Raw genomic sequence first — 576,716 nt, forward strand, 5'->3', positions numbered from 1 at the left:
AATTAAAGTTCCACACATTAAAATTATCAATTCATATTCAATTTCTTTTTGAGGATAACTTCATTTCTTTTATTGTCATTCCTTTTACAGAATAGCCATATTCTCATCTAATGAATTCAGCATCCAGTTTTTTATAGTGTTTTGTTTTCCTTGCATTAGGAATGGACAGGGATCTATTCCTTTTTAAATGCCAAACTGCACTAGAAAGTACACTGAAATCAGAAGAAACTCCACTGCCACTTTGTTTCTATGTGAAGGGAGGATAAAGGAGAAAATACTTAAATTTTATTTTGATTTTGAGAATTTTATAAATATTACCCTATTTAACTCTCATTGATAATGCCATAAAGGTAAGGCAGTTAATGATTTCCTCTCTCTGTCTCTCTCTTTGTCTCTTATCTTTACCTCTCTCTTTCTCTTCCCTGACACTATTTCAGTTTGTTTAGGAAAATGAAACTAAAAAGTTAATTCTTATGTCAATCTTTACACAGCACTTTGTTTCCAAAGCTACTCACTTATTAATGTTAGGCGAAATAAGTCAGAAACAGAAAGATAAATACCAGATGTTTCAATTTATATGTGGATTAAGGAGAAACAAAACAGAGTTAGATAAAACCAAACCACAACTATACTGATAACAAAACTTTAGAAAACTGACTGTGGAAATGAACTTACAAGAGGAGAAGGGAACTACAGTAGGAAGGGGGCACAATGGAATGTGGTGGAGGAATATGAGTGTCCTGGTAGTGGGTGTGGTGTGAGGACACGCATCTGAGGAGGTGTGATCCTGTGCATCTGAATAACATACCATGTTGCAAACCAATATTACCTCAATTAAAAAAAAGAGGTTTCACTATATTACACCACTCTTCTAGAAATTGCTCCTTATAGAATGATGTTGAAATCTTCCATTCTGCATGGAAAGAGTACTCCCCTTAAAGATTCCTGATTTGATTATCCATTTATGAAAAAAGGGCAAATGGACTAAATTAAGATACAATATGTAATTTTGTAAATTATATGGGATTTTTACTTCCCCAACCTTTGTCAATTTGTTCCTGCTTGTCATTCAGAATGCAAAATATGTTGTTAACGTACCTACATAGCAAGTGAATTGTGACCCAAACTTTAACTCAACTTTGTCTCCTGTGTTCTCTTTAAAAAATATACTGTGAGTGTAATCTTAATGCTCTACATGAAAACTATAACTTTTTTGCTCTTTTCAACATATGGTCTCTCATTGTCTCAATACATGTTAATTCAGAAAATGGGATGTCCAGTCCAAAGTGTTCATCAATACTATGAACTTGATTTAGTATTATACTTGCATCCTTTTGAGACTAGGGCTTGACTGATGGTGAAAGACTGCAGAGCGATATAGGCGGCCTTGTCAGCTGTTTATTCAATTCCCTTTTACAAATCTTCCTTTCTACAATCTCCTCTAGAAAAACGATAGTTTATCTGTGATCCAGTGTTGGGTGAGTTACAGATATCTGTAAAGGTAAAGGACTAGAAAGATCCCATTTGAATAGATGCCAAGATGAGTTGGATTTACTTTTTCTAGATCTGGCTGGCAAAGATTTCTCTGTAAATTTCCTCTCTCCTACAGTTATATTATTATGGATGAAGGCATCTCTATATTTTTAATTAATTTATTTATTTTTAACTGAGGTAACATTGGGGTACACACATGAGGTATTACCACCATAATATGTCCACCACCACCTCAAATTCGCCCACACTCCACCACCAAAGACCATTGTACCTCCTCTCTTCCTGACTTCAATATATGTAGAGAAACTGGAGCTCTGAAGAAACTCTCTACCCTTTAACCCTGAGTGGAAGGAGAGAGTAGAACTAATTTCTCTTTCACATGAGATGGAATGGAACTAATATCAGATGTTCCTACAATCTACCTTCTTCAAACACCCTTCTGATTTTTTTAAATGTCATTTGAATGAGATAGGAGTATACAAGAAGCATTTCCTTTAAACCATTATAGTTGATTTATTTGTTTTGGATCTCATAACTGATACTGGCTCCTTAGTTAGAACTCAGGATATACAGATTGAATTTAAGCATGCTACAACCTTTTGATGATATTCCCATTTGATAATTCCACATAGTCGGAGGCACCAAATCTAGCCATAGAAACTTGGTTATAAATAGGAAAAATGAGTCATAAAATGGGTTGTAAATACATCAGATATCTTCTCTACTTTAATATGAAGGACAGTTAAGCAGTAGATCTCAATAGCAACAAAAATACTACAGCAGTATGTAACTCAAGTGAAAAAAAAAGAAAACAGTTTGGGTTTATTTAATAGGGGAGAGTATAATGCAGGAAGTTTCTAATTTACACAGTATTTTGAAAGAGCTGGGGGGTCCCATGATCTGGAAAACACTATGATATGTTATCTCAACTTTTTTTTAAGATTTATTTATTTATTTATTTATTTATTTATTTATTTATGCATCCAAGAACTGGGGTATAGGCCAGAGGTGGAGAGGATGAGAGGATTCACCTGAGACAGAGTGGAGAGTGGAATAGGCAGATTGATTGAAATACACTGCTGAGGGGAGCAGTGGGTGAGTCAGGAGAGGTCTGCTGCTCCATGTGGGGAGCTCCCTGGCCAGGGCTAGAACTCCTGCTGTGCTGTAGTAGCTGTGGATATCTGCAGATAGCTTCATTGGTTGCATCTTAACCCCTTGTGCCACCAGGGAGGCCCTAAAGAAACGTAGTTTAAAGAAAAATGCCTGTGCCTCTTCAGGTTCTACTAGAGCCTTCCCAGAAACAAGCATCCTTTCAGCCTGACCTCATCCTCTCAAAGAAAGCACCACCTCATGCCTACTGTGTGCAACAGGCCTGGACATGGCCAGAAATAGAAAGATGTGCAGACATACTTTCTGTGTTTCGAAAAAGCTATTACCTCTCCCAGATGACAGATGTTTGCATCACTGATGTATCAGCCAAAGGGGTGCTGAGAGAGTATCTCAACTCCTTATAGAACTAAAGTGAATAATTTGCTCATGTGGAAACAGCAGAAACTTGCCTCTAATGTATATAGAGTGCCATGTGCTTACCTGCAGAACATATTGAAAATAATGATTTTCCAATGATGCTCATCAGCAGAGTCTAAATTAGAACCCTCCCCAAATGACTTCCTTGTGTCCATACAGAAAAGCACAAAAGAGGACGAGAAAGGTGCTGGGTAAACAGTAGATATTGCTGTGCAGAGATGTGTGCCTGATCTCAGTCAGTAGAACTTCCCAAAGATAAGGTAGGAAACAGTCTTAAATGCAAAGAAGCACTAGTGATGAAAACTGTAAGTCATCTCAAAAATATACATGACCTAAAATAAATACATAAACTAACAAAGAACACTTTAAATTTGTCATCTTGTATGATGAAAGAATACAGAATTGAGTTCAAAGAAACTATGTACCTACGTTTTCTGAAGGATGACTGATGATGATGTTAAGACATTGTTTTCCAAAAAAAAAAAAATACACTGATTAACCTATTGTCAGAGCACTTATTTATTTTCTAGTGAAAGCAACCTTTAGAGAAAATACATTATCAAGCTGATGTTTTAAACATCTAGAACATGATAATGATGGGAGGATAGTAGCATACTGAAACTCATCTACTTTTGATATTTCTCATACTCACCAAGTACCTCAACCAGGATCTTAAACTTAAGAAGCAATGAAGCTTATTTGTGGAAATTGACAAGAAAGCATGTCCCCGTTTTCCTTCTGTGTGTATAAATGAGTGACACTCCATAGACCAGCAAAACATGGCAGATGTTCTTCAAATAGACCAACATAACAATGAGTGTGGCAAAGGGAAATCTTATAATTTAGCACAGTGCACACTTCATTAACTGGAGGACTTAGGGGTATGCTAAGAAGCTGTTGACCTGAACCAGAATAAAGTTCTGAATAGTTTGTCTTACACACGCACACACCACCACCACCACCACCACCACATTTATGAACTAAGATATATAGATATCTTAAATGTATTGTCCTGAAAGCTGGAACGACTTTGTATTCTGTTATTTATAATATTAAACTGAGAAACTTGAATTGGCAAGCACAAAGCCAAATGTAGCATATTATTTATTGTTCACTTCAGAGTGGTGTAAAGAGTTAGATTTTATCCAAGATCTTAATAGTACTATTTCTTCAAAGAATGTGAAATGAGCTTTCAAGTAAAAGATGTGTTTTTTTTTTCTTGGGCTACTGTTATCTTTTTTTTTTTTTCACCATGGAAATGTAGTTACGATGAAAAAAAAAAACATTGATTCTGACAGATTTTAAACATTTTTGCCAAGAGCTATATTTTGTAACAATGTGTATGCAGAATAACAAATATTATAAGTTAAAATAATAAGTATTCATTGCAGCTGTGCTTTTAACTGAGCAATTTCAAATAGAGTAAATGACCAAAAAGTAAATGTTTCTAAGTACTATATGTTCTTTTACTTTGTCCTCCCATCTTACTAGTTTCTTTGTATTGTTATTTGCAAGTTATCTTTGCATTGCAAGTTATTCCATAACTTATTTCCAGTCTGACTTTTCTTTGTGAGGTAGCCCTTTGTGAATGCACTGGGATTTATCTATGGTTACCGTTACCGTATAAAGGGACTTGCATTTACCTGGAAGAATATTGAATATTAAAATTCAAGTTGTCAAGGAGAATCTGCCAGCCTGGCAGCTGATTAAATGATGCTTGTGAACTCAAATACCTTGTTCTCCTTTTGGTGGATAAAATGAGAACCAACATCATTTATGATAAGATCAAGTATGATGTTGCCATACCCTGTACAAGTAAACATTGCAGCTTTTACAGAATTCCAAAGATTTAAATTCCCTATGTTCTCTCAAAATCTGCAGATATTATACTCAGTAATTTTTCTTGAAGGACCTGTCTGAAGCTGATACAGAATCCATAACAATGGCATATAAGGTCACATTAGTCAGTAAATATTCAATGAATCCCTGTTCTGCTGCAGACATAGCATGGCATAGAATAAAGAGGTGACTTTGAGGAGTTTAAGCCTCTAGTCACAAATGTTCTCAAGTAAAATAGCTTAATGAAATTGGAAAAGACCATAACCATCCACATATTCTAATAAGTTGGCAATTCTGCATTAGTCTCCTATTCATTCATAAAGTTGAACTTTTACAATGTCAGGTTTTAGAAAAATCCTAATTCAAATAGGTCTTCTCTTTTACATTGAAGGAGAGACAGTAAATCACATCCTTCTTGGACCTTTGAAATTGACCGCTATACTTTTTTCTACCACTTAAGGGTTACTTAATTCTAAAAACCAAGGGCCTTTCCAGTCACAAATACATCACCCAAACCTAGGCATTGGGAGTTGAGTATCCATCAGCTTTCCATCTGTGACTCACACCTATTTAATGATACATGAGAATGTTTCACCCTGTGCTAAATCAACACTTCCTGACATGGGAATAAATAAATTCTGGAGTTGGAAAGCTCTGACAGCTCCTACATGACTTGTGTTGCAACAGGCACTAGGAGAGGCTTGTCAGCGATTTGTCTGCCCCTCAGATGTGACTGTGCTTCCTCAGCTTATCTAGACAGAACATTCCATCAGTGAGGTTATATTTACAACCAAGAAATTAAATTACCAAATATTGCATAGGACCCAGGCAGGGGGGAATGGCTGTTGAAGAAAAGTTGGTATGAAATAAAGAGCAGGTCAGTAAATGCTCCTGATGACAAGGAACTCGGTTATTTCACTGAAGGGCTGATGGCGGGACTCTTGAAGTTGTCAGGACTGAAAATAAGTCCTATTCAAAAGATTTCAGCAGCTCAGTGTTGCTTAAAAGCCTGTTTCTTTTTTCATAGGAAGAGTTCCAACTAGTATAAACATATGCCTAAAGTGATTTTCAGTTATACATACAAGCTAACATTTGAAGTGAGAAAAGAAGACACTAGAATTTTGTACACAAACATTAAAGGCTAATGTAGAGACAATTGCTTAGATTATAATTTTCTATTCCAAGTGAGATATAAAATGTTACTCCTGTTTTTTGTTTTTATGTGTATTCACACACTTGCACACAAACACACACACACATATTCATATGTGACAATTCATATATTTAAAATATCACTTGCAACCGGTATCCCACAATGCCAAAAAATGACTTATAATTTTCTGAATTATACAAAACAGTTGTAGCTGACTTTCAAATATTGTGTTGTTTTATGTACTGTTTTCACAGTATTTAACTAAGTACCTGATCAACCCATCATGAATCTGTATCATGTATCTGCAGTTAAAAATCAAGTTATTAAAGATTTTTTCAAGGTTATTTTAGGACTCCTCTTTAGTTCCTTTTCACTTTATAAGATTTTGGCTTTATTTAGTTCTGTTTTGCTTTTTTATTTCTGGCTACCTTGCTTATACAGCTGTGAAAGCTTCTATGAGTTTGCTCTAGATTGACCTACAGCTGAGCAATGGCAAAGAGAGAAGAAAAAACTTTTCATATGTTGATAAAGATCTGGACTAGAGAAACAATGATACACAGATCAATTTGTGGCTCAGAAATATCAAGTTGTGTTTCTTTTTTGTTGTTAAATAGGCAGAGAATAGAGAGTTTTTAAGAAAGCTTTTTTTCCCAATAAAAAGGGATCATGACCTGCATAAAATAATTCTTCATATTTTCAATACAAACAGTTTGGGTTTTTAAATGTTAGCATTAACTACATTTTTTGGTATTGTGCAACGATTATCATTTTTTGGCTTTTTTATACATATGGATTAATGTGCAGTGTGCCTGGGGCTAAAAATATTAAAATGTATCTATCATCAACAGTTCAAAAGCCCTGACTGCATTGTCCACACTTATTTCACAAACTGATGTAATTGACCTGGGCATGCTGCCCAGCCATGGATAATTTTTCAAAGTTTCTCAAATTCTTCTAATGTGGAGTCAAGGTTGAGAACCATTGGGTTACAGAATTGTTTCCAAAATTTTATTGTGCATGTAAATCACCCAGATATCTTTCTAAATTGCAGATTTTTATTTAGTGGGTATCATTGGGTACTGAAAGTGTGTGTTTCTATGAACTCCCTAGAGAATGCTAATACCAAATTTGTAAGCACTGCATGTTGGGTAGCTTGGACCAGAAAACATGGTAGCTATAATTGCAAACTAGCAAAATGCCACAATTTTAACCATGGCTAAAAATTGTTAACAATGTACTATCTGAATATCAAAATTACCTGTAACAATTCTTTTTGTTATTTCTCAAAGGAGATTTATGATGCTTTTCTAAACTTGTTCAGTTGGTTACATTGTTTCAACTTATTTTTTTAGGATCCATTTGTGAACAAATATATATTCAAAATAAAGTCATGTATCTACCTGTAAACTTTTGGAATATATTATGGGGCCCAATGTATGAATATGCTATGAAGTAATATTATAATGTGGATTGATTGGCACATATAACAGCAGCGCAGTCTGTTGGGTAGTGTTAGAAAAAAACATTTTCTGAATAATTATTCCATGAAATCTTTACAGGAAACATCAAAAAATGTTACCAGTCAAGATGTGTCTATGTAAATATTTTCTAAATATCCTACCAGGATGCATTTCTAACTTTACAAACACTCTAATAAATGAACAAATATTGAGTATAATATTATTTGATCGAAAATCATATCTTCTGTTGCTACATCATAGCTACAACCTCTCAAATACATCAAAGCATTTGCTGTAGTTTCACATTGTGGAAGTATCTATTTGGTGTAAAGCAGGAAATAGCAAATATGGTAGTATGTTCTCATCATTTCTTAAAATATTTTTTAATTTAAGTTATGCTTTTTTGGGAGAAAAACCAAGGTTCTTACTTGTTGCATGTTGGCAAGTTCTTTTTATTTCTCGGGTATAACAAGATGTGTTTAGAAAAGTAGCAAAGTTTCATGCTATCTGTGCAGAATTCCTTCTTTGTCAGTGGTGTGTGCAAAACCATCTGTTCTCTTTAGATCAGCCGTGATGACTTGTGTGGGATAGTGAGAGCTTGTCAGCGCCTAGAAGATGGTCCTCTGCATAAATCATTATTCTGTCTTTGTCTCACAAGCAGTGAACCCTTTTTAGGCTGCATTTCTGGCTGAGTTTGGCATACACCAGGGGAACTGTATAGGAGTCAAGGAGAGTTGCTTATTAAATTACTCATCTCACTTTTACAGAACAGCTGCTAAGCCAAACTGGCTAAAATATCTTAGTAGTTATCCACAGCATATGTTTGAATACAGATGCTCACTCTAAGCAATTCAAAGAGCCAAGGCTGTGGAGGTTGATAAATGTTCAGCTTTTAGATACGGAGTAGAGGTTAAATGGATATGTCAAGATACTTAGCTTGCCCTGGTACTTTAGCTGAAGACTAAATGGTGGCAAACTTCCCACTAGGCTATCTCCTAATCCTAACGTGTAAAGAAAAATTAATGGAAATATTCACCTATTGCTTTTAATAATGCATTGGTTCCATTTTGTTTGATTAGTTTTTTTAAATAAAAAACAACCTTTAAATATGATTCAAATCAAGGCAAATTATAGAGTGATGTGTTTATTCATGCAAAAAGATGCACAATTGTGTAAACCACTAATATAATTTCTTGTGGGAATTACCTTATTGGGGAGCAGACAATTCACTCCAAAGGATTTTTTATTAAAGTCTGAGGCATTGAATTAATAACTGTCATTAACTCGGGTTTGAGATATGGCAGTTTGCCTTCCAGGATTTGAAAGAAGACCACTAGCAAATCCTCATGGGTCACTGAATATCCATCAAATAATAACTTTTATTCACAACTAATCTTTATGGTGTTTGGACTGTGGCCTAGAGATGAAAGGTTCTATAACTCATTATAAGTTGCTAATCAATCAAGTGAATCTGATTTGAAAGAAGTATTGCTTTTTCATCAATTCCTATTAAATTCTTGAGCTGATTTTAGCTTCAAGTGGAGGGTAAAGAAAACCTAGTTTTTCCTCTTTGAACTACTTCCTGCACAAGGAATTGGTTCAGTTAAAATTATTATTGTTTTTACCAATTAAGAAAATATTGATGATTTGCTGCGATGGGCTATTTTAGTTTGAATTTGAATTCTGTCTCCTTTTGGATCTTCATCTGAAAGTTTATTTACTGGAGCCTGTTAAATAATAGGTATTTGTTTTTAAATACAAAATTATAAATTAAAAAATTTAAAAATTCATGCAAAAGTAATCAAATCTACAGTAATTCCTTAAGCAGATTTAAACCTATGTGTCATTTTATATATTGTCTGCTTAGCTAATAATTAATCACTTATCCATAGTCCTTCATACCACATTCACTGCTCAGGCTGCACTACCACTGCTAAATTAAGTACCATTCCGCATCTGACACCTTTTTCATATGCAGATTTACTTCATCCTCAATACCTTCTATCAAAAGGAAGGGGAATAAAATAAAGCTCAGGAAAAGTTCAACATAATCCATGACTGCATTATTCTTCAAAAGAATTCTTAAGACATCCTTTGAAACATTGTGAGAAATCCCTTTCTGGACAGTGGATTCATCATGAGGGCACGTAACTGAGATAACAGACTTTTGGGAATGTGACCCTAATATGAACAAGAAAGATCAAAGTAGAAAGTTAGAGTGAAAATGGACCCCATTTCTATCTAAATATTAAAAACAAGATCACTTTCAAAGAATATCAATATTTAAATTGTTACAAAGCAGACAATATGTATTTAAAAAGCACTGAGTATTACGGAGTTTTGTTTTTGTTTTTTTGTAAATTAATCTATGTAATTTGGAAAATGCCATCTAAAATGCCAGGGATTAAACTCAATCCATGGTGGTGATGGCTCTGAGATTTAACTCCTCTGCCACAGGGGAGGCCCCTATCTTCAGCATCTAAAGAATTTAAGAAATACAAGTGATCCCTGACAAGATTCTGTCCCTGACAAGATTTGGACATTCTGCTGAGCTCTTTTTTTGATTAAGATTGGACTTCTAGTCCTTTCCTCATAGAGTCCAGTGCTAGCAGGAATCCTCTAAGTCAATTTGACAAGACTCCTTACCCTTATCCTTAATATCTGACCAAATTCCTCATCACTCACTCATAGTATCAGATTGAAGTCAAAAGAGCAAAATCTTTTCTTCCTCTTGATATTGCTTACTTTTTGATATTTCTCCGTCTACCAACCCCACTCTAGTCCTTAGCTAAAAATTCCCATTGTTTATGCTGTATGTGTAATGAAGCCAAATTCAATGCTGAGGTCTCTTTTCTTTTACATTTCATTTATTATTTCTGTATTCTAGTAACATTGATTTACAACACTGTAGATTCTTTAGAGACGTAGGTTTATACATCTTCAGATCCATGTCACCATTTTTGTATGTGGACCACATTTTCCTTATGTACTCATGTTTCTTTTCCCATTTTGCCATAGTTTTAACCAATATGTGCTTTTAACTTCTTTCATATCTATCCTCTGTTTTTTGTCACATACTTCTCCACCTTTAGTATCTATTGCGTATTTATATTAGTATGTTAAGGGATCAGAGATATCCTGAAATAAATAATAACACTCAAATAGGTACAATCCCTTGTTATTATAATGGACACATTTTTTTGTTTATTAATGTAAAATTTTAATTAGCAACCTAGGCATTATTGTACTATAAAATATGTTATGAGAAATGCAACTTTATTCAAATTCTCTCTGATTTGTGGAAGTCAAGAAGGAGCTCATATTTGGAGAAAATTATCACTTTTCTGAATTCTAGCCCTGGAATGATTTTCCTAACACACTTGAAGTGTTCCTTGAACTCATAAACTGGAGGAGTATGGCCCTAGGTTTTTAATTTTATTTGTTGAAATACTTTCATTGCAAATAATCATGTCATTTATTATGAATAGAATATACCATCTTGAAGTCACTTAATGAGTCAACCTAAAACACGTTGGTGATTTGTATATTATACTTAGAGGCAACATTTTAAAGCAAGTCTATGGGGACTTATAAATGTGTAGAACCACCAGACTGCCCCATAAAACTAGTCTTCACTAATTTTTAAATTGCATTTCCATTTAGCCATTAATATTTAGAGTTTAATTTCACATGACATGGTTTATCTGAGCATTTTCAAGTGTCTCTGATATCATTGTGCAATAATTCAACATCATTCAAATTCAGACCCTCTAGTGCAGTGACTGTGATATTACTTCTGGCTTAGTGATATTTTTGGTGCAGTGGAATGAATCCTAAATTTAAAATCAGGACATGGGAGTCCAAAACCTCAATTATTGAGTCATTTGTTAATAAGTGGACCCTCAGATTTTGGTTAATGCTTTACCTGACTCACTCAAAACAAGCCAAACATGTAAAAGTTATTTCTCAATTCCAAAATATTCTGCAAACTTATGTTGGCATTTTTATTATTGTCCCGTATGTACATGACTCATACACTCCTTGAGTACAATGAAAGAAGTTCTATTTCAAGCAACAGAAATCCCATATTTTATTAACAGAATCAGAAGGAATATTAAAAATACCAACAAAAAATGAGTTAGAAATGAAACAAGATGAGGGATTAAAGTACATAGCCTACAACTTACACAGTAGAAAGTAATACCTCTCATCTATATTTGTATCTCTATCCAGAACCAAACATAATGACATCAACCAGAGTGTACTTGGAGAATTTAAGTTGAAAGGTGTTGCAGAAGGAATACAGATGACAAGCTTTGAAAATAATAATAACAATGTTAGTGACAGCCTTTCCTTTCTGATATTTTCTTCTTTCTTTTAGTTTCGGTCACCTATTTTTTTTTCCCATTTGTAGAGATCTCATTGTAAAACTAATGAATATTTATGGATGATTTGTCATTTTAATGGATTAACATGTTACAAGTGTGAAAATTTGAACAGAGGGAGCTAGATTGTGTACAAGAACATATATATTAAGGATCTGATGACTTCCTGAGTGTCATAAAATTTTCCAAGGGTTGATTATCTCATCTTCACATGCATCCTTTATTGAACATGAATTTATCCTTAACTGGGAGAAAATACAATTGTCTAGGTAACATGCATTGCCCAATATAGTAGCCACCAGTCATCTGTGTTATCTACATTTAAAGATATGAAAATTTAAAAAAAGGTAAAACTCAGTCCCTCTACTGCACTAACCACTTTTAAATACGTCAGGCTCGATGTAGCTAGTAGTTTCTATTTTGGACAGCACAACCGTAGAACATTTCTACCACTGTAGGAAGCTCTGGTAGAAAGTTTTGGTCTATCACAAAAAAATAAATAAATCAACACACATCTTTTCTATTCACTAATTGTGTGGAAAAAGTTTAAGATTCCTATACAGAGTCTTAGTTTTTGAAAGCATATAAATTTCTACTCATTTTTTTAAAAAGACATTTATTTATGCATACAAGAGCTGGGGTACAGGGTAGAGATGCAGGGGGTGAGAGGATTCACCAGAGACAGAGTGGGGAATAGAACAGGCAGACTGATTGAAATACACTGCTGAGGGGAGCAGCAGGCTGGACAGAAGAGGGCTGCTGCTCCATGTGGGTTGCTCCCTGGCTGGCCCCGGGATGGAACTCGTGCTGCAGTGGCTGCAGATTGCTTCATGGTGCAGTGCTTAATCCCTTGTGCCATGAGGGAGGCCCTAAATTTCTACTCATTTAATGATTTTATGTATTGTGCATTGTGCTGGGAACAAAAGAGGAAAAATGCAATATGTATTATTTTTTATAAAATGATCATAACTCCATTCTTTTCTATGTGGATGAAACATACAAAACATTTTACCTCTCAGTCACCAACAAAATTTTCTTGTTTTTATAATTTATGAATTTAGTTTTTAACTGACATAAAGTTGGGGAACACTTATCAGATATTACCACCATAGTGCACCCACCAGCAACACACCTACATTCTAGCACCTTAGACTATTGTGCTTCCCTCTCTTTTCTTTTCCTTCCCCTTTATCCCCCCTTTGGTGTTTCAGTTCTATAGTCAACTACCAAGGATTAGATTTTTAGCTTGCTTTATCTGAATTTTAACTTAGTTACTTCAAACTATTCTAAAAACTGAGATAATCTAAAAAATACTTAAGAGTGATTGCTACATTGATGTTATTCAATAAATGTTTCCTTCTCAAAATTACAGAAGACAAACAAGAACAAGAGTAAAAAAAAAAAAACTAATGGAAATGACTGTATATATGGAGCATTAAGTGACAGATATTCATTCTTTAAAAGTCTGTCCTGATAATTTGCTATTTTTCATAATGTTCATATATTAAACTTATACTTAGAAATTGATGTGAGTTCATTTGAAAGGATTATGTAATATCTTCTTTATAGTTCATTTCCTAGCTCACCAATTCCTTCTTATAAAATAGAAGAATAGAGATCTTTCTTTATTGGTTTTCACATTTCTTTTGCAACCAGTGTGTGCTCAATTATAAAAGTGATTGACGCAGAATGATAATCAGCTAATGAAAGAATTTTCACCTTCACAATTTCTCTCTTCAAACTCCACATTGAGACTATACAACCATTTCAATTTGGCTGCTCATTGCCTCATTCATGAAGATTTCAGCACTATTTTTTACTAATATGTTCTGACATGTTCAAAAGAATAGCCAATTTTTCCTTAAGATCTGAGATGATGATGTGCTTTCAAGCCTTCTGTTTTGGGTAAAAAAAGGTAAAACACACTAGAAACGGCTACCTCATTGCATGTATGTATGATAACACCTGTACACACACAAACTACAAATCCAAGATTTTCTTTCTTTTTAAGATGTCATAACCTTGAAGAATCTGACATTACTTTTTCATTCCTTGTCAGTGGCTGAGTTGTCCCCAGTTGTATTACAATGAATAATGTTTAAGTCACTGCATTTATGTTGTTCAATACAGTCTTGCTTTTAAATGTTAGCGACCTTGGGGCCTCCCTGGTGGCTCAAGCTGTTAAGCATAGCACTGTGAAGCTATCCACAACCTCTGCAGCACAATCCCCTGCCAGCCAGGGAACTGCCCACATGGTACAGCAGAACTCTCCTGTCTCACCCGCTACTTCCCTCAGCAGAGTATTTCAGTACATCTGCCTATTCTGCTCCCCACCTCTGTCTCTGGTAAATTCTCTCACCTCCCTCACCTCTGCCCTGTACCCCAGTTCTTGTATGCATAAATAAATATGTATTTAAAATATATAAAAGTTAGTGACCTTAATCTTTGAATGAATTGCTGACTTTAGTCTCATAGTTTTTTTTCAAATGAATACTTGTTTATCTTGCTGAGTATTCTGTCTTTCACATCAGAGTTATCAAACTTTCTACAATTGGAACTAATGTGAGTCTTTGATGCATCACACCTGTCACTTCTATCCATACTGAGATTTTTCTTCTCTTGTTATCATTTGTCTTCATTCTTCAGGACAGTTCTTTATCCAAGTAGCTGTCTTCCATGTCCCTCCAAAGTGGTTGACCTTGTAGATTTAGTTTTCTATCTGGTCATTTTGAGAACGATTTGTACTGTAGGAAAATTATGTTCCCAATTTTCTCTGACAACTGTATTATTTTATCAAGCAAAACACTATCAGGTCTGTCAGGTGTGGTTGTCTTCCTGTGATCCAGGATGATTTTTCTTTAAACAATTCATCACTCTCTGAATGCTTTTTTGTCAACCCTGATCAGCATTTCCTATTATTCTCAGTGTATGTGAATTTATTCTAACAGAAAAATAAAATTTACATTTCCTTTTTTATGAAAATACAAGATATTTTCCAATAATCTGTTTCCTATATTTTTCTATAGTGCTCTTTAACTTGCTAATGTAATTATACTTTTACGCTTTTAAAGGATTTCAGATTTGACAGAGCATTTCCAAATCTATTATCTTATCCAAGTTTACATTTTATTTGGGATAAAAGATAGCAAAATAGGCTTTTTGTTAAATTTTGTTAAAAGATAATGTTTCAAAAATGTCTATAATTTTCAGAAAGAAATATACAAATAAACAGCTGCTAAGAATGTTAGTTAATAAAGGACTGATACATAATACATGTTTTTGAAAATACCAAAAGTAACTTATTTATTGCTCAAGAATATTCAAGTGAATATATTTAAGGAGGCAAAGTTGGGTTTTTCACAAGTTTGGAGGCATAGGTCATGTCAAGAAATTATCTACAAATTACAGTTGTAAAATAGTTAAATATGATAGATAAACAGAATTAAATAGATGCCTGTAGTATAGATGGTGTGTGGTTTTCCACTGGTAAACAACTGTTTAATTTTCATAAATTAAATAAAAAAGCTTAATACGATAAATTAAATAGGAATAAATTCAATAAATAAGTTAATAGAATAGAAATACTTAATTAAATAGAAATGCTTAAAAAGAGTAACTTTTAATAGATTATGTACAGGTATTTACCAAAACAATTACTAATGTATCATAAAAAAATTTTATTCTAACTTGTGGTCCAAGTAAGATATTAATATGGCTGCATTTTTATTTTACTTTTTCATCAAGAATAGTCAGACTAACAATGAAATGCCAGGATATGTTCTAAAGAAGAATTTTCTAAATGACATAATATGACATTCCAGTATGTATTACTAAAGCAATTTACTCATGAAGGTTCACTTGTCATGAAAACCATCTATTAATTTTATTATTATCTACTACAGATTTTAGTGAAGGTCAAAGTCCATAGCATCTTGTTTCTACTATTTAATATCTGTGTGACTGGCCAACTCATTTCATATTTGTAAGACCTAATTTTTTTTTTTACTTAAAATGGGAATTTAAAAAGCACCTGATTTGTAGTTTTGTTAACCCTTATAAAACCCAAATCTCACCAAGTCAACTTCTCAAAAAAATGTATTCCTTAAATTAAGAATCCTTTCATTTACTTGTTGCCTAACTCTACTCAGCCCTAGAAGGCTTAAGGAGAATCTGGCATTCTCAAGACTAATGAGAGGCAATTGTGCTTAATCACTCCCTTCATAGTTCCCTATGAAACTTAAATGAATAGTTGATATGAAGTTTGACAAAATTAAGATTTAAAAATAGTTGGGCTATTAGTTTATGGTTATAGATATGCAGTTACACTTTGCTGTGATGAAAAAAAAAACCCTAAAGATCAAAATGTTTCTTATAAATAAAAAATTATTGCTAGAGAGTTATCAATTCCTGTTGCTATTAAGCCATTCTGAACAGAATTGATGAATTTCTGAAATTCTTTCACTTCGACTCTTTCAAAACTTCTCTCTGAAACTATCCTCAGCAGTAATGGAATGGTGAAAACTCTAAATCACCTAAGAGGATCCCAGGACAAGCTTCATCTCCTACTTTTTTGCAAGATGATGAATTTGGGCCTGTTTGACAGTCAGGCATTTTCAGGACACTCTCCTTAACCTGTGCCCTTGATGTACTAAAGCATCCTCAAATCCATGGTAAATGGACAAAGTAGAAATGGAGGCTATCCTGTGTTAGTGTAAAATCACTTCCATAATAAATAATTAAGTGTTTGGGTGTCACCATGATTCATTTTTAAAGGCATTTTGGAGCTCTGGATAACCTAAGTTGAAAATCTAGAGATTCCACAGGGATTGTGTAGCTATACAATGTTAATGACCAGAGGAAGACTCCAGTGTCTATGAGACACCTTTCTAGTGCATAAGACATAGTACCCAGTGTAACACTGCATCCTTGACAGATATAATCCAGTGCATATTGTGGTTCTTGTAAGATCTGGTTGCACATTTTTTGAAAGTCAACTTTAACATCACAAAACATAACAGTTTTTAAATTTGAAATCCTGTTTTCCATCTGAAACTCACACAGAGACATTGTCACATGAGGGAGAAATATGATTTTGCATAATCCTTTCATCTGGTTGACTTTTATACCAAATGTTTTCATTTTTGTCATTAAAAATTTCCATTATTATGTACTTTCTTTTGTGCTTCCAATTTTTATATTCTAATGAATCTTGACTCTTCTTAAACTACTCTGAGTCATTATTTAATTTTTTTGCCCTTGTGTTTATTGAAATTTTGTTGCTTAAAATTTAGTCACTTTGATAGCAGTTATAACTAATGACCACATTCTTTTTTTTAATATTTTATTTCGTATAATTCTTACATCATTTTTCATCTTTGCACAATGTATGCATTTTCGTTTTGGTTATATTCCCCATACAATTGCACCCCCGCCCTTAGCCCTTATTTTGACTCTAGTTCTTCCTCTCCCCGCCCCTCCCAACTCCCCCCCCCACTAATGACCACATTCTTAATTCTTTTTTTAATTATATATTATATGCTGAAGTAAACTCAGCACTGTAGATGATTTAGGGATATAGGTTCACACTTATTCATATATCTTTGACTAAACAATGCCTGCCACCAAAGCACAAATCATCTTCCACCATAGTACATTGGATGCCCTCCCTCCTTAAACTCTATACTTCCACCTCCCTTCTTGAAATGTTTTCATTTTTACATTATTTTACATTGTTTCTACCCTCTTTATTTTTGTTCTCTGAGTTGACATATGGTTTTGATAAAGTTCAATTCATTTTCTTACCTATGCTGTTAATAATTCCCTTAATCCAAAACGTATCATAAAGGATTATGGTCTCATATAATTTAGTCTATTCCACAATTCTCTTTTTTTTCCTTACAGAATATGTGTATCTTGAAAACAAACTAAGATTTGCTTATTTCCATGAGAAGCTGATATTTAAGAAACACACATAATCATCTCCATGTTTGTTTGTAAGCTAAAGTAGTTAGAGCTCTTGTTGTATAAGCTATAATTATAAAAAGAGAGAAATTATGGAAAGAAATATAAAATTTTCATTTTCAGATTTAGAGATTAGAATGCTCCATTTGTGTGGAATTATATATGTGTGTATATGTACATAATTCTATACAAATGGAGGATATATATATATATATATATATACACACACACACACACATATAATGATAACCATCACATTTGCTTTTGTAATTTTAACTCTTTATATATTTTATTAAGATTTTTTTAAAAAAATATTTATTTATGCATACAAGAACTGGGGTACAGGCCAGAGGTGTGGGGGGGTGAGAGAATTCACCAGAGACGAGTGGGGAAAAGAACAGGCAGATTGACTGAAATACACTGCTGAGGGGCGCAGCGGGTGAGTCAGGAGAAGTCTGCTGTGCCAGGTGGGTAGCAACCTGGCCAGGGATCAAACTTTGTGCTGCAGTGGCTGCGGATAGCTTCATCTTAATCCCCTGTGCTACCAGTGAGGCCCATATATTTTATTAAGATTTTAATGTTCTTTAGAGACATATATTTAACTAATAAATATTTTACTTGGGCTAATTCATCAAAGTTTTTCCTTTTTTAATTATCTAATACTCTCATATAAGTGTGTGTCTTATTTTTGCAATTCAGCATTTTTTAGATATGTCAAATACACTGTCATCATTAGCTTAAATCCCTGGATTATAAAAGGAAACTCCTCAAAGGAGCTTTCAGAGATGCCACATGTTCAAGCTAGGTCCATTATTTTAATGTAGAAAAACACTTGATTGGGAACCATGTCAAATTTAGCTATTAGTATTGGAAGATTTCAGAGTTTTTAAATATTATCTAATAATTTTAAATATGCCTATGGCTGAGAATACCTGCAAATGACTATTATATTTGGTTTCAAATTTCCATTAAAGTCACTAAGCACCTATATAGCCAAACTGTGAATAAACATATTGGTTATAGATAACACATAATAGTATATATGTAATATGTATATATGCATATTGTTAATAATAATAACAATGATAATAATAGATGGCCAAAGTATTAGTAATTGTTCCAGACTGCATTTGGTTTATTTACAGTATTATTTTTTATTTTGTTTCTATAAACATTTTTCTTTATACTTAACTGGAGTTATTACATGTTAAAGCATTGGAAATATTTTTTAAATGATTGTTATGCTAAACTTTCTTGGCTTTCTTGTGATAGTTAGCACAAAAAGTGATTGAAGAAATTTCTAAAGCTGTTTAAAAATATTTAGAAAGACGCAAGTAAAAGTGTTTATACACATTAAAGTATGTCTGAAATATTAAATGTGATATAAATTTTCATAATATTTAGAAAACACATGGCAGTTATAAACAATACTTACAAAATAGCTTCACTTTTAAGGTACAACTAAAGAATGGAAGGATGCTATAATACATTATTTTTTTAAATTATAACTAACAAACTAAATTTAATTAGAAATGTTTTTATATTACTCATCACTTTGGATTATTTATGTTCTAATAATTCTCCATTCTTTCTGATTAACAATATTTTACTGGATTCTGAACTTTGGAGTAGCTGTTTATCAATCAAAACAATTCAAAGGAATATAATACATGAAGAGATAAATGAGCTATTTCTTGACAAACCATTTCACGTAGGTATATTGGAAAACAATAAAAATGAAAGCAAATTAAACTGGGCAGAAAGTCAGCACAAAAGATATTAGAAAGAAAAACTTCATTTAGTTTTTGTATCATGAGTCTCCATGAGTCTCCAGTGTTAATAGTTAATATACTAGTTAATTCAGTGTTAATGATAACTTCCAACTGAGTTTTCTTACCACTTCCTCATCCCCAGCCCAAACACACAGAAGGAGCTGCCTAAAAGCTTCCACTTTTCCAACGTGGAAAGAAAAGGATCTTTCTGGAAACAAGCCCTCTCCAGTGTCCTAGACATAAAGAGTTCTAGGATTTTCATTGAGTAGGAATAGGATTTCACCTTGTTATGGACAGCAGTGACCCATGCAATCAGCAGTCACTAAATGAGCATGTTTATTTAATGTTTTGCTATTTTTAGAACCATCATTAGTATATCAGTGACTTCAGTATAATACCTTTATCATCTATCTATTTGTCAATCATCTGTTCTAGTAAAAGTTCAATACCATATGCTAGAGGAAAAACTCATGAAGTTTAAAATTTACTTCCAATATAATTACAGTGTTTCTTTAAATATTTAAGGCTACCTCATATTTGTCTGGTATACCAAGAAAAGTATACTAAATATTTCAAGTACATTTTGATTTCATTCTGACAGCATAATAGTGATATTTATACCATGTTTATAATTCCACAAACAAGGAAACTGAGAATAAATGAGATCAAATGAACAGAGGGTGTATGTAAGTATGTGTGTATATGTATATGGTGGATCTTTCTTGATGACAAGAAAATTACTTGTACCATTACTATCCCACTTGCTATTTGCCTCAAAAGATTTCTTTTTTTCTCATAAAATTTCAAAATATTTGTATTCGTCATATTTTGTTAGAAAAAAATGGGCCAATTTCTTGAAGATATATTTGTAAATATTTTCCAAATGAATGATTCTGACAAGAACATATGCATTTTGCATACTCTAGTCACATTGATAGTGAATGAACAGATTTTTTTAAAATAAAGTATGGACACTTCCAGATAGACAGATATTTGTCCACAATAAAATGTCATATACAGTCAAGTAATACCTTCAACCTTAAAAAAATCTCATCCTGCTTGATAGTAATGATGAGACAAGGGAACTAAACAGAAACTCACCACATTCTGAGGGAAAAATGGCAGCAGTAAAGGAAGACTTCTAGTATTTAAGATAAATTTGACCAAGAGACATAAATCTAAGAAAGGAAAATGGATTAATTAAAAGATTGAGAAATATTTATTTTAATTATTATAAAAGATTCATGTGTAGCAATAATTAGAAAATATACTTTGTGAGGGCTAGCAAATAATATACTAAGTCTAAAAATCACTTGCAAAATATTTTTTTAAAAAGGCTATAACAACAGTAATTAAAACTTACTTAGGAATTTGAAATAATGATTTCCAAGTGTTTCTAACAGTCTCATGTGGACTACTCGTAAATAATTTGGTTTTTGTTTATCTTTTCTTCTACACATATAAAACACACTCTTTGTTCTGACAGAAAATATCAACAAAGTGAAATAAAATAACACAACAAAACCAAAGAGCATTAAACATTCATGGCAAATGGAGTATTATTTTCATGTGATGTAGCATTAAAATTATTTTAAAACATGAAATCATTCAGCCCTGTGGAGAAGCTATAACAGGAATTTAGAAATTCATTTGTGTTGTTCAGAGGACAGAGCTCCAGAATTCTGGAGCTGAATTGTCGCCAGTAAACATTAGCCAAACACAGGCCCTCCCTTTCTTTTGCCTAGTGTGCTTGTTTCAAAGAGACCCTGTATCACTAAATTAGGAGTTTGAAGAAATGTTGCAATCCCTATTTTGTTATCCAAATAACTAGTGAATTGTTCTTTCCATGCATTCATTTTAGGGAAGAAGTAATGTCTCGGTGGTGAGGAGAATAAAGTGGAAAGGGTGTTAGAAAGAGTTCCCATCACCAGTAAATCAATACAGCACAATGATAGACTGTGAATAGGACAAACTGATAAATTCTTACAACAGACAGGGAGGTAGAACATGCACCCAACCACACTGACACTCAAGTCACAAAGGATTTGACATTCCCCTTCGTATGTCATTCTCTCATTCTCTTGCTCCAGATTCCTACTGACTGGAAATCGTCCATGCCTTTGCATTCTATTAAAGATTCTATTCAAAGAATTTAGAAAACCTTTGGGTTAAATGGTAAAATAGTTTATGTTGCAGTTCACTTTTTATAAGCCGCAGTCATTTTTTTTTTTCATTCTTAGGTGTGTTGGCTCATTCTGAATATAAATCTACTGCAATGTATAGGATGACAAATGACGCCATTTTTAACTCCTGAGAAAAGGGTCAGGTAACTTGGGCTCCCTCTGGTATCTGTCTAGTCCCTTTTGTAGAAGTTCAAAGACAGAAAGAGATCAAAACTTAACAACATCAACTTTTATAATAAAAATGATCATAAAATAACAATAACTGACATTTTTCAATCACCTTTCACAAAAAGCATGACATTTTCCCCATTCTTATTGAGAAATATTCGACGTGCACCTCTGTGTAAGTTTAAACATGACAGTAGTGTGCTCTACATATATTATGAAATGATTGCCACAATAAGTTCAGCTAACATCTACCTTCCCCTACAGATACAATTAAGGGGAGGGTGAGAAGAAAACACAAAAGGAAATAAAAATTCTATTTGTGATGGTTACTCACAAAAGAATGCAGAATCCTTTGTGACTTGAGTGTCAGTGTGGTTTGGGTGCATAATCTACCTCCCTGTCTGTTGTAAGAATATATCAGTTTGTCCTGTTCACAGGCTATCATTTTGCTGTGTTGATTTATCAGTGATGGGTTTACTCTCTGAACAACTTTCCTCTATCTCATAAAGCAGTGGTCTCTGTAGTCATCATATTGTACACATTACATCCCTACTATTTATTTATCTGATAACTGGAAGTTTGTGCCTTTGACTGCCTTCCTTCCTCCAATCACTTCTCCCTCTCTCCAGTCATAAACACAGTCTGATTTCCTTTTTTCTGAGGTCTTTTTTTGTTTTTAGACTCCACATACAAATGAGATCTTACAGTATTTGTCATTCACTGTCTGATTTATTGCACTTAACATGATACCCTTAAGATCCATCCATGGTAAGATTTCCTAATTTTTCATGATTGAATAATATTCCATTATTTCATGTGATAGTTCTATTTTATTGGACCCTTCAAACTGTTTTCCATAATGGCTGTACCAATTTACATTCTTCCAACAGTGTGCAAGTGTTCAATTTCTTCAACATATACATCAGCTTTCATTATCTTTTGTTTTTTGGATAATGGCCAGTCTAAAAGGAATGATGTGATTTCTCATTGTATTTTTAATATGCATTACCCTAATGACTAGTGATATTAAGCAACTTTTCATGTACCTGTTGGAATTTTTCATATCTTTAGAAAAATGTCTGTTCAGGTCCTTGGTCCATTATTTGGTTGGGTTATTTTTTTTATGTTTATTTGATGTATGGTTTGAAAACATTTTTCCCATTCTTTTGGTTATCTTTTCACTTTGTTAGTGGCTTCTTTTGCTGTGCATTTTAACTTGGTGTAGCTCCACTTGTTTATTTTTGGTTTTGTTGTTTGTGCTTTAGGTATCACATTAAAAAAAAAAATTATTACCAAGACTCATTTCAAGGAGGTTTGTCCCATTGTTTCATCTAGAAGCTTCATGGTTTCAGGTCTTACATTTAAGTCTTTAATTCATCTTGAGTAAATTTTTCATAAGAGGTATTAGCTGCGGTCCAGTTTCATTCTTACATCGTTTATTGAAGAGACTGTCTTTTCTCCATTGAGTTTTCTCATTGTCCTTTTCAAATATTGGTTGACCTTATATATTTGGGTTTATTTCTAGGTTCTTTATTTTCTTCCATTGGTTTGTCTATTTTTATGATTTTTAACTCAGTTTAAAACATGTAAATGTACATTGTTATGATAGATATTAAATATTCAGGGGCTGTTATAGACTGGAAATTAGAACATAAGACAAATGTATTTTAGGAATGGTCCTTAGAAATTTTGCCATTCGAATCTCTAAACTTTGTAGAAACAGAGACTGCATTTGTAAAGCCATCAGACTTAAACTTGTATTTAATAGGTTAGTTCATTAGTATCAAAGTCAGTTTTATTAAATCAAAATTATTTACACTAAAACTATACTTTGTTTAACCACTGATATTGATACAATACATGCTTCATTTTAGTATAGGAATAATTTCAAGAAACACTAGAAACAATGTACAAGTTTTATAGACTTAATAAAAGGATATTATGTGATTTAAGGGAGGTAAAAAAGGAAAGAGATTACAGTTTATGTTATATGGAAGACGCTGTGTCCTAATATTTTACCTTTGTTTCATTAAATTGTATGGTATGGTTTGTACATAAATTCTCTTGACTTTGTTATGTCTATATTGTTCTGGACACTTTCAACCGATGTTACATCCTGTGGTTCTGGAAAATGAAAAGAGATTTTGCTCAATAATAATTTTTATCAATTTTCATACTAAGTAGTAGTAGAACATGAAGTTTCATTTAATTATGTCTACAAAAATATACTACCATGCATTTAATATTTAAGACATGCTTATATTTATATTTATCAGTATACAGTACTAGGAATCTGTTCCATTTGTATGTATCTAGTTACAAATATGTACATGTATTTAACATACATACTGTATATAACTGAAATCACGTAATTTGTACTTTGCTTATATTATTATGATTATGTAAATTATATATTTCATATGAATTTTGTACCTTTATATAATCAGCAATTTGTATTATATACATGTATATATTTAAAACTAGCCACTGATAATTTCTCAAATGTGATTATCACCCATATAGTGTTACTTTGAAAGTAAATAATGACAGTTTTAAAAAATGCAGGTGACAAATACAACTTTTTAAATACAAACATAATTCTTTACAATTAAATATTTAAGGATATTTTGTATTCTAATCTTGAAAAATCAATTCATTACCTTATGTAGCTTCAAAGTAGAATGCAGGAAACTAATGACTGGATGATGACTGTCTAGAATTTAGCTACATTGCTCCATGTAATTGCTGCCTCAGCATCTATTTTGCTTAACTAAGCCAGCTGCAGGGACTTCAGAATGATGATCACCACCTCATTGAGCACCTGTCTTAGAGAGTAGCCTGAAGTCACAAACAAATATAAGCTCCTAATATGACTTCTCCCCAAGTTCCTATTATCAACAGTCCCCCCTTCCTCTTATTGCCTTTGCCTTATATACACCTTAGATAAGATCCCCTTTCACTTACCTAACACAGCTCTTTGAGCTTGATTTTGCCATTTTGGCTTTGACTTAAGGGCCCCATTGCATTCAATTCACAGATTCTAATACAGACATACGTTCTATATATCTTTAAAAAGTGATACTTTCTACTAGTACTTCATAGTTACATCAAATGTCGTTGGGTAACTTACTTGATTGCCATGTTAAATATATATGAAATCTTTCTGAAAGAAGGGTTAGACATCTGTAAAAATTACTTGCTATAATTATAGACAATTACTTGCTTTATTATAGACAAATTTAAGGGACAAAGTTAGGAGAAATTTGAAATAAAGGAAAAAATAAAATAATTGTAATAATAAAAAAACAGAATATGGGGGCCTCCCTGGTGGTGTAGGGGTTAAGTCTCAGTGCTATCATGCTATGACTGCTGCAGCCTCACGTCTATCCCTGACCAGGGAGCTGACCCACATGGCTCAGCAGACCTCTCCTGTCTCGCCCACTGCTCCCCTCAGCAGTGTATATCAGTAGATCCTCCTGTTCTGTTCCTCACACTCTCTGATGAATCCTCTCACCCCCCACACCTCTGACCTACACTCCAGTTCTTCTATGCATAAAATAAATAAATAAATCTTTAAAAAAAGACAACAGAATCTGAACTTGTGCCAAATCTTATAAAATATTCTTAGTCCAGAAAGAAATCTTAAACTCCTTAGTAAAACAGCATCATCATTGTAGTTCATTGTTATCTTTAAGAACTATATGGGAAACAAACAAAAAAAGAAAAAATGGTATGGACCTCTTTTCTTCTTTTGAGAATATAAGGTATTATCTGTGTAAAAAAGCAGGAAATTTGCTCAGTAAACTCTGTTTTCTTCTTGAGTAAATTAGAATGAAAATCATGTCCAGTTCTTTCTACCAAGAAGAATAAAACTAGGTTTGAATACCTACTTGGTCTTCCCACTTTCTAAGGCTCCAGCCGCCATTTCTCTCTCTCTTTCTGGAAATAGCAGCACATATTGAGCACAGTGAAGCTCTTTTTAGCATCAGGAGGAAGTTTGAGGTGCTCCAGCTGACAGTGAGATTATACTGAGAGATTTGAAAAAAGAGGGAGAGTCTAGTTGGCAAGCAATCTTTTAAAAAGCCTAGCTCTAAAAGATTTACATTTATCTTTTTATGGTAAAGGAACTGCTCTGTTTGAACTACAAACTCTAATTTCTAATTCAATCTTTTTTTTTTTTTTTGCTCATATGAAATCTATCTGATACTGCAGTAAATAACTTGATGTACTTGGACTCAATATTTGCATGGTTTTACGGTGGGTTGGGAACACACCAGCATGTCCCCAGGGACACGCAGAGGGATGAGTTGTGGAGCAAGTTTGCAAGGCAAGACTCTGCTCCTCAGCAAGCTGCCCTCTTGCTATTTATTAGCAGTAATAAACAAGCATGATTGATTATGTGACAATGGCAGGAGGAGCAGAGTCTCCAGGGCAGATAAAGGGTAATCAACTTTATGGGGAACTGGAAGGGATATATCAGCCACGTATACAGGGAGGACTTCCTGTGCAGGTACTTGGTGTAATTTCTGAGCTACTCCTAGACCACCTCAGACCATGGCTACACAGTCAGTCAACAGCTACCTAGGATACCAATGCAATACCCTGGCTTCCTCATGAGGTGGGCCATTGCCTTAAGGCAGTCATGCAACAGTGCCTTATCTAGATCTTTCACACACACACACACACACAGGTGCATAGAGAGGCCATACACACACAGGTGCAGAGGCGCCAAGTGGTAGAGGCCACAGTTTTAGACTAGAGAATTTATATAGGGCATTAGTTCTCAGAGAAGGAAAGGAAATGTATTTGTCTTTCATAGCCAAAGATAAGTTCCTTTTGCTTTCACTCTGGGTTGCCATGATGAATCACCAGAGGACATTACAGGGAAGGAAAGACAAGAGTCAAAAAACTCATCTTAGCAGCACTTCTCCGGTGTGACACAGGGGTGAAGGGCAGGACTATGAATATTGAAACAGGATTTCCTGATTATTAGCAAGAAACCACCACTTGGGCATAAAGCAAAAATTCTCTCTTGTGCTAGTACATCTCAGTGCTGCATCAACCTGGCACTTATTTTTCACTTTCTCTGAAAGAACTTACATTATTATTTTAAAACATACCATGTATAGTTGTATAATGTTTTAGTAGCTCTGTCTGTAATGATAAGATTGGCTTTTATTTTTAGTTCAAATTTTTGTATTTCATAACTAAACTAAAAACTGACTGTTTTTTTTATCACATATAAACACATTTGAAGGTAGAAGAATTTTAAAATAAACTGTCATGGCATTTTCTCTAAACTGAGCAGTATAAATATGTAAAATAATATGTATTAAGTATAATAAATTCTCAAGTAATAATTGAGAGGTGACCTGAACATTTAAAGGCGTACATGCAGAACTCCCTATGTGGTTGTAGTACAGAAGCAAAAATAGAGGCCTCATTAATCATTTTATTTTATTTCTAATCATTTTATTTCAAATCGGTATAAGATCCAGCAAGTTGAGTGAGGCAAATGAATGGTAAGCCATAATGCATTTTATTTCTAAGTGACTAGCTCTTTTTCTCAATGCAACCCTAAAAAGTCTCCTTTATATACAATCCCAAACTATGAAATCATGTTCTATTGTTTGTTCGAAAGTGTACTTCATCTATAATCTAGCAATCAGTACAGGTTGTAGAAGACTTGTCATACATTTCAAATAATGCACAGAACACTTCAGTGTCTGATCACCAACATTTCAAAGTTCTGCCTTCATTTGCATTATGCTTTTATTGAAAAAAAATACTCATTGACCATTCTAATATTATAGCATAGATCCAAGTACTCCCCCTGAATCCATTATCCCAAGATAGAAGTGTCAAGTGCAGTTGCTAATGTATCCAATGCTACTCTCATTCTGATATTCCATATATCAGAGACATGGACCTGGAAAAGCAAACCAATTATGAACCTTGGAGGGTAAATCAAAATGCCAATGGGAAGAATGCAGTGTAGAAATTGCTTCCAACAAGTGTTCAAAATAGCTAAGGAGGAAAACCAAGTTCATGATAGTCATAAGAGAACACCCAATTTTCTAACAAAAAATGGAATGGTGCGTAGTGACCAGTAATAATCCTACATTAATTTCAGTAACAATGGTATAGCAGACTTTCTAGGAACTATGTTCTATCTAAATTTTTATATGTGGATAAGAAGAGAGATAGTTTTATTTATAAGAGTGGGATATTAATTATTTTAAGCACAGAGCTTCTGATATATTATTACTATTACTATTATTAGTAGTTGTAGTAATATTATCGGTTTGGGAGAGGGGAGAGAAGTAGAAAAACACCACTTCATACATGCATGTAAATGAGCATGCCTCTTTATATGTGTGGGCCTCAGTTTCAAGTTCAAGGGTTTGGATCAGTTCTGCTGAAAGGTGTAGAGTCCTCTGACCACAGAGTGTGCTCATTATATTCTCTCTTTGGTGGCATGGATTAAAAGGTGAGTGCAAGGCACATGAATTGTTTAGAGGGCTGCACCTGTTTTGTGCACATCCATGCCAGTCTTCAGAAAAATTAGCAAAAGACCATGGCATGTGAACTCAGTGCTCTCCCTCTTTCACTTGCACTTCATTCATTTCAGACTTTGCTGCTTTGTCTGTTATAGACAGAAAATTGCATTTGGGAGACACATGGAATTTTCCTATAGGACAGAGTGACCTGAAATAAAGCAATTCTGTGCTGTTAAAATTTTTCTCAATAATTCCAAGACTTAAAAAAATAATAACTTGATGCAGATGAGCTTATTTTGCCATTATTAAATTGATTTCTGTAGATTATGATTCAACACTTTGGGAAAACCAACTGAATACCAGGTGCTGTCAGAACACAAAGGTAGTCACATTCCCTGCCCAGGGGGCATATACAATACAAACAAAGCAGACAAATCAAACCAGCACAAACACTGACAGCTTTCCCAAACACAGTGGTCATCTCTGAGAGTGAGCAAAACGTAAAGTTGATGGGCCTTTGCTCCACAACTCCTATCACTTTATTATGAGGCCAAATTTATATTGCTGGAAGGGTTCTTTAAAGATGCAGATGTGCAACTATGAAGCTATCTGCAGCCACTGCAGCATGAGTCCGAACCCTGGTCAGGGAGCTTACCCACATGGCTCAGCAGACCTCTCCTGTCTCTCCCGCTGCTCCCCTCAGGAATGTATTTCAGTAGATCTGCCTGTTCTACTCTCCACTTTGTCTCTGGTGAACCCTCTCATACCTGGCCTGTACCCCAGTTCTTATATGCATAAATAAATATTTTTTTTAAAAAGATGTGAAATAAAATAGCACCAGTAATACCTTTTGTATGTTATTGGTATTATATATACATATAGGAGATTTCTTTACAATTGAAAAAATGGTACACTCTAGTGTAATTGATGTTAGTGCCTCTTTAATTGTGTTTACAGAATTCACAAGGAAGCATTCTGTTTGGATAATTACTCATCTTCGTGAAGATCGGTAATTTGGCTCATGCACACTTCAGAAAATTACTGAAAATGCTGCAAGAAGAGAATTTCCTACAAACACTCAGGCCTACACAGTATAAATAAGTGCTTCTTTCATCCTCTTTCCACCAGAATATTTTAAGATTTTTTTCTAAGCACTTTTGTGTTTTTAAATGTTGATAAGAGTATCTTTTTGGTAGAGTGTTAGATCTTTTCCTTTTTTATGCACACAGCTTATTATGCCACACACTAATATATATATATATTATATACACACACTATATATATATACACACACCTATATATATATATATATATATATATATAAAAATATTCCCCCTTAGGAGAAATTAAGTATCTGCTAAGATACTTATAGGTGATCAATATATCCAACATGCAATTATAAATAAAATTTCCAAAAATCCTCTCTCTCTCCATATAAAGATGAACTACCATTAATGTTCATTTAAAAACATTTGGGTATTTATTTGTAAGTTATTTTTTTCTTTCTAATTCTTGACAATCAATAAAATAATAGTTTTTAGATTTATGAATTATACATAATTACAATATGTGTAGCTACATTATAGATGTCATAATTTTTTCAAAATTTATCAAAAACATTTATAGATCTAAAGACGAATATGAATCTTTTTAATGTTAAATTGCCCACCTAGAATGACTGATGGTGACCTCATTTATGCCAAGTAAATAAAATTTTCAATCTGTGGGGAAAATTTTGAAATTTTCCATTTACTCCTTTTTGCAACTCCTTTGTTTTCCACTATGTTTACTGTAGTCTGCTGCATTTTAAAATGTTTTAAACTAATTGAAATACAGACGTCTGCAGTCAGGGATATCTGGGTCCAAGCTGTAGCTCTGCCACGTCATGAGTCTCCATAGCTAGAATTTTCTGCCCTCTAGCTTTCTCACCCCTTAAATGGAAATGTTAATATGCCACATATTAAAGTTTCCATGAGAAATAAATTGAACGACATGTATAAGGGATATAGCTCAGTACCTAGTGCATATTAGCTATTCAAAGTTTACCAAGTTTCTAATATGTTGGAGCAGGTCAATGTCGATTAACCCTTGAGCTGGAGTTGACCAGGGAAATTGGAGGCACTTCTCTGTCCTGGAATTTACTGTCTTCCCACTGTTCCCACAATGAGGGTCTTTTTCAAAGATGAAGTCTTGAAAAAGTAATGTGTTATTGAGACCATTTGGGTCATACACATGGCTGAATTCTTTCATACACATGGCTGAATTCCATATAAACTTCAAGAACCTAAAATGCTGGTGAAAGTCTCTATTTGTCTTGCATTCACCCAAGATAGGCCTTGCATGTAAGGTTCCTCTCTTATTCCAACTGCCATCTACCAATCTGGACTGATCAGCCTCTTTTTTTCAGACTCTCTCTTCCCCTGTGCATAGAGGCCAGTCTCAGATTTCACCTTCAAAGAGTGTGTGTTTGCAATCCAACATAAGCAGAATGTGGATATTACTGCTTTCTCTAGTTTTATAGATGACACATAATTTATTACACTATATGACTTAAATATATTAAATAGAATTTTCCTTCTGTGATTGCTTCTTAGCCCATGCCACTGTAGCCATCATGCAATAGATGAGATATTTAACTCTAGACAACTCAAATTTAAATTTTCTTTTCAATAGACAACTATAAGCACCTGCAATCAAAGCAATTCTATATGTAGCAAACAAAACAGAAAAAGAAGTCTATTATAAACAACTGATAGTACAATGGTTTCTGCATTACCTACCTGTTATTTATTGAGCATCTATTCTGTTGATCAGATACATATAGAAAAGAAATATAAACTAGTCATTTGTGTGTTTTAGCCAATAAGTGTCAGTCTGTGATGATTTGACTCAATTTTGCACTTTTAAATCAGTTTTTGGCATTAGTAGCTATAGTCACTTTGGTAATTAGATATGAAAGCTTAATTAAGAGATAGGAATCTATTAATATATAATAATGGCACAGTCACCAATAAATAAAACTGGTCCTCTGAAGTTATTAGAATAGAATTTAACTTTTAAAAAATATCTTAACAAGCAATACTCTCACACTTCATTTAGGAAATAAATTATAGAATTATATCATGTAGTGATTAGCAAATTGATCTTGCATTTTTCCATTTTTAAGCATTCTGTGGCAGAAAAATTATTACTCTAGATTGAAGTTATAGTTTTGCTCTTGAAACTCAGTGGAATTGAACAGGTCATTTAATCTTTCTCAGTGTCAATTTTTTTCATTTGTAAATTTAAAAAGTAAGACTCAGGTTAAATCTAAAATCTCTCATTCCTTTGATTAATTGACTATGATATGCAAAGGATAATGGCACAGAGAATAAAATATATAGTTTATCCCTGTACATTTTAAGTTAAAGGAAACCCAAGCAAAAAAGGCTTGTAAATGATCATTATGACTTTTGATTTCAAAGAAGAAAAATGTCTTGCAAATATACCAAAGAACATATTCAAATAAACCGTGTTAAGACAGAAACTTTTTTTTCTTTCTAATAGTGAATAATCCTAATTTTATTACACTCAGGTGTTACTCTGGTACTTTTTTGAGACACTACCTGTAATTTGAAGAAGATACGCTTAAAGGTCAAACTTTCTGAACATTGATTTTCTTTCTTGTATGAACAATGAATTTTGAAGTTACCTTTTATGGTCACTCTGTAATATTGCCATTTGCTAATTTCAAGGTGCATTAGGTATAATTATTCTTTTAATAAGGACAGCAGTAAAAAGTGTATTCGTCTAATAGCCTTCATGGAAATTGCCATATTCCTGGATCCTCCCTACAGTATTTTTCATCCCTACCCTGCAACCACTATTAACATCACCTTTTCACTACCTCAAGATTCTTAATACTCTGCTCTATTTCAGGAGTAAATTAAAGAATAGATCCTCAAGTGTTTTTAGACAATGCTTCTTTAACTCTGATGAATTAAAAAACACTCTGATTCATTTTAGAGTGACCTTCAGTATAAGTGCTGCTTAAACAGAAGCAATACAAGTTCACACTTTCACACTTCTGGAAGCCTGTCTGGGTGGCTGTTCAATGGTGTTATTATGGAAGCAACTTCAACAGCAGTGGAGGGATTGAAACTTAAACTGGTGTAGGATCCTTAAACTGGGTACAACTATTATGGTGTCAGGCATGAGGTCTTTGTGTAATATCTGGAGATACAATTTGAAGCAATGAGAAAGGGCTGGAGTCAAAATCAAAGATGGATGATAAAACTGGTATGCAAATCTGGTATTTTAAAAGAGATGGTAACCAAGATATAAAGCCAAAAATGGAGTAGAGAAAACAAGAAAGTCAAGGAGGTTTTAGATTAGTCTGGAATAATTTCATGGACAGATAGGCTGTCCTAGTGCCTGCCTCCATTGTGGTTTACCTGGTACATTTTTAAGGAAAATAAGACACCTACATTACTTGGTTGGTTACAAGTCAGTATGAGTGACATTATCCTCAGTTTTAATTAGTATGTGGCAGAGTATTACATATATTGAAACACTTAGTGGTAAAATACTATAAACTTTGTAGAAAAGGAAGTTTCTCCAAAAGATGATTTAAATGAAATTTTAAATTTTTAAGATTTAAATTTAAATTTTTTAAACATTTATTTATTTATGCATAGAAAAGCTGGGGGTACAGGCCAGAGGTGTGGGGGGTGAGAAGATTAACCGGAGACACAGTGGGTAACAGAACAGGCAGAGTGACCAAGTGACCAAAATACACTGCTGAGGGGAGAAGCTGGCAAGAGAGGTCTGCTGTGCCATGTGGGTAGCTCCTTGGCTGGCCAGGCTTGAACTTGTGCTGCAGAGGCTGTGGATAGCTTCATAGTGCTGTGCTTAACCCCTTGCGCCACCAGGGAGGCCCAAAATTATAAATTTAATTTTAATACATCCCGATTGTTGATTTCAATCGAAAGGCAACAATATAGAACATACTTACATCCATTGTCCTCCCCTTTAATGACCAGACCTCTCCACTGTTTTCAGTTTTACACATTTATACACATATATTTATTGAATCCTTGTCATTCTTCAGGTGCTGCTCTAGAAACCTGAAATGTAGCCATGCACAAAATCAACTTCTTTTTAATCCATAGAAATGTCTCTGATGATTCCATCTGGAAACCAAGTATTATTCTCTCTCGATGCTTTTTATTATCTATGAACTATTTTTTCGACAATTTACTAGTTGAGGTAAAATAAACAGATATAATTATTTTATTTTATTTTTAAAAGTTTTTTATTTTTTATTTTTTATTTATACTATAGCTTGGGTATAGGTCAGAGGCGGGAGGGTGAGAGGATTCACCAAAGAGCAGGGAACAGAACAGGCAGTTTGACTGAAATACACTGCTGAGGGGAGCAGCAGATGAGACAGGAGAGGTCTGCTGCACTATGTGGGTAGCTCCCTGGCTGGGGATAGAACTTGTGCTGCAGTGGCTGCGGATAGCTTCATGGGTTGCGCCTTAACCCCTTGAATCACCAGAGAGGCACTTTCAACTGTGTCAACTATTTTTATAGATGATCTCTGACCTGATAAAGTCATCTATGTGTTTCTGTTTCTACCCTGAATGTATAATTAGCAAGCTTAGTCTTTTTTTTTGAAATATGAAGTTTGTCTTCTTAAAGTTTTTATAAAGAGAAACTATACTGGTTTTAAAACTACAATTGTTTTTTTTTTTTGATGCTACTAAAAATGTTTTTATTAAATCATATAATTAAATGAAAGACTTAGGGTGTTACAGAATGAAGACAGAGAATGACTTAAATACCTGCCAAATTTGTGTATAAAGCATTGTTATTTTTCAGTGTTACCTATCTAGTGAACTTTCCCCATATAATTTTTTTGTTCTATAATAGCAAAAGATACAATTAAACCTTCTTTTCTTATATACAATGAGTCTAATATCCAAATAATTCATATTTTGATTAAGATAATGAGGAAAGGGAACTAAAACTGGGAGCTGCAATGACATTTTAATAAAGTCTACATTCAGTTCTCAGAGTAACTGAATATTTATGTACTGAGTCAATATACCTTGTTTTTTGGCTTTGTCATAACAAGTAAATCTGTATTTTTTTATTACTTAAATTTTATTTTTATATTCCCCTTACAATTACAACCCCTTTATTTTGACCCCAAGCCCTCCTTTCCCTGCTCCCCACCCCCCATAGAGTGTCTCTGGTTCATAGTTTAAAACTACAATTGCTTTTTAAAGTTTGCCTCCACTGTTCCTGCCTCCACACATGCCACGGCCAGATATTGGCTTAAAAGGAGATTGAGAGATATTTTGTCAGATCCATAGGACTATACAGACTGGTCTTCTCATAGAATGATCTACCCAAAGATTTATACTTAAAGACATTTATATAAAGAATATGGAGTCTGGGGTTGCTCTGTTCTGTGCATTTTCCCTTTAGAGTACCCTTGTGTGTTTTTAATCATATTATTTTTAATTGAGGCCACAGTGACTTACACCACTCTATGACTCAGAGGCATGTAGAGTCACACCTCTTCAGATATGTTTCCACACCACACTCCAGGATCAAGGCACATGTAAGTCCTTCCCCACAATCCGTTGTGCTCCCTAAACACTTTGTTCCCCCCTTTTTCTCTCTCTTTCTCCCTCTCTTTTTTGTAGCCACAGTTCTAAAATCAGATATCTAGTGTTTGTTTTGGTTTGGTTTGTTTTTGTCCAAATGGTATCATTCAAATGGTGGAAACAAACCCTGGAAAGTTAATTTTTCAGTATAATCATTACCTTTTCTGACCACAAGAGGTCGCAGCAAACTCTATATAGGGTAAATTTTTGTTTTACAAGATGCGGATTGCACCATTACAAACACTTATCAGCAGAAAATGGGGCAGGCTTTGGTTTTAGAGAAGCAAATTGTTCCTTTTCTAAGGACATGAAACATTGCTTCAAGACTCAGCCTAAGAAAGGCAATTTAGAGCAGAACTTTTCACCTGATATTTTGGGTAATTATTCATTATGGAAGGAGGTTCCATGCATTGCAAGATACTGAGTAGCATTCCTGTTCCCTCTCCACTGATGCCCACAGCACCAACCTTAACCACAACAATCAAAAAATGACTCTGGATACAATTGCATTTCCTTGAGGGATAAAATAACCCTTAGTTGTGAAGGACTAGAATAGAGAAAATCTTCTTGGGAAGGTAACAGGTCTCTAAGCCATTCACTGCACTAAAAAAAAAAAGAATCCATTCAGAAACTTCTATATGGAGAAGAGGGAAAGTGGCCAACGGTCGCTAGGTGAACTGATATCTATTTCTTTAACACTTAATTTTTTAAATGCAGTGTTAAGTTGACAATAAAATTGAGAAGGAAGGAAAGAGATTTCTCATATAACTCCTAATGCCCCCATACTTGGATCCTCTTCTCTAATAAAATTATAACTCACCAGATGATATATTTCTTTTGAAACCAAGGATGAACCTACATTGACCTACCATAATCATCCAGTGCCCTTTACTTATCTGAGGATTTATACTTGGTGTTAAACATTCCACGGGCCTGAACAAATGCAAAAGGACATATAGTCACAATTATAATTTCTTAGAGAGTGTCTTCACTGCCCTAAATTTCCTCTATGCTCCACTAACTCATTTCTCCCATGCTTTGGCAAACTCTGATTATTTTTTTAAAAAAAGATTTATTTATGCATGCAAGAACTGGGGTGCAGACCAAAGGTGCAGGGGGTGAGAGGATTCGTAAGAGACAGAGTGGGGAGCAGAACAGGAGGATCTACTGAAATACACTGCTAAGGGGAGCAGCGGGGTGAGATAGGAGAGGTCTGTTGTGCCATGTGGGCAGCCCCCTTGCCACAGAGGGATGGAACTCTTGCTGCAGTGGCTGGCAAGAGTCTGATAGCACTGTCTTTAACCCCTGCACCACTAGGGAAGCCCCAAACTCTGATCATTTTATCTCTTCCATTCTTTTGTCTTCTCCAGAATCTATATCATTGAAGTCACACATAATAATATAAAAATATTATTCTGGCAAGTAGCCTTCTCAGACAGAGAGTTCTTTCACTCAGTAATGTGCATTTCAGGCTATTCTATATCTACCCCTGCTTGGTAGTGCATTTATCATTAATGCTGTATAATACTGTGTTGTCTATAGTACCACAGTTTATTTATCCATTCACCTACCGAAGAACATCTTGGTTGCTTCCAGTTTTGGTAGTTATGAAAAAAGCTGTTATAAACATTTGTGTGCCATTTTTTTTTATGTGGACATCATTTCTTTGGGTAAATACCAAGGAATACAATTGCTGGACTGTATGGTAAATTTTGTATATGTTTCATGTAAGAAACCACCTAATTTTAACCCAGATAACTCAAATTAAATTAAAGAATGTGCCTATTTAAATAATGTGCATTGGCCCTCCCCGGTGGCGCAGCGGTTGAGTGCTGGATTGTGAAGCTGCCTGCCACCTCTGCAGCGCAGGTTCGATCCCCGGCAGCTCCCCGGCCACCTGGAGGAGGGTCCCACATGGCGCGCAGACCTCTCCTGCCGCCCGCTGCTCCCCTCAGCAGTGTACTTCGGTCCTTCTGCCTGCTCTGCTCCCCGCTCTGGCTCTGGTGAATTCTCTCACCCTCCTGCGCCTCTGACTGTACCCAGTGCTTGTATAAATAAATAAACAAATAAATCTTTAAATACATACATACATACATACATACATACATAATTTGCATTGGTTGATTATCACCTGGAATATTATTGCTTCCTGAAAAATATCAGGGAGTCCAATTGCTACCAATGGCATACCTGTTACTTATAGAATTGCTTATCTAACTTGAAAATTAGTGGGAACATAAGTCCATAAAGGAATGAAGCAAGTGATCCTGTAAGAGATTTTCAAATTTAATTACTAACTATATTGCGCTGCAAAAAATTAATTCATTTGGTGAACATTCTGTTTCCTCTCAAACCTGTACTTATTGAGGGCCATTTCCTAGATGCAGAAGATGTGTTATTACATATCTAATAACTGCCCTCATATATGAATGGGACTTGAGCAGATGTCACCTTGGCCAATACTACTTTTGGGCAAAAATGATTTCTGAGCTCTGTGATCAATACTTGGGCAACCAGCACTTCACATCATGAGCTTTATCCTATCAAATAGATTCACTGCTAGCCACTGCTTGGTCCTTTTCCTCCTGTCTCACTTTGCCCCATATATATCCTTGAAATTGTATCAATCACTGTTTTGTCAATGTGTTATAGGTTTGTTACATTTTTCTGCTCTGCTGATCATTGTATTTGCCAGGGATGTCTTGTAGAGAAAAATATAATATCCCTTAGAGTTAAGAAAATATTATTCTGGCAAGTAGAAAATTATAGGCAGTTATTGCATAATTTCAGAGTGAAGTGAGCAGTTATTTGCCCAGAGGGAACATGAAGTCGCCATGAAGGAAAATGACCCCATGTATCTTGAAAGGAATTAAAAAGTAAGAATCTGTGACAATTAGGGTGCCTCCTTACCGTAAATCTCCCTCTTCTGTTTCTTATATTTCAAATATAACTGCTAAGCATGTAAAATATTTACAAAGGAAGGAGCAAAAATCTAAATTCTGCCATTGAAGTAGTTCATGCCACATGCTCTCAAATACCCTAGTAAAACATCTCAAATGTTGTCGTATAAGATAGTTGGAATTATTTTCATGGGGAAGGAAAGGCAGTGGCAGGACCACCTATTTACAGAGGTTTCAGGTTATCTACCTACATATAGAGTGGATATTTTTCTTTCTTTGTGGTTATAAAAAAGTCAAAACAGGCAATTTTCTAGACAAGTAAATTAATAGGTTTAATGGCTTGTGACATTTTGAAAATATGAATGAACACAAAGAATGTCCCATTTCCTAATAGTATGATCTTAACACACATGAAATCTGTCAACGGGGAGATGAAACAAAAATAACACTTGGTAGTGCATTTATCGTTAATGCTGTATAATACTATGTTGTCTATAGTCCCACAGTTTATTTATCCATTCGCCTTCTGAAGAACATCTTGGTTGCTTCCAGTTTTGGTAATTATGAATAAAGCTGTTATAAATATTTGTGTGCCAGTTTTTGTGTGGACATCATCAGAAACACACAAGTAAAAATGCTTAATTTCTCCCCATTCATGCCCAGGACCTAGGTGTAGGATATACACCTACATGTTTTTTGCAAGAACAGATTGCAGAGAGAAGAGGCAGAATCTCTCTGAGAAAATTTCTACACATAAGGCAACTTATCGCTTCCTCTCTCTTTGCTACTCCTTCATGTTCATTTTATTGATTCTTTTAAAACAAATTTATCTGCTTTCATTTAGCAATGCATCCAGTCTGGCTGGTATTTCCTAACTACTCAACTGCTCATAGATTCCTGAGCTCTGTTCAAGCGTTCGCTTATTTTTATAAATGAAATCCAGAGTCCCAACTTAGCCTTGAAACACTTCCTCACGTAGATGGAGACTGATCATTTGTCATAAGTATAAATCATGATTCCCATAGAGGAGGAAGGATACATTACTATACCTTTTATATTCTATCCAGTGACCATGGCCTGGGCATATTAAGAGTGTTGGAGTGTGCAGTGATAGGACTCAATGCTTTTGGACTAAAAGAGGGAGACAGAGGGTAGCTGATATTTCTGCATCTTCTCTTCATATTATTAATCTATTACAGAGTATAACTGACCCAGGCAAAAGCCACTTCCTCATTGCAAAGGGGAAATGAATGAATGTGCTTCTGGGGAGTCCTGGTGAACTACTTCTATCTTCAGCTAAGAAGCAGTTTAGGCGATTGTGAAAATATGTTCTTTGTGTTTGTGTCATCCTGCTACTGAGGCTTCTAATCACGTAAATGTAGGCTAACTTTGGACAAAGTCCATGAGAATGCCTGCTGATAATCTTCCCATGGGTTTACTGATCGCCATCAGATTTAAATGTTGGGGTTGGAGAGAGCCATTCTGGTTCTTCTTGACTATAGATGTGTGGGTTTACATTCCAAGGTGATGTAAATAGTATCTTTCTTAGTATAACATGGCTTTATACAGAAAAAGTAGAACACTTTTCTGACTCCATGCAACTTTTACACTTTACATGATTTTTTTTTCAAATTAGACTTCTCTTTTCCACACAAATTATGTGATTTCATGCATTCAGGTTTTGTTAAGCTCCATTCTATTCTTTCCATACCTCTACCTATCTAATTTCTGGCCTTTCTTCAAAGCTTCCTGAAACCTTTCTTAATTCCCTATTCAGAAATGATCCCCTCCTCTTAGGTGACAGAGCAATGTTTTCCCTTTTCTTATAGCATTTTATGGCCTGATTTATGTGATCATATTTTGGGTTTATGGCTGACTTCTTCACAAAGATAGTAAACAAATAGTTGCAGGTCTATTGTATATTCCTTTGTATATACCAGTGCGTTTTACATTCACTGTTTCCATACACATAGGCGCTCTCTCTCTCTCTCTCTCTCTCTCTCTCTCTCTCTCTCTCTCTCACACACACACACACACACACACACACACACACAGAGTTTGTATACTGTCTTATACAAAACTCTGCTCAGAAATCTCATTACTGTCTGTTGGATCGTTGCTACCATCTCCCCTCCCTCCCTTCTGCCTAAGATGATTTAATATCTAAATTACCTCACAGGCTACCAATCAAGATTTCCTCTGGCTAAGTTTAACCCTTTGTAGTATAAGTGAATTATTCAGGCTTTTTATGCCACTAGCCTTTGGCTATCACCTGTGGCCTTGATCTCGTTAATGCAGAAGGTGCTTGGGAGCACAGGCACAGGGCACACATACCTGATTGTGGACACGTGGAGCATGGTGTGTGCACATGTGCAAGTGTACACACCTAAGCATAGAGGCCAGGGATGCAAGGTGGTATCACTTAGAGATGGATGATGGTTATGAGATGATGAGTGGAGTGAGGACAGAACAGGTGAGACTAGAGAAGGTAGAAAGATTCCTGGAGGCCTGGGAGGCTTGTTTGCCTGCCTGCCTCCCAGTACGAGGGGGTGTGGTGCTGCCTGGTCTCACCCTCTGACCCCCTGCCTGCCTAGTTGCCTTTACACACCTTTGCCTGAGATATAAGTAACTCACAGAGAAGAAGCCCATTGCTCAGATCGTGTGTGTGTGTGTGTGTGTGTGTGTGTGTGTGTGAGAGAGAGAGAGAGAGAGCCACAGCCTCCTGGCCTAGTGTCACATTGAAAATCTACAGATTTTGTGCCAAAGAGATTATCTGCACAGGTAGTTTCCTTTCAGGTTTTTTTTTTTTCCCCCCTATGGAAAATTGGTGTAGGGGTGTGTAGAGGTCAGCAAGACACAGTGCAGGTTTTCTGATCCAGCAAACTGGGTAAAGGAGGAGTCAGAGTCCTCAGTGGTTTTGCAGGCTTTTATTGGGATTACCAGGTACACAGCAGGCAGGGGTGCTGGGGGGCCGGGAGGCTGGCAGGCCTCCCAGCCCCCAGCAAGTCTTCACTCTATCTGGGCTCTCCCACAATCTTGGCTTCTGCTTCTTTGCTTCTCTCTCGGCTTCTCTTTCGGCTTCTGCTGGCGTCCCCTTGATGTTGACCCTAAAAGCCCAGTCTTAGCCCAGGTGAATCCCATCTACCTATGCCCACACCCAGGTGCCGCCATCAGGCATGCATTCAGGACAAGGATCCATCATCTATCCTGATGGCGGAAGGGCAGAAAAGCCTGACATTTTTCCTTACCCTACATGGGGGGGGGGGGGTGTGTGTGTGTGATGTCTTCCTACCCTGAAGAAATCAGACTGTTGAAAATAAGCAAGTCATTTGCCTTTCACACTCTGAATGTGCTATTTCCACCCTTCCCTACGGAGAGATGACTATCAGCTGGAGCTGGTGCTTCCAGAATCGGAAAACAGTGCAGGGAGAGCGCCTTCGTAGAAGAACTTCCAGAATTCATTGTCCCAAATAGACACTGTAAAGTCACCAGGGAAAGAGGAGGTTCTCAAGCTGTGAGGTGCTGGCAGGGCCACTGGCTACGGGGAGCTCAGCCATAGAGATCGCGGAGAGAGAGCTGCCTTCCCCCCCATGCTGCTCAATAACCCCATCCCCAGACGCCAAGTAAGTGACTCTCCTGCATAAACCGTGCAGCCCGGGGACTTCACGTAGCCGAAGTATCACCTGATCGCGGCTGTGTCTACTCTCACCCCGGCCCTCCCTGGAGCTCGGAAACGCTCCGTTTCAGCCCTGGATCCCGAGGGGCCGGAGCGCGGGCGCCTGGATTCCGAGTCCACAATCTCTCCACCCCCCGCCCACATCGTGCTCGCACCAAGAAAAGGGGCGAGACCCTCGCTGGTTCTAGGCAGCCAGTACCCCAAGGAGCCAGAACAAACGTGCAGACGGAAGGATCCATGCTCAGCTCCAGCTGGTCGCTCCGACCTAGGAGGACGGTCCAGGGCCCTGGGGCCAGGGATGCTGCCTCTTCCTTGCTCACTTTCACCTCCCAGGGGTTCGACATCAAAGGGACAAACCCTTCCAGGAAAATCATGTCGCGCCCCAACCTTCAGGCGAGGAGCGTCAGTCCTGGGCGCTCGCCACGGTCCCTCACTTCCGAGCACACGCGCGCGCTCACCCGCAGGTGTGCAGTGGGGGGCGGGCGCGCGGGGCAGGACCCCCGCAAGGCTCATCTTTGCGCGTTTCCTCCGGGTCGCCCCCTTTGCGGGAGCCCCAGGGCAGAGCCCGCTGCGGCGGCGCGGGAGCCGGGACTCCCCAAGGACGCGGCCCGCGGGCACCCCGGGGCACGCAGCCCCCCCAGTGTTGCGCCTCCTCCCGGGGGTTCTGCCCCTTCGGGCCCCGCCATCCAGGCCGTGGTCGACCCGGCTGGGCACGCGGAGCGGGTCTTCCCGCCGCGCCGCTAGAGCCGGGGAGACAAACGGGGCGCCGCGGGGGACCGGGGCTCCCCTGGGCTGCGGCAGCGCCACGCGAAGGACACAGAACCCCCGCCCCCGCCCCGCAACCCCTTCCTCCAGGCCCCCGAGGAATGCAAGCTGCCGAGCCCGCCGCCCGCTCCTAGCGCCCGGCTCCCGCGTCGCGGGGCGCGCTGGAGCCTCGAACCCGCAGCCCCGCAGCCCCGCAGCCGCGCTCCCGCTGCCGGCTCCGCCAACGGAGCGCGAGCTCGAGGCGGGCCCCCTCCTCCTCCTCCTCCACCAGGCGCGCCGGGGCGCCGACCCCGAGCGCGGGGCGGCCACTCGCGGACGCGCCCGGACAGCCCGAGCGCCGGAGCCCAGGGACCCGCCGCGCGCCTCCCGGCCCGACGGCGCCCGCGGAGGGAGACGCGCCGTGCGGCGCGGAGGGATACGCCTCGGCCGCGCCGCCCCGCCCCGCCCCGCCCCCGCGCCCTCCCCGCCCGGCTCTGCTGCCGCCGCGGCGGCCGCTGCTGCTGCTGCTGCTGCTGCTGCTGCTGCTGCTGCCTCTGCTGCTGCTGCTGCCGCCGCCGCCGGGATATAGTGCGGCAGGGAGCGGCGCGGGAGTCACTTTGCGCGGAGGAGCGCGCGGGCTGCGGGCGGCTGGGGCTCCGGGAGCGGCCGTGCAGCGCCAGGTTCCCTCGCCCGGGCTGGACTTGCTAACTTTGGAACTGTCCAGCGGCCTCACGTCCTGAACATGAGCCTCCTGCTCGCCTTCTACCTGCTCGGGTTGCTTGTCAGGAGCGGGCAAGGTAGGAGCGGGGCGCCCGGGTCTCTTGGCTCGCCACCCCCGGCACAGGCACGGGAGGCATGAGATGCAAGAACTAAAGTTAGAGTTATTGGTGCTGGTGCTGGGGGTAGGAGGATTCTCGGCGCTGGGTCTTGGAGCTGCCGCTAAAGATTGTCTCTGTTCTGCCAAGATCCTTAAATAAGGGAAAATAGAGAATTGGAGATGGGCAGCAGCGAGCAGGAGCTCCAGGCAAACTGGGGTTGCTGCTGCTGCTGCTGCTGCTGCTGCTGCTCCCCCCTGGCCCCCCCAGGATCTTGGTTTTTTTTTTTTTTTTTAATGGTTTTCAGGAGCAAAAATTGCATGAGTGTGTTAACAGTTAAATATCAGGTTGGGAAGGGGAACGGAACGATGATGTTTTATAGAAACAGAGAAAACTATCAGCATCAAACTCGTTGGTGGAATCTCTGTTGTGTGCAAGAAATTCGATTCTTAGAGACTCTTATTTTCCTCCCTTTTCCCCCAGAAGACCCCAATTCCTGACTGTGAAGTGAAAGATGATGGCTATTTTTGTTGAAAACTAAGAGAGGGTGCCATGGATGGTGTGTGTAAGGAAGCAGATGGATAAAACTAGGGATGTGTTGCAGTCATTTATTTTCACACCCTTCACCCCCTGTTAATATATCAAGGTTGAGCATTTTTATAACATCAGATTGTGATTACACCTATAAGGGATTCTTTTTTTGTTAGTTTGTGGAGAACTGGCCTTTATCTCCTCAAGGGGGAAAAATAGGAATAGCTTACTAGAATAACCTGACAGAGAATTTGTGGAAGCTACCTCTGTTTATCTGTAAAGGGATAGATGTGAATTTATCTTGCTTTTTCAGATAGTTCCTAGTCACATAAAATGTATTTATAATGGAGACATTTTCAACTGTCCACACAAGTTTGGACATTTAATTGGGGGCACAAAATGCTAAAACCTGTATTGGTGGGAAGGCTTTATAAGTAAGAAGATAGCAGTAATTTGTGGTGTGCAACAATTGCAGAGAATGCTGTATTATTAGTGTAGCATGAAATTGTTTCTGGAGAAAAAATAAATTATAAAACAAGTTAAAATAATCTCCACTATATTCAATTCTAAGCATTTTTTAACCTCTTCTGTGTTGCTCAGTTGGTCCAGCAGGGGGTGGTAGAACTCCATTTTAAGCCCAGAAATGGTTGTTTCTGCTCTTCTACACTCCCTGGGTCTTTCTATCATTCTTCAGCAGGGCTTGACATTTTGGATATGAAGCCTTCCTTCCTCTGCCCTTCTCCTCCCTAAAGCAATAGTGTTAGTGGTGATGAAACACGATTGGATGCATATTTTGCATTCAGAAATCAAGATGCAAATATTGAATGTTGCTATAGTTTGTAAAGTGTCTTGGTAAGCTGCTGCTGATTTGCCCTTAACATAGAGTATGCAAAAATTCAGTGTTAGCAAAATTGCAGATATGCCCATCTGAAGCTAATATTAACCCAATCAGTTAATCTAATCACTGTTCTAGCAAATATCAACAACATACTTTATGCCCTACAGCTGAGCTGCTTTAGTAAATTGGACAGCAGCTGATTATGTTTAACTGTTCATTTATAATAGAGTCAGGTATTTCTGAATATTAAGAAGCAATCCCTGAGAATTACAGTTAAAATCCTGCAATTAACCAAGTACAGATAAGATGGAGCAAGATGAGGGCATAATAGCAGGCAAGTTTATGCAGACTTGCCATTACATTGTGACAGCTTTGAAGAAGAAAATCTTCTCAGTTGTGGAGTATGAATGTATCATTGTAGACATTAAGTGTGTTGGAATTTGGGAGATACGAGGGAAATCTAGGATTGTTTAAATAGTACCTATGGCACCTATCATTTGGGTTTGTACATGTAACATATGTGAAATTGTGAGGCACCTAATTTATAATTCAGAATGCAGGGGGATTATAAAGAAGGGCTCTAAGAAGCATGCCTGAAGGGGAGCTCGTAGCCACTGTAATGAAGCAGAGAACAAGGAGAGCATCATTCTAAAGATCTCTCTATATAGTGCAATAAAAAATGCATGGCACCCATAAAGGGATAGATGCATATCAGAGAGACCTAGCCTTTGTGAAATGAAACATGTAGTACTTCGGTGTTGTGTGTTCTCGTGAAGTCAGAGGTGCTTGGAAACAGCAATCCTGATCCTGGAGTCCAATTCCTCAATGCCGGTGTTTTGTTCTCCAATTAAGGATGCAGCAGCAAGTATCAGACACACCACTGGGAGCAATTTAAAAAAAATGAATCTAGTGTAACTCATAATTTTGTTTATTCTTTTATAAATGGGGCCATGGAAAAGCTGCCAGTCAGTGATCCCTGAGCTTGCCTTAGAAATACTAAATTCCCAGCTTGCTGATTTATGTTTCCAACAATATACTTGCAGGGGATTTTATGAAGCATGATTGAAGCTATTGCTTTGGAAAGTGGTGTGCAGTTAGGCTGGGGAAAGGCAACGATGATGTATTCCCTTTTAAGTAGTCAAAACGTTTTGAACTGCAGCAGTTGAATAGGACAAAATGACAGAAGTGAAAAACTGACTAACTTAAGTGGATGCCAATACCATAATTAGCTAACAAGGTCTAATAGTTCTACTAACTTTCAACACAGCATTATTGTCCTGCTGTAGTGAGCCCCCCCCCCCTTTTTTAATACCAGAAGCCTTCCTTTAAAAGCCTCTTATTTCCACTGTCAGATTAATATCTAATGAAGTTAGGTTGGGATTTAATTGTCCATTCTTAATTTAATTGGCAATAGAAAGGAAATTCTATAACTCTAACTTTTGCAATTATTTTTCCTTTGTTTTCAAAATGTGGTCACATCCTCTGTCATCATAAATCTCCACTAATAACCTGAGTCTGTGATTCACAGTGCATTTGCTGTGTGGATCTGTGTAAATCCAGATTCCCAAGCTGTAGGGCATATTGATTGCTTTCCTGAAGCTTTTATCATTTTAAAAAAATCTTTTTCTCAGAATGATTCAAATAAATTAATAATCCATCTCCTACTGGATATTCACATATACAAAATAGAAGCATATTTGTGTGGAAATGTAAGGTATGAACAGAGCTATTCATCTCTCTTGCAATTCACTCCAACCACACACAGTTTAGAACACTTACCTAAGCCAAAATCATGAGGAGAAGGTGAGGAATGGCCCATTTAATGACTTAAGCTTATAGACCTATGCCTACATTTACTGTTTTGGTGAAGTGCTAGTAAGTCATTGTTCATTAGAGAAGTGTTCCTTCTAAAAATAAAGCACAGGTGTGTGGGTGTCTATTCCTTTCCGGTCTACAGGAAGTGCTCCCCATACCCTTCTCTGTATAGGCTATTACCCAGTTGCAGCCACTTTCAGACATATTTTCTATCTATCCTGTTCTAATTCTTGGATGTTATCCCTTTTTTTTTGGGTAAGGTTTCTATTCAATCAACTTCAAATTCATTTCCACTTGGAGAAGATAGACCATATCCATTATTATTCCTATTGTCAATGAATAACCCCAAGGATTTCTTTCCCTGATTTATGTTAAAGGATTTGTTAAGTAGAGGATTTGCTCATTTTTGTTTCGAAAGCTGAATTGGAGCCCATGGATCCTGTGGGGAAGCTGGTGGGTCCCTGGTGTCAGATGAGTCTTTTCAATGACACAGGGTCTAATGTTCTCCCAGAAGTAATGACCCATTAGGACAGCAATTAATAGAACAAAAGAACGTCATTCAGTTCAAGAAGAAAGTCGAACTTTATATAATTTTGTAAATAAAATGACTTTCTTTCCAACATAGAAGGAGTTTGTAACAGGACTGAGAAATGAGGTACAGAAATGGAAGCTAGTAACCATGCCGAACAGTGTAATTTGTTTTTTGCCTGTTTCCTTGTGAGGGAGAGTTTGAATAGAAGCTGGAGTGTCAATCTGAAGGCCCTGGAACTAGTTCTGCTGATCTCCCTGGCTTTTGACATTTGGAAATTATTTTAATTCCTCTATTTTCAGGGTCATCTCTCATACTGGTGAATTTGTGAGAGTATGAAGAAAGTGCTTGAGAAGTGGTAGAGCAAGTCTGAATTGCTTTTGTTTTTTGAGCCAAAATTAAATTAATCCTCTGAGTGTTGGTGTATGCAAAATTAATCTGATAATTTTAATATACTTATAAAGGTTGCTTTTCAAGTTTTATTGACCTAGATTCTAAATTCTTTATACCCTTTATACTATGCAAGTATATAGAAAATAGGCCTGTTAAACAGGTTATAAATTAGTTTTAAATTTCCAAATGATACAATATGAGAACACTTTAAGATGGAACCAGTACTTTTATACTTTCATTAAGTGTAATATTCCTGAGCTTCATAGAGTCAAGGTATCTTTTCAATTGTTTAGCAGATGAAAGTGCATCTGCATGATACTCTTAAATATTTTAAAAACTTTTAACTATTTACAATTGTAATAATAATGCTGGTCTCAAATAGCTAACAGTGGGCTTTCTTGTTTCACATATTCACTTGTGCCTCTGCCAATTCATTAAACATTACAAAACAATTTAAAAAGGTCATGAAACAGAGTTTCCTAAATTTAGATAGTTCAGCGGAATGATAGGAAAATTTGAGAGTATTTATAAGCCTAACAATCAACAGATGAGAGTTTGAAGAATTTTGAGTCAATCAATATTTTCTTGACTCCATCTTATTTGCTAAAACTAGCAGGGGTACGGATAGGACATTGGAATTGAAATAAGAAAACATAGACTACTAAGAAGCTCTTGATTTTGAGGAAGAAATTTGAGGAATCATTATCTAATTATTTGAAAATTTGATGTAAAATTATCTGACTAGTGGTCTTGCTGTAGTGCCACAAGGAGCAATTATGATAATAGTTATCTATAGGAACCTTGTAAAATGTCAGTCTTACTATGCTAGGCACTATTTTTTTGTATAATTTGCATACAGATAATTCTACTTATGGTTTTAGGACACATTTTATTCAGTTCTTAGAAATCATCATAAGCTGTTCTGTGATTAAAAAAAAAAAAACTATTGAAGGGGAGGGCATCTAATTCATTGATAAAAGTGACTTTTTCATCCTTCTTTCACTCATCAAAGTCTTTATGTCTGCAGTGTTGTGAACACCTTATCAGGTAGCATTCCTAGAATGGTTGTACAGGTGGTATGATGAACAACTCCAGGAGGTTCCATTCCTAATGATGGTGATAAAAGTGCAAATTTATTTTCACAATTTTCCAGTAGATGGCAGTAGAGGGTGTTGAGGAATGGGTTTCTTTTCTTCTATCCTGTATCCCTCCTGTGGGTAAATTGTCAGACTGGTAGTAGTCACCCAGAGACTAAGGATGACTACATGATTAGTATAATGATCAAATAGAAAAGTTAAAGCATTAGTAAGTAGAGCTCTGATCTCCAAATTCTTTTTTTTTTAAGATTTTATTTATTTAAAAATATATTTATTTATACAAGAGCTGGGGTACAGGCCAGAGACACAGGAGGGTGAGAGAATTCACCAGAGACAGAGTGGGGAGCACAGCAGGCAGACTGACTGAAAAACACTGCTGAGGGGAGCAGCGGGCAAGGCAGGAGAGGTCTGCCTCACCATATGGGTTGCTCCCTGGCGGGCCAGAAATCGAACCCATGCTGCAGAGGCTGCAGACAGCTTCATAGCGCTGCGCTCAACCCACTGCGCTACCGGGAGGCCCTGATCTCAAAATTCTTATTTCAGTTCTCTGAACACCAAATTTTAACAGTGATTAAAAAAATAATAACCTAATATTTCTTCAACTCCATGTAATAATGATATTTAAATCCTGATCATTTTGTCAATCATCTAATACTTGTTGAAGTATTACAATGTTAGTATCTTAAAAAATTATAGAGCACTTGCTCAAAGTGCTTCTGACTACCTTATAACTACTTATCATCAAGAATTCAAGGGATTATTAACTATTTTATGAATGAATGAGTTTAAGGATAGGAAATTATCTGATCTGCCTTACCAAGTATAGTTGGTAGTTATCTGGAATTGCTGCTGCTACTAGATATACTTCTAGATCATTGCCTATTTTTTAACATATTTAATGTATTTTGATTGAATTTGTACATGTGGGGCACAAGTGATACATAGAAACTGATGTCAATAACTGAAAATACAAAAAATTTAAATTTACAGAGCCAACTGATCATAAGAGAGTTCAATAAATTAGTCAACAAAATGGCAAAAGATATGATATGCTTGATAAATTGTTTAAATATAACCCATTAAGAACCCCTTAAATATAACCCTATGGAAAGAGCCAAAATTTATTCAGTGTTTATTAATTTCCAGCCTTTATTCAATGTACTTTACATGTTCTAACTAGTTAATAGGTACAATTCTCTATTATTTCCCAGTCTACACTTGAAGGTTGTGAGGCATAGATAATTTTATAATTGTTGAAGGTTGCACAGTTAGGAAACATAGATTTAAACTCAGGACTTGTGTGGTGATTTGCGTTTTCATTAGGGCGCCATCTTGATACTCACTGAAGCAGAGAAAAGCCTCAACATGGTTTGGTTACATGGAGAAAATAATACAAGGAGAAATATTGTAGGGAAGGAGACAGATATCAGACAGAAGAACAGTTTAAGTTAAGGTTTTAGTTAAGAAAGTGTGAAGGGAATATAAGGATGGGATTGAAGAAAAAAGCGAGAGATAGTCCTTCTTAAGAAATAGTTCATGACCATGAAAATGAAAATAAAAATAATTTAGAAAAACATTAAGAATGCTTATTTAATATGGAACCACTTTTCATTTGATGTAATTATTTGACTCTCTTTTTCTCATGAGAATCTTATAAGCTGAACAAGTACAAGGTTGAGAAAAAGAAAAAGTGAAGGCTTGGGAAAGGTCAATTGTTAAATTCAATTATGGGAATATTGGTGGCACTGGGAGGCAGTAAGGCCTTTATGCCTTCAAACTTCCAATTGAGTTTGACCTTGTTCTACTCAAGTTGACCTTTGGTGAGGAACTTTGGAAGGCATTGTTTGGTAGGAAAATGACATGGTTCATGTTTTGTATTTTAAATCTACTGGCTATGTGGGGAAGGACCAAAGGAAATGAAGAAGTAAATGGACATGACATGCGTGTCTGTGGAAGAGTTATGGATCTTAATAACAGATTCAATTTGAAGGATTGGGAAGAAGGTTGCATCCTAAGTTTTAAGCCTATTTGACAGAAAGAATGGTTACATCTTAATAGAAATACATACATAAAGAAAGGCACTTATTTTAGTCAAGAGTATTGTTTATAATTTTTTATTGTAGGGCCTCCCTGGTGGCATAGGGTAACCTTGATAGTCTCAGTGCTATCAAGCTAACTCCACCCACTATGGCCTAAGTTTGATCCCCAGCCAGGGAGCTACCTGCATGGCACAGCAGACCTTTCCTGTCTCACCCATTGCTCCCCTCAGCAGTGTATTTCAGTAGATCCACCTGTTCTGTCCCCACTCTGTCTCTGGGGAATCCTCTCACCCCCCCACACACCTTTTGCCTACACCCCAGTTCTTGTATGCATAAATAAATAAAAATAAATCTTAAAAAAAATTGTTGCAGTAACATGGGATAACAACACTGTATTGGCTTCAGAGGCATAGGATCTCACCTCTCCAGGTGCATGCTGCCCACACCACACCCCCCACCAACCACTCACTGTCCTCCCCCAGAGACCCTTGTGCCCCCTCCATGCTTTGATGTCTTCCCATCAACTCTCCTGCTCTGGCAACCTCAATTTTACAGTCAAATTTCTAGGGTTTGTTTTTGTTTGTTTTTTCTGACTTTGCTTTGTTTCTTTTATATTCCAAGTATGAGTGAAACCATTCAGTATTTGTCTTTCTCTTTCTGGCTTATTTGATTTGGTGAATTCCCTCCCGTCCCATCCATATTGATACATCTGGTGGGTTTATCTTTTTTTTTTTAATTGTATTTTAAGTTTAAGTTAGTCATGAGATATCTAGATAGATATGTCAGTAGTAAATTTGCGAATATTGAGCTCTTACTGTTGCCAATTCTTCAGGATTTTCCTCCACTTTTACTTTTCTGATATGCCTTTATTTCATTCTTTCATCATTAGTATATTTGTGTACATCATTAATATATTTGTGCACTACAATATTTGTATACTACTATGTATTATAGTCTGGAAATTTGGGTAGAATTTAAAAAAAACTTGTAGGTGAAATTTGCTGTTACTAGATAATCTTCATTGATTTTTCTCTGCTTTCTCCATAGCATTTTCTTTTTCTGTTTAGTCTGCGGAAACTAAAATACAAAACAAAAACATGACAAAATAGGAAAACAAAAAAGGAAACAAACACTATATTAAAAATAAAAACAAAACAAAACAAAAATTTATAATGAATATGAACAGTTGAATTTTTTTTCAAGGGAACTAATATTTTTGAGTGTGTATTTTATGCTAGAGAGCTGTGTGGGGCATTTAATGCTGATAAAATCATGCTTAGTAGATGCTGTTTTGAGAATGAGAGTGTCTCATTTTCCTAGAACAAATATCAAATATGTTCTGTATGCTGACATCCAAATTTCTAGCCACAGAACTTTAAATACATTTAATATCTAATTCAGACTTTTCTGTTTCAATGTGAGTTTCTTTCCTAGGTATTACCTGATATGCATTTGATAAATGGGGACTGATGCAGGAATTGTGTTGACCATACAGGATTTCCTTAGCTCATTTTTTTTTTTTTTAAATGAGCAAGAACAAGCTTTCTCAGAGTTGAAAAGAAAGCACAGTAATCTATGAAGATATTAAATAAAACATGGAAGTTCATCTCAGTTGTCCATTTATTGAAAGTATTGGCTTGTTAGTGATTTTAAGGCCATCTTATTTTCTATAGCATTACGTATTGGATAACCTTGAGAATGTGTGGCTAAAGAAACTGGGAATCATTTTCTCCTGGGTTAAAATGATGTGTTTACTTATTGTTATTTATTTTTAATTTCCACATGGAAAATAGTTTTTATTTTAAAGTGAATGCCCTAAAGGTCTTATATTGAAGAAAATTTAGCCTAGTGGAGATTTAACTTTAATTAATTAAATTAATAACTTTAATTTAACTTTAAAGTTAAATTAATTAACTTTAATTTTAATTACGATTGTTATGGTTTTTAGGGCTTCATTTTAAATTTCTGTAGATTTTTGTTGAATGTTCTGGCCTCTAATCCTGTCTTTTCCCAGAAGCCATGATATCTTTTACTGCAAAACTTTGCAGACACCAGCATTTTTCAGAGATGCAGATATGGTATTATAGTAGAAACACACGTCACTACATAAAATAAACCAATGTATTAAGACTAAGGCTACATTTTAGGGTAGTAGGTCCCAATATAAGAAAATAAGCACACTTTTAATTATTCTAAATATTAATGAGAGGACAGTTTTTGTATTGTAATTTGTCTGTCCCTGGTGGCTTTTGTAACTACAATATTGGGCTTTCTAATTATTTTTGCATTTATTGTCCTATTTAATTTCTCTCTTGTTATTATTTCTGTCAATCGTACATATTGAACATATCACCTGAGCAGAGAAATTTCATCTTGATATTATAGCAATAGCTTTTTGTCATCTATGAGAGAAATGCTGTACACAGATTAGGTGAAGATCAAAATGAAACATTAAATATATGTCAAATGTCATATGTCATATTTTCCTAAGATACTAATCCATAATATTTATATTTTTTGAATTTTATTTACTAACAACTTATAACTGTCTAATACTAAGTGAACTTAAACACATTTTCAATTCTGTCAACTTCTTTTTCATACTCTTGAATGCAGATTAACTAGTTTTACCCTACCACTTTTATAGATTATCTACAATTTCATACCAGATTAAACTTTCAAATTATCAAAGCATTGGAGTTATAATATTTTAAAATGTATATACTATACTCTGAGACACAGTAGTTGACAAATTTGTGTGTGTGTTGTGTGTGTGTGTGTGTGTGTGTGTAGTCAACTTATATATAGTCAACTTCAATTAACCTATTTGAAGTCCCACAGTTATCCTGAAAGGTAGATATAGTTCTCATTTTGAAGAGAGGGGAATGAAACTGAAAGAGGTAAAAATTGCTTTTCCAAGAAGAAAAGTTAAAATTTGTAGAACCAGGACTTGTATAAATATTTTACTCTAGATACAGCACATTTTTCTATTATAATGTATGTGTTTTTGCTTAAGCATAGTTTCCTCATATCCCTGAAGCAACTCTTAAAAATAACTTCTTAGTACTATACATATTTTATGTCACTATGGTCTTCAAAGTTACTTTTGGACTCTGTTTACAGGACACATGCTGTTAATTTTAATTAGAGGTCCACCTTTCATTTGAAGTGTTTGAGTGTTCCTGACTTAGAACTGTTAAGACTTTCGCCTTTTCATTTGCACAATTCTTTTTTCTCAGCTTCATTATCATGCATGCCAAACACGCTTGCACTATTTCTGGAATTCCCAAACTTGAAACTTGTGTATAGTGTGCCCAGTCTTTTACACTTTTCCTGCCTTTCTTTCTCTGGACAATTTCTTTTGATCTTCAAGATTTAGCACACATACATCATCACTGAAGACAGCTTTCTCTCAACAGATATATGTTAATTTCCAACTATATGCCAGTCAATTTGCAAGGTAATGAAGATTCAGTTAAGGACAGTAACATATATGAAATCTTTTTGTCAGACTGTATGGTGCGGTGATCTTCCATGTGAATTCCATGGGAGCAATGATGACTTTTCATGTTGGCTTTCCATTATATACAATGTACTTGACCAGAAAATTCACTGTAAATTCATAAGTGTATCCCTGAAACATAGCTGATCTTTAGCAACTATGTGCTGAATGAATGTTTAAGCATTACCCTGGTGATTTAAATATAGTTAATATAAGCATTGAGTAAAAATTAGATTTTTTGGATATATCTGTGGATATTTATTTTACATATTTAGTTTATATCAGTACCATGGGTGTGATATGTCTTCAATAAGTATGTGACTATGTAGAAAATAATCAAGGAGGAGCCTCAAAGATGACCTACCTTGTCCCTTATTTTATATCCTAAACTCAAAATTAATTTGACTGGAAATTAGTAATATTTTTAGATCTTGCCCTAAAATTTGATCTTTGGAAGGCTTTGAGGCATAGGAGATGGTTATATAGCTGGGTTATCAAAGTCTTCAATGTATAGAAATGAATGACTGAGATATTATATGTTGATAATGGAACCGTTAAACAGATTAAGGGATCGTCTGTACTGAATGTCTGAAATGTCAACACAGCAAGGATTTAAAGTCCTCAAAATCAGGATAATCCTCTGTGGTTAGATAAAAGTTAATTACTCAATCAATGATTATTGGAAGCCATTTCCAAACATTATGTACAGCAACACAAATAAAAGAATTATTATTTTACCTTATTTTTTCATGGATTTTGCCTCCTTTTTAAAAAAAGATACGTGATTTAACCTCAAAAATTTTTCACTTGTCTGGTAGCCATGTTTTATCATTATCTTATGATGTTCTCTGTCTGCCTTCAGTGATAGAAACATTAGTTGACTGGACAGTATACATTTTCCGATTCTCCAGAATATCTTATCACCTTTTTAATTATCTGCCTACCATTTTTCCACTAATGTTACCATTATTGTGTATGCAACTTTCAATCTGAAACAGTTTTCAATTAAAGATATTCTGAGTGCTTCTGATTCATCCATGTTTACTTTCATTTCCCCCCTAAAATTTCTCATTTATAATAACTTTAATTGGTTATCTACATTAGTCGTTTTATTTCAAAGTCCTCTCATAAACCCAATGCTAATGCATTTTACCTCTGTAAGGATTGCATGTGGCCTACAATTTAGAAACGAAACTCCACCTAGGTTATTAAGTGATATTATGCCATCCTGAATGCTTTACAGAAAACTTTCATAGCCATATTCAACATGGATATGAAATATTTAACTTTAGTTTTCTCATGATATTAAAATAATACTTCTTACTATAGAAATTTGAGCAATTATGATATACCATCAGTTGCTAATGTACTTGTCTTTCAAGCCCTTATTCCATTTCTATTGTAATGAAACATTTTATTAAAAACACTCTCCTCTCTATACTGTGCATTAATAGAGGGACTGGTGAACAGTGACTTCGTTAAATAGAATATATCTGTTTTTTGCAAGGAAAGGCAACGCATTAAATGTGTTAACTGTAGTGTAAAAGGAACATATTTCTTAAGTTGCACTTTTCTCTTCTTTCGTGGATGCCTCTCACCCCTATACCTCATTTCAAAGTCTCCATATTTCAAGTGATATATGAATATGATGATGTGTGATGGAAAAGAGGTTGTCATAGATAAGTGACTTTTCCTAATTACAGCTTTAAACAGAGTTAAGTGTAACTCCAAGTCACATTCCAATCATTGGCAGAAAGGCATGCAAGAAAATGAGTTGGTGAGAATGGAAATGAAGTACTAGTAGCACAGATGCTTCCCTGTGTTTTTTTTTTTTTTTTTCAAGAAAGGTAACAGCTAAAAAGGAATGGGAAAGTGGGTGGTGGGTCAGATTTGAAGAGCCAGGATAAACTGCCTGAAATCATCCTGTGTTTTGTTGAGCATCTCCTTCTTCCCTTGCATCAGTGTAGTTATGTCGATCTATTTTCCTCAATGAGCAGCATCTGTCTGTTAGTATTTGATTAATTAATTGAATAAAGGAAGCGTCAAACATGAACAGCAACAGACAATAGTTAATGTGGTAAGGGCAGAATTTATTCTCTAATATATTCCTGAATATGCTAATCAGATATGTAGCATATTACTATTTTCGATAGGGTAAAATATCCAAACTGAACTGAACTTTGATTTGTACAAAGGTGACTTAAAAGGAAAAATGAGGATCTAGGGGGTGAGTCAGAGGGGTCTTGATAGAGTCAGAGAAGAGAGAAATTATGAAAATCTGGAAGGGGTTTAGTCCGTGTGAAACCTATCGGAATTACTAACTGGTTCCCACCCTCCACAGAGACTGGGAGTCTAGCTTTATCTTTATGTGTTCGTGGAAACAAATAGCAAATATTTTTTGCAGCCTTGAATTTTCTCAGGCAGGTAATTTAATGGGAGTTAGAGTTTTTCCAAGGAAGTGGCCTTGAGCTGTTGAAAATTGCATGAGTATTTTGATAAAATCTTTATAGATTAAGATTGAGGTTTATTTGAAAAGAGGGCTCAGTAGAGCCTGGCCCAAGTTTGATTAAGGAGAAAATCTTTGTCAGAAGAAAATCTATCAGTCACCCTACAGGGTACTTTCATGAGTTACCTCAGTTTTATATTCATTATAATATAAAATATGTATATATATTTGTATGAGTTCTGAACTATCATTATACAGATAAGGGAACTGTAGTATCTAATGAGTAAAATACTTGAACTTCAAATTCAGTTAATATTTGCTTCTAAAACCTTCCTGATGCTTCTGACTGAAATATAGTTCCTCTGAAGTAGCAAGGAATTCTGACGAGAGGAAGTATTAAGAGTAGTTTGGGGGCCTTCCCAGTGGCACAGCGGTTGAGCGCTGGGTTGCGAAGCTGCCCGCAGCCTCTGCAGCGCCAGTTCGATCCCCGGCTGCTCCCCGGCTACCAGGCGAGGGTCCCACATGGCGCGCAGACCTCTCCTGCCGCCCGCTGCTCCCCTCAGCAGTGTACTTCAGTCCTTCTACCTGTTCTCCTCCCCGCTCTGGCTCTGGCGAACTTTCTTACCCTCCCTCGCTTCTGACTGTACCCAGTGCTTGTATAAATAAATAAATAAATCTTAAAAAAAAAAAAAGACAATAGTATATTCTCCCCCTCTTAAAAAAAAAAAAAAAGAGTAGTTTGGATTTTATGTGTTTACCATCCTTTCTAGCCATTTCTTTTGGATGACCAATCTCTGGATGAAAAACTACCAATAAGTAAACCAGTAAATCTTTTAGGGACTTAAAGATTAATGAGCATGAAAAGCCAACAGGATTTATAGATATTGGATTCTGAATGGTTGATAGGTGGGGTAGTGGATTGTTCAGGTTAGTATAATTCATTAAGAACTATAGAATATTAATATTTAAGTATAAGCTATATTTTTAAATGGCTCCTATTGTGAAACATAATAATTATTAATAATTCAGTGAGTCATCAGCTTGTGGTGACTCACGGGATACTTTCATAGTGAAATTACATCAGTTTAGGATGCTTCTAGAGGCAAAGAACAGAACAAATTTAAAAGGACTTAAAAATATCTGTGATAACATATAAGAAGACCTCTGCAGGCATGTTTGCACATCGTGTTACTCATCAGTTTTCGCTAATTTTCCTTGACTTTATAAAGAAAATTGACTGCAGCAGATTCATGTTTCATGTTTTTAGGCAATATGTTTGAAGTTTTAGAAAGACAAATATTTCTGTCACTGGCCTCGTTTAAATGTTTAAGGCAAATCCCCATATGTCATCCAGCACACTTCCTTCAATTCTAACTGGATAGAAATGTTTCATATGAACCCCCCCCCCCCAAGCCAGACACTGATGAGGAGAATACATTGCCTTGATTTCCCTTGACTAAGGGGAAAGACCAGCTTCTCTGGAAGCGCTTGATTGACCAATCAAATTCAGTGCCTGTTTAGTAAGGAAGAATGAGGAGACGGAATAGTGTATGGGAGGGTAGCTCATTGTGTCTGCTACAGGAACGTTTAAGAATCTTTTCTTGAATTGTGCCTGCCAAGGAATCTTTAAGAATCTTTTTTTTTGAAAAGTGTAAATAATGGAAAAATCAGTAATTAAACACTTATCGTGTACATTTTATGTTCCTTTTGTATTGCATGTGATTTAAGTAAATTTTACAAATTATCTTTTGATGTTGATTCTATTTTAAGAAAGAGGTTATAAAGAGGTAGTGAGTAGATTAAATAACTTGTCAAGCTCACAGAGTTATTTGGCAACAAAGTTGGGATTTGAAATCAGACTGCTTAGTAACAGTCACCTCAAAGGGAAACTGAAACCAATTACATGGTGTATAAGTTTACTCTTCTGAAGTTTAGGACTGGTGGGACAGGATACTGATTTTGTGAACAGGCTGTATCCTGGGCGAACTCCTAAGTAAGCTGTCATACTTGATATCACTTCATATCTAGACACATAACTCCTTCTCTATTTATGTGTTGTATATATGTTTTATATATCTATATACACACATATGTATATACATATTACAGATAAAGAAATAAGAGATAGAGTGATGAAGTAATTGGCCTGAGGTCATATGGCTATGCAGTGGCTGAGGTGGGACTTGAATGAGTTAATTTGAAGGCCTGAGTCTCTCTTAAATACAGTGCTTGAAGACTGTTAGCCAAAGTATGGCAGTAGTATGGTAGTAGATTTGAAATAAAACAGATTGCATGAAACTGACTAGACTTCCAGAAGCTTATAATGTAACAGAAGCTTTTTTTTCTGATTTTCTTTTTTTATTTATTTTAATTCATTTTTTATTTTTACATAATTGTTCATTTTTAAGTAATATTTGCTTCCCCCCACCCCCTCAGGTGTAGTCCCCACAGAGTTTCCTTCACCTATGTAGCTGTGCACCATCAGCTCAGTCCCCTGTGGTACTCCCTCCCTCAATCAGAGACGTACTGCAGGGGAGGTACAGAACTATTTTTTAAAGAAACAATTCATTTAATTGCTTTTGTTTTTTGCAAACTGAAGAAGAAAACCTCACATTTAAGAAAACCAAGAAAAAAAATACTCATTTGATTGGATCAAAAATAAAAAAGGAGACCATTGTCTTCCTGAGAGGAAAAGTTGAAAATGAAAGGGATTTGAAATAACTGCTAAAGGAGGTTGACTATTATTATGTGGGGATATTGTGGACTCACTAATCAGGGTTCTAATTTACAGTCAACACATCCCCAGATGTGAGCTACAGCAGGTCCCATTTGCTGGATGTTTCTTTCTGAGCCTACACAGTGAACTAAAGGCAAGGTAGATCTTGAGGCACCTGAGGTTAGACACTGGAGGGTGGAAACAGGCCAGGGAGGGAGACTGAACTTTGTCCTGGATTTTGGAGTTCATTTTGACTTGGTCAAGGAATAAACAATAATTATCCTTCATTCCTCAGTTCTGCCTCAGCCATGAGGCCCTGCACCATGGTGGAGCTGAGAGCCTAGATCCCATAAAGCTCCAAATGTGCCTGCACTGTAATTACTATTCTCACATGGCCATTATGATTGTCCCATGCCAGGTACTCACCTGTGTTTTCAGTGAATGGCCAAATACATGCAATTACATATCTATCCATATATATGTAAACAGGCATGTTAGACGCGTGTATGGATGCATTCCCATGTAGCTGTATGTATATAAAACCTTTGGGAAGCCATTCTGTCATTCAGTGCTGTGTCAAAATGTTTGCTATATTTGTTTCATTACTTTCATTAGTGTTGAAATTCATGAATATTTTAAATGACTTGTTCTTTGCTGTTTTTTGCCTCTAACAAGAAAATGTACTGTATGGTAAAACATTGGATTTATTATTCACACTTTGTAAAACTGAAGACTAATTAGGCAGTGTTTAATTTCTCAAGACTACAAAACAATATCTGTTGTCTTTCTGTTGCACAAAATGAACAGCTAAACAGCTCTCCCACCTTATTTAAAAAAAAAAAATCCCAGCACACAGTATTCATAATTTATGATGTTTTCCATCAAAACATAGTCCCTGAATATAGATAAAAATCGGCATTTGGAGCATAGATGCTCTGGTTCCAGCTCAGGGGCTGTGTGATTGAAATGCATGCACAGACTTGAATTCTTCATTTTCGTTTTTCCCAATTTGTAATTGAAGAGATGAGGACTGCTAAGTTTCTAACAGTGTTATGGTCTCTTTTGCATTGCACTGCATAACTGAGTTACAGTATTTCCTGTAACAAAGCTGCTTAACAAATTGTTTTAACATTTGTAATTTCACAATAAGTATTGAATCATCAAATTGTAGATACAAGTTCTTTTGTATTTCAGTGGTGATTACCAAGTCCCTTTTGAGGATTACTCAACAGATAATCTGCTGCTTCTATTTCTGATGACAGTGAACAAAGTCATTTGGGAGATATTTTGATAATCTTGATATAAAGCAGTTTCATATTTGTAGGTATTCAAGATAACTCAGTTCACTTACTTGCAGCTAAGTAATAGTGTTCATATTAGATAGTATCTATCAACTTTACCATTGAATGGTTTATGGTTTTATGGAAAGCAGTATATTTTTAGAGGAGCTGTCTTTTTCTATAAGCAACATTCAATGATCTGATTTTTAAAGATTGCTTTGATTTTCTTTTACTCCTTATGGTTTGATGGCATCAGTCAAAATTGTTTCTGAACTGTTCAGAATTCACATCACAGGATGGTCTTTGAAATGTTCTGGCTGAATGATTGGATACTAAGTGGATTCATGCCAGCATGTGGAGGTGCCAAGCATTGAAGCTGGTTTGTGCTGGGCTAGAGCTCTTTCCCATGTACAAGTTGGTAGTGGTTTCCTGTGAGTGAATCTGGACCTGTGACCCAAATAATGTGTTTAGAAAATTAATATCTGTGTATTATTTCCCACTCTTTTTTGTATTCACTGAGACCCAGATTTCTCTTATTACTATTTATCTAAATATATTTAGATTACCTTTAGCTTCAAAGAAAAATATTTGTTAATTGTACTCACAGAAAGTTTTGTTTTTGTTTGTGGACCTGCAAACACTTGTGCTTTCAAAATCCTTCCATTCCAGAGGCTGTGTGATGGTTTGGAGCAGAATCTGAAATTGGGCCAATTTGAATTGGAATCCTACTCACCCACTTGTTTGATGAGGAAGTGCTCACTTTGTGAATAAGTAGTTGATTTCTCTGTTCTTTCACATATTCATCTATAAAATGGAGATTATAAAAGTGCTAGTCACATACTGTTCTAATATTACTTACCATGATTAACATTACCATAAGGCAAGGTATTACATACTTTGTTAATTTAATATCCAAACTTCCTTGAAATTCTTCCAAGGAGACTATGACTTTATGAAAAACTATGCTCTAGTAAAATTTTAGAATGTTTATTTTGAGGTACCTACTGTTTTGGTAAAGCTGTGTTATCTCTGTTCCACTGATTACATTCTGTTTACTTTCCCCACACTTTGTTAAGAGCACATGACAAAGCAGACCCATGGAAGGTGGTGGAGGACAATAGGTGCTCAGTGGCAGGTGTGGTGTGATAATCCACATCTGAAGAGATGTGATCCTAGGTGTCCGAATCAAATACCATAAACCAGTGTTACCAAATTAAATATATATATATATATATATATATATATTTAAAAATAAAAAGATTGACATTTTGGGCCTTTGTATTATCGAGGTTCTCTATCCCAACCAAGGTGGTTCAATGAGCACTTAATTTCTTCTATTATCAACACCATAATAGAAAAATAATAGGAAAATTTTTTAAAATCTCTCCCATATTGTAGAAGATTCATTGAAGACTTGGGAGAGAGGTAAAACCTGGGACCTCTGTGACCAATTTGACTCCCCTATCTGTGTTGCCTTTAAGTCATCCATTCTGGAGCAGCTTCCATGCTTGCAGATAGGGATGAATAGACAATCTGTTCTACTCACAAATCTTTCAGTGCATGTGGTAGTAGATATGGTGTTGGGGTGGTTGGATTACCTTCTGGGTCCCATCAAAACTTACTGGGCATTGAAGAAAAGGATAAGCCTCTGAAAGACACCCGACCATCCATCTCCTGTCTTCTTCCTTCCCAACAGCTGGTTCTAATCTTTCTTCTCTTTTTATGTGAATGGGAGTCATTGCATTTTTAATAAAGTTTTCACTCTGAGTCAATATTTTTTTTTTTAAAGGAACCCTTGGTATGAATATACTTCTTCAATTTAGGTGCCTGTATTCCTGTATTTGACTCTGAAAACTTGGCATTCAAGTTGGCTGTCTTGGCTGTCTATTCTGTCATACATGCTTTACTTAAAGTCACTCTTCAAAAATCAAAGTTGACATTGAAAACTTGGTTTTCTCTCTTACCTTCATTACTCATTGATGGATGGCTATGCTCACTGAGGAAACCATTGGGTAATAAAGTTTACAGAGCTGTAAAATATTAAAGACTCAGTGTGTAGATGTGGAGGGAAAAAATGGAAATACAAAGGAGGAGAGAAAATTGAGTAAATATTGATTACTAGTTCACAAAACTAAAATAATTGATTTAATCACCCACTTCAAATTTAGAAATGTTTTCCAGAGATAGCTTTTAAGACCCTTTACAAGTAGCATTTTTTAATTCTCACTTTAACTCAGTTTATCACATAAAATGAAGTTCAAGTCCTACTTTGTTTTTTATGTTTCTTTATCATTTCAAACTAAACCATTAGAGTATGGATTAGTACTGTACATGTTGTCATATAATCCCATGCGGTCCCAGATTCATTTAAATGCTTAATTTCATTTATCTTATTTTCTAAATCAGATTTTAAGATGATAGACAAAAGTTTTGCATTATAGGGGGCACATAGTAGATGCTCAATAAATAGTTATTTAAAAGAATAAGGTAATGATGACCTCATGTTGCTATTTATATTTAGAATAGTAAAGATTAAAACTATAACAATGTAAATTTGAATTTAAAAAAGGAGATTCGTACCTGGTTGTGAGTATAAAGACCATATTATTCTTATGAATGTTTAGAATATTTACTCTTTTAAAGTTTCAAAGGTAAACATACACTTTCAACTAATCAGAAAGTTTTCATGGAAATATAAACTAGATAAAAGTTGTCTTTAAATTATTTGAAAAATTTATATGTTTTTCTATCTTTATTTAGATTAACTCAATAGCTTGCTTGCAACTCAATAAGGAATATTTAAATTTCTTCTCAGTATTTTTCCTTTCAAATTTTCAGAGGAGATATCAAGGAAATGTAGTAAAAAAATCCAGAAATTATCTTTGCCTATAATACTGTTAGTTATGTGCATACCTGTCTACCTAAATTCATTCAACTTTCACCTGTCCTAGATTTTTTTATAGCAAAATAAATTTCAGTTATAAAAAACAGACTGACTTTTCCATTGGCATTCTCCAGGTAAAGATCATGGGAGTTATTTTCTTACTAAAATATCACATCACTTAATTGTTTCACCCTATTTAATTTATTCTGACAACTGTATGTCTAAAGAATATTCTATAACATACATAGCATTTTGAAATAATTATAAAATATTATATCATTTCTTTTAAATATTTTGTGTTTACAAAATATTATGAAGTATTAATTTCTGAGTGATCTACTCTGTAATTTTAATGTTTTACACTGATGAAACCAATGTTCAAACATTTATCTCCTTTTAGCTTAACAGGAGAAAGTTCAGAAACTCAAAATAATTTGTATATGAATAAATATCTTGCTACTAATTAAATAAGAAAGCATTAATAACAGAGATATGCTAAAAGTCAAAGTCAACCATCATAAAAAATATCCATGCTTTAAATTGAACACTTAAGAATATTTCATTTACTTAAAAATTTGTTAATATTTGCAGTTTGCAAATGTGAAAATTTACTTGTGGTCACAGGTGAAATATATATGTAAGAATACTCTTAAAAACTTAAGTCAGAACATAGGAGACAGTTGATATAATGACATAAAAATCTAAACTAGTTATACTCTTTTTTAAGAAATCTTTTTTTTTAAAGATTTTACTTATTTATTTATACAAGCACTGGGTACAGTCAGAAGCGCGGGAGGGTGAGAGAATTCACCAGAGCCAGAGCGGGGAGCAGAGCAGGCAGAAGGACCGAAGTACACTGCTGAGGGGAGCAGCGGGCGGCAGGAGAGGTCTGCGCGCCATGTGGGACCCTCCTCTGGTTCCTCTGGTGGCCAAGGAGCAGCCAGGGATCGAACCAGCACTGCAGAGGCAGCGGGCAGCTTCGCAACCCAGCGCTCTACCACTGCGCCGCCGGGGAGGCCCTATATTCTTTTTTAAAGCAACATTTAATTCCAAGTTTTCCAGGTAATGGGGAATAACAGAAGATAAGATATATAATTTTTATTATCAAGTGAGAATTCAAGGCTATTTCTGCATTTATCCATATTACATATCCAGAACTACTTATCTATAATATTTGTCCATAAGAAAGGTTGAAAATGAACTTATTCAGTGGTAGTTTTAAGCAGCTTAATAGAAGATGACTTCCATACCTCAAAGTATGACTTCTATACTTTCCATACTTTCAGGAAAGATTCAGGATTTTTAAATAGTAACATTTTATGTAACAATCTTTGGAGAGAGCCTGTTATAGCAGATTATATTAATTAATATTATTTGATAAGCATTGTTGTCTCACGTTTAATTTTGAGATAGTTCTATGATATTAGATTTTTTACATTAAAGTAATATGTTAAAACATAGTTTAAAGTGATAAATAATGAAAACAAACATTCATAAATGTATACTGAAAAGTTTGGGCTTCTATTTCATCCACTCATTCCTATTTGTTAAATCCTTGTTTTGTGCAGTCATTGACCCTTATGGGTAATAAAAAGATTTATAAGCTCTAGATCATTTTTCAAGAGATTTACCACCTAACACCAGTAATAATACATTTATTCCCAAAGGAATAATACAGAGAATATGTGATATGTCCTTGTAAGTGAGAGAACGTGATATCAACTTGTGAATGCAATTTGATTATATGGGTGTACACAAAGTACTGAGAATTCCATTGAAACAACATAGTGAAAATGAGGTTCTGCCTCAGGAAGAACTAGAAAATCAACCAGTTTTGTTCTGCCACCTTCAACATGTCAGTTCCTTTATGATATCACACCTACTGGAGTCAGACACCTTGCCTTTTTGCTCATGAGAGAAAAGTCAGATTTTGCATTTTCCAGGAATTTCTATATAAAACAGGAACTTGATATATTTGTTCAGAAGAGAAGAACTTGCAAATTATCTTAATGTACATCCTGATTTCATAAGTGAAAAGAAAAAAAATTCCCTTCAAGACATAAGTGACTGATTCAATTATTCATAACTAGCAAACATCATCTTGCTCTAAATCAAATTTCAACTTAAAGAAAAATCTTAAACAGTTCTTTTAGGGAAGGAAAGAAAACTTCTCTATTAGGTTAAAAAATTATGTGCTCTTAAATAGTATTGTTAATGTGCCAGTATTCTTTGAAATACTTTGTCCAAATACCTATTATATTATTTTATTCCAAAAGAGAATGGCTTAAAAATTAAGGAACAGAACTTTTTAAATATGCTCTCTCTCCAGAAGTGTGGCAACCCTTTTATATCAGAGAGGAAATTTCCAAGATAATTTGTTCCCCACTGTTTAATTTTTTGTGATTAACTGAAGTAATTCACTTTCTATCATCTTAAATAAAAAGTCACTTTTATTAAAGATAAAAAAAATTACTGCATTGAAAATACATCTTAATTTTATGTGGTTTCAAACCAGGATATTTTATTTCCCTGAAATATATTCCACAGTATAAATGTTTTTTTTTCCTCCCAAAGGGGGAATATTTTAAAAGAAAAATGATGGAAATACTTGACGTGTTTTCAGGAAAATTATTGCAGTGTTAATAAAATGGAACTCTTAGTTAAAGAGTGTTGAGCAAATTGATAATTCTTTTGGGCAAATAATTTGATGGTAATGTTGAGAAAATTTAAGAATGGTCACTATTTTTTATTGAATTGTGAATGATAACAGAAGACATGTAGAGAATAACCTAAGCCATTTTCTATCTGCAGGTATTTGAAAAGTTTATGATAAGAAATCTTTTTGGCACAACACGGACTCATTCTAGAAGCATCATTACAGTGGTAAAGAGTGGGAGTGACATGATGTTTGGACAGAAGCACCATTAAAGCTGAATATTTTCTAGTATTCTGTCAAAGAGAAATACAAGAATGTATTCATCTGAAGATAGGGTTTATTGCAATGAAGGAGGAGATTAGAGAAGATAAAAAAAAGCATATTTGAGGTTAAATGCTCAGAATAGAAAAATCTTTTAATATCTTCTGATCTTATACCTGTAAAACAAAACGAACAATAGAAACCAATGATATTTCAATAAAAAAATAAATTTTAAAAAAGTCTCCTGAAATCTTGAGAAATCCAAGATCCAAAAGTTGACAGATTCATTGTCTGGTGAGGGCCCCTTTTGGGGTTTTTAGGCAGCTGTATTCTTGTTCTCATATGGCAGAAGCCTGGGGCATACCTACTGGGTTAAAGTCTCAGTGCTATGAAGCTATCTACAGCCCCCACCAGGTTCGTGACCCACATGGTGCAGCAGATATCTCCTGTCTCTCCCGCTGTTTCCCTCAGCATTGTATTTTAGTAGATCCACCTGTTCTGCTCCCCACTCTCTCTCTGGTGAATCCTCTCACCTCCCACATCTCTGGCCTACACCCCAGCTCTTGTATGCACACATAAATAAATCTTTTTTTTAAAAAAAGGGCAGAAGGGCTGAGGGTGCTCACTGGAGTCTCTTGAAAAGGACACTAATCCCCTTCCTGAGGGCTCCATTTTCATAATCTGATAATCTCTAGAACTTTCTTCACTTCTTGATATCAATACAGGGGCAAATTAGAATTGTAATATATGAATTATGGGGGAAACAATTTTCTGTATTAGTATTTAACCACCTTTCTGATTTTTTATTACATTATATTTTTAATTCACCACAGACAGTCTAAAGTAACTATTACTCTAGAGTAACTATTTTTCATTGCTAGGTAAGGTAACCATCTATGGATTTATTTAAAATATCCTTGGAGACTCAACTATTAATAGTCATTTTGATGAATACTATGATATAAATTAGGTTACAGAGATGAATTAAACTTTTGTTTCCTCTGGAAAATTTGTTTTCTCTGGAAAACAAAATATTCCAATTATAACCAAACTATCATATATGGAACCATTTGTAAATATGAAATACTACTGATTCTTCATCATATTACTTAGTCTGCTATCAGTTTATAATGATTATTTCTTCATTTGTGGAATCCAAAAATGTAGTTTAATTTCAAACTTGTTTTATCTGCAAGGAAAAACTATGAATATACATATTTTTTTTCTAGTTTAACACATGTAGTGAGTTTACATTACAGATGTTTAGAAAGAAGACTGAGTCCTTTATACTTCCTTTTAATTGATCAGAGAAGTCATCATGTGCTTTCCCTATTTATTTCAACCTTTACTTTTTTTGTAAATTTTTATTCTAGAAACTTTAATTTATACAGGAAAGTTGAAATAATATTGTGAGCATCTGTGTAGATTCTCCTCCTAAATTCAATATTTTATCACTTATATCTATTGAATCATTTGAAAGTGAATTTGTTAACGAGGGATGAGGTTAAATAGCACCACAATGAAAACATCTGTTAAAAAATCATGTGTGTGTGAAAAATCTAAAAGATAATATGTATATTGAACTGGTATTTTAAAAAATTCAGTGCCATATTTTAATACTTCAAAATGAATTCTGAATACATACCACATGCTTTTCTTATAGTCTCCTTTTCTCTGAATTATATGAATTTCCTATGATTTTAGAATCTACAAGATCATTGCTAAAAATTTTCTTCAGCTCACTATGTGTTACAATTTTGACATTTTTTTTATGTGTACTAAATTTGTTCTTTATGTTCTCATTAGAAATGATGCAAGTCTCCCAATTCTAATCAGCCTGTCCGGAAACAAATAATGATAAAATTATTCAAAATTCAATTTTGTGTGGAACATACTTGCTTGTCAGATTCTTTAATGAGGCCAAATCCTTTGGTTTTGAGCAAAACCAATGATGATTCACGTTTCGTAAGCAGACCTTTAATCTAAATGATTTTGAGTCATATGTGAGGTCACTCTGCTCTTGTTGTACTTAATCTTTCCAGCATCTCATAGCTATTGCCAGAAAACTTTGGTGTGCAGCCTGCATGTAATCAGGGACAGACAACTGCAGCAGAGAATACCTTAACTGAATGAAAATGAGAAAGTATAGTGTAATATGAGACTTACGCGACACAAACATATTAAACTTGTACACAAAATGCTCAAATAGTCTTCTGTTTTCTGAAATATGTAACCTATATGAACTATCTAGAATCTGCTAATGTTTTTATATAAAGCTCAGTCTTTCATATTAGTTTACCTGATTGTACTTAATATTCTATTGGAATATAGGAAAACAAACGTGTGTGTGTGTGCGTTGGAAAGGTATTTAATTTTATGATTATCTTAAGTTTTGTAGTCTACCACCAGATATATAATCTATTTTTCAGGCCTATGTGTGTCTTTAATTATTTCAGTAGTAAATTTTATTATGGAAGAAACTAATTTCTGAGAATATCTATTTGAATGAAAACACAGTTTGTGTTTGTGATACAGACATACAGTGATATGAATTAAATGTAGCTTCTGTATAAAGGATATGCTGTAAGCCATATATAAATCTACACTTTGATTTTAGAAACATTAATTCTTCATTAACAAAGCTATACTTTTACACGAATATTTGCAGTTTTATTTTTCTTATATATGACTTCGTACATTGCACCAAACTTTAATTGTTGCATTTTTCAGTTGGATTTTGTGACAGTGGTCAAGGTATACTTTGACTTAATCACCACATTTAATGCAGTTCAGAGAACAATAGATTCTTTCTGATGTAAAATTCCTGGTTGTCATGTTGCTAGTGTGCTGTTTGTGACTAGAATGCAAAGTAGTTTTAATCCATACATCCTTTTTTCTGTGCTGGGATGCCTGCCAAATTTATGTCTGCTACTAACTTTTGAGGTTTTTCAGCTTGAAACAAATGTAGTGGCAGCAGAACTTAGGACATTGGATTTGTATTTAATGCATATTTAACAATAGTGTTAGCTTTCAGGATTAGAAAACATATAATTATCTGATAAACTAAAACTTTGGTTGGCATTGCATTTACTGGCTTAGCTTGTCCTATGCTTTTAGTCAAAATCTTTAATAAATTTAATATGAGGTTGATGGAATTAAAAAATTTTGTACTCACACCATTATATCATTATTCATGATATTTCAATTTCTAAAACTCCCTGCTTTTTTGGAAGTGAACTTCTGCAATATTCAAGAGCACTTGTTACCTGATTTGTTTTATTCTCTGAATAACCTGTTAATAATCTAGCCAACTGTGATTTAGTGAAAACAGAATCCCCGGGTTCAAATCCAGCATTGATTTAAATTCTTGTGCTGCCATATTTTCACCTGTATAAATGTACTTTATTTGTTACATGCTTCAGTGTATTCAAATCATTGGGACTGAGTAGGAATGGAAGGTAAGAGCATTTATATTAAGTGAACATAACCTACTGTGTCCAAGGTTGACCCAGACATTTTGAATAAATTCTAGTAGCAAATCTATGAGAAATAATCATTATTTAGAAATTGTCAATTAGGAAACTCGTCTCAGAGCAGGTGAATCACTGGTTCAAGGTTGTCCAAAAGACTCATGTGGAATCTGGAATTAAAAAACCAGGATTGTTTACTTTGACATTGTTCCCGTGACTCTATAGCCTAGACTCTGAACCCGATTACAGCTTCAGCTTGCACTTCTTATCATCTTTATGATGTGGGAATAATTTTGATTATTTGGGAAGAGTTCCATGAAAATAGTGTTTCTTGAACATTTACTGGCTTAGATACTGTGCTAAGCATTAGATGTACATGATCTCACTTGAGCCTAACCTTGTAAGTTAACTACTATTACTGAGTCATTTTTAAATGAAGAAAGTGATACTTAGAAACTGGAATGACTTCTCTGTATTTTAGTACAAAGTAATTTGATTTCTACTATATTTGTATCCTATTATTGTTGTAACAAATTACAACAACAAAATTAGTAGCTTAAAAATGTGGATTCATAATCAATGTTTTGGAGGTCAGACGTCTCAATGGGATAAAATCATTTTGTCAGCAAAACTGTCTATCTTGAGGGTATAGAATTTGTGTTTTTTCCATTTCTTGGTATTAAAGGCCGCCTGAAATTCATTGCTATTTAGGTGCTTCCTCAGTCTTCAAAGCCAGCACTTAGAATGTTGTAATCAATCTGTGTGTTGTATGTGTGTGTGTGTGTGTTGTGTCTATCTCCTCTTCTATGACATGTCCATCTGAATCACCTGCTTCCCCTGCTTTTTTTATAGGCATCTCGCCATTATAATAAACCCTTAGTTCAAAATAATCTCCATATCTCAAGAGTCTATCATTTATATAGTGTTGTTTTTGCCATATAAATCAATATTCACACATTCTGGGGATTAGATTATAAGCATCTTCAGGGGGTCATTATTTTTCCAACCACATGTATAGTTTAATAGCAGACTCTTGGCAAAATGTTTTCATTAGCATGTGTGTAGTTGAGGGAGTAAGTTGGAGAAAGTATTACTCTCCTCTGTGAAGAACTCAAAAGTGATATTCAGTATTAATTGATTAGTTATACAAAGGGAAGCACATTTAAATTTGGCAACTAATATTGTCTAAATATTTAATAATGCAGAAATAACAAGATATATGGAATTTAAAAGTTTTTTAAATTGTGTGACTAGGAACTTGTCACAATAGTTTTGACTAATAAATTTTAACACATTAAAAAATTTAACAATCTAAAAAGGTAGCCACAAGTTTTAGTGAGTAGAAAGTGTTTCATTTTTAATCATTTTCGGTGGGATGAGAAAAACACCTGCATTAAGAGATATTTTAACTGTTGAACACTTTTTCTTTGCAAAAATTTTTCTACTCTATGTTCCCATTTGATTCCATGTTAATCTTGAAGAAAATCGACCTGATGCTTTAAAAACCACCTCGAAATATACTACTTCTCTTGAGACGTAGTAACAAGCCTTTATCAGTCATTTTACTATTTATTTTTCTGCCAATTTTAATTTTGAAGTTGCCATTTTATACTGATTGATTTATAACCTGCTATACAAATTCATAGGCACTAGACGGTATTAATCCTAATAAACAAAATTCCATCATGAGACATGGAGAGTTTTAGTAAATCCCCCAAATTCATTCTGCTAATTGGGCCCTTCCTGCTACCTTGTTCACTGAACTCTTATACTACAGTGATTGCTGCTGGGTCCAGCTACCTCCCAACTCTAAGACAGAACTTAATGAGAACTTGGCCTTTTGATTTTACTACCTGTGCAGGTTCATTTATTTCACATAGTATAATTGGCAATCAATAGACTTCTGCTGATGTCATCAAGATCATTTTGATTTTGGTGGAGGAAATCTACATCATATAAAACTCTTAAAGCCAGTGTTCAGTGTGCAGGTAGGCAGTGATGAACACTGGAGTTGGTAATAAACTACAGCCATATTAATGTCTGAAATCCTTGTTAACAGTTTGCCTTCGTATTTATTAACCTTTTTAAAATTCTCTCTCACACACAATTTCATTATATTTATTTGTATAAGTACAAGTTGAATGTCATCATATATTCTTTCTGTGATTTTGGTAGATTTTTTTTGTAATCCACAGACAGTGGTGTAAAGAAACACACAGAAACAGTAGTAGAGAAACATTAAGACAAATGTGGTTTGATTGATCTCACTATTGATTAGATATTTTTTAAAATTGGCAAAGATGCTCGTCACCATTTGATGTGATATCAGTGTAGTAGTAAAATTCTAATTTAGGAAAACTATAGAACTGTTTTTGATTCTTTGAAGTTGTTTTTTAAAAATCAGTTCCATTCTGAATAACTTTATAGATCATTTCCTCAGGAAGTGATTTCCACTTAATGGCAGTACACTATCATCAATAATTATGGAAATGGAAATAAAGCTCTAACAGTAAAAATATTTTTATTTATTATTTCATAAGGAAATCAAATTACAAATTATGTTCCCTTAAGCATAATATGTAAAATAGCTATTTTAAACTTTCAAAGATTTCTGTGAGATTGCTCTGATAGGCTAATAAGCCTCGCTGATTCTTTTTTTCCAGAAAACCACTGGCATTAGTTTGTAAATTGCAGGGTGGCTACACATTAACACCAGAAAATGTTATTATAATTGCCAGAAACACCATCAGCAAAGTAATCCTAATGTCTGCATTACCTCACTTTGAAAAGAAAAATATGTGTTGATGATAGCAAATCAAAGTAAATCAGTATTTCACATCTACATTCTTCATTTTGCCTCAGTTCTAAAATATGGATTAGCTCTTAGTGTTTTTTTCCAAAGGAATATAATTACAGAGCATTATGAAACTATAAGAAAATGTTATTTCACTGAAGTGTTCAGGCACTAATTCACTCAAACAATAGACAAGTCAGAGACACAATTATTACCTTATTTCATAAGGTTAAATTAGTGGTTATTGGTAGATGGAAACAAACTCATAAGTACTTTTGTGTGACCTGAATCTCTTTTTCATTCAACGTATTTAAAATTGTCTTTACTCCTTGGCAAAATGCTGTTCTGATTTTGTTTCTGGTAGTAGCCCTAGTTCCCAGCAACACAGCAACACTTACTTTTATGTAGATTCATAATGTACTATACATTGTATTCAGGGGTACGGGATGGTAAAGAGGTAAGTGCCTGTAGTTAAGATCAGCATCAAAAAAAAGTCCATCATTCTCTCCCATGTAAAATGATATTGATCTAAAACATTATTTTCAGTAGGAGTTATATTTTATTGTTATTTTTACGTTGTTGTTTCCTAAAAGCTACTAAACCATTCAGGGATTTTCAAGGAAACAACTCATATGTGATATTTAAACTTTGAAATGAGTGAGACAAAATTTGTGATTATTCACTTAAAGTTGTTTCTGTTCAATGCAATTCTTACTGATAAGAAATGTGAAGCATTTATGATATTTATAGGGTGTGTTAGGTTACATGTTTTTTTAAGAATCCACAGATAAGCACTAATTTGCTAATTTGGAGCCAAAGTTTAATTGTTTAAATTGTGTGATTACCATACCATAAGCCAAAACAAAACAGTAAACTGGAGATACTGCTGGGCTTCAGATTTTGTTAGTTAAATATTCAAATGGAAAATGGGGTGGATGGAGAAGAATTACTTTGGTTTGAGTGGACTGATACATTTTGACATATAATTTCTTTTTAAGTCATTTATTTAAAATTAGAATTTTACAGTTACTTAATTAAAATTGGAAACTACAGAGTAGATTCAATTTTTTGATAATTTAATCTTATGATAGCAGAAAGTTCTGTTTCACAGAAAGAATAGCTATTTTAAGGAAATAGGAAGTCAGATAATAACATTCTTTGAATTGGAATATCTTATTAAATAAATTATTCTGCTTTATCTGCAGTTAGATCTCAAAATGTGGTAGAAAAAAATGGCAGGAAAATATATTGGACATAGCCTCTCCTGTTTTATATCCTTACTTTATAGTTTACTTTTAGTTGATTCTGTTCACAATTGACTAAAGAATTTTCCTGCTGCTACTGTTAATTTACCAGTTGGCATGTTCCTAGTCTAAATGTGTTATAACAGCTAACAGGATTGATTTTTATTGTGAATATAGTGATTAAGAAGCAGATCAATAAACATGCTAACACTTGTTTAGTCTTTTCCCCCTAAAAGTATATATACAGAAATATTGCTTCAACTGCATTTTTTATGTAAAAGAAAAATCCATAAATTAGATATTTTAAGTGGTTCTATTCTCTGACAGAAATAAAAGCTAAATTTCTCTTTGCTCAGAAAGCACAAATCCCTGATGTCTGCTATCATTCCTGAAGTTTGCTAATTTATTTAATTCCATTTGACTGTAGACTGAAGGCACAGGTTTCAATTTGGATGGTTCTACATAGAGAATGCTGAGAAGACAGAGCTATTTCCATTCTATTGGAAGACATTCTTTTTTTTTAATTAATAAATTTTATTTTTATATTCCCCATACAATTGCAATCCCCCCATTCTGACCCCAATCCCTCCCCTCCCACCCCCACTCCCCAAAAAGTGTCTCTGGTTCATAGTTTTTGTTGATTTTGATTTTCACTTTCTTATAGTTATTCATTTTCCTGGTCCCTTATTTAAGTATTCTAGATTCCTGCTATGAGTGAGACCATCCGGTATTTTTCTTTTTCTTTTTGGCTTATTTCACTGAGTATGATCCCTTCCAGCGCCATCCATGTTGCTGCAAATTGCATGTGTTTATCTTTTTTGAATGCTGAGTAATATTCCATGTTATATATGTACCACATCTTCTTGATCCAGTCATCCAGTCATCTATTTTTGGGCATTTGGGCTGTTTCCAAAGCTTAGGTATTGTAAATAGTGCTGCTATAAACATAGGGGTGCAGGTGTTCTTTGGAATTGATGTTTCTGTGTTCTTTGGGTAAATACCTAGGAGTGGAATTGCTGGATCCTGTGGAAGCTCTATGTTTAGTAGGTCCAGAAATCTCCACACAGCTCTCCATAGTGGTTGGACCAGTTTGCACTCCCACCAACAGTGCAGAAGAGTTCCTTTTTCTCTACAACCTCGCCAACATTTGTTGTTGCTAGTTTTTTTAATATGTGCCATTATCACTGGTGTAAGATGGTATCTCATGGTAGTTTTGATTTGCATTTCCCTGATTGCAAGTGATGTTGAACATTTTTTCATATGCCTATTGGCCATTTGCATTTCCTCTTCAGAGAAGTTTCTTTTTAGCTCCTCTGTCCATTTTTTGACTGGATTATTTTCTTTGTTGTTGTTGAGTCTCATCAGCTCTTTGCAGATTTTTGTGATCAGTCCTTTATCATTAGCGTTGGGCGCAAAAATTTTCTCCCAGTTGGTGGGGTTTCTCTTTGTTTTTGTTATTGTCTCTTTTGCTGTGCAGAAGCTCTTTAATTTGATGTAGTCCCAGCTGTTGATCTTTGCCTTCACTATCACTGCTTTGGGTGATGTGTCTGTAAAGATGTCTTTGATATGCAAATCACGTAGTGTTTCGACTATATTTCCTTCTATGTATTTTATGGTTTCAGGTCTTATGTCTAGTTCTTTAATCCATTTTGAGTTGATTTTTGTATATGGTGTGAGGTAGTGGTCAAGCTTCATTCTTTTGCATGTAGCGACCCAGTTTTCCCAGCACCATTTATTGAACAAACTTTCTTTGCTCCAGTGCATAGTCTTTGCTCCTTTGTCAAATATTAGTTGGCCATAAATCTGTGGGTTTATTTCTGGATTTTCTATTCGATTCCATTGGTCTGTATGTCTGTTCTTGTTCCAATACCATGCAGTTTTGATGATTAAGGACATTCTTTTTTTTTTTTTTTAAACAAAGGTGTGGGGGATGAGAGGAGTCACCAGAGACAAAGTGGGGAGCAGAACAGGCAGACTTACTGATTTACACTGGTGAGGGGAGCAGCGGGCCAGACAGGAGAGGTCTGCTGCATCATGTGGGTCTCCTCCCTGGCCAGGGATCAAACTTGTGCTGCAGAGGCTGTGGATAGCTTCACAGTGCTGTGCTTAACCCCTTGCACCAACAGGGAGGCTCAGAAAGACATTCTTTCAATATATAACATCTAAGAATATTAAGCAGATCATTCACCTTTCCAACCATACTGCTAGTGCATGGATTTCTGGGTCAAAGAAACCAAGACCTGTAGCTATGAGGTTGCACATTCCATTACTAACTCTAAAAATATATCTACTTTCCTCACTTGTTTATGTAGTTTCTGACACTTCAGTTAATTAAGAAATTAGATGTAACAGGTGCACTAATGCAAACCCATTTTTTGACAATCGTGGGTTAATACGGGATATATTTTTCAGAGGGAAAAAGTAAATCTTGTAGAAAAATCATGCAACTCAGGAGAAGAAAAAAGCGGCTATATTTATGTGTGCATAGTTAAACTTAATATTTTCATAATCATTTTGATTTTTGATGTGTGAAAACATTAAAAATTAAAATGAGGATATTTTCCCAGCAATTCCATAACTTTCTTCCTTGGATGTATGCAAATCACTGAAGCTGCCACAGAGTCACTTACGTGATTCTCTCTCAAGTACAGCACTAAATGTTAGGATTGCTTGTTGATATCTAATCCTCAGTTAACATCATAAATCAGCACTTGTCAGATCAGGGAAGCATATTAACTAGAGTTATTATATTTCAGAACAGTTAGAAGTGTTTTTTATTCTGACAGCTTCCCAGAGATGGGATTCTGTGATGAGCAGGTACAAATATTTCACATCGGTAAGGATGCTACACATTGCCAGTTATTACTATTAGGGACAACCTCAGCTAGCACGTCGTAATTCTCTGTGCAGTCCTCCATTTTAATTCTTGTCATACCACAGAGTTATTTACTCCCTTTACCAAGCTAACAGCTGTCAGCCAGGTAGCTGTTTGCAGAGTTACAGAATTTAAGAAATGGGGGAGGGGTGCCATACAAAATACTTTACCTGAATCTTCATTATCCTTTTGAAGATATTGAAACTTTTTCAACATGGAGGGTTACTAAACTTAGTCTCAGAGAGGGTGTTTAACTAGCTTGCTTAGAATTACTCAACTTAACTGTCCACTTCTAGCATCTGAATATTTCATTCTCCCTCTCTCCCTGTCTCTGTCCGTCTTTCTCTCAATGTACTACTTATTACAAAAAAAAATTGTTTTTCTAGTCTTATCATATTGTTTTATATTAATGTAATTGCAATAGTATATAGTATATGGCTCACATAAGTTAATGTAATTCATCAGGATTAGAAAAACAAAAAAATGAAAGTTATCAATTGAAAAAAGGCTGTAGACTTATATTTATAAAGGACTGTAAGAGAAACAGAATCAATGGAGAATACAAAACAGTGGTCTTTCTCTGGAAGAACATTACGAAAGTATCACACTTCAGAATAAGATGAGGATTTTGGCAAATGTTGAAAACAATGAAGAGTCATTTGGAGAGGACTTGGTATGATGTAAAAAGATGTTGTCACTCATTAAATGTGTGCCCAGGTGGCTTTAAAGATGACAGCTTTCTGGTTAATTGATGGCAGAGAGAACATGGATGCACAATTCTGAGTAGGTTATTTTATTAGGTTTTCTTACTTGAGCCTTACTGATCAACAGCCTTTGCCAATGTGTTTTAGTGAGAACTTATTCTCTTCTAATATTTACAACATAATAGAAGAATAGGAACACTTATTAAATTTCTTTGACATCGGGGACCTCCCTGATGGCTTAAGGGTTAAGTGACAGCGATATAAAGGCTGAGACCTGAGTTCAATCCTGACCAGGGAGCTGACCCACATGGTGTAGCAGACCTCTCCATTCTTGCCCCTCAGCAGTGTATTTCAGTAGATCTGCCAGACCTGCTTCCCACTCTGATTCTGGTGAATCCTCTCATCCATCCCCTACACCTCTTGCCTATACCCAGTTCTACTATGCGTAAATAAATAGATCAATCTTTAAAAAAAATCTATTCCACATTGTAGCAGAATCAGTGAAGACTTGGGAGAAGGGTAAAATTTGGCTCTCTGTGGCCATTTTGATTCCCCCTCTATGCTCCCTCCTATAATCAGCCATTCTGGGGCTGCTTCCATGCTTGCAGATGAGGATAAACAGATAAGCCATTCTACTTACAAATCTCTCAGTGCAGTTGGTAGTAGATATCATGGTGTTGGACTGGTTGGATTGCTTTCTGAGTCCCAACAAAACTTACTGCACATTTAAGAAAAGGGTAAGCTTTTGAAAGACACCTATTGCCTCTCTTCTGCCTCCCCAACAGCTGGTTCCACTCTACAGCAGGTGCATTCTTTTCCTATGGATCATTTTTTATAAACTCTTTGCTCTGAGTCATTAATTAATGTTATTTAAAGGAACACTTGCTATGAAAATTCTCCTTTCATTATAGAACCTGGATTTTGACTTGAGATCCTGGCATTCAATCTGTTATGCATGTTCTTCTTAAAAGCACTGTTTGAAAACCAATGTTGACAGTGATGACTTGTTGGTTCTCACTCTTGCATTCCTGATTCAATGATGGAAGGTTTAAGGTTACCAGCTGAAATGCCTTGGGTAGTAAGAAGAGATGCCAAGTAATAGACTCAATGTGTAAATATGGAGGGGGGCGGGAAATGGAAATATAAAAGAGGAGAGAAGATTGAGTAAATATTGATTACTAGTTTATAAAACTAAAATAATTGACTTAATCACCCACTTCAAATTTAGATTCTAAGACACTTTACAGGTGGCATATTTTAGTTCTCACTCTTTACCACAGTTTATCACATAAAATGAAGCTCAGTTCTCAGCCTTCATTTTTTTTTAAGATTTATTTATTTATTATTTTTTATTTTATTTATACAAGCACTGGGTACAGTCAGAAGTGCGGGAGGGTGAGAGAATTCACCAGAGCCAGAGCAGGGAGCAGAGCAGGCAGAAGGACTGAAGTACACTGCTGAGGGGAACAGTGGGCAGCAGGAGAGGTCTGTGCGCCATGTGGGACCCTCCTCCTGTGGCCGCCGGGGAGCAGCCAGGGATCGAACCTGCGCTGCAGAGGCTGCGGGCAGCTTCGCAACCCAGCACTCAACCACTGCACCACTGGGGAGGTCCTCAGCCTTCATTTTTTATACCTTTCCTAATCCTATTTTTTTCAATTCTTTGAGAATGATTTTCAGGAGAGATAGTTCATTAGCACAGAATACATACTTCATCTTTTCAACTTCTTTATCAGTAACTTATATTAGAAGTAATATCTAGATTTAGATGGGAATGTTTTGCAATCTTTGAACTAATCAAAGTAGAATAGGTTGCTATAAAGATGGGGCCTTTTTGAGTTTTTCACAAAATAGATATATCAGACTAGACTTGTGAACTTTGTTTGGATATCTGAATTTGAGCTCAGAATTTAATAGAAGCTTACTTATGAATAACATGGTAAACGTAGTTAGAATAATCAATTTGTAACTGGTTAAATAGATTAACTTTCATTACTTTTAAGCATATTGGAACATATTTTAACATTCTGCATTTTTTATTAATATACACAAAGCTAGTATTATGCTATTAAACAGAATTAAGAGTCTAAAATTTGGAAGGTGTCTAGAGATTGCTCAGTCAGACCACATGAATACATTTCTGTGGGATAGACAGAACTCTCATTGCTTTGTGGGGCAAACATTTTATACTTCTAGGAATTTATTTACAGGGAGGTAAGATTCATCTTTCTACATTTAGAAGTGTTAACATGCAAAATTCTCAGGTATTCTTCTTGAGTATATTAAATCCTTTGAGCTTGAATTTTTTAATCTATAGATGAGGAATGTTGACAAGTCAAAATGAGGTGTGAATTACTGCTTTCTAATCCTTCATTTTCCATAGCAGCTGTTATACCAGGTTGATGGTAGGCACCTGAAATCAACTAGAGATTCTAGGAAAATGGAATGCAAGCTTAATTTAGTCCTATTATCTGCAAGAACTGTCTTTGATCAGTCGGTTTAAATAACAAGAGAACACACCAGTATACTGTATCTCATCGAAAACTTTATAAGAAGCCAAGAGAAACAAAATTGTGTGAAATGCAAATATTAATATTCAATATTGTAACATGCATCATCAATATAACTTATGCTTTTTTTAAGATTTATTATTTTCTAATTTTTTTATGTGTACAACAGCTGGTTTGTAGGCTAGAGGTGTGGGGGCCGATGAGAGGATTCACCAGAGACAATGTGGGGAACAGAATAGGCAGATCTACTGAAATACACTGCTGAGGGGAGCAGCGGGGGAGGCAGGAGAGGTCTGCTGTGCCATGTGGGTCAGCTCCCTGGCCAGGGATGGAACTCATGTGCAGTGGCTGTGGATAGCTTTATAGTGCTGAGACTTATCACTTTGTGCCACCTGGGAGGTCCCAACAGTTATGTTTCATAAACCAAGAGACCAAGAAATAGGAGGTGTTCTTTTCTTAAAAGAGAAACTGAGGCACATTAAAATATTAAAGAGGTTTGCGCATCCATCAGTTGGAAGTGGGCAGTGCCTAACAGAGAGTGTTTAGAAAAACTCAATCCACCATCGATATAGGAAAAATTTATAGAGAAAACTGTGAAGCAAAGAAAGGGCATTTTTAGCTACAGTTGAAGAAGTTATCTACTTCGCAGATATATTTGATTGGTTTCAGTTTAATCAATTGCCTCATTGGCTGTTTGATTTTGAGTGCGTTGACTCTGACTTAGCTTATGGCTTACTAATGTTAGCAATGACAGTGCTAGTGCCAGCTTGGTCTAAAGGGCCTCCTTTTAATTTCTTTATTGTTAGAAACATGTATAATCGAACTAATTTACAACCATGAATTACATCTGGATAAATATTTATTTATCAAGTCACAGTCTGATTTAAGAGAATTGCTTATTCCATTTCTTGTCCCATGCCCTCCACAAAGGACTTTGTAAAATCCATGTCATTATCACAAACACAGTAATTTGGATTACATTGGTTCAATGACCGAGAACTTGGACTTTGGACTAAGTGTAATTTGTGAAAAAAATATATTGTATATAACATTGGTAATCTGTCATTTTGTTAAGTGAGACTGTCAAATTATGTTTTAGTTTAAAATGTTAAATGTGCTTATGAATCTTTGAGAAGATGTAAGAATGTGTACCATCGAAAACAAAAAACAAGTGGGTTTTGGAACTTAAAACAGATTTTGTTGGAACAAACCACAAGTTTACAACAAGTTCCCTGGATTAGGGTTCATCAACTTAATCAATTATTTTGTATAATTGATATTTTGGTCACTTTAATTATATGTATGTAAGGGAGGGGAAGAGAAATGCTTATTAATGGGGAATGTCACAACAAAACATATCAGTACATTTTACCTACCAAAATATTAATTTCAGTTAGTATGTCCTAAGGGTATTTTTTATAGCAACCATGTTCTTTAAAAATAAAATCATGTTTCATATTTGTGACAGAGGAATAGCTTTCTCTTTTTAATGCTGTAAAATATTCTGGAGAACAACATATAGCAGGGTTTGTAAAAGATTGCCCCACTTATGTTTGATGTTTCAGGATTAAGTTTAAATTGTGTAAACTTCATATGATGTTCATAGTGAAAAAATGAAAGTTAATCTCGCTGTGGATGCTACTTTAATTTCTTGCTAAAATTTATATGTTGCTAAAACACAGACAAAGTTGGGATAGTATAAGTACCTTAGCATCAGTGTTTCCTTTTCTCCAAAATGCATATAGTGTTACCTGCCTCATGGAATTGTTACCGATATTAAATGACTTAATATAAATCAAAATTGATCTGCAATTCCTGCCTCATGCTAGATAGAAACTAAATGTTAGTAGCAATGCATGAATCAGTATTTCTGTCATCAGGTATGATACGCTTGCATTGAAAATTGAAGTAGGTCTATTTAAAAGGGAAATGATATCTGAGCCCTCAACTTCTTGCAGTTTAACATTGTAAAATGTATCACATATGCCAGCTATGGCTGTTCCATTCTCTCCTCTGTCTGCAGAAGTGTTGTCTTTCAAAACCATTGTCTCCAACCAATCAGATATATTAGATAAGTGGAGGATTTATACTAAGTAGGTAGTCTTTGTAACTGTTGGATTCATGCTTTATGGTTTTCAATTTTGCTAGCCTCCCTTGCTAGGTGTCTGGTTGGGCAAGTTACTGAATCTTTCTGGGGCTCAGTTCTAAATGAGTATAATTATAGCTGTTTTTCATTCCTATGTTGGGCATGTACAAAGAAATGTATAATAAGTAAAGCACCTAAACTGAGATCTTAGTAGACGCTAAATAGTTTTGACATCACATATAACACTATCTCATGATACTAGTTTATGTGTCTAACTTCTAAAGAGGACTGTGAGCTCCCTGATGGTAAGGAAAATGTTGTTACTTATCTTTCTATATTTCAAGTTTATCCTAGTGTCAAGCTGGGGAATAATGCTTTGATTCTTGTTATACTTAATTTTAAAAATTAGGGTTAGTAATGCCTTAAATCAATAGTCCTCTAGAAGTCCAAGACTAGTTTGTTCAAAATACTATGGGATTCTCTTTTCACAAATCTAAGCACTTAGAGCTTGAATATATCCCATATAATCTCTCGCTCTCTCTTTCTTTCTCTCTCTCTCTCCCTCTCACACACACTCTTAAAATAACTTCTAAAGTACATCCTTTACTTTTCTTTCCATAAATTAACATTCTTCAATGTGGTATTACACAGATTTTCCTTTACACCATTTCTACTTCATAATTTGGTTTTTATTTATTTTTTTACCAGCACCAAAAAGTGCTTTAGCTCATTTCTTAGTTGCATGTCAACATTGATACTTCAGTCCAGAGATACTTTATTTGTTATTGATTTTTTTTCCGGTTTAATTAGAGGTAATGTCTACAAGGACATAAGTAAAAGCAAAGAAACTAAACTCTAGTTTTGGCTGTTTGACAAAAAAGAACCAAACAATATCAAATAGATTAGAAAAATTAATAATTATTTTATTTATATAGTGATTTTCTTTTTCTTAATGGGTCTTCTACATTTTATTGAATTAATTTCTTTTTTTTCTTTTTTTATTTTTTTAAGATTTGTTTATTTATTTTTAAATTTATTTATACAAGCACTGGGTACAGTCAGAAGCGGGGGAGGGTGAGAGAATTCACCAGAGTCAGAGCAGGGAGCAGAGCAGGCAGAAGGACTGAAGTACACTGCTGAGGGGAGCAGTGGGCGGCAGGAGAGGTCTGCGCCCCATGTGGGACCCTCCTCTGGTGGCCGGGGAGCAGCCGAGGATCGAACCGGCGCTGCAGAGACTGCAGGCAGCTTCACAACCCAGCGCTCAACTGCTGCGCCACCGGGGAGGCCCTTTATTGACTTAATTTCTAAAGGAATAAAGGTAATATTAGCAACGAGGTCACAGAAAACTTCCTAGGCACCATTTGAAATAAAAGAATCTGTCTAAGAATGTAAGGCCTCTTTAAGAAACAGTTTATATCCTTCCAGAGAAAGGGGTTTGTGGTATCACTTGGTTTGTACAAGAAACAGGAGCTTTGTAAATTGTAAACTAAAGAGTTTTGTTAGGTTTGCTTTAAAAGACAATGATTATATAGTTAAAAATACACTAAGGAAATTTCAACTTTTACTAAGGTATTTAAGAATATATTTGTAATTCTTCAGTGATTTCTTTGGTATGATTAACTGAATTTTGGCTAAATTTAAAAAAAAATTACAGTTATTTTAAAATAGAAAATATGCTTGTAAACAAAACTAGTTTTGCTAATGGATTGTCATTTAGATTCTAAGTATTCATTAACCAGGAGGTGGCTAATGAGCAGATGTTTAATGAGCAACAGTAATGAATAGACAGGTTTTTGCTTGTTTATTTCACACTGACTTAAGGTATAGATGTGGTTGATGAGAGGAAAAACTAAAAAAACAATTTCATGTGACTTAATGGGAAAATGTTCTAATAATAAAATTGAATATGGTGTGGAAATTTGCCTTAAAATTTCAGAAAAATATTGGTATAATTTTAGGGATAAATAGAAGGAATATACAAATCACATCATAAAGTTATTGAAACAAATGTAATCAGTTCACATTAAATATATATGCAATATTTTATTTCCCTCTTTTTATTCATTATTAATGGCAGTTTTACTGACTGCTTATTTATTTGGGTAGGTAAATCTGTTGTTTTTTGGTTTTATTTTATTTTTTTAAAGATTTATTCATGCATACACGAACTGGGATATAGGCCAGATGTGTGGGAGGGTGAGAAGATTCACCAGAGACGGAATGGGGAACAGAACAGGCAGACTAAGTGAAATACACTGCTGAGGGGAGCAGTGGGCAAGACAGGAGAGGTCTGCTGCGTCATGTGGGTATCTCTGCGGCTTGCCGGGATCGAACCTGCACTGCAGAGGCTGCAGACAGCTTCACAGCACTGTGCTCAACTGCCTGCGCCACCAGGGCGACCCTTTTTGTTTTCAAATTCTATATATCCATGGATCTTCCATCAGGTTCAGTTTCCTTACCTGACATTTGTCATACACTGCATCATTCATAAGAGAATCACTAAAGATCAGAAACTTTTAAAGATATCATTAATAGTGAAACATCTGGAAAAACATTGTGTGTGTACATTTATTAAAAAAAGGGAAATTCCAGTATTCAAATGTTTTTTTTCCACTTGAAAGTGCTTTTTCTTCACTTTTCCTTTTGATCTACATTTAGAATGAATTTTCACACACAGAACTCTAAACGTTGATCTCCTGAGACTTTTCAAAGAAAGTTGTTCAGCTTTTAACTTAATAAAGCCATTTATTGGTCCATCTGTGCAAATATTTTCCTTTCATCAGCCCTTAAGTACTACATTTTAATCATCAGTTTTAATTTTACTTTGCTTTCCTACATTAATCACCAAAGCAAAAATTGCAGCTTTTCTCTAAATTTTACCTAATGAATGGAGATGAAATCAAATTGTTTTACTTTAATCATCAATTCCCCATCTAAATATGGAACACATTTTGGGAGTAACAGAGTCAAATGTATCATATTTTTTTACACATTTATGTCTGTAATTATGGAGGAAACATACAGTGTTAGGTTTATAACTTCTTTATGTTTAATTTATATGCTGATGCAACTAAACTATACAGTTTCATACCCTGTGATGTTAAGATTGGGATGTAATTTTTCATGTCCATAAGATACCACTACATTAACCTTCTAATTGCATGTTTGAATCTTTTTAATGGATTCATAATTGATGGCAAAGACCCTTCTAATTGCCTAATAGAAAAGGGCATGAGAATATGCATCAGCCACTATCAGCCACTTCTTTTTCTGCATGTGACTATAAGGAACTTGTATGTACACTATGTTTTTCATTCAATATTGTGTTGATATTACACAAGATCATAATGTCATTTCTAGAAATGGGCTTTTGAAAATATAGATAGTATTTAAACCATAAAATTACTGAGTAGGAATATTTGAACACAACCACATTCATGACCCTAAATGACTCGATACAATATAATCCTGCAGTGGATCTGAGATCAACTCAATGATCAAATGACTGCACAGTTTAACTTACAGAACTTGCAAAACATGTGGAAGTTTTATTTATTTAACATTGAGTAAAATATAAAAATGTTTACATCCATCCTGAGTCCATTTTAATAAGGTCTTCTCCTTAATTTGTTTTTTGCAAAAATCTTCCAACTTAGAAAAAGACAAGTGAAAGGTATAAATTTCCTTAAGGATGCATTGGATTCATGTAGCTTCATTGCACTGAAATCTGTTTATCAGGAGCTAAGTCAGAAAGTATGTGATACTTACATGACTACTTTTACAGGACAATTTATAATTAGCAGAGGTCTGGGATCTCAAATACCATCAGCTTAACCAAAATAAAGACAATGCAGTGACTTATAATGCTCTCTGTGTTTCTTGTTGAGACTTTCCTTTTTATTCCAGTACTGTGTTACAGCAACTCCACTTAGTTTAGTACTTCAGTTTTGTATTTGTAAAATTTTGTTTGTCCTACTAGACTGAAAGATAGCAAAATCAGACTGCACTTCATCTTTGAATTCTCCACCCACCTGGTCTAGCAAGGGGCTATGAAAGATATTTTAGTATCAGGAATGTTACCTTCCAAGTACCTTACTCTCTTGATCTGGGAAATGAAACATTTTGGACATCACAATGTGATCTTAAGAGTTACGTAAGCTATTACCCTGAAGTCAGTGCTAAGCATACATAGGCATTATATGTTAGCTGCTGTTAATTGTCACTGTTGTTAATTGAAGTTGTTGGAAACTTGGAGGCACTATCACAGCGGAATTTGGCTACAGAATTGTTCAATTTTTCACAACAGATCGAGAAACTTGATTTCTTTTTATCAAGATACTTTAAATTTGCTGTTTTTCAGATCAAGTAATCTGAGTCTGGTGTTACTTTGTGTTCACTGTGATATGTGGTACAGATGAGAGAGATCCTTGCCTGTCTGCTAGAAATAGCAGATTTCAGTCTTCAGGAATTGCTTTATTTCTTGATGGCCCCATGTCTAAAGAGACTCCCTTCCCTGTTTATGTGCAATGACCATTAGAGATGGACTATAAAGGCACGACCTTCCCTGTTCATCTCAGAGAAGTTCTCAAACCCCTTAGAACTCTAAGCTCTCCACAGCTGAGGCTGTCATTGGGTCTAGTGTAGTTTAACTTTCTTCCCAATCCTGCATCTTTCCCTTGCATTTCATAGGCATTGGTGCCAAGAACACCCTTTAATAGACTTCCTACTGCTGAACCACCTGAGAGGATATTTCCAGGAAACCCAGTCTGAGATACTGATATAGCACACAATGCTATGTCCTAACCATGGTGGATATTTAAGTGGATATCAAGTTGAGCTGAAGATCATAGTATAAAGAACCCTATGTCAGAATCCAAGTTATTTGCAAGGCAGATTTCCTAGGCTGCAATGGGTTAGGGATGAAGTTAGTCCCCATAGGTGTTTTGACTCAACACACAGTATCTTTGGCACCTACAGTGTCTGATGCCATAATTGACTCTTGACAGATATTTAGGTGTGAAAGAGCAAGAAGTATATTTGTCATATTTTGACATTTGCTGTTTCCCAAATTCTGTTTCCCCTGTTTCTCTTCCAATTCAACTTTTTTGGATTCTCACAAAGTAGAGGTATATCCTCCTCTGCATTACTGCAAGATGACCACTAATTTTCTGTTTTTTTTTTTTTTTCCTGCTTCCTATGACAGAGATCTCTGATGTAGTCAAAACAGTGACTCAAGATAATAGGCTTCAAAGACCTACTCTGCCTTTGCTATTGCTAGTGTCAGGGTAGATTCTACAGTGGAAGGACAGAGTACTTTATCCATGAACTTACCTCAGTAATTAGGCACTGGAAGGCACAATGACATTTTCTTCAATATTACCCAGATATTTTTGTTCAAGTTCTATTTCATAGGTGACTTGCTGTACCTTTCTCTCTAGCACATAGCAAAGATTCTGTGAGGGCTAGCTATGCTGGACATGAATTTAAGGAATTGTCCAAACATTGAACATTACCAAAAAAAAATCACCCCTTTCCTCAAACCTATACACTCCAATTTCCTTAGAATGACCTCTTTCCCCAGACAACTATAAGTCCCGGTAGGCAAACAGACCTCTGGTGGCCTCTCCATATTCCTGCCCACCAATTTCAGACAGGTCAGAAACCCTGCAATGAACCCAATTTAGAATCCTGCCTGAGTTTTCACTATAATTAGAAAGTGGAAGATTGTGTTCCTTAAGAGTGAAAATAAAAGCAGATAATATTAGGCCATTTAGTGCAGAACTCTTGACTTTTAAATATAGAGAAAGTAGAATAGTTCTAAGGACATTTTTGCATATATATATTTTATTTTGCTGTACTTCACTATTGCCATTAACATTTCTCACCAGTTACTCCTTAAGAGTAAATGTATGTAATTACTTTGAGTAGACAACCAGTTTAATTTTTGTAGCAAAAACAAAAATAAGCATCCAGATGAATGAGATTTTTGTGTTGTGCTATGAAGACATTGAAGTAATTATTATAGTTCTATTGAATTAGCAGATACTAACATGCTTTAGAATTTTAAAATTGGCTTCTGAGTACACATTTATAGGATAGCTGTACATTTCAATGTTGAAAGGGCAGATGAGTTTGCAATGTAAAAATTGGGAATTCGTCTTTAGGCTGTGCTTGATAACTTTTTCTCATTCTTTCACATTTTTGGTATTTTTAATAATATTTGGAAAAATTTCATCTATATTTTTATTTATTTATTTATTTTATTTTATTTATTTATTTGTTTGTTTGTTTTGTTTATACATGCACTGGGTACAGTCAGAAGCGCGGGAGGGTGAGAGAATTCACCAGAGCCAGAGAGGGGAGCAGAGCAGGCAGAAGGACCGAAGTACACTGCTGAGGGGAGCAGCGGGCGGCAGGAGAGGTCTGCGCGCCATGTGGGACCCTCCTCTGGTGGCCGGGGAGCAGCCGGGGATCGAACCGGCGCCGCAGAGGCCGCGGGCAGCTTCGCAACCCAGCGCTCAACCGCTGCGCCACCGGGGAGGCCCATATATTTTTAAATGTATATAGAATACTATTCTGTACTTATTTATATTAAAATATGTAAGTATAAAGGCATATTTCCTCTCAAAAGAAACACAAAAAAACCACTAGGGAAGGTTCTGGTAGAGGTCAGTGGTTTAGAGAGGAGCACTATATTTGGTGTTAGACTAATACTCTCATCACTTTGTGGCTATTATTTACACTCCCTAAACCTTAATTTCCTCACTTGTTGAATCATAATAATAATAATGAAGCCTAACTTGAGACTTGATATAAGAATTGAAAGAGAAAATCCTTATTAGTACAATGCCTGGCACATCCCATGCTCAGTAATTATTAGCTCTTATCACCATTATTATTATACTTACACATCCCTAAATGCATATTACACATTTCTATGGGAATAGAAATCCATTAGGATGAATAAAAGATAAAATTGTACACCTATTCTTAAAGTACCTCATTTTAGGAATAGCTTTATATCCTATAATCTATTTTCTCTCTGGGTATAGAAGTCTGGATTAAGAGTATTTATTTGCATTGAATCTACTACTGTCTGTATACATAGTAAAAAAATAGAGACAGAAATGTGTGTATTAGTATATGTGTATATATTAGAAATGGTACAGAGTACTGACGGGATTCATTTCAAGATTTAAACAAGGAGTCAGAGTCTTATTCATTCATGAAACACCCAGTAGTGCATACCTCAATCAGCCATGTGCGTTGAACACAATTTTGAGGAAAAGTGGAGAGAAACATTGTGGTCCAATTGAGACCAATGTAGGAGTAGGTTTTATTTGACTTTTTTTCCTTCTCTGATGGTATAATTTTATTTCACATTTGTAGAGTTATGTTGCCTATTCTCGTAGCTCATTTATCAGGTTGCAAAACTTCCTCCATAGACTCACTAACATAAGTGCATAATTGCCTATGGAGAGCAGTGACAGAAATATGTGTTGTTTTTATCACAAAAGACCTATTGTTTCTTTTCTTAAAGGAGAAAAAAAAAAGATCTGGAAGGCAAAGAGAGGTCAGTCCTCTTTGAGGTGACCTACCTCACTAAATGGATGCTGTTATAGAAAGCTGAAGTGGTTTTGATTTAAATATTTTAAAATTCAGAATAAACAGAGATTGATAAGGATATCATGATGAGAAGGTTGAGGGCAGCCTGCATATTTGAGAAGAATACACTTAGGTAAGGAGAGTTGGGCTCATGTGAATATAAAGAAACCAAACTGTAGATTCTTTTTCCCTGATCTGATTTTGGAGGCATTATATTACATCTTTAATATTATATAGGAATGAAATTTTTTGCTTTATTATATATAATCCTATACATTTATGTTATAATCATATATATATTTGCCTAAAAACTCTAAGAATGAAACATAAAACTTTTAATAATATAAAAAAAACTTACAATATCCAAAGAAAGACTCAGCTATCTATCAAAAGACTAAAGGTACATTTTCTAGAAGGAATTAAAATAGCTCCTTTTTAAGCATTTAAAGCTGCATCTTGTAAATGCTGATGAAAAATATAAAGAATTCACAATCCTGGTTCCATGAAGGATGAAAGACAATGGGGAAGAAGGAGAGTAACTGTGACAAGTACAAAGAAACAATAGAAATGCAATAACAGATGCAATTATTTACCAATGGGTAAATCAGTTATATTTTCTGCTTTCTTAGCTAGAAATGGTTTATTATATAATGGTAATTTGGCTTTCCAGACTTCAGAAGAGTAGCACTTTCATTGTGTAATGTTTGAACACTTATATTCTATGAGTATAAGTAATACCCATCAGGACAAAGTACTTAAAAACCCTACAAATCCTTCCTGATTGTTACTTGTCATTTCTCATGTTATCTCTGCTCATAATTTCTTCCAAATCACAACTGATCTTGGGAACATCTTCACGCAGTTGACACTCTTACATTTAACCAAATAATTTTTAAAGTTTTCATTTTTAAAGGACTTGCCCTAAGGAATAAAGATAATATTAATATATTTCAGTGACAACTTTAACCAGCTGAAACCAGCTATCAGTTTCCTCTGTTCTAAAGGCCTGAGGCCTCTCATCTTCTCTGACCCTCATCTTCTTTATGGGTTATCTCTCAGATATTTGCTTTATGTTTACAAAAACCAGACATTCCAACAGCTCTGGACTTTAGACCTCTGTCACTGGGAATAGAATACGATATTTCTGCAAAACTTTCCAACTCCCAATCAGAACTTTTATATAATTGGACATAGCGCTTATCACTTTACCAAAAACCAATTGCACCAGTGATTAGTAATGTCCAGAACTCTGGGTGGATTGATTGCATAGGCTTAGCAAAAATAATACACTATTCCCTAAGTGCCTCCACTTAAGAAAGATTTTTTCCCCCAAAAAATCTAGCTTTCTTATTTAGAACAACAAAAACATAAAAGTAGTTTGTTCCTACTTAGTATTTTGAAGTTCAGAAATATTGAGACCCAGTTGCTGAGTGTGTGTGTGTGTGTGTGTGTGCATGTGGTGTGTTGTGAAATGGTGTTATTTCATTGTACTTATGGATACCTAAATGCAGCTTTCTCTTATTTTATTGGGGGGTACCTTAAATACACATCAACTATATAATAATAACTATTTTATGTTGTCAGTATATATTAACGTCATTATCAAACATGTTTTGATAAAAGAAATTTTTTTTTTAAATCTGTACTCTTATAACACATTTTCTTTTCTTTTTTTTTTAAGATTTATTTATTCATTTATACAGGCACTGGGTACAGTCAGAAGCGCGGGAGGGTGAGAGAATTCACCAGAGCCAGAGCAGGGAGCAGAGCAGGCAAAAGGACTGAAGTACACTGCTGAGGGGAGCAGCGGGCAGCAGGAGAGGTCTGCATGCCATGTGGGACCCTCCTCTGGTAACCGGGGAGCAGCCGGGGATGGAGCGAGAGCTGTAGAGGCTGTGGGCAGCTTCGCAACCCAGCGCTCAACCTCTGCGCCACTGGGCAGGCCCCATACATTCGATTCTTTTAAACTTGAAGTGAATTTCCCTTTATCTCATATATGCCAATTTTTTGCATTTTTGTGTTTTTGATCTAATGCATATTAATTATTTGAAATAAAAGGAAAATATAGATGAAGACAAAGTTAGGAAAATGTCACTTCAGCTAGAATAAAATTAACACCAACGTTTTAGGATAAATAAATCAGAGATTTGGAGACATTATTAAAATATAGTGTTGGAAGAAAATATTGTAGATGGAAAGTCTTTCAGAATATTAGAGTATTTTACTTTGTTTAATTTAAAACCATAATGAGAAATAGGAGTGCATATATCTCTCTGAATTAATTGGTTTAACATTCTTCAGTAGATACCTAGGCATGAATTGCTGTGCCATCTGATCTATCTGTTTTGAATATTTTAAGAAAGCAATCCTGACAACAAAGAATGGATGTGTCAGACCTCTGGACTTTGAACTATATTACAAAACTATCGTAATCAAAACAGTATGTTATTAGCACAAAAATAGATGCACAAATTAATAGAATGGAGTTGAGATCCCAGAAATGAAGCCTCACTTATATTTATATACTTGCTTATGACAGAGAAACCAAGGGAATACAATGGAGAAAAGAAAGTCTCGTTAACAAATTGGGAAAACTATTCAACCACATGTAGAAGAATGCTATTAGGCCACTCTCTTATAAACAAAAAGTATTGATTAAAGACTTGGATGTAAAACCTGAGCCCATAACATACATTTTAAAAAATAGGAAAAACAGTGTGAAACATTAGTTTCAATGATATCTTTTGGGATTTGACTATAGCTGCTAGGGAAACAAAGGGAAAATAAACAAATAGCACTACAACCAACTGTAAAAGTTTCTCCACAGCAAAATAAACTATTATTAAAATGCAAAGAAACCCAATTGAGTGGGATTAAATATTTTCCTGTCATATATTTTGATAAGGGGCTAATATCCAAGGTGTATAAAGAACTTATACAACTCAACAAGACAATAATAAATGAACCAAACAAAAAATAGCAGAGCTAAAAAAGCTCAATTTAAATGAGATTAATATTTTATTTTAGACTTTGTTTCTGATAAATTGTATTTGCCAAGAGCACTTTATAAATAGGAACACTAGGGTAGGGTATATGATCATACCATTTGGGCATCGTTTTAACCTTAGCTCTTCTTTATTTATATTTGGACTACAATAGCCTGTTCTATGTATTAATGTAGCCTTTATCTTATACATGGCAATTCTCTTACAAGCCACATTTTATTGATAGGTTAAAAATGCTTTTGCAAAGTATCCTCTATGATTTACATAAACATTCTCCATCCTAAAAATAGTGGTTCTCTGTGGAATTTTTTGTACTCTAGAAGATGTTAGGCAATGTCTGAAGATATTTTCGGTTGCACATGTGTGTGGGAATGATGCTGGTACCCAGTGGATGAACACCAAGGGTGCTGCCAGCCTGCCATATGCACAGCCATCAACAGAGAATTGTTCAGTACAAAATATCATCATGCTGAGGTTGAGAAATTTTGTTCTAAAAATTAAGTTTGTAATGCCTGAACAATTATTTTTAGTGCTCTATTCAGATACAGAAATGTCCTACTTTATGAACTCTGTACTATTATAATTAATTATGTGAAAGATGCCATTCACATAGTCGAACAAATGTGATTACAAGGTGAGGGTTATGTTTGTTCATACTTGACATATATTTATAATGAGTAGTTACTATAGAGAGACAATTAAGAGTGTATTTATTCCATTGCTACTAAATTTAATCAAATTTCTTATGCATAATGCCCTTTTGAAAGTAGCAATATTTTGATGCAGTTCAACATTCACATCACTGAAAAAGAATAACATAATCACACTGCCAGTGAAAGTAATCCAATAATTTAATTATATTAATGCGTATTCTAGCATTCAGTGATATGTAAATATATAATCATATCTGTATTTGTGTATCTGTGTATTTTCTTAGTTTAACTTCTCTAGATATTGGATCTTTTTCTTAAAATTTACCTGGAGGATAAAATTTGGGGTATACATTGAATTTCCTTACCCTTTTATTTTTTTATTTAGATATGTATAATTGTTCAAGTAGACAATTTTAGACATCAAGTATAAGAAGCAGGAAGTTCAAGACATGTGGAAATATTAATAATATTAAATGCCAATGAAATCTTTCTGTCATGATGTTATAATTCTGTCATACTATATTAAGTAGAGGTAGAAATTACTAAATTGGAATATTGAGAAGAGACATGGTCTTTTTCAGTATTCATAACCTGATGAAGGGGGCAGGAAGTAATAGTAATACTAGTAATATTAGAAATGAGAGAGAGAGATTTTAGAAAGGGGAAGAAGATTCTCTGGCATACTTCTGGCAGTTTGTTGGCATATTTAGATGTGACAGACTTGGGCTTTGTAGCACTGGATCAAATAGATGGGAAAAACTGGAAGATATAAAATGGAGAGTTGCTGGTTGATGGAGAATGTGATGAATGAAGAACAAGTCATCCAGGCCCAAGAAAAGTGATTATTCTTGGACAACATGCAAACAATTAGAAGTGCTAAAGGGGAAGTGAATAGTCCATGTGAAGATAGGGCTAAAATTGAGTTTGTATGTTGGGAATCTTCTTAGGGAGCATCTTTCTCTTCTCTCTAAAATGAAAAGATAACTGAGTGGAAAGGGCATAAGGATAGCATAAGTTTTGAAAATATGTGAAGGTTCGGAATAGCTGTTCACAGCGAAGAAAACAGCTGTAGACTTTAGCTGAATGTCAGAAGAGTTCAGCTGAATAGCACCAATCTACATAATCTGCAGTTACTTTGATATTTCTATTCTACCAGAGAGTTAAAGGCCATAGTAAATATTAAACAGTTCCTTTCAAAGTGTTCTTCAAATGTAGTTTTAGTATCGTTTCAAGTTATTGCTGTCTTGGCTTGATTATTAGTTGGCTGCTGTTGACAGCTATAGTTACAGATACTGAACACAGTTTTTTTTTTCCTATTGTAAGGTGTGCTTTTGTTTCTTTCCCATTTTAAAAATAATGAATGCGACCATTTAGATTTAAATGCATTTTATACTATCAGACTTGATAAGCATTCATCTTCCCTTTCTTATCTGAATTGAAGGAGATACAGCTTTCCACATTAAAAAAAAGAAACTCTCAGTAGATAATCAGAATGGAAATATTTAATTAATCCATTCAGTGATGAGTTAGGGTTTAGACAGCTGTTACCACTTGTGCTTGAATCACAAAATTCTATTCTTTTTGAAACTTTTATTTATTTTGAAATATATGCTAACTATGGCAAAATAATAGAAATTAAAGAGTTACTGGGATTGATTATATGTTTAAAATAAAATTTGGTTTGACATGTGGTTAGGCCTTAAATGTCGATTCCTTTGGAGTCTGGACTCCTATTATTTAATCCTCTTAATCTGTCATTAAATATTCATGATGCATTTGTAAAAGTAATCTTTATTCTTTTATAACGAAATTTTCATTCTAATATTCAATTACTATAATGTCACAAAAGTATTACTAGGATTTCAATATAATCTTGGTTATCATTGCATATTGTATTTTTTCATGGAAATGAGGATTATGAGAGAGGGTAGAGTAGAACCAACTATTAAAATATATGTTGTCTAGGCATCTTTGATTCAAATTTCCAGATATTCTAGTTGTCCTTATGTAACTGGAAAACAGGGTCGGACTGTCTGTCGCTGCTGGGAGCCAATTAAACAGAGACAGGAATTGAATCTACAACATGCACTTTAATGTTAGAAAGCCATCCATCTGAGAGAACAGGGTTATTTTACCTTTTAAACCCCCTTTAACATTTCATCTCAAGCTGACCTTGTTCTAGTTGAACTAAACAAAGACAATAAACCAGAAGTGAACTCCCGCTACAACAGACTGTCACAGTTGATGCCCTGGTCTTTGTCTTGTCCCCAAAGTCTGTTGTGGCTTCCTTGGTCATCTTGACCCAGGTATATCCTCTTTACCTGACCTGGGAAAAACATCCTATTTCCTGATGGTGTCAATGTCCAACACTTCTTCAGACATCACTAGGGTAGGACTTTCAGTTCAAAACAAGAGTTTCAGTTCAAAGAAAAGAGATTATTCATCACATAATGTTTGCATGTAGCCTATGCTGCGGGTACCTGCAGATTCCTATAGTAGGAGTGGTGCCCTTTCCTTTCTTCCTCGCTCCTATCACTTATTTAAATTCTATATCATTGATATGTTTGCTTGGCAAGCAGAAGTGTTCAAATGTAAAGTTAAAACATTTCATTTGGAGCTGCGTGTCTTTGTTTTAAGTGAGGAAAATGTCATGAGGAGAGCACTTTCATTGGCTTATTCTGAACTATCCATGTATAGAATAAATGTAGAGATGAAGAATAGTGGTTGATACAGGTGAAAATTCCCTCCATCTGCCAAAGGCAACAGCTCAGAGTATTTTTCTTGATTCATTTGTTTTTGTTACTTTGTCTCCTAAGTCTATAGAAATCATAGTTGTCACCCAGAACATCACAGTCATAGAACATCTTTTTAAACCACAGTAATAAAATCACAAGAAAATAGCATTTAATGGAATGGTATGTCACAACTCAAACCTCCATTCCCAAAAACAGGTAGCATATACTCAGGGCCATGTCTTCAGCAGGGGAAGGGACATCTTCTGACTTCTCTTTTAGGACTTGTTAATGAGGGACCTGGAGGTACACAAATACATAATTAGCACATTGTGTTAAGTTGCAACAGAGTTATTATATTCTTTTATTTAAATGGAAACTGAGATTCAGAGAAATTGATTCCAGTTAGGTTGTTAGACTAGTAAAAAAAATGTAGAATTGGAATTCAAACCTGTTTTATTCCTGGTTGACTAGTCAATACTCCTTTGGAGCCTTAATAGTTTTTAAATTTACTTAACTATGTTAAGTAAAGTGGCATTTGTACTTTTTTTTTTAATGAGTATAACATAGGCTTATCAATTAAGAAAATATTTACAAAATTCATTAACAATGGCCTGGTTTACCTTGCATAATATAAATTTGCATTGACTTTTAAATTTATTCTAAATTAACTTACTTGGAGCCTATTATTAATATTTATTATGTGTATATCGATTGGTGCCCTGTAAGTTATGTGATGTCTTGAAATGAAACAGTCTTTTGCTACCCCAAACCAATTGTTGGCAATATATTTATGTCCCACACAAATTCATGTGTTCAAGTTCTAACACCCAATACCTTTGAATGTGATCTGATTTGGAGATAGGGTAATCTTTCAGAGATAATCAAGTTAAATTGAGGTCATTTAGGTGGGCTTTAATGAAATGTGATTGCTGTCCTTAAGAAGGGTAAGTCTACAAGGGTGGCACAATGGGTTAAGACACAGCCTGTGAAGCTGTCCGCAGCCTTTGTAGCACTAGTTTGATCTGGCCGGCCGGCCAGGGAGCGAACCCACATGGCTCAGCAGACTTCTCCTGTCTCGCCCCTTGCTCCCCTCAGCAGTGTACTTTGGTTTATCTGCCTGTTTTGTTCCCCGCTCTGTCTCTGATGAGCCTTCTCACCCCCCACACCTCTGGCCTATACCCCAGCTCTTGTATGCATAAATAAATCAATCTTAAAAAAAAAAATAGAAGGAACACCTTGTAAAGAGGGAGAAAAAATACCAGAATGTTGGAGGGAGGAAAGGGACAGAATTGCCCACTGATTCATTGGAAGGAGACAATGTACCACCTTCTTGATCTCAGATATCTAGCTTCCAGAGCTGTGAGACAACTTTCTGCTTGAGCTTTTCCCTCTCCCATTTATAGTATTTCATAATGGCAACTCAAGCAAAATAATGCATAAAACAGTATGTAATAAAGAGGACAAAAGACAAAAAGGTATTATTTGTTTTTAATCTCACACTGATAAAGAGGGCACTTATAGATTGTCTAATAAAGCCCTGCTGAACAACAGAATGAAATCATTTTCAAGAAAAAATGATTATCATTTTGAAAGTTTGCTTGTCTAACAAATAGAAAGATGATCATAAATAATATTCATATGAACATCAAATACTGTTTTGAGGGCCTTTCTGGTGGCGCACGGGGTTAAGTCGCAACCTATGAAGCTATCTGCAGCCACTACAGCAGGAGTTCCATTCCCCGCCTGGGCCTGGGAGCTAACCACATGGCACAACAGAGCTCTCCTGACTTGCCCGCTGCACCCCTCAGCAGTTTATTTCAGTCAGTCTGCCTGTTCTGCTCCCCACTCTGTTTCTGGTGACTCCTCTCACCCCCCATACCTCTAGCCTGTGCCCCAGTTCTTGTATGCATAATATAAATCTTAGGAAAAAAATACTGTTCTTAGTTCTTAATAGAGGAGGCATTTATATTAATAGGATCTTTGCAGCAAGTTTTAGTTTTGTGCTTTGTTGTAATGAAACACTATAATAACGCTCAAAAAGAGGACATGCATATTAACACAAGATTGACAAAAACTCATGATTTTCTTACTGGGCAACAAGGTGAAATGGGTTGACCTTACTCTGGGTTGTCACCCATGTGTTTAAAAAAGACTCATAATGAGACTAAACTGCAGGCACACAACATTAAAAGGTTAATAAAGAGTTTATTTAAAAAAGGGAAAATGAAGAGAGCAATAACCCAGGGAGAAAGAGAGAGAAATTGGTGAATGCCTCTTACCAGTTCCACTGAGCTGTGATGCAAAAAACTAATAACCTAAAGGCCCCCCATGTCTCTGTTACCTATCAAGCCTGGCTGCTTAACTCCACCCTCAGTTCCCTCCTTCCATTGTGAGGACATTATGGGATGTACAGTCCTTGGTGCCTGGGAGCTTTCTGGCCTGGAGTGGGGGTCCTTAAAACCTTAATAGCTCATGGAGCTGCTCAGGACATCCTCTCCTGGCAACAGTTTTCTCTTAGTCTAAAGTCCACCTTACTTTAAGCTGTTCTTTCACTTACTGCTGGCAAAACCAATTTTGTTGTTTTAAGGAAAATGAGTTAAAATCTGGCTAGTTTTCCCTGCCTAAAACGCTCTGTTTTCCAGCCTGGGGACATCTAGCAAAAACAAATGGGTCTTGCATTTGCAACAGTGTATCAGTTGCACAGCCCTGGGCACCTACCAGTGTAAAGGGGACTGGAAGGCAGTTGTGCTTCTCTCAGTGTTGGGGTGTCTCTTGCTCTGTAGGTCTGCTTGTGTGTGTGACCTCATGGCTCAGCATTAGAGGCCAGCAAAATCTGCCCAAAACTCCAAAAATTCTTTTGTCTGCGAGAACTGACAATGAACCTACCCAGGCCGGGGTATGGTTGCAGGACAGTTGTACAGGGGGAAGATTTAAAATCCCTGTGAATCAGCGCTGAATCTTCTACTTGCCTCTTAAGTGAAGAAACTACTTATCTTTATAGTCTTAGCACCCTAGAAATGATGAAATGTATGATTGTGAAATGTGAAAGAGCACATACAAATTAAATGTCAGAGGAAAATATAAATTCTCTAGCTAATAGACTGTCCACCTTAATAAATGTGAGATTTTAAAATAAAAGGAAGAAAACAAAAAAAGTCAAATCTCATGCACAAAAATATGTTTAGTAAGTAAAAATATGTTTAGTAAGCTAGTATCAGGTATTTTTAGTAGCTATTAGTGAGAGTTTTCATTCCAATTACAATAATATATACCTTATTCTAATTCATATAGTGGTATATTCTAATTCTAATTAATTATTCAATTGTCTTATTAAGAGTTTATTAATTATGAGTCTGCCAAATTCTGGTGATAAAATAATAAAAAAAAGTATCTTACATCAATGGAATTCCTGATACGGGCATGAGATGGTTTACACAAATAATTATATTTTTACAACTATCAGGAGAATGCAACATTAGGGGTATAATGAAAGATAACACGGTCAGTTGTTTGGGTTTAGACATCCAGGAAGGCACATGTTATTTGAGACCTGAGGGATACCAGCAGATTCCTGGCAAAGAACTGGGGAACATAAATCTCAGTAGAAGGAACTAGACGTGAGTTGTGAGGTTTCAGTACATGCTGAAAGTAAAATATGGCGTGTGTGGCTCCAGCAAAATGAATTTGGAGACTATGAGGCTAGAGCTATAGACCCGATAAGACTACACCAGCCTGGAAGGGACTTGCAAGAATTGTGACATTAATCCCTGCACAGAACCTTGATCAGCCTTTACTTCTCAGTCTTAGTTTCAAGTGTGAAAAATGGAGACCCAGTCCATGGTCTTGAAGAACAATTTATTTATTCCTGGCATTTTTAAAAGGACTGACCTAAAACTTAAGGAGTCTTCTATGCAGAAAATTTCTTTGGTAGCTTTTCTCCAGCATTTCTCAGTAATTCACTCTGTGTGTGATGTATTGATGCACACCCACATGTGGTACCCAGTAATGGCAGTCATCCTAGGAATTGCTAGGGGTGCAGAACCCCCTGAGAAGTGAACTTTTTCTGTTACTTTGATTGCTTCTTTTATTGGAAATTCATATGGACAGTTTCTGGTTTTACAGTCTTTCATTATGGGGCCTCCCTGGTGGTGCAGGGGGTTGAGTGCAGTGCTGTGAAGCTGTCCGAGACTGTCTGAGGCCTTTGGGGCCTGAGTTCCATCCCAGGCCAGCTGGGAAGCAACCCCTATGGTGCGGCAGACTTCTCTCTTGCTCACTGCTCCCCTCAGCAGTGTGTTTTGGTATGTCTGCCTGCTCTGCTCTCCGATCTCTGGTGAATCTTCTCACCCCCCCCCCCACCCCTGGCTCTGGCCTCTACCCCATTTCTTAAAAAACAAAACAAACAAACAAAACAAAACAAAACAAAAAATATTTTAATTATGTTCCACAAAACTGAGAAACATTAGTCTCTGGTTTCTAGCCATGGTTTTTAGTTTGTCACTTTGTCTGCTCTGGTACAATATTTTCCCATACGATTTACCAGACATCAAATCAAAGAACTTGGGCAGTAGCTCGAATGTGACTTCTTTTCTCAGACAAGAGTCACACACACTTCCAAATGGAAAGTTATAGAAATTAGTGTAATTGAGTTCCACTTATTACAAATCTTAAAATCTCAGATCCAGGGGGCCTTGTTTCAATCAGATGAGACCCAGCTTTAAAGATCTCAAACCTTACTGCTTTTATTTTTATCTGATATGTGAGTCACAAAAGCCCCCAAGTAACAGCAAACACAAAACAACAAATATTGTAAACAAGTCCACAGTTGGAAACATCATGAACTGTAAGCATCATGGCATTGCATAAATACTCTTTGATCTACATTTTTTTAAATAAATGACTCTTTTAAAAGTGTTTTCACTCAAGTAAATATCCCTTGCTATTAAAAACACTGGCTTGAAAGGTTATTCCTGTAATCAATATACAGCAGGGTTTCCAGAGTCCCAAATCATCCAGAATGGCCATTACTAGGCAATTCAGTATTCATAGTTTAAAATCTGTTGAGTTCTAATTATTGCTCAAGGTCACAAAGTGCTTGGTTATTTTGATGGGAATGTGTACAATGTCTAATATATTTATTCTTAGCTATCTACAAAATGGTTTATACCTAAGAGTTATATGCCGATAAATTTGAGCAAATTAGACAAAGGAGTGTTCTATTTCATTTCAAAGATAATTTTAATTCACTAACTCTTAGCTAGATTAATGCTCCTAATAAAAATTAAGCATTCCCCAATGCATGGCATGTGTACCAAATGACCTCATTAAATAGGTATATGGAGAACAGATGCCTCTATGACCTGTCTCCAGATTTACTGAGCAGGGAGTGTCCTTGTTTTAGTGTCCCTATGATCAGTGAATGAATTTCAAATTAGGCACACAAGGACAATATTTTCTCACAGGATGTCCTCTATGCAGTTTGGCAAAATTTGAAATATTGAACAAGTCATCTTTTACTGATGAATTTATCACCTTCTTTAGAAGTCAATAAATGCTTGATTTTATAATCATATTTTAATAATTGGAATATATTTTTATTGGGATAGCCTTTACAGATATGGGAATCAGTCTTGAAATTCACTTTTGCAAATATTAGCAGATTTCAAATTGGCAGTTGAGCTGAATTATTCCTTATGTAGTACTCATGAATACAAGTGCATTTTTCCCCCATAACATGCATGTGTTCTTAAAGCATCTAATTCAAAATATTTTCTATTGGTTGTTACTGCTGCTGCTGCTTCTGTTATTGTTATTTGTGGTATTGGCTTCATTTGCTAAGAAATAATGAGCTCTTATACCTCTTTTTGAGCTTTTGTAATGCTACCAGTGATGTGGCTATATACAGGAAAATTCTTTAAATTCAATAGATATAAAGAAATATTGTAAAATTAATTTTCTAATGATGTGTTTAACTTTTTGGTTAATCTGAATTTTTAATTTAAAAATCCAAAGGAAATTTGCATATACTTAGACTAAAAGTATTACAAGGTTAGCCACATTGAAAACTCTAACCTATGCCTCAAATAGAAGCTAAACTTTGCTCATAAGTAATGTACCCACAGCATTGTTTGGTGGCCTTAGTGTTTCTGTAGAAATCCCGGGCCTCCCTGGTGGTGCAAGGGGTTAACTTGCAACCTATGAATCTGTCCGCAGCCTCTACAGCACAAGTTCTGTCATGGCCAGCCTGGGTTCAACCCACATGGCGCAGCACACCTCTCCTGCCTCATCCGCTGCTCTCTTCAGCAGTGTATTTCAGTAGATCTGCCTGTTCTGCTCCCCACTTTGTCTCTGGTGAATCCTTTCAACCCCCCACACCTCTGGCCTGTGCCCCAGCTCTTGTATGCATAAATAAATAAATCTTTAAAAAATTCCCAAATTACTTTGCTATTGATGAAAGTGCATATTTGATCTCAGCACTTTGAATCACAGCACAAAGCAACTTAACATATTTTTAAAAGATTTTATTAACTTATTTTTACATGCATTGATTTCACCTGAAAAAAATTGAATAAACTAATTCATATCAATAAAATATTGGGATGATTTACTGCTTAACCAATGTCAGTGTGTACTTGATTATGCCCTGTATCACCTTATTGTCTCAGTAATATGGTAAGTTACATATGAATAAAAATTTATTCAAATTTGATATGTATATAGCAAGATATTAAAGATTAGATGTGCTTTATTTATTTTTTAAACTCTTTTTTTTTAAAAAAAAGATTTATTTATTTATGCACACAAGAGCTGGGGTGCAGGCCAGAAGTGCGGTGGGTGAGAGGATTCACAAGAGACAGAGTGGGGAACAGAACAGGCAGAATGACTGAAGTACACTGCTGAAGGGAGCAGCAGGTGAGTCAGGAGATGTCTACTGCACAATATGGTTTCTCCCTGGCCAGCGGGGGATAGAACTTGTGCTGCAGAGGCTGTGGATTGCTTCATAGTGCAGTGCTTAACACCTTGTGCCACCAGGGAGGCCCTAGACGTTCTTTAAAAAACAGCATCCTCTCCTTCTTGAAACTTTTTCCCAGAGTAATAATTGCGAGGCAAATAGAGGGCTTATTTTTTTCTATACAGTAACAGAATATTTCCTCTCTTAGTCTAGTCATAGGACAATGGTACCTCTTTCTGTAAGTAACACCCAATATCTGGTGATAATTCATTTTCTACTTTACATACATCTCTTTTCATCAGTGTTTTGTGGATTTCTAAAAATGGAATATAGGATACAAAATATTGAACTGAATAATAACCATGCTATTGGTGCAGTTAAAGGCAAGGAAATAATGATAGGTGGTAAATTATAAATTCTCCAGGGATGGAGGTTAAAAGATAAAAAAGAAGAAAATCCGAATTGAATTTTATTTTTCTTATTTCTATCTCCACTTTATGTCTATCTGGAGAATTTTCTGATCTTTAAAAGCTCCAGTGAGGCCTCTGGGGACCTCTGTGATCTTCCAAGATAGACATAACCACTCTCTTTTTTATGGTGTTCTATAACTTTCCAATCTATCATTGCTTTTAAAATATGTCCTGTATTACCTTCACATATACCAAAAGCCCTGTCAATTTTGTGTGTGTGTGTGTGTATGTATGTACACCCTTACGTATGGTGACATTAAATTTCATGGAGCCTGTGAGAATTTATAAAAATCAAAATCCAGATACGTTTTATCAAGGCCAAATACTAAACAGTGAAACAGAAAAAGAAACACCATTATAAAAATCTTGTGGAAGAAAAATATTAAAATCCATTTTGTATTTGTTCTTTAGGTGAAGGTGATATCAGTGGAATAGGAGAAAATCTGTTAGTATATTAGAGTTACCAGTACTCAAACATCTTTAGATGTTTTCATTCCAGTTAACCATCCAAGCTTTCCAGTCTGGTAATTTTAGTAATATTTCCCCATTCATGAATTTCAATTGTTTTTAAAAATAGCCACCCAATTAGCAATTCATATTAGAAATTATATTGAATAATTGCTATATAAAATGTTCTGTAAAAAGAGCTATGAGAGTGTGTATGAAATTGTGTGTTTGCTTATATTTACATATATATGTGAATTGATACTCCTATATATACATTTATTTTTATATGTTATATATAATGATTGGTATTTTTCTTATATGTGCTAATATATTAAACACACATATGTAAGGTTTTTGGAAAATCTTGGTGAGGATAGAAGATACATAAATAAGCTGTTAAATAGCAATTCAAAAGAATAATCAAAATGCTGGGCAAGGGGTTATGTCTCAGCACTATCAAGCTGTTGCCAGCCACTGAACATGAGTTTGATCCCTAGCCAGGAAACTGACCCACATGGCACAGCAGACCTCTCCTGTCTCGCCTGCTGCTCCCCTCAGCAGTGTATTTCAGGAGATCCACCTGTTCTTGTCCCCAGTCTGTCTCTGGTGAACCCTCTCACCCTCCCCAAAACCCCATACCTCTGTCCTATACCCCAGTTCTTGCATGCATAAATAAATAAAATAATTTTTTAAGAATGTCAAAATGCTACATAATTGAATGATTGAATAAATACTACAGATAGTAACTACTGAAAGAGTAGAGCTGTCATTAGCAGTGATATAGGGCTAAGAAAAACAGCAGAATTGAGCAAGGGGAGAAAACTGTATTAAGGGCAAGAAAATAAGAAAGTGTGAGTAATTATTAGTGAGCTGTCAGAGGCTATAAAGGGAAGTAAGTTCATATTTCAATTTAAAATTTGGTAATCAATGTGTTCTTTTCATGTACCTAAAGATGCCATTAATATATTCAAATGAGGAGATTGTATGAACGAAGTGGGGTCTCTGAGGTTCCAGATTAACTGGAAGTGACAAGATGGTTGAAATAATGAAGTATGTTCCAACAGTCTTTCCCAATCCCATTAAGAATTGGTACAGATCTATATCAAGTTCATAGTAGTGGGTCTGCATAGGAATCAGGTATCCAATGCAAAGTAGTTATTACATTTGAAAACACTTAGAGAATGTGAAATGTTCATGATGTTTCTAGCTTAGAAAATTAGAAAGATAATTGTATCATAAAAAAGAGAAAAAAAAAAAAAACAACCCTAGGGTGAAGTATGTATTTCTAAACAATGAATTGAAATGTAGGTCATTGAAGTGGAAATAGGAGCCTCCTGACTACAAATACATAATCAAAGCTTCTGAACAGTTACTGATTAAAATAAAACTTAAAATTTTCACCCAAAAGATCATGTATGAATTCACGAGAGTAAATGAGCTCTTCAGTTATGAGAAAGTGAAGAACTTACTGCATGGTGTTAGAATTTTGTTAACACACATTTGAAAGGAAAAGAAGAAATATTAGGAATGAAAGGGGGAAAAGATGCTAGCTACCAATTTAGAACAAATAAAGCATCTTCATACAAATTAGCAAATTTTGTGGGGTTATCAGTGAATTAATTTCTCAACTTATAATTGGGAAATTTCAAAACAATGTTTCAAGCAATGGGAAGTAGATTATAGAGCTCACAATAACTAAAAATTTGATTTTCTGTTTGAGAGTGTATATATATATATATATATATATAGAGAGAGAGAGAGAGAGAGAGGTATTGTTGGTTTACAACACTGTGTGATTTAGATGTATTTATTCACACCTCTTCAGGTGTGTGTTATGCCAATACACCAAAGCAAGGGAACAAAAGCAAAAATAGACAAATGGAATCACATTAAACTGAAATGCTTCTCCATAGCTAAGGATACTATAATTAAAACAAAGACACTCAACCAATGGGAGAAAATAATTCCACATGATACATTCAATAAGGGGTTAATATTCCAAGATCTACAGCAGCTGATTATAACTTAACAAGATTTCATTTTTATGGCAGAGTGGTGTTCCATTGTTTATGTACACCACATCTTTATTCATCTCTCCATGAGCACTTAGGTTATTTCCATATTTTATCTATTACAAATAGTGTTGCAAAAAACATAAGTTGTCATATATTTTTGAATTAGTGTTTTCATATTCTTTGGATATGATTTGTACACCCAAAAGTAGAATTGCAGGGTAATATGGTAATTACATTTTAAAATTTAAATTAATTTTTAAAATTTTAACAATTTTCCATAGTGACTGTACAATTTATAATCTTCCCAGCAATGTTAGAGGGTTTCTTTTTCATCAACTTCTCTCCAAACTTACAATTTCTTGTCTTTTTGATTAATGGCCATATTAATTAGACTTTTTGCTAACATGGATGTTACTATAAACAAGGGAAACTGTCTGAAAATATTACACTGAAACTTTCTAATGTGGAAATCATATTTGCATTATTAAATATCTACAATTGTTGAAAATCCATTAATGCCTGTTTAGATTCCTTAAAATATATTGGTATGATATGCATTTTAATATACTAACTTTTATTTCTTTTCTATAAATATTAGGTATTTGTAAATGTGGGTTTAAATTTTATTTATAATATTTTCAATGTGATAACTAGTTATTTAATAAAGCTTATAAAATTCATCATATACTTTTTTATTGAGCTAACAATGGTTAACAACATTGTATGTGATTCAGAAGTATAGGTTTATACCTCTTCAGACATATGTAATGTTTATCATTTGACCATTTTTTAAATTTTTTTAAATTTTTTTTTTTTTAATAGAGGCATGTTTTATTTATTTATTTATTTGTTTGTTTGTATGTTTTGTTTATACATGCCCTGGATACAGTCAGAAGCGTGGGAGGGTGAGAGAATTCACCAGAGCCAGAGCGGGGAGCAGAGCAGGCAGAAGGACCGAAGTACACTGCTGAGGGGAGCAGCGGGCGGCAGGAGAGGTCTGCGCGCCATGTGGGACCCTCCTCTGGTGGCCGGGGAGCAGCCGGGGATCGAACCGTCGCCGCAGAGGCCGCGGGCAGCTTCGCAACCCAGCGCTCAACCGCTGCGCCACCGGGGAGGCCCTCATTTGACCATTTTTAAGTGTATTGTTCAGGGCCTTAATTAAATCTATACTGTTAAGCAATTACCAACACCATATTTCTCCAAAGCTGCTTTTTTTATCTTTCGAAACTGAAGTTCTATACACAAGCAATAGCTTCCAATTTCAGTTTCCACTGCCAGCAGCTCCTGGCAACTACTGTTCTGCTTCTATGAATTTGACTATTGAATGTACTTCATATAAGTAGAATCATATAGTGCTTCTACTTTGTGACTAGACTATTCCTGTTAATATCTTGAAGATTCATTCATATTGTATTGATAGCATGTATCAGAATTTCCTTCATTTTTTTAAAGACTGAATAATATTTCAGTGTATGGATATATATTTTTTGTTTATTCATCTGTTATTGGAAATATCTAAAATTTTATTCACCAAGTTTCCTTTTTAAGTTATTTCAATTTCTGCTTTCTATTTTCTAGTACTGTAGACACTGTGAAGATAGTCACATAATTTTGTAGTTGGTAAATGCAGTGTTATAAAGTTATAGCTGAAAGGGAATTTAAAATATGGATAGATATGCTTTTTTTAAAAATATCTATTTATTTATTTATTTATTTATTTATACAAGCACTGGGTACAATCAGAAGCTTGGGAGGATGAAAGGATTCCCCAGAGCCAGAGCGGGGAACAGAACAGGCAGACTGACAAAGTACACCACTGAGGGGAGCAGCGGGCTCAGGGTGTGGCAGTAGAGGTCTGGGTGACATGTGGGACTCTCCCCGGCGGCCAGGGATCGAATCGGTGCTGCAGAGGCTGCAGGTAGCTTCTCAGCCCAGCGCTCAAACACTGTGCCACCAGTGGAGGCCCTGGATAGATATGCTTAATCAAGTTTTTTTTTTTTTTTTATTACCACATTACTAGGAGATTATCATTTAAAAAGTAGTAACTTGGCTATAGAAGTGTAATTTACTGTAGTTGTGTTACAAAATGCGTGAAGTGCAGTATGTTGTTCTTCTGTCCTAATGCATAACTGAGTGCAGTGAAGAAGCTGCAATAGCTCAGCATTTCCATACGACCCAGCACATGCTCCCTCTTGAACAGAAGTATCGTGTCTCTGTTTTTCACTGGACATTTAGTCATTGAAAGGTCCCTATGTGGATGCAAGAAGCTCACTCTATATAGTCTTGCTGTCCAGTGCAGTTTTGGAAATCATCGTCCACCAGTTCTTAACATTCACCAATTCTCTCACCGCTTTGGCATATTGGAACATCTTCAGGTGACCTTGTCTAGTGTATTTAATGCATGTTTTTATAGGACATATATTTCTATTTATAGTCTTTTTTTTACAATATGTGTTATGCAGCTTCATTTTTATTTTATCGAAGAGGAAGCTGAAACTCTCTTGGAAGTTTTAAATGACTTGCTGAGGGTCAAATACTTTTGTTAGAGTTGGGATTAGAACTAAGACCTCCTAATTCTCTAGCCATAGTCATTTCTATTATACAGTGTTCTTAGCAGTTTCTTATATTGTAATATATTTACTAAAATTTTATTTTCTTAGCCTTGGTTTGATAGAATTATACTTCCCTAATTGTGTATTGAAATTATCACAGTTCAACCATGTTAAATGCTGTATCTCTTTAGAAATATATCTAAGGACTCCATATTCCTGTCAATAATAGGGTAATTATTATCAGTTTGTTATTTGGGAAAATATGATATAATTTAAAATTTTAATTTTAATTAAAAATAACTGAAAGATATGAAGAACTAAATAACAGATTATTGAGATTGGATAAAGCCAATATGTATTGGTGGATGCAGTAGCTGATAGGTGGTACCTAGTTAACATAGGTAGGTACTACACGGTATTACAAGTATAAGACCTAGCAGACACAATATTTCTATATTAGACACAAAAGGAAGAAGGTGATAAAAAGAAGATCTTTTTAAGGACAGCTTCTATTAATTCATAATCAACTTGAACGGGGTGTCTTTGGATGTGCTGGTATCTGTCAATTCCTAAATGAAATGTGGGTCTTGTATAGGTAGTCTTATTTGAGGCAGGTAGACCAGTTTTGATAGATATGCATGGCAGTGACCTGAATCCTCAGCAAGCTATTCAATAAACCTTTTGTTGCAAAGTCACACTATAGCTATAATTGGCCATGTTTTAAATATTATGTTTACTTTTCTTTATTGGAGTGTTGAATGTTTAAATTTCATTTGAACATGATTCAGTACAGAAATACAAAATGAGAGAAACTCATGAAAAATAGAAAGTTTCTCCAAAGAGAAATTGAGAAACTTATTTTTAATTGGAAACTTTGATTATGATGATGCAATTTAAGAATATGATGACGAAGATCAGCGTTTTCAAAAGAAATTCGATAAAAGTATAATTTTTATTACCCGGGAAATGAACTGAAAGCATTATTCTACAGTGCTTTTATGGAATTTTTTAAAGCTGACTATGCATTTAATGCAGCACATAATGAAACGTAGACTCATAATTTACTGAAAAAATAAACTTAAACAAAAAGATGTCTTTAGTTTCTATTCTGATCTCTGAATTCCTTACTAAGTAATTATTCCAGGCGTATACTTGCAAAAAATTGTTAGAAAATTAGAGGCATTTAATTTTTTTTTACTATTTTCTTTTGTGCCATTTTGCTTTGTCTAGATTTCTCTTTTAAAGATGTTTATAGCTCTGTCAGTGAAATTTGAGATGTGTCATTCCCACTTTCTCCCTTTGTTTCTTCTCTATCATTTGTTTTAAAAGTGGGTCAGTCAACTTTTCTTACTTTTTGGAAATTATTGATTTGAAAATAAAGCAGCTCCCTGACACTCAGTATTACATAAGATTTACAAAATACAGTTTCAGAGTTGTCATAAATATATCTATGAATATTAAAAACTGTACATGTATTTCACTGGATAGTTTTTCCTGCCTAGTTAAAAACAGCATAGTTTTGCTCCACAATAAAGGGCCAGTTTGAGGAAAGAGTCCCATGAAGTATTTGGGTGCATAATACCTTTTTCTGTTTCCCTCTTTCATCTGGCCACAAAAGGTCCCAGAATTAATTGAATGAAGACTTACTTTCTTTTGCAAGTGAATGCAGTGTCATAGAGAGTGAGATGACTGAAACCGGCCACGTTGTTGATATCCTTACAATATCAGAGATCGTTTATCAGAAAAATGGAGGCAGTATGTTGAGTAGACAGATCAGAACAATGAGATTTTAAATTGTTTCTATACATAAGATCTGTGATATGGAGCAAGTTACTTCTTCAAGTCTTTTTATTTTCATGTAGGAAAAAGAAGAATAATACCTGCCTTTCAGGAAAACTTTTGACAAATTATTTTAGACAAAGTGTCTGTCACAGATTAATTATTCCATAATTTGCAATCAGAGGCTGATTTTGTTTTTAGGTAGATATATGTGGCCTAATGTTTTACCCACTACCAATATATTATAAGATAATTTAAACCTAAATTAAAGAAAATATTCTGTCCTCTGTTGTAGGTTTTAGTTTAGTTTTTTTCTTTTTTTAAATTAGGGTAGGTCCTCAGTTGCCTTTGAAATATAATGAAAGAAGAGAAACATAAACTGAGAATATATTGAGTAATAATTACCTCCTGATCATTGTGCAAAAATAAAAACATTCCCATTTCTCTGTATTGTTTCTCAATTTCCTATTAATAATGTTCATTATATTTTGAAGTTTTAATACTTTGCAAGTTATAATCCCCATATATAACCAATTTTGTGTAACCTAAAAAGTAATCCAGCACCTTTAATTCATATTTACAATGCAAATTGTAAAAAAGTAAAAACTGAAGAAGAGTAGAGAATAAAAATTCTGCTTTTCTTATAAGAGGAAATAAAATAGTTCAAACACATTGCAATGGTAACTCAAAAGCTTAAGATAAATTTCAGTTGTACTTTTACAAGTTCCATTGCGAAAGATTTACAAGTATATTTTAATGAATATAAGTAAATATTTTATGACACTCAGTTTTATTCATTTACTAACACATCATTTTACTCATTTATTTGATTTAGGGAGGAAATTATTTTGATTTTCCCAGACTAATTTGTTCCTGACTCTTTAAAATAGTATAGATAGGATAGTACAGTGAATTCTAAATGTTATTTCACTTGGAGCACCCTGCAATCAAATTTGTTTTGAAGTTAAAAGAATGGTAGCAGCATTACTTTATAGTGATAGTGTTATTGAAGTCAGTAAACCTCTGATTCATGTCATGCTCTAAATATGGCTTAACTCTAAGTCAAAGGCATTACCTCACATGTAAGGGAAATATATTTTTGTCCTAGGTTGATATTTAATAAACTAGGGGCATTTAGTATTTATTATTCCTCTAATTAAGACTCAACTTTAGTTTTCAGGGTAAAATATGTCTTTAGGGTAAAAAAAAAATGTGTTCTGTACATCTAAGTGCTTTTGTTGCATTTGAGGCATGGTTACCTATGTCTTTTTACTGTATAACAACCATAATGGCTTAATAAATGGTGAGCTCATTGTGTCAATTATTTTGTCACCCCTCTTTTTCTGGGTAAAGTCAAAGGAGATGAAGTCTCTAAAATCACAAATAACTCAGTGTATGTACGTTGGTGATTTTCCTTTGGTTGTAGAATGAAAGAAAGCTGTTATATTAATTTAGATGTGCAAAAGTGGTACTTCTTTTAGATCTAATTGCACATGAACTCATTATTCTGAATTCCTGTTTCATCCTAGAGATAATTTTCACTTTTCTCTTAGTTAAAAGAAAATTTCATTTATTCATTAGACTTTTAGCAAACCACTGACATGAGTAATAGGATTTATAGATATTTTAAAGATAGTAATGCATGTTTGATCTCAAGAAATTTATATTCAGAGAAGACTGGCATCAAAAGTTGATGCTGCAAAGAGAACTTATGATGAAAAATTTTAATAAGATAAACCAAATATTGCAGTAATTCGTAAGAAAACAGTTACCATGTCTTATCTATTTTGATTTGGTGGAGACTTGATGGCCCGTTCCCCTCTTTTCCTGTATTCTTTTTCCATCAGCTCATTACCATCTCTCTTCCGTGTTATTGATAAAGAAATGTACCAACATTATTTCTACCCTCATTGGACCTTGTGTCTCCCCCAGAGTCTCAAAATATATAAAGATTTTAAAGATTTATTTATTTATTTTATACAAGAACTGGGTTACAGGTAGATGCATGGGAGGGTGAGAGGATTCACCAGAGACAGAGTTGGGAACAGAACAGGCAGACTGTTGAAATACACTGCTGAGCGGAGCAGCGGGCGAGACAGGAGAGGTCTGCTTACCATGTGGGTTGCTCCGAGGCCGGTGGGGATCGAACCAATGCTGTAGAGGCTGCAGACAGCTTCACAGTGCGGCGCTCAACCACCTGCAACAACAGGGGAGCCCTCAAAATATATTCTTTTTTTTTTTTTTTAAGATTTATTTATTTATTTACTTATACAAGCACTGGGTATAGTCAAAGCACGGGAGGGTGAGAGAATTCACCAGAGCCAGAGCGGGGAGCAGAGCAGGCAGAAGGACCCAAGTGCACTGCTGAGGGGAGCAGCGGGCAGCAGGAGAGGTCTGCGCGCCACGTGGGACCCTCCTCCGGTGGCTGGGGGGCAGCTGGGGATTGAACCGGCGCTGCAGAGGCTGTGGGCAGCCTCGCAACCCAGCGCTCAACCGCTGCGCCACCTGGGAGGCCCTCAAAATATATTCTTAAAAGACTCATCTGCTTAGGAATTTCCCCAGATCTGTGACAACAGCACCATGTTCCTTTGTTTTTCACAAATTTTCCTGCACATCAAGCATGCCATATATGTTACATTTTTTTACACATTCATTCCATTGGTCTCCAAATAAAACATCTGGTTTATAACGTCATCTACTTTTTCTTCTTTGTGCTTAAATTACCCTTCCCTTGTTGCTTCTGCACAGAAAAATAATGTTTATCCTTAGAAATATATAAGGAAAATTTGTGGGGGATCTCCTTCTCAACTCCTTTGGTAACTTGGCTGTGGCCAAGGAAGTATAAATTAGAAATTTATGGACACAAGAGAGATTAACAAGAGACACATAAATTTAATTTTGTGTATGTGGAGGTCTATAAAGTATGGAACCCAGTGAATGACTAAGCTTGTTTGTATAGTTTTTACTCAAAGAAGCAATACATTCCTGCAAAGAATGTACAGGTCAAGAAATTCTTTAAAGTGTGGTTTGGAAAACTAATTCAGTGAATTAAGGAAAGCTTCTTTTTATATCACCCCCACACACACCCTGTCTTTGAAGATAAGGTTGTCTCTCCAAATCTGTGCAAGGAGGGTGCATTTCTCATAGAAATTTATTTTCTGATTTTAGGGAGAACAGAAGAAGGTCAGAGAAATTCCCACTTTTAGGAAGCTTTTTGGAAATTCAATATGTAACTTTGGCACATCTTGGAACAGTCTGATCTGGGATGTGACTGATGCTACTAAAATTGTGTCTCGGATTGCCTAAGTCAGAATTGATAGCATCATTACAAAACATTGATTCATTCCTATCACATTTACTACTCTGAATTATTTTGGACTAGTCTCCATGAGCTCCTGATACTCAAAGGAGAATGTATTATTTATTAAGAATTCCCCATGTTTTATAGCTGTTACAGTTCAAAAAGAATTTGTTGATTCTAATGCTGTATGGATTCAAATTGCTTCCATATTGCAGAATTGATCAATATTGTCATTAAAAAAACATGGACTCTCATCTAGTCATGACATAAGCGGTGTTTAACTTATATGTCCAGTTTCACACACTATTTAACCTCTCTACCTTGATGATAATTACATTTAATTTGAAATATAGCTAGCTTTTACAAAACAAAGTTTCATTTAAGTCGTTGTTTATACTAAGTATTACCACTACTTTTATTAATAGCACTGCCATTGTATCTAATAATACTGTAGCTAATGATGGTTAAATTTCTATGTATTTGCCATGAACTATAGAGGTATGTTTAGATCTTATCTGAGTCTTTGGTGTCAACTGAAGATTTTACTAGACTGATTTGTTATGGTCATCCTTATGTCACATGTTTTATTGTAGAAAACTACAGTTTTTCCCCCTCCTATTCTGTATTCCACCTACACTGACGTTTGGGTCAAAACCACACCCACAAGAGCTGTATGCAGGGGAAAAAAAAAAAAAAAAAAAAAAACAGACTTTTCAAGACATGAAACAAAGATTTTCACTGCAAGTCCTGCAGACCTAGGGCGCTTTATGGTGACCAACACAAGGAAAATTACTTTGGGCTGGTCAACCACAGGTGAAGCTTGGAAATCATGTTGGCGCCAAACTGTTACGGAGCAACCCCAATATAAAATGGCTTGCCTGGCTGTGGGCCTCATCGCGCGCTTAAAAGGGACTTAATACTCCACTACAGGCACACACAAAAGGTTAATGAAAGTTTTACTTACAAGGGAAAGGGAATTAAGGAAATGTACAACTCAGGGAGAAAATAAGGAAATAAAGTCTTTAATGCATCCTACCCAATCCGCCGACCTGGAAACCCAAAGGCACTCTCAGAGCTGGCCTGACACTACGAGCTGGTGGGGGAGCCACAATGGGGGATTGGTTTTACCAAACCTGGCTGCTTAACCCCACCCTCAGGTCCCAGCCACCTTCCCTTGGGTGGTGATGGGATTTGGAGTTCCCAGTGTCTTTGGCTTTGGTCTGGAGTGGGGGTTGGAGTCCACAAAGCCTGTATGAAATTAGCTTTAGGACATCCTTTTCCCCCTAACAATTAGATCTTCACAGATTCACCTTACCTCTTAGGTCTCTGAGAATTTGCCTTTATGCATCTATAGCCTGAAAAACCCTTCCACTTTTCTTGGATTTTTAAGCGGTTTCAGGATTGAAGACAAACATCCTGTCCTCTGGAAATATCTCTAACCTCTCTTGAAAATCTGAGAGGACTAGTCTTTGTTCTGTTAGCCTTCAACTGTAGTTAAAGGTATAATTAGAGGCATATTTATTATAAGATAATGGTTTATGAAGTTAGGATGGCAGAGAGATCTGGTGATCTGCTTTCTGTAAACTGGAGACCCAAAAAACTGTTAGTGCCATTTGAGGGTCTGAGAGCTAGACAGCAAATAGTATAGATTCCAATTCCCCACCCCTGCCTCTTGAAGTCCCACAAACAAGGAATGCTGAGGCAGAAGATCAGTAACTTAGCAAAGCAGTCATTCCCATAGTGATTTCAGTGTTCCTCCACTGTTCTTTTCAAACAATTGGATTATGACCACAGGCATTGTGGAAGGCCAGTTGCTTTACTCATTGTGCCAATTCAAATGCTAATTTCTTCTGGAAACACCCTAAATAATATTTAACCAGCTATCTAGGCATCTTTTGGGCAAGTTAAGGTGAAACCTAAAATTAATCATCACACTGTTCAAATGTGAGTTTTCACAAGAAATGATCAAAGCAAAGCCAAGAAACCATACCACAAACTTTTGAAAACAGAATCTGTTTAATGCAAGGTCACCCATTAGGAGACTAGAGGCAGTGATCTCAGATCAGTCCTTCCTAGGATGAGGTTTTGAGCAATATTTGAGAAGTATGTGTGGGGTTGAAAACAAATATAGAAAATTCAAATTAGTAGAGTCTGATTGGTTGCTTTTTGTTAAATCGTGCTGTAACTCTAATTTCAGTCCAGAACTGCAACAGACTGAACCCCCCCGCCCCCCGCCTCTGAATTTTGCCCATATAACCATGACTCAGGCATGGCTATTTTAGTTCAAGCAATGAGATGAGATTTCAAGGACAGTGAACACTCTTCTGGACCTGCACTCTGAAACACAACTTGTCAACTTCGGAAAATGTTTTTTTTTTTCCCTTTATTTAAAATGGGTGGGATAATATTCTTCCCATTGTACTTATGGCTGCCATTATTGTAAGATAAACAGAAATAGGTAACAAACATGTGACTACCAAGGTTTCAACACAGGAATAAATTATGATCATAAATGCACAGGGGAAATCTTTGCACACTTTGCCCTATTTTTCCAAGTTGTAAATTTCAAGAAATTGTGCTATAATATCGTAACTAGGATGTTAACATTACTATATCTATTTTATTAAAATATTTAAGTCACGTAACTTAAATGTGGATCCAGAACTGTAGCACACTGAGCACCCCTGGCTTCTGAATGTTGTTCTAAACATGAATAAGATATTTTAGTTCTGACTCTCATGGCTATTTTATGGTTGAGCAATGAGATGTCATCTTGAGCACTCTTTTGGGTCTGTGCTCTGAGACACAGCTTGTCAGCACATGAAAAGTTATTTTTTTCCTTGTTTAAAATGGGTAGGTGTATTTTATCCCATTGTTCAAGTCCATCTTGCTGTTCTTACTAGATTAGCAGAGATAACAAATTGAGGTCATGACCATAATAACCTTTATTGTTTCAAACACATCTACTGTAAATGCGATAATGTGCATGCGCTGAGGGAAACTGAAGTGGCAGAGGACATTTGCCATGTTCATGGCAGAGGACATTTGCCATGTTTATGACATATAAAATTGAATCTCAACAGTGAATAGAAGCAGACTTTGTTGATACAAAGGGAAACAAAAATAAAGTTCAGTGAAGCATGTTTCCTCTTTGGACTCAACAGCTCATTTGCAGATATGAGTGTCTATTCATAAAGTGGGACATAAATACCATTATATATTTGGCATTCTACATTTTGCCATCAGAATTGCATGCATATAATAGAGAACTATTCAAAATATCATTAAATATTAAAATGCTGTATTTTATCTGGTGAGGGCAGTTTTATCTCATTTTCCTATCTTGCTCCATTTGTAATACAAGGTCTAGGTTACACAATGTTGATTTCAGGTTGTTGTAAGCATCAGTACAAGCAATGCAGGGTGCTTCAGTGTAGCGAAATAACACCATCTCAAAAATTGTAATAGGACACTTTGAAATACTTTCATTCAAGAACAAGATGCCTAACAATGTTAGTACAAGGTTCAGATTATGTATAGTCACCTCCCACAGTTCCTTCCTGATAATCATTAGTGGTAGAGAAGACATTTCCAGTTTTAAAATAATCAAAGAATAATCTCCATATTTTGATTTATGTTTGCTATCTTTCATTTACCACTTCAGAATATGTCTTCTTCCTGTCCTGCTCTTGTTTTAGAAACTGAATTGCTTTAGTAGTCAGTTGGGTTCAGCCAGTGTGGAGGAAGAGACTGGAGAGCTGGTCTGATGATAGATTTCCCTGGGCTCCTCCTTCAGGTGATTTCCTGCCCTTAATGCCCAGTACCCAGTACACAGGACTCTCTCCTCTGGAATCATAACCTTCCCTCATTGGTCTTTTGGTAACAACTTCTCTTCTGCTGTTCCTGGTCCCTGAACTTTCCTTTGTGGTTCCTCAGAACTTTGTGATGAGTCTCTATTTAAACAAGAAATTTTCTCAGTTTGAGTGTACAATCTGTTTCTTTGGGGACCATAGGGAAATAAACATTTGGGGTAATACAGACAAGTCTGGGATCCAGTGACATCGGAAATTGTGAAATTATTTTGTTAAGTACTAAGAATGAATCACAATTGGAATCTGGCCTTATAGTACAGTGGGAGACTCTTGTATTTTAACTCACCTTTGACCTTCCAATGGTTGAAATGATGGTCTGCTTTGGCATTTTTTTGGGAAAATTTGATCTTGTGGATGACCAATAATTGTGTGATTGCATAAGGACTCATCCCAAACAGTGATAAGTCAGCAATTACTCATGTCATAGAATTTATCCTTACAATTTGAATATTAGCTTTCAAATACATGAAAGCTCGCTAAATTTATCTTGAAGTAAATGTTTCATTTATTTCCTATGTTGATGTAGAATTGTGGTTGTATTATATCAAGGATACGATGCTACATAAATAATAAAATGGTTTTCTTTTGTGTGTGATTTAACTTTCACATAGTAAAATATGATCTAGATTAACAGTCAATTTAAATATTAAGAAAGTGCATTACCTAGATCACTCTAAGAGGAGCATTGTATCATTTTCAAGCCAGCAAGTGTCAATAAAAATGTAAATAATGCAAAAGCCAAAATAATAGATACTGGTTTATGCCAAAACTATAATTCATACTGAATTGTTTAATGCACTGCAGTCCAGACCATCAAATAGTATAATCATCAGGAACTCTATTTAAATGATATGCAATTGCAACTTGGGCTATAAATTTTCAAGAAAAATTTGTGTTGGAATTGTAGACATTTTGAGACTTTATTAAAAACAGAGAGCCAGTGTTATCTCAAATTTTTACATTAGAACGAAACTGAATCACATACCACAAGTCCTGTGATCAGTCATGAAACATGAACACATTTGAATGCCCTTTTTCTTTAGAATCATCTCTGGAGAATTGTGTTTTTTCCCTCAATTGACACATAATAGACACATACCATTTTAAAAATTTAAGATGCATATGATTTGATACATTATAATATTACAATATAATTATTCTTATAACTTATGCCTTTATCAGATCACATAGTTATATTATATATGAAATATCTCCTATGTCTAGATCTATATAGGTAGAATACATATATTGTAATATTAATATATATTCCATTTTTATAATTTCAATTTTAATGTGAGAACATAAAAATCTAGTCACTTAGCAACACTTAGGTGTCTAATTCAGTATTGTGACTATTAATTGCTGAGTTCTCCAGAAATCTCTTTTGCAAAACTGCTTTACTCAACACATGCATTCACAGTTAGTTACATAAAGCCATCGCAGATTTACAATTTGGGTTACTTAGACATATTATGAACTTTTGTTTGTTTTGCTCATCAGCAAGAACTAGCTGTTCAAACTTTGCACTGAAAACAAGGGTTTTAGAATCGGTTTTAGAAGGTATGCTTGGCAAGAAAGTAAAATCTTGATTTGAAAATACAATTTGGATTTCCCCAATAGATGTATTTGGTAGTGATTACTGTAGATAATGAAATCATTTCATTCATATGTGGACTATAGGGAAACCAAACAAAGGGTCGGAAAGAGATAAAGCTTGCAAGGTGACCATAGTTCTGAGGCATCCAGTCGGGGTGGGGGAAGGTGTGGGGTCAAAACAGGGGAGGGAGGAAAGAGCCCAGGGGACTGTGGTGATGGATCCTGGGTGCTATGGGGGTGGGAGAACCATGAGGACCACACCTGAGGGGAGAAATCAAATCCAGTCCAAAAATTAACCAAGAAGAAGAAAATAATTAATGTAGTAAAAAATGATAATTTTGTTTTCTGAAAAAAAATCCCAGTAGGATTTTGCTGTTTTCAAGGTTATGCTGCAATTCAGAGTATAACTGCTTATTTTGGCCAGAAAACTTCTATGAGCTTTTTCTCCCTAATGTATCTACCCCATCTGTTTGCTATTAGTGGAAATCAAACCCACAATAAAGAATCACATTAAAAACCACCACTTTTTCTTCTGTTAGTTTCCTGAAATTCTCTCACTGCAGCTATTGATGCAGCAAAGCTGAGTATTTATCTGAACATCCATTTCTAACTGAAACTAGTTGCCTATGCCAGTACAAATTTGTCTGAAAATGGAATTTGAGCTGTATCATGTGAAACATCTGAACAACTGTTCTCTGCTTTCTCTTCTTTTTCTACATTGTTGAGTTACTATGCAGCTCCCCCTTCTCATTATAACCTCCACTGAGACCTATCACCACCCTTTACATAACATATTGAAGCTGTCTGGGTTTCTGAAAGTCAGCTGACTATATTTGAATGGGAAAATAAGACCATTTTTACTCTTTTGAATATATGTGTAATTGCGTATTATGTGCATTAAATTGCAAGTCCTAGTGTCAAAATGTCCATCCTATTACTTGTTTTATACATATTCTGAAATAGAGAATAAAAAGAATAAAAATTCAAAAGCCAACAGCAAGCACCAGTGCAGTAGCACCAACAGCATCAAGGAAAACAATGAATGTTTGGGGCTAGGAGTTCTGCAAGAAGCAGGTATAACTGCTTATGTCTCTAGCACTGAGGCCCTACAGCAGCATCATCCACTGGCAGGTTGTTGAAAATGACAAATCCTAAGCCCTGCTCCAGACTTACTCAGTATGAATCAGCCATTCACAATTCCCCAAGTGGTGTCTACCACATTAAAGTTTGAGAAACACAGTTTTTCTCTCCCATTCTCCTGTCTTCCTATCTAGTATTGCCAGATCTGCTGAATGTTTTCAATATGTTGGTTTTGAAAATGAAATATCTTAATTTAAAACAGTTGCATAATTCAGTTTTTGTTGTTGTTATCATCTTTTTAAACATTTTCTGGGATCAATAAATATCATTAGCTCTAGGAGACCAGCAGTTTGCAAACTATTTTGACACATGAAATGTAACCACAGATGTGGGCAGCCCTATTCTTGATTCAAGAAAAAGCGATATCTAAATAGCTAAGCAAACCGCTGGTGAGCAAAATATTGAGCATTGCCATATGTACATGCGCCAAGCCTTATTTTGTTAATAAATGCTATGAGTTGAGTTTACCTATAATATCCCCTGTTCTCATGTTCTTCCCTTGGTGTACTATATTGATATAGCAGCCAAAGTGACTTTTTTTTTTTAATAAGCATGGTTTATTTTAAATCAGTTTGGTGGATCATACAGATTGGTCTTGACATTTCAAAGAACTGAGCATATTTTTCTAAATACAATAACTCTGTACCATAAATATCTGCAAAGTATTTATTTCATGAGAAATCAGTTGAAAACTATATACCTTCTGGATTAAAACAAAATATTCACGGATACTGAACTACTAAAACAAAGTTTGGGGAGGCTGTGCCCCTTTGAATATCTAAATTGAATCTGTTAGTTCCTCCATTGCTTTCTGTCTTACTCAGGAATAAAAGACAGCATTTTGCAAACTTGACCAAAGGTTCTCACTCCTTTTTCTCTTCTTTACGTTTACGTCCATTCACCCTGGGAAACTTGCTATTCCTTCAACTGCCTAGAAAGTCTTCCTTAGTGTTCTCTTTGCTATGTGCATTGCACAACCTTATCTACTTTAGTACTTTCTCAAAGGTCATTTTCACAGTGAGTTCTTTGATGAAAACTGGAAATTGATAGCCCCCCCCCAAGCTCACCCTCACAGCTCCCTCTTGTATGCTTTTTCTCCAGAGCATTCTCCATTGTCAGACTTTTATAAGTTGTTTTGTTTGTTTAGTTCTTGTCTCTCACCACTAGAAGGTTAGCTCTATTTGTGCTTTATCCCCAATCAGTATGGCTTTTGGCACATACATGGTAGGTTTTGAGCATTAGGTGTGGTAGGGATGGATTATATCTTTGCTTAAGCATTATATGGCATGACTCACTTATCTATAGGTTTGGTTTATTTCTATGGTAGTAACACTCAGTTGAATCTGATTTTAATATGTGTGGGTAGTCCAGCTATAATTTAAAGATTAGTGTCCTTTGTATTCTGTGGGTTTTTAGACACACTGTGTATCTCTAAATCTTTAATTCTCTGCCATCCTAGAAATGTCACAACTGTATTATCTTACTTCCAAATGTGCCTGAAACAGAATATCTTTAATCAAGGGCACAGATATCCTATTGAATAAAATTCTTTTCAATTATGAGTGCTAGCCACTCATTATCAAAACTGGACTCTAAAGTGAATAATTGAGCTGTACTTGGTTTTAATAAAATGCAACTTAAGTATAAAATTAGAAATTCTCAGTATAGTGAAAAAACGATTATCCTCAGAAATGTTCTTTTCTTGAATCAGAATGGCAATGCAAATTATATTACATAACTGCTTTGAAACAATTTACATTTTACTAAGAATAATAAATATGATTCAAAGTACTACTCAGTTATTCTAAGAAAGATTTGAAACTGTATGTTGCTTTCCTAGAGTGCAGTAGTTAGATGTATCATTATCTGACACTGTAATAGATTAATCTAAATAGAACATATTAAAGTATAGAATACAAGTCATAATTAGGTCTCAGTGTTTAAGAGACAATATTTCAAAATGATGTACACAGGAACATTTTGAAATCTATTGTTCTGTTATGTATTCTCCATTAATTAGGGAATTGGCTTTGAATACTGCTGTTATTAGTGCTTAAAAGAGAGTGACAAAGTAGATGCTCTGTGGATATTTGATAATTAGCATATGGATAAGTTAAAGATGAATTTATGTTAGACATGTTTATTTATGTATAGCATAGGTGATATCTTACAGTGACTTCACAGGGGTAGTAGAAAACCTCTGGGATGGGAAGAGTTGTTGACATACTCTGTAAAATAAAAGGGAGTGGATTATGAAGTTTGTTGACTAAGAGTTAATTAAAATGTATTCTCTGAAGCATTGTCAAATGTTTTCTATAATAATAGATCAAAAATCCTTGAAGATAGGAAAATTCTGAATTATCATTTAATCAACTTTAATGACTTAAAATTATTTAGTTGTAACTTCCTTTCTTTTTTTAAGATTTATTTATTTATGCACACAAGAGCTGGGGTTCAGACCAGAGGTGTGGGGGGTCAGAGGATTCACCAGAGACAGAGTGAGGAACAGAACAGGCAGACTGAGATACACTGAGGAGGGGAGCAGCAGTTGAGTCAGGAGAGGTCTGTTGCGCTATGTGGGTTGCTCCCTGGCCAGCTGGGGATGGAACTCGTGCTGCCAAGGTTGCAGATAGCTTCTTAGGTTGCATCTTAACCCCTTGTGCCACCAGGGAGGCCCTGTAACTTCTTTTCAATAAAATTTCAGTATAAATATTAAACATAATTTTCCGTGTTTAGTTTACTTTTTCATGCTACAAAATATATGGTTAGTCTAGAAGAATTTACTGCAATGATAATTTATCTTTCAATAAGTAGACATAGCCATTACTATGTATTTTTCATTTTATAAATGATAGCAATTCCTATTAGCCACCTGCTTGATGTTAGTAGAAACACAAAAGTAGTAACATTTCTGAGAACTCAAATAGAAATAATTTGTTAAATGAATGTCAAGTTAGTAGAAATTATTTTTATTTTAAAGTGAAACCAAAATTTGAGGAGAAAGGAATGACATAAATTGGGACATTTGGGGTAAGGATTTGAGTCCTTCGATTCTCACCTAAGGCATGTATATATGTAAAGCATGCAATTGCTTATTGTAAACATGCTCCAAAGTTATTGAATTAACATATAACTCAGTTGGTAAATCATAGACAAGAATGCTTTATTTGCATCCCTTACAAATAATTTTAAGTAATTTTAAAAAATATTTAGATAGAATATTGAAACAGAACAATTTCAGTTAGAAGTATCCTACAGAATTTTTGCCACAGAGTATCAATGATTTAAATTACCATGGTGTACATAAATTTTAATAAATTTTCACATTTTTTGCAAGTCCAAAGATTTCAGGAAATCCAAGGATTGAAGGAATATTAGGAAGATACATGGTCATGTCCAGGAAAATAACAAAGATAACAAATTGGTTCAAGTGAAGGGGTGCTTAATCATAGGCACTATAGGAAGGCTGAGATTCTGCTTATTGGCTCTTGATTTGTTATTTTGTCTCTTTGTCCTCTCCTCCTCTAGAATAACATACCTCCTCTTTTGGAAACTGCTTCTCTATCTAGGGATCCAAGTGACAGATGCCAAAGGAAGATCCTGTTCTTTGAGTTTTGGCTATTAGGATATGAACATGAAAGATTCTGTGGATGACCCTTCCAGGGAAAACAAGGAAAATGATAATAAATTCCTGATAGCATGCAATTCCTTGCTAAATATCCTGAATTTCATCCTGTTTTCCCATGATGTGTTTACATGAACTAATAATTCTTGCTTACATAAGACTATGCTCACTTTTTAAAATTCAGCCAGACTTCTGATTCCTGTCTCTCCAAGAACAACTCTTGCAAGAGCCATATGAAGCCAGATTATTTATTAGATTGAGCTATATTTAATCGCATCTTTAGTTTATGGTACTGAGGAAGCAGGGAACAAACAAAATGTAGGAATTGGAAGGTAAAATTAAGAGAAAACACCAAGTTCATTATTCATTATTATGAATCACGAAATAAAAATGCCCTCAATTTATTTTCAATGAAATATCCCAATTTGTTTAATTAATGAATCATCATATTTAGTCTCAGATCTGTTGTCCCACAACATTTCATAGAAAGCTGATCCTTTAATAATTTTCTCTTGGTCTAAAGGGATCCAGCAACTGAATTAAAAGAAAACACGCTTGGTCAAGATTTGCCTTCTTCCCGGTTCTTAATCTGTCAAGGTCCGACATACTTATTTCTTGAACAGATGTTGCTTTGCTTCTAATATGACTCAAGAAATAATTGTTTACTATTTCAGCTTAATACGCCTCTCTTTCCTTTCAACCTTGCAGTCAAAAATCTCTTCTCAATCTTTCCAATTTCACTTGTATCTGATACACACTTCTGTCCCTTCCTCTGAATTAGAGACTGCCCCAGTGGTTGTAGCAATAGCCTGACCTTCCAATTATGTGGATGTGCAGGAAAATGGGATTCAGGCAAATATGTTGGAGCACTCCTGTCTATTTTTTTATAAGATTTATTTATTTATGCATACAAGAGCTGGGTACAGGCCAGAGATGTGGGGGGGTGAGAGGACTCACCAGAGACAGAGTGGGGAACAGAACAAGCAGACTGACGAAATACACTGCTGAGGGGAGCAGCGGGTGAGACAGGAGAGGTCTGCTGCACCATGTGGGTTTATCTCTGGCTGGCCAGGGATCGAACCTGTGCTGCAGAGGTCACGGATTGCTTCATAGCATGGTGCTCAACCCCTTGCACCACCAGGGAGGCCCACTCTCCTGTCTATTTGAATAATTGCTGTCGTTCAAAACAAACATGTCTGGACAATTCTAGTGAGCCAATCATACAATTTCTTAAAAGAAATTCTGTTCTTGCCAGTGAGAGCGACGTGGTCATCAGGTCACCCTACTAAAACATGTCTCCCACTGAGTCCCTAGGATGATCCCATAGACACAAGATTCAAAGACCTTCAGGATATTTTTTTGACCCTTTGACATCGTTGGAAGAGAATAACATGAAATAGAAAAATGAGGGGATGAGACTCATTTGGATCCTGTTATTAGCTTAGAGAACACCTGCTTTGCCTGGTGCTAGGTGCAAATCTAGGAAATTTCCAGGAATGCATCAGGAAGCATGGGGACCCCTGGCATCCAGGACCTCATCAGGGGCCACAATTTCTTAGTCTAAGGGAAGTATGTTTGGCATGCTTGTTCCTACTTTGACTCAAGTCATGGTTGCTAATCAGATGACTTTAAATTCAGAATTCATTATACTCTTATCCCCATACTTTCCATGTTCTGTTGGTTTACATATATAAATAACATTACCCAAACAAACGCCTTGGAGTCCTCTGTTCACTCACTCATTCATACACAATCTATTAATAAAATGTCGATTTGGCCTTTTAAATGAAATTACTATGGATATCATCTTCTAGTTTCCATCTTCACTATCTCCATTATATTCCAAGCCATCATGCTATATATATAAAACAATGTCATTACTGTTCACATCCATTCTTTTCCCATTTTTAGAAAGAACATTTTTTTTTTCAATTGGAAGAATGATGATACCATTTTTCTGTCTAAAAATTAACTTCTCTTTAGTCTTAGGATAAATTATAAACATGCTATGGTAGTGAGAATTCCCTTGTTATAGCTTGTTTCTACACTGACTCATTTATTTGGCAACATCGTTCTCTGTAGGTGATGGTTTTTTAGGCTCTAAATTGCTCTTCTTATGTCTCTCCTTTGTGCTTACATCATTTGTTGCACTGTCTCTGCATAGAATGTTCTTACCTCTTAGCTGAGTTCTCAATGCATCTATTTTTTTTTCCTTCATCTCTCTTATCAAAGTTGCAAATGCATATTTATTTGGTTTCCTGAGATAACTATGTTCACATTCTCCATTATGTTTCTTTATTAATTCAATGGGAAGAGACCCAGCACCTTTTTTGCCACAGATTATATACTTTTGTTCTAATATTGTGACTGCTTGTATTGGTAGTATACTGAGAAGCAATTACAACCTACAAATTGTATTTTTTTTTGACAGATACCAATTAAATTAGAATGTTGTCAAACTTACATACACAAATATATACTTTAAGTAAAATTGACTTGTTTTAAAGAGATGTAGGCAATAAAGAAAATCAATATCTGGGTACTTTATAAAGAAAATATACGCAGAACATTTTGTATGACCTAAAAAAATGCCTTTAGGCAAGGTAATACAAGGACAATTCTAATTTTGGGCTTTGTTGTTGTTACTGGAAAGGTAAGGGATATGCTTAATCACTAAGAATAACTCTTCTAAATAAACTGTTCCTTAGAATTTCAAGTGTAGCTCAAATGTTCTCAGAATGAACATAATGTTTTTGTTTTAAATGTACAAAAATCATGTGTATCACAGGGTAGCTTTTTGCAAGGACATGTGATATGACATCTGAAGGCTTCGATATAAATGGAAATGAACGCATATAAAGACCATTCTCAAATAACAGATTACTTACAAAGGTTTAAGAAAATTTAAATAAAACATCACAAATTGGCCAAATTTCCACAGGGATATAAATCATAATCAGTGACTAATAAAGAATAGTGGTGCATATTAAAGGCATAATTGTTGATTTCTAAAGTTTTAAGTTTCTGTGTTAACATTGATATTCACCATTTAGAAGGAATTAGTTTGTTTTCTCTATAGAAATATACTGTTTAACAGTTGATTAGTTAAATTATCACTTGCCTGAAGTAGTATTGTTGTCTTTCCTGTCTTGAGAAATATACAGTCAATTTGGATTAGGTCTACAATTTTATTTTATTTATTTTTTTTTAAGATTTATATATTTATACAAGCACTGGATACAGTCAGAAGCGTGGGAGGGTGAGAGAATTCACCAGAGCCAGAGCAGGGAGCAGAACAGACAGACTGACAAAATACACTGCTGAAGGAAGCAGTGAGTGGGCGGCAGGAGAGGTCTGCACGCCACATGGGACCCTCACCCGGTGGCCGGGGATTGAACCGGCGCTGCAGAGGCTGCGGGCAGCTTCGCAACCCAGTGCTCAACTGCTGTGCCACTGGGGAGACCCAGGTCTACAATTTTAAAAGTATACTAATTTTAAAATGAGAGTATAGTATAATTGTTAAAGAATATAAATCAGCAAATAGAGGGCCTCCCTTGTGGTGCAAGGGGTTAAGCACAGGACTGTGAAGCAATCCACAGCCTCTGCAGCACAAGTTCAATCCCTGGCTAGCCAGGGAGCAACCCACATGGCGCAGCAGACCCTCCTGTCTTGGCAGATTCTCCCCTCAGCAGCAGCAGTGTATTTCAGTCAGTCTGCCTGTTCTGTTCGCCACTCTATCTCTGGTGAATGCTCTTACCCTCACGCATATCTGGCCTGTACCCTGGTTCTTGTAAAAATCAGCAAGTAGATTTCTTTAAAACATGTGTACTCCAGTTTAATATTTTAATTTGAGGATGCATCTTTGGTGCAAATTATATATGAACTTACTAGTTTAGGAAAAAATTGACCACACATATATGCAATAGCTTAACACTGATTATTGATTATCTTAAACTATTATTATTATCTTAAACTATTATTAATTATCTTAAACTATTCTAAACAAATTCAAAAGTTATAATCCTCTCTCTCTCAACTGGAAAGATAGTTAACTTCACCTTTTATAAAAGATAAGAAAAGAAAAATATATGATATTTATAATATGCAAATATATTTATAGATAAAAATATGTGTTTATTAACTAAATATGGAAGAAAAAAGATTTTTAAATAAAGTAAGACTGATAAGGAACTTATAATATACTCATTTTCACAAAATGAAGGCATTGAGTATCTGTGAAAATAAGAATAAGTACAAACATGAGTGTTTTAAAGAAAAAAACAGTAAACAGAAATTATTAAATACTTGAATAAAACCTATTAAAGAAAATCATGTTAATTTTTATTCCTTATTTCAGATTTCATAAGAGTATCAGCTCTCTCATACTGTCTGTCAGAGATCTGTGATTTATTGTCTTTTCTTTATGTTGTTAATCTAGCACAAATATCATACATCAAGTAAAACTCATTAAGGGCTGCTTGTTGATCTGAAATTAAATAAATGGAAAGTGAGAGACAAAACAGAAGAAACTAATGAGGCAGATATGTATCAAAGGGAATAAGAGCAGCACATCTGTTTATAAGAAACAGAAAAGTTCTTAATTATCCAATGGGAACTTCCATTGAGTGTCTGGATCTTCTTTCCCTTGGTGCTTTGTCTTTTACTCACAGAAAATCTCTTACCTTGTACTGTTAATTTTATTTAATACATTAGATAACAGTGCCACAAATTCTTATCAAAAGGGTGTTTGGTAGCTATTACAATGTTCTTTATCTCAGACAGAATAAATAAGAATTTGCTTTAAATGGTTTAATTCACCTTTTTTTTTTTTTATTTCTCAGGTGCTTATTTCTTTTCACATTTCAGTGGACGTGTTGTCAAAAATCTCTTAAAGTGCATAGAGGCAGTTGCATAACAGCAAGATCATAAAAATGACAGTGCAAGTTGAAACTAGGAAAATAAGTAAATGGAAAAATTGTTCTGTGACTTTTAACAACTATTTAAAAAAGGCACTCAAATATCTCTTATATTTGGTCATAAATTTATGAAGATATTAAAAACAATGTAACAAATATCTATTTAGTAGGCTGTAGTTTAAAACATTGGGGATATTAAGAAGGAAGTGATTTCCTTCTTTGTAAAATACTTCTCTGGAATAGTTTGAACAGTGCTTGCCTACTTTTGTGTAATTTATGGTTAGTATCATGAGTGAACATATGTCTCCAGGGCCTTGGTGTCTTGTCATATTTCTTTCTAAGTTAATATCAACTTTCATCATTATATTCTTTGCTCTTTCAATATTGTGTGCTATCTCTGAGTTATTTTGATGTGAAGTTTTTATTGGCATAATTTTCTCTAGAATATCTTCATCCCTTTTAATTCAATAAATTTACTCATTTATTTCAACTTTAATTTACATAAATTCTTCTCGCTTGTTAACTAGAGCATCTTTAATGGCTGCAGTGTCTTCATCACTGAATTAGTTATTCCTTCTATCAGTTCATTTATCTTTGTTTTGAATTGCACTTCCAGTGTTATCAATTTTTGTTTCTCCCTTGAACTTTTCATATTTGTTTCCCGGTTCCCTGTTTGGTTATCTATTTTTGGTAAATGTCATGTGAATTTATCACAGGGAGACAAAGAAGCAATACAACTTCTGACTGTCCTTTGGGTATATGAATTGAACAGATTCATTGTGACCACTCACCAGTAGACTATGAAAGAAGTGACATGATTGTTCATTGCTCATGATTTGCTTCTGTTATTTGTATGATAATTTATGTTCTGACTAGTCAGCAGCCAAGTCTGTACTTTATTCAGTTGCCGCCAATATCCCCTAATAACAGTGTAGATACTATCAAGCAAGTACTGCCTGTATCCTTATTATTTGGTGTGAGCTTGATTATTTTATTTGCATGGACATATATGTAAGTTATCCTATTTTTCACAATGAGATGTCTGTTGTAACCTTTCATATGTTTACTATTTTTTAAAGATTTATATATGCATACAAGAGCTGGGATGTAGGCCAGAGGTACAGGGGGATAAGAGGATTCACCAGAGACAGGGTGGGGAGCAGGACAGGTGGATTGACTGAAATTAGGTGCTGCAGGAGCTGCAGATAGCTTCTTAGTGCTGAGAATTAACCTCTTGCGCCACCAGGGCGGCCCCAACCTTTCATATATTTACTATTTAAATATAGATTTTCTGTATTTTGTGTATGCATTTCAATAGATAGTTTTATTTATATTTGACTAACTTGGGTAAATAATAGATAACTGTTGAGTAAACTCTAGAAAGTCTAGCAGGCTGTTTCAAACATGCCAAGGTCACTTCCTATGAGGAAAAATGTGCACTTTGTAAATCCAGAAACCCTGTTATACCAGGACATTTACTGTTTAGCAGACCTCCTGGGATTGATTCAATCAAAATAAAAACACAAATTAATAAGCCAAATAAATTTTGGACTGATTATCATAAATGTAACCATTAACTGGGTGACATTGTCACTATGTGTTTATTATATATTCTTACCCAGATAGGAATCTCAATCCTGTTTTTAGTTGATCACTTGGTAGGCATAGACCAAGAGCTAGTAATAGAGGGAGCTCTTTTCAGAGAGCAGGGGGTACATGTTCCTGTTGACCAGGCATCTTGTGAGGCAGAATGTCTAATACCTTAAAACACATATTCTAGAGAAGTGTTGCATGCTGATGTGGTAGTTATTGATCTCATGCTTATTAAACACTTGCAATGTGGCTAGTTCAAAATTGAGATGTGTTGTGAGTGTAAATTACACTCTGAATTTTGAAGACTACTTGAAAAAAAATAATACAAAAATCTCACAGTTCTGTATTGAATATATGCTGAAATTATATTATTTGGCTATATTAATTTTAAATGAAGTCTATTTTAATAGTAATGTCACCTGTTTCCTTTTATTCATTTCAATGTGATTACAGAAAATTTAAGATCATATTATGTGACTCCCATTGTTTTATCAGACAGTCCTAGTCCAGAGTCGTAATGCTTATTTTCAAGTCCTGGCTTCACAATTTACTGTGTGATGCTGTACCTGGCTCTTAGCTCCTTTGTTCCTTAGTTTTCTTTTCTGTCAAACATAGAAGATAACATATTTTAGAATATGAGCATAGAACTAAATTTAGATAAGCTAATAATAAGTATAAACACTTATTTGCCTAATGTTTAAATACGGTGTATTTTCTATTATAGTTGATTATTGGTCATGTAGGAAATGCATTAAATGCATTCTTTCTCTTACACTCTTTTAGCATTTTTGTTTTCTTAAAATCAGTGTCATTTACTCTTTCCAGACATATTACTGTATAACTGGGTCAGATTACACTTTATTTACATCAGCCAAATCAAGGCATGTTTACCTAAGAATACACATAGGACAGCTGACAAAGATTTGAAATCCAGCCCAATTTCATCACCAACATGTTTATATTTCATCAAGAACATATTTGCACACTATATAGTTGCTTCAGTAAATAACCATATCCTATTGTGTGTGTGCACATGTGTTTACGTTATTATTACATTCTTTATCAAAGAATGGTTTTCTTCTCATGTGTGGCTAAATAATAGGATCCCTTTCCTTCATTAACTCAAATTTTTAAGCCATCTTATATTTATTATAAAAATAATTTAGAATTTATAGTTAATATAAAATTGAATTATGATATATTAGTGTTAAAATTTATATACATGCATTAAGGTTTCATCCTAATATACAATTCCATGGTTCCTATTACAATGTCAAGTAACTATATAGGTGTTCTATGAACTATATAGATTTATAGATTTTAGATTATAAGTTAATCAAATAATTGGTTTAATTTTAGATATGTTTTTGAAAACTATTTTAGTATGAAATGGTTTCTAAATATGCTTGGACAATTGAGTGGGAAGTGAGGATAAATAGGATTCATTTTTACCTTATAGTCAGAGATCTTAATAAAAGCTTTGTTGTAGAGACCTGCAATTTAATTTTGCACCAGCATAGTAATGAACTGTACATCACTTTTTGTGCTTTACTTCATATGCAATGCTCCTACAACTGGAATAATCATAATCCAAAATAGCTGTTCTTCGAAATACAGTCTTCTAATTATACAACTCAGTATTTCTATATTATTTTATTTTTCTCATCATTGACCTTGTAATATTGTTATAACAACATATTTTCATAGTTAATCACATTCATCTTTCATCATAGTTAATAAAAATGTGATTTGAATAATGGAGTTTTTGTCTTGGTTACAAATTTCTTTAAGTTTGATATATTTCCATCCTGATGTTTTTATTTTCTCTTGTGAAGATATCCTCTTATTGTAGCCTATCTTACTTCTCATTGTGTGGTTATTTAATATATATTTTAATATCAGATGATAAACTTTATCTAGAACTTTTTTAAAGTCTAGCTTATCCTTATGAATTGGATTTCTGTATTGTGACAGTAATAACTTCAAATTATCGTAATAGGTTGTTAAGCATGACCTCCCCTGCCTGAATTCATGTTGGCTATAATTAATCAAATTATGCTTTACCAGGTGTGCATTTTTCCATGCTCCCTAAATATATTTCAGTGAGTATAATTCTACAGCAGATGCTAACCTTTATCACTCTTGATTCATCTTCCATTGTTCATTTTATAGTATATTCTGTGATTTAAATATCCATTTATTGAACTAATATTACTCATTGAATTATAGAAGATCTCATTTATTCCGCTTGAATTTACTAGTTACGATAATTGGAATTTCCAAAGTTAATCTTCACTTTATCCTTAAATTCTAGGTTCTTAGAATAAACATGTATGTGGGAAATAATTAGTGGGAAATATGGTGTATTTCAGTTTTTCAAAGGCTATTTTGCATGTTTTTTAACTTGATTTTAATAATTTGGCTGAAGGAAACGATAATCTCTGTAGTAACATTTATCCATGTAGGAGGAATCATAATCTCAGAAAGAACATATTTTATCACTGAACTCTGCATAGCGGTGTCTGCAATAATGAGAAATTGTTACATTTATAAATTTTAAAATACTCCTAATTGGAAGTATAAAATCATTTAAAATATTTGTCCCCTGTTAAAACAGATGGCAATATGGAATGTAATCAATTTCATTGTTTACAAATGAAATTGTTATAGGTTGTTGCTCTTTGACATTGTAGCATGGCAGAGGTTAAGAGCACTGACAACCAGGTCCCCTCTTCTTGGTGATTTTAAATGGGATATAAAATATTTTGTCTGTCTAATATTGTTATTTTTTTCTGTGGGTGCAAATGATATAATAAAGACAAAGTATGGTCTTATGTGTGAAAAAAAAGACACAGAATTTTCTGACATTCAGGTTATTAAATCAGAATTCTTCTTGACATTTTAATTTAATTTTCATAAATATTTAATCAAGATCCAGTGTAATTGAAGGTTATGCTTTAAATATAAACTTAAGAGAAGTTCTTGAAAAGTGATACTTAACATGTCAAAATCTTCCTTTATTTCCCTCATAGTTTTGAAATCTGTGTTTTTTTCCCTTAGCGTCTCATATATTTGTAGGAGGTGACAATTATCAGTCCAATGTGCAATATATAAGTGAGTGCTGAATTGAAAAGTTTAGCAAGTAAAAATGGAACAAGTTCTTTTGATTGAAATCATAATGGTGTTTTTTTTCTAAGCCAATATACATTTTTTATCTATTATTGCTGCCTCACATAAATGTACATATACACCAAACAAATATTCAAATCATCAGCTATAATTTATATAAATGTATACTCCTATTTTTACATTTATTGCAATTATAACATCTGTAAGTTATTTTATTCAAATACCAATGAACAACTATGAACTATTTGTAGGGTTTTCTTCATACATTACAAAATTCACTGGAAAGATGGAGTTCAGCTAGTCTTATATCTCTTTCAGATATGCAAATATAAATAATTTATGAATAGCAAAGATGATTGATTTCTACACCATGAAACTTTAAAGTTTAATTTTATGAAATTGAAAGTATGCATTACATCATATAGTTCTAAATGATCTTTAACCTGTTAGTATATTAGATGAATAAATTTTTCACTAAATATTTTCATTTTGATTTTATGGTTTTTATAGATTCTTTGGTGTTTGTAGTTTGGAAGTCAATTTTTGGAAACCTAATATTCGTAAAAATGTGCATTCATATTATGTAAATAAAAGTTTAAACTATAATGTCATAGTTTCAATAATATCACAGTATTTTTCAACTATTAGAACTTATTAGCTTTTTATGTCTTTATAATATACCGATTTTGTAGTGTGATTCATTTCTTATGGGTATTATATTAAAATTATCTAATGGATTCCAGAATATAAGTGACACTTCATTTTTGATACTGTATGTTTGTATGTTAGGTGTTGAGATAGGCACTTTGAACTAGTTATATTGTTTATACATGTTACTCTATCAGGGAGTTTTTATTATCCTCATTTGAAAGATAAGTACTGAGGCTCAGTGGGTTGGACTGAGGAATTAATTCTATTTCATCCCCAAACCAAAGTGTTTTTTATAATATGTGTTGAAATGTGAAGGCATGTGCTTTATAATGTCCTTTGAATGTCAACTAGCTGTACCTGGTTGGGGTGTAAAGATGGACAAAAAAATAAGTGGCTTTGAAGTTCACATCAGTATTGAAACCTTTTATTTATTTTTTTTTTAATTTAATGTTGCTGTGAAACCTGAAGTGTATTCATCTAGGGCAGTAGTGCTAAGAAGCAATTGATATAGCTAATGAGGGGAGACAATACTGCCTGAAATGCCCAGAAGTAGGACAAACGAATGGGTGGGGTTCAGTGAATGTGCTTAGAGAATACTGAGAATGGAGTGGGGAAACCAAGCCAAGGTGATATACCCATCCGTGTAGTTATTTATTTACTCCTGTGTCAATGATTCTGCTCTGATGAGCTTCTATTTGCCAAGCAGTGTGCTAGGTGTTATCCAAAGTGCCATAATTGGAGAGGGAAGAGTGAGCAAGAAAGAAACAAAGTGACTGAGAAAGAAAATCAAATCTGAGATCAGTAATCAGATAGAATTCTAGCACATAGCAAGTAGATTCTGTATGATGGCTTGAATAGTGGTGTTATATATATATATATATATATATATATATGTGTGTGTGTGTGTGTGTGTTTATATTTTATTTATATTTTATTTTATTTATATATTTTTATTTATATTATATATATTATATATTTCTATCTTTTATGGATTTGGGGTAAGCTGGCTCTGCCAAGTTACAGTAAGTGTATAAAGTAAGAGTAATGAGTTGGGCTCTCATAAAAGGAGAAGGTTGCTTTAGATCACTGTCAGGTGTCAGAAGCAATATTGGCAGTACTCCTCCATTTCTCTTCTTTCCCATGAGCCTAAAATTGATTGTAGATATCTCAATTTATGTAGCCATGCTGATGTGCTACTAACCATAACTTAGTCTTGACGTTTGTGCTTACGTTACCACTTCCTTCTCAAATTTTTATTACCCCCATCCGTTTCTTTCATTCCTCTCCCTTCCACTCTCCCTGCCTTATTTCTTTCTTTCCCCATCCCCCCAAAATCTATATGGTTTCTAGTCCCCTGTATTCTAACTTGAGATTCTTTTCTGTTGGCTGCGACTTACCATGTATTTTAGCTTCTAGTGTCTTCTGCTGACCAGCATGGAATAAGGAATATTTTGTCTGTTATTATATTTTTAATTTCCAACTTTCCTGCCTGTCTTCTTTTTCTCCTTCTGTCTTTCTTTCCTGAATTAATTTTAACCTTTCATCTTTCCAAATCCAAACTGACAATGGTTTTTGCCGTAGGATGACTGCACAGCCCAATAGAGAGAACACAATAGCAAATTGTTAGCTTTTAAGTGTAAAAACAATTTTGAAAATCATGTAGAGAACACAGTTTCAAAAGTTTTTGAATGATTCAAAAGTTTTTGAATGATTAATAATTATAAATGATTAATATTTATTTAGAAAGAAAAATAATGTGTTTCTCATTTGATCAACAAGACAGAAGTCCCAAAGAATTCTAGGCATTGGGTTTATGAACAACCACAAGGAAATTAGGAGTTGGAAGAATCCATTCACTGAAGACCTGCAGCCTTAATGGAGGTGTAGATTATCTGTCAGGAAACATCGATGTTGTTGAGCCTCCAAAAGTCAAACAAGGCATAGCTCAGTGGATGCCTGCATTGAATAACAAATCCAGAAGAACAAGGTGTTCGCTCCTAAAACCACAATGCTGTGTAGAAAAGAGGATAAGTGACACTTCTGATAATGAATGCAGGAAACTGAGTTGTACTGTGTTGACCTACATTAAATTTACTGTCATCAGACAAAATGGAATCTTGAACACAGAATGAATGAAGTAATATGTATTTTTTCCATATCTTAACTTTAAAGCTAGCTCCCACTAACAGGGCCTTATGATATACTTGGCCTCTCATTCTGCTTATATTGCTCTTTTCTTTTCCTTGTCTATTTTCTCTGACTTGTGATTTCGCTGTTTCTCTGCTCTCGTTCTCTTTCTCACTCTTATGGCCTAGACACTTAGATGTATTTCCATGTTGTAAAGAACACTTCCTCAGACTTCTGTTTGCCACCTCCTTTGTCTTAATGTACAAATGTACAAACTTCCCTAGAATCTAATTTGCTACTCAGTTAGAGTCTAGCAAACTTGTCTGTGACACTGACACAATGAGGGGGTAGGGGTATACTTTAAATGTCCCAACACTACCCCTCAATTAAATCTAAATAACATGGTAAGATGTGAAGGTACACTGTATATGTAATATATCGTGTTAATTTTCCTTGAAATATAATATGCATAGTCAAGCACACTCATAAACTGTATAAAGACAATGAATGTAAGTTGACTAAACATGGGAAAATGTGTATGAAAGTTGAACAACACATAATCATAGCTAATTACAAAACAGAAGCTATATTTTATTTCCTGGTTATTTTTCATTCTGGGAGTATGATTACTTAGGTGCCACTTTGCAGTTCTAGAAGAGCAGTATGCACTGCTCTACTTACATTGATATGTGCATGTTCTTAAAATAATCAAGGTGGAACAGCTAATTCACTGAGTTTCTCTCTGGAGTCAGACCATGAGGAGTGCCATCCTCATTGTTTACTAGGTTTCGATTCTGGGCAAGTCACTGAATCTCTCCATGCCTCACTTGGTGAAAAGTGGTGACAACAGCATGAAATTTATAGTGTTGTGAGAATTAAACGGGATAATGTGAAGCACATAGTAGGCACAAAATAATAATTGGGAATGATGATGATTGTACTCAACCATAGCTTTCACAAGTATTAATTATTTACTAAATATTTTCAACTCTCATCTTTTTTGATTAAATGCTAGGATGTGTTTGTCTGTCTCTGAAGTTAGTCCTGACATGTGACATGCTTTGACCAATGAAGTGTGAGGAGTGGCCCGTGTCATTGTGTTTCTACACTGCTCTCCTGACAGTGGAAGTACCAGGCAAGAAGGCTGCATCATATTGAATCTCTGTGTGACCTTGATAAGAGCGCCCCCTGCTGACATTCACTGGAAATGAAGCCAGAGCAAAATCCTTGTGTTAAATATGCCTCTTTGGGGCTGTAGGTAACAATACCATCAGCTAACTTAGTATCCCAACATTTACTTAGATTTCAAGTCATTTTTTTTTATAACTGTTTCTTTTGATGTGATAGAAGTGCATAATAATCTAATAATACAATCTAATATCTTTTTATTAGAGAAACTATTGACCTGTGGTTTCTAGGTAAAATTTTGTGAGACCATGACAGTTTAATGTGTAATTCCTCACAATGTGAACTTCTCAGGTGGTATTTCCTATAAGGAATGATCCGATGTAGCACAGAAAGCTTTAAACATAGCAACATGTTCCAAGGAGGTCAGTTGGACATTTAATACATATTTGCCACTCAACTGAAACTTGCGGGTATGGACCAAAACAATTGCAATCAAAGTTTATGAAATTCAGGAACATTTTTCAAATGCCAAGTATGCATAAAGTGCTGTGATAAGTTTTTGAGAGAAAAAACTTAAATGAAAATACTTGATGTGAGATACCCATATATGATGATTTTTTAACTTGATGCTGAGTTATAAAAATTCCATGACAAAAAAGTCATTCATAATCTGTGAAATAGCTGGAAAAGGCCATTCTGTGTTACAGCCTATGTTTGGCTTTGGGATTTATTTAAAATGAGAGAGAGAGGAAGAAAGAGATCAAGAGATCAAGATCTATATGTTGTTACTTTCTTGATAGGTATTGACTAAGATTAAAAAATAAACTATATGATTTTTTAATATATTGTAATGTCTTATCATACTTTGTGACTTTCCACTTTATATAAAATCTGTCATAAATAGTTTTAAGTCTCATCATCTAATGCATGCATTCTTGCTGGTTTTTCTATCAAAGGATTCATTCTTGTGGATCAACAAGGCATAGACCCAGACTAAAGAGAGCTTTCATCGTTTTTAGGAAAGTGACGCTAGCTTACAGTCTCCTAGGAAACTCAAAAATTCAGCAGCTGTAGAAAGTCCAAGTTTTACAAAACAGCTATTATTAGGGGTAAAAATCTTCTAAGAAGCATTTCCTGTAATCTCACCTATGTGTGAATTTAATATAAAACATACTTATATAATATTTATGGATAGCCATTTATTGTAAGAAGAGTAAAAATGAACAAACTAGTTTTGGATGCTTTCCATTCCTTGATCTGTGTGGAACTGCAGTTAAACTCAGGAAACTTAACAAAAGGCTGATTATTTGAAGGGAATGGTCATCAAACAAATACTGAAAAAAAAAATACAGATCCAGTAAGCACAAACAGAATAATTAATGAGGGAGCATACTAGCAATTAGTTAGGAATTTATCTATACATACACACACCATATATATATATATATATATATATATATATATATATATAAAACCCAGAGAAATATGTATTTCAAAATATAAAATATAAAAATTAACAATATATGAACTAGCCAATATCTGTACATGAAATTAAGAATTTGAGCTAAATGAGCTTCAAAATTGCTATCAAGAGAAAAAAATTCTGTGATACTTTTTGCTTTTATATGTGCCTGGCATGCTTTGTTGGATGTTAAGAGCACTGCAATGGAATATTGCTTTTAGAAATATGTACCTCCTTTTTAGATTGCCATGCTACTGTGGAAGATGGCTGTGCAATTTGCTTTCATGGGAAAATTAAGTTTTTGTAATTAGGTGAACACTGCCTAATAGTAGTCATTTCGTTTGTGTGTGTTAATGACTCCTCGCTTATGAATAGATCTAGATGACAAACAGGCTAGGTTAGAGAATGAAAAATTAGATTTTAGCACCATTTCCCTGACAACAAAAAATAGCAACTGAGGAAATAAACGTGCTTGCGGAATTTTCATCATGTTGACTCATGCTTGCCACAATTAAGCAGAACAAGAGGAATGTTTTTGACATCCTGCAGACCTACTCAAAAATAATTTATTTCAACATTATTTCTGAGACTTTCAGAAATTTAAATTCTCTAAAATTCAATTTTTTATATAAAAGTAAGATAATTACAAGAACTTAGGAAAGGAATTATATATTTCAATGAGATATACTCTTAAGTTTTTGGTAAATATTACCTTTCTCTCCATTTCCATTATTGAGATTTAAGTCTTTTAAGTAAAACATATGTATAAGTAGGGCAATATATATATAGTCTGTTATGTAACATATCAGAGTGTGTGTATATATATACATAATATATATTCTGATATATGGTTTATAAATATATGTTTGTGTCAAATGTGAAATAAACAAATTAAATAATAGAAGCAAGGGGCCTCCCCTGGTGGCGCCGGTGGTTGAGCGCCACACTGTGAAGCTGTTCACAGCCTCTGCAGAGCGGGTTCAATCCCGGCTGGCCGGCAAGAATCCCGCATGGCGTGGCAGACCTCTCCTGTCTCACCCGCTGCTTCCCTCAGCAGTGTGTTTCATCAGTCTGCCTGTTCTGTTCCCCACTCTGTCTCTGGTGAATCCTCTCACCCTCCCGTGCATCTGGCCTGTACCCCAGCACTTGTATAAATAAAATAAAATCTTTTTTTTAAAAAAAGGAATAATAGAAGTGAGGAAAAATATTTGCCACAGGTGATACATACAAGAAGTTTTCTATCATCTATTCATTTTTTTTCTCATAGTTATCTATGATACACACATACTATGCATACACGCACACAAACCCCTAACTTCTTGAAGATATTATTTTCCGAGCCTTTGATTAGGCAGATATGCCCAAAGCAGATATGCTTTGCTCTCATGGAGTGTATATTCTAGAGAAGAAAATAAAATGAAAACGATAATTAGCAAAATTATTATGGTTCAATTTTTTTTTTTTTTTTTTTTGGTTCATGGAGGTTGGATTTAGAATGAGAACTGAATGAACTCTAATGGTCCATTAGAATCAACCATGCTTATGATCTGTAGAAAATTGTTCCAGGGCAAAAGAACAGCTAAATGAAAGTTGCTAAGAAGAGAAGGATCCCACACTCTGTCAGCAATAGAATGACATTCCTGTGACTGGAGTGCAGTTAGCAAGGCATGGTAGCGAGCTTGTCTTTAATGATCCGTGCTTGTATCATCTGTTCCCATATGGTGCTGGGATAGGCTTGTTTGACCAATAGAATATGGCAGAATTGATGGTATATTGCTTATGAGTTAAGTTATAAAGACAGCGTGACTTCCAATAGGTCACTGGTTTTGTTTTTTGTTTTTTTTTAAGTATTTATTTATTTATTTGTTTGTTTGTTTGTTTATTTGTTTATTTATTTATTTATTTATTTATTTATTTATTTATTTATACAAGCACTGGGTATAGTCAGAAGCTTGGGAGAGTGAGAGAATTCACCAGAGCCAGAGCGGGGAGCAGAGCAGGCAGAAGGACCGAAGTACACTGCTGAGGGGAGCAGCGGGCGGCAGGAGAGGTCTGCGCGCCATGTAGGACCCTCCTCTGGTGGCCGGGGAGCAGCCGGGGATCGAACCAGTGCTGCAGAGGCTGCGGGCAGCTTTGCAACCCAGAGCTCAACTGCTGCACCACCGGGGAGGCCCAGGTCACTGGTTTTGTTTGTATTTTTTTTTTTTTTCTCTTGAATCCCCTGCTGGGTAACCATGCTGGGAACAGCCCAATAGAGACACTCACTGGAGAGAAATTAGACTTCTGCCAACAAACACCTGAGTGAGCTTAGAATGCATTTCCCAACCTCAAGCAAGTTTTTCAAGATCACAGCCCTAGCCAGCAGCTCACTTCATTTTTATCAAATACCCTAAGTCAGAATTGCTTAGCTAAGCTCTCCCCAGATTCTTAAACCTCAGAAATTGTATGGATTAATAATGGTTTATTGTCCTAAGTGCGTTGTTTGGGAACATTTTTTCTGTAGGAATAAATAAAGTTTACACAAGAGAGTGGTTAGAATGGTAGTGACTTGATGAAGGACTTCACAGAAACTGGTAGATTTTGAATTTTGTTTGAATTATTAAACAAGCTTAAGTCATTAAGTATTTTGAGATTATTCAATACCTCATTTCATTTTTTATAAATAAAAATGTATTGACTGTTGACATTATAGTTTGAAGGCAATAAGAATTAATAAGGATGCTAAGTTAATAGGAGTAATCCAGATGTGTATGTGACATTGTTTAGGATCAAACAGAAAAAACAAAAACTTACAAGTGAAACTATCTAGGATAGAAGTAGAGGTAGAATTGCCAAGAAATGCTAAAGTTGGAGATGTCCTTACTATACATGAGTTCTTAAGATCAATGAGAAAAGTAAAAGGTAATAATGTATTTACAAATGACAATGCATCATAAACAATTCAATTTCATTATTAATGGCAAATCAATAATAATGATATAATTTTTCATCCTGAAGATTGAAGAAGACTGATAAAAATCCTTCATTGATAAGATCAGAAAACTAGTCATTCATTTTTATTTTGGCTATGAGTCTAAATTGATGTAAACTCTCTGAAACTGGTTTACAAAGTACATACCCTTTGTTGCAAGGATTCAGCTTCTAGGAATTTGCACTAATGAGTTATTTGCATTATTAAAGAACACTTATTATTGCAAATTACTTACATACATTAGGGGAAATACAGAAGTGAATTTATGAGTTAATCATACTATGTATAGTGAGTGAATCATGCTGAAGGTATAATGTTGAGTAAGTTTTAAGATGGCAGGTTTATCATGAATCCATGTATGAAAATCTGTTGAAACATGCCGTGTTCTTGTAGAATGTATAAATATATGTTTGCCTGTGTGTATGAAAAGGGTCATATTTGGAAGAAAGTTCAGCAATTATGAATAGTTCTGGATCATGAATTTGGAGGTGGGTTTTACTTTTGTTAGATTACTATCGAATAAGAGATTCTCTTTTCCTGGTGTCATTTTAAAATTTTTGTTTAGACTTTATTTTTCAGAAAAGTTTTAGGGTCAATGTTGTGAAGTAGGGAGATTTCCCATTTACCTCCATTCCCAAACATGTGTACTTGATCTTATTATCAACATAATCCACCAGAATGATGAGCTTTTTATAATTGATGAACACATCTTTGTTATCCAAAGACTTAGGGATCACTTTCAGTGTTGTACATGCTATGGATATTGATAAATCTATAATAGCATATATCTATCACTGTAGTATCTTACCGTTTTTTCACTTCCCTAAATATCTGTTCATGCTCATTGCTCCCTCCCACTTAGCAACTGGCAACCACTAATGTTTTTGCTGTCTATAGTTTGTGTCTTTCAGGATTTCGTATCGTTAGAATCTCATAGTATGTGACCTTTTCAGATTGGCTTCTTTCACTTAGCAATATGCATTGGCATATGAAGGAGCCTATATGACATTTCATGGCTTGATTGCTCATTTCTTCTTAGCACTGAATAATATTCCTCTTTTCTGGATGTGCTACAGTTTATTCAATGAAGGACTACTTGCTTGCTTCCATGTTTTGGCAATTTTGAATAAAGATGATACATACATCTGTGTGTATATAAATTTTCAACTCCTCTGGATAAATACCATGCTGTTTAACTGCTACATTGTATGGTAAGAGTATACTTAGTTCTTAATAAAGTGCCAGCCCGTCTTCCAAAGTAGCTGTGTCATTTTGCCTTGCCACCAGCAATGAATGGGAGTTCTTGCTGCAACTTGTTCATCATTGTCAACTCTTGGTGTTGCTGGTGTCCTGAATTTTGACGTTTAAAATTCCTTGGTAAGGATAAGCCTGTTATAAGTGAGTCTAATGCATAAGATTCATAACATGAATGTCAGTTAACTATGGTTCTAACATTGCATACTCTTGCAGAAGGCAATTCAAGTATTCAAGTTGCATTGTTTTATACATACAAATATAATAGATATTTTTAATATAAACATTTACTGACTTCGTGAATTAACTTTCACGGGATATGGTTCTTAAAAAGTGAACTATTTTTCCTATATAGAGGCAAAATATGCTTACTATTTTATCACTATTCGTAATATTCTGTTCCTTGCCTTCTCGACATTTCACTTCAGCAGTAATTGAAATAAAATTGGTTAAACTTTTAGTTATATTATCTTTTTCACTGAATTATGCCTTTAATCTTATTTTTCATTTTGTTGTAAGACTATGAAACTTGAAAATTTAAAAGCTAATTTGTTAAACTTTAATTTTCTTGTATATTGTCAATTTGTTGATTCAATTTATTTCTGTTTCTATTGTGCCTACAGGGATAGTATCTAAATAATCTCTTTATTCCCTGTTAACACAGTATTTGCAATGTAGTGACATTTAATTAATATTCAGGGAAAAGACTCTTAAAGACAAAATGACAGTCAAATTAGGGAGCAGGTTATTTCCTATCTAAAGTTCAAATTAAGTTTGAACTATCACATACACAGCAATTATTTAAATTCAGGTATTTATAGAGTAAATACAATAGTGGACAAAACCATTTTCCTGCATGTTTTATAAACCCCGTCACCTATTTTTTCACACACAAAATTATTCTGAATCTCAACTTTTCATGAAAGTACCCAAGAATGCCACCTATGGGTTATTTTCTTAAAAATATTTCATCCTAATTTTTTGCTAAATAATTTATGTGGAGACTGCTTGTTTTTATACTACAAAACTGTCATTGGACACTGTCCATCATGGAGGGGAAAGAATATGTAAAGAATGAACAAACTTATTTCCTTAAAATAGTAACCTTAGCTCCTATACAAATAAATACAAATGGTAATTGAAGAATTTTTTAAATTATCACTTAGAAGAAAAAAAGTGTTTGGATATAATGTATTTTTAATAAAAATAGTTGAATAAAAGGATTTATCAAATACTATGAAACATGTAAACATTAATTATTTCAGGAAATGTATTTATTATATATTATGTTTTTAAAAGGCAACATAATTATTCATTGAATGCATTTTCAGGTAAAGGATTATTTTCTAAACCGTGGAGTATGCTGTTGATTTTCCTCTGATAAAGGAGATTATAATATACAGCATGTTTTCTTTCCTAATTAATCTTTATGTATTTCCAGGAAACCCAATCTAAATTAAATAATAAATTACAGTAACTATGTTTTTATAAATTTTTATTTTTCTAGTTCATTTTAGCATTCATACACTACTATTTTAAAATATATTTCCATATTTCAATACAGAGATCAGGACTAGAATTTTATATAAGAGTTGAAAACACAGGTATTATATAAAACAATGTAATGGGATATGACCCACCAGAGGTGAAAGTAAATTGGAGAAGAGAGCCCAGACTAAACCTTGGATCATTTCAGCATAAGACATCTGAAAGATGAGGTCCATCCCACAGGAAGACTGAATACTAAGATATAGGAGAACATAAACTCCAGGACAATTCCACATTTGGTAGTTTGGGAAAATGAGCTTTATTCCACAAGAAGACTTAGATGGAGGAAATTGAGGGAGAACTGCTCTCAAAACTAAGTGCATAAAGTAATTCAAAGGGGCAGAAATTATATCACCTGCTGCCTGTCAGGGCAAATCAGATGCAGGGCAGGCATAATCAACTCACAGCAAGAAGAAAGGTGAAGTAGGTGGTGACAGAAACCAGCAAGTTGGGTCAATGGGGAAGGAAAATGTTTTTTTCTCATGTTATTCTTTTTAACTAGAGAAGCACATTCATCTGCTAAAAGTGAGGAGGTGTTGGTGTTTGAGATTTGATAGATACGGAGAACACTCAGAGCTCTCCACTCCCCTCGAAGACAAGAGCTTAGATTGACCACCAAGTAGGTTCTTTGAATTCTCATTGACCTGTGCATTTTTCAGAGCAAAACTGGGTCTTCTGAATATTGGATAGAAAGTGCAATATATTAATTCTGGCAGAGTTGATTAATATGTATTGTGTGAATTTGTGAATCATTTGTTTAATGAGTCACATACTAGTCACATTAAAGGCTGTTTTATTAATATTTTGAATCATTATTCAATATAAATTTAGTAGAGACAATCCTTTATTTTGTTTACTATAATTCTGTGCCATACAAGATTTTAATTTTTTTTAACTTTCTCAGTTAAAACTAAATACTGCATTTTTAAAGTTTGAAACTTCTTTTGCTTTTTCTAAAGACTTAATAGGCCATTACAAGTCATTGTGTTTTGTTTTTAACTTTGTCATCATATTCACCCTAACTATATCTTTCTGTATATTTCCCTAAAATATATTTTGCTTTTCTTTTTCTTACAGTCAGTTCTGAATTCTAAATTTTGTGTTAAAAATGTTTTTTGTTTGTTTGTTTGTTTGTTTTGGTCTGTGTAGAATAGAGAAGAAAAAGTGAATCTTCTAAAGACCTGACCTATTCTCATTGTTTTTCTCTTGCTTAACTGTTTCTGTTACATCTTCTATCAACAGTGTTGGTTTCCTATTTTAAAGAAAGTTGAATAGGCATCATGAAAGTACTTTAAATATGCCTCAAGGTGAATAAAAATCTCAGTTTCTTCTCAGACTTTAAGGGCTGCAGGCACTGCTCCCAGGGAGTTATTTTGTGACACACTGATTGTCTGATAGTATCAGTCCTGATAACTCCATTTAAGAAAAGTAGGAATAGAAAACATTATCAGTCTTTCACCATCAGGACAAGGAAGTGGGCAAGCTAAAAGAGTCATACAGATCATAAAGTACACCCCAGAACAGATGATTATGGAAGATTGGCCAGGACGATTGAACAACTTGCACAGGATTCATCTTTTCACTCTTGACTCAGTAGCAGGAATTAGTAAACATGTATTTTGAGGTCTTCTTAAACTCATTATGTTTATAATTGGCTTTGGAGGATTAGAGTGTGTTCTCTAATCTCTAGAACACAGGGAGTGTGTTCTATTGCTTTCCTGTACACAGCCCCCAGCCTGGGCACATTTTCCCAGAAAACTTATTTGCTAAGAGTTAACATAGGTTATTGAGGCTCTTGGAATTGAGTATCTGTACCAGTCATTCATAGTTCAGCTAGAACAGCCTCCAGATCTTTGTGTTATATTTTTATATATTCAGGGGGTTTGTGAGTTAAAAAAGCTGTTTTCGTAATAATGCTAAGGCAGTAATTGTGCTTTTTTGATGTGTGGGCTTTGGAAAAAACAAAGGTGGGTAAAACTGCTGTCCCTTAACAAGAGTCAAACAGAGGCATAGAGTTGTTCTAGGGATTTGTTCCATTCTTCACTATCAGAGGGAGAAAAAAAGTCAACTTCACTTAAGTAAAGTAAAATTTTAAGATAAAGTCAAATTTAGTAATATTCTACAGCCCAGAACTTTACTAAACATATTTTCAACATTTATTGTCACAGAATTAACTGCATAGAAAGCATTTCTGCTGCAAATAAACTCACACTGATTATCTTGGCCCTCATTTTTCTCTTTGTCAATTTATGATGTTATAATATATTTTTACTAAGTAGTCTATGAGTACCTATGGGCTAAAAAAATCCCAATTTATATTCCAGAGTATTTACAGAGAAAATGATAAAAAAAAATTTGAGTTCTCCTAGATTGGTTCCTTGCTGGGTCCTCCAGATCCTGATTCTCTTTTCAGCAGAGCTTAGCAAGCTTCCCTTGGGAATATCCAAGCATATATAGATTTAAAAGTAACGTAAGACACCTGATATATTACTATTATTTATAGCTATTTTGGAAAGTCCTTTGTTCTGTGCAAAACCTCATTCTTTAAATAGGAATGTGGGATATTATTAGCAATATATCATTTTCCTATATGGTATGTTTTAAAAGTTACTACCTGTAAATTGTTATTGGTTTTTTATGAATGTGTTTCCAAAATTGTTTGGGAATACTTGTGTAGTCATGTGCTAATTGATCTCCTGGGATAGCACCCTTAATTTACAAGGGTCAGTGCCAATGCTCTGTCGTAGGAACAGGTTAGTAACAAGCATGGAGGTGTCGTTTTTTGCCAAAAGCTGTTTCTTTATCTAAAGTGCATGACAGAAAATGTAGCTTAGGCTATTTTAATGATGCCATAAATATTTAAAAAGTGGCTTATCAGAAACAGTCACAATGAACCACTCAGCAGTGACTTTTTAGGGTGAGGGTGGCCTAGAGGCTGGCCAAATAGCCCAGAGCTTCCTAGGATTTCTCCCTCTTCAACCTAGTGTCTCTGCTTTATTGTTGGTAGTGATACTAGTGTTAGTGTTAGTATTTGTAATAATTGATTTAGTCTATGGCTATCATTTGAAGGCAAAATATTTCTTCATGAATAAGATGCCTGGATCTCCCAGTTACCCACTTTTGCAGCTCATTTTTATAACAGCTTGGGAACCACTACATAAGCTGACATAAAAAAGAAAAAAAAATAGGGATTTTTTTAGCCATTTTTATAGGTGTGATTTTTAAAAAATATTTTAAGCATTTTTATACATGCTTTTTAGTGTCTGCCTCAAACTTCAATACTAAGAGTTTTAGCATCTTATTGTTTAACTACTGCAAATTGCATACTAAGGTACAAATTCTGTAGAAATTGGTTAGTAAGATGAAACACTGGAGTTTACAAATCAATTTCAGTTTCTACCCCCAACTCATTCTTCATTGCATCTCTTCTTGGCAGTTAGATTAATAGGACTATCCTTGTCCTAATGGGCAGGCCAATGATTAAAACTATCAAAACATATAACTAAGTCTTGTTACCAACTTCTAGTGATAGGTTCATGGAATGTCTCTGAATTAAATATTTATTTTCCTGGATACTTTGTCTGTTGATTTTAAATGATGCATACCTGAATCTTATATAATGTTATAATGCAATGTTATCACAATAACATTTTAAAATATTCCCTTGGGTGACTTCTCTGATGGCTGATTTTATATACATCTGTATTTTGCTTGAAGTGCCCTTTTTTTAGGGGTCTTATGATTCCAAAAACCTCCCTTCTGATCACTTAACATTATTTTCCTGGATAAAATTTAATTATAAGTTCAGAACCATGAAAATTGTGGGGTGTGTGTGTACATATAATTCATGATGTCTTCTGTGAGGAATAATGAAATTCATTTCAAATTAGCTGAAAAATGTTGGAATATATTTTCCAATATAACAAAAAATTCATGAATAGGGTAAGAGTTTGGAATTTAATTCTGTTTCTGTGAGAGTTTCTTTGACTTTTTTCATGGGTTGAATTTTTCCTCAGATTCTTTCCACTTTGGATGTGACAGTTCCATCATTTCCAGATAATAATTTTCAGAGTAAGAGGAGGGACTTTATTTTATTGCTTTTCTTACCTGAGGATCAATTACATTTCAAATGCTCTCAGGCAACATCTCTGTGAGAGATTACTCGCTCCTCTGTATGAACAGATTACTATGATTGTTTGGATAAATCATCTGGGGGCACCACCCCTCTAATCAGCATGGTATTAAAGAGGAAACAGTTGTTTTCTTGCCCATTGTTAGGTTGTGTGGGTGGTGACATAAAATGAGAAAGCTCTACCATTAGGTTAATCTGTAACTTTACTGATATTAGCTATTTTGTTGACCTTAAATATTTATACATTTATTGATATTTATATATGTTCATGTGTGTGTGTATGTCATAAAATGCATTATCACCACATAGAACTGGTAATGTTGTTCAGGCAAACTTACTGGATTCATTGGTTCTCTTTCATTTCAATGCTAAGACCATTTATGTATCAGTCCTACTTTTCTGGGATACTCCTTTTATTTATTTAATTAATTCTTATCTTTGACTAGTTTTCTCAGATCACTTCTTCAGTGAATCTTCTCACATCATCTATACTGCTTCAGGCTCCTCTGCATTTCATCACTCAAATATTTGTTGTTAATAATTGATGCCTTTCACCTTTATTGGACTATAAATATATTGTAATAACAGTTATGTTCATTATCTTTAGCATCTGCTTGACCCATTTAATGTATCAGCATTCAAGAAACAGTTGTCCACTTACTTATTTCATTAATACATTTGAAATATGAGTAAATCACAGAGGGATTTGAAACAGCAAGGTAGTAGTCTTTGAAGAAAAGAAGAAATCCAAGCAATACTACTCTTTGTATAGATTGTTCTTTCTTCATTTGATTCAATCTGAAAAGATTTATAGAAGATCAGTAGAGATGGTCTTTATTTTTCAAAGAATATATCACAGTTTGTAATCCTAGTTTTATATATTTGTTTTCCCTAATTAATGTTGGTTTTATTCACTTGATTTCACATTCTATGAAGTCTGTGTCTCATTTGACTGACACTTTAAACAAGGACATGGTTCAATATTAAGCACGTAATTTGGCAGTCTAGTTCTGTTCAATGAATGGCCTAATGAATGGATGATGAAATTGAGTTGTATGGTATTCACAACTTTTAATTATATTAATAGTACTAGAAATAGTTTTAATTAGAAATAACTTTTCAAGTCTTAATGGACAAAATCTCTCACTGAATGCTAAGTTGTAGAAACATCTCCAATTTCCCTATATAATAGTGCCTGCCTGCTAGCACACCTATCAAGACTCTCAACAACATAGAGACAATGATGTAATATGGTAATACCATTTGTAGACTTTGAAAGTTCTTCAAAATGATAATCCATCACATTATTTTGACTTAATACTCTTGATTGGTTAAATTTATCATTTCATAGAAGAAAAAGCATTCAAGTCACCATTGCACGAGTATAAGCACCTCTTTAACACATTATTTATTACAAACAACCATCAGACATAAGATATACAGATTAGGATTCAGTCTCAAAGTGGGCTGAAAAGTTAGTGCTTTCTTATTTCTCTTCTGCATTGTTATATTCTCTTCTCTTCTTTGAAACATTTCTACTGACTGATATTCCCATCTCTACCCCTAACTCACTCTCTCTCTCTCTCTCCCTCTCTCTCTCGTTCTCTCTCGCTCTCTCTTTTTTACAACATTGCACTTAGGATGTTTGAGATAAATGCTTACACACGCACACTCTTCTAATTTATAATACAAAAATATAATTGTCCCTCAGTTTCTATATGACAGTGTTAGACGAACACAATAATGTTTAATATAAAGATTCTTAAATTTATGTCCAACCTTCAACTTTTGCACTAGTGGGCAAGGATTAGTGTAAGGGTAACTGTAGTCCTTTTCCTCTTTTTTTTTTTTTTGTTTTGCTTTGTTTTATGGATTTTTTTTTTGTTTTTAATTTCATTTTGTTTTGAGCATACTGTGAATTATTTTTCAAAAGTTAACTGTAATTTTTTTGTTCAGAAGATCATGATATTGCATTTGAACTTCATTCAGAGCCAAGATAATTGGGCATTTTCCTTCAGTTCTAATTCTCTTTTATATGTTCTCCTTAGCATAATGATTGCTTCACAGTAATATTATAGTCCTTTCCTTTCTTTAATTAATGTCACATCTCAATTCTAAGTGCTTGTTTTCAGCCCCAAGGTACTAATTTCATATCTTGCTTCTTAAATTAGCTGACTATAAGCTCAGCTTTCTGGCGGTTGTGATAGTCAAACAGCTATTCCGTGTCCCCATCAATAAGAAGAAATTAGTGTTTTAATGAAGGATTTTTCTGCTATTCTGTTAGGTATTTGATTTTAAGAGAAGTATGGTTTTGTTTCATGGCCTTAAGTTGCATATTAAGCATATAATTGCTCTGTTTCTAATATATTTATGTTATTGCTAGAATCATTCATAGTTTATAACATGGCAGAAAATGTACAAAACTAACCAGACATGTTTAAAATAACTGTTTTATTTTATTATCCTATAATAAACCAATATAGAAAACAATGAAAGTTTCATAGAAGTCTTAAGAAAATTTGTCTATGAACTTAATTTTATTTTGATAATAACATGTAGGAACAAGAGAAAAAGACACTCTGGAGATATCTAATAACACTTCCTCTAAACTTTTAGAAAATTAAGTAATTGCACATGTGGCTTAGAATATAGAAGTAAATATTTTTATTGCAATAATTCCACATATAGCTTAGAATATGGAAATAAATATTTTTATTTTTATTGCACTGAATATTTTGAATCTGAAAATAATAATAGATATCTGAATATTAAAATAAACTATTATCTGAGTTCGAGTATACTATCTTAATTTTATTTAAATTTAACAAAGTCCCATTGTGACCTTAATCTCCATTGGTCCCTAAGCAACATTTTTTTTCATATTACCTCAGAGTTTGATTTGTTGCCCAGCTGGTTAGATAGAAGCTCCATCATTGTTTTGATAATTGCTTTAGTATGGTTCCTTGTTTAGTTAGAAGCTTTTCCCTTTTGTTCCTTGTGTACTATCAATGATGAGAAGTACTTTCTTAGATTTTAATATTTTGTTGGGGAGGATAATAATGTATTTTCTAAACAGATTTTGTGGCTACTTACAACTTTATTAATAATTAGCAGAAAATGACACAAAATTTCTAGAATTTCCAGTATTTCATTTCAAATGAAAAATAGGAAAAGAAAGTATCTTTGACTATTACCAACCATTGTATTATGATTGATTAATCATTCAAGGGATTTTAAATGAATAAGAAAATAACATTAAATTGAGTATGGAAAATGAATTTCTGGAGTTGTCATTGTGTGTGTGTCCTTAAGGACAGTGTTTTAAAGTGATATTTGGAAGTTTAAGTTTAGGTGGCAGGTATGGGAGTGGAGTGTTTATGGAGAAGTAGCTCTGTATGCAGAACCCATGCAGTAAAAATGAACTTGTCTTAGACAAGATGAGGGGACGTCCATCTTGGTTCAATAGGAAGAGCAAAAGTACTTTAGTATATTAAAAAGAAATGCAAGTTTTAAAAGAAACTGAAGCTTCTATACTATCAAGAATTTTACTGAGTTTATTTTTCTCCTTATTGGATTTTTTATAGCACCTGATACTTCATTTAATTATTTACAATACTAATTTTAATCCATTGTAGGAGTTTCTCTCAAAAATCATAGAGGTATCTTTTCATAAAAGCATGAATAATGACACTCTGGCTGTATTGATTACAATAGCACTTGATTAATACTATAATAACCACAGATTCTTCTTTTTTTCTAACTTTTACCCATTTGTAGTCTTTGTTAAGAATTCTTTAAGTTTTAAAATACTACTAAAATCTTCTGAGATTAACTGATGTCAAGGAGAAATTAGATGAAATTTGTAGTCCTGTGTGATATTTGCTATTTGATATAATTTCCAAATAAGAGAAATTCTTTTGTGTCATGATTTTATGTATATTAATAGCGTCTTATCATTGCTAAAAAAAAAAAAAAAAACCAAAAACCTTTGAATTGGGTTTTGGGTTTTAATTGTGAGTAGTAATGTTTTGAGCATTTATTCTGCTATGTTTATTAAGCAATTAAGATTTGTTCAGATATGGGCCTCTGTGGTGGTGCAAGGGATTAAGTCTCAGTACTATGAAGCTATCTGCAGCCACTGCAGCACAAATTCCATCCCTGGCCAGGGAGGTTAACCATAAGGCACAGCAGACCTCTCCTGTCTCACCCACTGTCCCCCCTCAGCAGTGTATTTCAGTGGATTTGCCTGTTCTCCCCACTGTGTCACTGGTGAATCCTCTCACTTACCCCCCCCCACATCTCTGGCCTGCACCCTAACTCTTGTATGCATAAATAAATAAATCCTTAAAAAATTTTGTTCAGATATATTCAAGGATAGAAAAATTTGTGATCCTTGTTTTAAGTTTAGAACTTTTAGTTAAAGAGAATCCATTCTAGATAGTTAAAACAGAAAAGGATTTCTTATGGATTATAGCTGGCTCACGGAAGTGTTTGGAAGGCTGATGGAAAGGGTTTTATATATAGGCTGAGTCTTCAGGAATACCTGCCAGACTCATGCTGTTCAAGAGGCCTACCGATGGATCTGCTGCTCTGTCATGATAGGGTGTAGGGTAAATCGGGACGCTAATACCACAGCTGCGGGCACAGATCCACATTGCTTCAGAAGAAATGATGAGACAGGTTGAAGGGAAAAGGACAATTCACTGAGCTGAATCCAAAAGAGTTATTCTCCCTGTCTCCAAAAAAACAACTGTGAAATGTAAGCTTGAAAGCTTTAAAGACAGAATAAGGAGGATCTGCTTGGATTTTAGAAGTATCTAAAGTCAGCATTATTCATAGATGTCTGCTGATGCTTGTGAAGTTAGGCATCAGAAGCAAGAAACATTGTTAGGCTAGGAAAGGAAATGAGAGTCAACCTTTCAGTCATAGAAATTTTGTTCTCTAATTGTTCATGTATAATTTAATAATAATTTAGTAATTTAATTCAGGGTGCTATAATTTTTATTAATTGATTTAACTTCTTAATATAATCTGGTAACATGATTACATGAAATGACACAGGAGTCATGGAAAAAAGGCCCAGGTATTCTATTATGTAAAATCTGAGTTTCAGAATACATGCAATATAGACAATTTTAGTAATAGGCAGAAGATAGTTTTTATTGCTATCTTGCCACATCATTTCTCCTTGTATTATTTGTAATTTACACATTAATGCTATTTGTAATTTATACATTATTGATTAATATCATAAAACATTAGCTATTTATTCCTCACGAATCTGTGGGTTGACTGAGTGGTTCCTCTAATCTGAACCCACATCATCGATCTGGGCTGGACTTACTTAGGTATCTGCAGGCAGTTGGTCAGTTGACTGGAAGCTACTGAGTCTCAGCTAGGTCTCATAGCTTCCAGAAAGATATTTCCACTTTCTCAAATTAGAGGCAAGTGGCTGAGAATTTTTGGAAGCATACCAGACTTGTTGAGCCCAAAGATCAGAGCTGACATCCTGTGATTTTGAACTTATTCTTATAGCCTACGCAAGTTATTAAAGTCTATCTCAGAAATGAAGAGATAGAGAAATAAGCTGCAATTTTTTCTAGGAGATACTGCAAAGCTGAATTGCAAACCATCTAATGCCCTCCTCTATTCGTCTATACACTTTTGAGAAACAACTCAAGCAAGACCATTGACCTTAATGAATTCTCTTCAACTGACTTCTCCCTTTCTGAAATAAACAGCAACTCAGTTTCAAATAAACACATCTCTAAATTATATGAATATTGTCCTTGTCAAAATACAAGGATATGTACATTTATAAATACTTATTGAGCATATTATTAAAAATTATGCACAATGCAACATTATAAAAACAAAACAACAAAAATCCATAGTCTACAAAAGCTTGGAAATTGTCATGCTATCATACCATATAAAAAGCTGAACTAAAAAAATAAAAAAAATCAACATCTATGATCCAAAAGAAAAGTGAAATCACAGGGTAAAATGCTGCCCCCCCCCCCAAACTGGAGACACTGACACAAGAAGAAGTGTATCACCACTTACCTAAAAGCTGAAACCTTCTTGGAAACCAGTTCAGGGAAACTTGAAAGGTTATTGAAGAATTGCTGAAGGCTCAGTGTGAAGGAGTCTGAGAGAGAACACCTCCAAAAGGACCCAGTCTTCAAGGAGACCCCACACTTTGGGACTTTTCTTTCCTGGAGTTTAATTTGTTTTAGTTTACATTTTCATACAGTGAGTATCAGAGAAAAAACCTTAGTGCAGAGGAAGGCAAAAGTAACCATTTTTAGTTAGATCTTGAAATGTACTACTTAAAAGGTCTGCCTTCAGGAAAAGCTATTTAAACAGAGTCTAACCTGCTAAGGTTTTAAAACCTGACTGAGCTGGGAGAATTAAATACCAAATTCCAGACAAACTCTTGCCATCCTGTTCCACATAAGTGGAGAGTGGAGGAGGATGGACGGAGACATTCTTGTGAAGTTCCTAATCAAGAGGTACACGTTTATGAAAAGACTGAGATCTAATTTCAATTCTACAGAATCCCTCCACCCACATCTGTCCATTCCCCCCCACCACCACATTAAAAAAAGTCTCTTGACAGTTTCTCTTAGCTAGTACCTCATGCCTGGGTAGCAAGGAAAAATTATCAAACATACTAAAAGTGAAAAAAAAAAACAAAAACCCACCACTTAAAAAGACAAAGCAAGCATCAGAAACAGACTCATGTGTGGAAGGGATGTTGAATTATCAGACCAGAAATTTAAAGAACTTGATTAATATGCTAAGGGCTCAATGCATAAAGTAGATAGTGTGCAGGAATAGATAAGCAATGTAAGCAGAGAGAAATCCTGAGAGCCAAAATAAATCCTAGAGACAAAACACATTGTAACAAACAAGAAAAAATGCCTTTCTGGACTTATTAGTATTCTGAACATTGCTGAAGGAAGAATATCTGAACTCAATGGAAATCTCCAAAACTAAAATGCAAAGAGAAAAATGACTGAAGAAAAGCAGAATATTCAAGAACTGTGGAAAAACTACTAAAGTTGTAACAAACTTATATTGGGAATACCAGAAAGATAACAGAGAGATAGGAAGAGAAGAAATACTTAGAACAAAGAATTTCCTGAAATTAAATTAGACACCACATGACTGAGTCAGAATAAATGCATGAATAAAAATGACACCTCGGCATTTCAACTACAAAAAAAAGAAAAAAGAAAAAAAAGAAAAATCAAAGATGAAAAAAAATCCTGAAAAAAGAAAAAGAAAACCCTTTACCTTTTGTGGAAAAAGCAATAGAATTACATATGACTTCTCAGAATTCATGCAAACAAGAGAAGAAGGCAGTAACAGAAAACAAAACAAAACAGAATTTCATAACTTGAAAAATTGTCCTTCAAAAGTGAAGATGAATAAAAATTGAAGACATATTACTGCATGAAAGAAGCCAACCTGACAGTGTTACATACTGTATGTTTTGAAGTGTATGACATTCAGTGAAAGAAAACCCTTCAAAGATAAAAATATCAGTAATTGCCAGGGAAGAGGGGGTTGGAATGAACAAGTAGAACCCAGAGGATTTTTAGGGCAGTGTGTTGTTCTGTGTGATGGCATAGTGATTTGTCCATGAAATGGAAGCAAAAGTATCAACTATGGACTTTTGATAGCAATAATGTGTCAATAAAGTATCATTAGTTGAAACAAATGCTGACCTTCTGGTGATAAGCATGGAGGGACAAAATGTGTGTGTGTGTGTGTGTGGATGGGGTACGTGGAAAGTCTTTCTACCTCTACTCAGTTTTACTCTGAAAATTAATGCTTATAGAGCTTTTAACAATAATCAGTGATATTGACATGTATTTTCCTTTTACATCTATTCACTTTTATCGTCAACCTTTCTTCACTTTCTATCCTGTATTCCATGATATGGGATTGTAATACTAGGTTGAACTGACAATGTAATGATATTCTACAGTTTTTCCACTTTTCTTATTAATTTAGCAAATATCTATGATGGAATCTGAAAATATTTTGTGTTGGTATGAGTATTTGATGAAAAGTGACTTACAAGAGCTACTACCAACCCAATCTGCATGGTTGTATGTGTGTGTGTTCTGGTGTGACTGTATGTATATATTTATGATAAATCATGTATTTGATATATTTCTTGAAGTACAAATAATATAATTTTATAATGAAAGTGAAATTTCAGTGGCAATTATTGTAAAAAATGATCTCATTAACAGAAAATGCGTATTTCAATCTTCATAAAATTAATCTCATAGCAGAAATGTTAAGAATTTAATAAAATATCTATTTTTGTATAACATTAATATTAAAAAAGACAAAATATATTTTATATTTGCAAATAGTGCCTTGAAATTGCTTTAAAAATATTTTAAAAACTAATTTTCATTTCTCGTAAGTAGAAGTGACATCTATTTTTTTCAAAATTTTCTTACATCTCAAGGATGTCATAAGACAGTGTCTCTCTTTAGTTCAGAAATAAAACAGATATATGCCTTGTGATCACAGGAAACTTCCATAAGTTTCCAGATCTATTAGAGGAGCTTCATCAGTACACAGATTAAGAGACAAGGCGTGGCCTCCCTTGGTGGTGCAGGCAATTGAGCGCAGCGCAGTGAAGCTGTCCATAGCCTCTTAATTGTGTATTAAGACATATGAAACATAAAAGATGAGGGAAAATCAAAATTGATCATTCTATACTACTATATGCAAAATTTGATATTAATAAGCTCTTTTAGAAACAGCACAAGTGTTATTTGATAATGATATATAGATTCTACTATTCACTTGAATTAATTCTGAGTTAAATATAAAATAAAATGTAAAATATGACATATTTGTAATGTGTAAGAAAATGAGAGTTGAAAATCATCTTCCAAGAAGAAAATTATTTGACATAACAAGATAATATTGAAATGAGATCAATAGCTAAATTAAACCTACCTTTATGATCGTAAAGAACATAATTATTGCTCGTTTGTTCAAAATTAAATCAGAATTGTGTCAGAAACAATACAGGAAATTAGAGGAAATCATAGAACTATTCAACATACTTTGGTAGGTTATATATATGGAAGACAAGGTAAAAATAGCCAAAGAAAGAATAATAGGTAGATAATTTAAAGTAAATACAACAAATGCCACAAACAGATGTTACATATATTAGAATTTAAAATGTGTTTAAGCTGTTTTTGAATAGCAAGTGCCAATATATTGGAGGCAAATAAATTTTGAGACATGTATGAATTTACATATGCATATGGACCCTGTGAGTCTTTATATCACAATTTTAAAATGTTTTAAAAACTACTGGATTGAAAGTAGTTTAGGTCAGTTATGATATAGATTTCCCCTTACTTAACCTTATAATTAGAGCAAATAATCTTTTTATCTTCTTAACATTTTATGTTTCTCAGTAAAGGAAATTAATTAGTACATAGATTAAGAGACAATGTCTTCAGAGAGACAAATATTTTGTGCTATATACGGGTGTCTTTTATTGTTTTAAATTACATTTTCATGTATGAATATTTTTTTAGATAATAAATTTTATTGTTATATTCCCTATACAATTGCAGCCCCCCTTATAAAAAAGTATACATAAGGAATAAATAAAAATAAATATATGTAGCAAAAATAGAGTGGTCTAAATATGTTTTTTAGCATGTATTCCTAAAGATCAAAATTATTTTTCAGAAACTCTCTTGAACCATTTAGTTTATTTTCTGTAGAGTGCAAGAAGGAAATTAATGTACAAAATACACATACATTTATTTTATGTATAACTATAGTGAGCATAGATATTTTATTCACATTCTGTTTATGTTTATAGGGTATTCACCTAGATTTTTTTTTAATTCCTATATTTTTGGAATATCAAGATGATGGAGCGATTAAGGTATTGTTTGAATAAGTCTAGAGAAAAGAAGTATAAAACATGAAGTTATAAAGAGTTGTCAGTAACATATATATGCATTTATATATGTATCAACATGTTTAAAATGCCAGTGCATAACTGATTATGAATATTTAATTTTATGTGAGAAAAATGTTATGTACCCTTATATATTAAACTCAAATTTCTAAATTTAATTGTACTATAGTCATTAGTAGTAATGCATCTAAAATTATTTGCAATTCGTATGTTATAAAAATTTGCTTTGTTGGAAATATTCTGGTAACTTCTTTGATAATAAAACATTCACCATGAACAATTCATTCTCTGAAAAAGGCGGTGTCTCCAAAAATTTGGACATAAAAGAGTAATGAGGATTTCTAAGATATGACCAAAGGTTCTTTTTTTTTAAGATTGACTTACACATACAAGAACTGGGGTACAGGCCAGAGATGCAGGGGGTGAGAGGATTCAACAGAGATAGAGTGGGGAGCAGAACAGGCAGATCTAGTGAAATACACTGTGCAGAGGGGAGCAGCGGGTGAGACAGGAGAGGTCTGCTGAGTCATGTAGGTCAGCTCCCTGGCCAGCCAGGGATCAAACTCATGCTGCAGTGGCCTGCAATAGCTTGATAGCGCTGCCTTTAATCCCTACATCACCAGGGAGGCCCCAAAATTTCTATTTAAGGAATATTTTACTATGGTTTGAATGAGTTGTCCAGTTTTGTTTTAGAAAATGAGAAAAATCAACACTAAAACGCACTTTTAAATCGTTTTACTTAGTATGTTATTATTGCTTCCTATGAATTTCAGAAGTCACAGATAATAGGCATAAGGGAAATAAAGTTTTGAAAAATAATATAAACACTATTTTGTGGTTTATGAATTCAAAATATTACACACACCTTTGCAATGAAGATAAAAATTTCTGTTTCAGTGATGTTGGCTAACACTTCTGACCTTCTCATTGAACCTCTGCTAATACATCCAGGAGTCAAAACTTCAGTAAATGAGTCTTACTGAAAATAAAGCTATTAGCAGAAACATGATAATGTTCACCCCACCTGTAGTGCTGTTTTCCTTTTAGACTTCAATAAATTATCCTACTGAAGTTATTAAGCAAGATGTATTATAATTTTGAAGATATGGAATACACAACATATGAATTTGACATAATTTTCTTCAGTCTAAAGCTCATCCACTCTTTTTCTTAGTGCAATCACCAAGGTCCAGAATCACATGCTCTGATATATAGCTGACATTTTTCTTCAGAGCTGCTCAGATTATATTCTTCTTTGGCATTCTTTTTTATTTCTCACTTTTGTTCAAATCATTGTCTAGAAAGTCTTGAAAAATAACTTTAGCTATTTTTCAATATTTGAACTTGCAATTCCTGAATCTACAGATGATTTGTGGAGACCAATCCCTAATTCAATTCAAGGAATCAAATAAATCCACTAATAAAAAAAAAAAAATCTCTGTATTGTTATGTGATGGTGATGGAGAAGTGACTCTGGAAAGGTTTATGATGAGCAGCAAGAACAGAGAGGCATTGAACTTCGTAATTTAATTTGCTTTAGTCTCATCCTGCCTTGAAAGCCTTTTTATCTTTTAAAAATGGACTAGGGCCTCCCAGGTGGGTCAAGGAGTTAAGCACAGCACTGTGAAGCTATCTGCAGCTTCTGCAGCAGGAGTTTGATCCCCAGCCACAGAGCTACCCACATGGCACAGCAGACCTCTCCTGTCTCACCAACTGTTCCCCTCAGCAGTGTATTTCAGTCAGTCTGCTTATTCTGTTCTCCACTCTGTCTCTTGTGAATCCTCTCACCACCCCTGTCCCCTGCACCTCTGGGCTGTACCCCAGTTCTTGTATGTATAAATAAATATATATCCATCTTTTTCTTTTTTTTTTTTTTGCTAAAACTTTAACCCCTCCCTCTCACATTTCAACCTTTGTGCCAGAGTGAGGGGCCAGCCAGTGAGTATCAAGGTATCAAATAGGACTTCATTTAATTTAAAGCAGTACCATTCTGGGGCCCTGGTGCAACAGCCCTGGACCAAGCACAGGACTTGCAGATGAACACAGAAGAGGAGTTAATAAATTTTCATAATATTTTCATAATTGCAAGCGAGTATCTTTGAAGATTTATTTATTTATGCATACAAGAATGAGGTGTAGGCTAGAAGACTGGCGGGTGAGAGGATTCACCAGAGACACAGTGGGGACCACATAGGCGGATCCACTGAAATATACTGCTGAGGGGAGCAGCGGGAGAGACAGGAGAGTCTGCTATACCATATGTGGGTCAGCTCTCTGAATGGGGATTGAACTCAAATCATAGTGATGATAGGGCTGAGACTTAACCTCTAGGCCACCAGGAAGGCCCCTATTAACTTTTAAATATCAGTGAGTTCAATGGATTTCAACCCACCCAAGTTATTCACCATATTGATGTTCAAATTATCTCAACTTTTGCTCATAGGTGTTGCTCCAGTTTACCTCTGTCCTTTTGATACACAAATCCCTAGTAGTCATTAGTAGCTTCCAGGCTATCTGATGAAAGTCTCTGGGAAGGAGTATCTCCTCTCATAAACCTGGGATCATGTGTTACTCCAGAATGAAGTGATTATGTTTAGTGGGAGATTACATCTTGGTGCCATATTCTGGGTGCTAGGTAATATCATTAATATTGCATTACCTTGTTTCTTTGTATTTCAAAGAACAGAGGTGTGTGGATGGATAATAGATAGACAGAATAAATCAAGAGTTTGTGCTGTGTTTTCCAATTCCAACTCAGCTATTTGGATTTTTGCATTATCTATTCATTATCCATCTTTACCTCCTTTTTCTATTTCTTAATAACATTGGAAATAATTGAATTAAAATTTGTTTCACTCTAAAATACACACCTAACAATTAGAAATAGTAAAGTAAAAGAACAAGAAATAATGAGTATTATAAATAATTTGAGTTTTTTTTTCATAGATCTTTCTGCCCTTAAATTATATCTTGCTGTAAACATAGTCAAACTGATATGGAATCATATGATCCCACTTGGAATCATTCATCTGTCTGTGTGTGTCTGTCAATAACTGGATGCATAGTTAAATCCAAGTTTTCTTTATTCTTGTGATTTTTGGTTTCCTTTACCTTTTCCTTGCATTTATGTAAAATTTCGCATTTATGGGCCTCCCCAGTGGCGCAGCGGTTGAGCGCCGGGTTGCGAAGCTGGCCACAGCCTCTGCAGTGCTGGTTCAATCCCTGGCTGCTCCCCAGCCACCAGAGGAGGGTCCCACGTGGCGCGCAGACCTCTCCTGCTGCCCGCTGCTCCCCTCAGCAGTGTACTTCGGTCCTTCTGCCTGCTCTGCTCCCTGCTCTGGCTCTGGTGAATTCTCTCACCCTCCCACGCTTCTTACTGTACCCAGTGCTTGTATAAATAAATAAATAAATAAATCTTTAAAAAAAAAATTTCGCATTTATTTTCTGGCAAAAAACATAGTAAAGAAATGTGCATATAATGCATCGATGCATTTGTGGTGTGGGTATGTGTACACATCTACGTCTGTCTTTAATACACATACTTTACTCCACTTTTGTCACTTACCACTCATAGAGATCAAACCATAATTACATTATTATATATAATAACACACCTCATTCCTTCATAGAGTTATACTTTTTTAGCACATCTCATCAACCATATCCTCAGTGGCAGATATTTGGATTGTTGTTATTTTGGGGTGGTCTGTCACATAGAGTGCTGCCATTACTTGTTTAATTTTAAAATATGTATGCTTCTTGATGCTAATTTTGCCAGTGTATATCTTAGAAATATTTTGAGAAATTATGTTCCTTGATCAAAGAGTAAGTGATTAAAACTTTGTGACATATGCCAAGTTAATTTTCATAGTGATTTTATCACTTTTTAGCCTACCAATAGTGTTTAAAAGTTCATATTTAGCTGCTCCTAGTTAGACTGGCATAGTATTAAACTTTTGGCTTTCTGCCAATAGATGTGAGAAAGTGCATTCCAGCTCTGGCTTATATCCTTTTATTTTTTAATGAAGTGCCTGTTATTTATTTGTTAAGAGCTGTTAAAAAGTTTCTCCAATTTTAGATGCCCCTTATTAAACCTTTTATTTGAGATGTTTTAGGTTGCAAGTATTTTTCACAGTTCAACATTTGTCTATTTACTAGCCATGCAAATGTTTTAATGAAATCAAACTTATCTGATTTTTCTTTACTTCTTCTGGATTTTGAATTATAACTTTAAAAGGTTTTTTCCTCTCCCACTTAGAGATAAGGTAACCAGGTTTTCTTCTATTATATGTTTGGTTTTATTCTTTTTTTTTTAAGATTTATTTATTTATTTATTCATCCATTTATTTATTTATTTATTTATTTATTTATTTATTTATACAAGCACTGGGTACAGTCAAAAGCGTGGGAGGGTGAGAGAATTCACCAGAGCCAGAGCAGGGAGCAGAGCAGGCAGAAGTACATTGCTGAGGGGAGCAGCAGGCTGCAGGAGAGGTCTGCGCGCCATGTGGGACCCTCCTCCGGTGGCCAGGAAGCAGCCGGTGATCGAACCAGCACTGTAGAGGCTGTGGGCAGCTTTGCAACCCAGCGCTCAACTGCTGCGCCACAGGGGAGGCCCTGGTTTTATTCTTTCACATCGAGATCTGTAGTCATTTTGGTATTTATCTTGATGTGTGATATGATGGATGAACAGATCTAATTATATCTTTTCTTCCATATGCTCTTTGGTTATCCTGACACCATTTATTTTAAATATATTTTTCTCACTTTTCCAACAAGCCATTTTTATATTTTATGTTTTGCCCTTTGGTTGTTCCACATATTTATGCACTAAAAGCATGTTGTTTTAGAATGTCTCTCCAGTCAATGTGTTGTAGATCTTTTCTCCTGTTCATTTTTTTTTCTCTTAGGATGACTTTGACTAATAATCACTTTTTTGTTCATTTAAATAAAATTTTGAATCATATTCCCATGCTTCCAAAAAAAAAAGAGCTGTGATTTTATTGGTGTTACCATGTTTGAATTAGCTTGTAGAAAAGTCACATACTTAACGATCTGCTCTCTTACTAACCAAGCATGTGGTATTTGTTTTATAATCCTTTATATATTTATGATTATTTTTTTTTCTTTTCTATCTTATGCCTGTCTATGATTTTTTCAATATTTCTAAGTAAAATTATTCTTATTCGAGAATTCTGTAAATGCAAAGCAAATCTTTAAAAATCAGTATTAACAAGACCATTGAAATAGTTAATATGGTATATTAACAAATTAGTTCAAGAGCTGTGCACTACAAAAAAAAGGGCATCAATGAGGGAAGTATCAAACAAGCTCATTGGAGATACACATTTTATCATGAGTTGAAAAACTCAAAAATATCAAGGTAACTGTTCTTTCCAAATTATTGCTCTATATATTCTATTCAATTCCAATTCTTAATTGTGTGTGTATAGATATAGATATATGTAATTATCAATATATAAAATATAGGATTTCCATTTATAACAGTTTGGTTTTCTTTTATCCTATTATATAGCACAAAGGAAATACTCCTTTCTTACATCAAACATTCCTGCTCCCAAATGCCCAGTGCAAGCCTTTTCCATCCTTTCTTCCTTGTTATTACCTTTATGTATTTAACTTTTTTTTTTTTAAAGATTTATTCATTCATGCAGACAAGAACTGGGAGACAGGCCAGATGCGTGGGAGGGTGAGAGGATCCACCAGAAACAAAGTGGGGAACAGAACAGGCAGATCGACTGAAATACACTGTTGAGGGGAGCAGCAGGCAAGACAGGAAAGGTCTGCTGCACCATGTGGGTGTCTCCCTGGCTGGCCGGGATTGAACCTGCGCTGCAGAGGCTACAGACAGCTTCACAGTGCTGCGCTCAACAGCCTGCGCCACCAGGGGAGGCCCTATTTAACTTTATACCAAAAATGCAAGACTAGCACATCTAAGACATTCTGATTAATGAAATTCTTAACTATTAAAGGTAATGTAGGAGAAGCAGAGGCAGAAAACATGCTGACAGTAGTGGAAAGTATCTTTGAAAAGTCAGGAATCTACGATGCAATAAAGAGTGAACCATAATAAAAAAAGAGTAAACCAGTGTATGTGAAGTTGAAGGGAGTTTGATCCCTAAGGACTGAAAACCTTACTGTCACTGTTCTGACTGTCCTTCAGCATGCCTCTCCTAGTAGACAATAAAGTTGATAACCAGTGCAGTTAGTTACATCAAGTCAGTTTATTTTTGATCACTCCACAAAAGTTTTTCAAAGTTCCTTTAAAAAAATCAAAGTAAAACTTTTGAAAATGAATAAGCAAAAGGAATGGTAAGCTTTGAAATGTATGCTACTATGAATTGCAGATTACTTCACAGTGGATTCATTTAATATAACAATGAATGAAAACAAATAATTGAATTTGTACTTGTTTTTATTTCAGCAATCAATGCATTTATAATTTTAATCAAGTTTTATGATTTACAATTTGTTTACAAAATTTCATAATTTCAAAAATAGAGCTTCACCTTGCTATATGTGTATGCTTTACTTGCTCACCACCAAAGTTTTAGTGGAATTGCACTTTCAAATGAAACCCCTTTTTTGCTCTAACCCACCTTCCCACTGCTTTCTAGAAACTGCCGTATTTTTCAGAGTCAGAGTTATTTTTATTGTGTGCTGCCAGTTAGTTTTCTTTATTGAAATTCCACATATTAGTGAGACTATCCATTAATTATCTTTCACTATCTGAACTATTTCTCTTAGTATAATCATCTTAAGTTTCATCCTTGTTATCATAAAAGGCAAAATTTCATCTTCTTGTCATTGTTAAGTGTATACCTTAACTACCTTATCTATACATCCCTCAATGAGCCATTTAGACTGATTCTGTGTCTTCATTATTGTGAATAATGTTGCTGTGGAAATTGTGGGACATGTATCTTTTCAAATTGCTATTTTCATATTCTTCCGTTGATTCTGGATTTGTATTGCTGTATTATGTGATATTTCTGTTTTTCAGTTTTCCAAGAAATTTCCATAACATTTTTCATAAGTGCTGCAATGATTTACTTTTGTGCCAAGAGTGAATTGAGATTTTTCTCTACACCCTTGTCAATACTGTTGTTTATGCTCTTTATTTTTATAGATCCTTTTTACAGGTGTCAGATGATATCTCATTGTGATTTTGATTTACGCTTATAATAAGTAGTGATGAGTATTTTTTCATGTACTTAAGAGCCATCTGTATGTCCTCTTTGGTGAAATCTCTATTCAGGTCCTCTGCTCATTTATTTTGATACTGACCTATCCCCCGCCCCCCTCAACTGAGGTAAAATTAGTTTGCAACTATATAATTTCAGGGCATTGGTTTACATTTATTCAGATATATGATACCTCAAATACTTCCGTTTTTGATTATGTCATCTTGTTGTTGAGTTGCATGAGTTCTTTTTATATTTTGCCAAATGACCGTTTGTCAGGGGTATGATGTGCAAATATCTTCCAGTCAGTAGGTTGCCTTTTATTTTTGTGGTGGTTGCTTTATGTGCTTTATTTGTATTATTTTTCACCACCTTGACCATTATTTAGATGTTTTAAACTTGAATATTTAATTTGAAATGAAATATAAGTTAATAACTACTGAAATTTTTATGTATAACCATAATGATGGAAACCATCTTCATGAGTTTTTTTTTCTTTTATGTAACTATGCATTATGCCTGATATTGTATTAAATATTGATGAAAACTATTATGTACTCATGACACATGAACTATATAATGGTGTTGTTAGGTACTATAAATTTTAGTGTTTTGTTATTCTCCATAGTTTATAAATCTGTGTGTTACAAACAGAATGTCAAAATAAGATGGTAAGAGGATTCTTGCAGTAGTGAAATATGCATAGCAGTACATGGCCAACAAAAAATAATCTATAAATTAAAGTTTATGCAGAAGACATTTGTGATCTTCAAATTTCAAGGAATATTTCAAGGCATTGAGAATAAAAATATGAATTAAGTACTCTTTCAACCTAGAGATTTCACAGTCTAGTAGGAAAGACACAATGACTCACATGGTGAGTTATACATTTAACAGTAGCAGTCAGTGTACTTAAGGAGGCTGGTAAAGATAGTGTGCCTGAGGGAAGCAGGAGAGTTAAGTAAGCTTCACAGAGAAGCTGGCCTGTGGATAGTATAGATATAATATCCTAGAAACTTTTGCAATAGAGAAATACGATGATGGGTAAGCTCAGACCTTATAGGGCTACCCCGCTCTGAGACCTCATGCAGGAGTAATAAAGCTTCTCCTGACCTCAACAACAACAACAACAAAGAAAAAAAACAAGAGTAATGATGGGTAAAGTGAGAATACATATTTAATAATATCTGTCACTAAATGCTGTTATGAAACTATTTTAAAATATAAGTTATTAGATTGTGGTGATCTAAAATAATATCTTCAATAGATAAAATATATTTAAATGTTATGTTTGCACATTTATTTAAGGAAGATATGCTATTTCTATAGTGATGTCATAGCCTTACTTTATACTTCACCTTTAGTTTACATTCACATTTTTTTGTACTATGGAATTTTATAAAGTGCTAGTTATTTTTCTGAAAACTGAAAAGAATTTGATCTAATTCTTTTGAACAGTTGATTAAATATTCTGTGGTGATATTAATTACTCCATTTGGACTGAATTAATGGAAATTTCTCCTTTAAATATTTGAACCACAGAAACCAAGGATTTTTTTTTCTTTAATGTTTTTGAACAAAAAGAGACTTACATCTAGATTTCACAATAAAGCAGATTACTGGATAGCTTTCATTGGGAGATAATTCATGGTGTCACCTTTCTTGTATTGCTTTCTAATCACATAGACTCTGGAAAAATTCATCTGTAAGAAGTTACTATTAAAATGAAGTTTTTAAAAAAAATACCTAAAAGCAGACAAATATACATTACACATCAAGAACTAATTTTCCTTTGGAATCTTTAAAAATAGAGAATTCTGACCTGCAGTTTCCTTTGTGAGAAGCTTTTTTAACTGCAGTGAGAAGTATTCACATGTACTTAAGTTGTCATTGTTATTAATAGTTCTGAGAATTCCCTAAGACTTCCAAGTATATTCAGTTGATGTTTAAATCTTTGCATATGACTTGTATTTAGTAATTTGCAAATATTACAGTGAAATTAAAAGAAATAATGTTTTTTGAGCTTTATAATTCACAAGTATTTGCTATATTACTAATTTTGTTAATAATACATGTAGCTACCTTTGGTTTTTGCAAATTTTTATCCATTTCTTCCAGCAACATTGTCGAAAGTCTGTCTTTTCATAGAGTCTTTGTTGCAAAGAACTGACTTTGTAAATGTGGATTTACTTCTGGACTCTACTGTATTGCATTGATCTATATTTCAATTAGTATTTCAACATCAAACTGTCTTGATATTTTTTGATAGCTATATATGAAAGAATCTTGTTTTTATTTTCCCTCAAAAACATTTTGCTCTTCTAGGCCTTCCTTTTCATTATAAATTGAAAACCTCCAGGCGACTTCCTCAAAAAAGGATCTATTGGGATTTTTATTTTATTTTTTTTAAGGGAGGGACATTATATTGAATGTAAGACAATATCTTTGTAATGTTGATCCTTCCAATCTATAGTTATGGGATATTTCTTAATTGTTTATATATTCTTTAATTTCCCTAAAAAATGTTTCTGTTCATAAATGTTTGGATGCCGCACATTTTGTTAAACCTCTCTTTAGGTATATCATATGTTTATATTATGGTGCAAGGCATTTTTACAGCAAAGGTATATTTATTTATTGACATGTAGAAATACAATTAATTTCTATGTATTGATCTGTATTCTGCAGACATTTGCTTACTAATTCTAAGTTGTTTTTTTTTTTTGAATGTAGATTCTATAGATTGGTTATAAGTCGTCTGTGAATTTGATAGTTTTACTTCTTATGAAATTTTGTAGTTTTCCTTGTTTGTTTGTTTTCTTGCCCCTTTCATTACTTAGGAACTTCAGGACATTCACTATAAGCTGTGACAACAGATATTCTTGTCTTGTTCCTTATTTTATGAATTTTCACCATTAAATATGATGTTAAATGTAGTTATTTTGTAGATGTCTTTTATCAGAATGAGGAAGTGTTCTTTTATTCCTAGTTTAGTACTATATTTTACCACTGATGGATATAGAATTTGTAAAAGGCTTTTTTTCCCCCATATGGATGATTGTATGACTTTTTTATTTTATAAATGCTATAACATCTATTTTGATTTCAATTCCTAGGTAATTCTAACTTGGATATGACATATTTTCTGATTTATATATTGTTTGATTCATTTCACTACTTTGTTTTATTTCCATGTTTATTCTAATGACTATAATATTGTTTTCTAGTAATATGTTTTTTTTTTCTGCATTTGGTAGTAGAGTTATGCTGTCTTTATAAGCTAATAGGGAAGTACTCTATTTCTTTAAAGAGTTTATATATATATAAATTGATATTATTTCTTTCTTATATAGTTTATAAAATTTACCAGCTAGTTAATTTTGGTCTGGAGTTTTCTTTGTAGGAAACATTTAAAAATATTTTGTTACTTGATTATATAAATATTTTATTTTCCTCACAGATTTTTGAATTGATGTAATTCTTATGCCAGTTTTGATAGGTTTTGTCTTTGAAAGAAGCTAGGATTATTAAATTTGCTTCCTTATTTCCTAATAATGGGGAATAATCTTTTAAAAAAAAGATTTATTTATTTATTTACTTACTTATACAAGAATGGGGCACAGGCCAGATGCATGGGAGGGTGAGAGGATTCACCAGAGACAGAGTGGGGAGCAGATCAGGCAGACTGACTGAAATACACTGCTGAGGAGCAGCGGGCGTGACAGGAGGGTTCTGCCTCGCATGTGGGACCCTTACCTGCTGGCCAGGATCAAACCCGAGCTGCAGAGGCTGGGGACAGCTTCACAGTGCTGCGCTCAACTGCCTGTGCCACCAGGGGAGGCCCTAATTTCATTTTTTTTAAAAAACATTTTATTTATTTATACAAGAACTGCGGTATAGGCCAGAGTTGCGGGAGGGTGAGAGGATTCACCAGAGATGGAGCAGGAAACAGAACATACAGAATGATTGAAACACACTGCTGAGGGGAGCAGTGGGTGTGACAGGAGAGGTCTGCCTTGCCATGTGGGTTGCTCCGGGACTGGTGGGGATCGAACCGGCACTGCAGAGGCTGTGGACAGCTTCACAGCGCTGCGTCCAAATGCCTGCACCACCAGGGAGGCCCTCCTAATAATTTCATTTATGTTAAATTAAAAAAAGGGATTTTGGCAGATCTTCTCCTGAAACTTCCCACCTGTATCTATGCAGGTACATCTTTTACTTTCCTTTCTCCATTTCCTAACAAGCCTGTCCTTTTAAACTACATAACAATTATTTTGCATATGACAAATTTTGGTATATTTCATTAACTAAAGATAGTTTTTAATTTTCTTTTTGACCTATGGGGTATTTAGAAGGTCTTATTTAACTTTAAGATATTTGAAATATGCTATCTATCTTTTTATTATTTATTCCTATTTTTATTTCCTAAAGTTTAGAGAAAATACTTTGGATGATATAGTCATTTTAAACTGATTAAGATGTGTTTTATGGTCCAGATTACCCTCTTGGAAAATCAGTGTGTACCTATAAAGATTATCTTCTTAAACAACCATTGGCTGTAGAGCACGATTAATATTTATTAGCTCAACCTGTAAGTAGTGTTAGTAACATCTTCTGAAGCATTTCCTATTTGATTGACTTGCTTAACATACTCAAAAACTAGAGTTTTTGTATGACTAAGACCATTGCTTAGTTACTCTGATTTTTGTAGATTTCTAGAGTCTCTTATTTGATGACTTTTTTAATAAAGATTTATTTATGCATACAAGAACTGGGGTACGGGTCAGAGATGCCGGGGGGTGAGAGGATCCACCAGAGACAGAGTGAGGAACAGAACAGACTGACTGAAATATACTGCTGAGGGGAGCAGCGGGTGAGACAGGAGAGGTCTGCCTTGCCATGTGGATTTCTCCCTGGCCAGCTGGGGATCGAACTCATGCTGCAGAGGCTGTGGATTGCTTAATAGTGCCGAGCTTAACCCCTTGTGCCACCAGGGGAGACCCATTTGATGACTTTTTATTCCCTAGTAATCTGCCTCGAATTTTAGCCACTTAGCCTCACTGAAACTTGACATTCTATCTCCATAGTTCATAGAGACCATTGTGCTTTGTTTCTACCCTGTAACTGAATCTAGTAAAATGCCTCTAGGCTGAAAGTGAAGGTGATCTTAAATCTCCTCTAATTATTTCATATTTATCATAGAGCAATACGATATATAGTATGTTATGAAATTGTGAAAATATGATGGAGGACTATCAGCTCCTTGGTGGTGGCATGGCAATATATACATCAGAAGAGGTGTACTCCTGTACCCCCTGGTCTCATACAATGTTATAAACTAATGTTATGTAAATAAAAAACAATCACATAAATTTGAATAAAATATTTTTTTAAAAAATGTGTAATTGTTTAAATCAGGGGAACTAGTTACTCCATCATCACCAGCAATGGAAAAAACTTTTTTTTTTCTTTTTAATAATATATTTCTTTACAAAACCTGGGCATGTCCATTCATCCACTATTTGCTGTCGCAGTGTTCTGTGCTTTTCTCCATCAGTGCATTTACTATACTGTATTATATATGTTTTTGCCATTGATTTATTTAGATGCATAACTGGAGTATGCTCAAAAGTATTATAATAGAAAAGTATGAAACATTTAATCTCATGTTAGTGAATAATTAATTTCAAGTTTGGAGTAGAAAGAAATCAATTTCAACCTGGTAACAAAAACAAGTCCTTTATAAGACCTGGCTGAATGTGAGCAATTTGAAATGGGAGGGAGGCATATAATAGACAAGGAACTATGTGAGAGAAGGAATAGAATATTTGAAAACATAGATTGTGTATAAATATAACTTAGGGCAAATTCTGAAGTATACTGAATAGTGCAATGATAAATGAAAATCACATTTAACCTAACAAATATTTTTCAGCAAGGGCTAACAGTTCAGATAATTCTAATAGTTGATTAAAACTGGAACAGGCAAATTTAATGAGAAACAAGGTCAAGATATAATGCCACAATAGATAGCAGGAGTGAGGGAGGTGAGATATTCTAAGTGTATTTTTAGTTTTTTTTATTTTTCTGGCCTGAATATTTGCTTATACTCTTAACTGAGATAGAGAATACTTGATGAGTATAAAGTTGAGGGGGTAAAATTATATCATTTTAGCATGTAAGGTGGGAGATGCCTGCATCAAATTCAAGTAAATATGTTTATTTGGCACTTAAATTTAGATTTTTCCATTAACAAAAATTAGAGGAGATATAAAGGTAGTAGAAAATGGTAAATAGCACTATCAGGAAACAAGAAGTTGATACCATGTGGAGAATTATTTAGATAAAGTGACCCTTTTTGCCCTGAATGGCAATTCTATGAAAAAATAATTGTTATTGAATTAAATAAAAGTTTTATGCACGTTGACAACAATGCAATATATGATTGTTGGTTGATGATGATTTCACAAACCAACTCTGAAAGATATTTTGAATATTTGAATATTATTGGTGAAGTATGTGATATTCAAGAAGAAATTAATTAGGTATAAGGATAGGATCATATTTTAAATAAGAGACCCATATTAAAAGATGTACAGTGAATTTATAGATCTAATGGTGTGCTGGCTGAGATTTGCTTTAAAATACTGTATAATAAAATATTGAAAAAATCAGTAAGGGAACTATAACTGAAGTGAGAAAATTTTTGATCATGCTTGAATTCTCACTTTCTACCTTTGTATCTCTTTGATGATTTCTATATTAAAAAAAAATGAAGTGTCATTTAAAAATTCTAGATTAGATAAGGCTTTTAGATAAATATGCATAGAGACATATACATGTGAGTATACTTTAAATTATAAATTGTATATAGTCGCTATTGTGTGGAATATAGGAATAGAGGACAAATGTAGATATCTTGGAACTAATAATAATTAAGAAGAGGTAGGAGGGTGATGGCTTTTACTATGATCATGAAAATAAACATTTATGAGGGAAGGAAAGCTGCCGGATGTGCCTTGTTTTGGTAAAATACAAATTGTTGACACCTGGTATGAGTTAAGGGCAAAAAAGGAAAACACATTTAACTCTGAAAGTAAGGTTTTGTAGTTGAGTAAAAGAGGAAGTGTGAGGTTATCAACTCAAATGGCAAACAGAGAAAGGAGTGCAGCCTTAAAGAAGAAATATGATGGGTGTGATCTAATTGTAAAATAGCACATTAATGAAAAAGACTTCAGAAAACGTTTGCCATGGGGAGCCTCATACAGGCAAGTGACGTGCCATTATCTCTTCACACACACTCTGATTTTTAAGTCTACTTAATGTCACTATTGAAATGTTTTGATTTGGATATATTTAAAAATTGAATTCATTTAAATTTTGACATTTTAATAGCAACTCATTAAAATGTTAAAATAATTTTTATGTGTCTCAATAACTGGTGACTCTTTTGTACTTTCTTTTTCTTTCTTTTTTTTTTTTTAATACTTGACTCTCTGGTCTTCTGGTAATTAACCATGGCTGCTCATGACATCTCTGTACCTCTCACACTGCACGCATTTTACTCTGCTTTTTTTATTTTTCAACCCCTGGTTAAATAAATGATTATTTAGTGAAACAATGGTATCTGGAACATTGCTTGACTTTAATGTATGTTATGAGATTCTTTTTTGAAATAAGAGTTTTAACTGATAAGATTCTGATAGAAATTACTGTAATATATAAGCAATTTAATATTGTTTACTGTAATGTGTGAGCAATTTTAGATCATTTAAAGGTAAGTCTTGTAATTGCAACACAATTTTGTTTAATTATATTTTGTCCAAATTAAATCAGATACTAATTCAATTATATAAAATCATGGGTATTTTTTTTCATAATTAGATTTTTTAAATTTGTTTTCTTTAATTTATTTTCCTTTATTGGTATAACATCGGTTTACAACCCTTTATAGGGATAGTTTTATTCCCAAGTGAAGATGCTTGACATACTAAGAAAACCTTGGAAAACAACTTTAAAAATAGTACAGAAACAAAAAATAGCCTTTTTAAATTTTCATGTGGAGCCACAAGTATAAACCTTCATTTCCATCTGTAAAAAACGATCCCTCTTGCTTAGTTAAGATCTCATAGGTGAACTTGTATTCATCAACACACTTCGCCAGTGACCTTGACTTGGTATCTTAAAAATGTTCAGAGGCCACCTCAACACATATTCAATCACCACCAGTTTTTTCAGGCACTTATCTAGAATAATGTTGTAATAAATGTGAACTTGATACTATGGCATGCTTGTTCTGCAATCTTTCAAAGAAGAAAACATTTTCTTTACCAAAATAAGGTAAATTATAAACTAGTAGTGTTTGATTTCCAAAGAAGTAAACTTAATCTTTGTATGACTAAGTATCTTTGATTAGACAGTAATACATTCAGCAAGAACTACAATATTCTGATATTAAATCATTTCATATTATATCCACATACCCACATGCATTATCTGCATGATAATACAAATGTAATAGAGCTAGACAGCAATTGCTTGATAATTTTATAGAAGTGATGATAGTTGTCCATTTGTTTTGTTGCCTATAGTACACCCCAAGTCGTAGTTATGGAAGTCAGGTGTACATAATAAGTACATCAATATAAATGTATGTCTAGATATGTCTATATATTTTTATGTCTGTAAATACATTTCTAGATTACCTACATGGAATTATTGTATTGCTCTTTTTCAGAATTGCAAAGAAAATGAATTTAGAACAATTGAACTTTTTTTTAAAGAATTATTTATTTATTTAATAATAAATTTTATTTTTATATTCCCCATACAATTGCAACCCCCCCCTTCTGACCCCAATCCATCCCCTCCTGCCCCTCACCCCCAAAAAGTGTCTCTGGTTCATAGTTTTTTGTTGATTTTGATTTTCACTTTCTTATAGTTATTCATTTTCCTGGTCCCTTATTTAAGTTTTCTAGATTCCTGCTATGAGTGAGACCATCCTGTATTTTTCTTTTTCTTTTTGGCTATTTCACTGAGCATGATCCCTTCCAGTGCCATCCATGTTGCTGCATATTGCATGTGTTTATCTTTTTTTGAATGCTGAGTAATATTCCATGGTGTATATGTACCACATCTTCTTGATCCAGTCATCTGTTTTTGGGCATTTGGGCTGTTTCCAAAGCTTAGCTATTGTAAACAGTGCTGCTATAAACATAGGGGTGCAGGTGCTCTTTGGAATTGATGTTTCTGTGTCCTTTGGGTAAATACCTAGGAGTGGAATTGCTGGATCATATGGAAGCTCTATGTTTAGTAGGTCAAGAAATCTCCACATAGCTCTCCATAGTGGTTGGACCAGTTTGCACTCCCACCAACAGTGCAGGAGAGTTCCTTTTTCTCCACAACCTCGCCAACATTTGTTGTTGCTAGTTTTTATAATATGTGTCATTCTCACTGGTGTAAGATGGTATCTCATGGTAGTTTTGATTTGCATTTCCCTGATTACAAGTGATGTTGAACGTTTTTTCATATGCCTGTTGGCCATTTGCATTTCCTCTTCAGAGAAGTTTCTTTTTAGCTCCTCTGCCCATTTTTTGACTGGGTTATTTTCTTTGTTGTTGTTGAGTCTCATCAGCTCTTTGCACATTTTTGTGATCAGTCCTTTATCTTTAGTGTTAGGTGCAAAAATGTTCTCCCAGTTGGTGGGGTTTCTCTTTGTTTTTGTTATTGTCTCTTTTGCTGTGCAGAAGCTCTTTAATTTGATGTAGTCCCAGCTGTTTATCTTTGCCTTCACTATCACTGCTTTGGGTGATGTATCTGTAAAGATGTCTTTGATGTGCAAATCACGTAGTGTTCCGCCTACATTTCCTTCTATATATTTTATGGTTTCAGGTCTTATGTCTAGTTCTTTAATCCATTTTGAGTTGATTTTTGTGTATGGTGTGAGGTAGTGGTCAAGCTTCATTCTTTTGCATGTAGCAACCCAGTTTTCCCAGCACCATTTATTGAACAAACTTTCTTTGCTCCAATGCATAGTCTTTACTCCTTTGTCAAAGATTAGTTGACCATAAATCTGTGGGTTTATTTCTGGATTTTCTTTTCGATTCCATTGGTCTGTATGTCTGTTCTTGTTCCAATACCATGCAGTTTTGATGATTATGGCTTTGTAGTATAGTTTGAAGTCTGGGAGTGTGATGCCTCCATTCCCTTCTTTCTTTTTCAGGAGAGCTTTGGCAATTCAGGGTTTTTTGTGATTCCATATGAATTTCATCAATAATTGTTCTATTTCTTTGAAGAATGACATTGAAATTTTGATTGGAATAGCATTGAATCTGTATATTGCTTTTGGTAGGATGGCCATTTTAATAATGTTTATTCTTCCAATCCATGAGCAGGGGATGTCTTTCCATTTCTTTGTGTCTTCTTCTATTTCTTTTAACAGCATTTTATAGTTTTCTTTGTATAGGTCCTTTACCTCTTTTGTTAGATTTATTCCCAAATATTGGATTTTTTTTCGTTTCAATAATAAAAGGGATTTTTTTTTTATTTCTTCTTCTTCAGATTTATTGTTTGTGTATAGGAAGGCTACTGACTTTTGTGTGTTGATTTTGTATCCTGCCACTTTACTGAACTGATTGATGAGTTGAATTAGTTTCTTTGTGGAGTTTTTGGGGTTCTCTATGTATATTATCATGTCATCTGCAAACTCTTCCAAAAAATTGAGAAGGAAGAGACAATACCAAACACGTTCTATGAAGCCAACATTACAGTAATACCAAAACCGAATAAGGACAACACAAAAAAGGAAAACTACAGGCCAATCTCCCTAATGAACACTGATGCAAAAATCCTCAACAAAATTTTAGCTATCAGAATCCAACAATGTATCCATAAGATAATTCAACACGACCAAGTAGGATTCATTCCAGGGACACAAGGATGGTTTAACATCTGAAAATCAATCAACGTTATCCAACACATCAACAAAAAGAAATATAAAAACCATATGATAATATCAATAGATGCTGAGAAAGCTTTCGACAAAGTGCAACACCCATTCATGATAAAAGCCCTTGAAATTCTTGGGATACAAGGAACATACCTCAACATCATAAAGGCCATCTATGAGAAGCCAACAGCCAGCATCATTCTCAATGGTGAAAAGCTGAAAGCAATTCCATTAAGATCTGGAACAAGACAAGGATGTCCACTCTCACCACTGCTTTTCAATATAATACTGGAAGTCCTAGCCAGAGCAATAAGACAAGAGAAAGACATCCAAGGAATCCAAATAGGAAAAGAAGAAGTCAAACTATCACTATTTATTTATTTATACAAGAATTGGGATACAGGTCAGATGCACGGGAGGGTGAGAGGATTCACCAGAGACAGAGCAGGGAACAGAACAGACAGACTAACAAAGTACACTGCTGAGGGGAGCAGTGGACATGACAGGAGAGTCTGCTGCACCATGTGGGACCCTCGCTGGCAGGACAGGATAGAACTGGCACTGCAGAGGCTGTGGACAGCTTCACAAGGGAAGCGCTCAACTGCCTGCACCACCAGGGGAGGCCCAACAATTGAACTTTTATAAAAGAATGAATTTTTTTTTTCCAGAAGCCACAGTCATATCTATATATAAAGCTATGAATATGATGGTGTTATAATTTGAATCTTAACAAAACACTGAAGAAAATAAGACCTAGAGTGTCAAAAAATAACATTTGTTCTAAAAAGATTCCTTGACTCTTCATTCAGTGTCTAAGTTCCACTGTCCTCTTGGGATGACCTGATGCCTTTTATTTACTTAGTTTTATCAAAATCTAATTTTTTACTAGTATTATTTTCAAGTTTCTGCACCACAGTTTTTAAGTTGACCCCAAAGGAACAGTTGCATTCCTACAGATTCTGTTTCTTACTTTTCTCTAAAAAATTCTGTGAAATGCCTGCCACATGTCCTTAGTCAACATGGATTGCTTCTCTGTTAATCTGTGGGCTCATGGCTGTATCTTTCTCTGAATTGATGTATTACTCATTGCCACATTAATAGAAAGGAATTATATCCTGCCCTGAATTTTGGCAGAAATAGTAATTCACAGCTTGAATCTGAGCTAAAATTAGCTTCCACTTTGGTTAGAACTATGAACATATTGTTATAGCCTATGCAATACCATTGAACATTTTTTTTTTTCTCTCAATGCTGCACTTTGAGTTTTAGTCTTAAGTATATTTCAACACTAATGTTATGGAGCTATTAATTGATGAAAAGTCTACTTTTGTATCTTCAAAAATTATTTTGGATCCTCCCTGTTGGTGCAAGGGGTTAAGCAAAGCACTGTGGAACTATCAGCAGCTTCTACAGCACGAGTTCGATCCCTAGCTGGCCAGGGAGCTATCCATATGGTGCAGCAGACCTCTCCTGTCTTGTCTGCTGCTCCTCTCAGCAGTGTATTTTGTAGATCTGCCTGTTCTGTTCCCCACTCTGTCTCTGGTGAATCCTCTCACTCCCCACACCTCTGGCCTGTGCCCCAGTTCTTGTATGCATAAATAAATAAATCTTTAAAAAATTATTTTGGACGTAGGATATTTGGTACTCTTGAGGAAGCAGTGAAAGTTCATAATTGTAAAGCACTTATATTTTAAATTTTTAGAAAGAAATTATATATAACCGTACTTGTGCAATGTCAAGAAAACAATGGTTGAGAATTAAGTTCATTACACTTTATAATATGTTCCCTGTTATAAAATCTCCAGAGTGAGAACTTCCTTTATGTAGTATCATCTGTGTTTTTTAAAAAGGAACTTCATAAAACATGCAAGGAACAGCTGCCTCTACTTGCAGCTGCAAGGCACAAGTATTTCAGTATACCGTTTTTATTTGTACCAGGGCAGGTGAAGATTACAAGATCTACTTGAGGCAAAACAGTGAAGTCTTCGAAGTTTTGTGGTTCTTGTTTTGATTTCTAGCTATATTGAACATCCTTTATAGAAAATTCTTTTTCCAGTTGGAGAAATGTAGAACCCAGAGGCTCTCCCCAATCTCTCTGACATAGAGATAACTTGTCCTTCACTGGAGAGAAATATTTAGGTGAAAGGTTAGGATTGAAATCTGCTTGATCTGGCTTGGAATCTCACCTCTGAGACTTACAATCCTTGTAATCTCTGGCAGTTTTTCCAGTGTTTACTTATATGTATGTTTGTTACATTTACATATACGTGTGTTTATGTGTATATATGTATGTGTGTTTATAGGTATATCTACATTTACCGAGAGTTGGAGTTCTTTTTGTTGAAATCACAACTAAATGTTCACTAACAATTTATTTCTAATGATTGAGAGCCCATTATGCTTTATTGAAGACAACGTCATAATTGAGTGCTGAGTGATTGGAATGATGGTGATGTGCTCATTTATATAGATGTATGTAGACATGCATTGCATATCTATGTACGTCGTAACCTGTTTGAATAAACTCTAACATGTGACTGAGGGACTCAGAAAGATTGAAGATACTCCTGTAACTTGTGAAATTCCAAAGTCTTAGAATCTTCCTTCCAGGAACCAAAGATCAGGGCTAGTTAAATTCCTTATTATATAGCAGCCGCCATATTTGTTATATTTGGATTCAAGTTTATATCTAAGAGGATTAAACATGTAGTATTTAGGTGCAATTTCATTAGTTTGCAATACTTCCATTCCAAATAAAATATGGTGGAATTTAATGAGTTAAAAACATTCCATTTATCAGTTGTTTCTAATTTATGTTCTTCGTTATATCTCAGAAATGATGAGGATTTTGGAAAGTGGAATACTAGAAACTCATGTGTCTCACAACTTATGAAAACATTATTTATGTTCGCACATTCAGATGCACCTTTTACCACTTTAAAAAAGTTCTGTTATCCCAGATCCAATTCAGAAGCAAATCCAGATAATGATTTATTTCACAGTTACTCATCTGTAGTACACTGGAATGTAATCATATCTTCGTGAACTAAATCTAGGACATAGTTTTGGAACCATTTCATATAACAGATAGCAACTTTAAAAGTAAATTAAAAAAATATTCTTCCTAAAATGGAAAAATAAAATGGGCCATGTGTCTGAAAAATATACATAAAACAGAAATGAATGCTGATTCAACAGTCAGTAAATTTTTATGAGGAATTATGTTTAAAACTTTTGTTGAAATACCAGTTTATCAAATAACTAGCATAAAATATCACAATTTACATATGACTATAGGCCTAGCAGTTTGGAGTATATTTAGCATAGCAGAAACTAATATAGAAAGGTCCTTTCAAGATCATATACATTCATTTTTCATCACACTGTGTAAAAAAGCCCAAATGTTGCATTTATCTATCTCTATCCCAGCCTTGCATTTGACATATTTGCTTACATGACTACAGACATGAACAGAAAGAAAAAAGTTCTTTGTAATGATTGGCATGTACCAAGATACAAACAAAAACCTGTAAAAAACCTGTCAGATTACCCCGAACCTTAGGAAACAGGTAATCATTATTTCAAAATGTCACCACAATCAACACTGATGTGAAATATATCCTTTATTGGTGAAAAAAAAAAAAACAAGTTGACGTTTAAGCTGTCAAAAAGTATCATGAATAAGTATTTTAAGTTTGTCACTTGGAAGAAATTTGGCAGTTCCTGTGAAGAGATTAAAATGCCTTTATGAATAGATAAAAAAGGGAAGTCCCAATTGCTTACTCAGTACTTGTGCTTAAAATAATAAAATGTCCAATTAGCATATTCTTTCATCCTCTTTCCTAAATAGTTATGTTGAAGCAAGAAGAGACATTTATGTAATCACATATTTCTGTCCTTGATGTATGGCATTGAATTAATGATGTGAGGGGTAGACACTAAGAAAGGGACTGCAATTCCCCTGAAGAAGCTTAAACTCAAGTAAAAAATAAAGAAAAATGCATTATTTTCAGTGTGACTGCCAAAATCAAGGTCAGTGATTACCTAGGAGGGAATATGATTGAAGTATTTCAAAGGCAGTTTACTGAAAGAAAGGAGACTCCAGAGCTGTGTAGAAAGGTGGAAAGGAAGTAAATGTTTCTTGATTTTTAAGAATGTAGCCAGTCTGTCTGGCTCCCTTTTCTATGCTAAATGTTTTAGATTAATGAGCACTTTCCCCTTTCAGAGACATTTTGTATGAAAAGTATGAAAAGTAATTTTGTATGAAAAGTAATATTCTAAGGTTTTATTTCCTTTCTCACACACCAGCACAATTCTCAAAAAATTATTCACACACTCATTCTACAAACCCAATATGCTCACGTATTTTTACTTGCTTGATTTGTTTCACTCTGTATATTGCTAATTTTTTTTTAAAGATTTATTTATTTATTTATACAAGCACTGGGTATAGTCAGAAGCACAGCGTGGGAGGGTGAGAGAGAATTCACCAGAGCCAGAGCAGGGAGCAGAGCAGGCAGAAGGACCAAAGTACACTGCTGAGGGGAGCAGCGGGCAGCAGGAGAGGTCTGTGCGCCACATGGGACCCTCCTCTGGTGGCCGGGGAGCAGCCGGGGATCGAACCCAGCGCTCAACTGTTGCGCCACCAGGGAGGCCCACTAATTTATTCTTAACACTCAAAACGTTTTATCATTGTGCTCCAATTTTTTCTTTATTGTGCATGTACTGCTTGATATAATATGCATATATTAAGCACACATGCATTTATAACTTTTATAGTAGTTTTCTGGGGCCTCCCCGGTGGCGCAGCGGTTGAGCGCTGGGTTGCGAAGCTGCCCGCAGCCTCTGCGGCGCTGGTTCGATCCCTGGCTGCTCCCCGGCCACCAGAGGAGGGTCCCGCATGGCGCGCAGACCTCTCCTGCCGCCCGCTGCTCCCCTCAGCAGTGTACTTCGGTCCTTCTGCCTGCTCTGCTCCCCGCTCTGGCTCTGGTGAACTCTCTCACCCTCCCGCGCTTCTGACTGTACCCAGTGCATGTAAAAACAAAACAAACAAACAAATAAAATAAATAAATAAAAAAAAAACATGCCTCTATAAAAAAAAATAAAATAAAATAAAATATAGTAGTTTTCTGTAGAATTACCCATATAGCATGATAATAATAATTTTTTGTTTGTTTTGATTAACTGAGTGCCAGGAACACTAAGAGTTTGTATATATTCTCTATTTAATCATTATGTAAGCTATGGAAAAATACTGTAATTCCATTTTACAGTTGAACAAATTGTGACCAAACTTACTTAGGTAAATGAAGGTTTTCATGTCTAGGAAGTGATGGGAGTGAAAAATGAATCTGTTGTTTTGTTCTCATAGCCTTGTGGTCTGATTCATTTAATGACTTCAGTGGGACTGTATATGGACTTGATGATCCCAGTTGGCTACTGTCTTGTTCTTCCTTGATTGGACTAATACAATGAATAAAAGATCAGATTGATGCCTGGAATCAGTGCAGGTTTACTGGAAGTCTCAGCCAGTGCTCATGGGGCCAGAGTCTCACTTGTATTTAAGCTGGAGTGGACAGTTGCCACCAGGTGGCACCAAATACAGTCGGAATTAGGAGGATCTGCTTGCATCCCTGATAGCCCTCTGGGCAAGTTCAGCTTTTTCATTTTTGCAATTCTGTAGCTTCTACTATTGGGAACTTTTGGACTCCAAAAGTATGGATTCCACATATTTTGGTATGGTGGCATTTTCTACCATTTTATTTGAAATTGGAAAAAAATGCTCAAAGAATATTAAATATTATGAATGATTTCAAATATTTTTTGGGAAAACTATACCTGGCCATTTGAACCAGAAGGATGGGGGATAAAGGTAGGAAGAAAGGATAAGAGGGTCAATATGATAAGTCTTGATGTGCGAAGCTGTACTCCTGAAACATGTAAGCCAATGGTAAATCAATAGGATTAAAAAAAAAAAGAAAGAAAGAAGAAAGAGAAAAAAGAATCTGAGATTTGCAAGAAAGTTTAAAATCAATTAATTCTAAACACACAAGAGTGATCCAATTCCCCTAACAATATAATTCTGTTAAAATAATAGCAGAGATTTTTACCTGACTCTCTCTAATGAAAAACAAATCCATGAAGACTAACTGTGCCATTTTGGTCAAATGGCAGTTTTAGAAAATGCTGTTTTAAAACCGAGCCAAAATCTATGCTTTCTTAGCTTTCATTTTGAATTGTTTTTCATTGTAATTTTGGAGAAAATGAGACCTTTCCAATCTAAATTTTGTTCAGAGATTTATATAAAACTATAGTGATACTCTTCGATAGATATTTCCAAGCTCTTTATTCTTTCCTCTTCTTCATGTTTATATTTATTATTTCATATATTAAGGTAATGTTAATGGAGTGATTACTCTATGCCTGACACTGAGAGATATGTTTAGTATTAAGTAATGAATCAGAGAAAAACTCTGCTATTGAAGGGTTTAGGAGAAACAGATAATTAACAAATTATTGATTCATAAACTTAGAAGCTTTCCAGTTGAGTTCTGGGCCTTTTACAGAGTGGGCAAAGACAGTCCACAGAAAGAAACAAATCACTCCAGAATGATAGGTGGCATGCTTAGTAAGCAAAGGGCTTATATATGAGCTGTATCTTGTACTGTTGCAAGAAGAATAGATCTCGGCATATTCCCTACAAATCTCTAAAGTTTATATAGGGATCTTAAAAGAATTCAGTCACATATTCATCTAGATAATCTCAATAATGCATTGTTATCACAAGATTGTGCCCTTGAGCACATTCTAGGACTGGGAAGGCATGCAGAATACATTTCAAGTACAAGGGAGGGGCTGATTTGCCTCTAATTGACCAAGGAGTCCTATTAGAGATTCAGTCAATGTTTCCTGTGTTCCCATGCATCTCCCCCATCAGATAAATAAATATGGTCATTATAGATTATGTTAAATTCTTTGAATGCACCAGAGAAAGACTTGAGATAGTAATCACGAAAGTAAAATAATCCAGTCCTTACCATGCTTCAGGCTACTTTAAATACTCTTCATGTAGTATTTTCCTTAAATTTTACAAAATCCCTCTTACCAGGCAGATTACTCTGAGAACTAGAAGGTTATCTTTCAAGAAGCAGTCAAACATTCTCTGGAATGTGAAAATTAGGACAACCCAGGTCTGCTGAGTTACACTTTATTTCTCAGTCCATCAACTTCTCATTGTCATAGATTCGCTCATAGTAAGACAATCCTGTTTTTCTGAGCATCCACATTAGCACTGTATTTATGTTTCCATTACAAAATAAATCAATAAGAATTCAGAAGTATTTGCTTTGTCATCCTATCTGAAACAGCCCTTTCACATATGCCATCTATATTATGGACAGGTGCATTTAAATTACCATTCATTCAGTTATTTCTGGGTTCCAAAGCAATTGTGGACAAAGCCAGTCACTCTTAGACAGAGCTTATACTGAGAATGAGTCTGGCAAATGCCCTGTCTTTCCCAGGGCATTTCGGATTAGCTCTGTGGCTTCCTGCTTTATTTCTATTTTGTATTTTTATGTTATTGAAACCCATTATTTTATACAGCTGTGTTTGTAACCATATGACTGAGAGGCAACCAAGGACCTCAAATTGTTATTACATATTCTAAAAAGGTCCACCACCCATGCACAAAAAGGCAAAGAAAGCATACTCTTAGTGTGAAAGATATCTAATTGATGGAGAGAGAGTGAGCGAGAGAGAGAGAGAGCGAGAGAGAGAAACAGAGAGAGAGAGAGAGAGAGAGAGAGAGAGAGAGAATTAAAAATAGCAGCCTGCTGATCAAATTCTGAAAATTATCCATCTCCTCTTGGGCAAATCCCCAACCAAACAATTTTAGCCTAAAGTGGGGTGGCTAAGGTCTGAAAACTTGCCACAAGTCTAAGGTACCTTTTGGTGGGGAACTACAAAAAAAGTTTAGCCAGGTTCCAGAGAGATGGGATAGGAGCAGCTCAAAATTCAAAATGTACCATACAATTTACCACTAGATCAAGATAACTGCCTTTGTCCCTGACCCAATGCTAAATTCCCAAGAGCAGCCTCTACACATGCCACTTGCATGTGTCTTCTCTGTGTTTCTCCTTTGAGTATCTGCATTCCAGTTGTCTCTCCTTCTCCTTGGTTCCACCTTGATTTATATATCTACCTCACTCCTTCACACCTGTCACCCACACAGGAAGTCCTCTTAATGACATACTGGGCTTTGTAGTTTTGGGCTTCTGAGATTTTGTAGGCATGGAGACAGGGATGGAGTCGATAAAGACTTTGGGGTTAGAGTTTATTCATTGGCTCAGAGTTTTCTCCTTATCCTTCCTCTAATATATTTAATAATTTTCTCTTCACAGAAACAAAAGTAATATTTATTTATGCGCAGAGCACTGTGATGTGTTGGCATTCGGTTGCCTAATCTGTCCTTTATGACCAAGAACCTAGTCACCTGGTTTATGATTACACAGTGATTATACTGCCAAGATTTGTTTCTGTCCACACAGGCTGATGGTTCAGTGGGGAGTAGTTTATAGGAGTTTTTTTTTTTTTGATACTTTAGAATGATATTGTTTATAGACTTGTAACCAGGGAAACAAAGTCCAAAGATGCTGTTGCATTGCTAGAATGTTCCTTGGTATCAACAGTTGGTCCCATTATCATCACAGTATATGACCAAAGTGTTATATGAAATGATGCAACTCAGGTTTATAGATTTTTATCTGAACTTGTCAGGTGCTAAAAGTAGGGTTTGTCTTGGATAACATATGGCTTCATGCTTTTGAGTGTCTGATACAATTGTGCTAACAGACCTTCTTTTGGGATGTTCATCATTTGAAAATGCTAAGCCTGCAGAATTAACCTTTTAATGCCCATCTGTCTACTTTTTGTATCCCCGATTGACAGAGAAATTTGGACATAAAGTTAGTAAGCTACTGAGAGTCAATGATGCAACTCTAGAAAGTTTGATCCAAGAAGACTCCTAAGGTGACATTTATATAAAGAATGAAAATGAGCTAGCAATGGAAAGAATTGTATGGAAGGCACTCCAGCTGAGGAAGTAGGTGGTGTGAAGTCCTGAGCAGTGGAAGCCCTGAATATTCAAAGAAATTATGAAAGTTAAATGAGGATATAGCATAGTTAAGGGTGAGTGAGGCAGAACATGTCCGAACATTAAATTCAATAGATGGACAGGGACAGATTGTGGTGAACATTCTAATCTGTGATTAGAATAAGGGATTGTAGAATGATAGGATGATATTTACTTTTCTAAAAGAATCACTGTTTTTGATAAGTGCTGGATTAATGATAGGGGAAGAAGAGACAATGCATGGAAGTAGGCTGTGTTATTCTAGATATGGATGATGGATAATGCAACAAGAGATGAGTTTACACATGGAGATGGTTATGACACATCAGTGAAAAATTAGACATATGATGTTCTATCCTTACTGAGCTTATATTCTGTTTGAGAAACACAACAAATAAACCAAAGGAAATTATATACTATTGATACAAGTAATATGGAAAAATATAGCTTGGTTATAGAGAGATTAGAAGTGGGATGGGCCTCCCTGGTGACTCAGCGGTTGAGCGCTGAGCTGCAAAGCTGTCTGCAGCCTCTGCAGCGCCGGTTCGATCCCTGATTGCTGGCGAGGGTCCCACATGGCGTGTAGACCTCTCCTGCCGCGCCCACTGCTCCCCTCAGCAGTGTACTTCGGTCCTTCTACCTGTTCTTCTCCCTGCTCTGACTCTGGTGAATTCTCTCACCCTCCCATGCTTCTGACTGTACCCAGTGCTTGTATAAATAAATAAATAAATCTTTTAAAAAAAAAAGTGGGAGATGAAAGGGTAGTATTACATTAAATAGAGTGGTCAGTGTGGACTCAAGGAAAAGGTGGCATTCAGAATGGAGCAAATATATTAAATGTGAAATATAAACTGCATAACTACAACACTCCTAGTGTATAGATAGGAGAAATGCTACATGATTTTGGATAGGGTAGTCCCTTTTTAGATACAATGCCCAAAACATAACCCATGAATTACACTTTATAATAATCTAGATTTCATTAAAATAATTTTTAAAAACCACTTTGTTCTATAAAACCTAGTTAAAAAATAGAAGACAAGCCACATTGGGAAAAATATTTTCAAAAGACTCATTTGACACAGGACTGCTATTCAGAATACACAGAGACCTCTTAAAGCTCAGCAGTAAGAAACTGAATAAATCAAGTAGACAAAATACATGAGTCAGCACTTCATCAGAGAAGATATTCATGGCAAGTAAGTATATGAAAAGATGTTCAACCTCATATGTCACTAGGGTATTGCAAATTTTGGCATTAAGATGCCATGACATACTTACTAAAGTGGTCCAAAATTTATAATATGGAGGGTACCAAAAAGCTGGTAAGGAAGTAGAGTAACAGAAACTCATTCATTGCTGGTGACAATGTAAAATGATCAGCACTTTGGAAGACAGTCAATCAGCTTCCTCCAAAATTAAGTAGAGTTTTTCCATCATATCCAATGATCACATTTCTTGATACTTAAATGAAATTGAAAATACCCAATGAATTACAAATTTATGTGCACACACAGATATGCACACAGATTTTCTAGCAGTTTTATTTGTAAATGACAACACTTAGAAGCAACCAATATGTGTTTCAATAGGTGAATAGACAAGTAAACTATTAAAAAATTTATATAAAGTGACATTATTTAGTCATGAAAAGACATGAAGGAAACTTAAATGCATGCAAGTAAGTGAAAGAAGATAATCTAGCAGGCTATGTATTGTATTATTTCAATTATTTGAGAGTATGGAAAAAGGAAAATTAGATTAACAGTGGATGCCAGAGAATAGGCAGAGCACAGAGGATTTTCAGGTCAGTGAAACTTTTTCCTAAAATACCTCAAAGCTGGATACATATCATTACACATTTGTCATTTCCTAGTGTGAATTGTAATATACACTATAACTCTGTACTTACGAAGTGTCAATGTAGGTTCAGTGAAACACAGATAGCACTGTGGTTGTGGTTGTTAATTTTGGAAATGTGTGTATATGAGAGCAGGAGATATATGGAAACTGTCCATACTTGCCACTCCGTTTTTTTTTTTTAATTTTAAATATTTATTTGAACTGGTAACAGATTTCATCTTCCAATCAGGATTTTGTTAGTCTGAATTGAATACTTGAGGATCATATGTATGTTAACTTCTGATAGTTTGCTCGAACGAAAAGAACCTAGATTTTGGCGTTAGAATGACCTAAAGTTGCATTTTGGATCTAGTAACTAGCTGCATGACAGACGTGGTACTAGACATCACTCTAAACCCGTGCAGGCCAGTATGGTGGTCATGAGTGACATGTGGGCATTGAACTCGAAATGTGACTTGCCACTCAGTTTTACTGTAAAACCTAAAATTGCTCTAAAATAAAATTTATTTATTAAAAAAAACTTACGGGATCAATTTCAAATGTCTTCTTTTTATTTAAAGGGTACTTGGACACATATGTCAGCATTAAATTTTGATATTGCAATAGATTACATGGTCAATTAGACAAGGGTGTGGTAATACATTTATAATGTGACACTCTCCACTTCTGGTGTGATTAATTACCACCCATTAAACATTGGCTGGGAAACCACACTTGGTAATGATAATTGGATTATTACTATTTGAACGGTATTCTAAACTAGGGGAAGACAAAGACCTTCATGTTTTCTTTGGGAACAGTTTCAAATTACAAATGCCTGCACTTTAGTAGCTACTAAATGGTGAGGCACTATCAATAGTGGAATAGTAATAAAAGCTAAACTATAACAGTCATGTCATGTGTGCCAACACTGGTTGGAAGAGATGTCACTTGACCTTGTATCCTTTAGTGATGACTGTTTTGGTTTGTTATATTTTTTTCCCTCTGGTTTGGCATTGAGGAAACTTAGGGACTTAGAGGTAAAGTAAATTGCAGTCACACAGGTAAGAAATATCGAAGTCAGTTGTCAATGCCCTGTTTCCAATGTGAGCCTTGTAGTTCATCTACCATGTCTTCTCCCAGCTCTGGTGTTCCTCCTGTGACTACTCTGGACTGTCCCTGACTTTAAGTGCAGAAACTGTTGAGTTTGAAGAAAATATTTGATTCTGCCATTTTCTAGGTCAGTAGCCACCTGGGAAGTTTGATGGACAGCGAAAAACAAACTCAACTAGATAGCTCAGAAATATTTTCTGTCAGCTTAAATTTGTGCAGTACAGTTGATTGAATTAGAACACATGACAGTTAAATTATTTAACCTCAGAATGCTCATGTAGGTGGCATAAAAGTTAATGTAGATTCAGATGAATATTTTTTTAGTAGCTATAAATAGAATTATGTTAGCAATTGTAGTAACTGGCTGATGTTTTACTTGTATTTCTGTATTATAAGAACTTCTGCTCCTTATATGTTTAAAAAGTGTAACATTGTAAGCAAATGAATCAGGTTCTTTTTATTTTTAATTCCCCAGTACTAATAACTCATCATTGCACAGACAGAAAGTGGTTTTTACAACATTTATTTTTTATCTCACCAAATAAAGATGATCTTTCCCCACCCCCACCCCCACCCCCAGTGTAGTGCCCTATTTAAACTTTTTTTTTAAGCAAGCTTACATTTGTTTCCAATTGTTTTCTGACAGAATAGTGACAAAGTCATCAATTTGGTAAATTAGGTGGGAAAAAAATAACAGATTTCATGTGCTAGAACCTCAGGCTAAAATTAAAAAAAAAAAAAAAAAAAAAAAAACTTTAGACAGCAATAGCATCCTTATTGAAGAATAATAGTTCATGGGCCTCCCACATTCCTGGCCAGCCAGGGAGATTCCCACATGGCAAAGCAGACCTCTCCTGCCTCACCCACTTGCTCCCGTCAGCAGTGCTTTCGGTCTGTCTGCCTGTTCTGCTCCCCACTCTGTCTCTGGTGAATTCTCTCACCCCCCCACGCCTCTGGCCTGTACCCCAGCTATTTTATAAATAAAAAAAATAAATCTTAAAAAAAGAGAATAATAGTTCATGTTGTTTTTAAATCACACAATAATAAAATTATTTTCTTATGGACATCTGAGTAATTTTGAGTTAACATTTTACTCTTTAGGACTAATATCTAAATAAGAGTATGTGTTTTTAAAACTTTTTGTTCCTAGTCATGTCCTATCTGTAAGTGTGGAAAATTCTGATTTAAAATGGCATACTCTCTTGCTATATACCTTACATATACATTGCATATTGCATATTAGTAGTCATATATAAATAAGTAATCAGTTGGTTGCCATTTATAAAGTTTGGCATAGTTATATAGGAGAAGCAAGCACATTGGTTTAAAATGAAGTGGGCAAAATAACTCACTAAATAAATGACACCAGCAATTTTACTACAGCTGTAGGCAATTCATTAATACTTTAGTGATGAATATATGACATTTAAAATATTTCTTTAACTGAAAATAGAATATATAAATGATATCAAACATGGTATTAGTTGAATTTTTTCCCTGAAATATATAGACATTTGGAGTTTTTTTCACATATATCTCATAATTTACATTATTTTGCATATAAAATCCATATTTTAAAAGAAGAAATAAGCTGTAAAATAAACCTATAGTTGTTTAATTTACTTCTCCTATTTGATCCTCTGCTCCCTTCAACTTTTACCCTGTACAATTATTTATGAGACTCAATAATAATGGACTTGACTAATGGTTACAGTATAAAATGTATCTTTACTGTTCTTTCTGCATGGGGATTTGATAATTCAGAGTAAAGTAAATAGTTAGTGTAATGCAATACCTAGAGCAGAGAGAATACTCAGAAATTGTACAAACAAATTATATAAATGATGGTATTTTGTATTTATTAACAAATAATATTTGGTTCTATTCTCTAGCAAGCCTAAATCATACAGAACCATGGGACTAACAAATAGCATATCCACAGGCTTTAGTAGTTGCCCATTGTAGAGTTGACATACACTTTTGAAAACCAGAGCTTTAAACAAAACATTTCGTTAGAAAGTCAAACATTCACCCTCTGCCTGCATTATGTTCTATGTTAGGATTGCCAGCTATAGCATATAAAAAAATAACCAATGCCTAATTAAATTTAAAATTCAGATAAATAATGAATAATTTCTTCCAAAGATTTATTTTTGTGTAGAGGATCTGGGGTATAGGCCAGAGATGCAGGGGGTGAGCGGATTCACCAGAGACAGAGTGGGGAGCAGAACAGGCAGATTGACTGAATTACACTGCTGAGAGGAGCAGCGGGGTTGATGAGAGAAATCTGCTGTGCCATGTGTGTCAGCTCCCTAACTTGGGATGGAACTCAGGCTGCCTAGGAGGGTCATCGCAATGGTAGTGCTGAGATTTAACTCCAGTGCCACCAGGGAGGTTCAGTAAATAATTTCTTAAATAATTACCTGCATGCAATATTTTGGATATATATATATATATATGTACTTAAAATAGTTTTTAAATTGAGTTTACACTGTATTTTGGAAGTGTAGGATCTCCCCCTTCTGGTGATGTTATCATAAATGCTCCCGTCACCACTGATCATGCTCAGTGAAATAAGTCAGAAAGAAAAAGAAAAATACCGACGGTTTCACTTATAGGAACAATGTAGAGGATCCAAATAAGGGATCAGGGAAAAATTAATTATAATAAAGTGAAAATCAAAATCAACAGGTAAATATAACCAGAGTCATTCTGCAGGGGTGGGGGGCGGGAGAAGGAAGTAGGATCAAAACGGGTGGGAAGAGCACAAGGGATGATGGTGGTGGTACACGGGTGAATTGGTGGTAGAAGTTTCATGGGGAATATAACTGAGATGAGAAAGCATATTTTTGGTACAAAAATGAAGACCAATGTAAAAAATATATAAAATAAAAATTATAATAAAAAATAAAATAAATGTTCCCATCGCCAAAACACCCACAGTCCACTTCCAAAGTCCATTTGCTCTCTCCCCACTTCATGCTTGTCCTTCTGTTTCCCCCTCCACCTCTGAATGAACCAGTATTTGGCTAAAAGCTAAGTTTTGCTGGTGTTTTGTATTGAATTTGAGACATACATTCTCGAATTCAGCCCCCAAAAAATAAGGGCATCTACCATATTATATATCCACTTATCCACTTGTCACTAATAAAAACAATGGCTTTTATTCCATAAACTCCTCTCCCCATGACCTTCCATGTTTGAGGAAACAAATTCAAGTATTCAATATTTGAATATTGAGACATGTAGGAGCTGACCAGGATGGGCTTCATATCTGACACTTGACCATCACTATCTGAGCTATGAAGAACTATTCATAAGACTGGTATTTCTAGAAGGCAGTAAAATGATTTTTATTTTCGATTCAATTTAATAAAATATTTATTGCCTGTGGACATGAGGGATACTGAAAACTGTTTGGCAGTGAAAATATTATATTATTTGCCTTTAGGGAGAGAGCGGTTTAGCTAGAAGACAGATAACAAAGAAAAAATGACAATTATATGGAAAAAGATAGCATCAAATAAATAAAACATTAATTGGAGAGAGGAAGGCCATCTTTAAATATAGCAGCTAGAGAAAAGTTTGTTTGAGGAATTTACTTTGAACTGCGGCTTAAAGATTAAGAGTGACAGGCCTCTCCTGGTGGTGAAGCAGTTGAGCGCTGGGCTGCAAAGCTGCCCGGAGCCTCTGCAGCGACGTTGATCCCCAGCTGCTGGCAAGTGTCCCACATGGTGCGCAGACCTCTTCTGCCGCACCTGCTGCTCCCCTCAGCAGTGTGTTTCATCGGTCTGTCCATTCTGTTCCCTGCTCTGGCTCTGGTGAATTCTCTCACCCTCCTGTGCTTCTGACTGTACCCAGTGCTTGTATAAATAAATAAATAAATCAAAAAAAAAAAAAGTCAGAGTGACATCAACTAGTCAGATAAACTTGAAGTGGAGCCTTTTAGAGAGCAGTACTCTGTACAGAACAACACCCGAAGGACTTAACATCATGGGGTGACAAGGAGACTTATTTCTGAGACATAGAGAATTGTTGTATAGAAAACTTAAATGCGTCTTTGCAAGCAATAATGAGAATTGGGCTTGCGGTTGTGGTGGATGGAAGACTTGAAAACTTAGTAGTAGCAATAAAAATGATAAGAAATGGAGAAAGGTAAGGTTTGTGTTAGAAGTACTAACTAGGACCCATAAACATCTGCTAAGCACTTTTTTATTGGGACTGAGAAAAATGAAGACTGAAGGGGGACTCAGCATTTTAGAGGGGAATATTGAAAATTTGTTTCCTCAAACATGGAAGGTCATGGGGAGAGGAGCTTATGAAATAAAAGCCATTGTTTTTATTAGTGACAAGTGGATAAGTGGATATATAATATGGTAGATGCCCTTATTATTTTGGGGCTGAATTCTAGAATGCAGTAGCCAAACATTATCAGATAATAGTTAACGCAGTGTCTCTTTTTATTACTTTTTTTTTCTTACATCCTTGTAATCTCTGTAGTTCTCTGCCATTATATTCCATGTCCCCTGTCAAAACAATGTCTTATTTAACTTTTTTATTTTGTCTGAAAAACTAATTCTCCATCAGAAGTTTACATTAAAGTAGGACTATCTAAGAGTTAACTTTCTCTTAAATTTAAGAAACTTGTAGCAGTACATGGTATTCTTAAAAAAGAACATTGAAGTAGTTGTGCGATCATTCTGAAAAATCAATTTCTCTCAGTTAAGAGATAACACCTGTGGATTATTGGATTTTGAACTGGGCTGTTTGTATTACTATATTACCTTTTCTGATTCATTTACTTGAAGTGCTTAGATCAAATCAATTATAGTTTATATGCCTGTATTGATAACTACAGTGCCATTTCCAGTTTATTTGTCTAAAAGTTATCATCAGAATAATTTAGAGAAAGTTCTGTACCATAAATATTGAGAAATTATAGTGTCATTACTAACATCTATATATGGTTGAAATACTCTTCTAATGGTGATGGATAATCATAATTGAATTTCACTATTATCCATCTGTCTTTCATATCCATTTGCTAATTTGGTTTTCTAATAAATTTATGACTAATATCAATCTGGTCTTTAGAAATGCATTGAATCTAAAATTTTTCTATGAAAAGGCAAATGCAAGATACATTTTGATCATGTAGCATAGTGTCAGAAGATAAACTGAGAAATATTAAAAACTGAGTTTATTTGAGCAAAAATCAATTTGAATGGGACGGCATCCAACCTAGCAAATAGAAACTGCTCCTAGGAGCCATCGAAGAATTTTAGAAACCTAACAGAGCAGGAACTAGAAAGTATAAGAGGCAAAAAGTGGGTTGATAATTGCAAGGTTACTTTTCTTTCAGGGAAAGCAAAAGTCTGTCAGGCAGATGACCTCACTAGTACTAATTTGGTTTTTTAATAAATTGTATGCCTAATATCAATGTGGTCTTTAAAAATACATTGAGTCTAAAATTTTTCTATGAAAAGGCAAATGCAGAATACATTTTGATAATATAACATAGTGTCAGAAGATAAACAAGCAATATTGATTGGATTAAGATTCAATTTCCAGAACAGCTGAAGCTATAATTACACCTTGGTTTGGTGATCCTGGGCTTAGCAAACAACTCCATTTTGGGAACCCTTTTCCATCAGACTTACAACCTAACTAAAAAAGTGGGGTGTGGAGGGGAATGTAAGGTACTAGTCCTACTCCCAACTACTACTCTTGATCTCTCACATTTTTTTTTTTTCTTTTCTGAATCTGTGTGGAAATCAGAAGTCACCACATTCATTTCACATTCTTTATGTCATTCATTCTGTTAGTTCCTTTTCTCATGATCTGGTCTTAGAGCTATTATTTGCTTGGGGATTAGTGTTTATAAACATGTATTCAGAACTTTTGAGAGAATACTTTTGAGAGAATACAACTATGATGATTTTAAGAAGAAAAATTAACAAAGTCTACAGTTTTCTTTGAAGCCACAGTCCCCAGGACCCAAGCCAGTTAGAATCAAATAAGTCAGTGAAAGATAACTTTGAAACAGTCACTTTTTAACACCAACTGACTTGATTTTCAGCTTCTCTAGAAGTGTCTGTCCACATGTGGGAAGTGATAATGATAACAGAAAAATAACTCCTTGCTCATCTCAAAGATAATCCATGGGTGTTCTATAACCAAGAGCAATTTTGGCCAGAGAGTCTAGGGATTTTTGTTGGCAACTATCTTTAGCAGCAGATTCTGTCAAATCTTTAACAGTTAAGGAGAAGTCCCTGATCATACTCATTTGACTTACTGCTTGCAGAGGAGTAGGGGTTTGCCAGAGGAAGCAAATTTTGGATCATGAATACTTCTTGGTCATCCTTGATTGAATCTATGACTTGACATTGGGAAAGTGACAGCCAAGGAGCGCAATCAAATTCAAGGGTGGTTTTATTCAGGTTCACCTTGCTTTTGTTCAGTCCTAGGACTCAGAGTTCATTGGATTTGGGCTTGTTAACCAGAGATAAGGAACTGGGAAGTGGAGGTTAGGGGGTCGTGCACTTTGAAGGAATGGTTGAGTTCATAAAAGAACAAATTTATAAAAGAACAGTTGGATCTCAATTGTCTTCTGGCTGTATATCTTGTAGAAATATGAATCTATACCCGTATAAGTACATGTTGTTGTAAACCAATGTTACCTCAATAAACATACTTAAAGAACAAATTTGTTTCTCTTTCTAAAAAAATAATAACAAATAAGTTGAGGATGCCTCCTCTATGTCTGAATGTTTATTACTACTTGTTAATAATATCTGTGAGAGACTTTTAAGATTTTTCATTACTTTGCTTTCAAAATAGCTTTTTATTTTCTCCTTCTGATAAGAATTACCTTTGTTGCTAGAGAAGCTAAGTAGAATGCTTACATGTCAGAAGGCACAGAGAAAGAATGTAAGTTCCACCAAAAGGACTTTGGTTTCAGATCCTTCAAGATCTCTGCAAGTCTTTTGAGATTTATATGAAAGGTTTAGAGATTGATATAAAGGTTAGAAAGGTTTTGGATTGTTTTTAGAACTCCTTTTTATTACTGGAAATAATATACTTGTAGGACAAGTGCATATAAATAGAAATTTCTGATCTGTATTAGATGTCAGTACCTACTTATTTAAAATATTTCCATTAGTTTGTTTGACTCAAATCCTGCATTTATTTTAAAGCTTTTATTTTTTATTAAAACATTAAATATGCTTTTGAATGATGATTTACTGCAAAATATCTAGATGCTTATATTGTATTCATCACAGAATTATAGATAGCTTAAGAAATATTTATTTAAAAGGTTTATCAAATATTTGAAATGTTTATGATTTTACAGAACAAAAAATGCAACAATAATTTGTGATGTAATAATTAAATATCATTATATTAATATAGCAATAATTAATATAACAATTATTGTTGTAGTAAGTGATCCTGGAACTGCTTTTTTTCATATTCTTTCTTTATATTTGCTTATCATGCATCTATATTTAAAAAAATGAAATAATATCATATATTAATTTCCTATGAAATTATTTTGTATAAACTATTAATAGAAAATAAACATAACATATAAACATAACAGTATATTAACATATATTCCTTTATTTTCTTTTCTCCCCCCTTCCTTTCCCTGCCCTTTCTTCCATCTGCTTCTTCCTTCTTTTCTTTCAACAATCAACTGGGCATTTTCCCCTCAATGAAATGTATTGCACTCCATCTTCCTTCCCATATTGACCATCTCTGCTTTTGCTATGCGATGATATTAACCATAGGTAAGTTCATAATATGAAAAGAGAAATATTTCACTTGATAACATCTGACATATATTTTGGGAAGATAGTTTATAGATGTTTATATATAATTTTTGAGTAAGAATTAAGCTCTAGCAATTTTAATGCCATTTTTTTGGAATTTTGAGTTTAATTTGAAAAATCAAACTTTGGTATGTGATAAATTTAAGCATAAGGATATTAGCAAATGACTTGCATAAAAAAGGTATATTATTGCCGTCTGCTTCTTATGATGGCAGTTTGCAAAGCAACTATTATAGGTGAATTATTCCATCTTTATTTCCATTACATTGCTACTAGGGAAATGTTCCAACTAGTCACTGATTGCATTTTTAAATTACTATTTTCAGACAGCTTACTTGATGTATTTCTCAGATTGTGTATATGCAAACAGTGCCAAGTCCATATACCTGAAACAATTTTTCATTTAGATTCCTCTTTTCCTTCCCTCATGAACTACTTTGCCTTAATAACTTTTTTAACATGAAAATACTAATCATAAATTCCAGTCAATTCTAAAATGACATTTTCCCAACATGTTATGAGTGTTTAATTAATCCCAACAGCTGTTGTCTTTTATGTGTGACATTTGTCAAAAAGTCATCCTTACAGTTTCAGCATATTACAGTGTATCTGGACTGTTTTTTTTCAAATCAAGTGTGTTTACTTCATTGTAGAAATAAATATCTCTGGTTATTACATGTAATTTTTATGAGGCATTTGTAATTGCTTTATAGTCAGTTTTGCTTGAGGAGAGATAAGGCATGATGAAATCAGTGTCAATTCAGTGTCAGAACGATGGAGGACCAGGAAGCAACAGAAATTCTATCATAGAGAGAACAAACTTACTTGTCACTATATATTGCTGTGTGTAACAAAACAGATTTAAAATTCATAGCTTATAAGAAAAGTATTTTATTGTTTCTCCTATTTGTTAATTGGGTATCCTCTTTTCTTTGTCAAATGGAGCTTTGGAATGACTACAATGCTCCAATTGGCCTGGCTTAGATGGTTGACTGTTGGTGCCACTGTCATATGAGAGATCAGTAGCGGTGTTTGGGCAGAGATTTCTTTTGCTTCCTCACAGAATAATGCTAGGTTCCAATAAGGAAGCTTGCTAAAAGTATGGCAAAACTCTGCCATTCTTGGAAGACACAGGCCTCAAAGTCGCAGTGTTATTCTGGCCATATTCAGCTTTTCAAGAGAGTTTATATATAAGTTTTATAGAAGGGGATATAAAATAGGTTTACCTTCACTTGACTGTGAATAAATACAATTTATTTATTCAACAAATATTAATTGCTAGATATGATGAGAATCTCATCGATGTTTACAAGCTTAAAGGTGAGTTTTGCTCATTTATTTTCTCATTGATTTTTGCCTAAGATTAAAATATTTATGGTGGTTTATGATAAAACACTACAAACAGTAGCACTAACAGACCAATATAAAATAGGAAGCCATAATCCTAGAAAGCAAGAAGAGGGTAGAAATGTATGTAGAAAAATGCATGCATGCCATTAATATCTATAGCAAAACCGTGCCTAATTCAGGCAGTTTATTATAAAATTAAGCACTGTGATGTTATTTAGCAGTCTGTGATATGTGTGTGCATGTGTTTGTTTTAAAAGCACATTGTGATAGGCTTTTCATGTGAAAGCATGTGAAAGAGACATTTTTCTTTTACTTGTTCTCCTCTGTTCATGGGCACTTCAGCTTCAATTTTGTTGAAAGCAATCTATAATCTCAAACCTGATACAATCTACATTTTCATCTTAGAAAAAAAATACAGACTGATTGGATTACATTTTAGAAAGATGCAAACTCGGTTTCACTTGCCTCTCCTAGATATTATTAGTCCCTAGCTTTGAATTTCAGTGAAATAAGGAAATGTGCTGATAGGCAGAAAACTACTTTTGACTTGAGATCTAATTTGATATCCTCACTTGTAGGACATAACTATATAGTTTCTTCTTTAAGTAGGTAGGAGTTGAAAATATTTCTTTACAGAATTACCACTATTGTATCACATAATCTCAGTATTTTAGACAAATAAAAACCCATTCTATTCTCATTTTACAAGGGTATTTATGTGGAATAAGGGTATTTTGTGGAAGCAAAATAAGCAGTGTTGAGTAGAAATTTTATATAGTTTACATTATTGCTATTACAATGAACATAGATGAAATAATGCATTTTATAATATACATTTTAGCAGTATGCAGGTAACTGGGAAGGCCATACACCTTTTGTGGACAACTGTTCTCCAATTAAACCCACTATTACTGCTTTTATACTTTCTGGAACTTTTAGAATATTCCTCTCCATATATTTTCATAAATATGTGAAATCCTTGTTGATTTTTACAAAATGTTACATTATCTATGTTTCTGTCTCAATACATCTTACTAAATATAAAAAACATATATCATTGACAGGAGGTCTTCAGACAACTTAAAGATGTTTCAAAACTTGGTTGAGATTTCGTGTGATAGCTGTTCTTTTGGTTTGAGTTTGAATGCATACTTTCCGGTGACATGAATACATTTGGTTTCAATACTGTCTTGGGTTGTAGAGACAATGGATTGTATGTTGATATTTATCTTCATTATGCCAGTTGTTTGATGATCCTAAATAACATCTATAACTTTGGGCAAGCATCTGTTTGAAAATATTTATTTGTGTTTTGCTTTAGTGGAATTGGCTTTGATAAAATTTGCATTAGTAATCTCACTGTTGCAATTTGATTTTAGCTGTTAAATTTATAATACTGCTTCACATACAGTTGCTATCATATGTAAATGCACTGAACAGCCAATATATTTGTAGAAATATGCTTTAGGTATGGTTTTGATAGAGATTGGCATTTTACAATTTGGCATGCTAAACAGTATTATTCCTACTAAGTTGTATTATGCCTTGTCCAAATCATTTGCCATTTTTTTCAAAATATTCTACAGAATATTTGTTTTTATTTGAAATAAAATGGTCTGGAAAATGAGATAAATTTTAAAAATACCATTATAATCAAAGGTTAAAATTGTACTTTTTAAATATTTATATTTAATAATGCAGTACAAATGGTAATTCATTCAACCAGCATCCACTGTGCATATATCCTACTGTACATTTGGTGCTAAATATAGGAATGTAAGGAATAAAATAACAGGTTGCAGTTTTTGAGAAGTTGCTGTATCTTAGGTACTGTGCTAAGTACTCTTTGTAAGTTATTTTATGCAGTCTGTACTTACAGTGTTAAGAGGCAGGCATTAATTTATTATTCCCACTTTACCAAAGAGGAAACACAGGACAGCAAGGTTAAATAATTTGCCTGGGTCACGTGACTGATAAATTATGAACCCAGGCCTAAAATGCTTGAGGTTTGACTTCAGAAGATAGTCTTAATCGCAGTACTGTGCTGCCTTCCACATACTTGTGAATAAGAGTACCACTGCATTTATTGTCTGTAAGAGAAACACACAGGTTATCTTTACTGTGCAGTTAATTTTGGGGATGGCAGGTAAATCAGAGATGTTGTGAGGATACGTTTGAGAAGCCAACTAAAGTAGAGTTTGGTGGAAAGGAAATTGATTTTGAATGCTTGGTGAGAACAGAGACCTTGTTTTTCTTTTCACTGTTTTCTTATCAAGCCAAGACATTACTTTGCAGGAAAATACATTAAACAGGTACTAAATTGCTAAATTATGCGCTAAGTGTAAATGGATCTGAGAGTACTTATTTGAGGCTGTGTCATATTCTTTATCTTCTATATACCAGTCTTTACTGACCAAAAGGATTTAGGAGTCAAAGTCCAGTTTATTATAATGTGACAAAACTGAAGAATAACAAAAAGGTAAATGAAACCAGAGTAAATCTTACCAACACCATGATGTATGGTACCAATGTACCATGATCTATCACTTTTAATGATGCAGCGATTTATACAGATAAAGAATGACGATGGATCACTGGATATTAAACTTAATGATTATAGTTTGAACTTACCAGATTTTTTATTAGCTAAGATATTAAAATATCCACTGTCAAATACATATATTCTAAATATATTGTAAAAAGAATGCGCTTTATGGGCCTCCCTGGTGGCACAGGCGGTTGAGCGCCACACTGTGAAGCTGTCTGTAGCCTCTGCAGTGCGGGTTCGATCCCGGCCAGCCGGGACCTCCCCTGTCTCGCCTGCTGCTTCCCGCAGCAGTGTATTTCGTCAGTCTGCCTATTCTGTTACCTGCTCTGTCTCCGGTGAATCCTCTCACCCTCCCACACCTCTGGCCTGTACCCAAGTTCTTGTATCAAAATAAATAAATCTTTAAAAAAAAAGGAAGAAGAATGTGCTTTAACATTTTCCCCCAATGCACTGGAGGGGGTTATGATTTCTGTCTGTTTCATTTAAAATATTTTTAAGAGAGGTAATTTAATTTATGGCAGTCATACCGCTGACAAAAACATGCACTTAAGATAATGAATTTTTGGAGAGAAAGAATAAAACAAGGGATTACGTTCAGTGAGGTACGAGAAATACTAATGAGTTCCTATGCCAAAGGAATGAATGATTTTAAGTTGAGATTTGTAAACAAGGAAAAAAATAAGGAATTAAAGAAAATAGTTCTCTTATACTACCGTGAGAGGAGTATTTGACCACTGTGCTTTAACTGTAGGGTATATTTTGGTGCATGAATAATTGATGGCATCTTCTAGTAGTTCTCAAAATGTGCTATTTCATAGAATCACTGTGGGTGTGCTTCTACATACAGATGCCTGGAATCACCCTGTAGGTCAGAATTTAATTATTCCTGGATGCAGACCTGAACAGGAATATGTAATTTTAAAGCTCCTGGGTGATTCTACTGCACTACCAGTTTTGAAAGCAACTTATCTAGAGCTCTGTTACAAAATAAATTTGGGAATATTATTTGTTGGGAAGAGCTAATATTCAAATAACAGGATCTCAATATTGTATTCTGATTTCATGCCAGTTTTTCATTCTAGCAAATACCCAGTGTGTTAATATTTAAAAAAAAAAAAATCTCTTCTTCCCAAGAATCTATTAATGAAATGAATCAGTATTGAAAGATCTCAGTTATCTTGAGGAAGAACAAGAGAAATGCATTTTTTTGGCAGCTGTTCACCAAATACTGTCACATTAGCACTTCTGTTGTCTGTTTGGTTTGTGTGGGAAGGGTAGCTGTAAGTAAGCTACATTTACAGATGCATTTGTCAGCGGTAATGGGACCGTCCCTACTTTAGTCAATGTGAACTAATGACACCATACCCTTAGTTGGAGGAGAACAATATGCAAATAGTGTGTTTTCAGGAACTTTGATACATCCACAAAGCAAGTTAAAATGACAACTTGATCTTCTATAATTATGAGTTCTAACACTTAGCATATACTTCCATATATAGATTGTCACCATTAGCATTTTGTTTTCTTTATTTTTTTATTTTTTTGAAGATTTATTTATGCATACAAGAGCTGGGGTACAGGCCAGAGGTATTGTGGGGTGAGAGGATTCACCAGGGACAGAGTGGCAAATAGAACAGGCAGACTGACTGAAATACACTGCTGAGGGGAGCAGCAGACGAGTCAGGAGAGGTCTGCTGCACCATGTGTGTTGCCCCCTGGCTGGCCAGAGATTGAACTCCTGCTGCAGAGGCTGCAGATAGCTTCATAGGTTGTTTCTTAATCCCTCGCGCCACCAGGGAGTGCCTTGTTTCATTTTTAGATGTATGCATATAAATCAATAAGTTATTTCATAAACGCCTTGTCCACCCAATATGCTCTATTCTATGCTTCTTACTTTTGAGCATTAGCTAAGACTAATATTGGAGGATTTTAAAACAGCCACGTGATCATGAACCATTTTTTTATTGCTGTAACATTAGCTTAGAATACTGTATATGATTCAGAGATCTCGGATCAAAACTCTTCAATTCATGAGCCATTTTCTATTCAGGTGTTAAAATTTCATATATTGTTAGTGGGTTGAAATAGGTGGAAACACTTTTAAAAAAGAACACAAAGTTTCCTCAAAAAATATAGAACTACCCTGTAATCCTATAGTCCCACTTATGGGTATTTACTTGAAGAACATGAAAAGAGTAATTTGAAAAGGTATATGTAGCCCAGTGTCCATTGTAGCACTTTCTACAATAGCCAGAATATGGAAACAAACTACATGCCCAACAACAGATGAATGGATTAATAGATGTCTCACACACACGCACACAAACACACACTGGAATATTAATCAGCCATTAAAAGTGTAAAAATCTAGCCATATTGACAACATTGGTGAAACGCGAGGGAATTATGCTGAGTGAAGTAAGTCAAAAGGAGAAAGACAAATACCATATAATTTGACTCATTTATGGCCCATAAAGAAAAGGAATAGCAATCAAACAAAACACAACAAAACAAACCCTTAGAGTCTGACAACAAAATGGTGATTAACTGAGAGGAAAAAGAGGAGGGAATTACTTGGTGGTAGATGGTCATTGGACATGTGATGGTGGATATGGTGTGAAATATATAGTTGCTAAGGTGAGATTTATTCCTAAAATATATACAGTGTTGTAACCTAATGCTATCTTAGTAAAAAGAAATAAAGAAGTTTGCCATAAAGCCACTTTAAACAATTGTTTGACCCAAATTCCCTAACTTTATTTGTTCTATATTATTATCCATCTATTCCACATATTCCACATATCTATTCCACATATTCCACATATCTATTCCACATATTCCACATATCTATTACATCTATTCCACATATTCCACATATCTATTACACATATTGTCAACAGAAATGAAAACTGTAGGTTCATTTCATGTGGTCCCAAATTAGAAACCTTGTGATTGCCAATCAGTACTAAAATGGAAGAAATACCTTGTGTACCTTTACACAAGAATGACTGGACAGCAATGAGAAACCAAGATCTACTGTTGTGTGCATAGCAAAGTGAACTTTCCAAATATCATGTTGAGGAAAAGAAATACGACAACATAAGAGAACGTAATTATGATTGTACTAATATAGGGTAAAAATACACCCTGAAGTAATAATATAGGATAATAGTGATTGATGTTTGGGGCAGGTGGGGGATACATTTTGCTGGGATAGTGATTAGAAGACAATACCTGGGTACTTCTGGGGCACAGGTAATATTCTTTTCCTTGACCGATATTCTAATTACTTTCATTTGTGAAAATTCATGGAGAGGTAATTTTAATTCTTTTATGTACATTATATTTTAATAAGTTTAAAAATATTGCAAATTTTTTCAGAACCTGGGCTGCAGCTCTGAATATACCAAATGTGAAGTTTATTTTTCCTTTTCTTTTTGGCATTTTCTTAAAGGTGACAGAGTAAACACAAAAAGGGTAAGATCTGCAAATACTGTAAAGGCCAAAACATATTTCTAGATGTTTAAAAACATCAGTATTTTATAAGTCAAAAATTGATTACTCCTTTGTTTTTATGTATGATCTTTGAATTATAGCTGTTGTGGTCAAGGGGAATTTTAGTCATTTATGTTTCCAACAGAAAACATAGATTTATTCTCAGTTTGCCACTATCCTGCTTTTTTCAACCAATCGGTGTCTTAAACTTTGAACTATGTGTCTCATGCATTTGCTAAATAAGGTGTAAACTAATCTCCTGAAAAATACACACACACACACACACATGTACACACACAGAGGAATGTTACTCAGCCATTAAAAGTGTAAAAATCTTGTCATATTGACACACACATACATATTTACACGTGTATGTATATACAAGTGTAAATATGTATGCTTGCATATATATTTATATTACATAAAGTTTATGAAAGTTTCAAAAATGAGAAATCAGGTAGTAGGTAAATGAGAAGACTGATTTCTTGGAAATGAATTATGAAAAGTAAGTTTTCTTTGGGGAAAGTCTCTTGTTTTTTCTCAGTTTTTTTATCTACTTAGTAACTAATTTAGATAGGTTTTCTTTATAATTTATGATCAAGACATAAGATTAGTAAATGGAAATTAACATTATTATAATTTAGAAATAATTAGTATGAGAAAATCTATGTGTTTTGATTTTTAAGGGCAGTTTTGTTATTGCAGTTCTTCAAATGGGCAAATCAGCTAATTGATTCAAATAGTACAGTTACTATTTTTCAATCATCACAGAATTACCCATTTCTTATTTGTATATCTTGTCTATGGAATTACCAGAAACAAGCTAGTCCTAAAATAACATATTGTCTTTTTAAAGAGACATGTGACAGCCTCATGAAGGCATAGTTATTTAAATGTAATTTTTAAGGGCAAATGACAATTGAGAGATGCTTAAGTGTGGAAATTATGCACAGAAATAATATTATGATTAGAAACTTATGATTTCAAAGTTTTTTCTGTAACTCACTATTTGATTGTCTCAAATATATAGTAATTCTTTTATATACTTTCAGTATTTGGGAATCTACCATTGTTAGGAAAGAAAATCACTGACATAACTGACATTAAAAATAATGTTCCTGTTTACTTGAAAAAAAATTTTTTTAAAGATTTATTTTTATATAAGAACTGGGATACAGGCCAGATGTGTGGAGGGTGAGAGGCTTCACCAGAGACAGAGCGGGTAACAGAACAGGCAGACTGTCGAAATACACTGCTGAGGGCAGCAGCGGGTGGGCGAGACAGGAGAGATCTGCTTCGCCATGTGGCATTCTCGCTGGCAGGCCGGGATCGAACCCACGCTGCAGAGGCTGCAGACAGCTTCACAGTGCACAGCTCAACCGCCTGCGCCACCATGGAGGCCCTGAAATTTTTATGAGTGTTTTAATTACTGTGTTTCAAATCATCATGATGAAAAAACAACTGGGTTCAATCACTTCCTCTTCTCATGCTGTCTTTATTCTTTTATTTACCCCTTTTCTATTTATATGTTTTGCAAGAAGCAGATGTTTTTAAATTTTTAACTGATTTATCGTTGTAAAAATACCAAATTTTCTTTGGCTCTCCTTTGTAGAAAATATCTCCAACAAATAACCATTTTAAGAGCTCATGTGAGAACTTTAAGAAAAAACATATAGACAAAAAAAAATAAACATATAGACATGTATTATTTTTAACATACTGACATAACTTGTTTTTTTTTACTACCAAAGCTAAATAAGCAATGTTTGAACCTGATTTCTTCAGTATAATTTAATTATTCTGGAAGAGATTAGGGATCAGTTTGAGTTACTAGGCATTACGTGGATAGGAGGGTTAGAGTTTAGTGTTAATTGCGCTGAAAATGAGAAAATATTGTCACTACACATAATTAAACTGTAGTTATAATGCATGTGAGCATATATTTAAATCGATTAATATATTTATTAAATTCTGTCAGTGCTGTACTTGAGGCACAATTATTATGTAAAATAGAAAATAATATATTCCGTGAGTTTAATAATTTACAATTTTTTGAAGTATTTACCATTTTTTCTTTCTTAATACCTTCAACATTTTATTATTTTCAAAGAAACTTCCAGGCATACAAAAACAAATTATTATTAGTCTCATTATAAAGAGAAGTGAATTAGGACTAAATTGGGATAATGATTTTCCAAAGGTCACAAGGGTAGTATTTGTTTGAGTGAGGACTGAGATCTGTGCCCTCTGTTTTTCGTTTTTTGTCTGTCCTGTAATTAACTTTAAACCTATGCCCAGATTGACCAGGAGTTTATGGACTAGGACAGCTGTTTCAAAAATTTCAACATTATGTTTGATTTTAGTCCAATTCCACAAGACATAAGAAAAAATCAAAATTTTAAAAAGATCTATGACATTTAATTAAATTCACAATAGGAGAATAATTTCAACTTCACAAAGAATACTTAAGACCATGATGTCTAATTGCTAGTATGCAAGTATATTATAAACTTTAATTAGTGGCAACAATTCCTTTTATCTTGTTTTCCATCTATACAAAACAATTCAGGAAATTATATTCTAAGAATTTTAAATATATACTTCATTTCTAGTGTAAGTTCATAATGTAAAAATAATTATTACTTTCACATAAATCTTGATTTGTCTGAGCACATGATATGCTTATATTTTCTTATTTTTTCCTTTCCTACATAAATTATCTGTGTATGATTAGCAATAAGACTTATGGTTTAGTACAGGCTTCTTAAATGAGTTGGAAAAAAAGGAAATAAATATAATTTTCTGTTAAATACCTGTCCAATTACATTTTGCAAAATATCCATCCCAATTTATATGTAGACTGTGGGTCACAGAGGTCTTTGAAAGGAGAAATCATCATTTTTTTCTTTGTTTTTAATGATGTCATTGTAAAGGATTAAGTAAATTATATTGAACCAAATATGATTATAGCAAAAATATAAATCAAGCAAATTGGAGGTCATGACGCAGTGTTTCTAGTTATTAAAACTTTATCCCTCCCTTGGTTTGTACCATATGAATTCATGTAATTGTTGTGTCTTGAGTATTCATTAAACCTTACTCCCTGATGAATGAGGAGATTAGTGAGATAACACATCAAATTGTCAAGAGAGTTTAAATCTGTAGAGAATATTATGTCAACAAGGTCAGATAATATTTATGAACTTCTTGACTTCAAGCCTTTATAAAAATATATTCTTGACTACCTCATCCTAACTTTTTTTTAAAGATTTATTTATTTGTGCATACAAGAACTAGGGTACAAGCCAGAGGTGTGGGGATTGAGAGGATTCACCAGAGACAGAGTGGGGAACAGAACAGGCAAATCTACTGAAATACACTGCTGAGGGGAGCAGCAGGCAAGACAGAAGAGGTCTGCTGTGCCATGTGGGTCAGTTCCCTGGCCAGGGATGGAACTCATGCCATAGTGGCTGGGGTAGCTTGATAGCTCTGAGACTTTAACCCCTGCTCCACCAGGGAGGCCCCTCATCTTAACTTAAAATACATGCATGCTATACAAATAATTTCAGTGTGTTATTAAGAATAAGTATTTTTGCAAAAATGGAGGATGTTATCCTTCAGTAACTAATTCTGGATACTTTTTAGGGTTAAAAAAGAGTGATTATAAGTTTATAGATCTTGACTCTAGTGATTTAAGTCACCCTGTCCTTCCCAATTTATTTTCCCTCTCATTTTAAAAATTTCTACATCACATTTAAAGACTAACAAGCAGATTTTTCCATAATGAAGTACTGGTAATGGACTTTCAAGTGAGCACTAAATTTATAATGAAGGAAAAAAACAAGCAGTATATGGAGATAGTTCCCATTAGCCAATATAACTATTAGTAGATAATAGTTACTTTTGGGCTTTAATGAATTTTAGTAGTGCATGGAAATCACTATCACCTTGGATATAATTATTCTTCATGTTCATTGATGATATAAAGATATAATTACTACCTGTTAAAGTTCTGCAACAAATATATTTAAAAATGAATAATGTGCTATTTCATATAGAAGATTGATAAATTTCTGTAACCAGCTGTGGTCCAAAAAAGAATAGTATTCTCCTTTCATTGTGTTTCTCTGTAAAGGAAACTTATTAAAATAAACCAGGATATAATTCTAACTAAAAATGTCCCATCCATATCTGGATTAAAGCTAAGTATTTGATAAATAATTTCATAAGAACTTAAATTTGCCATTGTGAAATACTACCTACATTTATGTATTCTGTGAATGGCAAAAGTAAATAATGCCAGTGAATTGCAGAAAAGGATAAAGTTGATTACATCATTTTGGGCCTCTATTTTCAGGAGACACAAGACCAAACAAACAAACAAAAAAAGATTTTTGCCCAATGATGACTGGTCATTTTCATTTTAAAAACATCTGAAGAACTGCACACATTCATTGTGCCTTAAAGTGGTAGTAGCAATAGTTGTTGTTTTAAATAAACCTTCAAACTATAGAAGCTTTTTGTCAAGTGCAATCTTATATTGGGTCCCCTGGTACACAAAGTATAAAAGGAGGACTGATTAAAATGGGGCAGGTGTTCTGGAAACCAGCCCAGAAACTTAAGAAAAACCTCTTGGGATCACCGGCATTCTGCAGAACACATGTGCATTTTCGATTATACAATGTTAGAGCCAATACAACTTCAGCATTTATCTAGTCCTTCTCCTTTATTGTACAAATGAGATATTAACTTCCTCAGGTTTCAGGGTTTGGCTTTAATCCCACAGGAAGGAGTCAGAAACTCTTGTCTTCTGAAACCAAATCAGGGTATTAAAACCACTTGGCTTAAAGGTTTGTCTAATTGGTGCCTATTTTAATAGCAAATGCTTTATAAAAGAAGGATTTTCAATATATGATGAACTTATGGAAGAATGAAAGAAACTGGGTTATTTCAAAGCTTGTCTTTGAGGTTAATGGTGACTGAAAATATCAAACTCGTTTCTGGATAAGATTTAAAAATTGTGTGAAGGAGGTTGGTGAGGATATAAAATCAGATGATAAACTTTCCACACTTGACTGAGGCCTTAAGATGTACAGGGTATTACCAAACAAAGTTCCGAAAGATTCACATTTTCGAAAACATTGCACTAAACTTGCTTAGCTTTTGTTATATCAGATTTGAAATCTCTTGAGCGCTAACTTCTGCAGAGTGGGAAGTTTCACTAATGACTCAAACCAGATGCATATAATCACAATATTAATTTATTGGGGGCTCTACATTATAGTAATATACTCATTTGGTTCAATTGGAAAAAAGCAAAAAAAAGGAAAAGTGGCAAATCATTTGGAAAAGTTTTGTGAAGTGGTATCACAGAACAAGTGGGAACTGACACAGAAAGTTCCTGGCTCCTGTTCACTTGCAGACAGGGGAAGGCCACTTCTTGGAAAGAAAATCCCACCCTGGTGGCATTTGCCATTGTCTTGGATAAGGCTCCAGGACTTGGCCATGAAGTCCATAAACATCTCAAATTGCATTAAATTATTTTTTTAAGATTTATTTATGCATACAAGAGCAGGGGTACAGGCCAGATATGCAAGGGGTGAGAGTACACTGCTGAGGGGAGCAGTGGGCGAGACAGGAGAGGTCTGCTGCGCCATGTGGCTTTCTCTCTGGCTGGCCAGGGATCGAATTTGTGCTGCAGAGGCTGCAGATTGCTTCATAGTGTGGTGCTTAACCGCTTGCGCCACCAGGGAGGCCTGTCAGATTGCCTTAAATTCTGTGCATACATGTTTACCACTTTTCAGAGATGTATTGTCAAGACCACCTGTGAAGTTAAATTAGGAGGGGCTTCTCAGTACGTTCTGGGTTTTATCTGTCTTTGCTTTTCATGTGCCTGTTTAGCAATACTTTACTACTTTAAAACTTAATTTTTCATATTATAATTGGCTTATTTTTCCATCTGTCAGGGTAATAATGACAATATTAACAATATAATGTCTGGATTAGTCAGGAACATTACAATATCAGTACCCATGACAAATGTGGATAACTCTTAGTGATGAATCACTTAATGTTGTGGTGGAAACATGTAGGTTAAGTGATTATCAGGCTTTTCTGCCCTCCTGCCATTAGGATAGATGACAGATCCCTGCGGTCCTGTATGCATGCCTGATGGCGGGCACATGGAGTAGGGTGTGGGCATACATAGTTGGGCACACCTGGGCTGAGACGGGCTTATAAAGGTGGCGTCACAGGGATGCCACCAGAGCAGGAGAAGAAGAGAATCGAACGAGAAGGAGAAAAGAGCAGAGAGAGAAAGGGCAGTGTTGGAAGCAGAAGAGAGCAACAGAAGAGAGAGTTAGTACCAGGAGAACGAGAAGGCCAGAGAGCCCGGAAGGAGTGAAGACTCACCAGGGCCTGAGAGGCCTGCCAGCTTCCTGGCCCTCCGCAGACCCCTGCCTGCCGTGTACCTGGTAAAAGATTAATAAAAGCCTGAAAAAGCCACCAAGGGCTCCAGGACTCTCCTTTACAATCTGCTCGGAGCATAGAGATCCTGCACTGTGCCTTGCTGGTGCTACAAAGCATATTTTTTTGAAGTGCTTTTCTCTGGAGAAAACTGGGAATTTGCTCCTCTCTGACAAAGGCAATGATGTATGTTGATGCTCCTGCTTTCTCTGATCAGCCATTAGCAGGATCCCTTCTCTCTGCAATTAGGGGCACAGCATCTGCCTAGTTCTTGAGGAACTTGCAAGAAGAAAGATGTGCAGATGGTTATATTGGTAGTGGGATAAAGGAAGTAGCTGCTCAATTGCAGTCCTCTCTAATTTCAGATATTATCTAAGAGAAGAGTGCATTTACATGGTGTGGATTTGGGCCATGGGAAAGAGAGGCACTGGAATTTATTCCGACTTTACTCAACTGACTAGTGAAAACTGACCAGAAAGGAGCTGAGGAAGGGTTCCCTTCCTTCTTTTTTTTAAGACATATTTATTTATGAATAGAAGAACTGGGGTTGTGGGCTAGAGGTGTAGAGGGTGAGAGCATTCACCAGATAGATAATGGGGAGCAGAACAAGTGGATCTACTAAAATACACTGCTGAGGGGAGCAGCTGTGAGACAGGAAAGGTCTGCTGCACTATATGTGAATTAGCTCCCTGGCTGGGGATCAAACTCAGGCTGTGGCAGTGGTGATAGTGCTGAGACTTAACCCCTAGGCCACCAGAGAGGTGTGGTCATTGGGTTTCTAAGTGCTAAGAGTGAGCAAGCAGAAGCAAAGAGTGAAAGCAAATGAGGAGAGGTCACCAAATACCTGCAAAGGATTCTATGAATAAATGAATTAGTTCTAAATATCTCCCAGCTCCAGAACCACAGAACCATCTTTAGATATTTCCAATCAAATGAAAAGTTGTTTACCTCCTATCCATGCCCCCATTTCCAATCCCCTGGTTTTATCTACCAGCTTGGATTTCCACCACCATGGTGGGTGCTTTGGCATTGGGGGTACTCTGATAACAGCACCTGGACGGGAATCCTACACTACCAAAATACATACAACAATGTAAACCAACTTTCCCATAATAAAAAAAATAAGATTTTTTTCAAAGCAAGAAATTTCCCCAGGAAATTTGAACTAGGCGATTGGAAAAATGAAAGATAAATTTAATCTTCTTAGGCTTTGAGAACTTTCCTTTAGTATTCTCATTATTGAAATGAGTTTACCATTGATAGTGACTATGCATTAGGGAGCAGAATTACATCCACACTTATAGTTTAGGTGATAAAGCTTTGTGATTATCTCCTACTGACCGAATTCAATGTTTGTGTGTTTCTCTTAGATTAGCCTAGTGCAGGAAGTTGAGAGAATAGACTCCAGAGCAATACTAATGGCATAGTACTGGTTTCCAGTCCTAACTCAACCTCTTGCTTATGGTGTGAAATCAGGCAACTTGATTAACGGCCCATGCCTCAGTGTTCCTATCTGCGAAATAGGTTTAAAAATATTGGTTATAAAACTTTACAGGGCTTTTTCCAGGAAAGAATGAGTTGAACTGTTCTCAAATGTAAAGGTCCAGAAAATGATTAATTATTGCTAATAATCTCACTTTATTAAAAGTGAGAGTATTGATGAGTTTCATATCTTGTTACTGAAGGTGTTAGATCAAAGGTCATGCATATTTATGTATTTGTTAGAAACATCCATCTATGCGCTAAAAAAAAAACCCTTACAAATAATTCTCTCTCTTGATTTAAATGAAAAAATTGCATGTAAATGGGGCCATGTGAAGGAAACAAGAGATCATTTTAGCAATGAATGATAGCTCATAAAGAGTCAGCTGCTCTGAAAGTTATTTGGGAGAAATATGCGGAACAGGTGGACTGTACGACCTGTTTGCCCTGAGAAAATTGGTGTTTGAAATGACCCGATTCCCAGCCTGAGAATTTTCAAAGTGACAAATTATGCTCATTTGGCTTGTAATGATACTCTGATTGTGGGCCATAAGACCAATGATGGATTTCTCTGACTTCTTTTCTTAATGTTCTCAAATGCTGTTGTGACCTTTCCATATTCAAGCATGTAGCAGTGTTTTCAGAAGCAGTTAAAAGTTTATAATTTTATCTTTATATATTTATTAGGGTAAACTTACATGTTAATTTTCAATCAACATTTTATATGTGCCTTAATCCTTACAATGTGCCCTAAATTTGCTTATTTTTAAAAAAAAAGTGTGATGAAAACAGTTTTAAAACTTAATTTATCTTATATTTGTTTTTTTGGGGGAGGTTCCTTCTTATTTATTTTTCTTTCATATATATTTTATCTCATTCTTCATTTTTGTACAATGTATACTTTCTCATCTCGGTTATAGTCCCCATGAAATTCCCACCACCAGTTCACCCCGTGTACCATCACCATAGTCCCTTGTGCTCTTCCTACCCCTGTTTAATTTTATCTTATATTTTTAGGACTTGTGAAGCTCCTGTGCTGAAATACTTCAGATACACTGGTATAAAATATACTGACATTTATTTGTTTTCATGATTCCATTAGTACATTGTCATAAGTTACTGAGTTTGTGCTGTACAACAGACATAAAGCAGGCACTGCTGATCCAAATGTGAACAACACACCACATCACTGTTCTCATGATGCTAATAACCTAGGGTGGGAGCAGTCATCACCAGCCTTGCATTTGTGACTTGCCAGTATTTAGAGGGCATGAAATAGATCTGGGAAAAATCGAGAAGAGGACTGATTTAAGATCTGGGCAGGGGAGAAGTCAATGACAGTGAGAAAGAAAAACAAGTAAGGTGTGATGAATATCTTAAAGTCCTCAAAAGCAGAGGAGAGGAGCAGAAAAGCCTGTAAGACAACACTGATGGGCCTCCCTGGTGGTGCAGGGGTTAGAGACAGTGCTCTCAAGCTACTGCCAGCCATTGCAGCACGAGTTCGATCCCTGGCCGGCCAGGGAGCTACCCACATGGTGCAGCAGACTTCTCCTGTCTCGCCTGCTGCTTCCCTTAGCAGTGTATTTCAGTTAATCTGTCTGTTCTGCTCCCCACTCTCTCTGGTGATTCCTCTCACTCCCCCTCCACACCTCTGGCTTACACCCCAGTATACATAAATAAATAAATCTTTTAAAGAAAAAGAGATACCACTGACACATCACATTTGTGGAGACAGATGGGGTTATTAGAAATCTTGCCAGAACGTGTTCATTGCAATGGTGGTGGTTGAAACCAAGCTGAAGAGAATGCAGGAATAAATCAGAAAGGGCAAGTGGAGACGATCCACACAAACATCCTTACACAATGTTCAGTGGAAACAATATGTGGACAATTGGGTTGTTTGGGGGAAGGAGATGTAGACACAGGAAGAGTGTTAGATGTTAACATGATGGAATGACCCATGAGGGGTCTGACGTCAGGAGAAACCCCAGAATGAAAGAGAAAGGTTCCAGCATGAGAGGAGGGCGTAGTGAATTTGCAAGTTGTGATCAGCAATACAAATCTAAAAGTTATCTGTTAATGAGACTTGAAAGGGAAGAGGTTTCTTGGGTCTGAGCGCAAACTTCGAGGTTGTATCTGTTTATCTTAGTCGTGTGGGGCCAGTGGATTTGGATGCGAGGCTAGTCCAAGGTGCAGAGAATCAAGGATGATAAAAGTACATAATATTTATAAAATAATGGTTTATTTCTGTTTTTTTCTTCAGGGCAGTGTGTCTATTTAAAACACTTAGCTTTAGGGCCTCCCCGGTGGCGGCACCGGTTCCATCCCCGGCTGCTCCCCGGCCACCAGAGGAGGGTCCCACATGGCGCTCAGACCTCTCCTGCCGCCCGCTGCTCCCCTCAGCAGTGTACTTCGGTCCTTCTGCCTGCTCTGCTCCCCGCTCAGGCTCTGGTGAATTCTCTCACCCTCCCGCGCTTCTGACTGTACCCAGTGCTTGAATAAATAAATAAATAAATACATAAATCTTAAAAAAAAAATAATAAAATACTCAGCTTTAAATTAAACAGATTTTGGCCTTAAAGCAAATATTATAACTGGATTCCTATATTCTTTCTTCTATGTCTGTCCTAACAGATAGGACTACCTACTATTTCCAGGACAGTGTGTTCACAGTGAATACTCACATTTCAGTTGGATAAATGAATGGATTTTTGTATTAATATGTAATATATGAATTATATGTAATATATGCATTAATATGTGTTAATCCTTTTTATTATTTTATACAATTTCCTGTGAAGTCTGACTTGTTTGATGAGTGCTAAGAGAAAAGATAAACCTTTTTTACCCATCATGGATAGAAGGCTAAGTAAACTTTAGACTGTCCTAGGAATATTGTGGCCTTGGTAATGAAAGCAAATGTAAGAAACTGCAAAGAAGACCTGAAGATATTTACAATTCTTTTCATTTTCAAGAGAGTTAGTATCACAGTTGTGTTTACAATTTCTTAATATACTGAAATTCTTGAGATACTGTTTTGGATATACAGGGGAATAGAGTTGTTACAAATAAATATTAGTATTGAACTTAAAAATCTTTCTTTAGATCATTTCTAGAGACCATTTTGTAGTAAATTAAATTACACATTATCCTTGTTTCTCTCTCCAATGAGAAGACCACAGAGTTGTAAAAGCAAGTAAAGAACATGATGTCAGTTTGGAGAGCTGTTGGATTCAGAGTGGGGTCCTTGGGTTCCCACTGAGAAAGGGAAGGGAAGTCAAGGACACTTGCAGAGACAAAGCTGGCAGAGAGAGCTGCCCCTTACAGGGACACGTTTGTTAAAAGAGAGAACTGCACAGTCACAGGCGGGCAGGAGGGCTGCCTTTGCCAGCACAGAAATTGCATTGATACTGTGTTCTTCTCTTTGGGAGGGCCTCATCCCTTTCTGGGATTGTTAACAGCTGTTAAATTATTTTTTTCTAGATTTGGTGCCTAAAAATTTTGCCTATATTTGGATTGACTAGGTCGATCTGAAAGGTCAGTGATTTTTTTTTACAATGCCCCACAGTTATTACCTCCTGTCTGCATCTTCAGATACTATATTTTTTATATCTTGTTTAACATCTGTGTTAATCATTTCTACCCCCACCTCCAGTTTCTGGTCTTGTGGCACCACTCAGTGGCTTTGTGACTCCTCCTTCCCAAATTTTTTACATTATTTTCCATCAGAGCAGAAGAATGAGATAAGCTAATGAAAAAAATCTACATTAAAGTTTATCATTTGTGTTATTTTCCCAGTGTATAACTTTGGTTTTTAATAGGACCTTAGTGAATACCTCTAATTTCTCTTTAATTATAACCATAATTGTAATTTGTATGGTTTTCCCTTTACCATATGCTTGATCATTTCTCTAATTTATCAGAAAAACAGTCTAAACTATATGACTTTAAAATGTGGAAACACACATCATATACATATGGTACCATAAATAGAGTTCTTTACAGCTGTTCTTGAAATAGTTTTCATAATGGATAGGTATGTCTCCCATTTTAGAGATGTGAAAATTAAGACTGAGAGAGACAGAGTTTATTTCACTTGTACAAAAAAGGTTAGGTAGAAAGGGGCAAATCTAGTATCATCCTAATAATGCTCTTATATACTCGGGTGTTTCTGCAGAACATGGTAACAGTGAATTTTATGGATATTTTGATATTGATAATTTATAATATTAAAATAAGAATTGTAAGCTTCACTAAAATAGAATTCAATATTTTAAAATATAATTAATTAGAATTGAACCTCATGTTGAAAGTGAAAAAACTGAAACTTGAGACATGAATGATGATAACAAATAGGTAAAAGCAGTATTATAAAATCAGGTTAAAGGAACAAGTTTTGCAGCCACGTTAACAAACATCTTTCATCGTAACTACCATAATTCAAAAGAAAAAGAAATAGAAACAGATGGAAATAAATGTGAATGGATATATGTAATTAAGATGTAGGAACTCTTATACTTAACTTTGTTTTCTAAGAATACTAGAAAAAGAATCAATCTGAATTAAAATATGTCCCATTTCTATGTCTGTAAGTAAAAAGGTTTTCTAAAAGGAAAACCTTCAGTTTTCATCTTATACTTAAAATTCATAGAAACATACATGTATATTATGAACTTAAAATACTTCAGTTAAAATCAGAAGCAGAAGGAATAGTCTAAAGTTCAATAATTAGATGACTGTGTGTATTTCTTTTCAAAATCACTGTCTGTTTCTATTAAGGCATATGGTTCTGCTGTAGTAAATCATCCCAAAGGCATAAAATTCTATAAAAATTTACATTTTACGACATTACTTGCAAGAACTAGATTTCATACACAATGTAAAACCAAGATCTTGAAGCTAGAACACCATTTTTATATATGGTGATAAAAATAGATATTGAGTAAAAACAATTCTGCTGTGTGATGATCAGCTCACTCTGACAGTATGCTCAGTGTTGCACTTATGAACAGCTTAGTGTGTAAAGATGAAATGTGACTCAAATAGTAGCATTTTTTCTCAGTTGTATGCCTTCAGATATGCCAGGAAGGAAGTGAGTAAAGGTGAAATAAAACTGTGAGCTCAGTTGACCTCCCATACTAGTGTTGGGATGGAGAAACTTTAACATGTTGATTGTGTTGATTAATGCCTGAGTTTAAATTATTAAAATGATTTGTTTCCTTAAAATATATTTAAATGTTCAGTCATCATAAGCTGGATCAGAGCAGAACTTTTGTGAACCTATTTGATCTAAAGTTGAACCAAACACACTTTGGTGTGAGTGAGGCATTAAGGTGTGGTAGACATGGAGAAATGCCATCCAGATGCTCCCCCAGTAGGACATGTGGCCCTGCTTCTGGGGTTTTCAGCTCACTTAGGGTGTAACTCAATTGCAGTGAGTCACCTCACCTGAGGTCATGTCCTTTCTGGGGCAATCTGCATCTAGTGAATGATTGGGGTAAGAATAAAAACACATACACATTCTAGCTCAATGCAATGAACGTCTGATTGGCCATTTCAGCTTTCTAAGAAATTGTTGAACCCATTGGACCTTCATCCTGTTCCACAGTTAATTTTTCCTTCTACCCAATCGTGCATTCCATACTTCCTTTCCTAAAAGTTTAACTCCCAAACACTAAATGTCTCTTATAGTTTGCTTCATCAAGTTATGACATAAGTATGGAGCTCATAGTAAAGTTTACCATTTGGGTCTTGGGGTAGGTCAAGGTGTAGATCAAGCATGGAGCTCATAATAAATTCAACATCTAGGTCTTCCAAGATAAAATTCTGTAGGTACTATCTTTGTCTGTTTGGCCAGCTCTAAGAATGTACCACAGACTAGGTGGCTTATAGGCAAAAAAAAAAATGTGTTTCTCCCAGTTTTAGAATCTGAAAAACTCCAAGATCAGGATGCTAGTATAATTGGGTGAGGGCCCTTAGTCAGGAGACTTCCTATAAGGCGCTCTGTGGAATCTCTTTTATGGACTATAATCCCAATCAGTGGCTTTACTTTCATGATCTAATCATATCCAAATATTTTTTGCCATCTGATACCATTTAATTAGGCACTAGAATTCAATCATGTACATTTTAGGCAAATACAATCCTTCAAACTTGAATAGGAGTTATGTGGATAACTTACTGAGTGAATAAGTCTTAAGTGTAATAGGATAGTGAGTATGGCAGTGGTTCTATGGGGACCAGACTGTAGCTTGGCCCCCAGGCTCTCGAGAAAATCAGTTTCAGTCAAAAGAAAATGTGAGTCAAAAAAATATGGTTTTGAACCAAAATGAAAGAGGATTCCCTGTCGCTATTGATATATTGTCATAGTATAAAGCCATGGGAACTTGTGGCGGGGGAGGGAGAATAGAAATGAAACAATGGTCATGGACTTCAACTCCTAAACTCTTTTTTTTTTAAAGATGTATTTATTTATTTATACAAGCACTGGGTACAGTCAGAAGTGCGGGAGGGTGAGAGAATTCACCAGAGCCAGAGCGGGGAGCAGAGCAGGCAAAAGGACCAAAGTACACTGCTGAGGGGAGCAGCGGGCGGCAGGAGAGGTCTGTGCGCCATGTGGGACCCTCCTCTGGTGGCTAGGGAGCAGCCCGGGAATGATCAGGTGCTGCAGAGGCTGCAGGCAGCCTCGCAACCCAGCGCTCAACCGCTGTGCCACCGGGGAGGCCCAACTCCTAAACTCTTAATAAGGTTGCATTTTCTAACTACAGTATGACTCATAAGATCTAATGCAAGTTATTTCTGTGATTTTTCCTATAATGCATCTGCTTCAGCAAGTGCCTTCTAACTCATAGCTAAACAGTTGTCACTATAGAATGACTGAAGCTGGTAAGAAAGAGTAGACAGAGCTTAGGAGTTTGCAAGGGAAATAAAAAGCTCTCTTGAACTCTGTTAACGTGGAACTAAAATATCAGGAAGACATGGTGGAATGAAAATAATTGCACATTTGCTGTCAAAAGATTAAGCCTGAAGGTTTTCTCCACAGTTTTTATGACTGCAGACATAACTGATACTTCTCATGCCTTGGTCTTTTTCTCTGTTAAATTATGTTAATATTAATACTATTCACTTTATATGGTTCATATCACTCTTGTAAGGATCATGGGAATATATGAAAAGACTTTATATAGAACTCTATTTGCATTTTAATACAATTAAAGCTAGTATAATTTTCTTTTTCCCATTTACTTTGATTTCAAATAACTATGCATGATACAAAGAAAAAAAGACTATGTTCTTTCAATTGGCTAGAACGGATTTTATTGGGAGGAAATCTATATTTAAAAAAAAATGTATAGAATTGGTGCTTTCATGACACCAATAGAGAATGACCTTATAGAAAGATGACTTATGCTGCTTTGGAAGTTGTACAGAAACCTGCTGGTTCGCTTAATAAAATTGAATGTTGGCCATTCAAGTCCAGCAATTGAATAAGAATTTTTACCACTCTGACACTTGTCCTTAGCATTAACTTTCTTCTCAAGGTCTGTTAATAACTACTGCAGTAAAGCTATGGAAGAAAAAAAAGACATTGTTTTATTTAAAGCTTTGGCTCAATTTGACTCTAAGTTTGCATTTATCTTTCTTCTCTATGTTAGAATATAATATACCCCAAATAAACAATATAAAGTTTGGCACATAACAAATACTTGATATATAATTTCTTAATGAATAAATCAGAGATGAAAATGGAATATTAAAAAACTTCTTTTATTATTTCAGGGGTAAAACAAAAGTAATAGAAATAGAACTTAGCATTCCACCTTTAAACTTGAGTAAAGCATGACACCCTTTTGAAGGTGGACCCCACCAACTGTGTATGACCTTATTTCATAACCTCAATGGAGAACGAGATAATAGTAAAATAAATTTATATATGTAGGGGCCTCCCTGGTGGTGCAAGGGGTTAAGATGCAACCTGTGAAGCAGTCTGCAGCCACAATTATCCTAGATTTTAATTTATTTATTTTACTTAAAAAGAAAAATATTTTTCTACATTAGAATGTGTAAGGCACTGCGTAGTGAGTGCTATGGGGTATTCAATGGGTGAGGCACTCTCTGGGGTTTTGTCTAACAGAGATACAAACTATAATATAACAACTTGTCGACCTGAGTATTTTAAAGGAATTTCAGGCAATTATATTACAGGAAATCAAAACTTGTAATAAAGCTTTTACAAACTATCTGATACATACTTTATGTTATTATGTTGAAACAAAATATGTAGGCGTACATATGCGTTTCTTTAATACATAATTTTATATTATTAAATATATTTTATTTTTTAAAGCTTTATTTGTTTATGCATACAAGAACTGGGGTACAGGCCAGAAGTGTGGGGGTTGAGAGGACTCACCAGAGACAGAGTGGAAAGCAGAACAGGCAGACTGACTGAAACACAGTGCCGAGGGGAGCGGTGGGAGAGTCAGGAGAGGTCTGCTGTGCCATGTGGGTAGCTCCCTGGCCAGCCGGGGATCAAACTTGCACTGCAGTAGCTGGCAGCAGCCTGACAACAGTGTCTTTAATCCCTGCACCACCAGGGAGGCCCCCTGCTTGAGGGGTTTCTAATAAGAAAATCTCTCTCTCTCCCCTCCACCACCCCCTCCAGTCCCTAAGTAGCAGACCTAAAAGGAACAGAAAGAGAATAACAAAGTAGGGCAAGGTTGAAACTGAACTGACTTAACTGACAGATCAGTAACTATTCCATGACATTGTGAGTTCAGCCCCCTCCCCTCAGCAATGGTGTCGTGAAAGGATAAATAGAAAATGTACTTTTAAAAAGGGGTGTTTTTCTTTAGATAACAATGTAATGGACTTACATTGGGGTCAACATTTATTTTATACCCGGAAACCCTGAAAGATAGTTCTCAGAAGTTGTATGACTCACATAGTCTATCAGCGCTCTGGAGTAAATTCTGAGAATTCCAAATGAGAAAATACTATAAATGTAAGAAAACTGAAATCTCCCTTGTCTCTCACTAATAGTTTTTCTACTTTTTTTTTTAACAGTTATAAGAGAAAAAACTGTAAGTGACCAGATATAACTCAGTTACAATTTATAAAGCCTTAAAACTTGCTGGTCGCTACTAAAAAGCAAATCACATACATAGGAAATGCATATTACCTCTTTAAATAATAGATTTGCCCTCCTACATAATGCTGTATTCACTGTATATCAGCTTACAGCTTGGCAGAAGTAGTGGCAAGACTAAACATGATCATTGTAGAAAGATTCTTCTAATTAATGTGGACCTTCACTTATTTGAACCTAAATTCTCCCAAACAACATTTTTGATTCCGTCTTTCAGGAATGAAATCAGCCTTTTAAGTGTGTTTTCTTATGTCATACTCTTATTTTAGACTCTAAATTCTTGGGTTCAGTGATAATGTATTTATAGGACTTTCTTCTCCAACTGTATAAGAAGGCATAGTAATTAGTAAAAGATTGATTATTTAAATGATTTTCATGTATATTTTCACTTTCTAAGTAGCTTTCTGGAATAACATCATAATGAAAGCAGAATATAATAAGACACACTTAGTGACATTATAGGTGCTGGTGATTAAGCCCATCTCCATAGTAAAATCATTTTCCCCTTTTTATCCATTTCTTTGCCATGTGCATTTATAATTTATTTTATGAGTGATATTAGAAGATATGAAAAGAAAGATTATGAATATGATGATAGCATAGCCTCTGTTCCTTTTAGCGAGGAATCCTGTTAATGAGATAGAGTCATAGTCAGTGATTACTAGGTGAACCCCAGATGTACAGAACAGCAAGGTTACAGTGTAAGACTCCCATTTCAGATAATCTAAATATGGCTCAGTACCAGCACAGACCTTTTTCTGAAGGGGAAAAGAACAATTATGATATTTGTGTACAAATAATGGAAATCTTTGCATCAAGACTTATTCAGAAGGAGAAGAGTTCGAAGACTAAGGCAGAACGAATGTCTGTGATCCTTAAGCTGTGTACACAGTGTTGTTCATGTCATTTGTTTTTAATATACACTGTTTTAACCTTCCATTAATTGCCATGAAGTAGTGTAAAGCAGTGGTTTAATTCAGGGTTCCCTTTTGATTCCCTTGAGAGGCTAGACCTACTCGTAGAATTTCTGTTTTCATTGGTCAAGAGCACAATATTCAGTTTTGGAGAAATATCTTTGTATCATGGTGTTTTATGATTTCCCACCATTTTTGTTAGACTGTATTGGATCTGATCACTTGCTTTTCTAATCATCAATATGAATACCAGTTGTTTGTATTCAGTTATAGTGGCTGGTAATGTGTGTAAACTTCAACCTGGAATTCAGGAACACTAGTGATTTCATGAGATTAGCTCTATTTAAGTACAATTGGTTTGGGGGGTTCGATTTTATTTTTCTAGTTAATATCGCATTTAATTATGCATTTTAAATTTATTGTAGATGTATGCATAATTACATATATATGTATATATAAATACATAATTATATGTAACATAATATATATTTATTTAATATTTGTTTCTTTTAAATTATAATTTCCAGAGTTACCAGATTCTCAAATGAGTCAATGACACACTAATATTTATTTTTTTATTATTATTGAAGTACCATTGTTTTACATCCTTGCTATTGTTTTGGTAGTGTAGGATTTCCCCCCTCAAGTGTAGTTTATTATAGCATTCCCATCACTGGAACACCATAGTCTTCCACCATGGTCCTTTATATCTCACTTCTCACCCCTCCTCGCCTCCCTTCCCTCTGAAAACTTCAGATCTGTTGTCCACTTTCAAGGATTAGTTTGAAAGTTTGTCTCTGTCTGACCCTTTTTTATTCTGTATTCCATCTGTAAGTGATACCATCCAGTATTCTTTTTTTTTTTAAGATTTATTCTTTATTTGTGCAAGAACTGGGGTACAGACCAGAGGAACAGAGAGGATTCACAGAACAGGGAGACAGACCAAAGACATTGCTGAGACTGCTGAGGGTAGCAGCAGGGGAGGCAGGAGAGGTCTGCTGCGCCATCTGGGAATCTCCCTTGCTGGCTGGGAATCGAACCAGCACTGCAGAAGCTGTGGACATCTCCACAGCGTTGCGCTGAACCCACTGCACCACTGGAGAGGCCCCCATCCACTATTCTTTATCCATCTGGCTTATCTCAATTAGCATAACCCCCCTTAGTTCTATCCATGTTACCGTAAATAGCATGAGTTTATCTTTTTTGATTGCTGAATAGTATTCCATTGTTGACACAAAAATTATAAAACTAAATATATAAGGACTCCTATGTAAGAGTAATTTGACTTATATTTAGTTGACTCTTTATAACTATTTTTACTGGTTTGTTTTCTTGTTTGTTTATGTTTTATGTCTCTTATTAATCATTACAATTAAATCTTATTTACATGTTCTTACATATTTCACATAGGAAACTTAAAAAATTAGACTTATGCTATAGAATAATGTTCTGCAAGTTCATAAGAGTCAACTGAGAAACTCCAAATAGATGATGGGATTTACTTTGCCAGTTTAAGTTCTTTTGGAGTATCATTTCATTTATACAGTACGTTTTGAGTTGCTCAAAAAACCTCCATTAATTTGATTTCCTATAGCATACAAATTTTATTTTATTCATTCCTAAATCCTTAGAGTGTAGAGCATTTTATAACACATTGTATATAGATGCTCAATCAATATTTTTTGAATAAAAAGTGTGAAGTGATGGCTCCTTTGCTGTAAAAGACTTAGACTAGACAATAGTGTGAGGGTTTTACAGGTAACTAGAGCTTGGAAAAATTCTCAGTATTTGGAACAAATAGAATTCAGGGATTTTTCTGATTCCTTCAGAAAATTTCTTGGCTTTTAGAAATTGATTTTTGTTCTATCACTGTATTTCAGAATTGGTCAAGTTATAAATGTAGAGACTCATTCAGAAATTAAGTTCACAAAGCATTTATTTTACATGATATCTTCCTTTAGACCTGAACAATTGAAAATCTATTTCCTTATATACACTACTTCTGTTGGTGTTTCTTCTTAATAATCAACATGAGATTTTGATAATGTCAAGGAATAGCTACCATGTTTTAACACTGAAATCCATTCATCCATTCACTTATTCATTCAATAAGTGTCTGTTGAGCATTATCAAGGATTTGCTGATATACAGTGTTACTTTGACCTCAATCACTGTATATGCTTATCTTTAGTTTTGTAATGCGAGTAGTTGCTGAATGAGAGTGCTTATCTAAAGGTGACACTACTGTTGTCTTCCTTGGTTCTTAAAATTTTTCAGTTCTGGTTATCGTATCCACTAATCCCAACATATGAACATAATAGTACTTCATAAGGAACCATGCCAACACAATAAAAATATAAAGTGAGTATTTATGGTGACCAAGAGAGTTATTGCTGAAATTATTTTTATGGACTTATTTTATCCTTCACTTCTATGATAGCTTTATTATATTTAATAATAAGCACATACCCTATAACCTTGTGCAACATAATTTATATAAATCAAGATAAAGGTATTCCTCTAGAAACTTGTTCAATTTTTTTTCTAAAATAACATTTTCAAACTTGAAATAATTTTTAAAATTGGAAAAAGGACCAAACTGAAAATCATATCTGGATTTTAGCCAATATTCTGATGTGGAGACTAAGGTTAAAATGGGTCCCTCAGGTCCTGATGAATATTGGCATAGAGTGAAATGAAACAGTCCACTTTTTTTTTTTAAATAACCTTTATCAGACCAGAGATACTTCTGCTCTCTAATATGTAGTAAAAGTTTTTTTAAAAATTGTATTTTTGCCAATTTATTCATATCATTGCATATAGCCATCTGGCAAATATTTTTTCTTAATTGCTTTTTGGGGTGTTATGCACAGCAAGGAGCTCTGTAGCTCTCCTGACTACAATATCTACATTATTATGAAAATTTTCCTCTGATAATAGTTATTTCCATATTCCATTTCTCTTTTATAACCTTTAAGTTCTAACTTTTGTTTTTATTGGCATGTGTATCATTGTTTGTACAAAGTAATATGTAAAACATTGGCTGGCATTCTCTACAGAATTATGTATTTATATGTGTATATATAAAAATATGTATGTTTATGTGTTTAAATATGTAACAATAGTATAGGCACGCATATATACAAGAAGTTCAAATAAAGCATTCATTCCTTATTTACATAATGCTGTGGGTTTTATTAATGTTGCACCTGCTGATGATACAAATAGATATTTTATATTAAGACTGAAATTAGTTTAATTTCTGCCTGTATCTATAGAGTTTGCTTACCATAATTTTCTCATAAAACTGTTAAATATTTCAAAGATTAGTTGTAAATACCCACTATGTCATGTATCTCTATGTAATGGACATACAAAAGAACTGGGCCTTTAAAATTGTATTTTAATATAAATGCTTCAACAATACTGTAGCCCTTTTGAACCATCATCTACTGGCATGGTCAAGACACATATTTAAGATTCTTAGTTCATTCTAACATGCATTAACTTCTTGAAACCTACTGCTGTTTATGTAAATTATCTTTTTTCAAGTTTAAAATATTTTCAGTTAATTATAATGTCATGAACCCTACACTCTTCATTTAAAACAATTGAATGCAATTAACTTTTATAAATTACCAATATTTATGTGTTTAACTACTAAAAGGAAATTTCCAAAATCTCTAGAGTACTGTCAAGAAATTTTTAGAGAATTTTCAGCAACTTAATCCAATTTCATATCACCTAAAATTTAATGCTTTCTTAGACATGGCAGATGATTAGCAACTGTTACTGAATGAAGTTTAGAAGAGTCCATAGATTAATAGAATTAATAGATTGATGGTTATCTTGTGTTTTATAATGTTTAATTTGCAGTAGATTAAGTTTCATATCAGATTTGTAAGTCTTTACATATGTGTTAATAAACTCAATTTACATCTTTATAGGTTAGATTTTTATAATACAAAGTTAAAACAAGTTCTGGGGAACTTTGTTACTGAATTTTTCAAATGAAATTCAACAGCTATTTAAATTACAGGAGTGCATAAAATAATAAAGAAGTCATTCTGTTTCACATAGTTATTCTGAGCTGTTATGTTCCACATTGATGCTATGACTTTATGGACAGATCATGGTAAAATGTCACATAGTGCTATTATATTTGAACATTTAATCATATCAGAAATGCTATCTCCAGTAAATTTTTATGACAGAAAAAATGTTACGAATCCAATTTGAAAACAATGATTTTCTTTATGAATTCATATTATAGTTATTGCAATAAGGATTCTAAAACATTAAATGCTATGCTTAATAACATTTTTCATTTTGTCACATTTTGGCATCCAGTTATTTTAAATTTATAGCTTAGCTTTTCTGAATATAAGATGAGATTATATTGCTATTTTGTAATGTTTACTAAATGAAATGATAGATTCACTAATTCATTCAGAAGGAATTTAATGGAATAATACACCCCAGTTTATCATATAAAGGAGTGATTGAAATATGAATAATTGTTAAGGGCCTTTTGGAGTAATTAAGGGAATTAGAACAGTACTCATATCTGTATTTTATCATATGAACACAAAAAAGGTAAAAGTAAAAAAGTAGGCAGATGTAAACTGAAAGGTATTGATACAATTGCCTGCATACTGACCTTTTATAAATTAAATTATGTTTTATATCAAAACTCTTGGTTAAGGACTCCTTGGAGGTGGGATGTAAATACTTTTGTGATTAAATGAATTGCTCTGTACAATTTAAAAACTAAAAAAAAAAAAAGAAAGAAACAAATAAGATACCTTGCAGATCATGTGTTTATAAGTGCTTGCATGCATAACACACATAGCACAGGTCAGTCACAAGATTGGTAGGTTAAAAGGCTTTTGTCCTATTAATTAGGGAAAGCTTTAGCAAAGTTGAGCTTTCATTTAAAGAATAGCAAGGGATATGAACTAGGATGGGTTTTGGCAGTCTGAGTGTTATCTACCTGAGTATTTTTTGGTTGTCTTTGCTCAATTTCTTATAGCAGGCACTAGTGTGTGGTTGAGAATTAGGTCTGTAGTGGTTAATGGAGATTAAAGCTATTCTGTTGAATCTGCCAGGCCAAGTAGGGTATTAAGGCTGGGACTCTCCCAAAAGGGGATAAAATCAGATCCCATTTGAACTAGATTGTCAGGTGGGACTTGCCAACAGTGAGATGACTAAGAACCTGATTATTAGGAGCAGAACACAAAATTATTACTGTGCATCAATAACTCTAATCTGCAGTGGACACATAAGTATACTTAAATTACCCAGACTTATTCAAGTACCATGCCAGGTAACTAATCAGAGTCAAGAATAGCATGAGACTATGTCAGCTGGAAGGAGGTTGAGAGTATGTGAAGACCAAGAGCTAAGTGTGTATATGAAGACTTTCCCCAAATGAAAAAGGATCAAATAACTCATGTCATAAAAATTGGTTGACTGTTAAATCATTACAGTTAATGTGCTTATCATCAAGGAAACAAATAATTTAGTGTCTTTCACATTTCTTAAGAAAAATTAAACTAAAAGGTATAATGTATCAAGTTAGTTGCACCATTTAATATGATCCTTAAGAAAGTATGACTGTCATTTTTCCAAGTTAAATATGTAAAATTATGCCTTTGAATTATGAAGTAACTCTGTTTAATATATTATTAAATTTTCATGACTTGAACTTGAGTAACTAAATTAATGAAAATGCAGTGTTAGATGATCAGGACCTTTGAAGTTAATTACAATCAATTACTAACATTTTCCAAGTATCTTGACAATATAAAAAGCTATAAATATAATAAAGTTATAAATTGAAATAGAGCAATGTTTGAAGTGTAGAATGTAACATTGGACAATGGTATGTGACCTTGAATCAATTGACGATGAATAAAATAGAACATATTAGAGAAACATTTTAATTATCACTTCAAACCATTTAAATATCTTCAGACTAATAAAATGCAATCTGTACTAGGCAACAAGGGAAGACAGAATTCACTTCTCTTATAATATTAATACCAATTAGAAGATTTTATAATATCAAGAGCCCCAGTGGTCAGACATCTACTAAATATCATTATTTTATTCCTAGTCCATTTATAATATTGAATAGCCTTGAATAAAATTCTTAGCATCTTTGTATTTTAGCTCTTTTATGTTTAATATGTATATGTACACATGCATACATATACACAAACTGAAACATACATGTATGTTCTTTTGTAATGAATGTATTTGATGATAGATCATATTTTGATTAATTAAAAATGAATGTGTGACTAGTGGTACTGCCTATAAGGATATTAATATAAAAGAGACTTTAAGGACAAAAGCTTCCTGGATAGTCTCACTTTATACCTACTTAGCATATGGGCAGAAGTTTACCCCACAGAAAAATAAGTGAGTTTCCCATTCTTAAATTTCCTAACATAAATTTTTTCACTTCGTTATTTCATATCATGGTTATTAATTTGTATTATCACATAAAATATCTACTAAATTTATAAATATTTTCTTTTCTTGTGGCTTATGTTTAATAACTCTGCTTGAGGTTTTTACCCTTAATGAATAGGAATTGAACAGAATTTGTTTTTTTTTTTACATGGACTGGTGTACTGAGGTCTCATCTGTGTGGTGGTTTGTTTGTTTGTTTGTTTATTTATTTATTCATTAAAAAAGATTTAATTTATTTTCACAAGCACTGGGTACAGTCAGAGGCACGGGAGGGTGAGAAAATTCACATAGAACAGGCAGAGTGACGAAGTACACTGCTGAGGGGAGCAGCGGGCGGCAGGAGAGGTCTGCGCGCCATGTGGGACCCTCCTCCGGTGGCTGGGGAGCAGCCGGGGATCGAACCGGCACTGCAGAGGCTGCAGGCAGCCTTGAAACCCAGCGCTCAACTGCTGCACCACCGGGGAGGCCCATGTGTTGTGGTTTAACAGAAAAACATCTCCGGCTCTGTGAAATATACTGATGTTGTTCCATGTAATTGCTTTATTTGTACCTTGAAATTTTTACTCTCAGGATCCTATTATGAGTTAAATTTTGACAACATGAAGTGGTAATGGGTCCTAAGCAAGGGTTAGGAATTAATTTCCAGTTTGGGGGTTGCTAATGAATTTAAATTGCATTTTAAAGCATTTTGATAAATTTGGTGATGGAGGCAGCTGGTCTTGGTCACATGAGAGAGAAAGAAGAGTAGAGAGACTTGCCTGCAGCCAATCATGAGAGGAATCAGCCACGAAAGACAGGTCATTGCAGAGTTTTTCTGTTTTAAAATTCCACTTTGTGGTAAGTCTTCTACCATAAAGACTGGGTTTTTACTCAACCTTGAGAACTAAGAGTATGGATTCCACAAAGGGAGATGCAGAGTAAGTGTTGGTGTGTCCCTTCCCCGGAGGACCAAGAAGGGGCAGAGACAAGCCCTAAACTTTCCCTATAGTCTAAAAAAAAAAAAAAAAAAAAAAAAAACTTGTCTCAGCTTTGGCTTCCTCCTCCTAAAACAAAAAGTATCATGGTTTTATGGCAAAGTGAAGGGAGCACAATATTCCAAGAAGTGTATTAAGAACCCAGCAGAATTTCTCGGTATTCTTGAGAAGTAGGCTGGGGTTGGAAGTGATGGCTCATTTTAAATGTAAATTCAAGAGTTGTGTCCCTGGAATGTATCTTAGATGAGGACATACAGAATCAACTATTATTCCTTCTGCTGTGAAATACTAAACGTGTGATAGTTCTTACCTCTAATCAAGTGTATTTTACCTTGTAAATTTTTATTAGAAAATGATAAAAATTTTCTCAGTTGCTGAACATTGCCATTTTTGTATTTACATAATGCATTTAAATTAGATGATAGATTAAAAACACATTCAAGGCCTCCCTGGTGGTGCAAGGGGTTAAGCACCGCACTGTGAAGCAATCCGCAGCCTCTGCAGCATGAGTTCCATCTCTAGCCAGCCAGGGAGAAATCCACAAGGCGCAGCAGACCTCTCCTGTCTCGCCTGCTGCTCCCCCTCAGCAGTGTATTTCAGTCAGTCTGCCTGTTCTGTTCCCTGCTGTCTCTGGTGGATCCTCTCACCCCCTGTATCTCTGGCCTATACCCTAGCTCTTGAATGCATAAATAAATAAATCTTTTTTTTTTTAAAGAAACACATTCAAAAGTGAAAATGCAGTGTTTATAAATTGTGATAATTCTAATTTGTCATATAAAACCTTTAGCCATGTAATGTGTACAAGTTGATTAACTTCTATAACATGTTTTCAGATATTGGTTTAGGAGCACCAGACTATCCACAACTGATTTACTTTAAGAATCCTGCAGGAAATATAACTGCTTTTAAAAAATCAAAGCAATTAAGAAACTGAAAGGTCTTCATCTCTTTTCAGTTATTTAGAGTACCATGAATGGTGAACATTGATTTATGAGGACAGGTTTTCTTATATGAATTCACAGGTAGAGTCTCTGTTGACTAGAAACAGTATGAAGCATTCTATTTTGAAAAATGGCAACCAGATACACATCCTGGGACCAGGACAGTTAAACAGTTACCCAGGACAATAATCTAGGAGTGTCATAATGTCACTGAGAGGCAATGAGGGTGAGAACATATTATTTACTAGAATCCTCCTAGAGGGGAAAAATGTTTATAGTTGAAAAGCATCCTTTAATATGTTACTAATTATGTTGGGACAAAGGGAACAGCAAGGAGGGTACGGAATGGACATTAAGGAGTCTTTTATACAGGAGAGATATAGGAGCTTTTCTTTCCTTCTTTTTCCAACTCACACACACATGTAAACACACCCACAGAAACAGGCTAGCAACATCAGCATTGCCACCAGCAGTTCTTTCCCATCTTTTTTATAAACAACTAAATGATTTTAATCAACTTTAACCCTGCCATAAATAAATCTAATCATTAAATATGATTTAATTTTTTTATTATTTTTAAAGTTCAGCTCTAAGGTCAACACCATCCTCTTTTAAAATATAGGGTTATAGTCCTCTAAAAGATGTAGGAATAAATGGTATTACTGAGTTCTTGTTCAGAACTAAGTAAGACAAAAAAAAGATAATAAATGACTATCCTTGTTGGTATGCTATCATTAAATAGTTTATGGAAATGTACCATATTTTAGGAAGAACCCCTGCAAGAAAAAATATTGAAAATGATCAAAAAAAAAAAGGGAAAAATATAGACCTGGCAGCTGATGGCTAATTTCATTCAATACACACAAAAAATTCTTTCTGAACAATTGCACCCTTGATGTCTTGCAAAATATCTTATTATTAGAAACAATATTCTGTCATAGTCACCAGGCATTGTGATAAATCATTTAGTAACAAGCTTCATTTAATCCTTCCAACAACCATAGGAAACTTGCATGGTGAGAGAGCCAGTGTTCAAGTCCAATTCGAGTCTGTCTTGTCCTAGAGTCATTAGCACCCTCACTTTTTTGGAAACTTTATTATTATTATTATTATTTTAATTTTATATATATTTACATCATTTTTCATTTTGCACAATGTATGCATTTTCATCTTGGTTACAGTCTCCATACAATTCCCACCCCACCTTGTTTTGATGCTACTCCCTCCTCCCCCCCACCACATAGTGTGTCTCTAGTTTATAGTTGCTTGCTGATTTTGATTTTTTTATTTAGTCTTTTTCCTGGTTCCTTATTCAGGTTTTCTAAATTCCTGCTATGAGTGAGACCATCTGGTATTTTTCTTTTTCTTTCTGGCTTATTTCGCTGAGCATGATCCCTTCCAGTGCCATCCATGTTGCTGCAAATTGCATGTGTTTATCTTTTTTGAATGCTGAGTAATATTCCATGGTGTATATGTATCACATCTTCTTGATCCAGTCATCTATTTTTGGGCATTTGGGTTGTTTCCAAAGCTTAGCTATTGTAAATAGTGCTGCTATATAAACATAGGGGTGCAGGTGCCTGTTTGAATTAATGTTTCTGTGTCCTTTGGGTAAATACCTAGGAGTGGAGTTGCTGGATCATATGGAAGCTTCATCTTTAGTAGATTGAGGAATCTCCACACAGCTTTCCATAGTGGTTGGACCAGGTTGCACTCCCACCAGCAGTGCAAGAGAGTTCCTTTTTTCTCCACATCTTGCCAACATTTGTTGTTACTAGTTTTTTAATATGTGCCATTCTCACTGGTGTAAGAAATTTCAGAACACAGCTGAAAGGTGGGTGCCATAAACATAATACTCTTCATGAGCTAGTGAGTTAGATTATATTCTCTGGTTTGTCTTGATTTTATTCTGATTTTAGCAACAGAAACTAGGTAAAGAGGGAGAAATGCATACTGGAACATCTCATGTACTCTACGTCTCATAAAGTACAGGGCTCACATTTCCTGAAAGAATAGCTGAGTCCACGGGTGAAGTATTGTGCATGTCCCTTTTACTGCAGGAACTTCTTCCCTCCCTGAAAACTGACCTTCTTTCTGCTCTAGTCCACGTAATGGATATATACTGTTAACTGCAGCCGGAAAGTTACTGGTCTGAGTAGATTAAAACCTTTTTAACTTGAGCATAAAATCTTGTTAAATCCTCTTCATCCTTGGGTCCCAATTCTTTACATCAAACACTGAGATAAAGATTCAGTGAAACGTGATCAACTATCCTTTTGTTGGGTAGGAATTTAAAATACTACAACCACTCAAATTATTTTGGTAGCTCTTCCAAAAGTAAACATGCAGTTCTACCCATACTATTCAACAATTCTCTTTTTGTGCATGTATTCCAGAGAAATGAAAGTTTATGTCTACACAAAACTTGTACCTAATGTTCACAGCAATGTTATTTAAAATAGTGAAAAACTATAGTCAGCTCAGCTGTCTTTCAAAGGGTAAATATTAAAGAAAGTTCAGGAAATACATACTGTGGAATAGTAGCTAGTGATGACAGCAGAAACTAACTTGAAACAAATAGCATGGATTTTAGGGGATTACGGTGAATGAAAAAAATTTAAAAAATTACATGTACTCTATGATTCCACTTATCTGACAATTTTGAAATAGTAAATTTCAAATTAGGAAAATATATAAAATTTAGAAATGGGGAAGATTATTGGTTATCAGGGTTGGTGATGTTGATGGGGGAAGGCAAGAGAAGTGGGCATGAGCATAAAAAGCAAATGAAGGGCACTAGAGTATTAGAACCATCGAGTTTTGCTTTTTCTTTCACAAAAGTATACAGATGATAAAATGGTAAAGAGCTTTAAAAGCTTTCTCACACACACAAGTGAGTAAGGCAATTTGATTAAGATGGGCAGATCATCTTAATGACACTATTCTGGTTGTGATACTATAGTATAATTTTGAGCAAAGTTGGGCAATGTGTATATGGGCGACACCTGTATTATTTTGTTTCTTTGTGTGAATTGTAACTATCCCAATTAAAATCATAACTTTAGAATGTAGATATCAAAATAAACTTTCTTCCATGAATATGTGAATGAATCTGTTACTTTCATGTTGATAATGATTTATGAGTACTCTTATGAATGACCTAGCATCACTTCTAGACATCCTAGATACATTTGTGACAGCTGTAACAAAATGACAAGGATTCTTATAATGTGAATGGCATGGGGTTAGTATATCTAAATTATAATTTAGTGCTAAGTTCTAAGTTGCAAATTATTAACCAAAGGTTATGCTAGACTTTCTGCTACTTAAGCATCACAATTATTGGCAAATACTTCTGTTTTGACATGATCTGATCTAAAACTATCATTTTTGCATTTTTACCTAATTTAAAATGTGATGCGTAGTTCATAATCTCATAAAATATACCAGGACTTGCTGAAAATCAGAGTATTGCTTGCTTTAGCATGAACTTGGTTATGCTAAGCAAAAAAAAAAAAAATCATCAGAAGGAGAAAGACAAATACTGGATGTTGTCATTTATATATGGATTATAGAGAAACTAAGCCAAGGGTCAGATAAAGCCAAACTAAGAACTGAACCCAGAAAGCTGATTATGGAACTGAGATGGAACTGAGGCTACAGGCACAGGTGCAGGGGGCAGAAAGGGCAAGAGCAGGGTGTGGAGAGAGCACCATGGGCTGTGGTGGAGGACTCTAGGTGTTGGTGGTGGGTGTGGTATGATAACAACACCTGTGCAGGGAGATCCTACATTTTTAGTATGTAAACAATGCTGTAAACCAGTGTAACCTTAAAAAGAAAACAGAAAGATAAAAACATTGAGGTAATGCAATTTGGAACAGGGCTATTGAAATGTGCTAAACTTATGGTGTTTTTTTTGACTTTTAATGAAACAGAATCTTGTCTATTTATAGTTCTCCATAGACTCGCCCCTTTGCAAAAAAAAAAAAAAAAAAAAAAAAAAAGTCCTGTAAAGCTTCAGATTTCATATGAACATGACTGTCCATGATGGAAAGTGTCATATCAAATGTATAGACACAGTGTCAACTAACAACAGAAAGCAGCTAATTCCATGGATATTTAGTCCAGGAGTACAGGCCCCATACTTTGATATCTTTTGTTTAAAAAGCACCTTCCTAGTGTCAACATACACTCAAGGTTAGGAGTGATTACTTGAAGGACATTTCAGACATTCCACAAATAGACCTCCTCATCAACTCAAATCAACAAAATTAAATTGTTGATGACACATTTGATAACTGCCACTAAATACAGATATACTTGACATCCTTGTGTTTAATTTGGATCAGAATATCTGAAAATCAATTTCTACCTAAGTAAACCTGCTAAAATATACTAAGAGTGATTTGGAAGTGTGTGTTTTGTTTTCCCTGAATCTATGGATGAATTTCACTCATAGTCAAGATGTGTAGGAAGGTAAAGCTCGTGATGATGCTTTGGCATTTTTCATATATTTTTTTGTGTAAATTTCCAAGGCAAATATTTATTAAAAATGTTTTTGGGTCCAGATTGTGATAGAAGTATGGTAATTACCCATTCTCTATATTCTTTAGTAATACCAGTATTTCTAAATACTCAACTCTAGTTTTCTTTCCAGGACATCTCATTTCTGTGAAGTGCTTATTAAATTATGTAACATGTAGTGAGAAGTTATTTTGAATAAGAGCACATTTTTAATATGCCAGGAAAACTGCCTGAATACTCCAATGCCTTAAGATTTGAATTTCTTCTCCCTAATCTAAATAATTATCTTTAACTCCAGGGAAACTTCTAAGCAGTGTTAGTTCTTGGAAAAAGTATAAGATATACTATAAATATAAAGCATTATGTGGAATGAAAAATATTTAAAATCAAATTTTAAACCTTGAAATATTGGGATATGTACATTGAAGAATGTCACCACAATCATAATTGACTCAAATAAGGTAAAAAATTGCCAAGAAAAGGAAAATTGAAATTAGAATTGAATTATTAGAGGGATATAAACTCTGATATTACTAATTTTACCCTGAAGTAGAATCTCTTGTCTAATGGAATGATGTAATTCTGAAAATATGCTGATTTCAGAAGTCTTTTGAATACATTTAAGGATATGAAACATTCAAGGTGATACTCTGGTACTGAAATTGTACTGATTATTTTGTTTTTGATCATCAAACACTTAAAAATGATCATAGGAAGATACTGGAGTACCGTGAACTCAAATACTACAAATTCCAGAAGCTAAGGATATTTACTAAGAGAAATTCTATAAATCTGTTGAAGTTATATGCTTCACATTTTTCATATGTGTGTGTTCCTTTCTCTGTAAAGAATAATGCATATTATATTAAAAACTTTCAGGAGGAAACAGTTTAGCAGTGCTGTGTCATACAGAGTCAGAGAGATGTACTCACATTAGAGCAGCAAAACTCTTAGGAAACATTTAAAGAACATATATAATTTTTTTTAATAGAGATAGTTCATTAAACAAATTCAATATATATTTTTTAATGTTGCTCTAACAAGTGAAAGAAAACTATGTTTCAGTTTCTTTAAAAGGATATATATATATATAATATATATTTATATATAAATATATATATTTGTATATAAAGAAATATACCTGCAGCCTCTGCAGATATATAAATATAAATATAAAATATATGTATTTTTTCAGGGTTCTTTTTATGTTTGATAAAGACCTTTCCATGGAGGAAAAAAATAATTCTGTTAACAAAATCTTTTATCATTTTTTCCTCCCTCTTTCCACTGGCATGGGAGAAATATAAATTATTTGGTAAGAAGGCTAAAATTGAAACTAAATCAGAGGGAGAAGATTAATAAAATAATTCGTTTGATAATCTGAATGGGCACTGTCCATTTCCCTGGCATTTTGCTCACAGGCCTGTTATACCCAGAATAACTAAAATTGCTGTTTTAGCAGAAAGAATCAATAAATATTTAGTGAGTTTGACTGTGTGCCAGGCACTGTGTTAATCACCAGGAACGAGAAAGACACTGCATTAGCAGACCCTAGGAGTTTATAACACTTGCTAAAACAAAATGTAACAAGGAACAGAAGTATGAAAAATACAAACTGAATAAGTGGTTTAGACTTAGGGGTAGAGGTGAATAAAAAAGCAGAGCATATGTATGATACTGCTGTATATTGAGGGGTCATAATTTACCCAACTGAAAATAGACATGGAGTAGGACAGATTGGAAGATAAAACTTTAGCTTCATTCCTGCTAAAACTAGTTTGGAGGACATGACCTATATGTGTGGCCAATCTGCATTCCTAATGCTTGCTCTCTGAGAGAAACTTCATCCAAAACTACAAGTCTGCCCCAGTGGGATGACTGTAAGATTGAAGAACAGGACAGAATATTCCATGCTACCCAGGTAGAGGCTGAATCACTCATGCCCTGTTACATCTTGACAGTTTATCAATTTTTTTCCCACACCATTCCTCTCTTTTTTTTTTTTTAAAGATTTATTTATTGATTGATTGATTTATACATACATACATACAAGCACTGGGTACAGTCAGAAGCGCGGGAGGGTGAGAGAATTCACCAGAGCCAGAGTGGGGAGCAGAGCAGGCAGAAGGACCGAAGCACACTGCTGAGGGGAGCAGCGGGCAGCAGGAGAGGTCTGCGCGCCATGTGGGACCCTCCTCCGGTGGCCGGGGAGCAGCCGGGGATCGAACCGGTGCTGCAGAGGCCGCAGGCAGCTTCGCAACCCAGCGCTCAACCGCTGCGCCGCCCGGGAGGCCCACCATTCCTCTCTTGATTATAGTGACTAAGTGGGCTGAGCGTAAAGCCTGCTGTATTCTTGAAATACATGACCCAGCTGAGAAACGGGATGGGGATTCCTTTCTTCTAAAAATGTAAGGAGCGATTGCTTCAGGCTTCCCACCACTAGATACCAAGGGGGAAAATTTGAATAACGTAAAACAAAACTACAGGTACAGGGGCCTCCCCAGTGGCGCAGCGGTTGAGCGCTGGGTTGCGAAGCTGCCCGCGGCCTCTGCGGCGCCGGTTCGATCCCCGGCTGCTCCCCGGCCACCAGAGGAGGGTCCCACATGGCGCGCAGACCTCTCCTGCCGCCCGCTGCTCCCCTCAGCAGTGTACCTCGGTCCTTCTGCCTGCTCTGCTCCCCGCTCTGGCTCTGGTGAATTCTCTCACCCTCCCCTGCGCTTCTGACTGTACCCAGTGCATGTATAAACAAAACAAACAAACAAATAAATAAATAAACATGCCTCTCTAAAAAAACAAAAAACAAAACTACAGTTACAAATTGGAAGAATAAGAAACCCAAACCAGGGCCTACTGTGAGAGAATATATAGGTGCTATTTAAGTCAATAAGTTTGTGTTTATCCAGGGTCTATTGATGAGAAATAAGTTAGTTAGGAAGTCTTGACTGAAGTTTGATCTATAAACATAATGTAAGTAATAATCTGAAAAACAGAAATTTCCCCAAAGAAATCAAACTGTTGTTTTAAATTTAGGACTACCAGTTCTAAGACTGAGGATGCAGGGCCTCTGTGGTGGTACAAGGGGTTAAGCACAGCACTGTGAAGCTATCCGCAGCCCCTGCATCAGGAGTTTGATTCCTGGCCAGCCAGGGAGATACCCATATGGCATAGCAGACCTCTTCTGTCTTGACCACTGCTCCCCTCAGCAGTGTTTTCAGTCAGTCTGTCTGTTCTGTTCCCCGCTCTGCCTCTGGTGAGTCCGCTCACCACCAGCCCCTGCACATCTGGCCACTACCCCAGTTCTTGTATGCATAAATAAATCTTAAAAAAAAAAAAAAAGACTGAGGATGTAGAGAATGTTCTTGGCACAGAGGAAATGCTGAGGGTGACCAAAAATTTGTTTCTGGGTAGCAAATTCAGCTCCTGCTGTACAGGGATGTGCATTCAAACAGGGAAGAGTTGAAGGAGTAGAGAATGAATATAACTGACATTCAGCGAAAATAGTAACACTATGACCTGTGTCAAGGAGACAAAAATTTCCCCAAGCCCTTTTGATTTGACCGTTCTAATATTTAAATCAACACAAGTCAGATTGACAGGAAGGCACAACAAATCTAATTCATATGTAAGCAGATCTTATGAATGTGAGATCTGCAAATGATCAAACAAAATGATCAACAAAATGATCAGAATATATACTGTTCAGAAAAAGAAACAATAAATGTCGGAAAAACTAACAAATCAAAGTCTTTAGGTGCCGGGGACCAGCCTCCGGCAAAACGTCGTGTTAGGGGTTCCTGAAAGGATGAGACGGCATCGGCGAAAACGAAAGGGCTGAAACTTTGGGGCTGAGGGGAAGGGGATGAGGTAGAATGAGGAGACACTGACACTTGGTGAGGTGCTAGTATTTTCTTCCGAGAGACTCAGCAGGTCTTTTTTTATTCATTATTAGTAATAATAATAAGGAAATACATTATCAAGTGTAAAGCATAAACAATTAGTATATTATGTTTCCCATAGACTACTGCCCCCTACAGTAGTCTCAGCTAGACGGCAGTTTTCAAGGTTAATAGATAATAAACCAGACCTAACATTAAAGCTACTTATTTTTTCATTTAGACAATTATTTAAAACAGTGAATAACCGCCAGTGCATCCCTATCAGCTAAAGCCTAAGCGTCAAAGGACTATTCTATTCACATGACCTTCAGCCGGAGACCAGCTGCTGCTCAGCTATCAGAACTTTTTCTACCTAGAAATTCCTTAACTCAAATAGCTTTATATTAAAAACTTTCCCAAGAAACTTCAAGAGAAAACAAAATAGAAGGACCTACTATGATTATTGTATTGTAATGCTTGTCAGGCATGTTCAATAACTTGTCTCCCATTGTCAAGTGGGCCAAACAGCCCAACAACTAATTTCTAAACAGACAATTTTCCATGATATTTACTTACAGTATGCTGATACATATAATTTATTGTCTAATATACTTTGTGATAAATTTTTCTCTATGTCCATGAACAAAAAGCAAAGGAATGTCAGATCTTCAGCCCCACAGTGTGAGGCCCTTTCTCTTAGCTGCTTGTCAGTATTCTATCTGGCTGGGGCAACAAGACCTCCTGCAGCACTTAGGCTTGAGTCCTGATCGCCAAGGAACTAAGCAGAGTTTGTTTACATAACCCTCTCTGCCTTGAGCACTGTGAGGAAAAGTTGTGTCTCTCCTGGTGAAGGGCGGGTACTTTTCACGTGGGTGATTCCGGGTCTAACATTAGAGGGCTCTTCTCGTATTGGCCATTTCTGAAGCAACTTTAATTCAAAATAATCAATATGCCACTTTGGCATACTTTCAGGGCATCCTGACCTGAGCCCCAACATATGACCCCAGGGCATTGATAGTTCAGTACAAGCAACATTTGGTGAAAAATCAATGTTGAGGTAAATTATATCCTTGTGGTCATAATTATGGTCTAAGTCTGTGTATAAGCCCTGGAGAACAAAATCTCAACACAGGAATATAAAGGGCAACCATCTGGCCTTGGAGCACAGGAAAAAAAAAAAAAAAAACAGCTGAGTATATGCTACTGATATCAAATCAATATTTAGTTATATACTTTATTTTTCTGATTTAGTCATGTGTATGTTGCAGAAGTGAAAGTTTGTAAGACACTGTAAAATGGAAAAAAAAAAAGTTGTGAATGTAGTTCCTACAGGTGGTAGGAAGAATTCCAAAAGTAACCCCTGAAGATTCCCTACTTGTGGTATTTAATCAAACACAAATCTAGGGAATGCTGGGAAAGGAAATTGTAGATGAGATTACGCATACTCATCAAGTGCCCATAAAATAGGAAGATTATCTTGGATTGTCTTGTTGGATTCAGTGTAATCACAGCCTTTAATAGCAGCTGAGATTCAGCAAAAAAGAGAGAGTCGAGATAGTCACAAAAGCAGAGGTCAGAGATTCAAGCCATTAGGAGACTCAGTTGCATTTGCTGGCGTGAAAGGTAGAAGAAAGCAACTGCAGTCAGAGACTGCAGGCAGCTGCCAGGAGATGATAATCAACCCAGTCTAAAAGCCTGGAAGATGGTAGAAAACTCAGGCCTATACACTCATGTAACAGAATTCTTTAAGCAGCCCTAGAACATTCTGGAAAGAACACAGCCCTGCTAGCTCCTTGACTTCAGCCTTGTGTGTAGGACCAACTGTTTCATATTCTGCCCACACTTCTGAACCCTAAGACTAAGAGATACTAAACAGGTGCTGTTTAAGCCACTAAGTTTGTGGTCATTTGTTACAGCAAAAATGTCAACTAATACATTGTATGGATTGATTTTGAATATTTTATTTGATGGACCTACTTGTGCTTATAAACAAGACCAGTATGTTGAACCTAGAACAGCCCAGTGCATGGAAAACTTAGTCACCAGATTTCTCCTACCATGCATGGAAATAGTAATAACAAGAGAATTACTTTTGACTCTAGAGGTTTGCAGTCAAGCATACTTTTACAAAACTCCTTGGAATACCATTTGGTTGCTATTTTGATTTTCAGATTGTAGATTTGCACTTTGGGAGCATGTTCTAGAGTAAGATATGGTATGAAAATAAACCAAACATGTGTCCTTGTCCTAGTCTGCAGAGTGGGTTGGCTCAAGCGTGGTGCCTCACTCACTGTGTCATTTAAGTTGCATTTAAAGGGAGAGGAAGTTATCCAAGTACTACCTAAAACAATTCATGTAGTTTCACAAGTAAATTTCCTTCCAGAAGTTCAAAGAAGGAAAATAATAATAAATAATAAAAAAGCAATCAGTAGTAATGATCAAGTGGCTTGTTGCTTCTGTGAACCAATTTATCATTGTTTGCCTTCCCAGTCATGTACCAGCATGTAGGTATCCAAGACAATGGGGGAAATAGAAACATTTGGCTCATTGACATGTAATAAAACTCAGATAAGATCTTTATAAAAAAAAACATTATTTTTCATATCCTGTGCCTTAAGCTTTTAGAGCCCGGGTTGTGGGAAAACTTTTGAAGGTCCTTTAGAAATTTCCATTTAAGAGTGGAGTCAATAATCAGAAGATAGAAAGAATATAAGATTTCCCAAGATCGGGAGTTCCCGTTATGATATATTGTTGCTGCATTGATGCTCACTAAATTAGTTTATATATTAACTCAGAAAAAAAAAAAAAAGAAAATACTAACACTTATGTGGCTAACTCAAAAGTCAAAATGCATCTGTTTTCAAGTAGCAACTGTGAAAAATGAGAATTCTTACATGGTAACTTCTAAATAGAAGATCCACTGTCTGTCATTCTGTAGCATATTTCTCCTGGAATCAAGATAATCCACTCCTTTAGAGGATGCACAAGCTTTCACATTTTCTTCTTCAAAATCTATTTCCTTCAATGACCCTTTGAAATAACTCCCCTCTGCATGTCAAAATAAATGTGCACAGGAATCCCCATCATATCACCTTAAAATGCAGTTTCTGATTCAGTCTGGGGTAGAGCTTTCTGCATTTTTAACAAGCTGCTGGTCCACAGGTGGTACTTTGGTTCCTGAGTCAGTGAGTTTGCCACAGGTAACTGTCTTCAAGCTATCAGGCCTAAAATATCTGATTGTTTATAAAGAACTCTTTAGTAAAGCGTATGTCTATGAAACAAAGACTCATATTTGAAAATTATTTTATAAGCTAGAAACTCTAAAACTTATACCTCCATAATAAGGAAATATATGCTAAGAGAGGATAAGTAAAGTCAGAACTCGAGTTGCTCATGAAGTCCCTAAAACATTGTGCTGCCTTGTACCCACCATGCTAGGAAAATAATACAGCTTGGCTACTTCTCTGAATTATTTATAAAACAAACCTTTAGCTAATTAATGATACGTTTTTAGATTTATGTACCGGAACATGAAATTTCTCTTGCATTGTGCATTTTAATTAACATGCTCTCCAGAATTTAGTACAGATTACAAAAATCAACTGAATGTGTCTGCTATTGACTAAGTGCAAAGATCACCACTTCCATCTAAAAGTGTGCTCTGTTTTCACACACACACACACACACACAGAGTCATAATCACCTCCAAGGAGAGCTAATGTTAGATGGCGGTCACAGAAACAGTGACTTCACAGTCATTCCAAGAGATGGTCTAAATAGGCCAGTTTGCATCATATTGGTGTAACCTCCTCCAGTAATTCACAGCACTTTGCCTCATTCTCAAACCAAGATTTTCATAGTTTCTAATCATCAAGGGGGATTTAAAAATCAGGAATTAGGGGCCTCTCCTGTGGCACAGCGGTTGAGCGCTGGGTTGCGAAGCTGCCCGCGGCCTCTGCAGCAATGGCTCGATCACCGGCTGCTCCTCGGTCACCGGAGGAGGGTCCCACATGGCGCGCAGACCTCTCCTGCCGCCCACTGCTCCCCTCAGCAGTGTGCTTCGGTCCTTCTGCCTGCTCTGCTCCCGGCTCTGGCTCTGGTGAAGTCTCTCACCCTCCCGCGCTTCTGACTGTACCCAGTGCATGTATAAACAAAACAAACAAACAAACAAACAAACAAATAAATAAATAAATAACATGCCTCTATTAAAAAAAAGAAAAAAAAAAAAAACCCAGGAATTAAGCTGCTCCTAGACTCACTAATGCATAACCTCTGATAAGCCTACAGCATTAGTATTTTTTAAAGCTCTCCTGGTGATTCTGACTTTCTGTCAGGTTCAGGGTTGAAGTTCATTGCGCTGAAACTGTCCAGTACAGTAGGCACAGCCACGTGTGAATAATGAGCACCTAAGGCATAGTTTGAATCGAAGTATCCTCTAGATAGAGAAATACACCGCATCTTGAAGATGTGTAATGTGAGAAGTGAATGTAAACTATCTCGATAATACTTACCTTGATTAAATTTTGAATGATAATCATTTTGATATAGTGGGTCAAATAACATATGTTGTTAAATGTACCCTGTTACCTTTGAGTTTTATTAATGACTCCTAGAAACTTTAATATTATATATGTGATTTGATTGTGACTGGCCTAATATTTATATTCAGCGGTGGTCTTGGAAGTCATATACTCTTGGCAGCTCTCCAGCCACCGGTGACTAGGCAGGTGCTTATTTTACAAATCTTTTTCCCTTTGCAAAACAGGAGCCACAGCTCTCCCGCTCACCCATTACTATGTGGGTACCTCTCTTTTTCTCCTTTTCCTTTTAAAGTGTAAAAAAAGAAAAAAAAAGTCATATACTCTTCTAATTTGTTAGCTCCCAGAGTCCTTTCTCTCTCCTGCAGCTACTGCATTCTTCCTTTCAATGCATTTCAAACTGTCACGTGCTACTGTCCCCCTCCTTTAGTAGACGTTGAGCAAAGCAAACTAGTTGTCACAGGCATCTCCAAGATATTCCCTATACAACACGTCTTATCCCTGTTTTTCAAGTAATGCGTGGGCTCCACAAATGATGAAGCCATTATTTATTTGTTGTTTATGGTCATTGCAATTTCATTTAACAACTAAGTATGATGATCAACAATATCTTACAACTTTGCAGAAAGAATCTCCCTTTTAAAAATAATAATTAAAGGACAGACAAGTCTGGGTGAAAGAAAAGTAGAAGGATTTAACCATTTTTAGTTTGGAAAATGATGATTTCATGTATTCAAGAGGAATACAGAGATCTAGGTTTACTTATAGAGTAATTGCATGTGTTTTTGCCTTTTTTTGAGATGAGTTTCACTTGTAACATGATGTAGGTTGCAGGATTAAGAGCAATATATTGTAATTTATCATACACGTGCACACCTTCACATTCTCTGTCCCTCTCTCTCTCACACACACACACATACACACCATTCTGATCACCACCACTTTAGTTTCAGTTCTCTTTGTCTTTCAGTTTCTTCTGTGCCCTCAATTTTATTCATATTCGTGGAGGTATCATGAGACATAAACCTTGTAAAAGTATTTTATCAAGTGAGAAGGAGAAATTTTCTTTTTTCCCCTCTATTAGATAGGATTCCCTCTCAGCCAGTTGTTTTTTCACTTTAAGATAAAAATGCAAGGAAAATATTGTATGCCTTTTAAGTTATTTTCACTCTTTGTTATACTTTAACTTGAAATATGATGATTCAATGATCCATGTGAAGCCTGGCTGTAATGATCAGGATTGTTCACCACTTCTGCTTTTCTCCTTTAGAAGAGTAACTGTTTCTCAACTAAGATAATGAAACAATGGAGTTTTTCCATATTTCTACTAAAAACCAAAAGTACATACATCTTGGGATTGTATGTTTATGTGTAAAAATCATGCATTTCTGTAAACACAGACATACATACATGTGCACTCAAACATGGGATTCGTCACAGTTCTCCACAGCATCAATCATATATATGTATAATATCAGGTAATATGTGTAAATGAAATATTTATTTTAAGGAATTAAATGATGCCTTCTGGTGCTGGAAGTCTGTAATTTATAGGACAGGCTATCAGACTAAATACACAGGATGGATTTATGTGCTATAGTCTGACAGAACTACTTCTCTTTTGAGAACTTTGATTTTTCTTCTTGATACAATCAATTGGTAGAATTAGGCCCATTCACATAATAGAGGGTAATCTCCATTACTGAAATCAACTGACTGCAAATTAAATGTTAATCATATGTGTAGCATACCTTTAAAACAGCATATAGATAAGTATTTGATCAAACAACTGGCACCAAAACCCAGTGGACACATATACATATTATTTATGCATGCAAGAACTGTGGTGTAGGCCAGAGGTGTGGGGTGTGTGTGAGAGGATTCACCAGAGACAGTGTGGGGAGCAGAACAGACAGATCTACTGAAATCCACTGCTGAGGGGAGCAGCGGGCGAGGCAGGAGAGGTCTGCTTCACCATGTTGGTCAGCTCCCAGCCGGGCATGAAACTCATGCTGCAGTGGCTGCCAATAGCTTCAGAGACTTAACCCTGTCCAACACCAGGGAGGCCCGATATTTTCTATATTTTTAAAAATAATAAACTTTTGGCAATTTTCCAGTTAAGAACTATAGAATAAAAACAATCACTTAGGGATATGCCACTTGAGTGATCTCACTAAGTATAGAAAATAAGAACAGCACGGATAAGGGACACCTTACCACTCTGAGGAAAAGCATAGCATGATTTCAGCTCGCTAAGCTGAAAGTTCTTGCTTCAAAAGTCTTATCTCATTTAAACATCTTGATTGCACAGTAAACCTGAAAAGTCCTCATCACAAGGAAAAAAATTGTAACTTTGCTTGGTGATAGATATTTAGATTATTGTGACAATCATTTCTCAACATATACAAACATCAAAACACTATGTGGTACACCTGAAACTAATGTTATATGTCAGTTGCACTTCACTGTTTATAAAGAATAATCATCATGATTGCATGTTCATTGGATAATGGAATGTCTAATGGATTTATTTTTAATCTAACTATGTCAACTCATTATTTATAGATTTGTTCTCTTACCAATATATTTAGTTTATTTGGTTCCAACTTTGGGACGTCCCCATGACAATTTAGGTGCTTCTACTCAGTTTGGCTTATTTCTTCAGCATCATTCATATTTTTATTTCTTTGACTTTATTGAAGTTTGATTTTATAGCATCAAATTAGTTAATAGATAGATCTAAACAATTACATAATTTTACCCAAATAAACAAAATGTTTTATATCCTGATTATGCCTATTAGAACACTTCATAAAAGGCTTTTCATTAATACCAATTGCACAAGAGCTAATTGAGTGAATACAGTGGAAGAAGAATATAATGAAATAATTGGTATGCACATTATTAGCAAATTTAAGCTAAAAGATTTAAAAAATGGAATAGATTCACCTTTCTTTTAAAGCAATATTTCATGTGATAGTCAAATAAAATTCCTTGTATTTTCAAGATCATCATGAAAAATGGAAGAGTCAGTGTTTTTTTTTTTTAAATTTTTGGATGCTTTCAATATCTCTTCCCTCTTTCTTTGGACTAAAATCTATTGACATTTAGCAATAAGCACTTTGTGATACTGCTGTAATGGTGATCAAACAAGAAAAGTAGAAAAAAGTCTGAAAATGTGGATTTGTTGATAGCCACTAATTGTGCGGTCAGGGGTTGCTCACTTAATGCCCATGGACTTTCAGGAGGCTAAAATACAAATTAGAGAAAGTAATACATTTTCCACATGACTATGATTAAAGACAATGATAGTCTAATTGTTTGCATATAATAAATATTTAACAGTGTCTACATAGATACATAAATAATAATTATTACCTTATATAGTGTAAATACATAAATATAGGCATGATATAAATACATATATACATGCATGTCCTTCTCTCAGTCTATTAAGTTAGAGAATATTCTTTTTTTTTTTTAAGATTTATTTATTTATACAAGCACTGGGTGCACTCAGAAGCGCGGGAGGGTGAGAGAATTCACCAGAGCCGGAGCGGGGAGCAGAACAGGCAGAAGGACCGAAGTACACTGCTGAGGGGAGCAGCGGGCGGCAGGAGAGGTCTGCGCGCCATGTGGGACCCTCCTCTGGTGGCCGGGGAGCAGCCGGGAATTGAACCAGCACTGCAGAGGCTGCGGGCAGCTTCGCAACCCAGCGCTCAACCGCTGCGCCAGCGGGGAGGCCCTTAGAGAATATTCTTTATGTGCTAATACGTAAAATTATCTGCCATTATTTTCTCCATTGTTGGTTCTAAAATAACTGATGTTCAAAGATGTCAGGTAACCTTAACAATCCCTTTGAGTGATAGTCAAGATTTCCTTGTGAATCTGTCTGATTATAAAGTCTGACTGTCTTCTATTTTCATATCATAGTTACCTGTTCTTCTGTAACATGATGTCTATCTTAATTATGCTGTTGATGTTATTCATTCAGTTATTACAAACATTTGAATCATTACCAACATAGGGATTATTATCTTATTCTATGTCACAAAACTATTTCCACTCTGGATGTCCTTTTTTTTTCCACATTCTTATATCCTACATCCTCTTGGTTCTTCCCTCTTTCCCTGGTATCTCATCAACTTATAATATGCTTGGTAGAAGGAGAATAGACTATGGTCATAGAATAGATAAGAATCATATAGTTTTGGGCAAGACATCTAATTTGGAGTGGTATTTGCTATCTGGATAAAAATAGCATTTACATTGTGGAGATGTTATAAGATGGAATAGATAACATTTGTAAAGCACTTAGCAGAAATCATATAGCACTTCAAAATTTGGTGATGTACTGCTTTTCAATATAATACTGGAAGACCTAGCCAGAACAATAAGAAAAGAGAAAGACATACAAGAAATCCAAATAGGAAAGGAAGAAGTAAAACTATCACTATTTGCAGATGATATGATATTATACATAGAGAACCCCAAAAACTCCACAGAAAAACTAATCAAACTAATCAGTTTAGTAAAATAGCAGGATACAAAATCAATGTGCAAAAATCAGTAGCCTTCCTATACACAAACAATAAATTTGAAGAAGAAGAAATCAAGTAAACCATCCCTTTCATTATTGAAACAAAAAAAAAATATCAAATACTTGGGAATAAACCTAACAAAAGAGGTAAAGGACCTATACAAAGAAAACTATAAAACACTGTTCAAAGGTATAGAAGAAGACACAAGGAAATGGAAAGACATCCCTTGCTCATGGATTGGAAGAATTAACATTATCAAAATGGCCATCCTACCAAAAGCAATTTACAGATTCAATGCCATTCCAATAAAAATTTTAACAACATTCTTCCAAGAAATAGAACAAATATTGATGTAATTCATAGGAGCCACCAAAACCCCTGAATACCCAAAGCTCTCCTGGAAAACAACAACAATAAGGGAATGGAGGTATCACAGGCCCAGACTTCAAACTATACTACAAAGCCATTATAATCAAAACTGCATGGTATTGGAACAGGAACAGACACAGGGACCAATGGAACCGAATAGAAAATCCAGAAATAAACCCACAGATTTATGGTCAACTAATCATTGACAAAGGAGCAAAGAGTATGTAGTGGAGCAAAGAAAGTTTGTTCAATAAATGGTGCTTAGAAAAATGGGACGCTACATATGAAAGAATGAAACTTGACTACTACCGCACACCATGCACAAAATCCAAATCAAAATGGATTAAAGAAGTAGACATAACACCTGAATCCATACAATATATAGAAAGAAAAATAGGGGAAACAGTACATGACATACACCTCAGTAACGTCTTTAAAGACACATCATCGAAAGCAGTGACAGTGAAGGCAAAGATAAACAGCTGGGACTACATCAAATTAAAGAGCTTCTATACAACGAAAGAGACAGTTGTAACCAAAACAAAGAGACACCCCACCAATTGGGAGAAAATTTTTGCACACAACACTAATGATAAAAGGACTGATCACAAAAATATACAAAGAGCTGATGAGACTCAACAAAACCAAAGTAAATAACCCAATCAAAAAATGGGCAGAAGAGCTAAAAAGAAATTTCTCCTAAGAGGAGATGCAAATGGCCAACAGGCATATGAAAAATGTTCAACATCACTTTTAATCAGGGAAATTCAAATCAAAACCACAATGAGATACCATCTTACACCAGTGAGAGTGGCACATATTAAAAAACTAGCAACAACAAATGTTGGTGAGGATGTGGAGAAAAAGGAACTCTCCTGCACTGCTGGTGGGAGTGCAAACTGGTCCAGCCACTATGGAGAGCTGTGTGAAGATTCCTCAATCTGCTAAAGATGGAGCTTCCATATGATCCAGCAATTCCATTCCTAGGTATTTACCCAAAGAATACAGAAACATTAATTCAAAAGGGCACCTGCACCCCTATGTTTCTAGCAGCAGTATTTACAATAGCTAAGCTATGGGAACAACCCAAACAACCCAACAATAGATGACTGGATCAAGAAGATGTGGTACATATATACCATGGAATATTACTCAGCAATCCAAAAAGATAAACTCATGCAATTTGCAGCAACGTGGATGGAGCTGAAAGGATTATGCTCAGAGAAATAAGCCAGAAAGAAAAAGAAAAATTTTACTGGCTGGTCTCACTTATAGCAGGAATTTAGAAAACTTGAATAAGGGAACAGGAAAAAGACTAATTATAATAAAGTAAAAATCAAAATCAACAAGCAACTATAAACCAGAGACACACTACTTGGGAGGAGAAGGGAGTAAGATCAAAACAAAGGGGGTGGGAATTGTATGGGGACTATAACCAAGATGAAAATGAATACATTGTGCAAAAATGAAAAATTATGTTAAAAATAGATAAATATATAAAAAAGTGCAATATATATGCTCAGTGGACTAATACTAAGCTATTAAAAAAAGATGAAAATAGGGCCTTTGGGGACAAAATGGATGGGTTCTAAGATATTTATTATCAGTGAATAAATCAGAAAGAAAAAGACAAAAAAATTTGGTGATGTGCATTACCTTGCTAATTTAGTTTTGAGATTGTCTGCATGAGATAAATGAGTTTTCCAAAGTTTAGACATTGAACTCTTTTCTCTAAATTTTATTTCTTTCGTAAGTCTCCTCCATACTCATGTTTCTAAATATGTTTGACTACCCATAATTATTCTGTTTTTATCTAGGTACCTCTCTCCCTCATTGCTGACTCAACTATTAAATTACTTTCTCCTTTGTTACTTCATTTCATGTCAACACTATACGGTTACCAAATTATTCTTGTTAGTATGTACAATTTATCTTAATGCCAAGTTCCCAAATAGTCTCTGACTATACACGCTATCCAAAAAAAAATTAAAATTTATCAAATAATATGTTAAATTTATTTGAGAATCCTTTAAAAATCTATCTTCCTAGCACACATTATTTTGTCAATTTAATTAAATCAAACTCATTTTTTGCAGACTAAATCAAATACCTCCTCATAAAGTTATTAGAGAACCTTCTAAAGATAAGATTATTTCCACCATATATTTGTACATATTAAATACTCTGTGACTTTCCTAGAAGTCTCTCTAGTTTTCTTTTCATTGTATGCAACATAAAAAAACACAGACATTTACTCTGTTACATCCATGCTGCAATGTCTCATTGCATTCAGGCCTTTGTATAGCTTCTTATGTGTATTTATCTATAAATAATATTGAAAATGAATGAGCAGTTTTCTAGAATCATAAAATACCAAGCAATAAAGGTGGATTCAATAACATTTTGTAGTTAAAAAAATTCTTTATTGATTTGATTTTTTTTTGCTCTTATCTATGAAATCATTAGCTATGATCAATATCATTCATTTGAAATCATAGTCAACAAGTGTTATTCTCTAAAGGGACGTGCTTCTGTTCTCACTGGTCAATCAGGCTCACTCATTTTTAGGTACATAAAGGAACTGGTGAGAATTAAGAGGAAAGCAGTACCCCTTTTTCTTTCAAACCAAGTATGCATAGCTTTAGAGCAATAATAGCCAGTGTAGAAAGTCCAACTGTTAGATTTTTTGTGAGGCATGTAGTGTCTCTGAGGAATTTATAACAAGAGTACATGGAGTTTGAATTAATGTGCCGTGGAGTGTTATAAGATATGCAGCAAATTTGGCCAGTGCTGTTTTTATAGCCTTGCTTTCAAAGTTCCTTTCAGACTAAAGTTTGAGTGAGACTTACGGTTGAAAAGAGAAAATAGTTTTATTAATGAGATTCAGAAACCAATGCTTTATCTCAAAACAGTGCCAAACTAAATACAATGTAAACCAAGATAAAGTGACAAGCTTACGAAGAAAATAGTATAATCTAGAAACAGAAAATAAAGCAGAATAAGCATTCACAATCATCACATTTCAAACACAATTGTAGAGATTTGAAATATAATCCTTATGAAGGAGAAAGCAATCACTAAACCCAGTGCATTACAGATTGGAAAAGGGGAAGTTCATAGCTCTCTAGAAACATTTATCATAGTGGAGTTCTGTAAGTGCTTTTCTTATGACGCTATGACACTGAGTTTTTAATCCAGCCACACAAATGTGCAGCAATTTGAGAGGCAGCGTGCAAAGTCAAAGACAGATTTCCCCCCCACAGGTGTTAGCAAATGGTGCAAAGTCCTTATTTAAGACTTGAAGGTTTTTCACATTTGTTTTCATCTGTGAATAGGAAAAGAATTTCTCTAAAAGAGAAAAGCAGTTTTATTTATTGTCACTGGCATAGAATGGCCCTTTCCATTCTGCTTCCGATGTTACTGTATTTACACTGAACTTAAGGTATCTTGTTACCTGGAATATATAGGTTACTTAAAGGTAATCTGGGTAGAATATAAACTAATATTTGCATATTATTATTTTATCTGTATTTTGTGCACTCAAATCGAAGTCTTTCACCAAATAATTATTTCAAAGAATTAATTTTAAAAATTATTGTAATCTTTGATGAAAACGTAAATATGTTAAAAGTTTGTAGAGGTAATGTATAAGCTTATCCATAACTTTAATTTAATGGCCCTTATGTCATATTTTGAATTTTCATTATAGCCAAAAGAATTTAATAGAAAGGGATTATCACTTATGCAGAGGCAGCTTTTGGAAAAATTCTCTTTTAATGTGGTAGTAGGGAAAGACTGAAACTTAACAGATGCACTTATCTTGAAAAGCCTCATAGAAAATTAATAGATTTTAATCTTAAATATAAAACCATTGTCAATAACAGATTTCAAAATTCTTAAAGTTATTGATGATGTGAAAGAAAATCCTGGAACTTTATCTTTACATTAAAATAATAAAATGTTATCAACTTCAATAGAAATATGATTATATGTTAGAATGTCATCTGTGAAAACCCAGCTTCTTTGCACAGTAGAGCAAATAAATTGAAAATTTCTTGAAAGGACTTACAATAATTTAGTATGTACTACTTATTTTGAAAATGATGAAGTTCACATATAAGGTTTTTAGACTCTCTCAAACTCATACAGTTCATTAAAGCCAGAGCTGGCCCTTTCCACCTTAGTGTATTAGTTAATTAATATGATGCTAAGTAATTTACTACAAAATATGTATACATATGATAATACCACCACTAAATAAAAAAAAAACATTGCTTTCTTCTAATTCCCTTTTTTATATCATATTCTATTTAATTTTTTCAACTTTACCTTTAAGCTTCATAAAAATTAAAATTATGGGCCTCCCTGGTGGTGCAGCAGTTGAGCGCTGCCCTGCGAAGCTGTCCGCAGCCTCTGTAGCACCGGTTTGATTCCCCGCCTGCCAGGGGAACCCCACATGGTGCAGCAGACCTCTTCTGCCTCGCCCGCTGCTCCCCTCAGCAGTGTCTTTGGTGCGTTTGCCTGTTCTGTTCCCCGCTCTGGCTCTGGTGAATTCTCTCACCCTCACGCTTCTGACCTGTACCCCAGTTCTTGTATAAAATAAATAAATAAATCTTTTTAAAAAATTATAAAATGTACATAAAAATTGAATTTCTAATGTTTTTATTTTCCTTTAACAATAGTGAAATTTTCATTTTGAATAGGATTGACACACTAAAAAATATATAGATATCTTTACCTATAAATAAAATAATTTCTTGCTTAAGAGTAGGTAACACAAAAAGAAACTGAGAAATAGGTGTGCCTGAGATATATTAATATACATTCCCTCAGACTTGATTTTGAGTAAATATAATACAGAATAAATTAGAAATTCCTGAAGTAATTCTAAATTTAATGTTGTAAAGAGAATTTTAGGTCTGGTAGTTTTGCTAATGTTACTGGATCACTGTACATATTCCAGAAATAAAGACATATGAAACTTCACCTAACCTTAACAATAGCAAGAAGGTAAAATGGCATAAGAGGACAGTTTGTATTTACCTAGGGCCATATGGAATTCTCTATACTTGTGATTCTTACTCAGAAATAATCTGCTTTAAAACAAAAGTATATTCATATATAAAATCATGAATAATGGAGTATTTGGAGCTTTTTGAAGTATAGCTCAATCACTTTAGAAAGCAATCTTTTTTTTTAAAGATTTATTTATTTATGTATACAAGAACTGGGATGTAAGCCAGAGGTGCGAGGTGGTGAGAGGATTCACCAGAGAGAGAACAGCAGATCTACTGAAATACACTGCTGAGGGGAGCAGCGGGCAAGACAGAAGTCTACTGGACTATGTAGGTTGCTCTCTGGCTAGGGATTGAACTTGTGCTGTAGTGGCTGGCAGTAGCTTGATAGCACTGTCTTTAACCCCTGCATCACCAGGGAGGCTCATAGAAAGCAATCTTAAATCAATCAGTGCCCATGCTTTTTGATCAGTAATTTAGGACAATTTTTCATTAATTCACAGATTCCAGAACATCTTCACCCATCTAAATGATACATTTCAAAATACATTTATACTTTCTGTATAGGATGAACTATTTTTGGCATCTATGTCTTTTATCCCCAGAACTTTAGAACACTTCCAAGTGTTAGAACACCACCATACTCCCCAGGCAAAGTCTGTAAGTTCTTTCTGTGCAGCCACCAATTGTACAAGTCTTGATAAGAAAGGCCGGTGGGAGATAAAATGTCCATCTTGTCTGCTCGCCAAACTTAGGGCCCTTGTTGACAGTTGGTAAGATGGGACAGCTCTTTTCAATGTCTCTCCAAGGATTTGTACCTTTATAAATCTGTAAACCTTGTTTGAGAGTGCCCTTACTGGATATAGGCCACTCAGAGTACTCCCAAGAGCATAGTGGTGTTTCCTAGGGAAATTGAGATGATCCAATTAGGAGTTAATGTGTCATCATGTACTCACTCCTATAAAAAGTTAGAAGACTATTAGTTAAAATTATTTATGGTTGTTCATTCATTCAATAAGTATTCATTGAGAGCATATTATTCTGAGTGTGTCTTAGTGAATAGAAAATGAAATATTGAACTTATGGATCATCTATTCTGTTGAATTTTAGAAAAACAATAATGATTAAAATGCAAATTGTAAAATATGATTTTAAAATGTGGTGGGAAAACTATGGTGACTGCTCCTGAAAGGAGAAATATTGTGAAAAAATGAGCAAGGATATTTTAAATAATTTGCCTCAGGTCTCTCAATTATTTTTTTTTCCTTTTTTAAAGATTTATGTATGTATTTATTTATTTATACAAGCACTGGGTACAGTCAGAAGCGTGGGAGGGTGAGAGAACTCACTAGAGCCAGAGCGGGGAGCAGAGCAGGCAGAAGGACCGAAGTACACTGCTGAGGGGAGCAGCGGGTGGCAGGAGAGTTCTGCACGCCATGTGGGACCCTCCTCCTGTGGCCAGGGAGCAGCCCGGGAATCGAACCAGCGCTGCAGAGACTACTGGCAGCTTTGCAACCCAGTGCTCAACCACTGTGCCACCGAGGAGGCCCTCAGGTCTCTCAATTATTAATTGCCACACTTGAGTGATTAGATTGGGCTTTTTAAGTAACTATCAAATGTCATTCTTTTGCAAAAATATGGAATAAGATAATACTAAGGGATGATGACTTTCTGTTGTATTTTGTTTTATGCTATTCTTCTAGACCATTCATTCCAACCTGAGACCCTCTTTTCTTTATTTATTTTCTTACATCATTGTTAATTTTGGTGCAGTCCTTGATTTCTCCTCTTAGGTGTAGTCCCCCATAGCTCTCCCATTGTCACCGCACCCATGATCCATCACCACAGTCTCTTGTGCTTTTCCCTCCCTGTTTTGACCCCTGTCCATTCCTCTTCTCTGCTGTATGGTTCAGATCTGTCATCAGTTTGAAAGTTTTGTCTTTTTCCTGACCGTTTATATGAAGAACCACCTTATAACTACAACGTGCTTTAAACCTAAAAGTAAAATTTTTCTCTGATGTTTCTTCTTTCTCCTACATCTCTCTGTTTCCCACTCTCACCTCATTGTGATGGAAAATATCAAGACTGTCTTATTGATATTTATTACATATTTGCTGGAAGTAGGGTCTTCAGCCATAATGTATATTTTAAAAATTTTGTCAAAACTGAATTGTGCTTCCCTCCAAAAGGTTCCCAAGTGATGTTAGAACCCCCAAATTGGAAAATCATAAGTTTAATGAAATTTGTGGCATAAAAGTGTAAACCTTGCTTATAATATATTCAGTTATTGGCTCAGTAACACTACTGATAATATCTATGACGTTCACCACCATAGGCAGGGTATATCTTTCCACTTTATGATCACTGTTGCAGACAAATAAAATATTTCATTGAAGCAAGAGAAATGGGAGAAATGTCAGTAGTAATTTGTGCAATTTAGAAATATTTTCGAAGGCATTTCTCCACTGTATGTTGGATGCTAAAATTTTGAAATCCTCACAAAATTGCCAAGCAATTAAGAATGATGTTAAGACTAGCAATTGGAAATTAATCATTGCTAAAAACCTAGAAGTGGTATATTGATTTGCACAAAGAAAAAATTTCAAAGTGTAATGCCAAAAGTACCTGGTTACCTTACTTTTGCAGCCATAAAACTGATTTAGTAGATAAGGGTACAATAAATTTAACAGGACTTTTCATAAAAGAGAAATGTGCATGAAGCATCCAAAATATTGCCTAATAAATTGGACTACTGTAGAATTTATATGACAGTTTTCTCTTTTATAATTTAATGGACAAAGTTCTAACAAGAAATCATACAAATTATATATATATATATATATATATATATATATATATCATTAACCTGTATGTCCTGGGAAAACAATGTAAGGTATGTACATTTGGAGAAAGTAGCAGATTTTAAAATTAAATATAAGCACCAAAAGGCTTGACTTACTTTGTCTGTAATTATGCACTCTGGCATAAATGAATGCTCATATAGACTATTTTTAGTTATAACTTCATTTGCTTCACTATGTTTCATGTAGAGTTGGCATGGTTTAGTCATTATTAGAAATTATTAAGGGGAAAAAATTTAGGAGTAAGTTCATTTAGCACATTGTTTCTGAATTTTTGGAAATCATTTAGCCACTAAGTCAATTTTATATAGAACCATATTGATTCATTTGAGGAAAACCATATTTATGGAAATGCTATGATTCGTACTATTTGAAACTAAAATGATATTACTTTTATGGTTCACTTTCCTATATACTTGGAGAGGTGTGAAAATTTATTTTAAGATAGACTAAGTCTTGCCTCTTTAAGAATATAACCTTATTGGGGGGGGTGTGTGTGTGTTACTTTTTTTCATAAACATTTTAAATGCACTTTTATGGCTACATAAGAGAACATGTTGAATAAAGTATATGGCTCATTACTGACTCAGTACTTCTTCTTGTGTCATCATGAAAACCAACTTTATTCCTTTAATGAAACTATGAAATTGACTCTTCCTCAGAGTTCTCAGTTGACTATGAAATTGACTCTTCCTCAGAGTTCTCAGTTTTCTGACAGTTAACTCGGGAGTATCACTTGGCATTTCCACCTTTTATTATTTTGATATTTTAAAAGATAATTTTGAGCATATCCTCTTGACTTACCTTAGTATTTAAATTCCGTGATACTACTTGATTGAGAAGTTCATAAATAGCTTTCAGAGGGTTGAGGGTACTAGATCCCTCTCAGCCAAGTAAAACTGACACTATTCAAATATAAACCAACCATGAATAATTAAAATTTCTTTTGAATTCAAATTTACATGATGAAAATATAAACAATATCATTTCTGATAAAATATATACAGATACACATATTGTTACCCCTAGAAAACAATTGACCTAAAGACAAGAAATGTAATAACTAACATGGTTAATGTTAATAGTGTAATTATAAAGTGTAAAGTCTCTAATCAATGCTTTCATACCCCTTGTTAGAGGAGTCTGTCGATAATTATCATATATAGAAATAGAGATACAAATTTTACAGCCATGTTTGAATATTTCTTGAGTTGGCCACTTGGTGGCAATAATGGGTTTGGCATCAGAAGGGTAGTTTGCTTTCCTGAATGGGGTTTAGATGATTCAGAAACATCGTCAGTGATCTTAGGAAAATTAATTTGTTAGGGGAAGCATATGATCCATTAAAAAGAATTTCTTTGCTATATTTGTAAGCATTCACTACTTGCATGTTTCTCCCAGATTTATTGAGGTAAAAATTGACAAAGTTGAGGTTTAATGTAAGTATACATTGTGAAATAATTCTCCTCATTGGGTTAATTAGCCCATCTATCAATTCACACATTTTCTTTTTTGTGTAAGAACATTTAATTCTATTTTCTAAAAAAAAATTCAATTATGCAATATAATTTTATCATTCATACTCACCATGGTATGCATTTGTTCCATGTTATGTATTTTGTATCTTATAACTGAAAGTTTGTAATCTGTTACCAGTCTTTCCCTATTTCTCTCATGCCCATTTACTGGCAAACACCATTCTCTCTGGTTTCTATGAGTTTATTCGTTTATATTCACATGTAAGTGAAATCATGCAGTAATTTTCTTTCTCTGTCTGATTTATATCAGTTAACATAATGCAGTCCAACTTTGTCCACATTGTTGCATGTGACAGCATTACTTTCATTTTAAAGGCTAGATACTATCACAGTGTATGTGCATGTGTGTGATTTGCTCTATCTATTCATCTATTACCAGACACTTTGGTTATTTGCAGTACTTTGGCTATTATTAATAATACAGCTATGAACACAGGAGTATAGAGATCTATTTGAAATAATTATTTCATTTCCTTTTTTATATATGCAGAAGGCTATATGAACTGGATTCATAGGGTAGTTATATTTTAAATTTCTGAGCAATCTATATCCTATTTTCCACCATGGTGGTATCAGTTTACATTCTCACTAACAATGTACAGTTTCTCTTTCTTCCACATCCTCAGCCTTATTTATTTTCTTGTAAGAGACATCTTCAGAGATAGGAAGTAAATCTTCATTATGGTTTTTATTTGAATTTCCCTCATCATGAGTATGAGTGATGTCAAGCACCTTTACACGTGTCCATTGACCATTTGTATTCTTCTTTGGAAACATGTCTTTTTATATCTTGCACATTTTGAAATTGAGCTATTTGAATTTACTATTGGGTTGGAGGAACTTCTTGTGTATTTTGGATAGTAATCTCTTACAAGTTATGTGGTTTGCAAATATTTACTCAAATTCCAGAGGTTGTAATTTTTTTAAAGCTTTCATTTCATTACATTTCATTTATTTATTTATTTGTTTGTTTGTTTGTTTATTTATTTACACAAGCACTGGGTACAGTCAGAAGTGCGGGAGGGTGAGAGAATTCACCAGAGCAGGGAACAGAATAGGCAGACTGAGGAAGTACACTGCTGAGGGGAGCAGCGGGCAATACAGGAGAGGTCTGCACGCCATGTGGGACCCTCTCCGGTGGCCGGGGATCGGAACCGGCGATGCCGAGGGTGTGGGCAGGTTCGCAACCCAGCACTCAACTGCTGCGCCACCAGAGATGTTGCATTTTTTTAATGAAGCATAAATATTATTTAAAAAAATATTTAAGCTTTCAAAAGCTTTCCCTGGTATAAAACCAAAATTGTTTCAATTTTACATATTATCCTGTTTTATTTTAAGCTCTATGGTCAGCTTGCATTTATTCTATATTCAATCAAGACTTAAAACAAGACAGATGTTTCTTGGAATACTTAATGATAAAATTATTTCACATATGTCGGTTCTTGATCTGAAAGCTCCAAAACTCTTAGGATTCTTGAGCATTTGTTGAAAATTATTATCTACTTTGCCTTTTATCTATAATAGCTAATTAAGGTGCTAATATTAAGATTTTAACCAATTCCTTGCTTCAGATTATTTATATATTTATTTTTGTAATCTCAGTTAAGTGTAAGCAGTAACTGTTGGCTTTGTCTGTGACATCCTTTTTAGACTTAGTTTAGATTTTCTCCTTTTAGATAGAAAAGAGAAGATGGATATCATCTTGCAAATTTTTAAAAAATTCTCTCTCCCTTATCATTTGTATAACCCCCATGACATATTACTCACAGTCAGGATGAAAGCTGACTTTCATTACCATGGAAACTTCCTGCTGTTAGTTCCATTAACAAAGGTGTTCTAACATTTTACTGTTTCCCAAAAAGTTCCAGTTTTACCTTCCTTTTCAGCTTAATAGCACTCAAAATTCATATCCTAGAATTTGGTTTAAAATTTTTATATTATGGTCAAAAATACATTTTTCTCAACTCCTGAAATCAGCATAAACCATTTTAATTTAATGTGATTTTCCTTCTACAAAGAAATTTTAATCAAATTAGTACCTGAAATGATTGAGTCATATAGGATACTATAGTATTTATTTTGTTTGGATAAAAATCAGCATATTAAGTATTTCTTTTTTTTAAAGATTTATTTATTTATTTATACAAGCACTGGGTACAGTCAGAAGCATGGGAGGGTGAGAGAATTCACCAGAGACAGAGCGGGGAACAGAACAGGCAGACTGATGAAGAAATACACTGCTGAGGAGAGCAGCGGGCGCAGCAGGAGAGGTCTATTGCGCCATTTGGGACCCTTGCCGGTGGCAGGGGATTGAACCGTCACTGCAGAGGCTGTGGGAAGTTTCGCAGCCCAGCGCTCAACCTCTGCGTCACCAGGGGAGGCCCCATATTAAGTATTTCTTGCTGCCTGGATCTTGATATAAAGTGCACTTAAATTTATGTGGGATGTATTCGAAAGTACTTTGTGTTTTCAGAAAAGTGTGAATGAATGTGCAAATGAAAGCTCATCAGTAGTGTAACATAAGAATAACCTGTAAAACCCTAGGAGTGATATGTATTTTTCATTTTTATGAAATTAGAACTTAAGTAATATTAAATATTCTCCATGCTATGTTGAAACAACCACCGTAGAATAAAGCTGGGTTTTTTTTATTTAGCATTCAGTAATAGACATTAAATCTGGTGATCATACCAAATACCATTATCAATATAAATAACCTGGCTTTCTAAAATAAAATAAGCTATACTTTCTATATTAATGTAAGAGAAAGCATGTACTATATTTAATAGCATGCATGGGCTCATAATTTTTACATATATGTTGAAAAGTAAATTAGGAGCTATGATGAATGTATGCATAGGTTTAATATTTTTGAACATTATATATTCATTATTTCACATTAAGGCATGGTTTCTTTGCTAATTATGAATGTTTCAAGGGCAAAAAAATGGTGTATCCAGTGGGGTGGGGACACAATGGACTGTGTAGGAAGACTGGGTATCTTGGTGGTGGGTGTGGTGCAGGGACATGCATCTGAGGAGATGTGATCCTGTGCCTCTGAATGACATGCAATATTGTAAGTCAATAACTCAATAAGAAATAATAATTATAAAGAAATAAAAAAAAGAAAATACTATGTTGAGGAGTAATTCTTTAAAATATCCTTAGATGTTTTATTAAGTCAAAACAAACTTATTAAATATTGACACTCACCACTTGAATAAAATGCATATTGAGTATTTCTGCATTCATTTATTAAAAATAAAACTACCATTTATTAACAGTAAACAATATGCCAGAAAAACACTTGGCTTGGGAGGTCCCACTGTAGGACAAGAATTAAATAGGAGTCCTATCTTCGTGAAACTTGCAGTCCAACGTACAATACAGGCAATAAAAAATGATTGTACTTATGCACTTATAGGGAAGAAACCAAATTGTTCTGCACATGTAATGGAGCAGGGAACTTAGTCTAGAGGCAGGATCAGGAAGGAGTCCCTGTAGGAAAAGATATGGAAAATGCACTGACTTACCTTTTCAATGGGGAGATGCATATGAAATAAATTTGAATTTGAATGAACTTTTCTTCCTAGATAGTGTTAGAAGTATTGATTTCTTCCCACGGAAACATTTTTCTGTTAAAATACTCCTCGAAGATGCTGATTTTCAATTTTATAATAGCTTTATTCAGTGATGACATTTCTCATTTGCACATTTCCCATGGTGTGAACCGCATGTGCACTTTTCCCCAGCATTAATGACCTCTTATCCAAGATTTCCCTAAGAGTTAATGAGAGTCTGGAATAGTAGGAGCTTTTAAGTAGAGTTGAAGACCCTTGATCCTTATGGTTATTACTTTATAGGAAATGCCTGACCAGCAGGTCATTCTTGCTGTTATTGTGCTAAAAATTTGAATGAATGATGAATAGATTGCTCAGTAGATTTTCTTCCAATTCAAATAGATATTTAGTAATAAGTGAATTGCATCTAATGGTATTTTAGTTCCATATTTTACTTTTATAATGTCTACATTTATAATGACATAACCACTTCTATAATATTTTCTAATCTTAAAAGTAAAATTGTGGGGCTTCACTGGTAGCACAGGTGGTTGAGCGCAGCGCTGTAAAGCTGTCTGCAGTCTCTGCAGTGTGGGTTCGATGCTGGCCAGCGGGGAGATACCCACATGGCATGGCAAACCTCTCCTGTCTCGCCCTCTGCTCCCCTCAGCGGTGTATTTCAGTCAGTCTGCCTGTTCTGTTCCCTGCTCGGTCTCTGGAATACCCTCCAGCACCTTTGGCCTGTACCCTGGTTCTTGTATAAATAAGTAAATCTTAAAAAAAAAAAAAAGTAAAACTGTGGCAAAAGAGTTTTCAAAAATTTCCACATATTCATTGTTAAGTCAAATTAAGACATCAAATTATACTATTCAAACATGTTAGTCTTAAATAATAATATGGCTTATATAGAGCAGAAAAAAGGAATTTTAGCCAAAATATTGTAATTCTTGGGAACAGTTAAAAATCAGCTTTATCATAATATATTAACCATTTTAATTTGCATTGAAACTTAATGAAATAAATGTATTTCCAAATTACATATTTTATATGTTGTCAAGTAGAAATACTTGGGATTGAAGCAATTAAGAAATTTATAAGGAAATTCAACAAACAGATTTATTTATTTCTTTGTATGAATATAATATTATTTTAAAAAAATTTACATGTAAGTAAAAATTGACCAGAGTTGAAAAAAATTACATCAGTGGATGATCCTAGTCACTTTATTATTTCTAAATATTCAATTACATTGAATTCATTAATCATGAAACTCTCCAGAGATTCTAAAATTATAATTGGAAATGGTATGAACACATAAGGGTCATCTTACTACCAAGTCATCTCTGTATTGAATATAACAAGAAATTCAAATAAAAAGTTTGCATGGCAAGTAGTATTAATTGACTCACCTAATTAAAAGTACAGCAGTATGACTATACATAAAACTTTTTCCAGCAGCTCAAACTCAGCAGAAAATTCACCCTTCCCACTGCCTACTGTATTTTGCTTGGTTAGTTCCTCCTCTGCATCCAGATCTCAGTTCAAAGGTCAACACTACAGACAGACTATCTTTGTCAATGTCTACCTTTACCACATTAATTTCTTTTTTATGTGTCACTACAGCAACATCTATAGTTTTTTTTTATTTTATTTTTAGTAGTAATAACAATAATGTATATTATTAAGGCTTACAATTATTTTCTTTCTGGCATATCATAGACATGTATTGTGCAATTATTGAGTTAATAATTACTTAAGTCAAGCATCCTTCATGTTTTTTCACACATAAAATGAACATAAACATAAATACTTTGATGAAACTTTGTCAGTATATCTCTATCTATTGAAATTCCCTGATTGTCTAAATTAATTAATTCATCAATAACAGCCTGCCTTTCTTTGAAACCCCCCATGAGATCGTACCTCTTTTTTGACATTGGTCATAGTATCCATAGTTGTACACTTGGGATGCATGCTAAGGTCTCTATTAAATCATTAAATCCTGAGAGCATGGATTGCATCTTTAATTTTCCATGGTAGAGAGTTCATAGCCATCAATAAATGTTTGAGTTAAGAAGTAAGTTAACTGGGGCCTCCCCTGGTGGCTCAGGTGGTTGAGTGTAGCGCTGTGTAGCTGTCCGCAGCCTCTGCTGCACCGGTTCGATCCCAGCCTGCCGGCGAGTGTCCCACATGACACGGCAGACCTCTCCTGCCTCGCCCGCTGCTCCCCTCAACAGTGTATTTCATCAGTCTGCCTGTTCTTTCCCTGCTCTGTCTGGTGAATCCTCTCATCCTCCTATGCATCTGGCCTGTACCCTGGTTCTTGTATAAATAAATAAATCTTTAGAGGAAAAACAAAAGAAATAAGTTAACTGAAAAATGTACTCCTCTTACTTGAAGATTTGAATATTTGATATTTTTTTACAACTGTGTTTCCTTATAAATATGAAAGCCATTCATATCTTGATAGTGGGAAGTTAGTGTTCCACAAAATCATATTTAATCAAATTTGCACAAATTAAGTAATGTAAAAGATTGCCTGTCTGAAAGAATTTCCGTTATTCTAAAATAAAAAGATTTTGCTGTATAGTGGTTTTTCCATATCCATTTGTACATAAAATGGGATGAGATAAGCTCAATTCTCTTTTATGATTCCTAGTAGTGTGTAAATACGAAGACACTTAACAGGCAACTCCCAAGTTCTTACCCCTGAGATAAAACCTCAATAAAATCAGTAGAAATGTAAAATCTAAAACATGAAGATTAAGCGAAATAATAGATCTCTAACATGGGTAATGAAAATTGAAATGAAAATGACTGTTTCAACAGTGGTCCATTTAAAAAGTAGTTTGTAGGAGATTTTTAAAATCTAAGGAATACACACACACACGTGGATTTTGTGGATGAAATGTGGATTTTGATAAATGAAAACTTTCAAAATAATTTCTGTCTTCACATATACATTTAATAGTTTTATGTGAACTTATCAATCTTGGTATTTTCTTTATTACAACATGAGTAAAGTGCTCAGATAAAATAATCATTGATACAAACAATTGAAATGCAATTGTCTTAATACTTTTGTAAGCATTCTCAAATGAAAATCTGTTAAACTTGGAAGCTTTAGATTGAAGCTTATGACACTACAATATTTCTACAACTAGTTATTTGTTTTATGAGGTCTGCAGCATAACAGATAACTTAATAAACATACAACGTAATAGCAAACTCTCAAGTTCCAGCAATTTCCACTAAGATCACTCTGGTGTCTTACAAATAAAATAGGGGTCTTCTTGGCTCTCTTAACATAATCACAAAGAACAATAGATTATTTAACTTGGGCACTTCTACAGAATTGGAAGTTTAAGATAGAAAATTAGGTGTAAGCAAACAATCCTGTTTAAGCACAATTTTTCTATCCACATTTATCCATTTTTAATGTTTCTTTCTTTATGTATTTTTTTTCCTTTAAGGCCAAACCTGTTAACCTTAAAATTCTGCTCATTATTTATGTTTCTATCCCTGGTTTCTCTGCTTTCCAAGTCATTAATTACTGATTGATATTTAATCCTATTTCTGGAGGCACATGGTTGGTATTTTCAGGAGAATGAACAGAAATAATACAGCTGTAATGGGCATGACTACCTAATTCTATAATCCTGTCATTAGTCAGGCATCCCATTTAGTGTGGCATTTAATCCTGCAGAGACCCCTGAGGGACCAGTTCATTTTGTCACTGTGGTTTCAGATTTTTTTAAGGGTTTCATATCATTGCATCTTCCGAGAAAAGTTCTGCCTAAATACTTTCTAAAATAAACTGTGGCAATAGGTAAGGTGGAAAAGTAAAACTCACGGCATATATAATATGCCATAGCAATTGATGGTGTAATTATGAGCACTGTGATTACAATTTTCTCTTTTTAACATTTAGACTCAGAGTAGAATTTTCAATTCTTGTAGATGTCAGAACCTCAATTTCTTAACCTCTGATGAACTTACCATTTAAATGATCTTTTAGCTTATTGTACAGACTCAAGGTTATGTGTAAACAAAGAATCTCTCTCCTTGATTAAGAGTATCTGTTTTCAAATACCTGCCTCTCCCATGATATGATCAAACCACATGTACCACTGGTCAGTTTTCAGTTCTAGGTTTCCTATTTTCCAAACTAATTTGAGACTTGTCTTTCAAGAAATTATAATGGAAGATAAATTCAGTATGCTATACAGGCATTTTATCTTGATAAAGAATATTAATGCAAAATATAGTTAAATGTAATTAATCATGCATTATTGTTATGGTCTAACTGCAAGTTTTTAAATAATACTTATATTAGGTGTTGCTTGGAAGTTTTAGATATTTAATACTGAATAGCAGATACTAAAAAAATTGATAGGGCTTTTGAAGGATAGTATATTCCTTTGAAATATTTTATTCATTTTATCTTTAAAACTAAAAGTGACATAATCATGATAAATTGCAAAAGAGGTATCAGTTACTTTCATTTGCTATGAAAGTTTGCCATAAGAATGGATCATTGGAAACACAAGAAAACTATTTGGATTTACATAATTTTGTTTCCTTTACATTAAATTCAGTGTTTTCCTTAGCCAAATAATAATCTTCTGACACTGCTGATTTAGAAATTTTGCAAATTGCCTTTTAATTATGGAGTAGAATTTATTTTTGAACATAGATTATAGAAGACCAAACATATTTTCATATATGAAAATAGAGAAGATGAAAGTGAAATCATTAAAATATTTATAATCATAAGCATTTTACTTTTGAGATCATTTAATTTTGAAGTAAGTTTTTGTTTATAATTGAATAAAATGAGGGTATTTCAATATTTTTCTTCTCTTTATTAGCATTGGTAAACTCAGATCCACATCAAAGTAATTTTAAGAGGATAAACCATGTAAAAATTGAATTTTTAGTCATTTTCGTAACAAACATTAGGGTGATAGTCTTCCTTGTAAATAGTTGTAATAAGATGGCCATTTTCTCCTGACATAATCAACTGAAAGTTCAAAGAGCTATTTACCTCAATTTCCTAGGGTTGCAAAGTGGCAGTTCCCAAATATGTATTATAATGCTGATAAAGGCTTCAATCACATGGCATAATCTTCTCCAAGCAATCGTCCTTGGTGGATCATTACAGCAGATAATGGAAGCATTTGTAATTTCTAGATTGAATTGGACTAAATGAAATTAGATTCCCAATTTCCTCCATATGAGAATATTTCCTAGTGTTGTCAGCATTTATTGAGCAATAAACTAGAGTTTGACATTGTACAAAACAGATACCTAGAGCTCCCTCATCTTTAGTTTTGCATCTGCGATGTTTATTCTTGAAGTCAAAACATTTATGCAAACTATAATTTCAGACACTGGGGAAGTCCAGGCCTGAAGGTGTTGGAAAGGAAGTTTTCCTCAAGGTATTGCAAACCATTTTAAAAGTAAATGAATATCAGAAGGAGAAAATAAATAGTGGGTGATATGACTAATATGTGGAATATAGAGAAAGCAAACTAAGATTCAGATAAAGACAAGCTAAAAACTAACCTAACCCTTGAAAGCCAACTATAGAACTGAGGCATCCAGTGAGGGGGGAAGTGGGGAGGTAGGGACAAAGTGGCATGGAGCACAGTGGACTATGACGGGGGACTAGGGGCATTTGGTGGTAGGTACACTAAGGTGTTGATACCTATGGGAGAGATCCTAAGGTTGCCTCAATTAAAAACTATTTTTTTTTTCCTTTTAAAAGTTAAAGGAAAAAAGTGGCCCTCCTTGGAGGTACAAGGTTTAATGTCTCAGCACTATGAAGCTATCCCTAGCCACTGTAGCTGGAGGCAAGGGAGCTGACCCACATGGTGCAGCAGACCTCTCCTGTCTCGCAAGCCTCTCCCCTCAGCAGTGTATTTCAGTGGATCCCCTTGTTTTGCTCACCACTCTGTCTCTGGTGACTCCTCTCACCCCACACACCTTTGGCCTGCACTCCAGTTCTTGTATGCATACATAAATCAAAATAAATCTTTAAAAAAATAAAACAGGACCTCCCTGGTGGCACAAGGGGTTAAGTCACAGCACTATGATGCTATCAGCAGCCTCTGCAACACAGCGGGAGTTCGATCCCAGATCCCAAGCTGGCCAGGGAGCTACCCACATGGTGCAGCAGACCTCTCCTGTCTCACCCGCTGCTCCCCTCAGCAGTGTATTTCAGTCAGTCTGCCTGTTCTGTTCCCCACTCTATCTCTTGTGAATCCTCTCACTCCCTACCCCCACACCTCTGGCCTGTAGCCTAGTTCTTGTATGCATAAATAAATCAATCTTTAAAAAAATAAAAGAAACCAAATAAGGAAATAAAATGTCTGTTTGAATGGAAGAGTGCATGCCACCACACCCAGCTTCAGGTGATGCTTTTCAAGGAGATGTTGGGAGCAGAAAAACAGTAGGTAGAGAGTCTGTTTCCCAAAATCTACATGTAGAGTGCTGTGTTTGCAACAAGCTAATGTGCATAAAAAATAACTTTCTTCCTTAATGAAATTATTAGATATTCTTGGTAATAGTTCAGCATTGTGATGGTTTGAAGTTAGGGTGATATTTATAAAATGGATAGTTTTCTATTTTCAAGCATTGAATTTACGGATATCATACAGACAAGTTAGTTAGTAAGCTTTGTTTACAACTTTTATGTAATGTGTTTATGGTCACATAATTAGAAGATATTCAAATAAAATGTAGATACTGTGGGGACTTTTATCTGCTATTAAAACATATTATCTAATTGTCCATTCTATTGTACAGGGCACTATAGGCTTAAAATGAAAATATCCTAATATATAAGATAGAAATGCAACTTAAATACATATTATAAGATAAAATTTTAAATAAATAGGGTAAAAGGAGTCAGTTATATGGTGAAGAATATAATTGAAGTTTTAGTGGTGACTTTAATAAAATATATACAGAAGTTAATTTATATTGATGCATACCTGAACCTTATATAATATTATAATGCAATGTTACTGCAATAATTTTTTTAAAAGTGAGGTCAGTTACTTTAAAATTATATATATGCTATTTCTATATATAAATATTATATTAAAATCTTTACCTGTTTTTTCTCTCATCTCCACACATATACTCATACATGCACAAACAGAAAATATCACTGTCATCCAAATGATAACATCACATACATTCTGTTTCTTCAAAAGGAAGTTGTATTTCAGATAAATACATATATAATATTGAAAAATGCCTGTACTGTAGAAGTTTTAAATGCAAAATTAAATTTAACACTTTTTTAAAAGAGACTGTCAATTGCCCAGCAGATTTCTTTTAGCCATTACTGAGTCGCAAACTATCCCCATTGTGGTAGCTTATATTTATTTATTTATTTATTTATTTATTTATACATACATACATACATACATACATACATACAAGCACTGGGTACAGTCAGAAGCGCAGGAGGGTGAGAGAACTCACCAGAGCCAGAGCGGGGAGCAGAGCAGGCAGAAGGACCGAAGTACACTGCTGAGGGGAGCAGCGGGCACAGCAGGAGAGGTCTGTGCATGTGGGACCTTCGCCCAGAGGTCGGGGATTGAACCGGCGCCTCAGAGGCTGTGGGCAGCTTCGCATCCCAGCGCTCAACCGCTGTGCCACCAGGGGAGGCCCTGGTAGCTTATATTTAAAAAGTAAAGTCCAAAAACATGGCCTCCCTGGTGGCGCAAGGTGTTAAGACGCAACCTATGAAGCTATCTGCAGCCACTGTAGAATGAGTTAGATCCCAGCCAGGGAGCAGCCCACATGGTGCAGCAAACCTCTCCTGACTCGCCCACTGTTCCCCTCAGAAGTGTATTTCATCAGTCTGCCTGTTCTGTTCCCCACTCTGTCTCTGGTGAATCCTCTCACCCCCCGCGCCTCTGGCCTTTACCGCAGTTCTTGTATGCATAAATAAAACAAATCTTAAATAAATAACAAAAAACATAAGTGTTCTCTCTGGAAAGTTTGGAAAATTTAAACTGCAAAGACAGGGCCTCCCGGGTGGCGCAGCGGGTTGAGCGCAGCGCTGTGAAGCTGTCAGCAGCCTCTGCAGTGCGGATTTGATTCCTGGCCTGCCAGGGAGATTTCCACATGCGCAGACCTCTTCTGCCATGCCCGCTGCTCCCCTCAGCAGTGTATTTTGGTCCTTCTGCTTGTTCTGCTCCCCGCTCTGTCTCTGGTGAATCCTCTCATCCTCCTAAGCCTCTGGCCTGTGCCCCAGCTATTGTTTAAATAAAACAAACAAATAAATCTTAAAAAAAAAAAAAAAAAAACTGCAAAGACAATAGTATTATCACACCAAAACCTAATCAGGTGTATTTGATAAAATATTTTAAAAACAAACTTTTTCAAGAAAAATTTGAGTTTTGTGCTACAATTTTCTTCTTCTTTAGCTAAGAGTCATACTGGTGTGGTAGAAACCATACCAACCTGGATTCTGTTTGTTTTTATCACTGACTTTCTAAGTTGTCTCTGGGGAAATCAATCCACTAACTTATCTGAGTAACAATTAATTCTTCTGGAACATTGTGTTATTTGTAGTAGTTTATACATTGATGATTTCATATCTACCATATCATAATTTTCCCACTTCCTATCTTGTAAAATAGAATGAATCTGTGACTCTAAAATACCATGAGTTGTTAAGGTTTTATAATGAATTTGGGTAGTTATCTATCATCTGTGTCTCAAGTCTCATATATGAAAAATGTGGATAAACATGTTTACAGAGTTGTAAGAATTCATAGAATTAATATTACCCAAGTTTTAGCTTAGAGCTTGACACAAATAAGTACCAAGTACATATCACAATTATTGTTGTTGTTTCTGTATAAACAACATAATCAGCATTATTATCATAATACAGTTAAAATTACTAGGACTAGATCACATACATTATAGTTACTTGATTAGAAAAAACTGTATCAGGAATCTAGAAGTACAACAGTCTCTGTATTGTATTATTAATCAATATAAAATGCACTTGGAATCATAGCATACCCTACAGTTAAAAACAAAATGTCATATTTTAAAAGGTCAGAAAAAAATGACAACACAAAGTAGCTTCTTAATAACACATTATGCTTTTGGAAGTGACTTATACACCAATTTATCATAGTCATAGTTTCCTGATGAGTTTAATAAGAGGAAAGAATTTAACAACACCATTCTAAACAATGATGAAAACTATCATATACCATTCTCACAGTTTATATGCCTTGGTTGTATTAAACTAGCAATTTCCCCTATGAATATATAGCATATAAATATTACATTTCATATTTTATAAATGCCTGTATGCTAATTATTTTTGGCGAAGCTCACTAGGATGTGTGATGGAGTTCAAGCTGTAACCCAGATTTATTCGGTCCAAGTTGCATGTGCTTCACCCCACTGCAGTGGGGCAGATGGTAGAGAGGGCTGTAATGACAAGCTGTCTGGGAAATCTTGCCAACTCCATTCATGTGAAGCACTTGCCAGGTTGTAAAGGATTTATTCCAGGTAATTTAAGGAACTAAAATAGAGGTTCTGATTTAATTTTGACGTAATCTATGATTTGGAACAGAAACTTGCATGGTTCTCAACACTGTTGACCTACGTCTGCAAATGGTGTTGTGTTTTGATCAAAAGCTTGGTCCTGAGGGTGCAAAACCTGTCTTCTTCACTCTGCTAGTGTGTACAGTAATCGGTGGTACAAAAGGAAGAATACTAATTGTTAAAATAAGCACTAACTAGATATCTAGATTGAGAGATGGAAGGTTAATATCAAATAAAGATTCAGAAATTATAAAAGAACAGATGTAAGAATAAGACTAGAAATTAACTCTTTCAGTCAGTCATGACACTATAATTTTGAACCTCTATTTCTGCAACTAACTAAAGTGAGTGGTAGGAATACAAAGTCAATGTGTAGAAAGTTTATTGACAAAGAATTACTAGTTATTTGTTCATAATCTTTAAATAGCAGGTCAGGCTTTTGGAATCATGACCAATGATGGAAGTGTATGAGAGGTGAATGAAACTGCTTATCACAGAAGAAATGAGGATAGCAAGGTAAATGATTGTAGAAAAAAAAAAAAACTAAGCAAAAGTTATTCTGTGTGTTTAAGATCCTCATTTCAAAATAAAACTATCAGCTAAATATCATAAGTATAGACAAACTATCAGCTAAGATATCATAAATACATTTGATATAAATGTTTACATTTCATATGCAGAAATAACTAAGATATAAAGGAACAAATCTTAACAGAGAAACAGAAAAAAACATATAGCAGATGCTTCCTAGGTTTTAAAAACCAAGGGAAAAAAATCTTCTGTCTGTACAGGCAATGGCTACATGAATCTCAGTATCCCAAAGGTTCAGTATTTCTATTAATAAAGAGCAAAAGTCTCAGAACTACAGGATAAAATAATTTAAGATACATATATATGTTCCAGGCCATCAGAGAAAGAGTCACACCTTGAAAGAACTATAAAATTCCATTAATTCTTTGTAGGGGACATATTATAGCTCATAAAGTTTAGTGGTGTTTCAGTCATTACTGATAGAAATGAGTTTGGTGCTGTATTACCTTTTTTGAAGATTTTAAGAGGTACAGACATGCTTGGCTAACCAGTTGATGAGAATTAATTTTACTATTAAGATATGCTGAAAAGTAAGTCTTCAAAGTTGATTTCAACATTATAGTTGACTAGCTTTGGCTTTGGTCCTGAAATTATTGGCCACAGTGGTGCAATTCTGTGACCAGCTAGACTAAGAAAATACCTGAGACTATTTTAATTAAAAAAGTCTTATCAGCATTCAGACTCTGCTTAGAAGATGGAAGTGTCGCTAGCTTGCAGTCTTAGTAGCTTGTCTTCTAGAACTGTTCAGAAAGCATGTATCTGGGAGATTTGTGACAGAAAGACGAGAGAAGGGATGGCTCCTATTCAAGAAAAGTAAAATAGTCTGTCTAATATAGAAATAAAACAGTGGGAAGATAAAGAGCAAATGTTCTAATTCTGACATGTTAAATGAAACACTTTTTTATTGTCTTTATCCTATTCTTCTAATTTTTTGTAATTGATCTGGAATGGGAGCCAAGCATTAGTATATTTTCAAAGCTTCTTAGGTTATCTAATTGAAAACCAGAGTTGATAACTACTAGTTCAGATTAGAAAGTATACTTTTTTTGATTACTTATACCAAAGTAAGAGCAGATTAATATTGGTGAAAAGTTCTAGAAGGGGAAAATTCACAGGGGAAAATAATAATAATACAAAACACAACAAAACAAAATAAAACAGAGACAGACAGTTATAAATCAGAGACATCCTGCAGGGGAGGAGGCAGGAGAGGGATCAGAGGGAGCGAGGGAGGAGCACAGGGGACTGAGGTGATGGTGCACGGGTGCCTTTGGGAAGGAAATTCTATGGGGACTACACCTGAGGGGGTGAGGGGAAGCAAATATTGTTTACAATGAACAATGATGTAAAAAATGTATGAAAAAAAATAAATTTTCAGCAAACCAGTCTAAAGAATAAATTATTTTTAATAAGATAAGAGATGCTTTATTTAAATTTTCCCTGAAGAAAAATAAGCAGTAGAAGGAATAAGAACATTAAAAATTATAGCGATTCATGGCCAGATAGCTATGTCATTACTAGGAATATCAGGGAAGATATATGAAGGTTATATGAATCAAGGTGTTTCTCTCCTTGCTGCTTTACACAGGTGCATGAATTGTTAGAATGCACACCCTCCCTTCAAATAGCAGTACTCATAAATTGTTTATTTTATACTTTTATTTCTCAACAAGTATTTTTCTTAAAACCCTAAGCTACATTTTTCCTTTCTATTTTTCTCCCTTCCTCTTAAGAGAGGGACTACTGAAGAGAAAGTGGGAGAGACAGGGAGCGGGAGAGAGAGAATGAGGTGGAGAGAATGGTTTGTAAGAGGCACACAAGAAGGAAGTCAGGTAGATAAAGAGAAGTAAAGACATGTGAGTAGATAAATGGTCGATACAGTAGTTTTAAAATGTGCCCACAGATTTTTTAATAGTTCTCTTTTCAAGTGATGGAGGCTAATCTTCTCCCTTTTCGAATAACTTAAAATTAAGTGCTCAGTTCTGGCAAATAAAATAAAATAAAAGGGCCTCCCGGTGGCGCAGTGGATTAAACACTGCACTGTGAAGCTGTCCGCAGCCTCTTCAGCGTGGGTTCGATTCCTGGCTGGCCAGGGAGAAACCCACATGGTGTGGCAGACCTCTCCTGCCTCGCCCACTGCTCCCCTCAGCAGTGTATTTCAGTCTTCTGCCTTTTCTGCTCCTTGCTCTGTCTCTGGTGAATTATCTCATGCTCCCTCGCCTCTGACCAGTACCCCAGTTCTTGTATAAAGAAAAATAAATCTTTAAAAAATTAATTAAATAAAATAGAACTAAAGTAGTATTTCTTTTTTTGGAAAGTAGACAATAAATGCCATGAAAACTTCTTCCTCAGTGGCTCTATCTAGAACTGTCATATTGGGCGAAGTTGCTGCCCTGTCATAGGGTCACACAAAGAGCCTGTATAACCGTGACTGAGGTTTCAGGACAACAGTCCTGTGAATGATCTTGGAAGTGAATCATCCCAGTGACACTGTGACTACAACTCAAAAGACTCACCAAAACCATCCAGCTAAACCATTGCTGAATTCTTAATTCCAGAAACTATGAGAAAAATATTTGTTGTTTGAAGTTACTGTGTTTGGGGTAATTTGATTTGAAGCAATAGAAAATACCATAGATTAAAAATGACAGATAATGATCTCAGAGAGGTAGAAATAGAGAAAGATGCAGATAGCATTGTATGTAGAAAGATCTATTATATACAAACTGTGTTTGCAAGTATATCAATATGTAATATGATAGAGATGTAGCTGTCTTTTTATACAAATTAGATTTCCCAAGTGGTTGGGAAATCTCTTTTTACATCTACAAGCTGCATCTTTTCTCACTTATTTCATATTTCTCTAATTTATAGATATTCCAAATAATCATGTTGAATTAAAAGAAACAAATCAAAGAAAGGGTTGCTAGTTCTATGTAATTTCCTAATTCAGTGTTTACTTCAATTTTAGGAATGTACTTTTTAAGCATATGCATTTAATGATCCCATCACCTTTATTAGCTGTTTGAGCCAATTTATTTATCTGGATAATGTTAACATTTCTGTGACTGAATCCTCTGATCTCACCATTCAACTTTCCAAAGGACATTCAGATTTGCTACATCAATACTACCACTCATTTAGACATTAAACATGTATATTCAAAATTTATAGACTAGAAATCACAGAAGAGTCATTGGTAGGATTTAGTATTTGGAGTACATTAGATGCAAACTTTACTTGTGATTGGGAAGGTTCAGAACTCTCAGATCATCGTTGCTAGCATGGGGGAGTATATAATAATGGCCTTTCCATGGCCCTGGCGCTAGAGCAGAGTTTAGTATGTTACAGAAGATGTTGATTGGTTGGTTATTTCATGTAAATCTATTCAAGGCAAAAAACAATTCAAATGAACCTTTTTTTCAAATTAATTTTCATTGAGATAATTTTGGTTTACATCATTGTTTATATTTTGGGAGTAGAGAATTCCCACCCCTCTTTTTAATTTAAAAGTTAAAATCCATTTTACTCTGGAACATCTGCATTTCACTGTGCTTTTGATGAATGAAAATCTATCTAGGTATTCCTAAAATAATTACTGTGAAAGTGAAATGCAACTACCCTACAATTTATGATGAATTATTTTTATCCCCTGAGGAACTCTGTTGAATGAAATGACTCACCATATAATCATATTGTTTATCATAACAAGTGCTTGCTCTACGTAGATTCATATTGCTGTGTAATTACAGTATTAAATTATAAAGAAGGAAAATTGAACCTTCATTCTTATTCACACCTGCTTTTCTTTGATTGTCCAGTTCTGTTTGATTAACTTGGAGGGGAAATACTTTCTATTACTGCTCATTTCTGCAAAGTAAGCTGTTTCTGCTTCTTTTACTTTCTTGCTTACCTCCGTATTCTTCTTCCTCCTTTTCCTCTCCTTTTCTCTCTCTCTCTTGCTCTCATTCTTTAAACATGAATTTAAATTGATCTTACAGTTTTAAAGATACATTAAAAAAAAAGATAGGTGTGATATAATGGGGAAATGGGAGGAAAAAGCGTGCACACATGCATGTGTGTGTGTGTGACAGAGAGAGAGAGAGATGGAAGGAGAGAGAGACAAACATATCTTGGTGCTTTTGTTAAGGAAAGTAAACTAAAATTATTATATGGTGTTCCCCAATATTCCCTAATGTTATGAAGGTGAAAGCAATATTATTTCCATATTAGAGTACGTATTCTCAGGGAATGAGAGTACTGTATTTGCTGGCCTACATAAGTTACTTGTGAGTTTCAAATTCTACATCTCATAAAACAGCCATCTTTCTTTAGACTATGCATATATATATATATATATATATATATATGATAACACAAAGTTTGACCTTTAAGACTTTCTTTGCTTTCTGTCCATTTAATGTGTTATTGTTATTATCATTTCACCATTTCCATTTAAAGAATATCATTTTGCTTATCATTAAATAATTGAGTTACTTTAGTCTTTTTCCTATAATCTTTACATGTATTGCCCTAAACGTACCTTGACTCACAGGACAGACTGTCATGCTTATGAGTCCTTGCTTTCTTACAAATATGTACACTTCACCACGATTTATGACTCTTTTGATCTCCTGGAATGCTTTGCTCTCCAATTAGACATGTAAGACATCAATTAAATTTGTACTTTATCATAAATAATAGCTTGTGGTCTGGTTAGAAGAAACTTTCAGATATCAAAACTAATGTCCGGGTATGAATTGGTTGATACTATGAGAGAAACTTATCTTGAGTATCAGATCATGCTATTTTCTTTTTTTTTTAATATTAAATTTTATTTTTATATTCCCCCATACAATTGCAAACGCCCCATTCTGACCCCAATCCTTCCCCTCCTGCCCCCCACCCCCAAAAAAGTGTCTCTGGTTCATAGTTTTTTGTTGATTTTGATTTTCACTTTCTTATATTCATTTTCCTGGTCCCTTATTTAAGTTTTCTAGATTCCTGCTATGAGTGAGACCATCCGGTATTTTTCTTTTTCTTTTTGGCTTATTTCGCTGAGCATGATCATGCTATTTTCTGAAAAACAAGAAACAAAAAACCCAACTTTCTTTCCCCATGATCTTCTAACTCCTTTAAATTTTCCAAATGTGGTGTAGAGTGATGATATTGATAATCATGATGATGAAAATAAAAGCAATAAATCAAACTGATAATGTAAAGTTACCTAAGAGATAAAAAGTGTAGATTTCATTTCTATATCTGGGACCAGTCTTTACTTCAATAACCCCATTCTCCAGCCTTTCAACTGTGATTTCACAAGAGAATTGCATTTTATAGAAAGTGATTTGAGTGATTTTCTCATGCCTGGTTCATTTTTGATGCATATGAGAGAAGTGAATACATTGCATATAATGCCTTAGGACATTGCTACTTAATTCTTATCCAGAAGAAATGTTCTATTGCCAAGATACTAAAAAAGTACCCACCTCCCTCATTTGTTCAATTAGTACACATGATTAGAACCCCTAATTAGGAGCTCCACCTTCATTGAATTGTAAACATCTCTTCACATCTCAAATTGTGTGTTTCTTAGACCCAATGTGTGCTTTCAGGAAAGTAGTATTTTATTTCTTTCCTGGTAAGTTTTTACTAAGATGATGATTTGCCTTATAATAAATATCTTAGGAAGCACAAGAAAATTGAGTACTTTTAGCACCCTATCAGCACCCCTTTATTTTTTTTTTCAGATTTACTTTATTTTTCCTTAGTCTTAAGGACTATGGTATGGTCCCTGTATGAGAAACACTTTTTTTCCTCCAGATAAAATATAACAACTGTTAAAATTTTAAATAGAATAAAATGTCCATAATTAAAATTTTTCTTCTATTAAGTTCTTTATATCCGTGATTTCTTCTACTGCATCTCCTACTACAGAATAAAATGACACTTGATTCAGCCCAAGCAAATATATCGAATGGTTCCAACAGTAATGAATTAATGCTTGGTTTTCCACCAAGTGCACCATTCCATTCTGTGGTCTAGCATTTTGAATCATTTCAAGAACCAGTGCCCTGAGGCCCTCTTTTGTGCTGGTTGATAATGTGCAGTAATAGGTTCAGATAGACTAATTTGTGCCTAAGTGATAGCTAATACATCTTCCTCCCAGGTAGTATTTAACTTGATTAAAATGGACAGGTCAACATAAGGCATTTCAAGTGGGAATTTCAAGCGCCATTGAAAGCTAATTGGGCAAGACAAAGCTTATAAGAAAAAAAGTATACTTAGAATCACCAAAATTCTAAATGAATGTTAGGAAAATTTGTATTTCTGTCAAACTTGATGCAGGTGATTTGGTCCTGCTCAGTATGTGCTGCTAAGGGCACTGCTTGCTTTACCTGGGAGTTTCACGCCCATTGCTCATTAGCAAATTGAAAAAAAAAAAATCCAGTTGACTTTTTATAGAATGTGACCAGGCGAGCCTGTGTTTAAAAGTTTGCATTGAGTGGATAGAGTGACTTTAAAATATATTTAATATCCCTCCCCACCCCATTAGCTTCATCCAGTGTAAGATTTATTTTAGATGATGTGTAAGTAACTGTTTTGAAATTTACCTTTTTGTTCGGGTTTATTCACAAACCCATTTTTATCATTTTTCACACCTATCCTTATAGTACATGACCATAATTTCTTATTTATATAGTAATATGTCCACCAGTGTAAAACTAGATTATACTAAATCCATGACTTTAACACATGACTCTTTTATTCTTCCTATGGAGAAATATTTAAATGTAATTTGACTCATTTTTATTATATATCATTAAAAAAGCTAAGTGCTATCTCCCCATGGCACACATTACCTAGAATTATACTTAATAAGATAACTTTGTCTTCCAATGCATCTTTGTGTTACATGCTATCCAAATCTGTTCTTTAAAGAAATAGAACAGTTTGTAGAAGGTGCCAAAACAAACACAGGAACTCTCTTGACAAACACAAGAACACAGGGAAATTTTACATTTTTCAAATGGGGGTGTGGTGTGTTGACCTGCATTGAAGAGGTGAGATCCTAAGTCTCTGAGGCACATACAGTGTTGGAAGCCAACGTTGTCACAGTACCAGGGGGGAAAAAAAAAAAAAAAAACAAGAGTAATATGAGTAAAATTGCTGGTGGATTAAGTAATTATGAAATTTAATATTAAGCAATTAAACAAATAAAATATTCCTTACCCAAATCCCCTCATATTTGTAAACTTGAGAATTTATGCTAGAAAAGCTAGTGACCAAACTCAATTAAAGTGAAAATTATCGGGCCTCCCTGGTGGCACAAGGGTTTAAGCACAGCACTATGAAGTTATTCACAGCCTCTGCAGCATGAGTTTGATCCCCAGCCGGCCAGAGAAATACCCACATGGCGTGGCAGACCTCTCCTGTCTCGCCCGCTACTCCCCTCAGCAGTGTACTTCAGTCAGTCTGCCTGTTCTGTTCCCTACTCTGTCTCTGGGAAATCTTCTCACCCCTCACACCTCTGGTCTATACTGCAGTTCTTGTATGCATAATAAATAAATAAATCTTTTTTTTTTATAGAGGCATGTTTTTATTTATGTATTTATTTGTTTGTTTGTTTTGTTTATACATGCACTGGGTACAGTCAGAAGCGCGGGAGGATGAGAGAATTCACCAGAGCCAGAGCAGGGAGCAGAGCAGGCAGAAGGACCGAAGTACACTGCTGAGGGGAGCAGCGGGCGGCAGGAGAGGTCTGCGTGCCATGTGGGACCCTCCTCTGGTGGCTGGGGAGCAGCCGGGGATCGAACCGGCGCTGCAGAGGCCGCGGGAAGCTTCGCAGCCCAGCGCTCAACCACTGCGCCACCGGGGAGGCCCAATAAATAAATCTTTTTTTAAAAAAAAAGTGAAAATTACTGTTGTCATACCTTCAGAAGTTTTCTTATTCTTTCCTTTCCTTTTTCCTGCTCCTCCTTTTCTCTGCTTCTTTCTCCCCTAGTACTGTGGGAGCCTCACCAAGGGCAGCGATGGCCAAGCCTCTACTTAATACTCTCATACATATCACTTCTCTACCTATTTTTATGGCATTAGCAGAATCACCACAATCTGGCTCCAAATTCTCTAGTCTCGCAGTACTAAAAACTTCTGGAAAACTGTTCTTTCACACCCCGTTCCTTGTGTGTTTTACTGTATTCTTTCCATGTTCCAGGGATATTTTTCTTTTCTCTCCAATGTTGATTGTTGAAGATCAGTGAACTACTTTTCTAAAGTCATTTATAGCACTTAGTGTTAGTGTTGCTCTGTTTGATAATGCACCTTTATCCTGATCTTCCTGAATATCAATATGGATAGGTATGTGTCTGGACCCTACTGAATTAGATTAAGCATCATTTCATCATTTTTTCTGTTTTTAAAAATTATATGTGCTATCAAAGAGATTGTTAAGAAAATATTCAGTACCAAGGAATCTATTCATGGCGTTTTATAAAAGTTCCTAACAGGGTGTGACTATTTCATTTTCTGAGGCACCTTTCACTTATTAATGATGAGGTGGATGAATTGATGCAATCACTAAATTTAAACTGAAGTCAGTTCATTTTTGTAATGCCAGAAGTACCTAGAATAATTCCTACTTTACATAGTAAGTCTTTAATAAATCCCAATTAACTGAATCTTCCTATAAGCATCCAATATTTGGAAAATTGCTATCTCTGTATTAGAAAATTATTAAAAGTTAAAGTGTCTAAACTTTTGCACCAGCTAAGTGGGAGCCTATGACCCATTAGGAAAAGAACAAGATTTCTGGGCCAGGGTTACTAGTGATTATGAGCTCAGACTTTGGCATCAGACCGCAGTGAGCTATCTTGGCTCTCATCTCATACAAGAAACTCAAAACACAGAGGGATTGTAAAATCCGATGCTTTTGCAGGATTCTTGAACCACATTCAAGAATCAAAGAGGAGGATTATGAAATCAAAAGTGATGTTCAGAAAGAAGTACTGAAACAGGGGTTTGCTTGCACAAATGTGAAAACCAAGAAAGTCTGTTTTCATTTACTTTGTCTTACATTTATTTTAAGCCAAGAGATTAAGATTTTAATATACATCAAGTATGATGCCAACATGTGAGCCCCTAATCGCTTTTAGCCCTGTTTCAGAAATTAGGCCAATTGTCAACTGTAATTGAAATGACAATTTGTGACTTGGATATTTATTTGTTAACTATCATGATGAAGATGATTCTAGCATGTTGATCAAATAACCAATCCTTGTGGCCTCCCTGGTGGTGCAGGGGTTAAAGACAGCGCTATCAATCTACCGCCAGCCATTGCAACATGAATTCAATCCGGCCAGCTGGGGAGCAAACCACATGGTGCAGCAGACCTCTCCTGTCTCGCCCACTGCTCCCCTCAGCAGTGTATTTTCAGTGGGTCTGCCTTTTCTGTTCCCCACTCTCTCTGGTGAATCTTCGCACCCCCCCCCATCGCTGATCTACACCCCAGTTCTTGTATGCATAAACAAATAAATCTTTAACAAAACAAAACAAATAGCCAACCCTTTTCCTCAAATTATCCATTCTGGAACAATTTTTTGAAAAGAGGTTAGTTTAAAAATTAGAGCATAACAGTCATCTGGACCCAAGCCTTCTCGCCATGCTCTTGCTGAACTTTATTCTATAATGAGATGTGCTTCACCTCTGCATCCTCCATTCTAGCTTATTAATAGTAAAATGCAGGCTACTTCATGGCAACATGCATGAAGTGCGTATAGGGGTGTTAGAATAAGGTCACTTCAGTGACTTTGCAAGCCTCAGGGTAATAGGTCTTCCATTTGTAGCAAGTTTGATTTTATATATCTGTTGTGAAAAGAGACAGATGTTGTTCTGTCTGTGTTCTCAGCAGAACCCTTGGCATGTGTGTTACATTTGGATTTTTTAAGACTGTTTTGCATTCTAATGAGTTTGGTTCTTTGTGAAATCTTGGACAGAATGAACTCCAACCTAGAGGAATGATATTGACCACATGACTAGGACACAGCTGAAGTGTTAGTATCCGATAGTCATTTAAATGCAGGTGTCATAAATACTCTTCTGCCTCTTGGGACTGATTTTGATCTTGAAGTTGTTATTAGATGTATTCCTGTCCTGCAGTGTGCTATAGCTTGTCACTGGCTTCCAGATCTCTGTGAGGGTGCCCTATTTATTGAAGAGACTAAAGAGTGCCTCTTGTGCTATACATTGTTAAAGATTTTCCCTCCTAGGATCCAACGCTGACTGATTTAATCAAGCAATGCTTCACTGTGCTATGAACCCTCTAAGCTATCTCTGTTTATTTCTGCATCTCCCTCACTATGGTCAGGAGGGAGTAATCTGCTGCTAGCATTATACTGTATCCTTTAGTTATGGTCTTTTAGCTTGTTTGACAAGATGCCTTTGGAAATATTGGACTAAAAGCACTCTGTCAAATTCAGAGGCTGGTGTCACTTATATGTGGAATATAAAGAAACGAAACAAAGGGTCAGATAAAGACCAGCTTAAAAATGAACCCTTGGAAAGTGACTACAGAACTGAGGCACCCAGAGTGAGGAGAAGGGAGAGAAGGAGCTAGAACAAAGTAGGGAGGGAGCACAGGGGACTATCATGGTGGGCGCACTACACCTGAAAAGGAGAGCCTATGCATCCAAAATAAAATAATAATGTAAACCAATGTTACCTGAATTGAAAAAAAATATTTTGGGGCCTCCCTGGTGGTGCGAGATGTTAATCATACCACAGTGAAGCTGTCTGCAGCCTCTGCAGCACAAGTTTGTCCCCCGGCCAGCCAGGCACAGCAGACCTCTCCACATGGCACAGCAGAGCTCTCCTGACCTGCCTGTTCTGTTCCCCACTCTATGGTGAATCCTCTCACCACCCCCCCTCACTACAACTCTAGCTTACACCTGAGTTCTTGTATGCATAATAAATAAATCTTTAAAAAAATGAAAAAATATAATTTGAATAATAGTCATTTGGGTTTTCTTCTTTTCTTTCCCATAGCACTAATCGCTTTCTAGTACATTTGCTTAGGTCTCATATTTTTGTGTATCCACTGCTAGAATGTAAGTTTCATAAGGGCAGTTATTTCTTCTTTTTCTTTACAGAAGGAACTTGACTGCCTAGAATAGCACTCAATATGTTGTTATTTCCCATAAAAAATTTTCTATAAATGAATGTAGCCCAATGTATTCGGCATAGTTTGAACTACATCCAACCTACTGCAGGCTATGGGAGATTATATCTAAGAATCCCAGAGTTCCAATTTTTTTCAGCAATTTTTTCTCCAGATTTTAGCATCATTGAAATGTTTGCCCTCAAACATGGCTACAGGTTATAAGAGACATTGTAGTTAAGGAAACACTGAGCTAACTGCTCCCCCAAAGATAGGTATGTTGCCCCAGTTAGGCTCATGTTTGAAACTAAATTAAAAAAAAAAATAATAGGTGGGTGTGTAAGGTATGTCTTAGTTGGGTTGCTATAAGAAATCACCCTAGATTGAGTGGCTTAAACAAGTGTTTACTTCTAACAGTTTGGATACTGAAAATTGGAGATCAGAGGACTAGTCTGATTTAGGTCATGTGGTTACTGTTTCCCAGATGAAGACTGTCTATGCCTGTGTCCCTTTGTGATAGAAAGGATGGAGGGAGTTCTTTTAAATCCCTTTTACAAAGGCACTAATCCCATAATTAAAGTGTCACTCTGATGACCTATTTGCCTGTCAAAGTTTCCCTTTTTCCTAATACCACCATGTTAGGCACTAAGATTTTAATAAACAAAATTTGAAGGGACATAGACATTTAGTCCATTTCAAGGTAGATCAGGATAGGGACAAATAATATTTCCAGTAGTTGTAACAACATAGATGTTACTGGGGGCCAGAGTTGTCCCTTTCCTTGCATATAGTGGTGCATTATTTCATCTAAATGGTGTAAACTTGAGTGATAGATGACATATCTTTTGCAAACATAATGTACTGTTGGACACCTTTAATTACTGGAGATTCTATTGGATAATGGTATAAATCCCTACGTCATTTACTGATGATGTAAAATTATATAATCACATCATAAGGAGTGCCATGGATCCAAAGGCAGAGCCCAGAGGCTCATACAAATTTAATTTAAAGAACTGCACACAGTGTATTTCAAGTATATTGTAGTTCCTCGAATGACAAATTCAAGAAGTCGCCTGTTAGTGAATCAATCTCTAGAAAAAATGGAAGTAAGTTCTCTGTGGAAACCACCAGCAGAGATTTTATATACCTTGAAATTTCAGCATCATGAACTATTACAGAAAGACTAATGACCTTAAATAGTGTATGTTCAGCAACAATAGAAAATGAACAGCCCTCTGTTCTTTAGTAAAAGACCCAGGGCGTCTTTAAAGAGGTCATCTTGTGTTCCCTTCCTTTGCTCTCTTTAATTTGATCTGAATTTATTCATTGTTACTATCAATCTGCTAGAGTAGGAACTCAGCAGTAATTTTAAGATGTCTAGTCATAGGAATCATTATTATTATTATAGGCTTTCTGGATGTAGAAGGAAAACATTGCATTGTTCCAGTCTTTCAGATAAACACTTCATGAAAAAAAAAACAAAACACTTGCCTGGATTTGCCATTAACTGTGAACTGTTTGGCTTGTAAAATTAAGTGATGGATTGAGTTGGAATACAACCAAATTTCTCTGGAGGTTGGGAACAAAAACTAGTCACTAGAGTAATCACAGAATTGATAGCCAAGTACTTCTTTCCAACAGTTAAGTGAAAAGTGGAGTAAATTGTTTACATGATTTTATTCCCTATTCTGGATGGAAGACAGAAACTTCAGCAACCTTTGTAGCCAGAGAGAATGTCATATGGAATTTACATGTAACCAAAACAGTCAATTGTCACATGAGAATGTAAGAATCCAAGAAATCTAACAATATTTTCTAAAATTTTACCAGACCATATGGTACAAAAAAGTGAAATTAAGAATCCAGGAACCTGAGATGCCAGAAGAAGAAACATAATTTTTGATTTTTATGACTCAGCCACATTCACACATACATGATGGCAGAAGGAACCCACTCATGTAAATGTTCAGTTATTAGAGTGAACCATAGATACCTGCAGCAGACTTTTGTTCTTGGATCAGTTGTACATTTTGAACTCTAGTCAGATTCTTGACCTTGGACTGGTGTCTAAAGTATGAAATATTTTTATTACCTACACTAGATCAACTTCATGAAATATGTTAGATTTGACTATAAGGATTAATGAATAACTGAGATATAGGATCACAACTCTTCGGGTATATGTTGCTGCACCACACCCATAACCAAGGCTAGTCTTCCATCATAGTCCATTGTGCTCCATCCCATCTTGGCTGTCCACCATCCCCCTCCCCATATTGTAGATTCAGTTCAACTGTCAGATTTCTAGGGTTTGATAGTGTTTTTGTTTTGTTTTGACCCTTTATTTTGTTTTGGATAGATAAATGCACTCCTCTGTTCATTGTAGCAGTATTTATGACAGCCAAGTTGTAGAAACAACCTAAATGTCCAAGAACAAAGGAGTGGATTAGAAAAATGTATAATATATATTACAAAATAGAATACAGATCAACTTCAAAAAATGTTTAACTCTGGGGGCCTCCCTGGTGGCGCAGGGAGCTGTGAAGCTGTCCGCAGCCTTTGCAGTGTCGGTTCGATCCCTGCCGACCTTGGAGCAACCCACATGGAGTGACAGACCTCTCCTGTCTTGCCCACTGCTCCCCTCAGCAGTGTATTTCATCAGTCTGCCTGTTCTGTTTGCCACTCTAGCTCTGGTGAATCCTCTCACCCTCCCGCAAATCTGGTCTGTATCCCGATTCTTGTATAAATAAATCTTAAAAAACATGTTTGACTCATATAAATTGTGATAACATAGATGGAGCTAGAGGAGACATTGCCAAGTGCAATAAGTGAGAAGGACAAAGACAAATACTGGATGGTTTCACTTATATATGGAATACAGAGAAACATTTTAAGTTTGTTTGTCATGTATTCCTAATATTCACAAATATAATAGAGCTACTATTATGCATACAATATATACAAAATGGTACAGTAGACACAAGCTTGTTTTTTTTTTTTCCCAGTTAATACAGTTTGTTCAATAACTTAATAACTTTCAGGTAAACGCGCAGTCTCTAATACCAAAACTTTTCTAAAACAGCATTCAGGGGCCTGGTGGGGAGACAAAACCTACTTGTGTAGACTTGTAGCTCTTGTGGGGACTTTGAAATATCTGCTCATTCTCTTAGCCTTGCTTCTTTTTCCCAGGGTGTCTCACCCACGGCACTGTGTCTTTAGAAAAATTAGTGGTGAGTATGTGATTCTTGCCCATGATTTGGCCAGGCACAGGGGACGCTCTCATACTGTCTCAGTCCTATCTCAGTGCTGATGGCTTCTCAGCACTAACCAGGATTTTCTCTTATCCCTGGCTGATAACTGTGTCCTACTCCTGACAGATGACTCAAAGACAGGCATGTACCTCTCACTGGGAACAAACTGCTGCTCACAGGAAACCTATGACCAAAATCACTTTCTGCTACATATGACACTTGTTAGTTTGGGGACATTTTACCTTCCCATACTACATAGGACTCAACAAAAACACTGCACTGACTTATCTTCTTTCCTTCCCTCATATTGATGGATGATCAACGTGTAACTTGTTCTACCGTGCTCACTCACAGTCACGTGGATGTAAAGTTCACTGTCTCTGAATTCACCATCCTCTCAAGCTATAGAAAACCACTGACTATTATTTTAGCCTCAACACGAAGACTTGCTGTATAAAAACGAGTCCTGGCAAGTCTGGAATTCTCATCTGTCCTCGGATGCAGTCAGTTCCATGGAAGAAAGGATGGGCTGTCTGATCTCTTCCAATCTAAGAGAGATTCCTGCCATTTCCACTCTTTTACTCCATTTCAAGGATGTGCACAATCTGATCCTTCACTGAAATTCTTCCAACAAAATAACTCCAAATGTTTGGAGAACTGAAGTTATTCCAAATTGTGGATTAGTATTCTAAACAGAACCACTGCTGCATTTTAACAGGATTTTCAGAAACAGATAAACCTTGTGGACTACTCTCCTAAATTTTAACCTTAGATTGTTAAACTAGAAAGCCTATTGGTGCTTTCAGGCCATATTCATCTAAGATTCTGAGATGCCTAAAATGCATTCAGTGGAAGAAATAAAAGGCGTGTTAGATTTAACCATCCAAATAATTGACCCTTTTAAAATTCCTCTGGCTTTACCTCCATATTTACATCAACACATTTGAATATATCATTTGTAGAATATGCTTTCTTTTCATAAATACTTAATCATAATATCAAACATAAATGCCCCAGGCTATAATATAAAGTTTCCTATAGTCGACTCAGAGGCCCAAGAAACAGAATTACTGCTCAGTTCCTAAAACATGTAAATTGCTCTTTTCGCGAAAGTGGGGTTATTTTTCAGTGTGGGGAAATATTTGTTTTTCTGTGATTGCAGGACACAAACTGTGTGTCCTCAAATATACTTGATGGTTACATATGTGCTTATTGAACTAATCAGTGATAAGTAGTTGCACATATCACTGAAGTATATTGAATTGTAAATGTTGATTTTTTTTTCCCCTAGTAATCATTGTTGCTATTTGCTACTGAAAATCTTAAAAAATGGGGACACATGCCTCCGAATATCCTTTCAAGATATTCATTTTAAAGGAACATATTCCTTTGGGAATATTTTGGACTCTATAACATAAAGTGCTCATGTTATAATGATTTTATGACTTGCACTGAGCAGAGGAAATTAATATTATCTCACATTAAGGATGACATTTTTTACTGATCCTTAATTTTAGTACTTCTAATACAAAATAATCTTGTTCCTAAAGCTGAGGAAGATGTTCCATCTTCTTTCTGCATTATTTCATATTAGCATTTGCAGAATGTTGACCAGTTTCACATTTTGTAAGGATGCATGTCAAGGAATGCTGGTAAGCAATGTAAGTGTTAAATGGCTAGCTATATTACACCACCCAGGAGAGGTAGGCAGCAAAACATTCTGACTGAACTACTGGGTGACAGGTGTTTGATTTCTGATTTGCCAGGCTTATAAATAAGGTCTAGGCTGATCTTAATGGGGAGAGAAACTCCACACACTTTGGATAGACAAAGCACTTACATTGGCATCCAAAGACTTAGAGATTAGGCTCAATGCAAACTCCCCTTAATTTAATTTATTACTGAATAGTATTGACAGTGATTCAAAATTTCACATGATGTTCTATGCTGGTTTCATCAAAGGAGCTAATAACTTACAAGTTTAAGGAGTGTCTGTTGAAATAAACTTGGATTGGATATAGAACTTGGACTTAGCTGCCACTTAGCGAATTTTAGTTTTAATTAAATGTCATACTCAATATAAGTGATGACCGAGCTGTTCCTGGTCTTGTAATAGACTTTAGGCCCAGCTTCCATGTGAGCAGAGTCCTTTACTCTCATCACTTACACAGTGTTCCTTGTCTAAATAGCGTAGAGTGTGGTTTTGTACATTTTCTTTACATTATGTGATATAAGGAAAAAGATTGACTTTAGAACTAATATATGGAACAGATAGCCTTATCACTTCCTGTTTTATAAATATTAAATATGTTATTATTTTACTTTCATTAATAAGCTGTTTTGCTGAGCATTTTTAGGCAATATATTTATTTAAATCATGTTTGGATCTTCAACTTCTTATATCTGTATCTTAAACTTGTTACATGCTATTTTAAATAATGTATTTTATTTTATTTAAATTTTATTTTTATATTCCCCATACAAATTTTTATATTTCCCCATACAAATTTGACCCCATACAATTATATCCCCCTTATTTTGACCCCAATCCCTCCCCTCCCCGCGCCTCACCCCCCCATAGAATGTCTCTGGTTCATAGTTGTTTGTTGATTTTGATTTTTACTTTCTTATAGTTATTCTTTTTCCTGGTCCATTATTTAAGTTTTCTAGATTCTGCTATGAGTGAGACCATCCGGTATTTTTCTTTTTCTTTCTGGCTTATTTTGCTGAGCATGAGCCCTTCCAGCGCCATCCATGTTGCTGCAAATTGCATGTGTTTATCTTTTTTGAATGCTGAGTAATATCCCATGGTGTATATGTACCACATCTTCTTGATCCAGTCATCTATTTTTGGGCATTTGGGTTGTTTCCAAAGCTTAGCTATTGTAAACAGTGTTGCTATAAACATAGGGGTGCAGGTGCTCTTTGGAATTGATGTTTCTGTGTCCTTTGGGTAAATACCTAGGAGTGGAATTGCTGGATCATATGGAAGCTCTATGTTTAGTGGGTCCAGAAATCTCCACACAGCTCTCCATAGTGGTTGGACCAGTTTGCACTCCCACCAACAGTGCAGGAGAGTTCCTTTTTCTCCACAACCTCGCCAACATTTGTTGTTGCTATTTTTTTTAATATGTGCCATTCTCACTGGTATCTCATGGTTGTTTTGATTTGCATTTCCCTGATTACAAATGATGTTGAACATTTTTTTCATATGCCTGCTGGCCATTTGCATTTCCTCTTCAGAGAAGTTTCTTTTTAACTTCTCTGCCCATTTTTTGACTGGATTATTGTCTTTGTTTTTGTTGAGTCTCATCAGCTCTTTGTAGATTTTTGTGATCAGTCCTACTCAAAATGGATTAAAGAACTAGACATAAGACCTGAAACCATAAAATACATAGAAGGAAATATAGGTGAAATACAACATGATATGCACATCAAAGACATCTTTATAGACACATCACCCAAAGCAGTGACAGTGAAGGCAAAGATCAACAGCTGGGACTACATCAAATTAAAGAGCTTCTGCACAGCAAAAGAGACAATAACAAAAACAAAGAGAAACCCCACCAACTGGGAGCACATTTTTGCACCCAACACTAATGATAAAGGACTGATCTTAAATAATGCATTTTAGAAATAAAGGAATATGATGCTGGTTCACAGGTGAGATAGTGGTGGGAGACCTGTGGGGACTACAATGATGTAAGGGAAGAAATTAATTTAATTAATAAAACTCTTTTTTTCTGTTTTCAAATCAAAAATATATGTGAATCAGCAGCGTAAGCTTCATTTCACAAACATTCTCTTTAGTATTATGCTTTCACTTAAATGCCTTGATGCACTCAGGTTCTTAAATATTTGACATGTAGGAGATTGTCTATACATATGTGATTGATTTTTGCTCAGTATGTGCTTCAATGACAGAAGAGAATATAATGATCATAAAATTTACTGTCTCATCAGTACGGTCTTCCTGCGATCATCATTCCTTGACATTTCTTTATAGACTTTCTAACCTTCACTGCCAGTTCTTTCTTTTTACAACTTGTGTGCCCTTTTTTTTTTTTTCATTCACAAGGTCTATTTTGAACATGAGCTATTTTTTTGAGCACCACTCACGAGAATGACATTTTTGTAAATTTTGTGATAGCATACAAAATATTGAATTGCAATACATCCACAATTACTGAACAATAATGTGGTAGTAAAACTTTTTACGCAAAAGTAATTTATGTCAGGGCCTCCCCGGTGGCGCAGCGGTTGAGCGCTGGGTTGCGAAGCTGCCCACAGCCTCTGAGGCGCCGGTTCGATCCCCGGCTGCTCCCCAGCCACCAGAGGAGGGTCCCACATGGCGCGCAGACCTCTCCTGCCGCCCGCTGCGCCCCTCAGCAGTGTACTTCAGTCCTTCTGCCTGCTCTGCTCCCCGCTCTGGCTCTGGTGAATTCTCTCACCCTCCCGCGCTTCTGACTGTACCCAGTGCTTGTATAAACAAAACAAACGAATAAATAACTAAAAACACATGCCTCTTTAAAAAAAAAAGTAATTTATGTCAATAATTTAATTTATGAACATTTTTATAGGTTTATCAATATAGGGATTTGGATACTTTGGGTGAGGAACCTATTCCTCTGAATCGTATGTGGGTCTGGAAATCAATGTTACCTTAAAAATAAATTAAAAAATTAGAATGGCCTACAGATAATCAGCAGATATTTAAAGCTGCTTTTTATTGAATTCAACTAAAAGAAATTTACTTGGAGAGAGATGAAAAGAAGTTTTTTGTCTTTCCATCATTTTATGTTATATAATTTCATTTATGCACTAATGTTTTAGCTTGAACTTTGTTCTAGATCCTAGGCTGGATTAAAAAAACAAAAAACAAAAAAACAGAGGAATAAGATATGCTCACTTCCTCCAAGAGAATATAGTTCAGTGTATAAGTGAGTATGTGAACAAAATTAAGTATATGTTAATTGCTACTGAAACTCAAAACAGCTTTCTCAGTTTGAGATTTATTTTAAATATTACTGAATGAACTTGACCTAGAGAATATAATGCTTTTCAGTAAAAGTGTACATGAAAGCTTTCTTACTTATTAAAAATCATAAAATTCTTACTAACATGCTCTAGTGCAGTGCATTAAGGTGCCCTAAGAAAAAGTACAGTACTACAAGAATTAGAAGATTTTGAAAGATATTGTTTACTTCTTGAAATGTTGAAGTAATTTTTTTTTTAAGATTTATTTATTTTTATTTGTACAAGCACTGGGTACGGTCAGAAGCACGGGAGGGTGAGAGAATTCACCAGAGCCAGAGCGGGGAACAGAACAGGCAGACTGACAAAATACACTGGTGAGGGGAGCAGCGGGCACGGCAGAAGAGGTCTGTCATGCCATGTGGGACCCTCACTGGTGGCCGGGGCTCAAACTGGCGCTGCAGAGGCTACGCTCAGCTTCGCAGCACAGCGCTCAACCACTGCACCACTAAGGGGAGGCCCTGAAGTAAATCTTTACCAGAATTAATAGGTATGTGTAAAGGCAGGAATGGGCACAGTGCAGGTTTTCGGATCCCATGCAGACCGGGTAAAGGAGGAGTCAGAGTCCACAGTGGTTTTGCAGGTCTTTTATTGGGGTTCACCAGGCATATGGCAGGCAGGGGTGCTGGCTGGGGGGCTGGGAGGCTTGCAGGCCTCCCAGCCCCCAGCAAGTCTTTACTCTATCTGGACTCTATGTTGTTCGTTCTGCTGCTTCTCTGCTTCTGCTTCGGCTTCTACTGCTGCTGCTGTTGCTGCTGCTGCTACTGGCGTCCCCGTGATGCTGCCCTTAAAAGCAGTCTTAACTCAGCTGAATCCCATCTACCTATGCCCACACCCTATTCCAGGTGCCCGCCATCAGGCATGCATTCAGGACCGCAAGGATCCATCATCTATCCTGATGGCGGGAGGGCAGAAAAGCCTGACATTTTCTTTTCTTTTCTTTTCTTTTTTTTTAATAGAGGCATGTTTTATTTATTTATTTGTTTCTTTGTTTGTTTATACATGCACTGGGTACAGTCAGAAGCGCGGGAGGGTGAGAGAATTCACCAGAGCCAGAGCAGGGAGCAGAGCAGGCAGAAGGACCGAAGTACACTGCTGAGGGGAGCAGCGGGAGGCAGGAGAGGTCTGCGCGCCATGAGGGACCCTCCTCTGGTGGTCGGGGAGCAGCCGGGGATGAAACCGGCGCTGCAGAGGCTGGGGGCAGCTTCGTAACCCAGCGCTCAACCGCTGCGCCACCAGGGAGGCCCGATACATTGACTTTTAAAGGAAGAAAGTTGCTTGCTTGAAGAATATTCTCAGTGTCATAAGTTATCTGAGTGTGTCTATTAGATTTTTAGTCAAAATCAACTCTGCTTTCTATCAGCCTCTTAGTTTCAGATCTCTGAAAGTGGTAAACTGGCTGTTTTAAATGCCCTCTTAAATGCTGTATTAAATTGCTCTGGGTTATTTGTCCCTTGGTAGAATGTAGAAATGTCAGTGACTCAATTTTTAGATTTTATAAATATGTCTCATTTATATTTCAGAAAATTAACAAAAGTGCCTTTGCTATTTGGTATACATGCTTATTTAAATTATAAACATTTTTAGCTGCTATAATAGCAGTTATCTCTGTTAAAATGTTACCTATGTTGGGCCTCCCTGGTGGCACAGGTGGTGGAGTGCAGCGCTGTGAATCTGTCTGCAGCCTCTGCAGTGCTGGTTCAATCCCCGTGGTCTCAGAACAACCCACATGGCACGGCAGACCTCTCCTGTCTTGCGCGCTGCTCCCCTCAGTAGTGTATTTCGGTCCTTCTGCAAGCAAGTTCTGTTCCCCACTCTGTCTCTGGTGAATCCTCTCACCCACCACACCTCTGGCCTGTACCCCAATTCTTATATGCATAAATAAATCTAAAAAAATAAATAAAATGTTACCTATGTTATATTGAGAAATAGTTTTCATTAATAAAATCAATTACTTTATATTTTCCCCTCTATTAGCTCTTCTCCTGAATTAATTTCTTTTTTCACATCGGTGACTCTTGTTTCACTGAAGTAGAAAATCTTAACATCTTTATTTGTCTTTTTGTTTTTCAATCAATGTTATAATTGGTGAGAGAGATAAATTCTATTTTCACGACTTTATTATATCCATACCTACCTTTCCATATTTTATTTGTTGCCAGCCAGTGCAGCTACTTATCATAACATACCTTGAAGTGCTTATCCCCTGAATTCATTTTGTCAGTCATCCTGTCTTATGGCTAATTTTTAGTAAATATCAATATTATTTTGTTAGTTTCCATTTGTGAATAATTAGTATACAAAAATTTTAAGTCCAGACATTTATCATGGATTTTGATTCCAAACATTTTTTGAATTTTCAAAACTATTTTTCAATAATATGTGATGAGATTATCAACCTCATCTACGAATTACTTTCTGAATGTTACTTAAGTGTTTTTGTCCTACCTGATCTGAATATCCTCACTCTTTTATTCCAATATCTAGCCCATCTTTTTTTTTTTTAAGATTTATTTATTTATTTATACAAGCACTGGGTACAGTCAGAGACACGGGAGGATGAGAGAATTCACCAGAGCCAGAGCAGAGAGTAGAACAGGCAGAGAGACGAAGTACACTGCTGAGGGGAGCAGCGAGCGGCAGGAGAGGTCTGCATACCATGTGGGACCCTCGCCAGGCAGCCGGGGATCGAACTGGCACTGCAGAGGCTGCAGGCAGCTTCCCAACCCAGCACTCAACCACTGTGCCACCAGGGAGGCCCCTAGACCATCTTTTTTTTAAAATCAAATTTTATTACCCTGCAGGTAGCCTTCTTGATCATAAATATCATATTTGATTATAAATTATTACATTTTATAATTAATATATAGATGAATATTTGTATCAAATATGATACATATATTGTTCCATCATTTATCTTTTTATGTAGTATTGTTTTCTTCCCAAAATAAATTGTAAAAAGTTGATGTTAGACACTATGGCTTATTATTTTTTTGTAGCATAGCATCTAAAAGAGTGTTTTGCAACATATGTGTAGTCAATAAATACTGGTTTTATTAAACTTCTTTTTTAATTACTCAGTGCTACTGTTAAGATTGATATTACATGCATTACTTTGAGGGTAGGTCACATCGGACATAGATTCATCATGATTCCCGTTTTTAGTCTGTAGGTATAACAGTTTCCCTTTTTCTTTAAGATTTTTTTTTAATTTATTTATGCATACAAGAGCTAGGTCAGAGGTGCAGGGCTGAGAGGTTTCGCCCAGAACAGAGTGGGGAGCAGAATAGGTGGATCTTCTGTAATACACTGTTGAGGGGAGCAGCAGGCCAGATTGGAGTGGTCAGCTGTGCCACGTGGGTTGCTCCCTGGCCTGGGATCCAGCTCATGCTGCGGTGGCTGCTGATAGCTTGATAGTACTGAGACTTAACCCCTGTGCCACTAAGGAAGCCCCAGAAGGTACAACAGTTTTCTTACTTTAAATAATAATACATATTAGCTGACAGGGGATACACATGAACACAAAGGTAGTTTTCTCAGAGCGAGGCTACACCATTGCACCATGGTGTGCTGACCCCTGTAATTTCTACAAATGTGGGCAACTCTGCTGTGTAATTTGTGGTAGTGGGGGACTGTGTTCCTGTTCTTCCCTGGTGAAAAATAAATAAATACAATCAAGTAAATAAGAATGTCTTGTTAAGATACAGATAGTTTTGACTATCCAACTGCAACCATATTTTTCTTATTATATAGGTATTAAAATGTAATTTATTGATCAATTTATAATGAACATCATTATTGATCAATGATTGTCCTTGTATGAAGTTAGCCGATGTAATGTTAAACACTTCATAGTTTTTTCAAAGTCATTATGTCCATTTCAAATATATAAAGAGAGCAAAGGATCAAATTTTCAATATTATGCATGCCTTGTTTTACAAACCCTGATCTTAGTGGACATTTTAATTAGAAATATTTTATGTCATCTTTTCTAAATGAAATAAAGGTCTCTTATCACTACTCGTTATCATTTCTTTCTACCTAAATCAAACACCTGAAATGAAGGGGCAACTTACTGGATATCTATCAGATATTTCATGCCTGTCCACATTTTCCTGAACACAACTTTTGGTATTAGAGAACTGTTTAATTTTCTTCTGACATTTGTGTCCAAAACGAGCCCTTTGGTGGTGCCAAGGGTCAAGAATGATCACAAGAAACTGTGGAAGCTCAATCACTACAGTGATGATTAAGGCCTGACCTTAAGTTTTAGTTCTCCAGGTTTTTCCTATTATGTAGGTATTAAAATGTATCTAAAGATGTCAATTACAGTAAATCTAGCCTTTGGGAAATTATTAAACCAAAGGATTATGTGTTTTCTTGCCATACTTTAATGCTTGAAATATAGCAATGTACCTAGTCACCAAAATTACCATGAAAAATATGGTCATGATTAATGGGTTCGATGATAGTTTGCACTGAATGAAAAATTAACAAAGTATTTTAATATAAATTAACTAATTAATTTCAAACTCAGTTTCATTTTATTGCAACAAATAAGTTATTTATTACACCCATCAGCAAATCACTATAAAATAGTTGAGAACTATATTTGACATTTAAAGTACCTACTTCTTTCAAGTTTTGTCTTCTCTATAAACTCTTCTAGAATGAAATTTTACTCCAAGATCAAAAGTGGGCATTATTTAAGTAATAATTTGCAAACATTTTTCAAAATCTCTGAGAGCCTTAATTTCAATTTAAGGCAATGAAGTTTTATCAAGTTTTATAATACTAATATTGTCAATAATGTGTGCCTAGTATATGAGCTCTTGGTAAATATTTGTTCATTATTTGGCCATGTATTCCTGTGCTATCAGTTTTGGATAATAGAAGCAAGCTTGATAAAGCTTTACTTTTAGAATTTACCTTTTGGTAGAGAAGTGAATGTAATTATTAACAACATATGATTCACTTGTCTAGTGAAAATGTCGACTAATTAAAGGCATTTATATATCATACGAAGGGTGCTTTGTGAAATTATTAATATTTTAGTTTTATTTTGAAGATAGTATATAGTGAGCAATAGAGAGCTATGAGAAAGGTAGAGGGAGGTAGTGGAAATAGTTTGAGCAAATGGGAAAGTGTGATTTGGTGAAGAAGGGAGAAGGTAATTAATCATAGTTATCTGTAGCTGCAGAAATATTGGGGAGCAGTAACTGGAAATCAACTTGGGCAGGTAAGTTTACTTTGAATTAAAATATGTATCATAATTAACTGGCCAGAGCAACTATCCTTTGAAGATTTTTGAGTAGACAGATGAAATTAAAAAGTTTTGGAAACTTATCTTTATAGCAGGTTGAGAAATACTTCCATGTAAAGAGAGACTGAAGAGATAAAAGTCAGAAAATGCAATGATTTACTTGTTGATGCTTGGCGGTGGGTGTGGTATGGTGACATGAATCTGAGGCACTGTGACCCTTTTCCTCTGTGTTGTAAAACCAGTCTTATCCAATAAAATAAATAAATAAAAGATACACAGAATCTGCTATATTACTATCTCAGCCAAAGATGAATATCTTAGAGTACAAGTAACGAGTGCTTGCATTAAGAAAACCATATTATAAATAAATAAGAGTACATACAAGGGTTTCAGAAGTTACATCTCTTAGAATTAATGATGGTTGATGACCTAAATGGACTGAAAGAGAAATTATTTTGGTAGAAGGAGAATAGTTTATGTTTGCACAAACAAAAATTGAACTTAAAATATGTTATCCAATTGAATGCTAGCTATGAGTTGGAAATTGCAGGGTTACAAAGTACAGACTGAGAAAGTATAAACTGTAATTCCAAACACAAAAGGAAATTCATGTCATAAAATGGGCCATATATTAAAGGAAAATTTAAGTAGAAGAAATGAGAATGAAGAACAGAATCACAATTTTCTTTTTTTTCAATCAGATAACATCCCTTTGTCCACTTTTCTTTTTTATGCATAAGTTTACACAAACCTTCCTCAATTTATAAAATCACTATCAACATTCTCAGAATTGGGTATCCATAAAATAACCACCCAGCTCTTCAGATTCACACCTTTTTTTTCATTGTTTTATTTATTTATTTTTTAAATAATAAATTTTATTTTTATATTCCCCATACAATTGCACCCCCCCATTTTGACCCCAATCCCTCCCCTTCTGCCCCCCACCCCCCAAAAAGTGTCTCTGGTTCATAGTTTTTTGTTGATTTTGATTTTCACTTTCTTATAGTTATTCATTTTCCTGGTCCCTTATTTAAGTTATCTAGATTCCTGCTATGAGTGAGACCATCCGGTATTTTTCTTTTTCTTTTTGGCTTATTAGATTCACACCTTTTTGAAGGCTGTCTCAAATTCCTTGAATCCCTTGTCTTACATGACACTACAAGTAGGTTTATGGAGAATTAACTATTTCTTCAAAGGAGAAGTTTCTTTTTGTGAATTCTCACTAGAATTGGTACTGTTCATGGTTTTTAGATACTCTCTTATCCCTTGTTCAACTACTTTCTACTCTTTCTCACTATTGTGCTTTTCTTAACTTGTTTCTGTCTGAAATATTAGAATTACTTGGACACTGTTGAGCCTTTATGATGTACCAAGTACTCTCTGAGTGTTGAGGAATTGTGAGTAAAAAAGGAATCTCAGCCTGAGAGATGAGAAGATAGCCAAGAAACCCAGCTAATTTGCCCACAAAGATGTTTCCTGAAAAAGAAGGGCCTGATTAGTTGATGATGGAAATCTATTTTAAAGTGCTTGACCATGTTTGACCAGACTTAGTATAATTCCATTTTTTAAATTTCATGGGTATATTTCTTCTGTTTGTGTCTTTTATTCACACTGCTTTATTTCACTTTGTAGTTATATTGTTAGAATATGAGTTTAGATTAAAGAAGGTAGATTTATAAAAACCATCAGCAGTCTGGGCTTATGATGTAGTTCTTCACAAAGGGATTTGTTTCCTTATGTCACTTAACAGTGAGCCCTATACATGACACTTCTTTTTCTTTTTAATAATATTTTATTTTTTTAATTGTAACATTAGGATTCTCCCCATTAGATTCTCAACTTGAGGGTTCCAAAAGAAGTCGTGTTTATAATTAAAATCCCAAACTTGGGATATGGTAGAACTGTGATAATCTATTTGAGAAGAAACATTTTTTCCCCCCTGCATAGGGTGGGAGAGGCAACTCTTGTTGCAATAACCCTTTTGACATGAAGTATATCTTCTTATATTAAAACTTAATTGTAGGTCTGGTCTAGTGTCATCTGGTGTTCTACAGCATTTAAATTAAGACAATTTTAATGATTTTTTTTTAAAATTCAAACATATTTAGTTATTTCATTTAAAATTTAGCAACAGGGCTTCCATGGTGGCCTAGGGGTTAAGACTCAGTGCTATCACCACAATAGCCTTAGTCTGATCCCTGGCCAGGTTGCTGACCCACATATGGTGCAGCAGACCTCTCCTGTCTCGCCCGCTGCTCCCCTCTACAGTGTATTTCAGTAGATCTGCCTACTGTGCTCTCTAGTCTGTCTGGTAAATCTTCTCACCCCCAAACCTCTAGCCTACACCCCAGTTCTTGTGTGCATAAGTAAATAAAAATAAATCTTAAAAAATAAAAGTAAAATTTGACAAAAAACTTCTCAACCTCTGCACTATTTTATTGCTATTGCCTTGTTCCTTCACTCAACTAATATATCTTGTGACAATTAATGCTCATTTACCTTTCCTTATATAATGCTTCCTTGCTCTTTGTGTGTGCCTCCTTTCATGGAAATATTTTAGTAAGTTGACAAAATTTAAGTAATAAATACTTCTTTGTTGTGATGAGTGTTTAAGATTTATTGTTTTCAAACAAGTTTCCAGGTTTGGGATAAAAAAGTTTCTTTAGATACTTTCTTTAGCTATTTATATGATAGCACATATAAGACCTGGTCTGTGAATATAGGATACTTGGTTGAGTATGAGTTTGTTTATTTTTATGACCAGTAAATTTCATCATTGCTCGATTAAGTTCTGTGTTGGCCTGGTTATAAAATGCATATTAGATGACAGATGCAATGTTCTATTGTATCTCCATTTATTCTGTTTCTCTCTGTATGTAATAAAAATGAAGGGGGGATAATTGTTTAGATCAGATGGTGCAGATATCGTGGTAAATCTTATGATTATAATCATAATTAATTATTACTCAATTTTTTTCAGCTCTTCTTCAAGTGACAATTTCACTTAGCAAAGTAGAGCTTAGTGTGGGTGAATCTAAATTCTTCACATGTACAGGTATGTATTTCTACAAATTCTTTCAGACAAATTCTTTAATTATTATTATACTATATTGTACCTAAAAGTACCTAAAAGCTCAGTTCTCTAAATGTAAAATCTTATTAGGATTATCATGATTGGAAAGTTAGTAATCCCATATTTTACTTACTGAAAATGATGTATTTTGTTTCTATTAATTTAAAGTTATTCATTTTGACTGTAAAACAATCTAGTGCCATTATTTTGAAAACAACTTGTCAATTATAATATCTGTACAATGAATTTTTCATCAGCTTTAAAATATTTCTACCTAAATGTTTATATTAGGATGAATATAAATATTTAACTTAAACATTTTTGCAAATATGTAACACAAATTAGATATGACACACAGCATTAAAGTTATATTTGAATGAAAATTTTAGGGCAAAGCAAATAAAATCCATCCTCATGAAAAATGATCATCGCAAAGTAGGTAGTTATTTAGTCATGAAATATTTTGTAATTTTTTTTACTAACAACTACCTTTATCTTGAAGCCTGTGAAAAATTATGTTGACTTTAACCTATTTGATCATGCACTTGCAGGATTCTTTTAGAAGATACTTTGATTCATTTTAATACTTAAATTTTTAATTCAGATTTTAAGGCAGTATACTGCAGAACTCACAAATGAACACATCCTACTTCTGTTTAGATGCATCATATTGATTATGATGCATACATAATATAAACTAGAGTTTTAAAAAATACTCATTTAGTGCCATAATCACATTTCAAAATAATTTCAAAATTGTTTCTCACAGGAGTTTGGGTGGAGGGGGAGTGAAGCCCTTGTCTTTATGGAAGTGTGAAGATATCCCTCCCCTGATTATGTAGCTATATAAATGACTGATAATTTAATAAAATTTTGGGAAAAATTTCTATTTGATTATACTTCAACAATTTAAAACTGGATTAAAATAGGCATTTTTGACATAAAATGCATTGTAAAATTTGGAGAATATCATGATTTATTTAAAGTATAATTAAAATCAGTAAAATAGAAATAGCCGTAATACATATTTATAAATCCTATTCATTTAATATATATATATAATATCACATTCTATTAAAACTAAAAAGTCATGATTTTTCATGTTTATTTTTTAAAAGCCTTTGTTGCTAGACTGTTGCTAGCAAGTTTTGTTTATTGACAAATGGAGATACAGAGTTGGGGAGAGTTTGGTTTAATGTCTTATTTTGTGTCAGCAGAAATTTAGCATAAGAATATAGTCATTGTTTCTAAATCTCATCCATAATTTATATACACAGATGCAAACATCCAACTCAATATCACATAATCAGTATAGTGAAATAGTTTAAAAATAAATTTTGAAAATAAAATAAAAAATGTATTTTTCTTGTATTTCAATATTATATCATGGTGAGAAAGCGTTTATTATGGTGGCCTCTATTCGTGTTACATAAAATCAAATTAAAATTTTACAGGACTAATTAAAATTAACAACATTCAGTAGTACTGTTCTGTTGTTACTAATGAGACAAAATAATTAAATATTTTCTCCTTTGATATAAAGATGTGTAACTAAAACCTGTAGCCAGAGAAGTGGTTTTATTTATGTTAAGTCTAGTAGTAGAACATGAATCTAAAAATGAAGACATGGGATTCCATGAAAATCAGAATGTGTGCATATATTTTTCTACTAAAATGATAACTACACTTATATGACTTTCAAGTTTACTGACACTGTAAAGCAAAAACTTCTGAAACTCAGTAATGTAAATTTGTAAAATTAATTAGAATATAGCTCTAGATAAGTGTGTGTCATATATAAAACAAAAATTTTAATACTGAATTATAAAGTGTACATCCATAATTTGTCTAATAGTCTAGTTTCATCAATAAAATAACTTGGAAGGTTTTATTGGAAATTCTTGTGTATTAAAAATGAGACTCTTATGCACATTCAAAATAAACTATGAAAATAAAATAAACTATGAAAATAAAATAATTTTTCAATATTGTTAAGATTGAAATATTAAATGTCCAAAATATGTCCGAAATATTTCACAGATTATCGCATATAATTTACTGTATAAATTACATTTTGCATTGCTCAAAATTAAAGTAATGCACTTATTTAGTCTTTTTCAAATTCTCTACTGAGTGGGAAATTAAAACAAATAACTTCTTCAAATGGTTGGCATTATGGTTCTATTCAGAAAAAAATCAAGATAAGAGCTATTTAAGATTAAACTAAACATTCTTTCATACATTTTGCTCAAATATGTCCAATTTGAAGTGGAAAGCAGGATAATTTGTTTCTAGAGCCATTTCTTGAAAAAAAAAATCAGAAGGAACAATTTTCTTCAAAGAGGTCCTGCAGATGTTAGTTAACTTTATGCATTTTCCCCCGATACTTTGAGTTAATCGTCTGTGCTGCTTCCACAAATTATCTCTCAAGCAATTAGGTGAAATACATCCTTTTGGTGGCTAAAAGCAAACACAGGAAGCTCTAGCTTTTAAGAAGAGGATAATAACCTAGATTCTGAATTGGAAAACTTAAATAAATGTTTACCCTGTAATGATTTGGTTGTAATTGCCTAGCAGTATAAGTATCATTTCAATGCATTCTAATTATCATATGATTAAATAGTTAACAGTTTTGGATTAAGATCATGAAACTATTCACTTCATTTAGAAAAAGAGAAGATTAGACCTCCATATTTTAAAAATAGTCTTTGGACTTAACTACAAGTTTAATAACATGAGAAATTAATTCAAAATTTGGTATTATCAAAAGTCAAAGTTTATTTTATAAAATATTTATAGTTTTATGAGTTCTGCTTTACCAGGGGAAAAAAGTGCTAAATTCTGACCCTAGTATAGACTATTGAGCAGGTAAAATATTAGTAAGCATGTTTCTGTTCAGATATATCTAACAAGGGAAATTGCTTCTGATTCAGTGCTGGAGGCAGTTGCAGTACTAAATGTAGTGATAATTCATAAATTACTCTGGTAAAGTTTCCCCTATCATCGCTCAGATACCATGTTAAGTTTCCTATGGCACTTTTGGGTTTCATTTAATCAACCAGGATTGACTCTTCTATGTTGTATAAATAGGGATGAACATGTGTGCTAACATTTGTGTTTACTTTCAATTTTATAGGATTTTCATATTTTCAGTGTCTTATTTATATTTCTTCTAAATTGTTCAAAGTCGTTACATAATAATAAATGTCAATGCCAAGACAAGCACTTGAAACATATTGTCAAATAGATGTTTTCCATGACTCTTTGCAGCAATTGGTGAACCTGAGAGTATAGATTGGTTTAATCCTCAAGGAGAGAAGATAATTTCAACACAGAGAGTCGTGGTGCAAAAGGAAGGTGTCAGGTCACGATTAACCATCTACAACGCAAATATAGAAGATGCAGGGATATACCGTTGTCAAGCAACAGATGCCAAAGGACAGACACAAGAAGCTACAGTTGTTTTGGAAATTTACCGTAAGTCTTGCATTTGTTTAGTTGATCGATATTGTCCTTTTAAATAAAATTTCAAACAAATTGAAATTCATTTAACAATAAAAACTAACACTGATTTGGACAAACTATATGCTGGGAAATATGCTAAGACCTCTACAAATATAATTGTATTTATATTTTATCATAATACATCTCTGAAATAGAATAGAGAGTAGGTGGTATTTGATCATAAACATATAGATGAAGTCAATTTGTTGGTTGATTATTTACATGATAATGTTTTAACTTTTTCAGACCATCAGTAGGGTAAGTAGAAGACAACCTATTTAGTAATATGAAATTTATTGAGATTATATTTTCACTCTAAAATAAAAGGTCACAAATACAATAAATGAAATTACATATATGATAGTAGTGAATAGTCTAGAATGAAATTCAGGAAAGGCCGGAAAACCTACTATTTAAGAATAATTTTTAGCTGTATTCTTCACCACCAGGTGTTTTCATTTTAACAAGGTTTCTACCCCTATACTTTATGTTATGGCCTCTGTTGATTGCTTCCTATATTCTTTTTCCCTTCTCATATTTAGGAATCCTTAATCTGAGTAGCAACTCAGTAGAGACTGTTGACTCCCTGGGTTTGAAGCCAGGCTTATCACTGACCTTTGTGTCCCCTTGACGAGTTCTCTAACATGTCTTTAGTTTTCTCACTTATAAAATAGGTATAATAGTAATACCCACCTCATTTGTAGAACTGTTTGGAGGAAAAGACTAATTGATATTGCATAAAATGCTTGGAACAGTACCTGACAATTTGTGGTTAGCAATTCCACCCCTGAAAAGTTAGAAAAAGCTTGAGAATCCTATCTCATAAAACATCTTTCCCTTGTAGATTTTTTTTTTAATAATAAATTTTATTTTTATATTCCCCCATACAACTGCACATGCCCCATTCTGACCCCAATCCCTCCCCTCCCGGCTCCTACCCCCAAAAAAGTGTCTCTGGTTCATAGTTTTTTGTTGATTTTGATTTTCACTTTCTTATAGTTATTCAATTTCCTGATCCCTTATTTAAGTTTTCTAGATTCCTGCTATGAGTGAGTCCATCCGTTATTTTTCTTTTTCTTTTTGGCTTATTTCGCTGAGCATGATCCCTTCCAGCGCCATCCATGTTGCTGCAAATTGCATGTGTTTATCTTTTTTTGAATGCTGAGTAATATTCCATGGTATATATGTACCACATCTTCTTGATCCAGTCATCTATTTTTGGGCATTTGGGCTGTTTCCAATGCTTAGCTATTGTAAATAGTGCTGCTATAAACATAGGGGTGCAGGTGTTCTTTGGAATTGATGTTTCTGTGTCCTTTGGGTAAATACCTAGGAGTGGAATTGCTGGATCATATGGAAGCTCTATGTTTAGTAGGTCCAGAAATCTCCACACAGCTCTCCATAGTGGTTGGACCAGTTTGCATTCCCACCAACAGTGCAGGAGAGTTCCTTTTTCTCCACAACCTCGCCAACATTTGTTGTTGCTAGTTTTTTTAATATGTGCCATTCTCACTGGTGTAAGATGGTATCTCATGGTAGTTTTGATTTGCATTTCCCTGATGACAAGTGATGTTGAACATTTTTTCATATGTCTGTTGGCCATTTGCATTTCCTCTTCAGAGAAGTTTCTTTTTAGCTCTTCTGCCCATTTTTTGACTGGGTTATTTTCTTTGTTGTTGTTGAGTCTCATCAGCTCTTTGCAGATTTTTGTGATCAGTCCTTTATCATTAGTATTGGGTGCAAAAATGTTCTCCCAGTTGGTGGGATTTCTCTTTGTTTTTGTTATTGTCTCTTTTGCTGTGCAGAAGCTCTTTAATTTGATGTAGTCCCAGCTGTTAATCTTTGTCTTCACTATCACTGCTTTGGGTGATGTGTCTGTAAAGATGTCTTTGATATGCAAATCACGTAGTGTTTCACCTATATTTCCTTCTATGTATTTTATGGTTTCAGGTCTTATTTTTTAAAAATATTCTTTAAAAAGCTCTAAAGTAGAAAAAAATAGTTTTCACGCATCTTGACTTCATTATTGACGACCAAAGCAATGTGTTGCCCTCATTTATCCTGATTTGACCTTTTCTCCTCTGTTCATCTTGAAGCATCTCAGGAAAGATATTTTCCTTATTCACTCTGTCCTCTCCTATATCAACTTTATATAGCTAACAAAAGATTAAATTGAAATGTTCATTTATTAGACATAGTATTTTAGAAAGATCTTTTATTCTTTGAAATGATACATAGGAAGTTACCTGGTGTTTTATTTGTGAAATAAAATACATTTTATTGTCTAGAACAATAACAGTGAATTCCTTTTGTGAAAATTTCTCATCAAACATACAGAGCATGGTCATTCACTCAGACAACACACTTGTGGGAGTTCTGCTACGTGGCAGACCATGTGCCGAATCATCGAGCTCAGTAGGGACCAAGAGGAAAAATATCACTGGCCACTTGGTACTTATATTTTAGTCCATAGAGACAAACAATCAGGAAGCCAAAAATGCCTTAAAGCTAGATATAAATATTATAGAACCGTATAGAAAATAAATTAAGTAGGGTAGAAAGACATGGAGAGTTCAGGTGGGAAGGTGGAGCAGAAATCTGAAGAAATGTAAAGGTATACAGATGTCCCAGAATAAGAACAAATCTGCAGTGTTCTAGAAACTGTCTGGATGAGAAAGCAGGAATTAGAATCAGCCTCAAGGTGCCAACTCCAGTTATGTAGGACATTGTAAATAAAGTCTTTTAACTTCATTCTCTGTGAAGTAAGAACTTACCAGATTGCATGATTAGATTATTTGGTTTTAAAGTCTTACAGACTCCAGATTTATTATAGGTAAATATGTTATTATAGAATCAGTAAACACAGGTTCTGAAATATGTTATTGGAAGATGTAAGCCATACTACTTTTTTGGTTTGTCTTACTTTTTTGTCACAGAAAAACTCACTTTCAGAGAAGTGGTATCTCCTCAAGAATTCAAACAAGGAGAGGACGCGGAGGTGGTTTGCCGAGTTAGCAGTTCACCTGCTCCTGTGGTCAGCTGGTTGTATCACAATGAGGAAGTCACCGCTATTTCCGACAGTTAGTATTTTGGTAACTCCTAAGTTATATGTTTTAATAATACTGCATTTTTTAAAAGACTTTCATTGACTTGAACAAATATAGAAATTTTTAACCCTAAGGATAAGATAAACTTTTGAGAACTTTAAAGCTCTAAACTAGGGCTTGGCCAACTCTGGACCTCAGGAAAAATTCAGTATCTGTTGTTTGTGTAGGTGTTTATCAGAATACAATACTTATGGCTTTGGAGACTGAGTTGAGCAACCATGACACAGATGGCTTGGCCAACAAAGTGACAGTATTTAAAATCTAGTGATTTTCAAAAAAGTTTGCTTATTCCTGTTTTATTTAAGGAAAAAAATACAGTACAAACAGTACAAGGATGCTCAGTAAAAGAAGCAGTGAATCCTGATGTATTTGAATTCTATAAATTATCAATCAAACATGTTCTAACAGCTCACTATATGTAAACTTAACAAAATATCTATATGAATCCCATTTATTATTCTGATACTTTTCTTTGAAAGACACCTACATTTTCTAAATATTATGGTGAAGTTCATGTGAAAAATAGACAAAAAATGTATTCATTCCAATTGTCTTCATGATTTTGATTCAGGCTGAGCTAAAATTCCAGAATAATATGACATTTGAAATTGAAAGCATAATTTGCTTACATTATGCTACTTTACCATTGTGCATTGGGAGCATTTTCAATTTAGAATATATTTCAATGCACCTGCATTGCAGAGAGGTACAAATAATTGAGTCTTTTTAAATACTTTCTTTGGATGATTCTGTTTTGTGTTTCTAAAAGATGAAAGTTCCACAGCATACAGGAGAGAAAGCAGAGTACCTATTTTTAAATGTGTATAGAGAAGATATCATGATCATGTTCACTAGCAATTTTTTTTGAATTTTGAGAGATTTTTTTCCTGTATTTGGCATATTCAATAGTTGTCAGTTATGACTGAAATTCTTTTTTCTATTATAATAAATTAATGAAAAATACTTTATTTCCTCTTCTTTTGTTTTAGGATAACTGCTTTAGATTTTACTGACAAACCCCATGAGTGAATTGTGCAAAGTATTTTCAGCTTTTTCTCCTCAATGATAAAGACAAAAACAGCTCCTTTATAGCAGTTAAATGACAATGTCTAAACATTTTCAGATTGACTAATCTTGGGATTCAAATGCACATCTGGTGAATTGTAAACTTTAAGTAAAATAAGTTTTGAAAGGAATTGCATTTTTTTAAAAGACACATAGAACAGAAGACTCAAAGCAAAGATTGATGTTTAGGTGTAATGGAAGTGGAGGAAACATGTCTTTTTGCTAGAGCTTATGCATCATTTTCCTCTATCCTAAGATGGAATGATAGCTGGGATTTTTTATTCCTTTCCTTTATTATTCCTTTATTGGACTTTATTCCTTTCCTTGGACTTGAAGCTTTGAACATTTCTAACTGTTCTGTACCTAATCCAGTTTTTCATCTGTGAATAACAGATTGTATATACACTTTGCACAATGATTTTGTTTTATATAAGGTGTTAGGCATATCTTAAATATTTGTTAAATGAACGAGTATTATATTTAACTATATTTAAAGCTGTAAATAAATGACATGTATCTTTTTAATTCCTTTCCATTGAGTTATTAAGTCTTCGGGATCATTTTTACCAAAATTACTTACATTCAGGTTATATATAGAAACAAAATCCAATCAAAGGGGATTGTGAAATTTAAACATGAAACTTAGATGTAGTTGCATGTGAGGGAAATAAATATTAAAAAATCATGTACTATTTTTACTCTGGGATATGAGGGATGCAGATGAATTGTGAACCTTTAATATTGGTGAAACTCACCATATAGGGCATATTAAACAATTTATTTGATTCATAATGGACTTATAAGAAATAATATCCTTCACCTGATTATACCTTGTATGTTCCCTTTATTAAAGCTAATGAAATAAAATTAGTTTACAATTATGAAAGTAATATATAGGAAGATTTAGAATAGAATGTGTCTAGGTAACTTCCTGCGGTCTTCTGTGATATGAGAGTAAAGTTTAGAGGCTCCAGAAGAACAATGAGGGTTTGGAAATATCCATCTTATTATTTATGCTGTTGGTAACAGCTGTGTGGCAGAAATCCAGAATTAAAATTTCTACAGAAGATTTTAAGTGGAGGTTTTCCATGTCATCTGTTAAAAAGAGATCATTTGGCAAAAGTATCCAAGCATTCAAGGAGTAAAAGTTACATTTTGTTGTAAACATTGAATATTCTGGCTTTCGGTGTCATCCAGAGCATATGCATTGTCATAGTCAGCCTCTTTCAAAGTTATCTCAGAAACACTCTAAACATTTTGGTCCTTGTCTGATGAAGTACTCTTTCCTTCCCAACAACCATCTATAAAACAACTTTCAATACATTGAAATTAAATTTATCCAACAGTTATTGAATACTTGGTGTATGCCATCTACTAGATGGTGATGATTTGTGCTTGGAAGATTAAAAAGTTCACTGCCTTCAAAATACTAATAATCTAATCAAAAAGATAGATATATCAGTAAAACAAGGTATTTTGAGGTTAATGATAAAGGAAGTTCAGGAATAGAGGATGATAAAGAAAGACTACCTGGAGTGAATTAGGATTGAGAAGGGTATTCAGTATGGGTGCTGAGAAGGAAGTGATTTTCTTTTAAATATATATATTTATTTATTTATATAAGCATTGGGTACAGTCAGAAGTGTGGGAGGGTGAGAGAATTCACCAGAGCCAGAGCAGGGAACAGAACAGGCAGAGAGACAAAATATACTGCTGAGCGGGCAGGAGAGGTCTGAGCACCATGTGGGACCCTCGCCTGTGGCCAGGGATCAAACTGGCGCTGCAGAGGCTGCAGGCAGCTTTGCAGCCCAGCGCTGAACCACTGTGCCACCAGGGGAGGCCCAAGAAGGAAGTGATCTTTAAATATAAAGAGGGATTAGACAAAGTATGGCAGCAACCTCTTGGGGTGAGAAACTTTTATTTTATTTCAATGGCCCAGAGGTGAAAGTCAGCATGAATGGCACATTCCTGAACCTGAAATAAGTTTGCTGTAACTAGAATTTATGAACAGGTACAACTAGAATACCTATACTAGTAGATAAATATAAGTGGGAATTTGTTAATAAAGGAGTAAAAAGAAAGGAAGTTGGAAAGGAAAGTTGAGTCAAATCTCAGCCTTGACATCTCTGTTAAGGAGTTTGGAATCTATCCAAAGGAGACGCCACTAAAAGGATTTAATCGAGAAAGTGACATGACCTAATACATATTTGAGAACAGTATCGGTACTTCAATGAGTAAAATTAATTGTGTAGGAGTAAAGGAAAAATTCCAGGCAGTGAGAACAGTCTAAATTGAATGAAATACTTCCTGAAGGAGAAAGAAATTTAGACTAAGTAATGATTGAGGGAGAGATAATAGTATGTGTAATTTTATTGGAAATGCAGATTGAAACAAATGGAGAAATCAAAGATGACTCAAGAAATTTGACTTGGGCAACTAGTTTAATGTGAAGATAGAATTGGAATCCTGAGAAATTTCAGGCATATGTAGTGAGCTACATATGAAACATGCTAAGACCAAAATACTTGCAACCTTTTTAGAGATATATGTGATAAGTAGATTTTAAGTAGATAGATGTGATAGACTTAAACATCTGTGGAATTCACCAGAATGATCTGGTCTGTAGAAAAATTTCAAGGTATCAAAATATAGATAGTAATTGAACTGTAAAAGTAAATGAGACAAAACATTCAATGGCTATGGAATGAGAATAAAAAGGAACTAAGAATATAACCCACTTAAAGAATCATAAAGCAGAAATCTTATTGGGCATTATTTTATTTATTTGTTATAACTTTAAAAAATTGATATCTGTAAAACTGAAAGAAACCAATAATCTAAAAGTTAACAGTGCTAATAATAGTGTTATGTGTAACTTAGTGAAGAGTACTTTCTTAAATGTTTTCTATAAACACATATTAATGATGTTCTTTGATTTGAAGGTTCACTAAAGTTATTCCATGGACTTTATACACATATTAAGCATTTGCATGCATATTTCATGTAGTTTGTTTCTAAGTGGGAAAAAAAATTGTACTTAATATTATATATAATGATGTATTTACACTTAGTAGGTGGCTACTGTCCCCCTAATATTCTAACAGTTTTCTCTCAGACAATAGAAATGTTGTATTTATAATGACAAATTGAAACTAAAATTTTGCAATTCAAAGAAACACATCTTTTCCTATCAAAATATGCATTATACAGATTTATTTTCCTTTTTCTATTAACCATTACCTTCCTGATAAAAATAACACTTCCCTGTACTATTCTTTTAAACTCCTGCCATTAAAGAGCATAAGAGTATGCTACATATTTAAATAAGTTGGAAAATATAATATTACAATGGTCTGGGTTTGATTACATGCATCCCTCTCTAATTTTAACCTTTATATTTTTCTCATTCTAATTTTTTAATTGTCTTTGAAAAACCATGCATTTGTTAAGGAGTTCTGGGGCACTCCAAGATTTGCACATCAACTTTCTTTTCAATATATAGCTTGGGGAGAAAATTTACAAGGGAAAAGCAACTGCATAAGCATTTTTGTATCTCTTCTTAGGGTCTACCAAAAAAAGATTATGGAAAAGATTATACCTATTGAACTGAAAATTGTCATCGTTTACTTACTGAAGTTACCTCTGAATATCCACAATTCTGCTCTCTATTAATTATCTGTTAAACAACAAGAGATAATTAATAAATGATTATATTGCTTACTTGTTTATTGCTTACTTGTTTATCTGTTTTAATGACTTTGTATATAATATGATCACTTGCCTATTTGTATTTCTAGCCTCCTCTTATCTCCTTACACTAAGACATTGCTATGACAAACCTCAAAATTGAATTGAACTCCTAAACTACCTAATTATAACAGTTTATATCTCACTCACAATGATGGTAATGACAGAATTCTACCTGTCATTCTTGCTTCCAACAATACAGTTGGGGGAATCCTAACCTCATATGGCTTCCATGCTTGCCTTACTTCTCTACCAAGCCAGAAGATAGGTGAAGAGCAGTAAACTTTGGAACAAGTCTCAAAAGTAACCTTTGATTGGAAACAGGTCCCCAAAATGATGACATTTCTACTTTACCTGAAGGTTCAAGGTTAACAAAGATATCTCTCTAATTCAGTATTGTATCACAAATATAGAGCCTATTAAAGAGATACCAGTGACATGTACAAGTGCATTTATTAAAGAATTTTCAGAAATTGCGATTAGTGAATGTTTCAAAATAGGAGTAGATGTGAGAAGATTCTTTACTTGATTGATTGCAAGAGAAAGATCTTAACACTGCAACAAAACTGGAAAATACTGCCAGGCTGAGATGCTGCTTAAATTAGTCTTGAGTGTTTTAAAGAATCGGCTAATGCATTATTTATAACAGTTTATTTTTTGTATGTATGAAAGTGAAAACACCCACACATGAAATGGAATCTTGAAATAAAATTAATAAAGTCTAATCTAATAGATTAGACTAAAATCGATTAGCTTTCATTTATAAAAAGAAATCCCTCAAATAAATTTGAGATATGGCCATTTTTTATATCCTCTATGTGACTTGAATATTATTGCTGCCTCCTCAGGGTGTGCAAAATTATTAGTTTAATTATTGTGTGAGGAAGGATATTCAATCAATTTTCTTACCCTTTTCCAAACCCTGGTTGCTACATATTTGTAGTCAAAGCCTTTTCATGTCTGCAATATCTAATCTCTCTGCATTGTTCTTTTGTGTATCATTTCTGCATTCAAAGTACCAAGGGGAAATAATAGCGTAACAATTTTATGTGGAAATAAAGTCTTGAATGTATTTTAGAAAGGAAAAAAAAGAGGTGTAACAAGGCAGTGTGGAGTGGAAAAATTGAAGTCACAAAATTACATTTTACTTTCAAATTTGAATTTGTTTGTTGATGAAAAGTTTGATAGTGTCTGACAAGTGCCATATTTTAACTCTTAGCAATTTAGCACACTGGACTCTGTCTTGGATTACTGATAGCATTTCCTCCTCTTTGCTTACTTTCCAGATCGGTTTGCTATGTTAGCCAACAATAATCTGCAGATTCTCAACATCAATAAAAGTGATGAAGGTACATACAGGTGTGAAGGAAGAGTGGAGGCTAGGGGAGAAATTGACTTCCGTGACATCATTGTTATTGTTAATGGTAAGTAGAGAATAATTTGTACAGATTTTATTTGCTGCATTTTAACAACATCTTTATTAAGACTTCCCTAATACACCCCTTCTGTACCTGGAGGAAATCTCACTTCTATGACAGCATCTGTTGTACTGTTACAGCTTCAATGGCAGGAGCTACAAATTACTTAACACTGTCATCTCTTTTTTTAAAAAAATATTTATTTATTTATACAAGAGCTGCGGTACAGGCCAGAGGTGTGGGAGGGTGAGAGGATTTGCCAGAGACAGAGCAGGGAGCAGAGCAGGCAGACCAACTGAAAACTCTGCTGAGGGGAGCAGCAGGCAAGATAGGAGAGGTCTGCTCACCCTGGCCAGCCAGGAATGGAACCCGGGCTGCAGAGGCCTCGGACAGCTTCACAGTGCCGTGCTCAACCCTCTGCACCACTGGGGAGGCCCAACACTGTCACCTCTTTTACAATGCATATAAGAGAGACTTTTCTTGCTTCGTATTTGTTGAAAGAATGCCCAGTGAAATTTAGTAAAATGTCATACTTGATTTTACTTTGAAATTACATGAATTGCATGTTGCTTAAACTAATCTATTGAGCAGTATTTGCAGACACTCACAAATTCAATAATAAAATCCGTAAGTTATTCTTTCAAGTCTTAATGGACATTCATAACTAAGTTTATAGCATCCTAATGACATCTTTTCCTTCAAACTTGGCTTCTCTACTTTATTTCTTGCTTTGTTAATATGACTTTCTCTGAGACCAGAAGACAGATTATTGCTATCCAACTTGTTTTCATTTTGATAATCTAATCTGTTGTGAACATGTCCACTGTAGTTATTTAACATTTGCAATATACTCTATTTCCTCTTCATCATAGCTTTGTGAGAGTTCTGCTTGTTCCAATGTCTGTGTGTTTTTTTCTCTTGAATTGCTACAGGATGTTTTCTTTACTTTCAATCTTCATGTTCTTCCCACTGCACCTCTCAACTCTTAAAATTGTTGATGTTTTCCATTACCTTCAAGACAAAATCAGAAACACTTTTCATATATGGGGAGTGTTTTATGAGTACCAGTCCCCCTTCTATAATCTTTAGCCATGTGCAACATTTGGTTCAGCTGTGGACATACTAATAGTGACACTACACAGAGGCATGGTTAAAATTTTCCTGCTTCAAAATAACAAATCAGTAATACTTATAACTGCAGAATACCATAAGCGGAATGTATTTTCTTTTCAGAATAGACAAAATATGAATTTAAAGAGTTAAACATACTTTTTTATGAATGAGGGCAGGGACAAATAAGTGATTTTTTTTTTAACGTATCTTATCCCTCTTCCCCCATGAACTATCTGTGTAGTTATTGGAAAAGTATGGAGAAGACTATAGGAAATATCATTTAGATCTAAAAGTTTATCTTTGTTGGAACAAAGGTGTTTTATCACAAATTCCGTGCTGAAAGAGAAAGAATACTAAATCACTGCTATAATTAATTGGAATTTGTGGATGATACAATGGAGTACACCATGTGATATGGTCTGGGTCCTAGGTAGGCTGCTAGAAATTGTATATGCTCCAGGCAGATGACCAAAGGGCCTGACCTTCAGAGGAGATCTAACATTTCAGAACCGTTTAAAGGTGTGCGGGGACAAGTGCTTTTTTTTTTTCAAAGGTTTATTTTATTTATGCATACAAGAACTGGGGTATAAGCCAGAGGTGCAGGGGGTGAGAGGATTCACCAGAGACAGAGTGGGGAGCAGAACAAGCGGATCTACTGAGATACACTGCTGAGGGGAGCAGCGGGCGAGACAGGAGAGGTCTGCTGTGCCATGTGGGTAGCTCTCTGATCAGGGGATTGAATTCATGCTGCAGAGGCTGTGGATAGCTTGATACCACTGAGACTTCAACCCCTGTACCATCAGGAAAGCCAGGCACAAGTGTTTTTTAAGAGTGCCTAAGTCATTGGAGGTACTGTTAAAATTTCAGTAAATGAAGAATGGGTTTCACTATCGAGGTGTGTATCTATATTTATTTCAACATCTATAAACATTTCTCATCTCTTTCTCTCATATCTCATAAACAAATTTATTTTCAGGGACAACTGATTTTGTTAATTATTGACTTAATTGTCAACTATGTTTACTTTGTAAAGGAATTTATGTGGCATATGTAAGTTTGTTTTGTCATGGACAAGTCTTTGTACTTTGTATTCTCTTATGAAAGTGGGCATTATATTATGTGTTAGTATATGTCAAGTTTTATGAAATGTGAAATTTATAGAAAGTAGTATGTAAATATGATTGGTGTACGTTTTGCATATATAAAATTATATACATATTTTTAAACTAAAACTAACTCAAATCTGATATTAAAAAGGAACTGTCATCTGGGAGATTAATACTTTAACCCCTTATCCATTTTGCTGTAATAATGTGTGCTTAAATATGTTTGTACCATTTTCTAATCTGTTTATGTAGTAGATTATATGTGAGTGTTTACATATGGTTACAATAATCGACCCTTGAATAGCACAGGGGTTAGGAGTACTCACCCCTACACAGTTGAAAATACATATATACCTTTTTATTTTTTCCCAAAACTTAACAACGAATAACCTGCTGTTGACTGCTTAAGTAGTACTGATGCCATAAAAAGTGAGTAGTACATATTTTATATGCTATATATATTTATAGCATATAAAGTAAGCCAGAGAAAAGAAAATGTTACTAACAAGATCTTAAGAAATCTCTTCCTTTAATAGATTATACTTGACTGTACTCTGTTTATCCATGATGTAAAGTACATTGCCTGTTTACAGGAAAATAGTGGATTTGTAAAGTTCAAACCTGCATTGCTCACACTCAACTGTATTTAATTTGAAGGAGAGATTCAGGGGTGCGTGTTCATTTAACACGCACTTTGAATCTTCAAGTTCATCATGGTCTGCACTGAAACTGGAATATTTCATTCTATATGTCTATACTTACTATTATATCAGGCTCACAGAAGATAAACACTGGAAAGTGTTTTCCTGTGTCACTCAAATCAGTCATATAGGTAATGGACGTTTCTATGGGCATCCCACAGACCCTCCCCAAGCAAGTCATGCCCCTTCTGCATCCTACTTTCTTCCACCAGAATCAATTATAGATTCTAATCTCTGCTTGAACACTGCTTTCTCTCCATTCTTCTAGTTAGTCACATCATCTGCCCTTTATGGTCACAAATTCTCATACCTTAGAGTTCCTGGAACTGCTCTTTTTTTTTCACAAAAGCACCCATCGATTCATTCCTCTTCTGGGTGATTCAGTTTTCCCTGCCAAGGGTATGCACTGACAAAGCCACTAGATCTGTGCTTTTCTCTCACATTGTGCCTTTTCTTCAACCAGAAAAATCCTGCACTAGCCTTATTGACATTGTTCTCCTTACTGGCTTCTTTTAAATCTTGAACTGTCTTTAAACTATTCCTTATTATTTCCCTTTTATAAAACCTTATGAAAATGGTTCCACAAAAAGTTTGAGGCTGCAAAATATGTTAATAAAACACTTTATCTTACCTTTCTTCAGTTACAAAATTTAATTGATTATGCTCCCTTCACAACTTATATTACAAGCCTTCTCTTTTAACTGCTACTAATTTTTATCCTTATGATTTGATCCTCATCTTGGACAGCTTTCATACATCTCCACCCTCTCCAAAGTATACTGAAGTCCCAATCAAATACTGCAGTTGACCCTTTTTCACATTCACTAATTCCTTGCCAAATTTTGGCTCTGGAAGAAACTCTGATCATTTTTCCATTGTTTGTTCTTCACAGATTTTTCCTTATGATTTCATCTGGGTCATTCTCTATTTTTTTGAACAGTGAGTTCAAGATACCATTGCTATTTTCCTTTATAGTACCAGCAGTACAACACGTTAAGGATCTTTTTTTGTTGTTGTTGTTCTTCCTCTGTGGCTTTCTTATTACATTTCTCAATAATTATGTATAAGTTTCACAAATATTTATCTTTCTTCCTTTAAGAGATTATATGTCACTGTTCATCTCCATGTGAAGTGCAATGTTCCCGTGGGAGGGACATGGATCCACATCCCATTGATAATGTGACTTGCTCTGATCAATGACATGTCAGCAAACATAATATACACTTTGATTGAAATCAGGCTTCAAGCCTCTTGCTCTTTTCATTCTGCTATAAATAGCATGACTTTCTCAGAGACTTATCTTTTGCATTGGACACTGTGGTGAAGACATGTAGAGCAGGTGCAGATATGTAACATAAATAAGAATTAAATCACATTTTTTTAAGCCCTGAGATTTTAGAGATATTTGTTGTCACAAATAAGCAGACATTCAATCAATGAATTTTTCCTACTAAATAACCAATTTGAACATTCTCTGACTTAGGTGGACTTATGAAATCACTTCCCTATGCCTCAGATATTTTGTAATTCTACATTCCTCGATGGTGATAATTTCTTATAATTTTTTCAACTTATTGAAATATTGGGAATTCAACTGAATAATTTTTACTGTATATTTAATTTTATTTTTATTGCATATATATCATTCTATATATTCCATAGGTATGTATGAAGTGCTGGCTATGGATTTCACATTATGTGATATTGCAAACAAAGTCAGATGTTGTTAAGTAATAGGGATATGTTCTGAGACAGGTGTAAGGAAAGTTGGCCAGTGTTTAAAAATCATAGAATGTATTTATTAAACCTAGTTATATAGCTTAATATAAACCCAGGTTTCATAACCTAGCCTTTTGGGATCATCTTTAGATATGTGGCCTGCTGTTGGACAAACTACCGTCATGTAACACCTGACTTTATTGCAGTCCTAAAAGATCATGGTTACTCTCAAGACACTTACAATTTCATCTCAGTAAATTTAAAAACTCAAGTTGACCATATTTGCTTATGATTGATGGAGTAGCTAGATGCAAAAGCATGTAATTACAATTTTTGTCATCTTCTCAGATTCTTTGATACTAAGAATGGGTACCTACTATAGCCCAAGAAGAGAGTTACATGATATTTTCAATAAATCTGAATATTAAAAGTATTATTTTATAGAATATAGAAAGGGGAAATACATTGCAAACATAACAGTATCTACAAAAAAGTAAAGAGAATATGGAATGTCAACAAAATTACAATAAGTTAACTGTTACTGGAACATTGTATTTTGGGGAAGAATTGATGGTGGTGGGAGCCAGTTGGTGTATGGATTAGCTGTGGACGCATTTGGAAAGCATGGAGGATTGAATTATGGGCATTTACGGTTTTCTTCTATGCTACAAAGATGAGCTGTCATTGAGGAGCAAAAAGCTTAGATGAGTAACTAAGTTGACAGAAGGATGGAAGAAGAGAAAGAAAATGAGTTCAAGTGAGAGAGAATGAGGATCTTACTAAAAGACAAGAAAATGAAGAGTAAGGGTCAAAGTCAGGTAGTACTTAAAGTAAAACTGTTGTGATGCACATGTGTCAAAGGGGCAGAAAAGTCAAGAAGACTTACAGCGTGGTTTCTAGACCGCCAGGGAAGTAAATACAAGCAGACATTATCAAACAATAAAGTGTGAACTGAAATATACCTGCTGAATGTAGCAGTTGAAAGGTTGAAAAGACTTTACAGTGAACAGTATCATTTGAGTTGTGTGGTAAAATTCAGTCAATCATGTCTTTGATTGAATGTACATGTACAACTGGAAAAGGAAAGTATTGGAGGTACAGTACCTATAACCATGGCCCTGTGGCATGGGGTTTCAGTCTCAGCACTATCAAGCTACCACCTCTGAAGCACAAGTTCAATCCCCGGCCAGGGAGCTGACCCACATGGTACAGCAGATCTCTCTTGTCTCGCCCACTGCTCCCCTCAGTGCTGTATTTCAGTAAATCCACCTGTTCTGCTCCCCACTCTGTTTCTGGTGAACCCTCTCACCTCACACACCTCTTGCTTACACCCTAGTTCTTCTACAAATAAATAAATATTTTTTTTAAAAAAATGGAATCACCTTTTAAATGGGAAGCATTACAAATTGAAAAACTAGATCAAGGGGTTGTTGTTTTCAGCAACAACAGTAAGGACAGTTTCAGTAAGGACAGTTTACTTTGAACATAAAGAGATTATTTTTAGTGATCATCCTAGAGGAAAAGGGTCAAAATAGGTGAGGATGTAGATTAAATCAAAGGCAATTCTGCTCAATAATTTGAGACTAATCCTGCCACGTGAATTTAATACTCTATTTCTAGTCATCTGGCTGCCTTTAGCAACCATTGATTTATTCTTGGCATTTCTTAAATATTTTCTACATGTTTTTGTGTTTATACCTGCCCTCAGCATGTTAAGAATCCTTCTTTTCATTAACTTTCCAGTCTCTGCCTTCTGTTATTAGTAAACCTTATTACAGTATTATTGCTGAATTGATTAGCCATATTTTCTATAAATTCCTAGATTTTTTTATTTTTACTTTTTTATTATTATACAGTACACATGCATATGCATGGGCCGCTTACATACATCATGTGTATATTCTTAAAAGATAATTAAAACCATTTATTTTCCTTTGACTAATGCCCAACCTCACATTATATACGCAGCCCTCAGTTAAATCAAATGCTCTACAAGACCACTCAGAAAATTTTCATATAGATGAAAGACCTGGGAATAACTTTTAAATTTGAAATATAGTCAATAGAGGGCTATTTTTATAAAAAGCTCTTTGAAGTTATAATGATTCATTATTTTCTGAATCTTTTGTAAATTTGTGAAGAATGATTCACTAACTGCCAGTTCAAACTTGGAATAATGGAGGCAAGAACAATTGAGAGTGGATGAAAAACACCTAGTACTGTAATTTTAAAGCAATTGTGTCTTTAGTCTTCCTTTGAACATTAAAATCAACACTGAATGATAATGCCTAGAGACATTTGTCCCTGTGAGTATCACAACCTATAGTGTACTTTGTCACTGCAGTGACTTTCAGGCAATGATTTTGTGTTCAGATCCATATCTAGCCATTTCTTAAAGTTAAAAAAAATGACAAAATATTTTAAATTTTATGAAAAGTGAAAAGCCAGAATTTTCCTGTTTACATTTTTACAGTATTACATAATACACAGCATGTATGAAAATAGAAAAGACATGCATAAATTAATCCATTGTATGTCAATAATATAATTAAATCAGCCATGCAGAGACATATTTGGTCATTTTAATGACTGTGACTTATAAAGGAACTTATAATAATAATATAGAATATTTAAATGACCAAAGGGTCAATAGTATGCATTTATTGAAATCAGCATATGCTCTGATTTTTATTGACAAGTTTTCCATCTAATGATTCAATTAATTTTCACAAATTACCAATCTGGGAATACAAAGCATGACAATGGATGGGTGAATGGATGGATAGATAGATGGAGACAGAGATTTTTTCCTTAATTCTTATGCAAATATTGTTTTAGAAATTTCCAGAAAATAGAATATTAGTGATAGACAGACAGGATAGACAGACACACAGACACACACATCCCATAGAGAGAGAGAGAGTTAGAGATTTAGAGAGAGAAAGAGAGAGAGATAATGAGAATGAATAACTTCAGAAGGATCTAGGCACATCTTTCTTTGCCTTTCTTCTGAACATTAATCATTGGTGTGAATAGTTAATATAGTTTCATACCTTTTTTCAATCTGTATCCCTTTGCTCTCTAAAATTTCTTAGATGCACTTAAAATGGAATAATGTCTTATTAAAAAGGCATAATTTTTCTTATTTGAAAAGCATATATTCATTTTCTATCATATTCCCTTTAATTCCTGATTAAAAGAGAAGGTGGAATTTTCTTACTCTTTAAATCAGATCCTTACTCTGAACTCATTTCTTCTGGAGGCATTTCCAGTTGTTCATGTAGGGATTGGTCTTTGTGTTTTTTCTCTAAAAACAAGACCACCAACAGCCTGCTGCCCTTTGAGCTCTCAAATGAAAGACTCCAAGCTCAGATGCTAAATTGTGTCACCTAGACACATAAATCCAACCTGTCAAATGCTCCTTTTTCTCAGGGTTTTCCTTGATTCCCTCCCCTTCTAGTTGGTGGTGTGCATGGCCTTCCACCTCATTCAACCTTTGTCTCTGCAAAGTCACCTGTTGTAAAATCCTCACCCCATTATGCGACCTGTCCAAGCAACAGCCAATCGTGTACTATAGCCATCTTGTAATTTTATCTTTTTCATTAATCAGTCATGAACTATTCAAATACTATTATAATACTCCTCCAAAATACTGTTATCAGAATGTCTGAAACTTGATCATTGATAATTCTATGAATATGTTCCTTTTTAAAAAAAGATTTATTTATGTATGCATACAAGAGCTGGGTTGTAGGTAAGAAATGTGGGGTGAGAGGATTCACCAGAGACAGAGGGGGGAACAGAACAGGCGGATCTACTGAAATTCACTACTCAGGGGAGCAATGGGTAAGTCAGGAGAGGTCTGCTGTGCCACCTGGGTCATCTCCCTGGCTGGTGGAGGCAGGGGATGGAACTCATGCTGCAGTGGCTGGTGACAGCTCGACAGCACTGTCTTTAACCCCTGTGCCACCAGGGAGGCCATATGAATATGTTCTTAAACCTGTGCATGTATGTTAATTTTTTTTAAAGATTTATTTTTATTTATACAAGAGCTGGGGTATACAGGCCAGAGCCGTGGGAGGGTGAGAGGATTCACCAGAGACAGAACAGGGAGCAGAACAGGTAGATGGACCAAAAGCACTGCTGAGGGGAGTAGCAGGCGAGACAGGAGAGGTCTGCCTAGCTATGTGGGATTCTCCCTAGCCGGCAGCGAATTGAACTGCCACGGTGGAGGCTGCAGACAGCTTCCCAGCCCTGGGCTCAACCCGCTGCACCACCAGGGAGGCCCCATTTACATTAATTTTTTAAAAAGATTATTTATGCATACAAGAACTGGGGTACAGGCCAGAGGTGCAGGGGTTGAGAGGATTCACCAGAGAGAGTGGGGAACAGAACAGACAGATTAACTGAAATACACTGCTGAGGGGAGTGGTGAGCTAGGCAGGAGAGGTCTGCTGCACCATGTGGGTAGCTCCCTGGCTAACCAGGATTGAATTCATGCTGCAGTGGCTATGGATTGCTTCATAGTGTTGTGCTTAACTCCTTGCGCGACTAAGGAGGCCCCAACGTTAATTTTAAACACATGTTCTGACTTTTAAGTTATTTTCTTGGTAGTTTATGTGGTTTATCTTAATTTTTTAAGTATTTCATTCATTACTGCATTAAAATAAGGTTAAACTCATCCAAGCCAAGCCAACTTATAAATTCTTTAATATTTTAAGCAATATATGTAACAAAAACATTGCATGATTATAGAAATAACTTGGTGAAGGTAGAGGTAGTAGAAGCAATACATACGGGTTGCGCAACAGAATGAGTTCAGTTCTAAGACATCTTTCAGAACTTTTAACTCTTTAGTACAGAAAAGGCTGCTAAACAATTTAACACAAAGCTTGCTGGATCACAGTACACATACAGAGGCCATTTCAAAAATAAAATTGACCCCAAAAGGCTATTTGTGCCTTGTTTTGAACTTGAATAAGCTTTACTGACATCTAAAAGTGAATCTTCTAGATTTCCTTTCGTGTTTACAAAACCATTTCCAAACAGGTTGTGAGTTAGTAGGAAAATCTCAGGTGAAAGCAACAGACTGTGAGGTTGACATGCCACAGAAATTAAAAGCAGTGAGTAAAAGAACTGCATGTTAAAACAGGCTATTCCTAATGAAGTCTAGTTTTCCATTTTACCAGGCTTTCTAGAGACCCATCAGCTGCCCAATATGTCTTATCTTAAAATGCTAATTTGCATCATCAAATTGTGTTTAACTTTGTTTTGTAACCCAGGTGATAATCAAAACTTTATGACTAGGAAGTCATTACATTTATAAAATTACTGAGAATCCCCGTAAGTTTTGTTTCGTTGATTTTATCTATTATATTTAGATATTAAGACTGAGATTTTAAAATATTTGATTAATATATTTAAATTCATGCTAATTTATTTGTAAAAATTAATAATATCCATTTTATTCTAGGTGACATTTATAAAAACTCCATTTGGAAAAATAATGAAACTTTGGCTCCTTTTACTTTTTTTTTTTTTTTTTTTTTTTTGCTGGTTTCTCTAATGTGTGCCTTAACAGAAGGCAGGTAGTTTCTCATATATGCTGCTGTGTTCAGTCTTTTGTGATATATTTTTTGAACCTGAGAAAAGGACTCTTTTTAGATAAGGAGATTATTGAATTTTCCTCCATTAGCAAAATTCAATAACTTGCTTTTGTGGGAGATAATCCATCCTCAGATATGTGATTATAAAACAGAGAGTTCTTGAACACTGGATGGATGTTGAGAAGCAAGGGGCCCTTGAACACTCTTTGAGGGCCTTTGCTATCAAATAGTGTCAATTACAGAATGTAGTGTGGAAGAAACCATTAAAATACCTATGTTAATGGTGAAATTAGTCCTCCGAAATCTAAAATTTTCAGTTTTTTTTTTTTTTTTTTTACTTAATGCCTCTTCTGTATTAACTTTGACCTTTTTATTAAATTATCACCTCTGATTATGGAAACAAAAAAAATTTCAAAGAAATGTTTTCAATGCTTTCAACTATGATTTTTCTTCAACAAGTATTTTATTTTTGGATTATAATGCTCTTAGACATTCAGCTATGAATTAGTTTTTTATTAAAGTATAAAATTATATATTTCAACTTGTGTTGCTTTATATTATTATTAATTGATGTATTCTCTGGTTATAAAAAAAATCATTATTTGAATAGAGTTATGTGGTGGAAAATTGCATAATTATCACTAAGGGCAACTTGAAATATTTATTGTCTTCCTCAGTCAAAATTATATGTCCATTTTCCCTTTAACATCCATTTTATTTCTGGATAATTAGCTACAGCATTGATTATAGGTAATAAAGTTTGTAAAAGATAAATATTTGGACATGTACAATTAACGTAGATCCAATAATTTATCCACAGGGTAGAAAACAGCAATTTTAAGGGACTGTGGACTTTGGGTGCTTTTGTGGTGAGAGAACTATTATGTCCACTCCTGAGGGGAGAAATCATATACTTTCCAAAAATTAACAGTGATGTCAGAAAATAAAATAAGAGCGAAATTTAAAAAAAATGCAATTTGAAACAGTGAGAAAGTTGTCGATATAGTAAATGAATATCTCATTTATTTGCATTATTAATTTGAAAAAAGAAATGTGGTACAGAAAAGGGTATATTTTATAAAAGGAAGAAAGAAACTAAAAATGTCTAATATTTGCATAAAGAAAAGTAAATAATATTAGTGAAGTCATTCACAAAGAAAGGTGTAAGTATAAGAGTGTAGTGTCTTTTGTATTCATTTTTAATTTTGAGCCTGTGATTATGATCTATTTTAAAAGCCAAATGAAATTATTATAATAATCAACTTTATTTGGCAATAATCTTTTTTTAAATTTTTTTTTAGAGATTCATTTTTATTTATTTATACAAGCACTGGGTACAGTCAGAAGTGCAGGAGTGTGAGAGAATTCACCAGAGCCAGAGCAGGGAACAGAACAGGCAGACTGACGAAATACACTGCTGAGGGGAGCAGCGGGCGCAGCAGGAGAGGTCTGCGCGCCATGTGGGACCCTCGCCGGCGGTCGGGGAACAAACCGGCGCTGGAGAGGCTGTGGGCAGCTTCGCAACCCAGCGCTCAACCGCTGAGCCACCAGGGAGGCCCTGGCAATAATCTTTAAAATGCAGAAAAGCATAATGAGTGGATTTAGAAGATGTGTTATATATGCACAATGGCAGCTTTAAAGAAAAAGAAGATAAACTATTGCCATTTGCAAAAAGTGGATGTAGCTTAGGATATTATTCTATAAGAGATATGTCAGATTGGGTCACTAAAATGTGGAATATAGATGAAAAATAAAAAAAACAAAAACAAGCAAAGGGTCAAAAAAAACAAATTCTAGAAATCTGACTGTAAAACTGAGGCTACCAGTGGGGTCGGAAGAGGGTTGAAAGCAAAATGTGGAGGGACCCAATGTACTATGGGAATGAAGGACTATGAAGGACTATGGGACCCTCAATGGTGGGTGTGAGATGGTAACATACTTCTGAAGAGGTGTGTTCCTATACTTCTGAATCATATATAGTATTATAACCAATATTGGCTTAATTAAAAAAATACAAAATGGAATTTTAAGTACCAATGGAATCTTTTCCTTAAATTTCTTTTAGAGCAATATAAAAGACAAATTTGATTCTTAACTATGTTGCTACCTGATACTATCAAATAAAATGCTCAGATAGGTTTGATTTTAAAACTCAGCGAATACAAGTGATGTTGAACATTTTTTCATATGCCTGTTGGCCATTTGCATTTCCTCTTCAGAGAAGTTTCTTCATCACTTGTAATCAGGGAAATGCAAATCAAAACTACCATGAGATACCATCTTACACCAGTGAGAATGGCACATATTAAAAAAACTAGCAACAACAAATGTTGGCGAGGTTGTGGAGAAAAAGGAACTCTCCTGCACTGTTGGTGGGAATGCAAACTGGTCCAACCACTATGGAGAGCTGTGTGGAGATTTCTGGACCCACTAAACATAGAGCTTCCATATGATCCAGCAATTCCACTCCTAGGTATTTACCCAAAGGACACAGAAACATCAATTCCAAAGAACACCTGCACCCCTATGTTTATAGCAGCACTATTTACAATAGCTAAGCTTTGGAAACAGCCCAAATGCCCAAAAATAGATGACTGGATCAAGAAGATGTGGTACATATATACCATGGAATATTACTCAGCATTCAAAAAAGATAAACACATGCAATTTGCAGCAACATGGATGGCGCTGGAAGGGATCATGCTCAGCGAAATAAGCCAAAAAGAAAAAGAAAAATACCGGATGGTCTCACTCATAGCAGGAATCTAGAAAACTTAAATAAGGGATCAGGAAAAAGAATAACTATAAGAAAGTGAAAATCAAAATCATCAAAAAACTATGAACCAGAGACACTTTTTGGGGGGTAGGGGCCGGGAGGGGAGGGATTGGGGTCAGAATGGGGCATGTGCAGTTGTATGGGGGAATATAAAAATAAAATTTATTATTTAATAAAAAATAAAAATAAAAGAAAAGAAAAGAAAAAAAGAAAAAAAAACTCAGCGAATAATTGTAATCATATTGCTGTTTTACACTTTTTAAAAATTAGGCACAGATATGTGCATGCCAATTATTACCAATTTCAATCAAGTACATAAAAATATTGATTAGATTTTGTGACATGGCAAGAGTGTTGACACTCAGGATTGAAAACAACTACAATTATCTGAAAAGAACTGAGTATATATATATGACGTATGCACTTAGTTTACTGTAAACAATGAGCTATATTTTCTTTCAAGATAAAATTATAACGATTAATTTTCCTGTATGTCAGTCATTTGGTATTTTATATGTATTAAATCATGTAGGTGTTTTGATTACAAAAAAAAAATCTTACTGTTATTAACTTTAAATTAACCAACCTCATAAAATTGTGAAAAGAGAGATTAATGTAATGGACCATCAGCAGTATTAATGAAAATTGAGAAATGTTAGAAGATACAATATTTTTTGAGGCAATAATGATGACCAAAGCAAGTAAAGTTATAAAACGGAGAAAAATGAAATGCACATGTGGTATCATTAATACCTCATAAAATAACAATGAAAAGTAACAAGTTATCAAAGTCATAATAAGATTATATTCTAATATATATTCTATATGATTTGCATGACTTAGTGTATAGGGAGAGTCTACATAATAGTAAAATGCCAATTTTATACTATATGATAGTATAAGCTATATGCAAAATTGTTTAAAATGTAAATTACAAAATGAAGATAATTAATTCCTAACCAAAGAAAGATTTTTGAATAAACTGAAAAAACTGCCATTTTCTAGCATTCCTGAGTAATATGAATTAGCATTGCAAATGTGATTTTACTTTTTCTCTCTTCAATGTGTATATACAATGGAATGAACCATGTGCTAATGAAGTATTATAAGGACCTGAGGGGGGGGGAAAAAAACTAAATTACTCTCCATATACACTGAGAATGACTATATAGATGTTGAAACAACGAGATACTTCAGTGTTAACTTGTTCCAATTATTCTTGTGGTCAGGGCATAAGATAGCTATATGGCTTCCCCTTTTATTCCTAAACTTTTTTACTAATTGTAGTAAAATTTACATAAGATAAAATTTACCATTGTAACAGTTTTTAAGTGTAAGTCAGATGGCATCTATACATTAGTAGTGTTACCCAACAATCACCACTATCCACTGGTACATCTCTTGATCTTGCAAAACTGATAGTCTATACCCATTTCATAATAATTACCCATTTTTCTCTTCCATCGGCACCTAGAAGCCACTATTACAGCACTATTACAGCACCTAGAAGCCACTATGATTTTGATTTCTCCAAGTTCATGAAAAGTAGAATAATAGAGTATTTGTTTCTGCCGTTGATTTATTTGACTCCAACAATGTCCTCAGTTTTCATTCATTTTGTAAGTTATATCATCTCATGCATACAATATATCTTGTTTATTCATTCATTCATTGATGAGCATTTGAATTGCATCCACTATTTTAATATCGTAATTAATACCACCATGAACATGGACACAGAAATATTTCTTTGAGACATGCTTGCAACTCTTTTGGTCATATACCCAGAAGTGAAATTGCTGGATCACATGAGTTTCTATTTTTTATTTTGAGGTACTGCCAAACTCCTTTCCACAGTAACTCTATTATTTTACATTCTCACCACAGTTCTAGAGTATCAGTGTACCCATATTTTTGCCAACAACTTTTTATTTATTACTGTCTGGTCTCTTTTTATTTTAACTTGCAGAACTCCCTTGAATATTTCATGTAAGGTGAGTCTTGTAACAAATTCTTTCAGCTTTTGTTTATAGGAATGTCTAATAAATTTCATCCTCATTTTTGAAGGAGTTTTCCCAGCTATAGATTTCCTGCATGTCAAGACTTTTTTGTATCCTTCTAGCACTTTGAATATATTGGCTCACTATCTTCTGTCCCTCAAGGTTTCTATGAGAAATCTTTTGACTATGTTATTGAATATCCCTTATATATGAAGAGTCACTTCTCTCCTGCTGTTTCAAGATTTGAATCATTCATCTTCTGAAAGCTTTACTTTAATATGTCTTCATCAGGTCTACTTTGAATTATTCTTAGTTGCAGTTTGTTGAGTTTCCTGGAAGTTTATATACATGACTAAATATTTAGCATTTCTTCAGATGCTTTCTTTTTCCCTATCTTGCTCTTCCTCTTGGGCTAGCACAATGTTATTTTGGTCAACTTGATCTTGTCCCACAGGTACTTTAGGCTCTTTTCACTGTTCTTCAATCTTTTTTAAAGATTTATTTTTATTTATTTATACATACAGGAACTGGGATGTAGGCCAGAGAGGTGCGGGGGTTAGAGGATTCATCCAAGAAGAGTGGGGAATAGAACAGGTGGACCCACTGAAACACACTACTGAGGGGAGCAGCAGGTGAGACAGGAGAGGTCTGCTGTGCCATGTGGGTCACCTTCCTGGCCCAGGGTTGTATTCATGCTGCAGTGTCTGGCAATAGTTTGATAGTGCTGAGCCTTAACCCCTAGTGCCACCAGGGATGCCCCCTATTCTTCAATTTTTGTGTCTGCTCCCCCATCAGATTCAAGAATTAGCATTGTCTTCATTAATATTTGCTGATTTTTTTCTTCTGCTCACTCACTTCTCACTTGCATGCATCTCCAATGAATTTATATCTTCAATTATTGTTTTATCCAGAATCTAGGTTTTTTTTTCTTTTAAGCATTTCTCTTTATTGTTATATCTCTTTTGTGCTAGCTTGTTTTGAGTTTCTCCACATTTACCATTAGTTCTTTGAGCATCTTGATTTTTATTAAATATAGGTATCCTCAGGTTATTTACAGTAATGGTTTGTGGATTTCCTTTTTTCCTCTTTGAATGGGTAACATTTTCATGCTTTGTATGCCTTAAATTTTTGTTTGAAAAACAGGCAATCTGGGGCCTCCCCGGTGGCACAGTGGTTGAGCGCTGGGCTGCAAAGCTGCCCACAGCCTCTGCAGCGCCAGTTCAATCCCCGGCCACTGGTGAGGGTCCCACATGGTGCGCAGACCTCTCCTGCCATGCCCGCTGCTCCCCTCAGCAGTATATTTCATCAGTCTGCCTGTTCTGCTCCCGGCTCTGTCTCTCGTGAATTCTCTCACCATCCCGCACTTCTGACTGTACCCAGTGCTTGTATAAATAAATAAATAAATCTTTAAAAAAAAAAAAAACACAGGCAATCTGATCTAACAATACCTTTGCCATGGAAATCAGGTTCTTTCTTTTTTCCCCTAACCCCATGATATGCTGTTATTGGTTATTATTTTTGCTTTTGTAATTGCTGTAATTAAAATTGGATGTTTCAGGTATAGTAAATGCAAAAAAAAAAGTATTTTTAAAATGCTAGAGTAGATATTGATTTTGTGAGAGCAACAAATTTGAACATCACTGTAATCCTTTTTACTTAATCCAGCTCAGCAGCAAATTTGGAATCACTGATTTTAATGCTATTATTCTTCAGAATAGTAGAATAATTCTGAAGAGTAGGATACACTTCAAAATATTTCAAAGTATGTAAATATCAATAGTAATATTTCTCTGTTAATCTATGCTATAAGAACACTGATAACATTAAGTGTCAGTGTATCATAAAACATAATACAATCTGTCAAGTCTTAGAAATCATTTGTCATACATCAGTTTATAAGTAAGAAAATTATGGCAATTAATAAATTATGTGTTAGGTTCATAACAGTCATAGGACAAGAGCTAGAGCATATATATAATTCTCCACTTGGAAGGGTTTCCATTTATGTAAATGTTTTAATGAAAATGTACATTAAAAATTGTATGTTTTCATCATTATTCTGTAATGGATTAAAAGTCTTTATTGTTATAAAAATGTAGTCATCATGTTCTTACAAACACATTTATAAATAACAAGAGGGAAAGCAAAATGTTTTGGTCAAAATGTTTTTATCCGTAAATAAAAGATAAGGAAATCAATACAGACTGCCAGACTTTAATGTACTGAAATGCAGAGTTAATATTTGAAAAAAATGTCCATCCTATTGTAACACCAGTAATTATTATATTACTTTAGAGACAGCATGTCAGATCATGCCCCTTGTATCTAAATTCATAGAGACAGAAACTTGATTTATTATACTTAATTACCAAGATACATATCAATTCCTAACCCCACCATCAATTGTGATAATGCAACATCAATGCTGACCTGAATGCTATTGTAGAGATACTTAATTATAATCACACTTCTAAATGCCTGTCTGATCATGTTGTTTAGGATATGTGAAAAAAAAAGTATCTGTTAATACAATGAAATGTAGGAATATAATTTTGTCATATTCAATAGAAAATCATAAAAGTGTGCATTAAATCACAATGTATTCTTTACTTTGAAATTTAGTTTCTGTTATGGATGTTATTGATTGGTTTACTGCAGACAGTGCATTTTAGTAACAGATCCAGCATGTCCAAAATGTGCAGCATGTACAGTTTTTGCAATGTAATTAGTCAGAAATTGGGGAAGCTTAATTTTAAAATTGAATTGTTCATGAAAATCTATTTTATACTCTATGGCTTAAGCAGTTTCTCTTCATAAAATTTTCTATAGTTGTTTGAGAAATTAAGTGTAGTTAATCAGAAAGAACATTATGGTTTGACACTTAATTTGAAAGCCCTGTCTTGAAGCAGTGAGTGATTGCTTGCAGAACCATATACACAGATGAGAATCCAAATAGGAAATCCATTTATGCTCCAAGTAGATTTCAGTATTGATGTTAGCCAGGGTGGTATTGGGTGTTGCCTGTCATTTTGTGAGAAATAGATCATCAAATTATGTATTTACATATATATGTACATACACATATGGGTGTGAATTTATACATACATATTGCTATAATGTCTAGTTTATTGCTTCCTCTAATATATTAAAAATGCTAAAATTCCATTAAATTATCAAATTATGTTATACATTAGAAGGTAGATAGTGATTTAAACATAATTTTACTATGTAACCAAGTCAGTCTTATTGAAATAAATATATAATAATAAATCAAGTTTTAAAGTGTAGCATTAAAAAAACATAAAAAGGAGTGATAAAAAGTCCCAATGTTGTTGGTGAAATGTTTTTTATCTGTACTAAATCTATGTTTGTCTCGTTTTCAGTGCCGCCAGCAATCACAATGCCTCAGAAATCCTTTAATGCTACAGCAGAGAGAGGAGAAGAGATGACATTTTCCTGCAGGGCTTCTGGCTCTCCTGAGCCCACCATCTCCTGGTATAGGTGGGTTATGATTCTTTTCCCTCTGGCTTCTGGAAAGACATGTATGGCCTTATAATTTTATCAAGAGGGAAAACATTGCTTTAGAGTTTCATACAAAAATTCTACTGCTTTTTCTTTTAGTTAAGCTTGTTACATTGCCTTTTTTTTTTTTTAAGATTTTTCCATTCATGCATAGAAGAACTGGGGTAAAGGCCAGAGGTGTGGGGGTTGAGAGGATTCATCAGAGACAGAGCAGGGAGCAGAACAGGCAGACTGACTGAAATACACTGCTGAGGGAAGCAGCGGGCAAGACAGGAGAGGTCTGCTATACCATGTGGGTTGCTCCTTGGCTGGCTGGGCATCAAACTCATCCCACAGAGGCTGCAGATTGCTTCATAGTGTGGTGCTTAACCCCTTGCGCCACCAGGGAGGCCCCTACATTGCCTTGTCAAAGAGATCAATTGAGTGATTTAAATGAAGTCAAAAACTGCAACTATAACCTGGGTTCCTCTCTATACAAGGGCATATTTTTGACCCTAATGGGCCCAGGAGCCCTGTTACTGTTTCTAACATTTTGTTCTTAATGCCAGAGAATATCTAGAAATAGGAAATCCTAGTATTAATGGCAACACTGTGGTATATACACAAAATCATATTTTTATTAGGATATAATTTTGTATGTTTATTAGCATAACATATTATTACGCAAAAAGATTATTCTATCAAATTATATTTCAAATTGTTGAAGTTTTAAAAATGTTATTTCATCAAATGAATAAACTCTATTCTAACTCCCATTTCAATGTTCACTTTTATGTATTTTTTGATTTCTGAATGTTACTTGGTTTCCATTCACATAAAACAGATATCAAAATATGCCATCATTTTAGGGTGTGACTCAAACTGCTGAAGGCCATTAATGTCTAAAAGTGGGCAATCCTATAAATCCATATTATTATACATTCAGGTTATTACTCATCCATAGCTATAAATATTTATAAAATCACTTCTGTGCTTCACTAACCATCCAGTGGAAACAATTAGTAAAAATTATTTCAAATTGTTGAAAGTGTCCATAGTAAGAATTAGGTTTTTTAAAACAATTTTAAGGAAAATAATTAAAATTCAAAATTACTGGTTTCATTACTCTCTGAGAACTTGCTGATATTATCTACATTTCAAAACCTTATCCATTTAATATAGCTGACAGTATAAACAAGATATTTCTCCAAAGAATGTGATTTTACATGTTCCTTGAAGATGTTAATTCCTATGTTACCAGCTCATGATATTTTTTAAAGGGACTAAACCACACATAATCATAATATCTCAGAGTTCTGTTTTTTTAGCATGTATTCTGAAGAGTCAATATTAGATCAGATTGCAGTACAGAAAAGCTCTTGGATAATTCATGACAATGGATGGTATTGTTCTAGAAATTTTTTTTTGTAAAGAGATAAGTATTTTCTTGTCAATTTTACTAAGTAAGATCTTTACATCTATAATGGAATCATTATCCTCCAGTCTTGAGAGAATTATGAGGAATTAGAATATTTTCACAGGAAAGGCAGTTTGGAAAGGCCTGTTCTTTTCCTCCCTCCCCTTTCATTTATATTGTAAAGCCATCACAAATGTATTTTTCTGTCTTTTTTTTAATTCCGAAATGGTGTAAAGAACTAAAGAAGGTTCTGGCTTAGAGGACAGCTGTCAGAATCAATTGTCTTCCTTTAACCAAATAATTAAAAATAATTAAAGGCAGTTCTGACAGCATCTAAACCTAAACAGACTAGAAAGTAGTTTGTTTGAAATCTCAACTGGAAGGCCCCCTCCATGTTTTGCTTTAGGTAAGAAGTTACTTTCCTTCATCCCGCTTTTTTTTTTTTTTTTTTTTTTCGTGGGACCCTCGCCAGTGGCTGGGGATCGAACTGGCGATGCAGAGGCTGCAGGCAGCCTTGCAACCCAGTGCTCAACCGCTGAGCTACCAGGGGAGGGCCCCCACTTTTTTTAAAATAGATTTATTTTTATTTTCTTATATTATTAATTTTTGTGCAATATTTGATTTCTCCCCTCATGTTTAGCCCCAGTAATTCTCCCACCACCATGGCACCCATGACCATAGTTGGTGGTCTAAAATCTCATGGTCCTTATTTTCCTTCCTTCCTTCCTTCCTTCCTTCCTTCCTTCCTTCCTTCCTTCCTTCCTTCCTTCCTTCCTTCCTTTTTTTTTTTTTTTTTTTTTGTGGGACCCTTGCTGGCGGCCAGGGAACGAACCGGCGCTGCAGAGGTTGCCGGCAGCCTCCCAGCCCAGCACTCAACTGCTGCACCACCAGGGGAGGCCTTCATGGTCCTTATATTCTTTCCAGACAAACTTCCTTTCTGCTTAGACTTTTACTCTTAAAGTTTAACATTTATTTAAAATTCTCATGTTTTAGTGAAGATTTAATTAACATACAGACTAGGATAAATAATATGCAGGAGCTAATATAATGCATGATTTAAATCCATAGTTTTTTAATTTCCCATCTTTATTTGACATTAGTTTCATCCCTCATGGGGATAGTATAATGATTGTTCAGTAGCTGGATTTCAAATATGTAATGTGCAAATAGGAGTATATGGTAGTAATATTAACAGAGTGAAATTACTATTAGAGGGAAGTTTCTATTTTGACATATTTATCTGTAGATATGTAATCTTTGCTAAAAAAAAAAAAAATCCCTGTAAGAACTAGAAATTTAGGCAGCAGCCCCAGGAGAAAGACAATAATACCTGTTGCATAGAAATAGTATTTCCGAGGGATATATGTGAAGCCAGTAGAGAAAATTGTTAAGGACCAAATTTTGGAAGAAATAATACATTTTCACAAAGAGAATCAGGAACACTTGGTGACAGGGAGCCACTGAAAAAGCTTTTTCTACAGGTTTTAAATATCATATGGATTTTTATTGTGAACACATTATATAGGTGAGTTCCATTGACTTCCTAATATTAAAACAACTTCAGTTCCTTAGGTTAGACCCATTCAATTGTGATAATAAATCATAAGCATTGCTGGAATCAGTTTGCTAATAATTTGTTAAAAGTTTTTTCATTTGTAGTATTGAGAGATGCTGTTCTACTTTGTTCTTGTTCTTGACTTGACTGGGATCAGGGTAAAACTGGTCTAATACTGGGTTGTCAGAAAAGTGATGATGAATATTTTATGTTTTCAAGCAAAAATGCATCATGACTTTTCCAACAACCCAAAAGAATGAAAAGGGATGTGTTTGGTCTGTTTTTGGTCGAATTTATGTGTAATACTTACTACTGTTATTTAAATGTTTGGAAAAAGGTTCAATGAAACAATCTGTCACAGGACTTTTCCTCTACAAATTCTACAAATTTAATTTTTTTATAGATGCAGGTCTGTGCAGAGAATATATTTTTCTTTAATGATCGTTGGTAATTTAGATTGTTCCAGGAATTGGTCCATTTCATTTATGTTGAATTTATTGGAATAAAGTAGTCCCTTGTCACATTCGTAACTTGTATTTTATCTAAACTTCATTCTTATAGTGATAACTGGTTATTTATTCATTCAGATTCTTTTTCATTCAGATTAGTCTACATATTAGCTTATACATTTAATGATTTTCTTGATCATGTTTTGGTTTCAATTACTTTGCTTTTATTTTGCAAGTTTCTGTTCTATTAACTTCTGTTTTTATATTTTATTATTGTCTTCTTTTCTGCTTTATCCTTGATCTTCTCTTTTTCCTGTCAGTCGCTTAGGATGGATACTTACAAAATTACAACAGATTTTATTTAGTTATACTTTTTAAAGTGTAAACATTTATTATTTTTCTCTTTAAACACAACTTTAATTGTCCCCTACTAATATTGATATGTCATATTTTCAGTTTGTTCAGTTAAACCTTTTTAAAAATGTGTTTGTTATTTTTCACATTGTTTATTTTGAAGTGGGTTGACTTATTGCTAAATATTTGGGTATATTATATATATGTACATATAGTTCTGCTATAGATTTCTATATTCTTTAGTTGTCAGAAAATATATTTTGTATGATATAAATTTGTTTAAATTTATTGAGTATCATCCTTCAAAGTATCAACTTTGTAGTGTTCAATGTATACATGAAAATACTGCATATTTCACTATTGTTGTATGGAGTAGGCTAAAAATATCATATAGGTCAACCTGGTAGATAATATCATCCATGTCTTCCATGCCTTTAGTATGGAAGTGTTTCCTTACTAGTCTGTTTCTGTGCCCAGTTTCAACTGTTTGCTTCACATATTTGAAACTCAGATAGGTACTTTAAGAATTACTTAATGATTTTGTTTAGGAATAATAAAAATGATACCAGATAGAACTCTGTCCTTTTCATTATTTTCTTAATTCAAGTAACATTGGTTCCAACACTATATATAATTTAGAGATGTAAAATCACACCCTTCAGGCAATCATAGTCCTCCACCATAGTTCACTGTCTTTCTGTTTTCCACTTGTTTTGTCTTCAAGTTCTCTAAATTATATTCCTTTTTCATTGTGTTCACTGTTTTTGTGTTCTGTAATTTATCATCTTATCTTAAATCCACTGGAGTAGTTTTCATCTCTACATGCTTGATGGAGGTATGTCTTATGTCTTCCATATCTCTCATGTCATAGTCATATTTGACTGACTTGAACATATAATGGTCATTTTTACTAGTTTTATCTTTTTTTTCATTTGTGGATCACTTTTATTTCATTGATTATTTTATTGCCTCACTTGTTTATATCTTTTTTATTGAATTCTAGGCTGTTGGCATTTTATGTTTTGAGATTGTGACTATGTTTGTATTATTTTACTTTTTTTGGATGTGTTATATTAATTGCAAAAGTTTCATCCATTTGAGAGTTGCTTTACAGACTCTTCTTCAGTCTAGGGCTAATTTGGCTGTCTTGCTAAGGTACTATTCCATTAAGGAGGTGACTTAATATATCCTGTGTTATAGATGCTCTTTCTACTCTGGATGGCTGGGATACAAATTTTTCCTAATCCTATGTGATCTATTAGGGTTCGTATTCTCTTTTTTAAGATTTATTTATTTATTTATACAAGATCCGGGGTACAGGCCAGATTTGTGGGAAGGTGAGATGATTCACCAGAAACAGAACGGGGATCAGAACAGGCAGACTGACTGAAATACACTGCTGAGGTGGGAAACCTCTGCATATCTCTGTCACCCACTTTTTTGTACAGTTTTTTCTTCTCACACTCTCTGACCCTCAAATTTTAATCCCTTCAACCTCCCATAAATAAAACATCTTTCTTCCAACTCAAATACACAGCCTAACTCTTTGGGTTCTCCTTGTCTGCACTGTAGTTTGGAAGCTTTGCTGTTCTTGAGCAAGCACTCTTGAGTGGTACTTGTTGACCAGTGTTTGAAAACTGTTATTTGACCAGTATGTTCAGTAAGTATGTTTTTTACAATGGAAGATAGGGGTGGGTAAATATTTCCCTTGTTAGTCATTATAGTTATAGGTGGAATTATCCTCCCTTCATCATTTCTCTCAAATTTGTAATCCTAACCCATGTTTCATATGCTTGATGAAGGGTGACTTAGAGAAGTGATTTGAGTTTTAATGAATGAGCTCATGGAATTCCATGATTATCCACTAGGAGTCTTTTTTTTCAGATAGCATTCCACAGAAATGGACTATGACTAATTAGTATATCCCCTCTAATTTGTTTGGAGAGATACATTGAAAACTATTATCTGGGTTATTATCTTTTTTATCATTTTAATTTTTTTATAATTCATCCACTCTTTTGAAGGAAACAAAAGCTTTATAAACTGATTTCCCCTCACATCAAGTACAAGACAAGAAATGTCCACCTTCACCATTATTGTTCAACATAATACTCGAAGTTCTAATTAGATTAGTCAACAAAGAGGAAGATATATAGACGTGAATAAAAATTAGGAAAGAAGTAAAATTATTATTTTTGGATGGCATAATAATATTCATAACAAAACCTAATGAATCCACCAAAAAACTATTAGAAATAATAAATCAGTACAGCAAGGGAGCAGTCTACAAAAACAAGTTGTGTCCTTAGATCACCTCAGTTCTTTAAATCTATCCATCACTTCAAAACCCAAATCAGAGGGTTTTTTTTCTCATGAAAATTCTTAGAATACATTAGTCATCTTCCTAATAATGTAGGTTCCCCTCATCCTTTCCCCCAAAGCCACAAAAACTTAATGAATGAATGAATAGGATCTATATTACCTTCTATGAATTGAAAGTTAGAATAGGAATCTTTCAGCATGAAAGTAACCATGGCTCACTCCTTTGCTACACTTGAAACATTTACCACAATATTTCACAAGGTGTGGAAATAATCCCCTTTATCAGAAAAAAAAAAAAAAAACAATGGAATTTAGCTAATGTGCTGTTCATTTTATTGGGTGTAACTGAGTGTTCTTTTCATTTGAAAATTCAGAGTTGGGAAATTCATACTTTAAATTTTAGCTTTATGATTTGTCAGTGAGAATTGAGAAGAAATGATGAAAATGTTTGGTCTAACTGTATTTCAACTAGGTAAATAATATAGGGAAAATTTTATATACCACAATTGCTAAATTCTCTAATGTACTGTTGTTACTGTTAGGAAAAAATGAATACTCTCCATTGAAATGATTAAGAACATATTTAATCACTAATTACACTGATATTCTTATCCCTAAAACTTAAACAAAAATGCTGAAATGTTTTTATTTTTTTATAGTTGTCAATATTAGATTGCAAAATCATCATATTTATATAAAGTTCAGGGTACTATATATAAATTTGCTATTAGTATTTTATAAACTCTAATTTTGTACTCGGTCCTCTTATAAAATTTTTGCACATTTCATGATATATTTGCAGATGTCAATATAAACTGGAAAAGCAGATGTTGCTGAGACACAGAAGGATACAAGTATATTTAGAATGTGTGCCAGTGCTTTCTGGAAAGTGATACAAGAGTTAACCGGAAGATCATTTAGTATATAAGAGAGATGTTCTTTCATTCTAGGAAATATATTTGTAATTTTTTTAGAGATTTATTTTTTAGTTCAAATTTTTATGCATAGGTAAATCACCACACCCCTAAGAAAAGATCCTAAACTTTTAACATTAATAAATCATACAGTGCATTCAATCATCCAAACAATTCAATCATCAAAATATTTTTATAAGAAAGATATGAAGGAGAGAGGAAGAAGGAGAAAGAAAATGACGAGGTAGAGAAGACAAAAAAAAATAAAATAGTGGCCCTCCCCGGTGGCACAGCGTTGAGCACTGGGTTGCGAAGCTGCCCGCAGCCTCTGCAGCGCCGGTTCAATCCCCAGCCACCAGGCATGGGTCCCACATGCCATGCCCACTGCTCCCCTCAGCAGTGTATTTTGTCAGTCTGCCTGTTCTGGTCCCCGCTCTGGCTCTGGTGAATTCTCTCACCCTCCCATTCTTCTGACTGTACCCAGTGTTTGCATAAATAAATAAATAAATAAATCTTTAAAAAAATAAAAATAGGGCCTCCCGGTGGCGCAGCGGTTGAGCGCTGGGTTGCGAAGCTGCCTGCAGCCTCTGCAGCGCCAGTTCGATCCCCGGCTGCTCCCCGGCCACCAGAGGAGGGTCCCACATGGCGCGCAGACCTCTCCTGCCGCCCGCTGCTCCCCTCAGCAGTGTGCTTCGGTCCTTCTGCCTGCTCTGCTCCCCGCTCTGGCTCTGGTGAATTCTCTCACCCTCCTGCGCTTCTGACTGTACCCAGTGCTTGTATAAATAAATAAATAAATCTTAAAAAAAAAATAAAAAAAAATAAAAATATATATTAAATAGTATGGGGATGACAGGTGTGTGTATGATGTATAATAATGTTTCAGACATCTTAGAGAGACTTGTAGAAATTGTTTCAGAAAGAAATATTAAAATGTTTCTTACTTTAGGATAATTTTGTTTTCATAGATAACAAAGGCTAGAATTAGAACAGAATAAACACTACTTCAGTTCAGAGAGACCTTGGAAGGAAGAAAATTATGTGTTTAAGATTAACAATTTTTTTCTTGTCATTAATTAATTAAATCATGCAGCATAATTCCCATAACTAAATTTTCAAATATTTCTTTAACCTTATTCTTTTATTGGCAATACTATATGCAGTATAAATTAATTATATATTTAATTTGCCTTTACACTGAAACTTCTTTAAACAGTACTTCCACAGGTATTCTTTAAAATGTGTCACTCAAAACTAGTAAATAAATATATCTCACAAATATGTGTTGCATTTCCAATATATGAAGTATATATAGAATTAAAATCAGCAAAGAAAAATGTTTGACTATTAATAAAAATACAAACTGAGTCAATGTGTTTTTCTTGCCTAAGATTAGTATCAATAAATGTTATGCTTGTCACTAACTCTGAACAGTTTTCAAGTACACTTGTAATATTTTACTGAACTACTAAAAGTGTATTTTGATTGTAATATAGTCTTGTCTGTCAATGATAGTCATCATGAAATGATTGATGACTACAGTTGAGTATGATCTTAGAGCTAAGTCAGGTTTATGAAGATCAACTTTTGTTTCTTCCTTAGGAATGGCAAGTTCATTGAAGAAAATGACAAGTATATATTGAAAGGAAGCAATACAGAACTCACTGTCAAAAAAATAATGAATAGTGATGGGGGCCCTTATGTCTGCAGGGCGACAAATAAGGCAGGAGAAGATGAAAAGCAGGCATTCCTTCAAGTCTTCGGTAAGTATTATAGCACAGTGGTTAAAAATGTGATGTCTGGAGGGAAATATAAGTCAAAGCCTACTATTTTTTAATTATTATTTTATATATTTTTATCATTTTTCGTTTTTGTACCATGTATGCATTTCCATCTCGGTTAAAAAAAAAAAATCCTACTGTTGCACTTACAGGAACTGTTTAACATTCTAAAATTTAAATCTCCTCCCTCTCACTTCTAAAATATATTTTTAAAATTACAGTTACCAGATGAACTGCATGGAATTGTACATATAAATTCTTATCAAATATTGGCAGACACATAAGAGAGGTTAGGAGAAATTAACTTTAATTACCAAAGTAGGATCATAAGTCTTTAAATGACACATGTTGGGATCAGCTTTACTTTCAATGCACTTTAAAAGATAAGATCTTTAAAGGTGTAATTAAGAAACATGGACCTGCATCTAATTCAATATAACTTTTTAATATATTCATAAAGAAATAAAATATAAGTATCTTCCATATTAACCTAACTCATATTGCCTTTTTTGGGAAACTTACAGAGAATTAATACATATTCTTTTTTTTTAAATAATAAATTTTATTTTTATATTCCCCATACAATTGCAGCCCCCCCATTCTGACCCCAATCCCTCCCCTCCCGCCCCCACCCCCCTAAAAGTGTCTCTGGTTCATAGTTTTTTGTTGATTTTGATTTTCACTTTCTTATAGTTATTCATTTTCCTGGTCCCTTATTTAAGTTTTCTAGATTCCTGCTATGAGTGAGACCATCCGGTATTTTTCTTTTTCTTTTTGGCTTATTTCGCTGAGCATGATCCCTTCCAGCGCCATCCATGTTGCTGCAAATTGCATGTGTTTATCTTTTTTGAATGCTGAGTAATATTCCATGGTATATATGTACCACATCTTCTTGATCCAGTCATCTATTTTTGGGCATTTGGGTTGTTTCCAAAGCTTAGCTATTGTAAACAGTGCTGCTATAAACATAGGGGTGCAGGTGTTCTTTGGAATTGATGTTTCTGTGTCCTTTGGGTAAATACCTAGGAGTGGAATTGCTGGATCATATGGAAGCTCTATGTTTAGTAGGTCCAGAAATCTCCACACAGCTCTCCACAGTGGTTGGACCAGTTTGCACTCCCACCAACAGTGTAGAAGAGTTCCTTTTTCTCCACACCCTCGCCAACATTTGTTGTTGCTAGTTTTTTTAATATGTGCCATTCTCACTGGTGTAAGATGGTATCTCATGGTAGTTTTGATTTGCATTTCCCTGATGACAAGTGATGTTGAACATTTTTTCATATGCCAGTTGGCCATTTGCATTTCCTCTTCAGAGAAGTTTCTTTTTAGCTCTTCTGCCCATTTTTTGACTGGATTATTTTCTTTGTTGTTGTTGAGTTTCATCAGCTCTTTGCAGATTTTTGTGATCAGTCCTTTATCATTAGTGTTGGGTGCAAAAATGTTCTCCCAGTCGGTGGGGTTTCTCTTTGTTTTTGTTATTGTCTCTTTTGCTGTGCAGAAGCTCTTTAATTTGATGTAGTCCCAGCTGTTTATCTTTGCCTTCACTATCACTGCTTTGGGTGATGTGTCTGTAAAGATTTAATTGGTATTTCTTTATGGGTGTATATGTGGAATGTTAGTATTCTCTTTATTTTTTTTAAGATTTTGTTTATTTATTTATTTATTTTTTGCATAAGAGAACTGAAGTGTAGGCCAAAGGTACAGGGTGGTGAGAGGATTCACCAAAGATAGTGGGGAGCATAAAAGGCAGAAATATTGAAATACATTGCTAAGGGGAGCAGCAGGTGAGACAGGAGAGTTCTGTTGTGCCATGTGGGTCAGTTCCCTGGCCAGGGATTGAACTCAGGTGGTAGCAGTGGGTCTTCTTGGTGGTAGCGCTGAGACTTACTTACCAGGGAGGCCCCTGTGAGTATTCTCTTTAAAATGGGTAGTAGTGAAACTTAAATGTACGGTAATATTTTAGCATGTTTTTTTCCAGTTTTATAAGCTTAACTCTCAAAGTTCTTTCACATAAAAGAGGCAGTAAAGGAAAAATGGAGAATGCTGAGTAGGAAGGAACAGGGGTTGTGGTTGGCAGAGGCAGTGTAACAATTTAGAACAAAAGATGAATGGTAGCACAAATGTGGACTGGCTCTCTAACAGTGGTCACTGTTGTAGATTATTTGAACCAGAATTTTTTTTTATGAAACATTTTTTTATGGTGGTAAGACAGTTGAGAATCAGCTGTGCTAAAATATATTAAAATAAAATATAAAATTGGAACATTAAGATGTTGTACGAAGAATGTGATACTGATAAATCAGGCAGTGTTGAGTAAAAAGTGTAGCATGTTAGCTAACATGATATTGAAAACTTACACAGAAAAACAACATATAAACATCTCCCCATCTTTATATAAAAATCTTCAGTGATGAGAATAATACACATAAATAGCTTATATGTTTATGTATATATTTTTACACTTTATATATTATAAATAATGTACATAATAAATACCACATATTCAGGATACATTTATTATTTTCCCTCTTTGGTGAAATATGTTTTTTTTCCTTTTTATTCATTCATTAATTATATTTTCCTTACATAATTGTAGTTGCCATAGTTGTCCCACCACCATGAAATATGTTTTTAAATTTGACAAGGTAATAACATAAGTACACACCCCCCCACATGATGTTAGAAAAGGAAATTTAAATTTTTTTTGATTTTAAAGAAGAAAAAATAATAAAGTAGTTTTTAAATGAGCAAAGTTTTGGAAAAATTATAGTTTGTATTTTGGGTTTTAATCCCATCCTGTACTAATGGACTTAAATAGCCATACTAAATTTTTAAGTCTGAATTGTCATATTTTCCTGCAGATTGAGTAATGTATATATTCTTTACAGTACAGCCTCACATAATACAACTTAAAAATGAGACTACATATGAGAATGGTCAAGTCACACTCATATGTGAAGCAGAAGGGGAGCCTATTCCAAAAATCACTTGGAAAAAAGCAGTGGATGGCATCTCTTTTTCTGAAGGCGTTAAGGTAACAAATCAATGTATAATGGTTTCCAAAACCATTGTCATTTCTGTGCTTTACACGTTTTTAAATCTTACTCTGGAGTACAAGTTAATTTGTAGTCAGACAAAAAATAAATTCAGAGAAGAAAAAAGTCAAAGTAATATTTAAAGATGTTTTTTCACTAAACCACAAAGTTTTATGTTATTGGTATTCTCCTTTGCTTACATGGACTTTTGGTGTATGTTTAAGCTAAAAGATAGTGTGATTTCTCTTCCCTCCACACAGTACTGTGAAATGAAAATAGGAAAAGTTTGAATTGTTTTTGTACAATAGAAAGTCAGGTTTTGCTTTCATCTAATAAAGAAAAATGCATTTAAACACAGACAATACAGCATAGGGGCAGTTGTTAACTTTTTCTAGAATGCATTCAAGTTTCTTAGAAATAAATTATTATGTATTTTGCTAGACTTTATGGAATTTCATTTTTTAACAATGTTTTGCAACACCATTTAAATAGTTTATACATAGAAGCAACCTCAATTTACATGTAATTTCTCTTTTTTAAATGGTTTCTGATGCTGATAATTGTTCCTTACTTTTTGGATAATACTGAAATTTTGAACTATGCATGCTCATGTAACATAAAACATTCATTGAATAATATTATATCCTTTAGAAACAACAATAAAATTATGGTGCTTAAAAGTAGAAGTTCTATTCTATTCATGAACTAACCTCATGACTATTTCATCTATAATCTAATTTGAAATATCTTATATATGTTTACAATTATGCATTATATATAAGAAAAGTAATGTATCTACTTTATTGAGAAATATTTTCCTGGGGGTGAATAAATTGGGTACAAGGGGACAATTATATATTGAAAAACAGAATTGGACTTTCAGTGATGAACTTAATGTTGTATATACACATGGTGATTTTAATCATGCATATACACATGATTAAAATATACATAGTATAATGCAATGTTACATGAATAAAAAAGAAAAAATGAAGTATTTTCAATGTTCATTGTTATTTCAGGGTTATTTGTTCTTTTTATTAAAAAAATTACAGTTTTCATTCACTTTTAATTATCCATTTATTGACAATTTCTAAATAATTAATTTTTGTTATTTAGTTGAGTTTTGTTTGTTTTTCCATTAAATATTGATTTAATAGTGTTATCCAAAAATTTATTAATCTGACAACTTAATTTTAACACATTGTATTAGAATCATCTTAAGATGCATTCGTGATGATTAGAAAAATCTAAACTTATTTAATAAACGCTATATACTAAATTATAAGAACGTGTAAATGTGTATAATAAAATTTCAGACAGAATTAGAGTTATTTCTGTGGAAAGTAAGGCAGCCATGAATCAAAAGCCATACTGTACTTTGCAATTTACATTCTAAGCAGTCTATTTTACATAAAAAGCTTTATTCTAAATATAAACTAGTGCTTCATTCAAAGGGTTTGTCCCAGAAGTATATGTTTGAGATGTTTTGACGTAGTCCCTGGCATTAACTTTTGAGCCAAAATATCTTCAGATCATCTTGTTACTTGTTTTAATCAATCTTAGGCAGTGATGAATGTAGAAGTGATGCAGAGTGTCACAGAGGTCAAAGTTTATTACAAATTCTGTCACTTTGGGTGTATCATTTATCAGGTTATGTCTCATGTCTGACTTCAGATTCTGTCTAAATCAGGTTAATAAGAAGACCTACTTGCAAAAAATTTCTAATCATGATGAAATAAGGGTACCCATGACAATATCCCCTACACAGATCAAACACTTCAAGTATTGTTGTCTCTAGTCTTAAAGGTATCCAGCCTCTTAAATATTTTTAAACTATTTAATATTATTATTTTAATTGAGGTAACATCAGCATTGTATATGTTTATGAAAGCAGCTTCACATCCCCAGTAATGTGTGGGAACATACCATGCCCATCACTCAAGTTTCAATAACTCGCCACTAACATCCAATCAGCCCAATTACATTTTCCTCCAACCTCTCCTCTGCTAACCATTTTGTTGTCAGAGTCTAAGGGTTGTTTTAATTTGTTTGATCATTTATTTTGTTTTTGACTTTCTACATGAGTTGAAATCATCCAGTCTTTTAAATGTGATATAAATGAGAAAATGATTGTGTTAACACCATGTCAAAAAAAGAACCAGATAAAAATCTGTATGCAGGTGATCAGATGTATTCTATGAATACCTTCCACATGAACAATAAATGTTTTTGTAACTGTTACAGATTATGCTCTCTTAACATACCAATTATGGAAGTTTATTATTAAATAATTTCTAGCAATATTATCCAGTGGATGAGATAGGAACTTGTTTTACTGCTTTAAATCAAGATTTTGAAACAATATAATCACATTCCTCTTGGAAGTTTACAATGTGAGGAATCTGCACTGGATGCATCTTGTTCTATGGTTAGTGTCACTCTCTGCAGGAATTGCAGGGCTCTGAATTCTTATTCTGGAGGAGGATTAATTCTTAGTTTCTCTTAAATGACAAAGGCTAGTATTCCTTCCTGCAAGCTAAAAAATCAAGACCAGCAATACCAGATTTGTTTTTTCATCATCACTTTATGCTTCTTTCTATCCCAGGTTTATCTTTTCCAACACTTTGCTCTCTAGGAAATAAGACTTTTTCCCTCTTTATGTGGACAATTTGATACCTCCTGAATATATAGCAGTACATTTTGATATAAAATAAGCTTCTACACTCTTAGAAATACCTAAATAGTTCATTATGATAGGAAGGAAAAGAATGTGCCACTGCAAAGAATTGTTGTTTAAAATGCCTTGCTTCTGTCATAAATCTCTCAAAGTCAGATTTCTTATTCATATTGTAAAACTAGTTTATTTTAAATATTTCAATGAAGTGTGATTACTTGTCATTTTAGCATTGCCAGGGGAAAAAAAAAAAAGGATCCCTTACGGGGATGATTTTTACTTCGACAGTTCTTAGATAAACATAACCATAAGCAATTTCATCTCATGAATTGAATGTTTTATATAATAATTATAAAGTGCTTCTAATATTTGTCTGCTGGATGACATCTCATATGTGTGATCTACTCTTAAGATACAGCAACTATAATTATTTTTTCCTCTTATACTTATCCTACATAGTAAATTATAGTCCTACTCCACTAAAAATTAATCCCACCCTATATTGAAGAAGTATTTGAAATGCATAGCAATAAGTTATAACTGCCTTAAAATAGAATTTCTCAAACTACAGTCATTTGACAAACAGCTTTTTCTTTTCTATATTTATGCGCTGCCTGGACTTTTACACATGTAATTTTTTTCTTCAAATTGAATTCTGTTTTCATTTATTCTAATTCTAAATAAAAATATTAGTAAAATAAAAAGGTATGATTGGTTGGGGATTGAACTCGTGCTGCAATGGCTGCCAGTAGCTTCACAGTGTTGACACTTAACCTCTTGGGCCCATATATCAGATATTAAAACTCTGTTTTTGTGGAAAAAAATACTTCGAAATAATGTGGAAAAGCTTAACTGTAAAATGCTGAGGAATGGAACACATTTAAAAATATTTCAATTAGGATGGAATCAATTGACCATCCTCTTCTTTATGGGTTAGCATGTCCCTCCAGTAAGCAAATATTCTACATTATTTATTAATTAAAGGGTTCACAAATCATAGTAAAAGACACTCATTTAATTTCAGTCCTTAACACCAAATGATCCTTTTAAAATGATGCCAATAAACTCAATAAATAGTGTTCAGCATCAATAAAATCCTTTTCTTCTGAACTAAATAGGAAATTCTTATGCTGAGCTTTTTTTTTTTTTTTTTTTAGTATTTATTTATACAAGAGCTGAGGTACAAGCCAAAGGTGCAGGAGGGTGAGAGAATTCACCAGAGACAGAGTGGGGAGCAGAACAGGTAGACGACCAAAATACACTGCTGAGGGGAGCAGTGGGTAAGACAGGAGAGGCCTACTGCGCCATGTGGGTAACTCCCTGGTGGGCCAAAAATCGAACCTGCACTGCAAAGGCTGTGGACAGCTTCATAGCACTGTGCTCAACCCGCTGTGCCACTGGGGAGGCTGAGTTTTGATCAACTCAAAACTTTGTGGTTGTAATAATAATGCTTGCTGTTCCTTCACATCCATTTGAAATGAATTATTTTTCTGTGTCAAAAAAGAAAGAAAAGAAGCTTACTAAGTCAACATTAATTTTAGTACTTTAAATCCATTTGCTTTCAGTTCCTTCAAATAAATAGAGCTATTCAAGCAGAAATTTAAGTTGTAAAAAATAAAACAAAGTAGGAAGAGTCCACTTTAATATTTAGTTTTGCATTTACATAAAAAAGACATAGATGTAGCAAAGTATTGCTTGTCCATCTCTATTGCGGTATAATTGACATAGCATTATACTAGTTTCAAGTGTGCAAAACAATGATTTGATATTTCTATACATTGCAATATGATTTCAATACAGTCTCATTAAAATCCATCCCATACATAATTATAATATTTTTATATATATAATATTTTTATGTATATAATATTTTCCTTTGAGGACTTTCAAAAATGCTTAGCAACATATATACACACACACATATTGTAATAATACAATATTATTAACTACAGTCACTATATTGCATGTTATATACCTGTAACTTAATTACTTGATTACTTGATAGTTGGATATTTTTGCCTTTTGACCCCTTTAACCTGTTTTGCTTCCTCATGCCTCCTCTAGCAACAGTGAATCTGTTCTCTCTGTGTCTTTGAGTTTGGTTTATTTATTTTTCTTAGATACTACACATAAGTGAATGCAGATGGTATTTGTCTTTCTCTGTTTCGTTGTTTGATTTCTGGCCCTCAAGAAGGGTCATCCATGTTGTTGCTAATGGCAGAATTTTATTCATTTCCATGGCTGAGTAATATTCTTCTCTGTGTGTGTGTGAGAACTGAAAAAATATTTTACTTAAAGATACCTCACCTGCAAGACATTTTAGAAAGCAAAAATACAGTTTGAGGAAAAACAAACTAGACTGGGAATATTCTTTCTGTGCTGTCTTTGGCTAACATTTATTCAGTGCGTGAAAAAAACACAGAACTGCTGCAAGCATGCATTAATCGCTTTCCTGTCTGCTTTTCATTTAAATAGGTTATATTCTCACTTTGATTTCATAATCTTTTCTTTTGAGTATGTAATCTGCTGTTACTCCATCCAATGTCCTTTTTACTTGACTTTTTAAAAATCTGTACAATATTGACATTACTATGGTCATTATTATATTAGTGTTTTGTGCTCTAGGCTGCTGTTCTTTATTGTATATGTACAGCTCTATACTAAGGAAACTACATATTCTAAAAATGACTCACTAAACCACTTTTTATGAAAAATGATAATAATGTGAGTTTTTCACATTTGATATGAATTATATATACATACTGAAGATATTAGTTTTTTTGTAAATACATTTCTTTTGAAAACAAATATACATTTTTTAGGGTAAATTTCATTAAATGAAAATAATAATAAATCACTTTAAAATAATATTTTAAAATGATAAGAATTTTTGTGACTAATGTTTTATATGTCATTTGCTAAAATTAATTCACTAACTTTTAACAAATAATATTAAGGTTCTTATATTTATAAAATATTATTCTAGGTTTGAAAAGTGCAGCATTAAAAAGTATTTACAATTCAGAACATTAAATAGAAATAATGCATATTTAAAATCATCAATATTTTCATGAATAGAAACTTTTGATTATGCAATTTTATATTCAAAGTATCTACTTTAATTTGTAATTGGACTTTTACAAGGTACCAAACACAGCTTGGTCATATTTTTCTACGCTATAACCACATTCAGGCCAACGTGTTCTTTTGACAGACCTCTATATTAATTCATGTTGGAAAGTATTCCTATTTTAATCAAAGGATCTATAAATTTATTCTAGACTTACAAAGTTACTTACCTACTTACTAGAACAAAAACTTTAAAAAATCTATAATGGACACACTCACAACATTGCACAGACACTAGATTGAAACACAACCCAATTTTTCTGTTAAAATATATCTGGGTGTTCCAGCCTGAGGGGTAGGATTCAGATCTAGCCTACATCTAGGTGTTTATACAGGTACTCTCAGGAAACAGAGGCCATAGACATCATCTTCGCACTCTCCCTTTCTTTTAGTTCCAGCTTGCTAGTGTCTCCTATAAAGTAGCTTAGAGCTTTGTCTACCAGCCTGATTTTAGCAGCTGCCACAAATACACATCTCTAGATGAAGTAGCTTTGGTGGCCAGCATGATTTATGTTTGAGTATCCCACAGACTAACAAATGGAGAAAGAATTCTTAAATGTCTACTACCTTCAGACCACAGCAAGAGACATTAGACATACAGAGTCAGCTGTATGTTAAAGAGGTCTTTTAGCTTTTATCGTAGCCTGAGGAGCAGGCTGTGATTATCATACTTAAATATGCATGAAAAAAGTGTCTATAAACCTTTCCAGAAACCTCAAAAGGCAGGTGATACTTTCACACTTGCCCTCTCCCATGTTCCAGAGCTTAAATATCTCCCACAGAGAGCTTTCATGTTTTCTGGGTCTGGATAGATTACAATATGCTACTTTAGAATCTAGCTTCCAATCAGCCTGGATCTAGGTGCTAAACGTGAGTTCTCCCTAATGGTACAATGAAAAATCTAAATATATCCTCACCTACTGGAGACCACTGAAAATCAAATGGGTTTTATAAGGTAATTATGAAAGTTTGAGAGATAATCAAGATACTGAGACAAGTTTGAATGATAAGGTTTGTCTTCTACATTTTGACACTACTTTAAAACAGGGAAAGGTGGCACTCTTTTCTCTTTTATAGAAACAAATACAGAGAAAGAAAAAAACAAAAATCAGGAGACTAAGGAATATGTTCCCAATGAAAGAACGAGATGCGACCTTGGAAGAAACTTTAATGAAATGAGATGAATTGCCTGATAAAAGTTTAGAAAATGGTCATAGAGATCTCACCAACATAAGAGAAGAATGGATGAACGTAGTAGTAACTTCAACAAAAAGATAGAAAATAGAAGAAAGTACCAAATGCAATCATACACCTGAAGAATACAAATGCTGAACTGAAAATGCTATAGAGGGATTCAACAGCAGTCTACATGAAGCAGGATTAGTGAGCTCAAAGACAGGACAGTGCAACTCACATAATTGAAGAAGCGAAAATTAAACAAAATGAAGACAGGATAAGGGAATCATGAGATCACAGCAAGAAGACCAATATTCACATTATTAGGGCCCCAGGAGAAGAGAAAGAGAAAGGAGCAGAACACTTATTTGAAGAAATAATGGTTAAAATAGTCACTATCCTGGGAGAAGAAACAGATATACAGATCCAAAAACCCATAGAGTCAAAAAAGAGATGGGCCCAAAGAATCCCTAACCATGACACATTATAATTAAAGTGTTAAAAGTTATGGACGAGGAGAGAATCTTAAAAGTAGCAAGGGAAAGCAAATCGTTGTGTTCAAACTATCAGCAAACTTTTCGACAGAAGTGTTCAGGCTGAAAGGATGTAGAATGTTATTTTCTAAGCGCTGAAAGAAAAAAATCTCCCAACAGAATTAGCACCTGGAAAAGCTGTCATTCAGATTTAAAGGAGAGATAAAGAGATTTCCAAACAAATACAAACTAAAAGAGTTCATCATAACTAATCTGGATTACAAGAAATATTAAAGGAATCTCTTTGAACTGAAAAGAGGCTTGTTAGTAACAGAAAAACAAAAGAAAGTGTAAGTCTCACTGTTAAATGCAATAAATGTGGGAATTCATTGCTTATAAAGTTAGCATGAAGGTTAAGACAAAAGTAATAACATTAACTGTAAGTACAATAATTATTGAAGAGATCCAAAGGTATAAAGATGTCAGATGTGACATCAAAAACATTACACATTGGGGGACAGTGTAAAAAATATTATGCTTTAGAATGTACAAACTTTGGTTGTTACCAACTTAAAGTTCATTGTTCTAGACATAGTATTTTGTTTAGCTTCATGGTATACACAAAACAAAAACCTGTAGTAGATACTTAAAGATAATGAGAAAGCAACTGAAGCATAACACTACAGAAAGTCATCAAATCATAAAGAAAGAGAGCAAGAAAGGAAGAATGAACAAAATGGGATAAAAACATTCAGAGTAATAATTATTCTACCTTAATTTGAAATTCAGTCTTTGCGGTAAGATTCAGACACGTTGTAAATAACCAAGTTTATACTTGTCAGAATCACACGAGATGTGTATGAACCTACACTTGACTAAGCATCACTCCCTGGGGAGGTGACTGTGCCCCAGAGGCCTGACTGAGACTCTCTCCTACATACTCTGATACAGTAAATCTTTGATAGGGATTACTTACATTTTGTTCTTTTGTGATTGCCCTGTAGATATACTCTGTTTTGAAATTACTGTATTTCTTCTGTCACAAACCCACCTACATATAGACACAAACACATACCACATACATAGCATTCACAAAACATTTATCTAGAGAACTTAACAGGGTCTTGATATTCAGTGCAACTATACATGGAACAAGATACACAAAAGGAACCCGTTTGTCTACAGGGTCAATTCGTAATCATTTTAGCTCTTATCATTGCCATTCATGTAAAATGGAGCTTAATCAATTAGTATTGTCAGTAGTAGTAACACTGATTCTTTGTTTCAGTTCCTAGATTTGCCATTTACCTGCCCATTGTTACTAGGTAAATTGCCATATTATTCAGAGGTATAGTTCCATTGTTTATAATAATTACCCCTCAAACTCTTAAATTTCCTCATTCTATCAATTTTTCTATTGACTCAGTAGATAATCATACTTTTTGAAAACCTGCTTTCATTCTGATACTAAACCCTTTTTAAATTCAGATATTTGGTAATTTTTCACATCATGATTTTCTGATAACTTAGTGTTGTAAGACAGTGTGATTCTAATTTCCGTCTTCTATATAGCTTTTCCATATACCTCAATTATAAGAAAAGCTAACATTACTTTGGTAATATGCCTACTTTGGGAAAGAAAGTCAATTTCTGATTGTAAAGAAAAATGTTAAAGAGCATACTCCTGGTACCTGTAGATTTTAATGCCTATATATATATATATATTTCTTTCCAGAGATAATGGGCTTTTCTGAAGGATTTTATATTTGAATGACATTTTTAAGGTGTGCCTAATGCATTTTTTTCATACTAGTGCTCTGAGAGCAATATTATAGGTCCCTGCTGGGCAGTAGGCAGAATGGATACTTCTATTCCCCATCTAATGTAGGTGGTAGAATATAATTAGGCATGTTGGAAATCTTCCTTGATGCTTCTGAGCTTGCTGAGAGGTGGGTTTTCAATCATTTACAACTTTCAGAAATTTCTTTTCCAGCCCACAGCTTGAATAACAATTATCAAAGGATTCTCATCATAAGTTTAACAGGTTCCTTCAACAAATGATTTTTGAGAAAGTTCTGAAAATATTTTTAAAATGTCATTGTTCTTTATTAAAAACATCATTTATTAATGAGCCATTACTTTTTAGATATTAAGGAATTTCAATTTGAAAGAAAAGGTCATCAGATTTGTGAGATGATAGTGGTTTAGAATTTCACAGTAATTTTTTGGGGGGAAATGTCATTTACATACTGAAAAATATTTAACAAGGACTTTGTAACAGAAAATATATTATTTTTTTCCTTGTAAATGCCATACTATAAGTACATATTTTAGTTGGTATTTATTTCTTCTTATGAAGACTCTGATCTATCTCTAGAGAAAATATAAAATCATATAGTGATAAAGAAATATGCAGTGATTAGTGAATTACAGACTTAACAAAATAACAAATTTTCTGGTAGATGTAACTGAATTATTTATGTGATACTTCAGTGAATAATATTAACTAGATTTAAGAAATGAGATGAAATAAATTTGAATGAATGCATATTCAGTGGTGCAGATACTTGGTACAGTTTTAAATATATATGTGAAATATATATAATTTTAAATATTTGAAAGATAATTAGAATATTGTGTTTATACAAGTACACACTTATTTCTATGATAATAGTTCAGCAAAAGTTCTAATAAAACTCTTACAGGAAAAAACATATTTTAAGAATTCCATTGTCAAGCCAAAGTATGCAAAAAAATGTGCATTAAAGACTTAGTTACACAATAATCAATGAAGAAAAATGAATAATTTTAACAAAAGTTACTTTAGTATAGTTTTGCAATGTTTTTATTTCTTCTGACTTGTGATTCCAGATAATATATTATTTAAATAAAATGTTATTGAAAGAACTTCAGTAATAACCATTTAGTTATATATTGAGTTGTGAGTTTTGAAGGAGAAATACATCTTAGATGAGACTATTCTTTTACTATGATTTTTATTGTTATGATATATCGATTAAAATAGTTTCATTGCTGGGTATTTAATCATCACCAAAGTTCATATGTGGCACAACTTTAATTAATGTCTAGATTCTGTGAACTTTTAAATTTCAACTATGACCATTTTTACCAAAATTGTCTTCTCTATCAAATAGTGTACCAGACAGCTCCATTTGGATATTGAATTAATATATCAAGGTTAAAATATCCATCCCAACTCTATATGGTATTCCCAAGTTTGCTTCTCCATCAATCATCCCAAACTCATTAGATGGGGACTCCTTCCTTCCAACTTTATAGACTAAATTCTTGTAGCCATCTTTGACTATTTTCTATCATTATAACCACATTCAAATTTTTAGCAAATTCTATTAACCCTATTATAAATATATTAAAAAATTTGGTCAATTTTTTTAACACCCTACTGTTACTGTTCCAGTCCAAGGCAACTTACCTAGGTTACTGCAGTAACATTTTTTTAGAGGTTTCAGAATTGGTCCATTTCAAATAAGCAAAGTAATACCACTGTTTTATTCAGAAACTCCAATAGCTTCTTATATTATTTGTAAATCTCTACACAACTGTTATCTGTTTAGTAATACTGACATGGCAGACCACTCTTCAAACCTTTATTATCTCCTCTTTTTCCTCATACCCTACTATTAAGATCAATTAATTTCAGACAAAAAAGATTACACATTTATTTTATCAATCCATGGGCATTGCAAGCTTTTCAATGGTGTGTGTTTTCTCTCCATCTAGAACAATGATTGCACTTTGCCAATTATTTGTGTAGCAAAAACTATCACAGATACTTGATGTACTAGTGTTCCCAAATACTTTTGAGTTTGCTGAGAGAGTCCTTAATTGCTAAACAAATCTATGTGATAAATGATTTTTTAGTGGTATTGACAATACTTATGTTAAGGTTAGTTGCTGATTTCCTTAAGTAAATGAAGAATAAATTGTAGAACAGTCTTTCACTTAAAAAATCTGAAGCCAGTTAAGAGCTTAACCTATGTACAAATCACTAGAGTTGTTTTACTGTATGGGTATTTGCATTCTGTTCTGAGGTTCACTATATCCAGCAGACTCATAGGAGTTGTGATGATACACACAACGAAATGAAAAGAAATAATGCCAAAGGCATAGTAGCATATCTATCCATAAACAATTTTAATTAATTGATATTCTCCTCTGATTGCTTAGTGAGTTAATAAGTTCTTTATTCATAAATTAAAATATCCTGTGGGATCAAATGGCAGATGAGATAATAGTTTAAGGACCCTATACAGAGGATATATAGAAGCAGGGGGTTAGCAAGCATTGTAACTGCACACTTTTGCTATGTATAACAGAGAAGATGGTGGAAGCTTATTGTGGCTTTCAACACTTTTTCCTGTGTTACAGGGAACATGCCTGACTGGCTGTTTTGAGCAGTACCTTGAGATAACTTTTTACCTGTACACACTAAGTAGTATAGTATTATAACATGATCTCATAAAATTTGCAACAATCTTCTGTGTATTGTAATTATTTGATCATTTCTCAAACTGCGTATTTCAGCACAGAATTAGCAATCTGATAAAGGCTGTTTCTTGTCATTTTTATGTCTTGAAGCAAAGGTAATGTAATTCCTCAGACCATCACTAGCTCCAGCAGACTCCCTTTCATGATGTATGTTCATTATTTTTCATCATCTAATGATTGATGTACATCACTGTAAAGATTCATCAGACTTGTCTGATCCATAATTTTCTATGATCTTATCAGAAAAAGGAATAGAATATAGAAATACAGGATAGTTTATCTTCTCTTATTTTTGATAAAATCCATATAACATCTGCTCCCTTCTGTGGTTTAGTACTGTAGCATTGATTAATTTACTAAATACATTACCAAGGCTTATTAAGCTAGTTTTTGTAACAAAAAATAATTTCTTATTGTATAGATATTTAAATGTATTTTTGGCATTATGTGTTTTTTTAAAGATTTATTTATTTATGCATACAAGAACCAGGGTACAAGCCAGAGGTGTGAGGGATGAAAGGATTCACCAGAGACAGAGTGGGGAGCAGAACAGGCAGATCTACTGAAATATCCTGCTGAGGGAAGCAGTGGGCGAGTAAGGGAGATCTGCTGCACCATTTGGGTAGCTCCCTGGCTAGGAATCGAACTTGTGCTGCAGTGGCTGTGGATAGCTTCATTGTGCTGTCTTAACCCCTTGCACCACCAGGGAGGCCCCTAGCTGATTTTTTTTTAATGAAGAAAAACCAAATACATATGTTGCCAGGTAGTTTTCTACTTTGTGATATCAGTCTAGGAATCATATACAATGTTATAAACCAATGTTAACTTAACAAAAAGATAAATAAAAATAAAGTAAAACTATTAATATTGATATATACTATATGAATTTTCATATCAGTAACAAAATGTTATCAGAATATGCTAAATACTTTGCATTTTTGAATTTTAACTGTGAAACTAGTGACAATTGTAGAATACTTTTTAGAACTACTCTTTCCATACTTAATGGATAAAGAGGGCCTTGGTTTATATCCTGACATTAAATAATGACAACAATGCCAATAACACAGAAAGTGTGTCAGGATGGAAAACATTAAGAAGAGAAAGAAAATGTGATTCCTATGATTTCTCAAACCTAATGTCTGGAGTTTTAAGACCGTCTTAGTTGAGGAGACAGTTTTCTGAATTCGAGCGACCCAAGGAGTGATGTATGAGGGAGGAGACAGTTATGTGGGGAAGAGAAAAGGTCAGCAAATACAGACCTCCAGAGATCCTCAGCATTTTCCCTATGAAGTAGTCTTCAGCTGGGTATTGGTAAGTGTATATATATGAGGAAAATATTGAAGGCCATGGAGAAATCACTGTAATTCTGAGGTATATTAATTTACTAGGGTGAGCAAATCAGTCCTAAATTAGAGATTGCTCCCACCTCCTCCCAGAGGAGAAGGAACTGCCACATCTTCTAACAAAAAGTCTCAGGGGAATAACATTGTTTGTAAGTAATTTAACAGTGTCTCAGAGAAAAGAACGGACACATTTAAAGGAGTAAAAGAAATATAGCACTAAAATGTATGAGTCACAAAATCTGACATCCAATAAAATATTGCAAGCTATGCAATGTACATGAAAATATAACTTAAAATCAGGGAAAGAAAATTAGACACTAGAAAAAGATCTATTCATAACATACATAGTAGTATTAGCAAAAAGGCATATTTACATATATGTTTTTTTTTTCCCCCGTATAAACTGCATGGGCACCTCAAGATGGAAGAAAGAGTAAAAATAATGAGACAAGGAAGCTATAAAACAGACCAAGTCAATATTGTACAGATTTTTAAAAAGACAAGTCAAGGGGACATTGGATGGAGTAACAACAGATTACATACTCAAAGAAAAGATTACAAAATCAAAGTGAGAACAATATAACCTATTTAAATGGAAAACAGACAGGAAGGAGATTCATGCATGCTTGCAGCAGTTCTGTTTTTTTCATGCACTGAATAAATGTTAGCCAAAGACAGCACAGAAACAATATTCCCAATCTAGTATTTTTCCTTTCTAAAATGTCTTGCAGAAATCTTTAAGAAGATGCATTAAAGGAAAAGGATACTGACTCATTAATATTGATTAAATCTATTTAAGCTTTTGGTATAGCATTGTAATACTTCCTTTTGGGTATTGTGCTTCTTGCTTTAAAAAATCATTAATTGTCTATAATTTGAAGTAGATTACCATACTGTTTAGATACTGGCTACTAACTACAACTCTGATGATATTTATCATGCACCTATCACTGAACCAGCATCATCTTACATAGTTCTAACCAGATGTGAGGAAACCACATGCACTGTGTATTAGTCAACTTATGCTGTCATAATTCAGCAAAATAAATAACTTGAAAATCTCAGTGGTTGCAGCACCAAAATTTATGTTTGTAAGTAGGCTGAAGCAGCTTGCTCTGGACTTAAATTTGATTTCTGATCTGTTCTGTATATTCTTATAAGTCAGGAAATGAGATAAAGGAACACATCCCATATTGGATATGCTGTTTTAAAAATTCCATTATACAGTGTAAGATATAATTTTAAAATAAAGATGAGGACTAGAATAGTACAATGAAACCCCACATCTATCCCTCAACTCAATAGTTGTAAATATGCCATCCCAAATCTAATACTTTCAACAATGTACTTCCTCTATTTTCCAATAGGTTATTGTTATGTTAGCTAACAAAGCATTTTACATTTTTTATTAAAAAAACTGAGCCAGACCTATGAATTATCTAAAGTCTTAAAACAATGAAATCAATAGTGATTAGAGCAGTTTAATTTAATAATGTGATACCAATGCTTACAAAATAAGTTCACTTATGTGACATACATCATCATAATTCATCTGACCATCGTACAATAAATATTAAAAAGCAAGAATTTCAGAATATAAAATTCTTAATTCTTTCAGACTTTTTTTTTTTTGTGGCCTTACTCTTGTGTGACATGAAACTAAACTTTACCTCAAGAAAGGATGTAAATTTTATATCTTGGTATCTTCTTGACTTAACCCTTTATGATTTTTAAGTAGCTGTTTTTTTTTTTTATTCTTTTCCATCACAAAGGATATATAGGATAACTTGGAATCCAAAAATAATAGTGATAACCCTATTCCCCCTAATTTCTTAACTTTGGAGAAAGTTACAGAATTTTACAAGGCTTGAATCAGTGGTATTTTCCAAATTGGGAGTTTCTATCCTAGCCTCCTATTTATGGCTTGAATTTACAATATTCTGAATAACACTGATATCAAATATGCCACTGCATTACCTTCAGTTTTCATTAAATTTGTACACACATTCACATAAGAAAAAATAAATAACTTGTGAATCAGAGCAGGCAGCAGCTATGTCAAAATTATGGCCACCCTTGTTAAAACATATTTCCATTGTTCTAATTTACTTTCTTGGTGCTCCAATCATAATGAATGACCATATAACTGACTGATCTTTGACATTAAAGTCATGGCATTTGAGTAGGGAATGTCATCCTGATGTAAATCTGGGTCAAGAACATATACCAAAGCCATTCACAATGTCGAATTTAATATTTAACATTTTATTAGTAGTATTATGGATGAAATAAAATATAGATCACTTACTTTGTAACAATCATTTATGTGAAATGTTTTATCATTCATCATAGTAATTTTGCTCTCCTAGGATAGTTCTTGTTCTAATTTTAATTCTATCATTTATGTATATGTTACATTTTTTATTGACATATTGGTTTAAATAATGGACATAGAGTTGATAGGATCATGAGAACAATCTAGCATCAGTATGCACTTTTGAGTCAGAATAGAATCAGAGTTATTTCCCTGTGAGATGGAATGTCTCTTGACACTACAATGGAATGGATGTTGTATAAATTCATATTTAACACTTAGATTTGGAACATCAATATTTTGTACCAAACTATTTATCAAGCACTTGACAGATATTAAGTCGGTGGCAATCATTCGGTCATTTAATCTACATAGCATTTCTGTGAAGGCTGTGTTCAAACCAAAATCACAGAGAGGTTGAACTAAGTTAAGTAGTTAACCATGGGTCACAAAGCTTGTAGGGGTACAGCCAGACTGTGAAATTTCCAATCTGGGTCTGCAGTCTACAGCTGTAGCTACTGTATTATATACTACATTAGGAAACACTCTTAGGCACTAATTTAAAATATTCATGTGTCATTCTGAAAACTAGCCTTAGGACAATTATCAGTTGGAATACACCTTGCCTATTTTTTTAATTACCGTCTCTGAATATTTTATACTACTTTTGATTTTATTATAAAAATTTTACTTATTGATATTTCAATTTAAATATTAAGTTACTGATAATATGAAGTAGAATGTATGGCAGTTTTTAAAATATTGGTAGTTATAAAATATGAATAGACATAGGTATAATTTTATATATTTTATATATATAGAATAATTTTAGTAGCAAGATTGAATTTCGTGTCTAGGGTATTGTAACAGACCTAGAAGTATTTTTTTTTCTCTTTTTTTCATAACTGTCTCCCAGACAATCAATCATGTAACACTGTTGATTCTGCCTCATTGGGTTTCTAGGCTCTCCTCACTTCTCCCCATCTCCACTACTGCTCCCCCAAACCAAAATATAATCAGAGCAGTTTGTGTTCATTGGGTCTCCCTTCCCTCTCTCAAATTCATTCTTCACTCTGGTGCATAAGAAAACTTGACAAATAACAAATGCATTCTCTTTATTGTTTTTCAGTCTGAAACTTTCCATTCCCTTTTCTACTTGCTTATATAGAGAGCATCCTAATTCCTTCCCTTGATATCAGTTTTGTACCCTTTTATTTACAACTGATTCATAGATCATGAAGTTACCATTAAAGTGTACATTTAAATACTTTTTAGTATAGTAACAAGTTTATTCAATCATCAGTGTAATCAACAAATTTTGCAACATTTTCATCACCTCAATTTGAAATTCTGATCCTCTTCTATATCATTTCCAATCTCCTCACCATCACCTGCCACTGATGTACTTTTAGTTTGTGTAGATTTCTCTACTTAGTCAATATCATGTAGATAAAAATATTCACTGTGGCCTCTATCACTAGCTTTTTTTATTTAGCATAGTGTTCATTTTATAGTTTATTTAAGTATTACATTTCTTTTTATTGCTAAATATTCTATGCATGGATATAAGATATCTTATTTATGCATATGAGTAAATGGCCATTTGTACTTTTTTTTATTTTTTAAGATTTATTTATTTATCCATACAAGCACTGGGTACAGTCAGAAGCGCGGGAGGGTGAGAGGATTCACCAGAGCCAGAGAGGAGAACAGAACAGGCAGATCAACGAAATATACTGCTGAGGGGAGCAGCGGGCATCAGGAGAGGTCTGTGCACCATGTGGGACCCTCGCCAGCATCTGGGGATCGAACCGGCGCTGCAGAGGCTGCGGGCAGCTTCGCAAGCCAGCGCTCAACCGCTATGCCAATAGGGGAGGCCCAGCTGTCAGGCATTTTATCACTAGTACCTGCACTATTTGGCATTTCCACTAACAATGCATAGGTTTTATTTTCTTACATCTTAGCTAACATTCATTATTTTTCTTCTTGTACTCATCCCAGAGTGAGTGAAGTAGTATTGTGGTTTTGATTTGTATTTTCATAATGGCCAATGATGTCAAGCATCTTTTCATGTTCTTTTTAGTCTTTCAAAGGAATACAGGCTACCTCAGATGAGTTGTATATTACAATTGCAATTTAAATTTAGCAATTAATGTATAGCGAGGTAAGGTCACAAAATACCATGTAAGTAGCTCTCCTGCCCACCTGTGATGATGCAATTGCCTTTTTTTTTCTTTCCCTTTTCTTAATAAACCTGTTTTTAAATGTAGCCTTAAAAAAAAAAAAAAAGAAAAACCTAAAAGGTGATGACATATTTTAAATGTCCAGCAATTAAATTAAAAAAAAAATGCTTATATTGGAGCCACATTCAACTATCACTTGTTAGCATGTATGCGGAATATACAGAAGCAAAACAAATAGCAAAACAAAATCAAACATGTATAGAGAGCAGATTGATAGTTGCCAGGGAGACAAGGGATTGGGGTTGGGTAAAATGAGTACACTGCACAAATGATCCACTGTACAGTGATGGATGGAAACTAGACTTTTGGTAATGATCGTGATGTGGTGTATACAGATGTCAAATTATAATGTTGTATACCTGAAGCATGTAATTTTATAAACCATTATTATTTCAGTGAAAAGTTGTTTTAGAAATAGTTACATCATGAAAATAAGGTAGTTATCACATACATCATTGATTAAAAGATTACTGAAACGGCAATAAACATTAGAAAATCATTCCATTAATTAGCAAAATGATATTCAAATAAGCAGTCCTTAAACTGACCTGGAAAGGCAAAAATTATAACATCAAATCATATTTCAAACAGTGCCTTTCTTTAAAAAATTAGAATAGTAATGTACAATGAGACACTCATTTTCTAATCTCACTTCATGCAGTGACAAAACCTGAAAACACTAAATGAACAGATAATATACCCATTAACCTGTCTCAATCAAATATCAGATGTCATAAGTGAATCTTCACGTGGTGGTGAATTAAAGCCAATATATAAATGAATTTCTTTTAGAAATGTGCTTTATGAGTTGTCCTAGTACAGAGTCTTTTGGAATGTCAGATATGAGACAGAGTAACTTTGGTCTTCTGGTGTCAGTGTTTCAGACAAATTCATGTTATGCTTTATGACAGAGCCGATGCCAAGTCTGGAAATGACTTATGATTTCATAGGGTACCACTAATCCTCTCAAACAAATATAGTTATTCTAGAATTTCTATTAATATTTCATATATATTTCTATTAATGTTTTCAGATAACATTTAAATGCCAACATTTTACTTGTAACTTGCTAATCATCTTAAATACACCAATAATTTTTCACAGGTCAAAATATCATAATTTGCGATAGGTAATAACAAGAGGACTTTTATTCTCAAAGGAGTTAAATTTAATTTTGAGTATTACAAAAGTGATATATTTTTGAACTGAAAAATGAATTCACTTTTCATCATTCAACATTAAACTGAGGGATTTGGGATTTCATTTTTGAGACAATACAATGTTGTTTATGACCTTTATCATGGGAGTGTGAACGTTTCATAACATTATTATGAGTATTAAAAGTTTGCTTAACAATCTTAACTACACAAGAAATAATTTCTGCAGATGGAATGATTTTTGCTGAAAAAACATGGTAAATAATGTTGATGGCTTTTGCACAGTCATGGAGTCTTTTTGGGTCACATTCAGCCTCAGTGTGATTGCGCTGTCTGAAAATCCCGAGACATCTGTCAGAATCTTTCCAACTCGACAGGACTAGTAAGACTGTAAATACGAAAGACAGAGCAGATAGGACTATAAAAACAAATGCTAAAATTGGAAGTGAAACTATTTGGCAAGATGATAATTTGAGATTTCTTATCACTTAGAATATAAGTAGATAATAACTAATAATATAAGTGATCCATAGCTGAGAAGAGAGGATGGCAGGGGCATGAATACATATTTGTGTCATTCATACAAAAAAGACCACCTGTTGGTGAGAACAGGTGATGCTGGGTGAGGGGGTGATGCATTAAAATCTGCATGTCCTGTTGGAGATGGATAACTATGGCATATGTCCTGTAAGTAGATTTCTAGTACTGAAGCTCCAGGGTAAGAGGATCCCAGATAGATTAAAAGTGATCATCAGTGTAGGTGTGGGTGGGTGTGTGACTGACAAATTGCAGTCTATTGAGTTGGAAAGAGACCAGTGATTAGGACAGAACAGACACATACAGGGAGAGAGGATCTTGCAACCCAGACTAAGGGATAGAAAGAACAGGGAGAGAAACCAGGAGAGTGGGGGTGTCTTCAAAGACCTGGGAAGTCAGTACAGAAGGAAGGATGATCATTCAATAGGATTCAATGATGAATAGAGGTGCAGTAGGGATCAAAGAATTACCACTTAGTGTTTGAAAAGTAGTGTTACCCTGGATAGCAAACTGACTGTTGGCTTTTGGGTTTACTCAGCTGATTTTTACTTCTGTGAATTCTTGCTTTCCCTCCTTTTTTCCTAAATTAAGTTAATGTGTTTGACAGCAGTATATTATAAAATGTGGGAAGTCAATGGGCTTCTGCTTGAAAACCTCACCTTACTATTTTTTTAAGCAGTACTTAAGAGTCAGAGAACACATGTTTGGCCTTGAATCCTGATCTTAGTTGCATAACTCATCCCTAGTACATTTTGTTTGCTTGTTTTCAAAGAACATAAGTTGTAAATAAGATGAGCAGCTAATTTGACTATATAAAATTGCATACCTATATAAAATTAAATAGCAGAAAAGTAATGAGATCCTGAGCTATAAATTTCAGGTTTCAAAAAAAGCTTTAAAATAGTCTTGATACAATTATAATTAAGGATGATAATTTCATTACAAATTACACACATGATGTTCAATTTATTTAAATTTTTCATATGGATAATTAAACTGTTATGTAGTTACATGGTAACATACATATTCTAAATATATGGCATGCGATATTTTATTGAGGCTCTCAAAAACTCAAATAAAAAAGAATCAATGCCATAATTCTGAAGTACATGTTTCCAATGAATGACAAATATTAGAGGTTCAGTATATTCCCTGATAATACAAAGAAGTCAATGAATAAACTTTATCTTTCAGTAGTTTGCTATAAAAATAGAGTGAATTAAGCAAACAATTCTAGGTATCGTAATTATGTTGCACACAAGAATTCTTATTTGAATTGTAATCTGTAGACTATTGAATTAGAAGCAATTCCTTGACTTGGGTCAATAATCATAGAGTAAGTAATTAATCATTTCTGTGTTGTTTCCATTGATTGAGAATGACAGTGCTATGGTTTCAATATTGGGTCTATGATGCATGTGGATTTATACTCATGAGCAGTACTGCTGCATTTGTTCTAGAATGACAACTATAAATTCCCTTTAAATAGTTTGTCATACATCATGATATATTTTCTTACATGGTGAACCATAAAGTTCTCTAGGAATATCATTTTCACTGGTAGATTTTAGCCAGAATCAAATAGGCATTGTTGTTTCGTTTGCAAGAACGTTATTGGAAAACAGCAAAACCATATCAGAACATGCAAGCTTTTTTAAAAGTAAAAGCATAAGTAAAAGAGGTCGATAAACATGTGCCTGAGTTTTTACTAAATGTCAGTGTCCCTATAAGCAAGGAGGCAGGAAAACATGGATAAACTGAAAACAGTAAATCATAAATATACCACTTATTTGAAAAACAAATTTATACAGGTAAGAATTTATTTTCATGCATTTTTGTACATGACCAATGCCATAAGTATCATCACCATTTTGCATAAAACAAGCATAAATCTTTCTTTTTCCTGAATCAATGCAAACAGAGCCCAGACGGCCGTGTTGAAGTCAAAGGGCAGCACGGAAGCTCATCACTGCATATTAAAGATGTGAAGTTGACAGATTCGGGGAGATATGACTGTGAAGCAGCAAGTACAATTGGAGGGCATCAAAAGAGCATGTACCTTGATATAGAATGTAAGTTAATTTCACTTTGAATGTTTATTAAAACAACCCCTCTTGCTTTAGAAAATATTAATTTTTGTAAGATGATCAAAATATACATAGTTCATTTTGCAATGTTTAATACAAAGCTTTTGCATGAATGTAGACAAAGTCAGTTATTAGAGACATCTAGTGGATGTGATGGGACATTTCAGTGTTATATATCTAGTGCCTTGATATTTCTTACCACGAATACTGTAATGTTGTTTTGCAGCATTTAATTCAAAACACAAGCAGAACTATTTTTTTAAGATTTTATTTATTTTGTGTAGAAGAACTGGGGTGTAGGCCAGAGGTACAGGGTGATTGGGGTGAGAGGATTCACCAGAGACAGAGTGTGGAACAGAACAGGTGGATTGAGTGAAATACACTGCTGAGGGGAGCAGCGGGTGAAACAGGAGAAGTCTGCTGCACCATGTGGGTCAGCTCCCTGGCCGGGGATTGAACTCCTGTAGCAGTGGCTGCAGATAGCTTTATAGTGCTGCATCTTAAGCCCTTGCACCATCAGGGAGGCCCTGTATAGTATTTTAAAAAGCAGTACTTAGAATACTCTGTTTCTCAAAGACAGATTGCTAAGAAAAGATAATTGTCACATATTTCTACACTCATTGAAATGCTCACCTGAAAATATGTAATTTTTGTAAGAATCACAAATATGTTAAGTAATTGAAGAGAAAATAATAGTATTCAGTCTTTTCTACCAATTGTCTTGTGTTTCCTTCATTTTTAAAGATCCATATACCCTCTGATATTATTGCCTTTCAGCCTGAAGAAAATTCTTCTCTCTTTTTTAAGAGTATAGTTGTTTAACATAAAGTCTGCTAATTTTTTCATCAGAAAATATTCTGCTTCTGCATTTAATTGAATGGTATATTTCTTGGAAAGAATTCAATTTGACATTGTTTTTAGATGTGGGTCTATGATCTTCTAATCTCCTTGTTTCTACTAAGAAATCCATGATATTTGAATTGTTGGTCTTTGTATGCCATAATCATACTTTTTTTCCCTTCCTTTTAGTAATGTGATGTATCATACACTTTTGTGTAAACAACACTTAATTATCTGAAATAAACACAATGTGATCAAATGTACTGTTGAATTTGGTTTGCTGTTATTTTGATGAAGATTTTTGCATCTTTGTTCATCAGAGAGGTTGACCAGAAGTTTTTTTGAGTTTTTTTCCCCTGATATTCTTGTCTAGTTTCAAAATCAGGATATTTGCTTCATAGTATGTATTTGGAAGTTTTCCCTCTTTGTCAATTTTTTGAAATATTTTAAACAGGAAAAGGGTTAATTCCTCTTTAAATTTGATAGAATTTACTAGTAAAGGCATCTAGTTCTGAGCTTTTTTCTTTTTTGAGGGAAGTTTCTATTCCTGTTCTGTCTTGAAATGTGTGTTTTTAAGAGTTTGTCTATTGCTTATAGATATTCAACCTGTTTCAATATTATTGTAAATAATACTCTCTTGCGTCCATTTTGTTTCTGAGTATGTGCTATAATTTCATTTTATTTCTGACTTTAATTGTTTGTGTTTTTCTTCCCTTTTCTTTGTTTTTTTTTTTTGATGTGACTAGAGGCTTGTATATTTTGATAATTTTTACAAAGAAATAGCTCTTGATTTTATTGATCTTTATTTTGTTTACCTAGGCTCCAGTTTTTATTATTTGCTTCCTTCTAGTGATATTTGGTTTTGTCTTTCTTGTTTTTCTAGTTCCTTTAAGTGAAAGCTTAGGATAGTATTTGTAATACTTCCTTTTTCTTGAGGTAGGACATTGTTGCTATAAACTTCCTTCTTACCTCTCTTTATTTGACATATCCCATAAATTCTAGTAAGTTGTGTCTTCATTTGTATTCATGCTTAGATTTCTTTTTAATTCAGCTTTTGTTTTATTACTGACCCAATAGTTGTTCAGTGGAATATTGTTTCCACATATTTGTGGTGTTTTCTTTCTTCCTTTGGTTGATTTCTGTTTTAACACTGCTTTGATAAGAAAATACACTGGAACAGATTTCCATCTTCATTTTATTGACACGTTTGTTTCATATTGTCTGTCCTTCAGAAAGTTCTGTGAACATATCAAAAGAACATGCAGAACTTTGAGAAAAGTAAGAAAATCTATTTGAATAAATTTGAATAGGAAATAAAAAGAACCATAAATTAAAAAACAAAATAGCAGTACAAGTCATATTATCAATCAATATAATCAATTATATACTTAGTGATCATATCAATAATCATCCAACATATGAATGAACAGAACTCACCAGTCAAAAGACAGGGATTGACAGGAAAGGATAAAACATAAAAACCAATTACATGTTGCTTATGAGACTCACTTAAATGTAAATACAAACATTGACTAAAAATGAAAGGGTGGAAAATAGTACTCTAAACCTATGGAAAAATTTTAAAAAGCAGGAACCGCTATATTTATATGAATTAGACATTCAGCCAAAAATGAAAGCCAGAGACAAATATGGGTGTTATATAATGATACAGGGTTCATTATAAAATAACAAGTATTAACGTATATGTATCCAACACAGCAGCACCAAAATATATAAGGAAGGATGTAAACAAAGCTGAAGGGAGTCATTGAGGAGCAACACAATAATAGTAGGAAATTTTAAACCTCCCCCCCTTACAACCATGGATACAGATCCAGACATAAAGTCAAAAAGAAAACAGTGGCTTTAAATGAAAACATAGGTGAAATCAACTTAATAAGTATATACAGGTCATTCTGCCCCAAAACATTATCTAATTTATGCTACTAAGTCTATCTAGTGAGATTTTATTCTAAGATACATTTTTCTCTAGATGCCAAATAATTTTGTATTTTAAATTTTCTGTTTCTCTGCTAACACTTATTAAATATTTTGTTCAATTTAAGTATGTTTTTCTTTAAAAAAAATATTTATTTATACATATAAGAACTGAGGTTTAGGCCAGAGGTGTGGCGGGTTGGGGGAGGGGATGTGAGCGGATTTCCCAGATACAGAGTGGGGAGCACTGAAGCTGTAAATACTTAAGTGAGAATATACTGAAATATACTGCTGAGGGTGGGGGAGACAAGAGAGGTCTGCTGTGCCATGTGGATTAGTTCCCTGGCAGGGGCTTGAACTCGTGCTGCAGTGGCTCGTGATGGCTTGATAGCACTGACACTTTAACCTCGTGCCACCAAGGAGGCCCTTAACAATGTTTTATTTTACCTCAAAGAGCATAGTCAAATTTGCTTCTCTAAAGTCTGTATCTGATTGATTCAACACCATTAGGATAAGCATGTTTTCTTTCCCATTCAGAATGGTCATATCACTTGATTCATTTAATGTCAAGAAATGTTTGACTGTGCCCTGGATAATGTAAATAATATCTGACTGGGTCTTCTGACAACCATCTGACAAAGCCGTTTTAAGTGATAAATGTCCCTACATTCCCTGTTGCTTCCCTGTGAGCAGTGATTCTAAGTCTTAGTTTATTCCATCAAGTCCTTGTTACATGGGTTTGTTACTGTACTAGGCATGGAAAGCTCTGGACTTCAGTTGAGATTTCTGTGATTTAATACACAGAATTATGCACCTCCTTCACTGCCTCTTATCTGAGACCACCACCACACTATACATCTTTTATTGGCTTAACTCCAATGTTCCTTTGTACAACTTTTAGATCCCACATCACTTTGAAGCTCCTCAAATAGCACCTGTCCTCTATATAAAGAAATAATAAGAGGGATAATGGGGAGCTGGTTTTTAATCCTATCATCTCTCTGAACTTTTTTATGCCTACATTAATATCTTTTATTCTCATATAAAGATTGGTAGAAGCTTTGATTGGATATTGCAATATTTTATTAATGATAAATAATAAAGCTATGCAATAAGCTTTTATCTTAATGAATAAACTTTTTTGTTATAAGATAGAATTCTTTATTGACAAATTTATAACAATAAAATTTTCATCCCCTTACCTAAGATGCTATGGAAAGTCATCATGGTAAATAAATGCTTGTCTGCTACAAATGGTAAGGATATTTTATTATACATCTTTGAATCAAAACATTATAGAAATGATAAGAACGACCAAAAAATTGCAAAATGTTACAAAAAATTACTTTTCTCTTTATTACATGATGGAACATACAGTAGAATATTGCTAAAAATGAGGCGAGAAGAAGCCATTTATAATTTGATTCCAACCACATTTATTGTAGTAGCACTAAACTTTAGGTGTTTTGGAGATTAAGCCTATTTTTTTGTTGTTGTTGTTCAATACCTCTTTTGTGTTTCAGCTTAAGCAAATTCCTTGGCAGATTGCCAGTTCATTTCCAACATTTCAAAGGCATTACCCTTATGAAGAAGCATGGGTTGAACTAAAGTTCTAATTTATAAAACAAAAGCACTAATAGGCATGCGATATCTGGCTTAATGCAATAAGCACCAATTACATAGTATGTTTGATTACAGTTAGAATATCATTAAGTTTTGTGACTAGGTACTCATTACTTATTAACTATTAATTAGACTTAATTGTTTTATGTGATACATTTAATTTAATAGTTACATGGTAACAATGCATGTTAAGGAAATATTGATTTTTTCATTTACATTTTTCTCATTGAACTCTTTACACTTGCTTTCATTTCATGTTAGACATAGTAGTAATAGTTAAACGCATTTTCTCCTGTGGTAAAAAAGTCATCAGCAATGTCATAAACCTTTAAAATATATAATAATATAAATTAACCGTATAGCAGATTAATGTTAGATATTCACATGTATTTTATAGAATTAATAAATCTTGCTCTATGTAGTTATATATAAATTCTTCAAGTTTTACAATCTGTCCAGACAGCAGTGATTCTAGTAACATTATCTCCTGTAAATATTGGATGAAGTAAATAAGATGTGAACATTGTTTTAAAATATAAAGAATATCATTTAAATAAACATTTAGACATTTGAGAACTCCTTGGTCATAGTGGACACACATTTTAGAAATGTGTGAAATAAATTTTCAGAAATAAATTGGTTCTAAAGTCAGCAACTATTTAGGTTTTATATCCAGTGTGATAATTTCAGTGACAGCATCTGAGAGAAAAATAAAGCTTATCTCTATAAGATAAGAAGATAAGAAATGCAGAATATTAGAACGACATGATGAACAATCTTTACTGCTCAGCTGTATTTTTTTAAAAGATTTATTCATTTATGCATACAAGAGCTGGGGTACAGGCCAGAGATGTGGTGGGTGAGAGGACTCACCAGAGACAGAGTGGGGAACAGAATGGGCAGGCTGACTGAAATACACTGCTGAGGGGAGCAGCAGGCGAGACAGGAGAGGTTCTTCTCGCCATGTGGGTTTCTCTCTGGCCAGCTGGGGATCAAACACATGCTGCAGAGGCTGCAGATTGCTTCATACTGCTCAATCCCTTGCACCCCTTCATGCTCAATCCCTTGCACCACCAGGGAGGCCCTCAGCTGTATTTTTAACCCTAATTTTACATGAGCCCCCTAGGAAAATTTGATATATCACATTCCTCATGAGCATAAATGCTATCAGTTATTCTAGTTTATCACATGTTTTTCTATCTCTGACAGGTAATCATTTGATTCAAATCTGTTCTTTTCAATGTATGTCAAAGATTACAGCGATGAAAAGTTGTTAAGGTATTTTAGGAAATATTCAGTCCTTGACAGGATAAACCTTAGATACAAACAAGTATCAGACAAAAACAAACCAGTCATTTTGTGTAACTAATGGATTTATCGCTTCCTCTTGGCACCTACTTAACCTCAGTGGTCACAAAAATATTGAAATATATCTCTAGTTTACCACAATATCTGTCCTTCCTCCGGGATGAAGACCTTGCTCAAAAGGTGGCTTAGTTCTAACCATCTATAAGTGTCATATTTTGGCTGCTATAATTAAATACCATAGTGGTTAAAACACAAACATTTATTTCTCATTTCAGTTCTGATGTCTGGAAGTTCAACATTGGACACTAGAGTGCTTAGGTTCTTAGTTAAGGCTCTTTTGATAATTACATTTTCACTTGACCCCTCTGTGGCACTTGTGCAGAATGAGAGCCTTGCTGTCCTCCTTCTTTAAGGACATTAATCCCATCTTGGGTTTTTCACCCTTATCATTTTATCTAAAATTAATTAGATCCCAAAGTCTTCATCTTCAAATGCCATCATATTGGGGAATAGGGTTACAGAATATGTATTTTTTGGTGGGGCGTAAACATTCATTCTATAATAATGCTCTTTAATTTATTTCTCCTTCCTTGGATATGGTACTTTAATAAATACACCTTTTCAAATATACCACTCTATACCTTAGTCTAGAGTAACATGGCCACCAAAAGCTGCTAAGGTACTTACTCCTTGAAAAAGATCATTCCAACATCTTCAATCCAATTAATTTGAATTCTGGCCACAAATCATTAAATCTTTTGTATTCTAATTTCAGTGGAACAGAGTCAAGGACAGATTTTTCTTAATCTATGTCTTGTTGATATCTAATCCACTACCTTAAGCCAAATTTGTAATGATTCAAACTACTGAGCAGTTTTCTAGTATGCTGAGCTTTTCTAAAATAATATTTAAATGTCATGGTGTAAACAGCTGTCTTGATGTTTTAATGAATTTGCTTGATCTTATTCTAGGACATTGCTCAAATCATTTAAATTATCTGAATTTCAGTTTTCTGGTTTGAAAAGAGAGATGGATTTAAACTTATTTTTTTATGATTGTAGATATACTGAAGTTAGGATTTTCATTACATTTTTTCATACAACAAAATTTATTGTGCATGTCCCAATCATTTTTCTAGTTGTTGAGTATACAGAATTGAATAGAGCGAACAAAAACAATGGATTTTTGGATCTTACATTCCACCCAAAAAAAGTGATAATAAACAAAACTAGCACATGGAAAAAATGAAAAAGGCTAAGGAGAATTTTTTTTTAATTTTTTAAATTTATTTAAAATATTTATTTATTTATGCATACAAAAACTGGGGTACAGGCCAGAGGTGCTGGCGGGTGAGAGCATTCACCAGAGTGGGGAACAGAACAGGCAGACTGACCGAAAACACTGCTGAGGGGAGCAGAAGGCAAGACAGGAGAGGTCTGCTGTGCTATGGGGGTAACTCCCTGGCCAGCCGGGGATTGAACTCACGCTGCAAAGTCTGTGAATAGCTTCACAGTGCTGTGCTTAAACCCCTTGCACCACCAGGGAGCGCCTAAGGAGAAAAAATTTAAAACTACACAATGTGATACATCAGTCAGCTAATGATATGAAATTACAGATAAATAACACCCCCGAGTTCTCTGGTGTTCAATAATCATTCGCATGCTCAATTGGAATCTGGTGACTAGGCTGATCTTGATTAAGGAGTTCTGCCTTAAGTAGTAATGGTTCACTCTATGCTTTGGGTTCAGTCACATTTGTAACCAGTCTTCGGAGGTGTCAACTGCAGGGACAGAGACATGTCATGGTGATGGCAGAAAATCAAGAAAACAAGATCAACAACAAAAGCAATTTTCAAGTGTTTACTCTAGTTGTACAACTCAAAAATGTCATTCATTTGTGGTCATGTCAATACGGCAGGTAATGCCCTCCTCTTCCCTTGGGAGGGCCTGTGGAGTGGATATTTACCCAATCATACATGCCATACCAGACTTATATGCCTGGGAGTGAAATATCAGATAGTCCTACAATAATATGAGTATTTATGCTAATTATTTTTCAAAGTTCTTTTAAATTTTTATCCAACCTGCTATACAATTGATAAGAAATCTCTATAAGTAGGAAATACATATTTTTATCCATAAAGTATACTAGGTTGGAGGAATATGGGTGTTTTGGTGGTGGGTGTGTGTGGTAACAGCACCTGAAAGGAGAGATCCTATGTGTCTAAAACACAAACAATTTTATGAACTATATTTTCTCAATTTAAAAAATTTGGATATGTAAATTTTCCAAATCATATTCTAATAAATCAATACTATATTAGCATTTGCCTATATGTACATTTGTTTTTTAATTTCATTATTTTTTTGAATTTTGCATAATTAAGAAATGCTTCCTTTATAAAACCCTTAGATATATAGCTGTTTTTTATTCAGAGTATGGTTACCAATGTATTTTGACTTCTATATATTTTAATTTCTCTAATTCTTATTCTATTAATATTGTTATAAAGTTTCAGTTACTAACAGTAGAAATGTTTTATATAATAATATATTGCAAGCTACTTTATCTTGCTTTATTCACTTTTTATAGTATATTTAATGCTCAAGATGGGAAAGATGTAGTAGGTAGTATATGTATTCTGGGAAATAAAAATAATGAATAAACAATTCTTGACTCAGAAAATATACTATTATCTATGTCCATGCACACAAGTCATTCATTACCTTCAGCAAAGAAATATTTTTTTTAAATTTTTGTTTTTTCTGATACAATGTACTACAGATGTATTGCTTATGATTTATTTCTAGTCATAACTTGATTCTTATTTTCATTCTATCTAGCTTATTTCGCTGCATTGTAAAAAATAAATTTTGATTATTGTTTATCACCTATTTAAATAGAAGTATGATCATCAAATGCATATTAAAATATATGTCAATATAAGCAGAAGTTACAGGAAAGAAATGGTGAGATGATCTAATTCCAAATAATGTTATGGTTATTTGAAAGTTATAAATATGTGATGATTTGTTACTGATTTTCATTTAAGATATATAAAGGAAGTCAGAAGAGGTTTACATAATTTTCCACATTTTAGAGGTCTGATTGAGAAGTGATAAATATAAAAGCAAAATGGCGGTTATAATTAATACCAAATGTAAATTTGATAACTATATAACATGCTTAGAACTGACACACAATAAGATCCACATGTAGGCTATTACAGTCATTAATTCTAATGTTAGATTTTAATACTTTATTTGTTTTTCATTGCTATACCCCATGTATTCTATCATGCATATAATCTTCACAAATATACAACCAAGCACTTTAAGCTAAAGGGTGGAAATGTTTTAGTTTCCTTTTTATTTTTTAAGCCAGTAAAGTTGACAGACCTGGGAAGTTTAATTACTAATACCAATTTTGGGGGCTATTTTGCCATATATAAAATTAATGATCTAGATATAAAATTCATTATTAGATAAAATACATATTTATACAGATTTCTTTCCAATTTTAATAATTTAAGCTTTGTTTTCTAAGTTCATATGTGAAATTGTGCATGGTAGCAATAATGCAGACCTTTAAATATAATACACCTTTATGGAAAATTTAATTACATAAAGTCATGAGAGAACAAAACAGTGATAGGTAGTCAGAAATTTTTATTAGTATTTGTATATTTGATTTATGAAGCAAAAAGATTAGTACTAGAGAAGAAGCACAATAATAAAAAGAGGATTAATTCCCTTCATAATCAAACTCCTCTTATGACCAATAATACCCATATTCTTACTAACAATAAGTTAGAAATCCAGTACGTTCTATGAAGTCACATATGCATATCTATATCTCTGCGTGTGTATGTGTATATATATATATGTGTGTGTGTGTATGTATATGTGTGTGTATATATATATATATAAATCTCAGCATAGTTGGGGATCTCAGAGTCATAAGTGTGTGCATAGTTGTGTGTTTATATTCTGTATATATTCTTACACACACAACTATGCACACTCTTATGACTCCAAGGTCCCCAACTATGCTGAGATTTATGTATAACTTGACTGCTCAAATTTAGTATAGAAAATGCACATCCAGTGCTATGGTTAATTGGCAATAAGCACACATCTAATTTAGTATTCCAGGCAGCCATTAGAATCCCCATGGCACATGGGCTGAATCCAGTTAATTGCCATAGCTGATTCTGCATATGAGTGAACATACAGTAGAACTGGATCTATGAAATTATTAATTGAATTATCCTCTAAATGTGCCAAAGGATATATTAGTTTTTATTCCCTTGATAGTTTTCCTTAGCATAAATCAAGTGAGAAAATTCAATAACTGAAAAAGTGTCAAGTTGTTTTAGATATTAAAAAAACATGTGCAATTAGTTCTTAGCTAATTTAAGGGGCTAACCTCACAAAAGAGGCAGTAAGATTCTATGAAGGACAAGGTATCACTATAGATATAATACTGAAATGGAGTTGGAATTTTTGCAATGTTAGGAAAGTCCAACAAATATTGGTAGTAGACTTCTCAGCCTTTGTTAAATGCAGAGATGATCTCTAGAATACATATTGAATTTTATTCATTTTCATGTATTCCATTATATTATATTTTCATTCATTTATTTAACTGTAATTTAACTATTTATTGAGTGTCAATTATAAATTCAGGTTCTGTAGAGAAAGTGAAAAAGGTAAAATTGTTGTCGTTCTTAAGGCATTCATGTTTTACTTAGGTATATAAACTCACACGACTACATTAAGATGAGTAATATCAAAATGTGATCAGATAAATTCACCACTAGTCAGAAGAAATAAAATCACGAAAGGGTAGGAATGACTAAGGGTTAAGGAATAAAGTCTCCCAAATGTAGACAAGAACACAGAAATAGGGATAGACCATGTAATGTAGAACTTCATAAATCATCATAAAAGTTTAAATGTCAGAAGTGTGAAGAGTATCCTTTAGAAAGTTTTAAGCAGGATGGTAACATCTTAAAATAGAAACTGGTAGACCAGTAACCCAGTAGGGATGGTGCCTCTAAAACTGATCGGGTGTTGATTACGGCCTAGAGGAGATGTTATAGTGACAATAGAGACATGAGTGGTATTTTTATGCACTGTGATTTACTGGTCAGGAATGTATGTCAGTTTCTAAATAAAGATATTCTAATGCATACCATTGCTACTATTTCTCTTTTTTTAATATAATATTAAGAAACATTGGAAATAATTATGCTATGGAGTATGATAACTTGGAACAGTATTTCTTAGAGTCCTCAGATAACATCATAGTTTCTTAAAAGTGACATGAGTGATTTATAAAGTGAAATGACATATAAGAAAACCAATCTACCATAGAATAATTGATATAGAAGAGTTAAGTTCCTGAGATATAGTCTGGGTCACAAACATATCACCAAACTTGTGAATGAAGACTGAAAACACTCCTAATAGTAAACAATAATTTGTATTCATTCATTCACTTTTTTTCCAGCCCACCTGCCAGTTCAGGATGTAATGGACAGAAACTTCAGAGTGGCTTAGGGTACAAGGCTGTGCTCAACAATTGGTAAATACCAATTGGCCTATATACACATCTTTGAGAGGAGGGATTGTAAACTTGAGCTCCAGGAACAAGCCCAGACAATGACCCCAGCTATGAATTGTTTTGTTTTGTTTTCTTTTCTTTTTTTTTTTTAAGATTTTTTTATTTATACAAAAACTGGGGTATACAGGCCAGAGGCATAGGAGGGTGAGAGAATTCACCAAAGACAGAGTGGGTAGCAGAACAGGCAGACAGACTGAAAACACTGCTGAGGGGAGCAGCCGGTGAGACAGGAGAGGTCTGCCGCATCATGTGGGAATCTCCCTGGCTGGCTGGGAATTGAACCCGTGCTGCAAGGCTGCGGATAGCTTCACAGTGCTGTACTCAACCCACTGTGCCACTGGGGAGGCCCATGAATTGTTTCTTAGTTATAATGAAACAAAGTTGAATGAAAATCAGGGCCTTGTGCACAAAATAGATTTGCTATAGCCCCAATGCCATTCTTAAATGGCAATACATATGATGCCATCAATATTATTTTTAGATAGTTAAATAGATATGACTTGCTACCAAGACTGAAGACAGTCCTTTTAAAAAAAAAAAAAAAAGTGTAAGATTAACTAACTTATTTATTTATAAATTTATTTATTTATTTTCCTCCAAAGTACATCTAGAATCAGACCAGATCTCTCAATTTCTTATACTGTCTCTTTAGAGGGGCGGCTGCCACCTGGATTACTGCAATAACCTCTAAATGGCTCCCTGCATCCACTCTGGGGGTTCTCCAGTCCACTTGCCATGCTGCAACCTGCATTGTAAAAGGCAAGTCTGAGCAGGCAGCTCTCTCCCTTAAAATCCTCTAACAATTTCCAGTGCTTTTAGATAAAGACCCAAGTCCTGTGGTGGTCTGCAGAGCCCTGTGTGATCTGACACCTCGCTAGATATAAATCTGTCCCTCTTTATTGTGCTTGCCTTGCCTCTTTCCCTGGATAAATGGTTTCACACACTCTTACTTCCCCCCACAGCCGTCCCTTGTGTCCCCTTGTTTCTTTCCTCTCCTCTCCCACTGAGTCTTAAAAGTTCTTTACCCGTCTGCTGGCATGGATGGGATTGAATATGTTTTTCCTGATACCAACTGTGAGGAAGTGAAAAATTGAGTTCCTGCTATTTCCTCTTATGCTGGTACCTTTAAATCAAAAATTGGTCAAAGTCATGAGTATCAGAGCTGAAAGGTTCCAGATCAGCCCTTTCCCTGTACAACTGCAGCTCAAGTAAATCTAAACAATTTGTCTCTAGGGAGCTTTCTATTTTGTAAGAGAAATAGTTACTTGGTTTTTAATATAGAGCCATATCTATAAATTATATATCTAGAATATATAGATTGAAAAATATATTAATCTCATAGTATCTCATAGTATGTCGTATATATTGTATGCTAAAAGTTGTGCTATAAATATTACCATATAATATCATAGGACATATATTACCACTTCTGCTATTTCCATATTTCTATTTATGCCATATTCTTTCCTCATTTCCCCCCTACTTTGTTTTGTGTTGTTAAAATATTTTGGCACATTTGAAGTTTTTATGAAAGTTGGACTATTTGTTTAATCAATACGAAATATGGTTACATTCTTTAGCATGCTAACAGCATGCTTATATCCAAGTCAAATCTCTTTTAAGAGAGTGGTCTAATATCAATCTTTTGATTTCATTAATCAATCAATCTTGTGCCAGTTAGTATTGCCATCTTGCTTTGTTTTGATATTTATAAGGTTTTATATGTAAGAATTTAGTTTCCATTTTATTGTAAGCATAATATAAACATGTTCTTGCCTCATACCACAAATACATTTTTTGCACTTTTCAGTATGGCATTATTGCCTTTGGCACATATACATTCAACACCACTAATTTCAAATTAAATTCCCACTGAGAACATCAGGGAAGAAATTAGTGGCAATTGCTTGCTTTTAGAGAAAATCCAAATTTTGCCCTAATTTTATCATCAAGTTATAATAATTCAATACACATAGCCCAGATATATATTATATATGGACAGACTAGACTGTGAGTCAGCTATTAAGTCCCATTAGCATGTGATTTTCATAGTGGGCAATATTTATATACAAATAAATTATCCACATAACTCTCTCAAGGATATTATAATGCTAAAGATATTATATTTCATATGTGTTATGCAGTGAAAATATTATATATAAATAAATATCAGCATAAGCTTAGTTTTATATGAATATCAAGATGTTTGGCTTCTTTTTTGGTTGCAAACTTAATCCATTATATCATTAGATATTTTACTTTATCATTCCTGGCCTTGAAAAAAATATTTTCTCCTTAATACATCTTACATTAATTTAAGTGAATTCTATTTAATTTAAGTGACTTGACAATTAATTTGCCATTTTTATTAAAATAATTTTAATAATTTTAATTTTAATCAAATGATATATTGTCTATTTTCTCTTAAGTGAGGACTGTGTAGGGACTTGAATATTGACAGAGCATCGTAGGAACTGATTAGGAACTGATTAACTTTTAAATTAGCTACTGTTGATTAAATCATCACTGGTTTAATAGGAATTGGAAATTATATTTCAGGGAAAATGAGTTTAGTTCTTATATTGCTATTTTAATTTAGATTTCCTATCTGTTTCAAAATATTTTATAAGATAAATTATATGGCTAAGACAATGTTAAAAATGACCCAAGACCACTGATATTGCTGTTTTATCCTAAAATCTCATTTTATGATGAGGACTGTTTCAGAAACAATCTACATAGATCAATAACTGTTCATTTACTCAATAGATATTTGTGTGTGTCTGAGAGTATTATATTTTAGTAATTGGTTAACTCTGGGTGGATATATATATATAAATAAAATTATTTGATGAAATGTTCAAATGACATATTTTTATGAGTTCTGATGTCACATTAAATACATGAAAACAGATTTACTATTGCTTTGTTTGGTAATGAAGTAAGAGTTACTATTATGTATGTAAATTAAATGATTATCTTAAAGAGAAAATCTATAAATGTTATATTATATTGCTTTACAGATGCTCCCAAGTTCATATCAAACCAAACAATTTATTATTCCTGGGAAGGAAATCCAATCAATATAAGCTGTGATGTGAAATCTAATCCACCAGCATCAGTCCACTGGAGAAGAGAGAAATTAGTCTTACCTGCCAAAAACACCACTAACATAAAGACATATAGTACAGGAAGAAAGATGATATTAGAGGTAAGTCTTCATGTATATATCAACAAATTGTGTTATTTAAGTGGTTATTAACTATTTTATAATATATTTAAATATATAACCTAGTATGAATAGTTAATATGTATCAGTATATATGTTTGTATATAATATATGTGTTATATACACACACACTCATAACCTAGTACACATAGTTAGTAATTATTTATTTAAATGATCATTTTATGCATTTGGATCATAGACCATTAATGAGGAATGTCTCACTATTTATAAATATAAAAATATAGGTGTATAGCAACAGCAATTATTTTTCATATATTTATATTTTGAATGAAAAGCAATTATATCAGGAAAATAATAGGAAAGGAAATAAACAATTTGTCAGTTACTAGTGTTCAAAAGTTCATTTCAATGTTCATAGAAGGCATTGGTTCTGTACTATACCTTCCTTCTCCTCAGACTGGCGTGAGTAGATACTATGTACCATTCACTTATTTATAAGTTGCAAAATAAACTGGATTTAGCTGTTCACATCCTCATTTCATTTTACTTTTCAAATCAATATTGTAGATTGTTGTTTTTATACTGACAACTGCCTGACTTTGAGTTCAGTTTAAATATATAATACTTTTATTTATTAAATTCAAGTTATGTGCATGTATATCTGCTCTCAGATTTTATAGGCACCTGTGACATTAATCATCAGCCCCTCCAATTTATCCTTTCAGAAAGATTGAAACTTCCAGGAACAGGGAAGAAACTGAATTGAGACTTTAAAAAATTTCCCCATGAAAATGGCTTTATTTAAATTATTTTACTGATATTGAGGAACTGTACAATAGTCACAATTCTTTGTCATGTCCATATTGTCTCACATTGTATTCATTCCTGAAAATTCTTCCCTGTGGAATGGATCTTCTGTAGAAAAATAGTCACCTCGAGGGCTAGAGCTTCCTCATATGCCTGTATAGAAAAATGATTTTGGTTTTTTTGGCAAATTCCTCTCTCACTTGTAAAATTAATTTGCAGTTAAATCTACTTGGTTTATTAGAAACTTAATGTAAGAAAAAATATTATTTTAATCATTTAGGAGTACTTTACATAAGAACTGTTAAAACTTCTATTCCTTAAGCCAGTGATCTATTCCTGGATGGACAGCTGAGTGCAGAATGAATGACACAGCTTTTTTTGTACTCTTTTAGAATTACCATCTTCAATGGACCTCAAAATTGCACTTTTAGTTAATAGCCTCCCATTACCACCAAATCATTTTCCCCCTTTTGGTATGGAGTTGAAATTAACAGCAACTCTTGTTGTAAGCATATTCTCTCCTAATAATGGTTACTGGGACTGAAAATTATATCTATTACTATCATCAAATCTCTTTTCTGAATTGATATTTTAGAATTTTGGTACATTAGAATTACAGGGTTGGTCCCAATGTTCAGCAATAGAATCCCAGAAGGTTAACTTAATTATGGATTTCAAATGTGTAAGCCTCGAGGTCAGATCTTTTCCAACTAAACTGAAAGAGAATGATAGGAATTGAACAGAAATGGAGGCAAGATACTGTTATTAGATGTCAAGATAATGTACTTGTCTATCAGGATTGCTACACAATGGCAATATTTCCTTGAAAAATACCTTCCTGGAAATATTTTTTTTTAGAATGAATCTTCATCCCTTGTTAATATTTTATGTTCAGTAAAATCATAAGAGGGTGAGAAATTTGACACATTACAAGTCATTTTTTAACTTCAAATTTGCCTAATCTTAGAAAAAATCTTAGAAAAAAAAGCACTAACAGAGCTATTGGTACAAGTTCCCTGTTTTTAGTTTACCTCTCTAGTGCTGAAAAAGAAAATGTACTTTTCAAATTGTATACTATTTTGAGCTTTACATGTATATCTAACAGTTTTTCTATTCACCTAGATAAAGAATCATGCCATTTATTTACTTAATAATTTAATGGAAAACATAATATATGTAGTTCAATAATAGTATATGGGTTATATCTTCAAAGGGTCCATATTATTATTTAGTAATGCTCACTTGATATAAAAATGGTTATAAACAAGAAATTTTGAGTTATTTACTATGCGTGAAGATGGTAGACATACTAGAGTTTATTCTAAAACAGTGATATTGTCCTAGAGTTGTGAAACTTTTATTTTGATGGTTTAGGTTGCACCTACATCTGACAATGACTTTGGACGATATAATTGCACAGCCACTAACCGTATAGGAACAAGATTTCAAGAATATATTCTTGCTTTGGCTGGTAAGTGTAACACAATAATTTTAAAATCTCATAAAATATTTTGTAAGCAAACAGCTTTTACATTTTAGTAAGCCATGATACCTACCATTATTCAAAAGAATGAATTAGAGCCTCAAAGCTTGAAATAGTTTTATCTGACCTATAGTCAGGACTTAGAACATATTTGCTAATAAAGAGTGAATTTAAAAATTGATTGTAATTCCTCAAACTAAGGGAGATATGTATGAAAGATGGAGAAAATATGTCTTTAGAAAGTCAAAAATCAATATTTTGACCCCACTTCAAGCCAGTGCTGTTTGGGCCTTTGCCTGTAAGGGACAGGCAATTTCAAGTGTTTACTGGGAGTCTCTTATTAGTAACATTCCTTTTTCTTCTCTCTATGCACAGTAATTCTATTAAAGATCTTTCACACTAAAAAAAGAAATCAACTATTTCATATAAAGTAAGAACCCTGTCAAAATCATTAAAAACAGGAAATTCCTAGAGAATTTAGAATTGTAAACCTCAAAGTACAAATATTAAGCTTATTTTCAAAGGAAATAGAATATTTGCATTTAATAGCTTTTGTTGAAAAGTGTTTCATTTTCTACATAGAAAAAGTATCCTACTTCTTCCTTTAAGTTTTAAAGATATAGAAATGATAGCACATAGAGTAAAATTTATTTTGACTAGAAATCCATCTGGTTTTAGTTATATTAATACATATACATGCATGCGCACACACAAGCTAATTACAAGGAAATTTGACTAATTTCCTAAGGCTTTGAATTAATATGAGTAGTGAATGCTGCTTATCAGTAGAGATACTTCAGTTTATTTTCAATGAATTGTGATGTGGCTTAACACATCTCAGTTTTCTAGAATTTAGTTTTCTTGTATAATGGTTGAGTCATGTCTAAATATAGAGCCTACATCCCATGATTTTCACTGACATTGATTTGCTAGTAACTTCATGGCAGACAATAAATATTAGTTTATCCCCTTCCTTCATCCCTCTGCCCTCTTTGCCTATATCTTTTTTTTTAAAGATTAATTTATTGGGCCTCCCTGTTGGCACAGGACATTGAGCGTAGCACTGTGAAGCTGTCCGCAGCCTCTGCAGTGCTGGTTCGATCCCCACCGGCCTCGGAGCAACCCACATGGCAAGCAGACTCTCCTGTCTCACCTGCTGCTCCCCTCAGCAGTGTATTTCAGACCTTCTGCCTGTTCTGTTCCCTGCTCTGTCTCTGGTGAATCCTCTCACCCTCCTGCACATCTGGCCTGTACCCCGGTTCTTGTATAAATAAAAATAAATCTTTTAAAAAAATATTCATTTGTTTATGCATACAAGAGCTGGGGTACAGGCCAGAGATGTGGGGGGTGAGAGGATCCACCAGAGACAGAATGGGGAACAGAGCAGACAGATCCACTGAAATACACTGCTGAGGGGAGCAGCAGGCGAGACAGGAGAGGTCTGCCTCGCCATATGGGTTTCTCCCTGGCCAGCCCGGGGATTGAACTCATGATGCAAAGGCTTCAGATTGCTTCATAATGTGTTGCTTAACCCTTGCGCCACCAGGGAGGCCCCTCTTTGCCTATATCTTAACTCTCATCTTAATATTATTCCCCTTTCTCCTTTTGTCCCTAAAACCCCTTTCTCTTTCATATAAACTTCTCTCCCCCTCTTTGTAGTAAAATTTAACTTGCTCAAATAACAGGTTTTGTAAATATTTGCCCTCTTGGTCTACAGTTAATGGAATGTTTGAGAATATGTCTACAAAGCCATAAATGCTAGATGAATATGTACCATTTTATTTAAAGTCACATTGAATTTACAGAGTTCAAATTCTTCAGGACAAACTAGATTTTTGTAAGGTTTAAATAAAGGGGTCCCATCAAATGAATCATATTTATAAACATTGATGTTAAATATGGTTTCCTCTTTAGGACTCTGTAGTTTTAAAATCTCCATTACATTATTACTTGAATCAACCTCTTTTTGGAACAAAAATTTATATATATATATTTATTACATCATTCTTAATATTTGTACAATGTATGATTTCCCCATGAAATTTCTACCACCATTTCAGCTGTGCACCATCCCCATAGTCCCTCTTCCCGTCCTGTCTGATCTTTCTCCCTCCTCCTCCCCTACAGAATGTCTCTGATCTATAGCCTGGAACAAAATTTTAGCTTTTATCTATTTGTCACAAAATTGTGGGATATATGTTAATTTCACAGCCCAGTTTTCACTGTCCTGTTTGACCTAAAAAACCCTTGAGATCATGTGACATATGGCAGTTAATCTAAACAGCCAACAGTTTTAGCTTGTAGTTATGTCCTATGCGTTCTTTGAAAAGTATAAGAACAAGTTACCTTCTTAACTTTCTTTGTTTTAAAATCTTTTCATGGGGCTTCCCCTGGTGGTGCAGCAGTTGAGCGCTGGGCTAGGAAGCTGCCCGCAGCCTCTGCAGTGCCAGTTCTATCCCTGGCTGCCGGCAAGGGTCCCACATGGCGCACAGACCTCTCCTGCTGTGCCCACTGCTCCCCTCAGCAGTGTATTTCGTCAGTCTGCCTGTTCTGTTCCCCGCTCTGGCTCTGGTGAATACTCTCACCCTCCCGCGCTTCTGACTGTACCCAGTGCTTGTATAAATAAATAAATATTTAAAAAAATAAAATGAAATCTTTTTATGGCCTTACCTCTTTCCTTTTTGTTTTCACGCCCTTTCCTCTCTAAAATAATTGAGCCCAAGGCAGGCATTGGTTTGTGGAGGGGGTGGGCACAGCTGACTAGCATTGGGTATCAGATTCTGAGCAAAGAGAATGTTATGAAGGGGATTGTCAGTGGCCCACTGTGGGACGTTGGGGTCCAAGCAAGGAGAACGGATGTTATATTTAACTTTTAATTGTAAACTTTTAATATTAAACCTTAATATGATGATCTTGTCTTTGTTTCATTGATTTGCATACTTTTCTAATAAAGTCACCTCCAGGGCAATTTTAGGGGAGATGGCTTTCTGGCATAGGCACCTGAATCCTGATGGGGTTTCTGTGCTTCACAGTAGCCGTTCCAAATTGGCCCCCTGACCAGACTGTGTTGAGGACTCACTGGGGAAAGCTAGTCACAGCATGAGCACATGGCCTGGCATAGCAGATAGTAGCTGACAGCTATGGTACTCAAATTGCAGTTCTTATGGGTCACTTTGGGTAGAAAGTAGGCTGTTGGTACCCCATTAGATATAATACTCAGATCAGGAGTCCATGGTAGAATAATGTGTAGTAAAACTGCATAATGGAATAATAACCTTACTTATTCTTGGCACAGTATTTCTATGAAATAATATAAAATTTCATTTATGCAGCTTTCCTCTCTAAAGTATTTTCCTATGTCTTTCTCACACAAATTGCTATTAAGTGAGGTCTCCCTCCGTGCTATGCTCAATAATTGATTTCTGTTTTAACTTAAGTTCAGAACTCTACCTAGCCTTATTAAATTGTATCCTGTCAACTTGGGATCATCTTTTCAACCTACTGAGACCCTGTCAAATTCAATGTTTAAGCTCTCTTTCCAAGATTGATTTAATTCACAAATATCATGATGTTGTCATCTATATTTCATCGAAGTCATGGATAAGCCTCTTCAAGTCATTTTTGAGACTAGAGTCTTGTTTACAGGTTAAGTTGGATCAGTCTAACAGGATTCTGTAGATATGGAATTACTGCCAATTTACTTGTCCTTGTACCTGAACCTCATTCTAGCCAGACCCTTGTTCCATCAAGCTTAAAATCAAATTAAAATTAGTTTTTTTGGAAACACACTTTCTTTGACTATAAAGCAAAATTTCTCTTACAAGCTCAGTTTTATAGTCAATCCTAGAAAAGTCTGTATTTTGTTCTTTTATCAGAAAATGTGACACAAACTTTTTTTTTCTTCAGAATAGTTGTGACATCCTTTTAATTCCCTCATTCCCATAGCTTCTGGAAAAAAAAAAAAAAGGAGCCTAAGATAATCAGGTAGTATTTTTAGCATTTGCTTGCATGAATTCCAAGTCATTTGTGAGTTTGGTCACTCAGTATATTTGTAGTGAAAATTGCCAGGTGCTATTCTAGACTTTGGGTTATTGAAGACAAATGTATGACATGTGATCTTTACCCAAAAAAAAAGGGTACAAAAGATAAGATTTGCAATTGAAATGTGGTTCTGAAACTTTGGGAACACAAAATCAGATTCTGAAAGGAATTCTTAGGATAGGCTTCAACAGGTGTGAACTTTGGAGCTGAGTCTGAAAGAATAAGTAGAAAGAGATCCAGTGAAGAAGAAAAAGGTGAAAAGAACAAGACTGTCTCTACAAAGGTTCTATGCTGTGTAGAAGTATGGACTGTAAAGAAATGAGCATGTGATGAAAACCTGGAGTACCATACTGTTAAGGCAATCAGTGGTAGTGAGGTGAGGAGATGGGTAGTGAGAGATCAAATTATGGAGCTCCTTAAAAAACATTCATCATATTTATATTCTATTACATGACATATACAAGGATGGGAAGTTTGGAGTCTTTAGTCATTAAGCAACAGGATCCATTTACATGAACCAACTCTTGGTAGCACTGTGAAAATGATTTCAACATAGCATTGGGCATGACACAACGGCCAATTTCTGTATTCCTCTAAATAGCAATAATATATAAATGTAAATTCAACCATCTTAAAGTAATATTCAGTGTCTTAAAAAATATATATATATATATAATCCCTCTTTATCCTTCTCTGTGCATATTTATGTATATGTGTATACAAAAGATAAGATGTGGTATACAAGAAAAGGATTGAAATAGAGATGTATATTCTAAGTGCATGTGTGTATATATCAGGCAAATGGATTGCTTTCCCTTTAGTCTGGTAGATGTCAATGTAAAAATTAATAAGCTTTTTTTTATATAGTGGAAACTAATTCTAACGATCTTAAAACAATCACTTTGTATAACTCCTTCTAATATATCATTTCTCTGCCACCCACCCTGCCTTAAAATTGAACTTCACAGGGGCCTCCCTGGTGGTGCAGCGGGTTGAGCACCGCGCTGTGAAGCTGTCCACAGCCTCTGAGGCACAGGTTCTATTCCCGGCCAGCCAGGGAGAAACCCACATGGCACGACAGACCCCTCCTGCCCCTCCCTCTGCTCCCCTCAGTAGTGTCTTTGGTCTTTCTGCCTTTTCTGCTCCCCGCTCCATCTCTGGTGAATTCTCTCACCCTCCTGCTCCTCTGACTGTACCACAGTTCTTATATAAATAAAAAAAAAAAAATCTTTAAAAAAATTAAACTTCACAGAAGACTATATTTGTTGTATCTAACTATTCATCTCTCATCCTGTCACAGACTCTTGCAGTCAAATTTTTAACTCCATTGCCCAGTAGTATCTATCATCAAGGTAATCTTTGACCTTCCCAGGTTCAATATCCCAGGTTGTTTCTGAATCTTCGTGCTTAGTGATCTAGCAGCAGAATATTACACGATCACATCTTTCTCTTTGAATCATCTGCCAGCCCCAACTTACCTACTGTGCTGTCCTGCTTGTCACTGGCCTCTCCTTCTTACTCTCCTTTGCTACTTGTTCTTCATCTCTCTCACCTCAAAATCACTGTGAATCATTGGGATCTTGTTGTTGTCTCTACACTCACATCTTTGGAATTCTTCTATATTCTTACTGATCTAAAATCCACTTATACTCTGTGAATCCCCAAAATTTATCTTCCTCTTGTGTCTTTTGCTTGAATGTCATAGTTCTGTCACACAGCTTCAATTTCTCTCCATTAAGAGCTTTAAATATGCAGCATAAAAATTCAAATGTCCAGATACCCAAATATGATCTGAGACCACACAAAGCAGAAGCAGAGCAAACCCAAATGAGGATAGATTTCCAGAGAAAATATGCAGTGGGTAGTGACACTGAATATTAGGGTCTTGCTAGAAGTAGGAAGTTAATCTTCATTTCATAATTCCCTTAATATCGGAAACTTTTTCATACAGTGATTGATGAGGAAACCAAGAAAAAAAAATAATCAAAGGAGCTTGGTGGTTATAAAATAATTCGAAAGGCAGAGGAAAGAAAAAAAGAGATAGTCACCAGATTACTGAGTTAAAGATCACAAAATAGTAGGATTGAGGTTCAGAGGTCATGTCTGTAACTGTTTGCTAGAGGTCAGGATGTCCTGTTGCCAAGCTAACATTCTGTTGAAATCATAACCACCCTGCACCCCAATTTGTGTGCATAGACTGTGGGGCTTGGGATTCCTCTAATCTATCACACTCACATGTGCAGATCCTCTTGCTCTAACTGCTATCATGGCACTTAGAACTGCAATAGCAATTGAGTCTGGGCAATGAAGACTTTAAGCCTTGCAGTCTATATGGTGATGGGGAGTAGCTTAGATGATTGAAATGGACACAGAATGCAATAGAAAACATTTGCAATAGGATTTTTAAACACCATTCTGAAAACACCATTCACAGAAGAATTTTATAAATATCAAACTTTTCTGATTTATTTAGCATTCTCATCTGTGGGCAAAAAATTGAGCTGGTGATTCTGAATTATACCTTAGTTTCCAACTTTCTAGTAAACCGAGTTTCCAGATGCAAATATGTTGGATAGAAATTAGGAACCACCTATTCAAAGAGTGTGACAGTGAACAAAACAAATGTGAATGTAGAACAGAGTAGGACTAAAGAAAGTTTGTCATTTGGGAGAACTTTGCAGTTCATCACAATAAGACAGAAGATACTTTAATTTTAAATTATGAAAGAAGAGAAAATAGAAAAGAAGTATCTAATGAAGCCGTACTCCTCAAAAGAGAAAGATAATAGAAATGCCATTTAGGATGGAAGACTTAGTCTTGGAAAAGTGGAGGACAGACTTCTATTATAGGCTAATCCAGAAGTGATAGGGTATGATCTAAAGGAGCTTGCTTGAAGATTTCAATTTTCACTTTTGCTGTTGAGCTCTGTTTATTTGCTGGGACTTAAGGATGGCATTGAAGAAGAGAATCAGAAAAACTAACATGTATCACAATAACACCCATGCAGAACTCATCTGTCGTTGTCTTCAAGATATAAGCACAGCTTCTCTGAAGGTCAAGGAAATGCTAGTTTGCAATACCATGATTCATCTTCATTTTGAAAATGTTACTGAAAAATTTCATCATTGAAGTCTCCTGTGTACTCACAATATATTAATTACCTCCATTCATTTTCTTCCACCCTTGTATTTTTGGACACATATGTATTATATTAATTTAATATAATTAATTAATGTATTAATAATTAAATATATCAATTTTGCTTCATATATCAATTTTGCTTCATAAGTATCCTTATATTGGGATGCATTTTTATAAGACAGAGGAACTTAGATTTGATGTACTATTTTGAATCTTTTTCCAGATATCTATGTATATTTCTGATTATTGTCATCCTTTTTCATAAACCTTTAAGTTACTCCACTTCAGTGATTGCTTACTCTTTATTTAACTGTATTGTTTTATTTTACAGAATTAAAGTCAGACAAGCAACTCCTCTCTTTGCTCTTGTGCCTATTACAAGATGAAACTATCACCAAGGCAAACTGTTTCTCACACTTACACTTTAATTGAACTAGAACTTCAGGTATAAATACCAAAAGGTTTATCAACATTATATCCAGAAAGACTTTTTAAAGAAAGGATAAGTGATAATATTTATGATTGTCCAGTGGTTTATATCTATTCCTTGCCCTCACAAAGGAGACGTGAATACCTCTGTTACTGTTATCATTTTAATTATGAGGAAACTGATCTCCATTAAGTAACACAGTAATTCCAGAAACTTCTATTTTTTGACTCTTAGATCACCATAACACCAACCCATTGCTGTTGTAAAAAGTATATATTTCTAAGCTGAAACTCAGTATCTAATATCCACCATTTGACTAAGACATTGGTATTCATGAACGGATACACAGTAATATGAAAGCAAGGGTGATTATAAAGGAGGGATAATAAAACCTACAATGATTAGTATTTACTAAGATCTTAATGTAGTTCAGATTGTTTTAAATGTTCTATATGCTTAGGAATCCTGGCTGTGGGTATTATTCTGATCTTCATTTTAGAGAGAAAAATGCTAGGGGTTGAAAACATTAAGGTTGCCATTTGACCAAAACTTGCAAGGCCAGATTATGGATCTATAGATTCTGATACTTTATATCTAGATTCTAATCAATACTATAGTGGTACTAGTAGAGATCTGAAAAGGATAAGTAAGAAAATAGCATTTTCATATTTTTCTTATCTATTCCTTTAATGATGAGTCGTTTTCATTAATTATTGACCTGGAAGGAGCTTGAAATTCATTTAGAAAAATATCCTAATGAGGAGGGGAACATTGTGTATGGAATTCATATCCACAAGCCCTATTGGAAATATTAGGTTGTATATACCCATGGAGCTCAGATAATTCAGGATCTTGAAATCCAGACTGAAAAGGCTAAGCTTGATGTTTTAAAAAGGAGGAAGCCCCTGAATACCCTGCTTAGGGAAGTGATGTGATTAGAGTGGTACTTTAGAAAAATTGATTTTGCATTTACATGCCACATGGATTGAAATTCAGTGGGATGTCCAATAGATAAGGAAGCTAAGAGCCACTAATGGCACTGTAGGTAGAGACAAATGGAGCCTGGGTTTGGAATTTAATAGTGGAAACAGGAAGGAAGGGATGGACACAACAATTATGATGCAGAATGTTGAAAATAACTTCATGACTAATTGTGATGTCCATAAGAGATAGGGAATAAACTCAAGGATGAATGTGAATATAAAACAATTGGCGAAAGTAGAAAGAAGTATCAGAGTTTTCGATGCTAGGAATATCAGACACTATTCATTTGGAGATGTTCTGAATCTTTATATACTATTCTTTCATTGAAGAAATATTTAATTCATAATTTTTTTGAGGACTGAGTAGAAGCTAGTCACTTTTCTCAATGTTATATATATGTATGCATTCATATATAAATATGTAATAATTTAGTAGCTGTAGGTTATAGGACATATACAACTAAAATGTAAAAAAATATGTTTAGGAAGATACTAGACCTTCTGGACATAAGTATGTGTCTCCTATTAGTCAGGTAACAAAAAGAAGAGACCAATAAAAATGAATATAAGTGAAAAACCCAGGGTAATAATAAGTTTATTTGAAAATATACTATATAAGCATATCTTCTTAGCTTATAATACATACCATTATGAACCAAGCCATACAACCAAAGGTGGGAATCCTAGAAAAATCATCTTTCTCTCTCCTCACCAAGAATTTAGTGACCTCCATTTGAAATCTGTTATCATTATGAATATTATATTGCTGTGATACCCAATTTAGACCTGATTGACATGAGAGAGCCACTCAGTCTGAGGTGAATAATTGGTTGCCTATTAAGAACAATCAAATAATGTTTACATTTTTATTCTTCCCTGCAAACTTGAGAGCAAACCTATAGATGAAAAGAACAAAAAATAACCTAGTGAATTAAAAAATACATGAAAACTATTATAATTTTATATTTAGCAACTTAAATAGATTATTTAAATAATTTCAAATGTTTATTTTCAGATAAGATTTCATAGCAGTCTCACATTTGGATACCTCAGAGATCTGCATATTTATTTCCTAATCTTAGATTAAGACATAAGGCAATCCACAGGATTCCCAAGGAATTAATAGTTACTGATTAGAGCTGAAATCTACACTATTTTATTTCTTTATAATATTCACATCCCAAAAGCTATAAGCTTACCCTCCTGGTTCTTTCCCAGTATCAAAGGCATATTTTCATGTTTTACAGTGCTTGCATCAAACTCTAGCAAATGGGACACAACTGACTTTTCACAGCCATTAGAGAGCTTTATATGAATGTTTGATGAGAACCAGAACAGGTCTACTATGGTATTTTCATTCAAGTTTCTTCTTTGTATGTTTATAAAGCCTAACTCCAGAGATTATGTTACATATTTATTTATAAATATATATTTTATATATAATAATATAATATAATGTTAATATATCATATTTGTATAGAAATTATATATTTATATTTGTAATTTTCTCTCTGAAAAATAAGCATATAGGTTTCCTTTTTGAAATTTTATGATTATTTGAATGTGATATTATAAAGAAAGAAATTCAGAGACAGAGCAAAAAAGAGATCATTGTAATATAAAACAAGCCTCTAATTCTTTGTATTTCTAGAGTAGAAATTTCACTAATTTTCTCATTGGAATTTCTGTCTCACTTGTTGTCTCCTTTTGTTTGTTCATAGCTTTTTGTATAGTCCTGATAAAATTTTGTAAACCAGAGAGTAAATTTCCACCCTATTCATCCACCCAGGATGGCTTATTGAGCTTGAAGTGATGTGAATAGTGGACTGATACCAAAATACATGCAAAAAAGACAACATATCTGTTTCTTAAATACAAGTTAAAACTTAAATATCTCAACTAAAGATTTGCTTTAGTAAAACAATATGCAACTAAAATTAAAACGTATAGATCGCAGTTTTATTTTGTTCATAATGTCATTTTCTCTAAACTTAACATTCCCAAATCTGTATACTCTTATTTTTAAGATTTATTTATTTATGCATACAAGAACTGGGGTACAGGCCAGAGGCGTGGGGGGTGAGAGGATTCACCAGAGACAGAGTGGGGAGCAGAACAGGAAGAATGACTGAAATACATTGCTGAGGGGAGTAGTGGACTAGACAGGAGAGGTCTGCTGCACCATATGGGTATCTCCCTGGCTGGGCATCAAACCCGTGCTGCAGTGGCTGCGGGCAGCTTCATAGTGCTGTGCTTAACCCCTTGCACCACCAAGGAGACCCAAATCAGTATACTCTTAGTGAAAAAAAAATCATATTTCAGGATGCAATTATTTATAATGATTACATAAAATCTTTGTTTTATGTTTTAATTATATCTGTGCTTCTCTTTTAATTATTACTCTTTCCCATTCTTTTCTCTCTCTGTCTCTCTCTGTCTCTCTCTCTCTTTCTCTCTCTCTCTCTCTCTCTCTCTCTCTCTCTCTCTCTCTCTCACACACACACACACACACACACACACACACACATTCCGGCTTGTTTTCCTTGAATGCAAATAAAATGATTATATTCTATAGAAAAGGCAGAAGTAAAATTACTCCCTCATTAAATGAAATTTGCTATGTTAATCATTGACTTGTCTATGCTCCCTGCAATCTGAGAGATTATTCACTGGCTCATGCAAGTTTTGTAATTTAAATATATTAAGCGATACCAGTAGTAGCACATTTCCTTAAGTCCTAATTCCCAGGCATCACAAGTCTTAATGATGATCATCCACATTATCTAGATTTGTGCTTGTTTCTTCATAGATGTGCCATCCAGTCCCTATGGAGTGAAGGTTGTCGAGCTGTCACAGACCACAGCCAAGGTTTCTTTCAGCAAGCCAGACTCCCATGGAGGAGTGCCTATTCATCACTATCAAGTGGATGTCAAAGAAGTGGCATCAGAAACCTGGAAAATAGTACGCTCCCATGGAGTTCAAAGTGAGTCAATGATTTCAAAGTGATTTATTAATTCAATCGGAAATTCAATATACCTGTGTGATTAGCTCTTTATTTTCCTTCAATGCTTTATTTTAATGAGGTGAGTTTCCACAGCCCTATTCTACTTGAGAATAACTTTAATAAGAAGTGGAAAAAGTTTCCATCATGATTAAAGATGGAAGAGTTTAGCAAAATCATCAGTTTAAAACTTGGGGAAATAAGTTTTTTTTTTTTTTTTTTAATGTATATGAGTACTAGTACTGGGATACAGGCCAGAGATGCAGTGGGTGAGAAGATCCACCAGAGACAGAGCGGGGAATAGAACAGGTAGAATGACTGAAATACATTGCTGAGGGGAGCAGCGGGTGAGACAGGCGAGATCTGCCTTTCCATGTGGGTTTCTCCCTGGCCAGTTGGGGATTGAACCCGTGCTGCAGAGGCTGTGGGTTGCTTCATAGTGCGGTGCTTAACCCCTTGTATCACCCTGGGGATGCCCTGGGAATAAGTTTTAAAACTTAAGTGGTTATATGAAATGTAAAGAGGCAAATGGACAAATAAGACAAAACAAAATTAAACTTTAATGTAGAGAACAGGTTGGTAGTTACCTGAGAGGAAGAAAATTAGGGGAGTGGGTGAAATGGGTAGAGAGGGCCAACTGTGTGGTGGGTGAATGGAAACTAAACTTTTGGTGGAGATCATGTTGCAGGGTATAGATGTTGAATAATAATGCTGTATACCTGAAACTTACATTGTTATAAAATTTTTATTGCAATCAAATTTCTAAAAATTAAACACTTTTGTAAATGTTTACAAAAATGTTGCTGTAAAAAGAGTTGTTGATACGTTAGGTTTTTGATGGCTGACTAATCTGCAATGTTTATTTTTCATTGGTTAGTAATATTTCTTCCATAAATAAGTTTGGAAATGGTATTGTTAAATATAGTTGTCTTATATATTTATTTATGAGGCAACCTATAAAAATTCATTTGACCACCAAAATATATTTTAATATCATATTCTGAAAGCCCCCATTTTTATTTCAAATATTGTCATTTTGAAAGCTACTGTTAGTAATTCTGAGAAGTTAAAACAATTTACAGGGCATTTTCACTTACATAGATCATGTGTTGAAAATGTGACGTTTTTCTCACTAAAGGAGAAGAGACTAAAGTAGGAATAATAATGAATTACAGATTGGACTCTGATGGTTGGGGTATGGAATGGCAGTAAGTGGTCCAAAAAAATGGCATAAAACAGTGAAGAAATTATTGTTCCATAATTTTCTTCCTCGACTTGCCTTGTTTTGACCCCAAAATAGGTATAGGATTTTGTAAAGGACACGAGACCTATTGTGAAGAAAAGGAGAATGAGTTGACTATGGAGACACAATATATAAAATCATTCTAGCTTTCCCTCATTGTTACCTGCTTGTTCAGCTTTTATTAAGAATCACTATTGATATTTGACAGAAGTCTTAGAAATATCAATCATCAGTCATTTACACATGCTTTAAATAATATCCCCACACTAGTCAGCTCTTATATTTTGTTTCAATGATGAGAAATTTGGTATGATGGTCTTTGTGTGCATGTTATCTAGTTCAGGGGAGATAATTTATAAAGATAGTTTCCCAAAGAATTGATGAGTGAGTTTTTTAAAAAAAATTGCAAAAGAAATCATTATCCTAAATGTAGGAATCATATAATTTTTATTTTTAAATATATTTTGTTGATTGTATAATTTATGTTATTGAACTTTAATAATGGTTTACATCTTTACCTCAAAGAATCCATCGTCCCCTTCCATAGACTCTTGTGCTCTCTCCCCACTTTGCTCTTATCCCTCACCTTCTCTCTCCCCTTCTGGAATAATAATTTTTAAAGAGAAAAAAAGAGGATGAAATGTGAAAAACATAAAGATAAAACAAATTATTTTTTAGTGCAGGACACTCAAAGTGGGTGTACAATCATAACTCGTATTCACAACTATGAGTACAAGTACTGGTAAGTATGGACATTATAGAAATTGAACTTGAGAGAACAGTACTGTTTCACTCTACCCTTCTGGAGGAGATTTATAGACTGTCTCAAGACTTCCCACAAAATTGCAATACAGTGAAGAATTTATAATGGATTTGATCTGGCCAATTTGGACAAGGTGAAAAACCTTTGTTTGCTATGTATCCATCTCTCAGAGGCAGATTTTGTTTATAAGGCTGAGATGTTCCATGGAATATTTGATAATTTAAAATAAGACACTGGGGCCTCCCTGGTGGCGCAGGCGATTGAGCGCAGTGCTGTGTGAAGCTGTCCACAGCCTCTGCAGTGCCGGTTCGATCCCCACCGGCCTCGGAGCAACCCACATGGCAAGCAGACCTCTCCTGTCTCGCCCGCTGTTCCCCTCAGCAGTGTATTTCATCAGTATGCCTGTTCTGTTCCCCACTCTGTCTCTGGTGAATCCTCTCACCCTCCTGCACATCTGACCTGTATCCTGGTTCTTGTATAAATAAAAATAAATCTTTAAAAAAATAAAATAAAATAAGAAGACACTATAACAGAAATTAGACATTCCAAGTGTATACGATAAGTGTGTTCTTCACCTGTGGGTATATTAAGAAGGAAAGAAAATGTGGGTCAGAAACATATTTGCTGATTCTGAATTTCAGTGAGTGAGTTACATGAGCCATACTCAATGTCCTCATACCAGGGCAGATTAAAGGTTGCCCGGGAACCAAAATACTCAAAGTCCTGTGACTGAGAATTTGTCATTTATACATGAAGAGACTATCTACATTGATACTCCCCCCTCCCATTTCTATGACTTTTTATTTTTTAATAATTATGTTCACGGGTGCCTTTAATCAGATGGCAGTCATGTGACCATTGCCTGATTTCAGGTAAGCATAGTACAAAGATGATTTTTTTTAAATAATAATTGTTTTCATTAATTTTCCACTTACTACTTCTAGGTATATTGCTTAGTGTTTATGTCCATTAAAGGTTTTGCCATCCCTATTTTATTTTTGTATTTTTTTTCCTGAAGAAACTGATGATTTTTTTAATTTTATATATATTTTTACATCATTTTTCATTGTTGCACAATGTATGTATTTTCATCTTGGTTATAGTCCCCATTCAAAGATGATTTTTAAATCCATTACTGCTTTTGTCCTTTTTTGAATCTCCCTTTCTTTGGTAAAAGCTATAAATCTATGACCGTCATCAAGCACAAACAACATCCCATTGAGTCTATCACAGGTTAAAAATCAATGATTTAGCTCTGACCCCCATGACATAAGAATAGCTGAGAGTGGGGCGTGCCCTGAATTACACCTTCCCTTAGGAGGAGGGAAGGAGTCAAATACATTTTATATTTCTGGTGCTATAATTCTGCCTGGGCTGTTCCCACCACCTGGGCTCTCTGTGAGACAGACATCCGAGGACCTCAGGGAAGCATGAGCAGGTGCATCTGCACTGGATAGAGTTGAAGTTGAATCACTTTTCAGCTTTATTCTCCTTCTTTACCTCCTTACACTTGTGTTCAGAAGCTTTTGTTTGGAATGTACTTATACATAGCTACTTCATGCAATATCCATTTGACCTGTCCTTTCATGTTTGATATGCTATTCTATGTCTCTGTTCATTAAAATCACACTTAATGACCACATTTTGAGTTTACTAAAGTTCTATTTGATTCTTTTCCAAATTAGCTTGGTATTTAAATATGTTGGTCATTTTTTTATTGTTTCTTTTGGTTAGCTTAAACATTCTTATTTTGTACTTAGATTTTCAATATACTTTTTATAGATTCTTATTTAGTTTACTAGATTTATTGTTTGACTTATTCAGCAGAATCTCAATCATGATGGTTTGTTTGAGTATAGTGAGTGATGTTAGAAACTGATCTCATGTTTTGCTTATCCTCTCTATCAACAATCATGTAAGACCTGCATTTTGTATACATTTTCATGCGAGAGATATTCTTTTGCTTCTGTTAGTTGTCCTGGAGCATTGCAAAGCTGGAAGCACAGACAACCCTAAATTGTTTTGTTTTTTTTTTTTAATTTGGGACTTCCTGTTATTTTTCTGTTATGCTCAAAGAATAGGTTTGTGGGTACTCATTTTTAAAGTACAGTAACCCAGCCGTCTTACACAATTGGAGTTGGATTCAAATTCAGAATAGTTTTAGTCATTGATTCTCCTGTATGTGTGCATATGTATACATATATGTGTATACATATGTATGTATGTTTGTGTATGTGTTTTCTACCCCGCACTTTTGCTTTTTCCAAGAACTTTGAGGTTCATGGTTCCATGTAGGTATCTTGCTTCAAATCTCCCTCTTGCATCTAATTTCCTCACTGAAGTCATTCAAACCCAGTTGTCTATAGCTGAGTCCTATGTACAATCTCTGAGTACCAGTGATCTTCTCAACAGGACTTCATTGTGACAGAAAAATAATGATGTGGCTGGACCTCTGGCTTCAGGTCTCCGCAACCACTTCATTTTTGATGATTCAGAGTGTGCCTTCCTGGCCTCTGACATAATATGTACATCTAAAAAGGTTTTTGAAAGTGATATGTGTAATTTATAGATGGAAGACATTTTTCTGGCTACTTGAGTGACCCTATTGCTGAAAACATGAAGACCTTTTTCCAAAAATACAAAAAATGAAGAAGTTCTTCCTGTGTACCTTTGTTCTATAGTTTGTTCTAATCGTTTATTTTAAAGCCTAAGAAACTTTTTTTTTTATTTTTTTATTTTTTATAAATTTTATTGTTATATTCCCCATACAATTGCAGCCCCCCATTCTGACCCCAATCCCTCCCCTCCCGCCCCCGCCCCCCTAAAAGTGTCTCTGGTTCATAGTTTTTTGTTGATTTTGATTTTCACTTTCTTATAGTTATTCATTTTCCTGGTCCCTTATTTAAGTTTTCTAGATTCCTGCTATGAGTGAGACCATCCGGTATTTTTCTTTTTCTTTTTGGCTTATTTCGCTGAGCATGATCCCTTCCAGCACCATCCATGTTGCAGCAAATTGCATGTGTTTATCTTTTTTGAATGCTGAGTAATATTCCATGGTATATATGTACCACATCTTCTTGATCCAGTCATCTATTTTTGGGCATTTGGGTTGTTTCCAAAGCTTAGCTATTGTAAACAGTGCTGCTATAAACATAGGGGTGCAGGTGTTCTTTGGAATTGATGTTTCTGTGTCCTTTGGGTAAATACCTAGGAGTGGAATTGCTGGGTCATATGGAAGCTCTATGTTTAGTAGGTCCAGAAATCTCCACACAGCTTTCCACAGTGGTTGGACCAGTTTGCACTCCCACCAACAGTGCAGAAGAGTTCCTTTTTCTCCACACCCTCGCCAACATTTGTTGTTGCTAGTTTTTTTAATATGTGCCATTCTCACTGGTGTAAGATGGTATCTCATGGTAGTTTTGATTTGCATTTCCCTGATGACAAGTGATGTTGAACATTTTTTCATATGCCTGTTGGCCATTTGCATTTCCTCTTCAGAGAAGTTTCTTTTAAGCTCTTCTGCCCATTTTTTGACTGGATTATTTTCTTTGTTGTTGTTGAGTCTCATCAGCTCTTTGCAGAAACTTTTGCATACTAATTATAATTATTGCCTTTAAGGCATTTTGTTAGAAGATAGATTTACATCCATCTATGACAAGACAGGTGCAAATGGCCATAAACATTGAATTGAATTGAATTTATTCCTTTATTCTTTTTTTAAAGATTTATTTATTTATGCATACATGCACTGGGGTACAGGCTAGCGGTGTGGGGGGTGAGAGGATTCACCAGAGACAGAATGGGGAGCAGAACAGGCAGACTGACTGAAATATACCCCTAAGGGGAGTAGCAGGCAGGTCAGGAGAGGTCTGCTGCACCTTGTGGGTAGCTGCCTGGCTTGGGATCGAACTTGTGCTGCAGTGGCTGCTTGCGCCACCAGGGTCACCCCTATATCTTTATTCTAACTCACATGACTTTAATTTTAACCTCTTTCCCTCATTCATACATATCTATAATTTGTTTTTGTTTTTGTTTATTTTTTTTAAGATTTATTGATGCAGGGCCTCCCTGGTGGCACAAGGAGTTAAGATGCAACCTATGAAGCTGTCCTTGGCTGCTGCAGCATGAGTTCGATCCCCGGCCGCCCAGGGAGCTACCCACATGGTGCAGCAGACCTCTCGTGACTCACCCGCTGCTCCTCTCAGGAGTATATTTCAGTCAGTCTGCCTGTTCTGTTCCCCACTCTGCCTCTGGTGAATCCTCTCACCCCCCACTCTTCTAGCCTGTACCCCAGTTCTTGTATGCATCAATACATAAATCTTTAAAAAAATAAGAGAAAGAAAAAAAAAGACTTATTGATGCATACAAGAATTGGGGAATAAGCCAGAGGTGTGGGGAGAGGGAGCGGTTAGAGGATTCACCAGAGAGAGTGGGGAGCAGAACAGTCAGATCTACTGGAATACACTGCTGTGGGGAGCATCAGGAAAGACAGAAGAGGTTTGCTGTGCCATGTGGGTTGCTCCCTGGCCTGCTGGGGATCAAACTGGTGCTGCAGTGGCTGGCGATAGCTTGCCTTTAACCCATGCATCAGCAGGAAGGCCCCATACCTATAATTTGTTATGTACTATTTATGTATCTAATTCTAATTGCGGATATCTCCACCTAGAAATCAATATCAATAGCAGCCCTTCTGCCCACCTGTGCCTATGCAGGTGTTCCTGTTTGCCATCCTTCTCCCTGGCAGCAGCTCTCCTGCCCGCCTGTGATATGCAGGCCTCCCATCTAACAAACCTGTCCCTTTCAGGGGCAGCTCTTTCTGCCTGCTTGTGTCTGTGCAAGTGTCCGTTATTCTTCATCCCCTTTTTATAATAAACCTGCACTTTTGGATATATGAAACTTTTCCTGTTATTAGATTCCAGTTCTTAGTAACGTATTCCTTTCTATGAATTTCATCGGCTTACACTACATGTGATCCTAGACTTAGGGTGCAGTTGAAATGTGGATCTATTGTTCTTTAAGGTTTAGCCAAAGACTTTTTTGTTGATCATTTTAATCATTTGTGAACAAATCAGATTTGAACAAATTCAAAAATTTGAATTATTCATTTGAAGATAAATGTGTGGTATTCTGACATTTATTATTGAGTGAGAAGCATGTATCACAGGTGTAGCAAGAGCCTGGGGTTGGGAGGGCTACATGACGTATTCATTATCATATCATTTAACACTTGTAAGCGTGTTCTCATACTTCATTGGGCACAAATGAAGAGAAAATAATAATCTTGTAAAAAGCAACTCATTTTTCAATCTTCAAAATTAAAATGAAAGCAAAATTTCAAACTATCAAGTTCATTTTAACAGAGCATAAAATGAATCTCTCAAAAGGCACAACCTATTTCTTTTGAGTTGTGAAATCTTTAACTGGCTAGAATCACACACAGGAGTCTTTTCAATCTTAAGTGAAATTATTATATGCTCTGCTTTATTTAGTGCTAAGGTTAGAGTAGAATTCCTCTTTGTTCCTGAAAATAAGGGAGATAATTTTCTAAATGAAACATTGAAAACTTTTACTTTATCAAAATTTTACCATTTTCAGTAATCAAAGGATGTAATAATAACTGACCACAATTTGGAAATAATGAAACTGTTGGATTTTTCATTACTTTCATTGCATAATTCCACTAACTCGTCAACATGACTTTACAGGATATAATTACAGTATGTATATTTTAATCTATAGATGGAAATTTTAATATTATAGTATTTAGTTTGTAAACACTATAAGTAAGGCTACATAATGCTTCATTATTACATAAAATTTTAAACATTTTCTAGGCTCTAATTTTACCAAAAGTTCTATTTTAATTTAACTCTGAAGGAAAATCAATTTATATGGGAGAGAAAGCTATTTTCAGTTTGTGGAAAAGTAGTTTTCAATAAGCATATTTTCCAAGATTGTTTTGAAGTATAGATTTGGATTTCTAAAACATATGCCTGTGCCTGATAAGTCAGAAAATTAGTTTTGAATAGAAGCATAAATTGGAATAAAGATTAATAGATCAAATATTGGTATCTTAGGTGAAAATATACAAAACACCATCAATAAATATAAACAACATTAAGACTTTCTTTAAGTGAAACTTGTATAAATATATTAGAAATACTTACATTAGGTCAAAAATGATATGCTGTCAGACAACTGGCGGTATGGTATTTTTGTATTCATATGTCTGTATATCCCTATGTATGAACATATATAGTTCAAATATAGAACGTGTGTATATTCATCTACTAAGTCATTGATTTGATGAGTGAAAAAAATGTGCTCATGAAATTTCCCACTTTTCTTAAGACAAAGGAATTGACTAAGGGGAATACATGTAACTCAGTATTCAGGTAGTGCAGTAATAATGATCTTTTTTAGTCAAGGTTAAGATTAGAGTAGAATTTCTCATTGTGCATCTCAATCAACATGTTTCAGTTAACTGAACATGTAGAGGTTCTTGCTTTAACCTTTCAAATTACTACCCATTTGAAATTAGAAAACATTAACCAATGCAGGTAAAAACTTCTTCATCTTAAAATAATTTCTATTTAACAGAATATTTGGAAAGGTGGTATATAGTGTTCTCAGTTACTGTCTGCTCAGCTTCGTCAAATGTTAACATACCATCATGCATTTATCAAAACTAATAAATCATTATGGGTATAAAATTTAATTACACTATAGACTTTATTATAAAATGTCATTTTGAACCAGATTTTCTCTAATATAATATGCGCCCATGGAAAAATAGTTTAATCAAAATATAAAAATAGGACATCATCATTTTTCTTTTTCTTTTGTGTGTTTGTGGTAAGAAAAACCAAGATCTACCCTCTTATCAGATCAAGTACACAATACATTATCATCATCTAAAGTGGAATTGTTAAAAAATATATAGTAGTCATATTGCATGGTGACTTATAATATTCTAATAAGTTATGATTTCCTAGTGTGCTTATTGGTTTCATAAAATCCATAGAAGGACTCACATGCATCTGTATATAAACAGAATAAAAGTAGGCATTAAGTGAATACAGCAGATATTTATTGAATTAATTGAATACAGCAGATATTTATTGATTACCTCCAAGTCTTTAGAAAGGAAGGCAGTCCAAGATGGAGTCAGTCTAGGTTTCTCTATTTCTCTGTTTGTTTGATTTTTAGGTACTCAAGGACACATAGCTCTTTTCTATTATAGTAGAACTGGTTGTTCTATAAAGAGGATTTATAGTTTTTCTGTAGTTTTCCAATAGCTAAAAGTTATTATAACATCATTTCAAGTTATACTTTAAGGTTTTCATTACAGTGTTTCTTTTAATCCATAGTTTTACAGTTCCTGGGTAAAACTAGATTTTCACCTATTATTCTATTCAATTTCATTATTTTAAAAATAATTTAAAATAATCACTGTTTAATGTTAATTCTAGAGTATGACAGTTTTTAAAACTTACTAAGTTCCAATATTTTAAAAAAAAAATTGTTGCTTTAACCTTTAAGAAATATTTTGTATGATTAAACTATGTCCTACATGAAATATCTGAAAAAATTGTTCTTCTTCAATGGCTGTATTTCACTATATTGACTATATAAACATTTATCTAAGTTAGGTACAACATAGGTTTGTTATTATGAATTGTGAAGACAGATGGAAAAAGTAATCTATACTATGTTCATATTTCAGGTGAATAGTAATTATTCTAATTTGCAAGCAGTAGAAGAAGCTCTGTCTGTTAATATTTAATACAAGATATCTTGGAAACATTTCAAAAGAACCAAGACTTAAACAAAAAATTATATTTAATTGCAATCTTAATGAGTTTAAACTATATAGATCAGAGTATATAGGGCACTGAGCTAAGAGAAAATTGAGTAAAGTTACAGTTTTAGGTAAATTACTTGTCTCCTGGAAACTTGTCTACATATCAAGATGAAGACAGAAATTCCTACTAAATTCTGTACTCAATCTGGTATCTGCTACAACTACAAAGAGAATTTCTATTACAATCATTTCATTTCAATAAAATTTATGAGCATTTCTGTGCATATATAATTTTATGAATCAGAGAAACAAATGACATTAAGATGAAATGAAATTATATAGGCAAGATGCTTATGAGCAGTGAGGAAAGAAGCATGAATATTTCATGAATGCTTTATAGGAATTTGAGCCACAAGAGGAGGGAAGTTTCTCAGAAACTTTATAAACAATAGAGCCCATCTCAAGACTTAAACAGACTTGCTTCTGGCCACTTTAATATAAATATGATCTTTGCAGTATAAATATGATCTTTGCTAGTACACAATTTACAGATTTTTAAGTTCAGTCGAAAACACCTGTGGGCTGATCATCATGGTTGTTTTGATAGTGAATTTAACTGATAGGGAACTTTAGTAAACATACCTCCTTGTTAAATACAAACCTGTGCATTTCTAGTGACACAGGTATGTCAGTGGACAGTGAGGCTATTTCTCACATCACAGTAGAATGAGTGTGCTCTGTAGAGCTACTTCAATTTGTAATATGACAGAGGTCCATCCCCACAATTTGGCATTGTTCTGACACAGGAACACACAACAAGACCTTTGGATTTGGGTTCAAGGCATGTGGTCGATCATCTGTTCTGGGTAGCACTGTCCTGACCACCATCTGTTGGTAAGGCCACTCATCTTACACCCTTTATCTTTAATTACCTGCCTTGACCAATAATTATCACTTTATCCTATAAATATTTGCCCTATATTCTCTGTTATTTGTTACTCAAATTATAAATAGTTTCAGTGAATATGCTCTACTTCATCTTACAGGGTAGTTTATTAGAGACTCTCATACCTTAGAACTGTGTGGTTGGTGGTAGGTTATTTATCCTCTCAGGTCAGAATTTCTATATGTCTATCTGTCTGTCTGTTTATCTGTCTGTCATTTCATCTATATGTCTATCTGTCTATCATCTATCTATGTATCTATCTATCTATCTATCATCTATCTATGTATCTATGTATCTATCTATCTATCTATCTATCATCTATCTTGTCTATCTACATCTAAACTAGGTAGTGAAATGAAGTATAAAGAAAAGTAAAACAGAGCAAGACATACATAAAGTGTGACTAGAGAAGGTACTTGGAGGCTTTTTTTTTTAAGATTTATTTATTTATTTATACAAGCACTGGGTACTTGTAGCGTGGGAGGGTGAGAGTCAGAAGCGTGGGAGGGTGAGAGAATTCACCAGAGACAGAGCGGGGAACACAGCAGGAAAACTGAAATACACTGCTGAGGGGATCAGTGGGCGAGACAGGTGAGGCCTGCTGAGCCATGTGGGTCAGCTTCCTAGCTAGGGATCGAACTCATGCTGCAGTAGTTGTGAATAGCTTCATAGTGCTGATGCTTAACCCCTTGCATCACCAGGGAGGGCCCTATATTTTATTCTTAATGTCATTGAAGACTTTGTAAGAATTATTGTAAAGTGGTATAGGTGAGGCTACTTTCAAGTGTTGGCATTACTAAAACGGATCCTCCTGATTTGGAAAGAACCTTTTTCACATTCTCCTTTATATGTGAAACAAAATTCTGGTGTTAAAAAAAATGAAAGTATGTTCTTTTTGTTATGTGTTTAGTAAAGATGAAGAATGTTTAGTGATTTTTCCACTTTATGTAAATTTTGTCTTAGTCCTGTAGATTAATGGAATGCTTCTGTGTTGTTTTTGAAATTCCTAGTTCTCACTGGTTCTTAAAACATTAATATTTGGTTTCCATTCTACATCTTCTTAAATTAGTCTTTATAATATAAAGAGATGTTTATTATTATATTTTCTTTTAGAGATCTATGGCAATTCATCATTCTGTGGGATGCTCTTTTTTGAATTTTTACATAATAGGATGAAGATAAGTTATGATTTACAATGCCTAGGATTTCTGTTGGACAGGTTTTCTGGAAATAGCGCCTCATGCCCGTTACAAAATATTGCACACACACACACACACACAGAAAACAGTTTTTTTTTTTTTTAAGATTTATTTATTTATGCATCCAAGAGCTGAGGTGTAGGCCCAAGGTGTGGGGGATGAGAGGATTCACTAGAGACCGAGTGGGGAGCAGAACAGGCAGATCTACTGAAATACAGTGCTGAAGAGAGCATCGGGCGAGACAGGAGAGGTCTGCTGCGCCCTGTGGGTCACCTCCCTGGCCGGCTGCTAATCGAACTTGTGCTTCAGTGAATGGTGATAGCTTGATAACACTGTCTTTAACCCCTGTGCCACCAGTGAGGCCAGAAAGCAAAATTTTGATGTGCTAATCACAGAATTATAGAGTGGCATTCAGTTTTTCCATACATTAAACAACTAATGGCTATAATCTGTCAAGCACTAACAATCCTTCATGTTAGCCTCTCTATGTAGATGAGCTTATACAGTGGAGTTTAACTTTCTCCAATTCTCTGCCAATTGGATTAAAACTGTTAAATTCAGTCAATATATTTGGATATCATTTTCTCCATTTGCTTTTATTTTTCTTTATGGTGGTTTCAAGGTACAATTTTATTCTGAAGTTACTATTATTCCCATCTTATGTATGGTGCAGGAATTACTATAAAAACCTGTCATACAGCTTGTGCATGGAAATATTTAAAAGAACATGTATTACACTTTGAAATTAGAAAAGACACTGATAACTTTTGTGATCCTAGGTTAAAAGCATATTCAAAGGTAGTAATTTCATAATCTATAAATATATCAAATTATCACACTGTACTTTTAAATTTATATAATATTACTTGCAAATTACATCTCAATAAAGCTGGAAAATAAGTAAGTAGACTAAAGGGATAAAAACATGTTCAGGATAGCCTCAAAATTATGGTGTGCACGTGTGACCCTGCCTCAACCTGAGTGTTGACTTACTCGTCATCTAAATGCTATAGCTTTAAATACTTCAAACTTCTAAGGAGAAAACACCTGTGGTTTTACAACACATATCAAGTGCTAAAATTCTTAATAAATAGAAAAGGAAGTATGTAAGAAAACAGGTTCCATTTGCCTTTGTCATTAAACAGGTGGTTAGTGCTGTTATTTGCATTTTCATACACTTAATATACATTTTCTCTCTCTAGATACATAAGAAAATTATCACAAATTGTCCTAGGGATAGCAAATAAGGTTAGTAATATATTCTCCTTTGCAACTTATTAAGCTTTATTGAACACAAATGAATTCAAACAGGATGATTATAATTTTTTTTACTTCTAACTTATAAATTCATATAGCAAATTATATCACAATGACTTTCCCAGATTTCAACATAATCTTCCACTTGTTCACTGACTTTTCACAGAGCACATATTTTCACCTTAAAAAAATACTTTATTTCATTTTTTTCCCTCAGTGATGACTCAATACCATTATAATGTCCTAATTCAATTTTTGAGAATAGGATCATTTCATTATTTTTCACATTTTCCCTCTGCATTTTTTTTCAACATTTTTATTATAGTAAAAAAAAAGAAAAAAATATATATATACACACACATACCTTAAATTGTACCATCTCATAATTGTTTTCTAAGTGTCCAGTTCACTGGTGTTAAATTTACTCATCATGTGAAACTTTCACTGCAATCCATCCACATTGCTATTTTTCAAAATTTAAACCTAAAATTTTAAAAATTAAACAGTTCACATCAAACATATACATTAAACAACATATACATTAAATGCTATTTTTATACATTAAATAATAAGGGTTCTGATCCCCAAATCACTGGGAACTTTTGTCGTACTCTCTAAGAATTTGATATCATAGCACTTTGAGTGGAATCACATAGTGTTTATCTGTTAGCGACTGGTTTATTTCACTCAACACAACATCCTCAAGGTTCATCCACATGGAATCATAGTACAGAATTTCTGTCCTCTAAAGACTGAATAACTGCTATTGTATGTATATATAGCATGTTTGGTTTATCCACTCATGCACTTATGGACTCCTAGATGATTTAAAATTTTTAGTGGCTGAACATAATGCTGCTATAAATGTGGGTGTGCAGAGCTCTCCAAAATGCTGCATCCACTTATTTGAGGTACATATCCACAAACAGAATTTCTGGGTGTTAGGCAATTTTATTTTAATTTTTTGAGATACTTGCATACTGCACTGTACCATCATACATACTGCCAAGAGTGCCAAAGTTTCCAGTTTCTTCATATGCTGTCAACTCTCATTGATTTCAGATTTCTTTTTAGAGTAATCATCCTACAAAACTTTAAGGCAGAATCTTATTCATATCAAACCTGTGCTCTTCTTATATGGTCCATTTGTCTGAACTTCCACTTATTTATCTTTGAAATGGAAAATGTAACCAAATTTTGCTAGTCTGATGATTAAATGAAATGTCATCATATGTGGTTTGAAATAATTGTTTTCTAAGTGTCTAAGTGGATTTTCCTCACAAAGTTTTACTAGGAAAAGTAAAATATGTTTTAATGGTCAGCAACAAATGAGTAGAACCTATAAATGATAATGGATAACAACTAATAGATTTTGCAAGTCTCCTTGTTTGGCAAAAAAGTGGTGTCTTGTTTGACATGTTTTTAAAAATATGCATTGAAAAACTCCTCTTGAAATTCTTATTTTGCATTTAAAATGTGTAAGCTTTATGAGATTTTTAATAACGTATATGATATATGTGCTATATGTCTTACGCACAAAATCTTTACAATACAAATCCTCTTAAAGTGAGCTAAAAACAAAGATAGGGGGTGCAATCAATAACATAAAATTATGTATAGATAGCATTAAGAGCTTAAATAGTTAAAATGAGGCTTAGAATTCCTGTAGGGATGGTTTAGGAAGGAACATTTAATTATAAGCTATATATATTCCCCCAACCCCAGTCAAAAAAAAGGTGCAAAGCTTATAGAACAACAACAACAAAAGATTATGTGGATATGGAGATTTTGTGAAATTAGCAATATTGAGAGTAAAAAAAATTATATTCTGGTTTCTGAGTTCGTAAAAACCTATTGTGTTAGCTCATAAAGGGACATATTTGGTAATTATGTACCTATCACAACTTATGTATTAAGTGGTTTCTAAAAATACACACATATAAATTGATCACATCTTAGATGAATCCTTTTATAAATACTAACATATCTTATGTTTAAAATTTTAAAAGTAAAGCTTGTTTGTAAACCAAATTTACTGGTGATGGAACAGTATTATCTCTAATAAAAAGAGAAATTTAGGGCCTCCCCTGGTGGCGCAGCGGTTGAGCACTGGGCTGCGAAGCTGCCTGCAGCCTCTGCAGTGATGGTTCAATCCCCAGCCACAGGCGAGGGTTCCACATGGCGTGCAGACCTCTCCTGCCGCCCGCTGCTCCCCTCAGCAGTGTACTTCGATCCTTCTGCTTGTTCTTCTCCCTGCTCTGGCTCTGGTGAATTCTCTCACCCTCCCACACTTCTACTGTACCCAGTGCTTGTATAAATAAATAAATAAAAAGTTAAAAAAAAAGAAATTTATAAAGTTCATCAGCATGGCTGGGAATAAAAATTTAATTTTAGGTGAGACACTTCAGGGATTTCACTATATTTTAAGATCTGTCTCAGAAAATTAAGAGCAAATTTGATTTTTAATGATCAGATCTACCCTAGTTAGGCTTTGTGATTTCTTATAGCTACCAGACACACTTCAAAGTTCTTGACAACTTGAATGAGCTCTATTGTAGGTGGGAAGTAGATCAAGGGAATCCTTTTCTGTTTACATTGAATGGCAGGGAAGCCCATGGAGACCCCAGATTTATTAGAGTCAAGAATAGAGCAAGGCTAAATTTAATCACATCTCAGAACTTTGTTCAGTCTAATTTGTTCACAGTCTTGTGTCAAGGGTCATAAACATTCTGTAGCCTTTGCTTCACGTGATTGCTGGAGGGAGGGAATATACAGTGCATCCTCTGAAGAAACAAAAATCTAACTTTGCTCAACTTCCTTTAAGCATTAAGCTTGATTACCTTTTTAAAGGGAGATTACCACTTCAAATTTTTCTCTATAGGAAAGATTCCACATTTGCAAAAAAAAAAAATAAAACATTTCTGGTTTCTTATCATTTGCCAGTTGCAATGTCCTTATTTTCATGCTTTTCAATATTTTGCTTTAGTTTTTGCATTAATAGCTGGGTAACAAGAGGGTCACTTATGAAACTCAATTATATGAATATCAAACAGAAACATGAAATTATTGCTGGAAACCAGATTCTCTATAAAACCTATCCCTGCTACCATGTCAAGGAAAAAGTCATGATAGTTTATAATTTTCAGAAATAGCTTTATGGTATCTGAATCATGCTGACTAAATATAACTATGAAATACCTTAATTTATGCCATTTTCCTTAAAGAACTTTTTCTAGTTTGTAATCTAGACTTACTTCCACTTAATTTCTGAGTTTGAGTTTCTAGCAAATTATAGGGAAAGATCCATCCCACACCTCAGAGTGGGGTTCTATTATGCTATTGTATGTGTATATTTAGGTAAAAGTGTCTCCCATTAACTAACTTCATAATTTGAGGTACGACTGTATTGTAGAGTACACAGCCTTTCCTTAGTCAAGTGGTGGTTTGCTTTCAGCCCTACCTTGGAGATTCAAAAACCTTAGGGTTGGTAATATGCTGGTAAATCATGGATGATTTAAAGTGTATCCTCTTACTTAGGAAAGGAAAGTCAAATTATAGATCCAGGCTTTGCCTCCCCCGAATCAGTTCCTTGCCCTCCCTTTAAATTGGTTCCCATTTGTGATGTTCTTTTCTATTTCACACAGCAATTTTTATGTTCACACTATGTAAATAAGTCTCAAAATAAAGGGTTATTGTACCAAACCTTTATTATCGTAACTCAAAAACAGGCTGACTTCATGTATATAAACTTTGTGAAACTCGTACCAATAGGTTTACATCCATGTCTCTCCACTATAATTTGGAAAATCCTCTGTGAAGGCCTCCCTCATCCATTTCACCTGTGAATGTTTATAGCCCATTGTAATAACAGTGAGCTCTCATGTCCCCTCTTGGCTGCTTTCTGCTCTATTGTGAAACTTGGACAGTAAAGGTGAGAGTCTGACTGGGAACAGAAAACTAGGATGGAACTGGAAACACTGATTTTGAATTGATCATAATGTAAATAAAGAAATAGATAACCCCTGGGCAGAGGTTGAGGGCCACTCAGAGCGCCTCACAATCTGTATGAAAAACAGGAAAAGGAAACTGATAATCTGGGCTAGAGCGAACTTTTACTTGAAACACTCAGATGAATCAAGTAAAATATGGAGTTACTCTTGGGGGAGAGAGTAGAGAGGAGAGTGGATTGATTGCTATTTTAATTGTTTCAATAATAACCTCAATTTTCTATGATTTGATATATTCTGATGCTTTGATGGATCTATTCTTACTCATTTTAATCCCCCAAAAGATGAAGAATATGATTTTCATATTTCTGATTTATAAATTTTATTTGTGATTACAATAAAGAAAGAAAATTGAATAGAAGCACTGCCAGTTGCTCTCCCCTGCACAGCCATGTTACAGTATTGCTGCTCTAAAGTGTTGGCTGCAGCTGTGAGTTTATATCCTACATCAATTTGGAGAAACATATTACATACTCAGTTGTATGCCATAATAAAAGCAGCTAGAACAATCGCTCCTGTATTATTGTGTACCATACTCCCCTATAGATTTTCTGCATAAGTGCTTGTATATATAAATAAATATCACAAGACTAGTGTTGGCATTAAAGAGAGTTTTTACATTAGTCAATGATGAATCACTTTTGGACTATCTCTTATTTTGCATTAATTCATAGCCTGCAGAAAACATCTATTTGCATAGATAATTGACACATGGTGATTATTTCACAGATCGCAAAGCCCTTTATGTAAACTTGTTTATTTATATTGTTTGCATGACATTTAATAAAAATGTCTATTTAGAAGTTGAGAGACCCATGCAGCCCTAAGACTTGGTTGAATCATGGTGGAATCACTTGACTCCTTTCATGAATATGAAGCCTGAATCACAGCAAGGTCTTTTACAAAGATTATTGTAGTTAGTTCCTACATGAGCTTTGCATCTGTCCCTGTGGCTGCATCCAGTTATTCTCTGTTAGTGTAAAGAAGATAATCAAACATAACTGTCACGTTGAATATTCCTTCCCAACAATAGTGATTGTTCCTGGAACTACACAGTTTTACTATAAACCTCAATAATAAATATGCTTTCATAAAGCTTTACTCTCTGCAGAACAGCAGGTCTGATTTCCAGTGTATTAAGTGACTACATTAATGCAATGTAAGGAATTTGTAGCTCGAGTTCTTAGTTATTCTAGCCTTAAGAAGTTTTTCTTTTTTTTTTTTTTTGCTTAAGAATTATAAAATTTCAATGATTAGCACTTTTGCTGACTACTGTTATTTTTGTCTCCCTCCTCCCTGCATAACCACCTCCTCCTATGCACTAACCTTCTCTCAATTGTCACTATGTTCTGTTTCTTGGGCTGGTAAGTGTGTGTATGCGTGTATGTGTGTGTACATATGTATGTGTATTGTGTATGTGTATATGTGTGTGTGTATATATATATATATATATATATATATATATATATATAGAGAGAGAGAGAGAGAGGGAGAGAGAGAGAGAGAGACTCCAATATATATATATTGACTCCAGGTTACCCACCAACTGGGTTTGGATTTCCTGAAATCATTTCGCAGGTTTTTAGCCTTTGGGAAATAGTTGAATTCAAGCCTTGGTTTCTCTGTATTTAAATAAGTAATTCAGTGAATATTAAATAATTATAATTAAAAAGGTAAATAGATGTCATAATAGTGACTGTGGGGAACAAGCAAGAACAAAAGGAAGTATCAAAACAAATTCATTGAAGATGTTCATATAGTGAACAAAAATGTTATCCAATGAATCTGTATTATAATGAAAGTAGTTATCAAAACTATGTTAATAAATTTTATTGGAGGGTCTCCCTGGTGGTGCAAGGGTTTAAACACCACATTATGAAGCAATCTTCAGCCTCTGCAGCACGAGTTCAATCCCCATCCAGCAACCCACATGGCACAGCAAACTCTCCTGTCTCGCCCTTTGCTCCCCTCAGGAGTGTATTTCAGTCAGTCTGCCTGTTCTGTTCCCCACTCTATCTCTGATGAATCTGCTCACCCCCTGCATCTCTGGCCTGTATCCCAGCTCTTCTATGCATAAATAAATAAATCTTTAAAAAAATAAATAAATGAATTTTATTGGAATTGTATTGAGTGTATACCATCTCAGTCATGGTCCATGTAAAACAATAGGCCTACAAATATTAATCTGTTTATGGCTAAATTTTTTATCTTATGATTGTTTATGTCTTCTGTTTTAAAGTGATCATTGGTTGAGAGTTATATATACTAGACTGTTAACTTCCTTGAGATTGCTTGTTGAAGCATTGCCATTTCTGGTAGGCACATTTGCTTTGTTTAGCAAAAGGAGTAAAGATGTCACAACTGTGGAATTTTGTTAGCTCCATCAGAGGAATTTGTGAAGATATAGTATTTTGAAGTCTGCATTTGTATTTAAAACTACCTGGCAGATTAAAAGAACTGGTGCTCCCCTGAAAATATTTCTTTATTTTTTTAAAAGATTTATTTATTTATGAATACAAGAACTGGGGTACAGGCCAGAGGTGTGGGGGGTGAGAGGATTCACCAGAGTGGGGAACAGAACAGGCAGATGTACTGAAATACACTGCTGAGGGGAGCAGCGGATGAGTCGGGAGAGCTCTGCTGCACCATATGGGTAGCTCCCTGGCTGGGGATCGAACTTGTGCCACAGTGGCTGCAGATAGCTTCAGAGGTTGCATCTTAACCTCTTGCACCACCAGGGAGGCCCTCTAAAAATATTTCTAATCACCATTGCTTCACTGTACTTTTTCAGATTCTTTTACGTCCTTCGCATTATGTTAAATGCAGATTAGCTATGTCATTGAGAAGAAATGCAGATAGAAAATAAAACGTGATAATAATCAAACTAACATTAAAATGATTTTATTTGATTTAAGATTCAATAAATTATCCAATGTTGCTACTGATTCAGTTTATGACACTTTAATATGACTGAAACACTTCACTTTGAAGGTCAGAGTTCTACATACAGAATTCCATAATTTCATTAAATTATATAGAAATAACCTACTTAGAGTTGGCAAAATATTTGTGATGCATACAGCAAACATGGTTAACATAATCATTCCTAAGTTTTGAATATTAAGAAGATGGAATAAAATATTCTACTTCCTACTTTTTAAGAATAAGTCCTACAAAAGACATTACTAATTTTCTTCTTTAAGAATTGTTGCATGGTATTGTAATGCTAAAAATTGAGATGAAGAATGCTCACAAATAATTATCTTCTTACATGTTTATCCAATTTTTCAGGTAGTTCATGAAAAGATATACAGCAAATTTTTTCACTCAGGATTTCAATAGGTTATTTGTTCTATGTATTAAAATGCATTAAACACGGGTATGTGTATATATATATATGCATTTTTTTCTTCTAGCAATGGTTGTTTTGAGCAACCTGGAACCAAATACAACTTATGAAATCAGGGTTGCAGCTGTTAATGGAAAAGGTCAAGGAGACTACAGTAAAATAGAAATCTTCCAAACATTACCAGTTCGTAAGTAATCTTTTCTTTTTCTCTTGCTTGCCACGCTCTTCCCCTGCAAATTTAAATGGAATTTTAAAATGCAGGAAATGTTTCAACACTTGGAGAAGTGAATTATGTCTTTGTTAAAGTGGTTTCTGAAGATGATAGCATGCTAGATTTATAAAAATAACTTTACTTCTGAAGCAAGGTTAAAAAAAAAAAAAAGAAAAGGTATTCGGCAGTACATACAGTAAAATTGCTCTCAGGAAACTATCCCAATTAGGAAGATGTCCTAGTTATTCATAGTCTGATTAATTGGATTGTACTGCTCAGACTGTATCCTGTGAAGGAGTACAACAGTGTCCTGTAACATCTCCAATATTTTACTCTTTTAATGAGGCATGACTATTGTCTTTATCCTATATGTTCGTCCAATATGTGAGAAAGAGGCACCATTAAATTAATCCATTACCGCAGGACTGCAGAAGAAAACTTTTGTAGCTTTGTTTTTGTTATGTCCTAATTTGATCTATTTCATATTAATTATGTTTACATAAAGTTAAGATAACATTTAAATGATGCACATATCCTTTATGTAAAATGCACGGCAAAGAAAATTGAGAAAACTTGTGTCTACACAAGTGCTGTTACAAAATCTACCCATTACCTTGACGATTAAATATAAATATTAGGAGAGTCAAATTGGTCACTTTACTTTTGACAATTTGTAACCAGTTATGTTGGTTCTCATAGAATCTGTCAGATATTCTACCTTTACTCCATTTCTAATGTTAGTCTATTTAAGTCCCTATTTTCTCAGTGTCATGGCTGCAAGTACATCTTGACTCATAATCCATTAGACTTAAGTGGTTGTAGAATTAAATTTTTTTTTTCCTGTTTATAACCCTCAACTGCACCAACCTTCTCTTGAGTCCCTTCCATTCATACCAGTGGTTGCCGGCTGCCATCTTTATCTTTCCCCTCCACAGTCACAGAGCTGCCCCCAGCAGTGCACCTAATTAAACGTTAGCTACTATTGAGAGTACTTTGCATTTTGTCTTGACTTATCCCTCTTTTATAACTGCCAGGATCACTGCACAGCCTCCAGGAAAGGAATGATCTCTTTGTAAGACCCTGGTTAACCCCTCCACCTTTATTTCTTCTGTCAGTTAGGCACACTATCATTCATTCTTCATACATTTATTCAATATGCTGTAAATGCTGCAACCATAAAATATCTCTCTTGCTCTTTATTCTTTTCAGTTTTCTTTTTAAAGGATAAGAATTCTAAACTCTTACTGTACTATTGTCGACTTGCAGATCTCTCTAGGCAGTGAGCAATTTGAGGGTAGGAATATTGAGGTTTTCAATAATAAATATGTGATTTAATTATCTCCCAGTATTGTTTTAAAGTTAAATTAGATAATATGTTCAAAGTGGTTAATATGTGATAGCTCTTCCATTTTTAGTAATTAAATATTGATATGCTTACTTTTGTATTAGCTTTCATTTATAATTTCTAATAGAAGCCATTAATTTAATCTGTTTATCTGTGATAGAATCTGTATTGGTTCAGAATTTTCTTTTCAAAAGTAGAAGCAATTGCAATGGAATGACAAATGTGTTATAATATTAACTATAAAAATATACATACAAAATGTATAGGCATAAATAATTTAAATGTGTAAAATTCATTTGTTATTTTCTGATTTATAATTATTTTCTCAAATGCTATTTTAAAAACTATGATTACAATAACATTATTAAGTGAATTTATATTATACAACATTTAAATTCTAAACCCAATTTAGATACTATGCTAAATCACCTGATCTAACATTCATTTTAGAATATTTACATCTTTCATAATCTCTTATTATATACTTTAAACAATTATCATACTGTTCTTAAAGAAATTTCAATTTGTCAAAAATATCTTGCATATATAGATTATGTCATGTCTGCATGCTAGTTCAATTAACTTTAATTAAACAATCACTCTGCAGTTCTCATATCCACTTGGTTGTAATATGGCTGCAGCGTATGTGCACTTAGTTGCTTGCATGGCAAAACACCCAACTGTTATATTTCTTTAATTACCTGGCTTTTCTCAAAGAAAATAGTCACTTGATTAAGGTTATAAAAATCATATTAGAAATACAGATGATTGTTTCAGATAACTCCAGCTTTGGAGGCATGCAGTCCTCTTTACTCATCTACTTAGTTTGTCCTTTGGAATTCCTCTGAGTAAACCAGATATTATAGGTTTCTGGAACACTGCAAACTAAAACAGGTCTCCTATGATTTCATTAGTGTTGCAACATCCATGAGGACCTGCAGAAAACAGAAGCAGAGGAGGCTGCTGTAACCTCAAGCTCATCACACAAGGACATATAGCAAGGAACCCCCACTCCAAGTTTCCATGCTGTGACGGCATCCTTCAAATAGAAAACTCTTAAATTTTAGGAGTCTATGCTCATATTCAAAAGAATATAAGCATCTTTGTTCTAAGTAATCCCTATTTGAATTATAGCATCAAAGGCACATAAGTTCCTGAGTCCAGAAGACAAAAAAACCATTGAAACATGGGTCTATAGATTAAATGCCACAAAATTTCTATATTCAAATATTCATTTAATTAAAAATTGCTTATGAAAACAGATCATTAATTGCTAAGCTGTTGTCAGTTAGATCTGTATTCCATATGGTTTAGAGTTAGATCTATATTCCATATAGTTTAATGTCTTGATATGTTTGTATTAATAAATATTCATTAAATGTTTTCACAATTGTATTGATATAATAAATAGGATTCCACTCTATTAATAATAAAAGAAATGAAATTTCACACTTACATAATTATAGTACTATTCTTAGAGACTTTTTATATCAATATAAGTAATGTATTTGTTTCTGGGTTTCACAATTTGGTCATGATATTTCTCAGTTTGTGAATATTGCTGATTCTTGATGGGTGGTTCTTGAATCAGAGGTTATAGCAAAAGACAAATAGTAAATAATAAATCGAGGATAGAATTACATATTTTGATTACAGGACAGTGTTCTTTTCATTCAAATGTAGTTTCTTTGGGCATCTGAGTTATGTGCAGATCTCACCAATGTTGTGTTACATACTTAGGTGAACCAAGTCCACCATCCATACATGGGCAGCCAAGCAGTGGAAAGAGCTTTAAACTCAGTATCACCAAACAGGATGATGGAGGTGCCCCTATTCTGGAGTACATTGTGAAATACAGAAGTGTAAGTATTCCTTTCATTAGTGTTTTATATGAAATGTTTTCAGATTACATTAAATTTGCTTCGACTTCATGGACATACCATCGTGAATGCATAGTCAATAGCATCAGTGCTAAAATGGTACTCATAGGAATTCAAATACTAATTTTCCTTTGTTGAAGTCATTTTAAGGTGTAAAAATGCTTGCTAAACATAGATGTTCGAAACGTAGTTCATCCAAATAATGCCATGATTTTCCTCTTGTGATTTCCACAGATGAAGTAGAATTTAGCAACATTTTACATTTTCCCTGTTTTTTTTCTGCAAAGTTGAGCAGGATAGTTTCACCTTCAATCCTACTTGATATTAGTAATTTCAGGCTTTGCTTTTTTCTCCATTTCATACCCCAGGTATGATTATTAGCATATCACACTTTGAATAAATTACTTTAATCTGCATTTATCAAAGAATGGTCACATTGAATCTGAGTTAGTAGAAGTTTTCTTCAAGTTAACTGGCACTAGCTAATAAGACTTTGCACGGTAAAGAGCTGCCTTGGGAGTTTTCGTGTCTGGAGTGTGAAGGACACCCTCTAGATCCATAGGGATTCATGGTGGCCAGTGATTTTGCAGTCATCTGACAATGATGCAAAGATCATTAAATGTGATTTTTCCTTAAGTACCACTATTTTTCTGCTGTGGAATATGTTAAATTTAAATCAAGTTCTGGGGCCTCCCCTGGTGGCACAGTGGTTGAGCGCTGGGTTGCAAGGCTGCCCGCAGCCTCTGTGGCGCTAGCTCGATCCCTGGCCACTGGCGAGGGTCCCACAAAAATAAAAAATAAAAAATAAATCAAGTTCTGTATGGTGATATTGTTAATAATTATCCCCATAACACATTATCACTTTTATTTCTTTTATTAAACATAGTGATATTTAAATTTATTATGTTTTAGCTAATTTGGGGAAGCTTGGGTTATTGTGTGCCTCACCTATTTTGTATCTTTGCCTTAATTATTCTTTGCTTGACCATTGTGTGCTTCTCAGTGTACAGAAACAGGGAAAGTTGACAAGGAACCTCTCAGGGCAAAAGTACTGGTATGAAGAGTTATACATGCTGAAATCAGCATGTGCAGAAACAAGGGAAGTTTGAGATAAGGAAGCTCTCAAGGCAAGAGTCCTGGTGTGAAGATCTGTACTGAATACAGCATGTGCAGAAGCAGCAATAGGTGTTATGGTTAGAGTAGCATAAACACTGAGACTTCCCTTGACTTTCTCTCTATTTCCCAACCTTGGCTGGGGCCAGCTGGTTATGCATCACCTGCACACTAGTGCATCTCCCGTTTGCCTGCTTGCTTCTTTGATCTTTTTTTTTTTTTATTTTCTGTCTGATTCTAAATTAAAAAAAGAGACTGTCCTAGCAGCTGGACTGCACTTTTCTCGGTGTAGTCCCTCTAGGCTTCTCATTGTTCTGGACATGGACTCTGAGTAATCCTTTTTCATCCTGTTGCCACATGTCATGATGAGACAGTAATTGATCGTTAATGGTATCTATATAAATTTTATATTTTTCATTTTTTGAAGATTTGTTTATTTATGCATTCCAGAGCTGGGGTATAGGCCAGAGGTGTAGAGGGTGAGAAAATTCACCAGAGATAGAGTGGGGAGCAGAACAGGCAGACTGACTGAAATACATTGCTGAGGGGAGCAGCGGGTGAGACAGGAGAGATCTGCTGCGCCGTGGGTCAGCTCCCTGGCCAGGGAATCAAACTTTTGCTACAGTAGCTACAGATTGCTTCATAGTGCTGATGCTTAACACTTTGTGCCACCAGGGAGGCCCTAGATGAATTTTAACTATTATCCCACAAGTCCACCTTTTTCTGAATTATAATATTGATGCTTTTAAATGCAGACAACTAAGTTTTGAAGGTACAAAAAAGGAAGTTTGAGTTTGAATACCGCAAGCACTTCAATAATTAATTTTAGCTATCAGTTCAGTCTTTTCTCTTTTTTTTTTAACAGTTCAGTCTTTAAATTGAAGATTAACATCTCCTTTACAGGATGCTGCTCGTGGCAGATTTCATGCTTGCAGTGAAGAGCACCTGTATATGTCTTTTTTTTTTTTTTTTGGTGTCTCTGTTATTAGAGGCTTTCTAGTCCATTTCAAAACTCATTGATCTGTCTGTGAATCTGATAAGGTCATGCTACAATTCACTACACTTGACCATTCTTTATCTGAAAACTCTCTGCAAGGGAGAGAGTCTCTCTATAAGGGACAAAAGCCTGAAATGATTTTGTGAATTGGACTGGACAAACAGGACTTTCATGTGAATTGTGACCCATTGTGCATCCGAAAGAACTTTTGTTAAAAATGATGCAGGTAGAAGAACCCCATTTATGGGAAAGCCCAGTGAAATCCCTTGGGAAACACTGAAATGCAATGACTAGTTATAAGAATGTTTAATATATTCTCTACCTTTAAAATTTCTGCCTTAAACAAAATGTTGTGTTTGCTTTGGCCATTCTAAAGAATTGATATTGGAAACAAAGCTAATGTTATATGAGTTCAACCAGAATCATTGATTTCAACTGCTGACAACAAATATTTAGTTCCCACTGAATTTTCTCTTCATCTATTTTTGGCTTTTTAACTATATAATATAGCATGTATTTTTAGGAAAGTTGTGACTTTTTTCAGCTCTGCAGTCAGGAATGCAAACTATTTTTATGTTTTCTCAGCCTTGCCATGTTGAAATTTGTCCTCATCCAGATTATTTTATGTTCCTAAGAGGATGGCTTGAGATCCATATTTACAATGTGAAAAAAATGGAAAGAACGATTGATGCAAGAGGCTGTTTAAACTGAATTTGTCTTTTTTCTCAGCAATAGAATGCATTATTTTAAACTCCATCAAGCACAATTAAAATTGCTTCTCCTTATATGAAAATATGTCTCATGTTTATCATAAAAGAAAAGTAGATACAGATGTGAACTAGGTCAGCAAATTAAAAGTGTCTGGGTGAATTATAAATTCCATCATTTTTATTCTCTTAGTAACTGCATAGCGTGAAAGTCTCCTCTTCCCTTGGCTTGCGGGTGGCTACCACATCCTGTGTCCTTCCGTGCACTTTGCTCTGTGGACACACATCCTTCACGGCTCTTCCTCTTACAAAAATATGAGTCCTGGGCCTCCCCTGGTGGCGCAGCAGTTGAGTGCTGGACTGCGAAGCTGCCTGCAGCCTCTGCAGCGTTGGTTCGATCCCAGGGCGCCGGGTAAGGGTCCCACATGGCACGCAGACCTCTCCTGCCTCCCACTGCTCCCCTCAGCAGTGTATTTCGTCACTCTGCCTGTTCTGTTCCCCGCTCTGGTGAATTCTCTCACCCTCCCACGCTTCTGACTATACCCGTGCTTGTATAAATAAATAAATAAATCTTAAAAAAAAAAAGGCACACTTGGCAGCTTTTGGTATAATATCAGGTTATCAGGAACTCTGCCTCCCACTGCAGAATGTGGAATGTCCCGTACTCACACTCACTGTATTGACAGTGGCCTCAGTGTTTGTTAATTCAAAGCAAAAATGTTTCTACATATGTTTAGAGTCAATGCAATTAACAACATGGAAATGATTGCATTTTGGAAACTAAGGGGACTCTATATATATGATTTTGAGACATAGATACTATTTAAAATGGGGACCAAATCTATTTTGTATCTTTATATGAATTAGAATTGCTATTTTTATGAGAAGTTACATGCGAAACACATATGGAAATAAATGTTTTAAACATAATAAGAAAATTTTGAGTGATTCAAAATTACCTGTTGGTCATCAATACATTTTTTTAAAGATTTATTTATTTATGCATACAACAGCTAGGGTACAGGCCAGAGGTGGGGGGTGAGAAGATTCACCAGAGACAGGTTAGGGAATGGAACAGGCAGACTGACTGAAACACACTGCTGAGGGGAGCAGCAGGCGAGACAGGAGAGGTCTGCCTCACCATGTAGATTGCTCCCTGGCTGGCTGGGGGTTGAACTCATGCTGCAGAGGCTGCAGATTGCTTCACAGTGCAGTGCTTAACCCCTTGCGCCACTAAGGAGGCCCTCGTCATCAATACCTTTTAACCTCAGTGTTTTATGAAAATGTGATAGAGGACAAGTTTTATCGTCATTAAATATCGAGCTTGTTTGTCCACCTTGTCTTTCTCCCCCAATTTAATGGTAGCAACACCCAGTTTTTGTCTATACTCAATATAAATGTTTACCCTAACAAGAAGAAAAGTTTCAGTTCCTCCTCAGTTCCATCTCATACCTGTTAGGCCATACCCCTCCTCGCCATTTCTAATCTCTAGCCCTTTTAAACTTCACAATTCACTAGAATATCTGTTTTTATTTTATTTATTTTTTTGAAAGATTTGTTTATCTATTTATACAAGCACTGGGTACAGTCAGAAGCGCAGGAGGGTGAGAGAATTCACCAGAGCCAGAGCGGGGAGCAGAACAGGCAGACTGACAAAATACACTACTGAGGGGAGCAACGGGCAGCAGGAGAGGTCTGCGCGCCATGTGGGACCCTTGCTGGTGGCCTGCGATCGAACCTGCAATGCAGAGGCTCCGGGCAGCTTCGCAGCCCAGCGCTCAACCACTGTGCCACCGGGGAGGCCCTAGAAGATCTGTTTTTAAAAATCATGAAAATGACTGGTTGCATAATTCAAACAACACTCTGTTGACTGATCATCAATACTGGGTTACTACTCCCAAAGCTGATGGAAATTTTAACAACACAGTCTTAGTGTAGATTTCTAAGCTCCTAAATAGAGCCATTGTGACCCATTTATATTTACTAGATCATTCGATGGCATGCCTTCTACTCCAACACACTAAAATCATCTCCATCTCTGTTTTTTCTTTCCTTCTGTCCCTCTACACTTAATCCATCTTGCATACACCCATGGTCTGCAGGCTCAACTGGAAATCTATGATTCAACATAAAGTTATATTAATGTAGAAAAGAAAATAGAGGAATCTGGAGAGGAAGTAACACAGTTTTCAGTTGATGCCTTTTTTTAAAAGATTTATTTATGCATAAAAGAACTGGGGTACAGGCCAGAAATGAGGGCGATGAGAGAATTCACCAGAGACAGAGTGGGGAGCAGAACAGGCAAATTGAGTGAAATACACTGCTGAAGGAGGCAGCGGGTGAGACAGGAGAAGTCTGCTAGGTCATGTGGGTAGTACCCTGACTGGCCAGGGATCCAACTCATGCTGAGAGGCTGCAGATTGAACTCAGTGCTGCAGAAGCTGCAGACCACTTCATAGTGCTTAACCCTTGCGCCACCAGGGAGGCCCTAATGACTTTTTTGACCCTATCTTTTAACATCCCTATGGAAAAGACTGTATGGTCCATAATGTGGAAATAACAAAAGGTTATGCTCCCTGTATGAATGTTGATTTCTAGCAGACATGGAATCTAAGTATTTAAGCCTGAATTTTACTGGGAAAAGAACAAGAGAATCACTTTCTAACACAGAAAATATATATTTTCCTATAAATTATGAACCAGGAAATGCACATTATTCTGTTATCCTGTATCATGCAATTTTGTCTAGTCACCCAGTAAGAAGACAGCATTTATTAGAAAAGAGCTAGAGTAATAAAGTCAGAACTCAGTGTTTCTATAGACACCGTGAAAATGAACATTTCCAACAATAATTCAGTAAGATTAAACCATGTATTTGGAGAATAAAGACAAGCATATTACTCTTACAAGGTGTATGGAAAAATGAAAGAAGTTATTTTATGAATAGTACATTTTAGACCTATTTTGTATTGTATCAATATAACACCATATAATTTAATACTTTTTACATGCTTCCATGGGTTTTTCATGATTTCCTTTCTAATTATACATAGCTATAGGATCTTAACCATCACTTAATGTTGGCACATTACATAGGCTTTGTGGGCTAAAAAGGGCTAAAGAAAATTGGTAGCTAAAACCAACTGTAAAGGAGGTACTTAAGGGACAAGGAGGTACTTTAGGGACTAGCAATGTTGTTCTAGCACATATTTTTAAGTGTTTCTTTTTTAAGATTTATTTATTTATGCATACAAGAGCTGGGGTATAGGCCAGAAGTACAGGGAGGGTGAGAGGATTCACCAGAGAGAATGGGGAGCAGAACAGGCAGATAGACTGAAATACACTGCTGAGGGGAGCAGCAGGTGAGACAGGAGCCGCCTGCTGCGCCATGTGGGTCAGCTCCCTGCCAGAGGTTGAACTGGTGCTGCTGTAGCTGTGGATTGCTTTATAGTGCTGATGCTTAACCCCTTGTGACACCAGGGAGGCCCCTGTTTCTAAGTATTAATGCACTTTCTTAAGCTGTTCTGATTCTTGTAGGTTCCATTTATTATTTTTTCCATAGGAATAGGCAAAGTAATGTTGACAAAGCTGTTAAGGTAATAGATAAGTAAAACTGAGCTTTTGTTGTCACAATAATTTATTTTCTAGGTAATTATGCTTGGTATATACATTAAAATTTATTTAAAGCTACCAGTTTAAGTTTTAAAATGTTTTCAAACAATGAATAGCTATAAATACTAAGGGATCCTAAATTTTTGATAATTTTCTTTTGCTGCTCGTGATGAGCTTAATTTATCCTTGTATTGACAGTCTCAAGTAGACTGTTGTCTGAATGAATACGTGCATCAAAGAATAAATAAGTCTATGTTGTATAATTATAGTCTTGTAATAGATTGATAAATACAAGAAATAATTAATATATGGGGAAAAAAACTTATACCCTGCAATAGTATGTGAGTAATGTGTATACAGAATATCACAGATAGGAAAAAGTTAAGAATTTAAAAGTCCAAACCAAATTTAAAAACCTCAAAACCTACATCTTTTCAAATCACAGTGGAATATATTTGTTTATATATGAATTACCAGAATTGTTTATATATGATTTACCATATTGGTAAATCACCTCTCTAATATTCAGAGTAGCCAACTGAGATTTTGAGAATACCGAGACCATCTCTAAGTTCATGTAAATATTGAGAAGCTGAATCATGCCACCAGGAAGTCCGGGAACCTGTATTTACCTTACAGGAAAATACAGAATCTTAAATCATAACACATGGAAATCATGAGTACCTTAAAAATCACCTAGTTAATATGTACTCAACTCCTCTATTGTCCTCTATTTTATAATTATTGTCATGTGAGATGATGTTGATTATACATTACTTAAGACCTGAGAAAGACAGTTTGTGGATTACATCTTATTGTGAATATAAACAATTAAGGAGCCTTCTGTAAATAACAAAGCCAAGGCCCTTCCCTTCAGTCCTGGGCTCTCCTACCTAAAGAGGTAATAGCAAACATTTCCCTAAGTGCTGATGTTATGATTTTAGAATAACTATTAAAGAGTGTCTTTAACTGTCATGTAGCACTTCTATTTCTGACAAAAAAAAGATTGCTTAAGAGAAACTGTATCAAAGCAAAATGACCATTTTTTTTTTTCCCAGTAGCTGCCCTTCAGCATTTAATTGGCTTATTAATAATAGTCCTATTCAGCAAATCATCTCATTAAGGTACCTAGGGGAACGTTTTGCAACTAGATTATCTTAAATCGTTCCCTAGGCTTTTAAATTTTGTAAATTAAGCACTCTACAAGTGCATAATTGAGATTTTGATGCCTAGGGGAGTATTTGGTAACACCCACTTTAATTTTTTCCCTATTCCCTCAGAATAGCAATTAGGGGTTTAAAAAAATCTCCTTGTGTAATGTTGAATGTAAAATGAAGTTGATTAAAATGGGGAAAATATTAGAACTCCCTTTGGTTTCTTATTCCATCAGTCCAATGAACTAAAATGATGGAATAGCTTTTAATTTAACATACAAAGGGATTCAACAATTAAGAGTTAAGTGATTGGTAATTGAGGAAAGATAATCTGTCTGTCTTCTGTTTGTCAGGAAGTTTCACCTCAAATGCTTAGTCCCCAAGTAGTAGTATTTTTGCAAGATTTCTGAAGGACATCTTTGAAAAATAAATCATATAGGGAGTAATCCAGGTTCTTAGGTATTGGCCTATTATTTAGTTTTTTCACACACATCTCTACTAAGATCCAAAGCAAAAGTCAACTCTGGATTTCTACAAATATTTACTCTCACTAAGGACTTCATAGTTTTGTAGAATTAATTGAATAATTAAGGCCACAGGGGATTACAACTATCTACTCTGTCTACTGCTCTGTATAGACTTTCACCTGAATTAACACTTTAGTCTCCTGGCTCCATACCCCTGCTTCTTCTGTGTGTGTGTGTGTGTGTGTGTGTGTGTGTGTGATATAAGATATACACAATGTAAGAAATAGCAAAGCTATAGGTTATATAAATTATATATGGTATATATCACATATATGTCAACACCTTTAAAGTGTTTTCACATTTATTTTAAAACAGTAAATCCACAGTGTCTTTTTTTACATCTCCCATAGGGTGTGCACCTTTTTGAGGTTTACGCATTGTGCTTATTTTGGGTTCTAAATTTCTGTGAAGGAATTACATTTTCTTTTCCTTAACCAGGTTAGGATGAATTAAAAGGAAAATGGCACTAGAATTTAATATTTCCAGTACATATGATATCATCATTCCCAGAGGTGCCCTCTCTGGCACCTGGACTCTGTCAAGTCTCCCCATTGCATGCTCCCAATTCATGCCTTTCTTCTGTGCTGATGTGTAAAGCCCAAGATGAGAGTATTGTACAGTCTTGTTTACTACTGTGTTCATAGATCCTAGAACTGCCCAACTACCATGTAAGGACTGAATGAATTGTCAATGAATTGTTGAAGAGGGTGTTGTGGAAAAGATGAATGTTTGATGCAACTGCCCAAAGTGTTTCAAAGGCACACACCTAGGCTCCTTTCTTAGCACTACTAGTCATTTAATGACTGAAATTAACAAAGTTTCTGAGATTGATTCTGCCATGATCTTTCAAATAGATCTCAAATAACAGCTTAAATACTTCCATGCAACAGTCCAATCTAAAAGATAAATCTATGTTTCAAAATGCAAAGGAAATGCCTCTTGTTTTGTGTAATAACTTTAAGTAATCAAAAAACTGTGGCTTCATTAACAGCACTAATATTTTAATTGTTAAATGAAATAAGAGAATAGGTCAACTGATTTCCTTTGTAATAAAATCTATGTGACCAAATGTAATTAAATAGAAAAGGAGAAAAATAATATGGTATCAAAATCTTATGTTCTTAACTCCTTCTGAATGATATTTCATGTTCATAATACCATAAATTTGGTACAATCATGATCTTCCACAATTTTATTTTAAAGAGTAAATCTGCAGTTTTCACCTTAAGTATATAAAACATTGTTATTCTCTACAGTCAAGCAAACTATTGTAAAATAGCAGCTCAATGTAAATTAATAGCAAGCTAAGCTCTCAGGTTAAAAAGATGGAACTATGTCTGCTAACTTATTTTTTCTTTACCTTTGCACTTTAAAAAAAAAAGTCATTGACTTCTTCGGATGTATGGTAAGCACACCAAAGCCACCACCAAGACACCCACAGTCTACCACAATTAATTGAACCTCCTCCCTTCTACCATCCCCCACCACCTATTAAAGCCCCAATTCTACAATCAGATTTCTAGGGTTTGTTTTTGGTCTGGTTTTATCAGACCCTTTGGTTTCTCTAAAATCCACTTATTAGTGTAACAATATAATATCTGTCTTTTTCCATCTGACTTATTTCACAATGCATAATCATCTCTAATTCCGTCCATGTTGTCACAAATTACAAGTGTTTGTGGAGCTTCCATATGATCCAGCAATTCCACTCCTAGGTATTTACCCAAAAGACACAGAAACTTTAATTCAAAAGGGCACCTGCACCCCTATGTTTATAGCAGCACTATTTACAATAGCTAAGCTATGGAAACAACCCAAATGCTCAAAAACAGATGGCTGGATCAAGAAGATGTGGTGCATATACACAATGGAATATTACTCAGCAATCAAAAAAGATAAACTCATGCCATTTGCAGCAACATGGATGGAGCTGGAAGGGATCATGCTCAGCGAAATAAGCCAGAAAGAAAAAGAAAAATACCGGATGGTCTCACTCATAGCAGGAATTGAGAAACCTAAATAAGGGACCAGGAAAAAGACTAATTATAATAAAGCAAAAATCAAAATCAACAAGCAGCTATAAACCAGAGACACACTATGGGGCGGGGGGAGGAGGAGGGAATAGGATCAAAACAAAGTGGGGGGTGGGAATTTATGGGGACTATAACCAAGATGAAAATGCATACATTGTGCAAAAATGAAAAATGATGTAAAAATATATAAAATTTTAAAGTAAAAAAATAAAAGATAGCAAATTACAAGTGTTTGTCTTTATGTACATTGCATAGTGTATGTAGATCACATCATCTTAATTCACTCATCTGTCATTAAGCACTTAGATTGCCATAACTTGGCTATTGTAAATAGTACTTCAATGAACATAGGAGTGAATATATCCCTTCAAAGTAGTGCTTTTGCTGTAGGAGAGAAATTGTTGGATCATATACTACATCTAATTTTAATTTTTTAAGAAACCTCCAACTGCTTTCCATAGGGACTATAACAGTTTACATTCCCATCAACAACGTACAAGGTTCACACCAAAGGTATACAAGAGTTAAATTTTTGGACCTCCCCGGTGGCACAGTGTTTGAGCACTGGGCTGCAAAGTTGCCCACAGCCTCTGCAATGCCGGTTCGATCCCGGCCGCTGGGCAAGGGTCCCACATGGCATGCAGACCTCTCCTGCCGCCCGCTGCTCCCCTCAGTAGTATATTTCATCAGTCTGCCTGTTCTGCTCCCCCTCTGGCTCTGGTGAATTCTCTTACCCTCCCATGCTTCTGACTGTACCCAGTGCTTATATAAATAAATAAATAAATCTTTAAATAAAAGAGTTAAATTTTCTCCACACCCTCACAGATTGTTGTGTCTTGTCTTCTAGATACAAGCATTTCTCACATATGTGATATAGAATCCCATTGTAGTTTCTACTGCATTTTCCCCAATGTTAAGTAATAATGAGCATTTTCTCATGTGCATGAGAATGTACAGCCATCTGTACGTTCCTTGGTGATGTGTCTATTTAGTGCTGCCCATTTTTTGATTTGTTTGTTGTTTTGCATGAGTTCTTTGTAAATCTTGGTTATTAGCTCCTTGCTAGATCTTTGATGTGCAAATACCTTCTCCCATTCAGTAGGGTGTTATTTCATTTCAGTGATAGTTGCTTTGTACAAAATCATTTTAGACTGATGTAGTTTCATTACTTTATGTTTGATTTTGTTTCTCTTGCTGTTGGAGCTAAGTACTGAAAGACATCCATGAAGCCAACATGGTAGAGTGTTTTAGCCTGTTTTCTCCTATGTATTTTATGGTTTTAGATCTTATATCTAAGTATTTAATCAATGTTTTGTATATTGCATTGAGATAGTGGTTTCGTTTCATTGTTTTGCATGTGGCTGTCTAGTTTTCCCAGCACCATTTGCGGAAGAGATTTTTTTTTTCTCCAGTATACACCCTTTTCTCCTTTGTCATGGATTAACTCTCCATGTCAGAGTGTGTTTATTCTGTGCTCTCAATTTTATGTCATTGATCTATCTATCTATATGTCTAAAATTAATCTATCTATGATTTATCTATAATTGTACCTCTGGCAAAGTGAGGTTTGAATTACGATGATATATTATTAGATATCCTATTCCAGAGAAATCATTTCATTTTCATATATTTACTTTGCAGACACTTTCTCTTCAGTAATATCTATCTTTTGTTAAAATCTTGGAATGCATAATTTATTTAGTTGTCCTCATTTTTTTCCTTATGAAATCTGACAAAGCTATTTCCCTTATTTCTGTAAGAGATGAAAGAATCAAGGAAGAGAGTATTTACCTGTGCTTAAGTGGTTAACATATGGTATAATCGCCTGTCACACTGTTGAGAATCATTTAATAAAACTATATTAGTTTGCTTTTCTGTATCAGTTTTACTCACAGTATTTTTTTTCCAAGTGAATGCTAATTCACATATCATATGGACCAAAATATGTTTTTAGACAAAAGGATAGAAGTGAAGAATGGTTGCTGATAGGATAACTTTTTAAATGTTCTTATGATAATACGATATTTAACAGGTAATAGTTTTCCTTGTATATAATTTTATCATGAGTCTAAAATATCTTCATAATTTAAAAACTAGTGATAATTTAAATCTATATATAAGATCTCAATTTTATTTGCAAGGTATTTTATATTTTCTATCTACTCCCACTTCAAGCCATAAATAACAGTTTCTGGCAATTACATTTTAATGGATATATTTTTATCATATGCATCATGTTTCATTTTTCCCATATATCTAATTATTAGTAATCAACAAAATGACCAACCACAAAACTGAAATATGTGGGTAAAAATAATGGAAACAAGTTATCAACCACTGAAAATCAAGGATTAATTATAAAATCATAACCTTTTGACTAATATAAAAAACATTATATATGTTTTGAAGAAATGTCAGAGAAATTCCATAGTGAGGGCTCCGTGGGTGGCACAGCAGTTGAGAGCTGGGCTGCGAAGCTGCCCACGGCCTCTGCAGCACGGGTTCGATCCCCTGCCACAGGCAAGGGACCCACATGGCACAACAGACATCTCCTGGTGTGCCCGCTGTTACCCTCAAGCAGTGTATTTCATCAGTCTGCCTGTTCTGTTCCCTGCCCTGTCTCTGGTGAATTGTCCCACCCTCCCACGCTTCTGACTGTACACAGTGCTTGTATAAATAAATAAATAAATAAATCTTAAAAAAAAAAAAAGAAATTCCATAGTGACATTTTTGGATATAGAAATTTCACTTAACCTTGTGCAAAAGAAAAAATATATTTTTATTAATACAACTTGTTCCTTATGTTCTTTAAAAAATCACAACTTTATGGGTATTTACAAAATATATTTATTGCCTTTACAGAAAGATAAAGAAGACCAGTGGCTAGAGAAAAAAGTACAGGGAAATAAAGACCACATTATTTTGGAGCATCTACAGTGGACAATGGGGTATGAAGTTCAAATTACAGCTGCCAATAGATTGGGATATTCAGAACCCACAGTGTATGAGTTCAGCATGCCACCAAAGCCCAACATTATTAAAGGTAAGCAAAACTATATGTTTTCTTAGGCTGAAAATTAATAATATATCATATTTTATAACCCCTCTGCATTATTTATTAATATTAAGCATAATTTTATAGCAGGAAGTGAAAATTCTAGGTTCTAACCATAATCATTGTGACATTTCACACTCAGCATTTCTCAATAGCTCTTGCTATGACTATCAGTTAACTTGTAAACAGAGATTGGCATCCAAGTGGGCAGGAGAGAAGGGAGGTGGAAGTTATAAAGGATGGCTGGTGAAAAGAGCATGGGAAATTTCTGTTGAGGCCCTAAAACACCTATGCAGAGAAGTAACTTCTCTGCTAATTATGTGGGCGGGACTTCCACTCTTAGAAAATTTGGCCAAAGATAATGATGATTCATCTGCGCCTGACCAAGCAATTTGATTTTGAAAAGAAAAATGTCACTCACACAGTAAGGCAGAAAAAGCTACATATGTCGTCCCACAAATGGCTAAAGCTAAAGTTTCAAAGAGGCTCTAAAGTTATAGACCACTCTACATTGCCATTTCATGCTGGTGGAATCTGCTCCTGTTAGATAACATGCTTGCATCATCCCATGTTCAGTAATACCATCAAGGTCCACAGGAAGGATATTGAATAATTGTTTCTGAAACATGTTATAGAGGTCATGATGCAAGAATATATCCAGATTGAGAACCATATTTACTCTCTGTTCTTGAGTTGTCATATTGACCATATTTTAAAATTTATTGTTCTTTAAATATGACATTTAATATTTACTGGTTAATTTTATATGCATATATATATATGTATACATGCATATATAATAGAGTGAGAGATGAGAGAGACATAGTCATAATTATGGCATATATAAATCATGTTATAATAGAGTTGAGTATTTATGCATAGTATTTTTGAGACTGGAAAAATCAGTTCAGTAATACTATTTAGCCCTGTTGTAATTCAAAATTGATAATAACCTCCTTATTGTGATTTTGTTATACTGCTCATAGATTTTTAAAATTGAAATCAGCTTTATATAATCTTTCTATAAAATTATTTCTATTGGTTATACAGTTTGACAGTAATTTGTAAATGCTTTTTTATTGCTAACATTAATTAGTAAATTATTCCAATTATAATTTGATATTAAGAAGTTGGGAGCATCTAGAAATAATATGAATATCTTATATTGTAATGGCATCTTTTTATTTTCAAAGTACTTTTTCATTTTTTAAGCTTATTATTTATTATTTCTTAAACCTGAGTTGAATGAGTACAAGTTATCCTCATTTCTCAGATATGAGTCTGGGAGGTTAAAGGATCTGTTGAAAATCAGAGAAACTTTAAATCACATGACAAATATGAAATCCCTATGAAGCACCTAAATAAGAATGGTTGGTTGAAGGTACTGTCAAGCTCTTTGCCCCAAAGACTTTGAAATATCAGTAACTGTCTCTATAATTATAATGTATTATATTTGTAGTACTTGTCCTTCAAGTAAATACCAGGAACATGAATTTGATAGCGAGACCATATAAGAATATGATTATCTGGCTGGGTCAGAATCTCAAGAAAAAGATAGCGATATTGTACTCCATCCCCCTAAATCTTTAATTTAGCTTAGGTCAGGGATGTGGAGGAAATAAATTTTATCAATATGTAAATGAATGCTTTATGTAATAAAAAGAAACATTTAAATAACATTTATAAAAATGCAAAATGTAAAAATATGACTTCTGACATTACTACAATTCCTTGCAAATTATATTATATAAAATTATATAAGATTGTTGTTAATAAAAGCCAGTAATGAGTAATAAAAGCCAGTAATACTTATGTATACACTATATATGTGTTATATATATTATATATAGTGTATATATATTTTATATAACATATATAACATATATAAGCTATATATAACATATATAAAAACATGTGTGTGTATAAATATTATATATAATGCATACTAATGGATAGTACCTGGAAGGAAAAAGACAAAATTCAAGTTTATAGCCTCAACTTTGCTTCTGTAATTTAACTTCTCTTGATAGCCATTACCCCAGCTGTAAACTAGTTTTTCCTATTTTCTGAAATGCTAGGATTCATTCATTAATCCCAGTTATTTATTGGGGTCTTGCTGTATGAAAAGTATTGAGATTGATGCAGAGAAATTATCTATGGAAAGAACAGAACTGGCTGTGCCCTCAAATACTTTAATCTGATAGGGAAGAGGAACATTAAACAAGGTTGAGAATAACCACCAAAATTATAACTAAGAATGTGAAGATGTAGTATGTGGCCATGAGAGGATTTGACAAGGGGACCTGACTTGTAAGGGTTATGTAAGGATCCCACTAGAAAGTGACTTACCAAAAAAAGTATAGCTATTAAACCTCCCAGGAAAAGTATGGAAGAAGTATCTAAGAGAAGAGAGAAAACTGATCTGCTTTGGGAACTAAAAAAGCATGACTCAAAGAAAACCTGCAGATGTATGTGTGAAGATAAGTAGAGAGAGAAACCTATGACCAGAGAATCCAGTGTCATCCATAAACCATGTAACTAATTTAAAGCAAATCTTGAAAGTAAGAAATCATTTTAAGCAAAGATATTATATTAATAGGTAGGCATTATATACAAATTATCTTGCTCATATGGGTAAAATCAAGACCTGGGTGAAAGTAGTAGTAGAAAAAAATAAATTCCACACATGTAAATGTAAACTAATCTTGCCTGTATAATGGGTCGGATTGATAAATACTGATGATATTTAGGTATCTTGGACAACTGGAGCACTGTTGGGTTCAGTTTTCAAGGTCAAGAATTGTAGGGGTGTAGGACTTACAGGATATGGTGGAAAATGACATCAGTTTTATACTTGTTAAGTTTGACATGTCAAATAGTATTTAGATATATGTGTATGGAGATAAATATATAGAGTTGGTTGGGAAACCTGGTTGGCTTGCATTTTGTCAATTTACCAGGTGAATAGTATTCAAACCCTGGATGAATATAAAACTATATGATGAGCAATGTCTAAGCTTTATAAAAAGGAGTAGATATCTGTGATATCATAGCTGTTTCCCCAATACTGAAAAAGGTTACTGACCCAGCATAGATATTCAAGGTATACATCTTGAGTTGCTGAAGAGTAGTGGGATAAAAACTGCATCCCAAGGAACTGTAAATTTCACATGAAATGGAAATCACACCACCACCACCTATGAGACCAAGATGTTGTAGAGTTCCTGGAAAAAAAAAAAAAAAAACAGTGGTATAGTGTAGTAGATGTTAAGGGAGAATCATATTTCAAGAGGTAAAGGTATAACTTTGCACATCTTAAATGCTACTAGCAGTCAGCAGAACACAATTGAATAAAATGTGTTCTTATTACATATAGCTTTGCTGAAGAGATTGGGAGAGAAATTAGGTAGAAATTGACTAAGGATTGTATATGTGGCTAGAAGATATAGATTCCATGTTTATTTGTTGCTTTCCTGAAGTTTTGCTATGAAAATAAGGATAGAAAAAATAATGTTAAAAAGAATGTGTTTCACAATGATGAAACAGATCAAGCAGTGATGGAAAAGTGAGACAAGTAGCTTTATAGACAAAGTAATCTGAGACAGTAATAAATAGAATTCTATAGCTTATTTCCTCTAGACTGAGCAGTGGAAACAAAGCCAAAGTAGCTCCATGGAAAGGGGGTAAATAAAAAAAATCTATAAAAGGTTACAAAAGAATATCAAATTTACTTTTCCTGTATCGACTGACTACTGAGGACTCATGGAAAGCCACATCAAAGCCACATCTTTATAGTTCAAGAATTGTTCAGTTTTGCTATGGAAGGTTTCTTGGGGCAATTTAAAAGGCTATGGATGGATGATTGTGAATTTGGAAGCATTTAAGCCCACAATATCCTAAAGAGTTAAATTTATGTATTGGAAAAATAAGAAGAAATGATATTAATATGCTTTTATCATAATTAATCTTGTACTTACATTGTTTCTTATTCTATTTTAAATATTATAAATTAACTCATCTAAATAAGTTATTCATAATAAATGATGAGCAGATCTCAAGATTTTTTAAATTAATTTCAAGAAAGTATGAAGTTGAAAAGTTAATCTAGTTTTAATTTAATTTTGCATACTATGCATAACAGACTATCAAGTGAAGTTTATGGACTTTCGAATTAAAAAGTCCATTACTTATGTAGATACAGATATATTTTTGCAAGCAATATGTTACATATTGAGTTTTTCAATATGTTGGACTAAAAAACTTGTTTTAGCAATCATTTACATTAATATATATTTTATTCATAATAATGGCTTTTTTATGTATCTATCCTTTTGGATAGCATTTTCAGCTTTTAATATTTATTAAATAATATTGAGATTAATGATATTTTCTTACTTTCATTAAATATGTCTTTATTTTGATGTTAATTTTCTTTATTTACATAGAAATAGAGCATGCAACACCCATGCATGTTCCCTTTGGAATATTCATTCCACATAATTCCATCTCATTTTATTTTATAACCAATGAGAATATGAGTAGTCATGATGACTTAATTCCAATAAATTTTATTGCAAAGCATCTGTTGAACTAGAGGATGATAAAATGGCATTTATTGATTTATTCTGTAATTTTAATGAATTATTACTAATTTGGTATACTGAATATTAGCTAGCACTATAAAAATGCACAGATTTTACTTTGACTTCCAACATGTTTGATGTTTGTTTTCACCAAGTAAAGGCCTTCTTTGCATCTTTTAATATTTCCTTTTTTCTTTTGCTGTGAATTGAATTCATGTCTTTATTGACTGTCGATATAATTTGGTGAAAATTCCATTTGAACATTAAGATACAATGGTAAAATTGTAACATAGACATCAAACATGCAAATACATCATCAGATTTTTTTTGCAAATTTAACAAACTAAAAAAGATATTGTATAAACACTGCCAATAAATATATTACTAAAATTTTTCAATTTGTTTGTTATAGGCTTTTTAATTACAATTTCAATGAACTGTACAGCAAAATTATTTTGATGACAGCCACTCTAGTTCCAAGTAATAAAAGTATATATTTTCATCTCTGAATAACTCAGTATGAGCAAACACACAATATTTACATGCATGGAAAATACTAAAATATCTTCTTAAGCTTAAATTTACAAGGACTGTGGGACACTTTGGTGGTAGTTATACAATTTTGGTGACCGCACCTGAGGCAAGAAGCCCTATATTGTTGAAAAATTAACAAGGATACTAAAAAATAAAATAAATCCATCAAAAAACTTAAAAATAGAAACTTAAAAATACAAACTTAAAAATATAAATAAAAGAAATTCTGAAACAAAGAAATTGAAGTTCAATTAATTAAGGAAAACTTCATTTTTACTAAGTGAAAATCTTAATATTGGTAATTTATTAAAATGCTATTTCCTTAGTTTAGCACGTAATGAAGTTACATATAAATTATTTCATAAATTTTGGTTTTCAAAATTTTTTTAAAAGTGGTACAATGACATATATTTAGTATGTGTCTGTAGCCAGTTGTGCTAATGCTACTTGCTTCTTTTCTTATTGCAAATTTCCTTTATGTGAATATGTAATTGTTACTTACATTTATTAATAGTTCATTCATTTTGGAAAATATAACATCTAAGAAGTTACATCAACTAAGAACTTACCACTAAATATTATAGAATATGATGAGCTCAAACTTAAAGTAGTAGTATGAATTTATTAATAGCAAAGTACAACTAATGAATCTTTTCCAATTTGTATTTTTATTAAAGAATAGTTAAAATGTTCACATTTATTTAAAGTATCAGTGATAGAACTAACGTCTGAATATGTAAAATATACATGATTAGTGTTGAGAGTCATTATGTCTTCAATATATGACAACTTTTGAGAAATGTTTTATACAAAATTTTAGCCACTTTGTCTTTATGAAAATAAACTTTTTTAGGAAATTGGTAATGGCTTTGTGTAAATCTTGCATTAATTATCTTCTCTTTTTTTCTTTCCTACTATCGCTTTTCCTTAATTATTTTATTCTTATTCTATTTCCAAAAACAATTTTCATCATGCAGATAAATGCTGCGAAGCGAATAAAGCCAACAGTGGAAGCCAGTCATGGCAGCTGAGCGCTGCAGGGTTTTCTTTCATGATAGCCCTAAGTTTGTCTTGCATGTTTTAATGATGTTGATATAGCATATGATATTTCCATTTATGCCCTGCAAATTTACAAGGCTGATCTAAAATTATAATAAAAGATTTTCTAAGGTCCAACTAATTATGCATGTATCTTCAGCAGTGAACAATATTAGCCTTTTTCCCATCCCTGAATTGTCCATCTTTTAAGTAGATAATTTACCAAATAATTACTGAAGGATGGTTTCTTTTGGATACCAGTTCATTGCATAATTTGCTTCATTCTAAAGTTTCCTTTAATTTCTGAAGTTAATGTTGTTAAATATCATGTCACTTTTTCCTGGAACTTAAACATTTACAAATCTAATCTTTTTTTCTTTAATTATTTGCAATAACTCAATAGCCATGTCATACATTGTATACATTGTAATTTTATTATGTAGAATTGTGAATGTTTAATATTGGTTTTGTTATTCTTTTAAATGTAAGTTTTCAACTTTATAAGCATTCTTAATATTTAATGATATTTACCATTTATTTAAAACATAAACCTGATCACATGTATTTTGTTAGATGTTATGCCTGTTGTGCAATTTTCCTTTTGTTGACTTAAAATGTCATCAGGAATAAAGAAGTGAAAGAAAAATTTCTTCTTTTAAATTTGAATAGTGATAAAAGTCAGATTTTTTATTAACTAAAAATAGCTCTATGCAATTGCCCCAAAGTAAATAAGAAATTAAATTGGGATATGATTAAAAAGTTGTGCCCTTTTAGTGCATAAGGATTATGTTTTGATTTGACATGAAGTATTGATGTTCTAACAATGTAAATATTTATTGCATGTTCCAGGACACATAAGAGTCAATTTCTTTGTAAGAATCAGAGAGAGAAGGAAATATTTTAGCTACTAATTTCAAGAAAAAGATTGAGATAAGCAGGAGGTGTTACTAGATTCTACCTGTCAAAGGAAGTGAAATTGAGGGAACAGCATAAGTAATGATTCTTATTTTCAAATATTTTAATTCATTAGAAATTGAGAAAAGTGTTTTGTACTGCACTACCAACCACACTGTAGCAAGTGAGTCTCACTACTCAGTCAGGGCCACTAGGAAGCAAATAATTAACACATATGTGTAAGAATGACCGTATGTACATGGTCAAATCATTGGACTCTGAGCTTTGAGATTAATTCATCAAAACTGTTTTGTTGCATGAAGGTATTCTCTAACATTTTTTAAAAAATATCTACAGGATAATAATTATGTAAACTCTATAGCTAAACCTCCCTTTTCTTTAATTCATCTTTTCTGACTTCCTTGACATCTATTGCTGTCCTTTTTTCTGACCCATCAACAGACATGTAAAATGTGAAAGTAACCCATCCACAGGCAAAACAGACTTTGATTTCTCTCCTTCTCCCTGCAGAGACACAGGGATTCCCCAATTCATGCAGCATGTAAATCTAACCTTTTTATGGGGTATGCTCTGTTTTTAAAGCAGCCATAGCCAATACTGGTTTGTTGCAAATTAATTATAATTGTTCATTATATTCCATGATATCTGCATTTGAATAAGACATACAGATATGTTGATGATATGTAGAAAGTGCAAGAAAAGAATTCCAATAATACTTCCAAGAACAATTTGCCATTCATTATTAACCTCAATTTATCCTTTCAATAAGTTAATAATGATACAAACGTAATAATGATTACAAAGATCATGTAGTGAACTAGGAATATATCTTTAATAAGATAGCACATATGACTATTTTTTGATATTTCATATTCCTCAACTCAGGTCACCAATAGTTATATAAAGAATGCTTACGTCAAGCATGGTACCTAGACTGACATTTTAGCAGTTCAGAGAAGAAGCCAAAATTAAATTTTATTATGTTAGCAGAATTACTTATATTTAATGAGTTATTCATTTAGATTTTCTGACATCTAATTACCGGTCAAATTTTTAATCCTGAAATGAATAAAATATTGATCATTTTGGCAAATACTCTTAGATGAACATTTTTTTACTGTTCTGAAATATGCATAAATAATTTTAAAATAATTCTCAGACATTTTACAATAACAGGCTCTGTGTTTTGCCTTACTTTTATAAGAAGTAGGAAATTTTAAAACTGTGAACAATATAGTTGTTACATTTCAATAATGAGACTCCTAGAGATAAAAAATTTTGGAGTACTTTTAAAAATTCAAAAGTATGTGCGTTTCTGATTTATTATCTTCATTACCTTCACTTTACATTATTTTACATGCAGCCATAAAAACTTAGAGTACCTTTTGGTCTGAGAATTGTCTGTCTACAGGTCTAAATAAATGATACTATTGGTAAGCAAGGAATGACAATTCAAATTATTTTAAGTTTCTCTTTCATAGCATATAATACTTTCATTCTATCTAATGGGTTCAAATAAAATTCTGGTTCTGAATATATTAATATGAACTTGTGTGTTAAGGTGAGCTTTTTGTTATTACATCTAAACAGAAATATGTGACTTTGTCTATTGTTGTGTATATCACATTACCAAATGTTAAATCATTTTGGAAGTTTGATCTGTCCATATTATATCAGTGATGATCTAGGTTGATTTACTTAATGCATGATTGTTATTGTCTTCATGCAGAGTGTCAGAATTCATTTCTTATATAAACCTTGATGTTACCTTCTGTCTCTTCCCAAACTTTCCTAATATATCTTCTGTTCTACGTTTTATTGTTCAGTCTTACTGGCTTTTGTACTTTCATCCAAACTCTATAATTATGTGTCAGGACACTATAAATGCCACCAGAACCATGTTTGAGATATGCTGACAGAGTGTGCCTAAGATGTAGCTGTAATTCACTCATATAAACTTTCTTTTGACTTGAAGAAATTTAGATACATTCCCATTTTTTATATTAATAGTCATTTGAAGTAACTATTTTATTTACACCACACTCATATTATTTCCAAAATCATTATGCAGGTGCATATACATGCATTGGACATGGACAAGACTGAAATGCTTTATGTCTTAATTTTTAAAAAGCCTTTTTTCCCCATTGCCTAAAGTTTTTCAAGTGTTTAAAGAAACAAATCTATTTAATATGTATCAGTTCTATAATTACATATTAGTTTTAATTTTATTTTTTATACTCAGCCATTCTTATTAAATGAATACTTAAAATTGTAAGTATGCACAGTAGTTTATAAGTTATAAATTTTGAAAAACATTTAATTTAATATTTCTATATAGGAATGCCCACTTATATTCAATTTAAATTGAAACTATAATAAGGAAAATTCCACAATAATTTCAACTCCGTGCAGTTGGATTTAGGATTATTCACTTATATTCAACAAAATATAGTGTGCAAGAGAAAATTAGATCAGCTACTTTTGGATCTGGATAATTTTTTCAGAAGCATGAGAAATATTTATGAATATGGAATATCTATATGAAAAATGGAAAAATGAAATTACATATGATTTTAAATTGTATGTGATTGTAGTGATTTAAGATGGATTTAGAGTGCTAATATGATTCTTAAATATGTTTGGGTCTAGGTTTCAAGAATAGTTAGCTAATACTATATGCAATATTATTTTTGGTTTATAATAATTAATAAATATACCAAATCACAGAAAAATACCTGAAAATTTCCACCTATTTCTTTTCGGTTATGGTATTAGTAGCATTAAGATATTTTTAATTGTTTAAGTAAATAATGTTATGATGCTATCTAAATATATCATTTATAATTTTCTTTAGCCCTTTATGTATTATAATTCCACTCAAAAAATAATGAAATAGGGTCATGAGGTTCATATATGCATGTTTTATGTTATGTATTGTATTATGATCAGATCTGTGAGGTATAATGTAACATCCTTTAAACAACCTTTGAATATGTACAAATTAAATAGACTCTTCTTTTTTGGCTTTCTTTTCTTTCTACAATAATATTCTCTCTCTCTTCTCTGTGTTTCTCTATATATACCAACTCTCCCATCCTTCCTCAATTTCAAGCCATGATTAAAAAAGGATTCATTTATTCTCTTACTTTTTTGTTAATTATTGGTCAATTTTAAAATCTTAGTTAGCATTTGTGACATGTATATAAGCCATAGAACCTTCACCATTGATTGAATGGGCAACCCAAATTCACATATTTCAGAAGTTTAAAAATGGAAATATTCTAAAAGTAGATCCCTTGAAATGATTTCAGTATAAATTAAAATTGGTAAAAAGTACATTTCTAAATCAACTGATTATGTTCTACAGAAATAAAGAGCATTATTTCATCACTATTAATACTTGATAGTTAGAATTTATAAGGTATTACCACAGTAATTTTTCCACTTAACTATAGAAAAAAAATATTTCTGATATCTAACATTTTTTCTTCCGAATTAACTCTAAATTGGAGTGTAAGTCTAGAATTAACTTTTCAACTTTTAAATATACATTGGTAGTATTATCTCTATTTCATTGTATTTAAAAATTTTATATAATACATAAATATTATGAATGAATTTAAAAGACATGTCAATGTTTATGTAAGACAAATATTCATTATGTTTAAATTTAAATGCTTTGAAATAAGAAAGTGGTGGGAGTGTAATAACAAAAACTTTGGTTTCATTATCTTAGCTAAGATTAATTACAAAACAAATAAAGATAGCTGGGAGAATTTCCCATTATGGCTATTAACTAAATTCAAAGCCTAAAATATCTATCTACAAATGATACCAAAAAGTGAAATATTTATAATGTCAGTTGTAGCTACTGTCTGGCAAAATAGGGGCGAAAAGTCAAGGAAAACACATATGTTCAATACTTCTATTATATATCTGTGGTGATCTGATTTGAAACTGATGTCCTCATGTCTTTGTTGGTATGCTATTATTTTACCTACTTTTTAAAGATACATAAATCCAAGTAAAATTAAATTTCAATTTGAACTAATCTAATATTTATTGTATTCAGTCTAGGTATGTTGTTTAATTTCTTAATTTTGTGTTATGGTGAAATTCAGTTATTCTTTATCATCATATGTTAAGAAATAATACAAAGTTACACATTGAGAAATTGCATAATACTAAGAGGTAACATCATTTTTTTTTAAATTTTGCCAAGTTTATCATTATTTTAAGTATGTACTAAATGGGCTCTATGAAATAAGTCTCCTAGCTATTATTTTTTTCCCTAAAAATAGTCTATCACTACTATTTTAAATAGCATTCACAGTTCATGAACTTCTTTCCAGAATATTTTTATCTCACATCTTACACTGATGTTATGTTTAACACTTCAGTTTAAAAGTAACTATTTCAGATCATTTTAATTGCATTTGTTTTCATCATAGCTTATTTTCTTGGGAAAAAATGTACATGTTACAAGTGTATTGTCCTCAGTATCATCTCTTATTTAAAACCCCAGCATAATATCCAACGCTATGTGTAATCCTATACATGTGTTTCATAGTATATTAAATGTCATTTTATTTTCTGTACTTTTGTGTCTCCATTGTTGTAATAAAGAAAACTGAGGAAAATCGCTGTTATATGTGTTTTCTTTATTACTGGTACAAACCTTTTCTGTCCTTGTTGTGTGTTTTCATTTCTAACTTGACCAAATCCAATGTCCCAGTGTAATAAACATGTAAATAGTGAGTGTTTTCTCTTTGGGAATGAATAAAATATGAGCAGACTTATTGTATAAAGAATTTAAAATGGTGCGAAATACTGTTACTTTCATAGTACACTAGTTCTAGGGTCCTCTTAGAAATGATTTGACTGAGAAGTCAAAATAATGAGGTGATATATTGATAAAGCACATGAATATAGTTAACAAGTTTAGTAATGCAAGTATACCTTCAAAAGTTTATAAAAGAATAAATGAATACTTAAAGTGATTTTTCTCCAGTTCCTTTGGTTAGAATGTTGCAGTCATTCCATATGACCACCATGAGAATAAACTCATTGCTCATCCATAACCAAGGTATGAAACAAAAATGACTTTGGAAGCTTACAGATAATGATACAGAAATAGAGCAGGTTTATTTTTGATCACGTACTGTGTCAAATGCTATGTGGAAAGCAAAGACAATATTTCATTATTTCACTCACTCTTCATAAAATCTGATATCATATCTCCTATGTTTTAGATGAGAATATTGAGATCTACAGATGTTAAATAACTTATACAGTGAGAAGTCACAGTTAGATGCCAGTACAGTGTTCTTAAGAGATTATACTATTTTTCATTTATTTTAACACTGAAACTGGTTCAAATGATAATCCTTTAACATCTAAAAAAGCAATTGCTGACTGAAACATGAATATATATTTTTCTTATACAGTCAAGTGCATTGCCAGATAAAAATGAAATAGTAGAAAAACATTAATTTTCAAAATTTGAATTATTCAAGTACATATTTAATCTTTCCTATTCTAAAGCAACTCACTCCAAAATTTATGTCTTTATATATTTATATATAACATATATGTATGAGTCATCTGTTAAAACATGCTTATATATTTTCAAAATAATAATTTCAGTATATGTATATTTTGGTGTAATATTTATACTTTCATAAGATGATAAAGTATTACAGAAATTTTATACATTGGGAGAGATTTAAGTTGTTTTCTTTATTGTTCTTATTTTTATTTTTCCTGAAACCCCTTGACTATGAGATGATATCAAATGGAAAGTAACTGGGAATTTCAGATCTTTTTATGATGACTGTCACAGTAACTTTTTATTACTTCATTAGTTTTATATTACTTTGTTGCTTTGGGCTGCTGTGAAATAACTAAAGAGATCTGGGGTGATTCTATACTTCAAAGTCATATACAATGTTGTAAACCAATGTTACTTCAATAGAAAAATTCAAACCCAACAAAAGAAAAAAAATGGAGATCCAAGGAAGTCTATTTTAATATTGTAATCAAACACCTTATTATAGTAATAAACTGAGGATCAGAAAAATCATGTCTGTTTTCTTTGACATAGTCAAGAACTTAAACTGTTTTTCTCAGTTTTATCACATTGGCCTAAATCAAAGATAACGTAAGTAAATCTCTGGTCTATAATTTATATGGTCTTATGTTTTTGACCTAGTTCCTCTGCTTCTTAATTTATCCACAGAAGAATCAATGCAGCAAAGGAGAAGCTGTGCATCGAGTCAACTAGTATTTTTCTAGGAATTATGGTAGTTCTTCTAGTCAGTTTCACTCTTCCTCACTCTGTTACACATAACTACTGCCCCACGGTCAATGTAATAAGCACGCTGAGTTTATGATTTTAAAAGAATACCAAATTTGAACCTGCCGGGTGGCATAGCGGGTTGAGCACAGCGCTATGAAGCTGTCCGCAGCCTCTGCAGCACGGGTTCTATTCACTGCTGGCCAGGGAGATTCCCACATGGCACGGCAGACCTCTCCTGCCGCGCCCGCTGCTCCCCTCAGCAATGTACTTCGTCAGTCTGCCTGTTCTGTTCCCTGCTCTGTTTCAGGTGAATCCTCTCACCCTCCCGCGCCTCTGGCCTGTACCCCAGTGCTTGTATAAATAAATCTTTTTTAAAAAAAAAGAATACCCAATTTCATCACTTTCTGATTTTTACACATTTTCTGAAAATACCTTGTAAAATTATTTTCACTTTGGGCAGAAGTAGTCACGTCATTATCTTTTAATGTAATTTTACTTACCATATAATAAAAGCTAGAATGGATACTTCCCTCTCATTTTTATCTTTTCATTGAGAAATCAAAATTTACAGCTTCAAACATGTTATATAGTGACTATAGTCTTGTTTCTATACTGATTCTCCTCTCAATACAATTAGTAATATTAAATTATTAAAACATTCACATTAGACTATAGACTTTATTGTTTTGTTTTAATGTGGTTAAAACAAAAATTAAAATTTCTGCAAACTAGTATTTCTATTTTGAGGAATTCTTCAATTTACTATTGGGCACTCTTGACAATTTGCTATTGGTTAGTCTTTCACAAGAACTAAAATGGATATGCATGCTAAACACAAAGCTAAGTACAACAATTCCTGATGCTGTTGATAAAAAATTTTCATTTTTAGTGCTTTTTGGTGAGAAACAAAAAAGGGGTTTTCATATTCTAACATGAAGCTCATTGTTCTGTAAAATGACTGAGACATATAGGAAAATTTATTTAAGGGAATACAGAGAAATACCTATCAATTGCAGAGTCTGGTATGGTTCATTCGTGTGTTCCATCATCAAAAACAGAAAGATGAAATATTTAAGAGTTGTTGCATTATTCATCACTCAACATGACATCTTTTTTTTTAATCAACATGTCATTGGGTTTTTTTCTTTAGTTGCTAAAGGATATAAAAGAGTATATCTTTTATATATAAAAAGAGTATATATTTTATTTGTAGTTATTTTCAGTTAATCGAGACATTTAGTCATTTCCCATGCAGATTTTAGAGATATTTTTACTGTATTTTCTCCCTTTTTAAGTAGACTCTTTTTTTAAGAGCAGTCTTAGGTTCCTGGGAAAATTGAGGGGAAGGTAAAGAGAATTCCATTTTCCCTGTTACCATATGTGTGTGTGTGTGTGTGTGTATATATATATATATATATATATATATATAGCCTCCCCCATTATCAACACAGAGTGGTATATTTGTTACAAATGATGAACCAACATGGTCATATTATTTTATCCTGGTGACCACAGTTACATTAGGACAACACTCTTGGTGGTGTAACTTCTATGGTTTTGATGTATGTATGATGAAATATACCCACCAATTAAGTATCATACAGAATAGTTTCATTGCCCTAAAAATTCTGTGCTTTGCCTGTTTACCCCTTTCTCTCTCCTAACCCCTGGAAAAAGTGGTGTTTTTTACTGTCTTCATAGTTTTGCATTTTTAATAATGTCATAAAGTTGGAGTCATGTAATAATCAGCATTTTAAGGTTGACTTCTTTTACTTTGTAATATGCATTTTTTTCTTCCATGTCTTTTCTTGATTTGATGGCTTGTTTCTTTTCAGCATTGAGTAATATTCCTTTGGATTTACCACAGTCTGTATAACCATCACCTATTGGAGAATATATAAGTTATAATGTTAAAATAAATTGAAAATCTACACTTTCATTTTATACTGACAGTATATAATATATTAATTCATATATCCTATATGTGTTATTAACAGCCATTTTAATAATATAATTGATTTTTGGCCATAATCCCAAGGCAGAAATAAAAGTCTCTTGATGCAATACAGTGAGTTTTTAGAACTGGAAATTTCTCAATAGGTGGAATGTTACAAATTCCTTGGAATATAATAATACCATCTATATATTGTTTACTTTTTCATTTATGCTGTCATATATTTAGGAAATTTAAAGTTACACATATTAATGACTTATAATTTCAAGAACCAATTTGTAGATTAATTGTATTTTAATTTACATGGATATGATTTAAAGTTTTTAATATAGTCATTAAGAAAGCATATTACTTTCTGTTCCTGAAAATATTTTTTTTTCCTTTTTCTGTACATGGAACAGCCTTTTAGTATTAACAGAAAACTGGGACTAGCTTGTTAGTGGTTGAACCATAGAACTAAAATGTAAATAATTCAGTTCTTTAATACAGGTCAATATGTTTTGATCATATTTATGCAAATCTAAGAAGCTCCTTGTCCTACTAGTTAATAATAACCTTAATTTCCTATAGTAAATAATCATTTTTCACAAAATCAAACTGAACACATAAAATATGAACTGTGTAAGGAGAAAGTATAGATTTGAGATAAGAAAAACCTTCAAAAACAGCAGTTTGAATAATTATATAAAAATATATCTCCTTACTCCATATTTTTTTAATAATACAATGACTTTTTCCCCACACCTTCATCCCGTGGATTCATAGACAATAGATTCCAGAAGCTTAGGCTACTTTCTATACTTTGTCCCAAAACTCTGCTTCTCTGGGTGGGGAGAGTGGCATTACAGTTGAACTCAAGGACCCTTCTCTTTGGCTTCATTTTTTCTTTCCTGATCATTTTCTTTCACAAGTTTTAGGATGCCATCTGGGCAGATTTTAAATATATTGCCACATGGGCTTCTTAATATGCCCAATAGGAACATTATTTCTCATGGGGATGTCTTGCCCTCATTTGTTTACAGAAATGCCATGCTGGGTAACATTATAGTCTCTTCCAGTGTTACCATGGTAACATGTATGCGAGGTTCTTTTTTGAACAGTGCCACCCTCTTGATGTCTTCATCTTATAAATTTGCGTTTGTGCAGCCCAACAAACGATTCCACGTTTTCTGAAAGGCCTAGAAAATATATAGCAGCCCCCCACCTCACTCCGTGCTGGTTATTTTAGTGGCTCACTGGACAATGATGGTTGGGCCAAGCTTTATGCCATTTTTGGTCTCCATTCCAACACAGTTAATCTGAAATGCCAGTGTCCGTAGGAGCACACATATTTATTTGCACAAGGTCTTTAGTTATTTAATAATTTCTCAGGACTTACAGTTGCTCCGGATTGAATAACATTAAAAATAATCATCTCTAAATTTTTCAGTAATTTGAAATACCTACCAGAAAAGAGTGGTTATCTCCTATTTTTGCCCTTTTTTTCAAATTAAGAATTTATTAAAATTTAACACAGCTTATTTTAATTACCTTATGTTAAAATATGTACTTTTAAATCATTGTGAATTTGACAAGTTTCCATCAACACTTTTATAGAACAGTAACTACCTTTTAGATTACTTATTACAGGAAATAGTTTTAGCTTTACAAAGATATATACTAGAATATTATGGAGGGCTGGATTGATATTTATATAGCAAGGGGAAAGTGATGTACCACTTAAAATATCTTCCCACTAAAAGGTATGTGGGCTGTACATACTTATGTGTATTTATGTGTGTGTGTATATATATATATATATATATATATATAACTTCATGGTATGTATCTCTAATATATTTTTTAAAACTATAATTAGACATTAATATTCTAGTGTTAATTCAGTAACTAATCATAAATAAGAGGCTGACTTTAATAATTTCCTCCCTTCTACAATCCAAAAATGGAAGAGCGGTTGAAATGCCTATATGGCATTATGTATTATGGAAATATGGGTGGAATAAGAAAGAGGGAAGATAGATTGCACAGCAAGAGCCCACATCCACAAGCTACCTCGTAACTACTTTGCAATTTTATCTTCACTGATAACAATGTTCTTTTCACAGCTATCCACAGATACTGCTAGCTTTACATACTTTTCCCCTTTAAATCATTCATTGAAAAATGCATGAGATTACATGTTGTATCTCACAGTTTTATTTCAGTTAGTTCAGTAAGCTGCTGAATATCTGAATAATGAGAACTGGAGTGAATGTTAAGAGTTGCTAACAAGTGCGTTTCCTCAGGATGCTAAATGATGTAAATAATTTTTTTTTATCATGAATAAGGTGAGCTGTTCAAAGGTGAACCAAGACAATGACAGAGTAAAAATATCAAAAGAAGTGCAGTCTTTAGGGAAGAGCTTTTGATCCATTGTGTAATAATCTTTCTATAGTTTTAATCTATTTTCTATTTCAATGAAATTGCAGATTTGTAAAATATTATGTAAAATACCCATAATAATAAATGTATTCATAATGGCAGAATGAAAAAGGCAACAGTTATTAAACTAAAGAATAAAAAATGAATGACAGAAGAAGAAATAACAAAAAAAGTATTATTGTCCTCAAACTGAGCAAAAGTCAGTGTCATCTGTGGAAGAAAGCATTCTTGCTTTCATTCATTCTTACATCAGTCTTACAAAGATCAAGAAAAATATTTTTTAAAAGATTTATATTTTATTCATTTACACATAGAAGAACTGGGGTGTAGGCCAGAGGTGCAAGGGGGTGAGATAATTCACCAGAGGCAGAGTGGGGAGTAGAACAGGTGGATATACTGAAATACACTGCTGAGGGGAGCAGCAGGCGAGACAGGAGAGGTCTGCTGTGACATGTATGTTGGCTCCCTGGCTGGGATTGACCTCAGGCCTTAGAAGTGATATGCTGCGATTTAAACCCTAGACCACCAGAGTGGCCCCTCAAGAAGATTTTTAACTTGGCAAATGGAAGGAATGGGATTACCAAAAACAAAAATTACTATATAAATAGGAATTATTTTGAAAGGAAAGTGTTTAAACTGAAAAACTTGGTGAATTCTGGTCACAATGAAATGCAGAACTAAAATCCAGAAGAAGAGAAATAATCATAAAGCTAACTTCTTAATAAAGATAACACAAAAAACAATAATTTAAATGAGAACACTTGTATGATATATTTAAATTTACTTGTATTTCATAATTTATGAATGTTAATATCCAAAAGTTTATACTAGCTAAAATCTAGGAAGTTTTTTTATAAAAGGAGATTTTTATAAGATATACAAACAAATAACAAGAAGACATAATTTATTATTATTCCAAATTGACCAGAAAACAATAGCTTAAAGAAATAATCGTTTATTTGTATGATGCTTTGGAATTCCCAAAGTGCTGTCAGATATGCTGCTCAAAGAATACTTTACCTGGGATACATGGGAATTGGTATCTACATTTTATTAATATGAAGCAGAATAAAAAACTATAATTTAGATATATCCACCGATAGTATGTGGATCAGGAAATAGGTGAAAAAAAATCACTGTTGTTGAAAAAAAGATTAGCATTTCCATTAACATTTATTTCATATAAAATGTGCATTGCATTTTTCAAATAATAATTATATTATAAAATATTATCTTTATTATTCAAGAGAAAAACATACCTTAGGAAAACATTCCATTTTTCTCCCAGTGTATGGGAAATTAATGATATGAGTGTCCTAGAGTAGAACAATTTAAAATTCAATTAGAATTGCTCTTAAGTTTGCTGATTGATTTTTTTTAATTTTGAAATTAATGGAAAATGATATTTTAATCATCCTTGCTAATGTAATTTGCAGTGATTTTTTTCCTATCTTTTTAATTGTTTTTACTTTTAGTGAGGTAACAGTTGTTTACAACAATGTATATATAATTTGGAGGTTTAGGTTCACATTTCCTTAGATGTAGATTACAACACCCCACCTATCACCAAAGCACACATAATCCTTCACCACACTTCATTGTGTCCATCTGCCCCTTGCTCCCCTGGCCCTCACATTCCCCCTTACCCCCAATAGCTTCAGTTCTAAGACAAAATTCTGGGTTTGTTTGGTTTAGTGTTTCTGGTTTGTTTTGTTTTGTTTCTCTACAGTCTAAATATGACTGAACTGTTTGCTATTTGTCTTTCTCCTTCGGACTTATTTTGCTTAATAGAATCCCTTCCAATTTCATCTATGTTGTCACAAATGACAAGAGTTCATTTTTTGATAGTTGAGTAGTATTCCATTTCTTTACTTAATACAGTTAAGGGGGTATCGACACAACATTGGAAACATTAGAAGTCAACCATTTGTTTTGAACAGGGAAATTAAATGAGTCAAAAGGTACAAATGAGAGGGAGTTTAATAAATACCAATCAGATTGTTTCCCATAATTGTTTTCAGTAATAAAATATGTACTAAAACATAGATGTTTGAATTTTTCAATTTCTAAAGTTTTGCTTATAATTCAACTCCAATCTAAAATTGCTTCTTTTGATAACAGCAATAAAAAGAATGACTGAAAAAAGGAAGCTAAAAGCAAGAATATTTAGATAAATAATGTACATAATTGAAACAAATATGATTAATTGGACCACCACGTGTAATACAGTGAAAATAGTGACATTTTTCTATAATAAATAATACATTTTCATTTATTCATTTTATTTTATCTCTGTCTTTTGATTATTTAATGCTGAATATAGAATGTGTTGATTCTAGTATAGGTAAAAAATAGGAAAACTGAAGCTAACTGGTATCAAGGGATATCACCTGACTTGGGCCAATGTCGTCTCAGGAATGCAGTTTTCCTTTTTGTAACTCAATTGTATTGTTTTCCTATGAAATGGAGTTGTTGTGAAAGTAATATAAGGCATGTGTGAATGCATACTGGAAAATTAAAAAAGAAAAGATGAATTTAAATACCTTTAAATGACTTATGCTCAGTTTAAATTTTTTAAATAATTTTAATCATAATCAACTTATGAAGTATTTGCATTTTAGGTTTTTTTTTTTTTTGCATAGAAGAAGTGGGGTGTAAGCCAGAGAGGTAGGGGTTAATAGGATTCATCAGAGACAAAGTGGGGAGCAGAACAGGTGGATCTACTGAAAAATGCTGCTAAGGGGAGCAGCAGGTGGGACAGGAGAGGTCTGCTGCGCCTTGTGGGCTATCTCCCTGGCAGGGGATGGAACTCATGCCATAGAGGTGATAACACTGAAACTTCACCCCTAAGCCATCAGGGAGGCCCATAGCTGTACATTATTGAGAAAATAAATCACTGCTAATCTGTTTATACTAATGATGTGATTTTGCTTGTACTTTCATCTTTGAAAAATCCAAGATCAAGTAAACTTCCCACAATAAACTAAAAACTGAAAAAGTGAAACCTGGAAGTTTAACTTTCATAGTTATTGTAATGTAACCTCATGGGACATAAAAACATATAACCATTTCAGTATTTCCTCAACCTGAAGTGTAAACATAACTTTGAAAGATAATTTAATTAAATATTTATAACATAGACCTATTTGATGTCCAAGCCCATTCCTCTATGACAAAAAATATATTTGGTTTTCACAAAAATAACTTCAAGTAACCTTTGAAATTTTAATTGTAAGCTTAAAAGTTTTAATTTTGTTCCCTAGGAAAACAAGTATCTATTTTAGCATCAGTATTCCTTTACCATAAGGTACTTTACAAATATAGTGTTTCAAAGAGCTTTTGTTAAAGTCGGAAATGAAGCAAATCAATATACCGGTGTAATGCCGAAAAGGTCAGAAATAAAATATTTATCATTTAAAAGTTGACTAGCCAAACCTAAGTCATTAAAAAAATAGTGACTGTATTCTTGAGAGAATAATTAATGCTTAATAAGAAATACTGCCTGCACTAGGTTGCTAATAAAAAAAGGTATATTTACAGATGAATTTAACTTTAAATTGTCTATTTTTTTCACCAAACCCTTATTTCCTTGGAATTTTATAATAGTTAAAATTAGTAATAATGATGATGATGATGATGATGATGATGATGATAATCAATAAATTGGCCAAATTTTTACTTGGTGCTGAACGTAAGTGCTAGATGTGTTAAGTACATTATTACATCCACACTCCTACAACCCACTGACCTAACTTGTGGTGGTTGTTTTTGTAATTGTATCCATTTTAATGAAGAGACATCTGAGCCTTAAAATGAGGGGAAACACCCAAGTAGACCCATGAAGGTAATAGAAACAAGATTTTCTGATGCCAGAAACAGTGCATTTAAGAACAAAGCAAAACTCTCCATACTTGAAAAGGTAAATAAGGATTAACCTAATGGGAAGATATATGGTCATTGATCTGTTGAATTTATTGCCTCAAATCATGGCTGTATATGAGAGGAACCTAAACCAACTATGAGGGGAATGACTAGTTTAAATCACAAGGTCATTGATTCAATAAACCCACAGGGACTGAAGTATAATTGAATATGTATTATTCATCCATCCCTTCCTGAATGTTGGTTGGTGAATCATACACAATATATTGAAAATGATTACCTATGAATTTTGAAAAAAAAAGTTTTGTGGATAATAAAATTTCATAGGTGAGTTGTCCTCATTACCTTATAATAATAGACTCATGTTAGGATCATTTATATTGAAAATGAATGATGAATAAAATGATTTTTTAATCACTAAAAGAAAGTGATATTTTTTAATCACTAAAAAGAAAGTGATCTATGTATGTTTGATATATTATTTATATAGCAAGAGATACACTAGTATTATTTTCTAATTCGTATATAGATATATATTTAAAATTTGAGAAATAATACTTGAAATTTCATTCTCTATATGTATAGTGAAAATTTAAAAAAATATTAAATCCCCATGACTGGAAAATACTTTTGTTTTTCCAGCCTTTCATCAAAGTGGGCATATGTATTAAGAGTATAGATATGTAGGAAGTAATTTCTGTGGGTATTAATTAGGCCATTTTTCTGTCAAGTAGCATGTTAAAATTTGATGCAGGAAGGAAATTCTTAAAGTAGTATGAATAATTTTTTTCTCCAATGTAATTATTGTATTCATTACTTATTTCTTTTTAACAGAAATAAGATAATCATAATCAAAATTAGAACTCACGTGAACACGTGAGCTCTATTTATGATGATTTCATTATTTTTATTTTTTAAAGATTTATTTTATTATACGAGAACTGGGGCATGGAAGGGTGAGCGAATTCACCAGAGACAGAGTGGGGAGCAGAACAGACAGATGTACAAAAAACACTGCTGTGGGGAGTAGTGAGTGAGACAGGAGAGGTCTGCCGTGCCATGTGGGTATCTCCCGGCTGGCCAGGAATCAAACCAGTGCTGCAGAGGCTGCAGACAGCTTCAGAGCTCTATGCTCAAACCGCTGTGCCACCAGGGGGGCCCTATGATGATTTTATTGTTTAAGAGTTCTACTTCTAGATATCTCCCTGAATAATGCAAAAAAGCTAATTTAAAGAAATATATGCACTCTTTTTGAACATTGAAGAGGAGTAAATACAAATACTGGACAGTGTTGTTCATATGTGGGAAATAGGAAAACAAAATAACCAGACAAAGCTAAATCAAAAATAAACCCTAGAAATCTGACCATAAAATGGAGATTACCAGTGAGGAAGAGGAGCATGATGGTGGGGCAAACAATGAATTATGATGGAAGACGGTGGGTGCCTTGGTGTTGGGTATGGTGTGGAAGCATACACCTGAACATTAGGATCCCTTTTCTGAATAATATACAATGCTGTAAACTAATATCACATAATTAAAACTTTATTTAAAAGAAAAAAAAATTCAGAAAAAGAAAACTTTCTCATTGCAACATCTTGGAGACACTACTATTAACCTGTGTTCCAGCACAGGTGAAACAAACAGTTTCCTGGTAAAGTGTCAGGCCAGCATGTCACAAAGAGAATGCTTTTTATTAACCTACCTGCAAACTAAGAGTGTTAAGAAAAAGGAATAACTAATATATTTCCTGGAATAAATAAGATAGATATATTCACATTAGTCATTATAGTCATAGTCATATTAGTCACAGAAAAATAGTCTTCAGACAGGTGCAAATGTTCCAGATCATCCAACTAGTAGTAAATTAAAATTAAAACAGTGATATCAATTTCATTGGATGGCATTTTCAAGTCATTATTAAAATATTGGAGGGCTTCCCTGGTGGCGCAAGGGGTTAAAACGCAAACTATGAAGCTATCTGCAGCCCCTGTGGCCAGGGAGCTGACCCACATGGTGCAGCAGACCTCTCCTGTTGTGACCGCTGCTCCCCTCAGCAGTGTATTTCAGTCAGTCTGTCTGTTCTGCTCCCCACTCTCTCTCTGATGAATCCTTTCACCGCCCACACCTCTGGCCTGTACCCCAGTTCTTGTATGCATAAGTAATTTTTTTTTAAAATTGGCGCACTTTTAATAATGTGACAAAATTTATTTTACATATGTATATATGTAGGAATTTTCCTAAGAAACAATTTCTCAAAACCGTGTGTAGCCTACCCTCATACTCACATACAGACATATAACACTTGATTCATTTTTCATTGTCCCTTATCCCTTTTATTTCTCCTTTGCCAGAGAGCATACTCCGCCTTATCCCCTCTTACCATTTCATAGATACTTTCTGAATTTCCTCCCCAATATATGCCAAGGAAAAGTGACTTCCATCTCCCCAACCTGCTCCTGATATGACTTTAGAAAAGTCCTAAGTATCACAACTCTGTAAAAGTATGCTTCTAATATGATATGTTAAAATATTAACTGGAACATATAAGTAAATCATTTATTCTAAAATAGTGATTTAAAATATGAATAGACAGGTATTTAAAATGTGTTCTCTATCAAGGTAAATGGCTTACAACACTCGTTTGCAAGTTTAAATCTTTAAAATCATTCTTAATAGAATATTTATTTAACACTTCTCTTATAGGAGTTTTGACTATATTTGCCTTTTAACAAAGTGCTGATCTATTAATGACTGCGACTTTCTGAAAGAGTATGTTAAGGATATAATAATATTCATTATCTTCCCCACAGGGAATCACAATGCATATTGGTATGAAGAGTTACATAAAAGTTTTTCTCTAAAGAAAGTTTCTAAAAATGATTCAAATCATTAACATATTAGTTATTTAAAATATCACCTGAAAAGGAGAAAGACTAGCTCCCTTTCTCAGGAAATTGAAGTGCTACTGACCATTACTTTTTCCCTGTCTTTTAGTTTTGGAATTCTTAGGTATGATTTATTTTGAAAATAATTTTTTAATCTTTCTTAATTTCGCATTTAATAGAATTCTTTTCTTTTATTTTTTTAAGACACACTTTTTAATGGTCTTGGGCTTGGAGCAGTCATTGGCCTGGGTGTTGCCGCACTTTTGTTAATCCTCGTGGTGACCGATGTCAGCTGCTTCTTTATTCGACAATGTGGGTTATTGATGTGCATCACCAGGAGGATGTGTGGGAAGAAAAGTGGCTCCAGTGGCAAAAGCAAAGAACTGGAAGAAGGAAAAGCTGCATATTTGTGAGTATCAGACATCGGCATCCCATTCCATCAAACAAATGCCCACAGTCTCACTTGTGTGTTTATTCAGGCCCTTGGTTATCTGTTCAAGGTAAAGTGTTTGACTATAGGATGAGTAGATGCTGCACTACCTGCTTCCTGACATTAAATAAATATGACCTTAAATGTAACATATAATATCATATAAAATCAAAAGACTTTGAAAATAGACTATTGAAAATTAAACTTTAAAATGGGATACCCACTGAAAATAATTACTGTCAAACTTCATATTTATTTTTTAAAGATTTATTTATTTATGCATATAAGAACTGGGGTACAGGCCAGAGGTATGAGGGGGGTGAGAATCTTCACCAGAGACAGAGTGAGGAATGGAAGAGCAGAACAGGCAGACTGACAGAAGAACACTGCTGAGGGGAGCAGCGGGCAAGACAAGAGAGGTCTGCTGTGCCATATGGGTTGCTCCCTAACAGGCTGGGGATCGAACTTTTGCTACAGAGGCTACGGACAGCTTCATAGTGCTGTGCATAACCACTTGTGCCACCAGGGAGGCCCTACTGTCAAAATTTAAAAACAGATCATCAATAAAGAGATGATAGATAGATGATCAGTAGAGAGTAAGGTAGATAATCACACAAATTCATTGTTTATGATTTCCCCCACATTTTTTCAGTTTATATAGAATAAAAGAAGGAAATCAATAGTAATTAGAGTTAAAAATCTATTAAACTATGTTAAAAGAAATATGTTGATTTCTTCAAGTTGAAGAAGTGATTACATATAGATTTCAAGATTGTATGTAAAATGCTATACATGCTATGCAATACATTTTTACAGATTCTGAAATTACTATTCCAAATTTTTGGTCAGAAGTTGTCTATATATTAGAAATTAAAGCTCTCTGTTGCATATCATTTAACTAAACAGAATATGAATTCCAAGAAAATATATAGAGCTAAATTTTATAGAGAATCCCTTTGTTTGTAAAAGAATAATTAAAAAGCTATATTTTTTTCTGTTTTGTTCATAGTAAGATAGATTTGTATTTAATCTCAAAAGTACAATAGGACTCAATGAAAAAATAACCAAGAAGCATATGAAAATGTACACATTCACATTTACACTCATGATACATATATGTGTATATTAAGCTCTGAATCAAAAATGAATATTCTTAAGGGCTAGGACATTTCCTTTACTTTTTACATCTGTCTATTACATACTATTTTATATAACATTTCAATACGAAAATATTCAAATAAGAAGAAGGACAGGAAAGTTCCCCAGCAAAGAGGGCTCCCAAGTGGGTAGCCACTGAGGTGGTAAGATGGGTATAGTGGGTGAGGAATAGGGGTTTGATCATTGAGTATCTCTTGTGTTTCTTGATGATTGGCTAGGCCTTTGGTATATCCTAGGCTGTGAAGGTCCACTGAGTTTGCCTGTGTTACTTGGCCTACCTATCTGAAACTAGTATGCTATTATGTTGATGTTCTGAACAATCAATTTTTAATTGAATTGGGGGAGGGGTGCACCCTCCTGGTCTGTGATTATTCCTTAGTCAGGCTGGCAAGGGGACTTGGGGCTTGGAGCACCCTGTTCCTAACTGACTGCCTTTACCCATTTTCTAATGTCTTCCTTCATTTGCATCAACTATTATTGATTGGATTTAGGATTAAGAGAAAGCATGAAGAAACTTCATGTTATTACCTTAATTAACTCAAGGGATGTTGGTGACCATTTGCAAAATACTAAGTTGCATTCAAGTTCTGCCATTTATTTTTATTTGACTCATGTTTGCTAATTTATTCACTGACACTTTTACTTTTAAACCCTGCTGTGTTTAATTAACCTTAAGACTTGGGAATATGAAAACACATGGTTCATTCCTTGCTTCTTATCCATCGTAGCTTTTACATCATAATTTCCCCTGCATTGAGAAAACAACAATCAAATCTTTTTTAAAAAAAACCTCTCTTGGGCCTCCCTGGTGGCGCAGGCAGTTGAGCGCAGCGCTGTGAAGCTGTCTGCAGCCTCTGCAGCATGGGTTCAATTCCCGGCCAGCCAGGGAGAATCCCACATGGTGCAGCAGACCTCTCCTGTCATGCCCGCTGCTTCCCTCAGCAGTGTATTTCAGTCAGTCTGCCTGTTCTGTTCCCCACTCTGTCTCTGGTGAATCCTCTCACCCCCCCATGCATCTGGCCTGTACCCTGGCTCTTCTATAAATAAAATAAATCTTAAAAAAAAAAAAATACTCTTCAAGTTGGAAGAAGAGCACAATAATCTTTTAAAACAGAAAATATAAAGTATCAGTGAGAAACAGGATCTACTGGTTTGATTCATTGTATTTTTACTTGCTTCCAAACATGATCCCAAGCATTCTGAGATTAGTTCTTAAATGTTATCAAAAGTTGTAAGACTGTATAGACTAGTTCAAAAGCACATTAATTACAATCTTAGAATAGTTTTTAAAGGTCATTGTATTCCAGGGAGAAAAAGAAAATCAATAGTTCACAGGATAACATTAATGTAAAATCTCAGATAACCCCATTATTTTGATTTTAGCAATTTAAATTTATGTTTATCTTGCATCCTGGTAGCTTATCTTATAAATCTGGCTAATAATATTCAGTTTATCAAACTGTAGTACCACTCTTACCCAAGTATTTATTTCAACAAATATTTAGTTGTTAGTATAGGCACTGTCTAAGTCTCACATATAGCTGTGAGAAAAGCAAGACCCTGTCAAGATCTAGCTTTTACTCTAATGGGAAACATTTCAGTTATAAACACTCAAATAAATGTGTAATCTAGGCTATAAGTGCTATGTAAAAGAGGAAGTTACCTGTCATATTATCTAATAAGTTTTAAAATATAAAAGGAATCATGAGAAGTAACTAAAGCATGTGAGTGTGTGTGTTTGTGTGGGGGAGAGAGAGAGAAAAAGAGAGAGAGAGAGAGAGAGAGAGAGAGAGAGCGTTTGTGGCATTTTTTTTCAATATGGAAAAAGGAAAATACACATTTTCTAACCCATTCCAGACTTCCACCTGGGAAAAGGGAGATTCAACTCAAATCCAATGTAGCCATCCTCTCCCTCTTAAGGGTGACAGAAAGGGACAAGAAGATACCTTAGAAACAATCGTGGAATTCACAATCCACACACCAGCCTTAATAAAAATAACTGGACCTAATTGTAGGATAATATTATGCATTTGTTCCACATCCCCTCCTGAGAACTGTGGGCCAGCTACAGAAGGAAAACATATATTTAATGGGAATGCCAGAAGGAGAAGAGAGAAAAGAACAGAAAAAAATAAAGTATTTGAAATAATAATACCTGAAACTTTCTCTAAACTATTGTAAAACATGAAACCACAGACCCAGGTAACTCACAGAACAGCAGGGAAGATAAATCACAAATACAAAACAACCAAAATACCTATATTTAGACTTACCATTTGTAAATATAAACCAAAGATAAAGAAAAACCAAAGGAAAAAAAATCCTGAAATAAGTTGGATGAGAAAACTCATTACCCATAGAGTAACAAAGGTAAGAGTTACATCCAACTTCTCCTCAGAAACCAAGCAAGTGGGAAGAAAACAAAGTGAAATATTAATGTATTGAGAGAAAATAAACACCCAACTATAATCCTGTACCCTGTAAAATTTGTCTTCAAAAGTGAAGAAGCTATAAAGACTTTCACAGACAAATAAAAACTGAAGAATTATATTGTCAGTAGATGTGCTTTGCCAGACATGTTAAGAAAAAATTCTTTAAAGAGAAGAAAATTATATTAATACAAACTTGTAGATAATCATAAATAACATAAAATTCCAGAAACCAGTCCAGTAGGTAATTATAAGCATATTTACAGGATAAAAGGTCATGTATAAAATTCAGTCACTCTCTTACATAACAACAATGAACTATTGGAATTTGAAATTAAAGACACAATGCCAAAAAAAAAAAAGACTTTTTTCTGAGTGAAAAAATATATGGCAAAATGCATTTAAGTAGAAAAAAATATATTCTTAATCTGACATGTTGAATGTGTATGGGGGGGCATAGTATTAGGTCAATTTTATGATATGTCCTATAACGCATTCACTTTACATGTATAATTTTTTTCTTTATTTTTCTAGGAAAGATGGATCAAAAGAACCCATCGTGGAGATGAGAACAGAAGATGAAAGAATAACGAATCATGAAGATGGAAGCCCAGTTAATGAGCCAAATGAAACCACACCACTTACAGAACCTGAGTATGTAGCTAGCACTGCTTAATTATTTGGGGATAAATATTTGTAAAGTCATAACACATCGCTTATAGTATGTTTTTACAAATATTATCATTTATAGAAATTTTTTTCAGTAAAAATGCTTGTCAATCTCTAAAACACATATATGTTATTGAGCCATTTCTCATGGGAATCTTGCCATTATGTCAGAGAAAATCTACTGTTCCAACATGTAGTTATAATTTTATATAAAAATATAGAAGCACATTCCAGAATTAGATTTTCCTAAACTAAGCCTACTTTTTAAGAAAGTAATACTTTCAAATGTGATTGATTTTTACTTCAATCAAGATATGTCAGGAAATCAGTCATGACTTTGAATATGGCTGTCTTAAGTAGAAATTGTGTAAAATATACACAAGTCTAGTTAAGAAAGAGGATATTTGTTAGGAAGAGAAAGAAATATTCTTAACTGTTCATATTTTGATATCTGCATAATAAATGGTATTTTGATCTCCATTCAAGATTGTTATTTACTTCTTTCTGTATCCATCAAAGAGCCATTAAAACCAGAGTAGATTTTTCAGCAAAATCTATGAAGGTGTGACCATGCAAAGCTGATATTCATGAGTATGAAAGTGAGATGATTCAAAGCAAAGGCTGCGTTGAGCAGTAGTGATAGTATTCCACTGAATGCCTCTGACATTAACAAAGCCACGACTATCACATTATCCTTAAACTTCTGACCTTTACATTTTATTGTTTTACTCAACTAATATCCCTTTATCTCCATCAGCTAGGATTTCCTTATAGAGAACTTTGATTTAGTCATCTCTCCTCCTAAATCAAGGGATGAGTGCTTTCACAGGTGAAGAAAATAAATTACTTCCTTCAGAAAACCCATTGATCTGCTCTCAAAGGGATGAAATGATAAATATTTAAACAAATATGAAGGACCACCCTATAGCTAAAATTTCAATAGTCATCCTCAGGTTATTACTGACTACATTTAGAGATTATTGCTTTCTAAATTGACCTACTTCTTATAGGGGCAATTTTCAGAGATGAGTTCTATAATCCACCCTTCAGAAATCAGAACTATTTTCAATGAAGCATAATATTACACAATGAGACAAATTTTTGTCTATTAATAATTATTATATAGATACATAGAAGTTTATAAAAACTAGCTACAAAATGCATACATAGCTATATGCAATAGTATGTACAGTAATTTGAAGCAAAACAAAACAAAAAATAGAGTTAAAAACTACTCAGGATCTCAATAGTAAGACAAACAATCACCATAAAATAATAGACTTAACAATGATATTTTTTAAAAACAAGCATAAGCAGTAAAACATTATAATTGCAACAATACACCATCCAGAAATTAATTGTAAATACCTATTCATTACAAACTCAATACATGGTTCTTTGAGAAGTTGATGCCACTTCATGCCCAGAAATGAATCCTAGTAGATTTAGCCTTTTACTTACTTTTGACTAGTTTTCCCATAATAGTTTTGATTTCAGAATATGATAACTGACTTTTCTACTAAAAATACAAAATAAAATAGAAATGAAACAGAGATATTAGCATAGTAGCATTTACATCCACATTAAGTAGTGAGACAAAAGTCACAGGTGAATTGTCATTCAGTTTGTATCAGAATTTTTTGATGTGGAAAAAAAAAATTGTCAAAAGTGGAAAAATTAACCCCCCAACCAGATATATAAAACTTAATAGTAAACCATTTAATTTGAGAATGGTAGTACAATAGATAACACCATGGTAGAAAAAACTAGAAATCTTGATTCATTGGTATAGTAATATTTGTGAAGTTGTCTTAATATCAAAAAGCAGGTTTTTTACAACTTCATGGTTTGTATTTGGAGACAGCTCTCAAAAAAAGTACTCACAAATGATACAAATGTAGCAACAACAAAAAATAGTGAAAAGAGGCCTATTAAAGGAAACTTACATAGTAAATGTAAAAAAGGGGAGGAAGCCCTGAATATATTTTTTGAAATAAGTTCCAATGTCACAGCTTCTGAAGTGTATGCAACTGAATATGGCAGCATCATTGATTTTTTTTACTAAAAAAAATGAGTACCAGAAAATCATCTCATTGACATACCAAAATGTAGTGGCTTTTTTTCATTCCAAAACACTCATATATTTACTATGAACAACTGGTTACAAATCAAGTCTCCCTGAAACAAAAGATTTAATGTATCTAATATACAAGGATGTCCTTTCATTCATCATTATGCATCACATTTTACAATAATGTTTTATTCTTTCATATTATATTCTGTAAATTTGATATCACTTAAGTCTGATTTTTTTTTCATTCTGATTATTACAACATATTTCCTTCTCTGTAACAGCAACTTAAATGTTAAGGAATACAGCTCACCGTGCCTTAGAAAATTAAGTCTGTTATTTGTGTATTTCCTTCCAGAAAATTGCCTTTAAAAGAAGAAAATGGAAAAGAAGTCCTAACTCCAGAAACTATAGAAATTAAGGTTTCTAATGATATCATTCAATCAAAAGAAGATGACAGCAAAGCATAACAAGATTACAGAAACTTGAACCACACTACAGAGAGCATCTGGATCGCAGTGACCCTATGACCAAAATTATACATTGACCTTAATTTCTTGGGAAACTTCTAGCTTGGAATAGCTTGTACACATATACATATGATCAAATACTCCTGTTCATGGTCCATTTCCTTTTGTTGTTGTTGTTGTTATTGCTGTTGTTTATTTTGGTAAGAATTTCAGTGTAGAGACCTGACTGGCACCAGCTCTTGGGTATCAATTTCATTTTATGATTGAAGTACTGCAATTTACTATATGGCTAAAGTGCTCTATTTCTTAAGAACAATGCTTTATACTACGTCCTCTCCTATAGATAGGAGTTTAAGAAAAATCAAAACAAAAGTTTTGTGAGTTAAATGTATAAGAAAGCCCTGCATGGTTTGTTTGCTTTTTTTTTCTTTTCCCATCTATTTTGGGCAATTAGTTTAAAGTGGCTTTGAGCTTAAGAAGGAAACAACTAATAAAGGTTACATTTTTATCAGGGGAATTTCAGGGAACCCAGGTTTAAAGAAGCCAGTTATCGTTAATAGATATTAAAAATGGAGAGATACTTTGGGGAGCTCGTCTCAATTTATAATTACAGTGCTATTTCAATGTTGATTTTTGATGGACTGAAGTGCCAGATCAAAATTGTTACCCATTTGAAGACATACTAGTTGAGTGTAAAATTAGATTAGAAAGATTCCGTAAATATCTCTTTATATATGACATATTCACTCACAATGGATTAAACACACACACACACACACAAATAAATGTATTGCAAGTGAAAATTATATTGATTTCTGCCCTCAGCTTCAAATAAAGTAAATTGAAATGGGAACAATATCAATGTTGTCTTGATATATTTATAGATATGTGATTATCTTTTACCTTTTCAATAATTTTACCAAAAAAAAAAAAGAAGTCTTTAGTATTCAGATACTTGAAACCTTATCCCTAGGTATATTATTTGCCCATTATTTTAAATAGTCTTTGCCTAAATCTCATTTTTCTCCATTATAGGTCAATAGTTAAATGTAATTGGCTTATAGAAATTAAAACCTTCAGTTTGGTTAAATTAAGAAGAAATTATTTACATTTAAGCATGTCATAAGGTGTTAATGATAAATAATTGAATTGCCACTGCTTTTATTCTGGAAGTTATAGAAGTCATTTAAAATTTTGATGAACAGTTCGGTTAAAGAAATTCCTTAACTATTCAATACAAACTTTCGAATATTACTTGTGTCTATCCAGAATAAAATACTTATTAACTTCCAAGCTATGCAAGCTCCCAGAGGTAAGAGACTAAAACTAAATGACTTTAACTTATATGTAAGGTAAAACAAATATATTTATGATAACAAATATACATACCAGTTGGGAGCAGATTTTATTTTATTATTTACCCTAGAGAGACAACATTTTCTTTAGTTGCCTCTTATTCATAATCTTTAGTGTTTCAGTGGTATTATAGATCAAATATTTACTGAAATGAAGTATGCATTCCAATAGAACGTTGGAAGAATGTTTCAACATTGCAGAGAAACCTACTTTGGCAATGTTTCTCTGTAGAGATAATTTGCTGAACATTAAATGTAATATTAATGCCACTCAAAATATTTATTTATAAAGTGCTTGAAAATGTCAGCTAAGGCTAAGGAGAGACAACCAAGTAAAAGCAAACTTGGTTATTGGCAGGACAAGATTTTCCCATCTCTAAGTTCAGGCACATAATCTCCACAGTATCCTTGCCATAAATTGCAAGGTTAAAATGCAGGAATCTGTCCTTATTATACTTTATGGCATATTCTGAAGAAGAGAATTCCTGTGCCGCTCTAGAAATTTGAGGAGGCGTTGTCTAACTTGTATTTCCATGGATTTGACTATTTCTCTTAAAGTGTATGTTGTGTAGTCACCTGTTTATTTTATCTTTTCTCCCCCTTTTGTATTAATGTGCTAAAGCTAGTTAAAATACTTGAATTTATTTGTGCAAAGTAAAAGGGGCTTTGTAAATGTGTCCATGAAGCAATAACCATGAACGCTATTTTTTTCCTGGAGAGCACTACATGGTTTTAAGCAAATGATAGCAAACGAAATGAGGAAAACTGCTAAAACAAGTGAGCATGTTTACTGTAATTATAGTCATACTATACTTCAAGAGCAGGGAAATGATAATAAGAAACACGTATTTTTATGTTTTCTTCATTTCAAGTTTTGTTTCTTTCATTTTTTATACTTTCCATGTAAAGCAATTTACTTAAACATTTCTTTTATATATATATATATATAAATCTCAATACGTGCTGTCAAATTTCTTGCCACTGATGTGAAGCAATGATCTAAAGTTACAGATAATCTGGAACTAATTGTAGACAGACTATTTCAAGTGCTCTGTTTCAGTTCTCTGAGTGGTCCTTATCTCTTGTCCTTGAAATCTGTGCCATGCCAGAGCAAGGCAATACTGTGATTAACTTTTTTTTTTAACAATTCAGTGGAATGCTCCAAATAATTTGTAAAAGTTCTAAATAAGAGATGGCTTGTAGTGAGTTGTAAAATATGAGTAGAACTGAAATAATCTGTTTCTTATTTTTCATTCTTATTCTAGACTAAATACATTCATATAGCTATATAAATGTTATTTTTATTGTCTGAAAGAACAAAGTGTTAGTATAAAACGTCAAAACAGTTGTCTGAATATAAATACTGTTAAATAATTAGAACCCTAAGATAATTTAAACAAAGATGCAAAGTATCACTGAAAAATATTGGTATTGCCTGATAGATGATTTGTAATCAGGCAACGACAATCTACATTCAACATATAAGAGGAAACAGTAATGTTAGCATTTTAGCACATACTTTGTTTTTCAAAACTGGCACAAATTAATGTTGATATATTTTGTAATGATTTGTGAAGAAATTTAGTAAGAATTGTGATTTCTTAATATTTATTATTTTGGGGGTCAACATATTATCATCCTATCAATAATAATGTCTAACATTAATGTAATGATTCTCAAGTTTCCCATTATTTTTAATATTAATACCTATAAAACATTTTCACAAACTATTTGATCCAACAAAGTTTACAAGAATCTTAGTTGTTAATCATTTCTATAAATAGGTTTTTACTAATATTATTTATTTGAGTGCCAGCAATTAATTGTAACTTTATAGTCATACCCTTTATTTTATGCTACTATTTTAAAATAATTAAGACATATTTGTGCCTTTGGATTAGCATGACATTCTGCTTTATTAGAAGAAAAAAACAAACTACAATCTTCATTGAAATATTTAATCACTTGACTGCTGATTAATACTGTCTTATTCACATTCAGTGAATAACCTTAATTCAAAGGACTTCACCTGGAATTCAAAATCTAAACATATGCACTGTGTAATTTATATCCATACATGGAAAAAAAAGCAATTTTTAATACACACGAAAAATATTCTCAACTTGTTCTGTATTATTTTTCTAGCAAACAATGTATTCTAGACATTGTTGAAATTCAGATAAACCAATCATAAGGCAATGACAAAAGATGACTTTTAAAATAAGGTAGACAATTATAGTGTCATTTGGGTCTATATTATTCCTGTTAAATATTTGATTTGGGCTCATAAGTCATCTTTATTGTTGATGATAAGATAATCACTAATGAAAATAACTACAACTAAAGTAAGAGAAAGAATAATCTCCATTTATTAATTTAAAAAATAGTGAAATAATATAATTACTTATTAAATTCACAATGTTCTTTTTCACGGAGAATAATGTAACCACTAAGTTTCAATACCTCTTGAAATTCTTTTCCATGATCACATACAGAGTGCTTATTCAGCAAACTTTATGAAAAGTGAAAGTATTTTTAAATGAGATTGTATGCATTAGTTATCCTTAGAGAGAAAAGATTTGCATCTTATTAACCCTTTGAAGCATTAGTACCTTACATCTCACATTGAAGTTGCATATGGATTTATTAACATATGCTAAACTTAAACTGTGGAATGTCACAGAAATGAAGTACTTCAATCCTAAATAGAAACTATTTCAAGAGAAATTCTACTCCTTGGCCTTAATAATATTCTAAGATGAAAGAATTATATGTATAAATGAGAAAAATATAAAAGGGCCTTGATGTAGAAGTTGCTAAACAAATATACTTTTCTTCTACGTCCCTCCTCTCCTTTTTGAAAAATTGCATTTACCTATGTAGATGCAGCTATTTAACATTATATGAGAATGCTAATAGATAAATTATTTCCCTTCATATAAAAGTCAGAGACTTTTATATTATATATAATGTTCAATATTTATTTGAAAACACATTTACTATTCTTAGTAAAATATTTCATTATTCACTATAGGCTTTTATCAATAATTTAAATACATTAGTTGGTAACATCTGCAATTTATTAAAATAATTTTCAGGATTTCATAATGATTAATATAAAAATGCCCTTATAAATTTTATATATTGCCAATTCATTTTATTTTTTTTCCAGAAATTAAAACATATATCCTCCTGTTGGTTTGTTTTTTTCCCTTGGAAAAGAATAATCAAAGCAATGACTGTTGGAGCATTTCAATTCATAACCAGTCATAGGAGATTAGAGGAACAAATAACTGAAAGAATCCAGAAATGCAAAGTCAACTCCTACATTTGGAAAAGACAGGAAGGAGCTTAGTGTGAGAGGTGCTGGACTAGGGACCAGGAACATTACTGAGTGGAAAATTAAGGCCAATTATATGGATGCAAAGGAAAAAACTTGAATCCAGAGGAGAAAGTTACATACATTGATCCAATGATTCAATTTTGCAAATAGCATTTTTTAAGAGAACAACATGCATTATACACATTAATGGTACTGTCAAGAGCAAACATATTTGTTCCAATTTGTAAAGGAATGTTCATGGTTTAGCATTTGCCTCTAAACTCTGTTAGGAATATGTGAATTTCTTAGAAATAAAGGTTAAAAAAACTTTTTTGGTATGTAAATTCTATACTGTGTTCAGTATGCATTAAAACATACTTTTATTTTCGTTAACTTATATATTCCATTCAAATTCTATATTCTTAAGTTAGCTACCACAAAGTTTTCTTATTGTTTCACTATAGTATGTCCCTATGAAATGCTGTATATATATGTCTAAACTGTAAAAATTATACTGCAAATGTTGAAGTTTTGTATTTATGAGAGACATTGAAAGTATGGCTTACAGTATATCAGAATTGTCACTCTTCACCATTTGTATATTAATAGTAAAGATACTTTTACTTTAATAAAGTGTTGCATTTTATGTTTATTTTGAATAATATCTTTGTGATGCGTGAACTTATGATTTGACCAATACTTTCAGTTTTTACACATGATTTAACCCCTAGACCACCAGGGAGGCCCTCAGATTTTTTATTAATCCAGGAGGCTATGACGGCAGATGTAGATGCTTTCATGTATCAGAGGCATCTCCATAAAGGCATGAAATCTCTCCGTGTTCCTTGCTGCCTCTAATGAGCTGAGCAGCCAGATGAAGCTCTATGACATAGAAGGCAAGGCAGGTGGAGCAGCCTCTGGGCTTTGGATTTGCACCAGGGACCTGGGGGACTTGGGAGAAATGTGGAGTTGAGACATATAGAGACAATCGAAGGAGACACATAGGAATAATATTCAGCAATCAAAAAAAGATAAACTCATGCCATTCGCAGCAATGTGGATGGAGCTAAAAGGAATTATGCTCAGTGAAATAAGCCAGAAGGTAAAAGTAAAATAATGGATGGTTTCACTTATAACAGGAATATAGGGGAATCAAATAAGACATCGGTGTAAAAAAAATAATAACTGTACAAAACACAACAAAGCAAAAACAGACAATGATAAACCAGAAACATCCTGCAGGGGAGGAGGCAGGAGAGGGATCAGGGAGAGGGAGAGAGGAGCACAGGTGCATTGGGGAAGGAAACTCTATGGAGTCTCAATCTGAGGGGGTGGGGGGAAGCAAATATTGTTTAAACATTAAAAAAATAATTAAAAAAATAAAGTATATAAAAAAAGACACATAGGTGGGAGACAAGTGGGGAGGCTGTCAGTGGCTGTGGTTACCTTGATTTATACTTTGAGCTCAGTTTTCTGGGCCTGCTTCAGAGCCCCTTTCCTGTTGTTCCCCACAAGCAGGTGATTTAGACTTGTCAGGGTATCCTTTAACAAGATTAAAACTAAGCCCCCCACCCCTAGCCCAGCTGGAAGGTTTGGGAGACTTTAATAGATAAAAGGACTTGATAAGTTTGCTATGGCAACCAGGCCCTAAGACTTTGTCTATGCTGAAGCAGGACCAGGACACATCTGGGTCAAAAGTCAATGCCCAAGACCAGGTATCCCAGCACTAACTGGTCCACCGTAGTCAAAAAAAGCCCACAAAAACAGGTTATAAAAGGGAGCCCCAAATCCTCTTTGCATGCAGACTTCTCCCATCTTGTCCCTACCTCTCTTAGCAGTGTATTATAATAAATTCTCCTCTTCTGTTCTGAACTCTGTCTCTTGTGAATTCTTTCACCCCCATGCCTCTGATCTCACCCCAATATTTCTTCCCACCACACTTATGGCAAACTTTGGGGCCTCAGGGGCTCTACTTCAGGCCAACCTATTAGGCTGGGTGTTTTCGGAGGAGGGGATGGGCAACTTTGGGTGCCTAATTTGGAATGACTACTTTTTTTTTTTCTCTTCCCTCTCTATGCACAATAATCTATTGAAGTTCTTTCCCATTAAGTGTTGCTTTGTCTTTGTGTACATGGATTGCAGAATGCAAATTGGGGTCCTGAGATTGTCCCTCAGGATGCCCACTAATAATGGGAATAAACACATGGACAATGTGTGAGCATGGGAGGTGTAAACAAGGGCATGGTTTACTGAGCAGGGCCAGTGTTATCACATAGGACCATCCTCATTCTGTCTCTCAATATTTCACATTTTTTCCTAATGCTAAATTCACTGACCTCATTCCCAAGGCTTCCAAAGTTTTATCTCATTATGTATTAGAACAAGCCGAATTTTCAGAATTTATTCTACTAAATAAACTCCAGCTACCCATAAGGAATTCACATATTATATCTTTGATATACTTTAATGTAGAGACCCTGGCATAAAATTGTGATTTATATATAATATGAAATGTGTATTTGGTCTTTGTCCCTGTTTCTAGCACAGGGCTTCTAAAACACCTAGAATTTCATAAGTGAAAAAGCAACAAAGGTGTTTTGTTATGTTAATAATGTGGCCTTTGGAAAGCTCTTGTGGAGTCAGTGTCCCCAGAAAGGTCATAGACTTTTGTCAATAAGCCCAGAAAAGGCCTTTTCACCTTGGTATGGAAATTAGAGGTCAATTAAAGCCCTGTGATGCTCAGGAGGCCTATTACCATTACTTAAAGAACGCTGATTGTTTTGCTAGAGAATGGTGAAGACCCTGAAGGCTAGAAGCTTCAATTCTTACATAAGGCCTTGCTCAGCTCTCATCAAACAAGAGTTCAATATGTCCTAAGTTTCTGCCCTTTCCTTATTGTAAGAGGCAATCACTGCTCTCCCTTTTAGGATCTAGAGGAATATAGTTTTGGGCTCCCATCAGTTCCACATTTATGTAGTTAACATGCTCTAAGAATTTCATCTTTACTCTTAGAGTAAAAATCACCCTTTAATGTCTTTCCACATGGCCCCAGGTCTTAAAAGGCAGAATCATTACTCCCATTCAAAATATTATCTCTTAGATTTTTACCATCATGTAAATTATCCATATGAATTTTCTTAATTGATTGTTTTTCCTTTGCTATCCTTCCTGATGCTATTTTGATTACTCCTCCAGTGGGAAAAGAACCCAGCAAGGTATAGGATTATCCTTTTGTACTCTACATACCTAAGAATGGGGGCTTATTGTCAGTGTAGCCAGCCATAAGATTGAAGGGTTATAAAGTCTTCAGGGAGTGAAGAGGTATTGGATATTGAATTCAATCCCTAATGGCCAATAACATAATCATTCCATCCTGTGTAGTGAAAACACCACAAAAACTCAAAAGCAGAGGATTCAGAGAGCTTTTGAGTTGGCAAACACATGGTGGTTAGGGGAGAAAGGCCCATCCGGAGGGCATGGAAGCCCCACACTCTTCGGCCCACTACACTAACCATGGGGCACCATGATATGCAAATAGCATTAGATCCTGACTAATGATTATCTCACAATCTTCTGGAGGGAGAGAGAAGAGAGCCCACATGCGCAGTTGGAATGTTCCCATCTGACATGGCCTGGCCTGGCCCAAACCAGAATGATACCGGAATTGTCAGGTCTAGTCTCCCAGCCAGGAACTGATTCCAGGCTGCAGGGCAGTGCTGAGCCCCAGCCACTAGACCCCCCACGGGTTGGTGTCTCACGAAGCCGCAGCAGGAACTTCGCAGACGCTCAGGCAAGCAAGCGAGAAGAGGCAGTTTGTTTATAGAAAGAAAAAGTTTATTGAGGAGGAAAAGAGCAGAAATAAAGTGGGACTCCCAGGCCAGGGAACCAGGCCTGGGAGGGGCAAGGAAGCCAAAGTGGAATTGTGTTTCAGGGAATATATACCTTTTTTCCCTCATTATTCTAAAACTTCACCAGTCTTTTTGTGATTGGTTAGTTCTCGGCTGTCTCACTTAATTTGCTACTGAGTGGGGATCTTCACATTCCTTATCTAACAGCTTTGTCTTTCCCCATTTGTTGCATCTTTAAATTTTGGCCCAGTCCTCTGGATGGACATCCCTGCATTGAAGTTAAACAGCTGCCCTTCTAATGTGTCCATAAATTAAACCACTCTCCATTTCTCCAATCTCCGCCTCCCTTTACCACCTGAAGGAAACCAGGACCAGCATTAACAATGTTGTCCTTGGTCCTGGCATGTTTGTTTTTCCTAATGGAATTGGTTATATTTCTTTGGTTGTCCTTATCTCTGAAGCCTCCCTAAATTCTTCAGAGGTCCCCTCCTGCACTGTCCCTAAAACTGCCTAATAACCCTAGCTTGCCCTGTCTCAAGAACAACTATGGTGTTGCTCTTCTGCTCTCCACCCGGCCTCATGGTCTTAACTTTAAATATCTCCTTCTAATTCCCTTTTGGAAGCCAGGTTATAGTCGCCTTTCAGGAACTGGCGCCCTGATATATGAGTCTAATAAAGCCCTGCCTTATTCAACGACAACTAGCACTTTGGTGAATTCTTTCCCTAGATGGCAAAGGACCCAGTTTTTTTGAGATGAGGCCCCATAATACTATAACAGCTGTTCCTAAGTTATATCCTTGTATAACTAGCAGGTAATCTGGTAAACAAGATTTCCTGTGAGCACATGGTAGTAAGCGTTAAGAAATTTCCCCTGTTGGCTAAAGTCATCAGACCTATGACACCATGTGCATAAGCTTGACCACAAATAAAATCTAGATAAGAATCCTGTGCATGATAAGTTTTCATGTTTCCCTGAGGGTATTTTTTGCCCCAGACCTCCCTGGGTTAAAATAAGGACCAGAAGATGCCATCAATGGAAACAAAGCTGTCCCTGAAAACCCCCTCCCACACTAAACAATGCTCTATAACTTCACCACTGTCCCCTCTATGAGGCAGTCTCTTTTATTTTTTTTTATTTACATATGTATACAAGAACTGGGGTACATGCCAGAGTTGCGGGAGAGGTGAGAGGATTCACCAGAGAGAATGGGGAGCAGAAAAGGCAGATCTACTGAAACACACTACTGAGGGAAGCCGTAGGCACCACAGGAGAGGTCTGCTGTGCCATGTAGGTTGCTCCCTGCCTCGCTGGGGATCAAACTTGTGCTGCAGTGGCTGACGATAGCTTGATAGGGCTCTTTTTTTTCTTTTGGAAGCTGCGAAGTTAGTTTTATTCTGTTACCTGCCAAACCAGGGACAGGGTTCCCGGAAAAATTTTCATTATATTTACATATCTTCAGATGTGAATTTTTTTTTATTGGAATTTGATTGTTTTATTTTAATTGATTTTTTAATTTTATACATTTTTACATCACTTTTCATTTTTGCACAATGTATGATAATATACATAGAGATAGTGCTGTATTTAACCTCTGCGCCACCAGGGAGGCCCTCTGAGGCAGTCTCTTTTTCTAACTATGAAATCAATGGAAAAGGGAGGTTCCAGGTTCCCTGCCCAAGGGAGGAAAGAGATTATGAAGAAGACTTGGAGGAGACACGTGGGGCAGAGAGAAGCCTATAGGGTAAGTGATGGTCAGGCTTTTGTGCCACTGGCCTCTGTGGCTATCACCTGTGACCTTGACTACAGAAGGCTCTTGGGACCTTCGGCTCAGGGTTCGCGTGCCTGATGGTGGACATCTGGAGTGTGGTGTGGACACATGTAAGTGGGCACACCTGAGCCTGGAGGCTGAGGCTATAAGGTGGTGTCACTCAGAAACAGAGGACTGCTAGGTGGCAGCGAACAGCTAGAACGTGAGACCACAAGAAGACTCCAGAGAAAGCCCAGAAGACAGAGCATGTAGAGATTTGCAGGCGGACCCAAGTTGCTATCTCCCTGCTGACTTTTTTACCCTGTGTACTATAGGGTAAGTGATTTTCAGGTTTTTCTGCCCTCCCGCCATTAGGATTGATTAGGATTGATGATGGATCCTTGTGGTCCTGAGTGCATGCCTGAGGGCAGACACCTGGAGTAGGGTGTGGGCATGCATAAGTGGGTACACCTCTGCTGAGAGACTGGGCTTATAAGGGCGGCATCCCAGGGACACCAGTAGAGCAGAGACCACTAGAGAATGCCGGAGAGCCCTGACAGAGTGAAGACTTGCTGGGGGCTGGGAAGCCTGCCAGCCTCCCGGTCCCCCAGCACCGTGGCCTGCTGTGTACCTGGTAAATCCCAATAATAGCCTGAAAAGCCACCGAGGCCTCCAGGACTCTCCTCCTTTATCCCGTCTGCTCGGGTCATAGAAAACCTGCACTGTGCCTATTCCTGCCATTACACGTACCATTAAAAACCTGTGCGGATGATGCTATGGGGTCCAAGTTACTCTTTTAAGCTGTGAACCAACCATGAACCTACCCCACCTACAATGGTTGCAAAACAAAGCTGCATTTGCTTCGTGTTCTTGGACTTGTACTGGAACTTGGGGGACAGGAAAGGAGACACTTGAAAGAGACCGAAAAGTGGTGAGTGCCCCTGGGGAAAGCTGATAATGGCAATCTTTATCTTGACTTGGGTTTTGATTTTGTTCTGTTTCTTCCGAACTTGCCTGGCCCCTTCTATCCCTTTCCTAGGGTCCCCAGCAGAAGGTGCCTTCGACTTGTGGCAAGCTCATTCTGCCAGCAACACTATATATCTGGATTAAGTCCAATTGTTGGACTCCCTATGGTGTCATTTACCAAGTAGAAGAGTGCTACAAAAATAGATAAAATGGAAACTTTTTATAGTCAGAAGGAGGGTGGGACTGATGCGGTAATTTCAGGTTCTCTGGTCTAGTATCCCAGCCAGGAATGGATCCCAGGCTGCAGAGGTAGCGCTAAGTCCCAGCCACTAGACCACCACAGGCTGGTGTCTCACAAAGCTGCAGGAGGAACTTTGCTGATGCTCAGGCAAGCGAGAAGAGACAGATTTGCTTAGAGAAAGAAAGAGTTTATTAAGGAAAACAGGAACAGAAATAAAGTTGGACCTCCCAGGCCAGGGAGGGGCAAGGAAGTAGGAGTCCTGCCTCAGGGAATATGCACCTTCTTCCCTAATCAAAAGCCCCATCAGTTAGTTTCTCTGTGATTGGTTAGTTTTGGTGGTCTCTCATGCACCCTGTCTTCTGTGCCTGTGCCCAGAATTAAGTCTTGTGTCCCTGCCCTTATCTTAGAGTCCTTTTTCTTTATCATCCTTGTTCCAGAATGTCCTGTTGTCTCTAGTCCTGGGTATTTGATTAGTCTCCTTTGGAATTTATCTCTGGAGACTTCCTTATTCCTCTCGGGCTTTTCTTTTTCTTTCTTTCTTTTTTTTTAAAAGATTTATTTTTTATTTATACAAGAACTGGGGTACAAGCCAGAGGCGCAGGAGGGTGAGAGGATTCACCAGAGACAGAGAGGGGAGCAGACCAGGCAGATTGACTGAAATGCACTGCTGAGGGGAGCAACAGTCAAGACAGGAGAGGTCTGGGATGCCATGTGACTATCTTCCTGGCCAGCCGGAAATTGAACCCATGCTGCAGAGGCTACGGAGAGCTTCACAGTGATGTGCTCAACCTACTGCACCACTGGGGAGGCCCGCTTTTCTTATTCTATTCTGACCCTAGAAGCTATCTGCTTGCTCTATGACTCAGGACAAGATCACTAGCAAAAGAAAATAATTATTTTAAACAAAACTGAAATTAGTTTAGGTGTTATTTTGGTGGTTTTGGCATGAAGGACTCCATTGTGTACCTGTTCTTTCTTTTTTTTTTTTAATAGCACAGAAAAGACTACAGGTGATGGTGAAACAGGGACAGAGAAATAATAGACATTACATTTCAAAAAAAAAATGGGTTAGGGAGGAAGTGAGAACATTTGACAATTACTTGTCTGTAGATATTTGAAAATAGAGTCAATCAGGTTACTAGTTCCCCTTCTGGTAGAGGGGATTTTCCATTAAGAGGATCTGGGCCTACTCCGGGAGTGGTAGGATTGCTCTTAGCAGCTCTTAGGGTCACTTTTGATATCCTCACTTTTCTTTAGGAAACAATGTGTAATTATAGCTGAGTAAATTTCTTGGCAGGCTTCCTGGCCACTTACATTTAGTACTTTGAAATCTATTTTTATTTAAATGTCTAAGTCCCATTAAGTTCAAGCTGATACAAACCCTTTACAAACAGCATGCATTTTTTTAATGTATCAAATCCACTCCACTAGACAAAATCCACACTTTGAAATCTCTTCAAGATAGCCTCCCCTAACCCCCAGAGGGGACTGCAGACTGGGATGCGTGGAATAATGACCTTAAGGTTCTTAAAAGCTCTTTTGTGCAGCTCAGAAAGGCTCCAAGGAACTTCCTTAAAATTTCTCTTACCTAAACAAAAAATAACTGTAGTTTGATTCTTGATCTCAAGACTATGTTTTACTGGTGTCCCCCCAACTTTGATCTTTGTCCTTAAGCCATTCATTACTTGGAAACTGAAAGTGTGGAAATAAGAGTACAAGAGTTGAGTAAGAAATGATTCCCTCTAAATTCTTTTTGAAATTCTCTTTATCACATCTTTTTTCTTGCAACACCTTATCATACCTGAGAAGGAAAAAAGACTACCACCACTTTCCATATGCTGTAAGGACATCTTAGATTTATGAGCTCATTAACTACATTTGTGGTTTCCACTGTATCTCAAGAAAAAATTTCCCTAATTGTTCTGCAAGTGAAAACCATGATTTTCTTTGTCTCCAGCCTCTAATAGTGATCTTCTCACAGCTCTTGCAGATTTCACTGACAGTCTCTTTACCTGCATTCAGGTTTCCATCTCCTACCGAGCCCCAAAGCTAATGACAGATGGTTTAGTCTTTTATGACAACATTAGCCCATTTGTACTTATTAGTTCCTCTTTCACTTATCTAGTTGTATTAGTTTCTTATTCCTGTTATAGTACAGTGAGGTTTGTGACTTAAACAAAAATCACTTTATAGTTCTAGAGATAAGTCTCTGGTTGGGGCTTTGCTGGTCAAACTTCAAGGTATCAACAGGACTGTGTTAGTTTGAAGACTTCCAGAGTGTTCTTTAGTTTGTACTGTTATAACAAGTTTCTGTAGTAATGATGGCTTAAAAAACAAGCGTTTGTCTCACAGTTCTGAAATGTCACAGTCTGACACCAGGATGCCAGCATGTTTGATTTCTAGGTGAGGATCCTTCTGGTTATTTTCCTCACAGGACCTTCCTTGGTGTGCGCATTCAGGGAGCAGAAAAGTGGGAGTAAGATCACCCTGTTTTTATAAGAGCATCAATTCCATCGTGAGCATCCATGAGCTAATCTAAACTTAATTGCCTCCCAAAGGCCCCATCTCCTAATACGATTGCATTGGGAGTTAGGGATTTCAACACAGGAGTTTTGGGGGACTATAAACATTCAATCCATAGCACAAAACTGTCCACATTCCTTGATTGGATTCATGGCTCCCCTGTCCAACAATTGTATCACTGGTGTAGGGCCTGTGGGAAAACAGTTTTCTCAGTTTCTCAGAGTGTTTTGAGCTGTGACCTTCTATCACAGGTGGCCTAATAGATAACAAGTAGCCCTGAGATGTAGTTGGCCTGTGCAGAGAGCTGTAAATACTATGTGACCTTGATGTACAGTTCACATGTGTGAAACATACTACTGTAAACTAAGCCTAAACTGGCTTTGTCTATAAATCATATAAAAGTTAATAGGACTTCTGGGTGAGGGGCTTGTTTCTGCTTCCATATATGGGCTTGGCGACCTGCTTTCTTTTCTGCCATCATCAAGAACCAGGCAACCGTGCAGCTGAGGCCCTACAGTTCACAACATTTATTGTTTCTGTTCTTTTTGATAAACCCTACTGAATGGGGAAAAAAATATTTGTACACCATACATCATCTGACAAAGAGCTGGTTTTCCAAGATCCACAAAGAACTCCAGACAACTCAACAAAATGAAAACAACCCAATTAAAAAATGGGCATAAAAATGAAAAATCCCTTCTCCTAAGAAGGCATGCAGATGGCTAACAGACACATGTAATACATTAACCATCCATTTATCAGTTAATGAAATAACTGCAAATCAAAATCATAATGATATACATAATATCTTTAACATTTACTTTCATGGTACAGATTAATTTGACTCTTAAAAGGTAAGTTTAAAGTGCTAATGGTAGATGTTAGCGATTGTTTGGTAAAAGATTTTAACAGAAGTTTAATCTCCAAAATTTAGAAATTCCCATTCATAAAATAAATTATGACTTCTTTTGTTGATCTTTTCACTCATCTGTTTTATATTTATGTAGCTTTCCTATTACAGTGCCAAACGTCCATGTATTAAATGAACACATAATTTCTTAACAAAAGTTTAGGGAAGTTTGTAAGCACTGAATTGCTGGCTCTCAAACTTGGCTTCTCAAACTTGGCTGCACATTAGAATCAGTGGGACAAATTAAAATCAGTACCACCTGAATTGTACCTGACTTACACCTGAATTTCACTCCCAGGATTCTTAATTGATACAGGATATGAACTCATCCAAATCAAAGCAGAATTTCGAAATCTTTGGCTGGGAACTGTAATGTATGTTAGAGAAAGAAATCATTTAATGCCTCAAACACTACCCCCGGAAAAAGAATATTTTCAGCAATAAATTCTATAGATTCCCTAATGAGACTTAAGTTTTTAAAAATTGATGTCGGGCCTCCCCCGTGGTGCAGCGGTTGAGCGCTGGGTTGCGAGGCTGTCCGCGGCCTCTGCGGCGCCGGTTCGATCCCCGGCTGCTCCCCGGCCACTGGAGGAGGGTCCCACATGGCGCGCAGACCTCTCCTGCCGCCCGCTGCTCCCCTCAGCAGTGTACTTCAGTCCTTCTGCCTGCTCTGCTCCCCGCTCTGGCTCTGGTGAATTCTCTCACCCTCCCGCTCTTCTGACTGTACCCAGTGCTTGTATAAACAAACAAACAAACAAACAAATAAATAATACATGCCTCTTAAAAAAAATAAAATAAACCTTTAAAAAAATAAAATAAAAATTGATGTCAAACTCGGAGTGGGGGACATTGGTAAAAATGGGCAAGGAGTATGAAAAATATTTTATTTCAAAGATTTATTTATGTATACAAGAGCTGGGTTGCAGGCCAGAGGTGCAGGAGGTGAGAGGATTCACCAGAGACAGAGTAAGGAACAGAACAGGCAGATGTACTGAAATACACTGCTGAGGGGAGCAGCGGGCGAGACAGGAGAGGTCTGCTGTGCCATGTGGATTACCTCCCTGGCCGGGTATTGAACTCGTGCTGCAGTGGCTGTGGATAGCTTCATAGTGCTGAATTTTTTTAACCCGGTGGGCCACCTTGGAGGGCCCTGAAAAATATTTTAATTAATTGATTTCTCCCCTTATTTACAATGATCTTGGATATATTCTCTGTATATTTTTCTTGAGGTTGCTGAGTATTACAAAATACATATATGATTTATAGCAACCTACCGGTGTCAACATTTTTCTGCTTGGTGTGAAATATGGACAACTCATTTTCATTTAACTTTTTTTACCTTTAGTTTTCCAAAATTTAATTATATCTCTGTTCTAGGTTTCTTTAGGGTTATCCCTTATGGATCCACTCACCTTCTTGTAGGTTTGTATATTTTGCTAGTTTTGAAATTTTTTTTCAGCCATTATTCTTAGATCCTTTAAACATCACATTCTTTTCTCTTCTGGGACTCTGAAGATACATAAGTGGGATCTTTTATTACCAGTCTACAGGTCCCTGTGGCTCTGTTCAATATATTTTAGTGTTTATTCTCTGTTGTTCATACTAGGTGAATTTTATTGCTCTCTATTAAAGTTTATTGATTTTTATCCTGTTATCTTGATTCTTCTGTTGAGTCTATCTAGTGAGTCTTTTTTATTCTATTTCTCAATCATATAATATCAACTTGATCCAAATTTTCAGTTCTTTAATATTCATTTAATTCTTTGTTAGGATTTTCTTTTAAAATGTGTTCTAAAAAGAATCTTTGTGATTGATTGAAATTTTTTATGAAAACAGCTTTGAGATCTTAGCGAAAAAATGACAATATCAGATTCATTACAATGTCAGCATTAATTGGTTATCTTTTCTTATTTAAGCCATGACATTCTGGCTTCTTAAGTTGGTGAGTGATCTTTATTTGAATCCTGGACTTCTTGCCTATTATAGTGTACTTGATCTTTAATATCCATCTCTAGAATATTTTTAATTAATGAAATAATTTTAAATACAGTTAACATTAGGATAGCCCCACCAGGTAGTACCACCGTAGTGTAGCCACTACCATGTCCCCCATACTCCACTGCACTGCCCCCGGCTATTATGCCTCCCTCCCTCCCTCCCTATTTTTTCCCTTCCCTAAACCTCTCCCCCCTTGGTTTCTCAGTTCTGTAATCAGCTCTCAAGGTTTAGTTTCTGAATCAAAGACACATCTTTTCAAATATTTCATAGTAAATAAGAAGTGGTCATTCCCCCTTGGGGCTTTCTCTGTCCCCTATGGTCCAAATGACTGCACTTGGGGATTGTTCTTACAAGACTGGCTGGAAATGTCATAGGTAAGGGGGAAGGAAGACAATTATCAGCTTATTAAAAGGGCAAAAAGGCTGATATTCTTGACCTTGTGAAAGGGTCTCTTTATTCCAATCATTTTGTATGTAAATACAAATTTTGATGGATGGCAGATTGTCTCAAGTATTATAGCTAAAAGCTCTTCCCAAGATCACTCTCCCTTGAAATGTAAAATGAAAGAAGACAGCCCCTGTCTTCTGGACTCTTTTTTTTTTTTTTTTTTGAATAATTAGGTACCAAGAAAGAGAGTAACCGTTTGCAATCTTCCTGAGAGACACAAAATTTTACTATTTCACTCATAACCATCTAGACAAGACAATAGTTACAGCTGACTAGTTTTTATGGTGTATAAGAATCTTAGGAAACCATGAACTTTTAAAGGAACATTGAGAAATCCAGAAAAGTTTAATTCTTCCACAATTAGGAGACTCAGGGCCTATTAAACTATTTTTATGTTTTCACTTTAGCAGACAGGTACCTTATTAAGGCTTAGCTTACAGATATTGGCCTACTTTTGGAGGCTCCCAGTAGACTTTTCAGACTCTTAGTAGTTGCATTTCTCTTTTGGTGTATCTGTTATTGCTGGCATTCCATGCCCCCGCCTACTGCTGCTTAGGCAAAAAGGGTTTCCCCAGGCTGGGAAGGGGAAGTAGGGATCACACTGGTAAGTCCCATTTGCTCTTAGTCCACGTTGGCCAGAACCTCTGGATAAGTGCTGGAGGGATCACATCCCATGTGGACAGAGAGATTACTGCCTGGAGGTTTGTCTCAACATTTGTCAAAGCAGCTCCCCCTGCTAATCATTTATTTTTATGGGATTCAACATTGGCCCCCACCTACCCCCTTCCCTTGCCAGGATTTTCTTTTGATTCAGGGGAAGATGAATGTTCTTGTTAGGGGGAAAGGATTCCTGAGCTAATTCCATATAGGCTTTGTGGACTCCATCCCCACTCCAGACCAAAGCCATCAAGACACTGGGAATGACAAATCCCATCACCACCAAAGGGAGGGTTGCTGGGACCTGAGGGTGGGGTTAAGCAGCCAGGTTTGGTATAAAACCTGACACATGGGCCTTGGATCACTCTCTTGTCCTCATGGCTCTTTGCCAGCTCACAGTGTGCCATTGGGATTCTAGGTCAGTGGAACGGGTAGGACGCATTTAAGAATTTATCTCCCTCTTTTTTCCCTGAGTTGTACATTTCCTCATTTCCCCTTCCCTTGCAAATAAACCTTGTATCAACCATTTGTGTGTGCCTGCAGGTTAGCTTTAATAAGTCCCCTTGAATCGCGTGGGTGAGGACCCACAGTCAGGCAACCGTTTTATATAGAGGTTGCTCTATAACATTCTGAGCTGCCTTTTATTTTTAGGCTGGAAAACAATGGATCAGAGTGATCTATTTTGTGGGGAGGGGACCAGGAGTGCCACTACCCTACCTCTGTGTCCCTACTCCAATCTAGACATTTCTAAACCATTCATTCACCTTCTTACTGCATTTCAGAGCACTAGTCTGGTTGTCTCTTGACTTATTCAGAGTTCAGAGTTGTAGGTAGTGGGAAGGAACAGAAAAGAAAAGGGAGAAGTGGGTGAACACTACTTGTCTGGACTGAATGTCCTTCATCAAATGTAAAAGAAAGTGAAAACAGAGATGTAAGCATATACACTTTGGATGTGCTTTAGGAAAAGAACTTGTAGCACCAGCCTCCATGAGTATCTAAAACAATAGTTGACACAAGTATGGGAGAGAACTGTATGATAGAGACATCATATTATTTTGTAAATATATTTGAGTATTTACTTGAGAAAATGGAAGTCACAAGGGGTATTGTGGATGTGTTTTAGGAAAGAGATAATTTGAGAACACCTTGCTTTAAATTTGCCTGAGGCCTCTATCAAAATGTTAGTGGAAAATGTATATATTTATAAGCTTTACTTTTACATTTTCTTTTGGTTTTATAACTTCTAAAGGCATTAGCTTTCATTAACTATGATGACTTCACTGTCCCCTACTGATGTCAATCACAACAGACTTATGTTTATATTTTATAATTATGGCAAGTTTTTGCTATAGTTAGCTCTGGTCTCTTTTCCATTTTGTCTTATTTTAGCTCATGCACACCATGTGAGTAAGACAATCCATTTTTCACACTTTCTAGTATGCAGCTACTTCAAGGCTGGGCTTGAGATACAATCCCATTCAAAGAGATGCACTGGAATTATAGCAAGGAATGTCAGGGTAAAAAGTCTTTCCTATTAAAGGTAGATGTAATCCCAGAACTTGGTCAGCAATCTTGCAACTACATAGAGTTCCCTGTCTCAAATGAAATAACCTAGAGATAGAAGCAAAGTCAAGTGATAGAGAGAAACCAAATTTAATGATATTATTTGAACCTTATCTAAAAGAAACTGTGCTGAAGCCATTCCTTCTTGTAGAACTTTCCATTATAGAAGATAATACATTCCCTACCCTAAGCCAGTTTAAGTAAGGCCTCTGTTTCATTCTATTTCCTAAATATTCCCAAGTAATGCAACAGTATGATGTGTTTTCACATTTATTTAATTCATTATGGTCATTCACATCTTCTGTGGTAGATCATAGTTTGAAGAGTGTGGGTCCAATTTAATTGTGCAGGTTTCTTTATGAGGTATGGTCAGTTGGTAATAACTCTTTGCATATAATTTCTGTCCACTAGCTATTTACTTACAGATAGGATACTCCAGGAGGACCCATAAAAATTATGATCTCTCTTCATTAAGAGGATCAGAAGGAAATCGGGCCATCTGTGATGTCCCCAATGGTAGATAATAAGTGGATGTCAAACAAATAACAATGAGAAGCCCCAGCAGGGTCTTTAATGTTCTGATAATCACAGAAGCTGTGAGTGACCTATGCTATAATGGCTATAAATGATCATGAACACAAATGAGTCGTTAAGGTTTTGCTATTTAAAATGTTACTCTAAATAAAGGGTATTCTAAGATGAGAATGAGGTTGAGGGGAAATATGCCTGTATTATAAACCATAAAAACTTTTGCTTCAGTAACATAAATTATGTCAAAATTAATGTTTAAAAGATAATTATGTTGTATACATTCTCATCCTTTCTAATTCTAAAATAACTTTGCAATTCTAAAATAACTAAAAAGTTGTCTTAAAAATGAGTAAATACCTGTTTCCTGGCTTTATTTATATGGCTTCGAGTGGGTGTGACTTATAGATAGGTCAACAATACCTGATTATTCTCACACTTTCTGCGTCTCTGTACGTCACACATTCAGGGTACAAAAGGCCTGTGACAGGCTTTTTATTCCATGAAGGCACTAAATGAACACACTCACATTTCCCATAGTGGTCAGATGTGCTCAATAGCAAACCAAGTACATTATTTCGATTGCCAGCAGTGAGCTCATTTGGAAGATATTCAACTCCAAGCCAAGGACAATAGCCTTCTTTGTTCAACCTGTCCATTTCAGATCCATTTTGTGGTGACCTCCACGGTCGATTCCAAACACCACAGATGGATACATACAAAGTGGCTAAGATCTACCCTCTCAGTCTCTTCTTTATCCACTGGTCTAATCTCTATTAATTCTGTTCATCAGAGAATCCCTGTTTTCATTTTCTGTTATCACAGATGCTCCCGTGACCTTGCCTGTGGTGGTTCTTTTGGTCAAAATGTTATTCTTCTCTTGTCTGTCTGTAAAGCTTTTTTACATTCGATATGTTCTGAATCAAATGCAATCATATTTCAGCTACTGTGTCTTTCCTTTCTTGATTCAGTTTTTTCCTCACCTCTTCTCTTACATCAAAATTTTGCAGCCTTTCTTTTACCTATTTGGTGTTGATTCCTCAGCAAACAAAGCTGGACAAAAGAGGAGTTGTTGCTCATTATGAATGGCATAGTTTTTAGGTTGTCAGCTCAATTATTTTTTTTATTTTTCACAAGGTATCTTTCTTTAATGATTCAATGAACTAAACATGGTTCTGAGATTATGGGACAAATCCTTTTAAAGCTCGAAGATAATCTAAAGAACGTCTTTGAAATGAGTGTGCATGTTTGCTCACGTGCACGAAAAATCATCATTTGATAGGAGAGATATTCTAAAATTCCAAAATCTGCCATATACACAACAGAGGTTGAGGATAGTGACTTTAAACAGATTAGGAAAAAAAGCTGAAGGTCAAGGAACAGTAGGGAACTCACCTCTCTTTTTTCAGTTCTTAGGGTATCTTTTTCTTTTTTATATTGTGGCTAAATTTACATAGCCTTAAATTTAACATTTAACTATTTAATGTGTATAGTTTTGTAGCATTAAATAAATTCACATGCTGTGTCTATTGTTTTGTATTGGATAATTCCACAGACATCAGTCTAGATCAAAATACTTTAATTTGATAAAAAATGATCATAAAATTAAGTTTTTATTAATCCTAAATATGATTTTTAGAAATATTGGCATGAATTAGCCATCTCAAAGAAAAATAGAAAATTGTAGTTCAACCATTGACTTTGACATTTTAAAATAAAAGCAGTCATTCTTTGCCCTTTGCATAATGCTCTGTTTTGCAGTTAATAATGATTCAAAGGACAATGCAAGGGAATATCAGGATGTGAAATACAATTTATTTGCAATTAAATCATTAACCCATCTGTTTCTGCCCAGCATTGAAAGCAATCTAAAAAAAAAAAAAAATCAAGTTGTGAGTGTACAGAATAAGAATAATTAATACTTGTACTTGTGTGGTTGTGGTTATAGAGTAAACAAAGTGAAAGAATCATTTTCTAAGTGTTCCTTATTTTCCCTAATGACACACACATGCCTTTAGTGAGGAAGTGCTCTTTTTATTCTGTTTTCTTTTACAATAAGTAGTGATCTATTTAAATTGATTTCTTCATTTCATTGATTATCTCCTGCTGGACTGCAAGCAGCATTTATTTCCTATTGCATCTCAGCATCTAAGTCTGACTCATAACTAGAGCTCAATATGTACTTGGTAAATGAGGATATCACTTGTTCGATGAATAACTGAATGAATAAATGACTTTTCCTCCCTTCTAAATTCCTTCCTCCCATATCCGTCTTTCATGTAGTCTTGTCCCGACTGCTCTCTGTTCTTTCCCTACTTCCAACAGCTTTCCTTTTTTCTCTCCCTCAGAATCCTCTTTTCCTCCTGTCAATGTGTACCTTTCCTAAATTATGAGTGTATTTCATACCACTTAAAAGATGGCATACTGTTTTCCCTTCTTTTAAAAATCGGACTATGCAGTGAACTTCTGAACTAAATTTTGACCCTCATCTAAATTACTCAAAAGATTAAATATAATAGATAACTTTTATTTCTATAAAGGGAAAATTTACCCCTTTTTCTTATTTCTTTTAATTAACTCTATATTTGTTTTTATCCCATGTTTAGAAATCTTTGACATAAAAAAATTGTCTCTGTGCCACAGAATTGTGGGGTGAGAAAAACATTACTGACATTTGGCAAAACAAGCACATTAATTACAAACAAAATCTCACTTCCAATAAAATTTGAATTAGCAGTATTACATTCATGGATAGTGTTGATTTATTGATGCTGTAATGTTGATGCATTTTGCAGGAGACTTGCAGGTTTGGCATTTTATATTTTTTCTTGATTCTTAGTATTCATAACAATATATTCCTCTTTGAGGTATCTTTATTATTGTAGTTATTTATAGTTTTAAAATAACAAGATAAAAAAACAAGAAGTTAGTTTTTTTATTGGTTCCCAATATTTTAAGGGATCAATCTATTCAATTATGTATCTACCAATGTGATGATTATACATGATTTACTACTTCTAAAGAAGAGTTACAAATTAAGGAGCAAAAGACCAATATTCAGTTAATATTCTAGAAATGCAAATATTGTGTGGACAGACTTTTTGTTTATATCATTTTAGTTTTGTTATAGGTCAGTATGCCTGTGTTAGCTTATACTTTAGTATAACTTAAGTCTACTTTCCAATCTTTTTCTCCTGAATTTAAATGACAGTGAAATCTTTCCTTAAACCCTGAACCACTATATAGCTTTACTTTTTTTTTTTTTTTACAGAAAGACTCACACAAATAGCAAATGAAAACAAAAATCCAATGGCCATGTTTGTTTATGAAGTTTACATCCAGTTGATGAAGAATATGTTGGTATTTTTTTAAGACTCTGTATATTCAAAAGTCATGACTAAAAATATGCTAGATCTTTATAATCCCTTAAAATGATTTGAAAATCAAAAAGAAGCACATTTTGTGCATTATAATTTATATGAGACATAGTATCAGCTTCATGTTACAGATTTTAAATATAGATTTTGATAAGTTAAATATGTAACCACGTCACAAAGTAAATATATGCAAAAATATGATTCAGAATTAGGTCTAACATGAACCTTTATTCTCTGCATCAGGTTTGCTGATCACTCCCCTATTATCTGTTTTGATATATACTCAGTAACACAAATTTCAATAATTTAATAAATACAGCTCAGCATTATGCATACCACCAAACATTTGCAAATATCATATTAAATTCCTAGGATAAATTTGATCAGCATTCAACGACAGTATCCCTGATTAAATCTGCAGTAATCACTCAAATTTTTAAAAGACGGGCCTCTCTTGGTGGCACAGCAGTTGAGCGCTGGGCTGCTAAGCTGCTGCAGCCTCTGCAGCTTAGGTTTCATCTCCTGCTGCCGGCAAGGGTCCCACATGGTGTGCAGACCTCTCCTGCTGTGCCCGCTGCTCCCCTCAGCAGTGTATTTCATCAGTCTGCCTGTTCTGTTCCCTGCTTTGGCTCTGGAGAATTCTCTCACCCTCCGGTGCTTCTGACTGTACCCAGTGCTTGTATAAATAAATAAATATTAAAAAAAAAAGATTATTTAAGCAGTGTTCTTTATCTCAGTCATTTATTGCTCTTTTAGACACTCAGTATTCTAGTTATAGTCTCATTGAATTGAATCCCCAACAAAGAACTGAGATAAAGATAAAAGGTCATTGAAATCCCTACTACTTATAGGTTTGCTATGATTAATAGGACTGTGAATTTCTGACACAGTAGAAAGAGTCAAAAAGGAAAGCTTAAAATTGGGAAGAGGATAATTGCTTATTACAAACTTTTTTATTCATTCTGCCATGTTTTTTCTAGGACTTATCCCTACCCCACCTTTCCAGGAATGCAATGTGATATTCTTTGGGTTAATTTGCATTTAATGAGCTTCTTGATCTGTCATTCTATACTTTTTCCTGTTCTCACTACCAATAGTTTGGTAACTTTAGTGTGAATTTGAAATGACATGTATGCAATGAAAAAAGTTGCAGAAAAGGCAAAATAAAATTATGGGTTATTATTTGTCTCAATGGCAATCTATTTGAAATCTCATATTTTAATGGAAAATAACTGAACTTTCCAACCCCTGACCTTTTCACAGTAAAGTGAATTATAGTTATGTATTTCCATCATGTGTTTTTCCTATTATACATTTTTTTCTCATAGAAAATAATTGACATACATAAACTCTTATCTTTGCTGAATTGAAATATGTATTTTGTTGGAATGTAGTATTATTATTTTCTAGATTTGCTTAAGATGGTATTTTAAAATAACCTCAGGTTAAATGTTAAGTTTCAAAAGTTTTAGTTTTGTTTTTGATTTGATTTCACCCTCAGCCAACTGTGAGCCATTTTTTTTTTAAGATTTATTTATGCATACAAGAACTGGGGTACAGGCCAGAGGTGCGAGGGTGAGAGGATTCACCAGAGGCAGAGTGGGGAACAGAACAGGCAGACTGACTGAAGTACACTGCTGAGGGGAGCAGTGGGCGAGTCAGAAGAGGTCTGCTGTGCCATGTGGGTAGCTCCCTGGCTGGGGATTGAACTTGTGCTGCAGTGGCTGTGGACAGCTTCATAGGTTGCATCTTAACCCCTTGTGCCATCAGAGAGGCCCTGTAAGCCATTTTTATAAAAGTTAAAAATCTATTACTATAAAATTAATTGTCAATGATTCATAAAATATATATTTTTAATTGAAGGAGCTTGTTTTATAATACTTAAAGTATGGGGAGTACACATCTAGATAAATGGATATACCACAACACACTCATCATCAGAGATCCAGTTAACATTTACCACTACCTAATCGGTCTCTTCTTCCCTTCCCACATTCATTCCCTTTCCCATCTGGTAACCATCATTTTATTATCAAAGCATATGGGTTTAGTTTTGTTTTGTTTGTACACTTGCTTTTATTGATTATTCTATGTATGAGTGAAATCATCTGCTATTTATCTTTCTTTCATTTCACTGAGCATAATAACCTCAAATTCCATCCATATTGTCACAAATAGCAAGATTTCATTCTTCTTCTTTATAGTTGAGTAATATTCCATTGTATATGTATATCACATCTCTTTAGTCCAATAATCCATCATTGGACACTTGTTTCTATATTTTGACTACTGTGAAAAAAATCCTTCAGTGAACACAGGTTTCATATATCTTTTTGAGTTATCATTTTCATAGTTTTGGGCTACATACCCCAAACTGGATTATATGGTAGTTCTACTTTTAAATTTTTTTTAGATTTATTTATTTATTTATACAAGCACTGGTAGAGTCAGAAGCGCGGGAGGGTGAGAGAATTCACCAGAGCCAGAGTGGGGAACAGAAGAGACAGACTGACAAAATACACTGCTGAGGGGAGCAGCTGGCGGCAGGAGAGGCCTGCGTGTCATGTGAGACCCTCGCCGGTGGCTGGGGATCGAACTGGCGCTACAGAGGCTGCAGGTGGCTTCGCAGCCCAGCGCTCAACCGCTGAGCCACCAGGGGAGGCCCACTACTTTTAATTTTTTTGAAGACACTCCATACTTCACCAATTGGCTGCACCAATTTATTAGTACTTTTGCTGGCATGGTTTAGATCAATTATGCCCTAAAGAATATTAGGGTAAATCAAAGCTAAAAACCAAACTACTAAGAAAGTATTGAACAGACAAAATAAATGAAAATATTTCATTGGATATTTAATACTAAATTGAGGACCAACTAAAAAATGGAAACAAGTTACTCCAAAATATATTACATGAGAAGTATTTTTATATAGAATATTTCTACTGTACTTTCAATACTTGCTAATATTTCCCCAGGTACTACTTACCTGGGTTTAATTATAGTCCATTTTTTTTCTTGATAAAGATAGGGGTAAAATTGGAGCAACACTGAAAATCACAGATTTGTTCTAGGAACTGAAAAGCTTATGATTTTTTTATAGGAAACACATGTTATTTAACCTCCTTCACACTGTAGACCAGCAGTTCCACACTCAAGTCTCTGGAAGGTCCAAATGACCAGTTTGAGAGATAGCCAGGATGTGGTGGGTTGTTAAGATTATCTGACTATCATGCAGGCAATTAGGGGACATGTTTACTCAGGAGGATAAAAAGCAAAAAAAGACAGATAAAATTTGTTTTATCAATTTATTGTCATTATATAATGACAATTACACAATGTCAGTGATAAAATGTTCCTCAGGATTGGGCTGATGGTCCTAGGGACACTCTCACTAGGCATGTCATTGACCAGGGTAAAGGATGGAGCCTGCCATGTGTCTCCAGCAGTGCATATGACCATAGGACAAATGTGGAATCTGTGATCCCTCTGCTCATTTTTTTTTCTCTTTTCCACCCTCACAGGTTAAGGAATAAAGAGTTGCTAATGTTTCCCCAGGTGCTACTTAAGTTGTTTTCATTAAAGTCCAATTTTTTTTTTTCTTGATAAAGATAGGGATAAAATGTGGAGTAACACTGAAACATAGATCTTTGTTCTGGGACATAGATCTTTTTTCTGGGAATAATTTTATAATATTTCTTCTATTAATTTGCCACTGATATGGAGAGCTGGGTAAAACATAAAATGAGAGAAAAACAGGTTTGAGTCTTTTTTTGAGATAATATTGAATGGTGCTACAATGTTACAGATGGATTTATTCTTAGTTGGTTTGGGCTTGACTCAAAAGGTTTCTCAGTCTCCATTTATGTAAACTCTTCATGTGTTCAATTTTTCCTTTTTTTCACTTGAGGAAAAATCTTGCACACAGATTTAGGAGCAGTGATAAGAAATAAATCTTTTGGGAGTTTAATTAAAAGGAGCTATGTCTACTTACAATATTTTCATTCTACATGAAATGAAATTCTATTACAATGGATGCTAATGGATAAAGAAGTAGAGAAGCATGTTTACTTTTACATATGAATATATATAAATACATATATACTTATATTTATTTTTATAAGATTTATTTATGCATATAAGAACTGGGGTACAGGCCAGAGGTGTAGGGGGTGAGAGGATTCACCAGAGACAGAGTGGGGAACAGAACAGGCAGACTGACAGAAATACACTGCTGAGGGGAGCAGTGGGTGAGTCAGAAGAGGTCTGCTGCACCATGTGGGCAGCACCCTGGCTGGCCGGGGATCGAACTCCTACTGCAGTGGCTGCAAAGGATTGCTACGTAGTGTGGTGTTTCACCCTCTGCGCCACTGGGGAGGCCCTATATTTATTTTTAAAAACAAATTTTTGGGTGGGAAATTTAGGACTATCTTTTATTTTTCACAATTACTGTAGTCATTTCTCAAAGGATTTATGACTCAAAAGAATTTCAAACTCTGCTTCAATGTCCACTTAATATTAGAGTCATTGGCCATATCTACAATATATAAAAGGGCAATGAGCCTTTTGATATCATCTATGATATTAGAATTTGATATCATCTATGATATCAGAAATGTTTTATACTATCCAGTTTGGCAACCATCAATAGCATGTGAATATTGAACATTTGTAATATGACTAACATGGTAAGTAAAATTTAACTTTTGAAATTTTAATTTTAACTTGAATTGCCACAGAAAGTTAGTTGCTACCCTAAGTGCAGCATGTTACGTCTCATTTAAAATATACTCACTCAGTAAGATAATCTTTTTTCTTACAGATGTATCTGTAATCAAAAAGATTACCATCTTTTTGTATTTTAGTCAAAAAATCTAGGTTGTTCAATTAATTGGTATGTCCTGAAATTCTAGTGGTTTAACAAAACAAGTGTTCATTCTCTCATTCTAAGTCCAATGCTAGACAGTGAATGTCCACACTAGTCTCATCTGTGACCTCCATCTTACAGCTCTACTCTGTGATGTTATGGTCTCAATGAGTGCAGAATTGATGAAAGAAAAGTGTAGATAAATTATATGGGCTCTTAGCTGATTCCAACCAGAAGTGACATGTCACTTTCCCTCACAGCTCCTTAAGCTGGGATTGTCAATAGAGTCTACATATAACTCCAATAGAGAGACTGGATATCATCAGTGGAAGTCATCACCAATGCTCTATTTTATCTCTGTGTTCATGGACATATTAGACTCTCACAGTTCTTCCTCCTCTTGAGAAATGGGTAATAGACGAATCTAATAGGAGTACTGCTAGGATTAAATGGGCTAATATTATGGAAAATCCATAGCACAGAATCCGATTCATAGTAACTACTCAATAAAAGTTCTATTGATTTTTTTTTAGGCAAAAATGTTCATCTTAGATGCTGAATTCTCTCCTTTGACTATCAGGATAAATATGTGCTTGTTAATATTATGTACATTCAACTTCACTTAGTGCTGTGTTTGCAAGTAATTCCTAAAAGGAAGTTTACTCATCGACAGAAGAACGTTAAAGGATAAATGAACTATAGTCTTTTCAACACAAAACATTTACTACCTTATCCTAGTATACATACTTGGTCACCGAATCATTATAGATATAGTTGCACATCATACATCAGACAATAGGCTAATATCCAAGATCTACAAAGAACTCATACAACTCAACAACAAAAAGCCCAATTTAAAAATAGTCAGAAGAACTGGATAGCCACTTATTCAAAGAAGACATACACATGACAAAAATACACATTAAAGGATGCTTATCATCATTTATTGGTGAAATGCAAATCAAAACCATGTGATACCAGACCTGGGAGAATGCTTATTTAAAAACAAAACAAAGCAGCAAGTGTAAGTGAGTGTGGAAGAAAAAGGAACACTCACACACTGGAGATAGGAATGTAGATTGGTCCAGCCCCAATGGAAAATAGCATGGAAGTTTCTCACAGTATTAAAAATAGATCTACTATAGGATTCAGCAATTTCACGCCCATTTATCTGCCCAAAGAGCTCAAAAACATAATTTGAAGGGATATATGCATTATTTTGTTCCTTGAAAAATTATTTACAATAACCAAGTCATGGAAACAATTTAAATGCCAAAGCAGAGTTGAGTGGATTAAAAATTGTGGTATATATACACTATTTAATACTGTTCAGCTATAAAAGGATATTACCTTGCCAATTTGGGACAAGTTGGATGGAATTAGAGGGAATTACGGTAAGCAAAATAAGTCAGATAAAGACAAATAATAGATGGATTCATTCATATGTGGAAAACGAAGAATTCAAACAAGGGATCAGATAAGAACAAACCAAAAAGAAACCCTAGAAAACTTACTAAAATTAAGACTATCAGCAGAAAAGGGGGAAGGTGGAGAGCACAGGGTAGGGTCCCAATGGTCTTTGGTGAAGTACTGTGAGGGCTTTGGTGGTGAGTGGTGTGGTAACATACATCTGAACCTAATCCTCTGAGTCATATATGGTGATGTCATTCAGCGTTACCTCAATAAGAAGAAATAAGCAATGTCATCATAAAGTAATTACATATGAAAATTTGAAAATACAAAATTTAAGTTATTAAATTTTAATAAACATTTTAAATTTAAATTTATATTTTTCTTTTTTTATAGGATACATTTCCTAAATATGGAACAGAAACATACTGAATAGTAGAACCATGCAGTATTTTCAGGCATGGTGTGGTTAATTTTAGGGGGAATTAGGTGGGGGATGAACCATGTATAGTGAATATTTGAGTAAATATTAGAATGAAAACATGTTTCTATAGCTAGAGGGCAAGTTTCAATTGCTCCCAGGCAGATTTAAATTATGCATTCTTGTTTTAGAGGATATGTGACCTTTATATTTGCTTTGTTTTGGAAATGGCTACTTATCATGGGTTTGTTAATAAAATGCCGTGTATTTTTAATTTGGCATACTGAGACTCGAACTAATGTTGAATGTAACAAAGCTGCCTGATTAATGTCCTTTATTTTAGTTATGATTTAGCCATGAGCTGGTTATATTCCTTCATACATTCAAATGCTAGAAACACAATACTAGAGCGCATCTTGATTTTTTTTTTTTTTTTTTTTTGAGACTCAGACCGAACAATGTCTATCTCATGATGGTTAGGAGAGGCAGTGCCTCCTAGTGAGTGCTTGAGTGCCAGAATAGTGTGGAGTCACCCCAACATTCCTGTTTTCTACCTGCCCTATTCTCTTACACACACTGTTTCTTTATACACACAAAAATGCCAGTACTTTTCTCTGTAGATATACTTTTTTTTTTTAAGATTTATTTATTTATACAAGCACTGGGTACTGTCAGAAGCGCGGGAGGGTGAGAGAATTCTCCAGAGCCAGAGCGGGGAAGAGAACAGGCAGACTGACAAAATACACTGCTGAGGGGAGCAGTGGGTGGCAGGAGAGGTCTGTGTGCCATGTGGGACCCTCTCCTGTGGCCGTGGATCGAACTGGAGCTGCAGAGGCTGTGGGCAGCTTTGCAGCCCAGTGCTCAACCACTGCGCCACCAGAGGAGGCCCGCTGTATATATACTTTCTCATATTCCTCTGATATGGTTCCTTGGATGAAACAATTGCAATCCTGATTGCATTTAAATATGTTCCTAAAGGTTCTGTGTTATTATGACATGACTTCTGATGCCATTTCTACATTTACCAAATTTAACCCTGACATAGTGCCAAGAATAAGTCAAATTTAATGCAGATGATCACCTTATAATAGAAGAATCTGTAACAACCACATTTTTAATCAGTTGCTACCTCAGCTCTCCTATTCCATATCCAATGACTATTAATACCAAAATAAGAAAGACAGAAATTTAAAATTTTGTAAATGGGATTCTATTAACCGACACATATTTTACAATGTCTTCAACTACTAAGTCCTGTTATAAATAGTCCTGTTTTGTTGTTTTTAAGATTTGTTTACTGAAAGGCCCCAGAACAAAGTCTTGTATTTGTATTCCATGATACTAACCATTGAGTACAAAGATGTATTTCAATCATTATCAGAGATTCCATGTTTTATTATATTGCTAAGTATATGCTATACTATTGTATTGTTGGTTTTATAAAGTTTTTGGCATGAAGAACATAAAATATTTATTTTCACACTTCTATCTGGGAATAGCACAGGAGTCTTTCTCTGAGTATATAATTAATGGAAAGTATTAATGAATTAAAATCATCATTGACCAAATTATGAGAAGCTTCCCAGTTTCCCTATCTTTGGAGTCAGACCTGGGAAGGCAAGAGGGGAGCTAGATTGTTGGGCTGCACTGGAAGATGAACAAAGTAAAGAGTAATTTCTGTGTAGAAATAATTACATGAATGTAATTGTCCCAGCAACAGGAAGGGGCTGAAATAAATCAGAATCTCCCCCCTGTGCTGATGCTTATATGCAGATGAAGAAGGGACTGAAGGAGTGGGAATAATAGTTTGTGAATCAGCAGAAAGTAGATGGTATTTTAGGTGTTTTTGGTCTGGAACTTTTAAAATCAATGTCTTTTATAATACATGGAAGATACAAGTTTAGGTTTCAAAGGAGGTACTGAATTAGCAATTGAAAAACAAAAGTTGGGTTTTGTCATACTCTGATAGGAACAGGGTAATCTAGAGAAAGACTAGGTTCCGGGTTCCCTGCACCACCTGATGGGTTGGTGGAGCTAGATCGAGACGAGCAACTGGACAAGCTAGGGAGAAGGAAGGGAGGAAGCAAATGGAGCAGAAAGGCATGTGAAGAAACTGTGCTTACTTCTTGACCTTGAACTTATACTGGGGACTTAGGAGACATGGGAGGAGACACTTGAAAGAGACAGTCTATGAGAGATCCATGGGGAGCCTGACAATGGCAGTCTTTATCCTGACTTGGGTTATGATTTTGCTCATTTCCATGCATGCTTGCCTGGCCCCTTTCCTATGGTTCACCTCTAGAAGGTACCTTGGGCTTGTAGCAAGCTTTGGGGTTTCAGTGGTCCCGCTTTGGGCCAACCCTACCCACTGTTGCATCAGGCAACACCACGCTGATAAAGAAACAGGAGTCGTGGACCAGGCTACATAATGCAGGATGCTGCTGAAGAGCAAGATCCTGGCCTTTTTATTGATCAGTTGAGAGGAAAGAGGACAAAAAGAGAGGCGTGAGACTAGAAAAAGTGCTCTGACTTCTATAGTATCAGGGGTTTTGAGTCTGCCCTCCAGGGACTTATCTGCTTGCTGACTTGGTATTGTAATTGAGATCAAACCCTAGATCCTCAGCCATAGTTTCAATCTTATCAACAAAGCTGATCAACACTCATCAGCTTCTGGGGTCCCGCATTACACAGCGGTACTCAGCACCCCTGGGCGTCCCTGGTCATATGTCATGATGCAGAGCCTTCCCAGCGTGATCCAGCTTTGTGCTCTTGATTGATTTGAAAGTGTTGGGCTCCTGTACCTAACTGACCTGGCTGTTCTGACCTTGCTTAGGATTTAGAACTAGGTAACATAATGGTGGCCAAACAGGCCCCTTTCGATTAGCAGATCCACACCTGTAAGTGGTCCAAGATAACCATTTGTATGACTTTATATTGATATAGATAGATAGATGATGATTGATAGGTAGGTGGATGGATGGCTGTAGGTATATGTAAAGATATATAGATATAGATATATTGATACAGATTTTTTCTTCTGTTACTTGGCTTCTTTTTCTTCTTTTCCTTAATTTCAGCTATATTGACTTGCTTAGCTGTAAGTGCTCCTAAAGCCATTTACCAACTGCTACCTGTGCTAAATTGAGGTCTATGTCTTTGTCAAACTTTACATTTCCATGCATGAAGTCTATATTATACTAAATTGAACTTTAAACTCTGGACTCTTTTCCCTTGCCATTTGCCCTGTCTTGAACATCTTTTTCATCTTTTCCCTCTTAATCAAGTCTTAAACAGCAATGAAGATTCTGCTCCAATCATTCCAAGAAGACCTTTCACACTTTTTCAGTCCCCAAATGATGATTCCTTTTGCATGAATCAGAACTTTTGTAGAGGGCGGTATTGTGAATTCAATCCAAACTGGTTTAAGAATGAAGGGGTTTATAGGCTGATTCCCCTGGAAAAGCCCACTAGTGGAAGATAATCTAGTCACATCTCCATCCAACCCCACCTCTCTGTACCTCTCAATCCTGCTGTTTTCAGTCTCCTTACCTTTATCCTCAGAAGTCACTTCTAAATGAGTGGCAAAGATTGTCACTAGGGCTTTTATGATTCCATCCCACCAACATATAACCTGCACAAAAATAGTTCCATCTATATTTAAGTGATTTTCTTTCACTAAATCAGGAGGCAGGTTTTTGCTGGTCCAGTCTCAGAGTGACTAGGGAGAAGAAGGCTAATGAGCCAGGCAGAGTGATGTACACACCACAGGACTTGGAGTTTCATTGAGCTCTTATTAAGACACATGGTCTGAGAGAAGAGCTACATTCCCAAAACAAAACTGAGCTGATCAAAGCAGATTTCTAACAGATTCTTCCCCTAGCCTCCTATGCGTCTGTTCGATAGCACCTGACATTTAACATTTACTTTTAACATTTATGGATGATTCTGTATCGTACCCACCTACATATATTTATGAATGCACATGTGCCTTCTCACCTAGAGTCCTTATAGGAGGCTACTATTGTATAGTCACATTTTATACCCAGCAACCAGGCCAGTGTGCATAATTTTTCAAAAAATGTTTGTGAATAATGCAGAAATGCACGGGAGTATGTCTTATAATTAATCAGAATTTTCTTATGCCAACTTGTGTGTGAACATATATGAGGGAGATGTTTTAATACATAGCATATCACTCAGCGTAAGCATCTGTTATGAAGAAAGGTTATGTACAGAAAGTCTAACCTATTAACTGCACCTCCATTCTCCTAAAGATGACACATTATTTTAGTTTGTCAAACTGTATATAAACAGGTGGGAAAAAATTCTGACCTTATGCAACAACAGAGCATGGTATTTGTGAAACTGAAAGTTTTTAAAGAAACATATCATCTAATAAACTGGAAATGGCAGTGACATTTTATAGCTTAAATGTGAAATGAAAGGGCATTTCATTGACATTCATGATGTTCTAAAAACAATGGTAATTACACTGTATAAACTGTGTGAAGTAACCAAGCAGTGTTTCTCCACATTGTTGATTATTCATAAGCCACTGGATGGGTCTCAGCTGGCTCACACACTGTCCTGTCCAGCTCTCCACCTCACTCTGTGGCCTTCTCTCACTCAGTCATATCAAAGTAGCCACTTCATCACCGATGTGACCTGGGTCTCCTCTGTGGCTTTTGAGATCTGCTCTCAGATCAGGGGTCTCTGGCTCTGCTTTCAGTTGAGCCAGTAACTTGCCAGCTCTGCTGTGCTTGAGTTGAACTGAGAATTTGGTGCAGGCAGAGAGCTCTTAGATTTTCTCCTATTAAATCCAAAGGAGGTTACACCTACAGGAAATGAATCAATGAACCTGAAGGGGCCAGAGATTCAGAAGCTATTTAGTGGGAAACCAGGCTGAGAGGCAATTTGAAGAATGTGGAAAAGGTACTGCCAAGGCACAGGAGAACTGTGCACCACTGAGGAGAGGATGAGGGCATCACAAGCGGAGTGGTCTCATCACTGGGCTGCTGCAGGTGTTCTCAGTTGTGGGATAGGGTCCCGGGATGCTCTAAGACCAAGCTTCTGGCATGTAAGAGGTTAAATATGCCTATTTTCATCATAATACTAAAAGGTTATTTTCCCTTTTCACTCTTACTCTCTCACGAGCATATAGTGTTATTTTCCTCAGACTCATGACATGATATTATCACCAGTTTGAAGACTATGGGATGGGGCGCTGACTTGTACTGGGTTTTAAATGCTCTCATTTTAAATAACTAACACAATAGAGATCCAAGTGTGTAAGTTACATCAGCAAGACTCTTTGGGATCCACAGTGTAGGTAGCCCTCGCTTCGTGTGATTTTAATATGCGCAGATTTTCCATAAAAGAATATTTTGGTTGCTTTCAGGATTTGGCAATCATGAATAAACCTGCTATAAACATCATGCATAGGTTTTTGTGTGGACATAGTTTGCAATTCATCTAGGTAGGTAAATATCAAGGAATGTGACTGTTAGATCATACGATGAAAGTGCTCTGAGCTTTGTACAAAACTGCAAAATGCCTTCCAAAAGTGACTGTATTTTCCATTAGCAGAAAATGAGATTTCTTATTAAGCAACTTTTTTACTTAAAATCACGAAGCTATCATGTGGCTAATGCAGGATTTGAATGCAGTGGTAAGCTGCCTGCATTTAGAGTTCAAGATACTTGAAGGAGAAAAAAAAAAAAGTTAGCTATGTACTCTGGGGTCTGCTAATCCTAAATGGCCTGTTCGGCCACCATTTTGTTACCTATAGTTCTAAATCCTACGTTAGATCCTAAGTTAGGTCAGGACAGCCTGGTCATTTAGGTACAGGAGCCCAGTAATCAAGAGCACAAAGCTGGATCAAGCTGGGAAGGACATACATCATGTGGTATGACCGGGAACGCCCAGGGGGCCGAGGACCAATGTATAACAAGGGACCCCAGAAGCTGATCAGTGAAATGCCTTGTTAATAAGATTGAAACCATGGCTGGGGAACTAGGGCTTGATCTCAATTACAGTACCAAGTCACCAAGCAGATAAGAAGTGCCTGAAGAGCAAACTCACAATTCCTGATAATATAGATGTCAGCACATTTTCTAGTTACCTTCTTCCCCTTTTTCTTTTTTCTTCTTCACCTTATAACTGATGCTATATGATTGTTCTATCAATAAAAAGGCCAGAATCTTGCTCTTTGGTAGTATCCTGCATTATATAGCGTGCCCCATGACTCCTGTTTCTTTATCAGTGTGGTGTTGCTGGACACAGCAATATACCTTTAATACCACCCCCCCACACATGCACATGATACACATAAATACATGTAAAACTAACTCACTCTGAGTTTCTGAGTAAATTTGGAGACTCCTGTCTTGACTCATAGAATAGACCTTACCTGGAGTAGAACAAATTAATATAAAAATTGTAGCCCAGGAACAGGATAAGAGATTATTGTCTACAAATGAGACTAAACCAGTTTCTGAAGTTTCACATGAAATATATTTACAAATGCCTAGTACCGTTCCAAATTTTCCACTAATTACACAAAATAGGACTTTTTATGTTTAGTTAGTAATCAAGGAGGAAATCGACATAAAGTAACTTAAAGAGCTTCCACTACTTAACAGTTATTCATGACTTTGATGCAAAAACAGGAAGGGATGAGAATGAGTGGAAATACTCAAATTGTCTCTTTGACCTAAAGTAAAATCTGCATTTTATAAAGGTGCCAATATATCTTTTGATTCTAAAGAAATATAACAAATATATTAATTCAAAATTAAACTGGATACTTAAAGAAATTATAGCAAGACCAATATTTGTGACACTTCATTTACACACGTTTTCTAAATATTTTAATACTGAAAATTCTATCCAAAAATTGTATGCAAAAGAGGTTACAACATTCAATATAGATGAACACCTCAAATTTCCACCAAAATATTTTATTCAAAACTTGTATTTACACAGCATATGCCACATGCCAAGTACTATTAGCAATCATTTAGTGATTAACTAGTTTTGTCTTTGCAAAAATCTTAATAGTCAGTCTCTAACAGTACTCACACAGGAGGAAACCAAAATAGAGAAAGACTAAGCAAGTTGCCCAAGGTCACAGAGCTGCAAGTAGAATAATCAACATTAGAGAACAAACAGACTAGCACCAGAATTTATGCTATTACTTAGTGAACTAAAATGTCTCTTTCAAAGAAGGAAAGAAAAGAGATCTAAGTATTTTTACCCAGAATGAAAAAAATGAATTGAGAAAAGATTTTTTTTCAAACAGATTTTTTTGTAATAATGTATTTGATGGGCTTTATTCACTTTGACATATAGGGAAAATTTTCCCTGAAAAGCCACTAACAATAACCACAATTTAGAAGCAATTGCTATGTACCAGTCTCTCTATGTACCAGATGCATTAACTACATGATGCAATTTAATCTCCATCCTAATGTCTAGAAGATGTTGTTATCCTGTTCCAAATGAGTAAAGTGAGGTACGGCAAGAGATAGTAATTTGACCGTAAGTATGAATGGCAGGGTCATGATTGTAATGCAGGTTGGCCTTGCTCCTCAGGCTTGTCCTACTCCCTTCAGTATCTACTAAGATTCAAAACTCTTCTTCCTAGTAGATTTCATTCTGCTTTGAAAGTGACTATAGATATCTAGCCTTCCTGTTTACCTGTCTGATATTCAGGCCTCTTCTAATGATTCATACAAACTACTTTTATTTTTATTTTTTAAATATTTTATTTTATATAATTCTTACAACATTTTTCATTTTTGCACAATGTGTGTATTTTCATTTTGGTTATATTCCCCATAAAATTGCACCTCCCCTTATTTTGACCCTAATCCTTCCTCTCCCCACCCCCCCCAACCCCCCTAGTGTGTCTCTGGTTTATAGTTGCTTGTTGATTTTGATTTTTACTTTGTATTAATTAGTCTTTTTCCTGGTCCCTTATTTAGGTTTTCTAAATTCCTGCCGAGTGAGACCATCTGGTATTTTTCTTTTTCTTTCTGACTTATTTCACTGAGCATGATCCCTTCTAGCTCCATCCATGTTGATGCAAACTGCACGAATTATCTTTTTTGGTTGCTGAGTAATATTCCATGGTGTATATGTACCACATCTTCTTGATCCAGTCATCTATTTTTGGGCATTTGGGTTGTTTCCACAGCTTAGCTATTGTAAATAGTGCTGCTATAAACTTAGGGGTGCAGGTGCTCTTTGGAATTAATGTTTCTGTGTCTTTTGGGTAAATACCTAGGAGTGGAATTGCTGGATCATACTATCTTTAGTAGGTTGAGGAATCTTCACATGGCTCTCCATAGTGGTTGGACCAAATCACTTTTAAGGAGTCACATCTCCTCCTTTCCCAAAATCTATTTATTTAAAGGAAAAAGCAAATGCTAAATTTTAGTTAATATTATTGACATAATACTAGGATAGATCCATTTTTTACTGTCAAAGAATAAAATAAGACCCAATAATTATGCATAAGATGTGGAACCTAACTACCCTAGTTTGTTGTCAAGTGGTATTTTTCTAAGTGCTTTCATCAGGCACAATTATTTTGTGGGAAGTTTCTGAAATTTACTTTAAGGAAAACTGATAATATCCTTAGCATTTCTGTCTCTCAAAAAGCCCAGCCTATGGACACAAGTTTAACTGGGGGCAATGGGACATACCAGCAATTAAGAGGGGGTACAATGGCCTAGGTCTAGAGTGAACTATAGGTGCTTGGATGGTGGAGGTGGGATGGTTAGGTACATCTGAGAAGGTATGAACATATCACCCTAAATTATATAGAGTGTCATAAATCAATATTATCTCAAAAGGTGGCAAATGAAAAACAATAAACAGAAGGCTGTTGGATCTCCTGGAAAACAGATTAGAAGGTTCACAAAATGGCATGTTTTTAGTTAGTCAGTCATCAAGAACGCGTGTCCTTGAATCCAACTTAGATTCTTCTGAATATATTTTCCACACACAAATGCATATTCAAACATTTATATTCAAGTACAAATTTAATGAGATAAATGCTGAAATATGACTTTGATAACCCTTCTGATAAGCATGTTGGAAAAAGGACCTCTCTGTGTTGTGTTTTTCCAAAACAAATATACATTAAGAATCTATATAGGTGATGGCTTTCAAAAATATCTCCATCTCTCCCTGTTGAAAATACACACCTCTAGCTTCCTGACTGGAAGCAATAATGGGAGTTTCAAGAGGTTTGCATTGTTTCTTCTCTATACCCTTGTCAGTTTAATAGTGCTTGACATAGTTTCAGCACATAAAATTCATGCCTTGCACTTATATAATGAGAAAGTGAGTCTAAAGCTCAATTTGGATGCTAAGCAATGTTTACCAATATTTGAAGGCACTCATGATGGAATAGTTCATTGAGCTCTTGATAATGACATTGTGTCTGAGCCATTTCTAATTCCAATAAAGTGAAGCAGGCCTGTATTATACACCCAGTCTAATCAAACAATTTTACACAACTGTACATGAGGTCATAGCAAAAGCTTGAGAGCTGATATTAAGAAATGTGTCATATTTCCTCAATAAATTCAGATCTACCATAACACTATTTTAGAGTCTGTTCATCACCTAATTGCACACTTTACAATATGTAAAAATAAAGGTTATCTGAGGTTTAAAATTCGAACACTCAAAAAATCATAAACTTCTGGAAAGCCTGCTGTGTCTCATTTATCTTTCTATATCAAGCATGTAAGAACAGTAGCATTGTTAAGCCCTGTTCAACTCAAGTGTCTTTTTAGTCCTCTAAATAAAATGTTTCGGTTCTGAATATTAACAAACTTTTACTTACCTGCAATTGTTTCAATAACTTTGACCTTAACTGTGATTTTTCAAAATGTGTTTTACCTCACATGTGGGCTCATTAGTTTTGCCTCTCTCTCCGCCAGCCAGCCATTCCCATCCCTCCACCCACCTCCTCCATGCCCAGAGGAAAGTGAATCTTCTTCCTTTAACCTACACTTGGACAAAATCAGTTCCACTTTTAATGATTTCAGAGGTTGGGTGTTTGAAAAACATTTCATTAGGAGAGCAAAAAAAAAAAAAAAAAGGATGTTGGATTTTACTGCTAAAATGTTTGCAATACAACTTTGTAGATGATAGTATATAATCTTCTAATTCAGGGAATAGGAGCTATAAAAATTTAACCTAATTGGTTTATAGATGACACATTTAGGAGTCAAAACCTCTTGACTTCATTCTAAACCAAGAAACCAGACTTTTGAAATAAAATGCATTTGCAGAATGAAATAAAATGAAATGACTAGGGTCTCTGGTTCAAAAATGATGAAAAATTTCAAGACAGTCACTCTAAAACATAAAACCAAGCACAAGGTTCTTTTCAGCATGGGACTCTGTCCAGTCTCAGGTTGCAAATTCATGAAGCCTGCCCATCCCAGGGGGAATATTTACATATTGCTCTTCTATATAACTGTTTGAAATTGTTTATAAGTCATTTCCTACTTCGATCATTATAAGAGAGATCGTCTTTAGTAAACAAACTCAGTCATTCAACACTTCTTTTTTGAGATCAGTTCTCCTAAAACTCATGCAGAAAGGCATGAACCACACATGCATCGTGGAGTGCCAGCACAGCACCGTGTTGACAATAAACTTGAAGGAGAATGAGGTCATATATCAGCCAGTGTTGGCAAATTGCCTCTTTAAAATTCTTAGTTCCTTAACTGCAATACATATCCATGTTTTCAATTTCTAGAACTGTAAAAGAGAGTTGTAGCCCACTGGAGGTGATTTCTTTGTTAAAAATAAGATGAATAGTAGATAGTGCTATCAGGGATAAAGCCCAAGCTGTTAAAATAAGTGGGATGACCACTGCTTGTTCCACTGAGATAACTATATTTTTTGAACAACTGTGTCAATAGGGACTTTAATTAAACTAAAGTCATTTTTACTTCAGTAGAAGTTCAGCAGAAAAAAGCACTACAAGAAGATACTGAACGTGACCTCCCCCATAGCGCAGCAGGTTGAGCACAGCTCTATGAAGTTGTCCGCAGCCTCTGCAGCATGGGTTTGATTCCCAGCCGGCCAGGGAGATGTCCACATGGTGCGGCAGACCTCTCCTGCCCCACCCTCTGCTCCCCTCAGCAGTGTCTTCAGTACGTTTGCCTGTTCTGCTCCCCAGTCTGTCTCTGGTGAATTCTCTCACCCTCCTGTGCCTCTGACTGTACCCCAGTTCTTGTATAAATAAATCTTTGAAAGAAAAAAAGAAAAGGGCCTCCCCTGGTGGCACAATGGTTGAGCGCTGGGCTGCGAGGCTGCCTGCAGCCTCTACAGCACCGGTTCATTCCCTGGCAGCTGGCGAGGATCCCACAAACAAACAAACAAACAAAAAAAAAGAAGATACTGAATGCATTTAATATATCAGAAGGGTGTGAAAAAGCTTTAGTTGCATTTCTGCATAGGTAGTTTTTACTCGTTCATTTTATCTGTTCTTGTTATATAGTATTTGTAATAAATAAGAACTATACACATAGTTTTATGAAATAGGAAATGTAGTATGGTGTAAGATAATACTGTATATAGTAGTATAGTATATATAGTTCTTAACAGTAATTTTAAAATTAAATCAAGGGTATGTGTATGGACTAACAATAAAATACAGTTATAATTAGATGAGATCAAGTCATGCAATTTTTAAAAAAGATTTATTTATTCTACATAGTCTAGCAGACCCCTCTTTTCTCATCCACTGCTCCCCTCAGCAGGGTATTTCATTAGCCTGCCTGTTCTGTTCCCTGCTCTGTCTCTGGTGAATACTCTCACCCTCCCGCACCAGGGTACAGGTCAGAGGTGCGGAAGGTCACAGAGAGTGGGGAGGAGAAGAACAGGTGGATCTACTGAAATACACTCCTGAGGGGAGAAGCAGGTGAGTCAGAAGAGGTCTGTTGTGCCATGTGGGTTAGCTCCCTGTCCAGCTGGGGATCGATCTCATGCTGTAGTGGCTGCAGATAGCTTCACAGTGCTGCAACTTAACCACTTACACCACCAATTTTTGAACTCCCAGTTTTCGTGAGGAGTAAATTAATATTAAGAATGTTAAATATGACTGTCAATGATTTTATGTACTTGTTATGTTCAAGGCATTATGCTATTTCCAAGGAGAGATGAAAGCACTAAAGTTATAGTCTCTGACATCAAGGAGTGAGGTTTTATTAGGAGAGGAAGAGAATATTAGTAAACATATTTACTAATCAGTTTAGATCAGTTGTAATGCACAATAATTTAAATACATGTAATGGCATTTGAGTCTTTGTTCAAGAAGACATAGAAGTGAAAATTCGTGAGTAGGAAATTAGAGGAAGTTTCACAATGATGACAATCAATGAGTTAGGTGTTCAATGATAAGTAGATTTCGTGTATTAGAAAGAAAAAAGAAAATTCTAAAGATAGACAAGAGCTAGGCTGAGGCAAAGATAGAAGAGATTTCTACACATACAGAAATCACAAACACACATTCAAAGACTCAGACTTCTTTGAGAAGCAAGTGTGAGTCATTACATGCTCCCTCCTCTGTTCCTCTGTCTTAATTTCTGAGTCACATCATGATTCTTTGTGTATGGAAGATTTAAAAAAAAATTCAGAAAAGAGGAGAAAAGTAATCAGCTCATAGAATGAATGACTTTAGGATGAACATGTGAATTTCTAATTCAACTTATATTGTTTAAAGCTGAACCTCTCTGTATCAGATGCCCCAGGGGTAAAGGTCACTTAACATGGAGTAGTTAGCTTCAATGAGCTTTTTAATTATTCATTAATCAAACAATTTAAGATGCTTTAAAACATGTTCTTTGGCAGTTATATGGTTTCATAAATGCTTTTACTCTTGTAAAATCGTATGTTTCCATTTATTCGTTCTCCAGTGCCATTTTAAAACAATATAATAAGACCTCAGGAAGAATCACTTAAGATTTAGTTCCAGAAGTTCAAACACATTGCCTCTGGATAGATTATTTTTTAATTTGTTTGACTTTAGCTATACTGACATGTTATATAAGAACTTTCTACATAAAGGCTATAAGATCTAAGATATTTTAAACACCTAATGAAACTTTTAGACAGTAATCAAACTCTAATAATTCAAAGTGAATTTTGGAGGCAAAGTTTTACATATTCTTAGCAACATTTTCAGTTCATCTGTGTCTTATTGTGTAAAATCAATTTTAATATTTGCATTTAGTAAGCAACTATTTCCTATAAGGCAAATGATTATCTTTTCTTTTTTTAACTAGTAAATGAATTATGAATGAAATTCCCTGCAATGGAGGCTTGAGCTATACCATATTGTCTCAATTAGGTGGATAGGAAAGAAGAACTTAAGATTCTATCTTGAGCAACTCATGATAAGGAAGATAAGGAAAACTGGAAGGAGAGTTGATAGGAAGTAGAGAAACATATCATGGTACACACTGAATGTAAGTTTCTTGGGGACGTGAAACCAAAAATGCTAAAGAGATACATTTGAAAAGGATGTGTGATGACTACTTTCTAAATGAATATTTAATATGAAGAAATAAATGAATACTGCTTTAGATCTCAGAAAAGACTTTATAAACTTATATGAGTCTCATTGTTGAAAATATGGGATTAGATCATCAGCAATCATAAAAAGAGAGATGCTAAAAGAATTAACAAAACCGAACCTGAAGAATTTCAAATCCTGGTGTGTGAGAAATAAGGATCAGCAATTGATCCTGAAAAAGAGTAGCCAGCAAGGAAGGAGTCAAAGAGTGATTCTGAAGTTGAAAGGCCTCATATAAAATGAGACTATAAAGATGACTGAATTTGACACTTGAAGTCCTGATTGAGCTCAGCTTTAGAATATTAGAAATACAAAATCATTTGATGTTGAATCATGTTTATTCATATTTCTGTTGTGCAGTAGGAATAAGGGATATGCTATGTCATATAGTTTGATGGAGGTTTTTCTTTATTAGATTTGGTTTGATTATCTCTTAATTTCATTTAATCCTAACCCCTATTCAAGCAACCTGTGGTCTAGGTTCTTGTCTGATAGTGGGAGCTGACTTTTAACTTGAAATGAAAAGAGACTTGGGAATATGTAGTTAATTAGATATTAATTACATTTTTTGGACTCTTTATTGTTATTGAAATGCCATTGTTTAACCTCCTTGCTAGTGTTTTGACAGGATAGTATGTCTCCCCTCAGGTGTAGTCACTAAAGCATTCCTACAGCACCAAAGTACCTAGAGTCCTTCGCAAAAGTCCATGGTGCTCTCCTCCCCAACCCCCACTTTTACCTCCCTCCCATCCCCCAAAGCCACAGTCTGGTGGTCAGGAGCATGTCAGGAAAATCCCTGGGGAATGCTTGAGATAGGAGTGGTTGGGAAGGTTTGCAAGGCAAGATTCTACTATTGAGTGAGCAGAACTCTTGCTATTTATTTAGTAATAATGAACAAGCATGACTGCTTATGTGACAATGGCAGGAGAAGTAGGGTCTGGGGAGACAAAATGTATTCATCTTTATAGGAGCAGAGTCCAGGGGAGGCAAAGGGTAATCAACTATATGGGGAACAGGAAGGGACATGTTGGCCAGTTGTACAGGGAGAACTTCCTGTGCAGGTGCTTGGTGTAATTTTGGAGCTACTCCCTGACAGTCTGGGACCCTGACCACACAATCAGTCAATGATTAGTGAGGCATCCCTGTCACCTTGTGATGTGGGCTATTGTCTCAAGGTAGTCATGCGGGAGCGCCTTACCCAAATCTTCTAAACACGTAGGTGCATGGAGAGGCCATACTCACACAGGTACAGAGGCCCTAGTGGAAAAAAGGCCACACCACAGATCTAAGGTCAGCTTTCAGAGTTGGTTTTAAAGTTTGTCTGATCCTCTGTTAGGTTTTTCTATATTCCACCTATAAGTGACATCATCTGGAACTAATTTTAAACTATCCACCACCAACATTCCATAGAAATTTTCCTAATCCACAAAAATGTGGTATTCTAACCATATCAGTAAAAGAATTGATGAACCAAATTGAAAATTAAGAACAGAAATACATGGCCATTCAAATACATGTAATTTGTTTAAATTATAAATATTTCAATTGTCCAGTGTTAGCTAATGGTTAAAATATATTATTAATTTATTCAATCAGTCAACAAACATGTTATTAAGCTGATAAATCAGTAACAGTGAGGGATCCATAATTTTCCATTTCACTTACTGAAAAATAGTTACTACTTACAGCACTTTTGGTCCTAAAATTATACACTATCCACTTAATACCAATCCAAAATAATTCTGTTAAAATTTTAAGTTAATGATATTAAAAATCATAACAATAATAGTAGTAATAATACTTTATAATAAGATGTAAATCAAATGTGTAGGATTTTTAAATTAGGAATTTAGAGACTATGAAATATAGGTTCAGAATGACTTCTGAATCACCCTTGTTGGCATACAAATCACCAGTGAAGTTGTGAATTATTAATATGATATTAACTTATCAGATGTATTTGAAATGATCTAGAATAATAAATTTATTTTATTTTGAGCCTTCTTTTTGCCAGCTCCAGTAACATGTTTGTGTCTTGCATGAACTAGAGACTATTTTAAAACATATTCTGTAATGTCGCTCAGATACCATAGCCATCCAATTGAGTTTGGAGTGGAATTATTTGAGCTGATCTTTGACACTGTCCTTCTTACTTCCCATTACACTCTGTTCAGATTCTGCACACCTATTTTATTATTTATTATTGTATCTTTTATATTTTTAATGTAATAATACTAACACTAGTGTATGTTAGGGCCAATTTTAAATTTCTAAGACAACTAGTTACAGAAGGAGTGAATGAGCTTTTCTTCGATAGTTTGAGGAACCTATCTATTTCCAGTTTTATCTTCTTATCCATATTTACCTAACAAGCTTTCAGCATTAACATATAGCACAATGATTCTTCTAAGTTTTAATACTCATAATTCTCTGCAGTGTTGACATTAGAGGATCTTCACCTGTAGGTCAGAATTCATAAAGCTCTAAAAACTAAAATAATAACATATTTAGAAGCAAAACCTTAAACTGATTGAAAATTTTTTAAAAGATTTATTTATTTATTTATACAAGAACCCAGGGTACAGGCCAGATGTGCAGGAGGGTGAGAGGATTCACCAGAGACAGAGCAAGGAACAGAACAGGCAGACTGAGGAAATACACTGCTGAGGGGAACAGTGGGCACAACAGGAGAGGTCTGCCGCGCCATGTGGGATACTCACTGCCCGGCGGGGATCGAACCGGCACTGCAGAGGCTGTGGGCAGCCTCACAGCGCTGCGCTTAACCTCCTGCGCCACCAGGGGAGGCCCGTGGCATGAATTTTTTAAAGATGTATTTTATTTATTTATGCATACAAGAACTGGGTCTATGCCAGAGGTGTGGGAAATGAGAGGATTGATCAGAGACAGATTGGGGAGCAGAACAGGTGAATCTACTGAAATATACTGTGGAAGGAAGCAGGAGGCAAGACAGGAGAGGTCTGCTGTCTGTGTGGGTGAGCTCCCTGGCTGGGGATTGAACTCGGGCTGTAGAGGTGATAGTTTGATAGCACTGATACTTAACACTTGAGCCACCAGGGAGACCCTGAACTGACATGAATTTTATAGCTTTTGTTTATATACCTGATGTGAATGTGTGTTTATTTTGCTTCAGAACAATGTATTGTCCTAGAACCTGCTACAAAATCCTCCATATATGCATTCTAATAACTTAATAATAACTGAAAAGTTATTCCAGATACATCTGTTCCTAAGATTATGGATATAATTTTGTTGAACTCTATTGGCTATTTCTTTTTTATCTTCACAATTACTTAATCATGAATGAATTAAGAATATATATTATATTTTCTTGTATTTAATTTGCCCTCCCTAATTGCTCTTTCTCTGTGTTCCCTTGTGGTGTCCTCTCCTGTATTTGCTCTGCTTCTGGTGACTGCACCCCTTCCCCTGCCTGTGTTAACTACTATAGCATAACTAACACAGAACAGAGGGGTTTAAATCAGTGTCATTTATCACTATTCATGTATCTGTAAGGTGGTGAGGTTCTCAGGACCAAGAAACAGAAACCATTCAAGGTTTGCTGACCTCCCGGACACAGGAGGAAAATAAAGTATCTGGGAATTGAACTGTACCCTCCATTGCAATGGGAATTGATGTCACCCTAGCCAACTGGCAGAACTGCAGTGAGATGCAAAGAGGTAGGACAGGGCATGATGGACTATGATGGAGGACTGTGGATGCCTTGGTAGGTGTGGTGTGGTAACAGACATTTAAAAGATGTGAGCCCATACCCTTAAACATAAACAGTGATGAGAACCAAGGTCAGTTTGACCATAATAAAAAAATAATAATAATAAAATAAGATTTAATGATAAATTAGAGGGAAAGAGGAAGTAGGAACAAGGAAGACAAAAGAGTAGGAATGGCAGGAATAAATGACTGGTTTTGAAACTTTTTAATACTAAATTTCTGATATTTTCTTTGCTTCTGTATACCATGTTTATCTCACTGAATCGTAAAGAGATGTAATTCCTTACATGGCCGCTTATGCTTGGAATATGAGCTCTGAAAGGTAGAAGCTCAATAAAAACTGGAGAATAGGCTATCTTTTTTCATTATTACCAATCCATACTTTGGGAAATAATTTTTACCATCTAAATAAATTCTTCCCAATATGAATACTGTGTAGATTACTCCCTAGTGTATATTGGAAATTTATTTTTTATTGAAATCCTTCCAGACATGGAACTACTCTTGTTCTGAATGTCAGCTATGAATTTTATATACAAATTTGATAAAAGAACAGTCATCAAATATATGAAAAAGATCCCTCTATTCAATATGTCCCATTAAATGTTCTCTATATTTTAATATATTTAAATATTTTATTTGCATAAATGATATTTAACAATTAGCAATTTTTTGGGCTTCCCTGTTGGCACAGAGGTTAAAAAACAATGCTATCAAGCTATTGGCAGCCACACCAGCACAAGTTCAATCCCTGCCAGGAAGCAACCCACTTGGTGAAGCAGACCTTTCATGTCTCCCCGCTGCTCACTTCAGCAGTGCATTTCAGTAGATCCACCTGTTCTTCTCCCTACTCTGTCTCTGGTGAATCCTCTCACCCCCCACTCCTCTGATCTACACCCCAGTTCTCCTATGTATGAAAAAATAAATATCAGAAAAAAACAAAACTACAGTCTCCGCTAACAATTAGCAATTTATCACAGACCTAGCAAACTCAATCTTTGTACTTACAAACTCAAAGTTTAAACACTTTGATTTAGAATTATTCAGAAATTAGAGTTATCACAGTTAATTATCATGAAAAAAATTAGCATCAGCTTCAGTCATGTAAAGGTGGCTTCTTTAAGTTTTGAAAGGTAAAGTTTCATTTCATTTTACTGTGTTTCAAAGTCTTTATTTCTATAAACACAATTCCTAATTTCCATCAGTTTGGGACATATATTTAAAGTGCAGATGCTCAATTTCTTTTTCAACCTCTCTAGATGAATTTCTAATACTGGGAACAAAGATCCATTTTCATGACCTCTCTGGTGACCCTGAATCACATTAAACTTAGAGAGTTCTGGATGTTTTTTAATGCAAAGTGTTTTTTCTTGTGGCTACATATTTGCTTGCTAAAATAAATGCATCATTTATTTTATAATAAAACAAACGCTGATTAAATCAAGTAAAGAATGCATAATGATTTATCTTTATGAAAATTATCTTTCTCTAAATATATTTATAATTGTAATAGGAATAAAATGAGAATTAAGTAATCAATTCTATCATCATAATACACTACAGCTGTGTCTACAACAGTTGTCAGTCATTCAGAAGTAGTTTTCCTTTACTTGACAATAGTTAGTCCAGTTTGGGCCAAATATAAAGATATTAAGAACTAAGGGAAAAGTACCATTTTTTTAGCTGAATATTAATAATGTGAAGGTCAGATTTCATGCACCAACTTCCACCTGCATGGAGGGTTTCACTTACAATCAAAGCAATCACATATAATTGTAATATGACTTTTTAGGAAAATCCACATTACAATAATATGAGAATACAATTCATTTGGCAGTAGGAAGGGGGAATTGTAAACCACTAAGATGGGGTTCAGGAGACCAGAAAAATAGTAAGAGCTTTGGATCCAGATATTTAATATTTTCTTTGGTTTAATCTCTTGGCATAACTAGGTTTCTTTTCATCCATATCCCCAATGTCTTTTTATCAATGTCTTTGTAAACAATTGGCCCCTCTAGGGGCCTCCCTGGTGGCTCAGAGGCTAAAGGCAGCACTATCAAGCTATGGCTATCTCCAGTCCATTGCAGCATGAGTTCGATCCCTGGCCCGCCAGGGAGTGAACCCATAAAGAGCAGCAGACCTCTCCTGTCTTGCACACTGTTCCCCGCAGTGTATTTCAGTAGATCTGCCTGTTCTGTTCCCCACTCTCTCTGGTGAATCCTCTCAGCGCCCCCTTCCCGAACTTCTGGCCTGGACCCCAGTTCTTGTATGCCTAAATAAATAAATATTTTTTAAAAAAGAAAGATCAGCTACAATTTGGAATAGTAGGTAAGATTAAAAGCAGGTAGTAGTGTTTATTTTTTTTTTTCCATTTAGGACACATGAATTAGTCATTTCCACAATCATGGCAAAATGAGTAAGAGCAATCGTATGAAAATCTTAAGCAAATGGGTTTAATGTAAGTATGGCCTTGAAGGCAACTACAAATAATGGCTTTTGATGTATGGTTAATTACAGTGAAACAATAATCACCAATTTTTTTTCAGTATCTTCTCAGGAAAATCAAGGAATGATCCTTTTATTCATAATTGCCCTTATTATATTTTCCATTTAAAAGAGTAACAATTCCTATGAGAAAATCTTCAATAATTGTCAGAAATGGTATAAAGTTTTATTATGAATTTGCTAGTAATTTTGCACTTTATACACTGAATGCATTCTTGAATCACCTTATATTAGAAATAACAATTAAAATATTTATAATTTTTAAGAAAGATTATTTATATTAATCATTGCCAAATATTATATGAAAAATTAAGGGGCTACTTTCTGGTTGAACTGTAACTGAATGATGGATACATGAGTCAGCATTTACATTTTGTTAATCTCTCTTCAGAAAAACTTCTGTTATCCCTTAATGGAAGACTCTCTCTCAAGTCCAAATGCACAGAAATTTTGGAATAGAGTGTAATTGCCAATAAAATTCAGAAAATAAGACAAAGAAGCTCAGGGGATGTGTTTAAGGTTCTAGTACATCTCTGCCCCTTCAGTGACCTGGAAATTTGGTTTCATTATATTTTACTTATTCTACAGAAGTTAAAACTGAGAAATAGATGAGTGAAGAGAATTTAAAATGTAACTAAAGAAGTTTTTTTTTTTTTAACTTTTCAAATATCTCCCTTTTTCTGTATATCAAGTTTTGAAAAGGTACATTGTAGTGTTATGGTTTCTTAGGTGGAAAAAAAATCAAGCAATGCACTGAAACTTAGAATTCTGGAGATAGAGATTCTGTCTCTGAAAATGGGTGTATGACATTAGGTGACTAATTTAACATAGAAGCAACTTAAAATACACATTTTTACAAAAGCACAGGGATAATTGAGAAAAAGTTACCTACTTTCAATCAAGTAGTTCCTTTTAGACTTACTAGAGAAAGTGGGGTGTGATGGTGGAGGTTTGTGGGTCTCTTCATTGTGAATAATTTTTAGGGACAAACTATTTAAAATAAAAGGTTCTAACTTATTACTTTAGGTTATAGACTTGCAATTATGGACAAGAAAAGATGACCTTAACTTTTTTTTTTTTAAGATTTTCTTATTTCTTAATTTTCTTAAATTTTTATCTTTCCTATTTTTCTATAAAGAGTAACAGATATATACTCTAATCTACCAAGTTCTTTAGCCTGGGAGGCAAGGAATTAACCCACTTTGGATGTCAGTTTCTTCCTCTATAATATGGGTTGAGTTACATTTATCAGAATTTATCAATCAGGGCCTCCCCTGGTGGCACAGCGGTTGAGCGCTGGGCTGCAAAGCTCCCGCAGCCTCTGCAGTGCCGGTTCGATCCCTGGCCAACCGCTAGGGTCCCACATGGCCCGCAGACCTCTCCTGCCGCCCGCTGCTCCCCTCAGCAGTGTTTTCGGTCTGTCTGCCTGTTCTGTTCCCCGCTCTGGCTCTGGTGAATTCCCTCACCCTCCATCGCTTCTGACTGTACACAGTGCTTGTATAAATAAATGAATAAATCTTAAAAAAAAAAAAAAGAATTTATCTCACCAGTATCACTCAAGGTAGGACTTTGAATATGAATTCCTTGACCCCAGGCTACCTCTGTATCAGTCTTCTGAAAGTCAGGGAAGCTTGAGATTATTTTCTGTTTGGATGCAAATTCTAGTCTTCACATAGTGACATAAGAATCTCATTGGAAGAGATGCCTGCTTTAAATGTGCATTCATGATATTCGCCTAAGAGCTACTCAATTGAGATTTCCTAATGTGATACCAAAAGGTCTGTCCTTAATGAATATTACAAGTAATTTCAAGAAGTCAGGAATGGAAGCTCCTGATTACATATATGTCTTCCCTGGTCTATCATGATAAAAAGGCAATTTCCAGAGTACTTTATGATGGGATAATTTGTAGTAGCATTTCTCTTTAGTAAATAAGTGTGACATTTTGAGAGATGAACAAGTATTTTCAATGACTGAACTTGGCTAACAATAAATACTCATATCTTGAACATTTTCTCCTTTGCTGTTGTTCATAAAAGAGATGCTTAAGGATGGGGAAGGATGAAAACAATAACTGTGTTCATGTGTGACCAGTGAGGTAGTTATTGTAATGCTTTCAAATATGCATGGTCCTTTTTATGAGACATAATATGACTTTATTTTTCTACCCTCAAGAAATTAGGTAGGGCCACTTAATTGAGACACCACAATGACAAATGGTGTATGTATGTTTTCTGAACTGAAGTTTTAAGGCTCAGTGTTCTTAAATATGCATACAAGGCCAGAGATGCAGGGGTGAGAGGATTCACCAGAGATAAAGTGGGGAACAGAACAGGCAGACTGACTGAAATATACTGCTGAGGGGAGCAGCAGGTGAGTCAGCAGAGGTCTGCCACACCATGTGGGTTGCTCCCTGGCTTGGGACCGAACTCATGCTGCAGTGGCTGCAGGTAGCTTCAGAGGTTGCATCTTAACCCCTGATCCACCAAGAAGGCCCAAGACTGAGTGTCCTTTTAAATTCTAATCAAGTTGATATGCCGCATTTTGCTGTGATCATGGAATTTTACAAAATGTCACTGACATTCAGACAAATGAAAATTAAAAATCCACAGTGAGATTATTAGAATTACATTTTGTGAAATGTTTTAGAAATCAAGATATTTCAAATTTAGCAACAATATCTAGGAATACTAGGCCTGAATATTAAGTATGGTAACTATTACTATTAGCTGGAACTACAATAAAAACTACTTAAGACTAAAGTTGACATAATTTGTGAAAGTAAAGATTCATACACAAAATTCATGTGACCGTGATTACATATGTATTTCCAATTAATCTTTAGCAAAAAAAAAAAAGCAGCTTGTTTGTTGTAGCAAAATATTGACTCTCTTAAATGTTCATTAATAGAGGATTTCATCTACAGTGATCTTAAAAATGAAATTTATAGAAAAATGGGAGAATGTTATCTATCTCTGGGGGTTGGAAACAGAGTAAGTAAACACAAAATAAGGAAAATAAAGACATGTCTTGAAAATTATCCATATCAGCTAATGTGGAATTTGTAAAGATATACTACTTAATAAAATATGAATAAAATTATATGAATAAAAGTCTGATTAACATCAGATTGTGGAAGGCTTTGCATGACAGGCAGTAACTACCTTTGCTTATTGACAATAGATAATAAGAACATTGAGTCCAAAAACAATCACATACAATAAGTTATTCATATTCACATTTTAAAGCAAGAAGAGCCATCCAAATATTAGTGAACAAGTATATTTGTACATTGAGTCAAAGAAGAGTAATAGCACACAATCAAGAAGCAATTAGGTTTAACTAACAACTAAATTTTATTACAAGGTTCATGTAGTCATCTACAAGGTAGAAGAAATAAAAGGAATTCTGAAGGAGTACTTGGTCAGCAAGGTTGAGGTGCTCTTAGAGGATAAGTTCTCAGAGCTGGGACCTCCCTGGTGGCTCAAGGGGTTAAGTCTCAGCACTCTGAAGCTATCCAGCAGCCACTGCAGCATGAGTTTGATCCCCGGCCAGGGAGCTGACCCACATGGCACAGCAGACCTCTCCTGTCTCACCCACTACTCCCCTCAGCAGTGTATTTCAGTAGATCCACCTGTTCTGCTCCCCACTCTGTCTCTGCTGAATCCTCTCACACTGCCCCCCCCCTGCCACCCCGCACCTCTGGCCTATCCCCCAGTTCTTGTATGCATAAATAAATGAAATAAATATTTAAAAAAATAAAAAAAATCTCAGAGCTAAGAGCTCTGTGGTCACTGACCCTGTGATTAGCACTTTCTTCCTGATGGACTTGTGTCTCTGGCTTGTTAATACCCAGCTTTGAAAGAAGTAAAGGATCTCAAATCAGAGACATCTGCTGAAATCCTGAATACCTTGTTTACCAAACCCTGTAACAGGAAAAGCCTGCTGTAGCTCAGCTGTTATTGTGCTGCCATAATTAGAAAATAATATCTGATTTCATGGGAAATCAAGAAAACAAGGGCAGCATGAAATACCAAAATGGAAGGCATCAATAAAGAATGATTTGAAGCCTAATTGTTCTAGTCCTCTCTCTTTTATTCAAATAAACAACAATAGGGTCATAATCAGAGAGGTGGATACAGTTTTTAGTTTCTTAGGAACAAAGTAGTTTAGAACTGGATGAAAATATTATGCCAACACTATGCTTCACCACCAACAATATTAAACATTGGAAAACATCTGCTAACTTATTCCCAATACGTTTTAAAATATTTTCTTTGACATTTAGCCAAATATGTCTTTCTCTCATTTGCTAATTTTGCAAGCTAGACCAGAGCCAATATTCGCATAATCAACAAATACATTCCCATATGCTTTTCAAAAGGTTCTTTCTGTAGAAGTGAACTCAGTAATATCAAACATGACTTAAAAGGTAGAAACCACTATCGTGACTATTTTTAAAAGCCATTTATTAAGCTTCCATCTGCACCATTTTTCTCCTATGCTCTGTATAAGTAGATTGGGAGTATATTCATTTGCCATTTGATATTTAACAATTGACTACCAATAACTGTAAGATAGAAGGAGGCAACTCGTTTTGGCAAAGAAAAAAAAATGTGAAGATAATGAAGCTAAACATTACTGAAAGTCAGTCTCTTTACACAAATAATTTTGTCTTTACTCTTTTTGTCTGTGTTTGGAATCACACTAATTTTTGTCAAGATAAAGTATAGCTTACAAAAATGTAACAATCCAGCCAAGGTAGTAAGTGGAGGTTTCAAATCCAGGTCTTTTGACTAAAGCTTTGGCTTTAATGTCATTAATGCATTAATGTCAAAATATATCTATATATGCTTTGAGATGATCTTTCAGAGCTTTGGTCTTGGACACTAATGATTCCATAGTTCCTTCTTACTTCTGGGATTTTGATCCAGTTCACAAATGCATTCTGTTCACTTACCAAATTTATAATGCTTAGAATGTTGATTTCATGTGTAGATTTGAGAATAAAAAGCCAAACATTGTCAAGAGAAAGTTAAAGTCAACAGGTAACTCTAATGCCAATGACTAACACAACAAACTTTGGAAAACACTGCACTGTTTTAATTTCTATTTTTTTTTCAGTAGTCTTCTTTAGTGTCTCAAGCCTAGCAAAGTTCTTCCTTTGAATTCTCACATCTCTCTCTGCGCATGTCTTCACACCTTTCTTGTCATTTACCATAGACATATCAGTTCTTTTGGCTAAATTTAAATATTGAGGCAGGGTCTCCCTGGTGGTGCAGTGGGTTGAATGCAGCACTGTGAAGCTGTCTGTAGTGCGGGTTCGATTCCTGGCAGGCCAGGGAGATACCAACATGGTGCGGCAGACCTCTTCTGTCTCGCCTGCTGCTCCCCTCAGCAGTGTATTTTGGTCCTTCTGCCTATTCTGCTCCCTGCTCTGTCTCTGGTGAATCCTCTGACCCTCCTGCGCTTCTGACCTGTGTCCCAGTTCTTGTATAAATAGATAAAATCTTTAGAAAAAAATTACTGTCTGAGACAGACTAGAGCCTGGCCATATCCTTGCCATAAGGGAGGCTAAGACTTTTGAGATATTTCTCCTCTATGTTGAATAACGTGAGAGCTTAACCAAATATAAGAAGGATAATCAAAAGATGATAAGCAACTGACAGATACCTACTGTGTCAGACAAGTCTTTTCTGCACCCTTTATGCTTAAGACATTGACTCAGAATGGAGTGGGGGAATTCTCTTTATATACAAGAGAAAAAAAAAAGGAATTACTCAGTTCAATAATTGCAATGACTTTATTGTGTCTTTGTGGTGCTGAATTTTTAGAACACCTATAGGTTATTGAATGGACACATTTGGATAATCGTGAAAGAAAATAAATCCTCCAAAACTTTTTGATTAACTTAAGGAAATAAATTTGAGTGGCATGTTGGTATATAAGGGTGAAGCTCTCTTTTGTCTCCCGATAGTATTCATAAAAAGGTGAAAATAAAAACTTGGAAAGACTGACAATAAAATTTTATTGCCGAAATGAACTTATTGGTATGGAAATGAAAGTCAGGTGAAAGTTATTTAAAATGAGGAAAAGTGGAATATCAGATCTTAACAAGGACATGAAAATGCCTAAAACCTGATGCACAGAGCATGCAAATAATTCTCAGAACATTCTGAATAAAATTTAAAATGAAGCCACAGCAATGATGCATGATTTCTTACATTACATTTTTTTTCACACACATCAATACGTTGTACATTAAATGGATATGGATACCTTCTTAAATATCCACGCCAGTTTCCATGAATTTAGGTCAGAAGATTCATTGTCTTGCTGAGTTCAATATTTTCTAACTTTTTTACTATAGCAAAATACACTTGACGTAAACTTTACCACTTTAACCATTTTTAAATGTAGTGATTAGTGGCATTAAGTACATTCACATTTTTATGAAACTGTTATCACTGCCCATCTCCAGAACCTTCTTTTCCCCTGACATTCTGTACCCATTTAATGCATAATCCTAATTCCCTCTTGTCCCACTCCCTGGCAATCACCATTCTACTTTTCATCTTCATGATTTCAACTATTCTAGAGACCTCAGGTAAATGGAATCATACGATAGTTGTCATTGTGTAACTGGCTAATCTCCCTTAACATGTCTTCATTATGTCCACGTTGTTTATGTGTTGTGAGTTAAATTCTCACTAAATAAATCCATTCAGATTATCCTAGGAATCCTGGGAATATGCTATATAAAATATATGATTTATTTTCAACATAGAAAGCTGCAAAATCTTGCTTGACATATGAGTTTTCAGAACTCCCATATACAATCAATCATCTTGTATCATTCAACCCCCATTCAATAATGAAAAACTGTATGATAATACAAAAATTATCCCCTTGGTCCTAATTTAACCATCCTTCTTATGATACTTTTTACCTCATCTCACCATAAACATTCTCAACAATTATCTCTACCAAACAATCAGGGTACTCTTTTGAAAATAAATTACATCATGTCATCCCTCAAATTAAAATCTAAATGATTCTCAATTAATTTAGAATAAAACTGAGCTCCTGGGCCTCCCTGGTGGCGTGAGGCATTAAGTCTCAGCACTATGAAGCTATCTTCATAATCAGCATGATTTGATCCCTGGCCAGGGAGGTGACCTACATGGCACAGCAGACCTCTTCTGCCTTGCCCGCTGCTCCCCACAGAAGTGTATTTCAGTCAATCTGCCTGTTCTGTTCCCTACTCTGCCTTTGGTGAATCCCACACCTCTGGCCTACACCCCAGCTCTTATATGCATAAATAAAATAAAACTTAAAACAAAACAAAACAAAACAAGGTCCTTACCTTGGCCTTTAAGACTTCATAGGACTTACGTTCTCCTACCTGCACTGAATTTATCTCTAGATATTCTCAGATTCATTCACTTTCCCCAGCAGCCTTTCAGGTCCAACTCTTCACCCATCTTTCAGAATTTGCTTTCCAATGTCCTTGGCATGCTCATTTTTTGATTCCATCTAAGTCTCTACCCCTCTTTTTTTCTTACAGAGCACCTATTTCATTCCACCACAGCATTTATTACAATTGCAAATTTCATTTATGTTTACTTATTAAAAGTAAGTGTTTCCACTGGAGTGCAACATCCAAGAGGCCAGGCACCATGTCAGTTTTGTACACAATTATAAAACCAGGGTTCACCACAGCATCAGGAAGATGGCAGACACCCCCTGCCTATTAACTAAACAGATGAATGAGTCACATTTGCTGTGAAAGCAAAGGATAATTTTTTTTCTAACACATTCTGACAATGAGTGAGTAAATTTTCATGTAGTTATGGAGGCTTCCAGAGTCACCTCCGGATGCAAATCCCTTTTACTTAGTTGAGAAACCAAGTGTTGTGTATCCTTCACGAGCCTGACCTTACAGTTGTTTATAATTATAGGTAATGACTTCCTTGCTGTCCACAAAGTTGTGTCCATTGGAAATCAAGTTTAGGAGATTCCATGACTCTACAGTGCCCTAAAATAAAACCATGAGTCAATCAATATCCTGCTACTCAATGTTAAAAGGAGAAAGAAGGAAATATTTTTAAAATATTTTAAAAAATAAGATAAACTCAAATTTATTCTATTAAAAAAGTGTAATTTTGAATTTAGAATATTGTTCTAATCCTAACTTCTAACTACTTTGTGATAATTAAAATATTAACCCTTTGTGATTTTTCTATTATATTAAATGAAATTGATAGTTCTTCCTAGAGTTACCTTCCTGGATTGTTTACATCATTAAAATAAAAATGACATTTTATACACTTTAAAGTCCTTTACAAATACATTATGATAATATCTCTGTGTGGATGTGTTTAAGTACTGAATTCCTACAATATCTTAACAAGTACAATGTACTTATATTATAACTCATTTATGGCCAAATTTAGAAAGTGTAAAGAAATAATATATACATTTTGATATTCTTTGATTTTGAAAAGAGTAACACTGTCAAATACTGGAATTCCTGCAGGTTTGTTAAGGAGATAAGTAGGTCAATTCATTGATTTTGCTCTTGATTATTCCAGATAGTAGCTAAGAGCAATGGCCACATTGTGTTTGACATGCTCTATTTCACAATATAATTCCCAGTTTTCCACTTCTACTGAGAATTGTGCAGACCGTTTTTCATTAAAACCATGGCATATTTTGATTTTCTACTTCAGTTTTCCCAGGGAGAAAATGTCTTTGAGACCAGTCATTTGTGCCACGCTCCCCTTGTGAAGCACCACTATTAATTGGAACAAAAATGTTTGAATAGCAAATGTCACTGAATCTCTCAGGATATTTCAAGTCTCTGCAGCTAGGAGAAAACATAAAGCAAGTCATCACCACATTATCTGGATGAGCTCAGGAAACAAGAGGAATCTTACATTTTTTAACATGTTACTGATAGCCTGAGCACTTTGACTTAATTCACCAGTGAATAACATTTTCACGATGTCTATTATGTGTCAGGCATTTAACCTAGTTACAAGATCATGAAGATGAGCAAGAAATGGTTCTTGCCCCTGTAGAACTGAAGGTCCATAGAGGGAAAGACGTTATCAAGTGAAAGGATGATGTGATAAGTGGCAAATGCAGGAGTACAATGTGTGATTGGCACACTAGAGGGAAACAATCTGCTTTAGGGAATTAGGACATTTGCAGTAGTTAGTGATTGTTCTGAAACTCATCACTCCAAAATTTAGTGACTTAAAACTAGCATTTATTTAGCCCTCAAGTTTGCTATCAACTTACCTTGTGCATGTGTCTGTGATGGGTTTGCAAGAAAACTACCAGTCTGGGTCTCAGCTGAGAAACTGAACTGATTCAATTCTGGTCCATATGTGGCCACTTAGCCTCCAGTGTTAGCCCAGATTTATTTACATGGTAATAACAGGATAAGAGAATGCAGAAAGTTAAAAAAAAAAAAAACTCTTGAAACCTGGACATAGAACTGGCATCATTATGTCATGTCCAGATTTTATTAGTCAAAAAAAGTTTTAGCTCCAACTTATATTTAAGGGTAAGAAAATGGATTCTACCTCTTAATAGGAAAAGCTGCAAAGACATGCAAAGGAGCATGAAGATGAAGAAGCGAATAATTGGAGCCTTCAATAATTTTTGCAAACAAGCTAATGTGACAAAACAAATGAATCTGTCCTGTGTCTTGAAGTTTGTCAATAAATTAGGGGAGTGTGGGACATCCGTTGATAAGGAGAGATATGATTCTGAGTTTAATATATATTTTGTACATTCTTTTACTTCATCAACAAATAAACACTGTTCATAGAAAAATTAAACTTGGGGCCTCCCTGGTGGCACAGGGGTTAAAGACAGCACTATCAAGCTATCGCCTGCCACTGCGGCATGAGTTCAATTCCTGGGCTCAGGGAGATGACCCACATGGCTCAGCAGACCTCTCCTGTCTCACCCACTGCTCCCCTCAGCAGTGTATTTCAGTAGATCCACCTGTTCTGCTCTCCACCGTCTCTGGTGAATACTCTCACCCTGACCCCCACACCTCTGTCCTACACCCTAGTTCTTGTATGCATAAATAAATCTCTAAAAAAAGAAAAATCAATTTTTTACAGTTAAGGAAACTGAAACTCAGAGAAATAGTAAGTTACTCAAGGCACAGATTATGTAGATAGCAAATGTTGAGTGATGACCAAACCCAAGTTGGTAATGGCAAATGTAATATTTTAGTTTTACTGTGCCATGTTACAAGCAATTCAGGAAATCTCCCCAACTGTAATATGTGGTATGGTCTATGGAGTTTATTCTGAACTTTCTGAGCTATTTTAATATCTTTTTGCTTATTATTTAATTTTAATCATTTATCTGCTACAGCATATATTTTTATTTATCATATACTCAACATATATTACATGTATATTTGTTATATTGGAAAATGTTGATCATCTATCTAGAATCTTTTCATTTTACTTCCTGAAGGAAATTTTATCTATATATATATATATATACACATATATATTTTTTATTAAGTAACCCTGTGCTCCATGTGACTCAGATCTATTTATTTAGCTATAGAATTGACTCTTTTTAAAAATAATTATTTATTTTATTTATATAAGAGCTGGGGTACAGGCCAGAGCATGGGAGGGTGAGAGAATTCACCAGAGACAGAGTGGGGAGCAGAACAGGCAGATGGACTGAAAGCACTGCTGAGGAGAGCAGTGGGCAAGACAGGAGAGGCCTGCTGCACCATGTAGGTATCTCCCTGGCTGGCTGGGAATCAAACCTGTGCTGCAGAAGCTGCAGACAGCTTCACAGCACTGTGCTCAACCTGCTGCGCCACAGGAGAGGCCCAGAAATGACTCTTGTTTACTCTAAGTCAATTAATTCATGATATTCTGATAGTGACTTTCCTTAGTCAAGGGCAGTCACAGGTCATAAATGCAACAAAGCCAGCTGAAGCATAAACTTTGGGAATATGCTTATTGAGTAGTGACAATGACACATGTAGTTATGATTGCAACAGAGACGTATTTTGTGACAAGAAAGAAAATCAGATGTAGACAATGCTCCTTAATGGGCAGAGGGGTGAAAATAATCTGATCTTTTATGAGATCACTAAGCAACAGTCCTCATTTCCATTCTATCTCTGGATTTCCAATTATAAAATGTGTACTTTCAAATAAATTTTTTAGATTAGTTTTAATATGTTTTGTTGTTGTTTTTTATTTGTTATTACTTAGAGCCAAAGTAAAGATCTGCTAACCTAGATCTTGCAATGTCTATTATGTGTAATATCTTGTACTGTCTGACCTCTGCCATTACAACCCTACATCATCATGTTTTGGCTCCTACATCATCCCTGTGAAAAACTTGACTGTTCTTGTTTACACAGTCACTTACTCAAATTTATTTGTAGACAGTAGATTTTTGCTTATCTTATTCAGGCCTTTGACAACATACCCAAACTTTTTTATAGAAATTCAAATGCTCATAGCTAGAGTTGATGACTTCTTAAGACTCAATACAGTGCTCAATTTTCCCATGTTATTAATACTAGAAAGATGATAAGAAATTCCAGGTGGGACACTGAGGGAGATTAGGTTATTAAGTAAATTAAAACTAACCTGTGAAAGGCCTTGTTTGACATTATGAGGGATTTTTCACTTTTTTTTTCTGAAAGAGTTTAACATTATTACCATGATTGTGAATATAAAGAGGAACTGTGATCTGATAATGGAATAAAATTTATGATCCCTGGAATCTTAGAAAATAAAAACAATGTTTTAACATTGGAGAGCAGTCAAATAATTTAAAATCTAAAACTGGAGATCTTGATGGATGGCAACTAGAATGTAGATGATAGTAAGTCTGAGAGAAGGTATTCAGGAAGTAAAATACAGCTTGAACACAGAAATAGGGGAAAAAATTGAATAAATGTATTGTTAATGTCATATAAAGCTGAAGATTTGGGCCTCCCTGTTGGTTCAAGGGGTTAAGTACAGCACTATGAAGTAATCCACAGCCTCTGCAGCACAAGTTCTATCCCTGGCTGGCCAGGGAGCAACACACATGGTGCAGCAGACCTTTTCTGTTTCACCCGCTGCTCCCCTCAGCAGTGTGTTTCAGTCAGTCTGCCTGTTCTGTTCCCCACTCTGTCTCTGGTGAGTCCTCTCACCCCCCTGCATCTTTGGCCTGTACCCCAGCACTTGTATGCATAAATAAATCAAACTTTAAAAAAAATGTCAAACAGTGTAGGTTCCAATAAATTACATTCATAAATAAAAATAATATTAGAATCGTAATGTGTGGCATGAGCATTACAAATTTTAAATAGTATGGTTAAATATCCTAGATATTTGTGATTTAGTTTAATATTTCTTCACTGTATAAAGTCAAACTGAGGTTTTTTTTTTTTTTTTCTTTTCATGAGTAACATTGCATTATAACATTACATAAGTTTTGGGTGTATACCATTAAAAATCAATATGTGTATACACTACATTAAAATCACTTCTGAAGTTCCACTTCTATTCTTCAACAAACAAATATCCCTTTGTCCATATTTACCCATAAATAAGCTGAATTAAAAACAGAATAAAACCAAAAAGGCAATAGAATCCTTGGAATTAAGGATTCTAGTGCATAATTTGTTTTTCTGTGGATCCAAATGTCACTGTTTTACAAATTTGTTTTGACAAAAGCCTCCTGTAGAATTCTCTAATTAAACTTACATACATTGATAGAGCATATTCCAACATAATACATCATTTTCAGAAATAAGACTTTCAATTTGGAGCAAAAAAAGTAATTAAAAGCTAGAAGAATTGATCACAAATAAGAAAGTGAAGTATATTTCAGAAGGTGACAAATTAAATAAGAGACATAATTAGAATAAATCAATATTTGAATATATGAATATATGAAATGCAGTTTACTTAGGCTGAGTTAGAGAATAGAGAATTGCCATCAATATGCATAGCCAACTAAGTCAATGATTCATTAAATATATGTTTCTTGAACATTTATTATGTTGCAGCCCAAGACCTACTCTCTAGAGGTTTATTTTCTAGATGGAGAGGCCAATATACTTCACTCTTCTAAATGATAAATACTCTGAATGACCATTTTAAAAGATGATGGATCAGAGATATTGAACACGATAAGGTGAATGTAACAGAAAATGAAGTATGTAATCATACATTGGGAGTTATCATACCCAAAATATAAGCAACAAAACAGCTTGTTTGCTGACATAATTAAATAGAACTATTAAAAATGCTAACTATAGGCGTCCCCTGGTGGTACAGCAGTTGAGCGCTGGTTTGCGAAGCTGCCTGCAGCCTCGGCAGCGCCAGTTCGATACCCGGCCACCGGCGAGGGTCCCAAATGGCGCGACAGACCTCTCCTGCCATGCCTGCTGCTCCCCTCAGCAGTGTATTTAATCACTCTGTCTGTTCTGTTCCCCTCTCTGGCTCTGGTGAATCCTCTCACCCTCCCGTGCTTCTGACTGTACCCAGTGCTTGTATAAATAAATAAATAAATCTTTTTAAAAAAGTTTAAAAAAATGCTAAATATGATCCTTTATCAAAGATATTTTATACTCACTAAATAATCTTTATGTATATTTATAGGTGATAAAAATACAGTATTTACAAAAGTAACTTTGCATTTGACTTAAGAAGCACATTTGAAAAGCTTTATTCACTCATATTTAAGTTTAAAATAGTTACTAGATTTATTTATTTTTTTTAGATTTATTTATTTATTTATACAAGCACTGGGTACAGTCAGAAGCGCGGGAGGTTGAGAGAATTCACCAGAGCCAGAGCGGGGAACAGAACAGGTGGACTGATGAAGAAATACATTGCTGAGGGGAGCAGTGGGCGGCAGGAGAGGTCTGCGCGCCACGTGGGACCCTCACCAGTGGCCAGGGATAGAAACCTGCGCTTCAAAGGCTGCGGGCAGCTTCGCATCCCAGCGCTCAACTGCTGCACCACCAGGGGAGCCGTAGAATTATTCTTAATCTCAATTGCTTGCTTAGAAAGCACAAGCTTTTTTGAATGCTGAGTAATATTCCATGGTGTATATGTACCACATCTTCTTGATCCAGTCATCTATTTTTGGGCATTTGAAGAGATAAACACATGCAATTTGCAGCAACATGGATGGTGCTGGAAGGGATCATGCTCAGTGAAATAAGCCAGAAAGAAAAAGAAAAATACCACTCATAGCAGGAATCTAGAAAACTTAAATAAGGGACCAGGAAAATGAATAACTATAAGAAAGTGAAAATCAAAATCAACAAACAACTGTGAACCAGAGACACTTTTTTGGGGGTGAGGGGTGGGAGGGGAGGGATTGGGGTCAAATGGGGGTTTGCAATTGTATGGGGAATATAAAAATAAATTTTATTATTTAAAAGAAAAAAAGAAACAAAGAAAGCACAAGCTTAAATTTTGGCCTATTTCCTCCACTGGTCCTACACAAAATGGCTCCTTAGTCTTAAGAGCAGAGTTTTTATAATTGTCAAATTGTCAAAGAATGCTTTTGAATATATTTAGGAAAGACTAAAAGAATGAATGAATGCATGAATGAATGAATGATAGAATTCTGTCCTATATGGCGAGGAGAGGAAAGGCATTAATGTCTTGAAAATGTCATCACTATACCTGACTGTTCCATTACAATGGCTTAAAATAAAATGAAGAAAGAAAATGAATAGTACCATATATTTAAAAACATTTACCTATATTATGCATAGTTCATACCTAATCAATATGATATGTATAATATATATGTCTGTTTTACTTTTGCCAATAATTTTTAAAAAATTCCCATATGCAGACAGAAGCATTATGTAATGATTATATAATGATTTCTGTTTGATTTACATTTACTAATTTTTACATTATTTCATGGTGTAATAAATGTCTCACTGATAACAAAATAGTTAATTAACAAGAGTCAGCAGAATTCATATTATTTTCTTCATCTTCCTCAATACTCTTGGTCAAGAGATTTTTGTATGCAGTTAATTATGGACTCATGATTTTTATATTCACTGTAAGTTAAATAAATTCAATCAATATTCTTTTGCTTTAAAATTGCATCCATTTTGCCAATGTGATCCTTTTAATTTCATCTTTGTGTCTTTGACAGGAACCAATCAAGCTTGAAAGCTGTCTTGTTTTCTGACATACCCATGTACTCCATGCTTACTTTGTATCTTTCAACTCCAAATATGATGAATTCCTTTCCCCAAGGGATCATGATAACTTTCAGTGGAAAATTAGTTTTGAAGAGAAATCTGGATGCTTGGGTAAGTCATATTGAAACTCCTTCCGGAATATTTTAAGAATATAGATAGAAAAGTATTATTGGGAATTTTATTTTATTTTGTAACATTATAGTGACATTTCCAATACAGGTAACAGAACATGGCTCTACTTCTTGAATCATTAATTGTGCTTTTAAGAGTCATTTTTAAAATAGACATGATAGACAATGAAAAGCAAGAGACAAATTTGGCTCTGGAACTGATTAAGCAAAATCATTTCTTCCTGTTTGTAGAGGTTCACAGTCCAATACTGCTCTAGTGGAAATCACAGAAATAAAAGACAGAAAGGAGAGATTAATGCATTGTAGAACCAATAGAGGTAGAAGAATTTGTGATAAAAATCTTTTCTTTCATGTCCTTTTCTTTCTTTTCAAATCTTAAATCTTTGCATGAAATGAGATTCAAACAGAACTTCTCAAGCCTTTGCTTTTTGGGGTCTCCATCTACTCTGTCATCATCATTATCTGAAAAATAAAAAATGTAATAAAATGAACAGTTAGGAATTTGAACTCTGGTTTCATACTGACGAAGATCAATCTTTAGCTTTGCAACTTGCCAGTTTCCTTTTTTGCATGTGAAAGGAGGTGTGTGATAACAATTCCTACTTCAGAGGGTTACTATGAGAAACGAATTAATTCTTACAAAAATATAATGTTAAATTAATTAGAACTTACAAAACATGGCAATGTCTACACAGATTATTATATAAATGAGATCTTCAAAAAACCTTCTTTAATATGAGAATAATTAAATCGCAATATTTTTCTTCGTGATGAATGCACCATCTTTGTCCAACAATTTTTGAGTTATTGAAATCTCTTCTGAGAAAATATAACTGAAGACATTAACAAATATTAAAGAAGTAGTTATGCAAAAAGGAAAAATCATGAAGTATTTATACAAAATTGTTTATCAAACTTAAATATTCATGCTAACATATAACAGTTAAAATCAAGAAAATTTATGATTTGGGAAAATACTGCTTTAAAAATCAAATTAAATTGTGGCTATTTACTTGGAATATTCATATAAAATATATTGCTTCATGGGATGATTTGCAGTAGCTCAGGAAATGATTATTATGGTGACTTCTCTTTCTTCTACTTGTCTTTTGTAATAAGAATTTGCTCAGTTGTTGTCTCTGATGAAGGCTGTACCAGATGTGCTATTGAAGGTTCTTAAAACATATGAGGTTCCTGGGGGTTAATTTCTGCTTCCATGGAAACTACCCTGGTGTGCCCCAGTTTTAAATGACTTCCTGCAGATTGACACCTGGAGGCACCTGCTCAAAGAAACATCTTTCTTAGGACTGGAGCAACACCAAATGAGAAAAAAAAAAAAAATCATGTTTGCTTTCCTCTGCATAAAATATACAAGTTGACATTTTCAATTTTTAGAAAATGATGTCTTTAGACTATATTTAGGAATTTTTAATGTTTATTTAAGAGTTTAGCAGTACTAGCAATTTAAGAACATCCCTTCTTATCACATACAAAAGGTGTGTTTTTTCTCACTGGTAAAAGAACCATCAATGGGGCATATTTGTTCATTAATTGAGTTGACAAGTTTGGAATTGACATGATAACAGAAAAAAAAAGGCTATTAAGAATCAGATTTAAGATCTCATGCTGCATTAGGTCACTGCTGATTCCCACAACAGAGTCAGTGTTGCACATGATGAGTTTGAGATGCCTGGCAGTTACTGAGAGAGAGTAAGATACAGGAAGTTCTACATCTTCACCTGAAGAGTAGGAGAACCACTGACTAGACCTAGAGACTTGGAGCTCATGCACATGTAGGCAGATACTAGAGTAAAGCAATATGTATAAAACCATGGTCAAAAGTGCTTTTAGAAGTCCAAGAAATAATCACAAGGAATGGTCAAAGCATGATTTTTTGGTACTTTCAAATAACCTTTGTCTGCACACTTTCCTTATTTTCTCAAGAAAATAAATATATTTATATAAATGTTTTGATATTTTCAAGAATATAGTCCATCTTTCCTGTTACCTCCTTGAAATTTAAGTTGTCCTTTTCCACAAACTTTGGCCAACTTGTTTCTACAGAGCCAGCAGAGCCTGAGTAGCAGAAACTGGTTGAAGTAGGTTATCCAGTAGCTCTACTCTAAGGCAAAGCAATCTATAGAAGAAGCAACCATGAAATTAAACCCTCCACATGCCCCTGGGGAGCACTTGCTGGGCACCCCCTAAGTGAACATGCAACCCAAGAAGAGGAATGAACAGACACTACACCTACCTAGAAACTTTCCTCATCCATTCTCCCTGATGTATCCAGGCACCCAAATATTCTCCTCTCACCCTCTAAAGGCCCTAGACTTGTAAGAGGGGGAGGCAGATTGATTCAGTTTTTACCTCCATATTTGAAGGGGAAGTGTATGAAAGCTTTTTCCCTGGCATGAAAAGTAGTAAATACATAGTGAATCCTGTTTTCACTGAGTTCAAATTTCAGAGCAGCAAGAGCGAAGGGCACACTTTAGGGCCCGTTACTTAATAATCACCCAAAAGTAGTAAAGTTCCAAATATAGGGTCCAAGAAAGGTTGAAATGTCCATACTGTGCCCCCTTATGGAGTCAGTAACTACAAAAGGGAAAACAAGTTCTCAAACTTTTGGTAAATAATATGGAATAATTGAGAGTTCAGTGCATAAGGAGGATTTCGGATGCATAGTTTAGAAATAATATATTACACATGCATGTAAATTAAAAATTTTTCTTCTCCCCTTCTATCTTCCAACCCAAACTCATAGAAGTGACTTATTTAATTAATAATATTGATTCTTATTCATTTTTATGGATAGTTTTGTGATTATTCTTCTATTTCTTAAAGGTTAATATATAATCTTTAGTTAGCATTTACTAATATACTGCTCCCTCATAAAAGATGATTAAATTAGTATCTGGGTCTTTCATATCTTTTTTGTTTTTATAATTTCAATTTTGTAGTTCAGATTCTCAAACAATATTTATAGCCAGTTCAAAAACTGTAATTTATCTTTTATTTTTATCTATAGGTTATTTTTAACATTAAAACCACATGATGGAATTTACAATGCTGGGGTCATATAAATGTTTATTTACTTTAGAATCAAACTATAGAATTGAATCCATGGTCAAGAAAATACAAACTTTGGCTCAATATCTATTTCTGAAATGACAATATTACATTTACATTTAAACTAGTCAGTTTCATTTTATGAGTTAAATGGGAGACACAAATCAGAATAATCAGGTCAATGTTGAATTATCTTTGTTTTCTCATGTCATACCACTGTTTTCTAAATATTTACTATTAATTGATGTTTTCTAATTCTACCTTAGAACTCAATTATTCATCTGATATGTCCTCCTCATAGTCTACCAATCTTGTCTCTTTCAGTTTCCATTTTCTGCAAATTTTCTATATCCACTTCAGCTTCCTGTGACAGACATTTAAGATCAAATCACTAGACACAGAAGCTAAAACTCTTCTACGTCACCCTGTGCCACAGAGCCTGCAAAGTTAAACAAAACCAAAAGTAGCTTAAGTTTTTAAAATTTCCTTGCAATTTGGATTTTACAAATCATATTGGAAATTGAGTTGACAAGAAGAGATTGGTTAGGCAGAGAGGTCATTCATTTTGCTTGTGAGAATTGTTAACACAGACTGACACACACTGAGTTCCCTGCATTAATTCCTTTCTACTTACAGTATATCCTAAGATTTTTTGGTACCTCCAATAACCTTTGTCTGCACACATTCCTTACTTTTCCCAATAAAATAAATGTATTTATATAAATGTTTTGAGAGGGGCGGAGCAACATGGTGGCGAGGAGACGCTGCGAGTAAGATCTCCCATTAAAAAAAGTTAATAGGGAGGAAAAGCGGCAGGTCCCAGTGAGAACTGGGACACGGAAGATAAACGGGTGACTCCAGCAAACTGCCCGAAGAAGAAAGTTGCCATAAAAGAGGACGAGAAGGGAGGGAAGCGCAGAACCCTGCTCCCCTCCCCCGCCCACAGAGGTGGCACTCTCCGACCGGCAGAGACGAGGGAAACAACAAACCAAAACGCCCAACAAGAAAAACGGATGCAGCAAGTGGGACTGTGAGTGGAAAGGAACTATTTCAGCCACCACACCCCGTGAACGGGAGCTGAGGCGAACCCTGCAGGATCCTCCTCGGAGGTGAGCTCCAGGCGCCATTAAAGAGAGCCCCGCCCCCCAGGAGGAGACCAGCACCAGCACACAGCCCCTGCCGCCCGGTAAGCTTGCTCGAAAGCGGCGCTCGGATTGCAGCTGCCCAGGGCCCTGCGCCTGCGACCTAGGCTTGCGGGGAGATGGCGGAGGCCCTCCCTGAGTGAGCAGGAACAAGGTGCCCAGGCAGGGGAGCGGGATTCAAAAGGCGCCATTCCCGCGCCACTGATCTGGGCTACAGCCCGCGTCCTGGAACTGAGGGCTTTGGAACTGAGACCCATCCTGGAACTAAGGGCTTTGGAACTGAGACCCGGGCGGAGGCCCTCCCTGAGTGAGCAGGAACAAGGCGCCCAGGCAGGGGAGCGGGATTCAAAAGGCGCCATTCCCGCGCCACTAATCTGGGCTACAGCCCGCGTCCTGGAACTGAGGGCTTTGGAACTGAGACCCGGGGCACGAAATTAGGGGCGTGGGTTCCCCACGACGGTGGGGCACAAGGCAGACACAGCACCCCAAAGCCGTTGAGGTGTACCCTACCATCCCCGCTCTGCTCCCTGTCCCACGGGGTGGAAAATCAGCTCCCCAAGGGCTCTAGGAGAGATCTCTGGTGCCACCTAGCGACTTGACCCCAGCACAGGCTACTGAAGGAGCTAGTGGCCAGCTGGGGAGTTAGCCCACACCGGGCCCCTTCTGAACAAGTAGTCTGAGCCCACAGGGAGAGCGAGCACCCACAGCCGGGGCAGACCAGGCGCGCAGAAGAGTGTGCCTGAGACCAGAAGCGCAGGGAGTGTGTCCCACATCACCATTTTAGAACAGGGACATTTCTTCAGTAAAGACTACCTGCAGAAGGCTTCCTCAGGAGCCAGAGGTGAGCGGGGGAAGTTCGCCCACGCCAGACCCCCTCTGGCCTGCAGTCCAAGCCCAGAGGGGAGCAGGAACCCACCGCCGGGGCAGACCAGGCGCACAGGGGAGTGTGTCCCCACATCAGCATTTTAGAACAGGGACCTTTCTCCAGTAAAGGCTGCTTGAAACTGACAGATGACTCCTGGAAGAACCAGAGGGGAACAGAGAAGCCCACCCAAGATGCCGGCAAGTCCCAACAACACAGTGTCCCAACGCATACGGCAAATTAGAAAACAGACAGTAGGGAGGAGAAGAACCACACGCAACCTAGCAACTCTCCAGAGAAAAAGCACACCACAAAAAGAAAGCCAGCCCCCAGATTGCAACGACAATAACTTGGAAGAATTTCTGAGCCTTCCAGAAAGAGAATTTAAAATTGCCGTGATTAAAAAACTGACAGAAGTCATAAAGGAAAACAATGATAAGGGAAAAATAATCAACGATCAGAAGAATGCAATTGAGTCCCTAGAGAGGGAAAACAATGGTCAGAAGAAAGAAATTGAGTCCCTAAAGAGGGAAGTAAAAGAAATGCAGGAGATCAAAGAATTAATGGAAGAACTAAAGAATTCTGGGAAAAGCAATGAAAGCAGAATAGATGAAATGGAAGAACGAATAAGTAATCTTGAAGACACAGAAATAAAAAGAACCAAAACAGAAAAGGAAAGAGAAGTACGAAGGAAAAAGAACGAAGAAAGACTTCGGGAACTATCTGACTCCATGAGGAAAGGAAATATAAGAGTTATAGGAATACCAGAAGGAGAGGAGAGAGATGTAGGAACAGAGAAAATATTCAAAGAGATAATTGAAGAGAACTTCCCAAATGTGAAGAAGGAGCTGAAAATTGATATACAAGAAGCAAGAAGAACACCAAACTTCCACGACGAAAGGAAAAATACAGCAAGACACATAATAGTAAAGCTCCCAAGAATCCAGGACAAGGAAAAAATAATGAAGCTGGCAAGAGGGAAGAAACAGATAACATTCAAAGGAAAACCAATCAGGCTGACATCAGACTTCTCCGAAGAAACACTACGGGCAAGGAGAGAGTGGAGGGACATAGTCAACAGACTCCAAGAAAACAGATGCCAACCAAGAATACTCTATCCCGCAAAGCTCTCCTTCCTCTTTGAAGAAAGAATATGGACCTTCCCAGACAAACAGAAACTCCGGAATTTCATTGCAACTAAACCCCCACTCCAAAAAATACTACAAGGAGTCCTAAAGCCAGAACCTCAGAGGGATGAATAACAATGAAAGAAGGCCAAAAAAAAAAAAAAGTTATTAAAAGAATAAATAAATAAAATCAAAGGAAAGACAAACACAATGGCAAATACAGATGTTAACATATCAATATTAACTCTAAATGTAAATGGACTAAACTCTTCAATAAAAAGACACAGAGTTGCAGCCTGGATTAAGAAACAAAACCCAACCTTTTGCTGTCTCCAGGAAACACATTTAGCTACAAAAGATAAAAATAGGCTCAAAGTTAAAGGATGGAAAACAATCCTACAAGCAAATGGACCAAAAAAGAAAGCAGGAACAGCTATACTTATATCAGATAAAACAGATTTCAAACTCAAAAAGATAAAAAGAGACCCCAATGGTCACTACATTATGATCAAGGGGACAATACTTCAAGAAGAAATAACACTCATTAACATATACTCACCAAACGAAGGAGCACCAAAATATATCAGACAACTGTTGTCCTCTCTGAAAACAGACATCAGAGAAAACACATACGTAGTGGGAGACTTCAACACACCACTATCAACAATGGATAGATCAACAAGACAAAAAATAAGTAAAGAAACCAAAGCTCTAAATAAAGACCTAGAGCAATTGGGCTTAACAGACATCTATAGAACACTAAACCCCAAAAAAACGAGTACACATTTTTCTCAAGCGCACACGGATCATTCTCCAGGATCGATCACATACTGGGGCACAAGACAAACATCAACAGATACACCAAGATTGAAATCATATCAACCATCTTTTCTGACCATGAAGGCATCAAACTAGAAATAAACCATAAAAAGAAGGCAAGGAACTTTCCTACCTCATGGAGATTAAAAACCACACTACTGGAAGACCATTGGGCTAATGAGGAGATCAAAGAAGAAATTAAAAAATTTTTTGAATTGAACGACAAGGAGGACACCAATATCCTAAATGTATGGGATGCAGCAAAAGCAGTAATAAGAGGAAAATATATAGCAATAGAAGCTCACATCAAGAAACAAGAAAGAACGCAAAGAAACAACCTAATCTCGAAGCTCAAAGATCTAGAAAAAGAACAACAAGAAAACCCCAAAACCAGTAGAAGAAAAGAAATAATAAAAACCAAAGCAGAAATAAATGAAATTGAAACTAAAAAAACAATCCAAAAGATCAATGAAACCAAGAGCTGGTTCTTTGAAAAAATCAATAAAATAGACAAACCCCTAGCCAGGCTCACAAAGGAAAAAAGGGAGAAAGCACAAATAAACAGGATCAACAATGAAAGAGGAGAAATCACAACGGACACAGCAGAAATCAAAAGAATAATCAGTAACTACTATGAACAGTTATATGGAAACAAGTTTAACAATCTAGAGGAGATGGACAAATTCCTACAACTCTACAATCACCCAAAGCTAGATAAAGAAGAAATAGAACACCTAAACAGACCAATTACAATTAGCGAAATTGAAATGGTAATCAAAAACCTCCCCAAAAACAAAAGCCCAGGACCTGATGGATTTACAAATGAATTCTACCAAACATTCAGAGACGAATTAGTGCCTATCCTTCACAAACTCTTCCAAAAAATTGAGAAGGAAGGGACAATACCAAACACGTTCTATGAAGCCAACATTACACTACTACCAAAACCGAACAAGGACAACACAAAAAAGGAAAACTACAGGCCAATCTCCCTAATGAACACTGATGCAAAAATCCTCAATAAAATTTTAGCTATCAGAATCCAACAATGTATCCATAAGATAATTCACCACGACCAAGTTGGATTCATTCCAGGGGCACAAGGATGGTTTAACATCCGAAAATCAATCAACGTTATCCAACACATCAACAAAAAGAAATATAAAAACCATATGATAATATCAATAGATGCTGAGAAAGCTTTCGACAAAGTGCAACACCCATTCATGATAAAAGCCTTGAAATTCTTGGGATACAAGGAACATACCTCAACATCATAAAGGCCATCTATGACAAGCCAACAGCCAGTATCATTCTCAATGGTGAAAAGCTGAAAGCAATTCCATTAAGATCTGGAACAAGACAAGGATGCCCACTCTCACCATTGCTTTTCAATATAATACTGGAAGTCCTAGCCAGGGCAATAAGACAAGAGAAAGACATACAAGGAATCCAAATAGGAAAAGAAGAAGTCAAACTATCACTATTTGCAGACGATATGATATTATACATAGAGAACCCCAAAAACTCCACAGAAAAGCTAATTCAACTCATCAATCAGTTCAGTAAAGTGGCGTGATACAAAATCAACACGCAAAAGTCAGTAGCCTTCCTATACACAAACAATAAATCTGAAGAAGAGGAAATCAAAAAGACCATCCCTTTTGTTATTGAAACAAAAAAAATCAAATATTTGGGAATAAATCTAACAAAAGAGGTAAAGGACCTATACAAAGAAAACTATAAAACACTGTTAAAAGAAATAGAAGAAGACACAAAGAAATGGAGAGACATCCCCTGCTCATGGATTGGAAGAATAAACATTATTAAAATGGCCATCCTTCCAAAAGCAATATACAGATTCAATGCTATTCCAATCAAAATTTCAATGTCATTCTTCAAAGAAATAGAACAATTATTGATGAAATTCATATGGAATCACAAAAAACCCCGAATAGCCAAAGCTCTCCTGAAAAAAAAAGAAGGGAATGGAGGCATCAGACTCCCAGACTTCAAACTATACTACAAAGCCATAATCATCAAAACTGCATGGTATTGGAACAAGAACAGACATACAGACCAATGGAATCGAATAGAAAATCCAGAAATAAACCCACAGATTTATGGTCAACTAATCTTTGACAAAGGAGCAAAGACTATGCATTGGAGCAAAGAAAGTTTGTTCAATAAATGGTGCTGGGAAAACTGGGTCGCTACATGCAAAAGAATGAAGCTTGACCACCACCTCACACCATACACAAAAATCAACTCAAAATGGATTAAAGAACTAGACATAAGACCTGAAACCATAAAATATATAGAAGGAAATATAGGCGAAACACTACGTGATTTGCACATCAAAGACATCTTTACAGACACATCACCCAAAGCAGTGATAGTGAAGGCAAAGATAAACAGCTGGGACTACATCAAATTAAAGAGCTTTTGCACAGCAAAAGAGACAATAACAAAAACAAAGAGAAACCCCACCAACTGGGAGAACATTTTTGCACCCAACACTAATGATAAAGGACTGATCACAAAAATCTGCAAAGAGCTGATGAGACTCAACAACAACAAAGAAAATAATCCAGTCAAAAATGGGCAGAAGAGCTTAAAAGAAACTTCTCTGAAGAGGAAATGCAAATGGCCAACAGGCATATGAAAAAATGTTCAACATCACTTGTCATCAGGGAAATGCAAATCAAAACTACCATGAGATACCATCTTACACCAGTGAGAATGGCACATATTAAAAAAACTAGCAACAACAAATGTTGGCGAGGGTGTGGAGAAAAAGGAACTCTTCTGCACTGTTGGTGGGAGTGCAAACTGGTCCAACCACTGTGGAAAGCTGTGTGGAGATTTCTGGACCTACTAAACATAGAGCTTCCATATGACCCAGCAATTCCACTCCTAGGTATTTACCCAAAGGACACAGAAACATCAATTCCAAAGAACACCTGCACCCCTATGTTTATAGCAGCACTGTTTACAATAGCTAAGCTTTGGAAACAACCCAAATGCCCAAAAATAGATGACTGGATCAAGAAGATGTGGTACATATATACCATGGAATATTACTCAGCATTCAAAAAAGATAAACACATGCAATTTGCTGCAACATGGATGGCGCTGGAAGGGATCATGCTCAGCGAAATAAGCCAAAAAGAAAAAGAAAAATACCGGATGGTCTCACTCATAGCAGGAATCTAGAAAACTTAAATAAGGGACCAGGAAAATGAATAACTATAAGAAAGTGAAAATCAAAATCAACAAAAAACTATGAACCAGAGACACTTTTAGGGGGGCGGGGGCGGGAGGGGAGGGATTGGGGTCAGAATGGGGGGCTGCAATTGTATGGGGAATATAACAATAAAATTTATAAAAAAAAAAAAATAAATAAATAAATAAATAAATCTTTTTTTAAAAAAAAAAATGTTTTGATATATTCAAGAACATAGTTCATCTTTCCTGTTATCTCCTTGAAATTTAAGACATCCTTACATCTAATGAGATGTTGGGAAAGAGTAAGTAGGTATTTGTCCTCACTATGATAAACCCAGAAAATTCATCAGATATTTATTAAAAGCTGTAAAACTGATAGAAATAAAAGATTACATATTACTATGAGCAATCATGCCTTAGTTTTATGCTTTCTTTGCATGGATTTAAATATTTCAATTTTTAAAATCTATGTTCTATATATTTATCGTGATGAAGTAGATTTTAAAATCTTGCTAGAATTGGACTGGGAAATATTAACCTTAAATACATACAGTTGGGACTAGTAGTTTATACTCCATTCTAAATGCAGCACTTCAAACTCTGAAGAACCAATGTTACTGTTGTTACTTTATTCATCACATAAATACAATATCTTGACAGTTGCTGGAGGCATGTGCCCCAGGACTATCTTGATTAAATGCTAATGACTAATTTTGCCTAGAAACTTATGTCACAATGGACTTGAAAGGCATACTTTGTCAAAATGTTTCACTGGATATCATGAATGTCATTCTTACAAAAATATTGCTCACTTTACGGTGTATTTGCTTATTTTTTCTTGTTTTTGGCAATGAAATTCAAGTTTAGAAAACATAATGCAATCAGATAATCTTACTAGGGTGTGGGGGGATAAGAAATCCCTTGAGTTGTATATAACTTCGCACTTAATTTTGAGGGAAGCACAAAAATCTGTTCTAATAAAATTTAGAAGTAGTAACAAGAAAGTTAGGGACATAATAAATTTTATAAAAACTTGGCACATAAGTTAATTTTTATTAATGGTTGTCTATCATGCTCAGTATTTCAGATGCAAGGATGAGCATAATAAGGTGATTAAGTAGGAATGAAAAATTAATGAAATACATGTGCACACACATGCAGACACAAAATAGAGAGACATCTGGGTGGTTCAATTTTCTACCTAAATCAAAACAATGTCCTTTACATTAAAAGTACAATTACTTTTTTTTTCCAATTCTAATGCCTTATCATATGTTGTGAAATATTATTTCAGAAAAGAATACTTCAGCCAACTGTGAATTGGGAACATATTCCAACATGCACACACAGACAGAAATTAACCAAAAGTGGCAAGGAAGTGGGAAGAGGAAAATGCTGGCTTTATGGCCTGCATTTCCATTCCCTTTAATGTTAGAAGATGTTTCTCAAGTCCAGAGATTGGCAGCTGAATGGTGGGGTCCACTGAAAACCCAGTGAGGAGCAGCATCCCAAGTGCACCCACATCCTCCCATCTGTGAGCACAGTTGGTGTTTGTGGAAAGTTGACCCGATGAGATCATCATTTTTCTCCTTGATAACAAGAATTAGCTAATGAGGATGACTCTAGACTGCTGTGAGGACAAAGACACAGCTTCTTTATCTTTGGAGGAGAGCAGTTTCTACATCAGTGGATGTCATTTATCAATATTTGTTAAACACTCTTTCCTTTTAAAAATTCACACAGCTTCATGTTTCTCAAAGTATCCCCTTAATTATGATAGGAAAATTTAGAGGAGAGAGTTTGAAGACCCTATTTCTGTATGGCATCAAGAGAATTAAACTTTGCTAGGGGTTGAGGAATTAAGTCCTGGTCATGCTTCACTGCAAGCTTGGAAATAGTGAGAAAAAAATTCTGAAATGCTTGTGTCTGTTTAGAGGTAAGGTGAAGAAGATAGATGGTATATTAAAACAGAGACTAGTAAATTGCCAATTTAAAATAGACAAATGCTCTTTTGTTATCGTTCAGAACTGCTACTCTTCTGCTAACCTCTTTATTGATGCCCAACTGGCAAAAAATAAATCTGAAGCACAGGTGGGGAAGATCTGATAATTGTACAATTGGGGGAAGTGGGGGGAGTTATGACTCTAACTCAGTGGAAAGATAATCCTTTATAGAAGGTACAAATTCATAATTGTTTAGTGATGAATTAATAATAAGTAATGCTAATAAATAATTCACACAAATAAATGTTCTGGGATGAAAATGATTAAAAAACAAACAAAAAACACTGTACCTGGAACACTAATTCTAGAGGCTACTGTGTCCCACACTGGGAGAGAAAAATAGAAAAGACCTCATAGAGATTATAGTTGGTTAAGAGTGAAAACCACCGGAAAGAAAGAAACCTGTGGTGCCAATAATCTCTGAAATTTTTTCTTCATTAAGAGAACATGAAAAAGGAGTCTCACAGGTTAAGGATTGATCTGTAAGAAGGGAATAAGCTTGGAAGGCAGAATTTGTATATACTAGGTTTTGTTGATTTATTTTTGTACCTAACCACCAAAGTCAGCAAGAGATGGGGGATTTTAAACATATTTTTTATTATTGTGAGCAGTGTTGGGGAGGCGGGGAGAACCTCACATTTCTGAAAGCAAAGGACAAGCAGCCTGTCTGAGGACTGTGAGAGCCACAGCAGGCCTCTCCCCCACAGAGACCTGGATGCTGGTTCCCAGGCCCTACACAGAAGGGCAAATCTCCACAGACTTCTGGGAGGGAAGAAGCCTTCTGAGCTACCCAAGAAAGGTGATATGGCTTGGGAACAGGCTTGGGGGACAGATCAGGTTAGAAAAGCCACACGTGGTAGTACAATAAAATAAATTATTGTACTAGCCACACATGTTGTAGAATATGGGACAGAGCACCAGCAAAAGCTAGCCCTAGAGCCCAAATTTTCTTTATTTTTTAAAGGTTTATTTATTTTTAAAGATTTATTCATTTTTGCATAGAAGAACTGGGGTACAGGCTAGAGGTGCTGGGGGTGAGAGGAATCATCAGAGGAGAATGGGGACCAGAGCTGGCAGATCTACTGAAATACACTGCTGAGCAGAGCAGTGGGTAAGACAGGATTGGTCTGCTGTATGATTGGGTTAGATCCCTGGCTGAGGATAGAGCTCATGCTGTGGTGGCTGGGGATAGCCTGATAGCGCTGAGACTTTAACCTCTGCGCCACCAGTGAGGTCTGGAACTCCAGTTTTTTAGGAAAATGTATTATACACACAGTCACACAAAAGCCCCACAGCCATACGGGAACCACACACATGGAGAGTAAACTACAGAATAGACCAACCACTTTCAGAGCTAAAATTTAGTCACTCTCATTTTTTTGTTGTTGTTGTTTTCTTAAAATAACCGCTTCAGAGTAAATCCCCTGTTTATAATCTGGAAGATATTGTTACAGGGCAGGGTGAGGGGTACCCAAGAACTCCTACTGCATCAAGACAAATCATACTCTAGTGTGTTAGATCTTTAATAGTTAATGACTTTAATTAGCATTCAATAGAAAGAAGAGAAAGAATATAGTTAAAATAGTTTCCAATTAAATACCCAAAGTTACTGATCCCCTCAAGAGTTGTGGGTCTGTTAATCCTAAGTGGCCTGTTCGGCCACCATTTTGTTACCTATAGTTCTAAATCATAAGCAAGGTCAGAATGGCCAGGAGAATTAGGTACAGGATCCCAACCCTGCTAGGTGCCTTTCAAATCAATCAAGAGCACAAAGCTGAATCAAGCAGGGAAGGCTATGCATCACGTGGTAAGACTGGGAAGTGGGGGTGGTGATGACTTATACTTGACATACATTCAGGAGGTATGACCAGGAATGCCCTGGGAGCTGAGGACCCAGGATGGATATATAATAAGGGACACCAGAAACTGATCAGTGGAATGCCTTGTTGATAAGATTGAAACCATGGTTGTGGAACTAGAGATTGATCTCAATTACAATACCAAGTCATCAAGGCAATGAGAAGTGCCTGGAGGGCCGACTCACATCCCTGGTACTATAGATGACAGAGCACTCTTTCTAATCCCACCCCACCCTTTTCTCTTTCTCCTCCTTCCTCTCAACTGATCAAAGAAAAGACCAGGATCTTGCTCTTCAGCAGTATCCTGCATTATGTAGCCTGCTCCATGACTCCTATGTATTATCAGTGTGGTGTGGCCCGATGCAACATATAGGCAATTGCCCAAAGTCCTCTTCCAATATAAGTTATACTTCCCCCCTCCCATTTTAGTTTAACAAAAGTAATGCATTCATGTGCATTAGAAAGTAAATATTATTGGGCCTCCCCTGGTGGCACAGCGGTTGAGCACTGGGCTGCGAAGCTGTCCGCAGCCTCTGCAGCACCGGTTCGATCCCTGGCCATCGGCGAGGGTCCCACATGGCGCGCAGACCTCTCCTGCCACCCCCGCTGCTCCCCCCAGCAGTGCATTTCGTCAGTCTGCCTGTTCTGTTCCCCGCTCTAGCTCTTGTGAATTATCTCACCCTCCATCGCTTCTGACTCTACCCAGTGCTTGTATAAATAAATAAATAAATCTTTTTAAAAAGAGAGAGTAAATATCATTAAGGCTTATTATAAAATGTGACTTTGCAGTTTTACTTTTGCACCTCTCCACTCCAGACTATTGGCACTAGAGAATACATATTTTCAAGTATTTCATCTCTTTCCCCCCGCCCCACATATTAGCCTCATGTTTCTAAATAATACCTTTACACTTCTTTATCTTAAAATTTCGGTTTCAAGCATGATTTATCATCTTCTCAACTCAGCTGATGATACTGATTTATTATCTATGTTGGTGTCTCCTCTCATAGAATCTTGATTTTTTGGTCAAATGATTTGTCAGTATTCACATGAACTATGTAAATGTTTAGACTGTGTTAATAATGTTCATTGCTGAGTCACCCAAGGCTATGATTAAGATTTTTTTAATTAAATAGCTATCACGTTGCTCCATTAAACCTGTCAAAAATTTTTAAGAAATAATATATTTCAAAATCCTCCGTCCATCGGATACCTTATCAGTTTCAATTGTCTTTCTGGATCCTTCTGAAGTTCCCATTTGCTCTTTTGAATCTTAGCTTCAAACTCCTAGTGTTCATTGCCTTGTTTTCAAGATGCCTGATGCCATCAAGTGTTGAACCTCATTGGGTTTGATAGAACAATTTGCTTTATGTTGATTTCTTCATCTCTGCTGAGAGTGTTACCCTCTCTCTATCTGCTGACTTTCACTTTTTAAAAATTTCTTTTCTATTTCAGATTTGAATAGTAGAGAGGATAACTACATGTGGTCAAACCACCTTGATTATCTGGAAATTTCCCCATTTACTTTAATCTAGTTTGTTCTTACTACTATATCTCTGATTATATATTCTACATTATCTTTGGATTTTGAAAAGAGAATCTCTTTTCAAAGAGTCTGAAAATATTTAATAAGGTTCTCTTGTTTGTTAAGGTTACTTTTTAATAGTGATAGCCCCAAAAGGACTCCATTTTTTGTCCCTTAAATTCACGATTTATATTCCATGAAATCCCAGGATTTTCTAAATTTTTATTAAGGAGTATAAATAACTCAGAAATGATTTTCATGTCCCACATTTCTGTTAACAGATTTTAGTAATGTCCCTGACTTGTTTTATAGTCACATATAAGGGGATATCAATCACTTAGAAAACTGATTATAAAATGATGCCTATACTTTAAGAATCTTACAATCTTTGGCTTGCAGATATACACAAATTATCTTTATAAGTTAATCAGCACCTACTTTCAGGAAACGCTCAGGAAACATTCACACTGGAGAGGACTCTGGCATTATTTAAACATCAGTTGTTGGCAGTTTGAAACATGAAAACTTGAACCATAATAAATTCCAAAGCACTTTGCATTCACCCTGATGACCCCACACTAACAAATATGCTATCAGTTAGCTAGAGATGGCAGCCCCTACTCAATACAACAGGTATTAATTTCACCCAGGGGCTGGCACTGAGTTAAAAAAGCAAGTTTTAAATAAATTCTTCCATATATTTCCTTCCCCCGAAGAAAAAGAAAAGGAAACACTCTTACCTCAACTAGCGAGGAAGTTTATAGCTATGTAGCTGATTTTTAGTTGTTAACTATGGCCTAGAATATCTTTATTAAATGCTATAACTCTCAGGGCCTCCCTGTTAGTGCAAGGGGTTGTCTCAGCCACTGCAGCATGAATTCAATCCTGATCCCTGGCCAGGGAGCTGACCCACATGGTGCAGCAAACCTCTCCTGTCTCTCCCACTGCTCCCCTCAGCAGTGTATTTTAGTAGGTCTACCTGTTCTGCTCCCCACTCTGTCTCTGGTGAATCCTCTCATCCCTGGCACCTCTGGCCTACACCCCAGTTCTTGTATGCATAAATTAATAAAAATAAATCTTTAAATGCTGTAACTCTGAGTAACACACTTTTAACTTGCCTATATTTTACTTTACTTTTATTTGGAAATCTTTTGACTGTTTTATATACCTTTTTACTGGACATGACATTTGGAGTTCTATTATCAGGGACAGGTAACAGAGGGACAGATATAGCCTACCCCGGATATTCACAGGTTAATTGTTTGCAAATTCACCTACTTGCTAACATTTATAAGTAACCTAAACTCAATATTCTACACTTTCAAAGTCATTCATAGACATGTCCAAAGCAGCAAAGAGCTGACATGGAATAAAGTTATGCTCTGTTTCCTGGTTTCAACTCTTACGCTATAAACAAGTGTCCTAAGGTCTGTTTAGTGCTGTGTATTCTGCATTATAATTTCTGTTGTTGCTGTTGTAGATTTTGCTGTTTAAAATGGCCTGCATTTGATAAAGTGCAATTTTCCTAAATGCAAGAAGATTGTGATATGTCTTTCAGAGAAAATGCATGTGTTAGATAAGCTTCACTCAGGCATATTTACTGCTGTTAGCTGTGAGTTCAATGTTAATGAATCATTAATACATATCAAATACAGTGTGTTTAAACAGAAATATACATCAAACAATGTTATGTACAAAGTTGATGAAACTGTTGTGCACAGTTTCAATGCAACATAACTATTTGCCCAAAGAGCAATGATTTAGTGTGCACTAAACAGTGTTACAGAAACTCTATAAAACTTACTCACCATGCTTAATGAATATAGACTGTGTTTAATCCTATGGATGCAATTCTAATTTGAAAATCATGGATAAACAGGTATTGTGTAGATTTACCGCTTCAAATCAAGGATGGGTAAATAGGTCATCCTCAGCTAATTTTTTATTATTATCCTATATTCAAGATAACTAAGTAAATCATACTATTTTCATTTATATTTGTTTGCTTTCTAGAACAATAAAAAGGAATGAGTCTAGATTTGTTTTGTTTTGTTTTTTGGTTAGCACTGTGTTTTGTTCTTATTTACAACTTTAATGTTTACATAATTTAAAACTAATCTTTATCACTTTAAAACATTTCCTCCTGATTCTTTGGTAATTGTGATTATAGTAATATCTGAATTCCTATATGTTATTTATTTACTTCAATAAAGATTTCCAAGTTACCTGAACTGAAACTTACAGTTTCTGTTCTTCCCTTGAAAAATTCTAAAATCTAGTTTTAAGACATATAAAAGAATATACTGAATGCCAAATACATAATTCATTAACTCTAGTCCTTCTCAAAACATTGTGTTTCACTGTCATAATTCATCTGTAATATTTAAGTGATCATTTCAGTTAAAATAAAGCAAGACTATAACTGACCTTTTCTAATTGCCAAATTCTGAATATTTTCCCCCTCACTAAGAATTACAACTTGAATAAAATTAACTACAGGTGATGTCTAGATAATAACTTAGTGTTTTAGGTAGTTATCTGTATTCTTTTGTGTTTAACTTTAAATATTTATGTACTTGGATATTCAAATCAGATTCAAATCAGAGGCTCTTTCCCAATCTCTTTCATTCTGTCTTTCTTCAAATTTACATGCAGATATTTAATTAAATGATTCCTGCCAAGCACACAGAGCAATGAAAGTTAACCTCTGAGGTCCATTATCAATAATTAAGATAAGACTAATGGATCCTATTTTGGCTGCCTCTCCCCCCCATTTTTACTTTAGTTTCAAAAATGGCTCTTTTCCCTTAAAAAAAATCTTCCCATTTACCGAAGCAGAAAAATTATTTTATTTCCACCTCACTGGTGCTTCTTTTTTGGAAGCTGAAACACCTGCTATGCATACATTATGTAAAGAACATACCAATCATTTAGAATGAAAGTGTGAATATAAATATCAGACATTACTGAAACCTGTTTCATAATGTGCTTAGGTATCACTTCCATTGTTTTGCTATTTTATCGCTGTAGAAGCAGGTAGGCCGGCCCACGTATATCTGTTATATGTCTGTGTGTATGTCCACATGGGTGTACTTAAATGGGCAAGAATAAGAAGTGGCTAACAGAAATAACCAACCTCTCTTATTTACATGTGCTAACAGTATTTAACAACAAATCTACATAAATAAAAACACTTTCCAATTCTTGTGCTTTTTTTCTGCTGTATTCTATTGTCCTTGGACATCTGCATTTACTCATTGGTGCTTTTCAAATGTCTTTCCCTCTTATAACAGGAGTCTATGAGTGCTCTACACATATTAAGGACATGCAGTTGTATTCCATAAACCAACTAAATTGAAAAGGTGGAACCAGAAAGACACAATCTATAAATAAAATTTTATGCCCTGACCAAATCTTAATTGCTTCTTTTGTTTCAATCTAAATGAGGAGTTATCCATCCTAACCACCTCTTTACTATTGATACTTATATTTGGCTTGGTCTCTCTCATCCTTATCTCATTTTTCTTTAAGTGAGAACTTGAGAGGGTATATGTGTGTGTTGGGTGGGGGGTGGGGTACCTACTGTCTCATTCTAATCTCTTTCATTCTTGATTATATTCTCACTTCTCTGCAGAAAACACTATCAAGATTGTTAGGAAGGATTGGAAATAGGCTCCACATTTTTATCTTTCCTGAAGTCAAAAGACTTGGCTTTTATAACATCTTTCTTCTTTCTTCTGTCACTTTACCTTCTATCATCCGGCCTCATTCATCTAAACTTGGACATCAAATGTTCCTGGATCTGAAAACTTAGTCCTTTTTCTGTTAATATTTCATGATTGTCAAGGCAGTTTTCCCAGATCAACTGTTCCCTTCTCTTCCTCTTCTTCTATGACTTCCAGAATTGACTTCTTGCTGACCTCACTTGACATCATTGACTTTTTTGAATATCGATACACGTGTTCAAATGCCCATTTTAAATCACCATGTGTTACCCAAAGTTACCTTGAATTAAGCCAACTTCAAATGAACCCATGGACCTCCATAATTTTTCATAACCCCACATTTTAAATATCGTCAATGACCTTCCAGCAATCAAGGTCAGAACACTAAACTTTGCTAGCAGTTTTTTTCCTTACTGTCTTCGTATCTAATTGATTATCATGATCATAAACTTTGCCCATTAAATTTCTTTAGACTATGATAACTGTTTTGTAAGTGTTTTACTCCCTCCCTTTTTTCATGGTCTCACATCTTACTTTGACTACTACAATTACTACTAGCAGTAATTGGTGTGTGTTTGTAATTAACGGACAAGAATAACAGCTACTGGTTAACATAAAAAGAATGTCTGTTATTTAGATATGTTAACATTTAACAAAAAAAACTACAAAACTGACGCAGTTTCTAATTCTCATATAAATAAATTTACTTTTGCTTCTTTCTTTACATGTAAAATTTTTATACTCTCATGTAAGTTATAAATTTTATACTCTCATGTAAGTTATTATTGATATATTATTGTCTTAATATTCTGTTGTTAAGTGTTATGAAGCCAAAAGTAATTGCCATCAGTAAAATATATGAAGTTGAATGTTATATCTATGCCAGAAAGATATCTGGCAATAGATAGACATCTGGGTTGAAGAAAGACTCTGAGTTTACCTGTGTTGAGCTAATATTAAGAGTTTTGATTTGTAAATAATAATAGAAATGAAAAATAAATCCAATAAGAATTTTTTTTTTGTATTTGGTAACTAATAATGATAAGGTAGTGAGTGGGAGTTTCAATAAGAGGAATTAGCAATTGTCCTTCAATAAACAAACTAGTCCTGTTTATAGTAACACGTTGGTCTTTAGAGATGCTTAAGAAAATTATAGTGCACTCTTTGTCATCAATTAGCCTCTAGATTTGTCTAAATGTGTCGGTATATGAAACTACATATATGAAAATATATACACATATGCACATGCATATATGCATACCTATAAATAATGTATAGATTTTGACAAGAGAACTCATTTTTTCTTAGTCTTTCTCAGTGATCTAATGTTTTCTTTGCTGGAAAACTCTAGATCATGAGGAAGATCATGTACTTTGAATTTAAGAAATGTAGGTCAAAGACAAATCAGCTATTATTTTCTGAATAGATCCAAAACATTGTTTAGAAATTTTTTTTTTATAAAAGACGATGAACTGTTGTACTTTAGAAAAATGAAGAAGTCTTTAAATGCATCTGATATAACATTTAAAATATCTAAAATTTCTTAGGGCTGTTCTTATCCAGGATGGATATTCTCCTGGGGCATAGTCTCTTTTGTGTACAGAACAGTTTCTTATTTTAATTTCCTACATAATTTAAAACCTGATGAATTGATTTCATTAGCACATTAAATCTGCATAGCACTTACATTGCCCATTTCTCTTAACACAAACTAAAGTAAAAAAAAGTCTTCTGTTGTTGTTTGAGATTTCATTTGGGTAGATTGGGTTCTGACTGATTGCTTGCTCTTCATTACCTCATCACAAGTTGCATTGATTAAGATTAAAGTAGCTACACTTCTTACATCTTCTCAACATCTTATTTAAAGCTTATTTCAAACTTTTATTCATTTTAGAAATTGTGCATTATACATACTTGGAAACAGTTTCCAAAAATTCTTCCCATCTATAATGTATTCTCAAGATCTTGATTTTCACCTTGTCCAACCTAACGCCTTTTCTTCAGGACAATTTTTAAACAGCAACTGTATTCTTTTCTGCCAAGAGATCTAGTTGTGGAGAGCTGAGAAAAGCAAAGATCTGTGGTCTGTAACTAAAATAATGACATAAATTATTTTACATGATCTGAACTTAAATTACAGGGAGATTAGGTCTCCTGGCAAATGAAATCCATCAAAAGGGGAAAGTGGTAATCTAATTATAATAGTCAAAAAACTCCTCTGAAGATGAAACTAAGATCGTGCTTTAGTGACTTAGAAACTAGTTTCCGATGCATTTACATTGTGTTTTAAATATGCTTGTGATTGTTCATTATTGTTGTTGAAAAGAAAACACTTTTCTTTGTATCATATTTACCTTAAGATCATAATATGTTTATCATTAAAAAATCCAGGTCATAATATCACATCATTAAGAAAATATACATATTAGTGGCAAACTGAATAATTAAATTTTCATGGGCAATGTGGATTAATAATTAGCAATAAGTAAGATTAATTATATATTGGGTTCTGAGCTAAGAACTTTACCTAGAATATACCATATAATCATCACAGTTCCATGAGACATGTGACAAAGATGTAGACAGGGTTTAGAAGATATAGGTAAACTCAGGATGAAATCTTTGATTTGCATGACTATAAAATCTGTGCACAATGGGCCTCCCCTGCTGGTGCAGTGGTTGAGCACTGGGCTATGAAGCTGCCCGCAGTCTCTGCAGTGCCAGTTCGATCCCCAGCCACCGGCGAGGGTCCCACATGGCTCGCAGGCCTCTCCTGCCACACCCGCTGCTCCCCTCAGCAGTGTATTTCATCAGTCTGCCTGTTCTGTTCCCTGCCCTGTCTCTGGTGAATTCTCTCACCCTCCCACGCTTCTGACTGTACCCTGTGCTTGTGTAAATAAATAAATAAATCTTAAAAAAAAAATCTGTGTGCAAAACACTATCCCTGAAAAGGGAACACAGTTTATTCTAGACTACTAGAATGGCTAGTAGTAACAAAGAAGATAAATGGGAAGGAAAAGAGCAGTGACATGACAGAACTAATGAAATAAGTACACTTGTTCATCTCACTTTCTGCATTAATTCTATCATTGTTCTTGTCTTCTGTTTTGGTTTTCTTTTCCAGTGGGACAACAGTTTGTTCCTGAGGTGCTTGGTTTCGAGTAACAGAGCATGAGCAATCTTTATATAATTCTTCAGCTCTTTCATCTAAAATTCAGTGTTGTGGTGAACCAGTAAGTTTTTGCATTTTTGAAATGAAAGAAAAACAAAAAAGAATCATTTTGGAAAAAAAAATCCTTTGAATATTTTTCTTGAGGTTGAGTCAAATTTATATACTTGATTGGATTAAGGTTTGGGCAGCTTGTCATATTTAAGACTCATCATCTTACTTGGTTGTGATAAAGTTGGTTTTCAGTACAATCATGATAGCTGCTACAATAAGACTTTATAAGCACTTAAAGGAAATTTAAGGAACAGGAAAGAGTTGTGACTGATAGGGAAAAAGACTAATGATGACAGACACTGGAAATTCATTAACACTAAAAACACAATCAGAAAAGCATTTTGCCAGAGCCCCTTCCTCATCAAAAGTGTTTTTCTCCATGTAAATACTTGATCCACTATAGTCAATCACACAATCAATAGTATCTGACTATCAAGATAAAAATATAAACAAATCTCTGCTTTTTATTTTTTTGAAAGATTTGTTTATGCATACAAGAACTGAGGTACAAGCCAAAAGTGTGGGTGGTGAGAGGATTCACCAGAGACAGAGTGGGGAACAGAACACGCAGACTGACTGAAACACACTGCTGAGGGGAGCAGTGGGCAAGACAGGAGAGGTCTGCTGAGCCATATGGGTTAGCTCCCTGGCTGGTGGGGATCAAACTCCTGCTGCAGTGGCTGCTGAGAGCTTCACCATGCTGTGCTTAACCCCTATGCCGTCAGGGAGGCCCAAAACCTCTACTTTTGAAATGTATATTGTACTTACTCTATTTGCTAAGACATGTTTTTTATACACAACTATTCCATTGTTTGCATAATCTTTAAAATTCTCTCCATAATGATATTTAATACAAGCAGTGAATAGGGATTTCTCATGAAAAGATACTAATGTTGCTATGTTGCTCTCCTCAAGTGTCTTACTGTTTTTTTGTTTTTTTTTTTTTTTTTGGTATTCCATTCCAGAAACAGCCTGATAACAAAATATTAACCGCCATTTCTGTGTGAATTTCAGTGCCAAATATCAAGCTATATTGATATTTAATTCAAGATCAGGCACACAGTAGGGACTGGTTTTAACCAGGATCAGTCTATACTCATGCAATTCAAAACTGGACACTCAGGACGATTTTGTGACTTATTATTGGATGAAGCACTAGAGCAGTTGCTTTGTTGGTAACTAACAATTGTTATTCATCAAATGAGAGTTCAGCAGGAAAGGAATTTAATGTATACTAACAACTTACCCTGATGTCCAAGATATATGTGAATTATATTTTAACTTCCTCTTAACCATTTAGTTCATAGATGCTTAAGAAGTTTTATAAAATGTTAATATGGATGAATCAGTTATCACATCCCTATTTGATTTCAGAATCCATTCTTTTCCACTGACCTATAATTTACTGTGTCATTCATTCTTCTCTAGCAGAGAAATGGAATTTTAGAAAAAATGTTATGCACATATTCTCTTTGTATGTGAATACGACACATGTCCATGCAGGTTTCCATTTACTTCATTCCTAAACCCAATAAATTCAACATATGACAGTTACATAAAATCTAAATTCATTTATTTATTTTACCCTCCAGTTATAAAACAAAACAAAACATGGAAATGTCAAGATATTAATGAAGAAGAAAAAATAAATTCTTTCAATTCTAGACTGTATTAACACAGCATGCCATTATGTTCCATGTAATACTTGTAATACTTTTTTGCATTCCCATTTATCTTTCCTGAACTTGGCATATTCCTATGAAATTAAAGGGTGCTTCATGCATAGATGAGATGGATGGCTCATGGAGAAGATAAAAATTAAGGTGATTATTAACTTTGGCCCAAATTCTCACACTATATTTCTAGGAGAAATCTGAGCCAATACCATAGTTCCCATAATGTCGAAGTTCAGTCAGAGCAAGAAATTGATCATACACATGTTCAATCACTAAACCTACATCTTGACAGAATAATGATTCAGATTTCACATTTCAAAAATGGTATTGCCTACCAAGTATAATTCTAAATTTGTTTTAGAGACCTTGAGCTCAGTGATTTAATAGAAGTGTTACTTAGTAATTGGAACTAAAAAGATTTAACATGCTGTCTTTTAGTTTTACTTATGCAGGGCAAATTATTTACATCACTTGTCTCCAATTATGTAGGCTGACTTCTAAGGGCAAAGCAGTTTTTCAGGAGCTGCCTCTGGGAAAAGAAAATAAACTAAAAGATAAATTTTGTCTGCAAACTCTCTCTTGTAGAACCACAAGGTTGAGACAAACATAAAAAGCTGATTTTAATATTTAATGTCATTAAGAGAATCATTACTTTTGTGATATCAATACTCTTCTTAAGAATGTAAAAACCTGTGTTTTATACTCTATCGTCATCTTGAACTCGTAGGATTCTGAAGATTAAACATGTCTTACATAGCTATAAAACAAACAAAATCCTTCAGGGCTGTTCTCCTACCCTTGAAGTCAGAAGCTGATTTTTCAAACAGTGGTGTGGAGAAATGAAACACGACCTGAAGCAGAAGAGAACAATGCTATGAAGATAAACAAAATCCTTTCTGCTATACTGATTTTGCTCTGAGTGATTCACAGAAGAGTTACTGAGCAGAACATGGTTGCTATGAAATTACAGATCAACCCAGCAAGGGAGAAACTCTGAGTTGATACTTGTATTTGAAAAGACTTAACTTCATTTTTCTTTCTTGAATAGTTTTTTTTTAATTGAAGTGCTTATATTTTTACATAATTTAGGCTAATGCTGAGGTGATATTTTCCTTTGGAAAACAATCTAAGTATAGGTGAATTCTTAAGCATTTAATAATTGTCTAAGAAATTTAGGTGTGTATTTAGTGATGATTTATTTAAGTATGGGGTTTTCTATAGTTTTTACATATTTATAAAATTTCCTTTTTTGTCCAATTGAGGTAGCTAGCCTCAAAAAGAAATGAGATGAAACAAAGATGCTGGCACATTCAGATAAATGTTTTTGGTTAAGAAGATCATAAAAATAAATGAGATTATATGGAATTTGTGAGAAGATAATATTTTTCTGACAGTTACAAATAGTTTTAAAATATCTACTTTCCAGGGTGCATATTTGTTTTCAGTGTCCAATAAAGCTGAGATTATTGTTGTTAATAAGTTTACTCATCCATTGTTCTCACATAGACAATATTTCATATACTGACAAAGATTTTTCATATAATTCTTAAATAATTCCAACACTTTCCTAAAGGAATTAGGGTAAATTTGAAACCACAATTCTATCCTTGCTTTTTTATTATTACTTGTGTATATATGTCAGTTGGAAAGTTCTGATCTGACTATAAAGTTTACTGGATGGTAACAAAAATATGGTAATACACTGAAGTGGGGATTGGAACCCCAAAGCATGGAAAACTAGGAAGAAATAGTTTGTTAGTGAATATGTGGAATGGGCAAGCGTGGCTATTGATTATGGCAGTGTTGCTGGCGGGGAGACCATTGTTTTTGTACAGGAAACCTGTGTGAGGCAGGTCAGAAAGCTTTCATTGTCATGCTCGGTTTCCATTCTCGATTTAATTTAGATTAAGTGTGTCTACACATGCTCATTCTGATAATTATATGCAAATGACCAAACCCTACTTTGTGAGAATTGGATATGGTAAGTGGAAGGATGAGTCTGCTAACTTAATAATCTATCTAGGCTTTAACGGATTAAAAATTAAGCAAGCATAATTTACAGATGCTGAGAGGTGTGATGGCTCACTCTGGGATTAATGAAAACCAGAGCTGAGACTTAAGAGATTTAAAACATTTACTCACACCATCTACAGGACAGAAAGGAAGAGGAAGTCACCAAAATTGTCAAAGATGGGAATATTTGTATTACAAGTATTGACTCTTTTTTCCGTTAAACATCTAGTAAACATTTCCAGAATGTAAGACAGTTTACAAAAGAACACGTGAAGACCTATTTGAAAAGAAAAAGATAAGGGATTACAGTTAATTCTATTTCAATGCTTTTGATTGTAATTATATAGTCCAGTTTCTAATGAGATAGATGAATAAAAATGAAAGATAGCAAAGAGGTGGAAATAGTAGAATTTATTTTACATTTATATGACTCTGAAAATTTAAAAACACAGCCTATATTTCCATATTGTAACAACAAGAAAAAATTTAAAAACTGAATTGTGCATTCGAGATACTTGGTATTGTATCAATTGTGGCTAAGCTCTCTATGAGAACTCTCCATTAACATTTAAATGTCAGAATTTCTATTTTATTTCAACAATGAAAATTATTACATCCATATTTTTTAAAATAAGTACCATTCAAAGGAGTTCCTGTATTAGTTTGACTGTAGCTGTTGTGCTTCAAGTACTTTTAAATCTTTATAAATCAGTTCCAGAATGCACTTTGCCTTACTAACAGTCTGTCAGTAACTTACCTGTAGGTAATAGATATGGAATTTTACACAACTTCTTTGTAGCCTATCTATATTCAGATCAGAGTTTATGAGACTAAAATACCAAAATATAGTCTGTGTTACCAGGCTAAATCATTTTATAACAATATCTATCATGCTTTTTTCCTCGGCAAGGAAAGAATTCAATATAGAGAACAGTTAGGCAGAAAAGCAAGAAATTTATTGACAGATAAAAAGAAGGACAGGAAAGCTTTCTGAGCAATGAGTGGTCCGAGGGGGCAATCATTCAGAATCAAGTGAGATGTTCTACTCACACTCCAGGCCAGAGCAATTTTTTTCAAGGGTGTCACACATAGGTGGTCACTTGTGAATGTCCATCACAATGAACTACTCTCCAATATCTTGTTTTAACATCCCACTACCCCTGCTATTACTATAACCCAAATGAGGACTGTAGTTAGCAAAGTCCAATTTATTCAAAGGATTCAGTATTGCAATTTGACCAAACTGATCACAATGAACAAATTAAATATTTTTGTGATATTTGAACATGTCATTGTGGAAATATGCATGGGAAATTCAACCTAATACAGAATGTCAACCTATTACAAAAATTTGTAGCTTTCACTATGTAACACAAGAGAGGTAAAAGTGTGAATCACCTTGATGCCATTAACTTTTCACCATCATCATTAAGGTAGCAAAAAACCACCTCTTGAATTAGAAATTCTTGAAGTATTCTCATATCTAGAAAATACTTGATTTGAGTGTGTAATAAATAAATGTCATTCAAAAAAATTTCAGTACATTTTTGGGGTGGTTTTAAAAAAGATAAGATTCAGTCAAACTTGAAGCTAGAGGGATAGATTTTGGTTAAAATGGTACAGGATATACATATCAATCTTATATTTAAATTTATGAGATAAAAATCAACAGCGAAAATGGTCATGTTTATAAAAGAAGGATTTGGTATACAATATTTAATTTCTAAACTCATATTTTACTTTTTGAAAGAAAAGCAGAAAACATACAATAGAACTTATATTTAAAAACAGTTAATATTGGGGCCTCCCTAGTGGCGCAAGGGTTTAAGTCTCAGCACCGTGAAGCTATCCGCAGCCACTGCAGCAGAGCACGAGTTCGATCCCTGGCCCCCTCAACAGTGTATTTCAGTCCATCCACCTGTAATAAATCCTCTCATCCCTCTGTACCTCTGCCTTGTACCCCAGCTCTTGTATGCATAAATAAATAAATCTCTAAAAAAATAAGAGGTGATAAATTTTGAAGCACATCTTTTTCAAAAGATCTATTTATGTAAAATATAAAACCTTATTAAAACTATTAGATCTAGCTTAAGAATGTATTAAAGATCAAGATAAAGTATCTTCAAATAAAAATAAAGGTTTCATGTATAATTTAAGTGCTTAAAATTCTCTAATGAACATTGCATTTGGTGGCTTTAGCAAAAACTTGAGTTTATAATTTTCTTTACTTAGCTGTTATCATTTTTAAATGGACACATTTTAATAGAATATTTTTGTAGCATTCACTTTTATATATGTTTTAATTATAAGACTCAAAGTCAGGGTCTCCTCTGGTCTTGCAGCGTTTGAGCACTGGGCTGCGAAGCTGCCTGCAGCCTCTGCAGCACCAGTTCGATCCCCAGCCACCAGCGAGGGTCCTACATGGTGCGCAGACCTCTCCTGCTGTGCGCGCTGCTCCCCTCAGCAGTGTATTTCGTCAGTCTGCCTGTTCTGTTCCCCACTCTGGCTCTGGTGAATTCTCTCACCCTCCCGCGCTTCTGACTGTACCCAGTGCTTGTATAAATAAAATAAATCTTAAAAAAAAAAAGACTCAAAGTCAGCAATTTGATATTTATTTTGATTTAAGATTTTCACTGAATTTTATTTCAGTATGTAAATGCAGAAACTTTTAAATCAATATGTTTGTCATTAACCAAGGATGTATTTAGAAATATCAATTAATTTTGCCTTACAACATATATATGTGGATTTATGTGCATAGATTTTTCTGTATGCATATTCATTTTCTTGAAAAATCTTCAGCGAAGCTGTTAAGTAAATTTTTTGCATATTTGAATATACGCTAGCAAGAAAATTTTAATAAGAAATATAAAGAATGATATTATTAAGGGGAGCACTTATGGTTTGGATAACTAGAACTAGTTGCTTTTATGAATTTATGTTTTCCTTATAGAAAATGATGTTTGTGAGCAAATTGTTCTAATGCAAATGAATACTCATGTTTAAGAAAAAGACAATGTGTATAGAGTTCAAGAAAAGTAAAAAATATATACACACATTGTAAAAATGTGCCATATATATGTACACTAAGATGGAATATTGATTTTGCTTCAGAACGTAGAAAAATAAATCACAAATGAATGAGCCCAATTCAATGCAATGTGAAAGGATATTGTTCCTTAAATTAATGGGGACATTATATGTGGAGATGACCACACAGTATACTTATGGCAGTAGTTTCTATAAGATTTCTGCCTCACAGGCCTCCCTGGTGGCACGAGGGGTTAAGCACAGCACTATGAAGCTATCTGCATCCTCTGCAGCACGAGTTCGATTCCCGGCTAGGGAGCTAATCCACATGGTGCAGCAGATCTCTTCTGACTCCCCCACTGCTCCCTTCAGCAGTGTATTTCAGTAGATCCTCCTGTTCTGTTCCCCACTCTGTCTCTGGTGAATCCTTTCACCCCCACACCTCTGGCCTCTGTATGCGTAAAAATAAAAATCTTAAAAACCCAAAAGAATATGAAGTTCTTGTTTCTCCTTTCTGTAGGTGAGAAATGCAGACACCACATATCTCAGCTGGGCTCTGATTAGAGTCTCATTAGGTCAAAGGCAAAGTGCTCAGTAGGTATGGAGACTCTGGGATGAATTTCTCGTTCTTATGTTTTGACAGAATTCAGTTCTTTGTAGTGGCAGGATTGAGGTCCTTGTGTACTTATAGGTTATATGCCATGGATTGTTACTTGATCTTAGAGCTCATCCATGTCTCCTGGATCATGATTCACTTGCTCTCTCTTCAAAGCTCATCCCATTGAGTTGAATTCTTCTCATGCATGAGCTTGCTCTATCGTGCCTTCTGCCTCATCACCTCTGCTTCTTCCTCCATATCAGTTAGGCTCTTCTCTTTCCTCTTTTACTTATTTCAGGCCTTTGTATGTACTTGGTTGATAATTTAAGGCCACCTCCTTAATTCAAGGTGAGCTAATTATTAGCTTACATTTACTGTAACATCCCTTCACAGCAGTGGTAAAATTTTGTTTGAATGAATGAATGGCAATGGGAATTTTGTGGTGTTATCTTTAGGATGCTGCCCCCTGTGTTATGTTTGTAGGTTCTCTGAGTAATTCTTATATACAGTCAGGGTTGAAAAACATTTGTAAGAATACATGTCTCCTATCATCCTACTGAATCCCAACTTTCTCCGTCTCTATATAAGAACCAATTATACCCCATAAAGAGAGAAATAAAAATTCTCTCTGGAATTTTTTATTTCAGTGCTGACATATAAAGAACTTACATTTCTATTGTTGCTGCAACAAGGTTCCATAAATAGTAGTTTACAACACAAATTGATTACATTTCTGGAGGTCAGAATTATAAAATCAATCACCCTGAAATAACGTGTGTATCTGACTTATCTGTTCGGACCGGAAATTTTGACCTAGGAAAATAAGAATGTCAATAAAAAATTTTACTTTGTTATTCAGGAAAATTTTTACAAGCTATTCTTTTTTCAAGAAAAGAGATACTTTGAATAAACAAATCCCCTCTCAGTGAAAGAATTGATAAGCTGACTAAACCATTCCTTATTACAAACCAGTTCACCAAGACACACACAATTCACCATGTCCACTAGTCTTAAATTATTATTGTCACTTTCTTTACCCAAACCCAATTAGTTTACTTCTTTGAAAGATCTAAAATAATTTGTTTTATCTCAGACCCAAGCATTCCATAAATATCATCCTCTTATTATTCCTTTTAAGGCACCTCATGGACTATTAAGACACTGTTACTACAGTAGGAACAGTAAAATTATCTTTACTTGATTAAAGGATCATTCTGTTGATCTTTTGATAGTGTCAGTAGTCAACACTTGTTTTATAGCTTGACAGCCTTCAGCTATTTTATAAACTGTAAATGTAAAAATGTTCAATTTTGCCACAAAGTGAAAAAATGGAATCTCAGAGAAGTCATTTGTGCCATAGATTACAGGTACAAGACACAGAGTCAGGCTTTAAACCATGCTTTGACTCAAATAGATCAAATATGTTCTGTCATTTCAATCTTCTAACAATGATTTTTTTCTTCTACAGATGAACTTCTTCAAAAATATGCCCACTTTTATGAGCTAGAATAATCCATCGTTATCTCTTGTTTTCACCATTCTCTGAGTATCTGTCCTGCATTTTCAAATATAGGACTTTTCCACTTGAATGCATTTCCATCATCTGGCACCATTAACTGACACCATTTAAACTAAACTCATCTACACCCCAAAACGTAATTTTCAGGACTTTATTATACAGGAATTTGACAGTGGCTTGACAAATCTTAAGCATATATTTCTTGTCTTCTTATTAACATTGTAAATGTCATGAGCAAAAGGATCTCTTATTTCTCGAGATCATCCTCCTGTGCAGTGTGTGAGGTGTTCAGTAAAGGGGAGAACAAGGGAGGGTATCTAAATTAAACAGTGAAAAAATGATTGAGCTATAAGTCATTTTAATTACTACATTAAATTAGGTTCAGTGTGACATTTAAACTTACAATTCAATCTGATTCAGTGGTCATAAGTTAGCATCACTGGGGGTGCACAGAATATAACCCAGGGATACATACATAAAGGATAATTATTATACCTTGACCCCTAGGCAAGCTTTTGTTAGATTTCTGGAACCACAAAATGAACTCTTGAAGTGATAGGTGGGAGGAATGGGGGAAAGGAGACAGAAAGGTAGGAGTTTTAATTCATTCTGGTTTCTCTCAACAAGGATAGTCTATAGAAGGGCATTTCAATTTGCAAGGAGACTGGAGAGAAGGTGAATTTTAAAAAGGGGAGAGAGTGGAGTGATTGAAAGGACTGGAAGGATTGAGACAAGAAGGGTCTCTGAAAGGAAAACTTGATAAGCTCTTGAGATTTGTTTTCTATAATCACTTCATTTGACCCCCATGGAGATGATGCAAAGACAGTCCTCCATTACTGTAAATCCCTTTGTGGGAATGGAAAGCAATAAATACACAGAGATCATGCACAATAGAATGCAACATGGTCAAATACCAGGTACTTAATCTAAGACCTAGCATTAGTGTTGAAGGGAATCAAGGAATTGTATGTATGTATGTATGTGTGTATATGCGTACATACATATATATGTATGTGTGTATATTTATATTTACTTGTGTGATAGAATTGTAGACAGACATAGAGTCATATATTAGGTCAGGGATAAGTCATAATGATGAATCATTAATTTCATTCAATTTAACAAATGTTAAGAAAATGTTATATGTTAGATTTTCTACCAATAATATGTAGGTGCATAAAGGGAGTTATATAACATATGTTCCTAGGGAGATGCATTTATTTGTAGATAGAAACCCCTCGCACTGTATGGGAGATCTACATTTTTCCAATCCACCTGCTCTTCTTTCCATACACTGGTATGGTTTTATACCTTTACCCCTCTACAGATTTCCCAAATCTCCTCCACCATCCTTACTCAAAGAAAATTATCTTGCTTTCTATTTCACTTAAAGAATTGAGCAATATGAAGACAATCCCTGCCTGTTCTGATGTAATGTTATAGGATAGTATTTTGAGGTGTTAACCATTATTGTGTTTCTTCTACATATATATATAGAGAGAGAAGTAAATACTTATGTGAGATTAATGAATTTATAATAATCTGGATGCACATATGTGTTTGTTCATTTGATTGTGATTTTGAGACAAAAAATCACACATATATATCAATATATTATATATTTATATATTATATATTATATACTTATATACTAATATATTTATTTTATATATATTATAGATATATATAAAATTTCCTTTTTCCTCAGTCCTCATTCATTCAATAGCATTGCTAGTTTCTTTGCAAATCTAAAATGGAACATTTACACTAAGGTGTACACTCATGTTGCTACATCTTTTTGAAAAGCAAGCTTCCACTGTGCAATATCAAACAAATGTTTCTATAATATTTTAATAGTATTACTGTTTGCAACTTTGCAAATTTGATTAGCTTTTGACATTTCTATGGTTAGAAACAACTATTTTATTAGAAATGTGACAGAATAACATTAATTTTAACATTCCCAATGATCACCTATGTTTATTTTACAGTGATGTGAATTAAGAGCATATTTACCAAGTTCCAGTGGGGTTATGCTGTTTTTGACATATATACAGATTTTAATACACTTGACTTGCTTAATTTATATTGGTAAACTGTGACTAACTCCACAGCTAAACTAGGGCTCAATTTGGCCACCTGTATAATTTTTCAGAATACTGAATTCCTCCCAATTTGCTTTAGTTAGGTATGTGTACATACACCCAAGCTTAATATTATGTTTAAAAAAATTCGTAGACTCTAGGAGACAATTTGTTATTATTTTGTTATAATAAATATTTTCTTCTTTGCTTTGAGTCACTAGTTTTTGGAGCAGGGTTCTGTGTTATATAGCAAAGGTAAACTGATATCCAACCAAGCTAATTTACTTAACAACATTGATCACATAAACTGAGTGATTGAATAATCTCCCTTAAATTGGAAAAGCCAAGTTTTGAAAGCAGCAAGACCTGACATTGAATCTGTACTCTGAGATAGTGTACTTATGTTACTCTCAGTCTCATATTTAACTTTGTTCTACCTTAGTTTGGGTATAAGAAAAGAAGAGAACAACAATATCTTGTCCAATTTGGAGAATAATTTAAATTGATGTATAAAATATAGAAAGCATGTAGTAGATGCTCAATAAACTATTATTTGTATTCATTACATGTTAGTATGTAGGCTTAACATTATTTATATTTTTCCAAAATTTATATTATCCTCATTTTTAATATTTACTGTCAAAGCTTTAGAGCTTGCAACTGACCTTTTTATCTTTCATTAATTCTGTCTTTGATAATAACATTTTATGAATTTCAAATTAGCGTTAAAATTCTTTGGAAAATTTTATTTTCTTACTATCCTCCTTTTATGTTTATCCATAATTGATCTTTCTTACTTGACAGCATTTTGGGGACATTGAGTGGCATTTGAAGGCACTCATGACAGCATCTATAAGAGATTTACAGCACTTAACCTGTCAGAGATTTGTCCTCAGAATAAAAGAGGAGTAGGATATCTTTAGACCTCCAGTCTCATGCTTAGTTACATTCAAAATATCTTGTAAAATTAGTTTCAATGTCAGCATGCTAATGCCTGTGTCAGCTTTTTAAAATGAATGGCAATGATATACAGCCACCTAACTTTGACTGGAGACTATAAAATAGATGGAGTGGCCAGGTTTAGTCCTAAGTAACCTTTTATCCAATGACAGTAATTACTTATTTGAACCATTAATTCACTTAAATTCGCTTGAACTTTTAAGTGACTACCCACATATTTTCCATTTTGACAGACAAAATTAAATGACTAATATGTAGAACAACCTACCTAATGCTATGGTGTGAATGACAGTTAAAAAAATCATAAAACACCTCTTCCTTTCCAAACTTTGAAAAGCTAAGTCTTTAATAATATTAATTTATAGGTGTTCCTTTAATAGATTATTTTCACAGAAACATCCTGTAAAGTAGGAAATTCAGTTTCTGTGAATGAGATTCAAGAGATACTGGGAAAACATGGAAATTTCCTTTTTATACACACTTTGCTTGTAACAAATCAAAAGTTTTCACCATATTTTCAAGTTTGTCTGTGACCTCAGTAAATTACAATCACTACTTTGAATGACATTTAAAACATTGGTGAAGCAAAGTAACCTACAAAAATATATTGCTCCAATGAAAGAATATAAAAGGAATATTCTTCTCGATTTTTTTCTCAGAAAAATGCCATTCTATAACTCACTTGTATCTTTTAAAATAATCATCTGTGCTTGAAGTCCTTTAAAGTGGTTTGCTTTCAGTGTCTCTCTGTGTGTGTGTGTGTATGTGTGTGATTGAAATCACTGCTGAACAAAAGTTATGTTTTAAGTTTTGCATTTGCATTTGCATTTACGTCATTTCTGCTATGGAGACAGTAAGTCATTGATTCCTAAGTCTCATTGTGGAGGTTTTAGAAATATCTGCTTAGTCCTAGACATTACCCAGTGAAACGTGATGGAGCAGCCACATTTCCCCACAGAGCTCATAATCAGAGAGTCAGCATAATTGCACTAATTTGAGGATTTTGTGCCAGTTACTATGGGAGTGATTGTAATTTGTGTAGCTTCCTTAAGGTGCCAATCAAGACAGTGTCCTGATACCTTCCTGCCATTCATGTGCACCAGTCCCTAAAATCTAGCTCTATTCTACCCTGAAAATCTCTCATCAACTGGATTCCAATATTATGTCCATATTCTATCTAAGCTTATCAGTATAAATTGCTAAAACTTGGAGCCAGTCACACTGATACAGAATGGAGAATCCATGGTTGGTTTGCTGAAAAGATTATATCAGATATAATCTGATTCTGGTTTCCAAAGTTTCCAGTTTGAGAAAAACATTTGAAAATTGGTTTAAATGTATCATTCAATAAAGAAAAAATATAAAGTGAAATTATTGTCTCCATTTTTCAAATGTTTGTGTTCAGAGGTAAAGGATTATATATATATTATATATATACACACACACACATATATATAATATATATTATATATGTGTGTGTATAAATATGCACACATAATGTAATTATCTGTGTGTATGTGTAATATGTACATAATACATATGTTTATAGTATGTGTATTTGCATATGATTGCCCTACAACTTATTTTATGTAACAGTGTATCATGGGCATGATGCTAATGGAAGAGTCCTGTGATAAAAACTATATTGTTTAGAATGTTATCTGGTACCTAGAAGTTATATATATATAACTTCATATATATATATATATATATATATATATACACCAAAATCTGAATATATTATTTTTTTCAGTTTCCACAGGCTTATAATATTCATTCTTTTTTTTTAAATAATAAATTTTATTTTTATATTCCCCCATACAATTGCAAACCCCCCATTCTGACCCCAATCCCTCCCCTCCCGCCCCCCACCCCCCAAAAAGTGTCTCTGGTTCATAGTTTTTTGTTGATTTTGATTTTCACTTTCTTATAGTTATTCATTTTCCTGGTCCCTTATTTAAGTTTTCTAGATTCCTGCTATGAGTGAGACCATCCGGTATTTTTCTTTTTCTTTTTGGCTTATTTCGCTGAGCATGATCCCTTCCAGCGCCATCCATGTTGCTGCAAATTGCATGTGTTTATCTTTTTTGAATGCTGAGTAATATTCCATGGTATATATGTACCACATCTTCTTGATCCAGTCATCTATTTTTGGGCATTTGGGCTGTTTCCAAAGCTTAGCTATTGTAAATAGTGCTGCTATAAACATAGGGGTGCAGGTGTTCTTTGGCCTATAATATTCATTCATTTTTATGGCCAAAAATATTTCAACAATGTACATAGTAGGAACATTTAAAGTTGGATAAGGGATAATTAGAACAGGTGTTTAGTGTACATTCTTGAGGAAAATGATAGTCTCTCATTTATACTCATTAGGAAAAAATATGGGAAATAGGAAATAATATCATATCATCAGAATATGTGTACATGAAAATCACATTACATTCTAAGGTATAAAATAAGCTGTCTTATATTTATCTTATCTAGACATTTACTATATGTATGTTTACACATACACATACAAAGAGATAAAACAACCAAAGTAATGAAGATTTATCAATGTCTGAATCTAGAGAAATATCGTGTTTATTAACTAACCAAGTATCTATTAGATATATAAATCAAGCATCTATTTTATGTCCATATATATGTACATACACCTGTGTGTGTTTGATAACCTGTAACATGATCCCTATTTAAGAGTAGATTTTTTAATAAGGTTTTTCTGGATGCTAATATAGAATTTACCACTTTCTGATTGTATAATTGGGTGATATAAATACTTAAGATGGATTCTGAAAAACTTATGTTGTAAAAGTTGCAATGGGTACTAAACCATTCATTTTATTGATAAACCTTATCTTCAGTATGTACTTTTCCCAACTTATTTGCTCCTATGACATATGCTGCTCAGAGCTGAAAATTATCTTTTCATTTTACCTCACCACCATACCCCAGGAACTCAAACCCTGCATCTCTGCCCTCTTTCTCCTGAGCAATCAGAGCATTGTGTATATAATGCCCTCTCATGGCCACAAATCAAGTGTAATTTCACTTCCAGAATTATCTTTCTGCTAGCAGCAAATAAAGTTTCTGTTTTCTTTTTCTCCTGTTTTCCTTTGACCATATTCTGAAATAATGGATAGAAAATTACTAAATCTCTTAAAACCTTAATTTTATATTGTTAAAAAGTGGGGGGATAATAATACTCAAGCCCACTACTGCCTATAGACACTTAGCCAGACTATTAGGTCTAGGACTTAGAGCTGCCTATGTTTTCATATTTTTCTATGAACTTCGTTTCTTGGAAGAAAAGCCTATAATTCAGTAAGCAACTTCATCTTTTGCTTCTGGAACATCCCAGAAATCATTTTAAGGAAGTTTTTCATATTCATTGTCCTTGGAGAAGTATCTTGACTAAATTTTTGTCACCTATTTTGAAAATGGACCACTTGAAAGTCAGATGAAATCAACCATAATACTCATTACTTTTCCTTTAAATAAAAATTTGTGGATTCTTTTGAAATGGTTATGATACTTGGTAGAAACTACTCTTTGAAACAACTAGTTCCATGTATTAATAGCTCTAGATGAGTGGAGATTCCTTCCTTCCTTCATCTCCTGTTCTATATGACTAATAGCATAATAAAATGTATCTATAAGATAAAATACATTGACTCAAAAGAGCAATACTATATGATTTTTCAAAAGAACACACTGTTGAGAAAAATTACTTAAAATCTGGAAAAAAGACAAAATTTACTATTGACTACTATGTTCTTTGAATGTCATAATAAAGCCTATTTTAAGGTGTCCCTCTAAGAATTACCTGACTCTCTAAGACAGTGTTTCTCAAAAGATGGTCTAGGAACACCAGACTGTTCAAAAGACCCTTTTGGATATCTGAGATTTGTCATTTGCTACTACAAAGAAAAACTTGCTTCATTTACCTCAATTATCTAATGTATTGTACCATATTGAATGCAGACACAACAATGAAAGTCCTGCGGTTTTTATGTCACATATCAAAGAGGTTTACAACAAATGTAACATAATGTCATATGCTCCACTAGGTTTTACTTTTTCTTATGGAAATGTATTTGTTTTATAAAAAGAGAATATGGAGTATATGTATGTTTTGTTAGTGCCCAATGGATTTATTATTTTTTTAAAGATTTATTTGTTTATGAGAACATGAGCTGAGGTATAGGCAAGAAGTGCTGGAGGGTGAGAGGATTCACCAGAGACAGAGTGGGGAACAGAACAGGCAGATTGACTGAATTACATTGCTGAGAGGAGCAGCGGGCGAGATAGGAGAGGTCTGCTGTGCCATGTGGGTCAACTCCCTGGCTGAGGATCAAACTCATGCTGCAGAGGCTGCTGATAGCTTAATAGTGCTGAGACTTAACCCCTTGCACCACCAGGGAGTCCCTGGATTTAATATTTTCAAAATGAAATAATAAATACATTTTTAAAGATTTGTTAGTTTTAGTTTCTAATAAGGCAATTTTGGTAGTGTCTTAAAATTTTTTTCCTGCGAAATTTCAATAAATTTTAATATCTTAAGGACCTCGTGAAAACAAAAATGTAAGAAATCCAGTTGTAGGAGAAAATGGCTATCTTGAATTTGCTACTTATGTAAGGATTTGCGGTTATACACCAAGTGATATATTTCAGTCTGTGATAAAAGTAATTTAAGAAATATGACTTATTTGCCCATTGTGACATGCAGTACTAGAATTTTTATCTGAACTGGCAAAATTACTTAAATTTATTTTGTCTATAAATAATCAGTTCCTCAGGTGTTCTTGGAAGCAGCTTTGACATCATCTTACTTCCCTCATTTATAAATCTCTGGCATACATTAAATTTTTACATGAATGAGGTTTTTTTTTTAATTTTTGAAAAAGACCTGGGTTGTGGAACTAGATTTACATTTTATATGAGGGAGGAAGATCTTACACAAACACACACATACAACTCACATTTTGTCTCATAAGGCACATTAAAATAAGGCATTTTGAAAAGAATTCCTGGTAGCATACCAGGAAAATATAATTTCTTTTGAAATTATGGTTTATTACAAAATGCTGTGTTATAGGACATGGAATTAATGTCATTTTCATGGAATTAATGATAGAAATTTTTAATTTTTTTAAATTTCCTAAACATTTCAGAGACAAAAATTAGTAAAAGTATTAAAATGCAGATAACACTAAATATATTTTCAAAGAATAATAGTAAACCATGCAGTTATATGAACATAGATGGAAATTTCAGATTTGTTTTTCTATCATCAACAGACAGCATAAATTTAAAAATTATACATCAGAATGCTTTGAAAATTTAAAAAAAAAAAACAAAAAACAACAGTCCTAAATTTGCTACTGTTGGGCCTCCCTCGTAAGCACAGCACTGTGAAGCTATCCACAGCCACTGCAGTACAAGTTCTATACCCGACTAGCCAGCATGACACAGCAGACCTCTCCTGTCTTGCCAGCTGCTCCCCTCAGCAGTGTATTTCAATCAGTCTGCCTGTTCTGTTCCCCGCTCTATATCTTTAGAAAGGAAAATCTGTTTAATAACTTGTAAGATATCAGATTTTCTTTAAACATACAAATACAATAATGATCACAGACTTTGTGCCAGGCAGTAGAGATACTGGATAAGCATATTATCAAAAGTATGTCGCTTATAGAAACTAATATTGTTATAGAGATTTCAGTACTTTTTTTACTTAAACTTGGACAAGTCATTAGTCTAATTAGGTCAAGTAAAATCTAGTGATGTCTTTCTAGACACTGTTCAAGTCTTATAAACATTGATATCACTGTTTCAAACAGGAGAAAGAAGAAATATTTTTCTTAATTTTTAGTTATTTCATTACATATTTTATGCTTCATCTTGACCCATGAACGTCACAGGAGTATGAAAAGAATGAGATTTTTTATGCTTCTGACTGGTTTACTTTGGATTTGACATTACGTAGTTAAAATATTTCAATAAGGAAAATTAAATAATACCAACTCTAACTTGACATTTTACGACTAAAAAGCCTAATGCTCCTTCCCCTGATTTTAATGATTTTTTAAAAAATAAGCACAAATCTATTCAGTGGCAGAATTGTGACTGAAATTAGTTGCTATGATCTCCATGTCTATTTCTTGGTTTACTACATAATGTTTTGCTACAGGAAATGGAAAACAATGAAAATTGTAAAGAAAAATTAATATTAGTATCTTAGCAAAAAGGACTATTAGAAATCATACCTGGAAAGAAATAATCTTGTCAATCGAGTTTCAGTGTGACCCTCCACTATAATAGACTGATTGATAAACTATATTAAAACCCTTTTAGCTTCCATTGAAATGAGTTGTCATTCATTTGTAATCATGGAAGCAAGAATAAAAAGCTAAAAGAATGAAAAAAAAATTGAAAGCACATTAAAAATTAATAATAAGTAAAATCAAGGAATATTTACAGCATGAAGCTGAGGAAATTTTCTCTGTGTCTGAGATAAGCATACTCAGGAAATTGGATTTGAAAAAGGAGTATCAGTAAGATCTGGGTGGCAGGATTAGTGAAAATGATAACAAATACAGATTTTGGAAGATTGATAGATCAGGAAGACAATGGTAGTGACCAAAAGAAATGATTCTAATTAAATAGTAAAATCCATAAAAGGAAACCTGAAATTGCAAAGGTGCTAGAAATGCAATTTGTGGTAGCATCTAAAATTCCATTTCTTCTTCTTGTTTTAAGAGTAGTTATTTCACAAAATAGATAAGAAGTTCAAATCTTATCTGAGGAGCAGGCATATATGCCAACTATGAAATTTGGAAGATCTAGAGAGGATGCTAGAGGTCTCTTAAGAAACACGGTAGTTTTTTCTTTCTGGCTTATTTCTCTTAGTATGAGCCCTTCCAGCTTCATCCATGTTACTTCAAATGGCTTGAGTTTATCTTTTTTTTATTGCTGAGTAATATTCCATTGTGTATATGTACTACATCTTCTTGATCCAGTTTTCTGTTTTTGGACATTTGGGTTGTTTCCATAGCTTAGCTATTGTAAATAGTGCTGCAATAAACATAGGATGGTCTCACTCATAGCAGGAATATAGAAAACCTAAATAAGGGAGCAGGAAAAAGACTAATTATAATAAAGTAAAAATCAAAATGAACAAGCAACTATTAAACCAGAAATACACTACAGGGGGGAGAAGGGAGTAGGATCAAAACAAGGGTGGTGGAAATTTTATGGGGACTATACAAGATGAAAATGCATACATTGTACAAAAATGAAAAATGATGTTAATATATAAAATAAAATTGAAAAAACACAGTTGCTTTAACAACATGTTCAGTTAACCACTCACTTTTATTAAGCCTGAGCCTCATTTGTTGTGCAAGGAGATTATGATAAAACAAACACCTGCACTTGGAGGAAGTGATTGTAGAGTAAACAATTTTTCAGTGTTACCAGCTATATCTCTTTAAGTATGATTTTTGACTCATTTTGAACCTGAGTTTCCTTAATAACAAAGTGAAAATAATACATTTATATAGGTATATAACTTTTCTATGGTGATTAATTTAAATATGAGAGTCGTATTTCAAACACTGAATTCACAGTTACACCAACACAGTTTCTATAGAGTGGTTTGCCTAGACACAAAATTTTCCACTTCTTTGAACTCGTGAGGTGGAGGCAGTTTCACCTATGAACTCCATGCATTTCTCAATTACTTCGAAGGCAAAACTAGGACTTGAAATAATAGAGGCAATTTTCTTTTTCTTTTTTAAAAGATTTATTTATTTATGCGTACAAGAGCTGGGGTACAGGCCAGAGGTGTGGGGGGTGAGAGGATTCACCAGAGGCAGAATGGAGAGCAGAACTGACTGAAGTACACTGCTGAGGGGAGCAGCGGGCAAGTCAGGAGAGGTTTGCTGCACAATCTGTTTAGCTCCCTGGCTGGGGATCGAACTTGTGCTGCAGTGGCTGCCCATAGCTTCAGAGGCTGCATCTTAACACCTGAGCCACCAGGAAGGCCCAATAGAGGCAATTTTCAATGACCCTCATGTGCCTTGAATGATGAAAAAGTCCCTATAAATATGAAATTGACCACCTGCCCCACATCTGGAAATAATGGCAAAGAGAGAAGTAGATGACTCATTTGAAGATGTGGAATGGAACATTACATTGACTAATACACAATTTTCAGCCTTAAAATAACAGTCCATCAATTCAAAAACCAAATCTCCATATCTAAAAAGTAAATTAGCACTTTTTGAAGGCATTTCTAAACGCTCTGAGTTTGGAAAAAATAATTTATCATCCTCATTTATATGTAGGGCTTCCAGATAATGAAATGCAATATCCTTAAATGGAAATTTCATATAAAAATTTCATCTCTTATAAACCAAATCTTTTATTCCAAAATGAAAGTGTTGCATTTTTCAATGAAATGTAGTTTCTTCAATATTTAGAATTCAGTGTCTGCAAGAGATGAATGAAAAGGAGCTTAATTGCCAGAAGGGCAATGTATCAGAAGGAATGGAATGGAATAAGATATTTGACTCATGCATTTCCCCCCAATTTCAGTGGGTCTCTTTTGTCATGACTATCTTTAAGCCTTGAGGGATTTTTTTCTTATTTATCACAAAATCTTTAATTAATCTCTTACTGGTGCATGTGAAATTGAAATGAGTTAGATTCAACTCTAAATTATCCATAGTTACAGAAAAAAATGTAATATGGAGGGAACAGTAAATATTTTTTTCAATAACTTCAGATATGGAGACTGCATAATATTCAATTGCCTAACCTATGCACATATTTTATGCTAATTATTGGTTTGCTTTAATACCTAAGTCCTCTCATTATCCTCATTCCTTTGATTGGGTTTCCCAAAATCAAGTTATTAGAAAGAAGCTGACCTCAAAAACAACATAAGCTCATGAACCATTTTCTAGAATAGGATCCATCAACAGCATCATCTGTGCCAACCTTTGTTTCCTTCTGAATCTACTAGTGCTTTGTGAACATGACTTCTTAATTAAAAAATATAAATTTCCATAATCAAATTATCTAATAGTCATGAGAGATCAATGTTATCTATACTTAAAGAGAAGTTACCTTTCGTACAACATTACTTATCTAAGAGAATATTTTTGTCTCCCATATTTTTGTGTCCCTTTGTCCACGTATGCTCTTGTCACATGTGTGCAACACACCAGGATGTTGGTGGGAGCTTTCCTTTATTTTTTTAAAGATTTATTTATTTGTGCATACAAGAACTGGGGTACAGGCCAGAGGTGGGGTGTGTGTGAGAGGATTCACCAGAGACAGAGTGGGGAGCAGAACAGGCAGATTGACTGAATTACACTGCTGAGGGGAGTAGCAGGCGAGTCAGGAGAGGTCTGCTGCGCCACGTGGGTAGCTCCCTGGCCAGGGATAAAACGCATGCTGCAGTGGCTGCCAGTAGCTTCATAGGTTGCGTATTAACCCCTTGCACCACCAGCGAGTCCCGGGAGCTTTCCTTTATTTTTAATTAAATCCTTGTTCATAGATGTGAGTACTATACTATAAATAAAAGGATAAAGTTGAGAGGAAATTTACTTCCTAGGTGTTTACTTTAAAAATGTGTGGTCTAGGGGCCTCCCAGGTGGCCTAGGCATTAAGTCTCAGCACATGGCGAAGCAGACCTCTCCTGCCTCCTCTGCTGCTCCCCTCAGCAGTGTATTTCAGTAGATTCTCACCTGTTTTACTCCCCACTCTGTCTCTGGTAAATTAGCTCATGCCCCCACACCTCTGACCTATACCCCAGTTCTTCTACTAAATAAATAAATAAATAAATCTTCAAAAATGTGGCAGTATGTTTGGCAGTATGTTTGGTTTTTTGAGTTATATATATATACACACACACACACTATATGTGTGCGTATCTATATACATATATGCAAAAGATTCATCTATGTCTGACCTCATAACGAGTTACTATAGGAATTCTAACTGTGCTTTTTTAAGCACATTTTCATTAAAGTAAACATACTGAAAATTTCCAGATGTGTATTCAAGGCATGTGAGAATTAAGATTTCCAGATAATTTGTTTCCAGGCAGTTCAGGCATGCAAACTCTCATTGGAGAGGGTAAGGATAAACACCTGACAAGTATTCTCTGATTGGAGCAAATCACTCACTACCTCAGCCATCAGGACTTTTTCTTTTCTAAATTTAAGAGAGAAAACAAATGGAAAGAAATTAAAACTAGTTCATTGGTAATTAGTCATGACTGGAGCAATTCAAAATCACTACTTAATAACAATTCTGAATTGGTTTACATACTTACACCAAAATATTCTCACTTGGATCCATCATCCACTAAATGAGACATATTAATAAATATTATTTGTAAAAGCAAAGCTTAATTGAATCCAAGGATCTTTTTTTGTGGGTAATGTTTACTGCATGCCGAGAAAGCTGTATTCTCAAACACAGGGAAATAGGAGGTTTTTAGAAACCATGCTGTAAAATGAAGTAGGTCATTTTCCCATCTCAAAGTGACAATGAGCTATAACTTGTCCATGCCCTCTTCCCTGAAAGATTGTTCTGATTTCAAATATATCCCAATAGGAAGCAAATAGTACATGAAAAGTCTATGTGGTCTTGCCTTCATATGGAAACAAAAAAAGGTTTTTTTTTTGGATATGTTGAAGTACTTCCCTCCGAAAGTTTGCATTAAGCAATGAAAAATCATCTCTTACTCCTTCTTTCTGTATTTTAGAAATCTAAATGTTCTTGTTGAAACATTTCTGAATTTAAAAATCTAACACACCCATATCCACATGTTTTATGAAGTGAGTTAAAGGATGGTAGAAATTAAGAAAGATGGAAACTTAAAATATCTACATGTAAACAAAAGATGAAAGAACATATAATGTAAAAAATATTTATCTGTAAAGGAAGAAATAATATAGAGAGGTCTATAAAAACTAGGATCCTTTATAATTATTTTACAAATTATATTTTGGAAACATGAAAATATTTCATATCAATATTAAAGAAAATCAAACTAAAAATTCCATAATAATGCAAAGAAACTGTTGAATATATACTGATTGGTATTTATTATTCAAATACTACTTAGATTTTTTGTTTTCCTAAATGAAACAGTGCCTTTTTGGTCATTAAACTAAGTGAAAAAAATTCAGAAGTTGAAAGTAAGTTACCAGATGATTTCATTCATTTGTAGTATATAAATAACCAAAGAACACAAATTGGCAAGACACAACAAAAGAAATTATTAGACTTTGTGGAAAATATACTGGTTACTAGAAGGGACAGAGAGGAGGTGATACAGCACTAGCACTGGAGCTGTGGTGGAGAGTCAGTGGTGTGTATGCATAAGGAGTTGTGGCGTTGTACTCCCAAAATCATATAAATGCTTGGCAAATTAAGAAAATTTGAGACAAATAAAAAGTTTTTTTAAAAATTCAACCAAAAATAAAATATATTTCATACACACACACACACACACACGGACATAATTGTTCTTATAAACTCAGGCAGAAATTATGCAAATTATTTAAAATAGGAATTACACTACTTGTAGTGTGAACAAGCATGTATTGCAAAAGTATTAAATATTTTCAGCCAATGTACTCTGGAATTGATATTTTTAATCTAGATGGTTGCATGTGTTATAATGTATAAAAACTGAATAATCGTGTGATATTTTAATTCTATCATACCCAGTGTCCAAGAGAAATTAGATTTTCAACATGGGTAAAATAAATACAAACATAAAATAAATTGCATAAAACTATTAATCTGTTTTAAATTGCAAATATTATCATAAACTCATTATTATATTTTGAAAATCAGGAAATAAGCCCCGGTTCTGATTAGCTGCAAAAAAATGAGATAATATGTGATCTGTTGTGATATGTAAATGTGAGAGTGAATATCTTGTGAAATGTGAGATCCAACTCCATCCAAAATTGAGATCTTTAGAACAGTGGTACATTGTAACCTACTTTCATATTTAAAACATTTTTTCCCAAAGTGTCAAGAGCTTTACCTCTTAATCTATCACTTCAATAGGAGACTGAAGTCATTGAGAAAAAAATCTGACATGTAACCATCCTGCCAATATAGGAACTGTGCTCACTCAACAATGCAGATATCCTTGTTTGAAAAAATGGAAGGGAGAAGAATCACTTAATAGCTGTTTGGTAGTAGGAGATGCTGAAGTCATGTTAAGTCACAAAAGGAAAATATCTTAGGAATCACAATTGTAGTATGTGGCATTACTTTATATCTGGAGTATCGAACGTAGAACAATTATAAGTGGCAGATGAGAACAGTATTCACCTTCCGGGAGCTGAGACACTACTTGAGCAATATCCCAAATCTATGAGAGTTTGTTTTTCGAATAGAAATGCAAGTGCACTTAGTTGTCAATAACCCGAGTTTTAAAAGATAAAATTGTCCACTGTGGTGTTAACTTTGAAAGCGAGAAGAATCAATATCAGTATCTATATGTCTAAAATTTTTCAAAGCTACTTTAATAACAGCAAGGTATGGTATGTCAGGTAATTTCTGTGTTTACTGTAACACAGACATAATAGATTCTTGTTTTCCATCTTTACATGTTTGAGGATGGATAGTAGTATTGAAATCACATAGTAATGATGTATAGAGTCCTTGTTTTCATGGGAGAATATTGTACGGTAACAGATGATCATATAGGGCGTTTGTAAATGGAAAGAATATAAATGTGGACTGGTTTAATCTCCAGTTATGTAAATAAGAGTAAATTTGAATATCTGTGGGAATTGTGTTATAAAATGGAAGAGGATAAATTTCACCTGGCTAAGATACCTCAGAAGACAAATTGCATCAATTTTATTTTATTCTTTCTTGGACAAGACTACACTGCTTAATAGAATGAATGAACTGAAAAATTATGTGTAGATTGCATTACTACATAGAAAAAGGGGAGTCGTCTCTTTTTCTATCAATGAACAGCAGCCTATTGTTCTGTGTATTTTGACTGGCTATGTTAACATTTTTCCATTAAGCATTTATTTCTGTGCATTTCTAAAGAACACAGGGACTATATGAATGTCCATTTAAGTTTTTTTTTTTTTAAAGAATTGTTTATTTATTTATATAAGCACTGGGTACAGTCAGAAGCGCGGGAGGGTGAGAGAATTCACCAGAGCTGAGCGGGGAACAGAACAGGCAGACTGACGAAATACACTGCTGAGGGGAGCAGTGGGCACAGCAGGAGAGGTCTGTTGTGCCATTGGGACCCTCTCTTTGGGCTGGGGATCGAACCGGCACTGCAGAGGCTGTGGGCAGCTTCGCAGCCCAGTGCTCAACCACTGCACCACCATGGGAGGCCCCCATTTAAGTTTTTAATAGATTTGTAAATGAAATTAAAATGAGCTAATGTCATGCTATTCTTTCCTCAGGAAAAATGATTTTCCATGAAAGAAAAAAACTAGAAAGAAAACCTCAAATTCATTTATATCAGTTTTTTACATCCTTCTCCTTGTACAATCAGTGTGAAAGAAATTCAAGCTATTTCACTTTGCATTGGCATAAAAAAGTCTAACAGTTTTCCAGACTCCAGCAAAATAGAAAATTGGTTATTAGAATTTAAAGTGTTGTTTTTTTCTTGGCAGTTGTAACTGTGAATCACAGTTCAGGAGAGAGCTGAAAATGTAAGTGTGACATATCATATCATTGTAAGGTTTCTTCTTACAACCATCTACAATTTAATGTACTCAAGACTGCCAAAAGAAAAAAAAAAGTTTTCTGTACATCTATTGAAATGATAGTATACATTTTATTTTTCCCTTTGTATGGTATGTAAATACCTAGCGTTTGATTCTATTGTTCTGACTTATTTTGTTACATCTTATTCTAATAATACCCCTATATTTTGTTGAATATGGTGACATTTAATGCTTTATTATGTCTGTATAGTACTCCATAGTGTGGATATAGTACATGTTGTTGATCCAATTATCTGTGGATGGAATCTTAGTTTGCTTCCATGTCCTAATTATTGTAAATAATATTGCTATGAATGTTGTGGTACATACTGTTTTTTGTGTTGAGGATTTCATATTTGGGATATATGCTCAAATATGTGATTGCTGGGTTATATGGTATTTACATTTTTTTGCTGTTCATCTAAAACCAGACTGCTTTCCATAATGTTTGCACCAGTTTACATTTCTACCCAATGCATAATAAGGTTTCTTTTTATCACATACTCTCCATCACTTGTTACTGGTGGTCTTTTTGTTCTGTACCATTCTCATTGTGGTTTTAACCTGATATCTCTTACTGGAAACAACTTGATTTTCATTTTTTTTATTTGTTTACATCTGTAGCAGAATTTTATATTGGCACTATTTCTACTTTTAGAACAGGTGGTTCTGTTTTATTATATTTTACTATTTAGCTCTTCCCAGGTTTGTATGTTTTTATATGTTTGGGCTTCCTATATTTCTGTAGTGTGGTGATCTGATCTAGCAGTTGCTGAGTCATAAAGTGAAGGAGGGGCCTGGAGGGGCCCAGTCACTTACAGGACTGGTAGAGTTTGGGGGCTTGTTCATGTTTTTGACAGTACTAATATCATTCCACTCTGGGGCCTAAATCAAAGACCAGAAGCAATAAATGTTGGGGAGGGTATGGTGGAAAGCAGCACTTCTTCACTGTTGATGGGAAGATGGCTAGCCCTGTCTCTATGGAAAGCAGTATGGATATTTATCAAAATATAAATAAATAAATCTTAAAAAAAATTCAAAACAGATTTACCACATGATCCAGCAGTTCCAGTCCTAAGTATCTAACCAAATAATGCAAAAACACTAATCCAAGGTATATATGCACTCCTATGTTCATTGCAGTACTATTTACAATGCTGAAGCTATGGAAATAATATGTGTCCAATGAAAGATGGCAGGATTAAGACGATGTGGTATATGTATGCAGTGGAATACTACTCAGCTATAACAAAGATGATCTCTTGCCATTCATGACAATGTGGCTGGAACTGGAGGAGATTATACTAAGTGAAACAAGTCAGAAGGGGAAATGCAAATACAAAATGATTTTACTCATGTGTAGACTATAGTGAAACAACAAACGGTCAGACAAAATTGAATTGCTAAGAAACCCTAGAAATATGACTGTAAAACTGAGAATAGTGGAAGGGAACAGGAAAGTGGAAAGCAAAGGTAGGAATGGGTCCAATGGACAATGGTGAGGGTCTTTGGGGGCCTTGATGGTGGGTGTGATGTGTAACATACATCTGAAGAAGTATGATCTTATACCTCTTATACAGTGTAACCAATTAACCACAATTAAAAAAAGAAAAATGAAAAGAAAACCTCGAGGAAATCCATTACTTGGTGTAG

General features: G+C 34.7%; 1 protein-coding gene across 4 annotated transcripts; it reads left to right on the plus strand.

Moving 5' to 3' along the window:
• Positions 1-43,160: 43,160 nt before the first annotated feature.
• On the plus strand, positions 43,161-461,409 carry NCAM2 (neural cell adhesion molecule 2; the record flags this gene model as incomplete). 4 transcript variants are annotated; one of them, XM_084232218.1, is made up of 18 exons in its annotated part: positions 43,161-43,215; positions 299,103-299,177; positions 302,466-302,672; positions 305,636-305,779; positions 311,905-312,042; positions 330,441-330,558; positions 339,169-339,329; positions 342,236-342,381; positions 363,886-364,036; positions 378,412-378,599; positions 380,760-380,856; positions 392,273-392,446; positions 413,100-413,219; positions 416,329-416,450; positions 429,474-429,654; positions 454,387-454,591; positions 458,734-458,857; positions 461,263-461,409. In XM_084232218.1, 18 exons carry the CDS (start codon positions 43,161-43,163, stop codon positions 461,407-461,409), a joined length of 2,553 nt encoding a protein of 850 aa, XP_084088344.1. The 4 variants fall into 4 exon arrangements, with proteins under 4 accessions (XP_084088344.1, XP_084088345.1, XP_084088346.1 ...); XM_084232219.1 differs by having other exon boundaries at positions 458,734-458,853; positions 461,298-461,409; XM_084232220.1 differs by lacking the exons at positions 454,387-454,591; positions 458,734-458,857; positions 461,263-461,409 and adding an exon at positions 435,761-435,867.
• Positions 461,410-576,716: the final 115,307 nt, after the last annotated feature.

The sequence above is a fragment of the Talpa europaea genome (assembly GCF_964194135.1).
Source record: "Talpa europaea genome assembly, chromosome: 4".
In the NCBI taxonomy this organism is placed as follows: Eukaryota; Metazoa; Chordata; class Mammalia; order Eulipotyphla; family Talpidae; genus Talpa; species Talpa europaea.